Below are 576,716 nucleotides of genomic sequence, written 5' to 3' on the forward strand. Positions count from 1 at the left end.
CTGCATCACAGACAGGAGTGCCTGCGATGGTGTACTCAACGACGAAGCTGGGTGCATGAATGGTAAAACGTCATTTTTTGAGAAGAATCCAGGTTCTGCTTACAGCGTCATGATGGTCGCATCCGTGTTTGGCAACGTCGCGGTGAACACACATTGGAAGCGTGTATTCGTCATCGCCATACTGGCGTATCACCCGGCGTGATGGTATGGGGTGCCATTGGTTACACGTCTCGGTCACCTCTTGTTCGCATTGACGGCAATTTGAACAGTGGACGGTACATTCTCCAGATCTCGAACCAATTGAAAACGTCTGATCAATGGTGACCGAGCTACTGGCTCGTCACAATACGCCAGTCACTACTCTTGAAGAACTGTGGTATCGTGTTGAAGCTGCATGGGCAGCTGTACGTGTACACGCCATGCAAGCTCTGTTTGACTCAATGCCTAGGCGTATCAAGGCCTTTATTACGGCCAGAGGTGGTTGTTCTGGGTGCTGATTTCTCAGGATCTATGCACCCAAATTGCGTGAAAATGTAGTCACATGTCAGTTCTAGTATAATATATTTGTCCAATGAATACCCATTTATCATCTACATTTCTTCTTGGTGTAGCAATTTTAATGGCCAGTAGTGTATTTCCTGCAATAGTTTTTCGTCACAGCATATAACTTGAAAATAACCTGCCATTCTGTAGACTAGACGTCATGAGACAGTCAGCTTAGATTGTTGGTATCCAAATGCAAATCCGATGACAGTTGTTCTGTTCCTGTCATTGCGTGGAATCATCGGTAGAAATTAGAATTTGGTTCGATAAACTATGTGCGCAAAGATTGGTATACTAACGCCATCTCTCGGCAATAACATCTAGGTTGAGGGCCTATACCGAGCATAAATTTTCAGCTTTGGATTCATATGGTGATAAATGCCGTTAATTAGCTGGCCGCACTTACATCTTTACTATCGTGTTTCGCATGTATATCTAAAATATATATGGTAGACTAATTTGTTTCGTGTAGTTTAAGAGCTTTTGCTAGTTAGCTTCATGTTAGTTTCATGTTCCTTCGAGCAGTTGTATTAATGATGTGGAAGGTGCCATGTTGGATTCAGAATACACATTTATATCTATATATGATTACTGCAGATAATTTACAAATTTTTTACAGGAGTATATGAATGATTCCCTCACACCACCTTCTGAATATAAATAGAAATTCTAAGGAGTAGATGGGGTTGTCAGGAGTAACTTCTTTTCTCAGATTTAACTTAGCTGTCTGTCAGACATTCTATATCGTTGGGCAGGTACAATGAATGCCATTTTTTTCTTCTGGTACTGCGATAACATACAATGTTTCATTTTTAACTGCAGTAGGATGCTTGCAACAAACTGAACTGGCAAATAACATACTGTGAAGCAGCAGTCAAAATGCCTAACTCTTTAAACAGATGTTTAGAGGATTATCTTGGCTGAACGGCAGATATTATTCTTGCAGCACGTTTATGGCACTTGAAACTTTGTTATTTAGCCGAACTACGTCACCCATATGCACGTTTCAGGTTGTTAATTATATCGGGAAGTACTTTTAGAATGCGTAAGACGGTCTAAACGATAATTCCAAAATACAAATTTTCATTCTAAGGCATAAGTCTTGTATTTGTGTTCAAAACAATAATTTTGAGTGTAATATGCAATATCGAAATTTTGCCAATAGTTACAGTCTTTTTCTATTTAACCTAAATATATGTGATATAAAAGAGGTAGCATAGTTACCACAAATACCGAAAAGTTCTTGATTGATTTACTTAAAAAATTTTTTCACCATATTCCAATATTCGGCCGGACGTAGGTACATACGATACATATTTTTGTAATATATGTAATAAATACACACACACACACACACACACACACACACAGCTGAAATATATAAAAAGGGAAGCTTTATTACCACAAATCTCTACTCGTACGTCTCATACACTCATATCTCACGAACAGATGTTTCAACACTAACGTGCAGGATAAACAATCAACACAACACGGTATCCAAGCTGGAGTACCCCAAGGAAGCATCCTAGGGCCCATCTTGTTTAACCTGTACATTAATGACTTCCCAGCAACACAAAACACGATGTTAGCCGTCTACGCGGATGACACCGCCATCTTTGCGCAAGATTGGAAACCGTCGAACATCAATTCATGAATACAGACAGCACTCAGAATAGCTGAGCCTTGGTTGGAGCGATGGCGTATTAAAGTAAACGTCGACAAGTGCGAAGCAGTTCTGCTCACACGCATACCGAAACTACTGCGCAAACATCAACACTGTAGGCCAATAACACTACATACACGCCCAATACGTTTCCGAGAGAAAGTCAGATACCTTGGTGTCCGGCTGGACTAGAAACTTACATGGGGGGACCACATCGAATACGTTGTCAACCGAGCGCACGCGAGGCTCAAACAGCTGTACCCAAAGCTCAACAGGGAAAGCACACTGAATAAGAGGGTGTCGAGGTCCATATATATGACACTGATTAGACCTCTGATGACGTACGCAGCTCCCGTCTGGGGTATGCAGCTCCCATACGACTGCGCCGCCTGCAGATCATACAGAACAAGGTGCTACGAATCATTAGCAACGCTCCACGCTACACACGCACCGTGGATCTTCACCATGAATACCGCCTTGATACCCTCAAGGAAGTATTCAAAAAACACGCCACACGACTATACAGGAATTCGAGACACTCCAACAATCCTTTCATCCTCACTCTGGGAAACTACGATCACAACCACAGGTGGAAGCACAAGCGGCCAAAGACACTGCTAGCTAGGGCATAGCCACCTACGGTAAACTAACATACGCAAACAAGCGACAAACGTCGGCAAGCCCCTGCATATTAGCAACACTCACTGGTAACTACCAGATGCTATTAGAGCCGACCAACAGGCCACAGCGGGAGCGGCGTCCTCCACCAACCCCTCATACAATGAGGCCAAAAAGCTCTACCTTACAGAAATCAATACAAGTCACCTTTGTAGGCAAAATGTAACATTAGATCACCCGCTTTGGCGTCGTCTGCTAACACCAAAGAGGGCGAGTCTGGAAAATTAAGATGCAGCCTCAAAATAGGCAAGTTATGGCAGTCTATAAGTAACTGGGTCACCAGGCTCCTTGGCAGGAGAGTGTGGCCATGATTCAGCCAAGTGTGGCCAATGTGGACTCAACAGAGAACTGTAGGTTCCCTGTGAGAAGTTTGCAAGGAAGTCTGCCATGTTGACATGGTCTCCTTAATTGTCCTCAGCTTTTTTGGGAGATCAGGGCAGACCATGCTGAGTTACAGACTTCAAGCCATTTATGGCGTATAAACGACTGAAGGTCAGGCTGTGGAGACCCCACCCCATTTCCAGAATCGGCATCCTGGTGGCCAGCTTGGCTAACCAGTCAGCTCATTCATTTCCCGAAATGCCAACATGACTTGAGGTCCAAATGAAACGACTGGGCATCCAGCTTGATGGAGGTCAAAAACAAGGTCATAGATAGCAGTGGGTGAGGAGAGCAGCACTGGTTTACAGCCTTATGACTGGTAAGGGAATCACAACGGATTATGACAGTCTTGCCAGTGCAAGAACAAACATGGCTAAGGGCTAGTTTAATGGCCATAAATGCAGCAGTGAAGTCACTGCAGCCATTTGGCAGAGAGTAGAGTTCACTGCACTGTGCTTGTGTGTATGTAATGTCTATTTGCTCTTCGACTATTGATCCATTGGTGAATACCATTTCCAAACTCAAATACATCACAAGGACAGCAAAGAACATGCGGGGAAGAATCATGTGTCAGCGGAATCTTATGGACCAAAGGACACTTTGAGACAAATCCGAGGTCAGTGCACATGCTATGGGGGCAGACGGAATGTCTCCCTGACCAGAGGCGACAGTGGAGGAACTTGCAGTTGAGAACACAGACACTGGAGGCATGTAGCAATTGTAAACCTAGTTCTGGGTCGCTGTTATGATAAGTGGAGCTCCCTTCCAGGGAAAAGGACACAGTAGTTGGGATGTTTGGCGAAGCTACGAACGCATATAGCGCAGTTCAGCAGCTGTTGTTGACACTTGATAAGTAATGGAGAGACTCCAGCCTTGACCAGTAGGCTGTTCACAGGGCTACTTCAGAAGGCTCCATCACAAGTATCCACAACGCTGAGGGTAATTTTGAACCACATCCAGGTCTCCCATAATCAAGACGGGACAGAATCAGGACTTTGCAGATCCGATAAAAAGTGTAGAGCGATCTGCACCCTGCTAATGCTACTGAGGCACCATAGTGTATTGAAGTGTCGCCAGCAATTTCACTTAACTTAGCGAAGGTGGGGATGCCATGTCAGCTGGGAATCGAAGATTAGACTCAAAAAATTGTGCTTTTCAGCTACAAGAAATAACCGATTGTCTAGGTAAAGCTCTGGTTGTGGATGGGCAGTTTGATAGCGACAGAAGTGCATAACACAAGTCTTCATGGCTGAAAACCGAAATCCATGGGTGAGAGCCCATGACCGTACCTGGGTATGGCGCTCTGTAGGCGAATCTCAGCAACAACCACACTAGAAGAGCAGTAATAAAAGCAAAAATTGTCAGCAAATAAGGAGAGCAATACTGACGACCCCACAGCCGCTGCTAGACCATTGATGGCCGCTAGAAAGAGGGGACACTCAGTACAGAGCCCTATGGGACCCCATTCTGTTGGATAAGGGAAGGACTGAGTGAAGCACCTCCTTGAACATGGAACGTATGGTGCGACAGGAAGTTCTCGATAAAAGTCTGGAATGGGCCCCAAAGACCCCACTCACGTAATATAGTAAGCATGTGGTGATGTCACGTCATGTCATAACCTTTTTGAAGGTCGAAAAAGACAGCGATGACGTCCTGACGACGTGCAAAATCCATTTTGATGATGGATGCAAGGTGAACGAAATCATCAGCAGTGAGCACCTTTACGAAAACCGATCTGAGATGGAGCCAAAAGACTTCGAGAATCAAGGAGCCAACACAGCTGCTTGCTCACCATGTGTTTGAGGAACATATAGAGAATGTTGGTAAGTCAGATTGGGCGATAACTAGTGGTTTCATACCTGGTTTCAGTACCAGAGCTATCGCGGTTTTTCGCCACTGAGATGGGAACTCACACTCATTCCAGATGCAATTAAAGAGGGCAAGGATGTGATTCTGACAGTCACTGAGAGATGTTTCAACATTTGGTTGTGGATGAAGTGTGGCTCTAGGGCCGTATCAGGGGAGTTGGCTAATGCACTGAAGAGTTCTCAGTCACTGAATGGAGCATTATATAGCTCCAGGTGGTGGGTAGTAAAAGCTAAGTGTATTCACTCCACTCAATGTTTAATGAGCCAAAAGGTGAGGTGAAGTTCTCAGATTCTGATGTGCAAGCAAAATTCTCTGCAAAACGTTCAGCGACAGCATCTGGATCATTATCAAGGGAACCATGTAACGAAATACTTGGTACACCTGCAGGGAACTGGAAGCTGTAGAGGCGTCTCATCTATGTCCATAACTGTGATGCAGAGGTACAGGATCCAATGTTAGAAACTATATGAAGATGGTATCTGTTCTTTTGGGCACGTCTGAAAGAACAGACACAATCGGTGACCGTGCAGCTCTTTAGAATGAAATGATAACTAAACCAAGACCTTAAGCTGTCGACAGTCGTTGAGATAAATCAATGGGGACAGTTGAAAAATTGTGTCCCAGCTGGGACTCGAACCCGGGATCTCCTGCTTACATGGCTGCCTCTTTGTCCATCTAAGTCACTGAGGGCAAAGAGGACAGAGCGACTGCAATTAATTATCCCTTGCATGCTCAACGTGAGACCCACATTCCCAACTTAATGTCCACACACTACATTCGTAGTGCCCAGGACCATTACACTCATTACTCGTGGCAGACAATCTTACTGAGTCCTGTAAGAGTTGGGCAATACGTGTGCATCTGCACAGAAGAAGAAGGTCAATGGCCAGTTAGCCTTAACTGTATGAAGATGGTATCTGTTCTTACAGACATGTCCAGAGGGGGGGGGGGGGGCAGGGTATGACCCAGGGTCATGTGCTGCCACAGGTTGAGATGTCAGGGGACCCACAGCGATTCACTGACATACATTGTGTTGCACATTGCCTGCGGAGATGTGGTGCTCAGGGATCTGCACCTTGAGCACAGAAGGAGTACATGCAGAGTCCAGTGGCGTGGGGGCCACCAGAGTTTCCTTCATCTTAGGAGACATTTTTTCCCTTGTCCTTCTCCTTATAAGATGATGACTGGGAAGATGTCCCTGAACTGATGTCAGGGATATAGGAAGAAGTCCAATAGCTAGCAGCCCATGGCTTCTTCACTCACTGGACAGCATCTGGCTGTGGACCAGCAGAAACCATAGGAGAAAGAGTTCTGAGGCACCTTTTCCTAGCTAGAGAAGCCAGAGGAGGATGGGGCGCCTCTGGCTGGGCATGGGAACCGGTGTCCGAAGCAAGTGGAAGCCAATGCTTCCAAAGTAGGTGCAGTGGAAGCACCAGAAGGGCCTTAGACCACCTGGGGGCAGGTATCATCAGGCAGCTATGATGGCCCATTGTCAGAGGCGCAACACACAGAGAAGACGACGACATAGTAGATACAGCGTAAGATTGTGTCAGTCTGGTGAGTGGGGAGAGAGGAGCCCACCACAGTTTACACATATTGGGAAATGAAATGAAATGGCTCTGAGCACTATGGGACTTAACATCTATGGTCATCAGTCCCCTAGAACTTAGAACTACTTAAACCTAACTAACCTAAGGACAACACACAACACCCAGCCATCACGAGGCAGAGAAAATCCCTAACCCCGCCGGGAATCGAACCCGGGATTACACATATTGGGGAGAGCGGCACAGGGAAAGTTCGTGTGCAGTGGACGTCCACAATCCATGCAGACATCGGTAACAGTGCAACGAGAAGACTTAGTCCGACCTTCAAACACCTGAAGCACTTTACAGGAGCAGGAACATAGGGTTTCAGATTGCACTGGTAGACCTTCAAATTCTTAGCCGATTTATCACCCTCGAAAGCCAAGATGAAGGTCCCAGTTGTAACCCTGTTTTCCCTTGGCCCCCAGTGGATGTGACAGATGAAATTCACACCTCTTCACTCTAAGATGGCCCACAGCTCATCGTCAGATTGCGGTGAAAGATGATGCTCTGGACCATATCGAGACTCTTGGGAACGTCACCCAACTTTTCATGAGAGCAGCGCCTGTGACTGTGTAGTAGATGACGTTTTAATCAAGAGAGAACCGCTTTCCATCTTGGCTGCAACTTCCATGTTTTGCCTTTTACGTGTTCTACGAAAAGTAAGGGCTTTGTGGCCGAAAAAGTGTCCATGTCAGTGCTGGTACAGACCAGACACTGGGGGAAGGATTTTGCTCCATGTCGTCTCGTCTTGCATTCCTCCCATGGCGTGGCCAGGGTAGGGACACGTTGGGAAATTTTACTGTGTCATATGAGGACTTTCCATTTGAAGAGACTCCTGGCGCTGTTTGACCATTAGCAAGAGGAAGTTCAAGTCACTTCATGAGCAAACAGTCCGCGATAGTGCCACCCACTCTGAATGGGGACTCTCCCTGTGGGCGCCACACAGCCTCAACAACGGCTTCCTGGCCAGTAAACCATTGGTGGGAGTCCCCTTCTACCACTCATGACGTGCACATAGTCCACAGCATACATGCTGCAGAGGCTCAGTGCAGTCCCCAACAGTTTGAACCCGTACCCCCCAATGCGCAGGAGGCTACCACCGTGCAGGTACCTGACGACCCCTCTCACAATAACATGGCTACCATGATGAGTTTTCGGCATACTACAACAGGAAGGTACAACAGTGGAAGGGAACAGAGGTGGAGTATACACACAGTGGGTGACCTTCCCTGCACAACACACACATCTGTTAAATTTAGGAAAGATGGGTACCATATAATCATTAATGGAAGATGATGATAGCACTGGGAGTGAAAATTGAATCAAAACCTAAATCGTGAAAGAAGTCTAGGTAGGGTCTGCATCGAAAGGATCATCAAACGGAAAGTCAGAGGAGGTACAGAAAGAGGTTTGCGGTACAGAAAGAGGAAGTAATGCTGCAAAGGCCGGGGCGCCATGACAGCCAAGCGCTTACTCCCCTCTGGGGAGGTGAGAGGTGGGTGGAGCAGGAGTTGTATGGAGAGAGAGGGATGATGAGAAGATAGGCAGAGAGAGGGGGTAAGGAATCCGATACATATTTAGCAATTGCAAAGTATTGCCAGGTTCACTATTTTCGAATAAAAATCATCAGCCGTTAACTTCCAGCATAAGAAGTCACCCTCGTTCTACCAATGGCCTTGTCAAAGAGGGCGAAGGAAAGGACAGAGACTAAAGGCACTCTCTTGCGCTAAGAGTCGCAAAGTGCCCCTAAAAGGTAGAAAAGTGAGCAAGCATGCTTCAGGATGCAGAAATCAATGGAAACTACTGCATTAAGGACACATTCTGTGCATCCTCCAGATATGTGAACTGCAACTGAAAAAGCGTGACGGTATTCTTCGCATTGGCAAAATATTCCAGATTTGTCTCCCATTAGGATCTCCGCGAGTGGACTGCCAAAGAGGAAGTGACCATGAGGAAAAGGGACCCAGGAAGGTATAACGCTGTATGAGTCAGAGCATGGAATGTCAGATGTTAGAACGTAGTAGGAAAGCTAGGAAATCTGGAAAAGGGAAATGCAAAGACTCAAAGTAAATATAGTGGGGATCAGTGAAATGAAATGAAAAGAAGATAAGAATTTCCAGCCAAAAAAAAAAATACAGGGTAATATCAAAACCAGAAAGTATAAGGGGAGTTGCATTTGTTATGAATAGGGAAGTAGGGCAGAGAGTGAGCTACTGTGAACATTTCAGTGGTAGGGTTGATCTATTTAGATTCGTTAGCGAACCGACGCCGGCAATGGTAGTTACGGCATGCTAACGTCGCAAGAGATAGAGAAATTATATGAAGATATTGAACGGGTAATTCATTATGTGAATGGAAATGACAATGTAATATCATGCGGGGACTATATCGCGTTTTCAAAAGAGGAAATAAAGGAAAGGGTTACAGGAAGAAAATGAGCTGGGCAATGGGAAGGAGGGAGGAGAAACACAGAGTTCTGCAATAAATTTCAGATGGTAATAGTAAATACTCTTCTCAAAATACACGAGAGGAAGAGGTACACTTGGAAAAGATCCAGAGGCACAGGAAGATTGCAAATGGATTACACCATGTTCAGATACTCCGATATCAGATATTCGGCTGTAAGGCGTGTCTGGCTACAGATACAGACTCATATCACAGTTTACTAGTGATGAGGTGCAGACTGAAGTTCAAGAGATTCGTCCGGAAGAATCAGTGTAGAGCACGGGTGGCCAAGACTTCGTCCCACGAGCCATGCCCTGGCCCATGTGCCATAGCGCTCAACCCGGCTGGTACACTTCTTCCACCGCCACGCCACGCTGTCTGAGCTTGAGGAAGGGGAAGAGGGGGTGACTGCGAAAGCGCTGCATTTAAATACTAATGCAGACGCACTGCATACGCGTGGGTTTTGCATGTCTCATTTCTCAACAAAATAGTTCAGAAATAAAAAATTTTCAGTATTATTTATTTTTGGCACACTAATGACATAACATGGTATTAACTGTCCGGATATGGACATACGCAGACAATTTCGAAGATTGTTGCAATGAAGTTGCCACGTTAATTGTGACTTCTTTATTTTCATAACCGAAAAAACAACCTTCATATGCATATGCTGGTCGAAATATTGAAGCACATTATCATGGAGGTGTGGAAACTCGATGAGAAAAGCAATGTAGACATCCTGGACAGTATTAACGTTTCAGAAATTTGTCTTTAAAACGGGAATTACCATGCCGATCGATCAGTCACATCTGTACATACTTTCAACTAAAAAGACGAATGGTTTCGAAAAAGTGTGTGTTGGGGTTGATGGGCGCTCAACATCGAGGTCATCAGCGCCCAGGTTTCGAAAAAACCTCCAAAACTGGTGCAAGACTTTTTGTGTCCTTAAAATGTGCAGAAAACTATGCTTATAATTCTTTCAAGGCCAACACACACACCCATGTCCGAGGGAGGACTCGAGCCTCCGACGGGTGGAGCCACACGGACCGTGACAAGACGCCCTAGACCGCGCGGCTACCGAACATTAGCCCACTGTTCGACTGCCCAGGTGGCGTGTTCACGACTCTACTCTAGACGTTCCCTTTTGTGAAAACGTGTCAGAGGCACACGTTCAGCAAGTCTCCGACAATAAAGTCCACCCTGTCGAAGCCTTCTCTTCTCCATTTACCTCGATACAACACGTTCAGTGGATGCTGCAAGGACAGATGCCAGTTGCTGAACAGTATAAGGCGATATCGTCGTGCCCTTACAACCACATAACGGTCCTCTCTTCTTGATGTCTCACGCGGTAGGCCCTGCCCTGGTCTTCGTGGTACAGTTTAGGTCTCTATAAACTTGTACCACATCCGACTATAACAGAACGATTCACATTAAGCCGTCGGGCCACATAAGTTTGCGACCTGATTCCATTATTCCTATGGCTTCCACCGGAGAGAGTCTGGTAGGCGTCTTCTCTGTGCCATACTGTGGACGTAGGACTACCCAACAGGCGCTACCCTGTTTGATAGGTGCCTGACGTCATTGTTGGCGTGGTTTCCGTTGACCGAAATGTCATCTTCTGTGAAGAACACTATCGTATGGACATCTGTTTACAGTTTGTATGATTACATCGTGAGTTAGACACAGGATGGGGAAATAGCGGTATGTTGCTTTCATTTTGGACACCAGTGTACATCGTATACTCATTGATATCCACTAATGGCACATTTAGAACATAATTTAAAGTACTGCCGGGTAAAAATACATCTGAATCTTTAATATGTATCAGTTGGTAACACTGGTCCACAGTCAGCGCCACTGGAAACCTTTTGTCTTCCTTGTCATCTTTAATTCATTTTAAATACCGCACCACTTGTACCGGGTTTATACCTTTTCCGTGCATTCAATATGGATGAAATTAGCAAATCATACTCTCTTTCCAATTAGTGAAGTACTGCTGTTAATTGTACCAACTGTTCAGTTACCGTTATCTGAATTAATGCCTGCTGTACCTTCTTTTTCGTAATATTTTCATAATCTTCCACTCGTTTACTCAACTTCCGAATTTCGTCAGCGATTATCTTTCTGTTCCTGGTAACCACATTGATCGTCTGCTTAAAACGCGCTACGGAGGCCGTCACAGTTGTCAGTTGCTCCTTGGGTAACCTTAGTAATTCTCGTTGCTGTTCCTCCAGAACACCTCCTTAGCCTTGAAAAACGATGCATCCTCCGCATCTAACACGCCAAACAAAATTTTACTTCCTTCCCCTTTAAAATTCAAAGTGCCATGTTACGGCTTGCTGTGCATGCTCACATTCGACTGTCACGAACTTCGCGGTATGTAGCCTCGTTATGCAGTTCGAGACCGCTTGGTTTGCGGCTTGGCAAGATTTGTCAAACTTATCGTGTGATTCCCTCAAATTAAAATACGTTGATATACGCCAAGTAGTCCTGTGTAAACAACCGTTCCTTGGTATCAATAAATCCCAGGTGCATTCTGGAATCGTTGTAACCGTATGTCCCTCACTGTCTCTGTTTGTTCTACTATGCTGCTCACCCGTGATTAGCAATTCCAAAAAGTCTCGTACTTCTGCCATCAACAATTAAAAGAATTCTTTCAGCCTATTTGCATATATCTTTGCATATTTCTGTCCTTTTATCCTAATTATCACGTTTGGTCCGTCCACAGTGACTATATGATAGGATCCTATCCATTAGCTGTCCAGTCCCCTCGCTCTACCCTTTCTTACGCACTCATCACGTAGTAGCACTCAGTCTTTCACATTAAACATCTTGGGATTCTGCGTTCTATCGTGACTGAATTTGATTCCTTTCGTTGCTCTCCTGAGTGGCGTCTCTGGCTTCTTCGTGTAACAATTGCATCCTTGGCCTCGCGGAGTGGCTGCGCGGTTTCAGGCGCAGTGTCACAGAGCACGCGGCCTCTCCCGCCGGAGGTTCGAGGCCTCCCTCGGGCATGGATGTGTGTGTTGTTCTTAGGATGAGTTAGTGTAAGTTAGTTTAAGTAGTGTGTAAGTCTAGGGACCGATAACCTCATTAGTTTGGTTCCTTAGGCATTCACACACGTCTGAACATTTGATTCTTTACATCCTCGGCGTATCCTGCGACGCAATCCATTCTAGTTACAGAGAGCATCGCCGGCTTACTTTGAAATGGCTCTGAGCACTATGGGACTCAACTGCTGAGGTCATTAGTCCCCTAGAACTTAGAACTAGTTAAACCTAACTAACCTAAGGACATCACAAACATCCATGCCCGAGGCAGGATTCGAACCTGCGACCGTAGCGGTCTTGCGGTTCCAGACTGCAGCGCCTTTAACCGCACGGCCACTTCGGCCGGCGCTTACTTTGAAGAAGTCGCGGTGGGCTGCATTTTCTGCTGAGGAATAATTCAAACGGCGTGCAGCCTGTTGGTGCAACGCCGGTATTGCGTTGAAAATGAAAATTGCGAATTTCACCCATTTTTTCGAGCACTTTAGATGCCTCAGAGCGTATATTTCAGTTTATTCTGTTTACGTAATGTCTGAGCATCTCAGTTAACATCCTATGCGTTCGCTGCAGTGCACCGTACGTTTGCGGGTTGGAGCTTATAGTTTTCAGTCTATGTACAGTTCGTCGCCAGCCTGTCGCCGGCTTACTACACAATGTGAAGTTTTGCAGGGTATTGTTGAAAAGTAATATGTTTCTTTTTCTATGTATAATAGTTTAGTTCTGTACTTCAAACTACGACATACAACGCGTTTTCTAGCGGATTATTTTCACTTTCTAAAAATAATCAAACTAATACAGAATTAAAAATGTAGAAGTTTTCGTCTGTTACCCTTTCACTCATCTAACGGAACAGAAATCTTGCTGTACGAAGCTTTTTTTATATGGAAAGAAGAGCAGTTTCGTTTAGGGTACAATAAAGAACAATCATGCATTCAGTGTCGATAAACTTAAATATTAACGTTGTATTACTTTTTACACTCGTTAATCGCAAAATACATTTTAACCCAGGCTTAAATTTTCAAGCGTTATGACTTTTAAATGCCACTGAAATATACGCTCTGAGGCATTTAAAGTGCTCGAAAAAGTGGTTTTAGATACAAATTTTTTTCAACTTTTTTCAAGTGGATCTCCCGTTTAGGCCCCCTTGTGATCTACATCCTATCTATTGAGTCTCCCCATCCTCTTCCAGTGCTGGTGCCACACACTCGCAAGAACTCACCGTGGTTACTGGCAGCGTATTTCTCTTCAAATGCAGAAAACGGTTTACTGCAGGATGCCACACTATGCAAATGGGCTGCTGCATTTTATTTGGCTAGTCTAGCCGCTAAATAGTGTGCTGTTGCATTTGGATTTCAATTTGTACTGCAGACGTGTTCCTGCAGACAAAAGTTAAATATGTCATTTTATATTCCGAGGTTATAATTGGAATTGGTGTTTTCCCGAAAATAGTGTCTTAGAAACTTGGTTTTTTCGTTGGACAACATTTTTAAAGTAATATTCAACAGTATACACGGGAAAATCTTGGAAAAAGTTGACTGTTGCAACGTGCTAGGAGTAAAGCGACTATCCACAGTAAGCAGAAGGTACCTGCTCGAGTTCTGGCCTGACGTATATTTACAGTTGTCACTCTGTATGAATTAATAAAGCAAATCCTGATGCTTTCAAAAAACAGGACTCAAAATTATCTGGAACCCTCCATTCACTGATCCAGTACAATATATAGTTATACTCTCAAAGGCTACTCTGGAGACTGAATTCAAAATTTTTATTCTGTTGTCAAAATGTTTGTGTTTACAACTTTTACTACAGTACAGTTACGAGCAACCATTACCGGCACATGCTCTGACAGTTAGGCGCGTAAAAGTCTGTTGGATCATTATTTGGAAATATTCTGCAAAATAGCAGCTTTCAGTACTCAACCAATGATAAAATTACTATCGAGTTCATGATCTTACACTACTGGGCAACATAGATGTAGCAATGTAAAAAAGAATCTCAGTCATTCAGAAAAGTTTTGGCAGAATTGCTCGATGCGCGTTGATTTGATGTCATTTGTCCTCGATAAAGTACAGGTCCATACTACGTTTGCCTATCTCAGCAATTAGCAAAAACAGACAAGATTAGCGAAGCTGTCGTTGTCAATAAGCCGACCAGGCAACATCGAGCGTGCGTGTTATGATGGATTAATGCAGATCTGTTGCCCACGCCAGTTTCTGATTCGCCGCTTCGTTCACAACGAAAATGTTAATTACTGATTAGATGAGAATTTGTGATAGCATCAGAGAGCGAAACTGTTTCCCTCTCCTTCCCTTTCTCGTGTGTGTGTGTGCATGTGTGTGTGTGCATGGATCAACACGCGAATCAGCGACTGACTTAAATCTGTGTGCTCTGCTTCCTTGTTAGGGTCACGTATTTGCAGGGTTGGAAACTTAACTTGACAGCACGGGCTGCACTAGCTTTGAGGACAGTGAAGGATCAGGTAATAACTTTTTACTGTATAACTGGCAGCCAATTCCGTATTTCGGTCTGAAGGGGCTTAAAAAATTCGTGAACTAGATCTGTGAAAGGAAATGAGAACTTCGAATATGTCTAAAGCAAGGTATGCAATTTCTATAACTCGGAAACTAGGAAATATACAGGGTGAGCCGCATTACTTTGTTTAACGTTAAAGACATTTTAAACTACCTTCTCCTGAACGAACAGTGTCCGGGATTTCATGCAACAAAATCTCAAAACGTCATTAATAACAGAGATACACTTATCAAATTTTTTTAAAATGGAAATATTGATAGGTGGTAGCAGGGCACAGGCTGCTGGAGCGAATGCCCAAACCTAATTGAGAATACAATGTAATCACATAATTTATTACCGAAATATAACACTATTTTCACAATGTTAAAATCATAAACATCCAGATTACAACATCCATCGCTTATCCCACAAAAATTTAAAAAAGTAATATGCATAAAAATTAAGTTGAAAATATATGCTTCAGTTCAAAACAAGTTAGACGTCAGTACAAGAAATTTTAAATGCGAACTGGAGGGGATTGGGTGGACGGAGGATATCGCAAGTAGAATGATATTTGAAACTAAATTTAGAATTTAAGTCCGATAATTATTTCATGTATGATAAGCAAAATGAGCATCGAAGATTCAACCAACCCCTCAGAAAATGGGAACTTTAAGCAAACTAATTAAAAAAATTATTTAACCAAAATTCCTGCAGAGATAATCGTTTAGGTTCAAATGGTTCAAATGGCTCTGAGCACTATGGGACTTAACATCCATGGTCATCAGTCCCCTAGAACTTAGAACTACCTAAACCTAACTAACCTAAGGACGCCACACAACACCCAGTCATCACGAGGCTATAATCGTTTAGGCAATAGGTTAATTAATCACACCTCCGGCAGGATGGACCCACGAGAATCAGAAACCTTCACTTTTTAATTTAAAGAGACAGCGCTTTCTTGACAATTTGCATGTCAGTTTTGGTGCCATTCCACTATGGCTGTCTTCAGAGAACGTGGAGCGACTGACTGCACTGGACGGCGACAAACGCCTGAGGCAGTGACCACATGACACAGACAGAATATGTTCCATTTTGCAACACATGTTTAAATTAAAAAACCACAAAAGAGCAAATTCACAGTCAAGAGTGGTAGTACTTTCTTATGAAGCATTAGTATGGCTAAATGGCTCTGAGCACTATGGGACTTAACATCTGTGGTCATCAGGCCCCTAGAACTTAGAACTACTTAAACCTAACTAACCTAAGGACATCACACACATCCATGCCCGAGGCAGGATTCGAACCTGCGACCGTAGCAGTCGCGCGGTTCCGGACTGAGCGCCTAGAACCGCTAGACCACCGCGGCCAAGCATTAGTATAGTAGGACAATGAATCTTCTACTTAACCAACTGCTGAAAGCAAGGAATTCTTTTTTTAAACAAATGTCAACACTGGTAGCTGTTGAGGTTCATATGGGCAACATAATTCTGTCTTTAAACTGCCAACCAGGAAAGTGAAAATTAATGAAACCGCTACTCCGCCTTTCTTAGTTACAACTAAATCAGGCAGCGAATCAGTACTTTATTATACGGGGTGGAGAAAAACAGTGTCACTAAATTTTAACCCTACATAGCTGAATCCAGTAGGAACCAAAATTAATAATGTTGTGTAGGTCGAAAACGCACCATTTTTAAACTAAGGAAACTTGGCGCCACAGACTCCGGTTGGCCGTGAGTTGTCATTCGTCGGTCGACAGACAGCGCTGTCGTTGTCGGTTCACACATACAAACGTTCCTTGCCCTGTCACTTCCCCGGCGTGATACGCACATGTGTCGAATAGGTCTTGCTATTTGTCTCCACCTCACTTCAGAGGCATTCACAAGTAAGCTCCGCTTCGGAGCACACATATGTCGCCTGCGATTTAGTTATACAGTAATAATAGCAGCACAGTATTCGTTTGAAGAACAACGAAATATGGTTTCTGTTTGTGGACTAGCCGACGGTAATGCGCATGAGTACCCAGCAAGATGCCACCCATACCCGCAAACGTTTACAGCAATTCACCGGCGACTTCGCAGAACAGGCTCGTTAGCGGGCTATCATGGTGATGCTGGAAGACCTCGAACACGACGGGATGCTGCATTTGAAGAGACTCTTCTCGAGCACTTCGAGGAAGCAGCTACGACAAGTACTCGAGCAATTGGGCACGACATGGGAGTCACTCATCGGTTAGTCTGGGAGGTTTTGAGCGACGGCAGCCAGCACTCATTTAGTTTCCACCCTGTCCTAAATTCTGTACCAGACTATGAACACAGGCTAGGGTTTTGCCGGTGGTTTCTGCGACGTATTGCACGAGATCCCGACTCCCCCGCCATTGTGTTGTTTACTGACGAGTGTACCTTCCATTGGGATGGCCTTTACAACACTCGAAACGTTTATTAGTGGGAAAGGGGAAATCCTCACGTCACGTACGTCCACGGACGCCAGGAACGATTTCAACATTTTGGCAGGCATTGTGGATGACCATCTGGTTGGGCCTGTCCATGTACCTCCTCGACTTACTGGGCAAATTACCTTCACTTTTTGCAAAAAACTCTACCCGGCCTGCTGGAAGATGTTCCCCTGGACAAACGGCTGCGCATGTGATTGCAGCATGATGGGACGTCCACACATTTGCTGTGCTTGGATGTTTAAATGAACTCTTTGACAGCCGGGTAATTGGCAGAGGTACTCGTAGGTTATGGCCCCCGTGTTCACAAGAGCTCATGTCACCGGACTTTTTGCTGTGGGAATTCTTCAAGGTTCAAGTTCACCCACCCAGACCCGAACCACCTAAAAACGAAGAGGAATTAATGGATCATATTCAACATGCCGCCAATCACATCAGGACAATGCCAGGAATCTCCGAAAGGGTTCAGAAAAACACCATTCGACGTTACCAAGCTTGTGTTGCGTCAGAGGGTCGCCAGTTGGACCACCTGCTTTAAGTAAACAATGTCCTACCTACAAAAAAGGCCCTTTTCAGGGCTGACACAGTTTGTAAAAGATTTTCTGTATGAGAACTAACAGCTGTTGACAGGTTTGTTCCCGGTACGTCATGTCATGAAACTACAATGGATGTGTCGCGACCCTGGCGGATTTGCCTCCAGGCACCCAGAGTGGAAGACTGGCGCGCTACCGCCGAGAGTGCGGGCCGTCTTGGATACGTCACGAACTCCGGCAGGCAAAGCATTCGCTGTCACGCCTTGTCCAGAGCATCTGGCAACAGGGCAATCCCGCGGCCAATCAGAACGCGTGGCGCCAAGTTTCCGCAGTTTAAGAATGGTGCGTTGTCGATCAACACATTAGTAATTCCGGTTTCTGGTGGCGTCAGCTATCTAGAGTTAAAATTTCGTGAAAAAATTTTTCTCCACCCTGTATAAGACCCTGTATTCACAGAAGCGCTAGGTAATTAAAAAACAGAACAGCCTAAGCGACATCAATTTGCCGTAAGGTGATGCAGACAGATTTGGTATCTTACAGTGATTAAAATGGCACTGTCGAATTAAAACAGTTTAGGAGTAACGACAGAATTACTGGTAGTTAGAACTTGTACTGATTTCATACAGCACCGCCTTAATAGTACGTTCCTTCCACGACGACTACCAAATCACTTCGAAGGCACAACTGTTAACACTGGCCTCAACAGGCACAACCAACGGGATTAAACATGTGCAGCACTATAACAGGAACGGAATTAGTTCACCGCTGAGCGAGAACAGTAAGACAGTGTAATTATAGCACGGTACGGTTTCTTATTACAGTCCGACAATTTATTAGTTCAGAGCACAGTATTTGTAACAGCAAACAGCTTACCCCGAAGAACGGTTGCCGTCGGCAGCAGCCAGCAGATTGATAAGGCCGAAGACACCGCGCGATGCCAGAGGACAGGACACGAACGCATAAAACAGACTTAAACCGTCCATGGACGGCAAAGACTTATACTGTGAACACCGCCAACCTCAGTCCTGCTACGTCAAGGAGGCCTGGCTCTGCGCAGCCCCAGTTAGTTGTGCCGACCCTCTGCGGCGTAATCAGACTAGACTACAACAAACCAACACTTATAAGCCACCTAGGAACATCAGCCCCCGACCACTTCATATGCAGAGAATCACTCACCTTAGCCCACCATGGGCAGGACCCAGCATAAGTAGCGACTATATAGCACTCAGATGTAGTACACCGCTCACAACACTGTCAAAGCACGACAACAGGAGAAAAACGTAGACAACAAAAACCTCAACCAAAATAAATACTAAGAGCCCCTAACTAAGAACATACCACACAGGCCGGCCGAAGTGGCCGTGCGGTTAAAGGCGCTGCAGTCTGGAACCGCAAGACCGCTACGGTCGCAGGTTCAAATCATGCCTCGGGCATGGATGTTTGTGAAGTCCTTAGGTTAGTTAGGTTTAACTAGTTGTAAGTTCTAGGGGACTAGTGACCTCAGCAGTTGAGTCCCATGGTGCTCAGAGCCATTTGAACCATAGCACACAATCAAGAAATAACAAATAAAACGTTGCGGTCAAAAGAGTTTTCGACACTATCAAAGAAGAAAGAACGCTATTCAGACTCTTTGAACAGATAAACAACTGCGCATACAAAACCAAAGCGAACCGCCTAAATAATCTGGTAAAACAACTTAGAGAATTTCGCAACGAAAAATGCGGCAAAATCAGTAAAAACCTTGAACAGAGACAAGCAAACAAATCCTTGCACAAATTCAAAATAGTCACAGGAATACATCATAAAATCGATACCCTGCTATTCCACCAACACGAAACAATAGCAGGTGACTCAAAAAAGGCAAACATTTTCAGATATACACTTCAAAAGATACACATCTTCACAGACGACCCAATCTTCAACACTGAAAAAGAACGGATAGTAGATCAGAAACTGCGCATTGTTCAGAATTTGACCACCACCCCAACAGAAAACTAAGCTGCTCTAACAGAACAAATAACAACTGGTTCAAATGGCTCTGTGCACCATGGGACTTAACATCTGAGGTCATCAGTCCCCTAGAACCTATAACTACACAAACCTAACTAGCCTAAGGACGTCACACACATCCATGCCCGAGGCAGAATTCGAACCTGCGACCGTAGCGGTCTAGCGGTTCCAGACTGAAGCGCCTAGAAGCTCTCGGCCACTGCGGCCGGCGCACAAATAACAAAAGAAGAAACGGAACAAGCAGTCTTTAAGGGGTAAAACAGCTCTCCGGAAGTAGACGGCATCAATATAATCCAACTGAGACTAGCACCCAGAGAGCAAATAACACAAAACCTCAAAACTCTATTATACGCAGTCCTTAGCACAGGCAACATACCTACGCAATGGAAGCAGGCCAAAATTATAATGCTGCCAAAACCAGGCAATCCCCTACATGACCCACTATTCTACCGAATCGTGACACTTCTCCCAGTAATCGGAAAATGTTTCGAATCCATCATCAACAACAGACTAACCATCTATGAATAGAAAACCAAAATCATATCAGAGTGCCAAGCCGGTTTTCGCGAAAACCGTTCCACAATAGCCTCCGTAGTGCGTCTAAGCAGAGGAATAATAATAAGTGTAACACACTCGACTGTGCTTCTGTCTCTTCTTGGATAGAGAAAGGACTTTCGATAAAGTACGGCAGGAGGTTCGTTACCGCAAGCTACTTAAGCTGGGTATTCCTCCATAGATAACCACACTAATTTCTAACATATTAGCCAGCAGACCTTCAAGAGTCTTCGTAAACGGTGCTGCGTCATAGGCCTTCAGACCACTAGCAGTAGTACCACAGAGGACTATCAAATCCCCACTGCTTTACGTGTTATATACATCTGAGATACCTATACCTAACAGATGGAATGAGGGGCTCGAACTTTACGCAGATGACACTGCATACTGGTCCATGCGCATACAACCAAGGACATCAACCATGTGACTTCATTGAATTTGTGCCAGGATTTGTTTGCCTGTTTGAATACACCAAAAAATTAGAACGCTCGCTGGCCAACTGGAAAATAAGACCGAACACCTCCAAAATGCATGTTATCATCTTTAAACACAGCAATGCAGCACAAAACAATAAACAAAATCCCGAACACTCACCGGGACAAACGACAAAAGCCAAAGGACGCACAAAATATTTAGGACTCACCCTGGATAAATACCTCAGTTGGAACAAACACTAAAAACATCACAACCAAGGCAAAAACGAAGCTAAACCTGCTCTGACTACTAGAAGGAAGATGTACCGGTGCGAAATATGGCACCATACTATAAACATACAAAACCTCTGTGCGCAAACAAATACACTAAAGCTTATGGCAAGGGAAAGAAAACTTCTCAGAATCGTCACCTGGATGGACCCTAGAACAACAAACATCGCGGTATACCTAGACACAAATATCAAACCAATAAGTCAAAGATGACTACAACTAATAGGGAACATAGGAACAAACTGTTTCCAAAACAAAACTGTCACCTCAAAACTGTTAGAAGCAAAAGACACAGAATTCAGATTCTCGAAGAGAAAATATTCCTATCCACCCAAAGTAATTAAAACCCGCATAAAGGCTACTGACGCACCAACTACAGCAAATATAAATGCGGCAGACATAGAAGACATAATAGCACACATAACAAGAACACACACTACGAAAGCAGAAGAGCAACAACACAAGAAGATGACGACGACTAGAAAAATCAAACAAAGACACAAAGAAATGCAGGTTTACAGACGATTGCTGAAGTTTTAGGTAGGTTTCACTCTAGCACTTGGCCGAATACAGGGCCATATCATACTACAACGAACAACTTACAATTCGCGTGAGCGAGTATGAAACTTAGGTAAACTGCAATATACAAATGTTAGCAATATAGAAGAAGAAAACAGGAAACACTACAATCCCCAGTGAATAAATAGAAGGTGTCCGAACAGCATAACTTAATATAAGGGGTTGGAATTAAAGATGAAAAAAAAAAAGGAATTCACGACGAGCCAGCAGCGACCATGCCCTGCTCCAGCGCTGGCTGCCGGCCCCAGCCGCAGTAGCCTCACCATTGTCGGCACACGTGCGTACTGCTCATTCCCGGTCGGCCCGTAACTCTTCAGCCTCGCTACAAACCGACCGACCACATGACCGTCGTAGCCCTCTCCTATAAGGGTTGGCGGAGCCTATCACGCCACAGTGAAGGCCAACGACATGGATGAGCCGCCACGAGACCAGCGCCAAATATTAGGCAAAGCTGCTAGGGCTCAGATGTGCTACACTTCGTTATCATAGAACAAATTCAATGACATGACTCTTCCGTAAGTCCAACAAGAAATCACATAATAAAAATATGTAGAATATCGTGATGTTTTCTATGTCCATCCTTCTGACTGGAGGAGTTGCACAGCCGTTGACTGCTGAAAGAAAATGAAACGCCTACAGCCGTCCTTACGATCTTAGTTATTATGTAGCTACCAGTTTTGGAGCTTCAATTCGCCATCTTTAGTCCTTAGTTGATGCTGTAGGCGTTATTACGATCCATGTATACACTGCATCAGTGATCAACATAACTGGTTTACGCAATCTGTAGCTGTGATGCCAGGATTCCAACCATCAACTATCAGCTGACTGGAGAAACATTCTAAATTCAACAACCAAAGTTATATGTCAGCGACTACTGGAGTACACAATAAATAAGATCGTAAGGACGGCTGCAGGCGTTTTATTTTCTTACTATCGTGATTTTTGTGCTGTTGCTGCGGCAATTGTATGGCCCTCCTCCCGTAAGTTTACGCCACTTTCCAAGAAAAACACGCGCCACCAGTTTGTAACGGAATGTGATGGTTGTGAGTTACGCTTTACAAAGGCTGAAACATATTTCGTAGCAAAGAAAATGTTATATTGCTTGAAAATCATTCAACCGCCATTAAGATGAGAGATTTAAGTTTTTTACCTCACTCATTGTTCAACAAATTGTCGTATTTCCATTGAACATGTGATATTCACAAAGGAGTGCGCGCTAGAGACAAAAGTAGTAGAATTTGCAGGATTAAAGTTATTATTTTACATGAAAATTGATCTATTTCTCCCTTTATTTTAAGTAGGCTGTGTCAGTTGCACACCGGAAGAATAAAGTGTTTTTTTTTTTAATGAAAGAAATGAAATCGGTGATAGTGAATAAAAACAATGTAGACACTACTATGTGTCGCCATTTTTCTCTTGGTGAATCTTGTAGAGTATGTTCAAACTCAGAAGCATTTGCATTACGACACTTTCCTACACGCTGCATCACTTATGAATTGACTGCTGTCAACATACCTGGAGTAATCACTTGATGCACACGCATGCACGCATGCACACACACACACACACACACACACACACACACACACACACACACACACACACACACATAAAATAAACAAATAAATAATTCCGCCCTTTCAACGTACCATCAACGAAATGAATGCCATTCACGTGATGTCCGACTACGCCGTACCACTTATTCAACGTAATGTAATTGTATTGTTGGTAGAAAACGATGCCAACGTGGGTTTTCCATTGATCAGCAATGCACATTTCTCAGTTTTACATTCCCATCTTTAGAGAATGTGATCTCATCACTAAACAATTCTTTGTCCACAGAATTATTAGCTGGTCGTAGTGGCCGAGCGGTTCTAGGCCCTTCAGTCCGGAACCGCGCGACCGCTACGGTCGCAGGTTCGAATCCTGCCTCGGGCATGGATGTGTGTGATGTCCTTAGGTTAGTTACGTTTAAGTAGTTCTAAGTTCTAGGGGACTTATGACCTCAGCAGTTGAGTCCCATAGTGCTCAGAACCATTTGAACCATTTTGAACAGAATTATTGTAGTCTTGGTAAAGCCACGGACAGTATTCAAGACTACGTACAAAATCGTTACCATGCAGCGTCTAGCATAAAAAACGTGGAAGAAATGATATTTACGTCAGTGAAGGATAGGCAAAACAGTTCTTTGACTGATACCTGCCTCTCTCCATATCTGACGAGAACCAGCATGCGGATTTATTGGAGCAGTTGCTGGAACTTCTGCTTCTGCAGCTCTATACTTGGCAGTCTTCCTCCGTGTACGTTTCCTTGGGGCAGAACGTCCAGTTTTGCGAAATCTTTGGATGGTATTAACGAAGGTGGGACAAGCTGCATCTGTCTAGGAACCGTTCTGCTTACACTTGAACTGCTCGTAATGAATTTGGTGGCTTCCGCCAGAAATTAAGACTATGGAACAATTAACTGATAAATGGCACTGTACTCCTAAAAGTCGTTTATGTATCAGTAACATTTAGACTATGTGTAAGTTTTACAGGCATTTCACTGTAAATGAATTGTAGCATTTGTCATAACGAACCTAATCTTCGTTGCCAGTATCTCCACGACAGTTCAGTTAACACTTCGGAAAGCAAAAAACACAGCTGACGACTTGTCTCTCTTGTCGACGACACGGGTTTCCGTCGAGGATAGCATAATCATTTAGACCTACTGCATCGGCGGCGCAAGCTTCCCTAGGGAGTGACGAAGCTCCCGGATAGCGGACCACTCGACAGTGCCAACAAGAGCGCAAAGATCTCTATATTCAATGTGTTTTACTCCACGATGTCTTATTAGACTTACAAAAGAGTTATGCACTGATTGTGTCGCACCTAAATGTTCTATTCTGCTGGCCAAAATACCATAGGCTCACGATAAATAAATAGATAAAACGAGGTGCATATAGATTCTTAATGAAGTCACAGTAATTCATTTGTGTTTGTCTCATGAGCCCCTGCTCGCTGCTTGTGTAAGTGTACACAAATTACAAACCTCTTTATCAGATGAAGAGTAATTTCAGAACAAATGTACGAGTCAGTGAATTTATACTTACCCACATTAGGTTAACACAGTTGATACGACGGAATGGTATTATAATATCCGCTCAACAATTTTGTCTTACGTTTCCTGCACATCCCTTATATAATTGGAGATGAACCCTCGAATAGCTCTTTAAATAGACGACAGACATTTTTTTCTCCACCCTTAGCCAATCTGGTTATTGTACCGTATCTAAGTCGTGCACTAGTTATCCAATATTTGCCTTCATTATTTTTAACCCTTCATTGATTTTACTACTTCCTTTTATTTAATTGCTTGATTTTTTTATCTAGGAAGGTCATGTCTATTTGAACCACTTTTGCAGTCAGTAACTAAAGTTAGAGATTTTCCTCGCAGTTAACATTACATTCTGCATTGAAAAAGATGCGCACTTAGTAACATGAAAAGTGATAATGAAGTCGTCCTACTAACGGACATAAATATTGCAACAGGGTCAGCGCTATTAACATTCTAATATATTCCTCATAACACCTATAACATACAGGTGTAACAATGTGCTAAACGTAAAGGCATGGCGGTAGTGCGGAATGTATCATACTCTGAACAGCAGTTGATTGACCAGGGGAAAAAACGAAAATAAAAAGGAAAAGTAACAGAAAATAAATGAAGTAGAAATCATTGGAGGTCGACGAAACAAATGAATATGTAGAGGTGACGTTGTAAACTAATGACAACGAGGCAGAGATACTACAGGTACAGTAATTCTTTAGTATCCTCTTCAGTTCAATGTTGTTTCGTATCAAAAGCAGTTACTTGATGTTTCTTGTGCAGCTGTACATCTGAAATGTGAATGAGTTTAGACTGATGCAGGGGACGGTCAAATGGAAACGGGACAAACAGAGAAAAAGTAAGTTAACTGTTTATCATTTCAAAAGTAATCGCCATTACTGTTAACACATTTATCCAAATGTGAGTAAAGATGGTCAATGCCTTCATCGAAAACTACTTGCCGTTGCCTATGCAACCATGACTGTACCTATGTGTGCACTTCTTCGTCCAAAGCACAACGACGACCACAACTTTCTTTCCTGTCCAGTATTGTCGCTTAAGATGGTGTCGTCATTTTGACCCAGAGAGCCAACAATGGAAGCACATGGATTCACCCCAACCGAAAAGTATCCAAAGCTGTGCACGGAAGCTCCAGGAAAGTCATGACGACCTTTTCTTTGACTACTAGCTGCTCATTTGCTTTCTGGAATACGGCGTCACAATCAACGTACAGTGGCACGTGGACACTTTGCAAAAGTTGAAGGGCGGCATCAAGTCCGAAAGCGTAAGAACGTCGACGGACGGCATCGTTCTATTGCATGACATTGCCCACCCATATACTGCCAAGGGATACTGCCAAGGTTGTTTCCTCTACACTGCAGGAGTTCGCTGGGAAGTCCTTGCACATCGTCATACAGTCCCGAGCCATTCCCATGCAATTTCCAATTTCTGGGAGCCCTGAAGATACACATTTGTGGCGGTCGACTTGCTTTGGACGAAGAGCTGCACGCGTCGGCAAAATCATGGTTCCAAGGCAGCCGCAAAAATTATTCCATGAAAGAACTGGCCGTCTTGTTTCGCAATGTGGTAAGTGTATTAACCATTACGGTGACTACTTTCTAAATAATAAAGTTTACTCACTTTTTTTCGTCTGTGTCGTTTCAGGTGACTGAACTTTACACATGTGCTGCGCTACTGTCTTTCGCCTCGTCAGCTGTAACCTGCAGCAAAACGAGCAGTAGGCTGTCAATGCGGTCTAATGCACGGAGCTTTAGAGGAGCCGTACTGACATGTCTTCGTCGTGACCACTGAGTGACGCTAGTTATCGGATGTACAGGTTCCATTGTTGCTGGCGGGACCGGAACACTGCTGGCATAGTATAATAAAGGGGCAGACAGTCGCAGTGGTGACCAGTGTTACCACAAGACCACGCCTGGCATTTTACCGCTTGCAGGGCCTACATGATCAGAAATGATGTTCTGTTAAAGGAGGTTGGGGTCGACTGACCACAAACATCGCCCGCTCCGGCTAAGCAGAGTCTACCGACTGCAGCCAACTCTGTCGACGGTCGTCGACCTGATGTGGGTCATACAGGTTGTTGCTACGAGACGCCACCTCTGCTATCTGCAGGACAGGGTCCTTGGCCTGAAGCCGCCGGGGACTGAACTGGTGCCTTCCAGCCGGAGCCATCTATTAACTGACTTCGACCAACTACAGGACGCCTCTGCGGGAATCCATAGTTCGCACCTGCATCTGACTTGCTGCCGAGTTACCGCCTGTCCTGTTCGCATGCACTTTGCTGCTACAGATTTGCGGCCGCAGGCTGCAGACTCTGCAGCTTACACTGTGGCCTTCGTCCGTCACCTCGCTCAGACGCTTCCACCACTAGGACTGCCACACTGCCACAGCCTGTTAGCTGGTACGCATCTACTCCAGACTGTGTGACCGACTTACGAAAGAGCCCGTCTTCGGTGCGTGGCATCCACTTGACCAGGCGTGATCAACGCTTTCTGGTAGGCAGGCCTAAAAGCCTAAGTATGAAGTCATAGGCACTAAGTTGTGCCTGCGACCCGGCATCTGTCGATCAGCGTGTACTTCTTTCGTGAAAGTGTAACAGAATCAAACGACTTGGGTTGCGACATAGAGTAATTTGTCGTTTAGAGAGCAACCGTGTGCCGCCTCTGTATGAAAGTATGCGTTTAAAATCATATGCGAAATCTGACTGCTTATTAAGAAAAACTTTACCACAGATGCCTAAATCCACCACAGCCATTAAATTAAACAAATAAAGATACTGTAGTAGATAACGGTTTACAGACAGGTATCTCAAGCTTGCCATGAATCCGTCACGCGGTTATTATTCGAGAAATGTTTTAATAACAGCGAAAAGAGAGACTCGAAGAAATTATCTGCATGGTTGTAGCTGATAAAATCTGAAAATATGTTATGAAAGATTCGAGAGAGAAAAAGAGAGATGCGTTGTACTCAAGAAACACAGAGAAAACCTTTATCTGTTAAACACTTCCTTTGAAAGGTCGCATGTTTCCTAATTACGCTACGTCATCGAATACATTTGTGTAACGGAGGAATTGGCAGAGAGTAAAATACCTGAAACGAGGTTGCGAACTTGTACATTGAATATAGTGATGTTAGTTGCAGGGGTGCGTAGAAACAAGCGAACTGGTACAGTTAGCCAGTTAGGTAGTGAGTCACAGCCTGTCGCATTCGAAACAGCATCACTTGTGGAAACATGCGTTTTCTGATTCTAACACAGAACTATAAAATATTTGGATTTTTGCTGTCACAAGCTCGTGTAATGTATGGTATGGACAATTTCAATTCGCTGCAGTCATGGTATGTGCGGCTGGTCCCGGCGGAGGTTCGAGTCCTCCCTCGGGCATGGGTGTGTGTGTTTGACCTTAGGATAATTTAGGTTAAGTAGTGTGTAAGCTTAGGGACTGATGACCTTAGCAGTTAAGTCCCATAAGATTTCACACACATTAGAACATTTTTGAAAAATTTAAATTAAAAACAGCGGAAGAGAGAGTGTCTAATCTTTGAAGTATCACATTCACAATCTTATTCCAAACATGAACATTACTGTCTTTGTCATTAGAGCGATCTCCACTAGCCTCTGAAACACGCGAGGCAGTTTTTTTTGATTACTTTTATTATGTTGTACTATGGTACTGTGTTCAGAGATATCTCTGAACATTTGCAATAGAAAATCCTTGCCGGAAAAACAGTAGTACCTTTAAGTTTGAAGTCGGCCCTGTTCATGTGTCTATCAATTTTAACACTGTTGTTCGTGTATCTAGACTCGCACAAGGCATTGTATATGGTAGCAACAGTTCATTCAAAATGAATTAGAAAATGCCGTCTGTGAGCTATACACAGGAAGGCTACTTCCGTTTTCAAAAATATTTATCATTTCACAGAAGTTCTCTGTAATTGCATAACAGTTCTATAGAAATTATAAAAAAAAATGTAGGATGTACCTCAGATTTTCAAATATATTTTGAAAGGCTTATCAGACATGATGCATGCTCCTCTAGACATCTCCATGCATTAAAATCTCCAGGTATGTCGTTCATGCATGTTTTCTGCTTTTTGAGCAGATTGGTGTGTTCCGACCTGAATTATTTTATTGTGAAAGCCTCTAATACTTCCATGTACTACTCACTTCGTCCGACATATTTTGCTTCTAAAGTATCAGAAATCCTTCTACTGCGTGGGATTAATATTAAGTTTATCGCTAATCCCATGTCTGCTACTACTCGTTGCACCGAGCGAGGTGGTGCAGTGGTTAGACACTGGACTCGCATTCGGGAGGACGACGGTTCAATCCCGCGTCCGGCCATCCTGATTTAAGTTTTCCGTGGTTTCCCTAAATCGCTCCAGGCAAAGGCCGGGATGGTTCCTTTGAAAGGGCACGGCCGACTTCCTTCCCCGTCCTTCCCTAGTCCGATGAGACCGATGACCTCGCTGTCTGGTCTCCTTCCCCCAAAAACGAACTACTCGTTGCTCTTTTCGTTCTTCGGGTTAGTGATCATTGTATTCAACATTCTTCTTCACTTCCATTGCCATCAGCCAATATTGTCATTCATATGCTTCTACCCTTAATATTCAGACCACTCTTGGACCTCTCTTTTACTTATGGCGTCGCTTTTTCAGTGAATATGGGCTCTAAATCTATTTGAAACCTAAATGTGGTTATAACCTGCCGAACCTGCTAAGTCTGGAAGTATTTTTTTTAAAGCTAAAACATGTTTCCGAATGTTAGTGCCATCGTGAGTAGACGTGTCAGATTCTGTAGGAAAGTAAGACCTGGGAAAAAATACTCACTAATGATGGCACGAAGTTACTGAAACATGTTTAGACATTAAAAACAGTAGTCTGCGTTGTTGCAGAACTTCACTCGCGTAATTTAGTACTCAAACACAGCTGCTGTTAGAGTTTTAAAACCAAACGATGACTACTGCCGCACACCATCCATTATGTTGCCTTGATTTTTCGGTATTTTTTGAAATTCAGTGAAGAACATAGGTGGTCATCTGCCATCTGTTCGACTGACTACATGTTCTACACACACTGATGTTCTCCTCCAGACATACTTGTATAAAACTGGGTGGGGTAGCCAGCATCTTACAGGCGTACTACAAGCTTAGCTTTGAAAACGATGTTAATTTCCCACGGGATATTTACAGGCTTGCTTCTCTCTTTTCTTGTACATCCATTGTTGTCTACAATTTCCCTAAATACAAAAAAATCTGTTTATCGTTTAGACAATATTTCCGTTCCGTTATAACTGAAATGTAGGCCTCTTTTTAAATTTTCTATATTCAATTCTTTCACTACAGTTTGTAATTTATCTACAGAACATGCAAACAGTAAACAGATATCTCCTGACTGATTGTACAGTTTTCTCTTAAAACCAGAATGAGATTTTCACTCTGCAGCGGAGTGTGCGCTGATATGAAACTTCCTGGCAGATTAAAACTGTGTGCCCGACCGAGACTCGAACTCGGGACCTTTGCCTTTCGCGGGCAAGTGCTCTACCAACTGAGCTACCGAAGCACGACTCACGTCCGGTACTCACAGCTTCAATTCTGCCAGTATCTCGTCTCCTACCTTCCAAACTTTACAGAAGCTCTTCTGCGAACCTTGCAGAACTGCAAGGTTCGCAGAAGAGCTTCTGTGAAGTTTGGAAGGTAGGAGACGAGATACTGGCAGAATTGAAGCTGTGAGTACCGGCCGTGAGTCGTGCTTCGGTAGCTCAGTTGGTAGAGCACTTGCCCGCGAAAGGCAAAGGTCCCGAGTTCGAGTCTCGGTCGGGCACACAGTTTTAATCCGCCAGGAAGTTTCTCTTAAATGTTAGTTACTTTAATATCCGTCATCTTAGGTGAGGAAATGTAGATACTATTTAACGTAAGTCGTTGTCTTGTTTTCATCAGGTCCTAAGGTTTTGGATTGCTTCTCTATGAAATTTTTGTTGTATTTTATCAAATATTTTTTCTAATACAGCATATTTTATATGCACCTGTAATTGTTTGCTCGAAACAGTAGTGTTGCCTTCTATAGCTGACTTTTCCATTTGAGAATTTCTTCCTAGCCGTCTGTGTACAGTTTTTGATGAATTATTTATAATGAACTCTTTAATATAGTATGTAATGTTAATGCTCTAAGACGGAATACTTGTTGCTTAATTTGATATGATATATCCCTATTCTAAAAATATGTATATCCAATGGACCTATTTTTGTTGTTGTTGCTGTTGTAGTCTTCAGTCCTGAGACTGGTTTGATGCAGCTCTCCGTGCTACTCTATCCTGTGCAAGCTTCTTCATCTCCCGGTACCTACTGCAGCCCACATCCTTCTGAATCTGCTTAGTGTATTCATTTCTTGGTCTCCCTCTACGATTTTTACCCTCCACGCTACCCAGCAGTACTAAATTGGTGATCCCTTGATGCCTCAGAACATGTTCTACCAACCGATCCCTTCTTCTGGTCAAGTTGTGCCACAAATTCCTCTTCACCCCAATTTTATTCAATACCTCCTCATTAGTTATGTGATCTACCCATCTAATCTTCAGCATTCTTCTGTACCACCACATTTCGAAAGCTTCTATTCTCTTCTTGTCTAAACTATTTATCGTCCATGGCTACACTTCATACAAATACTTCCAGAAAGGACTTCTGGACACTTAGATCTATACTCGATGTTAACAAATTTCTCTTGTTCAGAAATTCTTTTCTTACCATTGCAAGTCTACATTTTATATCCTCCCTACTTCCACCGTCATCAGCTATTTTGATCCGCAAATATCAAAACTCATTTACTACTTTAAGTGTCTCATTTCCTAATCTAACTCCTTCAGCATCACTTCATTTAATTCGATTACATTCCATTGTCATCGTTTTGCTTTTGTGGATGTTCATCTTATCTCCTCCTTTCAAGCTTCTGTCCATTCCATTCAACTGATCTCCAAGTCCTTCGCTGCCATCTGGTTTCTGTATAAATTGTAGTTGCCTTTCGCTCCCGGTATTTAATCCTGCCTCCTTTATAATTTGAAAGAAATTATTCCATTCAACATTGTCAAAAGCTTTCTTTAATTTTCAAACAACTTTCGAGAATTCAGTAAGGTAATATTTACAGCGACCGCCGATATTTCGGCAGGGGTACACTCCGCCATTTTCAAGGCACAAACTGCAACGGACAGGCTATGTACAAGCAAATTTAAAACCTCGGTTCTTGGAGTAATTCAGGAAAGATAATACACATTGAACACTAGTGCCACCACAGGTAACCAAAGTCAGAGGTACGGCATTGAAAGACTATTACCTAGCGGGTGAGGTAACATTGCGTCTGTCCCTCTGTTCTTTGACAAGGGAGAGAGCAGGATTCTAAGCAGAGTTTAAACAAAAACATCCATCCCTGTTAACAAGGTTGCTCGCTAATTTAATCTTAACAGCTTCCTTAATAACAATGTCGCAACAGCTGAACGTGCTTGCCAATATCTCCTTATTGTTGTATAACATAGGGTGACCAGTATCCAAACAATGGTCGGCAATAACAGATCTACTTGGCTGCTGTATTCGTGTGTGCCATTTATGTTTAATACATCGTTCCTCCAAGGTGCTCATTGTCTGACCAAGGTATGCCATGCCACAGTTACAAGGAATGCGATATACACTCGCCTTACGCAACCCAAGATCATCCTTAACAAAACTCAAAAGCACTCTAATTTTAGATGAAGATCGGAAAACACCGTTCAAACCGTATTTCCGTAAAATACGACAGAACTTATTGGAAGTGCTTCCTGCGTAAGGCAAAAAGTCAGTAGACTTAGGTGTCGACTCAGTATTATCATCAGTCACCCGATGCACAGTTGGCCGATAGCGCCGTCCACAGTCAATCTGTCTTTCACAATAACCATTCTGACGAAATGTAGCTACACGATGGGCTAGTTCGGCTGGCAAAGTCTCAGTGTCGGAAATGTCATGAGATCTGTGTACCAAGGTACGAAGTACCCCTTCACGCTGAGCCGGATGGTGACAACTATCAGCCTGTAAATACAAGTCATTGTGTGTACGTTCCCAGCCAACTGCATCTCCCAATGATCCATCAACCTTCCTCCTAACCAAAACATCAAGAAAGGGAAGGCTACCATCTTCTTCCGTTTTCATCGTAAAACGAATGTTCGGGTGGATCGAGTTCAAATGTTCAAATGTGTATGAATTCCTAAGGGACCAAACTGCTTAGGTCATCGGTCCCTAGACTTACACCCTACTTAAACCAACTTAAACTAACCTTTGCTGAGAACAACACACACACCCACGCCCGAGAGAGGACTCGAACTTCCGGCGGGAGGGGCCGCGGAGTGCGTGACATGGTGGATCGAGTTTAGATGTTCTAAAAAAGGCACTCAAATTCTCCCTACCATGAAGCGAAACAACAAAAGTATCGTCAGCATATCAAAAGGAACAGGTGGGTTTCAAAGTCGCCGCCTCCAATGCATGTTCCTCGAAATCTTCCATAAACAAATTTGCAATCACAGGAGACAACGGGCTGCCCATTGCAATTCCATCTGTCTAGAATGAAATTTTCACTCTACAGCGGAGTGTGCGCTGATATGAAACTTCCTGGCAGATTAAAACTGTGTGCCGGACCGAGACTCGAACTCGGGACCTTTGCCTTTCGCGGGCAAGTGCTCTACCGACTGAACTATCCAAGCACGACTCACGCTCCGTCCTCACAGCTTTAATTCCGCCAGCACCTCGCCTCCTACCTTCAAGGTACTGGAGGAATTAAAGCTGTGAGGACGGAGAGTGAGTCGTGCTTGGGTAGTTCAGTCGGTAGAGCACTTACCCGCGAAAGGCAAAGGTCCGGAGTTCGAGTCTCGGTCCGGCACACAGTTTTAATCTGCCAGGAAATTCCATCTGTCTGCTTGTAATACTGGTCATTGAATAAAACGTAAGTGGATGCAACACATGTCGAAAGAGACTAGTTAATTCAACACCAAACCTAACCTCAATTAACTGCAACGAATCAGACAGGGGAAACGAGTGAACAGAGCAACCACATCAAAACTTACTAAAACATCAGAGTCATTAAACCGCATTCCCTCCAAAATGATATGATTCTCACACCGACCAAACTGTGCGCTTAAAGAGAAGCAAGACTCTTGACTACACGATATGTCGGAGTGCCGCTGTTGCTCACTATAGAACGGAAAGGAGCCCCTTCCTTGTGTACCTTCGGAAGGCCATATAACCTAAGGGGAACAGCACTATAGGTGCTAAGACTCTTGATAGTGTCCTACGACAAACCACTTTTCTTCAGGAGGCTGTTGGTCTTTCTCTCATCACTTTTCTTTGGATCAGCATCGATCCTGCGATGCGCTGAGCCAGATAATAAACATTGCTTCTTTCGTGCATAATCCTGTTTCTTCAAAACGACGGTGGCAATACCCTTGTCCACAGGTAAAATAACAATGTCAGGATCTATTTTGAGAGAGAGTCAAGCAGCCCTCTCTGCTGCTGTTACATTTCTCTTGGGTGGACGAGCCTTAGTCAACACACGACATGCATCCCTCACCTCTTCTGCAGCGTCAGGAGGTAGTTTGCAAACTGCCTGCTCAATTGAACTAATAAAATCAACTACCGGCAAAGTCTTCAGTAGAGGCGCAAAATTTAAACCCTTCCCCATCACGGATAAGGTTGCGTCGTCAAAGGATTTCTCTGCGAGATTTATCACAGAACGTCGAGATATAAAATGAGACTCCGAGCCATGGAAACGTTCAAACTTTGCCAAATGCCGAGCAGTAGCAGAATTGTATTCCCAATCAGCTTGAATCCATGAGGCACTGTCCAACCAATCCCATACGAAATCAGAAAATTTCGGAGCTACCATTAATGGAACCGAAAGAATTCTTTGGAAACAGAATCCAAGCGTCGACGAGTAAAACGAATCCTTTCACGCACAAGAGCTAAGCCAGCCTGGAATGCTGCTCTCTCCCTTGTCAAAAAGCAGAGGAATAGAGTCAATGTTACCTCACCGGCTGGTTCGTAGTCTTTCACTATCGACACCTCTGCTTTTGGTCATCTTTGTTGACACTAGTGTTCAGTGTGTGTGTGTGTTATCTTTCCTGAATTACTCCAAGAACCGAAGTTTTAAATTTGCTTTTACATCGCCTGTCCGTTGCAGTTCGTACCTTGAAAATGGCGGGGCGTACTCCCATCGAAATATCGGCGGTCGCTGTAAATATTACCTGGCTCAATTCCCGTAAGCTACGCAAGAAGAAACTCAGGTCTCACAGCTTCCTCTAAGTCTACAAATATCGACCTAGGTTTGTCTTTCGTTAATCTATCTCCTATGAGAAGTCGTAGAGCCAGTATTGCCTCGCGTGTTGCTACATTTCTCTGGAATCCAAACTAATCTTCTCCGAAGTCGGCTTCCACAAGTTTCTCCATTTTTATGTAACGGATTCGTGTTAGTATTTTGCAGACGTGAATTATTAAACTGATATTTCGTAATTTTCACTCTTGTCAGTATCTAATTTCTTTGGATTTGGAATTATTGTATTCTTCTTGAAGTCAGAGGGTATTTCGCCTGTCTCACACATGTTGCTCATGAGATAGAAGAGTATTGGGGCTGGCTCTCCCAAGGCTGTCAGTAGCTCTAATGGAATGTTATCTACTCCCGGAGCCTTTTTTCAACTTAAATGTCAAATTTTTCACGCAGTATCACATCTTCTTTCTCATTTTCCTCTATATCCTCTTGCATTTCCGTAATATCGTCTTCAAGTACATTTCCCTTGTGTAGACCCTCTATATACTTCTTTCCCTTCTTTGCTTAGGACTGTTTTTCCATCTGATCTCCTGCTATTCATACAGGTGGTTCTCTTTTCTCCAAAGGTCTCTTTAATTTTCCTGTAGGCAATATTATCTCACCTCTAACGATACATGCATTTATATCCTCACATTTGTGTTCTAGCCATTCCCGCGTAGCTATTTTGCACTTCCTTTCGATCAGATTGTTTAGAGGTCTGTATTCCCTTTCGTCTGCTTCATATGTTTCATTTTTATACTGTCTCCTTTCATACCTTGTGAAATTTTATACACTCCTGGAAATTGAAATAAGAACACCGTGAATTCATTGTCCCAGGAAGGGGAAACTTTATTGACACATTCCTGGGGTCAGATACATCACATGATCACACTGACAGAACCACAGGCACATAGACACAGGCAACAGAGCATGCACAATGTCGGCACTAGTACAGTGTATATCCACCTTTCGCGGCAATGCAGGCTGCTATTCTCCCATGGAGACGATCGTAGAGATGCTGGATGTAGTCCCGTGGAACGGCTTGCCATGCCATTTCCACCTGGCGCCTCAGTTGGACCAGCGTTCGTGCTGGACGTGCAGACCGCGTGAGACGACGCTTCATCCAGTCCCAAACATGCTCCATGGGGGACAGATCCGGAGATCTTGCTGGCCAGGCTAGTTGACTTACACCTTCTAGAGCACGTTGGGTGGCACGGGATACATGCGGGCGTGCATTGTCCTGTTGGAACAGCAAGTTCCCTTGCCGGTCTAGGAATGGTAGAACGATGGGTTCGATGCCGGTTTCGATGTACCGTGCACTATTCAGTGTCCCCTCGACGATCACCAGTGGTGTACGGCCAGTGTAGGAGATCGCTCCCCACACCATGATGCCGGGTGTTGGCCCTGTGTGCCTCGGTCGTATGCAGTCCTGATTGTGGCGCTCACCTGCACGGCGCCAAACACGCATACGACCATCATTGGCACCAAGGCAGAAGCGACTCTCATCGCTGAAGACGACACGTCTCCATTCGTCCCTCCATTCACGCCTGTCGCGACACCACTGGAGGCGGGCTGCACGATGTTGGAGCGTGAGCGGAAAACGGCCTAACGGTGTGCGGGACCGTAGCCCAGCTTCATGGAGACGGTTGCGAATGGTCCTCGCCGATACCCCAGGAGCAACAGTGTCCCTAATTTGCTGGGGAGTGGCGGTGCGGTCCCCTACGGCACTGCGTAGGATCCTACGGTCTTGGCGTGCATCCGTGCGTCGCTGCGGTCCGGTCCCAGGTCGACGGGCACGTGCACCTTCCGCCGACCACTGGCGACAACATCGATGTACTGTGGAGACCTCACGCCCCACGTGTTGAGCAATTCGGCGGTACGTCCACCCGGCCTCCCGCATGCCCACTATACGCCCTCGCTCAAAGTCCGTCAACTGCACATACGGTTCACGTCCACGCTGTCGTGGCATGCTACCAGTGTTAAAGTCTGCGATGGAGCTCCGTATGCCACGGCAAACTGGCTGACACTGACGGCGGCGGTGCACAAATGCTGCGCAGCTAGCGCCATTCGACGGCCAACACCGCGGTTCCTGGTGTGTCCGCTGTGCCGTGCGTGTGATCATTGCTTGTACAGACCTTTCGCAGTGTCTGGAGCAAGTATGGTGGGTCTGACACACCGGTGTCAATGTGTTCTTTTTTCCATTTCCAGGAGTGTATAATAATGTACCATGCGAATTAATTGTAAGATCTTTTTACTCTAATGACAAAAATTTAATATTTTCTTTTCCTCAGATCTTGCATATAATGATAAAGTCGAGAGTCAGAGGTCAGGTGGCTTCAGCTTGGGACCAACGACTTTTATTCTGTTAAACACCCAGTCCTCAAGAAGCAGAAAAATGTGCACAACGATCCTTGTGAGGAACCTCAAGAAATTAATGGCGATGCTGGCGATGAAACTGGAGCCCAGAGCTCGCAGGCTGCGTCGCCGAACTCCTGGGAAGCGGCCTGCAGCCCCCCTTTGAGGTTCTTCCCTCTCACTCCTCCCACAGCCCCTCCCCCCCCCCTCCCCCATCTACCCACCCAGCTACCGTTGCCGCTTCGTGCCTTTTAACGAGCTGCAGAAGATGTGGCGCGTTCCATCTTGTTACGAGGTCGTCAACTCCGGCAAAAGCGGATAAAATGTTACGGACTACGCTTGCCATGATATTTACCTTACAAAAGAGGCTTCCTGTAGTGCCCTTCCAGTACCTAATATAGATCGCTTTTTCTGAGGTGTGTCCTTGATCCGCTTAGGTGTTCTCTAATACCTCATTAAAAAGCTATGATAAGCTACTTACAGTATTTTCACTAGCAGTAGTGTATATCGTGGTGTCGAGTCTTTTTATCATCGACGATGCTTACACTTGCTAATGAGGCTGATGTGTATAACTGTATTGTAAACAAGAAAATAAAGGAAACAGATTAACTTGCATGACAGACTAAGTGGTTCAACACATATGCCGAAAACTGCAACAAAATTAATAGCTAACAACCAAGTGTTGTTTGTGTCAGGTCTTCTTACTTTCCAATTTTATTTGCCATATTAGAAAATTCGTAACCTTTTTATCCTGTTTCCTCACGAATCTTGCTACTAAGATAGTTATTGGCACCGCAGCAATTATTTCTCAAATCATTACTTTTATTGCTGTTCGTTAACATTGCAACACCAGGAAGGATAGCAAATAACGAAATTATACATGCACAGTTAAATAGGAAATCTAACTAATTGACTTTGTAGGTGTTTGTACTCAGGGTGCAAAATTTAGTGAAGGGGCTGCAAACTCTGCTAACAGCAAAGGCTTTAACGTGGCTGGGTACCGAGTCGAACTGGTAATGGATGATAGTTGCGGGTATGTCATTCGATGCTGCTTCAGATTCTTGCCGGGGTTCATGAATCATAGAGGCTATTAAATGGTGGTGTGGCAGTCGCTCGCCAAATCAAGACAAGATGTTTTACTGTCTGACAGATCTGGAAAATTTTTAGGCTAGGGCAACAGTGGAGCACTCTCAATATTGTTTTTATGTAACGCCACAGAGACTTCGAAGACGGAGCGCAGACACCAGCTTTGAGCAAGCCGGAAATGTAACTGTTGCCATGCAGATTACCAGGTGTGATCAGGCCGTGTACCAAATGGCTCTCACCGTCATCATCCCGCATACGTAATTGGTCCGTATGGCAATAACGAATGGAGTTTGCTTTTCCCTTGGAGGCTCCACACATGGTGATGTTGCACGCACAACCATGGCGAGACTTCTATGTCCTGTGTTGTCTTCGGGCGCGTCACTGCCAGTGTCTCTACTTCTGCTGCTGCATTAATAGAAGCTGCAACATTGGTGGTGTACTGACAGTCCGTGGTGGTCCATACGTGATACTGTCCACGCGGATATTTGTCTTGCTGCCAAAAAGCACATTTTCCTACGAAAGGTATGTGATGTGGCCTTATGACGCAACACGGTGGAACGAACAATATGTCTAACACCGGGGGAGTTTTATTGCATTGCTTTGAGTGTGGCACTCCTTAATCCATTGATTTCTTATTTGCTTGACATCTTTGGGTCCAACTAAAGGTAAGCAGCAATATCGCGGAACAATAACCCTTACTCTTGACGGCCCACTTATCCTGCCACTGTGGGTTTCCGACGACTACTGGTAAACGTTTCGCCTTATTGCAAAGCGAACACTATGATCTTCTCACAAACAATAAATGGTCAAATGCAACTTCTGAATGACAAACATTCTTTTCTTATGTGCAGAACGTAGATTGCGTTAATCCTATCTACACTGTGCGGTTGGGCAACGATGGTAGTCATATCTGTATACAAGTCATGCCTGTTTGACATTAGTTGCATGTTGCCTTTATATTGTTCCAGTTTTAATGGCCAGTGGCGTATTTGTCTCACTTTGACCATTAGGATATTGAGTAAAATGGTATCTCCCGGTACAACTCTCTTAAAACAGTTTATCTATATTGGCGATTCATTTCATATACACGTACAGTTACGCTGCGCAGGTGACTGTCCATTGCGTGTCAGATAGTACCCCGTTATCACTATTAGCCATAATCTGTTATATTCAGCCGGCCGGAGTGGTCGTGCGGTTCTAGGTGCTACAGTTTGGAACCGCGAGACCGCTACGGTCGCAGGTTCGAATCCTGCCTTGGGCATGGATGTGTGTGATGTCCTTAGGTTAGTTAGTTTTAAGTAGTTCTAAGTTCTAGGGGACTGATGACCTCAGAAGTTGAGTCCCATAGTACTCAGAGCCATTTGCACCATTTTTTTGTTATATTCTATTTTATGTCTAGAGCAAAAATTATGTAACTGTCTGTATTCCTCCGTATATGGTCTAATCGTATTTCGCCTGTTCTCGTTTTCCAGTGCGCAATAACTCAGAACGGTAGCACAGTCTTCTGTGAATTTACTCAACAGAGGTTTACGACAACCACGTAGTCTTAAATGCATTGATCCTATTTAAATTCTGTGAACTTCTGTTTTACATTATCGCATAGGCATTAGCGGTTTGTTAAAATCCTAGGAGCACACCTCTGAATGATTCAAATTTCTGCTGTTATGCGTGCTCAATAAAGTAGCTAGAAGGATGAAATATTCTTGTGTGTGCGATTTCAATTACAGGTGCACCGCACTTTCCCAGAAAGATCACAAAAAACTGAAACATTCCATTCATCGGTCCTACTACTTATAGCATGTGTTTCTCCAGTTTCATATCGCCTTGTGGTATTACTCCAAGTTATTTAAACTACGTAATGGACTCCATTTCACCACAAATATTCCAACTGTTAATTTATTACATTATGATCGTGACGTAATAAATTATTATACATAAGATTTAGAAAGGGCGCATACTTCCAATTGTCAATATATAAATGATTAAAAATTATTGTAATTAAATCATTCTGCGCCCTTTGTTATCGTCACTATCATGTGTTTAATGTACTTAAAGCATGTTTCAATTTAATATATTGAGACGGTACATCACGAACTGCCCATGACAAATTTTAACAACAGAAACGGTCGTTCGCGCACATCCTATCGGTAACACTGACCGCCGGATAGGCAGGCGTTGGGACGGCGAGGAGAGCCGCGGTTTGACACTTGCGGACCGTGCAAGGCCGGACGAGTTCTGCGGCGTGGTCAGTAGGTGGCGGCACGTCTGACGCTCGATGACTGACGGAGGCCAAAGTACGCTGAAGCTCTGAACACGTGGTGGAGAAATCCCGGCCGTTTGAACACACTGCAGAAGGTAGTCGCAGTGGCCGAACTGACTGTATGAAGAAAATATCAAATAAGGAAAACTGAATAAAAACTGAACCAAAGCAACGATAGAGAACCCAATTACGTGAATTCAAAGCAAAAAAAAAATTAGACGAGTGCGCGAGTGAAGACATGCCATCTCTAGGATATTTAGTTTAAAATATATTAAATGTTACATATTTTGCATATGAAATGCTTTTCAAAAATTAATAACTCACTAACGCCTTGAGCGATTCAGACAAATGTAATGTCAATAGATAAGGCTCAATGAGCACTGTAGAACAGTTGAAAAAGATATTCCGTAATTATTTCGTATTTCAATCTACAGGCCGGAATGTATTTTCCACTCATGAAAAAGTGAAGTTTCTGGCAAGTAAAACATGTAACAGTAAAAGTAGCAGCAGCATTAGTAAATAAAGGTGACTGGGGATGTAAAACTGATATTAGTTTGTCAAATACATAATAGTGATACAGACTCAACATAGCGGCCTAATAAACGAAAACAATATTTTTGTTAAAACCATTAAAGGTATACAAAAACTAAGATCAGCATTGTAAATGTGATGTAATTTAAGTCGAAATTCATATGTAGTATGTCTATATAACATTAAATACATAGTTTATGTCGCAAGTGCGAGCTCATGCATAGACTGGTCGTACGCTTGGCTGGGAGTCAGGTCGGTGTGTAACCAATTATTTTTTATGTATTAGGTCGCGACTTCTAAAGGTTTCGTCCTTGACGATCGGGAGGAACTTTGGAACTATTTTAGTTTGTTTCCACTTAGATGAAATTCAGGTCGCGTGAACGGATGTGTGAGACTTGTAAATATTTCGCAAGATTTGATCGAAAAGAATTTGAAACATTGTTCATTGTTTGGATTCTGAATCACATTGGGTTAGGCGACTTTGTCTAAACACCAATTAACTGTTCTGCAGTTAACTTTGATTGTGATATGCAATTAAAACTGTTGTTATCTAACGGTTACAGGACATCAGCTTAGAAGTGAGATGAATGTGTCTGAATAATTTTCGTGGCTTTGCTAAAGGTTAAGAGAACATGAGATTCTGGTCAACCTACTTAGGTTCTCGCACTGACAAACATTGTTTTGATAATAAACTATGGTGAGTATTATGAAAGAATATTTAGACTTTTTTCTGGAATTAATTCAGTCTGTGAAAAATGAAGATTATTTCACCTCAAATACACGCCTGAAACTTTAATGAACCTGTGACGGCCTTCATTTAGGATTAAATGCGACGGACGCGTTGGTTGGCCCCTGGACATTGACGAGGCCATCATTTCGAAATCCAACCACTCATTGGGAAGCCCTTAAAACAGAGTTTTTCTTGCTTTATTTAATTTTTTATTCGTGTTGATGCCCGTGGTGACCCATGAGTTGAACTTCGTGGTGGTAACAGTTAATAACTTCACCATTAGTCAATTACTGTCTCATTAAGCAAGCATAAGAAGGAAAGAATATTTTTAAAACAAACACTTTGTTCCTCCAACAAATATTACCACAAATTGCGTTTCATACGGTTAGTCTCGTCTGGGATTGAACGTACATTTATTCCTAACAAATATTTATCCATATACTGGCGCAATACTAAGAGGAAACATCACGTCATCGTGAAATTGCTTACGGTCATCCAGCGACTATCAGTTTCCGCCATCACTATCATCAACGAACAATCCTCTTGCTATTCGCCTTACCTAACAAATTAATTTTCGTTTTTTATTAGTGTTGCTCGGCTGAGTTTAGAATTATTTTCCTTCTTCCGCCTCAAACAAAGATTTGTTAGAGTGAAGAATGGCAATTCGCATCACGGATCGGATGCGTATCACACTGTAGGTAAAACCCTAAACTGGTCGGGTAAGTCAGTTTAAACACGGAGCACAGCATATACACTAATCAGCCAGAACATTATGACCATTAACCTCCTATCGCCATAAACTCGTCCATGCGATAGCAGCGTCACCCATCAAGGAATTGTAGCTAGTCAGACACACGCACGTTGTGTGTAATGTCAGTGAGCACGCTGTCTGTGTGTAGAATGGGGAAGGTGCGCGATCTGAGTTTGACCGAGGGCAGATTGTGTTGGCCTGGAGACTGGACACGAGCATTTCGGAAACTGATCGACACGTCAGGCGTTTTAGGAGTGCTGAGATGAATGTCTTCAGTTCGTGGCGAAACCAAGGTGAAACCGCGTCGCAGGCAGAGAACTGTGGCGGAACTAATATCAGACTTTAATGCTGGCTGAGTATAAGTGTGTCTGAACACACAGTGCGCCGAACACTCCTAAGGATGGGCCTTCGCAGCCGAAGACCCATTCATGTGCCAATTTTAACACCACGACATCGGCAGCTACGAGTAAAATGGGCGCGTGACCAACGGCAGGGCGCAGTGGTAGAGCGTTGCACGATCTGATGAATCCCGATGCCTTCTTCATGATAGCGGTGGGAGGGCTTGAATCCGTCGTCTCCCAGGGAATCCTGTACGGCGGGACAGAGACAAACTGGCGGCGGCTCCATTATGTTCTGGCGAACATTCACATGGGAATCTGTGGGTCCAGTGAAGCTCGTGTAAGGCACCATGACTACCGAGGAGTATCGTACAGTGGTTGTAGGCCCCGTACATCGTGCACTGGTTTTAGACCACGTACACCGCTTCATGGGGATCATGCGACCCGATGGCAGAGGATTTTGCAACAAGATAATGCGCCATGTCACAAGGCCCAGAGTGTGATGGAGTTGTTCGAGGAACACAGTGGCGAACTCCAATTAATGTCCTGGCCCCCCTACTCACCAGATTTGAACCCGGCAGAAAACATCTGGAATGTGAACGAATGTGGCGTCATAGTTCATCGCCCCCCTCCCAGGAATTTACGGGAATTAGTTGACTTACACATGCCAACCCTCTCCAGCGACCGACCAAAGCGTCGTTGCTGCCATGCCACACGCAACGCCGCTGTTATACGTGTCAAAGGTGGACATACCGGCTATTAGGTAGGTGGTCATAATATTATGGATGATCAGTGTATTTTTCTATTTTGTTCAAACTCTTCTATTTCTCTTTCTTAAAGAGACCCAGATTTTAATTTACTTTCTGCTAAAGATTTGCCGCACAGTTTGAGGTATTATATTTTATGAAGCAAAACATTTTGTAGCATATTTATTGCTATACTTCGTACAATTGCATCTTTGTTTTCAATTGCCAATTCGGTACAGTGTCAATTGACTTTCGGAAATGTGAGTACTTAGAACCTACCTCTACACCTGTAATTACATAGTACCTTGTGTGAAAAAACGAACTTCCTTCTCTGCGCTAGTGTCTCAGCACTCAAGGCTGAATTGAGTACTGCAATGGATGAACGGATCTTTTTTTCTGTATAATCTCCCTAGAACAGGCAGATAATTCAGACAGTGAGAGACTCTTGGTTATAAGTCCCAAGAGGTCAATCTGCAGAGCCTGACATGAGTTGCAGATTCAGAAGACACCAGAGCATCGCACCCTACAATTATTTTTTTTTCTTTTTTTGGGTCATCAGCCTTCTGAGTGGTCTGATGCTGCCTGCCACGAATTTCTCTCCTGTGCAGTCCTCTTCATCGCAGAGTAGCATTTGCAACCTACTTCCTTAATTATTTGCTGGATGTATTCCAGTCTGCCTTCCTCTACAGTTTTTGCCTTCTACAGCTCGCTACAGTATCATGGAAGTCATTCTTTGATGTCTTAACAAATGTCCAGTCATGCTGTCTCTTTTCCTTGTCATTGCTTTCCTCATATTCCTTTCCTCTCAGATTATGCGCAGAACCTCCTCATCCCTTACCTTATCAGTATTCGTCTGTAGCACGACTTCTCAAATGCTTCTATTGTCTTCTGTTCCGCTTTTCCCACCGTTCATGTTTCACTACCGCACAATATTGTGCACCAAACGTACATTCTCAGAAATTTATTTCTCAATTTAAGGTGTGTGTTTGATACTATTAGACTTCTCTTTGCCAGGAATTACCTTGTTGCTGGCGCTAGTCTCCTTTTGATATTCTCCTAGCTCCGTCCCTCATTAGTTATTTTACTGCCTATGTAGTAGAATCCTTTAACTTCATCTACTTCGTGACCATAAAATTTCTCGCTGTTCTGTTCTCATTTCTGCTACTTTTCATTACTTTCGTCTTTCTTCGTTTTACTCTAAATCCCTATTCTGTGCTCATTAGGCTTTTCATTCCATTCAGCGGATCCTGTATGGCTGGCTGGTTCAAATGGCTCTGAGCACTATGGGACTTAACATCTGAGGTCATCAGTCCCCTAGAACTTAGAACTACTTAAACCTAACTAACCTAAGGACATCACACACATCCATGCCCGAGGCAGGATTCGAACCTGCGACCGTAGCGGTCGCGCGGCTCCGGACTGAGCGCCTAGAACCGCTAGACCACAGCGGCCGGCAGCGGATCCTGTAATACTTCTTCACTTTCACACAGGGCAGCAATGTCATCAGCGAATCTTATCATTGATATCCTTTCAGCTTGAAATGTAATTCCACTCCTTAACCTTTCTTTTATCTCCATCATTGTTTCTTCAGTGTAGAGATTGACCAGTAAAGGGGAAAGACTATATCCCTGTCTTACACCCTTTTTAATCCGAGCGCTTCGTTCTTGGTCGTCCGTTCTTATTATCCCCTCTTGGCTCTAGTACATATTGTATATTACCGGTATCCCCAATAGCTTACCCCTATATTTCTCAGAATTTCGAACATTCAGCACCATTTTAACTTCTCGAACGCCTTTTCCACCTCGACAAATCCTGGTAACGTCTCTTGATTTTTCATTAGTCTTGCTTCCATTATCAACCGCAACGTCAGAATTGCCGCTCTCGTTCCTTTACCTTTCCTACAGTCAAACTGATCATCTAACATATCCTAAATTTTCTTTCCATTCTTCTGTATATTATCCTTGTAAGTAACTTTGATGAACGAGCTGTTAAGCTGATTGTACGATGATTTTTGCACTTGTCAGCATTTGCAGTCTTCCGAATTGTGTGGATGATATTTTTCCGAAAGTCGCCAGTCTCATACATTCTACACACCTACGTGGATAGTCATTTTCTTGCCAATTCCCCCAATGATTTCAGAAATTCAGATCGAATATTATCTGTCCCTTCTGCCTTATTTGATCATATGTCCTCCAAAGCTCTACAGTCCCGTAAATCAGCTGTATTTCCTTATAAACAGAAGTGATCTGCACTCTTTCGGCTACCTAAATGTGTTTCATTCCAACAGTAATATTTACTAATGGCATCTCATCTATTGTAGCTTCATTTCACTACATACATACATTCCATTCACAGCTCTGAATGAGTTTATGAGATCGAAACTACAACGACGTTTCACATCTTTACAACACAGTCTGCTATTTCTTTTTCACTGTTTATCATCTTATGTCACTATCCTAGGAATACCGAAAATTTGAGCATCTAATCCCAATCGAGATTAGTGGACGTTTTCTCCGGACCAGATCAATATGGAGTAAAATTAACAAATTATGTGAGTATGGCCATGGGAAAGATTTTCAACAGTCGTCTGTAGCACCACATCTCAAATGCTTCGATAGTCTTGTGTTCCGGTTTTCCCACAGTCCACGTTTTATTACCATACAATGCTGTGCTCCAAACGTACATTCTCAGAAATTTCCCTCCCAAACTAAGGGACTCATATGGACAGCCTATTCTTACGATGAAGCGTTACTGACTTGACGTCATACTTTAAGGAGAAAAAAAAGGACACTTTCAAGATACCATTCGTAGCAATTGATCACGCGCCAAAGTTCGGCGTATAATTCTGATAGAACTCATGACGGTCTGAAAGTACGTTTTTAAAGTACAGTGCGCACGGAGTAATTGTCAGCCTCGCCTCCTCAGTACAGCCACCGAATGTCAGAGAGCGAAGTACTGTACAGCGGAGGGACAACCAGAATCCTCCTATTCGCAGGGTTTTGGAAGATGAGGGAAGAGGAGGCCAGAGGACACGTCTGCCCTAAGTGTTTTGAAGCCCTGTGCGACACACTCGTTATTGTACCCGAAAAGTAGCAATATGAGTGCGTAATACATCAATCTCATGCACATATTCATTCAATAATATTCTAACAATATTCTTGTACTCGTATGCAACTGCAGGAAAACGAATAAATCTAAGTAAGGGAAGAATTATTATGTAATGAAATAAATGACTACCGAAGTAAATCTGATCACGCCAATCAAGTTGAAGAATAACGTGTCTCCTACTAATGTACTTTAACAGCGCCAGCTTTTGAATCAAAAGAAGATAACGCACAACAGAGATGTTAATTATTACATACTGCTTCGCTACTGCTTTTATTACACATTCATTCGTTTCACTCATTTACATTGTGTTTGTGAGTCACCGAATAAAAGTGTTCCAGCTACAGGTTAGAAGCCGCACACTTTGACAAAATGAACGAATCATATTATTAATCTGAAATAGTATATCACAACCCTCTTACTCAGTCCACTCTACAGTACCTCATGCTGGAGGATGAGGCGGCTGCAGTGAGGCGGACCGAGTGACAGAGTGCGTGCATGTTTAAAAACTGCACCTTTCTGAAGTTCTCAACAGCATACTATAAAAATTACGGTCCAAATTTTCGTGGGGGTGCGTCGCTTGCTAGGGCTGATACCTTGCAAGTGTGCTGTTTTCCTCCTTAAAATGTGTGTCAACTTGGTGATGTTTCTCCAAGATGGTGATACATACTAGAAAGGTATTTCACCACTCTGTTTCTTTAAAATACATATTAATAGTGTATTGATTGTTTTAATGTAAATGAGGGTCTATAAATTTTTATATAACCTGTTCCGATTGCATATGATTATTTTTGGTATACTTGCATCGTTCTGATGACCACCAATAATTAAAAAGGATGAGAGGAAGGGTTCAACGTTTTTGCCGCTGCCGACCGACCGCGTGGTGAAGAGATGCCGGGGCTGCACTTCAGTTAAGTAGTTATAATTCGACATGATACCACGGTACTATAAGTTTTAATTTTAACGTTGACTGTGCCTTACTCTGGCATTTTATAGTAATTTTATGCTTCTGAAGAAGGCTAGATTAATTTAGCCGAAACCTGGTAAAGACCAGAAAATTTGCGCAACTGATGCTGATTCTTCAAAACATTAAAATAAATATGCTTTTAACAACCACTTTGCTTTTCAACTTGCTAGGTCCGATACAATGGTCACTGTTTGTCGTGAAAGTCGACCTCCTTTAGACGTAGTACAAACCAGTGCCTAATTCCATCAATACCTTAAAATGACTGGCAAATTCGTCATTTAACTGCTCGGTTCAGGTCTCCAGCTTTGCTTATTAAATGTTCTACGCTGATACATATGCTCCTGTAAAACAATGATGCAAATTTTAAATGTGCCGCCTAATGGCGGCAGACTGCAGCACTCTAGCGATATTGTTTTCTCTCTGCTGCAGACAAAGCTGTAATTATGAAAATTAGGATTATTTGACAGAGGTTTAACACTTCAAAAAACGAAACTCACTGAAACTTAAAATTATTATTTATTTGACATCAGCTCAGTACATTACATTACAGATCTGGAGAAGCAGTAAACGTAATAACGTTCCGGAAGACAAACAGAGAGATAGAGGGAGAAGGAGAGGAAGCGCGAGACAGAGAGAAAGAGAAACTTTACATATAAAATCGGTTCAAGACCGCAGATGAATACTTGTCAGTGCAATGATATCATTTACTTGTCAAATCTACCATTATTGTCTTCGTTTTTTAAACTGTTATTTTCGCAATTGTTCGCATAAAACACTGTCTTTACGCATTTCATAGTCACAAGACTTTTTATAGCTTTCCTAAATCTCACTTCTTCTGCTAAAAATATTACTTTTACATACTGGTATGGGGACGCTATACCAGGAAGTAGGAACATAAGTCAACAACCACCCGATCAATGGCAGCAATCAGTTGAGCCTATCCACCAGTGGCCCTCCCTGGTTCGAGTCCTCCCTCGAGTAAAAATTTTATTTACTTTATTTTCGCAAAGTTACGATCTGACCGTTCATTCATTGACGTCTCTGTTCACTGTAATAAGTTTAGTGTCTGTGTTTTGCGACCGCACCGCAAAACCGTGCCATTAGTAGACGAAAGGACGTGCCTCTCCAATAGGAACCGAAAACATTTGATCGCAAATTCATAGGTCAACCGATTCCTCCACAGGAAAACACGTCTGAAATATTCTATACGACACTGGTGACGGCATGTGCTTCACATTACAGGAATATGTTGTCGACCCACCTAACGTGCACACTTGGCGAATGGGTAAAAAGTTTCTTCTACCTTGCCCGATTTAGGTTTTCTTGTGGATGTGATAATCACTCCGAAAAAAGTGATGAAAACATAAGAGTTTGTCACATAAACGGCAACAAATGAATGCAAGTTTCACAGTTGCACAGTTTTCCCTGTGCTCTGCCAAAACATACGTTTTTAACGTTTTCAAGTTTTTCCGTGTGTAGACAGTCAAATCCTGCATGTGTCCAAGCAAATCTGAACATGTCCTGGAATTTTGGAGAGCGAAGTTACTTTGATAATTGTCTGAAAGTAAAAAATTAAAACTTTTCACTGGAGGGAGGATTGAACCAGGGACCTTCCGTTCCGTATCTGCTCGCGGTAACCACGGGACCACGGTGCTCCTCAGTGTAAACGTAACTTGATGTGGCTTATCTTGGACACGGACTACTCAGTTTGTATATTTTGCTTATTTTTTTCATAGTTCCATACAACTTCTTCCTGTTTTCTCGATTGATCTGTGTTCAGTTTTTCATGGCCTATCCCTGTGCCAACTTATAACTAAATCTGAGGGGGGTGCGATGGGGAGGTTCCCTTGTGAATAGCGTCACTATGTACTTGCGCGGCACACTCTTACACGGAGAAAAGAACGTAAAATTACCCACGATGTATGCAAAGGTTTGCATTCACATTTGAGAGTTTTATACAACAGTTCATAGTTCTGATCGGGTGGGGGGGGGGGGGAGGGGGGGCTAGCTACATGGTCTAGTCATATTAATGTGACCAATTTTCGGAAACCAGGATAACCACCTAATCCAGCGCGGATGTGCAGGGAAACAGTCAATGAGGTTCTGAAGGTACCGACGGGAATGTGGAGCCTTGCAGACTTCAGTAACCAGCTGCGCTAGGATTCCTTGTTGAGGATCCATGATGCGAGCGGCTCGAGCGAGGTGATCCCATAGATTCTCGATTGAGTTGCAAGCCGAGAAATTTGGAGGCCGGGAAGTACAGTAAGCTCACACTTATGCTCTACGTACCCCCATGTAAACTATGAGCTGTGTGGAACGTTCAATTTTCCTGTTGGTAGATGCCATCATGCCGAGGAAAGAAAAAACGGTATGTTGGAGAGGACACGGTTCTCAAGGATAGCTGCATACTGATATTGATCCTTTGTGCCTTCCAGAATTACGATATCACCAAGGGAATGCAACGAAAACTTTCGCCGGCTCATAACGCACCCTGCTTCTTGCTCCTTCCGACAATTATTGCAGAGCTGTACACGCCAACAGCTATCTGTAAGATGGAGCGTAGAACGTTCGTTATTCACTTGTCGCCACTCCCGTTGCAATACTGGGATGCAGATTACAGCCTTTGTCGGCGATGAACTCTAGTCAGCAAGGGCACATGAACCAAGAACCTGCTGTGGAGGGCCATAAGCAGCAACGGTCGATCAAGAGTAGCTGAGGAAACACTATACGTAGCACATTGGTTCACCTGGGGTGTCAGCTGCTCGACAATTGCATGTCTGTTCTCCCGAACCTATCTCCACAGCTGCCATTCACACTGTCATTAGTGGTCTGTGGTGTGCCACAGCTTTGGATAGCGCCATTTTGCCAAGCTTGGTATACTTTAACCACGACAGCACACGAACAGATGAACATACCCGTTTTGGAAATGCTTCCTTCCTTGACCCAAAAGATAATGATCATGCCCTTTCGAACGTCAGATAAATCGCTCCGTGTCCGCATTTCCACAACCACTGCACTGTTTTCCACACCCCATTCTCTCCACTGTTAGTGCTGCTACCTGCATTTTGTGAGTGGCTATTACACGTTGACGTCGAACATAGGCGGTGGTAACATTAATGTGGCTGAACCGTGTATATAGCCTTCTTCAGTTACATAGTTGTTTCCATTTCTTATCCATGGTTTGTCTAACACTTGCTCAACGAGAATGACGAAGTAAACATTCAGGTTAATGCTCGTTGTAGCCTGAAAGAAAGAGCCAAAGTATGGTACGTCGACTGCTAAAGCTTCACAGAATAACCTCCTTGCTGAACTCCAAACTCAGAGTGAAGTGGCGAAGTGGTTGGCATACTGGACTCGAATTCTGAAGGATAACACTTCGAATCACTCTCTGGCCATCTACACTTAGGTTTCACATGATTTCTCTAAGTCGCTTAAGGCAGATCGCGGGGTGGCAGCAGTAGAGCCGTAGACAGCAATAGTGCAGCCCCTTGAAAATCTTTGCCTCACCTAGTAGTGACTTGATATCAATATGAGGCATTCTTCCTGTTGTGGTTGGGCGGGCACTGTCTTGGTGCTAAGGAAGGTCATGCTGACAGACACAAGTAGAAGTTAGCAGTCGTGTGTTCTCTTGGATGGAGGTGCATGAGAAATGTCTCATATCAGTGGTGTTCGGCAGAAACTCCAATCTGGAAACAACTGTATTTGACTGTATTCCAGCTTAAGCTCTGCAAGCTATTCTATTCTCACAATGGAGTTGTTCTATGAAACAAGTTCACTAGAAGAAGACTTACGGCACAACAAGTCACTCTCATACAGCCAACGGCCTTATCAAAGAAGGCAGAGGAGTGGACAGAGGTTTACAGCACTCTCTTGTCCTTGGTGTTGGTAGCTGTTCCTGAAGGCCGAAGAATCAGCAGTGACCAACGATAGGAGAACGCAGAAGTCAATGGGAACAACTTTCTTAAAGACACATAACGTGTATCCACAGGAAATGAATCCCGTATTTGGGAAAGTTCATGATGGCAAAAGATACCGGAATAACCCCCACTCGGATCTCTCAGAGAGGACTGTCAAGGAGAAAATGACCATGAGAAAAAGACCGAATAATCTACGAAAGGGTAACGTCTACGAGTCGGACCGTGGAATTTCAGAAGCTTGAACTTGGTAGGGAAGGAAGCTTGAACGTGGTAGGGAAGCTAGCAAATTTGAAAAGGGAAATGCAAAGGCTCAATCTACGTACGGTGGAGGGTCAGTGAAGTGAAAGGGAAAGAAGACAAGGACCTCTGGTCAGATGCGTACAGGGTAACTTCAGCAGTAACAGAAAATGGTAAAATTGGACTAGGACTCGTTATAAATAGAAAGGTAGGCCAGGGAGTGAGTTACTACGAAGTGTTCAGTGACAGGATTGCTCTCATCAGAATCGTCAACAAATTAACACAGACGACGATAGTTTAGGTATGCATGCCGACGTCGCAAGCCGAGGATGAAGAGTTAGAGAAAAATATGAGGATATTGAACGGGTAATTCAGTATGTAAAAGAAGAAAATCTAATAGTCATTGACAGATTGGAATATTTATAGCGGAAGCAGTAGAAGTAAGAGTTGCGGGAGAACATGGGCTTGGTACTGGGAATGAGAGGGGAGAATGAATAAATGACTTGTGCAACAAATTTCAGCTAGTAGCAGCGAATACTCTGTTCAAGAATCACAGACGAGGAGATATACTTGCCAAAGACTCGGAAATACGAGAAGATTTCACTTGTATCGCATCATGATCAGTCAAAGATTCCAATATCAGATTCTGGATTATAAGGTTCACTCAGGTGCAGATACAGACTCAGATCACAATGTAGTGATGATGAAGAATAGGCTGAAGTTTAATAGACTAATCAGGAAGAATCAATGCGCAAGGAAGTGGGTTATTGAATTACCACGGAATGAAGAGATACACTTAAATTTCTCTGAGGCTATAGGTACTGCGATAATGAATAGCTCAGTAGACAGTTCAGTTGAAGAAGAATGGACATGAGGAAGAGGCACTCATGCCATACAGTTTATAAAGCTGTAGACAACATTGATATTAATGTTAATAGCGTTAATGGGCAGGTGTTTTTGGTCAGCACTTCTGTTTTTTGAGGAGGAGTGTTTAATTTTACTCTACAAAATAATGATAGGAATAGAGCTGGGAATGGATAGGTGACCGTAGCAATTGTACGGTACCCAGGAGACAAAGTGCCTAAGGTTCCAGAACTTATGTCTTTTAATGACAGAGACATTATTGCCTATCGTTTATATCACATTGCTGAAGTGTGTAACAGAGATATGGGAGCTTCCTATTTTATCTCTACAATGCCTCTTATTTTAAGGACTAATAATCACCGTAAAGTTGGTGAATATGAGTCTGTATGTGTTTGGGCTAAAGGTGCAGGCAATTGTAACAGTGTTCATGTTGTGGTGATCTGACTCACTATTATGGAAATTAATAACTACGGAATGAAGAGATACACTTGAATATGATGGCTCTGAGCACTATGGGAGTTAACTTCTGAGGTCATCAGTCCCCTAGAACTTAGAACTACTTAAACCTAACTAACCTAAGGAGAGCACAGACACCCATGCCCGAGGCAGGATTCGAAACTGCGACCATAGCGGTCGCGCGGTTCCAGACTATAGGGCCTAAAACCGCTCGGCCACGCCGGCCGGCTACACTTGAATTTCTCTGAGGCTATAGATACTGCGATAATGAATAGCTCAGTAGGCAGTTCAGTTGAAGAGGAATGGACATCTCTGAAGAGGGAACTCATAGAAGCTGGAAGAGAAGACATAGACATAAAGAAGGTAACTATGACTATACCATTGGTAATACAAGAAGTTGATCGGTTAAAGAAGGAAGTACAAAAATTCTCAAGGAAATTCAGGAATGCAGAAATCAAGTCACTTAATAATCAAATAAATTGGGTATGCGGGAAAGCTAAGGCTAAATGTCGAAAGGACTGACTCTGCATACCAAAAAGTCAAAACATCCTTCGGTGACATTTAAAGCAAGGATGGTCATGTTGAGAGTGCAATGTGAATTCCATAGCTAAATGCAAAAGTAAGATGTATGGGTGAAAAGAATACTTTGAAGCACTCTATGAGGGGGAAGATGTCTGATAACTTGATAGAAGAAGAAACATGAGTCGATATAGAAGAGATAGGGGATCCAGTATTAGAATCGGAATTTAAAAGATCTGTGGAAGAATTAAGATTGAATAAGGCAGAAGGGATAGATAATATTCCTGAATTTCTAAAATGATTTTGTACGTGGCAACAAATATTCATGTAGAGGTGTAGAATGTATGAGTCTATCGATGTAGTATGACTTTCGGAAAAATATCATCCACACAATTCTGAAGAGTGCAAGAGCTAAGGAGTGCGAGAATTATCGCACAATCATCTTAACAGCTCAGACATCCAAGTTGCTGACAAGGATAATATACAGAAGAAATGAAAAGAAAACTGAGAATGAGTTAGATGTCGATAAGTTTGGCTACAGGAAAGGTAAAGACGCTAGAGAGGCAGTTCTAACGTTGCGGTTGATAATGGAAGCAAGACTAAGGAAAAAATCAAGACACGTTCATAGGATTTGTTGACTTGTAAAAAGCGTGTGACGATATCAAATGGTGCAACTTGTTTGAAATTCTAAGAAAAAATAGGGTATGCTGTAGGGAAAGATGGGTAATACACAATATGTGCAAGAGCCAAGAGGATACAAGACGAGTGGAAGACCAAGAAGGAAGTACTCGGATTAAAAAAGGGTGTAAGACAGGGATGCACTCTTTCGCTCCTACTCTTCAATCTATACATCAAAGAACCAATGGCGGAAATATGAAAATTTTCGCCAATGACATCGGTATACTCAATGAAAGTGAAGAAGAATTACAGGATTTGCTGAATGGAATGAACTGTCTAATGAGTAGAGAATATAGACTGAGAGGAAATCGAAGAAAGACGAAAGTAATCAGAAGTAGCAGATATGAGAACAATGACGACCATGGAGTTGATGAAGTTAAGGAACTCTACTACCTGGTCAGCAAAATAGCCCATGACGGACAGTACGAGGACATGAAAAGCAAAGTAGCACTGGCAGAAAGGGCTTTCCTGGCCAAGTGAAGTCGACTACTATATATATATATATATATATATATATATATATATATATATATATTGGCCAAGAGAAGTCGACTAGTATGTATATATATATATATATATATATATATATATATATATATATATATATATATATATATATATATATATATATATACTCCGGTAGCCGCCAAGCGGTGTGTGGCGGAGGTCACAATTCGCGCCAAAGTCATATTCCCCCCTCCTCCCCCTCTGTTCCACTCGCGGAATCGCACGAGGGATAAACGGCTGTCTGAACGCCTCAGTAAGAGCTCTATTTTCCCTTATCTTTGAATGGTGATCATTGCGCGATTTGAAAGTTGGTGGTAATAATATATGCCCTACATCCTCGGCGAAGATCGCATTTCGGAATATAGTGAGCAGCCCCCTCCGTTAAGCGCGTCGTCTATGAGATATGTAACGCTCTCGCGATGGGCTAAATGTATCAGTCGCTAATCTTGCCGCTCTTCTTTGGACCTTCTGAATCTCTTGAATCAGACCCAACAGGTAACTGTCCCATACAGACAAACAATACTCTAAGACTGGACGAACTAACATACTGTAAGCAATTTCCTTTGTTGAAGGACGGCATCGCTTCAGCATTCTACCAATAAACCGCAATCTAGAGCCTTAATTGGAGGAAGAAGTTTCTGAGAACGTCCGTTTGGAGCAAGTATTTTACGGTAGTGACACATGGACCTTGGGAAAATCGGAACAGAAAAGAATCGAAGTGTTTCAGATGTGGTGCTACAGAAGAATGTGGTATATTGGGTTGAGTGATAAGGTAAAGAATGGGGAGGTTGTCTGGAGAATCGGCTAGGAAAGAAATACATGGAAAACACTGACAAGAAAAAGGGACAGGATGGAAGGACATCTATTAAGACTTCAAGGAATATCCCCCATGGTACTAGAGAGGGAGCTGTAGAGTTAGAAACTGTAGGGGAAAACAGATACTGCACTTCATCGAGCATAGAAATGAGGACGTAGATTGCATGTGCTATTCTGAATTGAAGCTCTGAATTGAAGAGGTTAGTAGAGGATTCGTACTTGGCAGCATCCAATCAGTCAGAAGACTGAGAGAGAAGGTTCTGTGTGAGCTAAATCCTAACCGTGTTCGTTATTTCATTGTCCATTGCGCTTAACTGATTTACTTTTTTGGTCTAAACTGCTAGCCTTGTTTCAGTTTCTGGTCAGTTTGATTATGTCCTTTGGTCGGTATTGAGTAGTCTGGTTAGACGTTCCCTAATTATGATTTCTTGTTATCTCTTGTTGGCTAGTTGAATTTATATTAGTTAGAGGCATTTAATTGTCACTTCTAGTTGGTTAATGTCTGGCTGCTGTGTCCTGAGATGAAACTTTCTGTTACATTTTGATGTCATTCCTTCTAGGTTTTATAGCTATTAATGGTATGTATGTTTTGTGCCCTCCTTGTTATTGTAGAGCTGAACCTGTTTTGGAAAGTGGGAATTTTGATACTTGACATATTGAGGTGAGATGTTAAGGTAATGGATATTTGTGGAACGAGTGCTGTACAATTTCCTTGTATCCTTTGAAATGCTCACACGCAAATGCCCTCCGCTTCACTAAATCGGCAGGTAACAGTTCACGATGCCGATGGATTTTGTACGGATGGCATCGGAGGGTACGCCTAAGTGCCAACCAAACAGCAGTGTATGGAATGCCGGTGCGACGTGCGACTGCACGAGCGCTGACTTCCCCGTGCATAGACGAACCCGCTACAGTCTCCATTACTTCCTGAACTGTCTCAGCAGCATTACGCCTTGTGCTCGGTCGGCCACTAGGGGGTCTATCGTCTAAACAACCCGTGGCTTCGAACTTCGAAATCATTCTCGCCACAGCTGCATTTCTCAAAGGACCTTTACCCGTTCGAATCCCCTTCCTATGGCGATAAGGTCGTAACGCTGAATTAGCACATTCCCCATTCTAAAAATACAGCTTCACTAAAAGCGCCTTTTCAGGTAACATCAACATGCTGCGACTGCTGGCGCATCTGATTGTCTCTTTTTTTTCTTTATTGTGATTTTAATACCCATATAACAGGTAGGCCGGCAGCAGCACAATACGCCGCTCTTCAGCCAAAGATAGTACAATGATAAAACAGAGAAGACACATGAGTTGGAACAAAACGGCGGGGAAAAAACAGTAGACACATGAACATAAAAAACATGAAGCCGTTCACACTCGATGACAATCCACACTACAAACTGTTGACACGATGCGCAAACACTGAAGATGTCGATGGCACTGGTGAACGATGGAGTGTGACGGTGAACACTGAATACTAAACACGACGACACACACGAGACACTAATGGCGATGATCTCCAGCGCGCGAATGTCCACGTAGCGTGTGCGAGTCTGAGGACCTGGCAAGTGCGGAAGAAGGGTGAGGGGGGGGGGGGAAGAGGGGAGAACAAAGATGCCATTGGCTGAGGAGATGGGAGGAGGAGTAGAGGGACAGGGGAGGGGAAGCCCGGGGGAGGAGTGCAGAGAAATAGAGGAGGGTGGGAAGGGGGGAGAGAAGGGAGGGAGGGTGCCTAAAGGAGCAAACACAGGAAGAGGGAGGGAGGATCAAAGTTGGTAGGAGGGGTAGATGGAGGGGAGGAGTGCATCATCAGGAAGAGGGAGCTGCCAGAAGCCGCCTTGGGAGAGGGTAAGGAGGGTGGAGAGATGGAGACAGGGCGGGACGTGGGAATACAGGCGCAGAAGCGAGCGGGGGTGGGAGAGGATGGGGGAGACAAGCGGGTGAGGAGGATCGAGTTTTCGGGAGGTGGACAGGATCCGCATCCGTTCAAGGAAAAGGAGGAGGTGGGGGAACGGAAAGAGGTCATACAGGATCAGTGTGGAGGACGGGTGACGGATGCGATAGGCGAGGCGGAGAGCATGGCGTTCAAGGGTCTGAAGGGATTTGTAAAAGGTAGGGGGGGGGGCAGAGATCCAGGCAGGATGGCCGTAACAGAGGATAGGGCGGATGAGGGATTTATAGGTGTGGAGGATGGTGGAGGGGTCCAGACCCCACGTACGGCCGGAAAGGAGCTTGAGGAGACGGAGTCGGGAGCATGCCTTCGCTTGGATTGTCCAGAGATGGGGGGTCCAGGAGAGGCGACGGTCGAGGGTGACGCCAAGGTACTTAATAGTGGGGGTGAGGGCGATAGGACGGCCACAGATGGTGACATAGAAATCAAGGAGGCGGAAGGAAGGGGTGGTTTTGCCTACAATGATCGCCTAGTTTTTAGAGGGATTGACCTTGAGCAACCACTGGTTGCACCAAGCGGTGAACCGGTCAGGATGGGATTGGAGAAGGTGTTGGGAACGTTGCAGGGTGGGGGCGAGGGCAAGGAAGGCGGTGTCATCGGCAAACTGGAGAAGGTGGACGGGGGGTGACAGCGGCGGCATGTCCACTGTATACAAAAGGTACAGAAGGGGGGAGAGGATGGAGGCTAGGCTTTGGGCACACTGGTGGAGGGAAAAAAGGTGTGGGAATCCGTGTTATGGATGGTGACGTAGGAAGGACGGTGGGAGAGAAATGAGCCGATCAGACGGACGTAGTTAATGGGAAGGGCGAAGGTTTGGAGCTTGAAGAGGAGACCGGAATGCCACATGCGGTCATATGCACGTTCGAGGTCCAGGGAGAGGAAGATTGCAGAGCGACGGGAATTTAGCTGTTCGGAAAGGAGATGAGTGAGGTGGAGGATAAGGTCATCGGAAGAGCAGGACGGTCGAAAGCCACACTGGGGAACGGGAAGGAGGCGGTGCTGGCGGAGACGCTGGTAGATGCGTCAGGTGAGGATGGATTCCAGGACCTTGCTGAAGACTGAGGTAAGGCTCATGGGACGATAGGAGGACACGGCGGACGGCGGTTTACCGGGTTTAAGGAACATCAGGATATGGGAGGTTTTCCACAAGTCGGGGTAGTAGCCGGTGGACAGGACTACATTGTAGAGCATGGCCAGGGTGGAGCGGAAAGAGACAGGAGCTTCACGAAGGTGGCGGTAGGTGACACGATCGTGACCAGGAGCGATGTTGCGTTTCGTGTGGAGTGTAGCAATGAGATCCTGTGTAGTGATAGGGGCATTGAGTTCCGTGTGTGCAATGTTGTCCAAGTACTGGAAACCAGGTGCGAGGGGATCACAGACATCCGGGAAGAGGGAGTAATCAAACTGGGGATCATTGGGGATGTAGAAGACATCGGAAAGGTAGGAGGCAAAGTGATTGGCCTTACTAACGGTGTCAGAAATAGGGTTATCATCATGGAGAAGAGGGTAGTAGGGGGAGGGTTTAGTTCCGGTAAGGCGACGGAAGGCTGACCAGTACTTGGACGAGTTTATAGGTAGGGTAACATTTAAACGGGTGCATGTCTGTCGCCAGTCCCAGCGTTTCTTAGCCACGAGCAAGTTTCGGATGTGTCGTTGGAGTTGCCGGTGGCGTCGTAGTGTGTCCGGGTCACACGTGTGGAGGAAGGCACGGTAGAGACGGCGGGACTCACGGAGGAGGAGGACAGCCTGTGGGGGTAAGGTGGGACGTGGGCCTCCACGGCCTCAGACAAGGTCTGCTGGAGAAAGGAGGCGGCATGGGTAACATCGTCAGGGTGGTGGTAGGTGAAGGGGTGGCCTTCGACCCAGGTGGAGAGGGTATCCCGGTAGGGTTTCCAGTCGGCACGGGAATAGTCATGGACGTACTTTGGGGGAGGATCATTACGAGGGTCGAGGCGGGGGCGATGACCGTCTGAAACGGTGAGGAGGACAGGGAGATGGTCGCTACCAGTGGGGTCCAGGACATCCACCGCTATGCGATCAAGGAGGTTGGGGGAGGAGAGGATGACATCGGGAGTGGAGTTGGATTCGGGGCGGGTGTGCTGGGGAATGGGGACGAGGTCGCCTTGGAGGGTGGAGAGGAACCGATGCCACCGCCGTAACTGGGTGGCGGAGCGACTGTGGATGTTGAGGTCGGCGGCGATCACGTAGGAGGAGAAGGTACGATCAATGTGGGAGAGGAAATCGAAAGGAATAGGGGCGTTAGGGAGGACATAGATGGTGGCGCAGGTGACAGTAAGGCTGGGGAAGAAGAGTCTAAGGATCAGGTGTTCGGTGGGGTCGGGAAGGAGAGGTTGGAGCCGAACCGGGATCTGGAGGTGGTGGCCAATGGCAACTCCGCCACATTGTCTCTCTCATTAAAACTCCTTTTATACACGATTGTCATGCGCAGTCACTGACGTTTTACTGTCCAGCGCCATCTGTTGGACATATTGTGAACTTTGTTTTGTTTTTGGTTCTAATAAAACCCTATGTCATTCCAAGCATATGTGTCAATTTTTACCTTTCTATCTACATTATTCCGTGGTTCATTGAGTTTTCAAATTTATACTAATTTTTTGATCACTCGGTATGTAAAAGGAGACTGCTGTTTGCGAAAAGTAAATGAACGTTAAGCACGTAGTTCAGTAAGGAGATTTCATCACCGAAATTTGAAAGCAGATCCAGACTCCCCCCGAGCATTTAACGGGGCCAGTGCCTGGCGTCGCGGCTGGCCCTCTCAGGAAGTTGTCGGCGCTCTCGCGAGGTGCGGTGCGCTGCGCTGCGGAGCGGCAACGAGATGAGCTGCGGGCTGGCCTCGCGCCAGTCTGCAGGCGCCGCGAGAGCCGAGTGGTGCGCTGCGCGGGACAGCCGCCATTGTGTCCGGCGGCCGCACAAAGGGCCCGCTGTCACCGCGACCGGCTCTCCGCCTGCCGATTTGTTACACGTCCCCTCTGAATGTTTCTCGCCGCAACGGGCGTCAGCACTGGACGAAAAAAGACGAGTAGAAAACTCGCGAACGCTACAAAGAACGAAGGCAGCGATACCTGTTAAACACTACAATGTGTAGCGCAAAGTTTTGATTCGTGTTACGATCTACATCGGCATATCTACTCAGAAAGCTCCTATCCAGTGTATCGCCGAGGGAATTTGGTTCCATTTCACGTTCCATTCGTAAATGGAGCGAATGAAACATTTTTACGGTTTTCCTCTGTAGCAGCCGCGGTTTCGCTTATTTTGTCCTTTTGTTTACGCAAAATGAACTCAGAAGGCAGTAGAAATGTTCCGTAATCTTTAACAAATGCTGGTATCCTAAACTTCCTCTATAACCCTTCGCAAAAAGACAGTAAAATTTCGCCAGATAGTATTTTTTGTGATCTGTCCAAAGTGTCTGTGTAATCATTTTACCCTTTTAGAAATAACTGCGGTATTGATGTCGTTACAGAGAACCAGTTTGAATCATACTTGACAAACAGAATGTAAAATAATGCAAACATCATTGGGAGGAGGAAAAAGTTTTAGTGACTAGGGAGAAATGATAAATCGATTCAATTTTAGGTTTATTTTTATTCCTTGTATGTGTTAACGACCATCCACTAACCATTGATGAAGCAGATGATACTAGTGTTGTTATTAACCCAATTAGACAGAAAGCAGCAGAAGAAACTGTTAACAATTTTTTTTTTGCACAAACACGTAATATGTGGTTCTCTGAAAATTGAACCTACCTTTGAGAACACATATTATATTGATATTCGTACAACAAATAGAGTCATATCAAGAACTGATGTAGCGCATGAACAGAGGTCAGTAAAAATGGTTGAATATTTTAAATTGGTTAGTGATCATATTGATGAAAACTTCAACTGGAAGAAACATAGTAATAACACTCTCAATAGATTAAAATCAGTTACTTTTGATCTCCATATAACTGGTAGTATTGGTAAAAAACAAATCAATTTCCTGGCATATTTCGCATATTTTAGCATAATAATGTACTTCGGAATAATATTTTGGGTAACTTAGAAACCAAGTAGTGATTGTTCTAAAGTGATCACTATGAATAATACCTAATGTTCATCTGCAGTCATCTTTAGGCACCTCTTTAAGCAGATATACATTTTAACTGTACCCTCACAATTTACATATTTGCTAAAAAAATTCGCCCTCAATACTGCATTACAATTTGAGAACAATAGCGATACCTACAACTACAATCCAAGATGAAAAAATTACCTTTTCCCTCATTTTTAAAGCTGCCAGGGGCTCAGGCAAGATTTCAGTATGAACAAAATTTGTTGATCATTTGCCCAATATTATAAAATTTCTGTCATTTACAGTATAGCATGTTTCAAATCTAATCTGAAATTGTTTCTTTTGGACTATCACTTCTGTTCCACAGAATAATTTACGATGAAAACTATGTGTAAATGTAGTTGCATGAGTAGGAATCAAAAATGCAATTTTGTCATATGATTACATGGTTGGGGACCGTGGCAAATGTTGATGGTGTTGAGACAGCAACCAGCCACAAATTTATTTTAAGTTTCTTTATTCAAAAGGTACCGTTAAGGTTTCGAAACATTACAGTTCATTGTAAGATAGCTTTCATGCTTTCCTTAGAACTTGTGGTGCCTTTTTTATTGATTAGTTGTCCTAAAATATAAATAATACATAATTATAAGCATGCCACACAAATGATCGCGTTACAGATTTGTTTTGGGATGTGACTTACGTGAAATGTCGATCTGGAGTTTTGTTTCCATACCTTTGGCTCAACAACTGATGTTCGTACTTTTTGCCACATTCTTGTGCTTGCACACATAAATTAGCATCATTGAGTACTTTAGATTTGTCACTGAATACATTTCCACCACATTCTAATTATTGCACACGTAAATTTGTATGTGGTGGGAATGTATTCAGTGACTAAAGTGCTCAATGATACAAATTTATGTGTCCAATGATGAGAATGTGTCGAAAACTACGAACATCATTTATTGGATGAAAACTATGAAAACAAAAACTCCAGATCGGCATTTCAAGTAAGTCACATCCCAATACAAGTCTGTAACGCAATCATCTGTGTGGCGTGCTTATAATTATGTATTATTTATATTTTAGGACAACTAATCAATAAAAATGGCAGCACATGTTCTAATGAAAGCATGAAAGCCGTCTGACGATGAACTGTAATGTTCAGAAACCGGTAATGGCACCTTTTGAATAAAGTAACTTAAAAATAAATTTGTTGCTGGTTGCTGTCTCAGCGCCAACAAAGGGATGAAAAATATTAGACTTTGAACAGTGGTCTGTTAGTCAGGCGAAAATAAATGATGTTTCCAACCCCTGTTGTGTAGGCTATTCTGCATTGCAGGAGAGTTATGGGAGTAGTATTGCCCTGCTTTACTGAACTGTATTGCAGGGGTTACACTTTGCCGATTAACATGACTGGGGGCAAGTTGAGATGTACAGAGGAAAGGATGGAGAGAGTAAGAGGGAGAAGGAAATGAATAGAGGGAGGAGCTGGGGGAGACGCATGAGCCAGGATGAGGTGTAGAAGGGTAGTGATCAGGTGGAAAAAAGAGAGAGCCTCCTCTTCCAGTGAACGAAATTTCTGGGAACTTAGCTTATGACACTTGCTGTGATATCATCGTAAGTAAGCAGCATTGCAGGAGGAACTTGTTTTCCATTTACTTGAAAGATAAGCTGCCTCATTCTGTTTCGTCGCAATCAACCTATGAATTACCTGAAACCCTTATCAGAAAAGTAAATTCTACAAGAAATTTTAGATCAGACTGGTAATGATAGCAATATTTCTCAGTGTGATAACCAAAGGAAACGGTACGACATAAAGCAAAGGGACTGCTAATAGTTACGGAGTTGTTTCTCTGTATGGACAGGGTTAAAATCAACAAGTTGTAAGGTTAATAGAATGAGCGATACGTTGTGTGATAGCAAAAGCGTGCAGACGAATACGATTAAATCCACACCTTTTCAGCAAAGTGGGAAAAATTACGGAAAAGAACAATATTGGCATCACAAGTGGAAGCGAGAAATCAGTCTACAAGTGATGAGATATACTGAAAATCCTAACAATTCAACAGTGACAATGAAGCAGTCCATCGTTCTGTGCCCTCATACAAATAATAGACGCCATGCCAGCAGCAGAATTATCTAAAAGATATACTGAAGGTTTATGGTCAAAAACATAAGAATACTCGTATTTTGAGATAAAGAATTAATGGCTGGAAGATATATTATTAATTGACTTAAACAGCATGCCGCTCTGTTCAAAGTGGTAACCGATGAAGTTTACTGACGAATTTTGTCCCGCAAGAACTAACACTCTCACATTAAGTAACTTGTGTGACACATTCTTTGTATAGAAACTTGACCACTTTTCTTAGCTTAAACGTTTCTAATACGTTTCCATCGTTGATGATGAATTTCTTCTGACTACTATGACGCACATGACGTAATTTCCATCTGTACATTACTTTGGTTTTTCGGGCATTATGTCTTAATGCACTACACATTAAGCGCTTGTATGCAGATTTGTTGCAAATAATAATCCATTTCCAACAACCAATCATTAACTGTAATTAACTGTAAGCGATGGTGAACACCGTGGACACAGAGCAGAAGAAGTGTGTTGATTTTCAAACTGCCAACAGCACCCACAATGCCTATGACACTTGTTTGTTAGGAAACATTAGTAATTTAAAATTACATGTATCACACGTGTTGTTCCCTTGAGTATTTCATACTATCTGAAATATTCATTTTTGACTACTGGTTCTATGCTTCAAAACAGGCAGCTTAGAGTTGGCTTGGGACAGACAGTTTATTCTGCTGAGTGGGACATATCTTCTACACTGAACTAGCACAACCTGTCAACATGACAGCACTCATTTCCTAGCGTCTCTGGTCCATCTTACTTCTATACAGAGCAATTAGAAGGTCCAAAATGACTACTTTAAACGTAGTTTGGCTTCAGTAACTCTCATTAATCTATAATTATCTATTTATAGCAGCGAAATGATAATGTTTTACAGCATTAGCTGCTTCTTGATATACTACGTCCCCCACCTGAAAAACTCTTGTAGGTCAATGAAGGTTATATATGCATTTATTTTCTCGTGCATGGAAACAGGGTGATCTCTGTTTCATCGCAACTTGTTCCGGTCAATTTCATAGGCGGTCACGTGACACCGAAGCCCCAATCGTGCACAACGTAGCAGCCATCTTCCGATGCACTGATTCACATCATTCTTCGACATTCAGATTTCCTCGTAACTGGATGTGAAGAAATAGCGACATAAATTAAGTGCTTCTATGACATTAACATTCAGCCGGCCGGTGTGGCTGAGCGGTTCTAGGCGCTACAGTCATGGAACCGCGCGACCGCTACGGTCGGAGGTTCGAATCCTGCCTCGGGCATGGAAGTGTAATGTCCTTAGGTTAGTTAGGTTTAAGTAGTTCTAAGTTCCAGGGGACTGATGACCTCAGCAGTTAAGTCCCATAGTGCTAAGAGCCATTTGAACCGTTTTGATTAACTTTCATATGCTATTTCAAATTAGATTAGTCATCAGGTGCAGATGAAGTAGGTTTAAAGTAATACAGTCATTAACGATTCAGAGAAGGTGGGAGCATAATCGGTATCTTTACATATCTTCCAACCATTAAAGACAGCACTCGTAGATAAACGAGGAAAGTATTAACGACGTATTACTAATCTCAAAGTATGTATTTGTGTTTTACTGGGTATAATTTTTCAAGCCCAGCAAAATTTTTCATTCCAAAATTTGGCTTCGACCAATGATTCCTTTTTTCTCTGCCATTCTTCATCTAGGGTATGTTTACCTGGAGAGATAAGATGGATCAGGAAATGCTCCATATCCTGAGATTCGCTAAATAACATCTGTCATCATTTTCATCTAAAAAGCTCCTATTTATCAGGTTATTCTTGAGTAGCGCTATGCCCTGCATCATGCGGTTTAAGTTTCTCAAAATCTTCTCGTTAGTGGCTGTCTCCTGCAGTGGAGTTGTTCGTTCAGGATTTGAATCTTAGGTCCACAGGAAACTTCACATATGGAGTGGTTTTCATTGCACTTACGATCAAGTTTCTCAGTATGTTCGTGACGAGTTCAAGAATTGGGGCCTATAAGTGTGGCCGCTTTGTATAGTTTATTGAGCGGCATGGGTTTCATACAGTCGGTTATTAGACGGCATGTTTTATGTCAGCTTAAGTTGACCTTCTTGGTCTGTACGCATTTCAGCCACATTAGGCAAGCATATTCTGACGAGGTAAAACAGTGTCTTGCCTGTCGTTCGTAGCAAGTCTTATTTTTTTAGCTCCCCATTCCCTGTAAGTTAATTTTCTCATTATTTTGTTGGTTTGTGCGACTTTTTTACAAGTCTCCTCACAGTGATATTTGTTCATCAACGACCGGTACACTACGGAATCCAAAAATGTCAATTTATGTTCGTGTTGCACGGTGGTGTGATTCCAGTGGAAGTTCAGTTTTCAATATGAGTATGGCACAATAGCTGTATTGGTCAGTAAATATGAAGTCACCACCTGATAAGCCAATGACTTTATTTGACACGTTTAGTTTATCAGCTGGTGGCTTCTGACTTAGTGACCAATATAGGAACTATGAGGTACTCCAACTGATTTGTGATATCGTCGCATTCTTCCCACGTGACTTTACATCACAATTACAAGTTCAGTTTTTGGTTATCTTGTTTTGAGCGAAAGTAGAAGTCCCTGACGCGTTTTAGAGCGATTTGATTGTAGGGAAGTTTCCTGATGGTATTCTGACGTGGTATTTAAAGTGGTTTGCAGGTGGTGACCTACCTCCTAAACTGTTTCCTTTAGGTATTATGGTCAGTTCGTCAGGAAGTATGTCTCGTGATTTGGCGTTGGTTGGTCATAGGTATGTAAGTTGAATACGTGTACCTGGACGCCACGGTGGAGACTACATTTTTCTGCTGTAGCGTCGGCTCTTTCAGCCCTCTAGTATGACATTCCGTTTTGCAGAAGTTATCCAGTGATTTTTACGAGCTTATAATCTTTAAGGGTGATATTGCTGACATGCGATTTATGGGCATAAGGCCGTGGTCCAGAGCATGATTCTCTGTTTATCATTTCGTCTTTCTCTGTTGCAGACTTCATCAGAGGCTTTAACCGCTCAGAAAGCTATTACAGGCTCAAAACAAGCTCGGCAAGCCGAACTGTTTGCATGTATCCAAGCAACATCCTATTCGTGACGTCATCAGACCACTGTTTAAGCTCGCGGACTCGCGACGACGTAAGCTATGGATCTTGTAGAGGGAATCTGACGCTGTTTTTTTTTTTTTCATGTATCACTAGGACCAACAACTTGTCCAATTTCAATCCTTCGTCTTTTCTATTGAATTTGTGTTTTTTTTTTAAATTTCTATGGCCTCTCCCTACATCTTAGCATTGTATTAGAACTCGATAAATCCACAGTGTCAGAAAACGGATTTGGTGGTTTCCCAGTCTTAGTGCGTGATCTGCTACTGCTGATTTGTCCGTCTTGCCCACAGGACAATTGCACTTGTGTTCCTTGAGGCTGGTGTTTAGACTAGGAGGACGAGCTGGGTATCTAAAGAACGGCCTTCAAAAGAAACAGCTACTCTGATGAAGAGATACATAGGGCGCTACATCCATAAGATCTAGAGTTTCTAATGAGAAAGAACCAATTAAAAGTAAACTTTTCCTCCCATTTGTAAAAACCATTAGAGATCGCATCACCAAAGTACCCAGGAAAAGCGGTGATGATAGAGGTTTAAACCAATAAAGAAGGTGCCTCTTGCCACAGCAGAATATGAAAAGAAGCATTAACACCCGTCTCAGGGAACACAAGAGCTGTATCATCGCCTATGCAAGACGAATAGGTCACCTTATCAGGTCGCGTACTAAGAATACGCAACGACTAAATTCGTTTCTCTAACACTGTAACACTGTGGTTTCAGCAAGATCCAATAATTACTACACTATGATGTACAGAAAGGCCGTAGAAAATTAAAAGCAGGGGAAGAATTTCAACTGAGAAGAGGAAGGACTGAAATTACACACGTTGTGGGCCACAATGCTAAGTAAAACAAATAGCGCCAACTCTTCACCTCTACAAGCCCACAGCATAAGTCGGTCCGACCCCTCGATACTACGCAGCAGTCTGAAAATGCCACGAACTGGCCACTGCCTGGATGCACACACCGCCGTAAACAAAAATTAGTATATCTGGAAAGACGACGTTGACTTTGATCAGGTGACGGCATATGGCACCTAGGGGATAGTAGATGTATCGACAATGGCTTCAACGTCGTCTGCCAACAGACAGCGTAGTTGCGTACCTACCAGTGTCCATATGTCTTCCGTTTAATAGGAGATACAGCCAGAAGGCTCAGTGTGGTGGAAACGTTTGAAGTAAGCAGCAACCACGCCACGGAGACGCACTCCTGCTTCCTACGGCCAACTGAGCGAGGCTGAACGGGGCCAAATTGTGGCCTTCCGAGTGTATGGAAGGTCCTTTCGAAGAAATGCTATGCAAGTTGGACGTGCTGCGCCAGCTCTGCAATGATGCTGGTGTCAGTGGTCACGTGAACATTCTCACAGCCGTAGAGCAGCAGTGAAAGATCGTACAGCTACCACACTACCCCAGCACAGATGAGAGGTCTTGTGATACCAGTCGTGTTAACACGATCTGTTGCGAGCCGGTTATTAGTAGTGGAACTACGGGCATGCACAAGTCCAGCCTGCCTCCCACTCACGCGACAGCATCGGCGTGCACGGCTCGACTGGTGTCGTCAGATGGTCACTTGGAAGATGGAATGGCCCGCCGTGGTCTTCAGCGATGAATGCAGATTCTGCCTGTACGCAAGTGATGGTCGTTTGCGTGTACAACATAGACCTGCTATGGTCTGGGGCGCGATAAGCAACAACTCTCGTTCACCTTTGGTGTTTCTTGAGGGGAGACCTGCTATGGTCTGGGGTGCGATAAGCTACAACTCTCGTTCACCTTGGGTGTTTCTTGAGGGGACGCTAAGCAGCGCTCGGTACGTGCAGAATGTTTTTAGACCCATTCTTTTGCCGTTCTTGCAACACGAAGGTGATGGGTTGTTCCTAGAGGATAATGTTCACTCTCACATACCTGTGAAGCTCAACGTGTTTCGCAATACGTGCAGCAACTCCCCTGGCCAGCACAATCTCCGAATTCGAATCCAATATAGCACGTGTGGGCTGTGATGAGACAAGAAGTTACTTGTACTACTCGTTATCTAGCAACTGTTGCAGAAGCACTTGAACAGGTAGTAAGATCGACTGGATACCAGAGTCAGAGCCTGCATTGCCGCCTTTGGAGGCTACACCACGTACTAACACTGATGTTTCAGCATAGGTTGATACCTGGTACCTCATAACCGCTTGTGCTATTGATCTGTAAATGTAATCATTTCATGTACTTAATGTGCAAAGTTGCAACAATAAATCTTGGCTGAATTGAAAACTTCTAAAAGGGTAGAAACAGTAGGGCTTGCTAGACTTGTTTTAAGTCTGTAATAGCTTTCTGAGTCGTTAAGGCCTCTGATGAACTCTCCTGCAGTGGACGACGAAACGTTAGCCAGAGAATTATGCCTCGGACCATTGCCTTATGCCCACACATTGAATAACAAACAGTATTGCAAACACTTACATTGGAATCTTAAAATGAATCGGACAGTTTTGTCAAGAGTGACCAATGGTTCACTGCGTCGTATGCAGAGCTTAGGTAATCTAAGGTTGGTCCTGTTATGTGTATTCGCATATACGTCCTCTATGAAGTGACAAGAATAGGCTGCTGCAAGATTTTCCTGGTCTGAAACCAGCCTGTTGGGGGATGACTTTGCCTCCATGATGTTTGTTATGCAGTTCAGTATCAGTCGTTCATCTAATTTGTATACGAGACATGTGAGCGATGACGGGCGAATGTTCTTCATCGAATCTCGTTGTTTCCCAGGATTAACAGTGATATTACCTTTGCTCCTCTCCACGTCTTTCGGATTCTGCACGCCTTCAGGACGTGGTTGATAAGGTTCCAGGTTCCGGTGTTTCGCTCCAGGGCCAAATTATTGATCTGCGCCACATAAATGTCCTACACTCCAGCTAATTTTAAGTTTCTCATTGGATTTAATCCTAGGTTGAATTCTTTTAACGCAAACGACACATAGAAATTACGAGTATTTGATGCTTGGTATGGGTATGTGCTGATTTTTGTATTCCGACATTTTTTGTTCGATTTTCCGTTTAGGAGGAGCTGGTGGGCAACTTGGTAGGACGGGTTCTGAGTACCTCAGGAACAGAGTTGAGTTCTGACTAAGTTTCAGGCCATTGTGCTACTGTGGGTCATGTCCATTCTTTCCAAACTTTCCATTCACTTTCCTTGCCTGCTTTCGACGTTTCCATTAGCACAGTTCCGCATGATACAGTCCCTTCTTAAAAAGTGTGATGACTGTATAATGTTTTGTATTTGCCATGGATGTATTTTTATTTATCTAAGCCATGCGGAATATTTCTTGGAAGTATATTTTTTAAATCTCTACAAAGTCTTTCTAGTTTGGGCTCAGTTTTTTCATCTATCCACTAAAATCTTCTACGGAAAGGTATTTTTGTTAACAGCACAGTATGTCTTCATTTTATTTGGCCTTTCTAGAGTTTTAGGGATGTGCTCTTATACATTTCACAAGCATCAATCGTGCACGTTTCCAGGGACGAAGCAGTTATCGGGGATATAACCTGGACTCCCCATTTTGCTATTAAGGAACAAGTAAATTTTGGGTCGTGTTCGTTATTTATTTCAGCCCATTGCTTCACTATATGGCTCTTGTCATCCGTTTTTTGTAACTCCATGTAATGAAGTGACAGTACGGATTACGAACTGTGTTGTATGGTTGTCCAGGTTTTAAGGTACATCTACATCCAAATCTACATGAATAATCTGCAAATCACATTTAACTGCCTGGCAGAGAGTTAATCGAACTAGGTCCAAAATAATTCTGTGTTATTCAATTATCGAACAGCGAGCAGAAAAAACGGACATCTGTATGTTTCCGTGCGAGTTCTGATTTCCGTTATTGTATTACACTGAAGAGCCAAAGAACCTTGCAAACCTGCTAACTATCGTGTAGAGCCCCGGCGATCACGTAGAATTGCCGCAAAACGATGTAGAAGGGACTCGACTAATATCTGAAGTAGTGCTGAAGGGAATTGACACCACGAATCCTGCAGGATTGTCCATAAATCCGCAAGAGTACGAGGGGGTGGAGATCTCTTCCCAGCAGCATGTTGCAAGGCATCATAAATATTCTCAATAATGTTAATATCTGGGGTTTGGTGGTCAGAAAAAGCGTTTAAACTCAGAAGAGTATCCCTAGAGCCACTTTTTAGCAGTTCTGGACCTGTGGGGTGTTGCATTGTCCTGGCAGAATTGCCCAAGTCCGTCGGAATGCACAATGAACATGACTGGCTGCAGGTGACCAGACAGGATTATTACGTGCGTCTCACCGGCCTGAGTCGTATCTACACGTATCAGGGGTCCCGTATCACTCCAATCACTCCTCATCGCACCACTACAGAGCCTCCACAATCTTGAACCTCCAGCAGTTTGAACAGTCGCCTGCTGACATGCAGGGTCCATGGATTCTTGATGCGGACCGGTTGCCAATTTTCACACCATACAAATATATTTTCCAAATCGTCATGCAATTTGTTTCGATCATATGATCACTTCACTAGACAATAAATCACAGAATCATCTGCAGACAAACTGAGACGGTTGCCCATATTGTCTCCTAAATCGTTTATGGATCAGCAGAGGCTCTATAACACTACCTTGGCGAACGACCGAAAGCACTTCTGTTTCACTCGATGACTTTCCGTCAATTAGTATGAATTGTGATCTCTCTGACAGGAAATCACGAATCCAGTCACATAACTCAGACGATATTCCATAAGCACGCAATTTGATTACAAGCCACTTGTGAAGTACAGTTTCAAAAACCTTCTGAAAGGCTAGAAATGCGGAATCAGTTTGAAATCCCTCGTCGATAGGGCTCAACAATTCATGTGAGTAAATGGATAGTTGAGATGTACAAGAACGATGTTTTCTAAACACGTGATTACTACGTGACAACAGACCTTTCTATTCTAGGTAATTCATGATGTTCGAACACAATATATGTTCCAGAATCCTGGTGCATATCGACGTTAATAATGTGGGCTTGTAGTTTAGTGTAGTTTACTCCTACTGCCTTTCTTGAATACTGGTGCGACTAGTGCAACTTTCCAATTTTTGGGTACGAATCTTTCGTCGAGCGACCAGTTGTATATGATTTTTAAGTATGGATCTATAATATCAGCATACTATGAAAAAGATCTAATTGGTATGTCTCGACTGGAAGACTATCTTTAGTTGAGTGATTTAAGCTGCTTCACTACTCCGACGGTGACTGCATCTAAGTTACTCATGTTTGCAGTTGTTCTTGATTTGAGTTCTGGAATATTTACTTAGTCTTCTTTGATGAAGGAATTTCGGAAGACTGTGTTTAGTAATTGCTTTGTCAGCACTCATCAGCAGTATTTCCATTGGTATAACGCAGAGGAGGCATCGACTGTGTCTTGCCGGTAGCGTACTTTACGAACGACCAGAATCTCTTTGGATTTTCTGCCAGGTTTCGAGACAAACTTTCGTTGTAAAAACTATTATAAGCACCTGGCTTTGAAGTCCGCACTAAACTTCTAGCTCTGTAAAAATTGCCAATCTTGGGGCTTTTGCGTTCCTTCAAATTTGGTATGCTTTTTTCATTGTTTATGCAACAGTGTTCTCACTTATTTTGTGTACCAAGGGGTATCAGCACCGTCGTTTGTTACTGTGTTTGGTACAAATCTCTCAACTGCTGTCGTTACCATTTTTGGAATTCAAGTCACATCTAGTTTACACTTAAATTGTTTATTTGGAAGGAGTAGAGTCTCCCAGGAAATCGCCAAACGAATTTTTATATGTTTTTTGAATAGATGTGTGTTTCTTTCATTTTTGGAGGATATCCCTGTTTCCACTAATCCTGCACCCATTTTTACGCTCATTATTAGCTCCTCCTTGGAGCTGAAGTGTGTTGTCACAGCAGTTAACTATTCGAGTGAGCTTATGAGCTAATTGCTCCGAATAATTTTCAGAGAATGCCTCTAGCTCAATTTCGGATGATCTTTTATGAGTACCTCCGGATTGAAATATATATTTTCGCCAACATATCGAGGGTATTTCAAGTCGACACTAACTGTAATTGTATGATTCGGGCACGTGTTTGAAATCAGACTCAAGTTTCCTTTCAGCAGTTGTATCATCTGAGTTTGGAAGTCGGTAAAAGGATCCAATTACTGTTTTATTCCATTTGCCAAGAATGACGTCTACCTATACCAGTTCACAGGAAATACTGTATCTAATTCAATTTAGATATAATATGAACTACTTCTAGCACCAAGAAACACGCTACCGTCAACTATATTTAACCTGTCCTTTCTGAACAACAGTGCCTATAACGATTTGAGCAACAGTGCTTTCAATCAGCGCTTGGAGCTCTGGTGTTTTCCTACCACAGCAATGACAATTTACATTTGTTATACCAATAATTCCTGGACCCACGTTCTCCGCGTGTTGGACCTGCATCCTTTGATACTGAAGCCTTTCTTTGCATTTTCTGAGACCCTCTAACCCAAAAACCAGCCCAATCTAAGCCCAATAGCCCCTGCTGCCTGGGTAGCTGCCACCTGCGTGTAATGGACCCCTGACCTATTTAGCGGAACCCGAAAAGCACAACCCTATCGCCCTATCGCGCGAGTCGAGGAATGTGTAGCCTACACGGTCGCAGAACTGTCTGACCCTCTAATTCAGGCCCGCCACTCGGCTCTGTACCACAAGTTCGCAATCGGTCCTATGCTGCAAATAGGGAGCTCTGTGTTCGTCTCAAAAGCAAAGCTTTCAACCTCTACCACCTCATATAGCCGCTCGAAATCTGAGGACTGTCTTCCAATCCAATGTGACACACATCATTGGTTCTGGCGTGACCCTCCATCTGCAGTTGACAGCACCCTAAGCACTTTATGGCCTCCAGAAGGACCCTTCCATTTCTGGAATAACTCCACGCGGTATACAGATGGAGTGCAAATGTGTTTTCTTCCTTCCTTGGCAGTCTTGTAAATTAGGGGCCCCATAACGCGCCTAACATCGGAGCTCTCAACTACCAATAACTCTACCCTCTGTAAGTGCCCGGATCATTCAAGCTGATAGGTTTCCTCTGAAGCAGGAGAAGTCACTGCGTGTATCTGAGCAAACATCTGAGCCACAGGCAGCCTGTTTATTAGACTAACATGGGAGACCTTACGTTGAGACCCCCAGGAAGTCTTTCGCAGCCGGCAAACCCATGAGGCAACTTCCCACTCGACCACAGATGAGGGGTAGTGGGAGTAATAACTGGGCTGGCCACCGGTGAGGACCGATCGGCGGATTCGTCGTTGTGCTGGATGTCCGTTGGACCCCATGGTCGGCCCACAAAAGTGATGCCCATCTACTTAAGCCTCAAGCTGTGTAACCGAAGCCAACACAGTTTGGAGCTAAGAGCGAAGTGTTACCAACTCGGCTCGCATCAACACACAGCAATCACAGTATCTATCTATACTAAAGACCGCCGGCCGATGTGCCTGAGCAGTTCTAGGTGCTTCAGTCTGCAACCGCGCGACCACTACGGTCGCAGGTTCGAATCCTGCCTCGCGCATGGATGTGTGTGATGTCCTTAGGTTAGTTAGGTTTAAGTAGTTCTAAGTTCTAGGGGACTGATGACGTAAGATGTTAAGTCCCATAGTGCTCAGAGCCATATACTAAAGACCGTGGGAAACTACACTACACGGATAAACAAAGAACTATCGATACGCGCTGCAAAACTCTGCTGTAGACACTGAAAAAAAAACACACACAAAAATTGTGTCTAATAAATTAGATTAATACTTAGAGATAAAAAAACTAAACTACTAAAGCACACAGATGAAACTATATGTAGTGTCAGCATGTGCTTCTATCCAAAGGGTTTTATATAAATGTCACGGTGATGGTTCCATTGGCTTCCTAGTTGCTTGAGGTTGTTGAATTTACTTCTGTTTGTCGACTTTACGACTATATAAGGTTTTGAAAAGATTTAGCTGCCATATTTAGGGTGTGGAGTTTCTACAGCTAAAGGCATTCTATCTATTTCTGATGTTAAGTCTCCTACGCTCCAGAGCGTTTCTTTGACGCATAGTATGTTCCATCAGGATGTGCGGCAATTGACAGCAGCTGTTGTTTATTTTTGGTGATTCCCTCGACATTAGTTGTTGGTTCTGATAAGTTTATTTCTCTTTCTCGTTTTGCTTAGACTTCCAGATGTGAAATTTCTTGCCATGGCTTTTCATCGCAACGTTCCCAAGGCAAGCAGACACTCTCTATTGGAAAAGAGTGTGAAATGAGACTTTCTTCCGAATCCACCTGTTTGATTGGAAAATAGTAACATCGAACAGGTACTACGAGACAGTCGGTTGCTGTTGTTGTTGTTGTTAATGGGATTCAGGGAGTCTGTGTAAAGTTCTTTTCTTGAAAATGAGTATAAAGCATGTAAAACAGCGGTCGTCACACTTTCTTGCCCAAGAGCCAAATCGACATGGTGAAGCGGCATCTCGGGCCGCATACGTACCGATCTTCTTATTAATTCGTAACCCACATAACTAATTGCTTGCAAAATAACGATTATTTACGAACGCGTTTCCCCCTTTTTGGGCAACATCAGGTTATATAGTATTCTGCAAAGAAGCATTCGTCAAAAACCGTTGAGATACGGCGTGGAACTTAAACACCCGCAGATGCGTTTAAGTTCCACGCCGTTCCTCCATGGTTTTTGACGAATGCTTCTTTGTACAGTACTGCACACTCTGATGATGCCCCAAAAGAACGAAAAGCATTATCAATTAACCATTATTTTGCAAGAAAGACTTGTCTTCTTGCAATAATTCGCAATGGTTGCTGTACCAGGCAGCCAATGGAGCGGAAAATGTTTTATCTACATACATTGTAAGTAGGCTGTTGAAGTTTTTATGCTGGTAACGCCAAGTAGCGCTCTATATGAAAATCACTGGTTGTGGTGCGTGCAGTCTGTGGCTGGTTGGCATTGTTGAAACATTCGCTATTGTAGTGTTGGGCAGTTGGATGTGAACAGCGCGTAGCGATGCGCAGTTGGAGGTGAGCCGCCAGCAGTGGTGGATGTGGAGAGAGAGATGGCGGAGTTTAGAGAGCGGATGATCTGGACGCGTGTCCATTAGATAGAGTAAATTTGTAAGACTGGATGTAATGAGCTGATATATATATATATATATATATATATATATATATATATATATATATATATATATATATATATATACACTCCTGGAAATGGAAAAAAGAACACAATGACACCGGTGTGTCAGACCCACCATACTTGCTCCGGACACTGCGAGAGGGCTGTACAAGCAATGATCACACGCACGGCACAGCGGACACACCAGGAACCGCGGTGTTGGCCGTCGAATGGCGCTAGCTGCGCAGCATTTGTGCACCGCCGCCGTCAGCATCAGCCAGTTTGCCGTGGCATACGGAGCTCCATCGCAGTCTTTAACACTGGTAGCATGCCGCGACAGCGTGGACGTGAACCGTATGTGCAGTTGACGGACTTTGAGCGAGGGCGTATACTGGGCATGCGGGAGGCCGGGTGGACGTACCGCCGAATTGCTCAACACGTGGGGCGTGAGGTCTCCACAGTACATCGATGTTGTAGCCAGTGGTCGGCGGAAGGTGCACGTACCCGTCGACCTGGGACCGGACCGCAGCGACGCACGGATGCACGCCAAGACCGTAGGATCCTACGCAGTGCCGTAGGGGACCGCACCGCCACTTCCCAGCAAATTAGGGACACTGTTGCTCCTGGGGTATCGGCAAGGACCATTCGCAACCGTCTCCATGAAGCTGGGCTACGGTCCCGCACACCGTTAGGCCGTCTTCCGCTCACGCCCCAACATCGTGCAGCCCGCCTCCAGTGGTGTCGCGACAGGCGTGAATGGAGGGACGAATGGAGACGTGTCGTCTTCAATGATGAGAGTCGCTTCTGCCTTGGTGCCAATGATGGTCGTATGCGTGTTTGGCGCCGTGCAGGTGAGCGCCACAATCAGGACTGCATACGACCGAGGCACACAGGGCCAACACCCGGCATCATGGTGTGGGGAGCGATCTCCTACACTGGCCGTACACCACTGGTGATCGTCGAGGGGACACTGAATAGTGCACGGTACATCCAAACCGTCATCGAACCCATCGTTCTACCATTCCTAGACCGGCAAGGGAACTTGCTGTTCCAACAGGACAATGCACGTCCGCATGTATCCCGTGCCACCCAACGTGCTCTAGAAGGTGTAAGTCAACTACCATGGCCAGCAAGATCTCCGGATCTGTCCCCCATTGAGCATGTTTGGGACTGGATGAAGCGTCGTCTCACGGAGTCTGCACGTCCAGCACGAACGCTGGTCCAACTGAGGCGCCAGGTGGAAATGGCATGGCAAGCCGTTCCACAGGACTACATCCAGCATCTCTACGATCGTCTCCATGGGAGAATAGCAGCCTGCATTGCTGCGAAAGGTGGATATACACTGTACTAGTGCCGACATTGTGCATGCTCTGTTGCCTGTGTCTATGTGCCTGTGGTTCTGTCAGTGTGACCATGTGATGTATCTGACTCCAGGAATGTGTCAATAAAGTTTCCCCTTCCTGGGACAATGAATTCACGGTGTTCTTATTTCAATTTCCAGGAGTGTATATATATAACTTTTGAACACTATTAAGGTAAATACATTGTTTGTTCTCTTTCAAAATCTCTCATTTGCTAACTGTGCCTATCAGTAGTTAGTAACTTCAGTAGTTAGAATCTGTTATTTAGCTGGCAGTATTGGCGCTCGTTGTATTGCAGTAGCTCGAGTAACGAAGATTTTTGTGAGGTAAGTGATTCATGAAAGGTATAGGTTATTGTTAGTCAGGGCCATTGTTTTGTAGGGATTTTTGAAAGTCAGATTGTGTTGCGCTAAAAATATTGTGTGCCAGTTTAGTGATGATCAGAATAAGTAAAGAGAGAAATGTCTGAGTGCGTTCAGTTTTGCTCAGCTGTTTGAAAATCAAATAACGTAAGGCGTTTATCAGCACAGTAATTCATAAATTTTTCTAAGGGCACGTTTCATAACATTACAATGTTATGAGCTCCCAATAGTGTAGCTTTGGTAAGGGTACGATAAAATGTACGCCGACTCGAAAATGCTGACCTTTAAAAGTCGGCACAATTGGAAAACTTCGTGTCGAATGTTCTCTGTTACAGGCTGCTGACACCCGCAGAAACCACAAAGTTGTGACACTACAATTCCCTGGTGACGTACTGCTGTGTTCTCTGTGTGATCAGATGATTAACTGATTAATAACATTAGCTGTACTAATATTTAAATGCATTACGTAATATGAGACACGATCACAGATACAGTATTTACTACATGTTTTGAATGATAGTTTTCTTCGCCGCATTCGGATGTGTTGTTGTTGTTGTCTTCAGTCAAAAGACTTGTTTGATACAGCTCTCCATGCTATTCTGTCCTGTGCAAGCCTTTTGATCTCCGAGTAGCTACTGCAACGTACATTCTTCTGAATCTGCTTAGTGTATTCATCTCTTGGTCTCCCTCTACGATTTTACCCTCTACGCTGCCATCCAATTGGTGATCCCTTGATGCCTCAGAACGTGTCCCACCAACCAGTTCCTTCTTCTTGTCAAGTTGGGCCACAGATCTATGCATCTAGTCTTCAGCATTATTCCTTAGCAGCACATTTCGAAAGCTTCCATTCTCTTTTTGTCTAAACTGTTTATCGTCCATGTTTCACTTCCGTTAATGGCTAAACTCCATACAAATGCTTTAAGAAAAGACTTCCTGACACTTAAATCTACACTCGATGTTAACAAATTTCTCTTGTTCAGAAATGCTTTTCTTGCCGTTGTTAGTGTACATTTTATATCCTCCCTACTTCGACCATCGTCAGTTATTTTGCATCCCAAAAAGCGAAACTCATCTACATGCTTAAGTGCCTCATTTCCTAGTCTACTTTCCTCAGTATCACCTTATTTAATTAGAGTACATTCCATTATCCTCGTTTTGCTTTTGTTGATGTTCATCTTATATCCTCCTTTCAACACCCTGTGCCTTCCGTTCAACTGCTCTTCCAGATCCGCTGGTATCTCTGACAGAATTACAATGTAGTCGGCAAACTTCAAAGTTTCTGTTTCTTCTCCATGGATTTTAGTTCCTACTCCAATTTTTTTTTGTTTTGGTTCCTTTACAGCTTGCTCAGTATACAGTTTGAATAACATCGGGGACAGACTACAATCCTGTCTCACTCCGTTCTCAACCAATGCTTTCCTTTCGTGCCTCTCTACTCTTATTGCTGACATATGGTTTTGTGTACAAATGGTAAATAGACTTTCGCTCCATGTATTTGAGACCTGCCACTTTCAGAATTTGAAAGATAGTATTCCAGTCAACATTGTCCAACCCTTTCTGTAAGTCCACACTAGCTAGAAACGTAGGTTTGCCTTTCGTTAAACTATCTTGTAAGATAAGTCATAGGGTCAGTATTGGCTCGCGTGTTCCAACGTTGTGGCCGAGCGGTTCTAGGCGCTTCAGTCCGAAATCGTGAAGCAGCTACGGTCACAAGTTCGAATCCTGCCTCGGGCATGGATGTGTGTGATGTCCTTAGGGATTAGTTAGGTTTACGTAGTTCTAAGTCTAGGGGATTGCTCAGATGTTAAGTCCCATAGTGCGTAGAGCGATTTGAACCATTTTCTTGTTCCAACATTTCTACCGAATCCAAACAGATCTTCCCCGAGGTCAGCTTCTACTAGTTTTTTCATCCGATATATTACATCAGTCTGAATTTAATTTCATATTATTTGACAGAATTAGGGGTTCTCGTGGCAGAACGGGATAGCAGGGCACAATGGGAAAGTGCTCTTTTCTAGACTGGATAGTGCTGCAGCCTATTGTATGGGCATGTAACTATTTCTCCGAATGGAAGGGAAGTCAGGGCAGCCATTTTGATTTAGTTTGAAGTGCGAGATCTAAGTGAATTGTTGTCCGTCACGTTACCGCTTGCGTTGTTCTAACGTTTGGTGAATTTCAACGCCAGGTAAGCTGTTAATTGTTAATTGTATACCCTAAATTGACACATTCCCTTAAATTGCATTGCATTCGTTATACTTTAGTTATTTAATGCGTTTAAATACGTCTGCTATTACACTCCATAAAAGTTGTTAACCTCCAAAGTGCTCTTGGGGCGGAACGGAACGGGGCAGAATGGTATAATGTCCCGTTCTGCCCCGTCATACTTTGATGCAAGTAGAAAGCAAACTATGTTTTTTCTTTCCCCCTTGCTGTTCCATATGGCGCAAACGTACATGAAAAAGACTGATAGACAGCAATGGGATGTAAAAACGATGGAAAAGGCAGTTTCAGTCGTTTCATCTTCCCAAATGGGATTTTTAAATGCATCTAAGCAATTCAGCGTGCCGAGATCAACATTGGAAAGATATGTGCGTAAAGCTACGAACAATCCTGACTACATAATTGACAAATCAGATGGGAAATTTGAAAAGGTGTTCACTGCAGAACAAGAACATGAGCTGGTAACATATCTCAAGTCAATGGAAAGCAGACTTTTTGGTCTAACAATGAAAGATCTCAGATCACTAGCCTATCAAATAGCCGAAAGAAATGGCTTACCACACAGATTGCACAAACAAAATTGTCTAGCTGGACAAGACTGGGTTAAAGGATTTATTACGAGGCATCCTACACTGACTATTCACAAGCCAGAAAATACTTTGGTGCTCGAGCAATGAGATTCAACAAAGCAGCAGTTTCACAGTTTAACTCTCTTCTCAATAATGGTATGGATAAGTACAAGCTGACTGCTCACAAAATACTAAACTGTGATGAAAGTGGCTTGACAGTGAATCCTAAAAGTCAGTCGAAAATAATAGCTCTTAAGGGAAAAAGGCAAGTAGGAGCGGTAACATCTTCAGAACGTGGAGAAACCGTTACAGCAATCATCTCGATGTCTACATCTGGGTTATACTTGCCGCCATGCTTATATTTCCAAGGAAGAAGAAGAAACAAGAATTTGAGGTTGGATTGCCTCCAGAAGGCTGGTCCGAAATTCACCCATCGGGATGGATCACTAGCGAATTATTTCTAGTATGGTTTAGAAAGTTTGTGGGATTTTCTAAGGCCACGAAAGAATCACCTGTGCTTCTAATTGTTGATGGACATTCAACTCACACTAAAAACCTGGAGCTGTTTGATATGGCTAGAGACAATCATATTGTCCTCCTCTGTTTACCGCCATACACTTCACATAAATTACAACCCCTGGACGTAACGTTTTTTTAGCCTCTGAGTTGTTAGTACAGTGAACAGATAAAAAGTGGCTACGGAGCCAGCCAGGAAAAGTTGTCACTCTTTTCCATATATCATCGCTATTTGGGGCCGCTTTTTTACGTGCTGCAACGATGCCGACGGCTATAAACGGCCTTAAGAGAACTGGACTATGGCCGTCTGAGTGTGTTTTCAGATGCAGACTACCTCCCGTCAGCGCCAACAGATATTCAGTTCGAAAACTGCGAAAGTCCGGCTACAAACTCTACAGATGGACAATCTAACACATTGATTACAGGCTCTCCAGTGTCTACTGAACCGGCCACTAATAGGCCTACGATTGACCAAGGTGCAATCATTGACACCCACCCTGGATGTTCATGGATACCAGACTTTCCCAACCAGCTATGTTTGCCGAACAACTCAGCTTTCCAGATATCGCACGAGGCTGTAATTCCAATCCCACTAATCTGTCAAAATACTCGGCGTACTACAAGACGAAAAGGAAAAACCGTCGTATTAACAGATTGTCTTTATAAGAAGGAACTGCAGAATGCTGTTGCACGTAAAGTAGGCCTACGGAAAGGAGGAGGGTGCACAAATATGAACAATGTCAGGACAGAGACGTCAGGTGCAATGCAACTTAAGGCAAAAATATCAAACTGTACACCCAAAAAACCAAAACAGAGGACATCATAGACCTTAAGAAAAACAAATGGGAGAAGATGATGGAGAAGAGAGAATCAGAGAGAGAGGATGCTGAGTGTCTCTACTGTGGGGACTTCTACTCCGTTTCTAATGAGGACTGGATCGCATGCCAGAGGTGTTTCAAGTGGGCACACAATTCATGTGCTGGCATAGAAAGTGAAGATGAAGAGGAAATACTGATTTGTGACTACTGTCGAAAGGACTAGTAGTTAGTGGTTCGGTGGTTATTAAGCATTGTACATTTTTCAGAGTGACATTAAAATATTTACTTATTTTGAAGAATGACTTTTTAATTAAATTACACATTCCTTAGTCTGAATTGCCTTTTATACAACAGTTTGCCATAATTTCATACGATATTCGTAATTCAGATTCAACGTTTATGCAATAATTAAAAAAAATTAACCTTATCCCATTCTGCCCCGTGGGTGGGGCGGAACGGAAAATATGCAAGACTTTCTTTGACAAATTGTAAAAAATGCAAAATGTATTCTTTAAGTGATTTTAAAATAAGTTACATTAGGTTACACTACAAGGTGTTTTTTTTATAACTTTAAGAAGTGTTTCCTTGTGTTCCCTTATTTTGTACAAATTGTTAAACATTAAGTACCCTGTTCTGCCCCGAGTTCCCCTATGTACCGCACTTGAAAATGACCGTCTTATAATGCCCGTCCCTGGACCCACATTAGTTACTTTTGATTTATACAATAGCAGCTGATCGGTACGATGCACACACGCCGCGGAGTTGCCAGAAGTGGAAGACAAACAGTAAAACATTCCCCCTCTCACATCCTCTAACTCCGACGTGGCCGCGCTACTGACTCTTCATTAACTCTAAGGTAAATGGAAAAATTTAGTTAGCTCACGGTCGAGTTCGCCAATGTTAATTAAACTTGAACACATCTTAAAATATTAGTGCCTACTTGAATATTTTGGTTTGTTGCTCAACAGAGACCTGCACGCTTAAGAATCTTTGAACGTTAGTTGACGTTTTTGGATTCAGTTGCTAGTTAATAGGTGCATATTATTATAAATTATGACTGAGAACCGCGGCCGCACGAATATTTTATTCGGGCAGCATGCCGCCCTCAGGCCGCAGTTTGACGACCACTGATTTGTAAAATATTAGCTTTAAGATGCGACGTAGAGACAAAATACTACACCTTAAGATAAAAGAAAATTAATAGTAAGAGGAGAGCGGCTGGCAGAACGCTAAAATAAAATACAGGAAAGAAACAACCACTCTGATACGTCACGCAGATGATTGTGGCTGTTTCATAACGTAACATGTAGGTCGAACCAGGTAATATGTGGCACATTAATCTACTAGTAAATGTTTGATGGAGTAAATCTCGTTACTGCCAGCAGTTTGTGACACATATCACACTCATTACTACAATGTTACCTACAATTTCTGGCAAATCCGTATTTAAAGAAAGAGCCACGATTTTTTCATGTAAAAAATATAATCATTTGAAACAGATTTCATTCTAAGTTGTGTGTCACAACATAGGTGCGTACTTCCGCTGTAGCAAAATTCTATGTATTTCCAGGGCCGTGGTGGGCAGGCTGGTTTGGAAAGTATGGGGGATGTAATATAGTACTTAAGGAAGTGGAAGTATCTCGATACCAGCTGTGAGATCTGAGAAAAAATTTGATCGTGTTATGGATGGAGAACAGACATAGGCGAATGGGTTGCAAACAGGCGTGGGGCTGTGCGTTGCATGCTTGCGCTGAAGAGGGAACAGGCAGGCCATGTGCGTATCAATTACACGCACACGCCAATGGATGCGTTTCAACTGTTTCGAGAATTCGGTTATCGCATTGCCGAGCTCCGTCTGACAGGCGTCAATTCACCCAAATATTTGGCTTATCCGTGCGGAGCAGAACGCCAGTGCAGTGGCGGTGCGTTGCATCAAACGAAGAGAACTGAGGTCTGCACACACAAGTACGCCAACTGCATTCAGCTAAAATAGGTAACTTCGCAGCACGTAAAACATGGACGTAGAACTACGTAACGATAGCGGAGCAGATGAGATGCCTCTCTCACATGACCATTATATTTACTCGTAACAATAAGTAGTGATGTGTAAGTAATGTCGTTACGGTCGTAATTCGAGATTATTCACATTTGGGGAGCAATATAAAAACTCGTATGGCGTTCGACGAAATACCTAGAGGCGTCAGTACCGTGTTTACAGTCGAACGAATGTTGTTTGCACGATATTTTACTGTCGTTCGTGTGACATTAACAACGGTGAATCTTTTCAGGAACCCATTTCCACATTTTATCGTTTCATTGTTATAATGAAACGGGCTCCACAGAAGAAACGGCACAGTTTCTTTTTTTTTACTGAAGCGTTTGTGAAAATATGTAATATGGAAGTATTATGTTCCTGCCGTACATTATAGCCCCCACTAGACGATACAAAATATGAAAATGTTCAGGTATGCCGCATTAGAACACTGAAATCAAACTGTTTCATCTGCTGATAACTTTGTTATCCTCGTATCCATTTTGCAATAATCTTGGTAAGAAAGCCGAGAGAGTGTTCAATTTCGTCTTTAAAAGAATATATGTGTGTTTCAAATCAACAACCTAAACAAATGGAATGTTGTACTGGAGCACTGTCCCGGCTGAGCGAAGTTGTTGATAGTACTTCACTTGAAAATAATGTTACAGGTTAAAAGGAAAGAATAAATGTCTCAAGTGAGCTACCCCGACAACGCTTGGCTGACAAAGTTATGAAATGTTTGATCATGAACAGATTTTTCAAAATTGTTTCACTGATAACAAATCATTCATTTGTTTAACTAAAATTCCTTTTGTCTTTGTTATATGCAGCCGAAGTAACAGGAAATATGAAGATGGAAGAGTTTAACATCTTGTCACTCCATCATAAATGGAGACGGTTTTCCTTGCAGTAGTGTTACGATTTATTTTTAATGGAATCTAAAATATAGCACAAGAAAAATTTCAAGACAGAGAAATAACACGGGACATTGCTACTTTGTTTTTATCTCCACATAAAACCTACTTAACACCTGAAAATAACGAAATCAGGTTGATCGTTTATTAACATATTGGACTCGTACACGAAATTCTGAAAATACCGAGCTATGTAGCAGTGGTTAAAGATGATAACATACTTCGGAAGAGTTTAGGTTAGTTTTTTTGAATGGGCTAGTATGGATGTGCGCGGCAACATAAATGAAGGTTCCTTAAACGAGATTGCTTCATTTTCAAGAGACAAACACATGCAAAGGTCCAAATCTACACTGCTGAAAAAGAATTGCAACACCAAAAAATAATTAATACCGAGTAATGAAATTTCTACTATACATTTGTTTTGGTAACGTATTTAAGTAATTAACATAGGCAGATCACAGGCTAAAGTAAGCGCGAGATAAGCCACTGCAAATGGGAAATTCTGGTTCGTTAATAACCTGCGAAACCGCCAGAATGTTGCACGCAAGCATGCACACGTGAATGCAGGCGCCGGATGTCAGTTTATGGGATACAGTTCCATTCCTGTTGCAATTAGTCGGTAAATACAGTGACAGTTAACGTAATTTGTGGATAACGCTGGAGTTGTCGTCCGATGATGTCCCATATGCGCTCGATTGCAGACAGATCTTGCAATCTAGCAGCCAAGCCAACAAAGGGTGCAAACCGGACACATGAAGAAAGTAGATACGAGAACCATCGGTATAACAGTTGTAAACTGTCGTAGCTGTATTGGGAAAGTACCAGAGCCCCAACCGCTAATAGAAAGAACTGATGCTCAAATCATTACAGGCACTGAAAGATGGCTAAAGCCGAAGATAAGCTCAGCCGCAATTTTTGCGAAGAAACTAACAGTGTTCCGAAAGAATACGCTAAACACGGTTGGCGGTAGCGTGTTTGATGCTGTTACAAGCAGTTTATCTTGTAGTGAAATTGAAGAAGAGAGTTCCTCTGGGCAGAGGTCATGGTTGGCAACCGAAATAAAACAATAATTGGATCCTTTCAACGACCTCCCAATTCAGATGATACAATTTCTGAAAGGTTCAAAGAAAACTTGAGTTTGATTTCAAACATGTATCCGACTCGCACAGTTATAGTTAGTGGTGACTTTAATTTACCCTTTATATGTTCGAGAAAATACATGTTCAATTTAGGAGGTACGCATAAAACATCATCCGAAATTGTGTTAAGCGCTCTCTCTGAAAATTATTTCGAGCAGTTAGTTCATGAGCCCACACGAATAGTAAACGATTGTGAAAACACAATTGATGTCTTCGCAAAAAATAATCCTGAGTTAATAACGAGCATCAAAACAGATAGAGAGATTAGTGAACACAGGGTTGTCGCAGTGAGATTGAATACTTTAACCCCCAAATCCTCCAAAAATAAACGAAAAATATTCCTATTCAAAAAAGCAGATAAAAATTCACTTGACGCCTTCCTGAGAGACAATCTCCACTCCTTCCAAATTAATATAAGTGTAGACCAGATTGTAACGAATTCAAAGAAATACTATCGGCGGCAACTGAGAGATTTGTACCAAAGAAATTAACGAATGACGAAGCTGATCCTCCTTGGTACACAAAACGGGTGAGAATTCTGTTGCAGACACAACGAAAAAAATATGCCAAATTTAAACAGACGCAAAATCTCCAAAATTGGTGATCTTTTACAGAAGTTCGAAATTTAGCAGGGACTTAATGCCAGATGCTTATAATAGTTTCCACAACGAAACCCTGTCTCGAAACCTGGCAGAAAATCCAAAGATATTCTGGTTGTATGTCAAGTATGTTAGCAGCAAGAAACAATCAGTGCCTTCTCTCCGCGATAGCAATGGAGATACTACGAAGAGAGTGCTGCCAAAGCACAGTTACTAAACACAGCCTTCCGAAATGCCTTCAGAAAAGAAGAGGAAGTAAATATGCCAGAATTCGAATCAAGAACAGCTGCCAACATGAGTAACGTAAAAGTAGGTATCTTCGGAGTAAGAAGCAACTTAAATCACTTAATAAAAGCAAGTCTTCTGGTCCAGACCGTATACAAATTAGGTTCCTTTCAGAGTATGCTGATGCAATAGCTCCATAGTTAACAATGATGTACGAGTACAACCGTGCGCTCTACGAAAGATCCGTATCCAAAGACTGGAAAGTTGCAAAGATCACCAATGTTCAAGGAAGGTAGTAGGAGTAATCCACTAAGTTACAGGTCCATATCGTTAAGTCGATATGCAGCAGGAGTTTGGAACAGGTATTGTGTTCGAACTTTATGAATTACCTCGAAGAAAACGGTCGATTGACACACAATCAACACGGATTTAGAAAACATCGTTCTTGTGAAACACAACTAGCTCTTTACTCGCATGAAGTGTTGAGTAATATTGACAAAGGATTTCAGATTGATTCCGTATCTCTAGATTTCCGGAAGTCTTTTGACACTGTATCACACAAGCAGCTTGTAGTGAAATTGCGTGCTAATGGAATATCGTCTCAGTTATATGACTGGATTCGTAATTTCCTGTCAGAAATGTCACAGTTTGCAGTAATCGACGGAAAGTCTTTGAGTAAGACAAAAGTGATTTTTGGCGTTCTACAAGTTTGTGTTATTGGTCCTTTGCTGTTTATTATCTGTATAAACGATTTGTGAGATAATCTGAGCAGCCGTCTCAGGTTGTTTGCAGATGTCGCTGTCATTTAGCGACTAGTAAAGTCATCAGAAGATCAAAATAAATTGCAAAACGATTTAGAAAAGATATCTGTATGGTGTGAAAATTGGCAATTGACACTAAATAACGAAAAGTGTGAGGTCATCCATATGAGTGGTAAAAGGAATCCTTTAAACTTTGGTTACACGATAAATCAGTCAAATCTAAAAGCCGTAAATTCAACAAAATACCTAGGAATTACAATTACGAACAACTTAAATTGGAAGGAACATAGAAAATGTTGTGGGAAAGGCTAACCAAACACTGCGTTTTATTGGCAGAATACTTAGAAAATGTAACAGATCTACTAAAGAGACTGCCTACACTACGCTCGTCCGTCCTCTTCTAGAATACTCCTGCGCTGTGTGGGAGCCTTACCAGATAGGACTGACGGAGTATATCGGCAAAGTTCAAAGAATGGCAGCACGTTTTTATCGCGAAATAGGAGAGAGAGTGTCACTGAAATGATACAGGATTTGGGATGGACATCATTAAAACAAAGGCATTTTTTGTTGCGAAGCAATCTTCTCGCGAAATTCCAATCAAAAACTTTCTCCTCAGAATGCGAAAATATTTTGTTGACGCCGACCTACGTAGTTCCTTATCACATGGTAAAATAAGGGAAATCAGAGCTCGTGCCGAAAGATATAGGTGTTCGTTTTTTCTGGCCGCTATACGGGATTGGGATCATAGAGAATTGTGAAGATGGTTCGATCAACCCTCTGCCAAGAACTTAATGTAGATGTAGATGTAGACCATTAGTAGAGTGTATTATTTTACAACATCGGTATGTGGGTGGCCTCTATCCTGTTGAAAAATAGCCCCTGAATGCTGTTCATGAATGGTAGCACAGTAAGTGCAAATTTACTGCCCGGGTGCTCCTGCTGTCATACAAAATCGTGCTCCAGATCAATAATCCAGGTGTATGTCCAGTGCGTCTAGCGCGCCGATAGGTTGGTTGCAGGCCCTAAACTGGCCTTCTTCTAACCATCACATGGACACCATTGGCTCCGAGACAGAACTAACTGTAATCGGCACACACAACAGACCTCCACCCTGCTGTCCTCTGAATTCGCAGATGGTGGTGGTTTGTGGTCAGTGGAACGTGCGCTACGGGTGTCTGGCTCTGAGATGTCATTGAAGTAATCGATTTGTAACAGTTTGTTGTGTTACTGTGATGACAGCCGCTGCTCCAATTGCTGTTAGAGATGCAGCGTGATGCGCCAGGTTCGCATTCCGAACGTGATGGTCTTCCCTCTTGCAAGCACCACGTCACACCAGTACCGATGGTTCAAATGGCTCTGAGCACTATGGGACTCAACTGCTGTGGTCATAAGTCCCCTAGAACTTAGAACTACTTAAACCTAACTAACCTAAGGACATCACACACATCCATGCCCGAGGCAGGATTCGAACCTGCGACCGTAGCGGTCGTGCGGTTCCAGACTGTAGCGCCTTTAACCGCTCGGCCACTCCGGCCGGCTACACCAGTACCCAAGAAAGGTAATAGGAGTAATCCACTGAAATACATGACCATACCGCTAACGTCGATTTGCAGTAGGATTTTTAACATATTCTGTGTTCGAACATTATAAGTTACTTGCAAGAAAATAATTTATTGATAAACAGGCAACATGGACTGAGGAAATATCGTTCTTGTGTAAAACAACTAGCTTTTTAGTCTCGCAAAGCAATGAGTGCTATTGACAGGTGATGTCTAATTACTTCCATATTTTTAGATTTGCTGTAGCCTTTTGACACCGGATGTCTATGGCCTCAGTTGTGGGACTGGATTCGTGATTTCCTGTCAGAAAGGCCACTTTTCTTTGTAACTCATGAAAAGGCATCTAGTAAAACGGAAGGAATATATGGCGTTCCCCTTGGAAGAGTTATAGGCGCTCTGCTGATCTTGATCTAAATAAAGGATTTAGGAGAAAGTCTTAGAGTGTTTGCTAATGATGCTGTCATTTATCGTCTTATAATGTTATCGTACGATCAAAACGAATTGAAAAACAATTTAGAAAAGATAATTGCATGGTGCACAAAATGGAAATTGACTTCAATAAATGAAAAGTGTGAATTCATCCTCATGAGAACCAAAAGGAATCCGCTAAATTTTGGTTACGTGATTAATCACCCAAATCTCACTGCTGTAAAGTTAAATGTGTTCAAATGGCTCTGAGCACTATGGGACTTAACTTCTGAGGTCATCAGTCCTCTAGAACTTAGAACTACTTAAACCTAACTAACCTAAGGACATCACACACATCCATGCCCGAGGCAGGATTCGAATCTGCGATCATAGCGGTCACGCGGTTCCAGACTGAAGCGCCTAGAACCGCACGGCCACACCGGCCGGCCTGTAAAGTCAACTGAATGCTCAGGGATCACATGTACGAATAACTTAAGTTGGAACGATCACATTGATAATGTTGCGGGTAAAAAATCCAAAGACTGAGATTTATTGGTAGAACACAGAAAGTGCAACACATCTGCTGTAGAGACTGCTTACACCAAGCTTGTGCGCCCTCTCCTAGAGTATTGTTGTGCGATGTGGGATCCACTTCAGATGTGACTGACGGAGGTCATCAAAAAAGTTCAGAGAAGGAAAGCTCGTCTGGTACTATCGCGAAATTCCGGGGAGAGCGTCCCGGATACGATATGTCAGTTGGGGTGGCAGTCACTAAATCGCAGTTGTTAGGGAGGAATGACGCTCATAATAAAATAAGAAAAATCGGAGCTCGCACAGAAAGATTTAAATGTTAGTTTTTTTCCGTGCGCTGTTCGAGAAGTAACTTGAAGGTAGTTCGATGAACCCCTTGCCAGGCACTTAATTGTGAATTGCAGAGTAATCATGTGGAAGTAGCTTTAGATGTAGATGTAGCTGTCCGGAGTCCGGTCTTCTTGCGACCGCACATTCCCTTGACGAGCGCTGCCAGTAATCGTGTACAGTGGCTTCATTTCTGCAAAGTCTTTTGCGGTATCGTAGAGGCAAGATCCAGCTTTTCGTAGCCCTATTACAAGAACTCGTTCAAACTCAGTGAGGTATTGGTAGTGGCGTCTTTGTCATCTTAAAGGCATTCTTATCATCCAGTCGTCACGTCCAATCTAGAAGGCAACGAACGCTCACCTCCGTTACAGCGTATGTTTATAGCAAACCTGATTTGAATGCTCATACTTGCGCTATTAGCGCCACTCTTATGCAAGTAGCACGAAATTACAAGAGACATCATCTTTCAGATGTAGGAACACGTCTACCAAATTTCGCTTACGTCGCACAACTCCTTCTTGTTTCTGCGATTATTTTCTTTCACTATAGTAGGTGAAGATAAAGTGGCCACGGCGGCGAACGTGGCCATTGTATATTTTTTGTTCTGAACCGTGCTGCTGCCTACCGACAAGTTGTCGGGCTGGTTCTTATATGGGCCACCAATGTTCTCAATGAAATCGAAACAGGAAATTTGTTCCGTTATATTTTAGTAAAAACATATCTGATTTTCAGTCGTTTGATGTAATGTAACTAAGGTATACTACTCTTTTTACCTCACTTATATTTAGAGTAATAGTTGTCGGGCTGATTCTTATATGGGCCACCAATGTTCTCGATGAAATCGAAACAGGAAATTTGTTCCGTTATATTTTAGTAAAAACATATCTGATTTTCAGTCGTTTGATGTAATGTAAGTAAGGTATACTAGTCTTTTTACCTCACTTATATTTAGAGTAATACTTTTTTACCATATCAGTGTTTCAACAAAGTCTTTTGGACTACAAATCTAGTTTCCTGTTCTTTGTTTCTGTCTGATAGTTTCATCTGTGAACCATTGAAGCCGGCATGGTGCCCGATCGTGTAAAGTGGCCACATTATTCGTCGGGAAAAGTGGCAAAATTGTTTACCCCCGTAACGGTTAATTAGTTCCGTATATCGCGAATCATACATGGGTTTTACCTCCAACCTCTTTTATATAAAAACCTAGAGCCTGTCATTCTATCGCCTGAATTAATTTATGTTGTTTTAAACTGTCTCCGTTCTACTATGGAGGGTGTTTCATTTATCTTGACCACTTTAAATAACAGTTTGTCCATATGCCAATTACAACAAAATGTTTTAAGCAAATGTTCTTTAGCCGACAGGGAACATCAACTTCGTTGTAGCTTCTGTTTTACAAAGATATGAACAGCAAATGAAATTTTTAAATGGCGTCCTAAAGACCTATTCAAAATTGTATCGCAGTGTACCATTCACTGAAACACAACGCTGTTAATTACATGACACAACACTGATGTTGACGCTCCCAGCGCTTAGTGCAGGTACTCGGGGTAATGGAACACATTCACGTGATGCCATTGACAGACGACAAATGTAAACATAAGTAGAATGCACACCCGTCATTCCGTCAACCATCGTCAGTTGGAGAGGTGTGTGAATAGAATGTACACCAACGAAGAGCATGTACTGTACTCAAACATTATGAATCACCTTGAAGAAAATGACTTATTGATACATAACCAACACGGATTCAGAAAATATCGTTCTTGCGCAACACAGCTAGCTCTTTATTCCCATGGAGTAATGAGTGCTGTCGACAAGGGATCTCAGTTAGATTCCATATTCGTAGATTTCCGGAAGGCTTTTGATACCGTTCCTCACAAGCGACTATTAATCAAATTGAGTGCGTATGGCATATCGTCTCAGTTGTGGTACTGGATTCGTGATTTCCTCTCAGAGAGGTCACAGTTCGTAGTGATAGACGGTAAATCATCGAGCAGAACAGAAGTGATATCTGGCGTTCCGCAAGGTAGTGTCACAGGACCTCTGCTGTTCCTGATTTACAGAAATGATCTAGGTGATAATCTGAGCAGCCCCCTTAGATTGTTTGCAGATGACGCTGTATGTTACCGTCTAGTAAAAGCATCGAACGATCAATTCCAATTACAAAATGATCGAGAGAGAATTTCTGTATGATGCGAAAAGTGGCAATTGGCACCAAACAAAGAAAGGTGCGAAGTCATCCATATGGGTACTACAGGAAATCCGATAAATTTTGGGTATACGATAAATCGCACAAATCTAAGGGCTGTCAATTCGACTAAATACCTAGGAATTACCGTTACGAGCAACTTAAATTGGAAAGACCCCATAGATAATATTGTGGGGAAGGCGAAACAAAGACTGCGCTTTGTTGGCAGAACATTTAGAAGATGCGACAAACCTACTAAAGAGACAGCCTACATTACACTTGTCCGCCCTCTGCTGGAATGCTGCTGCGCTTTATGGGATCCTTACCAGGTAGGATTGACGGAGGACATGAAAAAGTGCAAAGAAGTGCAGCTCGTTTCGTGTTATGGCGCAATAGGGGTGAGAGTGTCACTGATATGATATGCGAGTTGGGGTGGCAGTCACTGAAACAAAGGCGATTTTCTTTGCGGCGAGATCTATTTACGAAATTTCAATCACTAACGATCATCAAAATAAAATAAGAGAAATCAGAGCTCGAACGGAAAGATTTAGGTGTTCCTTTTTCCGAAGCGCCATTCGAGAGTGGAATGGTAGAGAAGTAGTATGAAAATGGTTCGATGAACCCTCTGAGAGGCACTTAAGTGTGAATTGCAGAGTAACCATGTAGATTTAGTTGCTCAATTATTGGTCCTCATTTCATCAATGGTAGTGTAAACGGCACAGCGTATGCCAACTTCCTCAGAGGAATTCTCCCTCCTCTTCTGGATGAAGTGCCGCTAAGAACCAGAATGCTTATGTGGTTTCAACGCGATGGATGTCCAGTACATAATGCCTTGCGTGCACGTCGTGTTCTGAACCGAAGGTATCTTGCCAGATAGATTGGTCGCGGAGGAACAGTTACTTGGCCTGCTAGGTCTATTGCTTTAAATCCTGTGGACTTTTTTCTTTGGGGATACATTAAAGGCGTTGTCTATCGCGATATTCCAACAACTTTAGAGGACATGGAAGTACGTATCGTGCTTGCTTGTAATTCTCTTCAGCAGGCAACACTGGAAGAAGTAAATAATTCTTTCATTCAAAGAGTGCACCAGTGATTCGGTGTCCTGGGTCATCACTTTGAGCACTCCTGGGCTATGGTAGACGAGAGTCAAAGTCAATTTTGTGTTATGTTTTTACTTTGTTTTCATTTGTTTTCTGACAACTTCAACAAGTGGACGACGAGTTTGTGATCCCAGGCACAAAGTAAATGTTGTGTTATGTCATTAATGACGTTGTGTTTCAGTGAATGGTACACTGTGATACATTTTTCAATAGGTCTTTAGGTGAGGAAATGAATTACCGAATAAAAAATACAGGGTGCCATTTAAAAATGTGATATCGCTGTTCATATCTTTCTTAAAAAACAAAGCTACAACGAAGGCAATCATGCTGATTGATGTCCCCGTGACGGCTAAAGAACATTAGCTTGAAACATTTAGTAATTTGCATCTGGACAAAAAGTTATTTAGGGTGGTCAAGATAAATGGGGCACCCTGTATATAGGACAATACAAAAAGGCAATTGAAAACGATCTGGCCAAAGCGTTTGGTACTGTTTCAGGTACTGCGACGCCAAGATGCCTAGAAAGTATGTTTGAAAATCAGAACAACAAACGTTCTTATATTCTTCTAAACATACCGCGAGAACTACTCTGTCGGCCATTAAAATTGCTACATATCAAGACACAATGGAACATACGTCAAAATGACATGAAGTACACTACACACTTGGATATCCAACTGAATACCATTCCAGCGTAATCACTACATGGAGATAAAAGTAAAGCCATCTACCCTCTGTATAATAAAATTTTCGTTTAAAAATTGTTTTCTCATTTAAATTGGTATTTGAACGTATTTTGTTTGTGCGAAGACCATATAACGCCACGTGTAAGAAGCGAAAACGTCTACCAGCACATGGAGGAATCCGACAACCTCGGATTCGGTGCTAGTATAGAGTGCAGTCAATCTTTCCGCAATACTGCTGCTAGCATTCGCAGGGATCGGACGACTGCCGTGCCATCTAATGGATTCGATACATTTCTGCTTCTTACACGTGGTATTATACGGTCTTCGCACAATCAAAAAATATTCAAATACCATTTTAAATGAGAAAACAATTTTTAAACGAGGAATTTTCATATACTGAGAGTAGATTTCTTAAAAAGCAGAGAAAAGTTAAAATGTTGGTTTTAATGATTCAGGTGTAAACGTGTAGCTTACTCTCAGTAGTTTTTACTGTCACTTGAGTAGAGAGCTCACGGAATGTTCATAAAACCGTATGAAACAATGTCCTCCCAGATTCGAGGGTTGGATTCCCTCAGTTCCTAGTCGAGGACTCACACTGCTTGGCTACACTCAGGGTGTATCATCGATTCGGAAGAACCCAAACCGTTTCTGCCGTTTTTTCGCCCGTCTGCACACCGTCTCTGCTGCCCGCCGTCCGGTCCTCGTCGCCGCCGCCTGGTCGCCGCCTCCCTGCGCTCACGGCTGCTGTCGCCGCCGCCGCCGCCACCACCACCTGCGCCGCCTCGTTGCCGCCTCCCTGTGCTCGCCGCCGCCCAGTGTTCGTCGCTGCCCCCCGTTTTAGTTCCTTTCGCACTTCGGCGACTCCTGTCGCCTGTGGGCACTGCCTGCGATCAAGGTCTCCTACCCTTCTATCTCCTCCTCATCAATGTGTCCCCACCCGTATGTCACTCCTTCCCTTGCCCCTGCTCCTGCCCCTGATCCTTCCCCTCTCCCACTCCTGTCACCCGCCGAGATGACTTCTCCACTCCCCACCCTCCCCCCTGCAACCATCCCTGTTTCCCCTGCCCAAGTAACCACCTGCCACACCACAGTCACCACCACAGAGCGCCCTGCCTCACAGGAGGGCCCTGCCTCCCACCACCTCCCCATCCACCCAGTCCCTCATCCCTACTCCCAGGCCACACCTGTCAAAATCTTTCAAATGCCCTAGTTTCGACCTCTCCTCCACCCCTTCCTCCAAAAAATCACTGCCCAAACCGATTCCCTCTGACCCCACCATGGATACCACCCCACCATCATCTTCCCCAGCCCCTCCCTTTATACCTTTGTCCTAGTCAAGCCTGATCCAAAATTCCTCAATGCCCGCACCCTCACCCTTGAAATCCAGAAGTACATCCCCAGAGCACCCATCATCCAACTTATCCCTCACAGAGACTCTGTTCTCATCAAGTCCCCCTCTCCCTCTGATCTTCTCTGGCACCATCCCCACCTCACCTTTGGCCCCCAATGCATCCCTCACTTCTTTCCGTACACCCTCCTCTCCTCATCAGCCCCAACCCCCTCATCGTCTGCCAACCCTCACGGCTGTGACCATAAAACTCAGCCCTGAGGTTCTGGTGGACCTGAATGCCCACCCCACCCTGGAAATCCGCTTGTTCCGCCGTATTTACAACTCCTCTAGCCCTACCTTCCTCATGCACATGTTTAGAGAGTCTGCCTCCTCTATTGACCACCTCCTCACACAGGGAGCCCTGATTTTCAACTGCCACCACCCTGTTTACCCATCCCATTCCCCTCCTCAATCCTACCGCTGCCAGTGCTGTCTCCTGTACAACGACCACCACACCCAAAACTGCAAGAACCCCCACACCTGCCCCCATTGTATAGCCTCCCACTTCCTTAAACAGTGTTCCAACCTCGCCTCAACCCATTCCTACAACACCTACAATGAACCCCACCTATCCCTCCAAATGCAAAGCCAAACTCCTTCCCACCAACCCTGAGCCCATGGTCCCTGTTTGCCCCACTGACCTGCCCATCCACCCCAACAATTCCCTCCACCCTCCCCCTGCAGCAGAAGACATCATCAGGTTCCTCACCATCGTCCTGCAGAACATCCACCCCTTCCAGTGCCCCCACACACTCCAGCAGATTTCCCTCGCCGCCTGCTCTGTTTTCCACTTAAACACCTATGCCACCTAATCCCACAACCAGGCCCACTTTCCTTTCATCCACCTCGACACCCTTGTTTAAGCCCCTCTATCCTCATCCCACTTTCTTCTTACCTCTGACCTCCTGGCGCATCACCAGTATCGTCTCCTCTACTTCAACATTCACTCCCTCCCTGCCAACAAATACCTCTTCATGCATACCCTATCTCAGCACCAGGTTGACTCCTTCATCCTTAATGAAACCTTCCTCCAACCTCACTATGTGGTCCGCACCTCCCCCTATCTCCTTCACTGCACTGACAATCCCCTTCCCCATGCCTGAGGTGGGGTTGCTATAGGCCACCTCAAGCATCTCCCTGTCCGGCTACAACCCCTCCTCAATGACCCAACTGAACACCTTCTTCTCAGAATATTTTTTCCCTCTCTCACCATCATCTATATCCGCTCTGCAGCTCCTCTCCCCTTCATTTCCCATTTTGACCATACCTTCTCAACCTATGTGATTGCCGGTGACCTCAACATTCACAGCTGTGACCGTGCCATCCTTTGGCAGTGGCATCAGTTCCTTACCACTCTCCATGGTGACCTTGTTCTTCTGCCACAGCATACCCATCCTGAAAGCAAGTCCACCCCTGATGTCATCCTGACTTCCCCCAACCTCGTTGGCCGCATTGCCGTTGACGTCCTCGATCCTGTTGGCAGTGACCATCTCTCTGTCCTTCTCACCATCTCCTCTGCCTGTGACACTTCTGCAGCCACCCGCCCAGCTACCCCTCCAAAGTCTGTCCATGACTGCTGCCTTGCCGACTGGGATGCCTACCGGTAACCCATTGCCTTATAGATTGAAGGCGCCCCCTCACCTTTTACCATCACCCATGCCTCTTCCTTCCTTGAGAAGACCATCACTGACGTTGTGGAGGCTCATGTCCCTATCAAACTCATCAACCCTCACCACCCTATGCTTCCTCCACCGGCTGTCCTTCTTCTGCATGAATCCCACAGGCTCTACTGCTCCTTCCTCCACACCCGTGATTGGGATACACTCATCCGCCACCAGCAATTACAGCGACACATCCAGAACCTCCTTACAGCAAAGAAACGCCAGAACTGGCGCCAGACATGCACATGCCTCAACTCCAACCTCCCTGTCAGATCCTCCAAGTACTGGTCAGCCTACCACCGCCTTACTGGTAGCCATCCCACTCCACATTACCCTGTCCTCCATGAAGATCGACCCTTTCCTGACAACCCCAGTAAGGCTAACCATTTTACTTTCCACCTCTCTGAGGTCTTCTCCATTCCTGAAGATCCCCATTTTTAGTACTCCATCATCCCCACTGTCCTTGACCGCACTGACACCTCTGTCCCACCGCTCGCCCCTAGCATCTAGTACTTGGATCGGTTACCATCCTCAGACATCAACACTCCCATCACCACACACGACATCACACTCGTCCTCCACTCCAAATGCAACAGCGCCCCTGTTCATGATGGCGTCACCTACCGCCACCTCAAGGAATCCCCCCATCCTTCCTGGCTGTTCTTGATACCCTGTACAATGTCCTCCTCTCCACTGGATTTTACCCCGACCTGTGGAAGAATTCACGTGTCCTGCTGTTCCCTAAACCCAACAAACCCCCCTCTGATACCTCTTCCTATCGTCCCATCTGCCTCACCTCCGTGTTCAGTAAGGTCTTCGAGACCATCCTCTCTCACCATCTTCACCGCCACCTTAACCCTTCACCACCTCCTTCCCCTCACCCAATGTGGCATCGTACTTGGTCGTCGACTCTTATTATTCTCTCTTGACTCTTGTGGGTATTGTATATTACCCGTCTCTGCCTATATGTTACCCTATTTTTCTCAGAATTTCGAACATTTTGAACCATTTTACACTGTCGAACGCTTTTTACAGGTCAACAAATCCTATGAACGTGACTTCATTTTTCTTTATTCTTGCTTCTATCATCAACCGCAACTTCAGAATTGCCTCTGTGGTGGCTTTACCTTTCCTAAAGAAAAACTGATCATTCTAACACATCCTCAATTTTCTTTTCCATTCATCTGTGTATTATTCTTGTAAGCAACTAGGATGCATGTGCTGTTAAGCTGATTGTGCGATAATTCTCGCACTTGTCGGCTCTTGCAAACATCGGAATTGTGTGGATGATATTTTCCCAAAAGACAGATGATATGTCACCAGACTCATACATTCTACACACCAATGTGAATAATCGCTTTGTTGTCACTTTCCCCAGTGATTTTAGAAATCTGATGGAATGATATCTATCCGTTCTGCCTTATATGATCTTAAGTCTTCCAAATCTCTCTTAAATTCTAACACTGGATCCCCTATCTGTTCTAAATCGACTCCTGTTTCTATTTTTTATCACATCACACAAATCTTCCCCCTCACACAAGCCTTCGGTGTACTTTTCACCTATCCGCCCTCTCTTCTCCATTTAACAGTGGAATGGCCGTTGTACTCTTAATGCTACAGAAGGTCGTTTTGATTTTCCTATACGCTGTCAGTCTTTTCGACAGTCATTTCTTTTTGATTTCTTCACATTTTTCATGCAACTGTTTCGTCTTAGCTTCCCTGCACTTCCTATTTTTTCATTCCTCAGCGACTTGTATTTCTGTATTCGTGAATTTCCCTAAACATTTTTTAACTTTCTTCTTTCGTCGATCAACTGAAGTATTTCTTGTGTTACCCATCGCTTCTTCGCAGTTACCTTCTTTGTACCTATGTTTTTCTTTCCAAATTCTGTGATTTCCCTTTTTAGAGATCTGCCTTCTTCTCCATCTGTACTGCCTACTGGGCTATTCTTTATTGGTGTATGTACAGCTGTAGAGAACTTCAAGCGTATCTCGTCATTCCGTAGTACTTTTTTGCTTTCTGATTCTTCCTGACTAATCTCTTAAACTTCAGGCTACTCTTCATCACTACTACATTGTGATTTGAGTCTACATCTGCTCCTGGATACATCTTACAATCCAGTATCATATTTAGGAATCTCTGTCTGACCATGACGAAATCTAACTTAAATCTTCCTGTAACACCCGGACTTTTCCACGTATAACTCATCCTGTTGTGATTCTTGAACAGATTATTCGCTATTAATAGATGAATTTATTACGGAACTCAATTATTCATTCTCGTCTCTCATTCCTTGTCCCAAGCCCATATTCTCCTGTAACGTTTCCTTGTACTTCTTCTGCTACAACTGCATCCCAGTCCCTCACTTTCATCTGCCTTTATGTACTGTATTGCCTTTTCAATATCCTCATGTACCTCTCTGCCTCTTCTTCATCAGCTTGTGACGTCGACATGTGTACCTGAACGATCGTTATCGGTGATTGTTTGCTGTCGATTCTGATAAGAACAACCGTATCACTGAACTGTTGACAGTAACACACTCTCTGCCCTACCATCCTATTCATAACGAATCTTACTCCGTTATACCACATTCCGCTGCTGTTGATGTTACTCTATACTCATCTGACCAGAGATATTTGTCTTCTTTCCATTTCACCTCATTGACCCCCACTATATCTAGACTGAGCCGTTGCATTTCCTCTTTCAGATTGCCGGCCGTGATGGCCAAGCGGTTAAAGGCGCTACAGTCTGGAACCGCGCGACCGCTACGGTCGCAGGTTCGAATCCTGCCTCGGGCATGGATGTGTGTGCTGTCCTTAGGTTAGTTAGGTTTAAGTAGTTCTAAGTTCTAGGGGACTGATGACCTTAGAAGTTAAGTCCCATAGTGCTCAGAGCCATTTGAACCATTTTTTGAACCTCTTTCAGATTTTCTGGCTTCCGTATCCGGTTCACGATTCTGACATTCTGTGTGCGGACTCGTAGAAAGTTATCCTTTCGTCTGTTATTCATGTTTTGTCCCATGGTCACTTTCCGCATGCCAGTTTTCTTTCGGAGATGCGAATGGGGGACTATTCCGGAACCTTTTGCTAGTGAAGAAATCATCATTACACATTTTCAATTACAGGCTACATGTCCTGTGGACATACGTTATGTGTCTTTTTTAATTCAGTGGTTTCCATTGCATTCTGAATCCTCATGCCGTTGATCATTGCTGATTTTTCAGCCTTTATGAGCGGTTTCCCACCCTAACAACAAGAGAGTAGCCTGAACCTCTGTCCACTCCTCCGCCCTCTTTGACAAGGCCGTTGGCAGAGTAGGGGTGACTCCTCATGCTTGAAGGCTTCGGTCGCCAATGCTGATTATTAATCAAAACTTAAGCGATGGCGTGTTTCGAACCATAGACCAAGGATTCTTTGATTACTAATTAACGACACTATCCCTAAGTAGCGGGTGCAAGTTCGAAGTTGGGTTACCAGTTAAAATTCCTATAGATGTCATAGGCGAGCCATCCCTATTGAATAGTAAGGGATTTTTCGCAAACATGTGTTGAAGAAGTGGTGTTATTACTTAAAACTGCTGTGGCTACTGTCGGTGACTATCGCCACTGGATAGAAAATTATTTTGATTGTCGTGTTAATTCAATCCACTATAGATCTCTGCGGGCACGTCTTCCCTTCTTGAGGTTTATGTGGAAGAAGTAAGACGGGAGTTATCGAGAAATCTGCGGAAAGCGAAGCAGGTCAGAAGCAACTATTAGCTCAGGAAGGAAACTCTTACAACTAACTGCACCAACGCCGATTAAAAAGCAAGATAACCGAGGGTCCCGTGATCACGGTTAAAACTTAATCGCGATTAAGTTGTCTCTATGCTACACCAACGTTAAACGCCGATTACCAAAACGCGGTTAGCTAATCGGGAGTTTGACCGCGGTTAAATCCGCGTGTTACAAAGGAAAGCGCCCCTAATACATGCAAAGATAATGATATTAGCTGTCTGCGGTGACAAGGGTGTTGTAACCGCCTTGGTCTGTGGCACTTACGCGCGCTTTTTATATTGAAGGCGTAAAGTGAGCGTTGTTACTGCACTATGGAGAACAAGAAAACGACGCCGAATTTTTTCAGATTCGAAGTAGACATACTTTTGGAGCTGGTTGCTTCCAATTCAAGTATATTAGAGTGTAAAAAATCAGCTGGTTGCACAGTTAGAGAAAAACTGGATGCATGGGAAAATATAGTAACACAATATAATTCAACTCCAGGTAAGATTAAATTTTATTTGAATCATAAATTAATAAATATCTGTTACTAATGTAAATTAAAACACTATTTTTCATGGTGTTTAGATTAATATTGAATAACAATTCAAGATACGCACAACAAAAATGATATCAGCTACTACAAAATATATCCATTTGAGGTGTAACAAAAAGAAGGCCTGAAAGGCTTAAAACATGTTTCGAGCATTTGAAGAGGAGTTTGCGGAAGGATTTGGCTGGAGAGAAGGTTCGAGTGTATAAAACAGGAGGAGGGAAGGCAGGATCAGTATCTAAAAAGAGTCCACACGAGGCAAAACTACTAAAAGGAGTTGGCTCATCATTGAAGCCACTGGAAAATAACTTTGATTCGGATGCACAGTACAGTGTAATAATGGATCTAAATGTAGATCTAGCTGATGATGCTGCAGTGGCGATGCCAGCAGTACCACAAACAGTAATGGAACTGGAACTGCTGCAGAAGCTGGCGAAAGCTTGATCCCAGCACAGGTTGTTGTGGAGAATGTTCAACAACCCTTCTCCAAACCTTCAAGTGCAGGAACACAAAAAACATGTAATCGCAGAAGGGTGCCACCGAGACCTAAACCAACTTCTTCCTCTGCACTGGACAGCGTGATGCAGAAGATGGTGGAAGTACTCCAGCAGCAGCTGGAAATGACGAAGAGAGAACATTTGAAATAAATGAGAATGAAATATGTCAAAATTTTGGCACTAAAAGAAAAATTAAAATATTGGAAGCGGAAGAATTCTACCGAGTGTAATGTAAATGATTAAAAAACATTTTGTTATTTGTGCGCTATAATAATTTCAAATAAAAATATTTACAGATTTTACATGTATTAAGTAACAGTTTACCTCAGTGAAAATGTTCATCAGTTATAGTGCGACGAACTGCTCGTTCTGGTGAAGTGTCATCACGATACATTTGTTGGCCGTGAGGCATTGGTTCATTATCGTCGATATCGGGGTCCCTCTCGCTACGTAATAGCCTCAGCAGCCGCATAATTTCCGTACCTTCTGGTGGCTCTTCCTTGCTTGTGCTCCTTGCAATATTATGCGAGACAGCCGTACTCACTATAATTGCCATTGTCTTCTGTGGATTACATCTCATACCCACAGATAAAATGGGGAATCTCCTCTTCCACAAACCGTATTGGCTCTCCACAGTGTTCCTTGTTGTAATGTTAGACCTATTATATCGGTGCTCTGCCTCACTCTGTGGATTTGAATGTGGTGTCAATAAGTAAGGTCTGCATGCATAGCCACTGGTCCTAGTAAGTGACTTACTGGTATTTCACAATTTTCAAACTGTGCCCTTCGAGCGCAGTTACGAAATATTGTACTATCGTGTACAGAGCTAGGCCACCGAGCCACAATGTCCCGTATTATTAAATTTTGGTCGCTGATTGCGTGACAATTAAAGGAGAAATATGATTTCCTATTGCGGAAAAGTTCTGCATTCTGTCCCCCAGGGTCAGTGCATCCTTATGTGAGTGCAATCCACTCTACCAATGACTCTACGAAATCCAGCCAGTGTGTTGAAACCATCCATCACAGGGCATACTTCCCCTCGAGAAGGAAACTTTATGGTTCAAAATGGCTCTGAGCACTATGGGACTCAACTGCTGAGGTCATTAGTCCCCTAGAACTTAGAACTAGTTAAACCTAACTAACCTAAAGACATCACAAACATCCATGCCCGAGGCAGGATTCGAACCTGCGACCATAGCGATCTTGTGGTTCCAGACTGCAGCGCCTTTAACCGCACGGCCACTTCGGCCGGCGGAAACTTTATGTATGGACGAGACATTGTTGCAATGATTCCCGACACTTCACTTATAATTCTTTGTGCTGTTGTAGAATGTACGTTAGCACTGTCACCAATTACTATATTAAATGCTCCAGTTGCGTATGCCCTTAATGTCATCAGAAGTCTGTTCATGGGCGAGACCGGATTATTTCAGTAAGCTGGAAATTCTAACTTATCGTGGATTTGATCCAATAACGACCACACTGTTTCTTTTGAAAGACGAATCATCTCTTCAAATTTCCGGTCACCATAATCTCCGAAACGATTTCCACTTTCCACAAGTACACCAACACGGTTGTGACGATTTATATGTTGAAGACATAGCATTTCTTCGTCTTCTATGCCATCTAAAACGTCAAAACACGCTGCCATGTTACGTGTTTACAATACGTTAACCGCGATCAATTCAAGATAATCGACCCTTCGAGCTCGGTTAACTTTAATCGCGATCAAATCTCTCGATTAACTTTGATAGAAGTTGGTGGAGCCAAATATCGAGTTAATCAGGGTTAAATGCTGACTTGACCACGGTTAACTTTTAATAGGCGTTGGTGCAGTCGGCCATTAGCCGGTCGCTGTGGCCGAGCTGCATGGGCATGGATGTGTGTGATGTCCTTAAGTTAGTTAGGTTTAAGGAGTTCTAAGTTCTAGGGGACTGATGACTTCAGATGTTAAGTCCCATAGTGGTCAGAACCATTTTTTTGAATGTAACTTCAATAGGAGGGAGGACGATTATAGGCTTCCGACTTCGTGGCTTTCGGCTATCAAGGAAATGAATATGCAGTCACGGAGGGCGAGCGATATTAACAACTTGTACACCCCATCTTTGCGGACAATAACACTTTTGATAAACATTCCCCCCTCTCTTGCTCTGCCCGTTACGCTTTTATCTAATGAAGATGGCCCACCAGTAGCAGAAGGAACGATTAATCAATAACTCTTTTTCAGCTTAAACGCTGAGATAATTCCCTTTTCTGTCCAAATACTATTGTCCCCAAAAGGCAGTCATAGAAATTTTGCTCAATAGCCTGACTTCTAAACCTTAAACTCGCGACCACTGTCCTTTTATAAGGAATGCGACAGAGTGTTCAGTTAATCGTGGACACCACAAGATCCTTAAGAAGATTCCACCACAGGGATCGAAACGTCGACCATACAGAAGAAAAATGACGCGGCCTAACAACCTTGAAGATTTTACCTTGACGGTTACTAATTACTTATAATTTATTAGTGTAGGTAGGATACAAGTATCTCTACAAGTTCTTTTTCCTTCAGAGATCGGCAGAATGGGAGTTTAAAAATGGCCATGTAAAGGTAAATAATTTTTGTAACACAACGGGCAAGAAACAAAGTGTGAAAAAGATTCACATGGCTCGCAGAAAGTACCTCAGAATTCTTGTAGGGCCGAGAACGGAGATTACTATTATCGCTGATTATGAAATGCTACTTCCCCTAATCGGGAAACCATTATCACTCCTTAAACATGTCTGCCGCCATTATAGAATCACTCGCTTCACTATTCAGTTATTTCTTTCAATGAAGTTCAAGTTCTTTCGTAGGTTTTTATACAAAATTCATTATCTTTCATTTCCTTTAAACCGGGATAACATGAGAAGCTATGCGTAGGAATATATCGCGGTTCAAGGATTTTTGTCATCATTTATACATTAAAACGTCGACGTAGATAGTGACAAAATTACATGAACCAGAGGAAGTTCAGTTTATATAAATTCGTTTCCATTCTGCGTATAACTTAAATTTTGCGTTACACATTGTTTCGAGCAGTACATTGAGTTACTTAATCCAGGATCAGCTTAATGCTTCCTTTTACTTTTACTGCTCGTGGAGTTGGATTGTATTTTTAACTCTGGATTAGGCCAAGTCTTGTGGAAAACCGGAGATGCAACACAAGTGGAGCCTTACAGCCTTACTATTCATTTAATCTTCTAACACATTTCTCTTATTGCAACACTTTTGATGGACGACTTCCACTTAAAACTTTCAATGGAAGGTTTTTATTCACAACTTCGTTTCTTAATTGTTTTGAATGGTCTTGAATAATTGTTCATTTCTCTAGTGAGTGGACAATGTGAAATTATTGACACTGAAGCGCCAAAGAAATTGATATAGGCATGCATATTCACATACAGAGATATGTCCAGGCAGAATACGGCGCTGCGTTCGGCAATGCCTATATAAGACAAAAAGTGTATTGCGCAGTTGTTAGATCGGTTAGTGCTGTTAGAATGGCAGGTTATCAAGATTTAAGTGGGTTTGGTTTTATAGTCGGTCCACGAGCGATGGAACCCCTAGATAGCGATGAAGTGGGACTTTTCCCGTAGGACAATTTCACGCGAATACCGTGAATATCAGGTATCCGGTAAAACATCACATCTCCGACAAGGTGTCGTGTCGTTGATTGTCGGTGGCAGCAGTTGTATAAGTTGTTGGTGGAGCGTCGACTCGATGTTCGATCAGAGGGTACTCGACGTGAAGATCTCTCACTTGCCGGCCGCGGTGGCCGTGCGGTTCTAGGCGCTGCAGTCCGGAACCGCGGGACTGCTACGGTCGCAGGTTCGAATCCCGCCTCGGGCATGGATGTGTGTGATGTCCTTAGGTTAGTTAGGTTTAAGTAGTTCTAAGTTCTAGGGGACTGATGACCGAAGATGTTAAGTCCCATGGTGCTCAGAGTCATTTGAATCTCTCACTTACTGACGCGAGCGGAACATGAGCTCTTGAGAGATTTGCTCCTACGATTGATGAAAGTTAGAAAAGAATTGATGCAACATGGCAAGGTGCCTCGTATCTGCCATCCAATCTCTGTTCAACTCTAACTGACTACGTAGACATTCATGGTGTATTGACTGATGTGCAGGTGGATCAAGAAATCATCTGAACACAGTATTTCTGCGGTCCATCTGGACGCTATTATCACGTGAGAACGCTTTCTGCTAATCTCGTCGGAATTGATTGTTGCCGTGTGTGACGGACCGTTTATACGCAGCGAAAGGCCAACAGCGCGTGCGTCACAAATCGTCGCTGCTGCCCAGCAGTGCAAGTGAACGTACACCGCCCCTGTGGTGAAAGCTGGAAAAAACGAAAATCGATAAACCGTCAATATATCCTGCCGGTCGAGTGAACGGCCGTTATTTTTTAACGTCAATTAAAACAGGGTTCCATATCTTGTCTTTATTTATAATGTTGTCTGCCAGTCTAGCTTCCTTTAAAACACAGCACCAACAGCAATACGGCGGAGCAGCCATTTGTGTCTTTTAAACAACTTTGTGTGTTTCTTGGCGAGACAGTGCTCCACCATCAAAGATTTTCAAAAAAATGGCTCTGAGCACTATGGGACTCAACTGCTGAGGTCATCAGTCCCCTAGAACTTAGAACTAGTTAAACCTAACTAACCTAAGGACATCACAAACATCCATGCCCGAGGCAGGATTCGAACCTGCGACCGTAGCGGTCTTGCGGTTCCTGACTGCAGCGCCTTTAACCGCACGGCCACTTCGGCCGGCTTCAAAGATTTTCTCAGGTTGCATCAATTGTATGGTTATGATGCTCAGCACACCTGTAATGAATGATATACTTATATGGACGTCCGAAAGTTCAAATGCTTCAAATGGCTCTGAGCACTATGGGACTTAACATCTATGGTCATCAGTTCCCTAGAACTTCGAACTACTTAAACCTAACTAACCTAAGGACAGCTCACAACACCCAGTCATCACGAGGCAGAGAAAACCCCTGACCCCGCCGGGAATCGAACCCGGGAACCCGGGCGTGGGAAGCGAGAACGCTACCGCACGACCACGAGCTGCGGACGACGTCCGAAAGAGCATGTCAGAAAGAACAGACGCCATATCCATATATCATTCATTACAGGTGTGGTGAGCGTCATAACCATACAACTGATGCAACCTGAGAAAATCTATGATGGCGGAGCACTGTGTGCCAAGAGACACACAAAGTTGTTTAAAAGACACAAATGGACATGTCCGAAAGAATAGACACCATTGATGACTTGCAGCCGTCTAGAACGAAATTAGAATTATATTAATACCTTCAGCTGCTGACGGGCGTTGATATATATCAACGGGGACCGGTGAAAATAAGTGGTCCTACCATCTGAGCTACCGAGGACACAGCACAGAGGATAGCGCGACTGGAGAGACTATCTCGCGCACGCCTCCCGCGAGACCCACATTCTCACCTTGTATGTCCACACACTACATTCGTAGTGTCCCACCCCGTCCATAAGTACATAGTTCTGGCAACACCAGCCACGACCTTCTTCTTCTGTGCGGATGCACACATATTCCCCGGACTCATACGGGACTTGGTAATAATGTCTTCCACGATTAATGAGTGTGTTGGGTTGAGACACTACGAATGTAGTGTGTGGTCATACAAGGTGAGAATGTGGGTCTCGCTGGAGGCGTCCGCGAGATAGTCCCTGCAGGCGCACTGTCATCTGTTCCATCGGTGGCTCAGACCAGTCTGCCTTCGGCAGGGCAACAGAGCGGACGCGTCCTGTTGACCACGTGCGGAGCGCGAGCTCGCCTTGTTTACATTCTGACGGTCGTTGCTTAAGTGCCGGCTTGCCGTGTACGATCCATGGCGAACCGTTACCGTAAATCTACACTCCGATTTACTTTCTGCAACGATTATGCACAACCCAAAGTGTAGTGTCGGCAGACTTGCCAACACTACGCACACTAATTGAAAGAGGCGGCCAAGATGCACGCGCTAACTCACGAAGGATAGAGTGAGGTCTGAAACAGGAGACTTAATGAATGTGATAAAGAAAATACGTATCTTTGGAATATACTTAACTTTTAATCAATCCTTGTGATACATCTCTCTTGACTATACAAATGAGACTCGTAAGATACATGCACTGATACAATTGGCGCCTTGCTAAGTCGTAGCCATTAACTTAGCTGAAGGCTATTCTGTCTCTCGGCAAATGAGAGCAAAGGCTTCGTCAGTATAGTCGCTAGCAACGTCGTCGTACAACTGAGGCGAGTTCTCGTACGTCTCTCGAGACCTGCCGTGTGGTGGCGCTCGGTCTGCGATCACACAGTGGCGACACGCGGGTCCGACATGTACTAATGGACCGCGGCCGATTTAAAGCTACCACCTAGCAAGTGTGGTGTCTGGCAGTGACACCACACAAAGCACTCGAGGTGGAGCGTTTTCTGCGAGAGAAAGTGAAGATCCCGGCGACCGATATTATCGGCATACATTTGTCAATCGTGAGCAGCACGGACTATGTTAAAATCATTAACGACGCGGCTTGCGAACGCATCCTACGTGAGACCAAACAGGGGCTCCGCTTCTGTCATGCTGATGGCAATGTGGGGGAGGTAACCGTCGACCACGCAGGCTTAGGTATGCGAACGATACGCATTTTCGAATTGCCATTCGAACTTCGTGCTGAGGAAGTCGTCGCGGCACTCCGCTCATACGGCTCAGTCCATGGCCACACTGCGGAGAAGTGGACACAGTTTCAGACGTATCCTGTCCTAAACGGAGTCCGACAGGTTACCATTGATCTCCGAAGCAACGTCCCGTCCTACTTACAGATTGGCGGATGCCGTGCAATAATTATATACGATGGCCAGCCTCAAAAAGACGCCACCAACGAGCCCGATCAGACACCGACGGAGAGCGCCTCGGCCGGCCATTGACGCCGCTCCGACGATGCCTACGCAACCAGTCTCTGACCCTGACCTCGGAAACACCATGGAAATCGCTCATCGTTCCTACAGCGGCCTTCCTGCCAGAGCGACGCGACTTCCTTCCGTCGTCGGACATGGAGGGTCGCACAAGGAAACAAAATTCTCCGAAACGTCGCAAGCGAAGACGTCACACAGTTTCCGGCCAAGAGCAGACGTTGCAAGTCGAGGAGGACGTAACCGTCGACCAGCACGAGGCCTCAGAACCCGCTACTGCCGACGAAGACTTTATGAGCGCGGAGACATCCACCGGTGTGCCCGCGCCCCGTGCTGACTCTGAACTAAATCATGAACGTATCACAGGCGACACTACAACACGCACCATTACAACACCTTCTGCAGACAAAATGGACGATACACCGGTGCCCGCTCCCACGGCGTGGTACGAGGAGGAGGTCGAGGAGCAGGACCCGTTACGGGACCCTGCGCCGTCGGGGCCGAACCACTAATCATACTCTCGCCAGAATCCCCTGCGGGCCAGCGGGATAACGTTCCGCTGCGACGCCCGCGCTCTTGCGCAGACGGCGGATTGGACCAGTCATCAGCAGTCCGACACCAGGTCTACTGGATAGCAACCATGAACAGCAACAACATCCGTTCCAGAGTGAAAATCCGCCTTATGCAGAAGATGTTCTGGGCTTGGGATATTGATTTCGCCCTTCTGCATGACGTTAACTTGACTAATCTCCCGGATATCAATGGCTTTACCGCCCACGCCTCCGCGAGTGATCCTATGGTCCGCGGAGTGGCCATCTACGTCCGCCACGGGATTTCTGTGACCGACGTCGCCTTCTTTCCATCAGCTCCGTGCATGGCAATCACTGCCACGGGGACACGCATCATTAATGTCTACGCTCCCTCAGGCACCGACCGACGGCATGAAAGAGCCCAGTTTTATTCCGAGGAAATCGCTCCCCTGTTTTTAGGGCGTTACGACCACTACATACTAGGAGGCTATTTCAACTACGTTCTGCATCCCAAAGATCAGATTCCTCACAATACTACATGCCAGGAACTACGTATAGTGGTGCGAGACCTCCTGCTTCTCGATACCTGGGAAGTTCAACACGGCGACTGTTCTGGCCATACCTTTCTTACTAGTCATTCCGCAAGCCGACTAGACAGGATATATGCCTCACAAACTCTTAGATATGCGATACGGGGCGCCGAACGCTGGCCGCTGGCCTTTTCCGGCCATTGCGCTTACATCTGTACGGTCCTCCTTCCGCCGAAATTAGTATGGCGCAGCCGTGAGCCATGGAAACTCAATACTTCTTACCTGAATGACCTGGCATGTCGCCAACAAGTCACTGAAACGTGGGCAGCCTGCGAACGACGACTTCCCCGCTACCGCTCGACACTGACATGGTGGTTGGACTGCGCCAAGCCGGCGATTCGGAGGACACTGATGAGATACGGAAAGGACATGGCCAACTGGCATCGCAACACTGTTGACTTCTATTATGCGACTCTCCGAGATCTGGACGCTCAACCGCCAACCCCAGACAATTAGTTGGAACGGCAAAGAACTAAGGCGAAGATAATTACGCTGGCACGCCGGAATTTGCAAGGGGTGTTGATATGGACGCGACGCCGCGATCACGCGGGTTTAGAAATTCCATCCATGCATCATATAGTGTCCGACGAACGACGGCGTCGTCGGCAGATCATCAGCACTCTGACGACCCCTCATGGCATGCAGGTGACCACTCAGAATGACATCGTCCACGCATTCCTCGAGCACTACCGTCGTACTTACAGTGAAGAAGATGCAGATACTGCAGCAGACGACTCCATCTTGCATTATGTCGCGCGCACCCTCCCCCACACGGAGGCGGATGCTTTGACAGTGGCGGTCTCGCGGGACGAAGTCAACAACGTAATCGCCAAGGGTGCTGTCAACAGATCGCCTGGCATTGACGGCTTACCGATTGAGTTTTACCGTACCTTTCGGGACCTCATGGCACCGCGGTGGACGACTATGTATCAAGAACTGATGACAACTGACCAAGCAATCCCACCTGCCTTTGCTGAGGGCATCATCATACCAGTACACAAACCAGCCCGTGGTTCGATGGTCACGAGTTACAGACCGCTCACCCTACTCAATGCCGATTACTTCGCGCGCTTACTGGCAATGCGGCTCCGAACAATACTCCCTCATATCCCAGAGCAAACGACGCCTGGAGGACACGTTAACATACAGACTGCCACAGGGGAATGCCGCGACTTAATTGCGATGGCGGCGGCCTGCAGACTCCGTGCAGCGGTCGTCGCTATAGACTTCGACAGCGCCTTCGATAAAGTGCGCCATCGTTTCCTGTTTTCGGTGGCAGCCCGAATGGACATTCCCCCTCCGTTTTTCGGCGTCATCCGGCGTCTTTACGACAGTGCCAGTTCACGTGTCCAAGTCAATGGACGTTTAGCAGGGCCGGTACCTATCTGCCGCTCGATACGGCAAGGGTGCCCCCCCTCTACCCTCCTGTATGCCATTGCCCTTGAGCCCCTCATTGGGGGCTTGACGACCAAGCTCTCTGGCCTCACCCTATGCCAACACACTTTTCGCTGTCGGGCATATGCTAATGACCTCCTCCTCCTCATTCGCTCCAGCTCTGAGATTCGAGCAGTCCTTGAATTGATTACCCGTTATGGGGCTGCCTCTGGCAGTGCCATGAATGTCGCCAAATCTTCTGCAATGCACATTGGACGAGGCCTCCAGGAGGGTGAAGTGGCACCCTTGCCGCTTGTGCGGACTTTCCGGTACCTGGGCATTACCTTTACCCCCACGGTCACACGCACAGCGGCAACGAATTTTCGTCGCCTGTTACACGTCATACGCAACGATGTTCACCAGAACCTCTTGCGCCGCCAGGACACACTTCAACGGGTTGAGTTTCTTAATCTTTATGTGGCACCAAAATCGGTCCACATCGCGAAAATCCTCCCTCTGCCAACTGCAATTGGGCGCAACCTTCAGGTGGCTTTTGGCTATTATCTCATGGCTGGTTCCATGTTTAAAGTCCGTTATGAGACACTTACCCTGCCCCCACCGGATGGTGGTGTCGGGCTCGTCAATGTCCGTATGGGAGCTGCAGCCTTGTACATGAGTACCATTAGAAAACAGTGGACTGGCCAGGGTACATCTCTAACACGCAGCTTGCTTGAGGCCCTCCTGCCTGCATCCACCTCACCACCGGTGTCTGTCGGCCATATCGTACCTCATTTGTCTTATATTTCGACCTATTTCGTCGACTACAGTTAGATACGTATCAGTCTCCCAGATACGCGCCCACCCAGGACTAAGGATTTTTACAGCCTGCTGCTGCGCTGTGTTCCCCGCAATGTGATGGAGACCAAACGTCCCTCCATCCAGTGACCCATAGTGTGGACTAACGTCCACCAGCCCTTCCTCCCTATGAACATCCGGGCACTGCGGTATTACATAGTCAACAGGAAATTTGCCACGAAACAGCGACTGCACAACATTGGCTTGTCAGAATCCCCTCTTGGTCTCCTTTGTCAGCAACTAGACACTGATGAACACCGTCTGACATGCGCCTCTTCGCAAGACGTATGGCGCTTCGTGCAGCAAATCATTGCGTGCTACCTCCGAGTGCCGCCACACACAATCGAACCTCGAATGTTCCTATACCCGGAGGACAAACATTTTCCCGCCGCCAAATGTCATGCTATTACGTGGGTCAGATGGTGGGCAGTCGCTTATCTCTTTCATGGGGGACCTAAATCCCGCCTCGACTTCTGGACCTATTTACGAACAGCCCATGCAGCTCTAGAAAACACGCCACGTTACCGAGCATTATTTGCAAACTATCTTCGAGGGGTCTTTGTTAGACCTCCACTAATTGGGGGGTGCCTGGAGCTGAGGGCACCTACCCCTCCTCCCCCGGCGGTGTCTGAGTTTAAGCCGCCTACGATCGATTCTACTTCTGACCTCCGCGGATGGGAGAGCGCGCCGCAGATTGCGCGGATTTTATTTCTTTTTGCTTCTCATTTTTCTTTACCGGCTCGGTGGTGGTGAAGGGGACACTGTGGCCAGGCCTCGGTTTTCGACCCCTGTCCACTTTGCTCCCCGAGCCCCAACCGGTCCCCTACCCACAAAAAGAAAAAAAATAGTAAAAACAGACAAAAATAATAATAATAACAAAGATAGATAGAGCGTCTGCCATGTAAGCTGGAGATCCCAGTTTCGAGTCCCGGTCGGGGCACACATTTTCACCGGTCCCCGTTGATATATATCAACGCCCATCAGCAGCTGAAGGTGTTAATATAATTCTAATTTTGTAATGAATGATGTTGACTGTCTGGCCAATATAAAATGTCCCACAGTGACAAGGGATTTTAGATACACGGGGCTTCCTCAATCCTAGGTCATACTTCATCGTACCAAGGAGTGCTCCGATCTTCACTGGGAGACGAAATAAGCTTATATTGTTTTAAACATCTTCTCAATATTCATATGCTTGAAGTATTGTGAAATATAATCCTAAATTCTTCCTATTTTCGAAGATATGTCACCGAACTACGTGAAACATCTTGTGGCTCCGGCGCAAATATAAACCCGAAAACACGACGGATTGCTTTGTGTAGTCATTCTCCTTGTTCGTGAGCGTAAGGTATTCCCGCTATTGTGTCAAGTTCTCTGCATCTGAGGTGGTAAGCGCTCTCTTTGCCAGCGTCCGCAGGACTCACGTGCTTTGGTACCATGGAGGGCAACTTGCTGTGTGCATCTTTTCGTGTGCATCGGTTTTGATAAAAACAGTGTCCTAGTTTTCCATCGTCCTTTCTGTAGTCCAGAACATCTACAAATTGAAGCTTTCCATCCCTTTCGACCTCCACGCAGGCCTGATGGCAATCAAAATGAACCAGAAAACCCTTAACATTATCCATTCCATGTGGCATATCATAAACGTGTCGTCGGCTTACCTCCAAAAACAGGTAAGTTTAAAATCCGCCGTACTTAGCACCCCGTCTTCAAAACCTTCCATAAATTGGATAATATGGGAGATTATTGGCTCCCCCTAGCCAGACAGCTCGCAAAAATTTTCAGTGAATTAAAAATATCATGACTGAAGCACATAGCTGCAGAGCTTCCTCATTTCCAAATACAGTTTTTCAATAATTAATAGGAATTCTTAAAGAGGAACCCGAGTAAAGAGACACCTCACCAAAGCCCGTGAGACAGTCCGAGGTACCAAGACATCAACCGCTGGATAAAAATTATAGAATAAGAGATGTGATGTTCATATTTTTTGAAGAGAGGGCTATGAACAGACGCTCAATACTTAGGTTAGTTGTATCTGGGCGCTCCCGTTCTTTACAAACTTTTGACAAAGAGTACAACCTCGGCGAAACAGCAGCACCAGGTCGAAGTATTTGAATCATTTCGTGGCATAAATAACTGTTTTTTGTGTTAGCTGAAGAGCCAACACCGTGTTACGAGTGGAGGCGTTTTAGCTCACCCAGGCTGGCGTGAACAGGGAAGAACTATACTGACGTGAGGTCTGGAACATGACAAGGAATGAGAATTCAGAAAGCAGACGTAAATAGTTTGATACTTAACTTTAATCCATTAATGATGAACGTCGCTTTTGACGGTACATTATTCACAATATTAACTGTTCAGAATACATTCTAATTATAATAACTGAATATGGCACCTTGCTAGGTCGTAGCAAATGGCGTAGCTGAAGGCTATGCTAAACTGTCGTCTCTGCAAATGAGAGTGTATGTAGACAGTGAACCACCGTTTGCAAAGTCGGCTGCGGGACTGCTACGGTCGCAGGTTCGAATCCTGCCTCGGGCATGGGTGTGTGTGATGTCCTTAGGTTAGTTAGGTTTAAGTAGTTCTAAATTCTAGGGGACTTATGACCTAAGATGTTGAGTCCCATAGTGCTCAGAGCCATTTGAACCATTTTGCAAACGGACCGCGGCCGATTTAAAGGCTACCACCTAGTAAGTGTGGTATCTGGCGGTGAAACCACATTCCTCCCCCGCAAATCGGCGTACGGTTGTGGTATAAGGCCTCCGCCCGCCATGGGGAGGACCCCATGTTGATGTATGCGACGAGGTGGGGAGCCTAAGAACAGGCGAGACTGTGCCACCCGCACCCTGCCATTCGGACCGCGGGGAGCTAGGGAACGCCTGAAAACCTACTCCAGGGTGCACGCCAACATGCGATGTATGCGCCCGTAGAGATACAGGAGGGGCCGAAGGGTCGACCTCCATCGGGCCGGGGCACCCGACGGGCGAAGACGACATATGGTCCAGAGAGGGCAAGAGTTCCATGTCAGAGGACATCCGGTCACGGGAAGCGATCGGCAGCGCGTGACCCAGGGAGGCGCCCGGCGGTTGCAGCGTCGCGTCCTCTGCGGGCTTCGCCGGCGGGAGAACAGACGGCGGCGGCGGCGCGTCACCATGGGGCAAACTGGAAGGCAGCGTCGGTAACACCTGGGGCTGAGGCGAGCCAGTAGATGGGTCCCCGGGGCGCTGACCCGACGGCACCGTCGCTGAAACCAGACGGCGAGCGGCAGATCCCGTGCGACGACAGAGGCGCAGCTCATTGAGATGCCTGCGCACCTCACCAGAGGTCCCCAAAACGAGATACATAGCGCGTCCGAGGCAGCGAAGAATGCGCCCTTCGAGCCAACGCCGTGAACCTCGATAGTGGCGGTAGTAGACAACGTCGCCTGGGGCAAAAGCAGGTGTCTGCCGCTGCACAGGAACCGGATGCGGGGGATATAGCAAAGACATAAAGGTTCGATGATGGCGACTGTGGAGCAACTCAGCCGGCGAGCGACCATCTCGGGGCTGAGAGCGATACGAGGACAAAAAGAGCAATAACGTGTTCTCCCGAGAATGCGACTCTTTCAACTTCAACATCTGTGACTTGAAAGTCCTGACCAATCGTTCAGCGGCACTGTTTGACTGTGGCGTAAATGGCGCGGACGTCAGATGTTGAATACCATTGGCCTTGTAGAATGACTGAAATTTTGCGGACATGAATTGTGGACCATTGTCGGAAACAATGGTCTGTGGACGACCTTCAACGCAAAAGATAGCAGATAACGCTTGGATGGTGGCAGATGTTGTCGTGGAAGACATCTGGACAACAAAAGGAAAATTACTGAATGAATCTATCACAACCAACCATGAATGGACCAGGAAAATCGATGTGTAAGCGTTGCCAAGGGAAAGTGGCTTTTGGCCATGCAAAGAATTTCCGCGGTGGTGCTGATTGTTGTTCGGCACACACCATGCAAGAAGAGCACATATTCGTAATGGTGGCATCGATTCTGAACCAAGTACAGTTGTTTCGTTCCCACTATGCCCCAATGTCTTTGGTGGAGAAGCTTTAAGACAGAGGACTGTAACGAACGTGGGACCACGACCCTGGACTGATCATTAACAGAACGCAACAGCAAAACACCACGTCGATCAAAAAGTCTCTCCTTGTGAGTAAAAAATCGACGAACCAACGGGTCCCCGATCCGTGTCTTTGACAAGAGCCATTGCGTAGCAACAAAACGCAGAACGGTAGCAAGGACAGGGTTGGCAGTTGTGGCTGTAGCGACACGACGAAAATCAATCGGAAACGATTCGATCACGTCATCGGTTTCCGAATCAATTAACATGCAAGCAAGTTTGGAGGAATCAAATGCTCTATCCTCAGGCAAACTGGACAACGCATCGGCGTGTCCGTGCTTAGCAGTGGACCGATACAAGATATCGTAGCGGTACTGCGAGAGGATAATGGACCAGCGAATGAATTTCTGCCCTGTACATGGAGGTACAGGCTTATTCGGATGAAAAAGCGATGTCAAACGTTTGTGGTCTGTGATTATGGTAAAGTGACTACCATACAAGAAGTCATAAAACTTTGTAACACCAAATGCGAGAGCCAAAGCTTCTTTCTCGGTCTGTGAATAATTTCTTTGCGCAGACAAGAGCAATTTGGACGCAAAGGCAATAGGGCGATCGTGCGAGCCAACTTTGTGCGCAGGCACAGCACCGATCCCGAAATCCGATGCATCCACCATCAACAAAAGGGGCTTCTGGGGATCGAATGGCGTAAGGCAAGTATTGGAAAGCAACGCCGATTTCAACTGGCGAAAGGCGCGTTCGCATTCCGTCGTCCAGACAAACGGAACACCTTTACGGAGCTGAAATGGAAGAGGCATTCGGAACATGTCTGTGATAATAGTTGATTTTTCCCAGCAAACTCTGTAGCTGCTTCAAATTCTGCGGCGAAGGCAAGTCTTGTATGGCACGGAGGTACTTGGGACTGGGATATATGCCTTGGACATTGAATACATGTCCCAGGTATGGCAAGTCACGAGCAAAAAATACACATTTGTCCTTCCGTAAGCGAAGACCATTTTGTCGCAAGACCTGAAATAATGTTCTGAGATAGGCTAAATGTTCTTCGTCCATCTTTCCGGAGATCACAATATCGTCCAGATAGTTTGCTGCAGTAGGGACCGACGTACAAACAGTTTGTAGATATTGCTGAAACAATGCAGGGGCGGATGCACACCCGAATGGCAGTCATTTGAATTGATACAAACCAAGATGCGTGTTAACCACCAAAATGCGCTGGGATTCTTCGTCCACCGGTATTTGCAAATACGCATCTGCTGGGTCTAACTTCGAAAAATATGTGCCTGGGCACAGTTTGTCAAAAATATCTTCCGGGCGGGGTACAGGAAAAGTTGCAATCACTAGTTGTGGATTCACTGATGCCCTGAAGTCCACACAAAGGCGCAATTTTCGTGAAGGTTTTGGCGAAATTACTAAGGGTGATGCCCAGAGAGAAGCCTGCACACGTTCAATTACACCTTGTGATTCCAAATTGTGTAATGTTTTTGCGACCTCATCACGCAATGCGTGGAGAACATTGTGCGCTCTGAAAAATTTCGGTTGCGCGTTTACTTTAAGTTCCAAATGTGCTTTATAGTTCTTAGCGCAACCGAGGTCCTGTGCAAAAAGTCTGCAAATTCTTCACATAGACGAGAAACGTTGTCTGAAGGCACAGTCTGGTTCACTGATAGGACCTGATTTACTATAGACAAGTTAAACAACTGAAATGAATCGAAACCAAAGAAGTTCACTGCAGAATAAGAACGAAGGACGTAAAATGACACAAGTTTTGTTTGTCCTTTGTATTTTGCAAGAAGGCTGCACTGTCCTAACACAAGGATCTCTTGACCTAAATAGCTAGTTATCTTAACATTTGCGGCACGCAACGGAGGTGTGCCCAGCAGTTTGTAAGTATCTTGATTGATCAGTAAAACTGTAGCTCTGGTATTGAGCTGGAATGGTATCACTTTGCCGTTAATGTCCAAGTCTACAAAAAGTTTATTGTTCTGCTGACGACAAGAGCGACTGTCTCGTGCAACATGAACTGACACTGGTACAAAATCACTTCCGACTTGACGGGAGTTCTGGCGATGTCGACGCACACTGTTTGTGGGACGAACACAGTCACTGTTAGAGAAAGTGGCACTGGGCGGAGTGGAATGAACTACATGAATTTCCGTGGGCGAAGTTTCGCGAGCTTGAGTATCATTGGTTCGATTCCGATTCCGGCGCGAAGCAAAGGGCCTGGAATGGGTTTGAGTTTCCGATCTGAGCTTTTTCTGGCAAACACTCTGAACATGTCCTTTTTTATTACAGTAAAAGCAAATAGCTTGGCGTGACAGGTAATTCTCACGCGAATGTCTAGTAGCGCACCGCGGGCATGATTTGAGCACTGCATTTGCTTCCGGCGCGGCACCCGTGGCTGAGAGCCTGGCGGCAGCGGCGCGGCGAGGCGCAAGGGCTGTTTATTGCTCCGTGCAGCTCGCCGCCGGACCATTAACCTGACACGCAGCTGGCGAAGTTTCAAATGATTCCTGTGCAAAGTCAAGTGTCCTGCCGATCCAATATGTCCATCACTTGTTGAAGGGAGGGATTGACTAGTTTCAAAATCTATTCCCTTATACGAACATTAGAAACGTTCAGTGCAATTGCATCACGTACCATAGTATCTGAATATGGGAGTCAACATTGACATTCAAAAGCACAGTCCCTAGTAAGGCCCTGCAAGGTTGCAACCCACTCTCGATTAGTCTAAAAATGGTTCAAATGGCTCTGAGCACTATGGGACTTAGCTGCTGAGGTCATCAGTCCCCTAGAACTTAGAACTACTTAAACCTAACTAACCTAAAGACATCACACACATCCATGCCCAAGGCAGGATTCGAACCTGCGACTGTAGCGGTCTCGCGGTCGATTAGTCTGACCTCCTGTACGTTTTGTACGAAAGAAGGTATTCCGTTTCACAACTACATTGACTGGTTGTTTGAAATATGCATCTAATGCAGATAAAATTTCTTTGTAGGACAGAGTTGCTACATCGTGTCGGGGAAATAATTTGACTATCAAACGGGAGGTTTGCACACCGACAGACGACAAAAGAAAAGGCTGCTGCTCGTTACCTTGAATTCCGTAGGTGAGGAGATGGAATGCAAAATGGCGTGACCACTCCGTCCAGCTTTCCAGTGCAGCATCAAAAGGTCTGAAGATCTGTGCAACTGCGTGTTGTGGCTGCATTAGCGGTGGAGCGGCGGCTGCCGCATCGTTTTGCATTGCACGTTGACCCTGTCCAAGGGCATCCAGTAATGCCTGCGTCTGCTGATTCTGTAAGCGATAAAATTCGGACAGTACATCTGGAGATTTTGGCGAAGCCATTACACAATGAAATCAGGGCAGTCTCAACGACATATGTCAGTATAGGTAAGAACACCATTTTTACTCCTCGTCGCCAATTTTGTGTTAGCTGAATAGCCAACACTGTTTTACGAGTGGAGGCCGAAATGCACACGTTTTAGCTCACGCAGGCTGGTGTGAGGAGGGAAGAACTATACTGATGTAAGGTGTGGAACATGACAAAGAATGAGAATTCAGAAAGCGGACGTAATTGGTTCTGAGCACTATGGGACTTAACATCTGAGGTCATCAGTCCCCTACAACTTAGAACTACATAAACCTAACTAAGGACAGCACACACATCCATGCCCGAGGCAGGATTCGAACCTGTGACCGTAGCGGTCGCCGGACGTAATTAGTTTGATACTTAACTTTAATTCATTAATGATGAACGTCGCTTTTGACGGTACATGATTCACAATATTATCTGTTCACAATACATTCTTGAAGATAAATGGCTCTGAGCACTATGGGACTCAACTGCTGAGGTCATTAGTCCCCTAGAACTTAGAACTAGTTAAACCTAACTAACCTAAAGACAACACACACATCCATGCCCGAGGCAGGATTCGAACCTGCGACCGTAGCGGTCTCGCGGTTCCAGACTGCAGCGCCTAGAACCGCACGGCCGCTTCGGCCGGCTCTTGAAGATAGTAATTATAGTTACTGTATATGGCACCTTGCTAGGTCGTAGCAAATTATGTAGCTGAAGGCTATGCTAAACTGTCGTCTCTGCAAATGAAAGTGTATGTAGACAGTGAACCATCGCTAGCAAAGTCGGTTGTACAACTGGGTCGAGTGCTAGGGAGTCCCTCTAGACTAGACCTGCCGTGTGGCGGCGCTCGGTCTGCAGTCACTGACAGTGGCGACACGCGGGTCCGACGTATACTAACGGACCGCGACCGATTTAAAGGCTACCGCCTAGCAAGTATGGTGTCTGGTGGTGAAACCACACTCTTCTTCAGAAATGACAGCATCTCCTGTTTTATTCGTTCAGTGTCTGGCGTGAGGTCAGTCACTGGACGGCGCGTTTCGGTGCGGGCCCGCCCGTTACCGGCGCGCCGTAAGGCACGGAAGCTCGCACTGGGGCGTATCGCTTTCCAGTCGGGTGTGCCGTGGCAGTCCTCACAGGGGAAGTGATGCGTCTCTCATAGCCTCTCCTTCCCAAGTGGCTCTTTCCGCCTTCCCGTGGTGCCAGACGTTAAGCTTGGCATTTTGCCTTGCGACAAAAGGGAGAGCTGCGACCCAACCCGATGCGAAAGCGAAGGGTGCGTGGCACAGGGGGAGCTGTGTCGAGGGACAGAACACCAGTCCCTTTCTGTTCGCAGGGTACAGACCATCAGGTGCTCTGCATGCCGGCAACCTCGTTTGTCGGCGTGGGATCACGGCGCGAATCGGCAAGGGTGCTTCGCCGCGCCCCTGGGCAACCGGGGCGTGTTCTGCCAAACCCAGGAGGTGGTGACATCGCCTGGGCTAGGTTAGATGGGCCCAGACCGCTGAACGACTGGGGGACCGACCCACCACCTGAGTAGGAGTGGGTCCTCGGCCTTCTGGTGGAAGCTCGTGCAAGTAGGCGGCGAAGGGCGAGGGGTGCATCCGCCTCTCCGGAGTGCGGGGTGCAGTTGCCGAGGAGCGTCGTGTGAAATCGTCGACGACGGGGCCATCGATGGGGACCAGTGCGCTGGCGACGGCGCGCTGAACCCGGCAGCTCTGGAGTGCCCTTGACCTAGGGGCGGGGTCGGTGGGTGAGCTGCAGAAGTCCCCCCCCATGCCAGAGGAGCCGGTCCGGGGCAAGAGACGGGCTCCCACCCTATTTTTCACTTGTCAATAAAGATGGCTACAACTGAGACAAGTGAATCGAGTGCGCTCAAGCGAGCATCTGCGATGCTTGATCCCTCTCCTCAGGACGAGACGGGACTAGCAGAAGATGAAACAGTCACGCAAAGACATGCACGTCTCACGCTGCTCTTGGAGCAGAACATCAAAAATGGAAAAATAAGCCAGGCGGCTTTGTCCATCATTAAGAACGAGCTGGCTGCATGGGCCATCGCCCACGCCAAGCTCGAAGGCCGTGTGGAAGAGTTGCAAAAAGAAAATGATCGATTGAGAAAGCAACCAACAAAGACCTGGGCTGGGGTGGTCGCGCAAGCACCGCCAAAGCCACAAACCACAAAAGAAACGATCGCCAAGGTAACCAAGCGGTCAGACACGGCGGTCTTTCTCAGAACTTTACCAGGCCAAGACACAAGCGTTAAAAAAATACAAGAACTGTTGACAAAACGTATTGACCCGGCAAAAGACAAAATTAGAATTAACAGAGTAAAACCCAGCAGAAACTCGGTGATTGTAGAGGTGGCTACGGAAGAGGATAAAGAGAAATTGTTAAAGAATCCGAAACTAAACTCGGTAGTCAAGTGTGAACCGCCGAGAAAAAGAAACCCACTGGTCATCCTATACGATGTACCATCAATAATAACGAATGAAGAACTATACCAAAGCATAAAAGACCAAAATTTTGATCACATGAACGAAAATGAATTTAAGGACTCATTCAAGCTAAGATTTAAAACGGGACCTCGTGATCGTGATGTTGTACATCACGTCGCCGAGGTCACAGCTGCAATGTGGAAGCAAATTATAACAATGGGCAGACTATATGTTGGCTTCCATGCCATCAATATTAGGGATTATATCGTGGTACCTCGTTGCCACAACTGTGGAGACCTGGACCACATTCTGAGGCATTGCACCAGGGGGTCGGCTTGCTCCAGATGTGGCGAAGATGGTCACGCACGTAAAGATTGCAGAGCCGCAAGCGTATGCATTCCCTGCAAAAGACGTGGTAAGAAAAGCTGTGGAGCCTCAGGACGAAATTGCCCTACGTACCGCATGCTAGAACAAAGACTCATATCTAGAACAGACTATGGCTGAGTACGTAAAACAGAACAGGATGCCAAAGCGAAAATCCCCTAGTAAAAGGAGGAGGGATCCTTTAGGGCAAACAGATTTAAAGAATTTATAAAGTCTCTCTCGAGGGACCCGACATCTGAAATGATTGACAAATGCATCCAAACAGATTCACCAAAAATAGATAAATGTATCCAGACAGATCCACCAAAATTAGATAAATGTATCCAGACATATACTATCCCTACGGCTACCCCCTCCTCTCTCAGCAGGGAAGTAAAGCCGATCGAACATCAGCAACGGCGAAGGCATCCTGAACCTGAGGTCTCAGCAAAAGAAAGTAACCATAAAGAACAGAAGCCTGTGCAAGAAAGCACAATAACAAGCTCTCAAGACACTCCAGTGGTGAAATTACCACCAATAGATCCGATTCGGATCTATCCAAACTTAGAGTTCACCATGCAATTAGCGAGATTGGAGCAGCCGGCTACCTTGACCACTGCCTTACGACATGTGGTCCGCGTAGGGCACGAATATGGTAGAAGAGTCACCTTCTCGGTAATGGAGGCTGTAGACAGAATACAGCTTAAGTCAGTGAATCTCCCCACTGACTTCGGAGCCCTGCGAGACTTACTAAAGAAAGTCTTTGAGAGACGTGGAGAAAAGTTTGACCTAAACGACATATACGAACAGTCAGTTCTGGCTAATGGACGTATCACGTATGACTGGAGCAAAAAATGGCCAGAAGACCACATACATACATATTTTCCATAGATGACACAAGCTACCATTGGCCAACTTAACACGCACAACAGTAGACTTGTAATGCAGGAGCTGCGAAGGGAAGTGGAGGAGAGGAGGCTGGATGTGCTCTGTCTACAAGAGCCGTACTCCCTGGACGGAAAGATATTTACAGCCGCGACGTGGCAGGTAATAAGCCAAGGAGATAACCCGAAAGCGGCAATAATTATTACGAACAAAGCCCTGAAAGTGACTACATTATCACAGTTCACTAACAGTCACTGTAATGTCGTGGAATTGCTATCTCCCCGTGAAACAATCATACTAATTAACATGTACTTTCAGTACGGAGATAACATTGAAACGCATCTTGACCATCTCGCAACAGTAACCACGGCATTGCAGGGACGAAGGATGATAATCACGGCTGATATCAATGCAAAATCCCCCCTGTGGCACAGCAGCACAAGGGACCTCAATGGAGAGAAAGTGGAGGATTTCATCATGGCGTCACATCTACTGATAGCTAACAAACCAGGGAATCCTCCAACCTATGTGGCGGGAGGAGGACCAGGTACGAATATTGATATAACCTTAGCCACCCCTAATGCAATTAACATGATACAAGGGTGGAAAGTAGAAGAAAACGCCACCACAAGTGACCATAATTTAATCACATTCATCGTAGGTGGAAAAGGGTTCAGCTGGGCCATAGGGTGGGAAATGCAGTTCAATTACAGAAGGGCTGATTGGGAACGACTAGCCAGGGAGTGCGTCATTCCTGCCTTGCCAGAAGGTGAAGCAGACTCTGACATAGACGTAAACGACCGAGCAGAAGAACTGACCAATGCTATAACTAGCGCGGTGAAAGCTGCTGTACCGACCAGGAGAAAGGCCATTGCAGCCTCTCCATCGCCATGGTCGCCTGAACTGGAGAATATGCGCCAGTCTGTTAGAAGGCTGAGAAGGTATTACCAGCGCAGTGTCGTCTGGCCAGAACGGCAAAGATGGCTGTTGCAGTATCGGGAGGCCAAGCTTCGTTTTCAGAAGGAACTCCAGGCTGTCAGGATACAAAGCTGGGAAAACTTTGTCCAGAGCCAATTGGCATTGGACCCCTGGGGTACACCACATAAACTTGTACGAGAAAAGATCCGCTCTCCACTGGAATTATCGACGGTCAGGCACGGAGACAGGATGACGGAATCTTGGGAGGAAACTGCTGAGGTCCTCCTCCGGTCCCTGCTGCCTGATGATAGCGCGGATGGGGAATCTGACCAGCAACAACAACTAAGACGGGACAACCTTAATGAATATACCAACAATACGGCAGTCTACCCTTTCTCGGAGGAAGAGGTGGCTGCCCACATAAAATCACTGAAGACAGGTAAAGCTCCTGGGCCGGACGGCATTGTAGCTGAGGTGGTGCAATTCCTAGCTCCCCAGCTAATTGCACCACTCACTCACTTGTACAATGAGTGCTTGGCACAGCAAAAAATTCCAAGGGTGTGGAAGTCCGCAAATGTAGTCATCATTCGGAAAGGGCTAGACAAGGATCCTACAAACGTAAAATCCTATAGACCAATCTGTCTAATCAGCATACTGGGAAAAATATTAGAAAAGCTACTAGCTAACAGACTGGCTGCACACAGGGTGCTGTGTGGGGTGAGCGACAGGCAGTTTGGCTTTAGGCCTGGGCGATCGACATCTGATGCAATCGCCCTGGCTGCTGAGGTCTGTAGCTCTACCCCACACAAGTATGTGGTGGGCATCATGGTTGACATCAGTGGCGCCTTCGACAACCTGTGGTGGCCTTCGCTCTTCTCCTGCTTGCGGGAGAAAGAGTGTCCAGGGCCGCTATATGGTTGTCTGAGGAGCTATTGTGAAGAACGGGAGGTCTGGCTATCATCTTCTAGCAAGCGAATTGGAAAAGTTATAACAAAGGGCTGTCCCCAGGGTTCCGTGCTAGGGCCCCTGTTCTGGGACATCCATATGGAGCCTCTACTAGACACCCTACAACAAAGTGAAGAAGTGCTAGAGGTGATAGCCTATGCAGATGACCTCCTCCTGCTGGTTGGCGGCCGTAGCCGCGAAGACATTGAACCTAAGATAGAGACTGCCTTAAACAAGCTACAGCTATGGTGCCAAAACACCAAAATGACGGTGTCACCAAGCAAGTCCACTTACTTACTACTAAAAGGACAACTAATACGTAACCCAACAGTACGAATCAACCGCTTGCCGGTTCTTCGGAGACGTGACGCACGATACCTGGGCATCATCATTGATGAGAAGTGGAACTTCAGGAAGCACATCGAAACCGTAACCCAAAAAGCCCTTCAAACATTGAATAACCTTATATCTATAGGACACAGAAGATTCCATCTCCCACCACACCTTATAAAACTTTACCATAATAGTATATTAACATCAATAGTGGGTTACGGATCGGGAGTCTGGGCACACAGGCTCACGAGGGTGGTGCCCGCCATGACAGTAAGAAGGGTTCAAAGGAACATGATTCTTAGATCGGTAGGTGCTTACAGAACTACACCGGGGGGAGCACTACTAGTCATAATGGGGCTTTGCCCCCTAGACATCAAAATTAGGGAGCAAGCTGCATGGTTTTGGACAAAAAAGGGAAACATAACAAAAATAGAGGAGATCTTGGGTACTGGGGCAAGGGACAAGGGTGAGATTCGTCAAAGAGGTGCACAACTATGGCAAGAGCTGTGGGATGCGGATGAAACAGGGCGTAGGACGCATGAGATAATACCAAGCATTAGGGAACGACTAGGAATGATGTACTTTGAACCCACCAGAGGGCTAATCCATTTCCTCACTGGACATGGACCTTACCCGGCATACTTATGCCGGTTTGGGAAAAGGGCCACACCTGCGTGTGAATGTGGTGAACCGGAGGGCACTCCTGATCATGTGATTTACGAGTGCCCCCTCTTCAATGATGTTGCCTCTACACTACGGGACCAACTACCAAACCACGACACTTACAACCTAATAAGACAAGAAGACACCTTCCGAATAATAAACACACTTGCAAACGAGGTATCACAAAAGGTATTGAGGGAGTATATGAGGGAACAAGACTGAATACAACTGATAATGACTAATGTGCCCACTCCCATTCCGCCTGTGCGTGGATAGGCCGACCCTTAGTCTGGAATCCGCCATGCACGGGACTAGGGGGGGGGTGGGAAATATGAACAACCCGGCATTGACAATACACTGAAAATGACGTAGGCTAGAACTAGTTAGTAGGAATTAGATTAGAAATCTAGATTAGGAACCTGCAGCGATTAACATCCAGCCTGCCCGGTGTCAGGGGCACGCCTATCAGGATTAGCTTGATGGGCAAGGCAAATAAGTAGGTTTATACAACGCTGACACATCTGTGACGCTGCAGGAAGTAGAATGTAGGTCTAGTTATAAACTTAAGTTAAAAATAGACAATTACATAGCTGCCCATTGAATGTAGATTAGCTGTAGCTCACAACTTACTGAATATATTGTAACTAGCTGCAAAATTGTAAACAACAGTTGCAATTAATGACCCACTAATTAACTAAGGAGGTGGGTTTTGATGTATAATTATTATTGTTGAAGAATAAAGTTTTTTTTTTTTTTTATTTTTTTTATTCGTTCAGTCCGGTCGTTCTGCAGTCCTCGGTATGCCAGTCCTTTAGTAAAATATCCACTTGCTCACATAATCGACCCGTAAAAGAAGAAGTGTGGCGTTATATTTTTTGCGAATTAATAAATCCACATCTTCTCTAATGGACCAGATTGCTGCCATTTCGACAGATAAAATATTATTTCCTAGGAACGATGTCTCATGCACCGCATGCAGAACTTCGTGCCTGATTTCTGCTGCTCGCACCTCATAAAGGTTATACATTGTCTACATCTACATCTACATGATTACTCTGCAATTCACATTTAAGTGCTTGGCAGAGGGTTCATCGAACCACAATCATACTATCTCTCTACCATTCCACTCACGAACAGCGCGCGGGAAAAACCAACACCTAAAATTTCTGTTCGAGCTCTGTTTTCTCTTGTTTTATTTTGATGATCATTCCTACCTATGTAGGTTGGGCTCAACAAAATATTTTCACATTCGTAAGAGAAAGTTGTTGACTGAAATTTCGTAAATAGATCTCGCCGCGACGAAGAACGTCTTTGCTTTAATGACTTCCATCCCAACTCGCGTATCATATCTGCTACACTCTCTCCCCTACTACGTGATAATACAAAACGAGCTGCCCTTTTTTGCACCCTTTCGATGTCCTCCGTCAATCCCACCTGGCAAGGATCCCACACCGCGCAGCAATATTCTAACAGAGGACGAACGAGTGTAGTCTAAGCTGTCTCTTTAGTGGACTTGTTGCACCTTCTAAGTGCCCTGCCAATGAAACGCAACCTTTGGCTCGCCTTCCCCACAATATTATCTATGTGGTCTTTCCAACTGAAGTTGTTCGTAATTTTAACACACAGGTACTTGAATTGACAGCCTTGAGAATTGTATTATTTATCGAGTAATCGAATTCCAACGGATTTCTTTGGAACTCGTGTGGATTACCTCACACTTTTAGTGATTTAGCGTCAACTGCCACCTGCCACACCATACAGCAATCTTTTCTAAATCGCTTTGCAACTGATACTGGTCTTCGGATGACCTTACTAGACGGTAAATTACAGTATCACCTGCGAACAACCTAAGAGAACTGCTCAGATTGTCACCCAGGTCATTTATATACGTAGATCAGGAACAGCGGAGGTCCCAGGACGCTTCCCTGGGGAACACCTGATATCACTCCAGTTTTACTCGATGATTTGCCGTCTATTACCACGAACTGCGAACTGCCTGACAGGAAACCACGAATCCAGTGGCACAACTGAGACGATACCCCATAGGCCCGCAACTTGATTAGAAGTCGCTTGTGAGGAACGGTGTCAAAAGCTTTCCGGAAATCTAGAAATACGGAATCAACTTGAGATCCCCTGTCGATAGCGGCCATTACTTCGTGCGAATAAAGAGCTAGCTGCGTTGCCCAAGAACGATGTTTTCTGAAACCATGCTGATTACGTATCAATAGATCGTTCCCTTCGAGGTGATTCATGATGTTTGAATACAATATATGCTCCAAAACCCTACTGCAAACCGACGTCAATGATATAGGTCTGTAGTTCGATGGATTACTTCTACTACCCTTCTTAAACACTGGTGCGACCTGCGCAATTTTCCAATCTGTAGGTACAGATCTATCGGTGAGCGAGCGGTTGTATATGATTGCTAAGTAGAGAGCTATTGTATCAACGTAATCTGAAAGGAACCTAATCGGTATACAATCTGGACCTGAAGACTTGCCCGTATCAAGCGATTTGAGTTGCTTCGCAACCCCTAAGGTATCTACTTCTAAGAAACTCATGCTAGCAGCTGTTCGTGTTTCAAATTCTGGAATATTCCATTCGTCTTCCCTGGTGAAGGATTTTCGGAAAACTGCGTTCAATAACTCCGCTTTAGCGGCACAGTCGTCGGTAACAGTACCATCGGCACTGCGCAGCGAAGGTATTGACTGCGTCTTGCCGCTTGTGTATTTTACATACGACCAGAATTTCTTCGGATTTTCTACCAAATTTCGAGACAATTTTTCGTTGTGGAACCTATTAAAGGCATCTCGCATTGAAGTCCGTGCCAAATTTCGCGCATCTGTAAATTTTAGCCAATATTCGGGATTTCGCGTTCTTCTGAACTTCGCATGCTTTTTCCTTTGCCTGTGCAACAGCGTTCGGACTTGTTTTGTGTACCATGGGGGATCAGTTCCGTCTCTTACCAATTTATGAGGTATGAATCTCTCAATTGCTGTTGCTACTATGTCTTTGAATTTTAGCCACATCTCGTCTACATTTGCATAGTCAGTTCGGAAGGAATGGAGATTGTCTCTTAGGAAGGCTTCTAGTGACACTTTATCCGCTTTTTTAAATAAAACTATTTTACGTTTGTTTCTGGTGGATTTGGAAGAAACGACCTTGTGATCACTAATCCCTGTATCAGTAATGATACACTCTATTAGTTCTGGATTGTTTGTGGCTAAGAGATAAGTATGTTTTCGCAACCATTTACAATTCGCGTGGGTTCGTTTGCTCCACCGAGCAAATAACATTTAATGATGGGAAGACACCTCGGTGTAGGAACAAAATTTAGGTCTTTCTTTAAACACGCTAGCGTGACGTCGGCCTGTCCTTCACTCGTAAGGTTAACCACGCTCTGTCGACGTATGGCGTCGTCCGATGTCGTGGGACGGGAACAAAGACACTGAAGCTTTGAAGATTAGCTGATGGCGACGTTCGTGAGCGCCCAGTCTCACTGTGCCTAATAAGAATAATCCACCCATTCCCGAGAAACAGCTGACGGTAGTGACGAAACGCGCAAACGCCGGTTAGAATGTGAGATCCAGATGTCCTTTACTAGGGCAAAACTAGAGCACTTGTTAATCTTACTGGCCGTTTTGGTATTAATATAATGAAAAAATCTTCCAAATTCAGGTGTAATACCTTAATTACATTTCAGTAGAAATGCAATGGCATTCAGCAGATCTCTGTTCTTTCGATGTTTATCAAACTTCTTCACGAGTTCAACCATCTACTTACCTTATAGTCTCTTGATATGACTACGTAGTCTTTTTCGGCGTATTAGTTGATGACATTCTTCTAGGGTAAGCAGCCGGATCAAGCAATAATCTTAACAGAATGTTTCTGCAGTTCACCTGACTGACAACTTCAGATGACAACGCTTTGTGCTAATCTCGTCAGATGTGACTGATACGGCGAACGGTGGGCCTTTTATACCCCGGCGAAGGCAAACAGCGCGATAAATCGTCCCTGCTTCCTAGCGCAAGTGAACGTACAGCTCCCCAGTGGTAAAAGCTGACATGAAAGGTAATTCACTATCGAGTACAATTATCAATATATTCTGTCAGTCTTTGTATGGATTATATTTCTAGTAATCGTAGCGATATAGATTGTGACGGTCTGCGGCTTTTATGACTGAAAAATAGAAACGTAAACCCAGTATAACTCTTCAAGATGATCAGTCACTTCTGTGCATTTTGTTTACCTGAAAGGTTGCTGGTACGCATTACTGGTGGGAGGTTGCCTGGGAGTGGAAATACCGGGTAGAGTAAGAGTTGAACATCATTCGTATCGCCGGCCGTAGTGGCCGAGCGGTTATAGGCGCTACAGTCTGGAACTGCGAGACCGTTACGGTCGCAGGTTCGAATCCTGCCTCGGGCATGGATGTGTGTGATGTCGTTAGGTTAGTTAGGTTTAAGTAGTTCTAAGTTCTAGGGGACATGACCGCAGAAGTTAAGTCCCACAGTGCTCAGAGCCATTTGAACCATCATTCGTATCAAGATTTCTATTCATACTCCTCAGGAAAAAGTAACTGTACCAAATAGGTCAACAGGGCCTTGACACGCTGAGACAAAACTATCCAGCTGGAAGAAACAATTCAAGAAAATTTATTGATAATCGATAAAAGGCCCTTCAATCCATTAAGTACAAACTCAAGATGCCCCGAATAACAGTGTTTTATAACAAGTATAACATGAGACGAAATCAGTCTTCAAAGCAGGCAAGCAGTTAACATCTTTAGTATGTGTTTGGCTAAATCACAACAAATAATTCTGGTTTACCTAAGAGGAGTTCGTTAAAAGGAAAGAAAAACGATTTAAGGTGCTCCGTATGAAATCACCACGCATCGGGCAATGTGATCCGCACGAACTGCACTGAAATTACTTAAGGCAGTGCCGATACATTACTCACCACATTACTGCTTTTCTAAGCAACCAGTGGGAACACGCCCCTAGGCTAAAACATACAATAATGATCTGATGAACAGAGACGTAACTTTTAATAAAAAACGAGTAAAAATTGAAGTCATCAGATTACAACCTGCAGCACAGAAAGCTGTGATAAGTCGCTAAAGGGTAATAAGGTAACTGACCAAAGCAACCACCCTCAATTACACTTGATCGTAAAGAAGTCCATTGGCCAACCGAGATTCAGCGTCAGATCACGCCACGAGGCAGAAACTTTAAATACTTAACCAAACGAAACATAGGTAGAAGGAATACATGAACTTTTGATTGCTGAACCTGACCTATGTAAACACAATCTTGGCTTGGAAATATAACCCGCGAAAATACATTCAACAAGATTTGTCTCCATAAAACACATAGACTTGCGGGCTCCAAGTAACTAAAGAAAGCGACTTGGCGATTTAGTGCACAACATATCAGACAAAATACGTCACGAATAATAGTACAGTGAAAAAAATCTATTTGAAGCTCTAGTATTTTAAACACACAATCAAATCACAACTCTATGACAGTTACCAAACTGAAGCTATTATGTTTTCATACGAGTGACACGCTCCTCAAATCGCCTGCCAAGACACAGAAAAAGGGACGAACAACAGGAGTCTGAACCGAATCCGATATAGAAGCAGCGGGGCACATACACAAGTAGGAAGTGAACCAGTCACAATCATCACGCTCACAGCGGGGAGAAAGATCAGTCTCTACGAATTCTGCAAGGTCTCGGCACCGAAGCAACGAACTAAAAATAGCTCACCGAGCGTCCAAAGCCTCTGTGTAGTGACAAACTGTAGAAGAACTCGGAGCCGCCAGGAGATGCGTGGATCACGGCGACACACCACCCGCCTTCTAATCTGGTCGGCCAAACGAATAACGTGTCCACTCCTGTTTCCAGAAAATGTTCAGACAGACCAACTTGGAAGCCACACGGGCGGGAGATCAAGCATCCTGCCCGATGCCCGGTATACCTTCCCTGTGCGTGCTCCTTCACTCACTGTCTCTCCCAGAAAACCGGCCTCAAGCTAGTCACAGACATGACCGATCGTAAGATCTAAACAAAAGGGCAAAGTATGTTACAGACCTAACGAAACTATTATACTATGACAAGAAAATAACAACAAAGCAGAAATCACACCAAATAAACAACTTTCCCTCTCTCGTGATTCTGAGACCATAAGTTATTACACTGAAATGCCTATCGGAAGCAATCTTATATACGTTGGCACTTGGACCCAGTACTCCTCTAAACAGTGTTGACAGTGCATCTAAAACAATACGCACTGAAAACATTTGCTTTTTACGAATGGGAAGTCAGCCTACAACAAAAATATTGTACGTACCATGTATTATGGTTTGGAAGTGTAACTTTTCTCTTATTTTTACATCTAAAGGTGGCTTCAATCGACAGACGAAACACGTCATACCAAATGAGTAGTTTGCAACTGTTGTCGATTAATAAACAATATAAAACAGCTTGTCAAAGAAGATCCTCCATTTCCTTCTGTCACATACCCACCGAGAAAACGGAAGTCTCCATGTGAGTAATAAAGCATCGATACTACCAGTTCAGTGCTATTTACTGAGACATGCCTGAGGTATGGGACCACAGATTCGCCTCATTTCACCACTACGATTTCCTAATAGTTCTCTCATTCCCATTGAGCGAATGTGATAAAATTTGGTAACTGATTATCGAAGCGAAGTCTATAGTGACAAAACAAACCGTTTGCTCCGATTCAAGAATTTATATCATGTGACTTACACATTTTTATAGAGAAGAGATAGTTATGACTGCAGAACTTTATTGAGCATGTTATCAAGGTTCTGTCTCTAGTTTCCTTGACTCCGCCTACTGCCAAGTAGTATTGAACTTGGGCGGAGTGGGGAGTGTTACAAAGAAGTGAGCATGACCAGTCACCAATGGCTGATCCGCCCGGAGACTGGGTGTTTGTGTTGTCCTCATCATTTCATCATCATCAATCGTGACGGTGGGTAGATTGGACTGAATGAAAAATTGTACTGTGTCAAAATTAGGCTTTCTACGGGTGCTGATGACCGCTTAGTTGAGCGCCCCACTAACCAAACACCATCGCCGATGGCTGAGTGTGCGGTGACAGCTTAGTAAACAATGTTAATACGAGGAAGCTGTTCTAGAACTGTCGCCCAAGGTAACAAGAACGCGGTTGTGCTATCCACAGCGTCAGCGCTGTGCATCAGGGAAAGCTTGATGTTTTGTTCCCGTCACCGGCGTGGCTGAAGACGTCAGTGTACGGTGATACTGCGCGTTCTACATCTGTCGTTATAGTTAAGGAATGTTCAGACCACCTGTCTTTTAGTTAACTTACAAAGAAAGCTATTTGTTGATAATGTTCGCTTTAATATTTTTCAATGGGTTCTAAGTGTATGATATTTTTATTTGGATTAATGCTATAGCATTGAATAATTTTTAATATGAATGACACATGTAAGAAGTTCTCCTTCTCTAAATTTTGTATTTTCTACAAAAAGTCTGGTTCTATGTAACCTTTCTTGTCACTGGGAAAGCTGTGAACAGTCCGTTAGCGCTTCTTCAAAAATAAAAATGTGTTACATAAAGGAATGTTATTTTTGGTGGGTAAATTCACCTGTAAACTCCACTTCCTAATTGATCTGTTCTGTACCATGCGTTTCGTAACTGTTACGTAATATTCAGTTCCAATTAAAGAGGACTACTGTTCTGAAAAGTAGCATTTATTCACCAAATGCAGTAGGACAAAACATCATGTTTTATACATACAACTGTGATCCAAATGCTTCGTTGAGCGCCTACAAAGGAAGAGCACCGAAGTATTCAACTGATATAAACTAGAATCGTAGATTCAGACAGAATCGAAAATTTAAAATCCAGTGACTGTAATCACAGGTCGATATTCTCCAGGTTAAATGAGCTGGAAAACTTAATATGCAAATTTCCCCTATAAAATAAATTTTTCCCGGGGTTCTAGGACTACCGTTGTATTACTGTAGTATAGGATCATAGGACGATAAGTTCAGAATAATTTTGGTACCCGTCAAGCATATTATTAAACAAGTCTCATGATTGGGTGGAAAGTTAAAGGGGAAAGAGCCGTTTGGTTCAAATTTGCTTTGTGGCCACGCTGGTCCAGAGGAAGACATTTTCTTCTCGGTGCCTTCGCCTGACATCGCTTTAGAATTGCCAACATAAGAGCCTGGAAATTACCCTCAGTCCCATCGTAAATGAAAAGCCATAGTAGAAGTCAGTGCATTCTCCCCTGTAAAACTGGGTGCGTGGAATACGTTTTACTGGTGGAGGCACACCACCGAAGCAATAAAAAACCTAACGGAGATACGGCTCCAGCCACTCTGAAGAATCGTCTGTGCAGTTTGGCTCTGAATCGTCGGTGAAGACTGGTGAGGAAATCTCTCGCCATTTTACACAGCAGTATATTCTGACCACCATCACCTAACACGCTTGTGGTTACCGTTATCGCCGAAATTAAGCGCACCAGCAGTGTGCTCCGCGAATCTACTGTAAACCACACGCCGATGCTGCTGAGTTGCCGCATATTTCGCACTCTGATGCGAATCACATTCAGTTCCGTGGACAATAAACGTCCCCAGCCTTTCTGTCAGATCAGTTTACCACGCTTCTTAGCAGTTAGAACTTTCTAGAAAGTCGACGAACTTGTTATTCCTTTGTATTCTCTTTTTATAAATTCATAATCCCAACGATGACAGGCAGTTACTGTGTACAATCCGGCAATGTGCTTTAGTTGTTCCCGCCCAGTAGAGGCTGCTTCGCTTTTAAATCGTATTTACGACCGCAGAAACAAACTCATTTTCTGCCTTTGTCTTACTTTTATGTGGCCTTCTCCTGTCCATAATTAACTTACCGACTGAAGCAACTGCATTCTCTGATGCTGACACGGTCAAGAAGACAGTAACATCTTTCAGGTAAGTCGTCGTTCACGTGGAGACAGCGGGAGTAAGTTACATTTAGGGCAGCAATTCGAATAGTTACCATCAGCAGTATCTCACCATTTTATTTTGCTACTTTTTTAACATAACTCTACTGAGACAAATGTACCTACCTCTTATTTAATACTTACGCGTTAAGTTTCTGACGCAGTATATAATAACACTTTTGATATTAACGCGAAAAGTCGTTCAAGATGACTCAACTCTGTGCTTTCAATTTTCGTAAAACATTTTCTTATTTTATATTGCTAAGATGACAGTCATGTTTGAGGACATAATAGTGGACTCATGTATGCTTGCTACGACATTAATATACTTTCAAGCAAATTTAATATGCACCAGAAAAACTATTTGAAATTCTTAAAGAAATATAAAGGTGGCAAGAAAAACACGCCTGGTTGCAGGGGATACGGTGCTTCTACTGTCGCGTCTAGTCCTGTTGCGGCATCATCAAAAAATTTAAAATTTTACCATACTGCGAAATTTGCATGTTTCATCTGAGTGGGAACCTTTGTGCGTACCTTAAATACACTGGGATCATCTGAAAAAAGAAATGCTAGCATAGAACCACACTTAGAAGTTTTGGAACTACGTAGCAACATCTGTACACTAACCAATAACTTACTCCAATCAGAATTACAAGCAAGCATGCGAAACAGATGTTGTGAATAGTTTCATCTTATTCTGTACTGTAAACGAACTTCATAACTCCGCAGCAACCGCCCTTGGTTTCTAACTACGAAAGAAAAGCCCGTAGCCATATCAAACTTTCAGTGCAACAGATTTCAGTTCATATTTACATTGATTTCATTTGTAACAGACAAATATCTAACTACCGTTATTCTTAAACATAACGGGATACATTTAGCGCGGTATTTTTTTGCGTTATAATGTATTTCAGTTGATAATCATGACTGTCTGTTTGGTTTAACGTTATTTTGTCACTTCTGAAGTTTATCAGTCCAGAAAGGCAATGTCAGTCCTTCTGGTCTAGTGGTAAATTGCGTGCTTGTAAACGGAAAAATCACAAGACTGAATCCTGGTCGGACCGTGGGATATTTTCCTGCCTTTAATCTAGCCTTCATCTCTCGATAATATGAAGATTCGCCACAAACCACGAGCGGTTCTAATTCGTAACGAAACACTTATTCCACTTTGCTCGGACACGCAAGCTGGCTAAGTGGCGTCCAACTGAAATACTCTCTCCAGGCCGTTGAGCCACTAAGAATTGTTGTTATAGCAGGGCAATGAATATTTTTTAAATTTGTAGCATTCTTGAATAATATAAGTATTAGAGGACACAGAAATCTTTGCCTAAATTATAAACATTCATAAGGCAAAAAATACGACACATAGGCAAGTACTTTTTATCTTGAATTCCATTTGATATATTAAATTTTTTGCATGCATACATACTTATTTTTATATTCCTTGTTACAAGCTCCAGTGACGTAACAACAAAGGAATTGGACGCCATTTGCAAACTACGTGAACTCAAGTCCCCCGGTATCACAAGACACGGTCACCAAAAACAGACCAGTGAAAATTCCAGATGACGTACACTATGTCATCAAAAGTATCCGGACACCCCCATAAACATACTTTTTTCATATTAGGTGCATTGTGCTTCTGCCAGGTACTCCATACCAGCGACATCCGTAGTCATTACATGTCGTGAGAGAGGAGAATGGGCTCTCCGCGGAACTCACGGACTTCGAACGTGGTCAGGTGATTGAGTGTCACTTGTGTCATATATCTGTACGCGAGATTTCCACACTCCTTAACATCTCTGGGTCCACTGTTTCCGATGTGACAGTGAAGTGGAAACATGGACACGTGCAGCACAAAATCGTACAGGCCGACCTCGTCTGTTGACTGGCGACAGTTGAAGAGGGTCGTAATGTGTAATAGGCAGACATCTATCCAGACCATCACACAGGAATTCCAAACTGCAACAGTATCCGCTGCAAGTACTATGGCAGGTAGGCGGGAGGTGAGAAAACCTGGATTTCATGGTCGAGCGGCTGCTCATAAGCCACACATCACACCGATAAGTGCCAAACGACGCCTCGCTTGGTGTAGGGAGCCTGGACGATTGAACAGTGGAAAAACGTTGTGTGGAGTGACAATTCACGGTACACAATGTGGCGATCCGATGGCAGGGCTTGGGTATGGTGAATGCCCTGCGAAAGTCATCTGCCAGCGTGAGTAGTTTCAACAGTAAAATTCAGAGGCGGTGATGTTATTGTGTGGTCGTGCTTTCCATGGAGGGGGCCTGCACCTCTTGTCGTTTTACGTGGCACTATCACAGCACAGGCCTACATTGACGTTTCAAGCACATTTTTTTCCCACTATCGAAGAGCAATGCGGGGGTCGCGATTGCATCTTTCAACACAATCGAGCATCTGTTCATAATGCACGGCCTGTGGCGGAGTGGTTACACGACAATAACAGCCCTGTAATGGACTGGCCTGCACAGAGTCCTGACCTGAACCCTATAGAATATCTTTGGGATGTTTCGGAACGCCGAGTTCGTGCCAGGCCTTACCGACCGACATCGATACCTCTCCGTGAAGATTGAGCTGCCATTCCCCACAAAACCTTTCAGCAGCTGATTGAACGTTTTCTTGCGAGAGTGTAAGATGTCATCAAGGCTAAGGGTGTGTCGACACCACACTGAATTCCATCATTACCGATGGAGGGCGCCACGACCTTGAAAGTGATTTTCAGCCATGTGTCCGTATGCTTTTGATCACATAGTGTACATAGACAGCCACCTGCTGTTAAAAGTATCAAGATGTGGAATGCGAAATTTAAGGAAACAAGGAGCGTCTGTGATTTCCCTAGAACAGGCAGGCCTGGACCGAGTGCCCAGTGAATTCAGACAGCGAGAGACGCCTTCGTGATAAGTCCCCAGAGGTCAATCGGCAGAACCTCACGTGAGTTGCAGATTCCGAAGACTTCAGAGCACCGCATCCTACATAAAATACTTTTCCCTGCGCACAAAGTCCATATCGTGTAGTCTCTCCAACCAATGGAATACAGTGCTCGTTATGACTTTGCTGTTGCCATGCTGGCTGAGACAGGTGATGACTATACGAAACGTGGACTTCTCTCAGATGAGGCCACATTGTCAGCCGACTGGTCTCTCGACTGTTTTTGGTGACTGTGTTTCTTGATACCAGAGGGCACAATTGGCTTTCTCCTGGTTTGAGTACATGTTGATTGCAAATGATGTCCAATTCCTCTGTTGTTACGTCACTGGAGCCTGTAACAAACAAAGCAACAGTAAGTATGTATGTACACCCAAAACTTGAATATCTCACATCCGATTCAGGATAAAATTATTCGTTTATGTGTCATATTTTATGCATTATGAGCGTTTTCAATCAGGGAAAGACTTTTGGGACACCCGTTACAACTGGCAAACAGCTGAACAGGAAAATCAAACATTATTTATGATTTACGAATATAGACTGCATCCTTTTGATGATGGAAGTGCAATCCTTCGAGACTTACCACTCTGCTGAAAAATAAAAGTGACCCAATTCTTATATATTAGTGTTTTCAGTTGATAAATATCAAATATGAAATAGTATTTTAGGATAGTATGTGGTATCTTACTTATCTGATCGTAGAGACACCTGTTTTCATGAGTTCGATGCACTCGCAACACGGCGTTCTTCAGCACTGCAAATCTATTTTGCCCCTTTGTCGCGCAGCACAGCCAGCTCAAAGCCCTGGGGTGCGTCATTTAATCAATACGAGTCGCGGGTTGCGTACCTACGTAACTACCTCTACCTCTACGTGTACTCCGTGACAAGGCGTCTTACTAGTGGAGGTGTACCGGAATCTCATGGTGCTCGGATACTCTCCTAGTTACATTTATTTATTATTTTGACCTCTTTCTTCAGGTCTACTCTCTGTATTTACGTAAAAGGTCGTGTTTTTAATATTTTTTGAAGTTTTAAACGTGGTTGTTTCTCAAAAACTCTATATAAATATTAACAGAGGAATTACTGAGCCAACCGATTGCAAATGTACGTAGTTCCCAGCTAGACACACTTGCCGAACGCTGGAACGTGTTTTATTTTATTTTCTGACTTGAACATACCTGCTCTTAAATGTGACCATTGCGTCCTCGCAATGTTAATTTACTGTTTTTCAAAATTTCATTATGATGAATACATCCTTGGAGGTGTCAAAACCTCGGTCAGTGTACTGAACAGTTAGTTGCAACCGGTTGGCAGAGTCATTCCTATGTAGAGATTTTTTGAAGTTGTCACAAGTTTTGATTAATTAGAAGGTGTCCTCAGTCTAGTAATATATATATGCAGGGTGTTTCAAAAATTACCGGTATATTTGAAACGGCAATAAAAGCTAAACGAGCAGCGATAGAAATACACCGTTTGTTGCAATATGCTTGGGACAACAGTACATTTTCAGGCGGACAAACTTTCGAAATTACAGTAGTTACAATTTTCAACAACAGATGGCGCTGCAAGTGATGTGAAAGATATAGAAGACAACGCAGTCTGTGGGTGCGCCATTCTGTATGTCGTCTTTCTGCTGTAAGCGTGTGCTGTTCACAACGTGCAAGTGTGCTGTAGACAACATGGTTTATTCCTTAGAACAGAGGATTTTTCTGGTGTTGGAATTCCACCGCCTAGAACACAGTGTTGTTGCAACAAGACGAAGTTTTCAACGGAGGTTTAATGTAACCAAAGGACCGAAAAGCGATACAATAAAGGATCTGTTTGAAAAATTTCAACGGACTGGGAACGTGACGGATGAACGTGCTGGAAAGGTAGGGCGACTGCGTACGGCAACCACAGAGGGCAACGCGCAGCTAGTGCAGCAGGTAATCCAACAGCCGCCTCGGGTTTCCGTTCGCCGTGTTGCAGCTGCGGTCCAAATGACGCCAACGTCCACGTATCGTCTCATGCGCCAGAGTTTACACCTCTATCCATACAAAATTCAAACGCGGCAACCCCTCAGCGCCGCTACCATTGCTGCACGAGAGACATTCGCTAACGATATAGTGCACAGGATTGATGGCGGCGATATGCATGTGGGCAGCATTTGGTTTACTGACGAAGCTTATTTTTACCTGGACGGCGTCGTCAATAAACAGAACTGGCGCATATGGGGAACCGAAAAGCCTCATGTTGCAGTCCCATCGTCCCTGCATCCTCAAAAAGTACTGGTCTGGGCCGCCATATCTTCCAAAGGAATCATTGGCCCATTTTTCAGATCCGAAACGATTACTGCATCTCGCTATCTGGACATTCTTCGTGAATTTGTGGCGGTACAAACTGCCTTAGACGACACTGCGAACACCTCGTGGTTTATGCAAGATGGTGCCCGGCCACATCGCACGGCCGACGTCTTTAATTTCCTGAATGAATATTTCGATGATCGTGTGATTGCTTTGGGCTATCCGAAACATACAGGAGGCGGCGTGGATTGGCCTCCCTATTCGCCAGACATGAACCCCTGTGACTTCTTTCTGTGGGGACTCTTGAAAAACCAGGTGTACCGCCAGAATCCAGAAACAATTGAACAGCTGAAGCAGTACATCTCATCTGCACGTGAAGCCATTCCGCCAGACACGTTGTCAAAGGTTTCGGGTAATTTCATTCAGAGACTACGCCATATTATTGCTACGCATGGTGGATTGTGGAAAATATCGTACTATAGAGTTTCCCAGACCGCAGCGCCATCTATTGTTGAAAATTGTAACTACTGTAATTTCGAAAGTTTGTCTGCCTGAAAATGTACTGTTGTCCCAAGCATATTGCAACAAACGGTGTATTTCTATCGCTGCTCGTTTAGTTTTTATTGCCGTTTCAAATATACCGGTCATTTTTGAAACACCCTGTATATATATATATATATATATATATATATATATATATATATGTGTGTGTGTGTGTGTGTGTGTGTGTGTGTACTAGTGTATAAATTATCACTAAGTGTTTTAGTTGAGAGACTATATACATATGTACTGACTGAATTGGAATTTAAGTTTAAAATGAGGAATGAATACTAGACAATATTTAATAGCAAGAGCCAGTTTACACTAGGTTGTTGATGAGAGGGTTACAGGAAGAGAGAAACGGAGTGAAAATTATCATCTTATAAAAATATGTTTGCTTTTATAAATAAATGTGTGTATGATCTCGAATGGTATCAGAGCACTTTATCGTTCTCTCACGGCTGTAATAGTCACTATTTTGTCTATTTTTATTTATTTACTTACTGTGTTTGAAAACAGCTCGGAAAATGATCGAGTTTGTTTACGGAACTATATTACCCTTCTTGTGTTATGCAAAACTCTCTGGCGCGCATCTCCATCGTCACCGTCGCCAAAATGGAGTGGATCCTGTGACGATGTGAGGTTGATGAGGTACTGCGGGTTCTGCCTCGTTTGGCGCTGTGTCGTTGGTTGTACACGCACATTTTATAACGCAACAATGGCATTCACATCTTGAACAACACCAGAGTCACGCGTTAGCACTTCGTTAATCACATTCGTACATGCTGACGAGATGGGAGTGATTTTGCAGTTGCCATATTCCGGTAAATTTGTCTTATTCATGACGAGAAATGTTGTTAGCAACGTTGTCCATTAATGTCCATGTTTCGTAATTCCTTAAATGGGTGTAAACTAGCTTGTGTACGTAGTGGAATGCTACACGTGCACCCCGGTTAACGGTAAATGAGCTAGAACGAATAGGCAACCACACCAGATACTGGATTTTCTGGCCACAAACGTGCAGAAAAATAAAAAAAATTCTTTAAAAATGGACCTTTTCAGGACCAACTAATTAAAAGACTTCGCCCTTCAATCCGAGTACGCCATTTAAACATAGATGGCATTAGCTGAGTTAAAAGCGAGTACCTGTCTAAACTACTTGTAGATAATGACAGTGACGTAGTTCTAATTCAGGAAACACATGCTCCAACTACGGAACACCTGCGCAAAAGAAATAGGATCCTTGGCTAATATCTTATGGGTGCTATATATCACAGTGTGTATGGTGTTGCCACCCATGTAAGGAACAATAGCGAGCACGTTCGTCTCATTTCGACAAATAGACAAAACGAGATGCCCCATGTCACTACACAAGTGAAGGAGACCATTATAAATAATATTTACAAGCCACCAAATGTGCCGTGGCCACTGGATGTTCTGCCAATTACTGCCCACCCATCGATTTATGCTGGAGATTTTAATAGTCACCACGGTCATTGGAACTATGAACGTGACAATGAGTGTGGTATTGCGCCCAACGAATGGGCTGAAAATAAAAATCTATAAGTGGTTTATGATGCCAAGGATTTGGAAACTTTCAGATTGGCCGCTTGCGAAGAGATTACAACCCGTATCTTTGCTTTGTGTCCCGAGACTGACTGCAGCGGACACCCAGTGCCTACATCCAGAGAAGTCATACTTAATTTCCCACACAGCCAGCACAGTATCACAGTACAGTAATCCTCGATAAGGGGCTCCCTGTCACAATACCGAAATCTGTACCTCGACCTAGATGTAACTTCTGCAGGGCTGATTGGCGGAGTTGTTCTGACCACCTAGATAAATACATGTTTTATTCCACCATAACCTAAAACCTACCCTCGACTTGTAGGCGCTGTTCTTACTGCTACTAAGAAGTTTATCTCTCGTGGGTACAGAAACAAATTAATACCAGGCTGAAATGAACATTGTGAACAACTTTATGAACATTATAGCGAAACTGGCGACAGCGATATTGCAGATGATCTCCAAAGTCTTGACCCTGCTAAAAGAGTACGATGGTGTGAGATGGTAGAAAATGTAAACTTCAGCCATTCAAGTAGAAAGGCATCGGGTCTTCTGTGTAAGCTTGGTAGAGCCTCCAATAAACGCGGACAGAAACCTGGTATTTCAGGTAACAAAATCGCCAACCAAACAGTTGAAATATCTAGATCATTTAGTGACAAACAACATACTTCCAAAATAAAACAAGAACTCACATCTCTAAAAGCTGTGCCCAAACGAATCCAATTTCTTTTCGCCATTTACGCTGACTGAATTGGACGAGGTCTTGAAACAAACTAAACATGATAAAGCACCTGGTATGGATAATATACATCAGGAATGTCTAATAAACGTGGGTAATGATGAAAAAATGGCTGGTCCACTTCTTCTCTAACATCCGAGGTGGTGGATCACTGCCCAACGAGCTAAACAGAACAAAAACAGTGACAATTTTGAAACCAGATAAACCAGCTAACCACCCTAAAAGTTTCAGACCAATTTCCCTTTTCAGCTGTACTTATAAACTCTAGGAGCGGCTCATCTATAATAGAATTAGTGGCTTCGTTCTGGAACATATCCCAGCTGAGTAAGCGGGTTTCAGGATACGGAGAAGTTGCTCTGACCAGGTACTGGCCGTAACAACTTTCATAAAGGCTGGCTTCCAAGAAAATGTGAAGACAACTGTCGCATTCGTAGACCTAACCACGGCATCTGACACAGTCTGGAGAGAAGGGATGATATACAAAATACTAAAAACAATCTGATTCCGAAAAACTGTCACTCTCATCAACACCATGATAAACAGAAGATATTTCTGAGTTTACTTGGGAGAAAATGTGAGCACGGAGAGCAAATTAAGTAATGGTCTACCACAGGGCTCCGTCTTAGCCCCTCTATTATTCAACCTATATATCTTCGATCTCCCCAATACCAAGTCAACAATATTCTGCTACGCGGACGATATCGCTCTTGCTTGTAGAACCAAGGATCTTGGACAAGCGGAGGCAATTCTCACAGAAGATCTTGCTTTTATTAGCGCCTATTATAGAAAGTGGTGACTTAAATCCAGTACAAGTAGAACTGAAGTATGTACATTGCACTGACAAACAAACAAGCTAATGCAGAGCTCAGAGTGGAACTTAAAGGAAACTCTCTTTGCTGTAACAAGTACCCTAAGTACCTTGGTGTTACCCTTGACCGCACCCTTTCATATTGAAAATACCTTGAAAATACTGCTGCCAAGATAAAAACTCGTAACAACATTCAAAAATTGTGTGGAATGACGTGGGGAGCTTCAGCAGAGACCTTGCGCACATCATCCATTGCGCTGGTCTTTTCAGCAACCGAGTAACTTGCCCCAGTGTGGCTAAACAGCTGCCACACTAACTTGATCGACGTCCAGTTGAACCACACTATGTGGTTAATTACTGGGGCAATTCAATCAACACTGATTTATTGGCTTCCTCTGCTGAGCAACAAGTATCCACGCGCAATCCTCAGAAGCGAGGCCTCGCTTAAGGGATACAGCAAGCTCTAGGAGAACCTGGCATTACCCATACAGAAAGACATATCAAGTTTACAAGGAAATAGACTCCGTTCAAGGAACGTACCATTACGACAACCAGAACAGCTGGACGTCAGTAATACTGGGATGAGGAACCGGTGGAATCAGAGCTGTCAACTTATTGTAAATTCTGAAGAGCGGGAGTGGTCCTGAAAGTATAACTGTGATACTGCTGGCACAGAACTGACAGCAAACAAGCACATTAGAGATGAATGCCCCTTATGTTCCTACCGGGCGAGTTGGAGTGACCTCATGAAAGCTAATGATACGGCTGTTACATGGATTAGGAACCTAGAAATTGACATTTAGTTAGTTTTATATTTTCATATTCCTGTTATATATTTACTAATGTCATATACGTGTAATTTTATACTGAATGTGAGCCATACGCATAAATAATAATAAATAAATAATTCCTTAAAAGTTGGTATAGTGGCTGTTACTCTTTATTGACTCCCTAAGTCCATTACGGGGCTGAAGTTTGAGGTATTGCGACCGGTTCGCATATGACCATATTGGATGGTATCATGGTCTCTTCTGTTGAACCTGTAGCGGGAAATTGGATATGGGCCGTGTCCCATTAGGTAGTGCCCTGGCTGCGGTTTACTTGGGCAAGGGAAAGAGACCTAGTAGGTCTTTCGTTGGTCGCAATCCAGTTCCACTGCTAGTTACAGGTGGAAATGGACTGCGATCACGGGAAGTATTACGGCGGCCAAGTCTATGGAGTTTCAGGTACAATCACATTAATTTCGGAAGAGGCCACCAAGAAAAAAATAACAAAAATTATTCAAATGGCTCTAAGCACTATAGGGCTTAACATCTGAGGTCATTAGTCCCCTAGACTTCAGACAACTTAAACCTAACTAACCTAAGGACATCACACACATCCGCGCCCGAGGCAGGATTCGAACCTGCGACCGTAGCAGCAGCCCGGTTCCGGACTGAAGCGCCAAGAACCGCTCGGGCACACTGGCCGGCTAAACAAATAACACCTGTCAGCACTTTCGATTACTGACATCTTCACTGCAGTCGTCTGACAATACCAGTGGATATTGGTGGTCGCAATACATGCTCGTCGACGCTGTCACGTTGCCATCCATGTCTATACTATTGCTCTTTTCTGTGATGCCCTCCAACGACGCTTGCAAATGGTCCTATAATCCGTAGATGCTTGTTCTGTCCCTGGCTACTGTATGCCTTATGGGCCAGCTACGTAAACTGTTTGCGGGTTTATTATTTTTTTAAATACTTTATTTCATTTTGTTATGCTTTTCCGACGCTGTAGTATCTCTTGCATTCTCTCGGCACTGGACTTTTTAGGCTTTTTGGATTCATTTTTGTGCGAGCTTTCCTCTGACTTTTCTTTTTCTATAATAACAAGGGTATTCACGAGTCATACGAAACATGTTCCATTATTTTGTTTTATTCACACCGATACCGCCTTTCACTTGCATTCTGGCGAATAATTTTATTGTGTCGCTCTGGGCATTATCAGTATTCCGCACGCTTTTCACAGCGAATCAATGACCCAGTTAAGCGCATTCCCACACATCATCAATTTATAACTTTACACAAAACTAATATGTAAGAACCTCGTGCATGCCCCTTGTACGCGCATGCCACTTGTACGATGACACCAGAGGCAAAACTAGCACTGCACAACAAACATATACTACTCAACCACTATATTATTGCACCTCACATCTCGTGTGCGTTGTCGGAAACATGTGGTGGCGTTACAGTAAACAAGTACAGTGGTTATCAAGGAGGAGGCATCGTGCTGTGATGATTTCAGATCAACTGTGCATATACTACTAAATTTTTCAGCAAGTTCTTGTGAAACATCTTCAGTCGCGCAGAGTGCGGTGTTATTCATAATCATGATTACCCCTGGGAGGGGCAGACAGAGGAAGATATCGCTAAAGTGAGCACGTTCATGTGAAAAGTAGCATATTTTCAATGTTGTACAATTTCACCAGGAAGACAAAGGCTGAATCAGGTAATGATACCTCTACAGAAAGCAATTTTGGGGCGGCAAAAATACATATGGCAGAAGGAACAGTAAAATAGCTTTTGAAAGACATTAAGAGAGCGAACGAAGCCAGGGAAGAAGTTGAAACTACTAGAATACAAAGACGTATAGAGAAGAAATTTCCCTAGGTCATTTGGATAAAGAACTTCCTGGAAGAAAATTTTTGCGGTTATGTGAGCAGAAGAAGGAAATTCTAACATTCATAAAGCTGGTTATACACTTATGCACCCTAAGAAAAAAACCGACATACCATGAAACAGCTATGGAAATAAGTTCACAAAATGTTATTCATACGGGTATCGAAGGAAAACGCAAAGCTGTAAACTTTGGAGGCCGACGACGAATGTGACATGCTGCAGCACAATTTCACCGCGCAGCTGGCAACGACAGTTAACGTGGAACGTGGCGATACCAGGGCATAAAGTATTTGCGAATGTCATTCTGTGTACTCAGCTGGGCAGTAACTATGCTTCGCAGACAGGCGGGCGAACAATACATGCAGATGTCAGCATTTGAGACAGGATGTGTGGTTTGGCTACAGCTGTTTGAAGTACTCGGCGAATCGCTCGATGTTTGAATAGAAGCGATGCTGTTGGTAGGGATAGGTGAACCACGGCCGAGGCAGTGTCATGAAGCCAGAAGTACACCGAGAGAGATGATAGAATATGAGGGCGAGCAATCATCAGACACGGACTCAGAACCCTGAATTCATGATTATCATCGTCCCGACGTGCAAATGGTGTTTCAGTGATCACAAGGACCTTGAATAGGTGGCTCATATGAAGGGAGATGAGGCCACGAAGCCCCTTTCGCCGACTTCTATTGACCTCTGAACGTCATGATGCCAGTCTGCAGTGCTGTCAGACACAATCGGTCTGGAATCTCATTAACTGGAGTAGAATTGCCTTCAGTGATGAGTCCCGCTTCGAAATGTACCCAGATGACCAGTGAAGACGCGTTTGGAGACGTCCCGGGCAGTGGCATCGTCACTGCACACCAGTACGTCGGCGATATTCTAAGCCACGCTTCTTTGCCCTCTATGGCAGGCCATACTGGGCTTATCTTTCAGCATGATAATTCCCTCCCACACAGGGTGAGAGTTTCTATTGTTTGTCTTCGTGCTTGCCAACACTACCTTGGCCAGCGACGTCGCCATACCTCCCCCCAGTCGAGAATGTTTGGAGCCTTATGTGCAGGGCCCTCCAACCAGCTCGGAATTTTGAAGACCTAACGCGCTAATTGGACAGAATTTGGCAAAATAACCACCATGAGGAACTCCAAGAATTCTGTCAAGCACTGCCATGCCGAATAGTTGTTTGCATAAGGACCAGAAGTGGACCAACGCGTAACAGACTTAGTCAATTTGTGAAGATCTTTCTATTGAATATATAACCCAATTTTTCTGAAATTTTAATCATTTGTTTGTCTGTCCATGTACATCACATGTACCGAACTCCGACCTATTTGTCTAACTCCTTCGTGGTCATCAGTCTGTATTTGTCTGGGAGAATGTTTTCAAAAACATAGATAAAGCTTCAGGGGGGGCAGCGGAAACATTTAGGATGGGATTTTGTTTCAAAAATGTAAAAATCGGAGAACCATCCAGACAGAATATTCCGAATTTGTTGCAAAGCAAGCAGAAAACTTAAACGCAATCAAAAATAATGGAAAGGGCCAAAAAAATCACTGGTATTCGCACACCAAACGTGGGCATATACTAATTATATAACAAAAAAGTTCTGGCAGTGTGAAGACATTCCGGGTATAGTGGCTAATAGCAGTGCAGGACAAAGAGCTATTGTTGTCCACGCTGAACGAGCAATGTGTTTCACAGAGGGAGAAGAGTAATTATTCGAAATCTAACTCTTAAGATGACCACGATGATTCTAAAGGAAATTATTACGACAAATGCTTAGAAGAGAGACTGATTCCTACCGTCAGAGCACCAGCTTTGTTCTTGATCTTGATATAGCACCGTATCATATTGTTCAAACAAATGTAGCCCCCACTACTGCAACTCACAAAAAGAACATAAATGAATATCTCATTCAGAACAAAATCAGTTTTGAATCGAGGTTAACAAGAAATGAACTTTTACAAATGGTGCTTTAGAATAAGCGAAAACCTCTTTTTGAAGGAAACGCAGATTTAAAGCGTAAAGTATGTTCTGTTCAAAGGCTTCCATCATACCAATGTACTGAACCACACGGAGCTAATCTGGATTACAATGAAATAATAAATTTGGGAAAAAACGTTTCTTCCATTAATTTAACCACCCTGAAACAAATGACCAAAGTGTCTGTACCTCGGCTTACCCAACATCATTAGTTAAAAGTTTGCAAACGTGTAAAAGTAACTGAAAACTAGAAAAGAGATGGCTTAATGGAAGAATCAATAGACAATAAAATAATCAATGCTGGTCTGGACAGTGAAGATGAATATGTAGCACACGGCGACGGCAGTGATATGGAAATTGACAAATCAGATGAAACTGGAACTGATTCCTCTGAAGCAGATACAGCAGATCAAGAATTTGGAGTCTGCCCTTGTGTTATTACCATCCACTTCATACATATAAACACGAAGGATGGTGCAGTTTCCATTCTATAACTGCAGTTCTACAGTCCTTCCTTTCCTCCGCAACCCCGACTACGTGCTGACTCACGATTAGCCGACAGAAGCGCACTCGCTTCCAGGTGAAATAATATTGTGGTCGACTAACCAAGGCAAGATCTGTATGCTGTCGGCTCAGCCATTGTTAATGCATTATTAATCTAGTAGTTACTGGTGTTTCAAGTGCGACGATATTTTGTCACACAAGAAAATTTGACCGACCACCTGTGTAATGTGTTTATACGTTCTCACGTCAAAATCTTTTCAATGCATACTCCGAAGACCTAATTAACGTTGTTCCAATCAATACGAAAGTCGCATCCAGCAAAAGGGTTAAGCATGTGAGAGAAAACCGACGACATTTAAACAAGTTTGTTCCAGAAGAAAGTGATAATGAAAGATCAGAGAAGTGTCTTAGCTACACTTATTTACGACGACTTACGTTTCAGAAAATGTTCAAATGGCTCTGACCACTATGGGAGTTAACTTCTGAAATCATCAGTCCCCTAGAACGTAGAACTACTTAAACCTAACTAACCTAAGGACATCACACACAACCATGCCCAAGGTAGGATTCGAACCTGCGACCGTAGCGGTCGCGCGGTTCCAGACTGAAGCGCCAAGAACCACTCGGCCACAACGGCCGGCAACTTACGTTTCACCAACATCGTTTCACCAACAACTTCTTGGAGCCAGACAATTATGTTCGTATAAACACCATTTCCAGAGATTATGAACCTGAACAGAATAGTCTCTATGTAATCAATTGGTTTATCTTCGACTAAGCTCGAGAACAGATTTCGAGAACGGCAGCAGCGAGGCACAAGCAGGCTGGGAAAATCGGTGAAAATGATGAGCACCTTTGTAAGATAGTTAGTTACATGACGAATAGATCGAAATAAAGTGAACGAGTCAGTTTTCAGGATATGTACATATGATTAATGTCCTCATTAATGAACACATTACTTTCAGTCCTACTCATGCATCCACCCATTACTTTTATTTATTTATTTTTACCTACAAGTTTTTAAGTAGAAATTCGTCAGTGGAACATTAGAAGTATTCCAGGAGGCATGAGTTTAAATTACATTTAAATCTTCCTTCGTTACCTCTGAGAGATTTTATGTTACTGGGAAAGAGATCAAAAATTGTGTTGTTGCATATTGAACTCCTTTCTGAGTCACTGACAGCTTTAGCAATGGACAACAAAGGTCATTTTTGCCTTTTGTGTTGTAGGAATAATCATCACTGTTCTTCTCAAAGTTTGATGGTTTATTTATGACGCTGAAAATATCATCCGAAGTTTTGCTAAAGGCATTCTCTGAAAATTATTTCGATCAGTTAGTTCATGAGACCACGCGTACAGTAAACGGTTGTGAAAACACATTTGACCTCTTAGCAACAAATAATTTTGAGTTAATAACGAGCATCAAAACGGATACAGGGATTAGTGAACACGGAGTTGTCGTAGCAAGATTGAATACTGTAAGCCCCGACTCCTCCAAACATAAACGAAAAATATACCTATTCAAGAAATCAGATAAAAATTCACTTAACGCCTTCCTGAGAGACAATCTCCACTCCTTCCAAATTAATATAAGTGTAGACCAGATGTGGCAAGAATTCAAAGAAGTAGTTTCAGCTGCAATTGAGAGATTTGTCCCAAAGGAATTAACAAACGACGGAGCTGATCCTCCTTGGTACACAAAATTGGTCAGAACATTGTTGCAGAAATAATGAAAAAAATATTGGTGATCTTTTGCAGAAGCTCGAAATTTACCGCGGACTTCAATGCCAAATGCTTGTAATAGTTTCCACAACGAAAGTTTGTCTCGAAACCTGGCAGAAAAACCAAAGAGATTCTGTTCATATGTGAAGTATGGTAGTGGCAAGACAAAATCAATGCCATCTCTGCGCAATAACAGTGGAAATACTATCGACGAGAGTGCTGCCAAAGCAGAGTTACTAAACACAGACATCCAAAATTCCTTCACCAAAGAAGACGAAGTAAATATTCCAGAATTCGAATCAAGAACAGCTGCGAACATGAGTAACGTAGACGTAGATATGCACGAAGTAGTGAAGCAACTTAAATCACTTAATAAAAGCATGCCTTCCGGTCCAGAAGGCATACCAATTAGGTTTCTTTCAGAGTATCCTGATATAATAGCTCCATACTTAACTATCGCTCGACGAAAGATCTGTACTCAAAGACTTGAAAGTCGCACAGGTTACACCAATATTCAGGAAAGGTAGTAGGAGTAGTCCACTAAATTACAGGCCCTTATCGTATAATCGATTTAGGAGACGGTCTGAGCAGCCATCTTAGGTTGTTTGCAAATGACGCTCTCGTTTATCGACTAACAAAGTCATCAGAAGTTCAAAACAAATTACAAAACGATTTATAAAAGATATCTGTATGGTGTGAAAATTGGCAATTGACCCTAAATAACGAAAAGCGTGAGGTCATTCACAACAGTGCCAAAAAAGGAATTAATTAAACTCCGGTTACACGATAACTCAGTCAGTTCTAAAGGCCCTAAATTCAACTAAATACCTAGGAATTACAATTACGAACTACTTAAATTGGAAGGAACACACAGAAAATGTTGGGGGAACGCTAAGCAAAGACTGCGTTTTATTGGCAGGGCACTTAGAGAATGTAACAGATCTACTAAAGAGACTGCATACACCAAGCATGTCCATCCTCTTTGAGGTGTGAGACCCTGCCAGATTTGACTGACGGAGTAAATCGAGAAAATTCAAAGAAGGGCAGCACGTTTTGTATTATCATGAAATAGGCAGATAGATCACTGAAATGATACAGGATTTGTGGTGGACATCATCAAAACGAAGGTGTGTTTCGTTGCGGCAGAATATTATTACGAAATTTCAATCACCAAATTTCTCCTCCGAATTTTGATGACTCCAACCTACACAGGGAGAAACGATCACCATAATAAAGTAAGGGAAATCAGAGCTCGCACGGAAGGATATAGGTGTTCGTTTTTCCCCCTCGCTGTGCGAGACTGGAATAAAAGAGAATTATTGGAAAGGTGGTTCGATGAACCCTCTGTAAGGTACTTAAATGTGATTTGCAGAGTGTCCATCTAGGTGTAGATATAGAATATCATTAGCAGATACACTGACGTGAAAAAAGTGATGGATATGCACATATACAGATGGCGGTAGTGTCGCGTACACAATTTATGAAAGGATAGCAGAACTGCCATTTTTACTTATGTGATTCATGTAAAAAGTTTTTCAACGCGATTATGGCCGCACGACGTGAATTAACAGATTTTGAATGCGGAATGTTAGTTGGATCCAGAATCATGGGACATTCCATTTCGGAAATCGTTAAGGAATTAAATATCCAGAGATCCACACTGTCAAGAGTGCGCTAAGAATACCAGATTTCAGGCATTACCTCTCACCATGGACAACGAAACGGCTGATTGACCTCATTTAACTACCGAGAGCAGCGGCGATTGCATAGGGATGTCAGTGCTAACAAACAAACACAAATGTGTGAAATAACCGCAGAAATCAATGTGAGATATACGACGAACGTATCCGTTAGGATAGTGCTGCGAAATTTGGCGTCAGAGGGCTGTGGCAGCAGAAGACCGTCGGGTGTGGCTTTGCTAACAGCACGACATCGCCTTAAGTGTCTATACTGGGATCGTGACCATATCGGTTGGACCTTAGACGACTTGGAAACCGTGGCACGTTCAGACGAGTCCAGATTTCAGTTGGTAAGGGCTGATGATAGGTTACGAGTGTGGCGCAGACCCCACGAAGCCATGGACCCAAGTTGTCAACAGGGCACCGTGCAAGCTGGTAGTGGGTCCATAATGTTGCGGACTGTGTTTACAATGAATGGACTGCGTTCTCTCGTCCAACTGAACCGATCATTAATTGGAAATGTTTATTTTTGGGTACCTGGAGACCGTTTGCAGCCATTCATGGGCTTCATGACCCCAAATAACGATGGAATTCTTTTGGAAGACACTGCGCCACGTCACTGGGCTACAACTGTTCATGACGGGTTTGAAGGACATTCTGGACAATTCGAGTGAATGATCTCTCCGCACATCGAAAATTAAGGGACGTAATCTGGAGATCAATTGCTGCACAAAATCCTGCACTAGCAACACTTTCGCAATTATAGAATGCTGTAGAGGCAGCATGGCTCACAAGGGAACCTCCCCATCGCACCCCCCTCAGATTTAGTTATAACTTGGCACAGTGGATAGGCCTTGATAAACTGAACACAGATCAATTGAGAAAACAGGAAGAAGTTGTGTGGAACTGTGAAAAAATTAGCAAAATATACAAACTGAGTAGTCCATGGGCCACATAGGCAACATCAAGGAGAACGTGAGCTCAGGAGCGCCGTGGTCCCGTGGTAGCGTGAGCAACTGCAGAAGGAGAGGTCCTTGGTTCAAGTCTTCCCTCCAGTGAAAATATTACTTTCTTTATTTTTGTATAGTTATGATCTGTCCGTTCGTTCATTGACGTCTCTGTTCACTGTAATAAGTCTAGTGTCTGTGTGTTGCGACCGCATCGCAAAACCGTGCGATTAGTAGACGAAAGGACGTGCCTCTCCAATCGGAACCGAAAACATTTGATCGCAAGGTCATAGGTCAACCGATTCCTCCAGAGGAAAACACGTCTGATATATTCTATACGACACTGGTGACGGCATGTGCGTCACATGACAGGAATATGTTGTCGACCCACCTAACTTGTACACTTGGCGAATGGGTAAAAAGATTCTTCCACCTTGCCCGATTTAGGTTTTCTTGTGGATGTGATAATCACTCTCAAAGAAGTGATGAAAACATAAGAGTTTGCTACATAAACTGAAAATAAAAAATTAAACTTTTCACTCGATGGAAGATTTGAACCAAGGACCTTTCTTTCCGCAGCTGCTCACGTTACATTTTTTTTAAATCTCATTTTTGTTCGTTTTCGTTCGTTGTATGTGCTCGGCGCGGACGTCGAAAGATACCCGTTTCAGTTCGTTTTTGATCCATTAACTCAGTTTTTTTATTGCAGAGGGTACCTAAACCCTCTGACAGAACACGCTGAGCTATCGTGCCGGCCCGTTACCTCGAGACCACGGCGCTCCTGCGTTCCCAGTGTCCTTGATGTTGCCTATCTTCCCATGAACTACTCAGTTTGTATATTTTACTTATTTTTTCACAGTTTCACACAACTTCTTCCTGTTTTCTCAATTGATCTGTGTTCAGTTTATCAAGGCCTATCCACTGTGCCAACTTATAACTAAATCTGAGCCGGGTGCAAATGGGGAGGTTCCCTTGTCAGTATTTCTCCAGTGGACTTCTAACGACTTTTTGAGTCCATAACACGTCGAGTAGCTGCACTGCGCCGGGGAAAAGGAGTTCCGGCACCATATTAGGAGGTATTCAATGATTTTTATCACTCAGTGTATGCTGTTTAGTTTTTTTTAGTTCTATGTACAGATCTGAGGATCCTTCACTTTGAACCAAAAGTGGTCATTTAAAACACCTGTTTTACACCCAGTGATTATAGATCTTCTCCGATGACACTTCGTCAATTTTTGCACTGTTGCTTGACATCTAGCTAACAAAATATTTCAATCCTTGAATCTAGATACTCAGATAACTTGTCGACAGAACAGCTACTGAGGTATGTTTTAAATGTTCTTTGAATTCATAGGGATTCCCTATTTCTTGTCTTATTTTGACTACCTGAGAGACCCAGGATTGCCTGGTGTTTATTTACACCGACGAGCCACAATATTGTGACCTCCTGTTTAATAGTGTTTCCTATGACTTCTGTAACCATGGACCTTGCCGTTGGTGGGGAGGCTTGCGTGCCTCAGCGGTACAGATAGCCGTACCGTAGGTTCAACCACAATGGAGGGGTATCTGTTGAGAGGCCAGACAAACGTGTGGTTCCTGAAGAAGGGCAGCAGCCTTTTCAGTAGTTGCAGGGGCAACAGTCTGGATGATTGACTGATATGGCCTTGTAACATCAACCAAAACGGTCTTGCTGTTCTAGTACTGCGAACGGCTGAGAGCAAGGGAAAACTACAGCCGTAATTTTTGTCGAGGGCATGCAGCTTTACTGTATGGTTAAATGAAGATGGAGTACTCTTGGGTAAAATATTCCGGAGATAAAATAGTCCCCCATTCGGATCTCCGGGCGGGGACTGCTCAGGAGGACGTCGTTATCAGGAGGCCGAAGTAGAGAGGATATGAAATGTAAAATATAGATTGGCAATGGCAAGGAAACCGTTTCTGAAAAAGAGAAAGTTGTTAACATCGAATATAGATTTAAGTGTCAGGAAGTCGTTTCTGAAAGTATTTGTGTGGAGTGTATCCATGTACGCAAGTGAAACATGGGCAATAAATAGTTTAGACAAGAAGAGAACAGAAGCTTTCGAAATTTGGTGCTACAGAAGAATGCTGAAGATTAGATGGGTAGATCACATAACTAATGAGGAGGTACTGAATAGAATTGGGGAGAGGAAATATTTGTGGCACAGCTTGATTATAAGAAAGGTAGGACATGTTCTAAGGCATCAAGGGATCACAAATTTAGTATTGGAGGTCAGCGTGGAGCGTAAAAATCGTAGAGGGAGAACAAGAGATGAATACAGAAAGCAGATTCAGAAGGATGGCCGGCCGGAGTGGCCGAGTGGTTCTAAGCGCTACAGTCTGGAACTGCACGACCGCTACGGTCGCAGGTTCGAATCCTGCCTCGGGCATAGATGTGTGTGATGTCCTTAGGTTAGTTAGGTTTAAGTAGTTCTAAGGTCTATGGGACTGATGACCTCAGAAGTTAAGTCCCATAGTGCTCAGAGCCACTTGAACCACTCAAAGGATGTAGGTTGCAATAGGTACTGGGAGATGAAGAAGCTTGCACAGGATAGAGTATAGTGGAGAGCTGCATCGAACAAGTCTCTGGACTGCAGACCACAACAACAACATGACTTCTGTGACCTCAGCGTATATGTATTGTGACGGTGCAGTTAAAATGCCTAGCTCCTTGCAGAGGTACCTACAAGACGTCCAAAGGTGAACACCACGTACTATTCTTACTGCTTGCGTTTCTGCAATCAATTCTTTCTTTTTCAGTGATGATTTACCCCGAAAATTATTGCTTAAGACATTGTTGAGTGAAAATATGCAAAACATGTCGAGAAGTTGATGTATTTATTTTCAAGATTAGCAGTTACACGAAGAGAAAAAGTAGCTGAATTTAATTGTATGGGAAACACAGTAACATGCCTCTTACGTTTCAAGTTTTCATCAATATGTGCACAGTGAAATTTGGAGTATTCTGTCCAACTACTGAACCCTGCTCATGTGCTACATCAGTTTTTGGTACTACTATACTTGTTGTACAAAATTGAATGAAGTGTGTTTTTTCAGAATTTAAGTAGAGTCTATTTTCAGAGAAGCACTTAATAATTCTTTGGACTGTCATTTACCAACTCTTCTGTTCCTTTCTCTCTAATAGGATGTATTATAACACTGACATCACTTGCAAAAGGTCCCAATTTTGCTTCTTGAACGTAAGTGAAAAGTCAATCAAGTATGTAAGGAACAGTAATGGATCCATAATTGAACCCTGTGTGTGGGGCTACCTTTGTGACCTCCCCCCCCCCCCCCCTCCTCGGACGATAATTTATTTATTTTTTTTTCTTTTTTCTTTTCTTTTCGACACCGAAATATTCAGCACAACCTTTTGCATTCTGTTTGTTAAGTGCATTCAAAGCAGCCTTGTGTAAAGCCAACAGTTCCATAAAACCTGTGTTTTCTAAGAGAGTAACATGATCTACACAAATAAAACCTTTGGGAGGATCGCAAAAAATTACCAACTGGAGAATGTTATTAATAAAGCTTAGAGCTATTTGATGAGTGAATGTAGCAAAGCATTCACAATCAGGCAACCCTTCCGGAATCCAAACTGTGATATGCTACACGAACTATTTCCATTAAGTGTGTGACTACGCTTGACTCCATCACTTTTTTGAATATTTTGGAAAAAGATGGAATTAAGGAAACTGGACGATAACCTTGTAAGTCTGCCTAGTCACATATCTTAAGGAGATCTTTTAACAATTGTATAGATTATTCTGCCTGGAAAAATTCCATGAGCCAGTGACGCGCTGAAAATATCATTAACGACATTATTTATTGACTTGGAAAAAATTTTCAGAGTTCCGAAATTCCATCAACTCTACATGAACCTTCGTTTTTTCCAGTTTTTATAATTGTATTAATTTCAGTGAAGGGTGTAGGTGCTACTTCTGGTTGCTTAATGTTTTGTGGAATGACATATTTAATATGTTCTCTTTCTTCTTTAACAGTGCCACTTAATCCTATATTTGCTGCTGCACTTGTGAGTGTGCCTTGAAAGTACTTTAAACTTGTGAATTATCGCTCACATTGTCATATACTTTAATTGTTATTTACGCAATCTTGTACACTAATTCGGTGTTCCCTTCATTCTTTGACTTCTAGTCTTGTTATGCGGTTTCTAGGACATATTGTATATTTCCCGCCTTTCCCTGTAGCTAACACTTTCTGAGATTCTGTATGTGACCGCATACAAGTCCACAGATCTGTTAATTGGCATAGTAACAGCACATTTGCAACGCTCAATCGTATAAAATTTGGGAGCGGAATGCTTTTCTTTTCTTGATTCCGGAAGCAAGGACACGATTCTCTTCAACTGACAAGAATGCCTACTCGTCCGTTATTTTATTTTCTACAGGATTTGGTTTAATCACTCAGCCACTCAACTGTACGTTCTCGACACCGAAATATTCAGCACAGCATTTGGCATTCTCTTTGTTAAGTGCGATTCAAACCAGCTTTGGTTGCTTAACCTACAACTGGAGTTATGGTCTCGGACGCGATTTCTTACAACAGGAGCACTCTCATGCTTATCCCTCGCCCTCTCACTGCAAATATGTTCGTCACTCTGGCCTGTATTCTTGCCGTTCATGAAGGGGGTGATAATGAATGCGGCAAATATACAACGGGTATTAAATTATCCGACATTGTGCGGTGCTGCTAATTATGCCAATAGATTGTCTTTTGCCGGACAGAAATTGGTTGTTTATAAGTTGTTACGTAACAAAACATAGTCAATAAATAATAATGCAGGTATTAGTAGTTGGCAAAGTGGTGATATTTATCATTTCCGGTGCAGGAAAAATAAATATAAATACACATCGTTTTATTTAGTTTGACGGAACATGAGAAAGACGATGAATATGGCTTGTTAATCAAATAAACAGCTATAGCGCTGGTAAACAACAAGAACAGCAAGCGACCCGCAATCAAACAGCGTGCAATGGCCAGAGCACAAAGTTGTTCGAGGTGTGTGGATCAGCAGCATTGCTGCTGGGTCAGAGATACGCCATTTATCGGCAGAGTGGCAGCTGAGGCAGTTCCGCAGATGATATCCATACAGAAGACTTGCATCCGCACCAGGCTCATTTGTTATTCATGGACAGAGCGCCCGCCGGGACCTCGCCGTCTGCGCGATTGGCTGCCCTTGCTGCCCTCCAGCCGCTGCTGACCAGGGAGCTCGCGTCACCTCTCACACATCGATTTTCCAGTCTAGCTGGCTGGGCAGTTCTTATAGACTATTTTCACACTTCTGAAACTCTGTGTGGGAACAGGTGTACATTATAGCAGAAGAAACTACTTGATGTCTCATTTATCTTCATCAGCCGAAATAATTTTCTCTCCAAAATCAAAATCTATTAAACAAGTGTAGTATTGCCACCAGTGGGACAACCTCCACGATATGATTTGTTTTAACCTTATGCATTACGGACATATGAATCAGTACGTCATTTTAAATAACACCTTATCGTTAAATGGCAATACCGAGAAGGGGTTATGCGACAGAAACTAAAGTTCTTAGGCATGTCTCTACATTCGAAAGCCGATGTCTATTCAAATTTCGTGTCAGTCGCTATTAAACACTATGAGGAGGAAAATGAGGTTTGCTTTAAGAACACGTTGTAACGCTCACGAACTTTAGCTACCTATCAGATTGAATGTGGTGATTTGATGATAATCAAGAAGGCCTTTAAGTTGTCAAAGACGCCATTATCAATACATCACTGAGTTTGAACGAGGTCGTGTATATCGCTACGAGAATCTGGATGTACCTTGTGGGATATTGCAGAAAGACTTGGCCGAAATGTAGGCACTATACATGATTTCTGGTAGCAATGATCACAAGAATGTGCGGTCGAAAGGATACCGGGCTGCGAACAGTCACATGGCACTAGCCAGAGGGTAAACAACCGTGTTCAGTGTATGGGTCTGGCGCATCAGACTGAATCTGCAGCTGCAATTTGAGCAGCAGTTGGCACTACAGTGACATAATGAACTGTTACAAATTGATTATATCAAGGATAGCTCCGAGCCAGGTGCCCTGTAGCATACATTCCGCTGACTCCAAACTACAGCCATTTGCGACTGCAGTGGTGTCAAGCGAGAGCTCACTGGAGGGTAGCGTGGAGGCCTGTTGTGTTTTCTGGTGAAAGCTTGTTCTGACACGGTGTCATTGATGGCCGTGTTTTGATTAGGAGGAGGCTAGTTGAGAGCCTGCAGCCAACCAGTCTGTATGCTAGACACACTGGACCTACAATTGTAGCTATAGCCTCGGACGCGATTTCTTATGACAACAGCAGCACTCTCACGCTTATTCCTTGCTCTCTCACTCCGGCCTGTATTCTTGTGATTCATGAAGGGATGTTTTCCAACAGGATAATGCTAGCTCACATACCGCTATTGTAATCCAACATGCTCTATAGAGTGTGACATGTTGTCTTGACCTTCTCGATCACTACATATGGCTCCAATTGAGTAAATATGGGACATCATGAGACTACAACTCCAGCGTCATTCGCAAACAGCATTAACCGTCTCTATATTCACCGACCTAGTGCAACATGGAAATCCATGTCACAAACTGGCGTCCCGCACCATTCCATCGCAATGCACGAACGTTTGTATGTTTGCATTCAACATTCTGTTGGTTACATCAGTTATTAATGTACTAGCATTTCAGGTTTGCAGTGGCTTACCCCACGCTTACATTAGCCTGCGATCTTGGTATGTTAATCACTTAAATGTGTTCCCTTGGCAAATTTGATAATTCTACATTAATTACTTTTGGTGTTGCGAATTTTCTTCTGTCAACGTATGTCTGAAAAGCCCGTGCTCGGAATCGCGTTTCCTATGTGATCTAGGAGCATGGGGTGAAATGTTTTATGTTTAGCCCAGACCAGCACTCATTCTTATAGTTCATACAATGTAAGCTTTCACGGCCGGTATTGTCTTCACTTTAAACTTCCGGGCTGATAGGCCGTGGTCGAAGTATAAAACTCTCCTCTGACGTTTCGTCTCCGACTGCGGGAGACATCCTCGGAGGTAAAGCGGCGAACTGCAGTTCGCCGCTTTACCTCCGAGGATGTCTCCCGCAGTCGGAGACGAAACGTCAGAGGAGAGTTTTATACTTCGACCACGGCCTATCAGCCCGGAAGTTTTAAGTGAAGACATTCTTATAGTTATTTGAACATCTTTCTTACCGGAGCCGTGTTACGGCATATTAAGCGATGTTTGAACGACAAAGCGGATCTGGTGCCCAGGTAGATTGTACCATGGTCTAAGCTAAAATTTAACCGTTTGAAAAATTCTCGCTTGTTTTGAATTTTCCGTGTAAAACAAGTTTTTCTGGGTGGTTTTTCAAGCGCGCCACTTCTATGCTTTCAACTTGTCCGATTTTGTACGAAGACAGATAAATGGATAAAGTCAAAACGAAATATTTGTTTTCATCCAATGATCTTCATCCGGTGACAAGATATGATGGTTTTAAGTCGAGATAAATGTAGTACGTAAATTTCATTCTTGAACTGCATTACTTCTGTCTTTCTTCTACTTACTATCAGTCCATGTTTTGTTTTCATTACACTATTCATTCCATTTAGGAGATCATGTACATCTTCTTCACTTTCAGTGATGGTAGCAATGTTATCTGCGAATCGTCTGATTGATATCCTTTCACCTTGAATTTTAATTCCATTCCTGAGCTTCTCTTTTCTTTCCGTCACTCCGCCTTCGAGTTATAGATGGAACAGTAGTGGCGAAAGACTACAGGCCTGTCTTACACACTGTTTAAACCTAGCACTTTGTTCTTGGTCTTCCACTCGTATTATACCCTCTTGGCTCTTGTACATGAATATTACGCGCCTCTCCCTGTAGATTAACCGTATGTTTTTCAGAAATTCGAACAACGTGCACCATTTGACATTGTCGAAGTTTTTTTTTTCCAGTTCGACAAATCGCATGAACGTGCCTTGGTTTTTCTTTAGTTTTGCTTCCGTCATCAACCGTAACGTCAGAATTGCCCCTCTAGTGCCTTTACCTTTCCTAAAACGAAACTGATCGTCAACCTCGACTTTCTTTCCATTTTTCTAGATATGGTTCTTGTCAGCAACTTGGGTGCAGGAACTGTTAAGCTGATTGTGCGATATTTCTCGCACTTGCTGGCGCTTTCTATCTTCAGAATTGCGTAGATGATGTTCTTCCGAATGTCTGACGGTACATCGGCAGACTTATAGATTCTACACACTATCGTGAATAATCGTGTTGTTGCCGCTTCGCCCAATGACATTCGAATTTCTGATGGACTGTTATCCATGCCATCTGAATTATTCGATCTTAAGCTTTCCAAAGCTCTATTAAATTCTGCTGTAACACTATATCCCCTATCTCTTCTATATCTACTCCTGTCCCTTCTTCTATCACGTCACCCTCACAGACGCCTTCAACGTACTCGTTCCACCTGTCCGCTCTCTCATCTGTATTCAGTTGAGCAATTCCCATTGCATACGTCAGAATTGACTCTCTAGTGCCTTTACCTTTCCTAAAACCAAACTGATCGTCGCCTCGACTTCCTTTCCATTTTTCTGTATATGGTTCTTGTCAGCAACTTGGCTGCAGGAACTGTTAAGCTGATTGTGCGATGATTTTCGCACTTGCTGGCACTTTGAGGTTCGCCGATGAAATTGTAAATCTATCAGAGACAGCAAAGGACCTGCAATAGCAGCTGAACGGAATGGACAGTGTCTTGAAAGGAGGATATAAGATGAACATCAACAAAAGCAAAACAAGGATAATGGAATGTAGTCGAATTAAGCCGGGTGATGTTGAGGGATTTAGATTAGGAAATGAGACACTTAAAGTAGTAAAGGAGTTTTGCTATTTGGGGAGCAAAATAACTGATGACGGTCGAAGTAGAGAGGATATAAAATGTAGATTGGCAATGGAAAGGAAAGAATTTCTGAAGAAGAGAAATTTGTTAACATCGAGTATAGATTTAAGTATCAGGAAGTCGTTTCTGAAAGTATTTGTATGGAGCGTAGCCATGTATGGAAGTGAAACGTGGACGATAAATAGTTTGGACAGGAAGAGAATAGAAGCTTTCGAAATGTGGTGCTACAGAAGAGTGCTGAAGATTACATGGCTAGATCACATAACTAATGAGGAGGTATTGAATATAATTGCGGAGAAGAGGAGTTTTGTGGCACAACTTGACTAGAAGAAGGGATCGGTTGGTAGGAAATGTTCTGAGGCATCAAGGGATGACCAATTTAGTATTGGAGGGCAGCGTGGAGGGTAAAAATCGTAGAGGGAGACCAAGAGATGAATACACCAAGCAGATTCAGAAGGATGTAGGTTACAGTAGGTACTGGGAGATGAAGAAGCTTGCACAGGAATGAGTATCATGGAGAGATGCATCAAACCAGTCCCAGGACTGAAGACCACAACAACAACAACAACAACTTAAATGTTACCACCCTTGCTTTCCATTTCACGAAAGGTTGTTTAGAACTTTCTTTATACTGCGTCACTCCTTCCGACAGTCATTTCGTTTTCCATTTCTTCACATTTTCCATGCAGCCGTTTTGCCTTAGCTCCACGCTCTTCTTCTTTATTTCATTCCTTGTGTTTCTGTCTTCCTGATGTCCCTGAAACTTTTTGTACGTCCTATCATCCACCAGCTGAAGAATTTCTTCTCTTTCGCTTTGTTTCTCTGCAGTTACTTTCTTTACCATTTCAGTGATTGTCATTTTTAGAAATGTCGATCCTCTTCAGCTGAACTGTCTGCTGAGCTATACCTTAATAGTATCTATAGTGTCACAGAACTTTAAGCGTATCTCTTAATCTCCAGTACTGTATCACACTTCTTTGCGTATTAATTCTTCCCGACTAATCTCTTAAACTTGAGTCTACTCTTCATCACTACTATATTGTGATCTGAGTCGATATCTGCTCCTGGGTACACCTTTCAATCCAGTATCTGATTTCGGAATCTCTGTCTGACTATGATGTGATCCAGCTGAAATCTTCCCGTATCACCTGGACTTTTCCAAGTATGTCAGCTAGTACTAGCGAATACTCTGTTCAAAAATCACAAGAGGAAATCTATTAGAGTACTTATTTAGTCTTTCTCCTCTCACATTCCTTGTCCCTTGTCTCATGCATTTAGGGATTGTTTCCCACCACAAGTGAAAGAAAGTGCTCTAAACTTCCGTCTGCTCTTCAGCCCTCTTTGACAAGACCGTTGGCTGAGTGAGGGTGGCTTCTTATGCCGGACGTCTTCGGTCACCACTACTGATTACTTTTATTCAAAATTTAAGCGGTCGTGGCTTTCGAGCCCGTAGCTGAGGACGTTTGCTTACCAGTCAAAGACAGTACCCCCTTTCTTTTCCGTGGGGAGTAGAAAAGGGATTAAACAAAGGAAGGAAAATTTCCACTGCCACCTTTGCCTACAGAAAAAAAAAAAAAAAAAAAAAAAAACGCTTCAGGCGTTGGACCTCCCCTAGACCATATAGATCATGAGCTTACGAACATAAAATGTAGAGTGCCACTTAAAAAAGACGTGCTTCCGTTCTTATCTTCGTAACGAATAATGTTACAACGAAGACACTCGGGCTGGCTCATGTATCCTGACACCAAGAGATTTTCGATTCATCTGTTAGTTTCCTTTAGGATAAAAAATTATTTGGTGTGATCAAGATAAAAGAATCACTCTGTGTATTACTTATGCCTCTACTAGCCAGTGGTAAATACTGTGACTGTGAAATAATTATTTTCGTTTTACTGCTACCAGTCTTTTATTACTTATATTACGTCAACGAACAGCGATACGGTTTCAGCAAGTACTGTTCATCATCTGGCATGACAGCATACAGAAAAACAGCTTAACGACAAAATGTAATTAACATATATAAAAATTTGCTTGTTAGTTTCAATTAATTTAATAAATTTGGTCATCATATGCCAATTATTCTGTATGCAAAGATGATTATTAGCAAATATGTTCGAAATGCGTAGCAATATGTTGGATTAAACCGTAAATAAAGTGACTGAGAACGGATTGACAATAATTACTGCAGACATGAGGTATCTATAGGAAACAAGTAGATATGGAATGTGACGTCATTGTGTAACAGAGTGGTTTTCGAACTTATGCGGTCCACGGCTTCCTTGGACATAAATAACGGTGGCTTTTTTTACATGTGACTTCCGACACGAAGTCTGAGGAAAATATGTCGAAAAAATGAATAAGAATAGTTATTTGATTATTGGTTGTTGATATAACACATTTTAATCAGCTTTTAATATTACTGCAGTGAGTATACCTCACGAAATCAGTGAGAAGAATGAGCTAGCTTCTTCATCATCAGTTCTTCAATTCTCGGCAGAACCAGCGGGTATTAATCAACCTTTAAACTGATGGTTATTGAATAAAAACAAATGAGTCACGTTGTGCACTTCAACTACCACCTACCAGATTGCCTTGGTAACAGTACTTTCGGCAGCCAACTAGACATCACTACAAGCGCACACATTGTTCCTTTACTCAAAAAGTAAATAAACCAAGTATTAGGTGATACCACCGCAACGCCCCTACTGTAATGCTGCGACACGCTGCGAGAGCAAGGGACAGTGTGAAAACCCCTGGTATAACGTGTCATTTCCAGGTATGTGCGTGCTCATCGTGTGGCTGTTGTGTCAGCCAGAGCCATTATACGAGTATACGGCTGGAGGCGTCCTCCAGCCACGAGCTGATGGACTGGTCTTCCCCTAATCCTCTTAAAATGGATTGCGGCTGGAACATAAATGGATGGCTCATGGGGCTGTGATTTCCCACGTTGGCCGCTATTTTCCGTCATCCGTTACGGAGAAATTTGTGGAAAGTCCTGCCGGCAAGCGGTACCTTACAGAAGATGTTTTAGTTCGGGCAGAACTATTTTAAACCTTTCTAAGGGCCAAAGCGAAGCTGTCGACACTTATTTAGCATGACAGTATATGTGTAACAATGATTAGAAATAATCTGGGTCCGCCAACAAACATGTAGGAGAAAGTCTACAGGGCAGTGCGTCCCGTAATTTTTATCGCGGCCCTTAGGGGCTGAACTCTAGTGAAAGCGGTGAAACCTTGAAGAAACTACGGGAGTAGAACGAGGGGGTACCTTTCATTTGGGAGCAACAAAGGGCTGGCAGGAACCATCACGTACAGCAGCGCACTGTCTTCCGAGACAAGAAAGTGAACCACTGCCACATCTAATCCTGTTTTTTTTTTTTGTTTTTTTAGGAAAGTTTCGCTAGTTTAGCTGCTGCCGGTCGTAGCTGCTACTTTAGCGGACTCTTCTAGACAATATGTTTCCCTGCGATTATTATTCATGCGGCATTGTACATAGTTGCGATTATTATTCATACGGCATCCAGAAAGTAAGTATTGTGTTGGTGCCGGTATTAAAAAGTTTAGCAATTTGTTTTAATCTATATTTTACACGGTACTGTCACACTAATGTTCCACATCGACGTGCAATAACCACTCAGAGACAGCAGGTTGTAGCATTAGCAGTGGACGGTATATAAAATGTGTCGAGGGAGGAGAAGGGGGTGGGGGCTCGGACAACAGTGCAGTCGTTGTCCTTATGCGGAAACAGAGCGATTCACCTGATGTCCAGAATGGTACGATCACTGGATTTCAAGCCAAGTGCGGGAGCTTTTCCGAAACGGCTCCTTGTGAATGGCACGCATGCCGATGGGGTTAAAGTATGCCCCGAATGGCAAAATATCGCTATCCGAAACCGGTGCCGAGGAAAATATGGTACACCATGTGCCATAGATGACAGCGCTGAACGACTTGTACGGATATGTCTACGGGCGAATAGACGTGCAATTGTTGAGCAACTGGCTCCCAGATGAACCAACGGGCAACAATCAGGGTCTCCTCAACGATGATTTAGTGAATTCTGTTACATACGGGCCTGTGCACCAGGCGCCTCGTTCACGCACCCACGCATGGGCGACGACGGCTGTAATTTGCACGCCATTACAGCAAATGGACGTCCAGACGTTCAGATGAATCACCTTCTATGCTCCATCGGACATATGACAGCATGTAGGATGTGAATCATTTGAAAAGAAACATCGTGCAACAATCGTGGGAGAGGTCCAGGCCGGTAAATGGAGCGTTATGTTTTTGGTAGTCAGAGCGGTTCAACAGAAGTACGCATCTATCGTTGTGTACCACGTCCATCCCTACATCACTTTGTTTTTCTTCGGCACCACGGCATCTACCAGCAGGACAATGCAACGTGTCGCACAGCTCGCAGCGTACGTGCGTGGTTCGAAGAGCAACAGGATGAGTTTACCGTACTCACCTGGCCACCAAACTCTCAGGATTTACACTCAATCGAAAGTCTGTGGCATTATCTCGATCGGGCTATTCTTGCAGTCGATCCTCAACACAGAAACTTAGCACAGCTGGTCACGGCACTGGAGTCGACATGGCTCCACATCGCTGTCGGTTCCTTGTATAACTTCACTGACGCTCTTCCAGAACGTCTCGCAGCAGTCCGCACTGCAAATGTGGCCATTCAGGCTCTTGACGCGTGGTAAAATAAATGTGAGCGGACAGTGTGTTACTGAAAAATCAAACCTGAAATTACTTTTTGACATATGCACCATGCGAATTATGGCATGTGTCATATATTGGTACAAACTGCAACATAACTACTTCGCAGAATTCGGTTGCCTGCGACGTGAACCAGTTTTCGAATTTCTTGAGATGAGAGAACAAATGAAAGACAGATGGTGCTTGGTTCAGATTGCAAGGAGGCTGGCGGTATAGTTACCAGCAAAATGACTGAAGCAGCGTGAATGCGGTATGCGGTTGCGCCTTGCCATGCACGAACAGAGTGCAAATCAGTGGATCACACTTTATATTCTGTATCGCGCTCCGTCACCCCTCTAATGTTTCACATTAAACTGTAGTGTTTATCGTTGTGCCTCTTTCCACCTAGTAGGCTATCAAAATTCTTTAACAATCTCAACACTCGGTGCACATGATTTTTCTTGAGGAAGGACGTTGTTTTTATTTGTTGGATTTCGTGGAACCAGTAAACCAGAATTCCACGACTGCCATTTCGTTTCACGTGTCTCATAACAAATCCATGTTTCATTGCCTGTGGCAATCCTTCTCCAAAAATCATGTCCTTCTGACGCAGAATGCTGCAAAAACTCCAAGGGTCCTACCATGCGCTTCCGTTTCTGATAGTCAGCTAGTGATTTCAGTATCAACTGGCCAAACAATTGTTTGTAATGTAAAACTTCAATCACTATTTCGTGTAATAAGGATTATGAAATGTCTTGAAAATGCGCTGACAAGTCATAGTTATTCATCTACTGGAACGTACTTGTTCGACCCATCCAGCGCATCTATTCTTTGGTGACCAATGGGAGAATGAACAAACCGCACTGCAGATAATACCAAAAGAGCAAATGGCACCTGGAAACAAACTTCCTTATACAGTGTGGAGAACACTAAATAGGCTGAGGGCTGGTGTACCCAGATGCAAAACTAATCTGTGCAAGTGGGGACTGCTGACTAACGATGACGGCGTTCTTTGCGGATGCGGAGAGGTACAAGACGAGGCACATCTGCTCATGTGCCGACTGCTGCCGGAGCCCTGCAGTTTTAGTGACCTAATACAAGCCAACGACAAATCCGTAGCGGTCGCTAACTATTGGAAAAATAAAATTTGATCTGGACACGGAAAAGTAAAGTAAAGTAACGGAGTTCACTGTGCCGCTTGTCGTGAACACTTTCCCTTCCTTCGTTAAACATCACAACTCACTTTAGCGCCATGGCTTCACACGTCGCGTTCGCTCTGTAAATTTCTCTTACCTGACGAAAAATTTCACAAGGTCGGACATTTCTCTCGTTTTTTATTTTATTTTTTTTTTGAGTCATTAGTTTCTGATTCTTTTGATGCGGCCCGCCACGATTTCCTCTCTTATGACCTCAGTTGTTTTCTGAATGTATTCCAATCTCTGTCTTCCTCTACAGCTTTTACCCTCTAAGGCTCCCTCCCTAGTACCATGGAAGTTATTCCGTGATGTCCTACAAACCTCCCCTTCTTCTTGCCAGTGTTTTCCATATATTCCTTTCCTCGCCAATTTTCCAGACAAACTCCTCATTCCTTACTTTATCAGTCCACCTAATTTTCAACATTCTTCTACAGCACCATATCACAAATACTTCTATGCTCCTCTGTTCTTGTTTTCCCATAGTCCACAGCTCATTATCATACAGTGCTGTGCTCCAAACGTACATTCTCAGAAATTTCTTCCTCAAATTAAGGCCTTTGTTTGATACTAGTAGACTACTCTTGGACAGGAAAGCTCTTTTTGCCAATGCTAGTCTGCTTTTAATGTTCTCCTTGCACCGTCCGTCACTGGTCATTTTGCTGCCTAGGTAGTAGAATTCCTTACCTTCATCTACTTCGTGACCATCGATAATAATGTTAAGTTTTTTGCTGTTCCCATGTCTGCTCCTTCTCACTACTTTCGTCGTTTTTCGATTTACTCTAATGCATATTCTGTACTCTTTAGACTGTTCAATCCAATCAGTAGATCATGTAATTCTTTTTCACTTTCACTAAGAATAGCAATGTGATCAACGAATCGTATCATTGATATCCTTTCACCTTGAATTTCAAACCACTGGTGAACCTATCTTTTATTACAATTTCTTTCGTTTCCATCGTTACTTCTTCGATGTATGGTGTAAACAGTAGGGGCGAAAGACTACAACCCTGTCGTACACATTCTTAATTGGAGCACTTCGGTCTTGGTTTTTGCAATATCCACGACACTATGTTTTAGCCACAAGATGTTAAAATGAACTAAGTGTACAAACTTCAACAAATATTATCGATACTACGTATAAAAAAGACCGCATTGTATGAAAATGAGGATAATTATTTCTGTAATAATTTAATTTCTGTGTGCATGAAAACTATTATCAGAGAACTACACTCATGGACAATCACAATTTAAATCTTTTTTTTTTTTTTTTTTTGGTTATCTGTGATAATTGTGGTTCAGTTGTTCTTCCTGTGCTAACCGATGAACTGTTCTGACGTGAGACGTGTAGGGTTCAAATGGTTCAAATGGCTCTGAGCACTATGGGACTCAATTGCTGTGGTCATCAGTCCCCTAGAACTTAGAACTACTTAAACCTTACTAACCTGAGGACATCACACACATCCATGTCCGAGGCAGGATTCGAACCTGCGACCGTAGTAGCAGCGCGGTTCCGGAGTGGAGCGCCTAGAACCGCACGACCACCGCGGCCGGCTAGACGTGTAAGGTCTGTAAAGAGAAAACCCGTAATTATATATTGTTAATTATTATTCGAAGAATAGAGTCGTTATTGTCTAGACGTGGATTTGTATTTATTTCAATTGTAATCCAATCTAATTAATATTTTAAGTGTTTATTTTCAGCTCCGCAATTAGGAGCGCAGCCATTAGCGCTAGTAACTTACAGCGGAGTTTACTTGTAGCTCGTATAAAAAAAAATATGTCGGTATTTATCATTGAAAATGATTTTATATTCTAAAGAACGGAAAGAAAAGGCTTAAAGAGTTTTATCTAAATATATTACCTTGATAACATAAATCGAGAATAACAATACACAAATTGACTATCGTCTGTCTACCGCCATCTTAGCAAAAATATCTCCGCGGCAGTTTTGAATCGAAATTTTAACAAACATAAATGTTGTTAGAAATAAGTGACAACATTTCTACACAGCCGGCCACAGTGGCCGAGCGGTTGTGGGCGCTACAGTCTGGAACCGCGTGACCGCCACGGTCGCAGGTTCAAATTCTGCCTCGGGCATGGATGTGTGTGATGTCCTTAGGTTAGTTAGGTTTAAGTAGTTCTAAGATCTAGGGAGGTGATGACCTCAGAAGTTTAGTCCCATAGTGCTCAGAGCCATTTGCACCACTTGAACCATTTCTACACAACGTGAAGTGGAGATTTCTTTAGCAGAGTGACAAATATTAGCCGGGCTAACCATTTTTGAGATCAAACTAATTGTTACGCTGACAATAGGTAACCGGTTTTATATTTTTTTAATCTACCTGAAATATCATTTATAAGTAATTAAGGTCATGAAATACTATAAACCGGTTCCGCCACATTTTCCATTCTTATTACACCCTCATGGCTCTTGTACATGTTGTGTATTACTCGTTTGTCCTTACACCTTACCTCAATTTTCCTCAGAATTTCCAACATTTTGCACCATTTGACAATGTAGGACGCTTTTTCCAGTTCGACAAATCCTATGTACGGGACTTGCTTTTTCTGTGGTTTTGCATCCGTTACCAATCGCAACGTCTGAATTGCCTTGCTGGTGCCTTTCCTTTCCTAAAGCCAAACTGATCGTCATCTAGCACATCCTCAATTTTCTTTTCCATTCTTGTGTACTTCATTCTTTTCAGGAACTTGGATGCTTGAGCTGTTTAAACCGTGTCGTTTGCCACGGTTCCTGTTTTTCCCTTGGTTTACTCCTGTTTGGAATTTCCACGCTTTCCTAGAGGACGTTGCGGAGCCTACGCGAACGCTCTGCTAGCGCGCCCGCTGGGAGTAGGCGCGGTGTGCCGTGCCGAGGGCAGACTAGGCAGTTGAGACGAGTATTTGGCCCTGGACGATCGTTCTGCAGCCGGACGCTCGGTCCCTCTATCCTAAGTCTGGATGGGCCGAGAAACCTGGGACTTGAGGACACAAGAGGCCGTAAATCTGTGGACAACGTTTGGTTTCCGTTCATGGGATGGGGAAGCTATGAAGTCCGTCTGCGGCTGCCAATAACCTCCAGAAGGTGGTGTCGTCACTGAAAGTAAGATTTTTCATCTAGTTAGTGCAACGGTCGTCGTCTGGCCAATCTCCTGGTGTTGTGGGAGCTATTAATAGGTTTGTGTCAACGTTTCTCTGCTTTAAGTTTGTGATCGGAAATTGCCTTGCGTGTGTGTTACTGCCCTCTTACATGGTCGTCCATTTGAACGCCATGTTGACTTAAGGCGCGTGGCGTAAAGAAACAAAGAAGAAAGAAAAATTTTTTGGCTGTGGACCTTCTGCAAGCCGTTGTTTTCCCATCGACGGCGTAGGTCACTGTTTGGATAAGCACGTTGTAAAATGTTAAATAACTGTGTACTGTCTGGCGGAGAGCTGGACTAGACAATTTTATGGATGTCTGAAATGCGAGATTATGTTAATGTTCGCCAAAATCAGCTATGTTTTAGTACGTAGGCATATTTAACTTTAGTCGTTGTTATTGTGTTTATATTCTTGTTTTAAGGAGTTTAGTCCTCGTGGCATTTAAGAGCTTTATTTAGAAATATTTAAGCTAGCGCTAGAGTTTCTAATTGGTAATCCGCCTAGCCACGACTAATGTCGGTTGCTCGGTCTGTCTGATATGTTGGGCCTATTGGGTAGAGACCGTTGTTGACTTGATCTCCTCAGCTCCGAAGTCCCGTATGGATACTACCGTATTGATACTACGGCGGTAGTTCTGCCGGAATCTCATTTGCAGAAGTTATCAATTCTTGTGAGCACAAATAAAGCTATCTTTGCCTCTGCAATTTTCGTGCGTTGCCCAGCAAGCTTTGGTTAATGATTAAAAATCGCCAAATGGGGTTCGTTCAACCTAGTGGCTCGTGTTACCAGTAGCGATCCCATACTCTCCCATACTAACCCTTTCTCCTACAACCCTTTGTTCTAGTCCTTCCCCTACACCCGCATTCCACTCCTCCATGACTATTAGATTTTCATCCCCCATTACGCACTCCATTACCCGTTAGTGGCATGGGATCGTCAAGTCGTTGATATGTTTCTGGAAGTATGCCACGTAAATTACGGTACGATGGTTTGAGGCAGTCTGTCTGGCGTCTAATGCACGGTGGCATCCCAGATGCGTTCTGCTGGGTCCACATCAGTCTAATTTGGTGCCGAAGACATCAGCGGAAGTTCTCTATCATTCTCCTCGAACTAATGTAGTGCGATTCTGGATCTGTGATACCGTCAGTTATCCTAACTCAAAATGCCATCGCCATAGGAGAGGACATCAAACATCAAGAGATCACCGGGATCCGCAACAGCGATCTCGTAGTACACATCGATCATGCTACCGGTGATTACTACCATAGGAGGCGTGGAACCCCAAGTGAATTTCGCCATAGCGGAATTCCGACCTCACGGCCTGCGCCCATGGCGCGGTGCAGGTATCGGGATTGGATGCATTGGTGTAACGAGAAACGGGGTTAACCGTATCAGGCGACATCTTTACATTGATCCATGCTAAATTCTCTGTACTCCGATACCCACTGCAGATATAATTAATTATGTCGTTCTGTAAAATACACTGTTGTTGTTGTTGTAGTCTTCAGCCTGAGACTGGTTTGATGCAGCTCTCCATGCTATTCTATCCTGTGCAAGCCTCTTCAACTCCCAGTACCTACTGAAGCCTATATCCTTCTGAATCTGCTCAGTGTATTCATCTCTTGGTCTTCCTCTACGACTTTTACCCTCCATGCTGCCCTCCAGTACTAAATTGGTGATTCCTTGATGCCTCAGAACATGTCCTACCAACCGATCCCTTCTTCTAGTCAAGTTGTGCCACAAACTCCTCTTCTCCGCAATTCTATTCAATACCTCCTCATTAGTTATGTGAACTACCCATCTAATCTTCAGCATTCTTCTGTAGCACCACATTTCGAAAGCTTCTATTCTCTTCTTGTCCAAACTCCTTATCGTCAATGTTTCACTTCCATACATGGCTACACTCCATACAAATACTTTTAGAAACGACTTCCTGACACTTAAATCTATACTCGATGTTAACAAATTTCTCTTCTTCAGAAATTCTTTCCTTGCCATTGCCAGTCTACATTTTATATCCTCTCTACTTCGACCATCATCAGTTATTTTGCTCCCCAAATAAAAGAACTCCTTTACTACTTTAAGTGTCTCATTTCCTAATCTAATTCCCTCAGCATCACACGACTTAATTCGACTACATTCCATTATCCTTGTTTTGCTTTTGTTGATGTTCATCTTATACCCTCCTTTAAAGACACTCTCCATTCCGTTTTCAACTGCTCTTCCAAGTCCTTTGCTGTCATCGGCGAACCTCAAAGTTTTTATTTCTTCTCCATGGATTTTAATACCTACTACAAATTTTTCTTTTGTTTCCTTCACTGCTTGCTCAATATACAGATTGAATAACATCGGGAAGAGACTACAACTCTGTCTCACTCCCTTCCCAACCGCTGCTTCCCTTTCATGTCCCTCGACTCATACAACTGCCATCTGGTTTCTGTACAAATTGTAAATAGCCTATCGCTCCCTGTATTTTACCGCTGCCACCTTCAGAATTTGAAAGAGATTATTCCAGTCAACATTGTCAAAAGCCTTCTCTAAGTCTACAAATGCTAGAAACGTAGGTTTGCCTTTCCTTATTTTTTCTTCTAAGATAAGTCGTACGGTCAGTATTGCCTCATGTGTTCCAGCATTTCTACGGAATCCAAACTGATCTTCCCCGAGGTCGCCTTCTACCAGTTTTCCCATTCGTCTGTAAAGAATTCGTGTTAGTATTTTGCAGCTGTGACTTATTAAACCGATAGTTCGGTAATTTTCATATCTGTCAACACCTGCTTTCTTTGGGATTGGAATTGTGGTGTCACCGCTAGACACCACACTTGCTAGGTGGTAACTTAAATCGGCCGCGGTCCTGTAGTACATGTCTGACCCGCGTGTCGCCACTGTGTAATCGCAAACCTAGCGCCACCACATGGCAGGTCACAAGACACGGACTAGACCTCGCCCCAGTTGTACGGACTACATAGCTTGCGACCAGACGTACGAAGCTTTCCTCTCATTTGCCGAGAGACAGATTGAATAGCCTTCAGCTTAGTCCATAGCTACTACCTAGCAAGGCGCCATTTGTATCAGTGCTTATAGCTTACTACTATTCAAGAGATGTATTCCAACAAGAGAATTAAAGATAAGTAACAAACATCTACGTACTTTTCGTCTTATTCATGAATAAGTCTCATGTTCCAGAACTTCAAGCCCGTCTGCGTTAGTTTAGCGTGCACCTAGCTACCTCATTGTGTCTATGCTGTAGGAGCTAGTCACAACATTATTTGGCGACGAGCAAAAGAGTTTGTATTAATTCGTTTGTGTCATGGCTTCGCCACAATCTCCAGATGTACTGTCCGAATTTTTTCGGTTGCAGAATCAGCAGACGCAGGCGTTATTGGAAGCCCTTGGACAGCTCGTCCAGGGTCAACGTGCGCTGCAAAACGATGCGGCGGCCGCCGCTTCTTCGCTACCGCTGCCACAAAACGCTGTTGCACCTCCTTTTCGGCCATACGTGGCGGCCGAAGAGACCTGGCACGAATGGTCTCGCCAGTTCAACTTTCACCTAGCAGCATACAGAATTCAAGGTAAAGAGCGGCAGCCGTTTTTGCTTTCTTGTGTCGGTGTGTCTACCTACCGTGTGATAGTGAAATTGTTTCCCCGACGCGACGTAGCAACTCTGTCCTACGAAGAAATTTTGTCTGCTTTAGATGCCTATTTCAAAGAAACAGTCAATGTAGTTGCAAAACGGTATACGTTCTTTCGTACAAAACGTACGGCCGGTCAGACTAATAGGGAGTGGGTTGCAACTTTGCAAGGACTTACTAGGGAGTGTGCCTTTGAATGTGACTGTGGCCTCCCTTATTCAGATACTATGGTGCGTGATGCAATAGCACAGAACGTTTCTGATGTTCGAATACGGGAACAGATTTTGAAACTAGTAAATCCCTCCCTTCAACAAGTGATAGACATATTGGATAGGCAAGACACACTTGACTTTGCTCAGGCATCATTTGAAACTTCGCCAACAGTGTGTCACATTCACCGGCCCGCCGGCCGCGCTGCCCGGGACGCTACACGGCCCTCGCGCCCGTCCGCACAGCAGCGGCAGCCTACCTTGCAAACACGTGCGCCGCGTAAGCAAGCAACTGCAGTGAAATCATGCCCGCGGTGTGCAACTAGACATTCGCGTGAAAATTGCCCGTCACGCCAAGCTATTTGCTTTTACTGTCAAAAGAAAGGACATGTTCAAAGTGTTTGCCAGAAAAAGCTTAGATCAGACAATCACAATAATTCCAGGCCTTTTGCTTCGCGCCGGAATCAAACCCAGGACAATCGAGCTCGTGGACCTTCGCCAATGGACATTCATGTAGTTCATTCCCACCCGTCCAGTGACACTTTAGCTAACAGTGACTGTGTTCGTCCCACCAAAAGTGTGCGTCGACGTCGCCGGAAATCCCGTAAAGTCGCAAGTGCTTCTGTACCTGTATCAGTTCAAATTGCACGTGACGGTCGCTCTTGTCGTCAACAGGACAATAAACTTTTTGTGGACTTAGACTTTGAAGGCAAAGTGATCCCATTCCAGCTCGATACCGGAGCTGCAGTTTCATTGCTCAATCACGACACGTACAAACAACTGGGCAAACCGCCATTGCGTGCCGCAAATGTTAAGTTACATAGTTACTCAGGACAGCACATACCTGTGTTAGGACAGTGCAGCCTTCTTGCCACATACAAGGGACAAACGAAACTTGTATCATTTTACGTTCTTCGTTCTTCTACTCCAGTGAACTTGTTTGGTTTAGATTTATTTAAATTGTTTAATATGTCTATAGTAAATCAGGTCCTATCAGTGAATCAGACTGTGCCTTCCGCCAGTGTTTCTAGTCTTTGTGAAGAATTTGCAGACATTTTTGCACCGGGCCTTGGTTGCGCTAAGAACTATGCTGCACATTTGGAACTGGAAGCCAACGCGCAACCGAAATTTTTCAGAGCGCGCAATGTTCCCCACGCATTGCGTGATGAGGTCGCAAGAACATTGCACGATTTAGAATCTCAAGGTGTAATTGAACGTGTGCAGGCTTCTCTCTGGGCCTCACCCTTAGTCATTTTGCCAAAACCTTCCGGAAAATTGCGACTTTGTGTGGACTTCAAGGCCACTGTGAATCCACAACTTGTGACTGCTACTTTTCCTTTGCCCCGCCTGGCAGATCTTTTTGACAAACTGTGCCCGGGAAAATATTTTTCCAAATTGGACCTAGCAGATGCGTACTTGCAGATACCTGTGGACGAAGAATCCCAGCGCGTCTTGGTGGTAAACACGCATCTTGGCTTGTATCGCTTCAAAAGACTGCCATTCGGGTGTGCATCCGCCCCTGCTTTGTTTCAGCAATATTTACAAACTATTTGTGCGTCGGTCCCTACTGCTGCGAACTACCTGGACGATATTGTGATCTCAGGAAAGACAGAAGCCGAACATTTGCAAAATCTCCGAACATTATTTCAGGTCTTGCGTCAGAATGGTCTTCGCTTGAGGAAGGACAAATGTGTGTTTTTTGCTCGGGACTTACCCTACCTGGGGCATGTCATCAATGCCCAAGGTATACATCCGAGTCCAGAGCACCTCCGTGCCATACAGGACTTACCTGCTCCGCAGAACTTAAAACAGCTACAGAGTGTGCTGGGTAAAATTACTTATTATGCGAAGTTTGTGCGCAATGCTTCTTCCATTTCAGCTCCGCTTCATCGCTTACGCCGTAAAGGTGTTCCGTTCGTCTGGACGACGGAATGCGAACGCGCCTTTCGCCAGTTGAAATCGGCGTTACTTTCAAATACTTGCCTTACGCCATTCGATCCCCGAAAACCCCTTTTGTTGATGGTAGATGCTTCGGAATTCGGGATCGGTGCTCTGCTTGCGCACAAAGATGGTTCGCATGATCGCCCTATTGCCTTTGCGTCAAAATTGCTCTCATCTGCGCAAAGAAATTATTCACAAATCGAGAAAGAAGCTTTAGCTCTCGTGTTTGGTGTTACCAAGTTCCATGACATCTTGTATGGTCGTCACTTTACCATCATCACGGACCACAAGCCTTTGACATCGCTTTTTCATCCGACCAAGCCTGTACCTCCACGTACAGCGCAGAAATTCATTCGCTGGTCGCTTTTTCTCTCGCAGTACCGCTACGATATCTTGTATCGGTCCACTGCTAAGCACGGCAACGCTGATGCGTTGTCCCGTTTGCCTGTTGCTGAGGATAAAGCATTCGATTCTTCCGAACTTGCTTGCATGTTCATTGATTCGGAAGCCGATGACGTGGTCGCATCGTTTCCGATTGATTTTCGTCGTGTAGCTACAGCCACAGCTGCTGACCCTGTCCTTGCTACTGTCTTGCGTTTTGTTGCTACGCAATGGCCCTTGTCAAAGTCACGGATCGAAGATCCTTTGGTTCGCCGTTTTTTTGCTCACAAGGAGAGACTTTTTGTCCGGCGTGGTGTTTTGTTGTTGCGTTCCGATAATGATCAGTCCAGAGTCGTAGTCCCACGTTCGTTACAGTCCTCTGTCTTAAAGCTTCTCCACCAAGGACATTGGGGTATAGTGCGTACGAAACAACTTGCTCGTCAGCACTGTACTTGGTTCGGAATCGATGCTGCGATTACGAATATGTGCTCCTCTTGCGTGGTGTGTGCCGAACAACAATCCGCACCGCCGCGGAAATTCTTTGCATGGCCGAAAGCCACTTCCCCTTGGCAACGCTTGCACATCGATTTTGCTGGTCCATTCTGGAATGCTCGATGGTTGGTTGTGGTCGATGCTTTCAGTAATTTTCCTTTTGTTGTCCGGATGTCTTCCACGACGTCTACTGCCACAATCCAAGCCTTGTCTGCTATCTTTTGCATTGAGGGTCTTCCGCAGACTATTGTTTCCGACAATGGCCCACAATTCATGTCCGCAGAATTTCAGTCCTTCTGCGAGGCCAATGGTATTCAACATCTGACATCCGCGCCGTTTTCGCCTCAGTCAAACGGTGCCGCTGAACGATTGGTCCGGACTTTAAAGTCACAGATGTTGAAACTGAAAGAATCGCATTCTCGGGAGGACGCTTTGTTGCTCTTTTTGTCTTCGTATCGCTCTCAGCTCCGCGATGGTCGCTCGCCGGCTGAATTGCTCCATGGTCGATCTCATCGCACCCTGATGTCTTTGCTGCATCCGCCACATCAGGTTCCTGTGCAGCGGCAGACTCCTGCTTTTGCTCCTGGCGACGTTGTCTATTATCGCAACTATCGCGGTTCACAGCGTTGGCTCGCAGGGCGCATTCTTCGCTGCCTCGGCCGCGCGATGTATTTGGTTTTGGGGGCCTCTGGTGAGGTGCGTCGGCATCTCAATCAGCTGCGCCTCTGTCGTCGCCTGGGTTCTGCCGCTCCCCGTCTGCTTTCAGCGACGGAGCCGTCAGGTCAGCGCCCTGGGGACCTATCTACTGGCTCGCCTCATCCCCAGGTGTTACCCACGCTGCCTTCCATTTTGCCCCATGGCGTCGCGCCGCCGCCGCAGCAGCCGCCGCAGCCGCCGCCGGCGCCGCCCGCAGTGGACGCGTCGGTGCAACCGCCTGGCGCCTCCCTGGGTCACGCGCCGCCGCTCGCTTCCCGTGACCAGCCGTCCTCCGCCATGGACCTTTTGCCCGCTCCGGACCAGATGTCGTCTTCGCCCGTCGGGTGCTCCGACCACATGGAGGTCGACCCTTCGGCCCCTCTTGTATCCTTACGTGCGCATACACCGCATGTTGACATGCACCCTGGACTAGGTTTGCAGGCGTTTCCTAGCTCCCCTCGGACCGAATGGCCGGGTGCGGGTGGCACGGCCTCGCCTGTTGTTAGGCTCCCCACCTCATCGCATACGTCAACATGGGGTCCTCCCCACGGCGGGCGGAAGCCTTATCTCACGACCGTTCGCCGATTTGCGGGGGAGGAATGTGGTGTCACCGCTAGACACCACACTTGCTAGGTGGTAACTTAAATCGGCCGCGGTCCTGTAGTACATGTCTGACCCGCGTGTCGCCACTGTGTAATCGCAAACCTAGCGCCACCACATGGCAGGTCACAAGACACGGACTAGACCTCGCCCCAGTTGTACGGACTACATAGCTTGCGACCAGACGTACGAAGCTTTCCTCTCATTTGCCGAGAGACAGATTGAATAGCCTTCAGCTTAGTCCATAGCTACTACCTAGCAAGGCGCCATTTGTATCAGTGCTTATAGCTTACTACTATTCAAGAGATGTATTCCAACAAGAGAATTAAAGATAAGTAACAAGCATCTACGTACTTTTCGTCTTATTCATTAATAAGTCTCATGTTCCAGAACTTCAAGCCCGTCTGCGTTAGTTTAGCGTGCACCTAGCTACCTCATTGTGTCTATGCTGTAGGAGCTAGACACAACAGGAATTATTATATTCTACTTGAAGTCTGAGGGAATTTCGCCTGTCTCATACATCTTGCTCACCAGATGGTAGAGTTTTGTCAGGACTGGCTTTCCCAAGGCTGTCAGTAATTCTAATGGAATGTTGTCTACTCCCGCTGCCTTGTTTCGACTTAGGTCTTTCAGTGCTCTGTCAAACTCTTCACGCAGTATCATACCCCCATTTCATCTTCATCTGCCTCCTCTTCCATTTCCATAATATTGTCCTCAAGAACATCGCCCCTGTTTAGACCCTCTATATACTCCTTCCACCTTTCTGATTTCCCGTCTTTGCTTAGAACTGGGTTTCCATCTGAGCTCTTGATATTCATGTAAGTAGTTCTCTTTTCTCCAAAGGTCTCTTTAATTTTCCTGTAGGCAGTATCTATCTTACCCCTCATGAGACAAGCCTCTACATCCTTACATTTGTCCTCTAGCCATCCCTGCTTAGCCATTTTGCGCTTCCTGTCGATCTCATTTTTGAGAGGTTTGTATTCCTTTTTCCCTGCTTCACTGCACTTTTATATTTTCTCCTTTCATCAATTAAATTCAGTATCTCTTCTGTTAGCCAAGTATTTCTACTAGCCCTCGTCTTTTTACTTACTTGATCCTCTGCTGCCTTCATTATTTCATTCCTCAAAGCTACCCATCCTTCTTCTACTGTATTTCTTTCCCACATTTCTGTCAATTGATCCCTTATGCTCTCCCTGAAACTCTGTACAACCTCTGGTTCTTTCAGTTTATCCAGGTCCCATCTCCTTAAATTCCCACGTTTTTGCAGTTTCTTCAGTTTTAATCTACAGTCCATAACCAATAGTTTGTGGTCAGAGTCCACATCTGCACCTGGAATATCTTACAATTTAAAACCTGGTTCCTAAATCTCTGTCTTACCATAATATAATCTATCTGATATCTTCTAGTATCTCCAGGGTTCTTCCATGTATACAACCTTCTTTCATGATTATTGAACCAGATGTTAGCTATGATTAAGTTATTCTCTGTGCAAAATTCTACCAGGGAGTTTCCTCTTTCATTTCTTAGCCCCAATCCATATTCACCTACTACTTTTCCTTCTCTCACTTTTCCTACTCTCCAATTCCAGTCTCCTTTCACTACCTGAATAATTTCTTTTATCTCATCATACATTTCATCAATTTCTTCATCATCTGCAGAGCTAGTTGGCACATATACTTGTACTACATATATACTTGTACTACTGTAGTAGGCGTGGGCTTCGTATGTATCTTGGCCACAGTAATGCGTTGACTCTGCTTGTAGTAGCTTACCCGCACTCCTATTTTTTTATTCATTATTAAACCTACTCCTGTATTACCCCTAGTTGATTTTGTATTTATAACCCTGTATTCAGCTGACCAAAAGTCTTGTTCCTCCTGCCACCGAACTTCACTGATTACCACTATACATAACTTTAACCTATCCATTTCCCTTTTTAAATTTTCTAACCTACCTGCCCGATTAAGGGATCTGACATTCCACACTCCGATCCGTAGAAGGCCAGTTTTCTTTCTCCTGATAACGATGTCGTCTTGAGTAGTCCCCGCCCGGATGTCCGAATGGGGGACTATTTTACCTCCGGAATATTTTACCCAAGAGGACGCCATCATCATTTAATCATACAGTAAAGCTTCATCTCCCAGTACCTATTGCAACCTACATCCTTCTGAATCTCCTTACTGTATTCATCTCTTGGGCTTCCTCTATGATTCTTACCCTCCACGCTAACCTCCAATACTAAATTTGTGATCCCTTGATGCCTAGGAATATGTCCTACCAACCGATCCTTTGTTCTAGTCAAGTTGTGCCACAAATATCTCTTCTCCACAATTGTATTCAGTACCTCCTCATTAGTTATCTACCCATCTAATCTTCAGCATTCTTCTGTAGCACCACATCTCGAAAGCTTCTGTTCTTTTCACTTGCGTACATGGCTACACTCCATAAAAATACATTCAGAAACAACTTCCTGACACTTAAATCTATACTCCATGTTAACAACTTTCTCTTCTTCAGAAACGATTTCCTTGCCATTGCCAGTCTATATTTTACATTTCATATCCTCTCTACTTCGGCCTCCTGATAGCGACATCCTCCTGAGTAGTCCTCACCCGGATATCCGAATGGGGGACTATTTTACCTCCGGAATATTTTACCCAAGATGACTCAATCATCATTTAATCATACAGTAAAGCGGGAAAAATTACGGCTGTAGTTTCTCCTTGCTTTCAGCCGTTCGCAGTACCAAAACTGCAAGGCCGTTTTGGTTAGTGTTACAGGGCCACATCAATCAATGCTCCAGACTGGTGCCCCTGCAACAACTGAAAAGGCTACTGCCGCTCTTCAGGACCCATACGTTTGTCTGGCCTCTCAACATATACCCCTCCGTTGTGGTTGCACCTACGGTACGGCTATCTGTATCGATGAGGCACGCAAGCCTCCCCACCAACGGCAAGGTCCATTGTTCATGGGGGGGGGGGGGGAGGGCTGAAATACACTACTGGCCATTAAAATTGCTGCACCAAGATGAAATGCAGGTGATAAACGGGTATTCATTGGACAAATATATTATACTAGAACTGACATGTGATTACATTTTCACGCAATTTGGGTGCATAGAGCCTGAGAAATCAGTACCCAGAACAACCACCTCTGGCCGTAATAACGGCCTTGAAAAGCCTGGGCGTTGAGTCAAACAGAGCTTGGATGGCGTGTACAGGTACAGCTGCCCATGCAGCTTCAACACGATACCACAGTTCATCAAGAGTAGTGACTGGCGTATTGTGACGAGCCAGTTGCTCGGCCACCATTGACCAGACGTTTTCAGTTGGTGACAGATCTGGAGAATGTGCTGGCCAAGGCAGCAGTCGAACATTTTCTGTACCCAGAAAGACCCGTACAGGACCTGCAACATGCGGTCGTGCATTATCCTGCTGAAATGTAGAGTTTCGCAGGGATCGAATGAAGGGTAGAGGCACGTATCGTAACACATCTGAAATGAAACGTCCACTGTTCGAAGTGCCGTCAATGGGAACAAGAGGTGACCGAGACGTGTAACCAATGGCACTCCATACCATCACGCCGGGTGATACGCCAGTATGGCGATGACGAATACACTCTTCCAATGTGCGCTCACCGCCATGTCGCCAAACACGGATGCGACCATCATGATGCTGTAGACAGAAACTGGATTCGTCCGAAAAAATGACGTTTTGCCATTCCTGCACGCAGGTTCGTCGCAGGCGCTCCTGTCTGTGATGCAGCGTCAAGGGTTACCGCAGCCATGGTCTCCGAGCTGATAGTCCATGCTGCTGCAAACGTCGTCAAACTGTTCGTGCAGATGGTTGTTGTCTTGCAAACGTCCCCATCTGTTGACTCAGGGATCGAGACGTGGCTGCACGATCCGTTAGGGCCATGCGGATAAGATGCCTGTCATCTTGACTGCGAGTGATACGAGGCCCTTGGGATCCAGGACGGCGTTCCGTATTATCCTCCTGAACCCACCGATTCCATATTCTGCTAAGAGTCATTGGATCTCGACCAACGCGAGCAGCAATGTCGCGATACGATAAGCCGCAATCGCGATAGGCCAAAATCCGACTTTTATCGAATTCGGAAACGTGATGGTACACATTTCTCCTCCTTACACGAGGCATGACAGCAACGTTTCACCAGGCAACGCCGGTCAACTGCTGTTTGTGTATGAGAAATCGATTGGAAACTTTCCTCGTGTCAGCACGTTGTAGGTGTCGCCACCGACGCCAACCTTGTGTGAATGCTCTGAAAAGTTAATCATTTGCATATCACAGCATCTTCTTCCTGTCGGTTAAATTTCGCGTCTGTAGCACGTCATCTTCGTGGTGTAGCAATTTTAATGGCCAGTAGCGTAGGAACACGAAAGGATAGTCTGGTGCGGACCCTATATTCAACAAGGTGCCCTTAACGGTGTGCTCCAATTCAGTTCTGCAAGCACTAGCGTTGAACTTTGTCGTCAGAGCTGCCACAGATCGCCATCTATCCTGATTTGGAGACCGGGCACTTCTTCGATTTTCTATGTCGCCTATTCGTATTTTCATCGTCCTTCAAGCGCTTTCCACAAATGCTACAGACAGTAGTATTCTGTGGCGTTACCATCTGGCTCTCAATGAGACATTTACGGAGAAAATTCTTCAAATGGGCGACGATAAACAGTAGCTAATAAGATTTGCGATTTTTCTTAACTCAACAGTCGCGACACGCTGGCAACCCACACTGATGATGTACTTTCTCTTTAGATAGTACCACGCAGCGCGGTTCATCAGAACTTCTCTTGCCTTAACTGAAACATTGGTTTAGCAGGACCCATCGTCAATAAGTTTTCTTTTAATTGGGATTGCATCAGGCCAGTGAACAGGCTGGCTGACACATTGCTCGAATGCGATAATCAGGCATCTGATAAAATATCTAAGGGGGGAGGGATTTCTGATTTTCCATTGTAAAGCAGTTAAGGAAAGAACATATATAGTGTTTGGCCGTCCGCTTCCGAACAACTCGCCACCAGCCTCTCTCTCATTTGGTACCGGAACACATTTAAAAGATAAAATGTAAACTGATTAAAAGATATAGAGACAGGATGGATATACTCATGAAATAATAATTTCGACTAATTATGGTGGAATAGGTAATTATTAACTCAGCAAAATTACACTCAGTTCAATTTACGTCCCTTCCGGACAAGCTATAGTCAAGATAGGGCAAAATGAAAGTGTGAAGACAAGTGAGGTCGTCACAGTCTTTTGTTCAGCGAAGTTACTTGATCTTATTTTACAGTCTTGGAAGATTCTCTCAGTGCAAACGTTCACTGGAATAACAAGTGTTCAAGTTTTATCGGTAATGGCACATTTTATCACATATATTTAGTGGTATTATACCCATATTTTATAATAGATCACTACGGACGTCAGTTAGATAATAGGAAGAGAAGGAAACGCTTCAACTCGAACAGCCGACAATCTTCGCCGTTTCAGAGATTCCCGTTCCTAGGCATCGCGCCCGAACCGGTTGCACTTTATTAAAGTTTCTCAAGCCAGTAAGTACCCAATTTACGGTCCATATCGTCACAACAGTGATTTTCCATTCGTTGCTGCTCAGTTTATACACATTACTAAGCGTGTCACGTCCCCTAGACGCCCCTGTGTTGCAGACACTCACGCGGTGGGCAGTGGTCGTAGTGCTTGACTGTTGGTCTACAGAGAGCCTGGAGCTGCACATCTAGGTATTCACGTAGCAAACGGAGGCTTCTACCAGCAGTGTGGCCTTATAATCTCTGCTGTAACGTCTTAGTATTATGTGCGTATAATACCTATGTCATACTTACATAAAGTAATTGAAGATTATTGGAGAACTCTCACCCATCACCGAAACGCGATGATAAATAAAGGATACTACATCTTTTGCAAGTAATATTTTCCTTAATTGAAATAAATCTTGTCGCGGTAACTGACTAAATAATTCTCGACCTTATCGTCATTCATATTCGTCAGTTAAGTTTAATCTTTTCTGGTAAAGCCATAATTATGATTATTTTTATGTATCTATTGTTTTATAAATGCAATATAAAACTTACTCCTCTTTTTGTACTTCCCTTGTGTTGAGCTGTGTTAATATTTTTACTGTCTGTTTTATAGTATTCTAATAAAATTGTTTTGTATATTGTCTGGAGTAACTGAACGATTGGTAGGACGAAACTTAAACTCATGTATCTGGCATTTAACAGCGTTATATTCAGAGCATTAGGCTAGGTTATATGTTCATGAAACAGTTATAAGTACTGGTAATTTCGTGGTATTATCTGCGTGAAATGTCAACAGCTAAAAGAAAGAAAGGAGAGAGAGAGAGAGGCGTCTAGATAATTATTATTTCTGTGGAACCGACGATTTTACGAACTACTGTAGATAATACTCTTTGGCATGCATTATTCAACTTGTTTGGCTTTGCACCTACCGTACATTCGTGGCTTAAAATGGTAGGGAAATATCCCTTTTTGTTTCATTAACGTAATAAATACATCAGATCATTCAGCAAATGGATTAAACAACACATTTTTTGAATCATATTTTATTAGTTAAGGATATGTTTATTTGTGACTCCTTCGTTAGATCTCTGAGGTCAACAATCCTTGGGATAAAATTACAAAATCAAACTCCGAAAATTACAAACGAAAAAGTTACATTTCAACCAGATATTGTTTTACTGCTGTTTCACAATGTCTACCGTTTATGGAATATTTTCTCACAGAGAGGCGAATCGATGGTTACGTTCTAGTTTTATTCGCTTTTTTTCTCTGTTGAAACTTTTCAAATGGTCCATAAATTACGTATGTGTATTGATTTAACAGTTTCAGGGAGTACCTAATGTACGAATTCACATCACAACACAGGCTTTCTTGGCGACTGCCGATAATAATAGCTCTTGGGTACTGGTAGCACATCAGTATTTCCGAATCTTGAAATTTTATAAGGAATTCATATCTCTGTTTCTCATAATTGGTTTCATATTAGTGACTGTGATTTCCTGTGCACTGGCCTTCACACATAGTTCAATGTTCCCGTCTATTTTTATTTTCTTCAACGTATTGCTTAGTTTAGATACATGCTGCTTACATGATAAGCTAATTCAGTAGGTTGATTTTTTCACAAATAAATATATGACTGTCGTTGCAAGTCTGTTTAGAGGGTCTTTCAGTAAGTATAGGCGCTTGCAGAATGTCTATGGAGACCTGGCAGTGAACGAAAGTCCGCTGAGTTGTTCGGAGAGGCGTCTGTCATCAATGCGATAAGGTCACCCAAACCTGTCAAAAAATGTTAAAATGTGTGTGAAATGTTATGGGACTTAACTGCTAAGGTCATCAGTCCCTAAGCGTACACACTACTTAACGTAAACTACCCTAAGGACAAACACACACCCATGCCTGAGGGAGGGCTCGAACCTCTGCCGGGACCAGCCGCACCAGCTCGACTAATCCCGCACGGCCCCAAACCTGTCCGATCTCCCGAGTGCGAGCCGGCTGCATACAGATTTGACTTCTGTAGTGTTGGAACGTCAGGACACTCTCATTCATTCGATGTGATCGACGGATCACAAACACCTCGTTGCTCAACTGGATGTCTCTGTCGATAGTACTGACACACTCGCCCACCAGATGAAGATGAGGTAAGGTGAGCATCCGCTAGGTCCCTCGCTGTCTAACAGAAGACCATGAAGAGCAACGAAGGACCCTCTGTGCGGAATTGCTTGTGCGTTACGAGGCTCACCGTGATATTTTTTTTTTTTTGTCAAACCCTGTCATAGGCGATGAAACAAAGGTTTATCACATCGAACCGGAAATAAAACGCCAATCCATGACGTGGCGCCGCAGCAGCTCTCCTCCGAAGTAAAAGTTCAAAGCCGCACCCTCAGATGGTGACGTCCTGGCGTCCGTCTTCTGAGACTCTGAAGGGGCGAGTCTGTTTGATGTCCTTACTCATGGTACAACGATGAACTCTGAAGTGTACGGTGCTACCCTCTGGAAACTGAAGACACGACTTCTATGTGTTCCTCGCCACAAAAAATGCAACCAAAATTCTCCTACTACATGACAAGATGTCACTCAAGTCTACGCTTACGACCGAAAGTCACAAAACTTGATTGGACTGTTCTTCCTCATCCACCCTAAAGCCCGAATCTCGCACCTTGCGCCTTCCATCTGTTTGGCCCAGTGAAGAATGCATTCTGTGAGAAGCAGTACATGTATGATGGGGAGGTTATTACTGCAACAAGGCGTTGGCTCCGACGTCGACCAGCACACTGGTACCATGCGTGCACACAGGCCCTCCCAGTAAGGTGGCGTAAGACCATGGAATTGAACGCAGATTATGTTGAAAAATAGAGTTTTGTAGCCAATACGATGTATTAGAATCTTGAACAAAACCAACCTGCTTTCAGAAGAAATAAAAACAAAGACAAAAAAAGTGTTGCGTTACTTACAGAACGCCCTCGCACAAGGAGAGAGGCAAGATTTTAAGAATTTTGTAATTAAAGTGACAAGTTCCTGGGAGAGGGCTGCGTGTCGCTATCTTCCTCCAGAATCCGAACTGTGTAAGTAGCGGCAGTGGCTGGCACGCAGGCACTCCGCTGTGGACGTCGCACAGTATTTGTAATTTCGCCAGATTTCGTCGCTGCAGTGTCGCTCTGCTACCGAGGTATGCGCCGCTGTTTTCATCTGAGGGGGACCCAACTTCGTGGCAGAATTTCCGTAATTTCGTGAGTCACAGCCTCCACTCTTGGCCGCTTCTTATTCTGCCCGCATTTCTCTGCTCGGCAGAAAGGGACGAATCGTGGACGATTCCGGCCGCAGAAACATGCAGACGAGCGCAAAAACCATCCAGCCGTAAAATCTCGAATATTACTGCAGTTATTACTCTCCTGAGAGACACCGCCGCGGTGTCAACATGAAACTGTCGCCGTGTAGTTACATTTCCCACTTGGCTTTAATAAGCAGGCAGACTATAGTTTCAACTAAAACTTGCATCAAGGAAATTTTTGTATGAAATTATAAGAGGCAGTCAAAAGGAAACGAGACAGATGGGAAAAAGCAAGTACTGTTTTATTTCAAAAGTTATAACCACAACTTTTAATAGATTTATGCCACTGTAAGACATGACGCGCAGTGCCTTGAAGGAAAAATGTTTGTAGTTGCGTACGAAAACATGATTGTACCCAGGCGTGCACCTCTTGGCCAAAGCACCTCTTGTCTGCCACGAATGTCTTTCTTCATGGCTCAGAAGTATGGCAATCGGATATGGAGATATCTTGGAGAATCAGCGGAACCTGCAGCGTAATCCAACAGCCTACAAACAAAATGCTCCCCCCAACCTCCCATATGTTGCGAAGGTTGTTTCGAGTAAGCTGTAAGAAGTAGGTAACCGCAGGAAGTTTTCCATGAAGGAATTTACCGTCTTGTCTCACATTGGGATAAATGTATTAAAAACTAAGGTGATTACTTTTGAAATAGTCAATAGTTCACTTACTTTTTTCCACCTAATTCGTTTACCTTTAACGGTGTCTTATATACAGGGTGATTCACGAAGATATGCAAATATTGTAATATGTTATTCTACAAGTAAAACTAAAGAAAGAAGTTCAGGCAAACGCAGGTTCGCAAATGTTCGTTGCGTAGTTGCGGCTAATAAAGATTTTGCCCGAAATTTAGCAAATTCGCTAATACGAAGCCATCGCAAAACTGTACAAGGTTAAAGTAAAGAACGATTTCCATTTATTATGTTGTTAATAGTCTGGTGAATCTAATAAAACATGTTCTATACGTGTATCTGCAGTGGTTTTCCAGAACATCCAGAGAAGCAAAGATTTTTATACAAGTAAAATTGTTTACTTTCCATTAAGAATGTAGAAACGTTTATGTCATTGTTGGCAACCGTTAGTGAGTTGTTACATTCGTTTCCTAAAATTGAAACGAGTTAGTTTTCTGTATTGTTCAGTGAAAGAACATAGTAGCAACAGTGTATTTAAGTAAAACCACATAGTAACTGTTGTAGTTTGTAGATTATTTATGAAATAGGGATGCCTTTCAAATTTACAACAGAAGAATACGTCGGTATGGTATTTATTTATGGCAAATATGATGGTATTGCTGCGGCTGCAGTTCACGAATACTGAGTACACTACCCGAATGCACGAACCATTAGTGAAGTATTTCGAATGTTACGGCAGACAGGTTTTCTACCTAACGTTCATAATCAGTACGAGCGCTCCATACGTGAAGACGATGATGAAGATATTATGGATGCTGTTCAACGTAGTCCGGGTACCAGTACACGGCGTACCTCTCAACGATTAGGCATTTCACAATCTAAGGCATGGCGTACACTGAAGTACAATAATCTGTGTCCTTACCATAAACAAAAAGTGCATAATTTATATCCAAGAGATCCTGCCCTTCGCTTGGAGTTGTGCAACTGGTTAAATACTAATCGCCAGTTACACAAATACATATTATTTACTGAAGAGGCACAGTTTACTCGAGATAGTATAAACAATTTACATAACGAGCACGTATGGTCTGAAGCAAACCCACATGCAACAGTGCAACGCAATTTCCAGCAGAGATGTAGCATAAATGTGTTGTGTGGCATAATCAACACACACTTCATTGGGCCATTCGTGTTCCTTCAAGAAGAAAAGCCCCGCTGGCTTTTAGATGTTCCACTTGCTACGCGATTGCAAATGTATTTTCAACATGACGCGCTCCTCCACATTTCACCAACGCCGTTACTACACATTTGAATGAACGTTTCCCCCAGAAATGGATCGGTCTTGGTGCTACCCGTCTGTGGCCACCCAGATCGCCCAATTTAACGCCAACGGATTTTTGTGTATGGGGATGCATGAAAGATATAGTTTGAGGGCAAAGTCAATATACGTGAGGCATTACTTGTTCGCACTATGAATGCAGTAGAAATTAACCCTGTGAAACTGAAACGAGCAACGAAATTTGTTCATACGCGCGCAGCTAAATGCACTGAAATCGGTGGGGACATTTATTAACATTTATTGTGAATGTATTGTGAAATTATATGATCACTGTACAACTTACTTAGCACTGAGATTTGTTTTTTCCAGTTTAACATGAATTCACGTGTGGTATGTTGTTAATAAAAGCAGATTATCTGACACATTCATACAGTTTCAGTTAACGTTATTACCATCATTTTTCCAAAATAATTCACTACAACTTCTGTTGCAAACTTTGTGCAGTTGTCAGGAATTTGAAAAACAAATTGGGCCAAGTAGTTATTAAATTAAAAATTTACGAAATTATTTCTTTGCTTCTGTGGATGTTATGGAATACTACTGCAGATACACGTCTGTGATACGTTTTATAAGATTCACCACACCAATAACAACAAAATAAATGGAAATTGTGCTTTACTTTAACCTCGTACGGTTTTGCGATGGTTTCATGTTAGCGAAGTTGATAATTTCAGGCAAAATCTTTTATTAGCCGTAACTCTGTAGCTAAACATTTGCGGACCCTTGTTTATATGCCGAAAAGTCGGCAAATCGTCTGTTCTATTACAGGGCTGACCCAATGTATTGTGCACCACACCAGTTCCAACTGACTGCCCCGAATAGATGTGAGCTAGGAGCCGTATAAAATTTTAATGATCTACTCATATAAAAAAGAGTAAATTGAACTTTTACTTGCTTCTCTAATGGCATTTCAATGTAAACTGTGCACTTGAGCTTACAGCTTTTTACGTATACATTTATCTTTAAGTTAACAGTACATGAATTGTATGTCTCAATTCTGAGTATCTTTCCTGATGGGTGCCCGAAAAAGAAAATGAAGTAAAATCTTGAATTTAGAGAAACAAATTTCATGATACGAATGTTACTTCCATTTTCAAAGGTACCATAGTCGCCTCTGAATATTAAAATTATTTATTGACACAATCCGGTAATACAATTTCAGCCTTTAACCTTCCTCAAGTGGCAAAAATGTCGTGCTTAAGTGGCGAAAGAGAAAACATTTTGTTGTGTCGGACTTGAAAATAACTGAAGGTCCAAATACAATGATTCATTGTATAAATAAGCTACTTTAACAGTCAAAAGTAACGATAATAGTTTTTTGAAGAGAAACTTCATAATCATCTCAACTGATACACAAAACGATATTTCCCTGCAAACACAGAAATGGTAATGAACATGAACATTTGTTAAATGCTATCAGAATGGCCTTAAGTATAGACATTGTGTTGACATTTTTAACTGACGTAAAGACAGAAAAATTTATTTAAAAAAATATCGGCCAATGGCTGGATTCTAATCAAGTACTTTCATTACATTATCTTTTATTGAGAATTTCGTTACTGTGCTTTATGACTAATCGAGTCTAGTCAGCGCTGTTCATCAATAGCATCATGAATAAGCGTTAGTATTTCCCTTGGCGTAGTGCTACTGTCAAGCATAGGAAGAAACATTTAGTCTGTAGTATGACGTGTGAAGTTATATAATGCATTACGTACTACAACGGCCTGTAATCTGATCGGCTTCCGGGCAAGGTTGTTTATGTCAAAACAGTGTAGTGTTACAGCTTCATGCAGCTTTTTCGATTGTAATATAAGTGGAAGAGATGTAGGCTGCCTGTAGTATGCCACTTGTTAGAGATTCTTTCCATACCATTCACTTGCTATACGCGCGAAGAGTGCCTAAATGCCTAAGTACGCGCCGTAATCAGACTAATCTTGTCTAAGCGGTTTTTACGGTAACCTAGTTTCGTGAAGACATACTTTTTTTCTGGGGGAATTATTATTATTACTTTACTAATACTGCGTATTAGTTCAAATGATTCAAATGGCTCTGAGCACTATGGGACTCAACACCTGTGGTCATAAGTCCCCTAGAACTTACAACTACTTAAACCTAACTAACGTAAGGACATCACATACATCCATGCCCGAGGCAGGATTCGTACCTGCGACCGTAGCGATCGCGCGGTTCCGGACTGAGCGCCTAGAACCGCTAGACCACCGCAGCCGGCAATACTGCGTATTAGTGAAGTGGCTGTTGTAATCCGTTTGTTTGCTACTATTATTTTCAACATTTACTACTGACTTAAACTGCCGTGTACATTTTTGCTATGGAGTTTTATGTATTATTTGAATTATTTCTGCCGGCTGCAGTGGCCGAGTGGTTCTAGGCGCTTCAGTTCGGAACCACGCGGCTGCTACGGTCGCAGGTTCGAATCCTGCCTCGGGCATGGATGTGTGTGATGTCCTTAGGATAGCTAGTTTTAAGTAGTTCTAATTTCTAGGGGACTGATGACCTCAGAAGTTAAGTCCCATAGTGCTCAGAGACATTTGAACCATTTTTTTTAATTATTTCTAACACCTCAAGATCTAGTTTTTCTCTCTCGAAATAACCTCAGACCCTGCGTTGCATACTGTGTCAAGCAAATGCTTCGAAAATTGGTTCCAGTAAAGTGAATGATGCCTCTTATTTTCTAAATAAAACGTTACTCGAATAATAGAAACATTTCTAAATACCATTACTGTCAAAACTGGAATCTCACTCGTCAAATATAATAAACAAAACCCGTGGAACTTCTAGTCACACGTAAAGTCACTGCTAGGTTCTGAAAGCTTCTATCAAGACTCATCGACCTGTTGGGGGTGGCAATAGAAAAATGCAAGAGGGAAACTAAAGTTTTAAATTTCATGTTTAAGAAATCATTCAAGCCGGAGGATGACACAAATAAACGTCGTTTGAATGTCGCACTGACATCTGCTTGGAAGACATAGAAACAGGTATGCCTGGCGCAGTGACGCAACTGAAAGAGTTGAAATCTCCAGGTTCAGATGGAATCCCAGTCTGGTTTTATAGAGCGTACTCTGCGGAATTAACCCCATACGTAGCTTGTATTTATCGCGGAAACCCTCATTCAGCGAAAAATTCTAAGGGACTTGAAAAAAGCTTTCTACGAGAAAGGTTGAAAGGTAACCCTAGTGGAGACCGTTTAAATGATTGGTTGTATTCGCATAATTTTCGTGTTATAACAACTTTTACTTTTCAAAAGAGAAAACGGACTTAAATTACGCTAAACAAGTTATTGATTGGATACAGAAAACAACTAACAGGTGGTTTAACATTACACTGGACAAGGATCCTGGGAGGCAGAAGTGAGTCAAGTACCCTGGCCCTAAAATTGTGTATAACGTAACGTGAATTGATCTGACGCTGAGCACACTTTGATTGATCAAATCTACTGTAGTTTCTCTACATAGATGCAACTAATAGCAAGTGGTGATTGAGATCTGTATGCCCTGACAATGCTGGATCGGCAGTACATTACCCTGTTTGCTGCATGTGGCGATGTAACTTGCAGCTGGCGGGATGTGAGCGGCAGAGGTGATCTTTGGAGGGGGCACGTGTAAATCGATCTCGACCACGAAAGAAATGTAAAAATCTAATGGTCTAGCGATCTTGCAGAATCTCTACCAGAGCCCAGAAACCAAGGAAGATTTCAGTGTGTGACACACCCATTTCATGGTCGTACCAAGGACCAATTTGGCTCAATTACACGACAGAGCGGACAAGGACACCAATTTTCAAGACTGGTAAACCAAAAACGAACAAGTGTGATCTCGACAAACGAGCGGTCAGAGACGTTTGAAATCACACTGTCGGTACAGTAAGAAATTGTAACGGAACATATTAACGGCTTTACTTTAATGAAGTATGCGATACCCTCCAAATTCAACCAGTTTAACGAGTATTTATGATTATAGAAAAGTTATTGTATATGTTAACAATGATTACACAACATGTCTCCATAAACAGTCAACACATTAAATTATACTGAATAACTGACCCACACAAAAGTTAATATCACTTGATCACTGATACAGCATATGTCATCATGTAAAAACACTAAGTTTATCTTAAATAATTAATATGAAGTACGAAAAATGGTGGCCAACTTGGGTATTTTGGATCTTCTTAAATAAAAATCACCCAGTGAAACCTATTTGTTCACTAGGAGCGTTTTCACTCAGTATTCACGTAATCAATCCTATTTTAGACGAAAACCAATGTAATTCTTAATAATTCATGTTACTTACTTATTTATGCAAATTAGAGAAGTCAATTGACAAACTTCTAAAAAACGGCCTTTTTGTAACAGAGAATTATTCTGTCAAGTCAAGCGATAACTTACTGCACAAATTATGATAACAGATGTACATGTGACTTATAAACTACATCTCTTTTTAGTAGTTCTTTGACAATGTTATAAATACAAGCAGCAAGAAGGGTCGGGGGCGCAGTCGGAATGTCACTTTGGTAAAGTGTGTTTGTGTGTTATTGTTTGAGGTGGATAAACAATGCAAAGAACATGTAAAGGAAGTACTACTTTGTGTTGTGTCATGGTCTTTGGTGGACAGTGGAATTAAGATGGCCACCAGAGTAATAAATATTTGAAGTTTACATATTTGTTGGTTTCGCTCGTTCTTTATCATCAAAAGCACATAAAAAACACGGGACCTCATGTTTTTAACCCTAGACAACCAGATTTAGAGCCAGCATCAGCATCGAGACACAGCACCGATCCAGCAAGCAGCAGCGATACCACAATGCATTTTAATGGTGCCAACCTAACATCAAGTGCTAACAAGCTCCGTAAATGGGAGTGAAATAGTGCGATTACAGCAGTTAGCAGTATCTACGACTAGGCGACCATTACAAACTTCACCACAGGGTCCCCAGTCTATACTAATCACAAGTGAAGTCAGTCTCAGGACCAGCCCCAAGTACCAACCACACATGCCAGAGCTTCGACCAGAAGTGCTTACCAGACCAAAGTCCTGCAACCGAGTGCTATGCACAAAAAACTAATAATTAAAATAATAAAAATAACAAAAAATCCGTTTTCCCGCAAAGTGCACCCCACCGGCACCACTTTCACGCCGTCTTGAGCCAATCACAGTGTATTAGAGGCACTAAATCTCTCTACTCCCCATCCCCCCCCCCCCACTCACAATAGCACCAACTCATGTCAAACCAGGCCAAGAGTTAAGAAACCCACGTCTCTCAAAAAAGGAAACCACCAATTACTGGCATTTTTAAGTTTTCGCAGAGAGGGAAGAGATGTTTTTCTCTAAAATTATGTCGCTTCCACAACAACAAGCGAACAGATGAAATCTTAAAGATCTTTATCTAAATTGCCAGTGGCTTGGAGCTTGATAGTCCTAGCTATGAGATGTAAGAAAGATTCTATCTCTAAACGTTTCTCAGACGCCAGAGTTTTATTATAAAACCAAGGCGGCCAGGGGAAGTGTTTCACTGGCCTATTTGCACTTTCGGCAAACATGAAAACTTGTGAATTTTTGTTACGCGTGGATTTGCACACAATGCCCGGTTTATGACTCCACTGTATAGACACGTTCCTTCAGACCGTCACCCCCAGCCCAGGCTTCGGCTGGCGTCACGGCAGGTATAGCGGCATTCTTCTGCTTGAGACCTGTCTCGATGAGGGGCTGCTCTGTCTAAACTGTATCGCTGTGTACCTGTCCGGCAAGATTTACTAAGGGATGGGCTCGCCACCAATTGCTTTGATTTCCCAACATGCCGTTTCTACGAACTAAGAATCATAAAAATACCTCATGCTTTTAGCGCCCTTCCAGGCTCCATCAGCGTCTACTCAGGCCATTAACTTTCTAGAGTACCACTCAAGGTGCATTAGGTTGTAATGAAATCCTTAACAGTTTTCCGTTTGTGGAAAATAGGTGAGAGAGTAACTTGTCCTCTCTCACTGCCCTCTACCTGCCACAGATTTCTGCATGGGTAGTGTCTCACTTCAATATACGAGGTGTGGCTAGAAGAAAACCGGACTAGTACTGGTGAAACAATAAAACGAATGCAATAAGGCTGAAAGTCGCGTGGCCTGTCACGTGACTCTCGCTCCGCCTACTGCTCGAGTTTCATCTGCCTCCTGCACTCAGTCTGCCCGTGGCAAACATTGAAAAAATCGGTAAACATTGAAAAAATCGGTAAACTTGTTCGACACTTTCCTTGTCAACTCCTGTTAACTCAGACACTGCTCTGATTGTTAAACGGCGATCTTGTCGAACAAGTTTACCGATTTTTTCAATGTTTGCATCAGTTTTTGCTGACAATGGTCTGCCAGTGCGAGTGTCATCACTGGTGTCTTCGCGGCCATCTTTAAATCGTTTAAACCACTCAAACACTTGTGTTCGCGATAAAAAATCATCGCCGTACACTTGTTGTAACATTACAAACGTTTCACTTGCAGATTTTCCGAGTTTGAAACAAAATTTGATGTTAACACGCTGTTCTTTCTGTACACTCGACATTTTCCGACGCACAGACAAAACGTCAACTACTTAAAACAGACGCCACGGGCAGACTGAGTGCAGGAGGCAGATGAAACTCGAGCAGTAGGCGGAGCGAGAGTCACGTGACAGGCCACGCGACTTTCAGCCTTATTGCATTCGTTTTATTGTTTCACCAGTACTAGTCCGGTTTTTTTCTAGCCACACCTCGTAGTTTAGTGTGACAGAAACCAGAGGAAATAATTGAAAATAGTAGGAGAGTTTCATTCTTATAATGGATATATATGTGAAAAAGGTAACTTTTACCCATGGCTAAAAAACGTACTAGCTTGACCTCATTCATTCCAGAGATCATTCACTAATATGAGGCTGCAAGCCAGCAAGAGTACATGAAAACATTGCTGTGAGCAGTATGAATTAGACCCAGGGGTCATTGCTACATCACAGATTTCTGTTAAAGATTTGATGGGCATTTAAAAGGCCTTGCAGTATAGAAATTTACCCATTCACACCATATCCTAATGTCTGTCATTCACTTGGTCTCAATCTCAAACACATACATTTTGAAATACTGAATGTACAAGGAAATAACATGTGTAGTCTGTTTGTCTTATAACCTAAGATGCGTAAATTTGTGTATTTTCTATGACATGAAAACAAATACAGGCACATAATCAGAGCATTAATAAATGTGCAGGAAAACACATGCCTCACATCAAGGCAGTTCAATTGATAAATTCAAAAACACAAAAAAATATTACACAATGGTATTACTGAAAAGTATCCTAATGATCCCTCGACAAGGGTCCCTGGGAAGACAAATTTTGCAACTGAAAATGTCACACATATTGAGAACACGGCGCTTATGCACACACACAAACTGTGAATGGTAGGACTGAAGAACAGCAATTTGTGCCAGAGTGGAATGGCCTCTCACTTAGCGCATGGCGTGGCAGAAGTGGCAGCAGACGTCTCTGGCGTCCCCTTTCGTCTCAGGCAGCATCTGGTGTCTGGGCAGCAACTGGCATCTTGGGGAGCTTACAGACCGCAACAGCACCCTTGGCCTCATCCTGGTCTGGCACACTCAGCCGTCAGGGACTGGCATGACAGCGTTGAATTTGACGTGCAACCCGCCCCCTGGCATAGAAATTCACTTGGCATTAGCAGGACGTGTACAGCCCTGCTCTTCTCATTCATCTCTCTATCTGAACGAGCACCTGCCAGAGTGGGACATCGGGTTAGCTCAGTCTCAGCACCCTGCTGAGTCGGTCAGTCTTGGCGCACGCGTCGATTGCGGTGCCATGCAACTCCCTTGTCCCTCGAGTAACGGCATGGCGGGCCGTTGGCCGCTAGGGGGTTGTTGCTCTCGTGTGGTGGCGTCCTGCTGTCTGCACTGGCTTGAGACATGCCGCCTCAACTGGTAGAGGGCAGGGCTGTCTGACATAAGCGCGTCAGTTGGCAGTGGCCGGTCACAGTGCGCGGTCCCCTGCAACTGGGCTGCTACAGCTGACTCATTACGGCAGCCCGCTACACTTGTCTTTCGCTGGCTGCCGTGGGCCATTACGTCCAGTCTGCCATGTTGGTTCTGGAGTCTGCACAATCCTCAAATGTGGTCAAGTGCCATATTCTCCCACAAATGTCATTACATTGATATAATCAATTTACAGAAAACAAAGTAATGATGAGAATTTTTTAAATATATTTATTTCTTTTATTGCTTAGGTCGCAAATCCAAAAAGATATTTAATGACTGCACGGCCCTGTAAATGCTGTGTGGACGTGAATTATGTGGTGTGAGGTGTCACTGTTTGTGTGTACAAATGTTTTTGTTAGTTTTTGGTTAGTTCTACTCCTGTCATGCATTCTAATTTTACTCTAGCGCTACCTCTGTACCTCCACCAAACATGCAGACTTCTCCCAATACTGAATACTAACTTATTATACTACCCTATGCTTTTGCTAATACTACCGAAGCAAAATTTCATGCATTTTATGCCTTGTATACTCCTCTTTTATTTTTCGACGTCTGGTGGTGTTGTCTGCTGACACTGAAGTGGTAGGAAGTGCGTCTACTCACTCAGGTGCTGGAGATTTGCCTGAAATCTTTTTTGTGGCATTTATGAATGTGTACACGTAATTTTACATAGTAAAAGGAAGCCTTCTGTCTCCTCAGTCTCCTCTGCTAAAATGAAACACAAGCACACTGCATTTAAATTTAAGTTTCATCCATGGCCCATCATTTCGTTTCTGTTTTCTATTTCTGCGACTGTGGTTCGCCACTCTACTGTAATTTCCGTGCTAATTCCCCATACAAAATATTTCGGCGATAGCGCTCACATGGCACTGGTAAAATTACACCACGAGACAGGCTACATCGCACGACAGGCGTTGGCTCATAACACACCGAGTCTTAGTGTCGACACGCTCCCAAAGAGTGGACCGCTAACACCATACAAAACACATCCGAAGATCGAGACACATGCTCATAACACACTGAGTCTTAGCGTCGACACGCGACCAAATCGTGGACGGCTAACAACAAACGAAACACATCCGAAATTCGAGACACACATGGTCTATGGCGCGATCAACCGTCTTGATACCAAGAAAAACATAAAGTGGCGTACATCTGTCTCTTGGGCACTGTACAAGAAACGACGGAAAGTAAACAGAAACAATTTCAGTGGCCGTGGTGACACTTGTGAAGGTTCTTCTACGAGAATGCTATGACAGAGTACGAAGCTCAATTGCGGTCAACTTCCGACAGATCTCCTTTCCTTCCTGGGAGAGGAAATCGGACGAAATTGTGAGTTTTAAAGAAGTAATAGCAGTACTCAGTTGTCTGGAGTACTCAATATTGCAACGTGCCTGGTTTGCCATGCCACACAAAGTGCCAGTTTTTTATGAGATATAATTTGCAACGACATTTTAATTCAATCTGCCAACTGCCGGTGAATGTTGGCGTGAAGATGTCACAAATACGCAACTCATTTGACCACGTTTAACAAGGACTCATGCTGAAAACCAGTGGAAATGACAAACAAAATAACACCGAAAGAAAAAAAAACGGGAAATTACGCTAAGCAACATAATATCAACATCAAATTACGTTAAACAGTTCAGCCATGCAGACTGTTTACATACTGCACCTTCTCTGATCTATAAATCTACTATGTATACTTATTCTACGAATGGCTTGACATGACAGACATGGTGGATGCCAAGAGATTTCCTTGATTTCAAGTGTCTAGTTCCAGAGAGTTCAAGTGAGCGATTCTCCGGACACTGACAGATGACACTATTAGATGGGATAGAATTTGAGGCACAACTGTTTCTGTTTCTTAGATAAACGGAAAATTCTAACGAGCACTTTTTGGCCGATTCGGTACTCTCTCTCGCGTGCTTTTCTATCCCAACTCTCTTTCCGTTTCTCTCCTGCCTCACGCAATCTCCTGAGGGCAAGGTCAACAACTTGTTGGTGTTGTTCTCGAGTTCGCGGGGGAAAATTTACAACTTCACGGATGAGATCTGTGGATTTCCTGTTCTTGAGAAGTGTTATTGGTGCTATTTTGGCGACACCGTGTGGTAACTCGTTCATCACGTCCTGAAGTCACGTAGGAAAATGTCCCAGCCGGCGGGTCGTTTCGCGCAGTAGATACGGTAGAGGTTTCCCAGACTTTTCAGCACTCTCTCTGGTGGCGACGACTGTGGATGTCGTATGGAAGTGAATATTGGTTTGATTCTGTGTTTCCGCAACATCTCCTTCCACTTCTCTGACCGGAACTGAGGTCCATTGTCGGAGACGATCCTGTCGACATGGCCGATTTGCGTGAGGAAATCCTAACGCAACGCGCTACATACTGACTGCACAGTTAGTTGCTTTCTTGAGCGGGGTTAAAGTGACATACTTGGATATCAGCTCTATCACCACAAGGATGTAGCAGTATCTTCTATTTGTTCGCACTACTGGGCCCGTTAAATGTGTTGCTGCAAGGTGCTTCAACTTTGATGGGAGGATGGGATATAGAGATGCTTGCGTTGCCACAGTGACGTGCTTTGACTTCTGACACGCTATGCAATCAGCCAAAACCATCCGGATTCTTCTGTACATATTCTTGAAATAGCACACTGTGCGTAATTTTAAGTAGTACTTCTTGGGTCCAAAATGCGCGTAACTCAGGTGAGTGTGCCAGATGATCTTGTTCACCATTTCAACTGGAATGAAAACGCGCCAGGGCGCTCCTTCTCCCTCACTTCGAAAGAACAGAATGCCTTTTCGTACTAAGTAAAACTGCCTCAGTTTTGATTTCCTCTTGTCTTTCACCCTCTGTTTTAGAGCAAATAGACCGGGAACTTAGTCCTCCTCCTTGCTGATGTCCTTGAGGCTCGAGGTTATATAATTCTCAAATGCAACCTTCTTCATATAGAACAAGCTGCAGTGTTCGTCTTCCAGTGGGTTAGCCTGACTTGTTTCTAGCCCCACAGGTGAACGTGACAACGCATCAGCAATGGGCTCTGAGCACTATGGGACTTAACATCTGTGGTCATCAGTCCCCTAGAACTTAGAACTACTTAAACCTAACTGACCTAAGGACATCACACACATCCATGCCCGAGGCAGGATGCGAACCTGCGACCGTAGCAGTTGCGCGGTTCCGGGCTGTCATCAGCAATGATGTTCTCCTTCCCTTGTATGTGTGTGATCGAAAAGTCATACGCCTGGGGCAAGAGTGCCCATCTCGTTAGACATTTGTTTCAGAGTTTCGCTGTGAGTAGGAATTCCAAGTCGTAGTGGTAGGTGTATACTCTTGTTTTTCTGCCATACAAGAAAAAACGAAATTTCTCGAACCCGAAAACAACCGCCAAAGTTTCTAATTCAGTAACCGAATAATTTCTTTCACACTTGCTGAGGACTTGGCTTCCAAAAACAATAGTTTTGTGTACCATGTTTCGCCCTTGCTGATATCGTTAGAAAATCACTACAGCAACCCCAGAGTAGAAGCTGTCTGACGCCATGCAGATGTCCTGCTCCAGGCTGGGGTGCGAAAGAATTGGCGCATTAATCAGCGCGGTTTTGAGGCCTTGGAATTCATCTTCCGCCACGTCGTCCCATTCCCACGGTGTCTTTTTTCCTGTGAGCTGGCATAGCCGCGGTATCGCTATTTTCTTCATATGGACGAATCGTTTATAGAAATGCGCAGTGCCAAGGAAGCCACTAGTTGTTTCTTGGTTGTTGGCGTAGCATATTTCGTAATTGGCTCTATTTGGTCCGGGTCTGGTGTGATTCCTTCCGCGGTAATGATATGTCCAAAGAATTTTACTCGTGAGGTTTCTGTGCATGACTTCGTGATGTTTGCGGTTACGCCGCATTCTTTGTAGATCTGTAGGATTTCTCTGAGGCTCGCACTGTGTGCTCTCCGCGTCGGTTCCGCTATCAAGAGGTCGTCCACGTAGGTGGTGATCCTTTGCTTAATGGAATCCTTCATGGTGTTGTCGAGTCCTCTGATGGAGGCAGATAAAGACACATTTAGCCCGAATGGTAGATATTTAAATCGATAGCATTTCCCGAATGCAACGAACGCTGTGTACTTCCTGCTGTCAGGGTGGAGCATAATTTGCCAGAAACTGGACCGCAAGTCAAGAGATGAAAAAACCGTGACACCATGGAAATTTTGCAGAAGTTCCTCTAGATTTTCCGGACGATCTGTCTCTGGCTTAATGATTGTACTGATTTGGCTCGAATCCAGCACCAAACGGATCGAGCCGTCAGCGTTCTCTATCACTGTGAGCAGGTTGTTGTATGTAGAGCTTGTTGGTTCAAAAATGTCTTCGTCAAGCTTCCTCTTGATCTCGACAGAAACCTTCTGTCTGTAGGCGTGTGGGTTTGTTAGGGAGGCACGAAGAATCTAGTGTGTTCCCGCAGCCGAAACGCAGACATGAAATTTCGCATTACTGCTGTTTTCGGTAGAAAGACATCCGCATTTTCCTTTAATATCCCCTCTACCTCTTCTTTTTTTATGTGTCAAGATGTTTACTAAATTCCCTAGCATGTGATCAACAGCATCGCGCACCTATCGTCGAATTTGCTCAACATCTTCAGTGTTGCGGCTACACTCATGGTGCCACGATTGATTTTTCTCTTCCCCTCTTTTTTCTGCTTAATTTGGATTGAGGCATTCGGCAGGGATTTGCACACGTATTACGTGGTCTGCAAAGGTAATCATGAAGATTACCTTTGCAGACCGTCTTTATGTACAGTCAGTTTTTCTCGGCCTACATCCAATACGGCCTGTTGTTGATTTAGAAAATCCATGTCAAATATTATCTCAATTGCCAAAGAAGGGACGACCAGAAACTTCGCTTCTGAGGTATGCCCTCGGCAGCTGAACGTCAACCTGATATGTAACTGCACTTTTGTATGCTTCCCTTTCAGAGTGTCGGTGACATTGGTTTTCTTCATTGTGAGTGCCGACCAAGAATGATTCACAGTGCATTTCTTGTATGCCGAATCCGATATCGCCGTCAATTGAATTCCACTGTCCACAATCCCGGTTAGATTGACATTACCTACTGGGATGTGAATGATGGGGTGTAAATCCGGTTGTGTCATGATCTCCTCTTCCCGTAGTAGTTCTCTTGTATCTTCCTACTCTAACAAGTTAATATCGCACATTCGGATAGTTTTTACGGTATTGTTATGAGCTGAGTCCGCAGCGGCTGTGTGTCAGTTCCTGTATGAATTTTCTCTGCGTGACCCCTGTGGTAGGTTAGGTGGCCTCAATTCGATATATTCGCTACGTTGATTATTCCATTGACCTTGACCGTTGTATGTCCTGCTATTGCTTTGCTGTTGGTCCCTAAAACCCTATTGATCCTGGTTCGAGTTCTGTTGCTCTCTCCTGTTTCCGTTTCGTCAGTAGTAGTAGTAGTTGTTGTTGTTGCTGTTATCATCATAATTTCCTCGTCTTCTTATATTTTACTATGAGGGCTGATTATTCCCACTGAAGTCTGAATTTTTGTTTCTGTTCGATCGATATTGTCTCCCATTTCTTCCATCGTCCTTCCTCTCTGGCGAATCTGGCCAGTTACGGTCATTATTTCTACTTCTTTTCCACGAGTTGTGAATTTCATTCACGTACTCGAGTTCGCACAGCGCACTCTGGAAAGCTTCGATTCAATTGCTGCATCTACCGACGAGCAGTTGCTGGTAATGTAAAGGTAATTTAATGTAGCGTTGCCTTATAATTTCCTTGGGACTGTACGGTTGATCCAAGATTTGGTTCTTCTTGACCAGGGATTCGAAGAATTTGACAGGACTGTGGAATCCTGAAGAGTCTAAGTCCCTTCCTAACACGATCTGTTGAATAAAACGTTCTCGCTTTTCCAGCCACGTCAGTTCGAATAAAATCCTCGAACTTTCGATGACCATCTCGCCATTGTCGTCAAGAGTTTACGGTTTCTCGCTTATATAGGCATGATGAAATCATCAGCAGCCAGTCAGATAGACCCAATGTGACGCGCTCGCGTAAGTCGACTTGGGCAGCTAGCGGAGCTATTGCACATGGCAGCGCCGGTAACGTCACGTTGCGCCAGGGGCAGGCGCCACGTTTGAAACTGCCGCTCCCGCGTCGCGCATCTGTCTCTGCTTTCTTTCGATGTCCACCGCCCGCCCTCATGCCCTGCTGAGTGTGTACCCCTGGTCTCTGTTGAAATTGTTGTTATTTCAACTCCCAACATGCCATTTCTACAAGCTAAGAATCATAAAAGTACCTCATCCTTTTAGCGTCCTACCAGGCTCCATCAACGTCTGCTCAGGCCATAAACTTTCTAGAGTCTTCTTCAAGTTTCGTCATGTTGTAATGAAATCTTTAATAATTTTCCGTATGCGAAAAATATGCGAGATGGTAATTCGTCCTCTCTTAAGGTAAAAGAACGGATCCGTACAATTACAGACCAACACCCTCGTCATCAGTTTGCTACAGAATTCTTAAACACATTCTGAGTTCGAATATAATAAATGTCCTTGAGACAAAGAAGATTCTGTCCAGAAAACAGCACGCATTTAGAAACCCACCTTGCTCTTTTCTCACATGAGTACAAACCATGGATGGAGGGAAACAGGCCGATTCTACAGGGTGATTCAAAAAGAATACCACAACTTTAGGAATTTAAAACTCTGCAACGACAAAAGGCAGAGCTAAGCACTATCTGTCGGCGAATTAAGGTAGCTATCAAGTTTCATTTAGTTGTACATTTGTTCGCTTGAGGCGCTGTTGACTAGGCGTCAGCGTCAGTTGATGCTAAGATGGCGACCGCTCAACAGAAAGCTTTTTGTGTTATTGAGTACGGCAGAAGTGAATCGACGACAGTTGTTCAGCGTGCATTTCGAACGAAGTATGGTGTTAAACCTCCTGATAGGTGGTGTATTAAACGTTGGTATAAACAGTTTACAGAGAATGGGTGTTTGTGCAAAGGGAAAAGTTCTGGACGGCCGAGAACGAGTGATGAAAATGTAGCACGCATCCAGCAAGCATTTGTTCGCAGCCCAGGAAAATCGACTCGCAGAGCTAGCAGAGAGCTGCAAATTCCACAATCAACTGTATGGAGAGTCCTACGAAAAAGGTTAGTTATGAAACCTGAACGTCAACTACCCGAGGCGATGGATCGGCCGCCAGGCAGCCCGTGACAGAGCACTTCATCACTGGCCTCCAAGAAGCCCTGATTTTACCCCCTGCGATTTTTTCTTATGGGGGTATGTTAAGGATATGGTGTTTCGGCCACCTCTCCCAGCCACCATTGATGATTTGAAACGAGAAATAACAGCAGCTATCCAAACTGTTACGCCTGATATGCTACAGAGAGTGTGGAACGAGTTGGAGTATCGGGTTGATATTGCTCGAGTGTCTGGAGGGGGCCATATTGAACATCTCTGAACTTGTTTTTGAGTGAAAAAAAAACTTTTTAAATACTCTTGTAATGATGTATAAAAGAAGGTTATATTATGTTTCTTTCATTAAATACACATTTTTAAAGTTGTGGTATTCTTTTTGAATCACCCTGTATATTCATACATGTACGGAAAGTGTTTGCCATGGTGCTCCACTGCAAATTGTTGACGAAGATCCGATCATACGGAGGAGGTTCTCAGACACCTGAGAGGAAAACAGTACATTGTCCTCGATGATGGGTATTCGTCAGAGACAAGATTCTCGTCAGGGGTGCCCGATGGAGTGTGATAGGACCACTGTTACTCCCCTACAAAAAAATGATCCGATGAGCAGGATAATGTGCAATTTACGCCTGTTTTATGATGACTTTGTGGTGTGTGGGAAGGTCTCGTTAAGTGACTGTGGCAGGATACAAGATGACTTACACATAATTCCTAGTTTGTGTGATGAATAGCAGATCGCTCTAAATGCACGAAAAATTCGAGTTAACGCAGAAAAGTAGAAAAAACAAACCCACAATGTTCAAATGTAGCTTTAACAGGGTACTGCTTGACACCTATACGTCGATTAAATATCTATGTTTAACGCTGCGAAGCCATATGAAATGAAACGAGCACGTAAGGATTGTAGTAGGGAAGACGAATGGTCGACTTCGGTTTACTGGGAGAGTTTAAGAAAAGTGTAGTTCATCTGTAAAGGACACCGCATACAGGATAGTTGTGTGACACACTCTTTGGTACTACTCTTAAGTTCCGGATCCACACCAGGTCTCGTTGAAAAAAGATATCGTAGCAATTCGGAGGCGGGCTACTAGCTTTGTTACCGGAAGGTTCAATCAGCACACAAATATTATGGAAATGCTACGCATATGGGAATTCGTGGAGGGAAGAGGACGCTCTTTACACGAGGCTCTATTACGGATGTTTAGAGGACCAGTATTATTTGCGAGTGGAACAGGAAAGGAAATGAAAGCACGTGGCACCCTCCGCCACACAGCGTACGGTGGCTTGCGGAGGATGTGCGTACACGCAGAACAATTTCTGCTTAGGTTACTGCTGTTCATATAAAACGAACTTATAACTGCTACTCTGCTGGCGAATACGCAGCGCTGGTCTGGCATAACTCCTGCCATGCTAGGCACGTGGACACCGCTCAGAATGAGACGTGCCGCATAATCACTGGGTCCCTGAGACCCACTAAAGTGGAGCAGCTGCATCACCTAGCAGGTATAGCACCACCCGACATCAGGCGTGAAGCAGCTGCTCGAGCAGAAGGACGTAGAGCCTTCACATCTGACACTGGGTCCCTGAGACCCATTAAAGTGAAGCAGCTGTATCACCTAGCAGGTATAGCACCGCCAGACATCAGGCGTGAAGCAGCTGCTCGAGCAGAAGGACGTAGAGCCTTCACATCTGACACTGGGTCCCTGAGACCCACTAAAGTGGAGCAGCTGCATCACCTAGCAGGTATAGCACCGCCCGACATCAGGCGTGAAGCAGCTGCTCGAGCAGAAGGACGTAGAGCCTTCACATCTGACACTCGCCCATTATTTGGCCATTCGCCAGCACCGTCTCGCTTGAAAAACTTTTGTAATGGTCTATGTAAACAACAACAACACAAATCAAAGGCTAGACATCTGGAGAAAAAGAGTAGAAAATTGGAATTTGTGGTAAGGGGGCCAAACTGCTGAGGTCGTCGGTCCCTAAGCTTACACAGTACTTAATCTAACTTAGCTGAGGACAAAACACACACCCATGGCCGAGGGAGGACTCGAACCTCCGACGGCAGGAGCCGCGCGGACCGTGACAAAACGTCTGAGACAGGGCGGCAACCGCGCGCGGCGAAAAATACTGCTCCTCTAGGCTGGAGACAACCTAAAGTAGAACTGCCTCCTATTGATAATGAGAACTGGTGTACCTGGAAGTCCCTCAACAGATGACGAACTGGTGTTGGGCAGTGTAAAGAAACTCTTGAAAAATGGGGATACGCTAGAGGGCCCTAGACTTGTGAGTGTGGAGAGGAGTAGACGATGTCTCACCTGCGCAGCTGCCGCCTGTGCCCGTCATCATGCACCGAAGAAGAGTTGAGATTGGCCAGTTCTAACGTCTTGGACGTTCCCCGCTTCTGGGCGATGATAATTTAATTCAATGTCTGTTAGTCTATACTTAATTGTATTTACGAATGTTCATTTATGTACAATTACTTCTAACTGTATGCTAACTGTAATGCTTCGAACGTAGCTCACTTTTGGGCAAAAGTAAGTTAATTATGGATATCTTTGTAGTTTTTCAGGTATACATGTTAATGTCCATTGTTTATTTACATGTTTTATAACTGTTAATTTCTGTTAATTCCCTTGTAATTGATGCCTTTGACACATGTAACGCGCACTACCGAAATAGTTGACTACAGAACGTGTAATGAATCCCGGAATACTGGACATACAGAAGGACAGCTGTTCGAATCAGCAGGCCTCGTTCATGTGATATAATTTAAGATCGTGGAAAAAATACTGTAAATGTTTGTGTCTTTCAGCAGCAACACGTTCGATGGGAAATGATGTAGTCACCGCCACAGTGGAAACTGCAAGGGTGATACTGCAACTTCAGTTCTCTTTTCATTTGTAGGTTCTAACGGATCTGATACCTACCAAAGTACAGACATCAGACAGAGGAGAAACAGGCCAATAAATGATGATTACTTACTGTCAGTGAAATATTTGGACTACTCTAACGTACTGGAGCATCTTCAGAGCAGCAGCGTCGCTCTTTTGAAACAAAACTCACGCTGCTGAATAGTGACCGCTCTTAACAGCTACTTTTCCTTACTGCCAGGTTCACCGGACGAAGCAGCAGATTTTTCTTTTTTTTCTTTTTGTCAGCTGCACGTTTTATGAAACATGCACGTTCTCCCCAAACGTGAACCAAACGACATATTAAACCTTGTGACAGAATTGTAAGATTGTGGCCTGTAAGTGGGAAAGACAGTGGTTGATATCTCCATTTGGCGCTTAAGATTTAGGTGGTATCCTTAACTGGATTAGGGTAAAAGCCGGGATGGTTCCTTTGATAAGGAGAAAGGCGATTTACTTTACTTATTACGTCGATTAGAGCACCCGCTCAGCCGTCCTCGACGCGAGGTTACACAGTAATTCCCTCCATTATTCCTCAATAACATATTCACGACAACCATGAAAATCTGGTAGCTGCTTGTGATACCCTCCGCCGGTTTGTTTGAGTGTTATGGCGATTACAAAGTCTCTATGTGCAGGAGACTGAGGAAGTTGAAGTACCAGTTTCATGTTAGAAGGACAATAGTTCTCGCAGCAGTAAATACAACAGCTTTGAATCATCGTGGACTTTTTAAATCACCATCAACTAACTGTACACATTACTCAGCAGACTTATGTGGACAGGAGCTACTACTGTCCTGACGCACCGGCATGTTGCTCATACTCCCTCATTCAGATCACCACTGAACAAGATCCTGTTAATATCTGTAATGTTACGTGTACTACCGACTACAATATTTTATGCTCACAACGCGGAGGAGTGAATGATTAGGGAATTACAGTCCCACCAGTTTTTGAGTCCAGCGGAAGTGTTTAAACTCAGAAGAGTGTTCCTGGAGCCACTCTGTAGCAATTGTAGACTGTGGGGTGTCGCGTCGTTCTGCTGGAATTGCCCAAGTCCATCGGAATGCACAATGAACATAAATGGATGCAGGTGATCAGACAGGATGTTTATGTGCGTGTCACTATCAGGGTCGTATCCAGTCGTATCAGGGATCCCATATCACTCCAACTGCACACGCCTCACACCTTTACAGAGCCTCCACCAGCTTGAACAGTCCGCTCCTGACATGCAGGGTCCATGGATTCATAAGGTTGTCTACATAACCGTACACATCCATCCGCTCGATACAATTTGAAACGAGATCGTCTATCAAGGCAATATGTTTCCTGTCATCAACACTCCAATGTCGGTGTTGATGGGCCCAGGCGAGGCGTAAAGCTTTGTGTCCTGCAGTCATCAAGGGTACACGTGTGGGCATTCGGGTGCGAAAGCCCATATCGACGCTCTTTCGTTGAATGGTTCGCACGCTGTCGCTTGTTGATGGCTCAGCACTGAAATTTGCAGCAATTTGGGGACGGTTTATACTTCAGTCACGTTGAGCGGTTCTCTTTGTCATTGGTCCTGTCGTTGCAGAATCTTTTTCTGGTCGCGGCGATGGCGGAAATTTCATGTTCAACTGGATTCCTGATCTTCACGGTACACTCGTAAAATGGTCATACGGAAAAATCCCCACTTCATCGCTGCCTGACGTGCGGGGTAACCACGCAGTCTAGGGCGAATTGCCACAGTGCGCGCCGCTCCCCCGTCCGAGGGTGTGTGTGTTGTCCTTGGTGTAAATTAGTTGAAGTTAGCTTATGTAGTGCGTAAGCTTAGGGACCAATGACCTAAGCAGTTCACAAATTTCCAGTTTTCATCGCTGCCTCGAACATGCTGTGTCCCATCGGTCGTGCGCCGACTATAACATCACAGTATAATACCACTTCAGAGACACTTAAATGTTGATAAGCTGCCATTGTAGAAGCAGAAACCGATCTAACAACTGCGCCACACACTTGTTGTCTTACATAGGCGTTGCCGACCGCAGTACTGTATTCTGGCTATTTACGTGTCTCTGTGGCTCTGAGCACTATGAGACTTAACTTCTGAGGTCATCAGTCGCCTAGAACTTAGAACTAATTAAACCTAACTAACCTGAGGACATCACACCCATCCATGCCCGAGGCAGGATTCGAACCTGTGACCGTAGCGATCGCTCGGGTCCACACTGTAGCGCCTAGAACCGCACGGCCACTCCGGCCGGCACGTGTCTCTGTATTTGAATACGCATGTCTATACCATTTGTCTTTTTTTGCGTTTTTGTGTATTTCTCAGTGCAGCAACCCTGGTAACGAACACAACGTTTCTCCCAACGAGAGAGCATTTTGTCGAAATCGTCACTGTAGAATGTTTGATTTTGTTAATGGAGCCACAACCTCATTCTGTTTGCACCGCTTTATCACTACCAAAGTGAAGTCCTAGAAAATGGTCCTTATATTCTGGAATCAGATAAAAATCGGATGAGACCAAGTCGGGACTGCGTGGACTGTGATCGATGACAGTAAGCCCAAGGCGCCAGATTATAGCAGATGTCGACGCGCTAGTGTGTTGTCTGGCACTGTCATGCTAAAGGAAAGGGTGTTCCATGCGTGGAGGAACTCTTTGAATTCGAAACTCGATTACAGCATGCTATTTCTCACGTTACATATCGCCATGCCACGCGCAACAATTTGGAGCCCTCTAGCGGCATTGGACTGCAACTTGCGAATGCGGAGCGGAAAAGTCGACCGAGTAATATGTCGGACTTGTCGTATCTCAACCGATGTTGAGAACAGAATAACAAATTCGTCGCTATGTGATGTTAGGCTTTCCCGGCGAATTGACTGTTTGTACTGTTCTCGGGTCTCCAGCCGGGTGCAGTCGATTTCAAACAACGATATTTCGACAGCGGTCCTTGCCGTCATCTTCAGGTGATACCTGCAGACTGAGCGTCTCCGCTGAATCTCCTCCCCTCTATACTCTGATCGCTCCCCACCCCTTCCCACGCGTCATGCCTCACGCGGCGGTGCATGGAGTGGTGGTGGGGAGGACCGGGCTGCTGGCTGCTAAATGCGAACAGTGGACCATCAGATGTCCTGTGGCCTACGTCGCACGCGGAAGTCGCTTTGGATCGGCACTGTACTTTTAGTTGGCTGAGTGCTGGGCCCCATGCTTTGCTGAGGTTAAACCCGGGCGTCTCTGTTGATCAGCCCATCAGCTCAACGTACTCTGAAGGAGGCGACTGAAATACGTGTAGCTGATGGCCTGATCAACAGCAACGCCGGGTTCAACCTCAGCAAAGCATGGGACCCAGCACTCAGCCAACTAAAAGCCGATCGAAAGCGACTTCCGCGCCCGACGAAGGCCACAGGATATCCGATGGTCCACAGTTCGCAGCCAGCAGCCCGCCCCTCCCCACCACCACTCCACGCAGCGCCGCGTGCGGCATGACGCGGGGGAAGGGGTGGGGAGCGATCAGAATATAAAGGGGAGGAGTTTCAGCGGAGACGCTCAGTCTGTAGGTACCACCTGAAGATGACGGCAAGGAACGCTGTCGAAATATCGTGGTTTGAAAACGACTGCACCCGCCTGGAGACCCGAGAACAGTACAAACAAATTCGTCTCTATTACTTCTCATCACGCCCTCCTAACATCACATACCCTCTCTTTCCGTGAAGTTTCATTTCGTTTCATCTTTCACTTCTGAGTACTTTCTTTTTTGTCAAACAGTATATTAATTTTTCCTTAAAGGTTATTATTGAGCGACAATGATCTTAACTATTACGTTTACAGTATACTGATGATTCTGCTTGCTTGATTATTAGCATTAACAGTGTTCCAACTTGGCATTTAACGTCATTTTTTTTCTTGGCATGTGAAATACGCCATTGAGAGAACCTGTATTTTAATGGATTTGGGAGACATATGGAAGTAAGGACGAATCGAGAATGTGACTATTGATTTTGGCGTGTTCGGATCAAGGACTGATGGATTATGATAGTGATATGTGGCATGCATGTTGTATATCTCATCACAGGAACGAAGATATCAAAGTAATGGTAGCAATACAAAGGCAAATTTTGAAAGAGCCGAATCTTTATTCCTTTTGAGTGACAGTTGAAAGCATCAAACCCGAGATTTCTGTGCGTTGGAGACCTTCGTCCCTCGTTAGTTCTGGAGAGCGGCTGTCACCTCGGTGCGAGGCACGCGGCCGTTATTTTCTTCCTAATGAGCGAACCGTTACCAGCCGAGTAAAACGACAAAGGCTTCGAAAGGACAGTGTGAGGCGCCTCATTGACGGGAGTCCTCATTAACGCACGCTGGCCTACTTGTGCTGCGGCCCGGCGAGCGAGCGAGCGAACGAGCACAGATATTCACACATCTGAACGATGACACGATATGTGGAGCAGTGGACAAGTGTAATTAATCGGGCCGTGATGGAAGAGGCGCGCCGTCATTGTGGACTCTGTGCCAGATAGCCGTACGCGAAGAATAAAACGAAAATGGTAGATAGTATTTCCACACTTTTATCGGAAAATGCATACGTTACGGACCTAAATGTCAGCTGAGACAAGGACGTTTCGAAAAATTCTTTTACTCTGATGGCACAGATATTAAAGAAGCATACACACTAAAACACAAAATACTTCCCTTTTTCCTTTATTACTTTAATTTTTACTTCGCACAATGAATTTGATGGAGTTAGAGATATTTATGGCATAACTTGATTAAAAGAAGGGATCGATTGATAGGGCACATCATGAGGCATCGAGGAAAGCAAGAAGGAAGTAACATTACAGCGCAACGTCCCGTCACCAGCCGAGTCATTAGAGATCGAGCAAAAGATTGGATTACAATAGGATGGGGAAGGAAATCGGCCAAGCCTTTTTCAAAGTAATCGTTCCGACATTTGTCTGGGGATATTGAGGGAAATCATGGAAAACCAACATCAGGATTGTTGGACGGGGATCTGAACCCTCGTTCTCACGAAAGCGATTCCGGTCTGCGCCACCTCGCTCTGAAGTACCAAGGAATTTTCAAAACTTCCTGACAGATTAAAACTGTGTGCCGGACCGAGAATCGAACTCGGGACCTTTGCCTTTCGCGGGAAAGTGCTCTACCAATTGAGCTACCCAAGCACGACTCACGCCCCGTTCTCACAGCTTTAATTCCGCCAGTACCTCGTCTCCTACCTTCCAAACTTCACAGAAGCTCTCCTGCGAACCTTGCAGAACTAGCACTCCTGCAAGAAAGGATATTGCGGAGATATGGCTTAGCCACAGCCTAGGGGATGCTTCTAGAATGAAATTTTCACTCTACAGAGGAGTGTGCGCTGATATGAAATTTCCTGGCAGATTAAAACTGTGTGCCGGACTATAGAAAAGACGAAGCTTACTTTCACGCAGACAGTACTCGCATTGTTCAAGTTAGACCTTTGAGACAATTTGTCCCAGTAAGCACTGTTGGCCATTAAAATCGGAGCACAAAGAAGGTGGCAAGCAACAAGGGACAAGCTGACGTCAAGTGTACTTCATTCCTCGATGTGGAAACTGTTAGTGTTATAAAGCAATCGTTTAATGTTGGCAGAAGCTATTTGAATTACTTATACAACGAAAGACTGACCAGCAGATATTGCGACCAGGAATTCCATTTCTACGCCTCGTGTAAGGAGAAGAAACATCCGACAGCGGGTGTGGTATTTCGACGGCGGTTAGATGATGACCTTTCGAGACTGCGTTTCATCGTTCGTCGATATTAATGCTCGCTTTGGATCCCGACCAACACCTAATGGGATAGGTCCAGTAGGGGTGTACTCAATTCCGTGCCTTATAGCAACAACTCCACGCGACCGGCGCATGGGTAGGTATGTATTGTTCTCTCCGAGGTATACCATCGTACTGTTACTGCATGTACCTTGAGTAGGGAGATGAGCTCGTCTGAAGCAAGACAAGTACCCACACGAACAGCGCGTCGGCGTCTGGAGTACCACAGACCGTCAGCACGGCGGTCACCGCTGCGGCATTTCTTGATAGTCCGGGAAATCGCTGCCACTTTTGATGACCAAAAGTAATAAAGCTACGATTCTTTCCTATAGTTTATTTACTATCGCCAAGAAACAAAGTGAACCTCAGCATAAGCATTTGCAGTGGATGTAGTCGCAGCTTCCCACAAGGCATAACAATAGTAAAAAAGTACCAATATGAAGGAAGCTTACACTTTGCTGGTATGGTTATTGTGTTGTACACATAATGGAAAAACTAGTCAGCTGACTTTAGTTTCGAAAATTATACGTCAGCTTCAGACGTAAAAATACGAAAAATATGCACTGAGTAAAAATTAATAAAGCTGCAATTTAGCTAAGGGATAGTTAACTTTAACAGTTTAATGAAAATAATAGTTCGATGAGTTTTTCGCGGTGAAGAAGTGCTCAGCTGATGACTGAAAGGTAGGGCGCATCGTTAATGCGCGCATACCCTTGCTGTTTTTCACTGCATCAGCTGTGCACTTTACAAATGGAGTACCCGACGTCGTCTTTTCAGACAACTCTTCTAGAAGATCACGAAGAACGTGCCTGCATGTAGGGGCTACGAAGGAAACGAACTGTAGCAGGCTGCATTCGTCTTCCTCATACAGGCACAGACCTCGGTGTGGTGGTATGGGCTGTCGATAGGTACACAACACAGTCGCCTTTAGATAGCTGGTAATATAAACAGCAACGCTACTTTTCCTGTGTTAAAGCTGGTTGCTGTGCCCTAGTTTTGAAGTTGCCATGACATTGTCTTCCAGCAAGACAACGCAAGATGGGAGACTTTTCTGACCTACCTCGATAAGGTATTCAACTATTGGCTTGACGTTCTCTAGATCTCTCAGCCACTGAGAGCGACAGAGACTGGCGGGAAAGTGACATCCAACACTCGCTAACCAATGGCATAGAGTTGAAGCAGCATCGAAGTACGCTGCCTTGTCTGCTTACAAGCTCAGTTCGGCTCGGTGTCCCGTCAGGTTCGAGCCATTTCTACTGTCGAGGTATTACTTTGCACTTCCTGTACACCCCAGTTCACATACAATTGCATTAACATTTCGTTATTTGCTGTTCTTACTAGTGCGGTGACGTTAGGGACTGGGAGTGGATGTTCCATAAATCTACAGTAAACGGACGTTTGTGAAATTAGTCTCTAATTCCTACATGCCGCAAACCTTTTCAAAAGCTGTAAAGTCGTTTTTCCGATCACTGGGGACAGTTACGGCGTCATAAAAATCTGCTCTGTCTAAGTCGCTTTTGTCAGTGGATTTCCCTATTTACGGCACTTATAATAGCCAGAATTATTCCCCAGTCATTTCTGCTGCGCTTACATGCAAATTTTTTGTCTGGTGTGGCGGCTCTGTGTATGTGTGTGTGTGTGTGTGTGTGTGTGTGTGTGTCTCAGAGAGAGAGAGAGAGAGAGAGAAAGAGAGAAAGAGTATATACATTGTGATTCAGCTGCTCCTGTCCCTTGTTCTATGCAGCCCGCATTGTCTTCAAATACCACGGTCAAGATTTTCACACTGTGTCGCTCGCTACGTGCAAATTATTACCGGCACAAAAAAAATGAACAGGTCATTTGTATAGAAAAACCTAAAGTATATAAATTTTGTACTGGGATTCGCTTAGCTGAAGGCTGCAGTTTTAGATTTATTAAAAAAAACGCGATTGAAAGCAACTTTTGAATGTTTCCCTTCAATAATTCTAAAACTACGGCTTCTAGTGAAAACGCATCCCAGTACCGAAGTTAAGCATATTATTAAGTTTTCTACTAAGAAGTCGTTTTCATTTTTTCAGCAGGTCTAATAGTTGGGTATGTATTATATTGTATGTTAACCGGGGGCATAGAAACGACGTAGAGGCTCCGTCCGCACCGCAGCCGCAGTGGTCCACAACTCCACGACGACTACCGCAGTCCACTTCACCCCTCCGCCGTCCCACACTGAATCACTCTTTCAGGGTTAGTGTGCGGTTCGGCCCCCGGTGGAGCCGCCCCCCCCCCCCGCCCCCAGGTGCATCTTACACCAGACGAGTGTAGCCCCTATGTTTGCGTGGTAGAGTAATGGTGGTGTAGCCGGCCGAAGTGGCCGAGCGGTTCTAGGCGCTTCAGTCTGGAACCGCGCGACCGCTACGGTCGCGGGTTCGAATCCTGCCTCGCGCATGGATGTGTGTGTTGTCCTTAGCTTGGTTAGGTTTAAGTAGTTCTAAGTTCTAGGGGACTGATGACCACAGATGTTAAGTCTCATAGCTCTCAGTCATTTCACCCATTTTTGAATGGTGGTGTACACGTACATGGAGAACTTGTTTGCGCAGTAATCGCCGACATAGTGTAACTGATGCAGAATAAGGGGAACCAGCCCGCATTCGCCGAGGCAGATGGAAAACCGCCTAAAACCCATCCACAGACTGGCTGGCTCAGGAGACCTCGACAACGTCCGAAGGGCGGATTCGTGCCGGGGGGACCAGGCTCTCCTTCCCAACCCGGAAAGCCGTGTGTTAGACCACACGGCTATCGGGGCGGGCTAGGGCTAATAGTTAGTGCTCAGTAAGCGAGGGAGTCTGAGGATCTTATGTATGATATTTGGAGGCATTGCGCACTGCGTGAAGCCCAGTAGCAATGTGTGTGTGTGTGTGTGTGTGTGTGTGTGTGTGTGTGTGTGTGTGCGTAAGTTGTAAGGTTGGTAGCGAGACGGAGAGAGGGGAGGAGACGTTGAGAAGCACATGTTTTTCGATAACAAACGATTTTAGGAGAATTTTCGCTATGAATGTATAAAATAATTTATATGGTGGCTCACGGCGTTACGAAACGCTAACGCAACTATGAAATTGCCGCTTCGATAGTCTATACAACGGTGATTTTCAAGACGACGTGACAGTTCAAATCGCAAGGACGGTCAAGGCATCGTTTTCATAGTAATTTTAGAGATTCGTAAAGACGCAGCCTAATCCCCAAAACGGTTCTGTACAAACTGCACTGGCTGTGGAAACCTACACACTGATTTCGTTCTGTTTGCAATCCTAGGGAAATGTAATTTTATGGTAATGCTAATAGTGGAATATTGGGAGCTGTGAGACTCCACTACGATGTACGGTTGGCACACACGTATCACGTACACGGGCAGACATGCCGCATCGCGGTGCAGGCGCGGCATTATTTGACGACAAAGCACAGTGGCGTGGCAGACGCGCGCCCGTTGAGCCTGCCGCCGCTGCTGTAGGCGGCGCGCCCTGGGGATGCCTGCGCGGCCCGCCCTGACAGCCTGTCTGGCGGCCGACGCGCCGCCCACGCAAGACGACGACGCCGCCGCCGCCGCCGCCGCCTCCTCATAAAAATTCCATTCTCTCATTTCCCCGCAGCCGTGGGAGGCGACGTCTGCCCGCTCTGTTCTCTAAAGGCGCGGGACGTCATCTCGTGACGCAAACAACAAGTGTGCATTAGACCGCAAGACGGGCGGTCTGCCAGACACACGCGAGTCCGTTCTCTGAAGAGATGTGGCAAGCTTTGAAAAGAAAATTAATTACGCGGAAAAGGCCACGTGGCACTGCGTTGCATCTCCCTAAACGCGGTGCTGAAGAAGCGACAATTACACATCTACATCTACCACTCTATAAGCCACCCTATGGAGAATGGCGGAGGGTACTTCGTGTACCACTCCCACTTCCCCTTTTCTGTTCTGTCTGCGAATTCTAAATGACAAGAACCTTTGTTGTTAGCTTCCATATCGAATGGAATCTCTGTAATTTTACCTTCATGTCCTTTTGCGGGATATACGTTACAGTAGCTATTACACAGTAACTGATCAAAGATATCTAGACACCCATACGTAACTCGAAATTTATCACTAAATATCACGACAGAAAAAAAGAAAGCGGAAGTGTCGTGTTGTCAGTGGAGAACCAGTAGTAACAGAATGTGTGGATCATGAGAGCTCAGTCACTTCGAACGTGGACTAGCCATTCCGTGTCACCTGAGTAACAAATCGATGAGGAACATTAAAACCCTTCTAAAGCAGCCTTGTCGACCATTGGTGATGTGATTGTGAAGAGCAAACGCGTAGTAACAACGACAGCTTACCCAGGACCACGATGACCTCATGTACTGTTGGACAGGGATCGTCTAGCATCACGGACGGTGGTTGTTAACAAGAAATTAGTGGAAGTTTCAGAGTGCTACCAGCATTCCAACTAACACAATGACTGGAAATAGGGAGTTAAAAGTAATAGGATACAATGGTCGAGAAGCTCCTCATAAGCCACGCGTATCTGCTGTAAAGACCAACCCTGTTGGATAGTGGATGACCAGAAACGACTGATTTCCTGGGATGAATCACGCTATATGCTTTGGCAATCCAATGGAAGGGTTTGGGTTTTGTGAATGCATGGAGAACGTTAACTGCCACCATGCGTAGTGTCAACAGTGAAGATCGCAGGAGATGGTGTTACGATATTGGATTGTTGTTCATGGTTAGGGTGTAGTATTCTCATCGCGCTTAAGAAAACGGTAAACGCGGCATGATAAAACACATTTTAAAACAATGTATACTGTCCAAAGTAGAGGAACTGTTCAGAGACGATGATTGTATCAACATGAGGTTTGTTTATAAATAATTGCCGGCCGGAGTGGCCGAGCGGTTCTAGGCGCTACAGTCTGGAACCGCGCTACCGCTACGGTCGCAGGTTCGAATCCTGCCTCTGGCATGGATATTTGTGATGTCCTTAGGTTAGTTAGGTTTAAGTAGTTCTAAGTTCTAGGGGACTGATGACCTCAGAAGTTAAGTCCCATAGTGCTCAGAGCCATTTGAACCACTTTTATAAATAATTCTTCTGCTACCAGTCACGAGTTTCTTTATTTACTTTTCACACGACGCGTTTCGGGAAGTGATTCCCATTTTCAAGTGCGTTTTTTGTTTGTGTGAAAATAGGAATTATTTTCCAAAACGCGTCGTGTGAAAAGTACGAGGGCAGTTCAATAAGTAATGCAACACATTTTTTTTCTGAAACAGGGGTTGTTTTACTCAGCATTGAAATACACCAGGTTATTCCCCAATCTTTTAGCTACACAACACTATTTTTCAACGTAATCTCCATTCAATGCTACGGCCTTACGCCACCTTGAAATGAGGGCCTGTATGCCTACACGGTACCATTCCACTGGTCGATGTCGGAGCCAACGTCGTACTGCATCAATAACTTCTTCATCATCCGCGTAGTGCCTCCCACGGATTGCGTCCTTCATTGGGCCAAACATACGGAAATCCGACGGTGCGAGATCGGGGCTGTAGGGTGCATGAGGAAGAGCAGTCCACTGAAGTTTTGTGAGCTCCTCTCGGGTGCGAAGACTTGTGTGAGGTCTTGCGTTGTCATGAAGAAGGAGAAGTTCGTTCAGATTTTTGTGCCTACGAACACGCTGAAGTCGTTTCTTCAATTTCTGAGGAGTAGCACAATACACTTCAGAGTTGATCGTTTGACCATGGGGAAGGACATCGAACAGAATAACCCCTTCAGCGTCCCAGAAGACTGTAACCATGACTTTACCGGCTGAGGGTATGGCTTTAAACTTTTTCTTGGTAGGGGAGTGGGTGTGGCGCCACTCCATTGATTGCCGTTTTGTTTCAGGTTCGAAGTGATGAACCCATGTTTCATCGCCTGTAACAATCTTTGACAAGAAATTGTCACCCTCAGCCACATGACGAGCAAGCAATTCCGCACAGATGGTTCTCCTTTGCTCTTTATGGTGTTCGGTTAGACAACGAGGGACCCAGCGGGAACAAACCTTTGAATATCCCAACTGGTGAACAATTGTGACAGCACTACCAACAGAGATGTCAAGTTGAGCACTGAGTTGTTTGATGGTGATCCGTCGATCATCTCGAACGAGTGTGTTCGCACGCTCCGCCATTGCAGGAGTCACAGCTGTGCACGGCCGGCTCACACGCGGAAGATCAGACAGTCTTGCTTGACCTTGCAGCGATGATGACACACGCTTTGCCCAACGACTCACCGTGCTTTTGTCCAGCGCCAGATCACCGTAGACATTCTGCAAGCGCCTATGAATATCTGAGATGCCCTGGTTTTCCGCCAAAAGAAACTCGATCACTGCCCGTTGTTTGCAACGCACATCCGTTACAGACGCCATTTTAACAGCTCCGTACAGCGCTGCCACCTGTCGGAAGTCAATGAATGTTTGAAAATATTCCACAAGAAATTTCCGGTTTTTTCAACCAAAATTGGCCGAGAAAAAAAATGTGTTGCATTACTTATTGAACTGCCCTCGTAAATAAAGAAACTCGTGACTGGTAGCAGAATATTATTTATAAACAAACCTATTGTTTTCACAGCTGCGGGCTTTCAAAACCGTTTATAATGGATCAAATCAATCAACCTGACTTAAAGCGTGCTTCGTAGCCTATAACATTCCTGAAATGGACTAGCCTACTGACAGTCCCCATCTCAACCGAAGGACCATCTCAACACCTGTTAGAATGTCGGCTTCGCTCCAATCCTCAGCGTCAGTACCTGCTCTGGTTTCGTCTCTTGAGGAACAATGTGCTACAATTCCTCCACCAACATCAAGACACCTTATTGAAAGTCTCCCAGCAGAGTTCAAGCCCTCATAACCTGTTGCTTGACTATCTAGGAACTTACGCTCTCGCTATTTCAACGGCAAACGATATGGTGAAGCAAAATGCCGTTCTTGTATCATTTGCCTCTGGAGTTGTACGAGCTTACCAAATAAATATTTCACGTAACAACTGTTTTTCTTTGGATATTCTCATTTCCTTTTCCAATCATATCTGCTAAGGACCCCGTACTGAGAACTTGCAGTCAAGTATCGGTGAAACGAGGGTTTCGTAAGCAATCTATTTCGTAGATGGATTACATTAACTAAGAGTGCTTTGAATTAATTTCAGTCAGACAGCTGCCAATTCTACGATAAATTTTATGTGTTCTTTCCACTTTAAATCCATTCGTACGCAAACTCTCGTGTATTTGAAGAATGTGACTCTTTGCAGCGCTCGTTCGACAACGATAATCGTACAATAATCGGTCTTTCAGGCTATTTATTTGCAATGAATTTCATTTGTTTAAGATGGCAAATGCCAGTCCTTGTACTAGCTTCGATTCTGAACGGATTATGTCTTGGGGTGGGGATTTTGGTGAGAGGGAAGGGTAGGTTGTTGTGGGATACAGCTCTGAAACAGTTTAATCACATTATGATCATAGCATGGTTCACCACTGTGATACAACCCAAAAAACATCCGCTGCAAAGTATACATCTATCGAAATCCAGAATGAGGTTTTCATTCTCCAGTGGAGTGTGCACCGATATGAAACTTTCTGGCAAATGAAACTGTGTGGCGGACCGAGACTGGAACGCGGGACGTTTTCCTTTCTTAGACAAGTGCTCTACCAAATTTTGCAATTTTGTTTCTTATTGTTCGTGGCATGTGGTCTAAGTGGACGTCACATGACACCCGTTCAAGTTCCTTCGATTCCTTCATTCGGCTTTTCTGTTACAGAGGGCAGCCAGCCTTCTGTCCGAAAACGTTGAGTCAACGTGCTGGCAACTGAGCTACCCAATCACGTCTCATGATCCGTCCTTGCAGCTGTACCTCATTCTTTGAAAGGTAGGAATTTATCGAGATGCTTGTTAAAAAAATCTATCGTCCCCTAGCGGGAGAGTTGACAAAAAGATTACGAAGGGCTCTGTCCTGGGGCCACACTTTTGGGACATAAATATGGAGCCTCTCCTGGAGAGCAGTGCAGATGTGCTAGAGGCGATACCCTACGCGGACGACCTCCTCACGCTGGAAGGTGGCCGTGGCCGCGAGGATCTAGAACCTAAAATTGAAAGGGCAATGACCATACTGACACAATGGTGCCAAACAACAAAAATCAAAATAACGCCCAACAAATCAACGTACTTATTACTCAAGGGCCAACTGGTCAGAAATCCGACGGTGAGGATCGAGGGCTCGCCAGTTATTCTGCGTCGTGAGGAACGATACTTGGGAGTCATCAAAGATGAAAGATGAAGCTTCGTCCAACATATCAAAGCGGTAAACCAGAGGTCCTTGGAAGCATTAAATAACCTCATTATGATCGGACATAGGAGATTTCACCTTCCCCCTGAATTGATTAAATTATAACATCAATCTCACCTCCATCGTAGGTTAAGGGTCAATTTTCTGGGTACACAGGCTCACGAGGGTCGTCCCTGCCATGGGCGTGAGGAGGGCACATCGCAACATGCTTTTACGTTCGATTGGAGCTTACCGAACATCTTCTAGGGGGGGGGGGGGGGCGAGCACTATTAATTCTCATGGGGCTATGTCCCTTAGACATAAAAATCAGGTAACAAGCAGCTTGGTACTGGGTCAAAAGAGGGGAAACTGAAACAACTGAACATATTCTGGGGGTGCGGATAGCGCAGAATATCTTTGCCGATTCGGGACGACGGCTACCTCTCGTGTGATTGTGGTGCTGAAATAGGCACTCCGGACCATATAATCTACAAATGTCCCATTTTCGATGCTGTAGCCACCGATTTAAGAAATCAGTTACCTTACAGAGGCACTTGTCACCTGATTAGAAATCCATTCACATTTAGAATCATCGATAGTCTTGCCAGGAGGTATCAGCAAAAGTCCTGCAAGAATATCGTAGGGGAAATCTATGAATAGTAGAACATAAAACGACATTTCCTGCACCTATCCCATTCCGCCAGGGCGTGGACTGGTCAATCGCCGTGACGGTTGGAATCCGCAACGTCTTGGAACAGGGGAAAGGTGTGAAAATATCCCGGATTTGACTCTGCACACCAATGATGACTAATAGTAGTTAGGTAGTTTTTTAAGTAGGAAGTAGTTTTTTGAATATTCAGTGCCTGCAGCGATTTCCAGTTTAGGCCAGTACAGTGCCAGGGGTACGCCCATTGGGGCTAGCTCGGTGGGCACGGCCAAAAAATTGTAGGTTTATAGATTTACTGGCACGTATGTAACGTTACCCCCCATGAACCATGGATCTTGCCGTTGGTGGGGAGGCTTGCGTCCCTCAGCGATGCAGATAGCCGTACCGTAGGTACAACCACAACGGAGGGATATCTGTTGAGAGGCCAGACAAACGTGTGGTTCCTGAAGAGGGGCAGCAGCCTTTTCAGTAGTTGTAAGGGCAACAGTCTGGATGATTGACTGATCTGGCCTTGTAACAATAACCAAAACGGTCTTGCTGTGCTGGTACTGCGAACGGCTGAAAGCAAGGGGAAACTACGGCCGTAATTTTTCCCGAGGGCATGCAGCTTTACTGTATGATTAAATGATGATGGCGTCCTCTTGGGTAAAATATTCCGGAGGTAAAGTAGTCCCCCATTCGGATCTCCGGGCGGGGACTACTCAAGAGAATGTCGTTATCAGGAGAAAGGAAACTGGCATTCTACGGATCGGAGCGTGGAATGTCAGATCCCTTCATCGGGCAGGTAGGTTAGAAAATTTAAAAAGGGAAATGGATAGGTTAAAGTTAGATATAGTGGGAATTAGTGAAGTTCGGTGGCAGGAGGAACAAGGCTTCTGGTCAGGTGACTACAGGGTTATCAACACAAAGTCAAATAGGGGTAATGCAGGAGTAGGTTTAATAATTAATAGGAAAATAGGAATGCGGGTAAGCTACTACAAACAGCATAGTGAACGCATTATTGTGGCCAAGATAGATACGAAGCCCACACCTACTACAGTAGTACAAGTTTATATGCCAACTAGCTCTGCAGGTGACGAAGAAATTGAAGAAATGTATGATGAAATAAAAGAAATTATTCAGATAGTGAAGGGAGACGAAAATTTAATAGTCATGGGTGACTCGAATTCGAGTGTAGGAAAAGGGAGAGAAGGAAACGTAGTAGGTGAAAATGGATTGTGGCTAAGAAATGAAAGAGGAAGCCGTCTGGTAGAATTTTGCACAGAGCACAACTTAATCATAGCTAACACTTGATTTAAGAATCATGATAGAAGGTTGTATACATGGAAGAAACCTGGAGATACTAAAATGTATCAGATAGATTATATAATGGTAAGACAGAGATTTAGGAACCAGGTTTTAAATTGTAAGACATTTGCAGGGGCAGATGTGGACTCTGACCACAATCTATTGGTTATGACCTGTAGATTAAAACTGAAGAAACTGCAAAAAGGTGGGAATTTCAGGAGATGGGACCTGGATAAACTGAAAGAACCAGAGGTTGTACAGAGTTGAAGGGATAGCATAAGGGAACAATTGACAGGAATGGGGGAAAGAAATACAGTAGAAGAGGAATGGGTAGCTTTGAGGGATGAAGTAGTGAAGGCAGCAGAGGATCAAATAGGTAAAAAGACGAGGGCTAGTAGAAATCCTTGGGTAACAGAAGAAATATTGAATTTAATTGATGAAAGGAGAAAATATAAAAATGCAGTAAATGAAGCAGGCAAAAAGGAATACAAACGTCTCAAAAATGAGATCGACAGGAAGTGCAAAATGGCTAAGCAGGGATGGCTAGAGGACAAATGTAAGGATGTAGAGGCTTGTCTCACAAGGGGTAAGATAGATACTGCCTACAGGAAAATTAAAGAGACCTTTGGAGATAAGAGAACCACTTGTATGAATATCAAGAGCTCAGATGGAAACCCAGTTCTAAGCAAAGAAGGGAAAGCAGAAAGGTGGAAGGAGTATATAGAGGGTCTATACAAGGGCGATGTACTTGAGGACAATATTATGGAAATGGAAGAGGATGTAGATGAAGATGAAATGGGAGATACGATACTGCGTGAAGAGTTTGACAGAGCACTGAAAGACCTGAGTCGAAACAAGGCCCCCGGAGTAGACAACATTCCATTGGAACTACTGACGGCCTTGGGAGAGCCAGTCCTGACAAAACTCTACCAACTGGTGAGCAAGATGTATGAAACAGGTGAAATACCCTCAGACTTCAAGAAGAATATAATAATTCCAATCCCAAAGAAAGCAGGTGTTGACAGATGTGAAAATTACCGGACAATCAGTTTAATAAGCCACAGCTGCAAAATACTAACGCGAATTCTTTACAGGCGAATGGAAAAACTAGTAGAAGCCGGCCTCGGGGAAGATCAGTTTGGATTCCGTAGAAATACTGGAACACGTGAGGCAATACTGACCTTACGACTTACCTTAGAAGAAAGATTAAGGAAAGGCAAACCTACGTTTCTAGCATTTGTAGACTTAGAGAAAGCTTTTGACAATGTTGACTCGAATACTCTCTTTCAAATTCTAAAGGTGGCAGGGGTAAAATACAGGGAGCGAAAGGCTATTTACACTTTGTACAGAAACCAGATGGCAGTTATAAGAGTCGAGGGACATGAAAGAGAAGCAGCGGTTGGGAAGGGAGTAAGACAGGGTTGTAGCCTCTCCCCGATGTTATTCAATCTGTATATTGAGCAAGCAGTAAAGGAAACAAAAGAAAAATTCGGAGTAGGTATAAAAATCCATGGAGAAGAAATAAAAACTTTGAGGTTCGCCGATGACATTGTAATTCTGTCAGAGACAGCAAAGGACTTGGAAGAGCAGTTGAACGGAATGGATGGTGTCTTGAAGGAGGATATAAGATGAACATCAACAAAAGCAAAACGAGGATAATGGAATGTAGTCGAATTAAGTCGGGTGATGTTGAGGGTATTAGATTAGGAAATGAGACACTTAAAGTAGAACCGAGCGAGGTGGCGCAGTGGTTAGCACACTGGACTCGCATTCGGGAGGACGACGGTTCAATCCCGCGTCCGGCCATCCTGATTTAGGTTTTCCGTGATTTCCCTACATCACTTCAGGCAAATGCCGGGATGGTTCCTTTGAAAGGGCACGGCCGATTTCCTTCCCCATCCTTCCCTAACCCGAGCTTGTGCTCCGCCTCTAATGACCTCATTGTCGACGGGACGTTAAACAATAATCTCCTCCTCCTCCTTAAAGTAGTAAAGGAGTTTTGCTATTTGGGGAGCAAAATAACCGATGATGGTCGAAGTAGAGAGGATATAAAATGCAATGGCAAGGAAAGCGTTTCTGAAGAAGAGAAATTTGTTAACATCGAGTATAGATTTAAGTGTCAGGAAGTCATTTCTGAAAGTATTTGTATGGAGTGTAGCCATGTATGGAAGTGAAACATGGACGGTAAATAGTTTGGAAAAGAAGAGAATAGAAGCTTTCGAAATGTGGTGCTACAGAAGAATGCTGAAGATTAGATGGGTAGATCACATAACTAATGAGGAGGTACTGAATAGGATTGGGGAGAAGAGGAGTTTGTGGCACAACTTGACCAGAAGAAGGGATCGGTTGGTAGGACATGTTCTGAGGCATCAAGGGATCACCAATTTAGTATTGGAGGGCATCGTGGAGGGTAAAAATCGTAAGGGGAGACCAAGAGATGAATACACTAAGCAGATTCAGAAGGATGTAGGTTGCAGTAGGCACTGGGAGATGAAGAAGCTTGCACAGGATAGAGTAGCATGGAGAGCTGCATCAAACCAGTCTCAGGACTGAAGACCACAACAACAACAACACGTAACGTTGCAGGAGTTAGCTTGCTAGGATAGGTAGGACAGCATTTAAGAGATAGTAGTACTTACCCATAGCGTAAATAACATCCTCATATCCTGTAGAAGTAAGAAAGTAGAAAATTTAGAATAGAATAAATGCTCCTAATAAAACCATTATATTGTTGATAATTAAGACCCACTAATGTGTAAGGTGGTGGGTTATCATGTATCATACATTTGTTTGATGACTAAAGAATTTTTTTAAAAAAATTATTACACTACACAAGTAATTAAGCCTATGGATTAAATATGCGTTTAAACTAAAAATACGATATGTTGAATATCCTAAGGCCGATGGCTATTAATATACTAATAATTTAAGTAGTTAATACACCAGCGCCAAGGACCATCAGCTTTAATTGCCGAAAGTGGCTACATTAGAGTCTGTACTTCACAATTTGTCGTACGAAATTTTCAATGCAGATCAGAAAGCCAACCGCTCTTCTCGCCGATCCAAACGGTCCGTCTACCGAGAAAGGCGTTTTAAATCGGTCAGCCAGGAGGCTATTTTCTCCCTACGATCGTATGTACGTACTGTTTCTTTCTTAATCGTTGCTTCTCTCATTATTCAGTTAACCCACTAGCGATAACTTCCGATTTCAATATGTGAGAACCACATTGCATCCTTCCACCATCGTCTTTTTATTTATTACAATAAAAAATCCATATTATTTGCCAGTAATTTCTCTTTATTGAATGGGCAGTTTGGAAAACTTCAGTTCATCTGCAGGTGCCATCAAATAATTATGGAAACATAAAATTTGAGTGCCTATCGGGCCAGGCAGTCAAGAGGGGCTCACACACACGTCAAATTAACGCATGGGTGCGCAGGACTCGCAAACGCGGTGCCCGCCTTGAAAGCAAGACACGGAAGTAAGTGTTTAATTCTTATCAGAAACTAGAACGCAGGAACCGTTAGCTTTCACACTTACCTGCACTTGCTATCTTCTGGGCTGTGTAGATGACAGTTTACCCCTTGAATAGTCGCTTGGTTGCTGTTTCCCCCAATGATTTCAGAAATTAGAGTGGATTTTTTGTCTATTCATCTGCCTTATTTTATCACAAGTCTTCCAAAGTTCTATTAAACTCCAAGGTGGGATCCCCATGTCTTGCATGTCGACTCTCAGGTCCTCCTAAGTCATCAAACAAATTGGAACTTTTCCTCTGATGATCGATAAGGTATTGAAATACAGACTTTAGCAAAGTCTATTGTTATTTTATTAATACTATAGGTTTACAATAATATATTTGTTCTTGTTGTGAGCTTCAGCCCGAAGACTGGTTTGATGCAGCTCTCCATGCTACTCTATCCTGTGCAAGCTTCTTCATCTCGGTGTACATCCCTCCCCCCCCCTTCCACCCCCCCCCCCACACACGTTTTCTTCCGATTGATGTTGCCTTGATGGCTCAGAACGTGTCCTACCAACCGATCCCTTCTTCTAGTCAAGTTGTGCCACAGATTCCACTTCGCCACGGTTCTATTCAGTACCTCATTAATCACGTGATCTACCCATCTAATTGTCAGCATTCTTTTGAAGCACCACATTTCAAAAGCTTCTGTTTTCACATTGTCCGAACTGCGTATCATCCATGTTTCACTTCCATACATGACTACACTCCATACAAATACTTTCAGAAAAGACTTTCTGACACTTAAATCTACACTCGATGTTAACAAATTTCTCCCCCTCAAAAACGCTTTCCTTGCCATCGGCAGTCTACATTTTATATCCTCTGTACTTCGGCTATCAACAGTTATTTTACAGTCTAAACAGCAAAATTTATCTACTACTTGAAATGTCTCATTTCCTAATCTAATTCCCTCAGCATCACCTGATTTAATTCGAACACATTCCATTATATTGGTTTTGTTTTTGTTAATGTTCATCTTATATCCTTCTTTGCCGGCCGGAGTGGCAGAGCGGTTCTAGGCGCTTCAGTCTGGAACCGCGCGACCGCTACGGTCGCAGGTTCGAATCCTGCCTCGGGCATGGATGTGTGTGATGTTCTTAGGTTAGTTAGGTTTAAGTAATTCTAAGTTCTAGGGGACTGATGACCTCAGCTGTTAAGTCCCATAGTGCTCAGAGCCATTTGAACCATTTATCCTTATTTCAAAACACTGTCCACTGAGTTCAACTGCTCTTCCAAGTCCTTTGTAGTCTATGACAGAATTACAATGTCATCGGTGAACCTCAAAGTTTTTATTTCTTCTCCATGGATTTTAATGTCTACTCCGAACTTTTCTTTTGTTTCCTTTCCTGCTTGCTCAATATACAGATTGAATAACATCGGGGCTGGTTACAACCCTGTCCCACATCCTTCCCAACCACTACTTCCCTTTCGTGCTCCTCGACTCCTCACTGCCATCTGGTTTCTGTACAAATTGAAAATAGCCTTTCGCTCCCTGTATGTTACCCCTACCGCCTTCAGAATTTGAAGGAGAGTGTTCCAGTCAACATTGTCAAAAGCTTTCTCTAAGTCTACAAATGCTAGAAAATTATGTTCGCCTTTCCTTAACCTATCTTCTAAGATAAGTCGAAGTGTCAGTATTGCCTCACGTGTTCCTACATTGCTACGGAATCCAAACTGATCTTCCCCGTGGTCGGCTTCTACCAGTTTTTCCATTCGTCTGTAAAGAATTCGTGTTAGTATTTTGCAACAGTGCCTATACAATAATTAATAATTTTAAGAAGGATTATTATAATATAGTGCATAGTTTAGTGTTTGTTACTTCCCAATCCCTTAATGACCGAGAATACTCACGTGCAGTTAATGGACTTCGCACTGCTTAGAGACGGATGTTCTCCATGTTTATTAAGTACAACACATCTCCGGAGATACAGTTACGTAACATCTGTGTGAGCAGGACTCTTGGGCCAGGCAACGCTCAAATGGCACTCTGTAAGCCTTTTCCATTTGGTTTACTTGCGTCAGTACTGAGGAGCATATTGTTTGACCACTCCTGTCCGTAAATGGCCGCTGTCCCTGTCCGAGGTCGCAGCTTTTGCTCGAAGCTATCCTCACTATGGAACTTGAACAGTACTGGGAATGGAATGCACCCGGGCCACCCTGTTGGCTGCATCGCACTTGACCTCTCAACTGTGGAAATGGACAGAAGATCCACATTCTAGCATAAATATTGATTGGAGGAGAACATATAAGGGACAATCGAAAAGTTTGCATGATGAAAGAGAAACACCGATGCCTGCCACATGAGAACATTGATGTAACTCAATGGCGGCAAGTGAAAATCTGTGTCGGACCGTGACTCGAACCCGGATTCCCGCTTTACGTGAGCGGTCACCTGTCAGCTTCAGCTATCTAAGCACGCTTCGCGTCCGACGCATATTCCGGGCTTGACGCACACTACTTCCGTAGCGCCCACCCCGTCCATTTTCCTCATTGCTCGCAGAATTTCGCCCGATCCCCACAAGAGGTCGGACCTAGACTGCATCCATACTGAAGATTTCATGAAATTCCCTCAAAGCTTAAATATTACTATTATATGTGTGGTGTCTGTTCTTTAAGACATGTCCGTAAAACTAAAGCTCAGACACACACACAGTGTGAATAGAAGCACCAGCACACAACAACAGACGACCAATCCCAGAAGCTGTCGATAGTGAAAATTACCAAATGGTTGAGGTAGCATTATCTTTGTCCCTCTGAAATTTGCAAAGGAGAGATCCGAATTCCGATCATTATTCAAGCAAAAAGCTCCATGTATATTTACAAGGTTTGAGCCTTGTGCGGCTCGTGCTAATTCCGTTTATTGTTTGTCATCTTCTTTTACTGAACTGCCTCCTCGTTCTCTTATTCCATTTACTGGGGTCACTAACTTCCTGCATTACCTGCCCGTGAGTGGCAGCAGCAGCGCTTATCGATATGTGCTCTGTCGTACTATCTCTGGAGCGATCGCAATTATTTTCGGGTTGTCGTGTGTCTGGAGTTCAGTTGGAAGCTGAGTCGGGGTGCAGCAGCAGTGAGTCGGCGACGGAGCGCCAGTGACGTGCGGACAGCCAGTGCTCGGCGACCGCTGGCGACGCACAAGAACTGTCCAGCGGAAGGAGATTGGAGCGGGAAGTCTGTTGGTTGGTCATTCGGTTGGTCGTCTCATCGGGCGACCAGCATTCGGTCTTTTGACCGTTTCTGGGCCTCGTCACTTGGTCAACGTGCCGGACTTGGGTCAGTTCCTTCCTTGTTCAGAGATGTCGTGGCCAATGGGCAAGAGTTACCTCTGCATGGATGGGTCAGAGCCAGTGCGCCCGGGTCGCCGTGTCTCAGAGTTCCGAAATGACATGGAGTTGAGTCGGGTTGCAGCTGCAGTCAGCTTCGGACAGCCAAGACTCGCCGACCGTTGCCCACACACGTAACTTGAGTGGGAACGACCTGGGTGGTCGCTTGTGGAAAGTCTCTGTGTGTGTCGAATTCATTCGTCCTTGTTGTTCCAGTAATTGCTTTTACGATTGTTCGGGTTCTTGTGCAAGTGTGTTTACATGAAACCGTGTGCAGCTTCTTTGATTTCCACTGAGCAGATGAATGCTGTCTGCGTACTGGTGTAGTCAGTCAGTCGGTTAAAATAGAGCAGCGAGTGTTTCGGGTGGAAGGGAGTTGATTAGGCTGTTGGCTGGTTCCTCGGCCGTCCCTATGTCTTTTTGCCACCCGATTGTTCAGTGTTACACTTGGCTGCCTGACTCACCTAAACTGCGGTTAGAGTTTCCTCCCCAGGCCGACCCTTGGAAAACTTCTGAATACCACTGTTTTTTGCTTGTGATTGTCATTTTATTTGGTTGCTGGTACTGTAACAGGCCTTCAGCCGTGTATTTCTATTATCTGTTTATGTTTAGTATATGGCCTTCAGACGAACTTCATGACAACTATTTTAAGGGGAGACGGTGGCAGAATAATGAAAAATTTACAAATTATTTTTATTTGCTTATTTGATACTAAACATAATTGATATTCCCCCCAGGGGGTCCACAAGTCTTTTGTGGATACGTGCGTGGCGAGCACGGGGCCCCGACCCATTGCAGCATTCTTTCTCTCCAGGACTGCATTTCCTTTCCCTTCCCCTTCTTTCCCCTTCTTGCTCCCTTCCCCTCGCCCTCTCCTCTCCCTCTCTTGGTGTCCTTGCTTATGTTGGCCCCCGCTATCCTCCTGGTTCTGTTGGTTTTCCAATTCGGCTTTGTTGCATAATCAGCTCCTCCTTTTGGCATTCCTTCGTCCCCCTCTGGGGTTTGACCTCCATTACAAAATTTCTCCTCCTTAGTGTGAGCCATTTGGGGAAGAGCACCTAACCTAGTGTCTCCGACGTGCGCCCTCCTAGTACATTCCACCTTTTCTTTCACATCGTTGTCTGATGCTGGGGTGCATAGCCAGCACGGTAGCCAGCCCGTGTGATGGGGTCGCTATGTACCCTTTTGGTTGAGCCCCCTGAACACACAGGGATCACACTTCTGATACCTGAGCTGTGACCTCCTCATGCATGCCTTGGAGTGGTTGCTCATCATCCTGGAGCATCGGAACTCCCGGCAATGGCCGCCGTGCCAGACGGCCCTTGCTGTGGCTGGGTGGCGCCCGTGAGGAGAGCCCCTGATCGGAGTGATTGGTATCAGGGCGGACGCTATGGAAATGAAACGCATAAGGGGTCCAGAACTCTGGCCGCTCTTCTGCGGCCGTCTCTCTGCGTGGACCTGATTCCTCAAGTGCTGCTTCTCTTGCCCCTTCGGCCTTCCCTTCCATGGCTACCACCTGGGAAGAGGGTCAGGCCTGTCGGCTAGGGGCAAAACCTTTCCCCCGTTATCTAGTTTGCACCAGGACTGATGGAGATACTTTCACCAATACCAAAACTTTATTCTTTGTGGAACACATTGAAGACAAGTTTGGCGAAGTGGACTCCTGAGCAAGATGCGGTCAGGTTCGTTGCTGATAAAAACTGCTTCAGCTGCCCAATCTGCGGCCCTTCGTACCTGTAACCACCTTGGCACAATTCCTGTGTCCATTACCCCCCACCAGTCTCTAAGTATGGTTCAAGGTGTGATTTTTCACAGGGACCTCATCTTTCAAACTGATGAGGAACTTCGGGACAATCTCGGACGGCGGGGTGTTCACTAGGTTCGCCGTGTTCAGAAGGGTCCTAAAGACAATCGTATTGATACTGGTGCCTTTATCCTGGCTTTTGTAGGGGATACCCTCCCTGAGAAAGTTAAGATTATGGTCCATCGCTGTGATGTGAAGCCGTACATCCCTCCTCCTATGAGGTGTTTTAAGTGCTTGCGTTTTGGACACATGTCTTCCCACTGTTCACAGGCCCCTCCCTGTGGTGACTGTGGACGTCCACTCCATGAGGGGAGTCCCTGTGTTCCCCCTCCTGTATGTGTAAATTGTCATGGTAGTCATTCTCCACGTTCACCAGATTTCCCAGTATATAAGAAGGAAAAAAAGATACAGGAGGCCCGTAAGAAATATACACGACTTCACCCTGTGTCCATGACATCAAGTTACGCCTTGGTTACAACACTTCCTCCCCCTTCCTTACCCCTATCCCGGACCCCTCTCCTCCCCCCCTCCCCTGCGGCTCCCACACCTTCTCCTCTGGGCGTTGCTCCCTCTCCTCAGCCGGAGAAGTGTCCCACTACTTCGGCGTCTGCCGGTCAAGGGCGCCTCTCCCAGGATGCCCCTTCCCGGCACCTTCCAGGCCAAAGGTCTGCTACCGCGCGACGACTGCGAGAGCCGCGGTCTGTCGGCCCCCATGTCGCCCGGTCTCTTTCTGTTCCTGATCTTGCTGCAGCTGGCTCCTTTATGCCACACAGCCCTCCTCGATCTCAGCCTGGAAAGAAGAAGAAACGTAAGTCCCGGGAAAAAGAGCCTCTTGTGTCACCGGAGGTCCCTTCCCCGACTTCACAACCTGATTCTGACCTGTCGTTCATGGATGTCGCCCCCTCCTTGTCGGTGACGGGTGGGGACCCGGCGGTATGACTGGATTTAGCGTGTTCAGCCCCCATTTAAACCATCGTTCTGTGGTTCTCCAATAGAATTGTAATGTATACTATCGTCACCTTCCGGAATTGAAATCCCTTCTTTCGTCCTACTCTGCAGCTTGTGTGGTTCTCCAGGAATCTCATTTTACTGATGCTCACTCACCGACCCTCCGTGGGTTCCGTGTCTTCTGTCGAAATCGGGTCGGACCCCTGCGGGCTTCTGGTGGCGTTTGTACATTGGTCCGTACAGACATTGCTAGCACGTGGATTCCTCTTCAAACTACATAGGAAGCGGTTGCTGTTAGGGTTCACTTAGACTCTGCGGTCACAGTTTGCAATCTTTATCTCCCTCCTGACAGGACTCTTACACCTGCTGCCTTAACTGCCCCTCTTCAGCAATTTCCTCCTCCCTTCCTCCTCCTTGGGGATTTTAATGCTCATCATCCCTTGTGGGGCAGTGCCTTTCCATCTAGACGAGGTCTTCTTATAGACCAATTTATTGCAGACCACGACCTGTGCCTTCTTAATGATGGCTCCCCTACTCATTTCAGTGCCGGTCATGGTACCTTTTCTGCCATTGATCTTTTTCCGTTTTATTGTTCTGACTTTCCTGAGATGTCTCATTATCGGAATGGAGCATATTTGAAACAAGGGACTGATGACCTTGCTGTTTGGTCCCTTAAACCTCAAACAACCAACCATAATTGATATTATTATCCCAAATTGTTTCCTTGAAATTCGATCTACAAATGGCATAAGAAAATTAAAACCCTAAGCAGTGTAATGCGCCAAGCCCGATTTTCAATGTACCAAATGGAGGAAAAATTGTATTGCAGAATTTGGCCTGTGAACCTAGAAAATATAGCTTTAGAAGGCTGTGATGTTTTGTGTACGTAACAGCAGTGTTGTAAAGAAGGCTGTGGAGTCATTTTCTGGTTGAATCAGTGTGATATAGAAGGCTGTGGAGTGTTGTAAACAATTGTTGTGCTGTTCAGTGGAATTCGAGTGACGCTTGATTTATTGTGCCATTCTTTGTGCAAGGTTGAATCTGTTGATCCCTTTTTACAATGCCTATGCTTGATAAAGTATTTAAAAAATATAGTAAGTCTCATATTTCCAATATAAACCGAAAAACTGACATTGAGGTTAGGGTCGGGCCTGCAGATGCAAACATTAGCTTGTCTCCAAGTGCATCTAAAAATAAAACTTGGCACAGGGATTGTGTCAGAAGAAACAAATCATAACATAAATACAGGTTTCAGAATTGTGAATCTGGAAATGGTGGCAGACGCACTTTGAAAAGCCTGCAAGTGCTCTGTTTGCGGAGGAAATGTGGATTTGGTTGATGATGGAAAGAGAGAAGGCTTGGTTTGCACTTTGCTCATTTTGTGCTAAACTTTGATGCTGACAGACCATTCAAGACATCAAAGGTCAGTAATAGAATCTATGAAGCCAATATGAGATTTGCTTATGGACTAAGAAGTATAGGGATTGGAAGAGATGCTGGAAACCTTTTATGTGGTATTATGAATACGCCTGGTCATCCCCTAAAATTTTCTGCAATGAATACTGCTCTCCTCAATGCAGTTGCATAAGTAAGTGAATAGAGCATGAAAATGGCAGTCCTGGGAGAAATTCAAGAAAATTGTGAAGCAACTAATAGCAATGATATAGCAGTTTCCTGTGACAGTTCCTGGATGAAGAAGGGGCATACTTCACCGCATGGAGTTTCAACAATCATTAGTGTCGACACTGGAAAAGTATAAGACTTAGAGGTGATATCTAAATATTGTTCTGCATGTTCCTTGCACAAGAAATATATTGATGCAGGTAAAGAAACAGAATGGCAAGAAGCCCATAAAGCTGTTTGTAGCAGAAATTATGCAGGCTACAGTGGTGGGATGGAAGTTGCAGGTATGAAATTAATTTTCCATAGATCTTTGCAAAAGTATGGAGTAAGATACGTACAGTATTTAGGAGATGGAGACTCTAGTGGTTTCAAGAATGTAGTTGAAAGTCAGCCCTAGGGAAAAGATTGCACTATTGAGAAACTGGAGTGCTTTGGCCATATTCAGAATAGGATGGGTGGACGACTGCAAAGACTTATTGCAGACAATTAAGGGAAGCTACTAGAAGATGGGAAGCCACTGGGAGGTAAAAGCAGACTAACAAAGAAGAGAATTGACAGCCTACAAGTCTATTATGGTGCTGCAATTAGAAGTAACCTCACAAGCTTGGATAGTATGAGGAAAGCAGTATGGGCCATTTGGTTTCATTACTTGTCGACAGACACTACGCCTCAACATGGACTGTGTTCTAACGAATGGTGCGAATTTTTGAAAAGTAAGGTAAGTGGGGAAGCTTATACCCAAAAAATAACCTTCCTTATGAGGTTTCAGTGGCCATTAAACCAACTTTTAGAGCACTGGCTTCACCAGAACTGCTAGAAAAATGTCTGCACGGGAAAACACAGAACCCAAATGAAAGTTTCAATGCTCTTATTTGGAAAAGATGACCAAAGACTGTGTTTGTTTCCAATTTGGTGGTGAAGATTTCTGCTTTGGAAGCTGCAGCAGTGTTTAATGATGGGAATGTGGCAAGACTTCACATCCTCAGCAAGTTGGGCTTTACACCTGGAGTCTTCACTGAGCAGATACTGCAGATCATCGATAAGAAAAGAATCGCGAAGACGAAGACTTCAGTCCAGAATATAAAAAAAATTGCTTGGCAATCCTGTAGAGGATGGTGAGGAAGAAATGGAATATGGATATGGGCAGTTTTTGCTAAGGTATGATAGTTTTTTTTTTTTTTTTTACATTTCATCCAAACTTTAAAATGATTTTTCTACAACTTAAGGTTTTCTGCTTTCAGGAACTCTTATATCAGAAACTACTGGAAGGATTGCAATGAAATTTGGCACACCTATTCTTTTACTTTGAAGCAATATTTAAGTGGAACAAAATTTTAATCGAGATATTATACAGAGTTTTGTGGTTGATAATATATTGAAAAGTTTGCTTGTGCAAAATGTTCGAATCCAAAATATCACAGAAAATAATAGCATTAATTTACCAAAAAATTACTGCACTTAATTGTATACCTATTAGGGTAGACTATTTTACCATTAAAAAATTTGCCAAATTTGCCTCGAAATTATGAAAAAGTGTACCTTAAAATAATAATGCAATACAAAATTCCAAATTGTCTCGCTGCATTAGATTGTTATTAAAAATTCTGAATTTTTTAAAAATCGTATTAGATCTCTATACATAAGTGTGCAACATTTCAATGAGATTGCACAAAAACTGGCAAAGATATGGATATACAAAAATATCAGTGTAAGACTGCAACCATCTCCCCTTAAGATTAGGCCTTCAGCCGTATTTCATTTAAAATTTTTGTTGCTCTGTATTTAGGCCTTCAGCTGCGTTTGTTTCAGAATCGGTGGCTTTAATATGTAAATCCCTTTCTGTAAGGTTTCTCTTTAATTATCTGGAATTCTTCAAACGGTCTTCAGCCGTGTTCTGTAAATGTTTATTTTAAGGTTGTCTTTAATTATTCTTGACTGATTGTTCGGGCCTTCAGCCGACAAGATACTTCAAATTTTCTTAAGATGTTTTTTGTTGTACTGTGTAAAAGCTTACCCTTAAAGCCTCTCTTTTATTATGTAAAAAAAAATTATTTGTGCTTTAAACCGAAGAATTATTTTGAATTCGTTAATATGGCCTTTAGCCGAAATTTGTAGATGCTTGGCTTTTAAAGAGTTTTCTTAGCTGATCTGAAATACTATTTCGGCTTTTAGCCGAGAAGATACTGCAATTTTACTTAAGTAAGGGCTTCAGCCGTTACTCTAAATCCTGGTGTTTTAAAAGGAATCATTTAAACTTATTCTGGAGAAGTTACTTGGGCTCTCAGCCGTGAATTGATCTTTGTTGTTTTAAACAGAAAACTGTGTGTTGGTTTGAGGAATAAAGTTGTGTGTGTTCTTGTATAACTAACAGTAATTGACCTTGGACCATTTCCACAACCTGATCCGCTCTGTCATGCGAAACCAGACTTCAGGTTAGTTTCTAATGTAAATCCAACTGTTTCCTTAATAATACTATTCCAAAAGCTGGAAGGGCATACCAGAATCACCTTGTTAATATATTCCATAGAATGACTTGTGCCAAGATAATGTTCTGCAATAGCCAGTTCCCTCGGCTGTTGTAAGCTTGTGTGACGCTTATGCTCAGTGCACCGGTCCTCCACGATCCTGATAGTCGACCAATATATGACATGCCACAAAGGATACTATACACACCAGCGTTATGCAAACCAAGATCACCCTCGCCACAACCTAGAAGGTCCATAATCTTAGGTGGAGGTTGGTAAATGCATTTCACATCGTATTTTCGTGGTTATGCTTGTTTATTGTGTGTGTGTGTGTGTGTGTGTGTGTGTGTGTGTGTGTGTGTGCGCGCGCGTTTGTTACCTTTCCGGGAATGTTCTGCGAACCGAGGTTTTAAATTCAGTTGCACAGCGCTTACTCGCTGTAGTTTTGCCTTCAAAATGACAGGGTGGTGACCTGTTGACGTATCGGGATAGTCGACGAAGTTACACGGTTGCGTTCTCGTACTTCGTTTGAATGTAGATGTTAATAACTTATATTACAGTCGTCGCTTTCTTCGCTGTGATATACCATCAGAAGCTGCTTTCATTCTCAATAACAATGACAGTAACCGACAGTGACACCCTGAATATTTCATCCGTTCCACAACTCTACTTACGTTAATACTTTGCTGTTACGCCGATATTGGAAAGTGAACGACCCCTATGAGAAAAGGAGCAATGCTTCGGAGTACCAGTTCATACCTGCTTCCTGGTCATCGGGACACAAGGGGAACATAGTCTTCAAAGCGTATTCGAAATACGGGAAAGCAACAGTGTCCCTTTCACACTAGGCATGCAGAGAACACCGGAAATGTGATTACGGCGTGAGCAGCGCGGCAGTGGGGAAGTGCCAATTTGTCCGACAGATATTTCGGCAGCTATGGCGCACCGCGGTAGACAGGCAGGCATATAAAATGCATAGCCCAGTACGGCCGTGATAAATGGTCCTCCCCGTGAGCGCCGAATAAACGATCGGCCTGCATCCACGTCGAGTGACGGTGTATGCACACGCGGCTGCGTCTCTACAACATTTAAAATTCTGCCTGTGTCTGGCTGGAGGCTATGGACTAAAATTGCTCCTGCAGTATTGGGTCTTCCTCGTTGTTACCTCTGCGGAAAACTGGACAGTAGGCGAATTCATGATACCTCGAGCTAATTAGTGACTTCGTAAACGGAGTTACGTGCGCTTCCTTATGTGGTGAACCTTGAATTTTGTGAGGCGGGAAATTTGTACGTTACAGAATGTATATGACGTAAAGTAGCAACGAGTTACAATTTGCTTATGGTTCATTTTATTTTAAAAACACTGTTACATACAGTGGTCGACATCGTCATCCACGTTTACTGGGCAACAACGCAAGTTACTCAGACGAGCAAGGTATTCTGTGTCGCCCACATTTAACGAATATAAGTACAAAGTAATTTTAACGTCCATGGGCGTCCAAAACGCTAATATAATTATGGGGACCACAGGAAGTGAGTAAGGCATTAAAAACAAATGTTCCGGGTGGTGATCTCATGTCTTGCACACTTACGAGTTCTAAAGCTCAACTATATGTGATGCACTTTAGAAACTAGTAACTGTTGTTCAGGGGGTACATATCTGTATATCGATCTTATCCGTTTTTATAAAAATATGTAAGCTAACTGATGAAGAATCTGTCGACATCAGTACTGTGCTTTTTAAGTGAAGTGAACAGAAACAAAATCGTAACTGGTTGCTACTGTATGTTACAAATGTTCGGTATGATAGAACTCCCACGGTAGTTCAAGATTGCGATTGTTTCATACAGTGCGTTTGTTTTTTAACTTAGGACAACTAAGTTTCTCGAAATCGACGCATCTTGCGAAAAAAATGTTCTAGATGAAAAGTTAATGTTAGTAAACGGGGCAGCTGTTTGTGCTATTACTGGCCCCCTCCTAACCACCCCTCCTGCGTGAACGGAGTCAACTTTGTGTTTTGCTATGGGAACCCCGTCCCCCTTTTAACCGCATACTCGGATTACATGCAGGGTTAGCCAGTGAAACGGGAAGATTTAAATAAGTAACTAATTCTTTAAGAAATTTTTTTTTAATTTAATGGTTATAAATATAAAGTACAAAGCTAGCCGTTTACTGTACAATAAGTGAAAAAATTATTTTTTGAATATAACATCTGCCAAATGTCCTCCATTGGAATCTATGCACTTCTACAGCCGGGCCTGGAAGTTCCCAACACATTTTGCAGCATATTGGCTGGTATTCCTTCAATTTCGTCCCGAATTCGTTGTTTTAGGCCTTGGATAGTTCTGGGTGGATCGTTCTGAAAAACTCTTGTTTTTAACTAACGTGACAGAAAAAAGTCGCTGGTTGTCAAGTCTGGAGAGCGAGGGGGCCAAGGGATGTCCCCGTTTCGGGAAATGACGCCGCCTGGAAACAAGGCATTCACAGCATTCATGGCAACTCTTGCAGTGTGGCTTGTTGCCCCATCTTGTTGGAACATTGTGTGTTCATTCACTGGAAAACGGGCGACTTCTGGCGTAAGAAATTTGTGGATCATTGCAACGTAATGCACAGAGTTAACAGTCACAGCACTTCCATTGATATCCTCGAAGAAAAATGGGCCTATGATTCCTCTTGCCGACATTGGGCACCAAACCGTCACTTTTTGAGCATGAAGAGGCGTTTCATGAAGTGCGCCAGGGTTTTCCTCCGACCAGTATCTGAAGCTTTGTTTATTAACAAAACCAGAGAGGTGGAAATGAACCTCATCGCTCATCTACAAGTGGTTTACTTGGTCGTCATTTTCTTCAAGTCTTCTGGCCATTTCCTGACAAAATTGTAATCGTTTCTGATAGTCACTTGGTTTGAGAGATTGCACAATCTGTATTTTTTATGGGCGAAAATGTAAATCTTGACGAAGAATCCTTCTCACCGAAGTGTTACTTATTCCAAGACGTAGAGCATGTTGTTTGGGAGATCGACGTGGACTTCTGAGTATTGCCTGTTGAACAGCAGCGATGTTTTGAGGGGTTCGAACGGTTTTTGCACTCCCACCTCGTTTTTTAGACGTTGATCCAGTTTTTTCAAGGTTGTTTATCCATGAACGGATTGCGTTATCTGAGGGAACAGGCCTGTTGCCCGGTATGTTGAAATGGCGTCGAAAAGCACGTCGCGTTTTCACCAAACTCTCACCATTTGTATAATACGCTTTAACCGCGTAGCCGCGATGTTCACCCGTCCAACGATCCATCGCAACGAAATGGCGGGACATGCAGGTAGAACGGAGCCGGGCACCATTACCCCCACAACCCACATTCCAGCTGTCAAGGCCATCTCCAATCGGCCCGTTTCACTGGCTAACCCTGTACCTAAACATACGTACGATTAACTCAAACCATTGTTTTCCATTCCTGGTAGATCTAGCTGTAATAGATAAACATCAAGTTTACCTGCTTTGCAACTAAAAACTGACACGTTTGATTCTACGTTTCATTTACGATGTTAATGTGACCCTTGTGTTCTGACGGTTGACAGTGATGATCAAACGTTACTTGAGTGTTGCATATGTGCTTGTACAGAACAAATAAAGTGGCTACACATTGACATTTCTGGTACATAAGCTACTTTCATGGTAGCGTAGTTTTCTGTTCTGTTCTCTACGGGGTTGACTTCTGCGGCCGCCCTTAAGGCCCGTCGTCAGGTTAATTGATTTTGTATTTCTATCCAACCGTCGCAACTGTCGCACTGATTTTCTACGTGGGTACCGATGGAATACAAACCACAGCCATTGAAGTAAGTTAAACTGACCAGCAAGTGATAGTGAAAGGGGCACTTGCCAAGGATACTCACCGAAATCAAGAGTGAGAGGCAAGGGGACTCACCGAAATCAAGCATCCCGATGAGCACTGAGAATTACTATTATATCCCCGTTGCTACTCCTGGCTCATGCTAAACATAGTTTTTGACCAGACTTCTAAAAGCCTAACCGTATTACAATATACAATCATATTTGCAACACTAAAGTAAAATTCGAACAGAAATATCAACAATTACAACATAAAGACTTACTTTTACATCGTAAATAGAATGTAGAATCAAATGCCTCTGTTCTTAATTGCAAAAACAGGCACAATTTATATTTATCGATTACAGCGCCATCTACCACGTATAGAAAACAGTAGTCCAGTAAACTGTAAGTATATTTTGTTTTAGAAACCGAATATTCAATAAAAATGGGGGACACTCATTTGAAAATATAAGGTTGACCCCGCCCATGCAGGCGGGATGATTATGAACTGGCTAGCCCTAGCTCAGATAGATGTTCCCTATGCTAGGGGTAATATTACACTGCGAACTTTTTGTCAGTGCAACGCGTCGTTTCCGAGTTATTTGACTGTCTCAAGTTAAAAGAAACACCTCGAATAATGGAGCTACGTTCACTTTGCCAAAGGAAGACTTACGTGCAGGAGCTATCACACATTCGACTGGAGAGTGAAACAAAAACGATACGATGAGAAACATCAGAAAGCACTGCTAAACGCAACTTGTTGAAGTGTGCTGGAAGATCCATTTAAAATACACGAGGATCTCTATCTGGTTTATGGACAGGGAAGTGCTGTGAGGCCTTGGTCCTGTTTCTAGTAGCTTGAGATGTCTGGTTGTTTTGCTACAACATTCCACCTATATCAAAGGAAATAATTCACTTGAGGGTCAATTTGTGACGTAGTACGATTCGGTCAGAATCAGGTTTGTCCGTATTGCTTCCAAGATAGAGACAATTTCCCAATTTTGGACAAAAACTCGCTTTCTGGGAGGTCATATAACAAAGACAGTTCTTGCGCTGAGTTAGTTTCTTATGATTGAAATTAGGAAGTAAGTTTAAATGACAGCAAGCGTTGTATTAACTAATAATCCGTGCCACGGACCGCGTATACATGTGCCAGTGTCAGTGAGAACACACTTGGGAACACCGAAAGTGTTAATTTACAAAATGGACGATAGCTGCAGCATTAAGTGGAGTAAATGTGTTATGTACAAGGAAGGAATACGTAGTATGGGGTAAGACATCATGAACAGTAATTAGAAGAGGTGGAAACTCTCACGGCCAAGTGACATCCTCGCGTCCTATCTCACAACACTAGTGTCCACAACACCTAACGCATGCCGGTTGTCGTGATATCCAGATTCATATGTGGAACGTATATAATGGACCTATGAAAACTTCATTGCTTGCAACTATCCTGGAAACATGTACCATATTTTATGGATTTCCAGTATGCTGTATTAACTACAGGACAGCGACTTGTGTTAATCAGTTCGATACAAAAAACAATGAAAGTTCCAATATTCACTCTTCATTTAATTGACGACTAGTATAGTGTCACCTGAACCCATTTTCTTGAATATTTGATAATGGTTTCAGGTAACCCGAAACTAGTCATCAATTAAATGAAAAGTGACTCTTGTAACTTTGACTGTTTCTGTATCGAAATGTATGACATTATCTTGTGAGCAATAAACACAGCATTTTTTAGCTTAGTACTACAGCGGCGTGAACTAGTATTAACAAATATAGACACTTAGAATTACAACAGTCAGAAATTGTACGGAGAAATTAAGGTGGATAACATTCATGAACATTAAATGCATTCGTGGAAGGTTTTGGGACGCAAAGAAAACCGCCTTGTGGATTGCATTATTACTCAATCTCGCCAGTTATATAAACATAATTTTAATCTAAAGTGAAGATTCTTGGACTAATTTGATACGCAGCCGACATTGAAGCAGATGCGCTGACGATTTTATTACACGTGGTGCTAAGTGACTAAAATGGTCCTCCAACTTTAAACCAAAGCTGCGTTTCTGACGACTTTCAGAGGCAACAAAAACTTTAAAGGTTACTGTATAAGTCAAGTATTAAAGTTAGGAATTATTATGGTACGTCTTGTGGCAACGTACCTCACATCCTGTAAATTACCCAGATAACATTCATCGAGAATTTTGAGAGTGGGACTTCTTATCGAACTACAACAAACATTAAAAATTATTTCAAAGCTTTTAGAAACTTTTCTCGCTAACACGTTACACATAATGAAAGGAAAAGAGTTTGTAGCTCACTAAACTGTAGTAAAACTTCAGCATCAGGAAAAACGTTTTAATTTATTATCTCTACACTACAAACGTGATTCGCAACACATTTTCAAAACAATATCCACATATACCACTGAATGTTATTACAGAATTATATTGTTGTAGGAAACATAGTTCACATTTGCTGTACTTTTTCTCCTTTACTTCGGTTTTGACTTGGATAAATAATCCGAAACTAATAAAAGTAAAACAATTAGGTTATTACGTCTTTATCAATAAAGATTTTACGTACTTAACGTCCAATATTTGGCACATTACCTCTTTCGTTAAGCAATCACACAGCTGAAGCTGTTTTTTAAATGTGAGTTCGATTCTTTAAACAACTGCGTGTGGAAGAGGTACTTGTATTCTCATAATTACCTCAGCACTTTAATGGGCTCTTTATTTAAGCACACTTTGGGGCGGTAATTTATGTAGACATGGGTCCTATAACATTATCTACTTAGGGAAGCTATTAAGGTACAGTGAATTATGGTAATTAATTATTGGGTGCAGCATTGACACATTTTTACAATTACTCAGCTTTGTGTAAAGGCACATTATACTGACACGTTACTTTTCGAAACGGTTTCAGTATTTGTGCGAAGTTTCGAAGACGTTCACCATTGAAATAGACACCTTTATTTGCTGTTTTACATAAACGGATTATGTTGAAAACCGCTACTATCTTTTACAACTTATCCTAAGCGCATAGCAAGCTATGATTCGTGTATAAGGCCATGAAAATATTATCCTTTGTATGAAATTTGACCCGTAAATGAACAACGCGATCTCACTACAGTTGCTAAAGTATGAGGCGGTAGACAAATTTCCGTAACGAAGCGGAACATATAAAGGGACCTTAAGCAACAGTAAGATAAATTGCAACCAAGATCTTCAACCATCCTAATACAAGCTGTCAGTGTAAATGCGTCTCTCCTTGTCAGATGGACGAAAGCCCTAAATATGCAACAGCACTTTTATATCCTAATACTTAATGTCAATAAAATGATTCACAGAAATGCAAAGTCTCGATGCATTCATTGCTGCAGCAAGTGCCTTAAAGTTCTACTTTAGTCGCACTTTACGATGTTTGGCTTAAAATTGCAAAGAAAAGATGAAAACGCTATATCTGTGGAAAGCAGTTTATTATAAATACCGGACGAAGGATAAGTGAGCAGATTTGGCAACGAACACGAAGAATTATAGGACTGAAGAGGAAAATAATTCGGGAGCGATTCAGTTATTATTCAGAAAACATACATGAGAATACACGAACAGCAGATACAAAGGTTGTCTTATGGACCACGTGGGTGCAGACTACTTTGCATTCACAAAAACAATTGCAAAGTATTTAGAATGTGGGAAAGCAATGTGAAAGACAACCTACATCCTCTGAACTCTCATATTCGAAGGAAGACAACCCATAAGCGAAGACCATACCTTGTTGACATGGACTCACAATTACTAAACTATGTTCTACGGGAACACCTGAAAAATCAGGTAATATGAAATTGCATCCGGCGCAGACCAAACGAAGAGGAAGAATAGAGCAGAATGTCAGGCAGACCACGTTGTCATCTGAACTTAAAAATCTGCGCCAAGCAACCTGAAAACCTTGGCTGACAAGGCTCCTCACCCAAAGCACAGCTTGATGGTATCCTTTCTTCATTACTCCCGGCCGGAGTGGCCGTGCGATTCTAGGCGCTACAGTCTGGAACCGAGCGACCGGTACGGTCACACGTTCGAATCCTGCCTCGGGCATGGCTGTGTGTGATGTCCTTAGGTTAGTTAGGTTTAATTAGTTCTAAGTTCTAGGCGACTGATGACCTCAGAAGTTAAGTCGCATAGTGCTCAGAGCCATTTTCTTCATTACTCAAGGAAAGGTTAGAGCTCTTTAGCAGACGAAAACATGATCTTTGAGTTATACGAGTGGTTCTAAATCCACGAACTCAGTCATAACATGAAATACGTTTATAATAAACGGCTTTCAGTCGCAAACAAATGGAGGTCATTGGTGAATGTGCATTGTAACACATCAAACACAGTGAGCGCGTGCCTATTTGATTCTATGGTTTCTCGATACCATTTAATCCTGATCGCCCAGAGCACCCACGAAAGACGAGTGGTTCCCATCATCACCAGTTTCACTTGAGATATGAGCCAAGTGACGCAACCGCCAATAGCGTATTCACAATGAGTTGCTGGACTCGGAGCAACGTTGTTCTGTTACTGCAGATGGCTAACATAGAAGGAATGATTCAGTTGGAAAGATATTCGAAGTTTGGTTGTGTAGTCGTTTTTACTGTTTCGACATGACACGGCCTATTTTCCCAAAGGATTTCATTCTGAATTACACTGGCCTTGGAAACCTACCCAGAAAGAACACGTACAAGGTTAGACTGTGAGACTACTCAGCACTCACACCGCATGTGGCATAATGTCTAATGTGACACGCAAGTGCACACAAAACCATGATGTTTCAGACCATATAACGTGATCTTACAAGTAAGTTAAGCATTTTCGTCTCTCCACATTAAGCACAAGTGGGTCCAATTTAAGATAATGAAAATGTCAGAGATGGAACGATCACATGTTATTCATCTAACACAACACAGTGCAGAGAAGAAAGGGTACCATTATTATCAAGGTCTGTAGTTAGAGTTTTGAGTTACAATGCACAGATATTGAGTGAACAATAACGCCGTTTTATATCCGGTATTTAATTTTGTTACTACACAAAATATTTTCTTCAAATGGAATGCGGAAGAGAGTGCAGTAATCATTCGAGTTGGGCCGGTTTCCCACAATATTTAGTTCCAAATACATTATGAATCTTTAAGGATTCCGTAGCCCGTGGTCGAGTGATTGACCTCGCTGCCTCTAGGTTATGGTGTCCCGGTCTCGAATCCGGGCTTGTTCGGAGATTTTTTCGTCCGGAGACTGTGTGATTGTATAGTCCTAATCAATTCATCTTGATCACAAAGACGAGCAAATCGCAGAAGCGGCGTCAAATAGAATTATTTTAATGAATAAAAACGTCTACACCGCTTAATAAGATATCCTTTTTATTACGACGTTTCTTACTAATCGGGGCGTCAACTAACAACAATGAGATGTATTAGCTAACGCCCCTATTAGGTACAGATTATAACACGGACACTAAACCATGCTTCGCAAGTTCAAAGATTTTTGATATCTGATGATGGCAGGTATCGAGACGTGGTAATGCGTGAAGACATTTTATTTAGGGATCTGGACGGGTTTATTCATAAAATAGTCGTGATGATCGCGGGATCATACCGCGAATTTGTTTCCTTTATTAGTTAGTCAAAGAGAAAGACTTGCATCAGGCGAGCGAATAGATCAACGCGGGGTCTCCTGGCCAACAATACCTCACGATTATCTCATTTCATTTTTACATTGAAAACTGGAAATTCGAGAAGAGAAGGCTTAAAATCCCGTGAGGCCATCCAGTTACAGTTTACTTTTAGCTAAATCGATTGAAGAGAATACCTTGTGGTTCCTTACGTATATACAGTCCGATACACACTCAGCGTCTTATCAGTCCGTCGTCGATGGGGCTTCAGAACATATCATTTTTCGCTACAGTTTTATTAGCTGCATTGGCGAAAATATTATAAAGAAGTAGTTAGACCACCAGTTTCATCTGTTAGACCATCAACTTCAGTTCACAGATAATTATCTACCAAATATCAACTGTTATCTAGTTTCTTCGGTGTATTACATTCAAGACAAATGTATATCGTGTGTCTCCCTAAATGACAACGCCATATTTCACATTTAACTTTTTCTTTCTTGTAACGGAGAGTTCCCACGGCGTCAATAATAACACATGCTGATGTTTTCCTCTTGGAATTAATCTACGAGGGGCGTTCAGAAAGTAAGCTCCGATCGGTCGCGAAATGGAAACGACTATGAAAATCCGATAAAGCTTTGCACAGATGTGTTGGGTAGTGTCTCTAGTATAACCCCAGTTAGCATCACGTCGCTCTTCTCATTTCTGAGCTCCCAGTGAGTGCGTAAAGATGTCTAGAAAATAGTGTCTGCCGCAAAGTACGAGGGCCTGGTGAGAAATTTCGCCTGAAGCTATGCAGCTAACATTACATAACTGTCGTGCTGTTTCTTCTTCAAGACAATTCTCAGCCGCATTCTGCAGGGGTAATGAAGATGCTCCTGCATCGTTTTCAAATGGAAATGTGAGATTACCCACAATACAGTCCGCAATTGTCTCCCCCTGAGTTTCATCTCTGGTCACATGAACCGCTGTCTTTGAAGACAACATTTTGACACAGACAACGAGGTGTAGGCCAGCTTGGAGAATTGGCGGAAAGCACTGGCGGCTGCCTTCTATGATGAGGCTATTGAAAAGTTGGTACAACGCTATGACAAAAGTCTAAGTCAGAACGGCGACTACGTAGAGAAGTAGCTGAAATGTGTAGCTAATTGTTACAAGTAAAACATTTCTGATGTTCACTGTGGTTTCAATTTGGCAATCAATCGGAGCTTACTTTCTGAACAAGCCTCGTATAATACTGACAAATAATACTTCTGTTTCTCACACTGGACTCGTATTCGGAAGAACGACGGTTGAAACCCGCACATGGCCATCCAGATTTAATTTTTCCGTGATGTCCCTAAATCGCTCCAGGCAAATGCTGGGATGATTCTTTTGAAGGGGCACGACCGATATCTTTCCTCATCCCTCCGTAATCCGAGCCTGAGCTCCGTATCTAATGACAGCGTTATCGACGGGACGTTAAACGCAGTCTTTCTTCCTTCCTTCTGTTTCTCGTAACAATTATTCAGATAATGATATATGTTCACGAAGCGAATAACAATAATAGAAAAAAGCAAGTACTGTCAGAGTGCTACATAGGACTTTGTTCTCCGCCAACCAGTCTTCATGCTGTGGATATTTGGTCCAGTTCTATAATTGAGCTGTCAACGAGCGTTGCTGCCAAAAATAAGGCCTAGCTGCGATTTCTTTCCAGTTTCGTCCTTCGCTGGAGTGCTTGAAGAAATGCACTTTGCATCGTGAGGAGAAAGACACTACTTGACACAGAAGCTACGACCACGGACTACGACAGGTGACATTATCAGACGGGGAAGCAGTAGCTCAACGGTATGCTCCTCACTATAGACACAAGTGATACGGTTTTCAAAGGATAACAAAGTAGCAGGTCGGCATCGCTTGGACCACGAATCCTGCTAGCAGAAATATTACGTTACTGGGTCTCCATTGATGTATTATATTTAATGTAACATGGATGACATCCGTCCTTATGGACTAACAGTGTTCTCGGTCATTTAGGAATTGGGAAGTAACACTCTACAACTTAATAATTCTAGCTAAAACTGTTAACTATTATGAACATAATATGGATTAATTGTAACATGATAGCAAATATAATTTATTAATAAAATAATAATTCAGTACATTATAACATTTTATCATTTAAATTCCTGCAGCTCTCTGTATTTCAATATCTTAGCGATATTTTTCATGCTTAAGAGGTTCCGTTTTGTCTGATGGGTTTTAGGAAGAAACGGGAGTCGATATGCAAGACATGGTTTAGGGTTTAAAAGAATTTTGGAAGATTTACGATCAAATAATGCAGAAGGTACAGACAACATACCTTCGGAATTTCTGAGATCATCAGGGAGAAATAACAACCAAGCGAGTATACAAAGGAAAAACACCCTTCACATAATCCCTAAGACAGGAAGAGAAGATAAGTGCGTGAACTATTCCACAATGAAGTTAACGGATTATGTATGCAAGCTGCTGACAAGAATAATATTCAGAAGAGTGGAAAATAAAACTGAGGATCTGTTAGATGACGATCAGTTTCGATCTCGAAAGGGTAAGGGCACTAGACGCACAGTTATAATGTTTCAGTTGTCACAGGAAACAAGGCTTAAGGAAAATCAAGACATGTTCAAGGGCTTTGTCGAACTAGAAAAACAATTTTGACTATGTAAAAATGATGCAGGATATACGACATTCTGAGAAAAATAAGAATAACCTGTAGGGAAAGACAGATGACAGACAATCCATACAAGAGTCAAGAGGGCACAATAAGAATGGAAGACCAAGCACACAGCACTTGGTTTAAAAATGGTGTAAGACAGGGATGCAGTCTTTCGCCCCTACTGATAAATCTATACACCGAAGAAGAATGTCGGAAATAAAAGAAAGCTCAAGAGTGGGATTAAATTTCACGGCTAAAGGATATCAGTGACAATATTCGCTGATAATATTGTTTTTTTATTATTATTATTCATCTGTCTTCTGACTGGTTTGATGCCGCCCACTGCGAATTCGTCTCCTGTGCCAACCTGTCCATCCCAGAGTAGCAATTGCAACCAATGTCCTCAATTAGTTGCAGGTTGTATTCCAATCTCTGTCTTCCTCTATAGTTTCTGCCTCTTACAGCACCATCTAGTGTCATAGAAGTCTTTCCCTAATGTCTTAACAGATGACCTATCATCCTGTCCCGTCTCCTTGTCAGTGTTTCCCACATATGCCTTTCCTCTCCGATCCTGCACAGAACCTCCACATTCCTTACTTTATCAGTCCACTAATTTTCAACATTCGTCTGTAGCAACACAGCTCAAAAGTTTCGGTTCTCTTCTGTTCCAGTTTTCTCACGGTCCATGTGTCACTACCATGCAATGCTCTGCTCCAAACGTACATTCTCAGAAGTTTTTTCCTCAAACTAAGGCCGATGTTTGATACTAATAGGCTTCTCTTGGCCGGGAATGTCCTTTTTGTTTTCGATGTCCTCTCTGCTCTGTCCGTTATTGCTTATTTTGTTGCCCAGGTAGTAGAATTCCTTAACTTCATCTACTTCGTGACCATCAGTCCTGATGTTAAGTTTCTCGATCTCATTTCTGCTGCTTCTCATTCGTCTTCCTTCGGTACACTCTGTCCATATTCTGTAATCATTAGACTGTTCATTTCATTCAGCATATCATGTAATTCTTCTTTTATTTCACTCAGGATAGCAATGTCATCAGCGAATCATGTCATTGATATCCTTTCGCCTTGAATTTTAATTCCACTCCTGAGCCTTTCTTTTCTTTCTATCACTGATTCTTCGATGTACTGAGTGAACAGTACGGGCGACGGATTACATCCTTGTCTTAAACCCTTTTTAATCCGAGCACTTCATTCTTGGTCATCCGTTGTTATTATTCCCTCTTGGCTCTTGTGCATATTATATATTACCCGTCGCTCCCTGCAGATTACCGCTATTTTTCTCAGAATTTCGAACATTTCCGCCCCACCAAGCAAAGAATCGTTTTCACATCTATGTTTAATTCAAGGAAAGGAGGAAGCTGAAAGTTGATTCATCTGCTGCGCTGCTGCAAAACTTACTTTGTATAAATGAAGAAAGGTTGCATCCTGTTCTGAAGTAGATTTTCGGGGAATGTTCTACTTTATGCCTTAAAAACTAGAAAACAGGAGATTTCGTATTCGTGTGGGTTTCCGCTATGAAGTTGTTCTGAAACTGAACATCACTTAACGCCGGTTGCATGTCCCAAAGCAGTTCTGTAAGTGCGAAAAGGGGAACTACAGTGTAACGTGGAATTCGAGCCACGTTTAGTTTCTGGTGAATCTACATGGCACTGAGAGGTGACCTCTGGGTACCCAGAAGGGTTCGACTCCACAACATCTTTGTTTCCTGGCACGCCCTCTAGTACTAGACCGCCACATTGGCTATGTGTTTCGTTAAGCTTGCTGTTCTCTTGAGTGAATTATGCGCTCTCGAGTTAGGGCGGTCGTTTGCTAGGTGGCAGCGGCATCATTTTCTCGAGGAACCTTAATTCAACATAATTCAGACAGTTTCCAGTGAATATTTATAAATTATATACACCAACACTCCTCGAGAATCAGTGCATCTATTAGTCAAAACCGGATCAAAATCCCTACTATTTCCTGAGATTATCCCATATATGCAGAAGGAAGCGAGCAGGTGATTTCAGTGTAGGTACGTCTACTGGCGACGCAGCACGGCTTCGCACTTGTAGTGTTAAGTATCTACCGCCAGACAACTTGACTGGCGTAGCGTGTTTTGTTTGGGAGCTCATCGATTTTTTTGTAAATTCAAAAAGGCTGTTTATGATGTTAACTTATGTATTTGTTTTCAAGAAATTACTATGTGCTTTTATGTTAGGTATATTCCTATAAATGTTTTCTTTGTGCTTTACGTCAGAGGGCGTAACCTTATTGTATTTTATTATGCCTGCACTGACTTTTTTTGAAGTTTTGCTACGTCTTCTGACGGTAAAGATTGTTATGTGATTTTAAAGGCTATTTTTTATGCAGGCTTTGGTTTTTCTATTGATGGTAATTGTTGTACTTGATGTTTGTGTGCTGTACAGTTTGGAATATAGAGCGCACTATGATGCTTGTTTCTCAATAGTGAGCTCAGATTGTTAGCTGTGAAAGTTACAAGCTCACTACGCGTGGGATCGGCAACTGCTAAGGTTAACTGCTATGGTTACAGGACAGGATCTTTTGTATACTTAACAATTGTTGTATGCAGTAAAAGTGAAGATATCTGTTGGAAGTAATCATCACATTACATGTTCCACCTCATACACTTCATAGAAAACCTTGTGGTATTATGATATGGGCATACAGGGTTCGAATAATTTGTGATGTACGAGAATCTGTATATTTCTATATATTTTTATGTTTGTGTATTTTTATGGTGCCACATTTGTGTTAAGATTCTCATGTCTGATGGTTCATATGTATTTTTAGCACTGAAGATGGTCACAGAGTGACCGAAATCGATCTGTAAAATTAAAGATTTCAATATTTACGTCCGATGCTGCCATTTATCCAAAATATATTGACAATAATACGGTCGTAGTGCACACGGTTCCCGAAGGAATTACGCATCAATACTTTGTATATGTTGTTAGTGGTGTAAGTGCAGACATTGTGATCATTGGTTCTTTAATGAAACGTCCCCTTTTAACAATTATACACGACTGTGCTTAAACTGACACACGATATTTTGTTAGCGCAACACAATCTGACTTTCAAAATTCCCTACGAAAGAATGGCCCTGACTAACATTAACCTATACGTTTCACAAATCACTTACCTCACAAAAATCTTGCTTACTCAAGCTATTGCAATACAGCGAGCGCCACTACTGCCAGCTAAATAAAAGATTCAAACTACTGAAGGCACTAACTACTGATAGGGATAGTTAGCAAATGAAAGATATTAATAGAGAACAAACAATGTATTTACTTTAATATCATCATATAAATATATAGCAGTTCATGACAAATTTCAAAACTCCGCCATCTCTCTCCCCACATCCACCACTGCTGGCGGCTCACTTCCAACTGCGCAACGCTACGCGCTGTTCACAGCCAGCTGCCTAACACTACAATGGCGAGTATTACAACAATGCAAAGCAGCCACAGACTGCACACAGCACAGCCAGTGATTTTCATACAGAGGTGGCGTTACCAATAAAAAAACCTAAACAGCCTACTTACATAGCCCCCATGCTCCCCACAAAAAATTTTACAAATTGTTTTGGGCACTGGGCAATACATATTTGTTAAAATTTTTCATAATCGTAATTACAATAACAAAAAAATCAAATGCACACACTTATTGATACAATGTTGGTCAAAAGCTAAAATTTTCTCACAGTCCATAAAGATAGTTCTGATCATTCATCATAATAGTAATTACAGTTTTTTTTCACAAAGTCTCATTAGTAAAAGAAATTGCACACAGAAGTAGTGGATTTCCATGCAGTCTTGAAGAAGTAGTGTTGTCCTTCCAACGGAAAGACAGTGCTGACTCTTGACATGCTGACAGGTAATGGGCCACAACAGAGCAAACCCACAGCAGAGTCAGTCGAAGTTTTGAAGAGTATTGGTGGGTAGGTCATCACAGAGCAGACCCACTGTAGTCCTGGTAGAGATTACGGTATTGGTGGGCCACCAGAGGTGCAGACCCGCTGCAGTCCTTGTAGAAATAATGGTATTGATGGATCATCAAAGATGTAGACCCACTGCAGTCCTTGTAGAGATAATGGTACTGGTGGGTCATCAAAGATGCAGCCCACTGTAGTCCTTGTAGAGATGGCCAGCAGCCATCTGTTGTGACTATGCAGGTGCACAATCACCATTGAAAAGTCTTGTGGATAATATAGCAAGTCCATAACCACCACTTGTGCACTCACAAAGTTTTTGGAATTGTCCTTAGAACCAGCAATGCTGTTATCCAGTCCCTTGCTGAATTATTAACACACGTGCAAACACTAACAGTCCCTACTTCTCACATATTGTCCATATACTATGACCAACAGAAACGTGTGCAGTGAAATGTAACTTACAAGTTAATAATATGATGAGCTGGTGTCAATTACAATTTTATAACATAAGAATACAATTACAAAGGTACAAAATACATAATTAAAGAACATAACAATACAGATAACATTTGTAGTAATACAGGCTTTGCAAAAGAATAAAAATATATACATCAGTGTCACAAAAATAATGACATAAGTACATACATAAAAGAGCAAAATAACTTTTGAAACATCAACCTCACACATGAGCATTAAAACAAAACAGAATAAATAATGTCTAAACATCTTTACAAAGTAAATAACATATTATTAGAAAAATTATACAATGTAACTCTCATCAGATAAACACATAAAGACAGGAAGAACACAAATACCCAAGGGTGCACAAACACATAGTGGGATAACACAAGGAAAGGACAGGGTTTGTTTTACTGCAGTAGTTTGCAAACAAAACGTTCTTTACTTCTTGGAGATCTCCCTTCATTCATCATTATTTCCAAAAAGTCCTATCTATACCTCCTTCCTGTATTCTATTCATATTTCTTTCAAAATAATTATTTCTCATTGTACAATACTCATTTTGGCCCAAATCTTTTTGATATAACTTCTCAATGCATTCTTTCCCTATTATTCATAGTCAGTTTCTTATATAGTCTACCCCTCTTAACCTAACTTAAATCTACTGAGCTCAGATGCTAAACTAAGGGACGAGGCAATGCAGCAGCACAAAACAATTAACACAAACATCAATGACAAAAAATTTAAATACGCAAAGCAAGCAGCAATATTACAACTAATATAACGCAATGAGCAGCAGACAAAAAAAATAAATCAGTAGTAAAACTGGCTTAGAAGAGTAACACAAATTAAAATTCAGTAGCACTATGCCTGGCAAACAGCATAACTTATACCTAAACATGACAAAGTTCAAGCAGAAAAAGTATTACACTAAAAATGGCCATGTCTAATACCTATGTCACATCTTAACACTAGAGTGATGCATCACAATTTATTCTACAAAAGAAATTACCAAGTACTTGAAAAGAAAACTATGATTGCAATTCCTGTGAAGGTAAATGTCTTTTTGTGCTCCCTCATTTTTTTTGAAAAAATTATTATTTACTCGATCTGTAGACAGAAAATATTTATATTAGTACATCTATAAAATTTTATTTTAACCAATGCTACAGTGCAGCTAGAAACTAGATATTAAACGAAATGAGCAAATATATACATAAAGCAAGCCATATGGCATTTCTGTAAATATCATAAATTAAGAGCTCCACAGTGTAATCATATGTTTTCAAGTTCGACCGTGTCGTTTTTGCGATGCTTTCTACAAAGGAATGTCAGAAGCGAGGTTAATGGCCTCTTTTTTTCTCCACCTAATGGCTTTTTCTCCGGGCGGCTGGCCCAGCTGGGCGCCACAACGCATTACATCAAGGTCACTTACCTTTCTTACTGAAATATTTACAACAGCAGTTTCCGCTACAGTGGCAGTCTCATATAAAAAATTTCACAGGTCAAGAATAAAGCGTTACAAATCTGTAGGAACAAAATCTTATAGATATAACAGTGCCCAAAAAAATTTTCGCCAGCATTGTGGTACATTCACACATATACACACATTTCATAACTCTTAAAGTACGATTCTTGGTTTCCAACATCCTTTTCCACAAATCAGAGTCCCTAACCACTATTCATTATTCCTTACCTTATTACACATATACATATTCGTCGACACTTCTTCAGTATTTCATCATAATTAATACATATCATAATAAACATTCCTCAACAGCATAATACACATCGTCGTCGTAATAATAACATCATAACACCTTAGTAAAATCTCAAATACGTCGTAGCTTTCTGCAATAATGTCAAAACCTAAAAAAATTCTCTGCTCATTTCAATAGTGTCATCTACCTCAAACGTATTTTAAAATCATGCTCCCTTACCAAATACATCACTCAAAGCTCTCATAGTATCACAATGGTTCCGAAAAAAATATGAACAGTTCACAAAGTACAGACAAAATACAATTTCATAAGCGTGAAGTTACCCAACTGTGAAATTGCGTAAACATGTGTCACTGATGTAGTAAAAAAAATGTTTATCTCTCAGTTAAATGATCAGAAAGCTGTGTAATTTGTGTGTTAGAGAAATATGGTACCGATGTGTAAAGTTGTATAAGCAAATACCATATTAGCTAGGGCTCCTTGTGCTTGCCAAACACATGGTACACAAAGTGAGCATGTACCCCCCTGAGGATTAATGTAATTATACCCTCAGGTGTTACAGATTACAGCAATGGAATGAAATGTATCACGGAAAACCCTTGTATCATTGCACTTCAAATATCTTAAAAAAATTAATATTTTAAGTGCGAAATTAATCACTCAAATACGTGTACTGTAGAGCTAAACTGTGCGTCATGTTGTAAGATAATCTCTGTGGAAGTCTCGTATTTATCGTCCTCCGAAAGCTAAGTTCTGCAGAAGTCAATGTACTTACCTCATGATAAACAAAAGTGAAATGCTTTGTGTATAGATATCGTAGTTATTACGTACCTTACCGTGATCAAGAAAGCACTATAATGTAACGTATTGTTGTGCTACGAAAAAGGCTGTCTCATTGTAGCTATACCACAAAAGTTACTACTAAAACATGTTTTACTTTCCAGAATAATACAGAAAAACTGTGCAAATATAAAACAGATACACCGCAAAAGCAACATTGTAAATTGTCACTCATTAGTAGCGTCGTGATAAAACCGTGTAGTTGTCACATAAACTCCAGAATGTATTTTCAAGTAAACCAAAATGTTGCATTAAAATCTCAAGTTAAAATAGTACATTATCTCTCAATAAACGGTTTTACGTGTGAAATGTGGTGTACACCATTGCTCTTCCTAGTACGCAGAGTTTCAACTTTAACGCAATTGTTAAGTGGTATACGTCGGTAAAGAATACTGGAATTTTTCTCAAGGTTAGCGTCTATGTTATTTTTCTCGGATCCAGCGGGCGCACGCGGCTGCATGCTTGTGCGAGTCATTGTCTGTCTCTTTGTTGGCGCGCGTCGTTACTGGGATTAGGAGACCTAACTTCTACAAATTCGCCTTGCCGAGAGGGCCCAGCTCTGTTTGAATCCCGCCGGTTCTGATGCAATTCAGGTCTGTCGTTACGATCATATCGTCTGTCGTCATGTCGGTAGATTCCATAGTTTCTTTCTTGTCGGTCAAGTGGTGGAGAATTTCTCCCTGAATTTTCATTGCACGGTGGACTGTTGCGTCTGAAGTTATTCTGTCTCCCGTGATAATAATAATTCTCGTTACCATATTGTCTGTTTCTATGATTGTCTCTGTCATATTCATTACTTCGGAAATGCGATCTTTCCCTGTAACTATAACTCTGCCAGTGTTTGTCATATGGGTGGTGTCTGTTTTGGTCACGATTTGCGTTGTAAGAATAGCCTTGTCGTGTCCAGTTATTGTTTCTGTCGTCACGGAATTGTGACGTATGTGACCTGTAGTGATTGTTTTCCTGTTTTCGCATCCGGCGACTGTCTGTGTCAATTTATAATTCTTGTAGGAGTCCCTGAAAAGCTTCAATGTCGTCTTTGCAACGTCCTGCCAAAATAATATTTCTTAAATGTTCAGGCAATTTCATTAAGCAAATGTGGATGAGTTCTGAGGGGCTGTATGGGTTTGACAGGTACTGATTCTTGTGCAACACGTCTTCAAAATATTTCACAAGACTGGAAAATTCCGATTGTTCGAAATGTTTCATCATTATGATGCTATGTTTTACTCGGTCTTGTGTGGCTTGAGACCAATATGCTGAGAGGAAGGCATGGTAAAATTCTCCTTCACTGTGACAATCGTGAATGACCGATCACATTCTTTCAGCTGGTTCATTCTCTAAATAGCCACACATAAATTCTAACCTGTGCTCCAATGACCAGTTGGGAGGAAAACAATGAGAGAATTGATGGAGCCACGCTTGTGGATGAATGTCGTTGGCAGAATTCTTAAATGTTTTGAATTTACGTGTAGTAATGAACAGCTTATAGTCAAAATCATCATGTCGGCGAGTCGCATGTCGGTCATTGTTACGTCGTTTAGGCGGTTCCATCTCATAATTCGGTGTACCTTGCCAATTTCTTTCATAATTTCCGAAGTGTCCTGTGTTATTATTTTGTGGGTGTTCCATATTTCTAAGTCCCTCTTCCCGTGTTGGAGCGCGAGTGTCCTCTGAAATATGAAATTTTTGTATTACTTGCGCCAACTGATCTTGTATTTCCCGGATTTCTCTTTTGTATTGCGTATTAATCTGATTCTGATTTTGTTCGAATTTCTTAATTTGTTCATACTCTTCTGTGTCAGTGATGGCTACAGGTCTTGTGTCATTCAGATCATCATCTACCTTTGTAGATAAGTTAGTGACCTGATCCGAAAGTTCGGCTACTTTCTCCGATAGTGTACTTATTTCCTCAGTGTGTTTTTCTGAACCAAGTTTCAGAGTATCTACTGTGTCCTTTAAGTTTTCCTGAGTTTTTGCAAGTTGCGTAACCGAATCGGTAAATGCAACTGAGTCAATTTTAGCTTGCAAGGTGTCGCGATTTTCATGAACAATAGTTTGCAGTTCTTTTATGGCTGCTTCGAGATTCTGTAATGCATTTTCATGCCGTGAAAAAATGGGTTGAAAATGCTCACAAATTTGTGTTTTTACGTCATTACAGACTTTTTGACATTTCGATTCAATGTTATGTAACTCACTAGTTAAATCTTCACGTGTTTGTTCAAGTGTGGTGTCTAACTTTTGAAGCTTTTGCTGTGTTTGTCTCTGATTTTGTTCCATTGTGTCTAACTGTTGCTGTGTTAGTCTCTGATTTTGTTCCATTGTGTCTAACTTTTTAAGATTTTGTTCCACTGTGTCTAACTTTTTAAGATTTTGTTCCACTGTGTCTAACTGTTGCTGTGTTTGTCTCTGGTGTTGTTCCATTGTGTCTAACTTTTCAAGCTTTTGTCCCATTTGTTGCATTAACTGTAATAACAATGCACTGGTGTCTGAAACATGTTCCTCAGTACTTTTCGGCAGTGAATTTGCACCGGCAACATTCACATTTTGACAAGCGGAAAATGTGTCTTGACTCATTTGAGAAAACGGTGAGAACCCAAAACCTGAGTCTACAGTAGTTGCAATATTGTGTTCTGTCATTCCCGATTCCTGAGGCGAGCTGTTGCGACCGATCGATCGATAATGCTTCCCTATTCACTAATTGTTTCACTGTCTACGCCATTGTTTGCAGCCCGCTCCATTTCCCTATGCACTGTTACCAAATTACTACTTTGAACGTCTGTTAATTCATTACACAGTGGTGCTGGCAAGTTACGCTCGTTGTCACTATTATTTCTCAGTTTACTTTGGAGCCTAGTGTTACGTTTTTCACACGCCATTATTGTCACAATATTTCATACGATAACACAGAAAAGCACAATTTGAAGAGCAAAAATAAGAGAACACATTAACATAGCACTGAAAATAATATCTAGTTAATTGCAGCTGCGAAATACTTGGTGCAAATCTACATGCATGCCACAACTGTTTTACTGTACAACAATGAAAGGCTGCAATTACAAAGGAAATTCTCTCTATAATTACGGGCTAGCAATAAACAAAAGCTACACTAATTACACAAACTACAAGAAAAAAATCAGAAGATTCCAGTGAGGTATCCTCGGCTAAGGGTCGACATATGAAACGTCCCCTTTTAACAATTATACACGACTGTGCTTAAACTGACACACGATATTTTGTTAGCGCAACGCAATCTGACTTTCAAAATCCCCTACGAAAGAATGGCCCTGACTAACATTAACCTATACGTTTCACAAATCACTTACCTCACAAAAATCTTGCTTACTCAAGCTACTGCAATACAGCGAGCGCCACTACTGCCAGCTAAATAAAAGATTCAAACTACTGAAGGCACTAACTACTGATAGGGATAGTTAGCAAATAAAAGATATTAATAGAGAACAAACAATGTATTTACCTTAATATCATCGTATAAATATATAGCAGTTCATGACAAATTTCAAAACTCCGCCATCTCTCTCCCCACATCCACCACTGCTGGCGGCTCACCTCCAACTGCGCAACGCTACGTGCTGTTCACAGCCAGCTGCCTAACACTACAATGGCGAGTATTACAACAATGCAAAGCAGCCACAGACTGCACACAGCACAGCCAGTGATTTTCATACAGAGGTGGCGTTACCAATAAAAAAACCCAAACAGCCTACTTACAATATATATCCACTTTAGTGTGTTAATTGCTTTTTCTTAGTGTCTAAGAGGCTTACCGGAAACGCGTCACGCGATTTCCTGCCTGATGTTTTCTGCACGTTCATAATTGCTTGTCAGTAAAGACTCACCGTTATGCGTCCACGTGTCCACACAGCAGCACCAGACCTGCTCCACAGGGAACAATAAGCATTAATGGCTTGCTCTTGTCACATGTACTTGGAGACACTAACCAATCTAAACACAGCTACTCCTAACAGCTACAATTATTAGTCTACAAATGAAGTAAATACTGATATGATATTGGTAAGTACACAGCCCTCAACCACCACTAAAATATCTGCACTTATGCCCCCAACCCCCTGTATGTTAAAAAATATGCAGCCTATGTCTGTCCTAAAATTTATTAGAATATCGCGTAAAAATGTGAAGTAAATCGGTCAAGAACTTTTTGGGAATTTCGTAACAATGTTATCCAACATCTTGTCTTTAGAGTACAGATTAATGATGTCGTATTTCTAAAACCATGTTGTAACCCTAACATAAGGACTTCCTTCCACTAATGGTATTACTTTCTTAATGTTTTGTAGTCTCCTTATATCGCTTAGGGTAGATGAAGGGGTTGTTCCTTTACCAAGGACTCAGCCGATTTTATTCCTCAAATCACGTATGCCGCACGTCTCTTATGAAATTATCCTCGACAAGACGTTATGCCTGGTCTTCGTTTTAGATTCCTGTATGCATACATTGATATATTAATATAAAATACGTTAGTTACGATCTACAATTTACGATCAACATTTCTCAATTGAGAGCTTCAACTAATATATTCTGACGGAAATGGAAGATATTACATCATGAACACCTTGACAAATTCTAGCAAACTTTCTCCAATACCTACATTATTATGCGAGCTTATTTAGGGTACAGAAAAAAAGCAAGACTAACGGGGATTTCTATCCTTTCTGGAAATTTTCGAGCTGAGTCGGGATATGCACATGCAGCTTATGAAATGAAAATTACCAGGGATAATCCAATAAATCATGAAAGTACGGGCTCCGCACTTCTCAAGAGCATGCTGATAGCGGGATCCATAAAACTATGAAAGGAAACTAATGGCCCGTACAACGAACAGGTTTCTGGTAAAAGACATGAAAGGTATTTTATTCACAGAATAAAGAATGGAAACAATTAATAAGTGGATAAGGACTTGTAAATACTACAATAACCAAACGCAGGTGTGCTGATTTGTGATACCTCTTGCTTCTAAACTTCTGTCGTAAATATTTCCAATGATTTCAATAAAATTTAGTTAAAGAAGGGTCCTGGTAAAGTATGAACAGTTGCTTGCACTCTCGTCTAAGCACATGGTGGGTGAAGCTAGCGGCTAGTGGAAATTATAGCAGCAAAGCGAACTTGGTTCAAATGGTTCAAATGGTTCTGAGCACTATGGGACTTAACATCTATGGTCATCAGTCCCCTAGAACTTAGGTTTAAGTAGTTCTAACTAACCTAAGGACATCACACAACACCCAGTCATCACGAGGCAGAGAAAATCCCTGAAGCCGCTTGGAATCGAACCCGGGAACCCGGGTGCGGGAAGCGAGAACGCTACCGCACGACCACGAGCTGCGGACAGCAAAGCGAACTATGATGCAAGATATGAAATTATTTACAAGGAACCATCCTCCAAACCTCTAACTAAAATTTGAACAAACATTCCAGCTGGTTCCACTAGGCTCAACAGCTGCTCGCTCACTTCATACTGTACTGTTTCTCCTGGGTGGACTTGGGTTTTAAAAAATGTAAACTAAATATTACGATAAATTTTATAAATAATCGACAAGTACGCCAAAGAAGAAGTGATAGAATTTGCAATGGACGTTTTATTCCGTGGACTCTTGCGCTTGTATGGATGAATTATCTTTCCTTTGTCTTTCGATTATCTTATCTGCTTGGATTCGGCTCTAAGAGGACGTTCTTGCGTAAAGCTCATCTTTCTGTACCAGCTGATAATGTAAGTTGTACTTACCCAAAAAATATAATGGTTATTTTGTCAAAAGAATTTTGTGTATGTGGTCAATCTATTGCTAGTCTGATAACTAGACTGCCTTAAGTAGATATGGGCCTTAACAAAGAATGTTCATTGTAAGCCGCCATCTTAGAAAAATCTTTAACATTTTTCTTTTAGCTCATCTACGAGACTTGCCGTCGGTTAGGACAATTAACTTTATTTCAGATCCCACGAGACCGGAGGCAGCTACTAATAATTTAACAATTTTACTTACAGATTTTCTTTATCTGACGAGATAACAACCCAGGCAGAAAAGGTCTGGTCACAGGATTCCAGTTCCATTATAGGATTTCATTTGTAGATGCTACTCTTGTTATCTTGTATTGGGGAATCATGACGAAACCACGATGTTAAGCTACGTATTGTAGTAGTGTACATCGAGCAGGCTTGGCAAATATTCTCTGGTGCAATAAGCCCACGACTTCTCACGAGCCTGGAATAATATCTGTAGTGTTGGGTAAATAATAAAAGGACAATTAATTATGGACGATTACGTAACTACCCTGAGAACTGAGCTAGTTTACTGAGTGCTTATACACGTCGGGCTAAATTAAACAACATATTACACTGTTAATAACATTCCTACATTAGTTATTTCTCATTTATGCTGAACCATTGCATTAATGTGTGTTTCTTTTTTGTATAAGTCACGGCTCATATTTTATTTTATTACATTACAGTAATAGTCACAAAATAACATTTTTATTTTATTTTATTACATTACAATACCCTCATGTCCCCTCTTGTCTCTCACATTTTTAACTCTGGTAAAAGACATTCCTTTCACTTCCCGCACATTGAAGCTTTATGGTGCTTTGACCACCTTAACTTCAAGCCACTGTTGTGCCATGCCGGCAAACGGCTCTCCCCTGCGGTGTACCTGCCCAGGGGCTGTCTTTCAGCAGGAGATATCTTTACGAGCGGTGGCGTTTTTCTAAGCGAATCTTCCCTTCTGCCAGCCAGCTAAACGCCTCAAGGTCTTCCTGATCATAGCAAGAGAAAAAGAGATATAGAATTACTTGAGATCCCAGTCACTGATAATAGTTATTATTGCTTGCAGTTCTCATACTGCGTTAGTGACTTGACTTACTATTCGTGTGTGCATATTAAATTATAAAACAAGTTGACGTTCAGTTTGAGAATAAACTGCCACGTAACAAGACGTATGCTTTCATGCCACCCTTAAGTCAACAATCTCTAGTGGCCGAGCGGTTCTAGGCGCTTAAGTCTGGAACAGTGCGACCGCTACGGTCGCAGGTTCGAATCCTGCCTCGGGTATGGATGTGTGTGATGTCCGTAGGTTAGTTAGGTTTAAGTAGTTCTTAGTTCTAGGGGACTGATGACCTCAAATGTTAAGTCCTATAGTCTGACACAACACGAATTTGAGTCACGAAAAAATGATCTTCGAGGAGGCGTTCAGAGGCTGTTGGCTTCTATGTCACAAGGAATGTAAGAGTAAAAGTCATACTGATGCTCATAAGACACGAGAGTTTCGAATGGAAGCAAGCTTTCATAATTTAATACCATTTATGTTACGAACATATCCGTAAAGTTTGGTAGATGTCAGGTTGCTTCTTAATGATGTAACGCTTTGAGTCTCCATCAGTGGATGTGAATTCTAGTGATGGAGTATTTGGTATATAATTAAAGAACTTAACTATAAAAACGAACTGAAAATTATTCATGGAGTTTTGTTGATATTCACCTTTCACTGTGTTTGCCGAATGGACATAATAAAAAAAATCGTAAGTTCAGATATATTACATTCTTTTCATAAGTGAATATGTGTAACTTGTCTTGTACAGTAAGCCATAATAAAAAAGTTTCTTTCTTGGTGTCTTATTACGCATGACTTCAGTAGTCAGTACATTTAAAGTTGACTGGGTTGCATATCTCCATGCTTCAGATAGACTCCGGAACAGGTCTCATTAATCGTTGTATGAGTAAAAATTTTATGAAATTATCTGCATTCCCGATTTTGCTTGTGATATAGGATCCGCACTTGAATTAACGACACGACAGCGCAAGAATGCGGGAAAGGGGGCGTGGGGGGATCGAGCAGCAGGGCTGAGCGCTGGAATGCGGGCCATTCTGGCCGACTAGGCGGTCCTCAGGTCTCTCTTCTACCTTTCTCCTCTTTCTCTCACTCCCTCTCGTTCTTGATATTTCTATTTGTCTTCGTCATCTCGTTTGAAGTGTGTGTGTGTGTGTGTGTGTGTGTGTGTGTGTGTGTGTGTGTGCGCGCTTGCACGTTTCTGTGCCTAACAATCTCTGAGTATATGGCCGCAAGGTCACATGTGTATATCCTGTATTGATACCACTGGATTAGGCTATTTACGATACCAAACACACGTACAGTAGAGACAAATGGTGGTTCAGCTACCCTGTATTAGATTTTTTCCTCTTTCCGTAAATCACAAGCACCACAACCGTTCCTTTGATGGGGTGACGTGTGATTTTCTCTCTCACTTTTGTGTAATTAAATTAGTGCTCCACCTCTAATGACCTCCGTGTCAGTGGGGAGTCAACTCTAACCTTTCTCCTTTGCTACTTTATATTCACGCCTCAGCGTCGTCGCGTTAAATTTGGTACCTGCGCAGTTTATAACTTCTCTGAATAATCTTTTAATGAATCCGCACTTTTTATATATGCAAAAAGGTTTAACCCCACTGCTTTCACAGTTTATTTCGCCCCATATCGCTATTCGACCAACTTTAATACCGATGGAAGCTATGTTTTATGACATGTGTAATTCATGAATGTACAAATTAATTTCACATCTGAATAATGAAAGTAATTTTCTTTACATAGTTTCATGGCTGTAATACTGAAATCTCGGACGCACACATGACTGAAGCAAAACATAATACAGGCGTGATGATGATACCCTTTCCCGCCACTGAATGTATTGTTCAAGGCTACTTGATATAGTCGAAATATGGACGAAGAAATGTATCATGATGTGATCGAAGTAACCACCTGACACTTACCTCAAGCGATTCTGAGGAGGTAAACGAGATAAACCACAACAGACTGACCCGAAATTGAAGATATAACATGTCACACATGTGTACCAGTAACTAGTCCTGTCACAGATGAGTTTAATTCATTGAATTTCATCTTCGTAATTCATTGTGTCGGCTGAATTTTAAAAAATATCGTCAGTAAGAATCAACGTGTAAGTGAGAGGGATGCTGAAGTACTGAGGCATCGTGACGTTCGTTTAAGTTCTCTGTGGTTTGTTGAAAATGGGATAGTGGTAATGAATACAGTAGTAGCCAGCTGGAAAGGGCAATCACAGAAGATAGAGACTTAAATTATGTACATTGAAGGTGACTACGAATAACCCTTGGCTAACAGAAAAATAAAGTTGTGGCGGTCAGCCTATCGGAAGCTTGAATAATATAATCTGTGTTATAAAGCCTGTTCTTTTCCATCTTTCCGAATCTTGGAGCGTAAAGATTCTAGGAGCTGAACCAGGTGCAGCAAGAACAAAATAAACCTAAGATGAATCCCATGAGAATCAGGAAGGGTAAATGGTTAGTATAATTCTGATATAAATGTTCATCTAACTGCATTGGCTTCAAGTTAAAGTTCATAACTGCTCACAACCAATGAAAGTTCAAGTCACTCGAAGTTTACATAAATGCCTATGAATAATTATTGCAAATGCAAATTCACATAATTACCGGGAATCTCACTCAAAATTGAATGAACTCTTAAGAGTGAAACTCAAATGCGAAATCATTGTCAGACAGTACCAATCCATTGGACACTAGTCTAAAAATCAAAATTCACGAATACTGTAATAAAGAAACTATATTGTTCTTATTTCAACAGAAATATGTCGCCCGTTGGGCATCTGCCTAACTTTATGCATTTCCAGACAGTTTTAGCTGAACCAAAGTCTTGGCCTGGTGCATAAGCTGTTCATGCTTACAATACGAATAAGAAGCTAAAATTGTACAATCGACTTCGTGTCGCTCCATTGGCCCCAACATTCCATGACTGCTATCACCCTTCATGCAACCTTCACTGGACTTTCTCTCTCCTCCAGCTCCTCACGGTGCAACTTGGCATTGTAAAAAAGAAGTTTCTGGAAAATTTCCGTGCAGAAAAATAAAAGAACTTTCCCTACACTCGTAACAGGAATTCCCTCTCAGTAGTGATCGTTTACAAAACGATCTACTACACTTAAATCATATTGTAGGAATAAAATAAATATTGACTGATGGAGTAGGCGATCCGTTACACAAATGGTCGACGGAAATACGAAATACAAAAAAATGTTCAGGAAAAAACAAAGGATCTAGAAATGTAATCTGTAGGACGTGCAGGGAAGCTAAACCGAAATGGCTATAGGGGAAATATCAAGAAATCGAGAAGGAAATATTCTCAGAAAGACGCATTCAGCATATAGAAAAGATAAAATAACTTCTGGTGAAATACAAGCAAGCGCGTTAACGTTAAGTATGCAAAAGGAATTTGACAGTTAGATGCAGAGCAAAGGGCGATTAGGTGGAAATACTACACTGAGGGCTCCTACGAGGGAGAGGAATTGTCTACTGACATGATAAAAGATGAAGTGTTTATCATGAGGCCAAGATAACACGTCTTCTGAAGTTAAAATCTCATTGTAGGAAGCAGCAACCACGCCATTATTCATATCAGGGAGTAGACTATGAGACAGAAATCATACCACGGAAATTGCAGAAAAATATCATCCATGCAAAACCGAAGCATCAAAAGCAGATGAAAGCGGGAACTTTCGCATAATCAGCTTAACAGTTAATACATGCAGGTCGCTGAAGGGAATAACATAGTGAACAAAGGAAAATAACATCTGTTTGGTGACTATCAGTTTAGGTTTGGGACAAGTAAAGGCGCCAGATCGTAAGTTAAAGACGTGCCTGTTAATCAAAGGCAGACTTAGGAGAAATAAACACGTTTTCATAGAAATCGTCGACCCGGAAAGAGCGTTCAAGTACAAAAGAATGCTTCCAGATGATCTAAACTCTTACAGAAATACGTCTAAGCCACAAGGAAAGACGCAACGTACAAGAACCAAGAGGGAACAATAAGCTGGAAGACAAAGCGAGAATTTCTCCGAATTAAACGGGCATAAGGCAATCGTGAAATCTTACTCCCTTACCATTCAACCTGTATACTGATGAGAGAACAACACAAATGAAAAACTCCTCAGGAGTGGAATTAAAATTAAGGGTGAAAGAATATCAATGACCATATTTGTTATGATGCTCCTGTTTATAGTGAAGGTGAGCACATGTCGAATGGAATGAATAATATGCACGTACTATGGATTTAGAAAAAACGAAGACTAACGAATTTACTGAGGGGAAATGAGATTAACATTAACTTCACGTCACACGTTGCTACAAAGTAGCAGACTAAAATAAGGAATTTGTTGCCTTAGAAACAAAATAATGAATGAACGAGAAAATGAGGACGATAAAGAGGCAGATTCTTTGAGACATCAGTCTTCTGACTAGTATGATGGGGACTGCCACGAATACTTCTCCTGTGCCAACCTCTTCATCTAAGAGTAGCATTTGCAACCTCCGCCCCTGATTATTTGCTGGATATATTTCAATATATGTCTTCCTATATAGTTTCTGCAGTGTACAGCTTCCTCTAGTTCAACAGAACTTATTCCACGATGTCTTAACAAATTCCTACTATCCTGTCCCTTCTTCTTGTCAGTGTTTTCCACGTATTCCTTTCCTCGTCAATTGTATGGAGAATCTCCTCATTCCTTAAGTTAACAGTCCACCCAATTTTCGTCATCCATCTGTAGCACCGCATCTCAAATGCTTCGATTCTCCTACAGTCCATGTTTTCCCATAGTTCATATTCCACTACCACAAAATGCTATGCTCCAAATGTACATTCTCAGGAATTTCTTTCTCAGATTATAGCCTATAATTGAATACTAATAAACTTCTCTCGGCCAGGAATGCACTTTTTGCCAGTGCTAATAGCCTTTTTAAGTCCTCCTTACCCCATCCGTCCCGTCATTGGTTACTTTGCTGCGTAGGTAGCAGAATTCCTTGACTTTATCTACTTCGTAATCACCAATTTTGATGTTAAGATTCTCAAAGTTCTCATTTCTGCTACTTATTAGTTTCGTCTTTCTTCGATTCACTTTCAGTCCGTATTCTGTACTCGTTAGAGTGTTTTATACATTCAGCAATTTCTGTCGTTCATATACAGCTGAAAGCGGTTTATTTCCGAAACATGGATTACTTCAGGTGCGGTTGCCCCCAAAAGAAAACCCTATCACCTTGAATTTTAATTCCACTCCTGAACCTTTCATTTACGTCATTCCCTGTCCTACACCCTTTTTTAATATAAGCACTTCATTTTTCGTCTTCCACTCTTACTATTTCCTCTTGGCAATTGTACATGTTGTAAGTTACTAGTCTCCCTATAGTTTATGCCTGTTTTCCTCAGAATTCCGAAAATATTACACCAGTTGACACTGTATAACGTTTTTCCAGGTAAACATATCATACGAACGTGCCTTGATTTTTCTGCAGTCTTGCTTCCTTTATCAACCGCGAAGTCCGAACTGCCTCTCTGGAGCCTTTACCTTTTCCAAAGCCAAACTAATCGACATCTAAAGATCCTCAGTTTTCTTTTCCATTCTTCTGTATGTTACTCTTGTAAGCAACTTGGATACATGAGGTGCTAAGCTGATTGTGCGAAAATTGTATCAATTGTCAGCTTGTGCAATCTTCGGAACTGTGAGATAATGTTTTTCTGAAAGTCAGATGGTACACTGTCAGACTCATACATTCTGCACGTCAACGTGAATATTAGTCATTTTGCTGCCAGTTCCCCCATGATCTTAGGAATTCTAATGGGATGTTATCTACCCCTCCTGCCTCATTCGATCTTGTTTTCCAAAGCTTTTTTTTAGATTTTGAATGTAATAATGGATCCCCTATCTCTTCTGTATCGACTTCTGTTTCTTCTTCTATCATACCAAACAAGCCTTGCCCATCATAGAGGCCTTCAATGTACTCTTTCCATCTGTCCGCTCTCTCTTCTGCATTTAATAGTGGGAATGCCATTTCACTCTTATAATATTACCAGGCTTGTTTTCAGTTTCACCGCAGGGTAGTCTGATTTTTCTAAATATTGAGTCAGTCTTTCCAACAATCACTTCTTGTTTTTCATACAGCCATTCCGTCCTAGCTTCCGTACACTTCTTGTTTACTTCAATGCTCAGCGACTTCTATTTCTATATTACAGAAGTTCTCTGACCATTTTTGTACTTCCTTCTATCATCGAACAACTAAAGTATTTCTCCTGCTACCCACAGTTTCTTCGCAGTTACCTTCTTTTTATCCATGGTTTTCTTTCCAACTTCAGTGACTGCCCTTTATATCGATATCTATTCCTCTTCAACTGAACTAGCTACCAAGCAATTTCTTATCGGAGTATCTACAGCTGAAAGGACTTCAAGCACGTATCCTCATTCCATAGTACTAATGGTTCAAATGGCTCTGAGCACTATGGGACTCAACTGCTGTGGTCATAAGTCCCCTAGAACTTAGAACTACTTAAACCTAACTAACCTAAGGACAGCACACAACACCCAGCCATCACGAGGCAGAGAAAATCCCTGACCCCGCCGGGAATCGAACCCTGGAACCCGGATTCCATAGTACTTTTCTATCCCACTTCTTTATGCATTGACTCTTCCTGATTAGTCACTTCGGGCTTCTCTTCGTTGCTACTAAATTGTGATGTGGCTATCTGCTTCTGGGTACGCTTCACAATCCAGTATGTAACGTGTCATGCAAATCCAATACCTTCCATGAAAACCCTGACATGATAAGCAAATACAGCAGTATGTCACATAGCTCCGAATAAATCGTGACATTAAATTAACCAAAGTAATACGATTAACGAGTGAGCAAATGGAATACCACAGACTAACACAAGAATGCCTAAATGCATGTCATACCTTCCCACCGTGAAACAGACGCAGTTCCGAGGGGAGAAAGGAGAACAGAAGCCAAGAGCAGAACCGTGTTAAGCTAGAAGGCCCTACGATAAGAGACGGACACCCACGTCGCCAGCCAATCGCCAGGACCAACCCCCAGCCCACGTTAAAAGATAGAGTCCTCCAGAAGAACAGTATAGGCCTTACGATAACACTAAAAGGGCCACACCAGCTGCAAGTTTTAGCGTGAGACTTTTCGCGTCTCTGTTACGTTGCAAACGTTAAAAACATTGCCCCACCACGAAAAGTATAACGTTTCTCATTGGATAGACAGAATTTTTGTAGGTGGAGCTTAAGGTTAACATTGAGACCCTGATTGGTCAGTTGAAAACACAGCCAGATAGCTTTTTTTAAACCAACTTCGGAAAATTGTAGTAAGATGAAGTTAGGAGAGAGTTGCTTCCGAGACGGCGAGCTGTATGGAGCTGCACCGCCCACCGCCCCCTGACGCTGCCTAACAACGACAAGGTAACGAACGCACGCGATGCCGCATAACAGCGCATAAAGCTTCACTCAGAACTGCAGAAGTCTCATCTGTTACACCCCCTTTTTACTTAATACTAGTGCCGATCGTCAATTAAAGCTCATTGTATTCACATTTGCTACGTAAGTTAAAATCTGAAACGCGATGATTTTTCTGTTATATAATTATTGAGAAGTCACATCAGCCACAGTAATTTACAACAAGTTAAATAAGTAATTAAAGATAATTGAGGGTCACTGTAGACCATTTTGATAGTTTTCTCTTTTAAAAAACTTAACATAAATCTAGATTATAGATGTGATATGGCATAGGTTATCCTTCGATCCATTGTAGAACTTGGAAACCCATTCAGGGAATATTCGTTCACATTTTTGTTGAACGCAGTTGGTTTTTATCATCCTGTATTAATATATTTCCTTTTATCAATAGTGCAATTTAAAAACAATGTTTTGTGAGTAGAATAAAATTTCAATTGGTAAACTTAACTGCTTTTCCGGCATTATTTTACCAGCTAAGTAAACATAGGAAAGCCTTGAACCCCTTCCACTAAATTTAGTTGGTATTAAGATTCTTTTACAGGGAGTGCAGTGGAGCTGACGCTGAAATCATTAAGTATTTGATTATATCATCGCTAGTCTCACTGAACTCTTCTGAACTCTACATGTCATGTGTGGTCTGGCGTCTCCTTACCAGCAACAGGTCCCAGGTTCAAACTAGTCAATTCCCTAAAAAAACACGCTCAGAGCGTCGTTGCGCGAAAGTGGTAGGGAGACACAACTTAGAACAAACAGACACCAAGCAGAATGTTAGAAGTATATGATTTCGAAATCTCTGCCTCACCATGATATAATCTATCTGAAATCTTCCCGTGTGTCCACGCCTTTTGCCAGTGTACCTTCTTCTCTTGTCATTCTTGAAAAGAGTAAGCTATAATACTCGGTAAATCTTTGAATTAAAATAATCAATTAATATTAATAAAATGAAACTTATAATTATGTAAAATTCACTAGCTGAAATTTATTGCAGAAAATTAGTCTGTCTCCTCTCTCTTTCCTAGTAGCAAGCTTATATTCTCGCGTAACCCTTTCTTCTATTCCTTTCCCTACAACTGTATTCCAGTCCCCCATGACTATTAAATGTTCATCTACCTCTATGTAGTGAATTAGCCTTTAAATATCCCCATGTACATTCTCTATCTCGTATTCTTTGCCTTCCGACGTAGACGTGTTTAACTGAACTGTGGTGGTCGGGGTGGTGGTCGGTGTTAGTTTGCTGTGGATTCTGATGAGGAACCCTATCAACGAACTATTCACAGTAACTCACTCTCTACCCTACCTTCCTGTTCGTAACGAATCGCACTACCGTTATACCATTTTCCGCTGCTGTTGATATTAGCATATACTCATCTGACCAAGAATCTTTGTCTCTTTTCCATTTCACAAGAAGTGCCAATTCCTCTCTAGAGGAAGTACACTATTATCAAATGTAAACTGCAATTTGGGTAAGAATTTACTGGAAAATACGTGTGGAGAACAGCATTGTATTAAAATGAACTATGGATTGTGGGTTAACAGTCGTTTCACACGTGGCGCTTTAGAAGCATGTTGAAAAGTGGGTGGACTGGTAGGTAGTGTAGAATTTCTCCACCAATCGGCGAAGAAAGCAACATATGGGAAACACCGGCAAAAAGAAGATACAGAACGATAGGGAACGTGCTAGGACTTCCAGGAAATAACTCGCAAGGTGCTAGATCGAGTTGAAGAGGGGACAAATTGTAGGAGAAGGAGGGCTTGGAATATGTCCAACAAAAGCTTGAGGATGCCAGGCGTAAGTCCTATTCTGAAACAAAGAGGCTGGCACAGGAGAGGAAGTCAGGGTGTGCTACATTAATCCAAGCTGGAGTCTGATGAAGAAAAAATGTTGTGACCATCACTCAGCCGGCCGCTGTGGCCGAGCCGTTCTAGACGCTTCAGTCTGGAATCGTGCTGCTGCTATGGTCGCAGGTTCGAAACCTGCCTCGAGCATGGATGAGTGTGATGTCATTAGGTTACTTAGGTTTAAGTAGTTCTACGTCTAGGGGACTAATGACCTCAGATGTTAAGTCCCATAGTGCTTAGAGCCATTTGAACCATTTTGAACTTCTTATGCGCTACCAGTTTCGGCATTACACTGATACCATCTTCAGGCCCACACGTCATAGTTGTAAAATCGCTGTACGCGGAAGGATCCATATCACTGGATCTGTGAATGAAATCGCTATGCAACAGCTCTTGGTGGCCAGGCGTCACAGACTGTGCGCATAATTTCAATAGTCGAAAGGAATCCCAAATAAATACGGGTTCATCGAAATGATTCCAGGAATGTCACTTCCCTAAGTTGATAGTAACATTGGTTAATGGCGATTAATTAATTAACAAATGAGTTTAACACATCGATTGACAAATTCTATGCAAACGCTGCCACAGACAAGACAGAACTCCATCACTTGCGCCGCTGCAGTGTGAACTTAGCTGTACCATGCGACCCGTCACTACCGTTTTGTTACTAACATAATTTCTTGGGTATTATATGGGTTGAGTTTAATTTAACAAAATATCGTCTTGATTTAGTAGGAAAATAAGTACAAGAAACATAGTTTGATAGCAATTGTAACAGGATTGTTGGGATGGTTGGGTCTGGGCTGCGGTTCTTTGACGGAGACAGATGCAAGATCTGCAGGAGCAGACAGATCATAGATACAAGTACTTTTTTGTTACAGTTTCTATTCAATCACTGGGGTGTGAAACGTTTAGCGTCGATGGTAAGCGACGTTAATAAACTGTCTCGGCTTCCTTCAGATTTTCGCTCTACAGCGGAGTGTGCGCTGATATGGAACTTCCCTGGCAGATTAAAACTGTGTGCCGGACCGAGACTTGCCTTTCGCGGGCAAGTGGTAGAGCACTTGCCCGCGAAAGGTAAAGGTCCCGAGTTCGAGTCTCGGTCCAGCACACAGTTTTAATCTGCCAGGAAATTTCCTTCAGTGTGTTGCCTCAGGCCTGGCATGAAGATGATAGTTCTGAGTGGGCACTCCCACAGTGTCTGCTGCTGCATACAAAGAGCCTCTCGCTACCTCGCCAATTGTGTAGCTACCCGATGTGTTTGCTCCGATGTGTATATGGCGAAATGCGTACTGCCCCAGTGGCTGATGGAAAAGAGATGCTTCGTTGGTACCTCGGAAGGGTTGGGGATGGCTGGATCAACCGCCTCGAAGTTTCATGAAGGTCAAAGATTACCTGAGCGCCTTAATGCTCAAGCCACAGATACAGGATTACAGTCTGGTGATGATAGAGTCGATCTCGTCATCGGCAAGGAGTTGCCCATCATGGAGTGCCGTCGCATTGCTGCCCAGCTGTTTGATGATAACAGCTGGTCCATGAGGGGTTTAAATGCAGTTTCTCGATGCTGATACTGCAGAAGGGTGACGTTTTACAATATCATGATACCGAGATTTTCATAAACGTAGTTATGACTGGCGTTTACCAATGTCCGTTTTCTGGTACGCTGTTCTTTTCTCCAAGTTCTCCTAGAGTCCACCCTGTTACAATATCATGATACCAAGATTTTCATAAACGTAGCAAAACTCTCATGTACTGACCATTGACCATACATGTAGTGCCCCTACCTAGTCTTAGGTGAAATTTATAAAAAGCTGACATCGAACATTACGTTAGATACCGCTGGCCAGTAAGCACAATGTGGCGGTTTGCACATTACAACAGAAAGGACAAAAGGATTGTGTCCTGTCGGGGTATCAATACTCTGTGAATCCTGCAGCGTGCAGCAGAAATAGCTGGAGCAGGTAGGATAGTGTCACTAGGGCTATATCTATGTTGGAGCTACATGACCGGGAGTCAGGCAACAGTGCAACAAATGCACTATGGAGCAGCATAAATAACTAAGAATTTTGAGACAGATTCTTTTGAAGCCCAATAGTAATACTACTACACCAGGATATGCTAGAAAACGAGACGACTGGGCGCCACCAGCTCAAGCCAGGGGTTCAAGACTGGCTCGAGGCAGATGCCTCTTGCAGTAATTTCACCCTGGAGGAATCTGTGGCAGAGTGCAGTGGACCTGCCACCTGCGCCAGCCATCAACAGAGTCCTGCCATGAAGCAGCAGATCATGTCATGTACACAGCAATCATGCCTCTTCACAGTAGGAAGCTACTTTGAGTGAGACTCGTGGGCATGGGGGTTGGGCGTCAGAAGGCAGACACAGCAGGAAGGTGGAGTGCGTGGTTGACTTCGGAGGATTGACCTACTGATGGACCACTAGCTCACCATCAGCATCTGCCATTAACATTGCAGGGCACCAAAGCAAATACAGTACCACTGGAGCAGAGGCCTGCTTCGATGGCGTGAGGCGTGTCTGCCTCTCACTGACAACAGAGAAATCTTCTAATAAAAAAAAAGAAAGTGTTTTCTTAACAACCAGCGCGTCACTGGGTCCCACAGGCCCACCATTCAACCCCACCCTCAGTCAGTCAAGTCACCAGACTCGTCTGCCCCCCATCAGACTGGGTCCGAAGAGGTGACGTCACCACCAGTGGACAGCAGAGAGTACGCCACTTACTGCAGCGTGACGTCCAAGCTGCAGCCTATAATGTCTTCATTGTGGGCTGAGTCATTTTGTGACTGACATTGGATCGAGAAAGTTACTTTTGTGAGACCACAAGAACCAGTGGATGTGTCTCATTTCGGGGGTACTTGTAAGGATCTGTGGTTAGAAACAGGGCGATTTGCGCAGTGTAATTTGATTCAGCATTCTGCTCCTAGTGCAGAGTCTGTGATAGTTGTCTCTCTCATGTGTAATTGCATTGGTCACATGGCGAGAGAATGCAAGGACTCCAGGTGGATCACGGTTAGGTGTAAGAAGTAAGTAGGGTAGAGTTGTCAACTAAGGATTGTTCTTATATAAAATATGTGTATGGGTAGCACAATGACGAAATCAGACACAGAACGTGTTACCAGTCCAGAAGTTGTGGAATCGTTAATGAAGTAACATGTTTAGGAGCTTATTACAAAAAATGAGTTGACATCAGGAATGAGAAGCTAGGATTGTTAATATCCCAGAATTTAGCTACAGATCCGACGCTTGTGGACACGTCCGAAAGGGCAGACAAGACACATTTCTATAGCTGATTCGCCTCGATGGGCAATGATGCCGCCGCACTTAGTACAGATGCATCATTATCTCCAACCTCCTTTGAGAATCTTAAAATAGCAAACATGGAGGACACGGCTACAGACTGTGGATAGGTGGCGCTATGTGGGAATGTGGGTCGGCCTAGAGGCTTGCCGATGTAGTCCACACAGTTCTGATAAACAGTGTCTGGGTGCGCAGTGGTTACCGCAAGTGTCTAGTAAGCAGGAGATATCGATGAGGGACACATTTTAAATCGTCGCCGATGTTGCTGCACAAGTCTCGATGCAACTGATACCAACAGTTGTTCCCTTTCCTCTCCTTGATCCCTCTCCTCCTTCAATTTACTCTTTTTTTCTAAGAATGTGTTCTCGTTTGTAGAGATGTCTTGTCATCTATGGAGACAGGGGATTGGTCGGACAAGCAGTTTTTGAAAATAGTGAGACTGTGATCTTCACGAGAAGCGAAATCCTTTGTTCGATCTATGGATGCGCTAAATAAGTCTGGGATTTTTGAACATCTGCAATAATTATTATTGCAAAGATACAAAAAGCAGAACGATGCCCTGTGAGTGTGTGTGTGTGTGTTTTTTTTTTTTTTTTTTTTTTTTTTGTGAGCAGATGAATGTTATTGCTAAGAAGTCTAATGAAACCACAGAATTATCAGACAGAATTAGAAAAATTGATGTGCATACATACAAATTAATACAATAAGGTGTCATTACATGAAACCGAGCATTGGATGCATTCCTGCGTGATCTAGCACTGGGTGTGTCTAGGAGGGTGGGCATTGAGGCACCTAAGGGTCTCCATCCTGCAGTGAGGATGGATAAGTGAAGTGTGTTTGCAGTTAATGTAACATGTTTTAATTGTGCATGTATAGAGCATGTTCATAGGCAGTGCCGCCAGCCATGGAGGAATACATTCATTATTAGGTGTGTAACAACAGGGGTAGTCAGGGTGGTAATAACCACCCATTAAACTCAAATGTGAACCCCAGGACCAGAGACGGACGTTACCAGTAAAAACAAATGCAGGAAATACGGTGGAATATGCCACAGTGGGTACAGGAGGAGGAAGAAGGTTAATTTTCTATTGTAGACTGGGGTACATGTGACAGTGGCCTCGAGAGACTAGGAGGCAATGGAACCCAGTGTGTGAAAGTGGTGTCTCATGTGAGCAAGGGCCTCAGCATAATTCTAGGGCTAGACTTTCTTCTGTTGCGAGGAGCGGCTATCATAGTAGGCAATCCAGGTAAATCGCGAGGAATGACATTAAGGCTCCAGCATGACTTAGCATATAGGATATTGTCTATAAAGGAACAACTGGAGGGTTGTGATTTATGTTTGCAGCATATTGATTAATGACGTGAGGTGTTGTAAGTCTATGGGGTAAGGAGAGAGGCCAGGTAATACACGCCATTGTGAATAATTAGGCCGCTGAGGAGCTTAAGCTGTTGAAGCGAATATTAGGGGCAACGTTAGAGTTTTCAGAACAGGAAGATTACTGCACAGAATTTGTGAGCTAGGAACAGCTACAGAACACCACTAAGACTGCATTGCACAACAAGGTTAAGCATTTGAGAGGGACAGAGACAGCACATGTGGAAGGATTGTTGTTTTAGTTTCAGTATTTGTTTTTCTTTTTTTATGGATGCCGTTGACTGCAAAGCCCATTACGTAGCAATGGAGTCATATTGGAAACAAAGCGTCACTGTATTGGAACATGTGCACAATACCACAGCATCTGCAATCAATTTTACAAGAATTTATAATCCAGTAGTTAGGCGATGGGATACTAGAAGAAGGTAGTAGCGCATTAGGGGCAGTAGTTTTAATTGTATCCAAATAATCCACAGGTAATTCAAGCAAGTATCGATGGTACGACTATCGCCATTTGGACAATAAGATGACCACATATGCTAACTCCATTGCAAACATCACAGAAATAATTGATAATCTTGTGCAGTGCCGGTATTTCTCAATGATGGATGAGAGGAGTAGGTACCATCGTTGGAGGTCATTCCAGAAGACGGACTGAAGACTGTGTTTTCGATATGTTGGGGACATGTAGAAGAAGTTTAGAAGAAATGAAAAAGCCATTTGATTTGAAGAATGCACCAGCAACATTTCAACGTTTGTTAGAAAGAGTTTTAAAGGGATTAAATCCGTGTTATCTTTCAGTTTATTTGGATGACGTAATTGTTTCTTTGAGAGACATGCAACACTATAATCAGCGACTAGAAATTGTCCAGAGATTACAACTGCACATTTAACACTAACTTCCGGTAAGTGTGATTTTGCATTGGAAGAAGTGAATGTAATTAATAACGATGTTGTGAGAATCGATCAAAGATTGACACTGGCTGTGCAAGATAGTCCAGCAGAAAGGATAATCAAAGAATCAGATTCTTTCCTGAGACAATTTAGACATTATTATAAGGAGAGGAAAAAGCGTTCGACAATGTAAAATGGTGCAAGCTGTTCGAGATTCTGAAAAAAGTAGGGGTAAGCTATAGGGAGAGACGGGTCATATACAATATGTACAACAACCAAGAGGGAATAATAAGAGTGGACGATCAAGAACAAAGTGCTCGTATTAAGAAGGGTGTAAGACAAGGCTGTAGCCTTTCGCCCCTACTCTTCAATCTGTACATCGAGGAAGCAATGATGGAAATAAAAGAAAGGTTCAGGAGTGGAGTTAAAATACAATGTGAAAGGATATCAATGATACGATTCGCTGATGACATTGCTATCCTGAGTGAAAGTGAAGAAGAATTGAATGATCTGCTGAACGGAATGAACAGTCTAATGAGTACACAGTATGGTTTGAGAGTAAATCGGAAAAAAAGGTGACGGTAATGAGAAGTAGTAGAAATGAGAACAGCGAGAAACTTAACATCAGGATTGATGGTCACGAAGTCAATGAAGTTAAGGAATTCTGCTACCTAGGCAGTAAAATAACCAATGACGGACGGAGCAAGCAGGACATCAAAAGCAGACTCGCTATGGCAAAAAAGGCATTTCTGGCCAAGAGAAGTCTACTAATATCAAATACCAGCCTTAATTTGAGGAAGAAATTTCTGAGGATGTACGTCTGGAGTACAGCATTGTATGGTAGTGAAACATGGACTGTGGGAAAACCGGAACAGAAGAGAATCGAAGCATTTGTGATGTGGTGCTATAGATGCATGTTGAAAATTAGGTGGACTGATAACGTAAGGAATGAGGAGGTTCTACGCAGAATCGGAGAGGAAAGGAATATGTGGAAAACACTGATAAGGAGAAGGGACAGGATGATAGGACATCTGCTAAGACATGAGGGAATGACTTCCATGGTACTAGAGGGAGCTGTAGAGGGCAAAAGCTGTAGAGGAAGACAGAGATTGGAATACGTCAAGCAAATAATTGAGGACGTAGGTTGCAAGTGCTACTCTGAGATGAAGAAGTTGGCACAGGAAAGGAATTCGTGGCGGGCCGCATCAAACCAGTCAGAAGACTGATGAACAAAAAAAAAAAAAAAAAAAAAATAAGGAGGGGGCCCAGCAGTGTGATCGAGTTTTTGATGATGTAGGTTAAGATCAAAGGTATCACATACTGGAGCCATTCACTCTGGTGAGTGAGCCCTCATTTGCGAGTAACTGATGGAAGAAAATTAGAGATTTTGTGTGACAATAAATTAAAAAACTGGTTGGGTGGTATAAGGGATAGGATAACAGTTTCCCATGTAGAAGGTTGTGGATTGGAATGTTGTCAGGTTCAGAAAGATTTTTGATTTTTACATCTTTATCTAAATGTCTTCGATCATCATTTCAATTCAATTAATTGAATTTTTTATTCCATTCCTTTCTACCATAATTTTAATGACTAGTATTATTTTCAGTTTGTATCTTTATTTTTTTAATCGGAATTTTTGTGATTATCAACTTCATTAAATTTATTCAATTACTTGAAATTCTGATCCATCAGTTAAAAAACAAAAGACGAAATCATCTATTTACATATGTGCAATAGTGTAAAAAATGGGTTTCTGGTACCAGATCTGCAACTTTTTTTTGCATGATAATCGCCATACAGATATTTAAAACGTAACTTAAATACCTATTGCACTATGGAAAAAATAATATGCATGAAAATTTTAGTGAAAGACGGATTTATAAGTAAAACGAAATTCAGGCAAATTGATTACTAGATGTAATGAATGCAATAATGTGGATAAAGAAACAGGATGATAAAACGGAAGAAATTAAATCGAAATTGTACATAAAATAAATTAAAAATACTCGAACAAAGATTTCAAGTGGAAAAGAATGATAGGAAAAAAACTGAGAGCAAACTAATGTTTTGGTATTATCATTAAAATTACGTGACAAAGGAATGGAATCAAAAAATGATATTCATACGAATTAACTGAATAAAAATAATGATCCAAGTCATTTCCATAAAGATTTAAAAATAAAAACGAAACTTACACCTGATGAGATTCAAACCCACAACCTCCTGTATGTGAAGCTGTCATCCTACTCATTATACCATACATCTAGACTACTTAACGTTAGCGCTATTTCGTGTCACTCATAATTCGGAATCTTTTTTGTCAGTTCCTCGCAAATGTGGCTCCCCCCAGGGGTGCGTAGCAGCAATGTGTGATACCTGGGATATTAAACTACATCACCATCTAGATAGTTTCAAAAAGTTGATGGCACTACAGGGGACCTCTCCTTCTTAGTAAACGTCTCTATTACAAATTTCCAAGAAAAAGTCAGTGACAAATACGTCAAAGAAGTAACTTCAGAAGCGAAGAATGAATGTTAAATTATCCAAGGTGCCAAAATTGGGCCAGACAAGTATAGAAGTAAAAACCCATAATTCCTTGATGCAGTCAGAACTTAGGAAATATTTTTTGAAGAAATTGCTAGCTAATGTGAAAGCCCTTTACCTGAAATTACATCATAATGATGTATTAGTCACTAAAGTGGATGAAGGTAATTCTCTAGTGCTAATTAAAGATGATGATTACATTTTAAAGCCTACACATTTACCTGAAGGCAACGGAACTGCAGAAATTAAAAGAAGAGTTTCTTTTTTTCAATGAAATTGGAGCTGCTGTTAGTAATTCCAATTTTTAATCAGATTCAAAATGGAAAAAGCGTTTGTTGATGATAAATCCGAAGATGACTGTATTACTTTCCCAGATTAAATTGCATAAAGAAAATCAGTCCATCTGTCCACTCATTAGTGCTCTCCAGAGTCCAAATTACTATGTGAATAGTTTCTGGCAATCCCAAATAGAAGAACTGTTTACCTTTCAAATTCTTACAGCACAGAAAATCGTCGTTAAATGGCTCAAATTTTCAAAACTGGTGTCTCACCTTATAATTCAACTTTTGTTTCATTTGGCATAAAAACGTTTGTACACCAATGTACATATCAAAGAAATGTTACGAATTGTTTTCAGAAATATTTTTAATTTTCGGAAAGTAGAACATCAGTATGCACCTGAATTAATTCAACTCAGTAAACATCCCTTGTTCTTCAGTTACTTTCAACTAGAAAACTTCCCTTCAAAAAGAAGGACTAGTAATGGGATAACATGAAATTCACTATTAAATTTGAAACTGAGGTGTCTCTCAACTTTCTATATATCCAGATCACTCAAGTAGGTTCAAAAATACGATGTGACAGCTTATGTAAAGCAAAAGCAAAAGATCTGAGTATTTCAGTAGACTCATGTAATATAGATGAGCATAAACGAGCCTACTTTGTATGTATGTTTTATAGGTTAGTAAGACTAGAGCTGGACAAAGAAGCAGTAGATAGGGAAATTAATACAATTATTCAGGTCAGGCAACCAAATTGTTTTTCAGAAACAGCACTCAGGAACTTATAGAAAAAAATTTTGAAGGTGGATAAACATATAAAAGTAATATAGCTATCAAACTTATTTTTCCACCATACTTTGGCCCTATTTCTGAAAAAAGTCAATATCTTTGAAAAAATTGAGATTCAGGTTAATTTTTGAACAAATAACAAACTGGCAAAGCTGCTATTTTTTTTAGTATATTTGACAAATTGCTTATGAACAAAAGAGAAATAGATAAATAAGCTGCATTGTTGAATATTTACTGATCTAAGTATCCATGTAATTCTTCAAGAAAAAGGGAAAACAATTACCTAATTTAATGATGCACTTTACTATTTTATTCTTATGGGACTGTAAGAAACTGTAATTACAGAAATATACTTGTTCTGTTATTTTGCATTAATCACTTTATGTACAATTTTCTGTTATCTATTTTACACAAAATATTAAGTTTCCATATATTAAATAATCCTTCTGTATACCGTTTTTTTGCCTGATGGGTTGGCATGAAGGGTTATTATGATTTTATAAATCATATTTTAAAACTGTATTATTTTTAACAATAACTTTTCTTATGGACAAATATGTAACTAACAATAACCATGAAATGACGTAAAGGAGCGCCGCTATAGTCGCGCCATAAAATGCCTTTACTATCATTACACTGTAAGTTTTTCCCATGTTATGTCATCGTATCTAGTTACTTTGCTATTTTGCTTAACTTCATGGCACTTCTAATGAGTTTTGACGTAATTATCAAAGTTATATTTAGCACTTACGTAGAATGGTACGTATTCGTCTGTCAAAAATAATTATTAAGCAGGTATGTTGCAACCACTTTGCGCAATAAAGCACGTTTGTTTTAAATACGCTATGTAACTTTATATTGATTACTGAACTTTACCAGGTCATCTGAAGATGGTTAAAGCCTGAAACGCGTAACGAGGAATAAAATAAACCTGTACAAAAAGCATCTAGTACACAGTTTTCCGCAATCGTCCAGCTTTCTTAAATTCGTTATAGTTTTTGTGATAATAATGATCGCACACTTCTATCAAGATTTTTAATCAAATTTACGAACTCTAGAAGAGTACGAACAAAGGTAGTGTACGCAGTCTTAAGTAAATCTGTCACAACTTCACATTTTCCTTATTTCAGGTCAATTGCCACTTTTCGCACCATACAGCTGCTTTGTCTAAATCGTTTTGCAATAGGTCTGGATGTTTTAATGGCTTCACTAGACGGTAATAACGGGAAACCATAGCATAATTTGCAAACAAACTAGCGGACTGTCCCCTTAATCGTTCGTACAGATTCGGAACAGCTGTGGGCCTATAACATTTGTAGCACTTTTGTGCAGTTTCAGCTATACCTACACAAAGTAATTCTTTATCTACTTATGCTTAATGTCACATATGTGTCCACACGCCCTGTGTTTAAGCATCTTTGTAAATGTTTATTGATTTTTCTGTCAATTTGTCTCACTGTAATTAATCTGTAATTAATAGAGGAAATTAGCGAATTTCGGTGGCAGGAAGAACAGGACTTCTGGTGAAATGAGTACAGTGTTACGAATACAAAATGAAAGAGCTGTAATGCTGGAGTTAGTCAACAGTAAATAAGAAAGTAGGAACAGAATAGGGATCGCATAATAGTAGCCAGGACTGACATGCAGTCAACACCCACCACAGAAGTACAAGTTTATGTGTCAGCTAGCTCCATAGATGATGAAGAGATTGAAGAAATAATGAGATAAAATAAATTATTCGGATTGTTAACAGGAGATGAAAATTTAATTTTGATGGAATACCGGAATTCGATAGCGGGAAAACGAAGAGAAGGAAAAATGGGGGAAAGGAATGAAAGAGGTAGCCCCTTGGTAAAGTTTTGAACAGAACATAATTTGATCATCGCTGACACGGTTTAAGAACCATGAAAGAAGCGTGTATACGTGGAACAGACCGGGAGACACTGGAAAGATTCAGACTGATAATGCAATAGTAAGACAGAGATTTTGGAACCAGAATTTGAATTGTAGGACAATTTATTGTTTATGGACTGTAGATTAAAACTGAAGAAACTGCAAAAGGTATGAAATTAAGAATATAGGTTCTCATTGAATTAAAAGAACCAGAGGTTGTTGAAAGTTTCAAGGGAGCGTAAGGCAACGGCTGAAAATAAAAGAGGCAATGACAAATGGTTAACTTAGATGAAATAGTTAAGGCAGCACAGGATCAAACAGGAAATGATGAGTCTTACTAAGAGTCCTTGGATAACACAGGAGATATTGAATTTAACGGAGGAAAGGAAAAAATATAAAAATGCAGCAAATGAAGCAGGCGAAAGGGAATACAAACGTTTAAAATATGAGATTGATAGAAAGTGTAATATGGCTATGTAGGAATAACTAGATGATAAATGTCAGAATTTAGAAGCAAGTATCACTAGAAGAAAGATAGAAACTGCGTTCGGAAAATTAAAGAGGCCTTCAGAGAAAAGCAGCTGTATGAATATCAAGAGCTCAGATGGAAAACGAGTCCTAAGCATAAAAAAAATAGGTGGAAGATAGTAGAGGTATATAGAGAGTCTGTACAAGACAGATGACCTAAAATGCTGTATTAGTGTATAGATGTGGAATAGGATATCAATGAAGATGGGCTGGGAGATATGATACTGCAAGAAGAGCTTGAGAGTACACTGAAAGACTTATGTCGAAACAAGACTTCAGCAGTAGGCGACATCCGTCGGAACTACTGATAGCCTTGGAGAGCCAGCCCCATGATAAGATGTATGAGAAGGCGAATTACACTCAGACTTCAAGAAGACTATAATAATTCCATTTCCAAAGAAAGCAGATGCTGACAACTGCGAATGTTTTAGTAAGTCATGGGTGCAAATATTGACACCAATTATTTACTGAAGAATGAAAAATAAAACTGTTGTAAGCCGACCTCGGCGAGATTAGTTTGGGTTCCGGAGAAATGAAGAAACAAGCAAGGCATTAATGATCATGTGGCTTCTCTTAGAAGCGGCTTAAGGAGCGATAAACCTAAGTTTATATAGCATCCGTAGACTTACAGAAAGCTTTGGACAACCTTGACAGTAATACTGTCCCTGAAATTCTGAAGGTAGCATGGGTAAATCACAGGGAACGAATAGGTGTTTACAACTTGTACAGAAACCATACGGCAATTAAGGGTCGAAGGGCATGAAAGGGAATCAGTGGTTGAGAGGGGAGTGAGACAAATTTGTAACCTATCCGTGATGTTATTCAACGTGTACATCGAGAAAGTCGTAAAGGAAACCAAGAGAAATTAGGTGTAGGAATTAAAGTCCAGGAAGAGGAAATAAAAACGTTGAGGTTTACCGGTGACCTTGTAATTCTGTCACAGGCAAAAAAGGTCTTGGAGGAAAAGTTGAACGTAATGGGGTGTGTCTTGGAGAATATAAGATGAACATCAACAAAAGAAAGACAACGATAATGGAATGTATTCGAATTAAAGCATGTGGTATTGAGGGAATTAGATTGAGAAACGGGGCTAAAAGTACACGAGTTTTATTATTTGGGCAGCAGAATAACTGTTTATGACCAAAATAGAGAGAATATAAATTGTAGACTGCAGAAGCCTTTCTGACAAAGAGAAATTTGTTGATACCGGATATAGATTTGAGTCAGAATGCCTTTTCTGAAAGTATTTGTATGGAGTGTAGCCATGTATGGAAGTGAAACGTGGATGAAAAACAGTTTAGAGGAGAATAGAATAAAAGCTTATGAAATGCGGTGCTACAGAATAATGATAGAGATTAGATGGATAGATCACGTAACTAATGGAATGGTACTGAATAGTAATGGTGAGAAAAGAAATTTGTAGCCAAACCTGACTCGAAGAAGGGATCAGTTTATATGACACATTCTGAGACATCAAGGAACCACCAAATTAGTATTTGAGGAAAGTGTGGGGGGTAAAAATCGTAGAGGGAGACCAAGAGATGAATACAGTAAGGAGATTCGGAAGGATGTAGGTTGCAGTAGTTACTCGGAGATGAAGAGGCTTGCACAGGACAGAACAGTATGGTGAGCTGCTTCAAACCAGTCGTCGGACTGAAGAGCACAACAACAGCAATTAGTCTGTGCACGGAAGTTTCACATCAGTTTTCTGTTAAATGTTGTTAGGTAAACTAGTATTTATAGAACTGACTGATGGAAAGGAAGGTCAGTCCGCTACGAAACCCGTATGACGGGAATAGGAAAGGTGGATTGTGACGTAGAACCGCGAAGAGTCTTTGTTGCATAATCAGTTGGTTGCTAACTAGCATACTGTTCACACCTTGCCTCCTAAATGAGGTTATGAAGGCGGAAAAAGTGAATAATAATGCCTCGAATGTGGAAGGTAATTGACCAGTTATTCATGGTATTTATTGATTTGCTCTTAATCACAAAGTCCGACGCCAAGGAAATAACTGTCAGAGCCTTTATACATCAAGAGCTTTGAGTATTTTTGCTGCCTCCACTTTAGCCATAAGAGATCACCACAGCCACCATCTGCATCTCAAGTAAAAGTTAATATTGTATTTATTTGCGTGGACCAGTTAAATGCTTTTATTTGCAAATAGTAGCTATTTTTAGTTCGCATTGGTATCTAGAACCTGCAATCACTCCTTAGTCATTTACATAGACACGATAGTTTTTCTAGACATTCAGTATATCCGCGTGTGCTGTTTTATTGAACTACAGCTTATTGTCCGCTTTAGTGGTGGTCATTAACTTTTGCGATGTAATGATTTTCTTAAGTGTTCAGTTAATTCTGTTTCTGAAATAAACCGCATAACATTTCGCAAGCGAATAGTTAAGTTTTGCGTAGGTGTAGCTGGAAAGAAAAGATCTTATTAAGTTTCTTGAAAGACATTCTTGCTAAAATTCATTCAGTACTAAACGTAATTGAATGGAAGAGTGATCATATTAGTTTGCTATTGGCTATTGCAGTTTATGGGCTAACATAATGAATACATGCCGCACAGGTTGGTAAAATGTTTTTTTTTCATGTATATGTGTTTAAAAGTATTTTCATATTGTGTCTTGACATAAGTGTTCAACTCTCACCTTAGTCAAATGACAGATGTTTCCTGATACCTATGTTAAATAACGAGCCAGTATTACAATAGTTATTACAGTAAAAGTATTTATAAAGTGTTGTTCTTTAAATATTGTTGTTGTTGTTGTTGTGGTCTTCAGTCCTGAGACTGGTTCGATGCAGCTCTCCATGCTAATCTATCCTGTGCAAGCTCGTTCATCTCCCAGTACCTACTGCAACCTGCATCCTTCTGAATCTGCTTAGTGTATTCATCTCTTGGTCTCCCTCTACGATTTTTACCCTCCACACTGCCCTCCAATGCTAAATTTGTGATCCCTTGATGCCTCAGGACATGTCCTACCAACCGATTCCTTCATCTAGTCAAGTTGTGCCACAAACTTCTCTTCTCCCCAATCCTATTCAATACCTCCTCATTAGTTACGTGACCTACCCACCTAATCTTCAACATTCTTCTGTAGCACCACATTTCAAAAGCTACTATTCTCTTCTTGTCCAAACTATTTATTGTCCATGTTTCACTTCCATACATGGCTACACTCCATAAAAATACTTTCAGAAACGGCTTCCTGACACTTAAATCTATACTCGATGTTAACAAATTTATCATCTTCAGAAATGCTTTCCTTGCCATTGCCAATCTACATTTTATATCCTCTCTACTTCAACCATCATCAGTTATTTTGCTCCCCAAATAGCAAAACTCCTTTACTGCTTTAAGTGTCACATTTCCTAGTCTAATTCCCTCAGCATCACCCGACTTAATTCGACTACATTCCATTATCCTCGTTTTGCTTTTGTTGATGATCATCTTATATCATCCTTTCAAGACACTGTCCATTCCGTTCAACTGCTCTTGCTAGTACTTTGCTGTCTCTGACAGAATTACAATTTCATCGGCGAACCTCAAAGTTTTTATTTCTTCTCCATGGATTTTAATAGCTATTCCGAACTTTTCTTTTGTTTCCTTTATTGCTTGCTCAATATACAGATTGAATAGCATTGGGGATAGGCTACAACCCTGTCTCACTCCCTTTCCAACCACTGCTTCCCTTTCATACCCCTCGACTCTTATAACTGCCATCTGGTTTCTGTACAAATTGTAAACAGCCTTTCGCTCCCTGTATTTTGCCCCTGCCACCTTTAGAATTTGAAAAAGAGTATTCCAATCAACTTTGTCAAAGCTTTCTCTAAGTCTACAAATGCTAGAAACGTAGGTTTGCCTTTCCTTAGTCTTCCTTCTAAGATAAGTCATAAGGTCAGTATTGCCTCACGTGTTCCAACATTTCTACGGAATCCAAACTGATCTTCCCCGAGGTCGGCTTCTACCAGATTTTCCATTCATCTGTAAATAATTCGCGTTAGTATTTTGCAGCTGTGACTTATTAAACTGATAGTTCGGTAATTTTCACATCTGTCAACACCTGCTTTCTTTGGGATTTGAATTATTATATTCTTCTTGAAGTCTGACGGTATTTCGCGTGTTTCGTACATCTTGCTCACCAGATGGTAGAGTTTTGTCAGGACTGGCTCTCCCAAGGCCATCAGTAGTTCTAATGGAATGTTGTCTACTCCCGGGGCCTTGTTTCTACTCAGGTCTTTCAGTGCTCTGTCAAACTCTCCCATTTTATCTTCATCTACATCCTCTTCCATTTCCATAATATTGTCCTCAAGTACATCGCCCTTGTATAGACCCTCTATATACTCCTTCCACCTTTCTGCTTTCCCCTCTTTGCTTAGAACTGGGTTTCCATCTGAGCTCTTGATATTCATACAAGTGGCTCTCTTTTCTCCAAAGGTCTCTTTAATTTTCCTGTAGGCAGTATCTATCTTACCCCTAGTGAGACAAGCCTCTACATCCTTACATTTGTCCTCTAGGCATCCCTGCTTAGCCATTTTGCACTTTTTGTCGATCTCATTTTTGATACGTTTGTATTCCTTTTTGCCTGCTTCATTTGCTGCATTTTTATATTTTCTCCTTTCATCAATTAAATTCAATATTTCTTCTGTTACCCAAGGATTTCTACTAGCCCTCCTCTTTTTACCTACTTGATCCTCTGCTGCCTTCACTACTTCATCCCTCGTCTTCTACTGTATTTCTTTCCCCCATTCCTGTCAATTGTTCCCTTACGCTCATCCTGAAACTCTGTACAACCTCTGGTCTAGTCAGTTTATCCAGGTCCCATCTCCTTAAATTCGCACCTTTTTGCAATTTCTTCAGTTTTAATCTACAGTTCATAACCAATAGATTGTGGTCAGAGTCCGCATCTGCCCCTGGAAATGTCCTACAATTTAAAACCTGGTTCCTAAATCTCTGTCTTACCATTATATAATCTATCTGATACCTTTTAGTATCTCCAGGATTCTTCCATGTATACAACCTTCTTTTATGATTCTTGAACTAAGTGTTAGCTATGATTAAGTTATGCTCTGTGCAAAATTCTACCAGGCGGCTTCCTCTTTCATTCCTTAGCCACTATCCATATTCACCTACTACGTTTCCTTCTCTCCCTTTTCCTACTGTCGAATTCCAGTCACCCATGACTATTAAATTTTCGTCTCCCTTCACTACCTGAATAATTTCTTTTATCTCATCATATATTTCTTCAATTTCTTCGTCATCTGCAGAGCTAGTTGGCATATAAACTTGTACTACTGTAGTAGGCATGTGCTTCGTGTCTATCTTGACCACTATAATAGATTCACTATGCTGTTTATAGTAGCTTACCCGTACTCCTATCTTTTTATTCATTATAAAACCTACTCCTGCATTACTCCTATTTGATTTTGTATTTATAACCCTGTATTCACCTGACCAGAAGTCTTGTTCCTCCTGCCACCGAACTTCACTAATTCCCACTATATCTTACTTTAACCTATCCATTTCCCTTTTTAAATTTTCTAACCTACCTGCCCGATTAAGGGATCTGACATTCCACGCTCCGATCCGTAGAATGCCAGTTTTCTTTCTCCTGATAACTTTAAATATTAAGTGGCTTTAATCAAACAGATCTTAACAGGTTCAGGGATCCCATGATATATTTATGATTAACTTAGTGCAAGGAAGCAAATGCTACCAAAGAAAACATATAGTAATCAGATCAGTGAATAAGGCAGTTTAAATATCATTTTTATGTCAGTGTTTTCAAATAATTAAAGGCTAAAAGGTTTTCTTGTCCATATTTGTTGCGCTCCTCCTTCCTTCGCTGATTTCAAGTGACGACCAGTAGTTTTCTTACTTGAAGTACAGAGAGTAAGTGATAGTGGGAGCCAGTTTATTGACAAAATATATTTAGGTTTCATTTGTGTTGCTCTCATGGGAAAATCCTACTCCAAGGATTCCTAGATTGGTTTGTTTCGTGTTATATTCGCAAAAAAGAGTTTTCTACTAAATGAAGCCAGAAACAATTATTAATTTTCTTAATTATCTTTATAATTCTTGGTATCTCTTTGTCTAAATAGGCTGACGACCACTTTTCTTTCCTTTACTTACAGTTTACTTTATAATTCCCAGAACGTTGTTTCAACCCCAACTAGTTCAACTACTGCTCCCTATCGAAACGTAATCTTTTGATTAACGAAGTATAGTGTGTTACCTTTTTCACTGCGGTCATTAATGGTCAAAACTATATTCCTTTCATAGGAGTAACATTATCGGTAATTGCTCTTTTAATGTTAGAGGTAGGTGTTATACTTGTACTTACACGTAACAGGAGTTTATGTGACCTATAGTGTTTCACATTTCCTTGGGGAACACCAAATATCACATCTGTTCTACTCTACGATTTTCTGTCGATTGCTAAGAACTTTGACCTCACTTATAGCAAATCGTCTTTCACATATAGTGGATGACCTCAAGGGCCATCATTGATGGGTGGGGCACACCTGAGCACAGATATTTCGTCCACCATATATACACCATGCCTTGCATGACCTACGCAAGTGTCATTGCTGTGGATGTAACAACACTATACTGCAGCAGTTGGCTTAGGATTTTTCAATCAGTATGCCTTTGTTTTGGTTAGGTTTATTTGTTTTATTTCACAGTACAGTTCATTCGCTACTCCTCTGGAATCTAAGCTCTCACACGTTCGCTGTTTCGAATTTGGTACAAAAATGCCTTAAGAAGCTTATAAAAAGCTGCGCAGAATCGTACTGCAACATCAGGATTTGCAACCTGTACAAACAAAGTTACAGCAATGACGACGGTAAACTCTCCCGAATATTGTGCCTGTGTTCGTCACCTCGAGCTGACAGAATTCCATCCATATGCCAATGAAGGACCAGACTCATCTCGGGTTGTGACATACACTCCTGGAAATTGAAATAAGAACACCGTGAATTCATTGTCCCAGGAAGGGGGAACTTTATTGACACATTCCTGGGGTCAGTTACATCACATGATCACACTGACAGAACCACAGGCACATAGACACAGGCAACAGAGCATGCACAATGTCGGCACTAGTACAGTGTGTATCCACCTTTCGCAGCAATGCAGGCTGCTATTCTCCCATGGAGACGATCGTAGAGATGCTGGATGTAGTCCTGTGGAACGGCTTGCCATGCCATTTCCACCTGGCGCCTCAGTTGAACCAGCGTTCGTGCTGGACGTGCAGACCGCGTGAGACGACGCTTCATCCAGTCCCAAACATGCTCAATGGGGGACAGATCCGGAGATCTTGCTGGCCAGGGTAGTTGACTTACACCTTCTAGAGCACGTTGGGTGGCACGGGATACATGCGGACGTGCATTGTCCTGTTGGAACAGCAAGTTCCCTTGCCGGTCTAGGAATGGTAGAACGATGGGTTCGATGACGGTTTGGATGTACCGTGCACTATTCAGTGTCCCCTCGACGATCACCAGTGGTGTACGGCCAGTGTAGGAGATCGCTCCCCACACCATGATGCCGGGTGTTGGCCCTGTGTGCCTCGGTCGTATGCAGTCCTGATTGTGGCGCTCACCTGCACGGCGCCAAACACGCATACGACCATCATTGGCACCAAGGCAGAAGCGACTCTCATCGCTGAAGACGACACGTCTCCATTCGTCCCTCCATTCACGCCTGTCGCGACACCACTGGAGGCGGGCTGCACGATGTTGGGGCGTGAGCGGCAGACGGCCTAACGGTGTGCGGGACCGTAGCCCAGCTTCATGGAGACGGTTGCGAATGGTCCTCGCCGATACCCCAGGAGCAACAGTGTCCCTAATTTGCTGGGAAGTGGCGGTGCGGTCCCCTACGGCACTGCGTAGGATCCTACGGTCTTGGCGTGCATCCGTGCGTCGCTGCGGTCCGGTCCCAGGTCGACGGGCACGTGCACCTTCCGCCGACCACTGGCGACAACATCGATGTACTGTGGAGACCTCACGCCCCACGTGTTGAGCAATTCGGCGGTACGTCCACCCGGCCTCCCGCATGCCCACTGTACGCCATCGCTCAAAGTCCGTCAACTGCACATACGGTTCACGTCCACGCTGTCGCGGCATGCTACCAGTGTTAAAGACTGCGATGGAGCTCCGTATGCCACGGCAAACTGGCTGACACTGACGGCGGCGGTGCACAAATGCTGCGCAGCTAGCGCCATTCGACGGCCAACACCGCGGTTCCTGGTGTGTCCGCTGTGCCGTGCGTGTGATCATTGCTTGTACAGCCCTCTCGCAGTGTCCGGAGCAAGTATGGTGGGTCTGACACACCGGTGTCAATGTGTTCTTTTTTCCATTTCCAGGAGTGTATTTCCGAAACACTGCTATACGTGTGCAATGTACCAGGACTATTGATATCTTAAAAAATATCGGGAATCCGATACATCTAACTTTAAAAATATCAGTACCTTCCCTCAATATACCTAAAAATGTCGATATATCGATGTAACGACAGATGAAATAAAGACGTACCGGCCATAGAAATTCGGCTGCACATTGTAAAAATACTGCCTGCTTTAGAGCTGTATATATAATCATTTATTTATTATTATATATTCTGTACATCAGAAAGTTAGCAGCCTGCTTATCGCCCTTAGAGCAAGAACTGAAAGAAAAACGACGCACGTTCGTGTTTGACGATAACCACTTTGATAACAATGGTAACTGGGTAACTGCCTGTAAGTGGCACAATAATAGGTGTCCGATGGGTCCGTCGTTCTGTTTCGTCACATATCGGATTCATCTCGATCCCTTCGTGTCGACTTCCCTGTTTTTTTCATTTGTGCAATAGTCAGCGAACTGGCAGTCGTAGTGCCAAAATTGCATCGTGAAGTTACACGTTGTAGGTCCTGTTTGTTGCGCAGAGCACTACGTCAGCATTTCCCCTTGCACGTCGTCGCCCACTGCAAAGTGCAATCTTGTCATTTAGGTTTTTGTTCATCAGTTTCAGCAAGTCTTTTAGAAGAATGTCAGTGTGAACAAATAGCACACTAGTTGCGTTAAAAATTGTTTCTAACGCAACTGGTGTGCTATTTCTTCACATTTGAACCCTTGTTATTCCACTCACACCACCACTCCCCAGTGCCATCGAACTTCTTCTTTATGCCACCCATACTTCCTTCGCATAGTCAAAGAGAAAGAGTGGACGCGATGAAAGCTCAAAAAGTAGTTACACTCCTTCACACAGTGAAAGTACATTATGTTCTAATCCAGTTTTAAAAAATATATATATATATTTACCAAAATTGAGAAAATAATATAATATAGAATACTACTATCAGCAGTCGATATTGCCATTTAATATATATAGCGCCGATAGATATAGATATTTTTGGTAAAAATGCCGATATATCGAACTATCGATATTTTATCTGCAGCCCTAGTGTATGCATATTGAGCTGCATGGAGAACGGCCGAAAAGACAAATTCATTGGCAGCAGACGGTGTGGGTATGACAGGTTATCTATAAAAAGATTCCTTTCTAACATATTGATCACGTAGAAGTACTACACTTAGAACGTTGCGTAGTTTGTTTCGCAGCAATGAATCTAAGTTCTGGTTCAACTGATGGTGTTGAAGTGCTGAAGGTGAACTTCTTGTACAAGGTCATTTCCTGTAGCAATTTCTAGGAAATTTTTAGTAAGGAAATGGCTTTGCTAACTTTCGTATTCGAGCCACTTCTTCTGGCCTTTGCTACAGATGTAGCTATTTTGATAGATGATGGTGGTCAGCGTTTCCTTGGAGTAACACACAACGATTTCGCAGTTCGCCACCTAGTTTTAGAAGCACATTGTTTCAGAAACTCGGATACAAGCCTAGTTTTATAGACTTCATAGCTTCCTAACTGACTTATCTTACTTATCTCTAGCTCAACTTGATCACCTTGTTTCGAATTTTCTGTATCTCAGCACGAAGTTTATTGGTTTTTGTTGTTGTTGTAACTATCCCCCTTCACATATATTTGGATTTTGTTCTAGAGGCCGCCTGGTAGCTGAGGGCACTACTACCAGTTTGTCATTATGAGATCATGCTATCCAATTAAAATATTACTTGATCTCATAGTATACCGCATCATCTTCTAGTGCTGCTGGACCTCATATGGTAATTCAGTCGTGGAACCTGGTCTTCGAGGTAATACTTAACAAACTGTGCTGTACGTGATAAAAGTAGCTGCATTTGATGACCAAGAGGGAATTATGTTAATATTTACAGAAACAGGTGTTATGTAGTAGCTTACGTACCAGTAGTTAAAGTGGTGGGTATATACACTGAAGCGCCAAAAGAAACTGGTATAGGCATGCGTAATCCAATACTGATATATGTAAACAGGCAAAAGGCGCAGCTACTGTCGACAACGCCTATATTAGAAAACAAACGTCTGGCGCAGTTGTAAGATTGGTCACTGCTGCTACAAAGGCAGGTTATAATGGTAACACGATCTATATGACACAGCATCTCCGAGATAGCAATGAAATGGAGATTTTACCGCACGACCATTTCAAGAGTGTATCGTATCAGGAGTCCGGTAACACAACAAATCTCCGACATCGCTGCGGCCAGAAAGAGACCCTGCAAGAACGGAACCAACGACGACTGAAGAGAATCGTTCAGCATGACAAAAGTGCAACCCTTCCGCAAATTGCTGCAGATTTCAGTGCTGGGCCATCAAAAAGTGTCAGCGTACGAACATCATCGATATGAGCTTTCAAAGCAGAAGGCCCACTCTTATATCTTTCATGACTGCACGACAAAAAGCTTTACACTTCACCTGGGCCGTCAACATTGGACTATTGATGACTAGGAACATATTGCCTGGTCAAATGTATCGTTTCAAATTGTATCGTGCGGATGGACGAGTTGGGTATGGAGACAACCTCATGAATCCATGGATCCTGCATGTCAGCAAGGGACTGTTCAAGCTGGTGGAGGCTCTGTAATGCCGTGGGGCATATGCAGTTGCAGTGGTATGGGACCTCTGATACGTCTAGATACGACTATGACAGGTGACATGCACGTAAGCATTATGTCTGATCACCTGCATCCATTCATCTTCATTGTGCATTCCGACGGAGTTGAGCAATTCCAGCAAGACAGGGCGCCATCCCACACGTCCAGAATTGCTACAGAGTGGCTCCCAGGAACACTCTTCTGAGTTTAAACACTTCCGTTGACCACCAAACTCCCCAGACATGAACATTATTGAGCATATCTGGGATACCTTGCAACGTGCTGCTCAAAAGGGATCTCCATCCCAAGGATTTATGGACAGCTCTGTAGGACTCTTGGAGACACTTCCTTCCAACACTACCTCAGACATTAGTCGAGACCGTGCCTCGTCGTGATGCGGCACTTCTCTGTGCTCGCGAGGGTCCTATGCGATATTAGGCAGGTGTACCAGTCTCTTTGGCTCTTGGATGTATAAAAAGACAGTGCAATTCAGATTTTATTTAAGAAGTACGGAGACAATCCGACAGGAGATAAGTGGATTAACTTTTTGTATTCTCAAATGTAGCTTATACGATGCTACCGACAGAACATGTAAGGAACATTTTCTAAAGAAGAGTATGTACACCATTGTCGCTAATAGCCCTTTAAACGAATAGAAACATGGGAGAAATATTTGTGGCATATTAAAATTGTGCGCCAGTCTGGAATCCGAACCAGCGCAGGCAGCACTATACCAATTTCATAGCCTTAGATCACCATGCGCACACCGAGTAAAAGCCACAGCTCGTCACTGTTTCCACCAGCTACGTCCCCCCAGGGGGTCCACAACTCATTTGTGGATACGTGTGTGGCGAGCAAGGGGCCCCGAGCTATCGCAGCCTTCATTCTCACCAGGGCTGCATTTCCTTTCCCTTCCCCTCCTTTCCCCTCCTTGCTCCTTTCCCGTCGCCCTCTCCTCTCCCTCTCTTGGTGTCCTTGCTTATGTTGGCCCTCGCTATCCTGCTGGTTCTGTTGGTTTTACAATTCGGCTTTGTTGCGTAATCATCTCCTCCTTTTGGCATTCCCTGGTCCCTCTCTGCAGTTTGACCTCCATTACAAAATTTCTCCTCCGTAGTGTGAGCCATTTGGGGAAGAGCATCTTACCTAGTGTCTCCGACGTGCGCCCTCCTAGTACATTCCACCTTTTCTTTCACGTCGTTGTCTGATGCTGGGGTGCATAGCCAGCACGGTAGCCAGCCCGTGTGGTGGGGTCGCTATGTACCCTTTTGGTTGAGCCCCCTGAACACACAGGGATCACACTTCTGATACCTGAGCTGTGACATCCTAATGCATGCCTTGGAGTGGTTGCTCGTCATCCTGCAGCATCGGAACTCCCGGCAATGGCCGCCGTGCCAGATGGCCCTTGCTGTGGCTGGGTGGCGCCCGTGAGGAGAGCCCCTGATCGGAGTGGGTGGTATCAGGGCGGACGCTATGCAAATGAAACGCATACGGGTCCCGAACTCTGGCCGTTCTTCTGCGGCCGTCTCTCTGCGTGGAACTGATTCCTCAAGTGCTGCTTCTCTTGCCCCTTCGGCCTTCCCTTCCATGGCTACACCCTGGGAAGAGGGTCAGACCCGTTGGCTAGGGGCGAAACATTTCCCGCATTATCAAGTTTGCACCAGGACTGGTGGAGATACTTTCACTAATACCAAACCTTTATTCTTTGTGGAACAAGGACAAGTTTGGGCGAAGTGGACTCTGTGAGCAAGATGCGGTCGGGTTCGCTGCTGATCAAAACTGCTTCAGCTGCCCAATCTGCGGCCCTTCGTGCCTGTACCCATCTTGGCACAATTCCTGTGTCCATTACCCCCCCCCCCCAACCAGTCTATAAATATGGTACAAGGTGTGATTTTTCACAGGGACCTCATCATTCAATCTGATGAGGAACTTCGGGACAATCTCGGACGGCGAGGTGTTCACTTTGTTCGGTGTGTTCAGAAGGGTCCCAAAGACAATTGCAATGATACTGGTGCCTTTATCCTGGCTTTTGAAGGGGATACCCTCTCTGAGAAAGTTAAGATTATGGTCTATCGCTGTGATGTGAAGCCGTACATCCCTCCTCCTATGAGGTGTTTTAAGTGCTTGCGTTTTGGACACATGTCTTCCCACTGTTCACAGGCCCCTCTCTGTGGTGACTGTGGACGCCCACTCCACGAGGGGAGTCCCTGTGTTCACCCTCCTTTGTGTAAATTATCATGGCAGGCATTCTCCACGTTCACCAGATTGACCAGTATATAAGAACGAAAAGAAGGTACAGGACTATAAGTCCCTCGATCGTTTAACCTACACAGAGGACCGTAAGAAGTATACACGTCTTCACCCTGTGTCCATGACATCTACAGGGCGTTTCAAAAATGACCGGTATATTTGAAACGGCAATAAAAACTAAACGAGCAGCGATAGAAATACACCGTTTGTTGCAATATGCTTGGGACAACAGTACATTTTCAGGCAGACAAACTTTCGAAATTACAGTAGTTACAATTGTCAACAACAGATGGCGCTGCGGTCTGGGAAACTCTATAGTACGATATTTTCCACATATCCACCATGCGGAGCAATAATATGGCGTAGTCTCTGAATGAAATTACCCGAAACCTTTGACAACGTGTCTGGCGGAATGGCTTCACATGCAGATGAGATGTACTGCTTCAGCTGTTCAATTGTTTCTGGATTCTGGCGGTACACCTGGTCTTTCAAGTGTCCCCACAGAAAGAAGTCACAGGGGTTCATGTCTGGCGAATAGGGAGGCCAATCCACGCCGCCTCCTGTATGTTTCGGATAGCCCAAAGCAATCACACGATCATCGAAATATTCATTCAGGAAATTAAAGACGTCGGCCTTGCGATGTGGCCGGGCACCATCTTGCATAAACCACGAGGTGTTCGCAGTGTCATCTAAGGCAGTTTGTACCGCCACAAATTCACGAAGAATGTCCAGATAGCGTGATGCAGTAATCGTTTCGGATCTGAAAAATGGGCCAATGATACCTTTGGAAGAAATGGCGGCCCACACCAGTACTTTTTGAGGATGCAGGGACGATGGGACTGCAACATGGGGCTTTTCGGTTCCCCATATGCGCCAGTTCTGTTTATTGACGAAGCCGTCCAGGTAAAAATAAGCTTCGTCAGTAAACCAAATGCTGCCCACATGCATATCGCCGTCATCAATCCTGTGCACTATATCGTTAGCGAATGTCTCTCGTGCAGCAATGGTAGCGGCGCTGAGGGGTTGCCGCGTTTGCATTTTGTATGGATAGAGGTGTAAACTCTGGCGCATGAGACGATACGTCGACGTTGGCGTCATTTGGACCGCAGCTGCAACACGGCGAACGGAAACCCGAGGCCACTGTTGGATCACCTGCTGCACTAGCTGCGCGTTGCCCTCTGTGGTTGCCGTATGCGGTCGCCCTACCTTTCCAGCACGTTCATCCGTCACGTTCCCAGTCCGTTGAAATTTTTCAAACAGATCCTTTATTGTATCGCTTTTCGGTCCTTTGGTTACATTAAACCTCCGTTGAAAACTTCGTCTTGTTGCAACAACACTGTGTTCTAGGCGGTGGAATTCCAACACCAGAAAAATCCTCTGTTCTAAGGAATAAACCATGTTGTCTACAGCACACTTGCACGTTGTGAACAGCACACGCTTACAGCAGAAAGACGACGTACAGAATGGCGCACCCACAGACTGCGCTGTCTTCTATATCTTTCACATCACTTGCAGCGCCATCTGTTGTTGAAAACTGTAACTACTGTAATTTCGAAAGTTTGTCCGCCTGAAAATGTACTGTTGTCCCAAGCATATTGCAACAAACGGTGTATTTCTATCGCTGCTCGTTTAGTTTTTATTGCCGTTTCAAATATACCGGTCATTTTTGAAACACCCTGTAGTTAAATGGTACAAATGGCTCTGAGCACTATGGGACTCAACTGCTGAGGTCATTAGTCCCCTAGAACTTAGAACTAGTTAAACCTAACTAACCTAAGGACATCACAAACATCCATGCCCGAGGCAGGATTCGAACCTGCGACCGTAGCGGTCTTGCGGTTCCAGACTGCAGCGCCTTTAACCCTGTAGTTACGCTTTGGTTACATCTTCACCCCTTCCTCCCCCTTCCTTACCCCCATCCTCGACCCCTCTCCTCCCCCCCTCCCCTGTGGCTCCCACACCTTCTCTGGGCGCTGCTCCTCCTCCCCAGCCGGAGAAGTGTCCCACTCCTTCGGCGTCTGTCGGTCAAGGGCGCCTCTCCCGGGATGCCCCTTCCCGGCACCTTCCAGGCCAAAGGTCTGCTGCCGCGCGACGACCGCTTGAGCCGCGGTCTCTTTCTGTTCCTGATCTTGCTGCAGCTGGCTCTTTTATGCCACACAGCCCTCCTCGATCTCAGCCTGAAAAGAAGAAGAAACGTAAGTCCCGGGACAAAGAGCCTCTGGTGTCACCGGAGGTCCCAGCCCCGACTTCACAACTGGATTCTGACCTGTCGTTCATGGATGTCGCCCCCTCCTTGTCGGTGACGGGTGGAGACCCGGCAGTGTGACTGGCTTTAGCGTGTTCAGCCCCCATTTAAATCATCGTTCTGTGGTTCTCCAATGGAATTGTAATGGATACTATCGTCACCTTCCGGAATTGAAATCCCTTCTTTCGTCTTACTCTGCAGCTTTTGTGGTTCTCCAGGAATCTCATTTTACTGATGCTCACTCACCGACCTTCCGTGTGTTCCGTGTTTTCTGTCGAAATCGGGTCGGACCCCTGCGGGCTTCTGGTGGCGTTTGTACGTTGGTCCGTACAGACATTGCTAGCACGTGGATTCCTCTTCAAACTACATTGGAAGTGGTTGCTGTTAGGGTCCACATAGACTCTGCAGTCACGGTTTGCAATCTTTATCTCCCTCCTGACAGGACTCTTACACCTGCTGCCTTAACTGCCCTTCTTCAGCAACTTCCTCCTCCCTTCCTCCTCCTTGGGGATTTTAATGCTCATCATCCCTTGTGGGGCAGTGCCTTTCCATCTAGACGAGGTCATCTCATATACCAGTTTATTGCAGACCACGACTTGTTCCTTCTTAATGATGGCTCCCCTACTCATTTCAGTGCCGGTCATGGTACCTTTTCTGCCATTGATCTTTCTCTTTCTTCTCCCTCTCTCCTCCCTTCATTACACTGGTCGCCACACGACGACCTTTGTGATAGCGACCATTTCCCGTTGATTATCTCACTCCCTTCCCGCTCCCCGATGGACAGGTTACCTCGTTGGTCTTTCCGACGCGCCGATTGGCCTCTATACACTCCACAGGTCGTGTTTCCTCCCTCTTTGTCGGGTTGTATTGATGACGTCCTACGTGACGTGTCTGACGCGATGGTTCGCGCTGCTAGCCTTGCTGTCCCGCGCTCATCTGGACCATTTCGTCGCCGGCAAGTCCCATGGTGGAGTACGGCCATTGCCATTGCCATCCGTGATCGCCGTCGAGCTTTGCAACACTTTAAGAGGCACCCGTCCGTAGCCAGCCTACCTACCTTTAAACGACTCCGCGCTAAAGCCCGTTATTTAATCAAACAGAGCAAGCAGATATGTTGGGAACGCTATGTTTCTTCCCTTGGTTCTACTGTCCCTCTGTCACGGGTATGGGCTACACTTTGCTCTCTCCAAGGTTGCCATCGGCAGTCCACCCTCCCAGGCCTTCACCTTCCAGATGGCCTTTGTACGGACCCATTAGTTCTTGCAGAACATCTTGCGACCCATTTTGCTGTGGCATCAGCATCAGCCTCCTATCCAGCTGCTTTCCTTCACCAGAAACAGCGGGCTGAAGCTTCCACCTTATGTTTTACCCCTTGTGAGTCAGAATCTTACAACGAACCTTATACTGAATGGGAATTTCTTTCTGCTCTATTATCTTCTCATGATATGTCCCCTGGCCCAGATTCCATTCATAACCAACTGCTTCAACATCTCAGTGATCCACAATGGCAACATCTTCTTCGGGTGTTTAACCGTATCTGACTCCAGGGTGAGTTCCCTTCTCAGTGGAGGGATAGCATCGTGGATCCTGTCCTTAAGCCTGGTAAGAACCCCCTATATGTTGACAGCTATCGGCCAATTACTTTGATCAATGTCGTTTGTAAGTTACTTGAACGGATGGTAGCCCGTCAGCTCAATTGGGTCCTCGAATCTCGGGATCTATTGTCCCCTTACCAGTGTGGCTTTCGAGAGGAACGGTCTCCAATCGATCATTTACTTCGCTTGGAATTCGCAGTTCTACAGGCTTTTTCCCAGTGCCGCCATTTGGTTGCAGTGTTTTTTGACCTTCGCAAGACATATGACACGGCCTGTCGCCATCACATCTTACTTACCCTTCATCAGTGGGGTCTTCGGGGCCCACTCCCGGTTTTTATCCGCCAGTTCCTGTTCCATCGGTCATTCAGAGTTCGAGTTGGTACTGTTTTTAGTTCTCCACGGACCCAGGAGACGGGCATCCCACATGGTTCTGTCTTGAGTGTCCTTCTTTTCCTCATTGCTATCGATGGACTTGTGGCCTCTGTCGGTCCTTTGGTCGCCCCTGCCCTGTATGCATTTGGGTTAGTTCCTCCTCGATGGCATCTGCAGAACGGCAGCTCCAGGGAGCTATACGGCGTGTCTCTGCATGGACCCTCTCACACGGGTTTCAGTTCTCTCCTTCAAAATCGCGGGTGGTCCACTTCTGTCGCCGTACTACGATCCACCCTGATCCAGAGCACTATCTCGATGCACAAAGATTGCCTGTGGTCCCACAGTTTCGTTTCCTCGGTCTTCTTTTCGACAACAAGCTCACTTGGCTGCCCCATATCAGACTTCTGAAGGTAGGATTTTTCCGTAAACTCAATGTATTTCGCTTCCTTGCCCACTCCTCTTGGGGTGCGGACTGTTCCCTCCTTCTCCGTCTTTATCGTGCTCTAGTTCTGTCTCGCTTGGACTATGGTTGTAAAGTTTATGGTTCAGCTGCTCCTTCGACACTGCACGTGCTGGATCCAGTCCACCATCGTGGTATCCATTTGGCCACCGGTGCCTTCCCTACTAGCCCTGTTGATAGTCTCCTGGTTGAAGTTGGGATCCCCCACCCCCTTTCTGTTCGGCGGTCCCAGCTTCTGGTGTCTTATGCACTCGCTATCCGTTCCTCTCCCACTCATCCTTCCTATTCCATCCTGTTCCCAGACCATGGACGTCGCCCACCCGACTCCCGCCCTCGGTCGGGTTTAGCGGTTGGGCTCCGCCTTGCGTCTCCTTGCCGTGATTTTCAGCTTCCTTCTTTGTCCTGTCTTCCTCGCTCCCTCCCCTCCACCCCCCCCCCCTTTGGTTAGTTCCTCGGCCTCTAATTCGAATGGATCTCCGACGAGGTCCGAATGATTCCATCCCCCCGATGGTGTTCCGTTCCTTTTTCGTCACATTTTATGGGAGTTTCGGGATGCTGTTGTTTTTTACACTGATGGCTCTAAATCTGCTGATCATGTGGGGTATGCCTTCACGTCCTCTGTTGGAACGGAAAATCATCTGCTGCCACCTACATGTGGGGTGTTTACTGCGGAATTGATGGCAATTTCCCAGGCCCTTACCTTTATTAAACAGTCCCAACACAACCACGTTCTGTTATGTACGGACTCGATGAGTGGCCTTCTTGCTATTGACCGGTGTTTTTCGCGCCATCCCTTGGTCTCTGCCATCCATGACCATCTCGATGATATTCACGGTGCTGCGTGTTCCATTACTTCCTTTGGGTTCCTGGCCATGTGGGTATCCCGGGTAATGAGCTCGCTGATCGTTTGGCTGGAGGAGCAGTCACTTACCTCCCGTTTTCTGTAACCTCTCCTGCAGTGGATTTACAGCTTCACATCAAATCCCACTTCGCACAGTCAGGGGCCAATTCCTGGGAGGCTACTCCCCTATCTAATAAACTTCGTACGATTAAGGTGACACCAGGCCCATGGCGTTCTTCCTTTCTCCTCTCCCGAAAGGACCACACTCTGTCGTCTCCGCATTGGCCATACCAGGCTGACCCATGGTTTTCTTTTGCGTGATGAGCCACCCTCACTTTGTGGTTGTGGAGCCTTCCAGTCAATCGCCCACATTTTGGTTGACTGCCACCTTCTTTTGGCTCTGCGTGCTAGGTACAGACTCTCCCACACTTTACCTTTGATGTTGGCTGACGATTCCCGGATGGTCTCTCTGGTTCTCGGTTTCCTCTGGGAAAGTGATTTTTATTCTCAGTTTTAAGGTTTTTAATCTCTCTCTGGCGTTGGGGCAGGGCGGTGAGTGTTTGGGTGTCTCCCACTGTAAGCCGTGTTTGGAGATTCCCGACTCGCCTCCCTGACCGAGATCCTCTTTTCTTCCCCTTTTACTCTGGTTAGTCTCCTTTTCCCATACGTACTTCTACATTCTAGCGGTTGCACCTTTTAAGTCACAGGTGGTCTTGCCTATACTGCTTCAGCATAGCGTTGGGTTCGTTCTCTTGCTGACTTCCCTCATTTTGTTTTTACCATTGACAACATGACGGCCCTTTTACGTTTCTAGCCTTTTCCCTTTTATTGTTCTGACTTTCCGTAGATGTCACATTAGCGGAATGGACCACATTTGAAACAAGGGACTGATGACCTTGCTGTTTGATCCCTTAAACCCCAAACAACCAAACCAAACCAACCAAACCAGCTACGTTCGAATCTTCTGCTGAGTGGTGTGACTCACACTTCTGCCAGACGTTGCTTGATTTGAGGTGATTTGATTTTATTGTCGAAATTATTTAACTTATTGCTTTAGCTTTTTCCACGGTATAAATGTTCTTGTTTGAAAATCTGTTAACTTATGGATAAATGATATTAACATAACAACCGATGATAAAAATGAGTGTAATGCTTTAGGGCCAAAAACTGAAGCTTTGATGAAGAACTTGTATAAAGGCTATATCCTGGTGACCTGCATCTGAGCTTTGTGAGTTTCCTGAAGATTTACTGACTGAAAAAATTCCCGATTTTTGAGCACTATTGACAAGACAACGGATATACCTTTCCTTACGTAACGAAGGGTTAGTATCAAGCTCGGCAATAGATGTTATTGGTTAATTGAGTTTAAGGCTTATTTTACAGAAGAAACGTTAGGCTTTCAGATATCTGTGTGACTTCCCAGTGAATAAAAAAAAGAACATAATAGTTTAGTGCCTTAAACATGTCGGGTTTTGTATCTGCAAGAGAGCATTGACGGGTGGTATTATTCTTCTACTTCCATCTCAAGAAATCTGCTGCGTAAAACCATCATTTGCTAATGGATGCAGGTGGAGAATATGCTCTGTCAGAAACTGCTGACATTCGTTTCAATGATTCCAAGACAACAGTTTTGAAGCACGTGACAAAATACGACCTGGTCGGTGTGATGTCAACTGCCGCAATCGGGTCAATCTGTGAATGTTGAACGCTACGAAACACAATAACTCAATTTCAATTGTGCAGTTAAGACAACGCCCGTAAAGCTCAGAGACATCACTGAAGTCAGTATGTTTCAGGACAGTGGCAAGCTACACGTTGGAAACCGAGTGAAGTAAACATTGAAAGGAATTCGATAGGTAAGGCGAGTAGGCACGTTACTGCTCCTCCGTCATACTCATCACACATCGCCCTTTCGATTATCATTTGTTTTGGCCTACATAGCACGGCCTCTATGAACAACTTTCACATCTCTTAACGCTCTCGAAAGCCGGCTCTATGAGTGCATCACCACAAAAGAATCTGAATTTTTTATCGTGAAACCAAGTTGTTAACTGGAAAATGTGGTAAGTTTGTATCTGTCGATGGACACTACTTTCAGTGAATTGTCTTATATCTTTCTGTAGAAATAAACATGTGTTTTCTGTCGAGTAGATGAGCACTATTTGCTTTTTTTTATTGAGGACATCTATGTGAAGCAAGTGTCATGTATTATTGGGAATGTCACGGATATCGTTGATCGAAGCATCACACAAAGCCCGTCAGAACGTGATATGTTAAATCCCATGCTTTTAAAGTATTAACAGAAACTGTAACGAAAGTTGTTTAAATGAATGTAACTAAAAGAGTAACAAATTCTTGAAAGGAGATTCTGTCTTCACTGAAAAGAAATTTCAGTATGGCCCCAAAGGAGATGATTTATATTTATGGAAATATAAAATATTTTTATCAGTTCGTTATAAGCACAATTTCATCACCATGACCTGTGAAGAAATATCAAAAATCAACAAACCACATCGTTAGCTTCTTCAGTTCTGTTAAGCCTGGAAGATAAACATTGCTTAACTGTGATTTGTGTGCACTGTGGACAATGCAGAAGCTGGAAAAAACATCCTTGTTGCAATTTTTTACTAATACAAAACAAAAAAACATTTACGTCTAGCGTTTACTGGAGTGAATTTTTGTTGTTTAATGAATGTGCATTACAGGAAGAATGGATCTTCCCCGGTGGACTCCGTATATGGAAACATACAGTGGAGCAAACATGTCCACATGACTGAGAAACTTGTCACTTGTTTACAAACCACGGTTGCCCGCCAAGAATTCGAATTACGGAACAGAAAATGACTTAGCCAACATACTGACAATGAACGTAGAAACATTGCCTCGATCACGAATTTTTATTGACGACTAACCGGTTTCGATCTGCCCTGCAGATCATCTTCAGGTCTGGTGCCGCAACTTGCACTTTGTCAAAAGTGGTACGAATGGCATAAAACTTTTTGCTAAGTCATTCGCACCACTGTTAACAGACTGCATGCTGAGACGCCAGACCTGAAGATGATGTACACGGTAGATCTAAACCGCTAATCATCAATAAAAGAAATTGTTTATCTTACTGGGCTTTTTTTCATTTATTAATAAACCAAGATATCGAATCCTCTGACATGGTGTCAGCTATCAAGTACTGATAATAGCTGGAACTGGTATTATTGTCCCCACAGCTCAGGTCTAATTGACAGCTTACGATGCTAATTCATTACACAATCCCTCTTTCACGAATTTTATTTACGAGGGCCCGATACGGGAGAATGGTGTTGCTATTTCATGGCTATTGCAGCGAACGTCCCAGAGTCGTTATGCCTTCCCGTTAAAGCCCAGCCATAGTTGTCGCTCCCACAATAACTTTCAGAATTGTGGTGCAAGATGACAATGCCGCTATAGAAATGTTTTCTTGGTGTATGTGAGGACATCAAATTCGCACTACTGTACAGTCGTTACGCTACCCGATAAGGGTTGCTGAGCTATTGTCGCAAGGATATAGTCACGGAATGGCGCGACTGAATAGTTTGGGGAAAGAAGGTGGTTATGACGTTGCGAATGTACTAATCTTTAATGGCTGCTGAAGAACGCAATAAGGAGCTGACTGTTGTTCCGTACTTTACTGTTCCTATAACACTCCTGAATGGCTGTTCGCAAGTTTACTACGACCTGGTAATATTATTCTTCGTAAAAGTTTTGTAGAAGCAACTTCTTTCAGGTTTTTGCGGTAAGTTGGAAGAGTGGGGCTTAGAACCGCAAAATGTCCATCGAGGTGTTTTACTGAAAGGAAATACATCGAGATTTTTTAATTGGTGCATGACGTCCAATTAATGCTCGCTGCGAAAATACGCTACTGCGCAAAACGTAAGAGTGAAAGTAACTTCTGCCTGATGTGTAACTAACAAATAACAGCTCGATGAAACTTGGACCATACATAGAAAGAAATGCTACGATGTGGTGAAGGAGGTTACTCAAAGAAATATGCAGTGAGGTGAACAGAAATTCCAGTTTTATTCTATGACAATAATTATACTGAAGTCATCACCATTCATGATTGTCCCCTGGAATTATAATTGGAAGGAGTCAATCCTAACAAGATGCGTGATCACTACGAGCTGCAATTCTTGCTCTGTCATGTTTCCCACGAGGTTGGTAACGAGTTATTGTAGTAGGGCGTTCCATACCTCCACTACGGCCGTTGACAAGCGCTGCATGGACACTGGTGCATGTGAACGAGCCGGAATACGTCTTCACAAACCACCCCGCACGTGCTCGATGGGATTCAGATCGGGGGAACTGGCAGGCCAATCCATTTGGCGAATATCCTCCCGTTCCACGAGCTCTTCCACCTACGCTCTTCGATGCGGTGAGGGCAGATACATTACGTCGGGTACACTGAAAGGTGTCCGGCAGCAGAGCCCGAAGGCGAAACGAGCGACACCTGAGGTGTCCGATGCGAGGAGAGAGACACTCAGCGGCCGCTAGATCCCGAGACAGTGGCCTGAAGATGGCTGATCGTAGACAAAAGAGCCTTCAGCTGTTCGCGAACTGCGGCCAGCTCCTCCTGCGTCCATACAGAGCATGCAGACATCCTATCCATCATGGCACGACTAACTTAAGAAGTGAACTGTAAAAGCACACGGAGAAATCTAAATATGCAACTTGCTACCATCGTGTCGTGTCTGACGCCTTCAAGAGCTGCACAGCTAGCCGTTCAAAAGAAGTGACACCTATGCTACAAATTGCCTTACTCTACACTTTACAGTTACAAAAATGCAAGATTACACTTGTCAAATAGAAAAACACGCACGAAATGTAATAATTAAACGACTAGGAAAACATGGAAAGAGATAAATACGTAACTTACTGCTCAGAAGGTGTTCAGCAGGCGACAGCTGGAATCAGACTGACTTACTACGCAGGAACTAACGGTTACTTGCTCTTCAAAACAAACAAATGCTGCGCTACAGACTGAATGTACAAAATTCAAATGCCTCTAAGCACTATGGGACTTAACATCTGAGGTCATCAGCCCCCTAGACTTAGAACTTCTTAAACCTAACTAACCAAAAGACATCACACACATCCATGGCCGAGGCAGGTTTCGAACCTGCGACCGTAGCAGCTGCGTGCTGCCGGACTGAAGCGCCTAGAACCGTTCGGTCACAGCGGCCGGGAATGAATTTGTACACTACTGGCCATTAAAATTGCTACACCACGAAGATGACGTGCTACAGACGCGGCATTCAACCGACAGGAAGAAGATGCTGTGATATGCGAAAGATTAGCTTCTCAGAGCATTCACACAACCTTGGCGCCGGTGGCGACACATACAACGTGCTGACATGAGAAAAGTTTCCAACCGATTTCTCATACATAAACAGCAGTTGACCGGTGTTGCCTGGTGAAACGTTGTTGTGATGCCTCGTGGAAGGAGGAGAAATACTAATACGGAAAGCCGTGCTGGACCCCAACGGCCCCGTTTCACTAGCAGTCGAGATGACCGGCATCTTATCCACATGGCTGTAACGGATCGTGCAGCCACGTCTCGATCCCTGAGTCAACAGATGGGGACTTTTGAAATACATCAACCGTCTGCACGAACAGTTCGACGACGTTTGCAGCAGCAAGGACTATCAGCTGGGCGACCACGGCTACGGTTACCCTTGACGCTGCATCACAGACATGAGCGCCTGCGATGGTGTACTCAACGACGAACCTGGGTGCACGAATGGCAAAACGTCATTTTTTCGGATGAATCAGGTTCTATTTACAGCATCATGATGGTCGCATCCGAGTTGGCAGCCTCGCAGTGAACGCACATTGGATGTGTGTATTCGACATCGACATACTGGCGCATCGCCCGGCGTGATGGTATGGGGTGCCACTGGTTACACGTCTCGGTCACCTCTTCTTCGCATTGACGGCACTTTGAACAGTGGACGTTACATTTCAGATGTTTTACGATCCGTGGCGCTGCCCTTCATTCGATCCCTGCGAGACCCTACATTTCAACGGGGTAATGCACGTTGGAGGTCCTGTACGGGCCTTTCTGGACACACAGAAAATGTTCGATTGCTGCCCTGGCCAGCACATTCTCCAGATCTCTCACCAAATGAAAACTTCTAGTCAATGGTGGCCCAGCAACTGGCTCGTCACAATACGCCAGTCACTACTCTTGATGAACTGTGGTATAGTGTTGAAGCTGTGTGGGCAGCTGTACCTGTACACGCCATCCAAGCTCTGTTTGACTCAATGCCCAGGCGTATCAAGGCCGTTATTACGGCCAGAGGTGGTTGTTCTGGGTACTGATTTCTCAGGATGTATGCACCCAAATTGAGTGAAAATGTAATCACATCTCAGTTCTAGTATAATATATTTGTCCAATGAATACCCGTTTATCATCGCATTTCTTATTGGTGTAGGAACTTTAATGGCCTGTAGTGTACTTTGCGGTTATAAAACGCGAGATTATACGATTTAAACAAAAATCATGGAACACTAAGAGAGCACAGAAGGAGGTAAATACGTAACTTGCTGCTCTGTAGGTGCGTAACAGACGAGAGTTAGAAGTGCACGGGTTTCTGACCTCACAATCATTCAATACAGTACACTCACCAGAAAGGTTATTGTGATGCTGTACTGCTTCGCCATGTGCAGCTTTCAGGAGTGCATTCCGTCCTGACTTCATTTTTTTATGGATGACAAAGTGCGATCGAATCGGGCAGCGCAGGAGGAGGAGTCCTTTGAACGAGAGGATATTGGCACTGGCCCACCCGGTCCTGCGACTTGAATCCCACGTAGCTCGTGTGGGATGCGTTGGAGAAACATACTGAAGCACACCACGTGCAGCAGCGACCTTCCAGCAGTTGTCATCGGCGCTGGTGGGGGACTGGAATGACCTGCCACAATAACTCCATACCAGGCTTTTGCCAGCGAGGGAGCACGTTGGGGAGCGTGCGTTGGCGTCCGTGACCTTACACACCCTGTTAAGAACACTGTCCCGCCGTTTTTTTATCTTCAGGAGGCCATCGAGAATCACTGTGACTTTTGAGAAACTGTTGTTTATTAACAAATGCGTCATTTCTGTTCAACTCATTGCATAATTCTTTCAATTACCTCCTGTAGTATATTCTAGCAGTTCTTTCTATGCATGGTCCAAGTTCCTTCGAGCTATGTTACTTGCCACTGACAGGTCACACAAAAGTTGCTTTCGTCCTTTATTTTAGCACACCAGTGCCTTTGTTGCGAAGCTTGTTCACTGAAAATCAGATAAACGCTACGACGAATTTATTTACAGATTTTTCAATGAAGGAAAAATATAGAAAGATTCGAAATTAACGTCCCATCAACGATGAGGTAATATGAGAGTGAGCAGACACTCCCAACTGGAAAAGGATGTGTCAGGGTATCGGTCGCGTATTTTCCCTGCCTGCCTAAGCGGCTCACAAGCACCAATAAAACGTTAATCTGCATGACCTATCGCGGATTTGTGGCACCGTTAGCCTGAATATGCACGACCTTGCACGTACTTCGTCAGTGAGTAAACACACAAAATAAAACAATGCGCCGGCCGCTGGTGGCCGAGCGGTTCTGGCGCTACAGTCTGGAACCGCGCGACCGCTACGGTCGCAGGTTCGAATCCTGCCTCGGGCATGGATGTGTGTGTTGTCCTTAGGTTAGTTAGGTTTCAGTAGTTCTAAGTTCTAGGGGACTTATGGCCTCAGCAATTGAGTCCCATAGTGCTCAGAGCCATTTGAACCATTAAAACAATGCATCCTATTTCCTTCCCTGTTTCGCTTCGACTTTTTATACTCCTTTCAACCGCAAACACCTCTTTTATTCATTTTTCAGTTTTTTTAAGTTTTTTACCAATTATCTGAAAGTGTTTTTTGTAGTACGCTTGGTAGACCATCAGGAACGAAGTGATCGAATTAAAATGGTTGTAAGACAGGGATTTAGTCTTTCGCCCCACTCTTCAAGCTACAAATCGAAGAAGCAATGACGGAAATAAAAAGTTCAAGAGGCGGATTAAAATTCAGGGTGAAAGAATATCAATAATAAGATTCGATGATGACATTGCTATCCTCAGTGAAAGTGAAGAACTACAGGATCTATTGAATCAAACGAACAGTGTAAAAAATACGGAATATGGACTGAGAGTAAATCGGAAAAATACTAACTCAATAATAAATAGCAGAGATTAGAACAGAGAGAAAAATGACATAAAAATTGGTGATCACGATGTAGACGAATCTGAGGAATTGTGATATACAGGCAACAAAATAACGTGTGGCACACGTAGCAATGAGGACATAAAAAGCACAGTGGCGCTGGCAAAATGGGCATTCCTGGCGAAGAGAAATTTTCTAGTATCAGCAATTAATTGAGGACGTAGGTTGAAAGAACTACTCTGAGATGTAAAGGTTGCTTGGCATGTCCATCATACCCCACTGCTCCCTAAGCCTGTTTAGAGAAATTCATCCGTCTTCCACGAAAACATCGTAAACTTCATTAATGAAAAGGATGGACAAGTCGCACTCACAAAGGAAAACTAAGCTGTAGATCGAATTTCGACTGACTTACAACGCAGTCGTACTACGTTAGAAGCAACCACAAAATAGGGGAAGTGGCTATAAGTGCAAATAATATTCTAAGTCCTTCTGGTCAATTAATATTGGGATAAAATTAACTGGAGAATCACTGATTGTGAACATTAACGTCGATTTTATATCACTACGATCCATGGCACCTAGAGTTGTCGACACAAAGCTTTAGATTGAGAAACACGCAGTACACCAAGTGACAGTGTGATTTTAGACCCGAAAACTTGGATTATTTAGTCTTAAAACCAATAGGCATTGGTTTATTTTACCATGACTGTTAAAAGATAACAATAAAATTCACTGATCAGTTAGGTGCATATCATGGAAGAAGGAGTTTTCTATCGCAGAATCATAAACAATGACCCGATCATAGTGTTTAGAGTAGAATTAAGGGTAGAATGCTACGGGGAGTTTCATGAAATAAAGAGTGCAGAGGGAAAACTTCACTTTCTCTTGAAAACATTCCTACACCACTCTGAGTCTTGTTCTCCCATACAACAGAAAGGGAATATGAAACAAAAGCAAGGATAAAAGATAGTAACTCCTTGGATAAAGGTATCTTGTACTAGGAGGAGAGATCTCCGACGAATTGATAAGACAAGCTGCAGTCATGAGCTGAAACCAGCTATTGTTAAATACTCTTCTGTTATTAAAAAAGTTTAACAGTAGAAGAATAACCCAAAATATTGGACCAATAATAAACAAGCAATAAACAACAATAGCGACCGAAATGAAGCTGAATGGTACAGAAAACAGCTCTGAGTGAAAAGCTGACACTACCAAGTCAATGACCACCAAATTCTGGTATAACTTCCTCACAGTCGCAGCAAATAATGCAACCATGAACACATTGCAGGCAAAAAAATTGTCTTCTGCAGACACCAGACTTTAGTTCAAAACATACATTCTCTATGGAGATTAGAAAATTCATGAGGTCAGTAAAATGTTGAGCTATGTTTCTAGCAGAAATTTAAAATAATGTGCTGACTTCGTAGGATTACACCTAAGCCGTCTTTCTAATCAATCTTGACTTACTTGTTGTACTGAAAGAAATATGGCGTAAAAACAGCCATCTACAAAACAAGAAGTAAGCAGATCACTTCTAAATACAGATTTCTCTCATTCCAATTTCTTCAAAAGTGTTTGATGAAATGGTCAACGGCAGGAGACTCATTCGTTTAATACAGAAGAGCTTGTTAATTGCTTCTTAGTTTGGCTGTCGTAAAAGATTATCCGCAGATCAATACAGGTATCAAAAGTGAAGAGCTAGCAGAGTTAAATGAGAAAAATTGTCATGATAATATATTTTCTGAACATTCCAAAGGTTCTGATTGTGTTGGTCACAAAATCGAGTTATGGCAATGACGACTTACTTCTTCCATGAAAAAAAGGAGAGGTTCTCATTGGCAGACTAACGAGCATGAATGTAACCTCAAAATGAGGAGACATTATGTAATTATGGGGTCGCACAGAGATCGGCAATGGATATACAGGTATACCTGGAACCGGACCGCAGCGACGCACGGATGCACGCCAAGACCGTAGGATCCTACGAAGTGCCGTAGGGGGCCCGCACCGCCACTTCCCAGCAAATTAGGGACACTGTTGCTCCTGGGGTATCGGCGAGGACCATTCGCAACCGTCTCCATGAAGCTGGGCTACGGTTCCGCACACCGTTAGGCCGTCTTCCGCTCACGCCCCAACATCGTGCAGTCCGCCTCCAGTGGTGTCGCGACAGGCGTGAATGGAGGGATGAATGGAGACGTGTCGTCTTCAGCGATGAGAGTCGCTTCTGCCTTGGTGCCAATGATGGTCGTATGCGTGTTTGGCGCCGTGCAGGTGAGCGCCACAATCAGGACTGCATACGACCGAGGCACACAGGGCCAACACCCGGCATCATGGTGTGGGGAGCGATCTCCTACACTGGCCGTACACCACTGGTGATCGTCGAGGGGACACTGAATAGTGCACGGTACATCCAAACTGTCATCGAACCCATCGTTCTACCATTCCTAGACCGGCAAGGGAACTTGCTGTTCCAACAGGACAATGCACGTCCGCATGTATCCCGTGCCACCCAACGTGCTCTTGAAGGTGTAAGTCAACTACCCTGGCCAGCAAGATCTCCGGATCTGTCCGCCATTGAGCATGTTTGGGACTGGATGAAGCGTCGTCTCACGCGGTCTGCACGTCCAGCACGAACGCTGGTCCAACTGAGGCGCCAGGTGGAAATGGCATGGCAAGCCGTTCCACAGGACTACATCCAGCATCTCTACGATCGTCTCCATGGGAGAATAGCAGCCTGCATTGCTGCGAAAGGTGGATATACACTGTACTAGTGCCGACATTGTGCATGCTCTGTTGCCTGCGTCTATGTGCCTGTGGTTCTGTCAGTGTGATCATGTGATGTATCTGACCCCAGGAATGTGTCAATAAAGTTTCCCCTTCCTGGGACAATGAATTCACGGTGTTCTAATTTCAATTTCCAGGAGTGTATAACAGACACAGCTCAATTGATACCCAAACAGGTTTAAAATTTGTGCAAAGCTAATAGTCTTAGTCTTAATCATGGAAGACTTATATTGTGCTGGTTCAGACAAGTGGCAATGACCTGTTTGCACTAGAAGTTGACATTAAAGGTCGCAAACCAAACCAAACTCTCTGTGTAAAATCCCTTGCGATCCATAAGGGTAACAAATTAATCAAAATACTCAGTTCAGCGTCAGGCTGGATTCATTACGATCGAGAAGCATTTGTTCGGGATTTTCTGCAAAAGGAGCTGCACTGACTTTGTCATAGGTTTCCATTCCAACCACAATAGTCACCACAAAAAAGCCTTTGTCAGCTTGGCAATTAAATCTTTGATTAAGCTTCTATTCTCAAAATCTTAGCATGAATCTGAGCTGCATACCATCAACTACATTCCAAACATGAATAACTACCTCATCATGATTTTGGTATTATTTACAATAAAATAGTAGCAAATACAAAAATGGCGCTGAGCACTATGGGACTTAACATCTGAGCTCATCAATCCCCTAGAAAGAACTACGTAAACCTAACTAACCTAAGGACATCACACACATCCATGCCCGAGGCAGGATTCGAGCCTGCGACCATAGCGTTCGCGCGGTTCCAGACTGAAGCGCCTAGAACCGCTCGGCCACACCGGCCGACTAGCCAAATACACCGCCGCTAAAAAATCGACACACAAAGGAGGATTTGGGAGACATAACCGAAAGTTGGTAGGCGTGTTTCGACATCTGAAAGATAATGTCTACTAAATTTTGCGCCAATCGAATAAGAGTAGCTCTAGTAGCACCACTACGTTGATACAAATTAGGTTTGATTTAAATGCACGCTGTAGCGGTCGCTAGCACTAGTTACCTTTAAGTAGTGAGTTGGTGTTACCCAAGAACGCCTGTAAGGTGACACCATTATCAACTTGTCACTGACTTTGAACGAGGACGTGTAATAAGGCTTATGCGGTATTTTCCATACACTTGGCAGGAATTTAGCCACTGTACATGATTGCTGGCAGTACTGGCACTACCGAGAAGGAAGATCATAGCATTCGGCGTACGGCTCTGTCGCACCATACTGCATCTGTAGCAACAATTTGAGCAGCACTTGGGACCACAGTGACACAACCAACTGTTACTAACAGATTACTTCAAGAAGAGCTTCGAGACAGACTCCTCGTAACGTGCATTCCATAGACCCCCAAATCACCACCACTTGCGATTTCAATGGTGTCAAGAAATAGCTGATGGGAGGTAGTGTGGAAGTCTGTTTTCTGATGAAATCTGATTCTGTGATTCTTGAGTTTCTCCCGGCGTATTTGATAATAAAAATATCCACGGGTGTGCTGCCGGTCTATACTGTCCAACGGGCACAATATTTCGGCGATCATACATGTCGCCATCATCAGGTGAACTGACGGACTGAGCTCCTGTGAACGTGCCGGCACGGAGATCCGTACGCTAAGGCTGCTCAAAGGGAACTGGGTTCGGTCGCGGCGGCGGCCGATTTAAATACCCTCCGCCCGCGGCGCGCTCCCTCCGCCTTCCGCGCCCCGCGCCACGGTCGCGCGGTGGAACAGATTGCGACGGCGTCTGAGATGACGTCGGTGTGATGGCTCTTTCCGCCGTGGTCGTCACAACTATACGTTTGCTCGATGTACTCTTGATTAACCCGATCGCTGGTTCCCAAGCCTTGCTAAGATTATAGCCACAGTCGCGGTTTATGAGGTCGTCATTGGTGCGAATTTCGATGGCCTCTCTAACAACGCTGTCCCAGTATCTCGACGTCTGTACCAGAACCCTCGTGCGGTCATACTCCATGGCGTGATTTTCCGACAAACAATGTTCAGCGACCGCCGACTTGCTCGGATACATCATTCGAGTGTGCCTCTGGTGTCCACGGCATCGATCCTCGACGGTGCGCATCGTCTGACCAATATACGACTTGCCACATTGACACCTAATCTGGTACACGCCGGCCTTCCTCAAACCGAGGTCATCCTTGGCGCTCCCCACCAGTGCACGAATTTTAATTGGAGGACAACACACAGTTCCGACCCGGTATTTCTTCAGAATGCGGGCGATTTTCCCCGAGAGTGCGCCTGTGTATGGAATAAATGCAGTGCCTACCTCCTCCCTCGTGACTTCATCCATCTCAACAGGTTGTGTTGCAGTGGTTGGGCGGAGAGCACGTTGAATCTGCCACTCTGAGTCGCCATGGGTAGCCCACTCTCACCGGTTGTAGCGAATTTGTACATGGAGAACTTCGAGGAGGAAGCCCTGTCGTCATCCGTATGGAAACCTACTTGCTTTTTCCGTTACGTGGACAACACGTTCGTCATCTGGCCACATGGTATGGATAAACTACTTGACTTCCTTACACATCTATACTCCATACACCCCAACATCAAATTCACTATGGAGACTGAAACGGAGGGTAAATTACCTTTCCTTGACGTCTTGGTCAAGAGAAGGGCTGACGGCACCCTAGGTCATGGGGTGTATCGGAAGACTACGCACACTGATCTGTATTTGCACGCAGACAGCTGCCACCACCCTTCACAGAGGAATGGGGCACTTAAAACTCTAGTACATGGGGCGCGCACTATCTCTGACGCAGAGAGTCTACCCCAGGAATTGGAACATCTGAGAACTGTTTTTCGAAAAAATGGGTACTCAGAGTGGCAGATTCAACGTGCTCTCCGCCCAACCACTGCAGCACAACCTGTTGAGATGGATGAAGTCACGAGGGAGGAGGTAGGCACTGCATTTATTCCATACACAGGCGCACTCTCGGGGAAAATCGCCCGCATTCTGAAGAAATACCGGGTCGGAACTGTGTTTTGTCTTCCAAATAAAACTCGTGCACTGGTGGGGAGCGCCAAGTATGACCTCGGTTTGAGGAAGGCCGGCGTGTACCAGATTCCGTGTCAATGTGGCAAGTCGTATATTGGTCAGACGATGCGCACCGTCGAGGATCGATGCCGTGAACACCAGAGGCACACTCGAATGATGTATCCGAGCAAGTCGGCGGTCGCTGAACATTGTTTGTCAGAAAATCACGCCATGGAGTATGACCGCACGAGGATTCTGGTACAGACGTCGAGATACTGGGACAGCGTTGTTAGAGAGGCCATCGAAATTCGCACCAATGACGACCTCATAAACCGCGACTGTGGCTATAATCTTGGCAAGGCTTGGGAACCAGCGATCGGGTTAATCAAGAGTGCATCGAGCAAACGTATAGTTGTGACGACCACGGCGGACAGAGCCATCACACCGACGTCATCTCAGACGCCGTCGCAATCTGTTCCACCGCGCGACCGTGGCGCGGGGCGCGGAAGGCGGAGGGAGCGCGCCGCGGGCGGAGGGTATTTAAATCGGCCGCCGCCGCGACCGAACCCAGTTCCCTTTGAGCAGCCTTAGCGTACGGATCTCCGTGCCGGCACGTTCACAGGAGCTCAGTCCGTCAGTTCACCTGATGATGGCGACATGTATGATCGCCGAAATATTGTGCCCGTTGGACACTATAGACCGGCAGCACACCCGTGGATATTTTGAAATCTGATTCTGTCTCGCTGTCAATTAAGGCCGTATGTTGGTAGAAAGAGATCAGCTGAGGACCTGCAGCCAACCAACCTACCTGCGTACTGGACACAGTGAGCCTACTGCTGTAGTTATACAGTAGTCTGCAGTGCGATTTCCTATGACATCAGGAGCACTCTCGTGGTTATACTACGTACTCTGACTATAAATTTGTACGTCAGCCTAGTGTTTCGAGTTGTTGTGCTATCATTCGTCAACAGCATTCCAAGGGATGTTGTCCAACAAGAAACGCCCGCCGCACACCCATATGCAACCCAAAATGATCTAAAGAGTGTCGTCAGATTGCCTCAACCTGCTCGATCACCATGTCTGTCTCCAATCGACGCCATATGAAACATCATCGGACGACAACTCATGCATCATCCACAACCAATATTAATTGTCGCTGTACTGATCGACCAGGTGCAACAGGCATGTAACTCCATCACACAAACTGACAATCCGGCACATGTGCAGCACAATGCATGCACATTCAACGTTATGTTGGCTATACCGGTTATTAATGTTTGATCATTTCACATTTTCAATTGCTTATATGACGGTTACATTAACCTGTGATCTTGTAATATTGATCACTTCAATATGTTACCTGGACAAATGTACTCCCAAAAGTTTAATATTCTACACCAAATATTTTTTGATGTACCGTTTTATTTCCCATCAGTTTATATTCGTTTACCATATTACAGCGAAATTGGTGCTACAATGGCATTAGTTTTTGAAAAGCATAAAGTTATGTTTCTTTTCATCTACGAATACTCTTGTTGGTATCTTTATTAATGGTGTGGGCAGAAGGAATATTTATTATGAATCAAGTATTTACAATATAGAATATCCTATTTGCGGCTTATGCTAGTTGGGCACAGCGGAGGGCGGCTCGATATCAGATGTGAACAGGTCGCTTTTGAAATGAAGGACATGGCCGAAAAATTTAGTTTTACCGCCTATCTAATCGAAAACGTGCGTAGCATTCCAGTCATCCAGTCATGACCACGCTTACGAGGATGCTTCGAAAGAGGAGAACGGAGGACTTGTGGACTTGCTGGAGCAGATCGAAATTTTTTATCATCTGAAGTCTTCTCACATTACTAAGGTCAATGAGCTGGTGGCGATAAAAAGCCCGCAGTACTGGCAGCCGTTTAAAAACTACCTTGTTGCCAAGTGAGGAACTCACTGTATGTGAGAGCAAGTTGGTCTACGTTTTTTCTTTATTGTTATTTCATACCCCTCCCCCATGTGGTGTGGACTGCCAGCAGTACAATTCTCCACTCTTCATCGGAGAGCATTCTTAAAAATGTAACAAAGCTGCGAGAAGGAAGACTGTTTTTTGTTTTTTGTTTTAAATTAGGAAGATTAATGATAGACAGCTAAGAAAGACGAAAAATATATAAAAATAAAGAAAAAACACGACTGCAATGTGGTGATGTTCTTCTATAAAAAAAGCAATGGATCACTGCACTTTCACTTAAAATCTGAACGATGTGCACTAGGTGAAAGCTATTGAGGGAGGAGAAAAACATGTTCCATAGGAATGAGCGGTATAGGTGAAAAGATGGTAGTCTGTTAGGCACTGAAACTATGGAGATGATAGATAGGAGTTGAGGCAGGTAGTAGGAACACATACTGTGACAAAGAGAGTGAGAAGTAGGCTGCTGTGTGAGTATGGTAGTGGTTAGAGGAGGAAAGGGGGACAGATGGATGGAGAGGGAAAAGGACAGGTCTCATGTGGACTGTGATAGGTGGGGAAGAGTTAAAGCTAGAAGGATACATAGATATGGAGGCAGATCTCATTGTCTGGGAGAAGGAGTTGGTTGAAGTTGCGCTGAGACAGAATACGGAGTGTTTGTGTAGACATAGGGACAGAGGAATGTGTTTGTGAAGGTTGAGTAGAGAGTTGGTGATCAGAGGGAACACGATGGAGTTATTCGAATCTAATCCACGGATTTTGTAGGAGATGCAGAGGTGTTAGATGTGAGTGAGGAGGGGTAGAAATTTGATAAGATTGTAGAGGTTCCACGTGGGGGAAGGTAAATCGATAATGAAACAAGACAAAGGGCATGGTGTTTGAGGAATTGGAGGGACTCATAGAACTTTGTGGGGAGAAGATCAATGCAGCATTTGCATAGCAGAGGATGGATTGGCTTAGAGTTTTGTAGGTGTGGAAAACAGTGGAATGGAGTAATCCCTAAGTTTGCCCTGTTACTAGTTCTAGACTATTGTGCGCTCTCTGTTGTGTGGTTAGTACGTGAGGCTTACACATTAGTTGCCGGTTGAGGGCTAGGCGGAGATGTTTTAGTATCTTACTTAAGCGAACAGGATGCCATAAATGGTAATGTGAAAGTCACGGAAATGGAAGGTGCTGTGTTGTCCGAACAAGTCACATCCAGCGCAAAAGCACCACAGGCGCTAATATGGGAGCTGGTGCCAGTGCCATAGAGACTCGCCACTTGCGCGTGTTCCACCAGCGCCGCAGGCGGCGCTGAGGATGAAGATAATCGACCTCGCCTCGACCAATTGCCAGCTGAGTACAATGCGCCAATGACTGGATGATAACAGACAGATGGCTACTCGGAAGATAGAAGAACGCTCTCGTCTACTTGGTTATAGATCATCGTCCAGGGCTGACTTAGACAGGGAACGTCTTCATTGAACTCTTAGATGTGAACAGACAATTCTTGTAATTTACATTTTATACAGACTGTGAAGTTTTGTGTTATACTACTTGCAGTGTTGCAGACGCCATTATTCGACAAGTTACAAAGATAAGTAAACCTGTTTAACTCTTTTGTGTGACTTTGTTACTAATTTGTTGGATTGTTATAGAACCTTCGTTGTCGTATCCTGTTACGTGACCCTGGGGCATAGTTGTGTAATAGTGTCATTGATAAATTGTCTTAGCGATGTAATGCACCAGAAGCCGTTTCACGAACTCACAAACTCGGCCTCCACAACTGTAGCGACGAGGACTTTACAAAACTGGGGACGAGGGTTTATAGAAGAAGGTGCGAATTTCTCCTATACTTATTGCCTGAGTTTGGAGCGATTGATCTTGAGGCGCCATTGATTACATCAGGAGGTAAACTGATTGAGGTGGATTTGAAGAGATGGTTGGGATTTATGGAGCGTTGTGTACATGGCTAGGCATGTGGTGTCGTCAGCATACTGAAAGCCCTTCTGCTGGACTAGTGGAGGTGGAAGGGTGATGAGGAAGGAGAGGGGATGTGTTGCATTTTCTTTGAAGTACTTGTTTTGTGTCATTGCTGTGATTGGTCTATTTAATTCTGTATGTGATACGTTGTCCAAGTGCTGGAAGCTGCGAGCCAGGGGTGAGACAGCAGTGTTAGCACGTTCATGGATGTTATGGAACAGAGAGCAAAAAAATAAATAAATAAAATAAAAAAAGGGCTTTTGGGTGTGAGGAAGATTTTGGAAAGATAGGATGGAAAGTGGTAAACTGCAGCCAACCACTTGCAGGTAATGTGATGGTTGTTGTGGATGAGCAGCTTTTCCATTAATAAATTCCTGAGGTTTCTCTGTATTTGTGAGTGGTGTGTGAGTGTATACTCGTCACGCTTTCGCAGGAAGGAGTGGTACATGATATGGGATCCCGAAGGAGGAGTAGAGCTTCTGGAGGGAGGGTGATTCAGCAATAATTTGTGGTACTGGTAGGAATATGGGTGCATATAGCGTCTAGCGTGTTAAAAGGTGCGCTGCAAGAAGGGTCTGGCATGAAGGATATTGTCGGGTTGTTGAAAATCAGGAGGTGGCTTCCAGTCTGCGCTTCTATGGAATCCCTGTCCACATTCCATTTGGTACAGGAGTATTTTTGGATAAGCCTTGGATAGAGATTGGGATAGCATACTCCTGCAGATGGATTGTGTGTATTAAATTGTGAGAAGTTCAGGTAGGTGGTCACTTCCATTAGTTTTGGGATTACCAACCAAGGTGGTTGGGAGATGCTAGGACGACGTCAGTGCTGGTTTTGCTTTCAGAACAGGGTAGTGTGGGGTGTAAATAATGTCACCTTCCAGGGAGATGGTAAACTGGCGCTTTCACTAGAGTCCTAAAGGGGATGTACTCTGGATGTTGAGATCAGCTGCAATGATGTAGGTGGAAACGGTACAGTCTATGTGGGTGAGGAAATCATGGTGGTTAGGGCTGTTAGGTCAGATGTAGTACGTCGCACAGGTAATGATTTAGGTTTGGCAAAAGAGAGAAAGAATAAAATGTTCAGTGGGAGTATTGTATAAGGATTGTGGACAAACAGGGATATTGTTGTGGTGGCCAGTTGCAGCTCCACTTCTGACTAGGGGAAGGGGGTTCTCTGTGCAGTGGAGGGTATAGAGAAGGCTTCAGGTTGTGTGATAATGTTAGAGGATCGTTAAATTTGTGTTGCGACACGGTATGCATTAAAAGATCTATATTGGTGGGTAGGGAGCTGATGCTGTGGCATACTATCTTGCAGTGCTGCCATACCTTATGAGGAAATGAGAATGGTGTGTGTAGGTGAGAATTAGACAGGGCTTAGACTATGGTGTCCAGTGAGTAAAAAGAAATTGGATATGGTTGTGGGAGTGGGTGGCTTGTGTGTTGAGAAGGAAGATGGAATGGGCAGCAAGTGAGATTTATTGAAGGATGTGTGGAGGTTGGAGTGGATGATGGTTTTGGAGGATAATGGTCATGAATTTTATAAGGACATCAACGATGGTAATTGAACGGAGGAAATTTCTGGTATGGATAGGGGTATCATTGAGATGGTTTAGGACAGCTATTTCTAGCTAAGTTGGTTGAGGCTTGCCTTTCCACTTTGTGTAATAGGTGGTGTGGGAGTCACTGCAGCCATTGCAGGTAGGAGGGGCTGCTAGCTTAGGGAGCTGTTTAAGGAAATGGAAGTCTTTACAGTGTAGACAGGTGGGTAGGTTTCTACAATCTGCAGTTAGTTGATCATTGTAGCAAAGGCACTTTTGGCAGCAGTATGTCTGGGAAAGGGCGTTGAAAGGTCTGAAGTTTTTGTGGTGGTGGTATATCAAGTCTCCCTCTTGAAGTGAATATGTCTACTGGAGATGGATTCAGAAAACACGTGAATGTAGCTAGTGGAGCCGCAATTACTTCGAACTGCTAAATTTGGATTGTTGTTCCATTCAGATTCCACTTTCTGATCTGTGGTCCCAAGACTGACTTTGGTAAGCAATGTTTTGATGGTGTGAGGACGGTGAGGACGGTGGGGTGGTGTGCCAAGGGGCATTGTGTTGAGTGTTGTTAAGGAGGCTTTGGCACCAAAGGTAAGACAAGGGATTTTGAAGATAAAGTCACTGTTGAAGTTGTGGTTAAAGGACTTAAGCAATAAAGATTGTTTTCTAGGGATAATTTATTGGATGTCGAGGCTCGATAGGTATTATTTGATTTATGGGGTGAAGGATCTGGGTTTGAGAAATTTAGGATTTGGGTTGAAGGTTTGGATGGTAGGGGAAGATGGAGAAGAAACGTTGTGTCTGAATCCTGGGTGTTGTTGGGATCAGCTTTTGGTGTTTCTATTGTGCGAGTGGGACTGATGTCACTGTTTTGTCCTTTTTTTGTTTTTTAACCAGATGCTGGAGGGAAAGATGATTGCGGGATGGGGGTGGTGGAATGTGACGTTGTTGAGGGCTACCTGACAATTGTGCAGACCCTTCAGCGCAGCAATTGTTGGTTGTTGTGGTGATGGTTGATAAATGGTGCTTGTGGTGTCATCTGAGGCAATATTTGCTCGGCAAGCTGCTACGTGTGCCTCAGGTAGGTGTTGAGTTGTGGCTGGAAGAGAAAGGACAAGGGAAGCTGGGGACAATGGAGCATTTGTTACTGATGAGTAAGGGAGGATACTACTGTTAAGGAAGGATAGATGTAGGGGTGTCGAAGTAGAGATCGTGTTCCATGTGGTGACAGTGGGAGCAGGAGAAGGAGAGGTACAGGTAGTAGTTGTTGCGGGATGATGCATGACGACAAACAGTTATAGGCGCCATTGATCGGTGTGAGCGGTCGCCGAAGCGACGCTGGAACGTGGTGACAAACTGTGGTGGAGTTGTGGACAATGAGGATGTCTCCGATGTGACAGGGACGGAAGCAGCTACGTCTGTGGTGATACAGTGACGATTTCGAACAGCAGCAGTAGCGCAACAAAGAAGATCGAATGGCAACGGAGACGGCAGCGGCGGCGGCGTGATGGGAACGGCGGTAGTGACGAAGCACACACACAAAGTAAAAGTTTCGATGACACAAATAAACACGGAAGGAAGACTCGATGATGCAATAAACGCTGGAGAAGTGCTCGATTATGCAAATAACACTCACAAGATAATTTCGACGACACAAGCAAACTACACTAACGAACAAGTATGGACGGAAAACCTAGGAGGCTGACCCCCACTAGTACATGCAATACAGAAATCAGCAACAAGAGGACAAGTGCTTGACAATGCTCTAGCTTGTTGCACTGTTGGTAAGCAGATTCGCCTATCATTATTTGATCCACCCTCGTCCCATGTGGGTGGAGGGTGGGCAGGGGCGGGGGGGTGGTCTGGTAGCCTTACAAACAACCCGCTCTTCAGCCAGTAGAACTTTCCTCTAACTTAGAAGCTAAAACAGAAACCCCTCCTATGTGTATCTGTTCTATACTAATAATAAAACTATGCAAAACATCGTGTCTATCCGTTTGAACACTCTAACCTCCAAAACTACTAGACGACTTTTCAAAGGTTTTACACAGCTAAGTTAAACGTTTATAGGGGTGCCATAAAAACTTTATTTTACCAAAATCGAATGACGAGAAAAAATATCATTATTTAAAGTTTTATCTAAAGCCGATATGTCTGTCCTTCTGTCTGCCTGAACACTCTAATTTCCAAAACTCCTAGACGAGTTATCATCGCGTTTTCACAGGTAAGTTTAGCGAAGCTTTGGACGACATATAGCCTTTACTTCTTCAAACTGGAACACGAAATAAGAATATACCTTAATTTCAAGTTTCGTCTAACATCAACTGCTCAGCTTAGTGGTCCGCATGTGTCATCCTCACAACATAGTACACCAAAGAACCAATAGGTGGTGCTGTTAGTTTCATAGTACAATAAAGAACCAATAGAAGGCCCTGTTAGGCTTTTTAACTCAGTGACAGATGTATTTTCGGACGTTTAAGATGGAATTAAGCGTCACAGTATTATCTTTATAAGTATAAGCAAACAGAAAATTTACTTCTCTAGGGTATATTGATGTACCGATTTTGCTTTGTATGTTAAAATTTTAACTTTCTTGCTTTGCTTCTTTCCTGAGAAAGATGTTTACCTTAATGACAAAAGTATTTTCGAAAGTTTACATCAGTGTCAGAATTAAGCACCTTAATCTTACCTTCACTAATACAAATCAACTTGGCTCCTCTGAACCCTTCACTCACAGAGGATCAAAGTTACTTCTCTCTAGTGTAACATTACAGAAGCAGAAATTTTAACGGGAAGTGGTGCAGACGAGCAAGTTTTTATACCACAGGTCTCCCTTATACCTAATAATTTACGATTTCGTTTTAAACGTGTACAATTCCTGATGAGTTTATATAATGCCATAAACAAAGCACAAGGGATGATGCTTTGTGTTGTGGGCATGGACCTTTTGTCACTTTGTTTTTTGGACAGAAGCCAGCACAACGTGGTTCCATATTAGTGATCCAAACAGGGTCTTCCTTCATATTCTCAATCACATTACTTCAAACGCTATGCAAAAAGTAGCCATACAAGTAAAAATAAATTCCACATGTACACTCCTGGAAATGGAAAAAAGAACACATTGACACCGGTGTGTCAGACCCACCATACTTGCTCCGAACACTGCGAGAGGGCTGTACAAGCAATGATCACACGCACGGCACAGCGGACACACCAGGAACCGCGGTGTTGGCCGTCGAATGGCGCTAGCTGCGCAGCATTTGTGCACCGCCGCCGTCAGTGTCAGCCAGTTTGCCGTGGCATACGGAGCTCCATCGCAGTCTTTAACACTGATAGCATGCCGCGACAGCGTGGACGTGAACCGTATGTGCAGTTGACGGACTTTGAGCGAGGGCGTATAGTGGGCATGCGGGAGGCCGGGTGGACGTACCGCCGAATTCAAAAAATGGTTCAAATGGCTCTGAGCACTATGGGACTCAACTGCTGTGGTCATAAGTCCCCTAGAACTTAGAACTACTTAAACCTAACTAACCTAAGGACAGCACACAACACCCAGCCACCACGAGGCAGAGAAAATCCCTGGCCCCGCCGGGAATCGAACCCGGGAACCCGGGCGTGGGAAGCGAGAACGCTACCGCACGACCACGAGATGCGGGCTACCGCCGAATTGCTCAACACGTGGGGCGTGAGGTCTCCACAGTACATCGATGTTGTCGCCAGTGGTCGGCGGAAGGTGTACGTGCCTGTCGACCTGGGACCGGACCGCAGCGACGCACGGATGCACGCCAAGACCGTAGGATCCTACGCAGTGCCGTAGGGGACCGCACCGCCACTTCCCAGCAAATTAGGGACACTGTTGCTCCTGGGGTATCGGCGAGGACCATTCGCAACCGTCTCCATGAAGCTGGGCTACGGTCCCGCACACCGTTAGGCCGTCTTCCGCTCACGCCCCAACATCGTGCAGTCCGCCTCCAGTGGTGTCGCGACAGGCGTGAATGGAGGGACGAATGGAGACGTGTCGTCTTCAGCGATGAGAGTCGCTTCTGCCTTGGTGCCAATGATGGTCGTATGCGTGTTTGGCGCCGTGCAGGTGAGCGCCACAATCAGGACTGCATACGACCGAGGCACACAGGGCCAACACCCGGCATCATGGTGTGGGGAGCGATCTCCTACACTGGCCGTACACCACTGGTGATCGTCGAGGGGACACTGAATAGTGCACGGTACATCCAAACCGTCATCGAACCCATCGTTCTACCATTCCTAGACCGGCAAGGGAACTTGCTGTTCCAACAGGACAATGCACGTCCGCATGTATCCCGTGCCACCCAACGTGCTCTTGAAGGTGTAAGTCAACTACCCTGGCCAGCGAGATCTCCGGATCTGTCCGCCATTGAGCATGTTTGGGACTTGATGAAGCGTCGTCTCACGCGGTCTGCACGTCCAGCACGAACGCTGGTCCAACTGAGGCGCCAGGTGGAAATGGCATGGCAAGCCGTTCCACAGGACTACATCCAGCATCTCTACGATCGTCTCCATGGGAGAATAGCAGCCTGCATTGCTGCGAAAGGTGGATATACACTGTACTAGTGCCGACATTGTGCATGCTCTGTTGCCTGTGTCTATGTGCCTGTGGTTCTGTCAGTGTGATCATGTGATGTATCTGACCCCAGGAATGTGTCAATAAAGTTTCCCCTTCCTGGGACAATGAATTCACGGTGTTCTTATTTCAATTTCCAGGAGTGTATTAAGTCACAGGTACAGCTATAAACTAATGAGCCAGAACATTATGGCCACTGCCCACCGTGAGGGTGAGTGCCACATAGTGGTGTTGCGGGCGTGTGACGCAGTAAGGAAAGATCGTGAACGGAATAGAGACGAATGTGCAGCCATTATAGCGAATATATGGACCGCCGATAAGGAAATCCATCGATATATGCGGTTTTGACAAAGGTGACATTGTTGTGGCGCTGCTGGAAACGGCGAAACTGGTCACCTGTTGGCGTACCACTGTCGTGAGCACTTATGGAAAGTGGTTGAAGGGTGGTGAGATAACGAGTAGGCCATTTGGTATTGGACGACCACATCTCATCACAAAACGTAGAGGTCGTAGGATGCCCCACTGCGAAATCTAGTATAGGCAGCGATCTGTGACAGGCACAAGTATTTCGGAACATATCTTTCGAAGGCCATTGTTGAACAGTAGCTCTACATAACATGACCCCTACATGTTCCTGTGTTGACCCAACAAAATCATCGGTTATTATTGCAGTGGGCACAGCGTCACTGAGTTTTCACTGTGGATCGATAGAAACTTTTCACTTGTCGAAAGAATCGGATTCCTTGTTACACCTGGTCGATGGCTGGATCCTAACACTCCGTCATTCAGGCGAATGGCTGCACGAAACATGCACCGCGTCACAGATGTAGGCCGGTGATGGCTGAATTAAGCTATGGGGTAGAATGAGGTGGGCTTCCATGGGAGATGGGTTTCCATGGGAAGGTAATCGAAGGCACAATGACAGCAGCCACATCCTCCTACAGGAAAACAGTCGGTGCTGCAAGGTCAGAATCGTGCGACAGTAGTTTGAGTGACATTATACTGAAATCACATTGAGGTCTTGGCCAGAAAATGTGCCAGATTTGTACCGATTGGAACACATACCTGGCGCCAACTGCTTGCCTGTAAGCAACATGCCGTAATTTGCGTGAATTACTTGACCTGTACTTAGACATATGGTGCCACATTCTTCTGGAATCCTGTTAAGGACTAGTAGAATCGGCGCCAATTAGAATCTCTGTTGTACTGTTTGAAAAGTGGAACAACACGTGGTCATAATGTTTTGGCTCTTCGGTGTAAATAAATACCCAGCAACCCTTTGTTTCTCAGCTAATCTAAAATAAAACAAGAAATAGGGAATCCCTATCAGTTCAAAGTAAAATTTAAAACATACCTAATTAATCACTCTCTCGACAAATTATCTGACTATCTCAAGTCAAGGATTGAAAAGTTTTGTTAGCTACATGTTAAGGAGCAGTGCAAAAGTTGACACACTGTAGACAGAGAAGATCTACAATCACTGGCTGTAAAACAAATGTTTTAAAATGATCAATTTCGGTTGAAAGTAAAAGATCCTCAGATTTGTAGGCAGAACTAAAATAATTAATCATTATACACTCAGATGACAAAAAGCACTCGATACTTCCTAATACCGTGTCGGATCTCTCGTTGTGCAGCAGCTCGACATGACATTGACTCAGCAAGTCTTTGGAAGTCCTGTGCAGAAATCTCGAGCCATACTGATTCTATAGCAGTCCATAATTTCGAGAGAGTTTGCGGTGCAGGATTTTGTGCACGAACTGACCTCTCGATTACGTCCCATGAACTTCCGGTGGGATTAATGTCGGGTGATCCGGATGGCTAACTCATTCGCTCAAATTTTCCACTCTGTTCTTCAAACCAGTTGAGAAAAATTGTGGCTCGGTGCCATGGTGCATTGTCATCCGTAAATCATCCACCATTGTTTGGGAACATGAGGGCCATGAATGGTTGCAAATGCTCTCCAAGTACCGAACATAGCCACTATCAGTCAGTTGGACCAGAGGACCCAGTCTATTCTATGTAAACACGGCCTACACCTTAACGGAGCCACCACCATCCTGCACAGTGGCTTGTTACAACCAAGGTCCATGGCCGCGTGGGGTCCGCGCCATACTCGAACCATGACATCAGCTCTTAACAACTGCAATCGGGGCTCACCTGACCAGACCACGATTTTACAATCGTCCTGACCAGCCCATGTTATTACAATCGTCCTGGGTCCAATGGTTACGAACCCAGGAGAGGCGCTGCTGGAAATGTCGTCACGTTAGCAAAGGCACTGGCGTTGTTCGTCTGCTGCCACAGCCCGTTAATGCCAAATTTCGGCCCACTGTCCTGACGGATACTTTCATCGTGCTTCCAGTATTGATTTCTCCGGTTATTTTACGCAATGTTGCTTGTCTATAACATTGACAACTCTGCGCAAACGTCACTGCTTTCGGTCCTTAAGTGAAGGTACAAAAATGGCTACAAGCACTATAGGACTTAATATCTGAGGTCATCAGACCTCTAGACTGAGAACTACTTAAACCTAACGAACCTAAGGACATCACACACATTCATGCCCGAGGCAGGTTTCGAACGTGGGACCCTAGCAGCAGCGCGGTTCCGGACTGAAGCACCTAGAATCGCTTGGCCACAGCGGCCGGCCGTTAAGTGAAGGCTATCGGCCCCTGCGCTATCTGTGGTAAGAGCTGATGCCTGAAATTTGGTATTCTGGGTGCACTCGTGACACTGCGGATCGATGATTATTGAATTCCCTAACGATTTCCGAAATGGAATGTGCCTTGCGCCTAGCTCTGTCTACCATTCCGCGTTCAAAGTGTGTTAGTTGCTTCCATACTCATGTTGGAAACATTTTCACATGAATCACCTGAATGCAAATGTCAGCCCCTGGTAGCTGAGTGGTCATTGCGACGGAATGTCATACCTAACGGCCCGGGTTCGGTTCCCGGCTGCGTTGGAGATTTTCTCCGCTCAGGGACTGGGTGCTGTGTTGTCCTTATCATCATCATTTCAACGCCATCGAGACGCAAGTCGCCGAAGTGGCGTCAACTCGGAAGACTTTCACCAGGCGAACGGTCTACCTGCCGGGAGGTCCTAGCCATACGGCATTTCCATTTACCTGAATGCAAATGACAGGTCCACCAATGCACTACACATTTATATCTTGTGTACGCGATACTATCACGACCTGAACACGCGCATATCGCTATCACTTGGATTTTGTCAGCCCGGTGTATATCATTGTATTAAACATACTGTGTACCAGAACTCGCCTGACCGCATTGGTTACAAGAGTAACCCATCCAACTTACCTGCGAAATTGAATGACACAGGGAAAAAATAGTGGTTTAATAGATTCTCCGTTATTCACAGAGCCCGCCATGCAACTGCCAATAGGTGGCGTCTGTTACATTTGTGATAATGAAAGAAAAATATATATCGCACTGAATTAATAATAATTTTTATATGTTTGTTGAAAATACATTCGTAGGAAATATGTGAACAAACTTGTGGCTCTTTAAAGTTAAAAATTTATACACACGTTATAAGACCACCACAAAAATATATAATTTAAATGGCGAATTGCGTTCGGATGCGCGGCGTTGCTGCAGGCCTGTGTCCGACGCGACATGCTCCCTGTGGTGGTCGTTGCTGTGGTGTTGCGCCGCGAGCCGAACGGGGGGTTGAGTACGGCGTAGGAGGGCCCATTCACCCGTTTCAGGCACAGCACACAGCCCAATCTCCCACACTGTACACTTTCTGTCCTGTATCGCCCTCGACACAGCAGGAGTGTACAGCACAGCTCTCTTGTCTCGTGCGCCCCGTGACGTATTTACTGCGACTCGGTAAACCACACTCGCCCGTCTCGGCGGTCAGTTGAGGTGTCGTTTTTCCACTCCAGCATATTTGGCTTCTTGCTCTAATTTACTGGCAGATAGTGAAGAAGCGTTGTAAGCGTAACTGAGGTTGTAGCTCCATCAACAAAGTCAAACCTTCTACAGGGCGCTATCAGCAAACTGGTCTCTCGCTAGCAGAAGCTTGTTCGTCGTCAGGGTGATTGTGTTAACAAATGAACATATGGACATGAAAAATGAAGATGTTGAATGTTAATAAAGTTTGTTTCATTTAAAGGTTTTAAAAATGTTCACATAAGCATACCCTCTTAATTCACTTCGTTGACTCTATTAATTTTTGTCCCTTGCTTATAAACGACATGCTTGCTCCGCTGATCACGAGTGTAGTCTTCTAAAATATATTGTAAATCGACCTTCTAGCACACTTTTTCCAGCATGTAAACTTTTTGAAGTGCTGCCGCTAAATAACTACCCCCTGCACATTTGATCGTAGACTGATGCTATATAATCCTTTCTCTCAAAAGTTTTTTTCCCTCGTCCTTAATTCTTTGTCCAGAACAGATACACAAAGAATGGGGAACAGTCCTCAGCCCCGAACAGAGAACCTCATATATTTCTATCATACTTTTTATTTTCACGTCTATCAAAGTCACAGTGATCATTTCAATTTTCTCAGAATCAAATCCACTATTCTGTAGGGTTAGCAATACAGAGTATCTGTTAAGTGCGTTGTACGCTTCTTTTCAAGTAGACAAAGTTATCACTGTTGTATTAGCTGTAGCCGTATTAATTTTGTGTTCTGCCTTACGGCAGGTCTTGTCAAGGGGAAGCCTCGTCAGAGAGGTCCACCGCATGAGCGTATAGGGAAGGGATTCCAGTGGTGGTTTCCCGTTGCCTTTCACTGGTGATGATGAAATGATGAGGACAACACAACACCCAGTCCCTGGGCGGAGAAAATCTCCGACCCAGCCGGGAATCGAACCCGGGCCACTTGGCGTGACAGACCGGCGCACTGGCCACTCAGCTATTGGGGCGGACTTTAGCCGTATAATAGCTTTCAAATTTAAAGTCATAGCTCCACGGAATCTACACTGACTTTTCCTTATTGGTTTGACCATTAATATTCCGCGTGGAGTGGCCGCTCTGTTTGAGGCGCCATGTGACGGATTGCGCGGCCCCTCCAGACGGAGGTTCGAGTCCTCCCTCGGGCATGGGTGTGTGTGTTGTTCTTACCATACGTTAGTTTAAGAAGTGTGTAAGTCTAGGAGCCGATGACCTCAGCAGTTTGGTCCCTTAGGAATTCACACACATTATTTGACCATTAATATGTCTATTGCAAGACTTGAAGCATTATAGACGATCATACGGACTTAGGAGTAATTCGGAGAATGTTTGCTCTTGGAGGTTGAGAGACCTTGGAATGGTCACAAGACGTGATAGCCTGATAATGGGGGCAGTCGGTAGTATACAGGACGTGGGCACCCGACGCATGGGACATTCCACCTCCAACATAATGTGGGCGGCGAGCACTTCATGTACCATCATGTAAAGTGTGTACCGAGAGTACCTCGGTTCAGTGACATTGTGACACCCACAGTCACAGCTGACTGCATGAATAGTCGTCAACTACCGCTGATTTTAACAAGGACAGAGGACAATGGAGAGAGTGACTCATTAATTCAATGCTAGACTGAAGAACCAGTGAAGAGTACCAACACTGTATACTACAAGCTCTGAACTATTACTCTCAGAAATCACAATCTACATATGCACTACCCAGCCGTTTGCCTTAAGTCATTTTGAGAAATAAGACATTTAAATTTGGATGGCTGGATAGAATCTGAAGCGCCAGCCTCCTGAATGAATAATTGTACATGTGGTTGCCACACGACACAGCACTCTGAGATTAACATCGGAGCTGAGACAGGACCATTGAATGCTCAAATCGTATAACCTGTTCACTAGGGCTGACGCAGCGTTACAAAAATGTGGCCTTTTGTCAAAACCGCTTATATCAGTTGATTTTCTCATTTGCGGCTCGTGTCTTCACTATTATGACTGCCCATTCGTCTCTGTTCCGCTTACATTATTTCCATACGGTCACACGTGTCCGAAATACCACTACCTCGCACTGGGCAGTGGTCATAACGTTTTCGATCTCGGTGTACGACCGTCTCACATGTCGCTTCGCTCTAGTGAGACTCTGGCGCACCATACAGGCGATAGCCGCTCAACGATTATAACCACACAGAGACAGTAATCGGTACTATCTACACAATGGCCCGGCGACAATTTAACATTGTAAATGGTGTCCTAAGAGATACAACTTAATGGCACTGTGTATTGAAACTGTGAAGGTAATGAGATGATACTCGAATCGTAGAAAATAATAGCCCTATGTAATTGGCTGGCATTCAGTATATTTTCTGACCGAAAGTAATTCAGATTTTGGCTAACATTCGCAGTAAGAACAAAGAACAAAAAGGCATCGAAGCTTTTCGTAATCGCGTCCTTCTATAAAATTTTCTCCTTCAAATGGTTCAAATGGCTCTGAGCACTATGGGACTCAACTGCTGGGGTCATTAGTCCCCTAGAACTTAGAACTAGTTAAACCTAACTAACCTAAGGACATCACAAACATCCATGCCCGAGGCAGGATTCGAACCTGCGACCGTAGCGGTCTTGCGGTTCCAGACTGCAGCGCCTATAACCGCACGGCCACTTCGGCCGGCTTTTCTCCTTCAAATCAGGTCAAATCTGAGTTAAAAACTCGAGCCTTCCAAGATAATCAATATCCTCTCCGTGAGGAGATGACTGTCTGCAGAGAGCAAAGTCTCCCTTCCTCACAATGGCGTTGAAACTTTTTATTCGTCAGGAAGTGTCGCACGTTGTTCTAACTTCTGTTGGTAGAGTGACGTCACGTAGAGGGTATGACTCACAAGCACAAATTTTCGAAATTGACTGTGAGTTGGTAAAGCCCCTTCAGCTCCTCGCTGCGACTGAGGGGCGGTAGGGGAACGGATACCACTTTCAGCATCATCTACCCTCTTAAAAATTATTATTTTTTTGCTTTATTTGCTTGACGACGCTCGGTTTCAAGCACTCGTTACCAAGCAGTCTCAGTGTGTTAAAATTGTTGGTGCACAAGCTAACGTCTACAGTTTCTATTGTTCCAGAGAGCCAGTGTCTTTAGGGGGTTAAGGAACCCCTTATTTGCAGATACGAGCTCACTTTCCTTTATTTCCAATTTTGCTGTTTCATATACATGAAGTGAATGTATCAGCACTGCCGTACGTACGGAGTAAGGAGTGAGCGGTAGGTTCCCTGGCTAGCAGAGGAGGTTGACCATCTGGCTCTTTCAAAGCCAGTGGGATGAGGTGCAGATGCTGTAATCATTTATTCTGGCAAGAGTAAAGTAATTGTTATTAACAAATATTTGCTAATAAAAGTTTCCTTTTGCCACTCCGTCATTAGGAGGAGTCTACGGACTAGAAATACTATCTTACACTAATTTTGCAGTGCCAAGAAACGTTGATATTAATAAATAAAAGAATAACTTCGGTATAATCGAAGATGTACGATCTTATACGAACTATACCGATTGTACGCTCAGTCTACAGTCGTCGGCAAGAGGCTTTTCGGTCTAGTTATGCGTTGACGATGCTCTCATACCGTTAATAGTTAGCTTATAATCAGTGCGAACAAGTTCATTTTAAGGTGTTTCTTAAATAAACGCACCATAGTGGGTATTACGTATTTCGTCACAGTTCTGTTCAATGACTGTCACGATCACTCAGCACGTAATGTCGCCCACATTCTGACTTAGCGCCTGGTGTTTCTTCCACTTTGCTATACCCGATGTAAACCTTAGATAATATAGAAATTATACCCTCACACTAACTGTCTACTGGTATAAGTCATATTATTATCAGGGGTGCCTGAAATTACTCGTGGATTTTCACATCTCTGCTGGTATACTCCCAAAACCAAAAGCATGTAAATCGATTTTTGTGTATATAGTTGAATTAGTCTCAGTAATAGACCAAAGCTGTGAGCATGCACAGGACTCAATAGAAAATTACTGTGTTGACTTGCGCGAGAGTGTTTCCTCGCCACCGGAGCAGCACACCTTGCCACGCAGCCGTTCGTACTACATTGTGCAGTCTGCGCGGCGCGCTTGATGGACAACCACTAATCCGATTGCAGCGCCAAGATTTACGCCGCATTTTTATTGGGCTGTTTTCGGCGGCGAATGGTCGTTGGCAGTAAAGCAGCGGGGCTCATGCTTTGCTGCCTTTCCGCGCCGCTGGAGTGTTATAAAACGCAACCACCGAAATAGTAAAAATAAAGCAAACATAACAGCGGGGAGGAGGAGCGGAGACCCCGTAAGCCGGACGAGCTCTGCCTAACAAATCGGCTTTCTGCCTGATAAAAGCGTCCGAGTGAGGGAGGGAGAGGGTGGGGATGGGGCAGTGTTCCATTAGCGCGTCCGTGAGAGTACCCGCTTTTCAGCAAGTCGTCCCGGCAGCCATGAAAGCGCGTAATTAAAACCGCTCAAACACTGTGCCCGCGGCCGGACACGTGACTGTGGGGAAGAGGAGGGGGGGGGCGTCGGTGTCTGGGACACTGGCGGCCTCAGACGCCGTGAAGACGACCGTAAAGCAGTAACTACCAGAGTTTCTTTCCATTAACGTCAGGGCCATTCTCATACCGAGTGGCAGGTTCGGTCCTCGCGTTCTGGGCAGAGGAATGGTACGTACTGCCCTAGCAGCGTGCCTCCTAGATCTGTTTCACTCTTTGCTGGACCTGAGGGTACTTTTGCGATTCTTTATGAAGTTGTTTTATGAGGATCTTCAGGGCGTATTCAGCGCGTCAACCAGGTACATGTGCAATAAAAAGTGAAGTATACGTCCTGTATTCTCACGATTTTTCCGTTCGTCTAAAAAGGTTCCTGTTCATCCTTTCATGTTTATATATACGACCTCCGGTGCAAGCGGCAGAACGTAACAACGATCGCGTTTTACTTGAATTATGACACCGTTCTAAATATTCTTCCATATTACTATTAATAATTACAGTCATTATTTCTGAGTTCATATTTCAGTTACGTGTACAGAGGAAATACCGCTTGTCTCATAACAAATTAAGTTTAGTTAAAAATTCTTTCTTTGTACATAACTAATAAGTGTAACATATCTCATTGGAAACAAAATATTCAGCAACGAAAGACGGATTATATTTATTGTTATGTACATCATAAACATAACAGTACAGTATGACCGAGCGAGGTGGCGCAGTGGTTAGCACACTGGACTCGTATTCGGGAGGACGACGGCTCAATCCCGCGTCCGACCATCCTGATTTAGGTTTTCCGTGATTTCCCTAAATCGCTCCAGGCAAATGCCGGGATGGCTCCTTTGAAAGAGCACGGCCGACTTCCTTCCCCGTCTTTCCCTAATTCGATGAGACCGATGACCTCTCTGTTTAGTCTCCTCCCCCAAACAACCCAACCCCAGTACAGTATGTTGAAAACAGATGTACAACAGAAGCGATGCTGCGTGTCACCTAATGTTTACAGTCTATGGCCTGGGCTGTTCGAAAATTAAAAGAAGCTAATAAATTCAGTTTGTTTCAAAGTAGTGCCTGACGATCGTACTCTCGAGAAACTGTCAGAATTCCAGTTCACAAGACGTGATTTAACAGTCTCCCTACGGACATGTGACAAGTATCCGAAAGATCAGAAAATCGAAGAGGAAGCCAAGAAGGGAAGTTACAATGAAGCGACACGTGGACTCTTAAGAAATGGAATCTTAAGTATCGTTGTCAACTGGATAAGATATTCTAGGGAATACACGAATTAAATGTGTTGTACTTAATGGCCAAAAGGAGTGAGTACAAAAAGCGTAGCAATGACCATCTGATCGACATGTAGCTGTGTAGCCAGTGAAAATTTGTAGTTGCCGACGTATAGGCAGGAGACAACCGGAAAGGCCTACTACTGGGTGGTTCTAGCTGAAGTAAAGCTCCTCACAGAAGTCCAATGTGGTCTGTAATTACGGTATGACAGCGAAACGTGGTAGATATCCTAATGCGTTACCACGAAACCGATTTATATTGGAAAAAATTAGTTTCAATATTGGCCACCAGTGCCCAATCTGGCGCCGTGAATCCACGAAACACACACAGAGGTGAAACTTCCTGGCAGATTAAAACTGTGTGCCGGACCGAGACTCGAACTCGGGACCTTTGCCTTTCGCGGACAAGAAGGTAGGAGACGAGGTACTGGCAGAAATAAAACTGTGAGGACGGGGCGTGAGTCGTGCTTGGGTAGCTCAGTTGGTAGAGCACTTGCCCGCGAAAGGCAAAGGTCCCGATTTCGAGCCTCGGTCCGGCACACAGTTTTAATCTGCCAGGAAGTTTCATATCAGCGCACACTCCGCTGCAGAGTGAAAATCTCATTCTGCACACATAGAGGTATTTCCATTTGTAATGGATTAGGAACAGAACGTGGGTAGGAAAGGCCAAACAAGCAAGAAAGGCATAATGTTCATTATATTATTAACAGCTGCTTACACAGTTTGTTCAGTATGAGCACCGGAGACGCCGTCGAGAAGCTTCATCCGTAAAGTGACGAGATCAGCAATTGCTCCCAGCAGTTCCGGTGGAATCAGAACAACTTGTTCCTGTATTGTGGCCTTCAGATCAGGTAGTTACCGAAGGTGTCCCTGGTTAACGTGTTCATATAGATGTCCCTGAGCCAAAGGCCTCATGGTTTCAGATCAGGTAATCGTGCAGGCCTTGCTTCTAGAAACCCTCTGGAGGTGACACGTTCGTGGAAAGCTGCATTAAGCAGATCTTTCGCTGGGCGAGCGACGTGAGGTCCTGCATCATTTAGAGTGCAAACGGTGGTTTCAACACCGTTAGGCTCTTCCGAAGCAGAAATCACTTGCCGCGCAGATGGTCTCGGTAACATATAGGCGGCGCGGCATACCTGGCAGGCCCTCTGGGTGTATCCTCTTCGAAGAACAACGGGCTGAGAATGAAGGTGCTTCCGAATTTTACGACGTAGTCATATAAGGCGAGTGCAATGGTTCTTGGTGCACAACACACGGTTTAACAGTACACCAAATTCGGCAGTTATGTGTACTCACTGCGCTCTGTAGCGTCATATGTGCCTCGTCACTCCATAGAATATTGCCTGGACACATGTCGCCCACTTCGATCCGTGTCTAGAACCGAAGAGCAGATTCAGAACGTTGCTGTGGATCGTGAGGTTTCAGTAACTGCACCGTGTGGAGCTTGTAGGGTACAAGTGTAATACAGGCCGCAAAATATTTTGACCAAGGGATGGACAATTCACCTGATACTGCTCGAACACAAGCACTACCAGGATAACGTGCCGCATTGTCAGTTACAGCAACAGCAACCTCGTCAGTGACTTCTAGCGGGATAGGACGCCCTCCTCTTCCATGTGCCACGCAAGGTTCACCCGTGTTTTCGAATTTACACTGTAATAGTGTGCTGAGTGAGAACACACCAAAGTACAGTTCTATTTCGAAAAGCGAGGTAATTTGTGAATAACGCCAATGGAGCGTAAGAAAATATGCGAAAAGGCACAAATTGCCAATTGCATGTCTGTAAAGAATTTTCTTTCGACAACCTCCATTAAGCAAGAGGAAAGAAGCAGCGATTCGCAGAATATTTGAACAAGACGCAGGAACACGAATGACTACAAAAGACGTTTTATAAATTAAAACGAAAGTCTCTGGTGTAAAATTCTCTTTAATTAATTGCAATAAACTAAATGGGGAGAAACCAATACATCTACATCTAACTCTACATCCACATCAAGAGTGGACCTTTTGGACCATTCCGTCTCCTTCAAAATTGTTCAGGCCATCTCTTCATTGGTCTCCCTTAACATCTTTTGCCTCCTAGTTTACGGCTTTAGTAATTCTTGCATCTGGCATATGGTTATATATTTTTCCATCTTAACTGATAATGTTTTATTATGTCAATAATGTTATGCGTGTTCAGTACCGCTCGGTTACCATCATTCCTCTTTTTGTCCATCAAAGTATATCCAGTAACGTATCTAAGGAAATTCACTTCACACGCTTTTATTCTTTTTTCATCTCTCTTCTTCAGAGTGAATATTTCGGAACCATCAAGCAGTGCTGGTATAGCCACAACCTTCTACAACTTTGGTAGAATTTCTTTGCAGACTTTCTTTCCCAATGTTCTGCGTAAAGTTGAACAGAAATTATGAAATAGGTCTAACTTATTTTATGTTTAATTGTTTGACCTGTATGTAATACTGCACCCTAAATATTTACACATACTAACTTGCTCTGTAATCTCCTTCTCAATTTCAATCTTAATTCGCATGGGATCGTGTCCTAAAAATGCCATTGATTATGTCTTTGTGCTGGAGACGTTCAGATTGTATTCTCTGACTATTTTTCTTAAAGACAGCTTCTTGTAAGTCACTTTCATTCTGAATAATCATTACTTGGTCGTCAGCAAAATGTAGGATGCTAACATCCACGTCGTAAACTTTAAAATGTTTCAATATCTGTAAAATAAGAATTGATTTAACAGCTGCTCAATAAGATGGCTATGTAAAAAAAGAAAAAATTTAGTGGGCATAGTTTTTTCCATTCACCTTAGAAGCATTCTGCCCTACATTCTATCATACAGAGAGCGAACAGTTTCAGTTCACAATAAACTAGGATAAAAGTTAAAACATCTTAAGAATGTATGTAAGGAAAAACTCATATAAACCACATCAAATTAGAGCTGCTTTCGATGACACATGGGCATAAATCCACCCATTAAACTGAAGAACATAAACCCACAGCATTCCTTTCACTCTGCAGAACTACCTATAGGAAGGCAGAGTGCCTGTTAGGTGAAATTGATATTAGGACAGTAATCTGACCTTCTGATGTTTACAACATGCCATGCGAATGTGACGAACGTACCGTGGGGTACACAATCAGCAATGTACAGTAGCTGAGTGCTGCGCTGACCGTAGATGGCATGTGAAGTGTAAAAATATTGAAAAATCAATGATAGTGGAACACAGCCTCCTGCAAGTGCGCTAAGATAAAATTTGAGAATACGAAGATTCTCTGCCCTCCCCCCCTCTCCACCGTCTAGAACACCCAGCTGCACAAAATATCCAGAAATGCCACAGTTTAGCCGGAGTTGACGTACTGAGCCGCTGCGTAGGAATACTTCCTGTTATGTGGTGATCCTCTTTTAGTTTTATGTCTCCTTACAGAGCCGTAGCAGTGCAGCCGGATTCTGAAAGTGGAATACTACTGTCTTTTTTACGTAATGGAGCGGGTAGATCTTTTTTTTTTTTTTTTTTTTTTGTGGAAATACTGGCCATTAAAATTGCTACACCAAGAAGAAATGCAGATGATAAACGCGAATTCATTGGACAAATATATTATACTAGAACTGACATGTGATTACATTTTCACGCAATTTGGGTGCATAGATCCTGAGAAATCAGTACCGAGAACAACCACCTCTGGCCGTAATAATGGCCTTGATGCGCCTCGGCATTGAATCAAACAGAGCTTGGATGGCGTGTACAGGTACAGCTGCCCATGCAGCTTCAACACGAAACCACAGTTCATCAAGAGTAGTGACTGGCGTATTGTGACGAGCCAGTTGCTCGGCCACCATTGACCAGACGTTTTCAACTGGTGAGAGATCTGGAGAATGTGCTGGCCAGGGCAGCAGTCGAACATTTTCTGTATCCAGAAAGGCCCGTACAGGACCTGCAACATGCGGTCGTGCATTATCCTGCTGAAATGTAGGGTTTCGCATGGATCGAATGAAGGGTAGAGCCACTGGTCGTAACACATCCGAAATGTAATGTCCACTGTTCAAAGTGCCGTCAATGCGAACAAGAGGTGACCGAGAGGTGTATCCAATGGCACCCCATACCTTCACGCCAAGTGATACGCCAGTATGGCGATGACGAATACACACTTCCAATGTGCATTCACCGCGATGTCGCCAAACACGGATGCGACCATCATGATGCTGTAAATAGAACCTCGATTCATACAAAAAATGACGTTTTGCTATTCGCGCACCCAGGTTCGTCGTTGAGTACACCATCGCAGGTGCTCCTGTGATGCAGCGTCAAGGGTAACCGCAGCCATGATCTCCGAGCTGATAGTCAATGCTGCTGCAAACGTCGTCGAACTGTTCGTGCAGATGGTTGTTGTCTTGCAAACGTCCCCATCTGTTGACTCAGGGATCGAGACGTGGCTGCACGATCCGTTACAGCCATGCGGATAAAATGCCTGTCATCTCGAATGCTAGTGATACGAGTCCGTTGGGATCCTCCACGGCGTTCCGTATCACCCTCCTGAACTCACCGATTCCATTTCCTGCTAACAGTCATTGGATGTAGACCAACGCATGCAGCAATGCTGTGATCGATAAACCGCAGTCGCGATAGGCTATAATCTGACCTGTATCAAAGTCGGAAACGTGACGCTACGCAATTCTCCTTACACGAGACATTACAACAACGATTCCCCAGGCAACGCCGGTCAACTGCTGTTTGTGTATGAGAAATTGGTTGGAAACTTTCCTCATGTCAGCGCATTGTAGGCGTCGCCAACGGCGCCAACCTTGTGTGAATGCTCTGAAAAGCTGATCATTTGCATATCACAACATCTTCTTCCTATCGGTTAAATTTCGCGTCTGTAGCACGTCATCTTCGTGGTGTAGCAATTTTAATGGCCAGTAGTGTATTTATTGTGTAGCTACCAGTTTCGGCCATTCATTGCGCCGTCTTAAGGCCATAGTCGATGCTTAAGGTTCAAATGGTTCAAATGGCTCTAAGCATTATGGGACTTAACATCTGAGGTCATCAGTCCCCTAGAGATGGTACTATTTAAACCTAACTAACCTAAGGACATCACCAACATCCATGCCCGAGGCAGGATTCGAACCTGCGACCATAGCAGCAGCGCGGTTCCGGACTGAAGCGTCTAGAACCACTCGGTCTCAGACGTCGGCCGTTGCTTAAGGGGTTATCACGATCCATATATACACTGCATCAGTGGCCAATATAACTGGTTTACGCAGACTACCTGTAACTGTGGTGCCAGCACTCCAGCCATCAACTGGAGTCAGTCTGGAGTTGATGATTGGAGTGCTGACACCACAGTTACAGGTAGCCTGCGGAAACCAGTTATATTGGCCACTGATGCAGTTTACACTATGTGATCAAAAGTATCCGGACACATGGCTGCAAATGACTTACAAGTTCGTGGCGCCCTCTTCGGCAGTGCTGGAATTCAATATGTCTTTGGCCCACCCATAGCTTTGATAACTGCTTCCACTGTCAGAGGCATACGTTCAATCAGGTGCTAAATGGTTTCTTGGGGAATAGCAGCCCATTCTTCACGGATTGCTGCACTGAGGAGAGGTATCGATGTCGGTCGGTAAGGCCTGGGACGAAGTCGGCGTTCCAAAACATCCCAAAGGTGTTGTACAGGATTCAGGTCAGGTCTCTGTGCGGGCCAGTCCATTACAGTGATGTTATTGTCGTGTAACCACTCCGCCACAGGCAGTGCATTTTGAGCAGGTGCTCCATCGTGTTGAAAGATGCAATTTGCCATCCCCCAAGTTCTCTTCAATAGTGGGAAGCAAGAAGGTGCTTCAAACATCAATGTAGGCCTGTGCTGTGATAGTGCCATGTAAAACAACAATGAGTGCAAGCCCCTCCATGAAAAACATGACCACATCTTAAACACCACCTCCTCCGAATTATACTGTTGGCACTACAAACGCTGGCTGAAGTTCACCGGGCATTCGCGATACCCACACCCTAACATCGTAGCGACACATTGTGTAGCGTGATTCGTCACTCCACACAACGTTTTTCCGCTGTTCAATCGCCCAATGTTTACGCTCCTTACACCACGCGAGGCGGCGTTTGGCATTTACCGGCGTGATGTGTGGCTTATGAGAAGCCGCTCGACCATGAAATCCAAGTTCTCACTTCAACTGTCGTTGGTGTCTTTCAGTCAACAGACGAGGTCGGCCTGTACGCTTTTATGCTGTACGTGTCCCTTCACGTTTCCACTTCACTATCACATCGTAAACAGTGGACCTAGGGATGTTTAGGAGTTTGGAAATCTCGCGTACAGACGTATGACACAAGTGACACCCAATCACCTCACTATGTTAGATAGAAGTCCATGAGTGGCGTGGAGCGCCCCATTCTGCTCTCTCACGAAGTCTCATGACTATTGAGATCGCTGATATGGAGTACCTGGCAGTAGATGGCAACACAATACTCCTAATACGATAACGTATGTTTTTGTGGGTGTCAGGATACTTTTGATCACATAGTGTATATATGGATCGTGATAACCCCTTCAGCATCAACTACGGCCTGAAGATGGCACATTGAAGCGTCGAAACTGGTAGCTACGCAATAAATAAGATCATAAGGATGGCTGTAGGCATTTCATTTTCTTACGATAGTGAACTGTCGTGGTCGCCAAGACCGCCAGTCAGAAAGACGGCTATATAAAAAGGATGACTAATACTTTTTACAATGACTTGTGGTACTGGAAACGAAAGACGTGTCGTCGGAGAGGATCCAATTGTACTGTTGCACGGCAGCCGTTACGGAATCAGTGAATTAAGCCGACTTACAGACTGAGTTATAATATTTCGTGAATACAAATACGAAAGTAGTTTTTTTTTTTTTAACAGAACTGTCGTATAAACAAGTATTTATTAAGTGGCGAGCAACTTCATTATCTTAACAACTCTGGAAATGTGTGCTTCAGGTTTACATATAGGGCCTAAGCACGATTAGACATTTGTGTCTGCGACTTTATGTGTGTTAGATAGAGCCTGCACGTGATTCGGTTCCATCGCAATAGGCCATCATTGCATTGGAACTGTAATTTGCTAATATTTTCTCCACTTGAAACTGAGACGACTACATTCACACATCCCAACTGTACTACAGTGTAGGCGGCCACGAATGTCTAACGTGAGAAATAAACTTAAATGAGCTTTCCAGGAGAGCGACGTGCGGAGGCTGCAGCTTCGTACCGCTACCATGCTTGTTGTTTGTTGCTTTAATCACTACGCGAACTGTGCGAACCTAAATCATACGAGTAAATTTATTAAACAAAGGTGTAGCGAAATGCAGGAAGATCTGCAGCGGATAGGCATTTGGTGCAGGGAGTGGCAACTGACTCTTAACATAGACAAATGTAATGTGTTGCGAATACATAGAAAGAAGGATCCTTTATTGTATGATTATATGATAGCGGAACAAACACTGGTAGCAGTTACTTCTGTAAAATATCTGGGAGTATGCGTGCGGAACGATTTGAAGTGGAATGATCACATAAAATTAATTGTTGGTAGGACGGGTGCCAGGTCCAGATTCATTGGGAGAGTCCCTAGAAAATGTTGTCCATCAGCAAAGGAGGTGGCTTACAAAACACTCGTTCGACCTATACTTGAGTATTGCTCATCAGTGTGGGATCCGTACCAGATCGGGTTGACGGTGGAGATAGAGAAGACCCAAAGAAGAGCGGCGCGTTTCGTCACAGGGTTATTTGGGAACCGTGATAGCGTTACGGAGATGTTTAGCAAACTGAAGTGGCAGACTCTGCAAGAGAGGCGCTCTGCATCGCGGTGTAGCTTGCTGAGCAGGTTTCGAGAGGGTGCGTTCCTGGATGCGGTATCGAATATATTGCTTCCCCCTACTTATACCTCCCGAGGAGATCACGAATGTAAAATTAGAGAGAGTCGATCGTGCACGGAGGCTTTCAGACAGTCGTTCTTCCCGCGAACCATACGCGACTGGAACAGAAAAGGGAGGTAATGACAGTGGCACGTAAAGTGCCCTCCGCCACACACCGTTGGGTGGCTTGCGGAGTATAAATGTAGATGTAGATGTAGCTGCATAGTCCTGAAAGCTTGGCTTCATTTAAAGGCACTCTTAATTAAGGGGAAAAACGTCTTTTTGCATGCAAGTAACATTCATTCCAATTTCAACATTTCAAGTTTAATTTTCATTGAAGTAAATCATAATTTAAATTTCTCTCCATATTTCTTTCGTCATATGAAAAGTGGCGACGTTCTACAAGAACTTTTGGGGGAAATTTGTGTATTTCATAACTTCTACGGTGTGTAATCTCTGTTTTGTAAATTGTTAGTGTTAACGTGGAAAATACTGTGACTAAGCTGGGCTTGGATGCGATTACGTCACTTGTAACAGAAATAGCTTCACAGCAGGACAGTATGACTCGAAATCACAGCTTTTCAGAAACGTCAACGTACCGTTGGGTCTACAGTAGAGCAAGTGAATACACAGATTATTACCGTGTCACCTGGTTACGAAAGGTTAATTGTGGAGAAGTTTGATTAGCATCGAAACCTTTTTCTGGCAAACTTCAATAGTGGGTTAGAATTGAAGGGAAGCAAGATGAGACTTGTGTGCAACAAGATATAACAATAACCGTTGATAATCTATCTACAGACGGTGTACCCTCCAGTACCGAATGCAAAACATTGTTGGTAGAAGTAAGGGAAGAAGTAGATGCTGATTTCGGCCAGTGGAGTGAGCAGGCTAACGAGTCGGTGATGAAATTTTCACGAGATGTAGAGGAGGTCCGAGGGCCGCTGCAAACACCAAAGGTAGAGGAATGTGGCACGCATGACACAGGCCTAGGATGCCGTAAAAAAAAAAAAAAAAAAAAAAAAAAAAAAAAAAAAAAAAAAAAAAAAAAAGAACAGTAATAGGCAAGCGCATTAAGCATTCAGGAATTGCAAAGTAGGTACTGCTACAGGTGTGTTGTCACCGACAAACCTATACATATGTGCGTCCATACTCATGGAAGAAAAATTACTGAAACATAGACAGTTTCAACAGTCACTGATGACAGAAAATCTATGAAACCGGTTGTTTTCATACGAGGATTTCGTGGAGATTTGCCAAGAGCATGGACTGAAGCTCAGAAAATTAGCTACGTGGCAGGCTCTTGCCCAAGGGACCCTGCAAAATGGGCTACGAATATGGCTGAGCAGTGCAGTACCTTCAAAGAGTTTGAAAGAACTTTTCTCGCGAAGTATTGGTCATGTGGCAAGCAAGAGAGGTTTAAAAGACCGGTGCTTAACACAGAAGTTTTCCCTTACAAAAATGGACGGTATTTTGAAAAGTATATGAATATGGCGTGCTATTGGGATGAACCGACTGCCCATAAAGATCTGTTACCCGTACTACAATCAAAATTGCTAGTCGAGATTAGGGACAAGCTCATCTTTGCTAATAAGGACAATGTCGAAGAGTTCCTGTCAGAATTAGATTCAATGGATCTGATTCAACAGGACATTAAAGTTAGGCAAGGACCAATGAATAATAAATAATATGCCCAGTCCTAGCCAGTAGAGCAGTCGTGTGTATAATTATAACCAAATGAGTGGTCAAATGGTTAACATCAGTAACTATAATCCGCCACAAAATCACCAGTACCGAAATAACGGTAATTACCGCAACAACCGAGCAAATGGAAATGGTTCTGGTTGTAGAACAAATAAGACTAAGCATATTCGGCGAGACCAAGGGTTCAACCCAGTGTATGGGAACAACAATAATACGAACCATAACCACCAGTGGAATGAGACAGATGCCACAAACACAGCCAATGGATGTGAACTGGCGGGACCAGACGCCAGTAGTCATGGATGTGACTGGGAACAGTGCTCCCCAACAGGGCACTGTTCCGTGAAACTAAATAAGACCACACCGGGCCCAGAGGAGCGGTCGACGGAGACTGCAGGGGTGACTTGAAAGAAGAGCTCTGTGCGGATACTAACCAATGTAGTGGACATTATCCAGCAGTACCAACTTTCGCAGTGAAAGTGACTGTGGAAGGAATCCGAGTTATTGTGGTGTTGGATGAAGGTGAACCAGTTAATGCGATCTCTCGCTATTAGTTTGACAAATTATCACTGAAGAAAAGATTGCCTACTACTCCTACCGTAGGTGCTGTTGGCAGACGATCACGATTAATTTTCCAACGATGTGGTAGTTGAACTTGGAAATGTTTTGATGTAATGCACATTCCTTGTGATAAATAAGTTATTAGTCGATTCTATCATTGGCTGAGAAACCATTTGTCAGAAGGAAGGACATATTAGCTTCTCGACAGGAAAACTTGTATTTAAAGTAGACGGTGCCGAAGTCCAATTAGACCGAAATCCAATTAAACCTTCTCAAGCAGAAAAGCAAGAACTATCGATACTGCAGAGGGGCACACATTAAATTGACTACAGGCAGCGGCCTTAATTACTCGATGTGTATTAGCAATAATAAGACGCCGTTTCGTTTGGAGAAACAGATCTGTAAGAAATTAGACGATCCAACACACGTTAATCAAGACCAGAAGGATCAGTTAGCCAATTCAGTTAACAGTTACTATGAAGTCTATGAGGAAAGGTGGCTCTGCAAAGGCATGTACGAGCCATCTTGAAGTTTAGCCATGTCAAACATTCTGCCACAGTTTCTACACAATGCCCAGCAAACTCAACTCTGTGGTAGAGATCAACAGATTGGTTTTATGGCTTGATTGAGGCATCGAATGGCTATTACGGTAGCCCGCTATTCGGGTTGCCGAAAAGTGACGGCAAAGTTCGCTTAGTACTGGACGCGTGGTTGATTAATACACAACTGGTCATTAAAACTGCGACACCAAGAAGAAATGCGATGATAAACGGGTATTCATTGGACAAATATATTATACTAGAACTGACATGTGATTACGCTATCACGCAAATTGGGTGCATAGATCCTGAGAAATCAGTACCGAGAACAACCACCTCTGGCCGTAATAATGGCCTTGATGCGCCTGGGCATTGAATCAAACAGAGCTTGGATGGCGTGTACAGGTACAGCTGCCCATGCAGCTTCAACACGATACCACAGTTCATCAAGAGTAGTGACTGGCGTATTGTGACGAGCCAGTTGTTCGGCCACCATTGACCAGGCGTTTTCAATTGGTGAGAGATCTGGAGAATGTGCTGGCCAGGGCAGCAGTCGAACATTTTCTGTATCCAGAAAGGCCCGTACAGGACCTGCAACATGCAGTCGTGCATTATCCTTCCGAAATGTAGGGTTTCGCAGGGATCGGATGAAGGGTAGACCCACGTGTCGTAACACATCTGAAATGTAACGTCCATTGTTCAAAGTGCTGTCAGTGCGAACAAGAGGTGACCGAGACGTGTAAACAAAATGGCACCGCATACCATCACGCCGGGTGATACGCCAGTATGGCGATGACGAATACACGCTTCCAATGTGCGTACACCGCGATGTCGCCAAACACGGATGCAACCATCATGATTCTGTAAACAGAACCTCGATTCATCCGAAAAAAATGACATTTTGCCATTCATGCACCCAGCTTCGACGTTGAGTATACCATCGCAGGCGCTCCTGTCTGTGATGCAGCGTCAAGGGTAACCGCAGCCATGGTCTCCGAGCTGATAGCCCATGCTGCTGCAAACGTCGTCGAACTGTTCGTGCAGATGGTTGTTGTCTTGCAAACGTCCCCATCTGCTGACTCAGGGATCGAGGTGTGGCTGCAGGATCCGTTACAGCTATACGGATAAGATGCCTGTCATCTCGACTGCTAGTGATACAAGGCCGTTGGGATCCAGCACAGCGTTCCGTATTATCCTCCTGAACCCACCGATTCCATATTCTGCTAACAGTCATTGGATCTCGACCAACGCGAGCAGCAATGTCGCGGTACGATAAACCGCAATCGCGATAGGCTACAATGCGAAATTTATCAAAGTCGGAAACGTGATGGTACGCATTTCGCCTCCATACACGAGACACCACAACAACGTTTCACCAGGCAACGCCAGTCAACTGCTGTTTGTGTATGGCAAATCGGTTGGAAACTTTCTCATGTCAGCTCGTTGTAGCTGTCGCCACCGGCGCCAAGCTTCTGTGAATGATCTGAAAAGCTAATCATTTGCATATCACAGCATCTTCTTCCTGTCGGTTAAATTTCGCGTCTGTAGCACGTCATCTTCGTGGCGTAGTAATTTTAATGGCCAGTAGTGTATAATAATAGTTCTAGTAGGTACCTATCCAGAGAACAATGATGAGTTAGTACAACTCTTTCATGGTGTACAGTACTTGACCTGTATAGATATGCATACCTGTAATGGCAGTTTAGACTTGATCAGCTTTCACGAAAGAACAGAGCAGTTTTATAAGCAGGACGAAGGTGCCATTTTAAGGTTTTCCGTTAATGTAAACGCCGGAGTATTCATCCAAGGTTTGGATTATTTTTGGGACCAGCACTGAGAAGTCACTTGACACTCTTTATGGACCATCTGTTAACAGCAACAGGCACATGGAAGGAACACATAGAGCTGTTAAACAGAGTACTGGAGGCTTTTGGAGAAGCTGGAGTGACAGTTAATTTTCAGAACTCACACTTTGCCTAGGAAAAGAAATTTCTTGGCTATCTGATTAATGTGAAAGGAATTCTGCCCGATTTAGGAAAGATTCACGTGATTAAGATCTTCATCACCGTACGATCAAAAAGAACAATTTAGAGGGTGTCTAGGGCTCGCCTCGTTCTTTCGAAGATTCGTGCAGGATCAGTCGCTTAATGATGAAGTATTGTTGAATCTGTTGCGGAAGAACGCGCCCTGTCACAGGACGGGCGTATGTAATTAAGCATTTCATGTTATCAAAAAGGCACTGATAGAGCCCAATCTGTTATATCACCGAGGCATGTACAACACTTTGATCTGATGACAGGTGCCTCTTCAGTCGGATTAGGAGACTGCCTATTCCAGACGAGGATGAGAGATGGAAAGCCAACGTTTTGTTCAACAGCATTTGCCAGCAAAACGTTGTAGCCCTGCGCAAGTCTGTACACTACGACAGAACAGCGAGCGCTGTTCTGTCGTATTGTATTGTGACCAACAAGCTCTAACGTACTTGTAAACCTGTAAGTTAATGCATTCCAGGTTGTCAAGATGGATTTTGGCACTGTAAGAACACACTCTTAAAATCGTATATTTAAGCGGAAAGGAGAACACAGAAGAGTATGCGCTATCGAGACCTCATAAAGGGTTAAGTCTGAAAACATCTGTGGTTGAACAAGTGGGTAATATCCCTATCTTATTGATGCTGGATCAGGCAAAGAGAAGATGCATCTGTAACTTTTTCGGAGTATGGCTGTACTGCAAGAACAAGACGACCGTTGGTCAAAGGCTAGGCAGTCGCTGGAACACAACAAGAGTACAGACCGCATTTCTCGATAGTACGAGAAAGAACTCATTTGGTATACTCGCCACTTTTTGGGCCGTTGTGGTGCACGCAAGTGTGCTGATAAAATTAGAACCTACTACTACTTCCCTGATATCAGAAGGAAAGTGTTGAAAGAAATCGAATCTTGTCAAACATGTCACAAAACGAAAGCGAATAATCGCGGGAGTAACGGACTATTGCACGCCGCGCGGAGTGGCTCGCGGTTTGAGGCGCCATGTACGGACTGCGCGGCCCCTCCTGCCGGAGGTTCGAGTCCTCCCTCGGGCATGGGTGTATGTGTTGTTCTTAGCGTAAGTTAGTTTAAGTAGTGTGTGGACCGATGACCTCGGCAGTTTGGTCCCTTAGGAATTCATACGCATTTGAACATTTGAACTATTAGACCCCATAATTCCGGACAAGCTCCTGGCCATCGTATGTGTGGACTTGTGTGGGCCAACACGAAGGGATAGAAGTGGATGTAGGTACATCGTAGAAGTCTCTGATCTATGTCAAGGTGTACCTGTTGAAGACAGAAACCTGTGTATTCTGAAACCATTGTTCGACGACTTCGTGCCGATATTTGGAAAACCACATGATGTAGTTTCGGACAATACAGCAAATTTCACACTTTTTCCTTGGGAAACTTAGTCGTAAGAGAAGCTATCAAGCAGTTACTAACGTCCAGGTATTACTCCGAAGGGAACTCAGTTTAGGGAGTCTTCTGGGGATTAAATATAGTGTCCATACTGCCACAATAGGCAGACAAAATGGATTGACTACTTGACAAAGTCCGAATAAATTGTGGACCACTTAGCAAGTACGACAATCCAGTTTACACCAGTGAAGCTGATATCCCGGCAAAAAGAGAGGAGTGAAAGATGCTAATGATAGACGGGATACAAGTGAGAGTCCTCGGTGGGAGGAGAAAGTGAAACAAACTTTAGGTAATCTGACTGAACAGGCACAAGTTCGGAAGCAGGCCTACATCATCATCTACATCTACATCTACTTGACTACTCTGCAATTCACATTTAAGTGCTTGGCAGAGGGTTCATCGAACCACAATCATACTATCTCTCTACCATTCCACTCCCGAACAGCGCGCGGGAAAAACGAACACCTAAACCTTTCTGTTCGAGCTCTGATTTCTCTTATTTTATTTTGATGATCGTTCCTACCTATGTAGGTTGGGCTCAACAAAATATTTTCGCATTCGGAAGAGAAAGTTGGTGACTGAAATTTCGTAAATAGATCTCGCCGCGACGAAAAACGTCTTTGCTGTAATGACTTCCGTCCCAATTCGCGTATCATATCTGCCACACTCTCTCCCCTACTACGTGATAATACAAAAAAACGAGCTGCCCTTTTTTGCACCCTTTCGATGTCCTCCGTCAATCCCACCTGGTAAGGATCCCACACCGCGCAGCAATATTCTAACAGAGGACGAACGAGTGTAGTGTAAGCTGTCTCTTTAGTGGACTTGTTGCAACTTCTAGTGTCCTGCCAATGAAACGTAACCTTTGGCTCGCCTTCCCCACAATATTATCTATGTGGTCTTTCCAACTGAAGTTATTCGTAATTTTAACACCCAGGTACTTAGTTGAATTGACAGCCTTGAGAATTGTACTATTTATCGAGTAATCGAATTCCAACGGATTTCTTTTGGAACTCTTGTGGATCACCTCACACTTTTCGTTATTTAGCGTCAACTGACTCCTGCCACACCATACAGCAATCTTTTATAAATCGCTTTGCAAATGATACTGGTCTTCGGATGACCTTACTAGACGGTAAATTACAGCATCATCTGCGAACAACCTAAGAGAACTGCTCAGATTGTCACCCAGGTCATTTATATAGATCAGGAACAGCAGAGGTCCCAGGACGCTTCCGTGGGGAACACTTGATATCACTTCAGTGTTACTCGATGATTTGCCGCCTATTACTACGAACTGCGACCTTCCTGACAGGAAACCACGAATCCATTCGCACAACTGAGACGATACCCCATAGGCCCGCAACTTGATTAGAAGTCTCTTGTGAGGGACGGTGTCAAAAGCCTTCCGGAAATCCAGAAATACGCACTCAACTTGAGATCCCCTGTCGATAGTGGCCATTACTTCTTGCGAATAAAGAGCTAGATGCGTTGCACAAGAACGATGTTTTCTGAAACCATGCTGATTACGTATCAATAGATCGTTCCCTTCGAGGTGATTCATAACGTTTGAATACAGTATATGCTCCAAAACCCTACTGCAAACCGACGTCAATGAAATAGGTCTGTAGTTCGATGGATTACTCCTACTACCCTTCTTAAACACTGGGGCGACCTGCGCAATTTTCCAATCTGTAGGTACAGATCTATCGGTGAGCGAGCGGTTGTATATGATTGCTAAGTAGGGTGCTATTGTATCAGCGTAATCTGAAAGGAACCTAATCGATATACAATCTGGACCTGAAGACTTGCCCGTATCAAGCGATTTGAGTTGCTTCGCAACCCCTAAGGTATCTACTTCTAAGAAACTCATGCTAGCAGCTGTTCGTGTTTCAAATTCTGGAATATTCCATTCGTCTTCCCTGGTGAAGGAATTTCGGAAAACTGCGTTCAATAACTCCGCTTTAGCGGCACAGTCGTCGGTAACAGTACCATCGGCACTGCGCAGCGAAGGTATTGACTGCGTCTTGCCGCTTGTGTACTTTACATACGACCAGAATTTCTTCGGATTTTCTACCAAATTTCGAGACAATGTTTCGTTGTGGAACCTATTAAAGGCATCTCGCATTGAAGTCCGTGCCAAATTTCGCGCGTCTGTAAATTTTAGCCAATCTTCGGGATTTCGCGTTCTTCTGAACTTCGCATGCTTTTTCCGTTGCCTCTGAAACAGCGTTCGGACCTGTTTTGTGTACCACGGGGGATCAGTTCCATCTCTTCCCAATTTATGAGGTATGAATCTGTCAATTGCTGTTGCTACTATATCTTTGAATTTGAGCCACATCTCGTCTACATTTGCATAATCAGTTCGGAAGGAATGGAGATTGTCTCTTAGGAAGGCTTCTAGCGACACTTTATCCGCTTTTTTAAATAAAATTATTTTGCGTTTGTTTCTGGTGGATTTGAAAGAAACGGTATTGAGCCTAGCTACAACGACCTTGTGATCACTAATCTCTGTGTCAGTCATGATGCTCTCTATTAGCTCTGGATTGTTTGTGGCTAAGAGGTCAAGTGTGTTTTCGCAACCATTTACAATTCGCGTGGGTTCGTGGACTAACTACTCGAAATAATTTTCGCAGAAAGCATTTAGGACAATCTCGGAAGATGTTTTCTGCCTACCACCGGTTTTGAACAAGTATTTTTGCCAACATATCGAGGGAAGGTTGAAGTCCCCACCAACTATAACCGTATGAGTGGGGTATTTATTTGTTACGAGACTCAAATTTTCTCTGAACTGTTCAGCAGCTATATCATCGGAGTTGGGGGTCGGTAGAAGGAGCCAATTATTAACTTAGTTCGGCACGGAGAATCTACTTCGACTTCACTACAAGATAAACCACTACTGACAGACACAAACACTCCACCACCAATTCTGCCTAATCTATCTTTCGTGAACATCGTCTGAGACTTCGTAAAAATTTCTGCAGAACTTATTGCAGGCTTTAGCCAGCTTTCTGTACCTATAACGATTTCAGCTTCTGTGTTTTCTATTAGCGCTTGAAGCTCAGGGACTTTCCCAGCACAACTACAACAATTTACAACTACAATTCCGACTGTTCCTCGATCCAAGCACGTCCTGTATTTGCCATGCACCCTTTGAGATTGCAGCCCAGCCCGTACTTTCCCGAGGCCCTCTACCCTAAAAAACCGCCCAGTCCACGCCACACAGCCTCCGCTACCCGTGTAGCCGCCAGCTGAGTGTAGTGAACTCCTGACCTATTCAGCGGAACCCGAAACCCCACCACCCTATGGCGCAAGTCAAGGAATCTGCAGCCAACACGGTCGCAAAAACGTCTGAGCCTCTGATTCAGACCATCCACCCGGCTCTGCACCAAAGGTACGCAGTCGGTTCTGTCAACGATGCTGCAGATGGTGAGCTCTGCCTTCATCTCGTAAGCAAGAGCGGCAGCCTTCACCAAATCAGGTAGCCGCTGGAATCCAGAGAGAATTTCCTCAGACCCAAAGCGATACACGTCATTAGTGCCGACATGTGCCACCACCTGCAGCTGGCTGTACCCTGTGCTCTTCATGGCATCCGGAAGGACCCTTTCCACATCAGGAATGACTCCACCCGGAATGCACACGGAGTGCACACAGGATTTCTTCCCCTCCTTAGCCGCCATATCCCTAAGGGGCCCCATTACGCGCCTAACATTGGAGCTCCCAACTACCAATAAGCCCACCCTCTGTGATTGCCCGGACCTTGAAGGCTGAGAATCATCCTCTGAAACAGGGCAGGAAGCTGCATCTGGCTCAGCCAGAGACAGTGCCTGAAACCTGTTTGTCAGACGCACCTGGGAGGCTTTCTGATCAGCCACCGGGAACGTCTTTCGCTGCCTGCCACGCCTTGGAACGACCTCCCAATCAACCACAGGCGAGGGCTCAGCCCCACTGCGGGCAGCAACCGGGGCAACCACAGCGGCAGACCGATCTGCGGACAGACGGGACGAGGTTAACATCCCCGTGATACCGAAGTCCGGCTGCCCACAGTGGTGCCCATTGGCAACAGCCTCAAGCTGCGCGACCGAAGTCAGCGCCGCTTGCAGCTAAGAGCGAAGGGATGCCAACTCAGCCGTCATCCGAACCCAGCAATCACAGTCCCTGTCCATTCTAATCGATGTTGAACAACAGCTACTGAAACACGAGTCCGTGCCTAGATAATGCAAGGGAAACACGCAAAGAATGTATTAACTAACCTGTACAAATGCCTAACGACTGCGCTACAATCTGCCTGAATTTACGATTACAGTAACTAAAACTCGAAATTACACCTCCTATACACGCGATTTAAGTAAGAATCTACGAAGTAAACACTAAAGCGCGATGCTACAACTCTCAAATACTATAATACGCCCGAAATTTATGAATTAAAAAATGCAAGTACCCAAAAACACGCAAAGAAATTACGAATTAAACTATGTAACAAATAAGTAAGCTAGGGGTATACGACTTGCTGCTGTAGCTGCTTATCCAGCGGCGGCAGGGAGCACACGGACTGTGACCAACCGACACTGGCCGTTCAAAACGGAAACAGAAGATAGACGACTACGCGAATTTATACTATTTAGGTACTAAAGCGCGATGCTACAACTCTCAAATACTATAATACGCCCGAAATTTGTGAATTAAACAGTGCTAGTACCCAAAAACACGCAAACAAATTACGAATTAAACTATGTAACAAATAAGTAAGCTAGGGGTATACGACTTGCTGCTGCAGCTGCTTATCCAACGGCGGCAGGGAGCCTATGGTAATAGGAGATTGCAGATGCAAACATTATGGGTGAGCAAGTGCTCTTGCAAACTCATTTGAAATCTTCACTCTTAAAGAGAAGAAATAAGAAACGGCAAACATTAAATGGAGGTCCACTTGTAATACTAAGAATTCCACATCCTGGAGCTTACTTATTAGTCTATCCAGGAACATACCTTATAAAATGATTGTACTCCAATTAGGATGTAAAGCGATATTTTTCCAGAGGAGATGAAATGTAAATATGAAGACTTGTCTGTGAATAATACATTTATGTAGATGTTTTATGTATTTCTTTTTTAGTTTGTAAGTTTATTATTGTGTCGTCAGCTGTTGAAGAACCGTGAGGATAATTTATGGTCTGGGTGTATTTATGTGAAAACGTGTTCTAATCCTGATTAATTTTGCTACAGAGATTGGAGTTTATGATAGTAATATATTTTATTTCAGTTGGTGATTGATGATTTCTACGTGTAGTGTTAAGTTTCTATTTCTGAGCAAGTATCGCCAGATTAGCTATGCCCAGTAATGGTGTGAAACAGCTTCAGTTTCGTGGATCTTGACAACACATAATTGAAATGTGATTATTCTATGCTACAAGTGTGGCGTGTAATGAATTTAATCCATATTTTACTGTCATGAATCATTAAACTGTATTAGTAGGGCAGCTGGTACAGGCATTTATAGTGAGGAATGTTGGCTAAAATCTTGGGCTGACAGAATTTATATGTATTCGAGCCTTCAGTTCATACTTAGCCAAGAGATCATACAATGAAACTTAAAGGAAAGATGGGAGAGACTAATATTTTTAAATATTTGTACCATAAACATCAATACTCAGATGGCAACCCAGTTCTAAGCAAAGGAGGGAAGGCATAAAGGTGGAAGGAGTATATAGAGGGTTTATACAAGGGCGATGTACTTGAGGACAGTATTATGGAAATGTAAGAGCATGTAGATGAAGATGAAATGGGAGATACGATACTGCGTGAAGAGTTTGACAGAGCACTGAAAGACCTGAGTCGAAACAAGGCCCCGGGAGTAGATAACATTCCATTAGAACTACTGACGGCCTTGGGAGAACCAATCCTGACAAAACTCTACCATCTGGTGAGCAAGATGTATGAGACAGGTGTAATACCCTCAGACTTCAAGAAGAATATAATAATTCCAATCCAAAAGAAAGCAGGTGTTGACAGATGTGAAAATTACCGAACTATCAGTTTAATAAGTCACAGCTGCAAAATACTAACGCGAATTCTTTACAGACGAATGGAAAAACTGGTAGAAGCGGACCTCGGGGAAGATCAGTTTGGATTCCGTAGAAATGTTGGAACACGTGAGGCAATACTAACCTTACGACTTATCTTAGAAGAAAGATTAAGAAAAGGCAAACCTACGTTTCTAGCATTTGTAGACTTAGAGAAAGCTTTTGACAATGTTGATTGGAATACTCTCTTTCACATTCTAAAAGCGGCAGGGGTAAAATACAGTGAGCGAAAGGCTATTTACAATTTGTACAGAAACCAGATGGCAGTTATAAGAGTCGAGGGACATGAAAGGGAAGCAGTGGTTGGGAAGGGAGTGAGAGTGGGTTGTAGCCTCTCCCCGATGTTATTCAATCTGTATATTGAGCAAGCAGTAAAGGAAACAAAAGAAAAATTCGGAGTAGGTATTAAAATTCATGGAGAAGAAATAAAAACTTTGAGGTTCGCCGATGACATTGTAATTCTGTCAGAGACAGCAAAGGACTTGGAAGAGCAGTTGAACGGAATGGACAGTGTCTTGAAGGGAGGGTATAAGATGAACATCAACAAAAGCAAAACGAGGATAATGGAATGTAGTCAAATTAAATCGGGTGATGCTGAGGGAATTAGATTAGGAAATGAGACACTTAAAGTAGTAAAGGAGTTTTGCTATTTAGGAAGTAAAATAACTGATGATGGTCGAAGTAGAGAGGATATAAAATGTAGACTGGCAATGGCAAGGAAATCGTTTCTGAAGAAGAGAAATTTGTTAACATCGAGTATAGATTTAAGTGTCAGGAAGTCGTTTCTGAAAGTATTTGTATGGAGTGTAGCCATGTATGGAAGTGAAACATGGACGATAACTAGTATGGACAAGAAGAGAATAGAAGTTTTCGAAATGTGGTGCTACAGAAGAATGCTGAAGATAAGGTGGGTAGATCACGTAACTAATGAGGAGGTATTGAATAGGATTGGGGAGAAGTTTGTGGCACAACTTGACTAGAAGAAGGGATCGGTTGGTAGGACATGTTTTGAGGCATCAAGGGATCACAAATTTAGCATTGGAGGGCAGCGTGGAGGGTAAAAATCGTAGAGGGAGACCAAGAGATGAATACACTAAGCAGATTCAGAAGGATGTAGGTTGCAGTAGGTACTGGGAGATGAAGAAGCTTGCACAGGACAGAGTAGCATGGAGAGCTGCATCAAACCAGTCTCAGGACTGAAGACCACAACAACAACAAACATCAATAATGCGGATGGGCGTCATGACACAAACCACTATGAATTTCCAGTGATGCAGAGGCAATGTCTATAGCGGCGACGTGAACCTTCAGTTCGATCATGAAGTGAAATAAATTTAAAGAAAGCCCAAGTGATCGAAACCCACGAATTGTGAATATGCCAGTCGAATGCGGAAGACCTTAGATGAGATGTTAACTATTGTGATTAGTGAAAAGGAGTGAATGTACCTTAGATTTCGTGTACAATCTATGGTATTCGTGCTGAAAATCGTCTGGTACTGCTATATAAATAGCGATGGTGTAAAACCCGAATCGTCTTCTGACAATCTGCAGATCTACGAGTATTATCATTTGTAAATTACGTTTCCCATTCGATATGCCTGCAAACAGCAACAATGTCACAAGTCTGGAATAATTCGTTTCTTTTTCAGGAACTGACTCACTGATTTTGTCTAATCATTGGTTTCATATACCCCCATCCCATAAAACGCCGAGATTTGATGATGAACCCAGTTTCTGGTAGGTCCCACTTGCTTCTCCACCAAGAAGGACTTCCCCTTTTCGCTTCTAGAACCTCGAGATCTTCATCTTCCTTTCACAACCGTCGCACTGTTTCGCCGACGGCGTCTTCATGTCCTACCAATGAGTTCAGGAGCCGCATTTTGAACATTCTTAATTAGACCCAACTCGCACAGTGTACGTGAATGGACATTGACGAATTACATAAAAACTTGTGTGACTATGCAAAGGACAATTATTGTAATGTAATACAAGTAGGTTTGTAACAGTGATTGCAACGTTAACTTTTTTCAGTTTAAAACTTATCACCTAATTGTTTTGTCAATTCGTATGATGGTGATTGGTTTGGACTCAGACAATCGGAAGGTTCGCGAATATTTCTCGTGGTTTCCCATGGTTTTCAGGTGAGACTTGCCGAAATGGGGAGACCTTAAAGTTAACCCATTATTGCCTGAACAAAATTTTACACGAATGAAAAAAATTAAAAATAATGGCGCTGTGTAAATACGCATAGCACTCAGAAGATGGCTGCTCGTACCACAAGCGTTGATACCCTCATCCAGAATCTCTACCTACTGGCACTGACACGGAAGCAGTTAAACTTACATTTATTGACGACACATTGGTATGATGCGAATTCTCGACACTCGACATTAAAAGATTAAATTACCATTGAAAAACTAACTGTTCTTTTGTACCCGAACACCCTTGCTGGTCGATAGCTTTTCTTATGCTACCTTTAGTGATCGCAGCTATTGTGTTCTTCGCAACATTTGATACTGAGTACATTGTTTGTCTTTAGTCGTCCTTAGTAGTAGCGAAACGTGTTAATTAAAACAAAAATTCGCTTGCACGAAAGGCATCATGTAATCTGTCATATTTTCGGCATCGAAAGGAAGTGACTGTGAGAAAAAACTTTGTATAGGCGATGCTACTCTTTGCCACTACAACGCCCTTTACTGGATTAATAATACTTGTTATTATGGCTTGAGATACTGGGGTAGAAAGATGTGTTTTTAAACAAGTTGAGACTGTGGATCTCCACAAAAAAAAAAAATAAATAAATACAAGTATGTACGGTAGGTTTAAGTTTTTTTCAGCTTCTCCTATTATAAGCTGATCATTAGCAAAAAAATCAGTTTTTATTGTGTTATTTAATGTAATTATTAATTATTTTAGCATGCGGTTTATAACAGGAATTCAGCAAGTTTATTTCTCGGTAAATTGTGCTTTGTGATTTATCAGCTTTCCTGAAAACAGGGCATACCACAGCTTTATTTTCATCTGGCATGTGTCCGCTTAGCCAGGAAAAATTCATAAAATGTAGAAGTGTATGCTGTAGTCGAACACCTGCACATTTAGTCAGCTCCATGTTAATGTCATCAGTGCCCGACATACCTGTTTTTTTCTTTCTAGTACCACATTTTGTAGTTCTTCCATTGTTATCAAATCTACAGAGTCACTATCAATCGTATTTATTTCTGATTCTCCTTCATTATCAGTCCGCAAACATTTAAAATACTTGAACCATTTCTTTTCGGATATTATATTTAGCTGTAAAGCATCTCGTTCTTGTTTATTCAAATATTTCTTAATTTTGTATGTTTTGTTTAATCTTCCATGAGCATCATGTTCTATTTCACTCACATACCCGACTCCAACTTCCAGCTTAATTTTTTATATTTCTTTCTTTGACACAGCAGATTTACATTAATAGTCCCCTGTTTATAAAGTAATGAGAAGGAATTTAGATATGATGTCTTCTTGTCTTTTATTAGCTTGTTAATATTGTCGTTCCAAATCGCAAATGGGTAATCCCTTTTTCCTCTTTCCTAACACTTCAGTGGCTGCTTGTGTTTCTTCTTTAATAATATTCCCTCTCCATTTATGTTGTTACTTATTGGTCTCTCTTGGCATTTCTCATTTAATCTCTTCGGATATTGTAGGATATACTACATTTTTACATGTGACTGAGTTTATGAGTGGTTTCTTCTATCATTTAAAAATTTATGTCACTTTTAACTAAAAAACGATATACTGATTTTTTTTACAATAATGTAGTCTATTGTTACAGCTGTACCTCGAGTTGTCCACGTAAATTTGTGGATGTCACGATGTTTAAAAGATATGTTTGTCCTTTTTTCATTCAACTTTAAGACGTAGCACTATTATCCTTCTATTTATAAAAGGGTACGAATATAGTTTTCTTGTATGTATATAGAACAAGAATATATTCGTACCATATATAAACAGCTTTCGGCACCTGGATGGAGACTGCAGTAGCAGCTCTTCGTTCTTGCGATACTCCAAAACAGATCGTCACATAATTCTGAAATTTTGTCGTTCCTAGTGACGTTACATAACTGTTGGCTGCACTGGCGAGAGAAGGTCTGTATTTTGGAAAAGACTCTGTCGCGGGCAGCTGAGGCGAGAAGACGCACGACGGCTCGCTCTCTGTTAATAATGTAGTGTAAAACTGTGGTCCAGCAGCAGCTTATGTACTTGGGAGAAACGGCCTACAGTGAAAAATGGAGGTGCTGCTAAAAGCTGCTAAAATATTTAAAGTCTGCAAGGGGTGTTGATCTCGGTATATTCTCGGTATTCCGGATTAGTTCAGTGTGCTTCAAATTGAGAAACTCTGAGAGTGGACAAGCACAGGCTCACCGCAGAAAATGTGTAGTTTCATTAAATTTGAATGACGATATAGTCACTTATTCCGAGAGAACAATCTTGAATTCTGCATTTACATTATGGACAAAGTTAAAATGAACCCTTGTATGACAGTTGTGGTGGCTTTTCCGAATGGCGTTATAGACTAGAGCCAATCCCAAAAGCGGTCATCTCATACTGATGACAGTAATAAATTTCTCACCTAAAAGAACTAGTTTATTCGCCTGATTATTGTGATGACCTTCGGAATGCTGTTAATCAGTAAAAAATATATGTGTACATTGCAAATAGAGGCTATATAAAGAACGACCCCATAACAATGTACATTTATCAGATGCCATTTTCTTCATACTAAGATGGTTAGAAGTGGTAAATGGAGTCCATTATGTGGAGTTCGATGAAGCGAAACTGCTTTTCAGATCTGTATTCGTTCAATAGGTGCTGAGTAATTATACTAAGGCGTTCAGGTGTATGACTACTGTTATGCAGAGCTGCTGGGCTTAGACACATGGGTCGGTAATAGCAACTGAAAAAAAGGCAACATACCTCCCTCTCTCCGGGCACGAATCAGACATTCCCTTTAATAAACTGATAACCCCACGGATTAAGCCACCGAGGTCACAGAGGATAGTGCGACTTCAGGGATTTATCCCTTGCACGCTCCCCGTGAGACCCACATTCCCAAGTTAATGTCCACGCACTACATTCGTAGTGCCCCTACCTACTCCATATATATTACCTTATCATCGTTCTGCATCGGACAGAACAGCTCTTAATTTCCGTAAAGGTAACGTTCGTGCCGTGTTCCGCAAGAACAGCAAGATAGGAAAGTAATCGGGCACACACATCACGAAACAAAACCACCCATGCAGTCAGGAATCCTTAGAATCAACTGTGATGAATGTGAGTGTTTCTGTGTAGGGCAAACGGGCGTGTGTTTCTCCACCAGGGCGAACAGACGCACGCGAGACCTTTAAATCCTCATTTAGTTCTCATCTGTGTAGTTACTAGCGTAGCACGAGTGCAATGAAGAAACTCTGGGTACTGTATAGTCTATTGACAGACACTCTAGAGGAACACAGAATTATAGAGCCTTCACAGTGCAACCAAAAGATTCACTTTTGAACAAGCTGATGTCGAAATAAGAAAGTTTTAGATTGTTTTAATCATTAATTCTAATGTCCCAAATCTATACACCTTTAGCCACTTAATCCCCCTGTTGTACGTAGCCCACTTTAGATTACACTATATAAAATACATATCATGTTTAGTGCTGAATCGTCACTCTTTGATGTAAATGCGTCTTACGTTGGTATCTCTGCCCAATGTTGAATTCATCCTGCATATATATAACACAAATCTATATATCATGTGGTGGTGGTTGTTGGGATGTTTAAGGGGGACTAAACAGCTAAGGTCATCAGTCCCCCATATATCATGTCATTCGTATCAATAATGACAGCAATTGCCCTATGATCATCAAGGGCGACAAAGCCTTACAAGGATGTTTCCTATTTTTATGCTGTTTCTTGCATAATATGATGCCGAGTCTTGTAAGTGAGTGTTAACAGACTGCAGCAGTGTAATTTCATAGGCTTTCACGATCATCGCAAACTTCAAACAATTGACGCAGCAACAGAAAGTACCAACTAAAGATCTAATCGTTAGCTTCGTCAAAAAATCTCTGTTTATCAATGTGCCTATGCCATTAACTTCCTGTAGAGACAAACACCTCCAGACATTTGCAACACATTTTAGTTGACAGAGAAAATTCTGTGAGCAGACAGACGTTGCGCACAGCCAGCTCCTTCCTTTCAACTGTACAAGCTGATATATTCATCGAAGCGTTCGATTAGATAGCACTAAGTTCCTCGGCTGCTCCGACCAGGCAACAGGTTTCTTGTCATCAACAGTCCAATGTCGATGATGACGGGTCCAATCGAGGTGTAAAGCTTTGTTTCATGCAGTCACTAAAGGTACACGAGTGGGCCTTCGGCTCCGAAAGCCCATATCGATGGTGTTTCGTTGGTTGGATTGCACGCTGACACTTGTTGATGGCCCAGCCCTGAAATCTGCAGCAATTTGCCGAAGTGTTGCACTTCTGTCACGTTTAAAGATCCTCTTCAGTCGTCGTTGGTTCCGTTTTTGCAGGATCTTTCTCAGGCCACAGCGATGTCGGAGATTTGATGTTTTACAACATTTCTGATATTCACGGTACTTTCGCGAAACGGTCGTAGGGTAATATCGCCACTTCTTCGCTACCTCGGAGATGCTGTGTCCCATCACTCATGCGCCGACTACAACACCACGTTCAGACTCACTTAAATCTTGTTAACCTGCCATTGTAGCGGCAGCAACCGATATAACAAGTGCGCCAGAAACTTCTTCTCTTTCATAGGCGTTGCTGACCGCAGTGCCGTATTCTGCCTGTTTACATATCTTTGAATGCGCGTACCTATACCAGTTTCTTTGGCGTAGCTTCGGTCAAGCAGCCTGAGGCTGTTGTCGATAGGCATCACTGTGGCCTGCTGGACGTGGCGGTCTGAGTGATGTACGTCTCACATGTAACCCGACCGGTACACTACTGTGGCTGCCCCAGTTACAAAATTGGTTTAATTCAATGGCAAACTAGAGAGGCTCTGATCACTAACCCATTCGGACACAGTGTCATCCCAACTGCACAGACTATAGTAGTGAGCCGCCTCATCAGACCAAAAATCTTAACTCATCTAGACACTACTAATGTAGTGCCTCTAGCCCATTATCCTCATTACACGTGGCATGTCGCCGATTCCCGTAAGAGTTCGAGGCTAGTGTGCTTCTGCGCTGAGAAGATCACTGGTCGTTCTCGACTGAATTATATACATGTCGACACGAAAGAGCTGAGTTCTGGCCGCTGCACTAAAAACTGAAGAGGCACCAGGTGGGATGGAGAGTGTGTGCCAGAACATGCGTTGCAGGGACAGTGTCTGTAACAACGTTGGTGGTTGCCACAACGAGCCTTTGTTGTAATGCATCAGTACCGTTCTGTATGTACTGTATGCAGGGTTTCTGTTTTCCGCCGCGCGGGACAGCCGCGTGGTCCATGGTGCCTTGCCAGGGTTCACGCGGCTACTATCGCCGGAAGTTCGATCCTCCCTCGCGCATGTGTGTGTGTGTTGTCCTTAGCATCAGTTAGCTAAGTTAGATACAGTAGTTTGTAAGCCTAGTGACCGATGACCTCAGCAAATGGTCCCATAGGATTTTACCACAAATTTCCAATTTTTTTCTTTTTCTAGAATACTGTAAACACCTAATTTTTAAGTGTTTATACAAATACATGTGCTTAAGTGATAAATGAGTGTTCCGTTATGATTACTTTCGAACTGTTGCCTAAATTGTAATGCGTCACGCCTAATTTAATCTCTTAAGCAGAACTAGAAGACTTAAATGTAGTAATTAAAATCTTCGTAGAACGGATGGCCTCCTATTCAAAATATTATGTACTCAAATCCCACAAGAAGTCCTAGAAGTATGTGACATATTTCCGAACATCCTGTATATATGTTTTAGAAAGCAGATAAAAATTGGCTTGACGCCTTCCCCAAAGATAGCCTCCATTTCTTCCCAACTTACTACGTAAGCGTAGACTAGATACTGCTGACGTTCAAAGAAATAGTGTGGACAGCATTGGAGAGATTTATACTAAATAAATTACTAAGAGACAGAATTGAGAGCCTGTGATACACAAAACAGATCAGAAAACTGTTACCGAAGCAACGAAAAAACATGCCAAATTAAAAGAAAACGCAAAATACCCAAGATCGGCGATGTTTTACAGAAGCTCAAAAGATAGAACAAAGATACAAGCGAGATACATTTGACAGTTTCCACAACGAAACCCAGTCTCTAAATCTGGCAGAAAGTCCAAATGGCGTTCAATGTAGGCTTGCTCAAAGACATTCTGGTCACATGTGAAGCACATCAGCTACAAGAGTGACCAATAACTTCAGTGCATAATGGCGATGGTAAAGTTACCAATAAAAATGCCACTAACATTGAGTTACTAACTAGGGTTTTCCGAAATAATTGCATGAAAGAAGACGAAGTAAATATTCCAGAATTCTAATGAAGACAGCTGCTAAAATGAGTAACTTAGAAGCTGATACACTCGGTGTAGCAAAGCAGCTTGAATCGATTAATAAAGGCACGTACTCCGAGACAGATTGTATACAAATTAGAGAGTATGCTGATATAACAGCTCCATACATAAAAGTCATATATAATTGCTTGCTCGGCGAAAGATCCGTACATAAACACTGCAATATTCCAAATATCACAGCAATATACAAGAAAACATGTAGGAGTACTTCAATGAATTACAGACCCATATCATTGACGTCGATTAGCAGGAAGATTTTTTATTATATACTTTGTTCCAACGTTATGAATTTCTTCGAGCAAAACGATCAGTCGACACAAAGTAAGCACTGATTCAGGAAATACCGTTCTTGTGAAACACAACTAGCTCTTTACTCTTACGCCGTAATGAATATCATCGACAGGAGATCTCAAATTAATTCCAAGAGGCTTTTGATACCGTTTCTCACAAGCGGCTTCTAATCAAATTGCATGCGTATGGGGCATCGTCTCTGTTATACGATTAAATGTGTCATTTTCTTTAAGGAAGATCACAGTGCATAGTACCTCACAAAAAGTCAGATAGTGAAACAGAATGACATCTGACGTTCCCGAAGAAAATGTTATTGGCCTTCTGCTGTTTCTTATCTTTTAGAGGACATATGATGCAACTGAGCAGCCATCTTAGACTGTTTGCAGATGAAACTGTCATTTACCGTCTAGTAAAGTCATCGGGAGATCAAAACCAATTACGTAACGATTAAGATAAGATATCTGTATCGTGTGAAAAGTTGCAGTTGATCCTAAATAATGAAATGCGTGAGGTCTTCCACGTAAGTTCTAAAAGAAATCCGTTAAATTACGGTTACATGATAGACTGCATAGATATAAAGGTTGTAAATAGTTAATGCCTAGGAACAATAATTATGGACAACTTAAATTGGAACGTTCACTTTAATAATGTAGACATAATTCGGCAAGGAATGCCCTGCTTGTTCTTCCGTCAAGTTTTATTTTGCTACTAGGTAGCAAAATTACTTAACTTCATCTGATTCGTGATCACGGAACCTGGTGTTAAGTTTCTCAACGTTGCCATTTCTGCTACTTCTCACAACTTTCGTCTTTCTTCGATTTACTCTCATTTCATATTCTGTACTCTCTAGACTGTTCGTTCCATTCAGCAAATCCTCTAGGGCTCTTCAGTTTCACTGAGAATAGCAATGTCATAAGCGATATTATCATTCACATATTTTTACCTTCAATTTTAATTCCATTCTTGAACCTTTCTTCTAATTCCATCATTGCCTCTTCGATGTATGAACTGAACAGTAGGGGCGTCAGTCTGCACCCCTTTTAATCTGAGCACTTGGTTCTTGGTCTTACACTCTTATTGTTCCCTCTTGGCACTTGCACATACTGTATATTAACCGCGCTATTGTATAGCTTACCCCTATTTTTCTCAGAATTTCGAACATCTTGCGCCATTTGACATTGTCCAACACTTTTTCAAAGTCGACAAATCCTTTGAACGGGTCTTGATTTTTCTTTACTCTTTAATTCATTACCAACAGCAACGTCAGAACTGCCCCTCCGGGGCCTTTACGTTCCCTAAAGCCAAACTGATCATCATCTAACACGCTCAATTTTCTTTTCCATTCTTCTGTTATGTTATTTTCGTCAGCAGCTTGGATGCATGAGCTGTGTAACTGGTTGTGCAATACTTCTCTCACTTGTGATCTCCTGCAATCTTAGGAATCATTTGGATGACGTTTTCCTGAAAGTCAGATGGTACATCGGCAAACTCATACAATAATCGTTTTGTTGCCACTTCCTCGAATGATTTTCGAAATTCTGATAGAATGTTATCTATCCCGCCTGACTTATCTGATCCTGAGTCTTCCAAAGCTCGTTTAAATTCTTACTTATACTGGATCAATTCCTGTTTCTTCTTCTATAATCTGAGACGTCTCTCCCCTCATAGAGATCTTCAACGGATGCTTTCCACCTCCGCTTTTAACGGTGGAATTCCCATTGCACTCTTCATCCCTACTAGATTGTGATCTGAGTCTGTATCTGCTCCTGGGTACGTCTTACAATCCAATATCTGATCTCGGAATCTCTACCTGACCATGATGTAATCTATCTGAACTTTTCCACAATCACCCGGCCTTTCAAAGTGTACCTTCTCCTCTTGTGGTTCTTGAGCAGAGTATTCGCTGTTACTAGCTGAAATTCATTGCAGAACTAATTCATAGTAGCAAGCCCATATTCTCGTAACCATTTCTTCTACTCCTTCCTCTACAACCACATTGCAATCACCCATGACTATTAGATTTTCATCTCTGAATTACCTGTTGATTATCCTCTTCTTCTTCGGCTTGCGGCGTCAGCATGTTTACCTGAACTACCGTTGTCAGTATTAGCTTGCTGTCAATTCTGATGAGAAGAGCTTTGTCACTGAATTGTTCACAGTAACTCACTCTCTGTCTTACCTTCTTATTCATAACTAATCCTTCTCCCTTTATACCATTTTCTGCTGCTGTTGATATTAATTACCCTGTTTTCACCCTGTCTTCTGTCGATTTCACTTCACTGACCCGCAATATATCTTGACTGAGCCTCAGAATTTCCCCTTTCAGAATTTATACCTTCCCACCACGTTCAAACTTCTGATATTCCATGCCCCGACTCGTAGAACGTTATCCTTTCGTTGGTTATTCAACCTTTTTCCCATGGTGAACTTTCCCTTGGCGGTCGCCTCCCGGAGACCCGAATGGGGGACTAGTCTCGAATCTTTTGCCACTGAAGAGACCATCATGAAATGTGTCCTGTAATTAAAAAAGTGTCCTGTGGATACACATTATGTGTTTTTAAAGCAGTGGTTTCCATTTACTTCTACAGCGTCATACCGTTTATTATTCTTTTCGAAAAGGAAGGTTGCTAGGATTTTTATTAATTTTTCGTTGGATGGAACTCGGAATGTCCATAGCGATTGGCTAACGAGAATCCGGTGCTGGCAGTACCAGCAGAGTTTTTAGTAGGAGAGGAGGTGAACACTTCATCTCACAAGGAAGCTCTCGAGTGCAAGGCAGCCACACATATTGTCTACCGCTTATGCACAATATTCACTGCTAATGGCATCATGGGAAGGGACTGGAAGTATCCAGTGATGAGCACAGCATGAGGCTACGGATCATAGTTGAACTGCTTAGTCGATGAGTAACTCACAACAGTGCAACTGATGTTAATACAAAACAGAGCAATGGCAAGATAAATGGCAAACATACAACATTTGCCGAAATTGACATTTCGTCAGGAAGGAACCTAAGGAATTCTGCAGAGTGAAAAAGAAGTGGCAGATGAAATATTAGCGTTTCTGCAAGATGAGTCAGTGGAATGTTTGGTGTCGTTTACGTTCGACTGTGTGCACAATGTGCGTGAGAAGTGCAATGATAACGATACGCGCTTAACAAGTAAACTCGTTTGAAATAGGTGTCGAGCTATATACTTGATTCTACTTGTCAGACAGGGAGCCACAAATCCCGTCTCCAGTCAAAAGTAGTAAAGAGTAATCATTGTCCAAGGGGCAGGCACTAAACATAATTAAGTACATGGAAGATCATCCGCAGCATAGTAAAAAAACAGTTATAAACAGATTTCGAATAAGTTTGCAAAAAATGGTTCAAATGGCTCTGAGCACTACGGGACTCAACATCTGTGGTCATGAGTCCATTAGAACGTAGAACTACTTAAACCTAACTAACCTAGGCACATCACACACATCCATGCCCGAGGCAGGTTTCGAATCTGCGACCGTAGCGGTCACGCGGTTCCAGACTGAAGTGCCTAGAACCACACGGCCACACCGGCCGGCATAAGTTTGCAGCAATATGATCGTGTAGCGCTTAAGAAAAACTACGGGTATTCAAGGGAGCTGAAGACGAAATGCATATGAAAGGAACCCTGGAAATAAGAGGAACCAAGTGAGTTATATCAATATAAACTATCATCAATGCCCTAACTCACTCCTATACAATTATGTCGACCGTTAATCTGTATAGTAAATTGGCTGGAAAGTTATTTGTTGTGCTCCTATTGTTTCTCTTGGGCGTGATCTTACAGGGGCACTAGGTAATATTTATGTCACAGCAAGCAAGAGTGGGAAAGTAGGAGTCAGAAAACTGCAACTATGGTATGAGCGCTGCTTTTGGCAAACAGCTAGTCAAAATAACTTGCTTTTGCTCGATTCCTGGTCTGCGTCTAAATCCATACTTCTTTTGAGTAAACTATCCGTCCTGAAAAATGTGTGGCGTTGTAGTTCATGCTACCTGCAACCACTGGACAAATTCAGCCTCCGGATGTTTGGTTTTCTGGTAATCTCCAAGACAGATTGTTTCGCATTTGGTTACACGCCATTATATTCCATCATTTCTCGTCATCCCGTAACACCGATATGATTTTGTATGCATTCCTTGAAAGTGGATACCTAGCTGAACGTCTTGCTCAGTTTGTAGCTCCCAAGGAGTTCACCTTTGATGTGGACGCTGCGAACCTTTGTGATCACTGTGGTCTGGCGGTCGCGTTCTCGCTCCCGGGTTCGATTCCCGACGGGGTCAGGGATTTTCACCTGCCTCGAGATGACCGGCTGTTTGTGTTGTCCTCATCATTTCATCATAATTCATAAACGTGGCGAGCAAAGGTTGGAAATTTGTACCTGCGCTGAAAACCGCGCAGTTGAACGCCCCACAATCCAAACATCATCATTTGTCGCCCTCCTGATCCACATGGTGAGTCAATGGCAGCTAATATGTTTTCTGTCATAACTGTTAACACAACACATTCAAATGAGCCTTACTAAAGACTGAACGTGCGACCTCGCACTCATGGGGTTCCTCGTTAGAGTTTCAGAGGGAGAATGGTCGAATCCGACATATCGAAACCTAGCCTCAATTTTTTCACACAGGAAGAATATACCAAATGAAAAAAAAAAAAACATTGCCATAATTTTAGCTGCTAAGGCGCACCGCAAGTATTTATTTAATGTTAAAGTTACTCACTTTTGCCGTACGAAGACCTGCTCACTACATTTATTTGTACAGCCCCTCCTTGCTAGCGCGCGTTTCCGCGGATAAAGAGAGGCAGCCGTGATGGGGGAACGCAGTGGCACTTAGAGCAATGTGCAGAGTGCACACAAGCGAATTTTAAGGACTTAAACCACAAAAGTCTAAGTTCATTAATTTTTTGAATAAACTGCACTTCACATCAGCATCTAAATTGCTGGCAGATGTAACTGTTACACATGTTGCTAGCAGACGAAAGAAAATCAAGACAGTATGTCATGTTACGTTACAGACTACTTCCATCCATTGGACTTCAGTTTGTTGACATTAAATATTTTATAACAAATCCTGTAGCACAGTACTTATGATAATTTTTGAATAAAGTTTATTTTACTAACATTGAAACAATTCCTTGTTTATTCTCTTAGTAATCACAAACATGTGAAGTCTTTATTGGACGAAAACAAACAATTTTCTTACAAGAGGCACACCTGGCAAAAGAAAAAGTAATGCGATGAGGCATTTTACAGTAATTACTAGTTTCATTTAGACAGGACTGGAGTCAATTAAGAAATGGTCGTAGCCGTTCTTCTGCGTATTGTACTTACTTAATCAGATTCGTAAGAAGTGTTGAGCAAAATGACAGCGCAGAAATGACTGAAGTTCAACGTTGCTGCTCCACTGAAAATCCTAAAATGACTAAGAGTTATCCTAAATTTTATTGTCCTACAACTTCCTGAAAAATGCTGCACACTGTTGAATTTTTTACCGATAGGCCGAAACAGTCTATTAGTTCTACTTCGAATCCAAATTGTATTAACAATCATTTCCTCCTCCTAAAGACAGAGGCATCGTTATGTCCAGGTCGAGGGTCCACAAAAGCACGGATTTTTTTTTTCTGCGAATGATAACAGGAGGTTTCGGATGTCCCACTGAAAATTCCAGATTTAGCTTCTTCGATTACAAGATGTTTGCAAGTCCTTTTTTAAATATTTGGTCCTAGTTTTTCTTGATTTCCTGAAGACAGGTTTAACGCTGCAGTAACACTCATATCAATGGCATTGTTGTATACGAATGTGTGCATTCGTCGACTGTGAAGTGACTCTTTTTTTGCGTTCGAAAGTGTGGGGTGCACTCACTACTTGAATGAAACCTGACTGGTTGTACACACAGCATTTTTAGGGCACAACAGGACGCTCTATCGTCACGTCACGATGAAATTCTCTACAGTATTATCAATTAATGACATCTCTTCAACAATCGTAATTTTGCGAATTCCTGTTCCGTGTAGTTTCCCGAATCTGCTTAGCCAGGTCAATGCAGCCTGGAAATCAGTAACGTTCATTTCATTTGCAATATACAGCACCCATTCTCGTAATTTCCCCAAGTAACGCTGCAATGACTTTTCCAAGCACTTGGGAATTTCATTTTGTCAATGTTTCATACTTCGTTTAAATATTACTTCCATTTATACAATTCACGTTCAGATTTTACGAAGTGGAAGTGTCTTTGCACATTACTTAATTTTCAGTGTTTTCTCTCTCCTTCATTTAAACAAAAGCCTTAGAACCTTTTGTCACTGAAAGCTACTAAAGAATTTTTTTTTCTTTGGGCTTGCAAGGTACACTACTTTGTTCTGGGCTTTTTTAGGACAATTATTGCTCGACCACAATTCGCAGAACCGTCTGTGTTATTTCCTGTTTCTTCTAACATTCCACAGTTTCTAATGAAATGTCGACATCTTTCGAACGAACGTCCAAGAAATTAAGTAATAAATAAAACAACTTCAGGAGGAGTAGATAACTTCGATTACATGCCATGTTAATCATATTTCAACTACATAAGGTTACAAAAATTAATTGATTCCACATCACTGTGAAACTCTGGAACCTGCACAGAGACAGATGCTTTTACCAATCGTGTACGAAGAAATCAAAATGGAAATTAATTAAGTTTTATCTGCATTGTTGAAATTAGCAATACCATAAAGACAGCTGCTAATTATTATGGGTAATAAATGAGATGGAAATTCGAGCGATAGTAATTGTGAACAGTTGTGTCAGAGAAAACATCAACAGAAACTGAAATTAGCTTTATAAATGACGATGACTTTGTGCGGTATTACCCGTTTACTGATTTTCAGGCAACGAAGGATATGTGCCCCCAGTTTTTCAGAAGGGCTATCTGCTAAAGCTGTGACAGGTGTGTACATTTCTTCAGCTGAAGGATAGTTAGGAATTTGGCAATTTTCAATATCTTTTAAATGTCTGCAGTGTATCTTAGGAGCTATAATTTTCACATTGTATTTCTTCCAGTGCATTCTTCCTGTATAAATATTTGCAGGGCAGCTTTCGACATGTCACATTGAACTGATTCCTGGTTAGAGACACAGTGATAGATCTCTCAGACAGCGCCTATGTTTCCTGGGGACAACATTTTTGGTCGTTTCGAGGCTATGCGTCAGAGCCAATTACAAATGCTGAGGCCGATCTTGTAACTTCCAGTTACCTGTGCAGTAATTTTTTGCATCTGAGTTTTAGGACGGTGGCATTCATGTTCAACATTTGCTCACTACGTGACGAGGTGGACATGAAGTTCTCTGTTTCGAGTTAGGGTCTTACTTTACTGTATTAATTCATACAGTCAACTATTTGAACTCAACATGGATTGAGGTAAGGGTACTGGTGCTCATAAGTGGTCTTCTGGGTCTTTCTTTTTATCTGTTAATTAATTTCGCAGTCATTTGCTCTTTATGTGGACGTAGGAAATTGTAAGAGGTTATAATTTCTCTTTCAACTCCATCCCTCTCTGCCAAGGTATTATCGTGTATGTTCAATGACCCATTTTAACCATTGCGCACTTAATAATTCCTTGTATTATCTGTTCAGTGTTGGAAGTCAGGTCCATGCGTTTTAGCAATAAACAGAATTTTATTGTAACCTGTAGGTTCATTTCACAGTTTGATGTAACCCTCATTACCTCCATGTAAGTCATGGTATTCATGTTTCATATTTAACTGGACCATCCCTGTTCCAGTTCTGATGGTCAATATCATCCACTGCATGACTTTTATTTCACACGATCTTAAAGGAATTATGTTCGTTCACTGTATATATTAACGGGTTCAGACACTGTTAGCATCCCAGGGGCACGCTTAAAGTTCAGCCTTAGTCTTACATAAGAATTTGGTGACTCCGGGCCAGGATTTTTTGTGCACTGGCGATCTTATGACGTATCCAGTCGTATTGTGGATAGCCAGATTAAGAGATTAGCGACGCCTTTATCAGGGTTTTTCGTTCACTGTGACCTGATCCACAGTCATTCGCAACGTAACACATTTTACTGGTGAAGTTTTACAATCCAAGACCGGAAACGAACATGAGAGCACTACAGTAATATACATCTCATGCACCTAAAATAACACTAAGTTGGTGGCGCTGTGCTAATTTTATAATTTCATTCAGCAAGAAGTGGGAGATATGGATAATCAGTCGTCATCTTGCGTCTCAACGTTAAAATTTGGTTGTTTTGTTATTTAACTGTGTTTCTGCTTTGGATGGGTTTCATTATACTTTTTGTGTACTTTGGTGCTTAGGGACTTTCGTGATAGGCGAGAAGTCTTGCTCGTACATGCAGTTTCTCTAGCATGAACGAATTAGAGAAAAAAGAATTCGGTCACTGAGAAACCATATGTAGTTGCTTAACCTAGGATTTCCACCAAGACTGTACGTAACAGAGAGAGGTCAGCGAAATTCTGAATAATAATTTACAGTTAACTTGAAATTTTAAAGATTTTTATAGGCTGAAGTCCAGCAACCGTGCGTAACTTAATTACTGAATGTACGTATAGCCACCTCGGATGCATATAATTGTTGTCAAATTCACCATGGTTTCGACAGTTCTAAAGCGGTCTTCATTAGAATACATATTATATAGGATTACCTAGAAGATGTAATGACATGGCTCAAAAATACAATATAATTAATAGGATTACTTCCACATACGGTACAAACAGTGTACTTACATGTAATCTCACCATAGGTGAAAAACATCTGAGCAAAAATGCTCTTGTCAAATTGAAATAATCACAAGAAGAAAAATTAAACTGTAAAAATATAACATGTATGTCAATTGGAATAAAATGTTCCATCGAAATACAATGGCACTCACAAGGTAGCTTATAGCCAAACAGCTGCATCAAACCGCCGCTTCCGTCAGACTAGACGGCTAACAGACCAAGGCGACCCCCTTTTTGACACGAAAACATATTCGCGCCATCTAGCAAGAAGTGATCGAAAAACAGACAGGAGCAAATGAGGCAGTGTATAGGCAATTTAACATTACAGCCTACAACAGGAATCAGTGCATGAAAATTACAACATACCGTAACGGTCTTATTTTATAAATGAAATATAGTTCAAACGTACATAAAAAATGTAAAACTGGAACGGATAACGATGTTTAAGACTCTACATGAGAAGAATATCGCCATTCAGGCCATTTTTAATTAGCGGCTCTATACATTGAAAGAAGTTTTTATTGCGTGATTGCAACTGTTCGTTCAGAATGAGACCGTCCTTCAGAGATAGGAGTTAAAAATCTCTAACTCTTCTAAGATGTTAAACCTGAGCCTTTTTTCTCCGAGTACAACATCTGGACGTCTTTTACATCTTTAGGATTATGTCCTGTGATTAACAGATAGTCAGCGAAATTTTAATTGTGAACATCGGTGCTTATTTTGCCGAGAAGGTGTTCCTTAAATCTTGTCGAAATACCTCGGCCTGTTTGGCCAATGTAACAGGCAGGACAATTGCCGCAAATAATTTTATAGACACCAGAATTATGCAGAGGGGAAAGCGCAGGTTTCAAGTTATGTGTGATGCTACTCTTTAAAGAATTATTAGTGAAGAAGTATTTATTTTGAAGTAAACGCTGTATCCTGTAAGAAATTGTACCCAGAAATGGTACAGAGAATTTTTTTTTTCTTTTCATTGGGTTCGTTATCAGAAAGGTGACTCTCTTATTGGTTATCCTACTAAAAATACTATCTACTGTAGAAGGATCATAGCCATTATTGGAAGCCACAGTTTTAATGAGACTGATTTCAGAATTGAGATTTTCAGAAGAAAGGATTGTGGAGGTGGCTCTATGAATAGCTGAATGAAAAAAGGCCATTTTATGAGAATACGAGTGTACTGACGTGAATGGAATAATTTGATCAGAACTTTGCGGAAGATATTGAAGCTAACTTTGTCGTCTACTATCGTAAGAGTGAAATCTTGAAAATTCAATTGCCGGAACTCATTTTCGCGTTCACAGGTGAAAGAAATATTTTCATGAAACTCATTGAACATATTAAAAATTTATCAGTACCGTCTTTAGGCCCTTTGTATGTGATCAAAATGTCATAGAAGTATCTAGCGTATGAAAAATTACTGGAAAATTTCACTTCTATAGAATTAATGAGCAGATTTGCAAGGATTCCTGCTAAGGGGTTCCCCATTGCAAGGCCATCTAATTGCTGATATAGTTTTCCATTCAATTGAAAATAATTGTATTTTACTACAGTGCGAAGTAAGTTCATGAAGTCGGTGATTTGTTCATCAGATAAATTTTTTTTGAAAGAACGTAAATTAATTTCTACTATGTCTAAGGCTTCAAGAACCGGCAGATTTGTGTAAAGATTTTTAATGTCAAAGGAAATTAATTTTGTATCTCTATCACAGTTAACGTCTTTAATGTTACTAACTAAACCTTGACTATTGGAAACAGAATAATTGCTATGGAAAACGAACGATTCTTTCAATATATATCTTGCTTGAATTTGGCTAAGTCGTGATAAGCACTGTTCATACTATTGGAAATTGGTCTTTCTTATGGACTTATAGGCTGAGCTCGTAAATTAGGTGGCTGCGGATTCATATTGATTAACTGCTTTTTATGGAAAGGTTTAAGATGAGCATTGGCATCGTAAATAGCGGTTCTGACTTCTTTCTGCAAAGTTGGTGTGGGGTCTTCATGTAATCGGAAACATCGTTTTCCTGAAAGAACTGTAGAATTTTTGCTACGTATTCTTGTTTGCTAGCAATGACAATGGTATTACCCTTATCAACCTGCTTTACGAAAGCGTCTTTTTCTACAAACTTGGTACTTATGGTTTTAATTAGTTTTTTATCACAACACTATTATGAGAATTTTTTAGGTGTTTTATGAGAATATTACAAACAACATGTGCTACTCCAGTCTGACGGGAACTGTCCCTTTTTACACTGTCTAGGCCTGATTTTAAATCAATAAGAAACTTCTCAAGTACATTTTGGTTGGATACCTGAGGCATGAGATATAATTTAAGCCTTTCTCCAGTAGCGTCATCTCAGCTTTTGTAAAATTAATGTCAGTTTTATTTATATATTCTATGACAGAGTTTTAAATAAGTCTCGACATAGTGACGGAAGTGGCGGTTTCATGCAGTTGTTTGGCTGTTAGCGACCTCGTGAGTGCCATTGTATTTCGATTTGACTTTTTATTCCAATTGACAAACATGTTATATTCTTACAATTTAATTTTTATTCTTGTGATTATTTCAGTTTGACAAGAGCATTTTTGCTCAGATGTTTTTCACCTATGGTGTGGTTACATGTAATTTCACTGTCTGTACAGCATATGGAAGTGATCCTATTAATTATATTGTATTTTTGGGCCATGTCATTATATCTTCTAGGTAATCCTATGTATGATTTATTCTGCCGAAGACCACCTTAGAGGTGTCGAAGCCATGGTCAGTTTGACAACAGTTTTATGCATCTGAGATAGTTATATATATATTCTGTAATTACAAGGAGCTGTTAACTTAGGAAATAGCCCAGTAACACAGAATAGTAATGGCCAGTTAGAGAATGAACCTGTGAGTGAAAAAAATGTGTCGATGTCACGGAAACCACTGGCCGTGAGGAAATAACACAAAGTGCTTACGAATTCTGCGTCATCTTCTCTACTGCCCGTACCATTTGATCTTCAATATTTTCTGATTAAGATGTTGTTGGAAAATAAGCAAGAATAAAAAAAATGAGCCTTGCAAAAAGACGCTAGAAAAGAAACAGCAGTACTAAAAGACAGAAAAAAATTCCGAAGAGTTGGAACAGAAGACAGAGGATCAGGCGAAGCAGAGCAGGTCGATAAGTTCTCGTAGCAAACTGACGAAGGATCAGATAGAACCATGCCAGTCACTTTGAAAGATGAGATGAGGCGCAAATCACTATTCTAGTTCAAAGAGATTCAAGCATACATAAATCATAGAGACCGTGGAACGTCTGTCTAGGTATTAAAAAAAAATGTAACATTAAATCGTAGATTGAGGCAAGAGACAGTGTGCAAACCATGAGCGAAACGGAAGAGAGAGGAAGAGTAAGTGTTGACCGAGAGGACCCGACGAATACTTAGTAAGCCGAATCACATACCTTCACCTGTACAGCCAGTAATGCCAGCAGGCATTGTGTATCAGGAAATCAACGAAGACAAAATGCGAAACAACTTCGTCGCCATTACTCCTGGATCGTTCACACAGCTTTCATCCGAAAAATTTGATTGAACAATTGCAAGGTGGACTGCCGATGTCATGCTGTGCAAGATATAAAATAAATTTTTCTTTTTCACACATCCAAGAAGAAGCATCAGGAATTATGTGAGTAACAGCAATAGGGGACAATGGTATGAGGAGTTTCAGAATGCCTTTCTAAATTAGTACTGTGCAAAAGACAAACAAGAGCGTGTAAAATTGAACATCTTAAAGGTAAACCACACGCTGAATCCCAATATCATGATCCAGTACAGTATTTCAACGAGATTGTTAGACTTAACCAGCTTCTGGATGTTCTAAACGAGCAGAAAAAAATTAATTGAAATTGGCCAAACAAAATTACGTCCAGTTCAGTGAGACAGCACAATCACAGTCTAACGAACAGTAATTACGCATTCCAGTGCTCGTTGCAAGAACTTCTGTTCGATCATAAGGCCGAAACAAGAGAACCAGTAGTCTGTGTACAAACTCAGTTCGAGCTAGAACAATACGGTCCCCACCCCCCCCCCCCACCCCCCACCCATGCTGCCCCGCCTCCTCCATAAGGAAGGGAATAGGTGGGAAATGAGTAACCTTCGTGGGCAATGGGAATTGCTGTATAGGCTTCGTAACAGAGGACGGAACGATCAGCGAACGGTGAACGGAAATTGTTCAAAGCCGGAGCCCCGATTCACGTAGGAAACAGAGGAACAAAGGAGGAAGTAATAACGAGAGGCATAACTGACTAGTAGCTCCCGCTCCGGAAAGTACGGGAACGTCAGGAATGATGTATATCGATTTCCTGGAACTCAGAAAGACTCTACTAGGAGAAGATAGGAAGTAGTTACTTCTGGTTACCCACTAATCGATGTAGATACAGGCAATAGTATACTTCAACGTCTTTTAGACACTGAAAGTCAAATATCCCTGTTGCATAAATGTATTTGTGTTACATGTAGCCGAGAACAGCATCGGTTAGTTTTCAAAGTGAGCAATATCTGTTAAGAGTAAAAAGAGCAATTACATGTTGAGTTCACATGGCGGGGTTACGAATTTAGTGCCAACTTCACAGTCATTCTACGGCTCAACATGCAGGCCATATTAGGCCGTATTAGGCCTGGACTTCAAGAAGAAATATAGGATGGTGATGCGAGAGAGGGATTAAGAAAAGTGTTACACTTACTTGGAATTTTATTCTCAGATTCACCAGGGAAAGACCTTTTTTTGTACAAATTAAATATTAAGGAAACTGGAAATTCTTTTAAAAATTTTACTGAATCCCGCTGGCGTACGAAGATAGTTACAGAAAGAGATTAAAGACATGTTACAGGAAGACATTATTGAAGAGTCGATCAGCTCTTACAATAACCCCCGGCTGTAAAATGGCGCTTGAGTTACGTAAAAACAACAATTTAATTGAGACTGAGACTGATACACCAGAAAACGTAGAAGAGTTGCTACTCTTTTACTGCGTGCGAATGCCTGTCAGTAGTTACTGGAAAGTTGAGTTGCACCCTGTGTGTCGACTGTACACGGCACTTTTGTGTGTCAGGTGGTTCTATCAAGTTAGGAAATTACCACTCGAACTAAATGTGTCATTGTCTGTCTTCATTAGGAAGTTGGATTCTGTCAGCCCGGTGACACTAAGAGACGAGGTGACGTCGCACATGAATGACGTACGTATCATGGAGATACGTGGGAGGACCACAACAAATTTTTGGGCAGGTTCTTAGCGCTTTAAAGGATCAGGCAAATACGGTCATTGTAACGAAGTTGTGGACGCAGGGAGGTAGGCTTCTAAGGCCACCCTAATATCTGCAGACGGCATCCGGCCAGACTCAGGCAAACTGAACGCAAACAGCATCGATGACAGAAAGACAAGTACATACGTTGTTGGGCCTCATGAATTTTTATAAGCATTTTATTAAAGAAACAGTCACGACAACAAATTTGTTTTGTTTGACGGGGTTGTACCTCACATGGAATTATACAGAGACTGAACATCAGGAATTCGACTCAGAGAATGAAGCACTGTTGGAAGCACCACTTACGTTCCGTCTTGACTTGAATAGAGACGTTTTTACGTCTACAGGCGTGTCACAGATGTGCCTTGGGGTCCATATGTTCCAAGAGTTGGAACAAGATGGAGAAGCAGTGAAACAGACCATAGCATACTGGATTTGCATCCTTAGTGACTAAGCTGGAGGCATAGGCAGTTGTTTCGAGGTTTATCAAGATAGATATCTGTTAATGAGAAGAATGTCCATAATGATCATCAAGCTCTTGAATTTGTGGTGAGCGCAAAACTGACACATGGGCGACTTCCCCGACGGGTACTTTACCTTATGGAATTCATGTTCCTTGTCGTTTATGTCCCTTGCAAGGAAAACATCTTGTCTGATGGTTCATCACAAGCGCCTCAGGGATAAAATATGAGCACGAGATTGAACTTAGGGAGACTAACTCTGATGTATTTATACATGGGGGTGATTTACAAGAAATTTGTAGATCCATATGCGCTGACCTTGGGAAAGAACGAGGATTCCATCTTGAAGGAGGTCAAATTAAAGCGGGAAGATGACGAAGAAGTCAATATCCGATAAATTGAGAGGAGTATTTAGGCTTAGGCGGAATAGGCAGCTGCTTAGGGCGGCGGATTTTAAGGGGCGGCAGATTTTACTGGGTGGCTTGTAAGCTGTTACTGTTTCTTAAGCATGTTACTTACAGCTCTTGAAAGGAGAAAATGACAGTACGAACTTAACTCACAATGAAATGGATATGAATAACATTGGAAACAATCAGCTCAAATTTAATGAACTGTTTTGTCTCAGCACGGAAAAGGGCAAGTTTTATTTTTGTAACGACGTCACGTCGTGACAATATGACCAATATTCATTTTATTCAGCGTCGTGCTTTCTCTTGTGGTGTACGTTAGGAAGGCAAATCTCATTGCTCGCAAATAAGCTTTGTGATGGGGGATTCCGCTGACACTGTCACAGGAGTAGCCCGTACGTCCATTTAAATATTTCCCATTCAAACTTCAAATGGAAAGAATATATCGCCAGTCATTCTAACAGCCGGCCGCTTGGCTGGCATTTCATTTTAAGTTGAAACTTTTACAGTTGCTTAATGTTTCATTTGTGATTTATACCGGGTGATCAAAAAGTTAGTATAAATTTGAAAACTGAATAAATCACGGAACAATGTAGATAGAGAGGTACAAATTGACACACATGTTTCGAATGACTTGGGGTTTTATTAGAACCAGAAAAATACAAAAGTTCAAAAAATGTCCGACAGATGGCGCTTCATCTGATCAGAATAGCAATAATTAGCATAACAAAGTAAGACAAAGCAAAGATGATGTTCTTTACAGGAAATGCTCAATATGTCCACCATCATTCCTCAATAATAGTTGTAGTCGAGGAATAATGTTGTGAACAGCACTGTATAGCATGTGCGGAGTTACGGTGAGGCATTTGCGTCGGATGTTGTCTTTCAGCATCCCTAGAGATGTCGGTCGATCACGATACACTTGCGACTTCAGGTAACCTCAAAGCCAATAATCGCACGGACTGAGGTCTGGGGATCTGGGAGGCCAAGCATGACGAGAGTGGCGGCTGAGCACGCGATTATCACCAAACGACGCGCCCAAGAGATCTTTCACGCGTATAGCAATACTTTTTTTTCTAATAAAACCCCATGTCATTCTTTTACCTCTCTTCTACATTATTCCGTGATTTATTAAGTTTTCAAATTTATACTGACTTTTTAATCACCGGTATTTTGGTGTGAATTAAAATGTGTGACAATCAGAGAAGAGTAAGTGATTAAAGGTACTAGAAAATCGTGAAAATGAGACAATAAAGAAATAGGAGATTGTCGCAAAAATGCAAATTTTGATGTGCTATTTAAAAATCAGACACAGCCAGGTAGTTCCAAATCGAGCTCGAGTTTGGAAACGTCAGAATGAAATAGTGAGGTGAACAGCATCGAAAATAGTGCAGAGACAGACTTTTCTGGCATTGGAAGCAATACTAGTGGCGTGGAAAGAATCTTTTCAGTTTGCCCAAATGACACACAAAATACGAATGGTGACAGTGATTCAGTTTCCGACAATCCTGTGAACTCAATGTATGAAAGCCTCCGCGATTGCGTCGCTCAACAGGGTCATGTAGCACGGGAGTCGGGTGGTGGTGAGTAATTCCTGCGGGCAACACATTAACTTTCCGAAGTACTTGAATAAAGGTTTGGTTTTGAGAACCACATGGAATGACGAGAAACAACGGCAACTATCTTTAGTATAGCTTGCTGAAGGGTAGTGTGTTCTGTGTACCTTGTTTATTGTTCAACGGAACGTCACAGTCTGCAAAATGTAATGTCTGGAAAAAAGGTCAGATCCGATTGACTGTCCGTGAAAATTCAGCTGAACAAAGGACATCTGTGTTAACTTTAAAAGCTAGAGGACAACTCATACGGGCAATAAGAAAGAAACTATCGTCCCAGCTTCATAGAGGAGTAAAACCCTGGAGGAATGTGCTAAAACGAGTTTTTGCTGCGGTCAAAAATTTTTCCACACGAGACCTATCTTTGAGGGCTCAAAACTATGATTTTGAACCAATAAAATGACCAAATTTCGAGATGTAATTACAGTTATTATAGAGTTCGATCGTTTTCTAGTTAAACATATTGAACTTCATGGAAATAAAGGAAAATGGAGTTCATATAAATTCTGGCACACAGCATGGTGAAGTATATTGTAGATGAAGTAAACGAAACTAATTACCTTTTCAACGTATTAGACTTCACCACAGATAATTCACATGTGAATCAGCTGTCTACTGTTTTAAGGTATTGATCGTCCCAAAGTCAGGACGCACGTCAGAAGAATTAGCTTATTAATTAATAAATTTATTGAGTAAATACGATTTGGACATTCACTTATGCAGGGGTCAGTCATATTAGAATGCAAGCAATATGGTGTGTACTTATTCTGGTCTCCTGGTTGGAATAATACTAATAAACCTTCGTGCATATTCCGTGTGCAGATCACTCCGTTAACTTAATGGGATCGTGGGCTGCGAGTGTTATCCTAAAGCAGTTTCATTTTACCTTTTGTTGCAACAAGTTTACACTTTACTCTCTGCTTCGACGGTTTCTGTAAAACGACCTGAATCACGCTGGTCTGGGCATTATAACACCTGCTAGAGTCTCGTTGTTAACCAGGTAGAAGCAATATCAGCTTTGGAAGCTATTCAGAATGATGAAACTCAAAAGGCTTCACTAAGGTGCGCGGCGACTGGAATGTAGAGGAGTCTGCAGAATCTAGAAACTGCTATCTTGTCACCTTTTTTATCAACTATATTGGAGAGATTTGATGCTAGAAATGATCTTGGACTGTAATAAAGATGTACTGTTCTTTACTTGAATACGCTCGAGAGAATCGTTCTATTTATGGCATACTTGAAACGCTGGCATCGAAAAGAGTAACATAAATATGTGTAAAACAACCATAAAGAGGAAAAAAGTCAAAAAAACTGGAAGTGGGTAAAACGGCCCAGGTTGATTCTACTTGTGAAGGAAAGGAAAATTTTCGGATGAGTACATTTCTGGTTATTATAGAGACAGTGATATATAATTAGAGAAAAGAAAAAAAAACTGTCGGAAGAGTGTTATAGCATTTTTGAGTTCATAAGTAACATTTCTGGACGAGACAACACGGAACTACTGAAGTGTACTAGAAAAGTACAACAGTGTTACGAAGGCGACTTTGAAGAATTTTCGCGTGATGGGGTTATTCATTGTAAAACATATTTGAAGAGCAACGAAATGAAAATCTCCTCCATAAGTACTTTGAGTGAATACCACGTTCAGGAAGTGATTCCTAATTTGGAAATGGCACTTCCTCATCCACTGCGTTCTTTCTCGCTCCTTAAAAGACTCAAGAATTATTTGCACTCATCCATGTTGCAGGGTCAAGTCAACAATCTTGCCATCTTCTTCAGGAACTTTGACATAAAGACTATGAAGATGTGATCTGCGAATTTGCTACAAAGAAAGCACGCCGTAAACAGCTTTTCCTGCCGTCTGTGTGGAGAGTTCAATATCACGTATTTATTACTTTCATTTTTAGTATTAGTAACTACAGTAGTATTCAGTTACGTACAGATGTAAATTACTCAGTGATACATGTATGTCGAAATGAGGGGCGGAGGTATTTTTCTCAGCCTAGGGCCTGATAGTATAACTTCATTAGGCACAATATTTTGTTTTGGTAAACTAATATGGATGAAAGCAGTTGGCTAGTGTGTGCAAACTGAGTTTGTCAACAAGCTTGTCCGGTGCAGTAGCTTCAGTAATTCACATTTCGGTCCACGAAAATGTTATAAAAATGTACTGTCTTCCTTAATTTTTAAAACATGTACAGGCTCAACATAAGAGTGCTAGGTAGTTGTGTACTATGCAAAAAGACCAAACCACAGTCACTCATCGAGCACCAATGTTCCCCATAGCACCAAAGGGTTTATGAGATGATGTAGCTACCGACCTTTTTCACTCAGACACCAGTACATTCTTCTAATGGTTGAACTCACATCGAAGTTCGTAACTGTAACTCCCCTGAGAAATGTCAGTCACAAGTCAGTGACAAAGCCATTCGATAAGCATTTCCTTAATGAGGTCGGAAGAGTTACGAGCGTTCTATCTCACAATGCTCCACCGTTTCGTTCTTGGACCTGTAACAATTTCATGGCACATAATAACATAATAAAAGACAGACTTTGCAGATATCACGCTACCATCTGGACTCGATCCCTGCCAAAAAGATCACGAGAGACATTTCGAAAATATACTGCTTGTATGCTCATAAGGAATAGAAGACCTGGGACACATATGTAACAGAATTTCAGAATTATATTAACAACCTGCCTCATGACATGATAGGTACTCGGCCAAGAATAGTTTTGTTGAATCAACAGCCCATAGATAGGAACAGGGAAACCATTAAAAATACAGCTGTGTGACATACAGTAGATGCTATCAGATGGCTGTGAAATTAGCGGTGGAAAGTACTGCGGAGGAGACTAAGAGATATCAGGAAAACTAAAAGGGAGCGATAAGGGAGATAAGTTTCTCTGGCTGTAATAACGTTTCCTTCAGGATAAGAAAGAGATAATGAAAAAGCAAATATTTAAGCCTCAGGTTTCTCTACATCTATTCTAGACCATACGGTGAAAGATGTGTTATTCATGACAGTGTTGTAGAGATAGAAACCATGATGCGCGTTGGCAACTAATTTTCCATCTCAAACAAAGTAGTGCGACTCTGAGATCATACAGCCGGTCCCACACCCATGGAACGAGGTAAATTTAGAAGAGCAACAAATAAAAATTAATGCATATTTAAACAGTAATGGAGCTAATGATGATTAAATAGATAACTTCCCGTGAAAGCTGGACTAACTGTAACTGCGTGGAAGATGACATGGACGGAGGCATTGGATGAACTGTCAGATGATATTACCCATGAACAGCGTTTGTGTGTTGGAGTTTTGAATAGAAGTCAGTTGTGAGATGCACTGAGCCATGATTTTCCGGTCAGAAGGTAGCGCTATGCCTTTAGGAATGCTTTTTTTTCTTTCTTTAATTGAGTCAGTAGTAGCTGAGCACTGACTCATGATTTGCCAGCAATGGAGGAACACCTAGCTATTATGGATCCCTTTTATTAATGTCTATTGGAAGATCCTGTGTTGGATGCGCTAAGCTGTTAAGAGTAAGGATATAATTGCATCACACTGTGTACAAGTAAATGAGTCCAGTGAACCGAGTATGTAAGATTTTAATTTGTTTAGTGTGCCGTTCACCTGGCATCAGGAAGAAGTCCATATGCGAGATAATCAATAAAAATGACATAGATACTCATAACATCAGTACATGGATGAAATAAAATAAGAACAAAAAGCTCCAATGAGGGAGAGATAAAGCGAATACTCAACAAGTACTAGACTAGGCTAACAAGTAATCAATCGTACACATTAAAATTGCGACACTGCGAAGATGACGTGCTACAGACGCGAAATTTAACCGACAGGAAGAAGATGCTGTGATATACAAATGATTAGCTTTACACAGCATTCACTCAAGGTCATACACAAATAGCAGTTGACCGGCGTTGCCTGGTGAAACGTTGTTGTGATGCCTCGTGTAAGAAGGAGAAATGCGTACCATCACGTTTCCGACATTGGTAAAGGTCGGATTGTAGCCTATCGCGATTGCGGTTTATAGTATCGCGACACTGTTGCTCGCGTTGGTCGAGATCCAATGACTGTTAGCAGAATATGGAATCGGTGGGTTCAGGAGGGTAATACGGAACGCCGTGCTGGATCCCAAAGGCCTCGTATCACTAGCAGTCGAGATGACAGGCATCTTATCCGCATGGCTGTAACGGATCATGCAGCCACGTCTCGATCCATGAGTCAACAGATGGGGACGTTTGCAAGACAACAACCATCTGCACGAACAGTCCGACGATGTTTGCAGCAGCCTGGACTATCAGCTTGGAGACCATGGCAGCGGTTACCATTGAAGCTGCATCACAGACAGGAGCGCCTGCGATGAGGTACTCAACGACGAACCTGGGTGCATGAATGGAAAAACGTCATTTTTTTGGATGAATCCAGGTTCTGTTTACAGCATCATGATGGTCGCATCCGTGTTTGGCGACATCGCGGTGAACGCATATTGGAATCGTGTATTCGTCATCGCCATACTGGCTTATCACCCGACGTGATGGTATGGGGTGGCATTGGTTACACGTCTAGGTCACCGCTTGTTCGCATTGACGGCACTTTGAACAGTGGACGCTACATTTCAGATGTGTTACGACCATTGGCTCTACCCTTCATTCGATCCCTGCGAAACCCTACATTTCAACAGGATAATGCACGACCGCATGTTGCAGGTCCTGTACGGGTCTTTCTGGATACAGAAAACGTTCGACTGCTGCCCTGGCCAGCACATTCACCAGATCTCTCACAAATTGAAAATGTCTGGTCAATGGTGGCCGAGCAACTGGCTCGTCACAATACGCCAGTGACTACTCTTGATGAACTGTGGTACCGTGTTGAAGCTGCATGGGCAGCTATACCTGTACACGCTATCCAAGCTCTGTTTGACTCAATGCCCTGGCGTATCAAGGCCGTTATTACGGCCAGAGGTGGTTGTACTGGGTATTGATTTCTCAGGATCTATGCACCCAAATTGCGTGAAAACGTAACCACATGTCAGTTCTAGTATAATGTATTTGTCCAATGAATACCCCTTTGTCATCTGCATTTCTTCTTGGTGTAGCAACTTTAATGGCCAGTAGTGTAGAATTCTCATGTTGCGCATTGCTTTTGTTGCCTATTATGTTTTCAGTAGCAAGTATTAAGGGGAGGGCAGTGAAGTAATTTGTAATGGAAAGAAGAGCTACATACAAAGAGATAGAAGTGAGCAGCTGTTGGTATAGTATGTAAAGATAGGCTGATGCCATAATTAGTTTAACAGCACATAAACTTAGAACAGAACAAAAAAGTTAATTGCTGTATATCTGCAGAATATTAACCAATATCTGAGATGTTAGTAGACAGCCATGTGCAAGAACGAACAGCACGCCCTCTAACAAATCAACACACCCATCCCCAACCAGTATATTGATAAGAAAAAAGTAAACGTAAGTGCTTTTTGTTTTTGACCCATCGTGTGCCAGCTTTCTTGTGGTTTACCACGCTGTGGATTACTAATGATCACAGTAACACTTTTGTTGCGTTCTAAAGACATTACTCTATCAGCGTTAACTGAAGGTCAATGGACTGATAATTGGTGGATGGTAAATTATTTTCTAGCTAATATTTTATAAAATTTGTTATGCACATCTAATGTAGGTTTCTAAAACAGAATTGTGAGGGCAACCACACCACTTGATGATGCAGGATTCAAGAAGGGAAAAGACAGCTGCGGGAGGCTAGTATTTTATTGAGAGGGTGATGACTGTTTCTGGCTCACTGCAGGGCTGTGGACGAATGGTCCCCCTATCCCAGGCCTACCTGGGTCCGCAGCGGTCTGCCCGCAGCTGAGCTGCTCGTCAACGGCACCCCGCACTAGCTGCGTGGCACTGCTGGGACTTAACGACTGGTGCCACAGACCTAATGCATTACGCCACAGCTGAATGCTATAGTAGAAGCAGCGTACACCGTGGTCGTCAGCAGCCCTTCTGCCACTTGATCGCCCTTCAGCAACGTCAGGACACTACACCTCGACGACACCTCCGTCACCTGCTATGAGAAGGACCAGGCAGGCTGTGATTTGATCTGGAAAAAAGTACTTTGTGTGGGGTCTATATGTGGACAGATGATACTTCGCTGTCGTGTTGCCCATGCAGAACTAGACATTATGTTTTTTTGTTCAAAATGTTTTACATTGTAATTTGAGGGATTGGCCTGTTCGTCAGTTTTCTAGAACTATTTCACTACTCATATACGAGATTCTTATGTAATGATGGAACTATTATGCTCACCATGAGAGGTGTTAAATGTTGTTCTTTGTCATAAACTTGTAATGTTTTATCATACGTCAATTGTAATTGAAGGTCGTTCGACTCGATGGGTACCTACTTAGCTAGATATTGTAGGTTAGTTTAAATATGACGCCACATGCATAAGATTCATCAACTTGTACGTCACTTAATAACACAAGTCGTCATATTTTATCACATTTCGAATTTTGATTACATATTCAAGTGAACTTCTCTATTCATGTAATACATTCTGTACAACTTATGAATGTATTTAAGTGTGTTCTGTTCTTCAGTGCTTTTGTCACTGGAGTGATAAGTCATCCTAATATAGTAGGAGTGAGTGTTCACTCAATTTTTATTTATTCAGTTGTGAGTGTGACTGACTTTTCATTAATAAGCCATTCACATGTGACTGAGAATTTGGAAGCAATGTCATTTTCAATAATTGTAAGATTACGAAATAAGTATGAAAGTGATTTAGTTATCGGGTGATTCCCTGTCTGCATGTACCCAAATAACTCTAACAGCAGCACATGAGAATAAAAAGCAGGAAGGAAAAAGAATCTAAAGCAGAAGTAACATTTCTTCGATGTGCTTCTTCTATAGACAAGTCCCACAATGAATACATCAGTAACAATTTTAAAATCAAGCAAAGGATCAAAGGATGCTATTACGGAACACTTCTTTCAAACCTACTCTGTAACTTAATTAATAATCTACTATTAAAATTACATTACCAAATCAATTCAAATTACTAGCGAAGTATGAAAGTATGCATGTAACTGAATCAAACATCATACCGTTAATGCTTTTCTTTGGAAATTTGTGGTAGGTCGTATGGGACCAAACTGCTGAGGTCATCGGTCCCTGAGCTTACACACATCATACCGTTAATGCTTTTCTTTGGAAATTTGTGGTAGGTCGTGTGGGACCAAACTGCTGAGGTCATCGGTCCCTGAGCTTACACACGACTTAATCTAGCTTAAGCTAACTTACGCTGAAGGCAACATACACACCCATGCCCGATGGAGGACTCGAACCTCCGGTGGGAGGTGCTGCGCAGTCCGTGGCATGGCGCGTCAAGCCGCGTGGCCACTCCGCGCGGCGTTAATACTTCATTTTACATCTACATAGTGGTGAAAAGTTTTCAGGAGAGGAGATGAACATTTCACCGTAGAGCTTCAGCAAGGGAATACTTCTTGTTAGAACCCCAGAGACGGAACAATCGGTCTGTGCTTCTTTTCAAGCAGACAAAGTTTTTGGCTAATGGTCGTTTTGAAATTCAGTCTCAGAGCTGATCACAGATGCTGGTACCGATCTTGTAACTTCCAGCTCCTATTGCAGTCTTTCTCTGAATCTGAGTTTTAGAATGACGGTAAACCTGTACAGTATTTGTACAAGGCATGAAGTTGTTTGTTTCGAGTTACGGTTTTAATTTTCTGAATTAATTCGCGTACTTAACTAGGGGAACTCGACAAGCGCTTAGGTAGTTTCACTGGTGACGTTATGAACATTTATGGGTCTTTTGTTTATTCTATTTATTCTGCAGTCACTGGTAGTTTACGTGGGCATAGCAAGTTTTACGACTTTATTAGCGTTTCCTTTCCAACTGCATCGCCCTGTGCTAAGCTATCAACGTCTATCTTCAATAAAAATCTTTAACATTGTGAACTTCATAATTCTTTGTATTAGCTTAGGGACTGATGACCTTAGCAGTTAAGTCCCATAAGATTTCACATGCTTTTTTTTGTATTAGCTTTTCAACATTTAGAGTCAGGTCCATACGTTTAAGCAATAAACAGGACTTTACTGTGAACTACCACTGCATTTCAAAGTTTGGTGAACTATGGAAAGCAAAGTCATAGTTAAATGAAACAGGTTCAGATCTTTTTAGCATCGCAGAGGAATTCTTAAAGCTCAAATGTAGTTTTACAGTCTCAGCATTTCATATAAAAACACAGAGCTCACGCTGAAAACAGAAAATAACGAAACGATTCCTCTTGTGATGTAGAAGTGTACAGAACATCTAGTGGCAAACCTAGACTTTAAGTTTATGGTAGACCGATGCATACTTGTAGGTATCTCCGTGCGGAACCGCACCTTCACCCAACGCAGAAGAAGGCTGTGCTACGTAAGGTGATCGCCCGAACTGTCGAATTAGCGACAGTGACAGGCTCTGACAAGAAGCTCCCGATAACATCTGCGCGAAAGAATGTAGGTACAAGAATGTACGACGAGCTGTGACGTACAGTGAAGATAAAAGAAAGGAACCGAAGAACCTGTTACTGTTGTTCACTAACCGTATACGGCGTGATTAAGAAAAAGTTTCACAAGCTGATATGGCGGAGAGCACGAAAACCGCCGCTACTCAAGCCGTGAAAGCTTTGGGAGTAATGTGCCTAGCCGCACCTATCGCAAAATGGCTGAGATTCATTTGATTTATGGCGCGGCCAATTGCAGTGGACGAGAAGCCGTGCGATTGTATCGTGCGAAATCTCCCGATGAAAAAGTTCCGTGCCACATATCATTCGCAATTTCGCATCGCCAATTTAGCGAAACCGGCTAGTTCCAAATGCAAGAATCGGAAGCTGGTCGCCATCGAATAACACGAACAGCTGCGACGGAAGAAAGCGTTCTCAAAAGGGTGCAGCGTACGTCATCAACAGGTACGCGAATGGTATCCCGTGTCACTGATATCCCCCAATTCTCCGTCTGGCGTACTATACGCGACGAAGGACTCCATCCCTTTAATTTCCAACGCGTCCAGGCACTGCAACGGAGGGACTATAACAAGAGCACGGGATTTCTGCTGTGCTTTCTACAGGTAGCCGCTGATGATCGAAGCTTCACAACGAGTCTCTTTTTCACCGATGAGGTTGCTTTCTCACTCAAGGGTGTGATTAACGTTCACAACCTGCATACGTGGGCGTATGTGAACCCGCGTGATACACGTACGCATGCCTTACAACGCAAATTTACCCTTAACGTGTGGGCTGGCATCGTCGGAGACTATTTAACTTGGCCATACATTCTGCCGGTCCTACTCGACGGTCGTCCGTATCTCGTATTTCTGCGAGAGGTTCTGCCGGACATGCTGAATGATATTTCCATGCCTGTTCATCGCCGCATTCGATTTCATCACGACGGAGCCCCCGTGCATTTCAGCAGACAAGTGAGGGCACGTTTGCAGGCAGCTTTTCCGGGCCGCTGCACCGACCACTAATAGTATTTTCGCTAACCCCATGGGAGTGTTATAGGTCGATTACAGCGATAACATTATAACCACTGCCAAACACGACGTCGGGTGCCGCCTGAGGGCGTTGCGGGCTCGTGAGGCGGGAGCAAAAGTATGTAAGCGGGGATCACCCCAGCGAAGATACGAGCTGTACGCTGGGAAATCCACTGATATAAGTGACTTGAACAAATGTGAGATTGTTGTTATACATCTCGGAAACGGCGAACCTAGTCGAATGTTCACGTGCTACTGTCTTGAGCATCCACTGAAAGAGGTATACGGACAGTGAAACTACACTCTAGGTGCTAAATGGTTGGACTCCACGACTCGCTACAGAACGTGGGTCGCAGAGGCTTGTACGCTCTGCAAAGTAGGGTAGATGTTGATCTGTGCTACCTCTGCCGAAAGAGCGCTATGCAGGTGCACGCACAAGTGGTTCGGAGCACACTGTTCATCGTCGTATGTTCACCATGGAGCCCCGCAGCAGACTGTCCCTACGTATTCGCATGTTGATCCATCGACATCGTCAATTACAATTTCAGTGGTCACGGGAGCATCGGTATTCGACCGTCGATCAATGGAAACGTATCGGCTCTTGCGGTGAATCACCTTTTTGCTACACTCGGTCGATGGTCATCTCCACAAACGCCGTCATCGAGGTGAACGGCGGCTCGAAACGTGCAGTGCGCCACGGACACATGTTGTGGGAGCGGTGTTGTGCATTGAGAGACATTCTCCTGCGCTTGCGTGGGAACTGGTATTAATCGAGGACACGCTGACAATTACGAGCCACCTGCGTCCTTCCATGCTTAATGTCTTCCCCAACGGCGATGCGGCTTTCAACAGTACAACTGTCCGTGTCTTGGAACCAGAACTGTGCTACAGTTGTTTGAGGAGCATTATAGGGACCTTACGTCGGTGTCTCGGCTACCAAATTCACCTAATGTAAATCCTATCGAACCCATATGGGTGGCTATCTGGCGCCATCACGGCGTACGCAAATCAGTGGCCCGTTATTTATGTGAATTTCATGACTTGTGCGTAGACATCTAATACCATACCGGGAGTTCCAACGGTAGAAAATTGTAGCGAGATGCAGGAAGATCTGCAGTGTTCCCCAGAGAGCATCCCAGAGTGCCCCAGTGAGCATCCATGAGTTCCCCAGAGAGCATCCCAGAGTGCCCCAGTGAGCTAAAACACAAAGAAGAATCGCTTCTCGGCTTTTGTCAAGATCAATGTGTAGCAGTCTGTATGAGATAACAAAGTAAAAGCAGACTTTTCCAGCGGATCGCGCTTAGTTAAAACTCTAGCGCGATCCGCCAGGCGCCTCGTGCAGCGGCTAAGTCCCGTTCAAGGTCACCCGCCTTATATAGCTGCAGCGCCTAACTGAACACAGCCATGCGTACCAGATCGGGTTGACGGAGGAGATAGAGAAGATCCAAAGAAGAGCGGCGCGTTTCGTCACAGGGTTATTTGGTAACCGTGATAGCGTTACGGAGATGTTTAATAAACTCAAGTGGCAGACTCTGCAAGAGAGGCGCTCTGCATCGCGGTGTAGCTTGCTCGCCAGGTTTCGAGAGGGTGCGTTTCTGGATGAGGTATCGAATATATTGCTTTCCCCTACTTATACCTCCCGAGGAGATCACGAATGTAAAATTAGAGAGATTAGAGCACGCACGGAGGCTTTCAGACAGTCGTTCTTCCCGCGAACCATACGCGACTGGAACAGGAAAGGGAGGTAATGACAGTGGCACGTAAAGTGCCCTCCGCCACACACCGTTGGGTGACTTGCGGAGTATAAATGTAGATGTATATGTAGACTCTTAGTGCAGAGAGTGGCAATTGACCCCCAATATAAACAAATGCAACGTGTTGCGTATACGTATACAGAAGGACCATTACTATATGATTACACGATTGCAGAACACTCACTGGAAACAGTACCTTCCATAGAAAGCTAGGAGTAGGCGTACGGAGCGACTTAAAGTGGAAGAACCACATAAAAATAACTGCAGGGAAGGCTGATGCCGGACTGAAATTCATTGAAAGAATCCTCAGGAATACTCTCTCGACCAATACTTGAATACATCTCGTCAGTCTGGGATCTGAACCAGATAAGATGGACAGTGGGGACAGAGAAGATACAAAGAAGAGCAACACGTTTCGTTACAGACTCATTTATTATGTACGAAAGCGTCACAGAGATGATCAACCAACTTCACAGCAGAGGCAGAAGCGTTCTGCATCATGGTGTGATTTATTGTTAAAATTAGAGCGTACGTTCACAGAACTCTCAACAAATACTTTGGTTTCCCCTACGTACATCTCGTGGCCACGAGGATAGAATTAGAGAGATTCGAGCCCACACAGAAGTACACCGGCAATCATTGTACCCCCGAACTATTCACAACTTGACTCGGAAATGGGGGAAGTTACTGCTGTATAATAAGCATCCTGCACCACGCATCTCAAGTTGGCTTCCTGAGAATAGGTATGCACTGCAAAATAGAAGTAAACGATTATGTTTTCGAAATCGCGTAATACTTTTCCATTGTGACGAAGACGTTCGTAATTTGTCTCAAAGGTGACTCCATCGTTACTCTGTAACGGTGGGTGCAAGAGCATAGTGCCCTGCAATTACAGGTATCGAAGAGGCTTCGAACAGAAAGGTGTCGACTTATGTGAAAAAATCGCCACAGCTCAGAAGTTCACCTGGAATAAAACGTGGGTTGTAGTGTCACATTGTCACTAAATTGCACCAGAATTTTTCCCAACACCACCTCCGAAGTGTCGCACGGTATAAAGTCGTCACACCCTCTCCCTCCTCTCTTCCTTTGACACCTCTGCGATCGAGATCAGAACAGCGACACCCAGGGTTGATATCACGCGGTTTTCTTATGGCCGAGGAAACCATTTCGGACACATCATCGCTCACAATAGACGCGAAAAAGTCTCAGAGGGTAGCATAAAGAGCATCAATGGAACCAGTCCTGTCCTTGGGGGTTGATACTTGCATATTTCGCGTTCGAGAACGACAGATCTTATGGTCATGAACATCAGGCCTACGTTTTTCATAACCTTTGACACATCTGTCACTCCCGGGTGCTTCAGCCACTCTCTAAGGACACTGTAAGGCTGCATCCCCATTGAACGTGATCACACCCCTTTGGAGTTCAGCGTGCTCTCATGTACAAGCTGGAACCACTATGGACCGTCCAAAACCATTCGACGAAATCTGAAAGAGCTTATGCTTTATCACCATCCACCCCCCCCCCCCCCGCCACCCACGCGTTTCACACCCTCCCGATCAGGGAGGCATGCGACAACGTGAGTGAGTGCAGCGGTAAAGGATGCCCCTAAAACCCCAAGTTCGACAGTACCTTCGTTGGCACCTGCCCACATTTATTTGCAGTACTAAAACTGTGCTTCGCCCCACTAACCATGGACCTTGCCGTTGGTGGGGAGGCTTGCTTGCCTCAACGATACAGATAGCCGTCCCATAGGTGCAACCACAACGGTGGGGTATCTGTTGAGAGGCCAGACATACGTGTGGTTCCTGAAGAGGGGCAGCAACCTTTTCAGTAGTTGAAGGGGCAGCAGTCTGGATGATTGACTGACCTGGCGTTGTAACACTAACCAAAACGGCCTTGCTGTGCTGGTACTGCGAACGGCTGAAAGCAAGGGGAAACTACGGCCGTAATTTTTCCCGAGGGCATGCAGCTTTACTGTATGATTAAATGATGATGGCGTCCTCTTGGGTAAAATATTCCGGAGGTAAAATAGTCCCCCATTCGGATCCCCGGGCGGAGACTACTCAAGAGTACGTCGTTATCAGGAGAAAGAAAACTGGCGTTCTACGGATCGGAGCGTGGAATGTCAGATCCCTTAATCGCGCAGGTAGGTTAGAAAAGTTAAAAAGTGAAATGGATAGGTTAAAGTTAGACATAGTGCGAATTAGTGAAGTTCGGTGGCAGGAGGCGTTCTACGGATCGGAGCGTGGAATGTCAGATCCCTTAATCGGGCAGGTAGGTTAGAAAAGTTAAAAAGGGAAATGGATAGGTTAAATTTAGATATAGTGGGAATTAGTAAAGTTCGGTGGCAGGAGGAACAAGACTTTTGGTCAGATGAATACAGGTTTATAAATACAAAATCAAATAGGGGTAATGCAGGAGTAGGTTTAATAATGAATAAAAAATAGGAATGCGGGTAAGCTACTACAAACAGCATAGTGAACGCATTATTGTGGCCAAGATCGACACGAAGCCAACACCTATTGCAGTAGTACAAGTTTATATGCTAACTAGCTCTGCAGATGATGAAGAAATTGGTGAAATGTATGATGAGATAAAAAGAAATTATTCTGGTAGTGAAGGGAGACGAAAATTTAAGTCATGGTTGACTGGAATTCGACAGTAGGTAAAGGAAGAGAAAGAAACGTAGTAGGTGAATATGGATTCGGGCTAAGAAATGCAAGAGGAAGCCACCTGGTAGAATTTTGCACAGAACATAATCATAGCCAACACTTGGTTCAAGAATCATGAAAGAAGGTTGTATACGTGGAAGAACCCTGGAGATACTATAAGGTTTCAGATAGATTATATAATGGTAAGACAGAGATTTAGGAACCAGATTTTAAATTGTAAGACATTTCCAGGGGCAGATGTGGACTCTGACCACAATTTATTGGTTACGAACTGTGGATTAAAACTGAAGAAACTGCAAAAAGGTGGGAATTTAATGAGATGGGACCTGGATAAACTGAAAGAACCAGAGGTTGTACAGAGTTTCAGGGAGAGCATAAGGGAACAATTGACAGAAATGGGGGAAAGAAATACTGTAGAAGAAGGATGGGTAGCTTTGAGGAATCAAATAGTGAAGGCAGCAAGGATCAAGCAGGTAAAAAGACGAGGGCTAGTAGAAATCCTTGGGTAACAGAAGAGATACTGAATTTAATTCATGAAAGGAGAAAATACAAAAATGTAGTAAGTGAAGCAGGCAAAAAGAGATACAAACGTCTCAGAAATGAGATCGACAGGAAGTGCAAAATGGCTAAGTAGGGATGGCTAGAGGACAAATGTAAGGATGTTGAGGCTTATCTCACGAGGGGTAAGATAGATACTGTCTACAGGAAAATTAGAGAGACCTTTGGAGAAAAGAGAACCACTTGCATGAATAACAAGAGCTCAGATGGAAACCCAGTTCTAAGCAAAGAAGGGAAAGCAGAAAGGTGTAACGAATATATAGAGGGTCTATACAGGGGCGATGTTCTTGAGGGCAATATTATCGAAATGGAAGAGGAGGTAGATGAAGATGAAATGGGAGATATGATACTGCGTGAAGAGTTTGATAGAGCACTGAAAGACCTAAGTCGAAACAAGGCCCCGGGAGTAGACAACATTCCATTAGAACTACTGACAGCGATGGGAGAGCCAGTCCTGACAAAACTCTACCATCCGGTGCGCGAGATGTAAGGGACAGGCGAAATTCCCTCAGACTTCAAGAAGAATATAATAATTCCAATCCCAAAGAAAGCAGGTGTTGACAGATGTGAAAATTACCGAACTATCAGTGTAATAAGTCACAGCTGCAAAATACTAAAGCGAATTCTTTACAGACGAATGGAAAGACTGGTAGAAGTCGACCTCGGGGAAGATCAGATTGGATTCTGTAGAAATGTTGGAACACGTGAGGCAATACTGACCTTACGCCTTATCTTAGAAGAAAGATTAAGGAAAGGCAAACCTACGTTTCTAGCATTTGTAGACTTAGAGAAAGCTTTTGACAACGTTGACTGGAATACTCTCTTTCAAATTCTGAAGGTAGCAGGGGTAAAATACAGTGAGCGAAAGGCTACTTACAATTTGTACAGAAACCAGATGGCAGTTATAAGAGTCGAGGGACATGTAAGGGAAGCAGTGATTGGGAAGGGAGTGAGACAGGGTTGTAGCCTCTCCCCGATGTTATTCAATCTGTATATTGAGCAAGCTGTGAAGGAAACAAAAGAAAAATTTGGAGTAGGTATTAACATTCATGGAGAAGAAATAAAAACTTCGAGTTTCGCCGATGACATTGTAATTGTGTCAGAGACAGCAAAGGACTTGGAAGAGCAGTTGAACGGAATGGACAGTGTCTTGAAAGGAGGGTATAAGATGAACATCAACAAAAGCAAAACGAGGATAATGGAATGTAGTCGAATTAAGTCGTGTGATGCTGAAGGAATTAGATTAGGAAATGAGACACTTAAAGTAGTAAAGGAGTTTTGCTATTTGGGGAGCAAAATAACTATGATGGTCGAAGTAGAGATGATATAAAATGTAGACTGGCAATGGCAAGGAAAGCGTTTCTGAAGAAGAGAAATTTGTTAACATCGAATATAGATTTAAGTGTCAGGAAGTCGTTTCTGAAAGTATTTGTATGGAGTGTAGCCATGTATGGAAGTGAAACATGGACGATAAATAGTTTGGACAAGAAGAGAATAGGTTTCGAAATGTGGTGCTAGAGAAGAATGCTGAAGATTCGATGGGTAGATCACATAACTAATGAGGAGGTATTGAATAGAATTGGGGAGAAGAGGAGTTTGTGGCACAAGTTGACTAGAAGAAGGGATCGTTTGGTAGGACATGTTCTGAGGCATCAAGGGATCACCACATTAATTCTGGAGGGCAGCATGGAGGGTAAAAATCGTAGAGGCAGACGAAGAGATGAATACACTAAGCAGATTAAGAAGGACGTAGGTTGCAGTAGGTACTGGGAGATGAAGAAGCTTGCACAGGGGAGAGTAGCATGGAGCGCTGCATCTAACCAGTCTCAGGACTGAAGACCACAACAACATTAAAATTGTCCTAGAAGCGCGCAGGTAGGAAAATGCCAAGTGGTTGCCTACTTGCAGGTGCCTAGGGCTACTTCACAGGTTTTCTCTGTGGAGATATATTTTGAAAATTCTCAGTAAACTTGAGCAGGTGCTGCCGAGGGTATTAACGAAAGTCTCAACGTCGTGTCCCTCTGTAATAATGCCACAGGAAGGCCTGAAACAGAAGGGCTGAAAAAGCATAAGCACTTATTGAAGCTTCAGATTACGCTCAAATTCCATAGAATGGTTTTGAACGGTGCCTAGTGGTTCCAGCCCGTATACGAAAGCAAAAACTGCAATCACGTTGTTCAGTGGGAAGCAGCTCTACAGGATCCTTAGAGAAGGGACTGAAACGTCTGGGAGTGCCAGCAACATCAAACGTTTTCAAGAACGTCAGCCTGGTGCTCACCGCAATGAGAACTGTCGTTTTTGGCCGCGATATATGCAAGATTCTACTCCCCAAGGAAAAGACTGATTTCATAGACGCCGTTAATGCCGCCCTCTGCGGGATTTCTTGATATATGCAAGACTCCACTCCGCAAGGAAAAGTGTGGTTTCATAGACGCCGTTAATGCCGCCCTCTGAGGGCTTTTCGTGTTGCTTCTGAGCGGTGGTGTGTCTGAAACCTTTTCGTGGCCATTCATAAGAAAACCAGGTAATAAGAACACTGTGTGTCGCCGTTCTGACCTTCGTCACAGAGGGGTGAAACGTGACACGTCCACGGTGGTGTCGGGCAGAATTGTGGTACAATTTGGTGAAACTGTGACACTATTAACCCACCCTACACTTCAGATGAACTTCTGAGCATCTGTCGACACCTTTCTGTCTGAAATTTGTCGAGCCCGAGGATGACGTCACTAGGCACCCCACTTTCGCATCATTACACAGGTAGGTTGTAGACACCTCAGGGTCAAATTTCAGCAATAATGGGTTTCGAAAAAGTGATCCTTTAATTCTGTTCCGCCGAGAGGATTTAGAATCACACTCACTGAGTAAAAAATAAAAACCCGTAGAGCCTAATTCACGAATTAGCGATAGAGAAGTATCTCAGTCCGGGCTTTGTCAGATGCAGCAGGCGAACGAAGCCTCCAGTTCTGCTGCGACCTCATTGACTGCCTGTGGAGCGACCCATCTGTGGCTGCAATTTGCGCGGCGGACATACGGACGTGCGGCTCAGCAAGCTTGTTCCGGACCACGCTAAAGGCCAGCGCTCACACACACCGACGCACTTACACTCGCGCGCACAAACACGTGCGCGGGGCTCCGGTTGTGGATGTTCCAGCCTGTGTACGCACCCGCCGCGCCGGAATAAGCCCCGCCGGCCGGACAAAAGCGCGTAATAACACGAGATAATCCGTTAATCAGTGTCCACTCAGCGCGCCGCGACAGGCCGCGCCGGGGTTTAGCGGGCTGGCTAACAACCCACCGCGCCGGAGCCCCTGCGTCTGCCAGAAGCGGCGGTGGTGCCTGCAAATCCAGTGCCTGCTGGCGGGCCGGCCTATCAGATGCTCCGCCCGCAGAATTGGCGCCGACACACCGGCCGATAAGGGGCAGCCCGGGGGGCCGCAGCCGTCCGCACCCTTTCCGGCGGGTCTACTTTCAGTTGACAAATCGTATTGGCAGCCAGGGAGACCCGCACACAAAAACAGAGAGGGATTTCGTTCCGGTCGCTACCTCCGCCGATTTCGCATTCTGTGAGCGCTTTTTTTCTGTATTCTATGCGCTCATTGGCCGTGGACAAGCACCTTACACGTGCGACGCTCGTCTGGACACGCGCCTGAACGTGAAACGCTTTTCTCCCGTTCAAAAACGCCATGTGTACGCACGGCACTAGCATTTGTACTTGTGTAATACCTCTACATTTGTTAGTACTTGTGTAATACCTCTACATTTGTTACTGCCATTCATTACATTGATGCAAAGACTAAAAAAAGTGACTAGATGCACTCACATTTAAGATGCGACAGGCCCGCTGGTTTGCGGGCGTGCGCTTCTACGTGAGGCGTGACACTAGAACCATAGAAGGTTTCCTGGTTCTGTTGTGTATTTTGACTTCCAGCTTGATTTTGAGGCACATGTGGATTCTGATAGTCATTCCGCGAACAAATCATAGAGTATGTATCACAATTTTGATGTTTATTATTAAGAAATGGTTCAAATGGCTCTGAGCACTATGGGACTTAACTTCTGAGGTCATCCGTCCCCTAGAACTTAGAACTACTTAAACCTAACTAACCTAAGGACATCACACACATCCATGCCCGAGGCAGGATTCGAACCTGCGACAGTAGCGGTCGCGTGGTTCCAGACTGTAGCGCCTAGAATCACTCGGTCACTCCGGCCGGCTATTTTTAAGATCAGGCACTTACAGTGCAGGTATGTTTAAATTCAAATAATAAATTTCTGTTACCTTTGAGCTGTTTGTTGTAATTCCATTTTCGTATTCAGAGTTCACTAATAACTATGTACTGCTTATCTTTCTTTCTTCTTCTTTTTTTTCTTTTAAATAAAAAGAAGCAGAGAAGCGGTACGTAGTGGGCCTCAGTATAACAGGCTTGAAAATGAATTAATTGGTTCGAAACTAGTCGCCAAACGTACGTACTGCAACTAGTGACAAATTCGTTAATAAACGCTTCCTGTCAACAAAATGTTGAACGTGAAAAACTGACGAATCCTGTTTGCTGCAGGAAGTAGTTTCTTTCATCCTGAAAGTTCCCTCTTCAGGGACGATTTAAGGTTTTGGATGAGGAGGAGATGAAAGGTACCAAACTCAGAAACAAATCTGAGAGTCCACTGAAAAATCTATGTCGAAACAAGACCCCTGTAATACAAGATGCATTTACTCAGATCCTTGGGAGAACATACCATAACAAATCTACCCCACATGGAATGAAAGTTACACAGTAAAAGTTAAATAAAATGAAACTTGAAGAAGAAAGTACGAGGGCTCCTGAAAATTAATATCCCCGAGCTTTTTTATGTGAAATTTCACAAAGCATTTTCTATATAACAAACACTCACATTTACATATTTATATCTCAACATAGACATTCTGGCGACGAAAACATTTATTCCAATGAGAGTAAATTTTGGAATCGAAAACCGAATGGGGCCAAGCCGGGACTGTATGAAGAATGGTGAATGACAGAAAATCAAAGGCGTCGCATTGTTGCAGATGTCGCAGGGCTTGTGTGGGGTATGGACTTTTCATATTGAAGGAGAGGGTGCCCCGTCTGTGTACGAACTCTTCGAATTCGAAACTTGATTACAGCACGCTGTTCCTCACGCACCGACGTACTTATGTTCTACACCGACGTGTTACACGCACTATTCGGAGTCCTCTACCGGCAGAGCGCTGAAAAAGTTGTAGACATGAAGATTAAAACATATAGAACGTTAATAACATTTGTCTCATTTAAAAAACTATAAGAGTTTTCTCATAAGAAATTCAGAGCCGTACGTAGCACCATTACCACGTAATAATTTAAAGTTCAAAAAAGGCAGGTGCTGTTAGGCGTCGAAAGTGTTGATCAGTCAGTGTAGTTAGCCATTATCGCGAAATACTGACACGAATTATTTACAAAATAATGGAAAGGCTACTAGAAGCTCATCTCAAGGAAGATCATATTGGTTTCCAGAGAAATATAGGAATATGTGAGGTAATACTGACCTTACGACTTCTCTTAGGAGTTAGACTGTCGAAAAGACAGACCTATGTCTAACAAATTGCCAGATATTTGAAAACTTTTGACGAACATGACCAGAATACGCTCCCTGAAATTCGGAATGTACTAGGATAAATTACCCCGATCGAATGGCCATCTACAACTTTAACAAAACAAGACAATGTTCAAAGGATCGAAAGGGAAGCAGTGGTTGGAAAGGGAGTGAGATAGGCTTGGAGCCTCTCCCCACTGTTATCTAATTCTGTACACTGCGGAAGTTGTGGACGTAGCCAACAAGAAGTTTGTAAAATAGATTAAAATTCAAGGAGAAGAAACAAAACCTTTGATGTTTGTTGATAATAGTATCATTCTGTCACAGACAGCAAAGGATGAAAGAGGAATAAAGGAATTAACAGTGTCTTGAATTGTTATAGAATGCACATAAGAAAATTAAACATCCGTGACTGAGTTATTCACTAAAAGTAGTTGACGATTTTTTTCTATTGGATAGGAAAATATCTGACGATGACGAAAGTAAAGACGATATAAAATGTAGATTAGCGTGTCTGAGGAAGACAGATTTGTTGACATCGAATACAATTTTAAATTGCAAGATGCGTTCTCTGGAGGTATTTGTTGGAGTATTACCTTTCACCAAAGTAAAGTGTGAACAACAAGTGATTCAGAGAAGAAGAGAATAAAAGCTTTTGAATTGTGTTGCTGAACGAACATGCTGAAGGTTCGATGTGTAGATCGGATGCCATAACTGTTCCCTTCTCTTCTCCATCCTTTGACTATAGTAACCTTTAACGATTACTCTTACACATGCTACTGCTTTTCTACAATACACAGTTATTCAGCTGCTAAATGTGTACTGTTCCCTCGCATTATCTTAGTGCTTCGATGACAGATCTCTTTATTGTTGATCTGACGGACACACAGAACACTGCTATTGACTCTTTACGTCTGTTCAGTTGATGACTACCAGCACTAAAAGACAGTTTTACTATTACTGAACTGTCTCGCGACCTCTATTGCTAATAGGTGGGTATCTGTAGTCACTCACACATGTTCATACCAAAAAGCAGAACATAAATACCTAATAATAAAGTACACTACTAACCATTACTTGGTTCAGTGTTGTAGTATGTGTTAACTGCAGGACGATTTCTGTGTTTAAATTTAAGATGAACCACGATAAACGTATATTACAACTCAACGTATCTAATGTGGATCAAAATATACCGCTGCGTATGTTCAAATTCAGTCCTATAAGTAATGTATGTGTCAAATAAGTGCCAGCAAGTAACTATTGGCTAGTACACAATGGTATACTGAGTTTATTTCCTACTGCTTTGAAACGCAAAAGAGTTTGACTTTTTATAATTTAATCAGTTTTCAAAACTGTTCTGGTTGTTATTAAATAATTACCGGAAATAATATACTGAAGACTGCGTCTATTATGTTATCGTACACACGTCTTCCTGCTGATGTTTTTAATATAAAGGCAAAAATATAATTTGCCACCATTTATACCTGAGATTTTCGTAACTGTGAGAGGTGGGAGGTAGGTGCCGTGATGTCATCTCTATGCTTTTGGGCCATCATGACGACAATATCTACCCTGCTCCCCACTTCAGACTTCGTAAATTCAGTAACAAAGAATTTTTCTGTAAGTCATAACTCCAAAAAAATCATCTCAGTCACATGGATTGTTATCTTTTCTCTGGGAACTGCTTTATGGGATTTGGACGTGGTAGGTGGGTGATACACACAGTATAATATAGAAAAAGTACCCACGCACAATAGATTATTTTCTTCAGCAACATGCACTTTTTTTAAAAGTTCCCCTCAAACCTACCATGCCCTCCCATAGTGAAATTGAATTGATAAAAACTGGTTGTTGCCAACGGAGGTCCATATAACATTAACAAATTCAGACATACGTAGAAACGAAGTTTGCTAGCTCTCGTCGGCTCTGTACATTCCAAGTAAGTTTTCCACTCCCTGAACAATGATGTCCACATAACTCGACTCTCTGCACAGTACTGTTCCTTCAACTTATACTACATAGATTTAAGTCAAAACCGCAATGTATCTGCCATCTGCCAGAAACGCTACTTGCTTCTTCCTTGGCTTTCTTCTTGACATAATATATTCACCCAAACATTAATTCAGCTTCCTCTCCAGTCAATAGGTAACCATCTTCAATTCTTGATTCATATTTAATGGCTCCGAGTATTTCGCATGTTTAATGTCCGACAATGACTTCACCAATACGTTCCGCGAAGACTTGCTACAATTTAACTTCTTCCCATAACATTATCTCTTTCGCCTTCTGCATCCTACATCACAGCGAGAAACTCGACCCAAAAAAATTCTTCTTCTCACAATTACTTCCATGAGCGCATCTCCATCCGAAAATCTATCCATCATTTACACCACATTCAACAGTCTCCTCTTTCGTTTAGTTACATAAGTATGTATTTTGTCCCAATGAGAATAGTACTTGATTTACAGTGTTGTTAAAAGGAGTGCACAATAGTAGAAATGAAGATGTACATATTACGCGAAATGACAGTCTTTTTGGTGCGTTTGACAATTTATTTGATTATTTACTACTATGAGCACTGAAGCTTATCCTCACTGTTAGATGAAAAGTGTATTTGATGTATCTGATAAAACCTCCACTTTCACGCCTTACACTGCTCCATAGACAGTGAATCATATTTTTCGAAAGAGAAGAAAAGGTCGATTGCCGAAATTAAAATGAAATAAGATAAGGCAGTCTCCCCCGTAGTGAATTATTTCAGGTACATGCAGTTCGGCGGTTCACGTTTTTGCAGTGTGGAGACAGAGTAGAGCCGAGCTACCCGCAAGGTAAGACTATTGTAAAGTCTAAACGAACTCTTTTAGAGAAACTTAAAAACAGAATTCATTAGCAAAGTTTCATATAAAGTCAGTAGACGCATTTTTCTAATGGGACAACTTCTCAATATCTAACAGTGATGTTTCATGAGAAAGCCAATCTGAGTATTACTGATAATTGTTATTTATATTCAGTGTAATTTGCAGATAGATACAGTTTAGATTAATCCGTATCTTACACATGAAACAATTTGCGTAAACATGTTTGTGTACAAAAGCATGGTAGCAAAGGCAATTTTGAATCAGAATATGTAATCGGAATTTAAAAGCTATACAGTTTCGAAGCAAAACGTGGTAGTTACATCACTTTCCTTCAGTTACAATAGCAGAATGTTACGTTTAGAAAGTTTCACTTGTCGACATTTCTGCTCAGCACACATTCTTTTAGAAGTTTTTTGGTTTCGCAGTTAGATGAAAAAGCTCTGCTCTGTAGGTGGATTTACAATGAAAGATTATTGATGGGCTTTGATCTTCTACTTGTATTTAGATGTTCTGTTAATAACTGTTTGTGCACTGTATAGTTTTGTGTAAGTTCTGTAATTAACTGTGTTTAGTAATTATTCCCTTATCGTGTTCTAATATTTGCTATTTTCATTTGTTTTGACCTTCATTTGTATCAAAATGTCAAAAACTACTAGCTCCAAATCAGGTGTTAGAGGTTTTGGGGTGGCTTGAAAGGTTACAAATTTCTTAGCCTGTATAACTTATCTTCAATAGACATCGACGTTTTCTTGAAGAGAAAAGAGTACTTGTATGAGGAGAAAAGAACTTGCATAGTATTTTATTTCCATGAGTAAAAGGGAGAATTTCTGTCGTTTTTTGTCATAGCCCTCATTCTTCTCTCATTCTTACGGTTTCCTTCCTGCTTGTGTATCTGTACGGATATAGTGTTCGTGTAAGTCTCCTTGAAAAATAAGTAACGTTAAATGAAATTCATTATATCGTGCTTTTTCATTTTAATGTCAACATTACGTTTTAATAGATTATCTCTTGAATCAAGCGCTGAGTTTTTGTGATCAGAATCAGCCGGCTTCGGAGCGATGTGTTCAGCCGCTATTGTTGCTGTCTCACTGAGGTAATGACTGTTTATTAGAAACAGTCTGTTTGTTTTGTCTTGACGATGTCAGTTGGACTTCGTGAAGATAAACGAAACGGAAACTGTAACAGAAACAGTGCGAACAGGAATTGAAGCACTTATAATTTTAAATTTCACGATCATATAATTTTTAACCAAGCCAGTTGATTCTAAAGGTAATACTTTATCTTCTCGTTCCTTAGTTACTACGTGAGAGAAATATATGCAATCGTAAAGCGTTTATTACGAAAACTTCAGTATAGTTTCCTCTTCCTCCCTTATGACGGCCGTTCTATGAGATCTGAAATCATGATTCTTTAATGAATCAGGCCAACATTGGACGTTATTTAATCTGAAAGATTATTCTTATTTCCTTCTCGGTTCAGATCGCATGTAAAGGACGTTACAAGGCGTTTCTAATGAGTTGTTACACCTGGAAAACCTGAATAAACAGAGGTCTTCTCAGATGAGTGATTCAAGAGAGGTATATATCTATGATAGGCAGACATGATCAGAGTAATCAGCTTTCAGTAATTAGAGGTGAACATGAGAATGCGACGAACCACTACTGCGTAATAACACCAATTACGATAATCACAGGCAAACTACTGCCAACGACATGATCAGCCGCACCACTGAAATTCGCGAGTACAATTTAACAGTGACGATAAAGATAACAGATACGAAAAGAGACACCAACGATATCATGCAAAAGAATTGGCATTCGAGAGGTAATCATCACAGTCGCGGAGTTTACCGAGACAGGCCCTTGGAACCAAAGTCATTATGGAAATAAAAAAGAAAAACATTTCAGTCGTAATAATTATGCTGAACGGTGTAATCGAACAAGTGGAATTCAAAACAATTTCAACCCAGAGCAGAATGCTGAGATCTTTGGAGTTTAGACCTATTTAATAGTCCGGGGTGAGACAGTGTGTCACAACAATGACGTTCGGCGCAGCCGCCAAACCATACGTTTCCCCACACAGGAAAACATTTCGACTAAAAAAACAAATATAGTTCGTTTGGACGATATCAGACACAATTTATTAGAGGAGAATGGCGATACACAAAATAGTTTAGCTCATTGTATCTTCACCATCACGACTGGAAAGTTTTAGTTACCCGTTGCTTTCGATTCTGTTACTAGCGACAATGCATTCGCTAAATGTGAGAAAGTATCTGTCTCTCCAGCATTACCACTACGACGTACAAAGGTAAAAGGAGTGATTATGGGAAAGATCATTAGTGTAAACAACCAAATTCGATTAGATTTTGTATTTCAGGGGCATAAGTCTTTGACCAACTTTTTAATAGCCTCATTACATACTACAGAAATAATTTTTTTTTTTTATTTCTTAACATGAAGCGATTTTATACTCTAATGACGCGGAGAAGGAACTGGGAGTTAATGATACGTTGGTCTGCATGAAATCCGAAGATTTGATTTCAAATGAAAGGGAGGACATAAATTGTTTAAAGTTTCTTTCTGCATTCGTATCGCAAACCTCGTGTAAGTCTGTTTCTACTAACATAGTGATGTAATGGCATCTTATCAGTGCTGTATTCCTAACAAAAATAGTGGGTGGACTCACCTAAAAAAAATCCCGCATGTTGCATTACTGGTCAGACTGCTGCACGTGTAGATTAGCCTGCTTGCACTGGTTGTTCTCGGCATGCCTGTGGGTTTTGAGCCATATCTTGATGTAGGGTTCTAGAGATGTAGTGGAGATCGCACAATTGAAATAAACATTATGGACGAGAGATGGCAAACAGAAAGCGAATTCCGCAGTGTTGTCATAACTAAGTTCACTGTGTTGAAGCCTGTTTCACAGCCTGCTGTGCTCATACTTAGAGTATCAACACAAACAAAACCTGGTTTCAGGTTTTCAGTAATGTTCTCTCCACAGTTATCTATGTAAACTCTGAAACCTTCTCTTACATTTGGATAAGAAAGAAAAAGCCGATCACACATTTTTGTTAGATTTTCTTGCCCTTCTTTCCATGGGCTCACAACATTATAGGGTCATTTTTTTCTGTCCAAAATATCGATCTCTTTCATATCAATCTGAATTATTCACTGTCATTCGAAATTAGCCTTTGCCTCAAATTGTCTCTAAGACTCTGACGGAGCTGTTTCCTAGTAACTAGGATAGTCAGTCTGCTTGATCCTCTTCTGAAAACTAGTGAAACGTCTTTGAAGCAACCTTCAGAAAAAGCTTTCTCTGCTTCCTTCATGCAAGCGCCTGACAGTAGCTTCAGTTGTTGAATGGCACTTATTGACCTCCTCATTGCCCAGTATGATGACGGAATATTGACATTGTCCTGTAGGAGCTACTGTTAGAGGATACTAATCTCTTCAAGAGCATCAGAAAAGGGTTCAATGTGGTTCACGAACTCAGAGCTTGGTAGTGTTTCTACAGTTCCTTGAACTCTACGCTTACAATTGATTTTCTAGTCCTGTCATTAGAACATCTATTGCAATGAGCGTTCATAGCCCGATGGCACTTCCATACTGATTGCACTGCCCCAAAGCTTGAGGCCATCCAACGCACTGACAATAGTTTAGATGTATTCTTAACTTCTGTGCCTAACTCTCTTGCAACAGCTGACAGTTCATGCTAATTCTTTGGAGATTGATGATACAACGCATACAGCTTCTTGATATCATTCAAATGCATCAGCAAACGGTAATTCAATTCGGTGGCACAAACAATGCCATTTGAACAGTTTGTTTAATTGTTCTTTACTCGTTCTAAAACACCTGAATTACTACCTGGCATTACACTAGCACCATCAGTACATTCTCCAATCAAAATGTCATTCGAATAACTTTTTTTTTTCAAGAAAAACCTGCATCGAGCGACATTTGCTTCTGTTGTTTCTGCATCTGTTCTTTTAAGTCCAATGATATCCAACAAGAATGTTTTTACACAACCATCAGTAATTTCAGACCTTAAATACACTAAAAAAAGATACCTTGGGATTGTTCGATATTGTGGGTGAACAGAGCATCTTCCTCACAGTGTCCGCAACGCAATATGAGACATTGGCACAAATGAGTTTACTATGCAGTGTTTTGCCTATGACGAGACCATTCTGAATTTTCAAATCCACAGGCTTGTAAATGTTTAAATATGATTTGTCACTTTATGCTACAAAATATGTTGTGCGAAACACTTTCCTTGTACTTTCAAATATGTCTTTCCACTGTTCACCTACAAGGTTTCTTAAACATTGTCGTCTTTCTTTTCGTTGTCTGTATGCAATTAAATGGGCTTCAGAATTCGTATGTTTATGATTTGTTTTCTCATTGATGTTAACTGTGTTTCTTCACTTCCACAAACTGGGCCCACCGAAATAATACTCCATTCTTTGTAACTGTACTCTTCCTGTGATTTACTCACTCAAATATTCTGGACATCTTTACACACTGAGCAACCCAGCTTGCCTTCCCTACACACTAACTATTCATATTTCGTCTTATGTTCTATTCATGTACTGTCGTTCGAACAAACAGGATACTTAGATATGTTTTGGAAGTCCAAATAACAAGGAATTACTTCACATTATTGGCTTTTATCTTCAACAATACCTGGAAAATGAACATCTCCTCTATAAAAATCAACACGGATTCCGCAAACAGAGATCCTGCGAAACTCAGCTCGCTCTGTTCCTCCAAGAGACACACAGCGCAGTGGGCAACGGCGCTCAGGTTGTTGCCGTGTTCCTTGATTTCAGTTAGGCACTTGACAGCGTCTCGTATTGCCGTTTAATGAAAAAAAAAGTACGAGCTTACTGAGTGTCGGAACACACTTGCTATTGAATTCAAGGCTTTCTTGCAGATAGAACTTAACACGTCGCTCTTAACGGAACAAAATCGACAAAAGTAGAAAGCGTCGCATGCTGTATAAGCCTATTCACAGATGATGCAGTTGTTTATACAAAGGTAGTAACACCAGAACATAGAATTTGAAGAACGGCCTGCAGAAAATTGATGAATGGTGCAGGCTCTGGAAGTTAACCCTGAACGTAAATAAATGTAACGTATTTCGCAAGAAAGCCACTACTGTACAGTTACACTATTGATGACAAACAGCTGGAGACAGTGTCTGCTGTAAAATATCTAGGCGTAACTATCCTGAGCGACCGGAAGTGGAGTGATCACGTAAAACAGATGGTGGGTAAAGCAGATACCAGACCCAGATTTTTCGGAAGAATCTTGAGGAAATGTAACTCATCCATGAAAGAGGTGGCTTATAAGGCGCTTGTTCACCCGATTCTTGAGTATTGTTCATCTATCTGGGATCCATATCATGTAGGACTGATAGAGGAGGTAGAGATGATCCAACGAAGAGAGACGCGTTTCGTCACGGAATCGTTTGGTTGGCGAGAGTACGTTACGGAGACGCTAAACAAACTCCACTGGCAGACGTTACAAGAGAGGCATTGTTGCATCACGGAGGGATTTACTGTTGAAATTTCGAGACAGCACTTCTCAGGAGGAGTCGGACAACATATTACTTCCTCCCACATACATCTCACGTATTGACCGCGAGGAGAAAATTCGAGATATTAGAGCCAATACAGAACCTTACCCACAATCATTCTTTCCAAGCATTATTCGCGAGTGGAACAGGGTTGGAGGGATCTGATAGTGGTACCGAAAGTTCCCTCCGCCACACACCATTAGGTGGCTTGCGAAGTATGACCTAGATGTAGATGTTCCGGTGCTAATATTCGTATACGAAGTAGATGGGATATAATTAGCTTCATGTTTTTTCTTACCTCACGGACCATTTTCTGTGTTTCATACTGAAAAATTACATTGTGCAGTTAACTTAAAATGTAAGATACAGGGCTATAAAACCGCAAAGTAATACGTAGAGCCGAACGAGTCAATAGAGCTGTTCACTACAAAGCCTATAACTTAACTGAAAAGAAAACCTGCACAGCAGTACCCGCACGTCAGCCGTGCAGTGGCTAACGGGGAATGCTCTTAAAAATCGGACTGTAAACGCACAAACGAAAGGCATAACAATGACTCGATATAATAAATAGGTCTACTGTAGTAATGTCATAACAGAGGGTCAAGTCAAGAGTCGTCATTCCGTACTGAAGATAGCCATATCAGCATAAGGAAGTGGGAAATGTCTTTATTTTACTTGTATCTTACCTTACAGATTAGGTATCAGACAGGAGTCAGGTTTTTTCTAATTTTAATCTTTAGGCGCTCGTGCAGTTTGAAGCAATCTTAACACTCGCGCGACGGATTTTACACCACCACGAATAGGTTTTTGAATGCCCATGCATCATTACATAGGGTTATGGTGCAAATTGATCAACGTCAAGATCATGCACCGTAAGATAACCAGGGATTACATGAGAATCAAGCACGTAAATAGTTACATGTTCAAGAGATGGTGCCAATACGAGAGCCCAAAGGCTGAAGAACCCAACACCAGCGCGCCGATGAGCGGAATTAAGTGTTTTCAGACATTGTTATCGTGTACGTGATGTGAGCATCGAAAGGCGAGTCGACATCGGATGTGCAACGCCGCGCAGCAGCGCTCAGATCGGCGCAGAACGGCACAGAGCAGCCCTGAACTGCCAGGAATGGATGATGATGATGATGATGATGATGTTTGGTTTGTGAGGCGTTCAATTGCGCGGTCATCAGCGCCCGTACACATTCCCAATTTGTACACAAACCAAACTAACCACTTTCATGAATGACGATGGAATGATGAGGACAACACAAACACCCAGGCACTGGGCAGAGAAAATTCCCAGGGACCCGAACCCGGTACCCTGTGATCCAGAGGTAGCAACGCTAGCCACTAGAGCAAGAGCTGCAGACCCAAGAATAGAGTCTTTGTAGGTGCCCAGCAGTGCTCCAGCGTGTGTGCGCGTAAGTGTCAATAATAACGGAAAACGAGAAATGCCGTCCAGAGTGCACATTATCTTTGGTGTTCCGACATTGGACGGAAATTTTATTGTTGTGCAGAGCGGAGCGGTCTGATGTCCACACAGGCCGCGCGGCGCAGAACGTCCTTGGCTTTGCGTTGATGACCGACCCCACGAGCCTGATGTTCATTTTTCTTTTTTTATTGTGTTGTTCGTCTGGGCCATTTATCAATGCTCAGTTGACTTTACAGCTAACATGTTTTATGTGTTACAGCTCAGTACTGACGATAATTCAATTTAGAGAGACGACGAAAGATGATTACTATAATTAGAAAATATTTTCTACGTAAAATAGTAAGGAGAAGGTGTACCCATCGGAGAAAAGTGAGGGAATGGCATCCACCTGAGTTCCCCCTCTAGTACGGCCCTGCATCTTATTATGAAAGTGGACAGTCGGTTGACGTACAACAAATGATACGAGACAAAGTAGGTAAAGTTGAGAGTTCTTTTGAGGCAGACAAACAAGACCTTTATGAAATATTTTGTATTCTAAGTCTAAATTCAGTCGTTGCTACCTCAAGGGATCATTGAATCTGCTGGAAGTTTATACTGTAGCGCACCCTTTCTCGTTAACAAAAAGATGGATCTATAAGATTAATGTTTGCTTCTAGACAAACCAGTACTATAATTTTACCAGAAACATATAGGCCAAAAACCTTTGATGAGTTATTACAAAAATTTTTTGAGGTGAAGATGTTATTTTCTCTTGATTTACGGCCCAGCCTTTGGCAAATTGCACTGGGTCTTGCTTGCAGAAAACACATGGCTCTTCTTTGTTTTGGAACATGTTACCAATTTTGTAAGTTACCATTGGGCCTTAATACTATTTTGCAGACACCTGTTTACTGCTAACTTGTCGCTTATTTTATCGCATATATTCACCTTTTCACTTCCAGTTGTAGACATATATTGCACGTGGAAGCCTCTGGTGCCTTTCTCAGCTTGTGCTTCATGCAGCCGTTTGTATCGCACATGCCTTAAACTGGCCTGAGGTGCCCAAAAACCTTGTTTGATCAGCGCAAGATCCACATTGTGTTTCAACACCAATTGAAAATTCCTGAAGGACCTAATGATTGGTTGAGGTTGTTATGAAGTATGCATAGAACTATGCTGTAACTCAGACTAACAGCTGATTTTTGCGTTTGCTGTATATAGTTGCCATCCCATCTATCTCTGGATTATTTCGATTGTGTTGCCATATGCCAGATCTTCCAGTAGATTTTAAATTCTCACTTTTCGCATGATCACTGCACTTCCATTGCCACTTTGAGGTATGGCCTGGTGCTGATGGGACAGTTCAGCCAGCAGGACAACAAGAGGCAGGGAAGTCGGTGTTATGTGAATGTCCACTCATAGCGAGCGTAGCAGCCCCAAGCCTATGGTGATGTTGGAGCAATTGGTCAGGAAGCAGACATTTGAAGTTGTGGAACATTTGAGTAATAATCGGGTCAGTGTAAACTTCCCCAGTGGTCGAGCATCAGATTCTTAATCAACATTATTACCAGGTTGTAAGTTGCAAGGTTCGTTGTGTTGGCCGTTTTGGTAAGCAGTTTGAACCATAGACAATAAAATACAGCCTTGCTTCTGGACTTCGTCACACAGCAGTGTCTCTGCAACATGCAAGTTACTTTTCCCCAAAACAGTTTACTGTATTCCAGTCTTACTAACCTGTGGTCCACGTCAGGAATAAAGTTTGAGATATGCACATAAATCTAAAGTGAGAACTAATCATTGGTTTTAATAATAAACTTTTCAGTACCTTAACATATTTAGTATCTTTTATTGGCTGTTTACATTACAATCCAGCCCTGAATGCTTTTCATCCTAATCTTATTTGTCGACTCTATAGACATTTGTTTCCAAAGTTTTATTTCTTGCTATAGTAAATGAAAAAAATTAATGTTAAATTGTACAAAACATTCATTACAAAATATTATTATAATTTTATATATTATGTTGATGCATCAACAAGATTTATTTTCCATGTTAATAATGGCTACTCTAAAACTTAAGCAGAGTTTTTCCATAGCTTGCATTAAATTTGATATTTGTGAGATTAATAAACTATTTGCAGTGGACCACATTTTATGTGTTTACCCCAGAAACATCTCTCTAGTTCCTGGAGAGTTAAATATTTTTGCTGAAGCACATAATATTGGTTTCTTGCTTGTTTCTCTGTGGAAAACATTTGCTTGTTGTTCACTTGTTTGTCATGCCACCATGAACGTCTCACCTGGAACATGTGTCGTTTGTTCTTTTTGTCGACCCGTGGGCCTGTTAGGTCGTCCCTGACTTCTGTGTCGAGTTTCTTTCTCCCACTTCATCTGAGAGTCTGACATCTCTTGTTTACAACGATGCAGTCTGTACATGATGGAGAGATCGACCCTACAGTGTTCCACGAATCTGTCAGTAGCATTATGATAATAGAACATTTTTTCTTTTATTTTTGTGTTATTTATTGATTACTCTTTTCCCTGCAACTTCACTCACATATGCATTCAACATGTATGTGGCACACATCTCCTCCTCACTCCCTCACTGTGTCGAGCTCTTCCTCTCCCTATCTCTGTGTCCACTTCATCCTCTCACCTCTGTCTGCCTATCTTCTCCTCCCCATCATTATTTTCCATCTCCCACTACTCATCTACACTTTCCACTTGCCTCCTGCATCAGCTCCTGCTCCTACCCTTTCTCTCTGTGCAACTCCTCCACACACTCTCTGTGCACTTCCTCTTCTCTCCTCACCTTCTTCTCTTCCCTCTCTGGCCACATCACCTTCTCTTCCCTTTCCCTGTACATCCTGTTCTTTACGCTCTTTCACTACCCATTTCCCTCCATTTCCACTTAGGTGTCCCCATCTGCATGTGTAGCCCATGCAAGGAAAGCTGACAATAGCTGCATGATATGTCTGTCATGCAGGTCAGCCAACATGTCAGAGGTATAAAATCGATTTTCACCCATTTGCCTGCTGATACAGGAACTAGCTGGGTCTAACCCCCACATTGTGGATTATCATACAACAATTTTTTTTTTCATCAGACTTCTGACTGGTGGCTAAGCTCTTCATCGCAGCTAGTGAGTGTAGCAAATTTGACAAACTGCCTATCTGCTTCTGTCTCGGGTTCTTTGGCCGACGTTCGTCTGAGGATTTTACTGGCGTTTCACCGGCACGAGTGGCTGGCATTGTCAAAGCTTCACCCTCCATTGCTGGTGGTGAACTGGAGCCGAGCTCGCGGCCTCAGACTATACGTTCCTGATGCGCCAACGTCCGAGGGCTTCCCCGCGGTCATTTCGGTGCGGTTCTGCTCTTGCTACGGGAGACGGTCGTTCGCTGCAGTAGCGGGGTTCCGTTTACTTTAAGGCATTCTTCTTTCTTGTTGAAGCTGTTCGCGTGTTTTTGTATTTCTGCAGCTTCTCTGAACAAGCGTGTGTGATAGTGCTTCTCTACGGCCAGAATTTCCGTGTCGGTGAATTTTATTACGTGGTCGGCCTCACTCAGTGCGTGCTCTGCCACGGCCGATTTCTCCACCTGCCCCAACATTCAGTGTCGCTTTTGTAGTTTGATCCTGGTGTTGATTGATCGTCCAGTCATTCCGACATAAACTTTTCCGCATGTGCATGGTAAGCGGTATATTCCCGACATTGCAAATCGGTCCCTTTTATCCATTGCCGATCTAAGATACTCTTTGATCTTCCTTGTCGGTTTGAAAATTGTCTGTACGTCGTGTTCGTACAACATACAGCCCATTCTGTTCGTCACTCTGGGAATGTATGGCGGAAAGGCCCTACCCGACATTTCTTTTTCTGATTTCTTACATCGCCGACTGTTTGGCACTGTTACACTTCTAATATAACTTGTGGAGTACCCATTGCTCCTCAGAACATTTTCCAGGTGTTGCATTTCGCGTTCGAGGTGCTGCGGCTCACATATTCGTCCTGCCCGCGTTACGAGCGTATGAATCATGCCTCTTTCCTGGCTCGGGTGGTGGATTCATAGTTTGTGCCGGTATCAGTCGGTGTGTGTCGGTTTTCGGTACACGCTGTGTAGAAGGTTTTCGCCATCCCTTGTGACCAGCACATCTAGAAATGGTAGTTTTTTGTCCTTTTCTACTTCCATGGTAAATTTTATGTTGGCGTGAAGGCTGTTCAAGTGCCTTAGGAAGTCACCGAGCTGCTCTTCACCATGGCTCCACACAACGAAAGTATCATCGACGTATCTGTACCACACCTCAGGTTTACAAGTCGCCGAGTCCAGTGTCTGTGCTTCGTAATGTTCCACGAAGAAGTTGGCCATGGCAACGCCTTCCAGCTGTTCGTAGAAATTGCCATTCCACGTGAAATAGCTGGTGGTGAGACATGCATGGAAGAGCTTTGTCATGTCTTGCGGGAAAATGGAACCGATGTGCTCCAGAGCGTCACTGAGTGGCACTTTCGTAAACAAAGAAACAATATCAAAGCTAACCAGGATGTCGTTTGATGCAAGTTTTAATTTCTTCAGCTTCTCAATGAAATGTGCTGAGTCCTTTACGTATGTGTCGGTCTTCCCCAAGTGCGGGTGGAACAGAGAGGCCAAGTGTTTTGCCAGTTTATACGCCGGTGGGCCAGGAGCGCTAACAATCGGTCTTAGTGGAACGTTGTTCTTATGGGTCTTTAGGTAATCCATACAGCCGAGGTGGTAGGGCTTCTGTGTTGCGCAGGTTTCACTGTATGTCCACCGGCAGAGAAGACGCCTTGATTAAGCGATTCGTATTTCGTATGATACGCTGCGTCGGATATGTGCTTAGCTTTCGGTACGTCGTCGGATCTAATAGGTTTCGGATCTTTTGCTCATAATCTTCGGTCGTCATTATGACAGTCGCATTCCCCTTATTGGCAGACAGTACCAATATACTCTTGTCGGCGTTAAGATTCTTAATTGCTTGTACCTTTTCTTTCTTCAGATTGCAAGCTGGTGGTTTAGCTCGGCGCAGTATCCTGGCTGTTTCATTGCGTATTTCCTCTGCTATTTCACAAGGAATGGTCCGAATGGCCCCTTCGGTGTTAGCAATGATGTCCTCCATAAGTATAGTTCTCGGTATGATAGCGAAATTCCCTCCTTTTTGAAGAACAGACTCTTCATCTTCCGTCAATTGTCGTTCATTGAGGTTGACCACTGTGCGTGACATGTCGGGAATTCGCCTTGTCAGTCTGCTTCCGGCATCTTCCAAACTTTTTCTTCTGTCGCTCAGTGCAGCGCTCGAGTTCGTTCTGCATGCTCCTGTGAGTGATGCTGTCGATCGTTTTCCAGTCGTTCGATGCATTCGACTGCTTAGTTGATAGAACATGTCCAAAAGTTCCTGATCCGTTCTTGCCAAGTCTCTCCGGTTGTATGAATTCGCTCACGAAGAAAGCTCGTTCCATTCTGTCGTAAATACGATGTGCTTGGGCGGTGGTGAATAGCCGCTTACATTTCAAAAACTTCGGTGTAGCATCTTCATCTCTGCACCGTGAAAAGAAGGCGATAGAGGACATCAATCGCGCTTTCTTCTTCCGTCGTTGGCCAAGGCGTCGGCACAATCTGCAAATCTCCTCCCCATAGAGACGTAATAAAAAAATTGATAAGGCTTTCGTGGCCACTTGTTGACAAACTGCCTGTTTGCTTCTATCTCGGATCTTCGGCTGACGTTCGTCTGATGATTTTACTGACGTATATTGCACAAGCACGGCGTAAAGACAATTTTCAAACCGACAAGAAAGTTCAATGAATGTCTTACATCGGCAAAGGATAAAAGGGATCCACTTGCAATATCGGGAATGTACCGCTTACCATGCACATGCGTAAAAGTTTATGTCGGAATGACTGGACAATCAATCAACACCAGGATCAAACGACATAAGCGACACTGCAGGTTGGGGCAGGTGGAGATATCGGCCGTGGCAGAGCACACACTGAGTGAGGCCGACCACGTAATAAAATTCACCGACACGGAAGTTCTGGCTGTAGAGAAGCACAATCACACCCGCTTGTTCAGATAAGTTGTAGAAATACACAAACATGCGAACAGCTTCAACAAGAAAGAAGAATGCCTTAAGGTAAACGGATCCTGGCTTCCCGTACTGCAAAACGACGACCGTCCCAGGTAGCAAGAGGAGAACTGCACCGAAAATGACCGCGGAGAAGCCCGCGGACGTTGGCGCGCCAGGTACATACAGTCTGCGGCCGCGAGCTCGACTCCAGTTCACCACAGCAATGTAGGGTGAAGCTTTGACAATGCTAGCCACTCGTCCTGGCGAAACGTCAGTAAAATCATCAGACGAACGTCGGCCAAAGAACCCGAGACAGAAGCAAATAGGCAGTTTGTCAACAAGTGGCCACGAAAGCCTTAACAATTTTGTTCCAAATTCGGTTGAAATCGATCCAGTGCTCAACGAGGGCACAAAAACCACGCACATATATATATATATATATATATATATGTGTGTGTGTGTGTGTGTGTGTGTGTGTGTGTGTGTGTGTGTATGTGCATACATAGATATGTGTGGTGTGTGTGTGTGTGTGTGTGTGTGTGTGTGTGTGTGTGGGTGGGTGGGTGGGTGGGTGGGTGTATGTGAACTGAAATTCGAACAATGAGTATATATATATACAGGGCTATTACAAATGATTGAAGCGATTTCATAAATTCACTGTAGCTCCATTCATTGACATATGGTCACGACACACCACAGATACGTAGAAAAACTCATAAAGTTTTGTTCAGCTGAAGCCGCACTTCAGGTTTTTGCCGCCAGAGCGCTCGAGAGCGCAGTGAGACAAAATGGCGACAGGAGCCGAGAAAGCGTATGTCGTGCTTGAAATGCACTCACATCAGTCAGTCATAACACTGCAACGACACTTCAGGACGAAGTTCAACAATGATCCACCAACTGCCAACTCCATTCGGCGATGGTATGCGCAGTTTAAAGCTTCTAGATGCCTCTGTAAGGGGAAATCAACGGGTCGGCCTGCAGTGAGCGAAGAAACGGTTGAACGCGTGCTGGCAAGTTTCACGCGTAGCCCGCGGAAGTCGACGAATAAAGCAAGCAGGGAGCTAAACGTACCACAGCCGACGGTTTGGCAAATCTTACGGAAAAGGCTAAAGCAGAGGCCTTACCGTTTACAATTGCTACAAGCCCTGACACCCGATGACAAAGTCAAACGCTTTGAATTTTCGGCGCGGTTGCAACAGGTCATGGAAGAGGATGCGTTCAGTGCGGAACTTGTTTTCAGTGATGAAGCAACATTTTTTCTTAATGGTGAAGTGAACACACACAATGTGCGAATCTGGGCGGTAGAGAATCCTCACGCATCCGTGCAGCAAATTCGCAATTCACCAAAAGTTAACGTGTTTTGTGCAATCTCACAGTTTAAATTTTTCAGCCCCTTTTTCTTCTGCGAAAAAAACGTTACAGGACACGTGTATCTGGACATGCTGGAAAATTGGCTCATGCCACAACTGGAGACCGACAGCGCCGACTTCATCTTTCAACAGGATGGTGCTCCACCGCACTTCCATCATGATGTTCGGAATTTCTTAAACAGGAGATTGGAAAACCGATGGATCGGTCGTGGTGGAGATCATGATCAGCAATTCATGTCATGGCCTCCACGCTCTCCCGACTTAACCCCATGCGATTTCTTTCTGTGGGGTTATGTGAAAGATTCAGTGTTTAAACGTTTAAAAGAAACGTACCAGAACTGCGAGCTCGCATCAACGATGCTTTCGAACTCATTGATGGGGACATGCTGCGCCAAGTGTGGGAGGAACTTGATTATCGGCTTGATGTCTGCTGAATCACTAAAGGGGCACATATCGAACATTTGTGAATGCCTAAAAAAACTTTTTGAGTTTTTGTATGTGTGTGCAAAGCATTGTGAAAATATCTCAAATAATAAAGTTATTGTAGAGCTGTGAAATCGCTTCAATCATTTGTAATAACCATATATATATATATATATATATATATATATATATATATATATATATATATACTGAGAGTCTCACAATGAATGTAACTGAATGAAACAACAAGTTGACTGATGCCAGTCACTGATTTATTTATATCCACAAGACATTTCGAAGATTTAAGCCTCTATTATGAGGTGAATTTACATTTGTTATGTGTGTGTTGTGCTACGATTCTGGGGTAACTTGTGGCATTATCTAATGGAGAAACAAAGAAACTATTTCAGAACATGGTTTTGAGGAGGTCTTCTGACTGAAAACTACACATACATCTAGGGTGAAAATAAGCAGGTAAAATAGAATACCCTCAGTGGACAAAGGCTTCTCTGTCATAACACATCACACATAATCTGTCATATCTTGTAAATAGAGATGGAATTGGGAAACTACTAGAAACATTGTCTCAGAGTACAAAGATAGAACAACATTATTTGGAATAATTTTCATAGGATTGTGGAGTTCTTTGTCTGTGTTGCTGACTATTTCAAGGGATGTACAAATCCTCTTTTGTCAAGTTTATATAGCCCAAGTATCATACTCATTTAGATAATCAGGTGACCTGATGCAATCTTTAGGAACAATAATTGTGTTGCCAACAGTGGTAAAATTATTCATATATAAAAATTTTGCCTGGTATTCAGGGACAGAGATGAAAAAAGAAAAAAGGGAGGCAGAGAGAGAGAGGAAGAGAGGGAGAGAGAGAGAAGAAAGAGAGAGAGACACACACACACACAGAGAGAGAGAGAGAGAGAGAGAGAGAGAGAGAGGAGAGGGAGGGATAGAGAGAGATACGGGGTGACAGAAGGAGAAAAACTTTTCTGGAACCGAGGGTTCTTAACATTATGTCTGTTACATATAATGACAAAGTAAAGGTTGGGATAATACATTGTTAACGCTTTAAAATATACAGATAGCTATAAATTTGTGCTGTTAGTTGATATACATATAATTAGAAGGTGACATGAGTACAAGCTGTTGGCATGATTATATTTGTAAATGAGGCATTGCATTTGGTAATGTAATGACAACATAAGCAATTTTTTATTGTAAATGTGGAGGTGTGTGTGTGTGTGTGTGTGTGTGTGTGTGTGTGTGTGTGTGTGCATTGCAAATTTAATAATGTAGGCTGCAGTTGAAAAACAGAGATGTTACTATTGCAAATGTTGTAATTTTTGTCATTTCAGATGGACTGTTTTCATTGGTGTGTGTGTATTTGGAGTGTTTCAAGGATGCATAGTTTTTTTTACTTGTGGGTGGGAGGTGTAGGACGGTGATACTTGTTTTGTTGACATGGCATTTTGTTTCATGCAGGTGGGTGGCTATTGCTTCTGTGTAATATTCTTTTAGTTTTTAGTGCTGCCATGTCTTCTTTGAATCTAATCTCAAATGATCTATCATTCTGGCCTATGTAGAAATAGTCACAGTCCAAGCGTTCAGTATTGCACATTACCTGCATAATGAAGTGGATTCATGTGTTGCTGTTGTGAAGGAACTTCTGCCTAATTCTGTAATCAGTAGTAAAGGATATGTTTATCCCTTTCCATTTGAAGACATTGGCAGTCTGATATGAAATATTGCCTAGAAATGGGGTTGTATGGAAGACGTTATTTTCTTTTCATTTTCTGTGATGTGATTGCTTTGCTACTGTTCAGTGTTTTAGGGTGTCTACTTTGGAGCAACTATAGCCATCTGCAACGGCAGTTTATTTTATTGTTTGAATTTGTTGATCACATTTGTGTTCAGAGGGTGTTACTTGGATAGCCCTGTTGATCATATATCTGAATGCTGCCATTGTTGTGGACTATGGGGTGACAGGAGGAGCTGTGGATGGTAGTGTGTTTTGTGGTAGGCTTCTGATAAATTTAAAACTGGTGTCTAGCAGTCTTTATTGTAATGGTTTATACTGTCACCAGTTTGGTGCTCAACTGTGAATTTTATATTTTTGTTGGAATTGGTAAATAACTGGTTCAATTCAATGATATCATCTTTCGTGCCACTCATTAAAATGTATCATCTACATACCTACAGCAGTAGATGATGTTTTTGAGGAGGTGGTGATTGGCATTCAGGACTTCGTCTTCTAAATTGTGTGAATATTTCAGTTAACAATACATCTACATCTACATGACTACTCTGCAATTCAGAGGGTTCGTAGAGCCACAATCATATTATCTCTCTACCATTCCACTCCCGAACAGCGCGCGGGAAAAACGAACACCTAAACCTTTCTGTTCGAGCTCTGATTTCTCTTATTTTATTTTGATGATCATTGATACCTATGTAGGTTGGGCTCAACAAAATATTTTCGCATTCGCAAGAGAAAGTTGGTGACTAAAATTTCGTAAATAGATCTCGAAGCGACGAAAATCGTCTTTGCTGTAATGACTTCCATCCCAATTCGCGTATCATATCTGCCACACTCTCTCCCCTACTACGTGATAATACAAAACGAGCTGCCCTTTTTTGCACCCTTTCGATGTCCTCCGTCAATCCCAACTGGTAAGGATCCCACACCGCGCAGCAATATTCTAACAGAGGACGAACAAGTCTAGTGTAAGCTGTCTCTTTAGTGGACTTGTTGCATCTTCTAAGTGTCCTGCCAATGAAACGCAACCTTTGGCTTGCCTTCCCCACAATACTATCTACGTGGTCTCTCCAACTGAAGTTGTTCGTAATTTTAACACCCAGGTACTTAGTTGAATTCACAGCCTTGAGAATTGTACTATTTATCGAGTAATCGAATTCCAACGGATTTCTTTTGGAACTCATGTGGATCACCTCACACTTTTCGTTATTTAGCGTCAACTGCCACCTGCCACACCATACAGCAAACTTTTCTAAATCGCTTTGCAACTGTTACTGGTCTTCGGATGACCTTACTAGACGGTAAATTACAGCATCATTTGCGAACAACCTAAGAGAACTGCTCAGATTGTCACCCAGGTCATTTATATAGATCAGGAACAGCAGAGGTCCCAGGAAGCTTCCCTGGGGAACACCTGATATCACTTCAGTTTTACTCGATGATTTGCCGTCTATTACTACGAACTGCGACCTTCCTGACAGGAAATCACGAATCCAGTCGCACAACTGAGACGATACCCCATAGGCCCGCAACTTGATTAGAAGTGGCTTGTGAGGAACGGTGTCAAAAGCATTCCGGAAATCTAGAAATACGGAATCAACTTGAGATCCCCTGTCGATAGTGGCCATTACTTCGTGCGAATAAAGAGCTAGCTGCGTTGCACAAGAACGATGTTTTCTGAAAGCATGCTGATTACGTATCTATAGATCGTTCCCTTCGAGGTGATTCATGATGTTTGAATACAGTATATGCTCCAAAACCCTACGAAAACCGACGTCAATGATATAGGTCTGTAGTTCGATGAATTACTCCTACTACCCTTCTTAAACACTGGGGCGACCTGCGCAATTTTCCAATCTGTAGGTACAGATCTATCGGTGAGCGAGCGGTTGTATATGATTGCTAAGTAGGGTGCTATTGTATCAGCGTAATCTGAAAGGAACCTAATCGGTATACAATCTGGACCTGAAGACTTGCCCGTATCAAGCGATTTGAGTTGCTTCGCAACCCCTAAGGTATCTACTTATAAGAAACTCATGCTAGCAGCTGTTCGGGTTTCAAATTCTGGAATATTCCATTCGTCTTCCCTGGTGAAGGAATTTCGGAAAACTGCGTTCAATAACTCCGCTTTAGCGGCACAGTCGTCGGTAACAGTACCATCGGCACTGCGCAGCGAAGGTATTGACTGCGTCTTGCCGCTTGTGTACTTTACATACGACCAGAATTTCTTCGGATTTTCTACCAAATTTCGAGACAATGTTTCGTTGTGGAACCTATTAAAGGCATCTCGTATTGAAGTCCGTGCCAAATTTTGCGCGTCTGTAAATTTTAGCCAATCTTCGGGATTTCGCGTTCTTCTGAACTTCGCATGCTTTTTCCGTTGCCTCTGCAACAGAGTTCGGACCTGTTTTGTGTACAGAAAGGTCTGAGCCCATTGCTAGACCATCTGTTTGTTTGTAGAGTTTATTGCCGAATTTGAAATAGTTGGGTGAGAGTGCGAAATCTAGCAAGTGTATTAGTTCACTAATGTGAGTGGATAGGATTTTTTGTGGTTTTGTAAGTATGGACTCTACTGATATAGAGGAATAAAGGTTTTTTATGTCGTGTAAGACAAATGTGGCTCCATAAGGAACTTTATGTTTTTCGCATGTTATATTTTTAAGTGTTCTACATGGATCGTATGTATTAGGTTATGGTGCTGTCATCATCGAGAAGCTATTTTTACTAGGCATGCATCTTTCAGATGGTACGCCTTCCCCCGACTTTCGAACTGAGTTATCCAGCCAGTTATAGAACGATCTACAATTTAGAACAGACCACCAAAACCGATGATTCTCCACGTTTTTCTCGTTGGCAGAGATGGAAGGTATAATAAGTTCAACAAAAACGTTCAGTGACAGATTGGGGATCGTTAAAAGCTTTTGGATTCGTAGTCCGGCACATACCAGCTCAGCCGCAGAGTTGCATTCCTGCTACAAACAAAGGAACGTTTAAACAAACAGAAAACTTTAGTGGGTGAGCAACGATATTGATTCTGATTGTTTAATTCATATATAAACAAGGAATTTGTGACAGTAAATTATGTTAGTGTGTCAAAATGTCATGATGAGATACAGATAAGGGCTCTGATGCGAGATACTGCTGTGCACGTTCACTCAGCAGGCGATGAAGTAGACGTAGCGTACGGCAACCACTGCTAATACAGCGCTCTACAGTACAGTTACCAATAAGCTCCACCCGAATGCCACTGCCACATGCTGACCTTCGGAATCCGCCCCTTATCCATTGGCAGCGAGAGTGCAGCACTCGAAGCCTCGGCATTACTGTCACTGCACTCCCCTGTAGAGGGAATTGCGGAGAGGTGACCACACTGGGCAGACTCATATTGATAGATATATATCACTGCATATCTCTCGCTAACCATTACGTGAAGCCCGAAGGCAGCTATCACTGCACCACAGGTCTCTCTCCACGTTGCCCCCCCCCCCAGTCAGTACTATGTACTTGAAACATGGGCCGCATTTACCACTACGCCTCTTAATTATTCAGTTCGCGGTAGCGAGGTCTATTGAGTGATCCTACTGGCTGTTATATTATTGAACAAACATTAAATACCTTCTAACGTCGACTACATGTTTGTGTCAGCCTTCGTTCATCACTCGCTAATATCTGGCTCACCGCTGCTTGCTTTGAAGCGTGCTGAACACACTAGAAGCCTACATATCTACGATCGCTAGGAAAAGGCTGTCCCCGCTACACAGCAATGAGAAAGGCTTGTTTAGTAACGTTTGCATACTGTCCCTGCAGTTACGACGGTAAACTATCCCGTTTGCTGCTTACACAAGGACTTTATGGACTGATCCTCTCGATTTCAATTATAATTACAGGATTTTCAGGTCAATTTCCGGATGTGAACTTCCAAAAGTCGTTTGGCGTACTTATCGAAAAAATCACAACTGAAGATTCTAGGGCGAAATTAAGTACAAAACATTTCAAGCATTCTTCAGACCTGTCGGGTACTGAGTGCTTAGTGTATCATGCTTGTAACCTAGATTCGCCCGGTCCTCTTCTTACTAGTACAACGTTCCAATTGTGTACTTTTGTTGGAATTTCTAATTTATTATCAAATGAAAACGATAATAAAGAAACATTGAATGCTGACCAATAAATATTTAAAAAGTAAGTGTAAAATGTGCGTGCCGCTAAAACTCAGAAACGAGTCCCGATACGATCTAGGGAGTTACACGTTTTTGCCTGAACAGTCCGATTTTGAAGATATAATGGCTGGGAAGTTTCGCCCTCTAGAAATTTCTAGATCATTCCACAATGTTCCGGAATATTCCACAATGATCTGGAATGTTTGGGAAGATTCCAAAATGTTCGGGAACATCACGGAACATTCCAGATTATTGTGGAGCATTCCAGAACACTCTCGAATGTTGTGGAAGGTTTGAAACATTGTGGACTATTCGAAGCCTTCGTGGTATTTTGTGGAATTCGCCATTGGTAGGAGTATATATAGAGGCAACGGCCTTGCCGCAGTGGATACACCGGTTCCCGAAGTTAAGCGCTGTCGGGCGTGGTCAGCACTTGGATGGGTGATCATCAGGGCCGCCATGCACTGTTACCATTTTTCGGCGTGCACTCAGCCTCTTGATGCCAATTGAGGAGCTACTCGACTGAATAGTAGCAGCTTCGGTCAAGAATACCATCATAACGACCGGGAGAGCGGCGTGCTGACCCCACGCCCCTCCTATCCGCATCCTCTACTGAGGATGACACGGCGGTCGGATGGTCCGGGCAGGCCACTCGTGGCCTGACGACGGAGTGCTAGGGGTATATAAAGCAAGACCTGTAGTGGGTTCGAACGCCAGTCTCTTCTCAGTGACGAAGGGAGGACCCGGCAAACTAGTGCAGTGTGTGAATAAAGACAATCAAGTGTGAATAGCCACAGTGATACAATGACTTAAAATAAATCGAAAGTAAAATGTGAAACATTTTTAAAGTGTACTTAGTGTATTTGTTAATAACAATTTGATTTGATTTATATTTAGACAGTGCTCAAACTTAAAAGAGGAGGAGTTCTTGCCAGTCCTGAAGCAAAACGGCAAAAACAAAAAGAGCAACGAAAACACGAAACAAACGAAGAGCGCGAAGAACGTTTAAGTTCTCAACGAACGACAACGAGCAACGTGAGGAGCAGACAAACCGAACAAGAACCAAATGGATGGATTGAAGAATCAAGAATTGCGACACAATCTTATAATAAAAGACTGCGAACTGAAGCCAGCCACGTAAATATCACCGTACGAGAAGCGAGAACGAGGACAAGTAAACAGTAGAATCCAACAAATGAAGCTTCCGGCTAAACCAGACGAAAGAATGTAACAATCACAAACACATCCTAATCAGAAAAAGGAGAACCTCTGCCAATTTTGCAGCGAGAAAAAATTCAGTAGAGGAACACCAGGAGTCTGCTGCATGAATGGAAAAATTCGATTACCCCTATTGGAAGCACATTCGCACGTATTTGTACCGTGCATAGCCGGGGAAACTTCAGGATTAAAAGACTTTCCCCAAAATATAAAAGAATGTAACACCTGTTTCCAAATGACCTCTTTCGATGTCACTCCGATCATCACTAATAGAGATGAATCAATTATGTTTTTTGCAGCCGGCCGAAGTGGCCGTGCGGTTAAAGGCGCTGCAGTCTGGAACCGCAAGACCGCTACGGTCGCAGGTTCGAATCCTGCCTCGGGCATGGATGTTTGTGATGTCCTTAGGTTAGTTAGGTTTAACTAGTTCTAAGTTCTAGGGGACTAATGACCTCAGCAGTTGAGTCCCATAGTGCTCAGAGCCATTTGAACCATTTTTTTGTTTTTTGCATCCACCGACAAATCTATCACAACATGGAATCATTACTACCACTACCCAAAAGGACCATAAATTTCTGCAAATATATGGCATCGGAAATGAAGAAACAGAAAATGTTCAATGATGCACAAATATTATGGACTCAAAGTTGGAATGATTCAACCGTTATTTACGTCCCGGCAGATGTGAACTACACTTCTGAACTCTATTTCAGTGTTTGATGTATAATGTATAGCTAAAAATAGTCCAGTCACGATTTGAATTACTAAATATAGAGACGAGAAGTAGTCCAATATATACAGAAGATCGTACACAAATATAATCAGCTGGTCCACATACGTATTCAAGACAGCACCAGACCGAATGATTTCTGATGACGATAAAGTTGTAATTTGAGACGAAAAAGATCACCTGGAGAGAACGCACGTCGATTTAATGCACGAAGTCGCCATGGAAATTGTGAACACTGAAAACACGAGCCGTGCCCTAACTGTATAACGAAGAAGAGGAGGACTACAATGCATTGCAAAGATACACCGTTCATATAATACTCTTCAACATCCGTTAATATTTCTGCACGGTGAGACGGATATCATTTTAATGCTAAAAGAATCCAACCTGAATCAGGCGTAGAAACAAACAAAAGAGTCACCGCCAAGGCGTTCTATGCTTATAGCTTAATAATCAGTGACAATAAACAATCACATTCTCAACACTCGCCGTAAATTCCAGCAGTTCCTGGTAGATATGTATGCAAAAACAGAAGCGGAACGGATGCTTTACATTAGACTGAATCAGAAGAAACTACACGAAAGAATACATCCACCTTCCGGTGCAATCATAAATGACGGAAAACTGGCGACACTGGGATATTGGCAATCTTACCCTCATGAAACATAGGAAGTCCGAGAAAGATCCACGAATACACACAAGATGCCATGATCTACATAAGAAAATATGGGCCACCTGACCTCTTCTTAGCATTCACATGCAACTCGTCGTGGCCATGAATCAAAGAAAAACTATGATTCCGACAAGCCCCCATGCATCGACACGATATAATAGCTCGAGTGTTGTTACAAAAACAAAAGAGATTTATTGAAGTCATCACAAAATACCACATCTTTGGAAGCATTAGATGCTTGATGTACACAATCGAATGGCGCAAACGAGAACTGCCTTACTCAATCTCATATGGCTACACGACAGAATTGATCCCACGGATATCGACAGAAGCATCCAGGCTGAATTACCCAATCCACAGGAAGATCCGGAACTGTACTACATAGTAGGGAAATATATGATTCATGGACCATGCGGGCGATTAAACCCCAATTCGCATCGAATGAGTGAGGGAAAATGTACAAAAAAATACTCAAAACCATACTTGGACGACACACAAACCAGAGCTGATGGCTATCCCAATACAGAAAACTATTACCCATAAACGGTGGCTGCACAGCAAGAATACGTATACGAGGCACCGACGAACTGGAAATGGATAATCAGTGGTTAGTACCGTATAATAAACTACTTTCCAAAATGTTCTAAGCGCACATAAACGTGGAATCTGCAAATCCTTGAAATCCATCGAATATGTCTATAAGCTTATGAACAAATGCAGTCACATGGCAATATTTCAAATAGATAAAGACAGCGAAGATACATCGTCAATAACAAAGCAGCGTGGAGGATTTTCACTTTTTCCATAAACGAACGCGAACCAGCTGTGCAACATCCTATGGTACATTTGGAGAATGGACTCACAGTTTACTTCACAAACTAGACCGCCAGAAAAAATGCAAGCGAGGAAAATAAGCGGAACGGATCCATTCACGAAAACATTACTATATGTCGATGTCCTTACCTATTAGACGTGTATCACACGAGAAAAACAAGTAATTCCAGTATAAGATCATCCAGGAAACATGAAAACTGGTGCACTAGGCCAAGTATACACTGTACATCCGAACAACGCCGAATGTTTTTATCTCCGGATGTTGCTACGCGAATTCGGGGACCAACAACTTTCACAGATCTCAAGACTGTTGGCGGTTACCTATACCAGACGTACACAGAAGCATGCCAACGCTTAAGGCTACTAGGAAACGAAAACCACTGGGAATTAATATTACAAGACGCCTCACTCGCAGCCTCAGTTGAACAGAGACTTACTCGCCGTAATTCCAGCAACATGTACCCCATCGAATCCAAAACAGCTATGGGACCCCTGCAAAGGGAGTATGAGTGATGGCATATTGTCGGGCAATCTCATCTTGAACTGATCATAGAATTCAACGACGGAACGAAGGAGACACTCATTCGCCTGGAAGATAAATGTTTAGCAGCAAACAAGCAGACCTTAGTACCACTTGGGATGCAAGTACCAAGAAAATATGGTATCAGTGTGCTGAACTTCGAAATTATAAAGGAAGGAAGCTACGTCATCAAAGAACTACTTCGATACGTTGCTCACGACAAACCACTCCTCAGTGACAATCAAAAGGAAATTTACAGCATTATCAAGGACCGAATCGACAACAATACTGGCGGAATTATTTACTTGGACGCACCATACACCACCAGGAAAACGTTTCTAATACATCTACTGCTGGCGGAAATACGTACTAAACAACACATCGCGCTTGCACTGGCATCATCCGACAATGCAACGCCACACTTATGGAAGGAGGACGAACTGCTCATTCAGCGCTCCAACTACCGTTGAATATAGCCGAAGATCAATACCCGCTACATCTCATGAGCATCTTGACGGGGTGAACTTCTAAAGCAAGCTAAAATTATCTTCTGGGAGCAAAGCAAAATCAGACATAAAAAATCTCTCGAAGCCATTGACAGAACGTTATAGGACTTGCGAGGAAGTTCTGAAGTGAAGTGAGGAGCTTTACTCATACTCTCAGGAGATTTACGACAAACACTTCCAGTTATCCCGAAGCCAAAACACAGCAGAGACCAATGTATGCTTTAAAAAATAACATCTCTGGCCACACATACAAATACTGTTACTAATATCTAGCCTGCTCTCGAGTAGGAAATTCGAAAAATTTGTACGTATAGACCCCAGATAATAAAATGAAAAATATTATTCATAAAAAAATATTGTAAATAGTTAGAATATGTTTTCAATTAATATTTTAGCTCTTCTACTTTAACAAGTATCGTAAATAGTTATAACATATTTTCAATAAATTATTTTTAACTCTTATACCTTAAGATTTTGTCCTTTTATTCCAGCTACCACACAGTCTCGTATTAACACCCTGAGCGAAACCTGGTAGAACAGCTAGACTTTACTAAATGTTAGATATATTATTTTAAATTGCTAATCACACGAAAATAGATACAAAATTTGTGCAGAGGGATGAGATGTTTTATTATTAACGGAAAAAAATTGTTAACATTGTTCAATGTCTAGAAACAAAAAGTATTTAGCTTTTTTGTGTTATATTCCACATTTTTGTACCACATTTTATTTTATTTGAAAACTCACTTTTTCATATAATTGGTACTGACAGGTGAACACATATTATTTAAAAATTAAGATTCAGTATTTATTAATCAACACTTCCATTTGATAATATAAAGCTAATATAAAGAACAAAAAAGGTAATTGTTTGCTTTTAACGGCTCTGGGAAATTATCAGTGGCGACTTTCTGGAATCCTTTTGATGAACTAGCGGCACCATATGTTTTTATAGGAAACAGTACCCATACATTTACCGTACACAGAATACTAAAAATGTCTTGAGAGATCTACTTCGACGTCATGGCGTATTCATTTGCAATACGTTAATCTATAATGCTCATTTTCGCTGCTTCTGCAGAAAGGGAATGTCTGGAATGAATCAATTTTATCGTCAGTCTGTCTCATGAACGGCGTATACATTGTGCGAAGAAACTGCTTATGATACAAGGTCGCTTTTTAAATGGTTAGGACTGAAAAAAGTTTAGTAAAATTAGTGACAAGTAGAAAGGTAGATTTAATACTACACTGCTGTACTGGACAATGTTTAGTTGGACGTGGTGCGGCTTTGCCGTTCTTCGATCCTAGAAATGACTCAAGCAATCATGTAGAGAGGAAACATTAAGTCCGAACTTTGACACCACTTTAAATTTTTTCACTCAGTCAAATCAGAGGTGAGCCGGCCGGGGTGGACGAGCGGTTCCAGGCCCTACAGTCTGGAACCGAGCTACCGCTACGGTCGCAGGTTCGAATCCTGCTTCGGGCATGGATGTGTGTGATATCCTTAGTTTAGTTAGGTTTAAGTAGTTCTAAGTTCTAGGGGACTGATGACCTCAGACGTTAAGTCCCATAGTGCTCAGAGCCATTTGAACCATTTGTGAACTCAGAGGTGAAAGACACGCAAACTGCCACAGTCAACAACCTTTGAAATTGTTTCTGGAATACTCCTCCGCAAAACCCAAGCCAAACAAGGCTACTTTTTGTAATGTTACATTAAATCTCACAGTATCAAAAATAGCTTCGTTGCAGTAGTACCCTTGGTGGCAGAAGCAGAGAGTTGTTTTAACAGTGTTAAAAGAAAGTTTCTGTATCTTTTTAATTGAAGCTTATGTTGACTTCGTCACTGTTACAAGCCACTTAGTTGCAGTTACAAAAAGAATTTTACAGCTTTCGTTCACAACGAAAGCTATAAATCTTTTATAGCCGAGGAATTTCAAGATAAGTTTTCTGTAGTCATAATATGATACAGATATTGCTTGGTGATCAGTTACTTTATTAAATTATTAACATTTAGCAGTTTGCTAGGAAATGAGTCTTCGACAATACAATACAATGGAACTGAATACAATATAAGTAAAAATTGCTTGCAACACTTTGCTATTTTCTGTCGCGTGCTTCAAGAATATTCAAAAAAATAAGCATCTGACTCAAATGCAGCAGTCCGACGAGCATCACAGTAACTTACGTTTGTCATTTCTCCCGCGTTCTTTCTCATTTCATAGGGACAATTTAATAACGTATTCTTTCCTCTTGAAGTAGCCTCCATTTGGTCAAGTGATATTCTTAAGTTAACAGCTGTTCGGTCTTTAGCATGTCGTTACCCGATCCTCATAAGTTCAGTGTTCTTATTTTTGAGGTGTCTGTCTACCGAGTCAACATCCATCAGAATAATTTCCCATACTGCTATTGAATGTTCATTATATCTCAAGAGCATTGTAATGAATTTAAATCAGGAACAAACAGAACCCAATAAGGAGATTTTTCCGGCTTTTAAGGGCATTTGTAGATGTATTCTAACTTAAATTGTACTTAATTGTACTAAATAATACTTTCACAGTACAGCAATAGAAAAGCAAATACACTTCCTTGCACGATGATGTCAGCTTTTTTCCGTTTTAAAAAGTCTTTTTTTGAAGAGTACGCAAATGAAGCAGAGCTCCTCTTCCAAAAACTCGACATTTAAATTTTTGTTCGAGGGCTTTGTGTAACTTTAATGTAACAATAGGTCCTCTGCAGTGCTAATTAGGATGAAAAGGCAGGCTGGCCAACTGCAGAGGTCTGTGCCTCTACAAAACCCACTGGACAAGCCCGCTGAGTAGAGGGTGTACAAACAGCATCGTCAGTTCTATGGTCTCCGACAGAAGTAGAGACTGCCTGCCGCTATACCTGGTGTCTCTCGCAAGAGCGTCACGCGCTTTTTCTCCAGTGTTTCGGGCGATATCTGCATTAAGCTTTTGCAGAGTGCAGCTAGAGTCAGCCCAAGCAAATAGTGCTCATCATTTCTTTCACGTGACACCCAGTGTCGACGAAAAACGTATGTTTGTTCCCCATTAAAAAAAAAAAAAGAAAAAAAAAAGATTTTCAAGAGGAAACTTACACGTCTACTCAATAGAGCGACCCTGAATTTGTACAGTACGATATTTGTTTCATTGTTATGTATTAACAAGGACAGTGAAACAGTACTCCAGAATCGACAGCACCGCCCCGATCCGCGCTGTTTGCTACCGCCATGCAGAAACGCTGCTCCTTCGTTGGTGAAGTACTGATTGAACTTCGAGTTTCACTGTCCCTCTTGGTACATGCCGCTCACGCGAATATCGCACTAGACTAATAAGGGATCGCTCTATCGCATTGGCACATAAAATTTCGCTTAAAAATTATCTTGTTTGTAACATGAAACAGAGAGACGATTTTCGTCGACACTGTCATCGCATGAGAGACGTGATGATTGATGTCTGTTTTGGGCTGATCGCAGCTACACATTTCAAACACATAAGGGATGAACGTGCCTTGGCGGCAGACGTCAGGCGTGTACTGTGACTTAACATTTTGAGGAAAAGAGTCGCTGCTAATTTTTGCTACGATTTCTTTCATTTTTTCACCGTTTCCATTATTCTAAAATCGAGCAATATGACACGCTCAAGTACATACGTTTCAGAAAGAGGCACACGTCATAATGTAAGTGTTAAGCTGCCGTATAAATAGGCAAAGAAGTATGAGTTCGTGATATTATAGCTGTAATAATGAGAACAGCGTGGACAAGGAAACAGACCTAAATACAGAGAAAGGACATGAGATTATTCAGTTTTAATGCAAGGAGAAACATTATAAAATATTACAAAAATATAGTGACGCAACGAAATATTAAAGCTCCTCCCCACACTTGACAAAGGTAATTGCCTGATACACGCTAAATGTTCCATACTCTTAGGAAAAGCGCCTCACAATTTTTCAGCACATAAATACTCCTTGTCATGACATAAAATTTAGTGTGGGCAGATGTTAGTATCTGGCTGAGGACAGCAAAATGTTTCGAGTCTAGCAAGGAAGAAAGGGCATTACATAAATATTGGAATGAAATTCACCTTTTCTGAATGAAAGGACTTTCTGCAGACGACAATAATAAAGTACGCTTAGACCTATAATGTTGTCACTGTGCATGAACCGGAGTACAGAGGGGCTGTGAATGTAGTTACGAATCCAGTGAATCTATACCACTCCCCCCCCCCCCCCTCTCACGTTGTAGCACTCACTTTCACACTCTTTTTTTATGCTGTTAGCAGTCACCCGACTGGTTCGTCGCGGCACACCACGAATTTCTATCTTACACCGCCCATTGTAGCTCTGTCGTCACTTATTTGCTTGGCGTATTCTAATCTCTGTCTTCCTCCAGTTTTTAGCCTTACAGTTCCTTTCTTCGCCAGTTCACAGGACAACCTCCTCATCCCTTATCGCACCGGTCCACCTAACATCATTATATAGCACCACATAACAAGCGCTTCGTCGCCTGTTTCGGCCGTCTTGCGTCATTTTGCTTTCCAGGTGACAGAATTCCTTAGCTTCGTCTACTTCGCACTCACCAGTCTTCATGTTAAATTTATCGCAAATCTATTTTCTGCTACTCCTCATTACTTTCGTCTTTCCTTGGTTTACTTTTAGTTCACATCCTGCACTCATTAGACTCATCATTTCATTAGACGCATTCTGTAATTCTTCTTCACTTTCACCATCAATAGAAAATCTTGTCGTTGATAGCCTTGCACTCTGAATTTTAATCTGACTCCTGAATCTTTCTTTTATTTCCGCCATTACGTATAGATTGAACAGGGGGGGGGGGGGGGGGGCGAAGGCCTACGTCCCTGTTTTATACCTTTTTTAATCCAAGCACTTCTTAGTCTTCCATTCTTGTCGTTCCTTCTTTGTTCTTGTCCATATTGTACATTATCCCTCCTTACCTACTGCCTATTCTTAGTCTCCAAATTTCTAACATCTAGCTTCCATTATCAATCTCCAAGTCAGAACTGTTTACCTTTTCTGAAGTCAAACTGATCCTCATCTAAGAGATCTTCAGTTTTGTTTCCCTTCTTCTGTATATTATTCCTGACAAGCAGCAGGATCTCTTGCAGAGCGTGGGCGGGAGTATCTTGCTCAAATGTAAGCCCAGGATGGGTTGCCTTGAAGCGCAACAAAAAGAGGCGTAAAATATTGTCGACGTCCCACTATGCTGCAAGGGTGTCGTGAACGACGAGTCCTGCTCTGAAAAGAAATGGCACCCCAGACAATAAGTTCTGGTTGTCGGGTACTATGACAGTATCTCACCGTTGTCTAGGGCATCTCCAGACAAGTTTTCGCTAGTCAACTGGGATCACTTCAAAGCGGGATTCATCAAGGAAGACTAACAATTCCAATCAATGAAATTCCAGGCCGGAGATATGTCTGGAGGCGGTGCAGCCAGCAGTGGGATACCAACCCGGCCCGACAACAGAGAGTAATCATCGGGGGTGCCCATTTCTTTTCATAGCAGGACCCCTTTGGTTGTCTTCTGAAACACCCTTACGTCATAGCGGTACGTCGAAAATACCATACGCCACGTTTTGTTGCCCTTCACAACAGGCCACTCTGGGCTTACATTTGAGCACGATAATGCCCATCAGCATACTGCAAGAGTTTCTACGGTTTGTCTTCATGCTTACCAAACCCTACCTTGGCCAGCAAGGCCGTCGGTTCTTTATCCAACTGAGAACGCTTGGAGCATTATGGTCAGGGCCCTCCAACCAGCTCGGGATTTTGACGATCTGCTACGTCAATCGGAGAGAATTTGGCACAGAACATGGCGTGATATCCGTCACAAGGACATCCAACAACTCTGCCAATCAGTGCCAAACAGAATAACTGCTTGCTTTAGGGCAACAGGTGGATCAACGTGTCATCTACTTGCTCAATTTGTTGGGCTCTTTCTCTTGCATAAATCAATATTTCTGAAACTGAAATCATTTGGTCGTCTGTACATGCACGTCACATCTACCTAGTACCGTCCCTTTCGGATAATTCCTCCGTAGTGCGTCTTACAGTATATCGATTCCCACTTGTTTCTCAAACACGTCATGAGAGAAGCTCTACGACTTCAGCGTACTTCTTCCACTCTCTCTTCTTGGCCTAACAGTCGAATTGTCATAGCACTCTTAATGCTGACGTCCTTCCTTTTTATTTCACCATAGTTTGTTTTCGTTCGTCATTCAATCCTTTTCTAATGGGTACCTCGCCCTTGGTGGTAGTTCTCTCCTGGATATCCGAATGGATGACTAATCTAGACTCTCTTTCCAAAGTGGAGACCACTTTTGAATAACAAGTCACATGTCCTATGAATATAATTTGTGTGTGAGCCATGGTGTATCCTATCGATTTTGTTTCCCTGTGAGAGTCGTTGTCTTTGGGTGAGAGCCAAGCCGGCGGCATTAGAGTGTGTGCGTGTAAAGCGGAAAGGTGTAACCAGACAGCATTCGGACCGGCTAAGGGGCAGCCTTGGAGTGACGACCCAACCAGGCACCACGAAGAGAGCAGCAGTTCCATGTACAAGCGCGGTGGCGTGGCTGTGGGAGTGGATTTTAGGTGGCTAGCCCCCCGAGATCATGTTCTGGATTTCATGCGCTTTAATGTCGACTGGCAGTACGGGGAATGAACATGTATTAATCCATCTGGCTGCTTGTCAAGACTACAGTGGATTTTCTGAGCAATTCTGTTGTTTGTGTAACATGGCAATGGAGTTTTTATGGTGTTCGGCAGCGTGTGACTCAGTTTTAAATTGGCTGTAAAACCTATGTTCTATTACATTTTAGGAAACAGTACAAATGTAAACGGTAACTGATTCTGCTCTTGTTTGTGTTCAGGTGGATGAATTCAGTGCAAGTCATAAGCATGGTAGCCTTTGCGTGTTTTGACGTTTCGTAACCAACTTGTGAATATGGATTGAGCCCAAGCTCTCCAGCGAACTTTCTTAGTGTTTGTTTCCCGCTTACATTGTACTTCATAAAAGTCTTAAAATATAGTCCTTAAACTGAAAGAAGTCTCCTGGGGCACCCTTATATGTGGCATCAGAATACGATAAGAATATTAATAAATTAAAATGAAACTAGTATACTATAAACGATGAATATCTTTCATAGGCTACATGTCGCTGAACCAGACCCAGACCCAAAGATACTGTTTGTGGTCTGACATTATTATACTGCTGGAGTAAGAGAGCGCTTGGCGCACAGTTGTAAGTAGCTGTCTGTGAGGGAAAGACGATGGAGTAGGCAGGTTTTATGTGGCTTCCCCATATTGGGCAAATTGATTAGAACGCCTTCTTAAGACTAGAAACGTTTAGGTGATTTTGGTTGTTTATGCCAAGCCAATTTTTAAAATTTTTTATATGACTTCTGTAATTCACTTGTTTAGGAGTTTTGGTTTTCTTAGCTTTCTGGTTCAAAAATTGAAAAAAGAATTGTTAGGGCTTTGTTTATATTTGAAATGTGATGAGAGTTTTTAGTTTGCCGTAGTGATTTAATTGTAACTGCCCTCCTACCCTTGCCTGTGAGTACTGTTGTGTGTTTCTGTAATGCTGACTGTCCCGCTGGGTTATGACTCTCTGTGGTGGCGCCTATTTAAAGATTCTTGTTCTAAATTTCATTTTGTATGTTTTTGAAAAAATTATAATCATGATTTAAATAATTTCATATTAAGTGATATGTAAAGTAACCTCTTCAATTAAATGTTTATTGAACTTCGTTATTTAACTGTGAATGGTGTCTGAAATATTATTTCCATTTACATGTTTTGCCCTGGCACTCCCTCCCAACAGCTCATTATATTGACCCAATGTGGCGCACCATTCCAGATTGTCTTTAATACAGTATTTTTCATTGCCTTCTGCATCCCCATGCCGTTGATATCATTGCCGAGTCTTTCGCCTTTTAGGGACGGTTTCCTACTCCAAGGGGAAAAGTTTGCTCGGAAACTCTGTCTTCACCTCTATCCCTTTGAGAAGGCCATTGGCGTGTGGGGGGCGACTTATAGTCGTTGGCAACGACTGCCCATTATGTTTACTCAAAATTTAAACAATGACTGGATGCGAATCTAGTAGCCAGGTCGTTTTGATTACTACTCAAAGATGTTAACCTTAGACCACGTGTCTGGCAATAGTCGTATGCATGTGAGTGTATTCGGATATATAGTATATAGATCGATAGGTGATTTCGCTGGGAATCTTTCTGCGGACATTCTCTTTTCTTCTCACATTAATAAATTATCACACCATGATGAGTTTGCAGATGACGCTTCATGTGCAACATCACAGTGTTAGTACGTGTGCCCCCCACCCACCCACCACCTCTTCCCCGGTCTAAAAACACAAAGCAGAACGCGTGAATATACTGCGTTGCCCCTACACCATTTGCTTGGCTTTTGGACAGCATAGAGTTCAGATTCTCGTCCGACAACTCTTGTTCAAGCTTGCACTATTTTCCGCTGTCTTCAGTTGTTCGATATGTTTCCAGAATAAATTCACGTCATGAGAGAATATTATCTGTTTTAGCCTAAGACCTAGACGTGCACCATACAATAATTTCAAGCAATCGTACCCTATCTTGGCAAAGAATTTTAAGGTATGGGAGATTAATTTAAACATTAAGTAACTCTATACGGAAAAATCTTACCATCTTAGTCACTGAAAAGTTTTGCTAACCTTGATATATTATATATTCTAATGTGTAAAGGAAAACGTTGATAGCAAAAGTCTTGAAAGGTTTTGACTGATTTTCTTCATATTTTTATTCGAAACTCTTATAAACATTCGGACGGACTACCACACACTTTTTTTAAACGACCAGGTTTGCTTTTAAAATCGTATAAAAGAAAGCAAATGTTATGCTCTGAAGCGAAAACGTGAGGTTTCGTTCCCTTTCTCACAGTCGGTTTTAACTATGACAGCTTAGAACCGATAAATCAATTGGTAACATTTGTGTACGGTGATCCAATTTATCCACTGTTGGATTGTCTACAATTATGTTTTATTGCATAGTCTCAATCTGTGTGCAGGTAGTATTTGTAACATTTAGTAATTGAAATTGCATGGTAGTTCTCCAAACATCAGTCGATAATCCACAAAGAGATCTGTATAATATTCTGTGAATACCAACTGTAGACTGCTGGTGAAACGGTGTGACGTCATTCGGAATACAAGAAGCGAGGGGTAAGAATGCTAGACGTGCGTTGTCAAAGGATGCAAATTTTCAGATCGCTGAGCTGAAATTAATAGACTGCAGTTGCGTATTAGGTATCTTTCTTTCTGCCCGATTTGTAGTACTACGAGCAAAATTAGAAATTATTTTGCTATTGCTGAATGCAAAAATGTTCCATATAAAACTGCGAATGTCGCTTACGATCGATTTCCTAATGATAAGAAAACTACAGCGCAAATGGGTATCACGCTGTAAAAGAGCTGATCCTATTAATGCGAATACGCAAGGATTTATTGGCATCATTTCCATTTTGAATATTATGAACGGGACTTAAAAATGAGCTTTTGCGGTTTTCTTTGAAAATATAATTAAAGGGTGATTTTCTGCATCACAAAAAATTCCAAATTGGTATGGAGGTGCATCCAAGTCGTTGCAACCACCAGCAAGGACAATGTACATATAAGTCCCAAATATTCATCTTTTTTACAAAAAAAATGGTTCAAATGGCTCTGAGCACTATGGGACTTAACTGCTGTGGTCATCAGTCCCCTAGAACTTAGAACTACTTAAACCTAACTAACCTAAGGACATCACACACATCCATGCCCGAGGCAGGATTCGAACCTGCGTCCGGAGCGGTCACGCGGTTCCAGACTGAAGCGCCTAGACCGCACGGCCACACCCGGCCGGCATTATCTTTTTTACAAACACTTTCTTTGTACTATCATGTTTGGAATTATTCGTGCATTTTTTTTAATAGAGATCGCCTTTGTAAGAAGAGAAGAATTCGCAGTCTGCTTTCTAAGCTTTTTTTTCTCCGAAGAAGATCAATCGACAATCGCAGACGTAGTAATTGACATAGACATTACTGCTAACCACGAAATAGGCAGATTAAAAATTAAGACATAACTGATGAGGAGAGAAACTACGCACTGAAAAGAAGTAACAGAGTTCTGCAAGCCAAGTATTCGAAACATATTGTGGAAGTAAATAGATGTGTTTCTTCTACATCCACACGACTACTCTGCATTTCGCATTTGAGTGCCCAGCAGAGAGTTCATCGTACCACCTTCCTGCTATCTCTCTACGATCCCAGTCACAAACAGTGCGCGGCAGTAACGAAAATTTAAATCCACCAGCGCGAACTCTGTTTTCTCTCTACGTGAGTAGGCGCCAAAAACATTTCTGATGTCCTCCGTCAGTCCTATCTGATGCGGATCCCACGCTACACAGCAGTACTCCAGGAGAGGACGTACAAGCGTAGTGTAGGCAGTTTCTGAGAAGACCTGTTGCATCTAAGTGTTCTGGCAATGTATCGCAGTGTATGGATCGTTTTACCGACGATATTATTACGTGATCGTTGCAATAGAAGTTATTCGTAATTGTAACCCGTAAGTATTTAGCTGAAGCAGTTATATTTGTGTGATACATCGTGTAACTGAAACTTAAGGGATTCGTTTTACTATTCATGTGAAGGACTTTCACATTTTCATTATTTAGAGTAAATTGCCAGTTTTATTCTGCAAGCCAACAACTAGATAGTGTTTCTAACTATGCCAGATATTTCTTACATTGACAGTTACTAGGGTTCAGTCTCAGAGGAACTCTTTCTGGATTCAGATTACATCACCGAAAATGACTGCATCTCGGTAATTTTCAGAGGTGGGGTAACTTCTCCTTCAAGTGACTGGTTCAATAAAATTAACGAGTTTGAAGTGACATTTTGCGGTTTTCATGGGCGTCGTATTGCTACGTGTGGTGCAAAAGATAATTTCTACAATAACGTCAGTTGTTGTTGTTGTAGTCTTCAGTCCTGAGACTGGTTTGATGTACTTCTCCATGATTATCCTGTGCAAGCTTCTTCATCTCCCAGTACTTACTGCAACCAACATCCTTCTGAATCTGCTTAGTGTATTCATCTCTTGGTCTCCCTCTACGATTTTTACCCTCCACGCTGCCCTCCAATGCTAAATTTGTGATCCCCTGATGCCTCAGAACATGTCCTACCAAGCGGTCCCTTCTTCTTGTGAAGTTGTGCCACAAACTCCTCTTCTCTCCAATTCTATTCAATACCTCCTCATTAGTTATGGGATCTACCCATCTAATCTTCAACATTCTTCTGTAGCAACACATTTCGAAAGCTTCTATTCTCTTCTTGTCCAAACTATTTATCGTCCATGTTTCACTTCCATACCTGGCTACACTCCATACAAATACTTTCAGAAACGACTTCCTGACACTTAAATCTATACTCGATTTTAACAATTTTCTCTTCTTCAGAAACGCTTTCTTTGCCATTGCCAGTCTACATTTTATATCCTCTATACTTCTACCATAATCAGTCAGAGTTTCCCGAAATGCTTCACAAAGTGGTTTCTCTCTACGTTAGGCCAAGAACCTTAATTAAAACAATGCATCTGAACAAAGACGATAAAACAGGAAACATAAAAAGGGATGCTTGGTGATCTTTCTGAGCTACAGTGAGTATTTTTGGACGCTGTAAGATGTTCTAGCACTTAACAAAAAGTCTTTCAAGGTGGCTATTATTATATCATACAAGTATTCCTCTAATAATTTTAGATTTAAGCTAAGCTTAATAACTGTTTGCTTTAGACCTATATAACTTTACTTTCTTGAAATCTGGGTACACACAGCCATACTTGGGTAACGCAACTTGCCCAATGTTTTAAATGTTGTGCTAACGTTGCTGAAGCTACGAGGAAGAAATTTAACTCCTCCCCCCCCCCCCCTGCCCATTCAACAGCTCCCTGACCATTATCACAGCACAGCAGAGTACTTTCTTTCTCGCAGTTGGTTTTAACAGAAAACCTCTACATTAGTGTTAAAAGAAACTGATGTTATCCACATGCTTTCGCATTGCAACCGCATTTGATGTGTCAAACCGTTAGCGTCGAGTACCATGCGGTTGAAAGGGCCGAAGTGGTAAGGAGGAGCGGAAGTTATTGGTCGTGATGTTATGAGATATACTAACGACGAAGATGTTGATCCAGTTACCACGCGGGTTTAAAAGTTGTAAAGCATTACTCCCTTCTAGAGATGGGGAAACCGAAACACGTAACTGTTTCGAAACAAATGAAACAGTACAATGTAATGTTTCGATACGCAGTTTCGAAACAGTGAAACAGTTCGTATTTTGTAATCTAATAAACCTACACATTTTATCATCTTGAATGTCTACTGTATAAGTATGTCCATATAAGCACAAATGAGGTGCGAGAGCGATAATCATATCGCAGAAAGTGTGAAACTATCACTTAGACGTCTTGGCAGTTTCGTATTTCCTGCAGCAAATGCGCTGCTTTCGTGTCCTGTGACTTTCATACTTTTCAATTGGCTGAGGACAGGCATAGCTGAAGACAGAAGAGCCACAACGAACGGAACTGGAGATGGGAGCAAACTGCAGAAACAACGCATATGCTACTGGGATTCCCACATTCCGTTAGTATGGGTAATATACCCATCCTGCTGATTTCCATGCACACAAGGGAATCATTGTGGATAATAGGCACAGTGACTGTAGACTCACAAATAATTCGAATAAATAACAAAAAAATTTTGGTCTTTCAAGGTGTTTCGAACCGTTCCTATAAATTCATCATGCTTCCCAGCCCTTCCCGTTCACCATTACACTATCAGTGATATGTCAAACAGATTGCTTGCAATTATACCTACATCAAATTTATGTATATGTCTAATAACTGTCACTCTACGCCTTGTTTTATTCAAAATGTTGTAGGCTTACTTGCGTTTCTTAATATGATCAGTGTACATGAACGGAGAAGCGTATGTTATAAAAAAAAGTATAATTTAACTGAATGATTTTCACATATTCATTATTTTGAATGTGAATAGTATGCGTTGTTTTATTGTTGGTTAGTGTTTATAAAGTAGATGTTACGCCATTTCGAAATAGGACAGTCAGCTAGAAACGAAGCTTTATTTTCGGATATCTTAAGCTTCATGCTATTGCTTGTCAAAAATATTTCGACACTCTTGAAAGTGTTTCATGAAGTGGTATGTTGTGTTTCAGTACCTGTGCCGAGCCCGAATCTCGTCCGACACAGAGCAGAATGAAACATCACTGTTTCGATACAATCAGTCCGTTCCAAGCACAGGTGGACTGAAACAGCCTTATTTTGAAACAACGATACAGTATCTGTGTTTGGCTCGAGATCCAATCTGGTCCGAGACAGGGGCGGAATGAAACACCACTGTTTCGAAACAGTGAACCACAGTGAGATCGAATCTGGTCCGAGACAGGGGCGGAATGAAACACTACTGTTTCGAAACAGTGAACCACAGCCGTTCCGAAACACTGAAACAGTTCCACGTATCGATACACTTTATCGAAACATAGTGGCCAAGTCTACTCCCTTCGCTAGTAAATTAGAAAGATGATAGATCCTTTAGTTGCAGAATGGCGATACGAATCTTGTCTAACTGTGGAACTCCTTTGAGAAAGAGAAAACTTTAGAAGTGAAAATGTTACTACACTTCCTGGGTGCGGGAACAATTACACAGTATAAAACGTGACACTTTTTGCTCTCTTTGTTGTACATACTCCAATAAAAACAGGTGCTCGACTGCTGGCCGCAGAAACAAAGACAGCTGTCAACTATCGTTGGGAACGGGCCTATTTGTTTTAGTTACGGTTAGATATGATCTATTCAGACTTCTCGATGGTGTATCAGGTGATAAATTATGTTTGATGAAATGGCACCGAACCGCTACTCTTGGAGCGACGGATTTCAATTTAAAGAGAAAATTTCCATACTTTATACACTTCGAAGTATTAATGAATACATGAATATAAATCACCGATTTATAATGCGGTTTTGGCGCTTTAGAGACATTGCGCACCACGATTTCCAGAAACTATTTACCTACTAAACACGGGGCTGCAGAAAATGGGACGAAGGAAATTCGACTTACCCCACTATTTCCGCTGAGAGACTGCTTTTTTTGCGTGTCCTCTGTTTCGGTAGCTGTTTCAAAGCGACATACCGGCGTCTATGTTTACCAGTTTTCATGCATTTGAGCGAGGCCAATATTACTATCAAATAATCGAATGAACAGTTTTTGACGTTTTAAAATAAGCCTTTAGTTGCAAACATATTTTGATTTTGTCAGTTACCATAAATGTATGTGGACTGAAGCGTGGTCGTCATATTCTGCATATATAATAAAACTATTGCCTTGACCGCAAGTACTTACGATATTTATTTAGTAAATCGCGTTTCTGCATTATGGCAATAGGATTTTGGTGCTCGGAAAACTGCTGACTGCTGAAACGCTTGCGGATTAAAGGAATATAATAAAAATACTTGTGATCAAGACGAGAGTTTTATTAAGTGTTCGAAACTTAACGTCTCATCATTGTCGAGGGCTTGAGATAAAGGCTTGAGATACTAAACACCATCTCAGGAAGTAATGCAAGGCCGAGAGGTCGTCTGTGACACGATGAAGCGGTTATTCGCTTGTAGAGATGTCGGAAACGGGAAGGCGCCCTATATCGATTTGTCAGCGGAGAGATATGAACAACGCTTCTTTTCAGCAACATTATCACATCACCGATTTGTTCAATTCGAAAACAAGTTGTGTAGTGTTGCACAGAAATTATTATCTAACGCAATGTAATTTGTTAGGCAGTCTGATTTCGAGAATTCAGGATGGTGAGACACACTTAAGTTCTTTAAATGTCGAACATGGAACGTCGAACATGGAATCAAGGAGGGCCTAAACATATTCACAGGCGGGTGCCTCTGATGTGACTGGTAATCGAGTACACAGGAGTTACATGACTGCATCAGGCACGTAGTCTCGACCAATATAATCCTGATTTGGTTTGTGATCTGAAGGATTCCCAGCGAACCAACTATTTTTATTGCCCTCGAGTGTCCAGTGGGATGTAGTCGTTTACGTAATATGATATTTCCACAGTATGTCTTGCCGTCAACTGCACGTGATAGCTGTAGAATGAGCATCTTCGCTACATCACGCCTCCTTTTACGCTCGCCGTTTCCTTCCACTTCCCCCACTATCTAACTTCGCGTCAGGCGGAGTGGTAGGGGGACATGATCGCCTAATGCCGGGCGCGAACTCCTCCCCTCAGTGTTTCAGCCGCTCCTGTCGAGTGCGGGAGTCGCTTTTGGCAGACGGTTTGAATTCAGGGTCTGAGTGTTGGGCTGCAAGCCTTACTAAGAGCACTCGTGTTTCAACAGCCTGCCGTAGGAGACAGTCCCATAACGAAGAGGTCCAGAACTTCCGTTTGTTCATGTTTCATTGAGTTCCCTCTAGGAACACAATGTTCCGCAACCACAGACTCGAGTTCGACGTGTCTCCTGTGCTAGCACCATTCTTGTTCGGCTGTTTACACAGTCTGCCTCACCTCTTTCTCAAACGTTTAACGGCAGTATTCAGCCCTTACATGGGTAAATGTCAGCACCATAGCACGAATTCTGTACGTTTCATTCAACAGCTGCACTATCGTAATGAGGACCTTATGGTGAGAGCTGCGTGGCACTACGGTACCACTGCGTGTGCTCGACTTAATGTATAGGCAATGGCAGGACAATGGAGGTAGTGAGACTGAGCAATGTTTGTTTAAAGATTTTTTGAAGTAACTGGTGGACAAAATAATTGTTATCAGAAATGGAAATTGAACAACAGGTTATTGTTATGAATTGAAGTGATTTTAACAAGGGAATCACTATTGCATTAGAAAGAACATAAAACAGAAACAACAAAACTTACAAGATAGTGAGCCATGCGCGGCTCGTGTTCGTGTCGTTATTGCTTGTCTTGGCGGTACTCCTGTCTCGTTTCTTATTCGATTTATTGGCGTCACTAAGTTGCTGACTTGCCTGCCCGTGAGTGGCAGCAGCAGAGTTCATCTATAAGAGCACTGTCATACTATATTTGGAGCGGCCATGTCGTCGTGGTCGGGAGTTGAATGGGGATGGAGGGGAGGAGGTTGAGCCGTGTGCGGCTCGCATTCACGCCATTTGTTCTTTGGCATTCTGTCACATCGAGTAGCGTCTTGTTTCTTCTATACTTACCGACGTAACAAAGTTGCTGGCTTGCCTCCTTGAGTGGCAGCAGTAGTGCTTATCGACACTAGTACTGTCGTACTATCTTTGGTGTGACCGCTAGTATTTCCTGGTGGTGGTGGTGTGTGTGGTAACCAGTTGGTTGGGACGGAGCAGCGAGGAACTCTTGAAACGTCCCTTTTTTAACAATAGTACACTACTGTGCTTAAACTGACGCACAATATTTTTAGCGCAACGCAATCTGACTTTCAATAATCTCTACAAGAGAATGGCCCTGACTAACATTAACCTGTACTTTTCACAAATCACTTACCTCACAAAAATCTTGGTTACTCCCACTACTGCAATACAGCTAGCGCCACTACTGCCAGCTAAATAAAAGATTCAAACTATGGAAGGCACTAACTACTGATAGGGATAGTTAGCAAATGAAAGATATTAATAGAGAACAAACAATGTATTTACCTTGATATCATCATATGTATATATAGAGCAGTTCATGACAAATTTCAAAACTCCGCCATCTCTCTCCCCACATCCACCACTGCTGGCGGCTCACCTCCAACTGCGCAACGCTACGCGCTGTTCACAGCCAGCTGCCTAACACTACAATGGCGAGTATTACAACAATGCAAAGCAGCCACAGACTGCACACAGCACAGCCAGTGATTTTCACACAGAGGTGGCGTTACCAATAAAAAACCTAAACAGCCTACTTACATATCCCCCATGCTCCCCACAAAAAATTTTACAAATTGGTTTGGGCAGTGGCCGATACAGATTTGAAAAAAATTTTTTATAATTACAATAACAAAGAAATCAAATGCACACACTTATTGATACAATGTTGGTTAATGCTAAAATTTTCTCACAGTCCATAAAGACAGTCCTGATCATTCATCACCTTGCAGTGTTTTTCTCAGAGTCTGAGCAGGAAAAGAAAATGCACACGGAAGTAGTGGATTTCCATGCAGTCTTGAAGAAGTATCGTTGTCCTTCCAACGGAAAGACAGTGCTGACTCTCGACATGCAGACAGGTCATGGGCCACAACAGAGCAAACCCACAGCGGAGTCAGTCGAAGTTTTGAAGAGTATTGGTGGGTAGGTCATCACAGAGCAGACCCACTGTAGTCCTGGTAGAGATTACGGTATTGGTGGGCTACCAAAGATGCAGACCCACTGCAGTCCTTGTAGAGATGGCCAGCAGCCATCCGTTGTGACTACGCAGGTGCACAATCACCATTGAAGAGTCTTGCGGATAATAGAGCAAGTCCATAACCACCACTTGTGCACTCACAAAGTTTTTGAATTGTCCTGAGAACCAGCAATGCTGTTAACCAGTCCCTTGCTGAATTATTAACACACGTGCAAACACTAACAGTCCCTACTTCTCACATATTGTCCATATACTATGACCAATAGAAACGTGTGCAGTGAAATGTAACTTACAAGTTACTTAATTTGATGACCTGGTGTCAATTACAATTTTATAACAGAAGAATACAATTACAAAGGTACAAAACACATCATTAAAGAACATAACAATGCAGATAACATTTGTAGTACAGGTTTTACAATAGAATAGAAATAAACATATACATCAGTGTTACAAAAATAATGACATAAGTACATACATAAAGATCAGAATAAATTTTGAAACATCAACTTCACACATGAGCATTAAAACAAAACAGAATAAATAATGTCTAAACATCTTTACAAGTTAAATAACATATTATTAATACCAATTATATTTGGGGATAACAGTATTCCTCATCATAGTGAATAGTATTAGAAAAAAAATTCTATGAAACTACACAGAGACAGGAAGAAAACAAATACACAAGGGTACACAAACACATAGTGGGATAACACAAGGAAAGGACAGGGTTTCTTTTACTGCAGTATTTTGCAAACAAAACTTTCTTTACTTCTCGGAGATCTCCCTTCGTTCCTCATTATTTCCAAAAAGTCCTATCAATACCTGCTTTCTCTACTCTGTTCATATTTCTTTCAAAATAATTACGGATCATTGTACAATACTCATTTTGGCCCAAAACGTTTTCATATACCTTCAATGCATTTCTTTCCATTCATCACAACTAGTTTCTTATATAGTCTACCCCCTCTTAAGCTAACTTAAATCTACTGAGCTCAGATGCTAAACTAAGGGACGAGGCAATGCAGCAGCACATAAAACAATTAACGCAAACAGCAATGACAAAAAAGTGCAGATTTGCAAAGGAAGCAGCATTTTAGAAATTAGCGAAGCAATTGCAATATTACGACTAATATAAGGCAATGTGCAGCAAACAAGAAAAATAAATCTGGCTTAGCAGAGTAACACAAATTAAAATTCAGTAGCACTATGCCTGGCAAACAGCATAACTTATACCTAAACATGACAAAGTTCAAGCAGAAAAAGTATTACACTAAAAATGGCCATGTCTAATACCTATGTCACATCTTAACACTAGAGTGATGCATCACAATTTATTCTACAAAAGAAATTAACAAGTACTTGAAAAGAAAACTATGATTGCAGTTCCTGTGAAGGTAAATGTCTTTTTGTGCTCCCTCATTTTTTTTGAAAAAATTATTATTTACTCGATTTGTAGACAGAAAATATTTATATTAGTACATCCACAAAATTTTATTTTAACCAATGCTGCAGTGCAGCTAGAAACTAGATATCGAATGAAATAAGCAATTACGCAAACCAAAGCATAAAAATATCATTCAATAGTCATGTGACATTTCATAAGTTAGTAGACATTCTCTCAACTCTCGTAGAAAGACGCTTGTCTTAATCAGGTGTGCAGATGTAAAAATATTTCTCGTCATTTCATTAGGCATTTCTGTAAATATCATAAATTAAGAGCTCCACAGTGTCAACATATGTTTTCAAGTTCGACCGTGTCGTTTTTGCGATGCTTTCTACAAAGGAACATCAATAGCGAGGATAATGGCCTCTCTTTTTTTTTGTACCAGTGCCGCTGGAAGGCACACGCTAATGGCTTTTTTTCTCGGGCAGCTGTCGCCCATCTGGGTGCCCACGACGTATTACGTGCAGGTGGTCACTTAACTTTCTTACGGAAATATTTACGACAGCAGTTTCCGCTACAGTGGCAGTCTTATATAAAAATATTTCACAGGTCAAGAATTAGCGTTGCAAATCTGTAGAAACAAAATCCTATAAATATAAGTGTCCAAAAAAAATATTCGTCAGCATTGTGATACAGTCACACATTTACACACATTTCATAACCTTGAAGTACGATTCTTGGTTTCCAACAACCTTTTCCACAAGTCAGAGTCCCTAATCACTTTTCATTACTCCTTACCTTATTACACATATACATATTCGTTGACACGTCAATCTTGCGACGACACTTCACTATTTCATCGTAATAAATACATAGCATAATCAAATTCCCCATATAGCATCAAATTGTTCATCATAAACATACCTCAACAGCATAATACACATCGTCGTCGTAAAAATAACATCATAATACCTCAGTCAACTCTCAAAATCGTCGTAGCTTCCTCCAATAATTTCAAAACCTAAAAAAATTCTCTGCTCATGTCAAAAGTGTCATCCGCCTCAAACGCACTTCAAAAATCATGATCCCATACCAAATACATCATTCAAAGTTCTCATAGTATCACAATGGTTCCAAAAAAATATGAACAGTTCACAAAGTACTGACAAAATGCAAGTTCATACGTGTGAAGTTATTCAACTGTGTAATTACGTAAACATCTGTCACTAATGTAGTAAAAAAAATGTTTATCTCTCAGTTACATGATCAGATAGCTGTGTAATTTGTGTGTTAGAGAAATATGGTACCGATGTGTAAAGTTGTATAAGCAAATACCATATTAGCTAGGGCTCCTTGTGTGTGCCAAACACATGGTACACAAAGTAGGCGTGTACGCCCCTGAGGATTAATGTAATTATACCCTCAGGTGTTACAGATTACAGCAATGGAATGAAATATATCACGGAAAACCCTTGTATCATTGTACTTCAAATATCTTTAAAAAAATGTTTTAAGTGCGAAATTAATCACTCAAATACGTGTACTGTAGCGCTAAACTGTGTGTCATGTTGTAAGATAACCTCTGTGAAAGTCTCGTAGTTATCGTCCTCCGAAAGCTAAGTTCTGCAGAAGTCAGTGTACTTACCTCATGATAAACAAAAGTGAAATGCTTTGTGTATAGATATCTTAGTTATTACGCTTATTGTTGTGATGAAGAAAGTACTGTGGTGTGACGTATTGTTGTGCCACGGAAAAGGCTGTCTCATTGTAGCTATACCACAAAAGTTACTACTAAAACATGTTTTACTTTCCAGAAGAATTCAGAAAAATTGTGCAGATATAAAACAGATACACTGCAAAAGCAACATTGTAAATTGTCACTCATTAGTAGCATCGTGATAACATGTGTAGTTGTCACATAAACTAACCACTGTGTCCTCTGGTATCTCACAGAAAGTACTTTAAATCCAGAATGTATTTTCAAGTGAACCAAAATGTCGCATTAAAATCTCAAGTTAAAAAAGCACATTATCTCTCAATAAACGGTTTTACGTGTGAAATGTGGTGTAAACCTTTGCTCTTCCTAGTACGCAGAGTTTCAACTTTAATGCAATTATCAAGTGGTATACGTCGGTAAAGAATACTGGAATTTTTCTCAAGGTTAGCGTCTATGTTATTTTTCCCTGAGCCAGCTGGCGCACGCGGCTGCCTGCTGTGCGGGTCATTGTCTGTCTCTTTGTTGGCGCGCGTCGTTATTGGGGTTTAGAGACCTAACTTCTACAAATTCACCGTGACGAGAGGGCCCTGCTCTGTTTAAATCCCGCCAGTTCTGATGCAATTCAGGTCTGTCGTTACGATCACATCGTCTGTCGTCATGTTGGTACTTCCTGTAGTTTCTTTCTTGTCGGTTAAATGGTGGAGAATTTCTCTCTGAATCGTAACTGCGCGCTGGACCGTTGTGTCTAAAGTTATTCTGTCTCCCGTAGTAATAATTATTTTGGTTCCCATATTGTCTGTTTCTCTGATTGTCTCTGTAATAGTCATTACCGCGGAGAGGTGATCTTTCCCTGTAATTATTACTACTCTGCCAACGGTTGTCATATGGGTGGTGTCTGTTTTGGTCACGATTTACGTTATATGAATAGCCTTGTCGTGTATTGTTTCTGTCATCGCGGAATTGTGACAGATGTGACCTGTAATTGTTGTGTTCCTGTTCTCGCGTTCCGCGATTGTCAGTGTCAATTTCCAGTTCTTGTAACAGTCCCTGAAAAGCTTCAATGTCGTCTTTGCAACGTCCTGCTAAAATAATATGCCGTAAATGTTCAGGTAATTTGATTAAGCAAATTCGGATGAGTTCTGAGGGGCTGTATGGGTTTGAAAGATATTGATTCTTATGCAACATGTCTTCAAAATATTTGACAAGACTGGAAAATTCTGATTGTTCAAAGTGTTTCATCATCATGATGCTATGTTTTACTCGGTCTTGTGTAGCTTGAGACCAATATGCTGAGAGGAAGGCATGATAAAATTCACTGTGACAATCGTGAGTGACCGATCGCATTCTTACAGCTGGTTCATTCTCTAAATAGCCACACATAAATTCTAATCCGTGTTCTAACGACCAGTTGGGAGGAAAACAATGAGAGAATTGATGGAGCCATGCTTGTGGATGAATGTCGTTGCCGGAATTCTTAAATGTTTTGAATTTACGTGTAGTAATGAACAGCTTATAGTCAAAGTCATCATGTCGGCGAGTAGCATATCGGTCATTGTTACGTCGTGTCGGCGGTTCCATCTCAAAATTCGGTGTGCCTTGCCAATTTCTTTCATAATTTCCGAAGTGTCCTGTGTTATTATTTTGTGGCTGTTCCGTATTTCTATGTCCCTCTTCCCGTATTGGAGCGCGAGTGGCCTCTGAAATACGTAATTCTTGTATTACCTGAGTCAGCTGATCTTGTACTTCGCGGATTTCTCTTTGGTGTTGCGCATTAATTTGATTCTGATTTTGTTTGAATTTCCTAATTTGTCCGCAGTCTTCTGTGTCATTAAAGACTACCGGTTTTGTGTCATTCAGATTATCATCTACCTTCGTAGATAAATTATTTAGCTGATCCGAAAGTTCAACTACTTTCTCTGATAATGTACTAATTTCGTCCATGTGCCTTTCTACTGTGTCCTTTAAGTTTTCCTGAGTTTTTGCAAGTTGTGTAACCGAATCGGTAGACGCAACTGAGTCAAATTTAGCTTGCAAGGTCTCATGATTTTCATGAACAGTAGTTTGCAGTTCTTTTATGGCTGCTTCGTGATTCTGTAGTGCATTTTCATGCCACGAAAAAATTGGTTGGAAATGCTCACTAATTTGTGTTTTTACGTCATTACAGACTTTTTGACATTTCGATTCAATGTGATGTAACTCAGTAGTTAAATCCTCACGTGTTTGTTCAAGAGTTTGCTCCAATGAGTCTAACTTTTGAAGATTTTGTTCCATTGCGTCTAACTTTTTAAGATTTTGTTCCACTGTGTCTAGCTGTTGCTGTGTTTGTCTCTGGTGTTGTTCCATTGTGTCTAACTTTTTAAGATTTTGTTCCACTGTGTCTAGCTGTTGCTGTGTTTGTCTCTGATTTTGTTTCATTTGTTGCATTAATTGCAATAATAATGTATTAGTGTCTGGAATCTGTTCCTCTATGCTTTTCGGCAGTGCATTTGCACTGGCAACATTCACATTTTGACAAGCAGAAATTGTGTCTTGACTTATTTGAGAAAACGGTGAGGACCCAAAAACCTGAATCTACAGTATTTGCAAAATTGTGTCCTGTCATTCCCGATTCCTGAGGCGAGCTGTTGCCGACCGATCGATCGATAATGCTTCCCTCTTCACTAATTGTTTCACTGTCCACGCCATTGTTTGCTACCCGCTCCATTTCCCTATGCACAGTTACCAAATTACTACTTTGAATATTAGTTAATTCATTACACGGTGGCGCTAACACACTGCTTTCGTCTTCGCTGTCATTTCTCAATTTACTTTGGAGCCTAGTGTTACGTTTTTCACACGCCATTATTGTCACAATATTTCACATGACAACACAGAAAAACACAATTTGAAAAGAAAAAATAGGGGAACACATTAACATAGCACTGAAAATAATATCTAGTTAATTGCAGCTGCGAAATACTTGGTGCAAATCTACATGCGTGCCACACCTGTTTTACTGTACAACAATGAAAGACTGCAACTACAAAGGAGATTCTCTCTACAATTACGCGCTAGCAATAAACAAAAGCTACAACTAATTACACAAACTACAAGAAAAAAATCAGAAGATTCTAGTGAGGTATCCTGGCAGGGTCGCCATATGAACGTCCCCTTTTTAACAATAGTACACTACTGTGCTTAAACTGATGCACAATATTTTTAGCGCAACGCAATCTGACTTTCAATAATCTCTACAAGAGAATGGCCCTGACTAACATTAACCTGTACTTTTGACAAATCACTTACCTCACAAAAATCTTGGTTACTCCCACTACTGCAATACAGCTAGCGCCACTACTGCCAGCTAAATAAAAGATTCAAACTATGGAAGGCACTAACTACTGATAGGGATAGTTAGCAAATGAAAGATATTAATAGAGAACAAACAATGTATTTACCTTGATATCATCATATGTATATATAGAGCAGTTCATGACAAATTTCAAAACTCCGCCATCTCTCTCCCCACATCCACCACTGCTGGCGGCTCACCTCCAGCTGCGCAACGCTACGCGCTGTTCACAGCCAGCTGCCTAACACTACAATGGCGAGTATTACAACAATGCAAAGCAGCCACAGACTGCACACAGCACAGCCAGTGATTTTCATACAGAGGTGGCGTTACCAATAAAAAACCTAAACAGCCTACTTACACTCTCTGCAGCGCGAGGCCTGGCCGGGCGTGTTCGCACTGCCAGATTGCGAGGCGTTAGCTGCGAGAGCGACAAAATTCGTTGCCTACCGAACCTGGACGCTGAAGTTGAGTGATCAGTTAACCTGTTATGAAGCCTCAACTATTGTGACATATCTTTGTTCATATTCAGGTTGTTACTTCCTGGGCCGTTCAGGCTAGCAGCAATGTATGATGTGTTGGTGTTGGCGAAATCTTGCAGCCGTCTGCCTATATTGTGATTAATTATTGAATTGACTGTTACTTACCAGTGAAGTGCACCAGTGGTATTTTCTGCCCTGTGGCCGTTAACGCCCCAGTTACCTGGCCTGGTCGTTAGCGTACTTCTCAAACAGTGTGCCTTTCCTCGTCGTGTTGATGAAGCCTGGCACGGCGTGTAGTTCGACAGCCTTTTAAGTTGTTTGGTTCATATTTGCTTAGAGTGGTTATTGTTTCCTTGGCTGTTTTTAAAGGCCAATTTCTGAAGACTTAGTGCTGTACGTATCCTTGTCCTTGGCCAATATTTTCCATCATTGCGCCATTGGTCGGTTCAACTCTTGGCTGTCTGTCTCACCTCACCTTACGTTGAGATACCTTCTCAGGCCGACCCTTGGAACCCTTCTGAGCACTTGTTCTGTTTGTTTTATACTGTGATTTTCAGTTTAGTTTGAAGTATTGTGCGCGGCCGTCGGCTGTGTATTAATTCAGTTCTTTTCAAGTTTTACATAAAGGCCTTCATCTGTGTTAAATTAAAATTTTGAAGATTGATTTTATTTCAGAAAAAGAAAAAAAAATTTTCCTTAAAATTGGTTCTATCTGAAATTGTTTGTAATCGAGACCCTAGCCGTTAGTCGTTCTATGTGTTATGTGTGGCCTTCAGCCGAGGATTTACGTGAACCCCTTTTAATAAGGCCTTCAGCTGTGTGTATGCTTTAAAGGAAAGTTTTTTGTAAGAAGGAAGGGGTTTATTTTAAATTGTTTGTGTGACTTGTTGTTCAGGCCACCAGCCATTGTTTCAGATTTGTTTGTGGCCTTCAGCAGTGCAATAAGTTAATATTTCCTTAATTAGGCTTTCGGCCATTCTGTTGTAAGTTTAAAAAGAAATTTCTTGGTTGGAAAAATTGTTTATTAATGTGTTTTAATTATTATCAGATGCGTAGTGTAGGCCTTCAGCTGCTAATTGTTTTCAATTGCATGTTGTTTTTAAAAAAAGAAAAAAAATTACCTTCTACTTTTAATTGCTTTTCATTTCTAAACCAGACGTTCAGCCGTTCTTGTTTTTGGTGTGGTTTTGGGCCTTCAGCCCAGAAAGCATCTCAAGTTCTTTAACTACGGCTTCAGCCGTATTGTTTAGTTGTGAACTTTTAAAAAAATTTGTAAATGAGTGGTTCTTAGAAAAATAAAGTTTTGTGTTTGATTGTGCAACTCACAGCAACTGTTTACGGCTCCATCCACAATCATAACCTTATCCAGTGCGCTCTCTGGGTACCTACCAACCTAGTTTCAGACAGATAACAGTTTTGGGTGCTCTTTCAAGATTCGATTGAGTTTTATTCAAAAGAACTAATAAACAGGTTTAAGATTCTTCAGTTAAGAAAAAATAAACACACACATAATAGTAAACTTTCAACAGGTGAACATGATGAAACAGAATACTTGCCAATAGAAGCCATAAAGGAAAACAAATTACATCCAAGACGGAACTTGAGCATAGCGATAGTAGATCGACCTGAACACTTCAGAAGCGGACTAAATAAACAATACAATTTTGTGACAAAGTGAAGAAGAAATCGATGCACTACACCAAGGCAAGCAGCAAGCTGCCAAATAATATTCCAAGAACTGTGCTACGCACTCCACTGCCCAGATCCGAAGAAGACCACCAACTTACGAGGATAATGAAAGCGGTCGTACAGTCTTAATGAGTCCAAGGCAGTAAGGCTTCGTCCTTTGGATGAATCAGCGCCAGCATCGAGATCTGGAAATTAGATTATGCCACAAGCCGCTCGTCTTCTGGTTGCAACGCGTCCCCGGTGCAGGAAACGTCCTTGGCATGTTCACGGTGTTTCTCCTTACTCGCCCAGCGAGCTCCACACAGAGTCCTTTCATATCGAGAGCGTCATAACCACAACAGACCTCTTTTAACAGTAACCACCAGAAAAATCTCTCTCTCTCTCTGCTCTGTCTAAGCAAACCAAAAGGAACCTTACAGTTCAGCACCACGGACATACTCGCAATTCCGCCACGAGGTATTGATCTTGCAGCACGGTTGAGCCTCTCCCTCAATGCTCGACCACCAGGTGAGACTGGCCAACAAGCTTTGATCAATTGGAACTATCACTTTTGACTTGGCTAACATGTATGCTCTGGACTTGCTCCGCCCTTTCATTTTGGAAACGCAGTGTGATCGAGGTGGGCACCCTCAAGACGTGCCAAGAGCACTAATTTTCTTGGTATCGTACCTTCCAGCTTCCGCCCTCCAAAGTTTTTAACTAAAACAGTATAACCTTTCTTGGAAATAGCAGGTTCGCACCCCCGGTTATACCGTTCCACCACTCTCTTTGAATGTTTCTCTTTGCCCTTTCCCAGTAATCTCGAAGAAAATCGGGTATTTTTTTATCTGAGAGCAAATCCGCAATGTCTCAGAAGTTGGCAAATGGTTCAAATGGCTCTGAGCACTATGCGACTTAACTTCTGAGGTCATCAGTCGCCTAGAACTTAGAACTAATTAAACCTAACTAACCTAAGGACATCACACACATCCATGCCTGAGGCAGGATTCGAACCTGCGACCGTCGCTCGGTTCCATACTGTAGCGCCTAGAACCGCACGGCAGAAGTTGACAAGTTAGTAGTTAACCGGGTGGGGGAAAAGCAAGGTGTGGCCTGATGGGCCTCATGCTTTGCAATGTCGACAGCAGGATTCAGCCACAGCAAGGAACGATCCCGTTTAGTTGCCCCTCGGCACCGAAGGTGACCAACGTTGCCTTTACGTGTCGATTAAAGCTTTCGGCAAAAGAAGGTTGAGGATAACAAGGCGTAGTTCTACATGGGTGACACCATGCCGAAAGCAAACACACCGATAAACATTCTTTTCCTATCATCAAAGCACTCGGCTTAAGATTATGTAATATCTCCATAATTTTGACAAATCTCTCTTTTTATCCCTCTCTGTCTCTCTGTCTGTATGTCTCTCTCTCACACATACAACCACACACGCACGCACATACGTAGGTGCACGTCTGCGTAACGAATATTTAACCCACTGGGGTAGAAAATAATTTCTATATAGAAAGTTGAGGGGTAATAACAGCCCAATTCTGCCCGAATGCTCTCCGAGAGATATCGATATTTTCCATACGCCATCTCCTCTGTAATAATGAACGGCGTGCGTTGTATGGTTCAAACGCATAGCTCGAACTAGACTCGGAATAAGTTATAAATGTAACTCAAACAGATATTTAAATTTTGCATGTCGTGACTTCATTGACTCCGTTAAATCGGCAATGAATTCGTATCAACCTGCTGTATACCGTGAAGTTGTTCTTGCGCAGTTGAACGAAATAGTGTCTTGCAATGCGATGCGTCAGTAAAGTTACACTCCGTTTCCATATATTCTTTTCTTCCTGTGTCATCCTAGGTAAAGGTAAGTCGTAAGTAGTTTTAAACTGTTCAGTGAAGAACTTACAGTTCCTCCGAGCTTATTTCACAGTGTACAGCAAAGACTGATGTAATCCTGATAATGTTCCAGTTTTTGAACCGAGCTCTCCAATTGACATCCAGAATAGATCTATTTGAAAATGCTGCAGAGTGAGAGAACAAGTAGGAGGAGGCGAGAAGAAATAACGAGAAAACTTAAGGCGTCGTATTGATTGGCAGAAGCCATCTTCCGGAAGCAGGATTAGATTTATATTTAAATGAGAGACGGTAGAAGCGTTGAGGGTGTGGTGGACTGTGATTTGGCCGCAGTGAGAGAGAGAGAGAGAGAGAGAGAGAGAGGGGGACGGAGAGAGAGAGAGAGGAAGCCGAGTGAGGCACAGAATGCCGGTGAATAAAAGTTGACTTGGCTGCGCACTCACGTGCAGAGTACTGTGTGTGTGTGTGTGTGTGTGTCCGCTCCGTTCGTTCTCAGGCCACTCGTTCGGCGTCCTACGGCGAGCAAGAATTACGGCCGATCGTGACCAGAATGTACAACAGCTTACTTTAGATGCGTGACCCAAATTGATAACTCGCCAGAAGTGCCGCTGCGGTGCTCATGAAAGCTCCGTTCTCCACTGCTGCCGGAGGCCACTCTAACGAACCGAGAGACACTGATTTACAGACCTGAAAACTGAGATAAGCTCTCGGCTTAAAAATTCCAACGAAAAAAGCACTTTTTGGACAGAGCGTCTGCAGAGTGACATATTTTACTGGCTGGAGAAGAATAATTAATTTACGCCAGAAGAGTACTAATCTAGTAATGATAACCCTGTCCTGAATTGTTCTGTAACTTGCTTGTTGCTGCCTCTCTACTACCAGCACAGATCACGTTTATCTTCCGATAGTCTCCAGTAGACTTTCGTGTAGTTAAACGTTCCGGAACTACATGAGGCGATTTATCAACATTAATTAACTTACTGTGACACTGTACATGTGCATCCATACAGTGCAAATCTGTGACCTGCATGTCAGAGAGTACTTACCATTGTACCATGTACTAAGGTTTCTTCCCATTCCATGGAGTGTGGCAAGAAATCCTGTTGTCACTCTGAGTAGTTTGATCTTTGCTTCATCCCTTCGGCAGCAATATGCAGTGGGTATAGATTTTCCTGGACCTTTCACTTCTTTCTTGAAGCATTATAAGTAGGTTTTACCGTGATAGCTCACTTCCACCTTCAAGCTCTGCCACTGCAGTCTGAGTGACACACTTAAGTAGTATAGCTGTGTATATTCTGATCTACTTTGGAATGCAAGGAATGATGACGTCAAGAGACCTAGTCTCGTTATCACTGGTGTCATCATACTTATCAATGACATCATCATGCGACAAGCCACATTCTATGCTCCCCCACCCTCATCCCCCCTCCCTTCATCCTCCTCTCCCCAATCCCGTCTCTCCTGCTAGTCAAAATCCAAGGTGTCAAAACAAGCCAGTTATGCTCTTGGGAAAGAGAAAGAAGTGTAGGATGTTCAAACGAGCCAAGATTGTGGTTTCTAGCCTTCTCCCCTCCATTTCTCTCTTCCCTCTCTAGCTAATCACAGTATGGTATTAAAATAAGCCTGTGAATCAGACCGTAGCTGTGAAATTATGTAAGCTTCTAGCACCAAGTTCAAAGATATGAAGTAAAAACTTATATAATCTCCACTTCAGTAGGTACCTAGATAAAAAATTTTAATCTCTGAATTGTGGACGAATACATACCTAAGAAATTCATTCGAATAATATTAAAATGAACCGGCCGGTGTGGCCGAGCGGTTCTAGGCGCTTCAGTCTGGAACTGCGCGACCGCTACGGTCGCAGGTTCGATTCCTGCCTCGGGCATGGATGTGTGTGATGTCCTTAGGTGAGTTAGGTTTAAGTAGTTCTAGGGAACTGGTGACCTCAGATGTTAAGTCCCATAGTGCTCAGAGCCATTAAAATGAGGTTGTCAGTTGCATAAAAATGATTATGCCTTCAATGAAATAGTTTATTTCTATAACCTTTACTTGAAATTAAAAGGCATTTACATGAAATGGTGTCAGATATTTACCTCGAAATCGCACCCACACGCACGCACGCGCGCGCGCGCGCGCGCACACACACACACACACACACACACACACACACACACGGTTATGCATACACAACATATTGTTTCACCTCTATAAATACTGTACCGACTTGTCATTAAATTTCAAATCAAAATTGTGTACACACAGTATTTCCACATCTGCCTCGCCTCTCTCACTGTCCACCTCTGTCTCTTTTCTACATTTCATCTCTGAAGTGTGGCCAAAAACCGTTAACACAATACCACTAGTAGCTGACACCACTAGTAACTAACCCCTTGAATAGCTGACATACCAGTTAGCTGTTACCCCAAGTAGCTGACATCTCTTCCAGTAGCTGACACCCACTGCATTTTGGGAACAAGTATTGGCTCAACTGTCAGCTTTATCGTTAAAAACACACACACACACACCCGTCTCTAATGACCCCGTTGTCGACGGGACGTTAAACACTAACCACCACCACACACATACACACACACACACACACACACACACACACACACACACACACACACCAATGCAGGACGGATCTCCTCATATCTCAGATGTCTGATAATATGCAGGCTGCTCAGAGAGAGACGATGCATCTCTACTTTCTAGTGTTACGTTCATGAAACACAAACGGTGTATTACAGAAGGAATGTGAAGTAAAACCTAAAACCAATATAGACACAAAATTTACTTTAATTTTTTTCACATATGTGATTTATTTATGTTCTTTGTCTGCACAAGTAATGTTTTTACATTCAGTGTTTTTACATATAGTGTCTTCTCAGATTCACTGTCTGTGCAGTTATAATGGATCACAGAATTTCCATTGAAAAGCAGACGACAAAGCAATGTGAATATGAGTTCAATCAGAATGGAGTATGTGAATTCACAACAGTTACAAATATGATAGTGACATCAAATTACAATTTAGGCCATACATTTTTCAGGAATATTTTTCAGATTTTTGCAATATTTTAAGAAAATAATCACTTTTGATTACGATAAAGAAGATGCTTTATGAATGGTGACCAGTTTGAATCCATACATATCATCTTCAGACCATAAAGCATCTCTGGAAAATTAACGGAAATTTTCTGATAGGGATATCAGGAACCTTTAAACACATTACAGTATGCAGAAGAAACAACACTTAATACAAAATAAATTATCTTAAATGGATAATTACATTATAATCTTTGTTTTTTTAATATTTTGGACACTAATGCAAATAACTACACTGCTCTTAATTACCATACATCTGATTCAAATTTTTTCTGTAATTAACAGACACGTAGGAATTTTAAACTGATGCTCTAAAGGAATATTAATTTTTAAACAGGCAACTGTTATGTTTTGATTTTAAAAATCTGTTCAGATGGCAATAAATACTAAATTACAATGGGAATAGCCTGAATTCATTACTTTGTATGTCTAAATGCCTGTCTAGAACATGCAGCAAGAATCTGGGTTATGAGGAAGCCCCACCACACAGTTTATTTCATAAAATATTCACGACACCGACTGAGATTTAAGCTTACGATAAGCCATTCAAAAAGTCAAATTCTAAGAGGAGAAAGGAATTCGCAGAAAAACTGTTGATTTCAATTTCAGTATTTCCTAGAGACTATTTAGCAACCAGGTAACTGCTAAGGTAACTAAAATCCCGTAGAAACAGATGTATGTAGAGAGTGTGTGTAGTTACATCCAGAGATGAAATTCCCAGAATTTTTGTTGAAAATTAGTGCATTCTGACAACAATTAGTCAAGGCACCGTTGCATTGTTTTTCATTCCCAAGCGTGTGACGTTGCAACTACTGTTGTTTCCAGATAGTAGGAAGTTATTTAGTGTGTTTGTGTGACAGACCGATACTAATTTTAGAGTATGATAAGAACTCTATTTTAGAGAATAGCAATTAACTCGAGAGAGAATTGCATCATCGAATCTACGTTGGAGGAACTGATATCAGTAGAAAATCCATCAACGTATCCGGTTGAAATACTTATACCAAACTTAGAAACTATGTCATGAATAATGAATGAAATGTCATGAAAACAGCAGTCATTGCCATAGAATCAGCAGACGATGTCAGAGAATCAACAGACCATGACATCTGTGTTGACAAAATTCTCGCAAATGTAGGTGACAAATGAAGCAAAGCAAGATCCTTGACCGATCGATTTACCAAATGCGGCAAAGAAACTGTCTGCCGAAGTTAACGAAATTAAACAATCACAATCTGCTTTATCCACAACTGTTCGGAATTTATCTAAGACGTAGAACAGGAAAAATCGTTGAAAGAGCAATTTAAAATAAGGCAGCAACTTGTAAAATACATTAATGCTTGGATATCCGAATAGAAAAAGCAAACGGGCCAAGATATAGAAATGAAGGTTCAGGGGGTGGTGAGTAAAATAACGAAATATGTCACAGTGGAAAAGGACTAAGCGGAAAATGAAACGGCATTTGAGTTAACAGGCCACTTCGAAAAGAATAAATCAAGATTTTTCATGGTGGCAGGAAGATGTCCATAAACATACTGAAGATGTAATTAGAAAACTAACAAGAATGAAAGAGATCTTGCTAGATAATCAATAGGGTGAGGATCAGAGGATGCACACATTTCTCATTCAAGGTTAAATTAGTTACACCACAGACAATATGCATCATCCTCGGTATTGATAGGAAATAGGGAAAGGAAAGAATTTATTTAATTTCTAAAAAAATGGGTAAGGTCACCGACGAGTTTAATTTTTTTTACAGTTGTCAGCACTTTTAACCCACACTGACATAAATTCAGACTCATTTATTTTACGATGATTCCTAGTCCTGAGAACGAAAGGCATGGTCGACAGGTAATATGATAGCAGCAATAAGGGAAAGAAAGACTTTATGCAGTGCTGGAGCTCCAATGCTGCTAAATACGATCACACTAGAACGAAATTTGCTACAGGGCAGATAGTTTCAAATTTTTGCGCCGTATAAGAGAACAACACATCCTGATGCATCCATCCGTTCTTTTAAATGGGTAGTGGCTAGGTGCTGGATGGGTGCAGAGAAAGAAAGTTAGTCAGAGGATAAACAGGATGTTTATCCAAAAGGCTGATGGTATATCGCCAGACCCATACATTCTCGTACACACCAATATGAATAGTCGTTTTGCTGCCACTTCTCCCAATGATTCTGGTAGAATGTTATCTATCCCTTCTGCCTTATTCAATCATGTACAGGGCGATGTTGTGTTATGGACAACTGAAGGTGCAGAAACCTGTAAAACGTGGGAAGAATTTGAGAAGGCAGTTCATACTAAATACTAGCCTTCTAAAGTCCACAAATGGCTTTGCAAAGAAGTTTTTAATCCAGAACCGTTTCAGGCATGGCAAGTCAGTCCTTTGAAATATATTGAGAAATACAAAAAAAAAAAAAAAAAAAAGATATCACAACGATCCAATGACATACTGCGGTGTGTTAGAGATTTTAAATGTCAAGGTACTCTGACAAATAGGAGAAAAACGCAATACAATGCCAAATTCTTAAAGGAATATTTGATTACATAGATATAATTCATGAGACGCAAAGGCAACGTCGATGAGTGGCAAATTTAATGGCCAGGGACATGGCCCAAAGGAACACAACCAGTGTGGGAAGGAAAACCGACAGAAGGGTAACAGCAACCATGATGGTTCAAACAAATTTCGGGCTTGCAGCCGGTCGTCGTTCAATACTTCGCACGATATTTTAAAATTCACAGCAACCATGATAATTACAACAATCACATGAACAGTTGCAAACAAAGGCGTCATGACCACAGGGTTAATACAGGATATGGTTATGTCAGTGGTAACAATCAGTGTCAGCAACACTCACAAAATAATCTGTCGATCAGATGTGGCGATGCTGTTAGCTGTACGTCTACATCAAACCAGGGGAGTGATCAATAACGCATTAAGTTCTGATGTGAAACAGGGGATGAAAGCATTTTAACGTTAAATCTATAAGAATTATCATTTGGCTTCTTTATTAGAAATAAGGAAAATGTGTTTCACTATTTTTGGAAATTCAGTCCCTATTTGAGTCCCTATATGAGGAAATAGGAGATTAAAGTTTTATGGAAATATTTCATTATGAAAGCATTTTTGAAGCTAAGTATATGAATACATGTATTTAACCTCTGCTAGAAATAAAAAATACACATTTCATTGTTTCTTGGATACTCAACCCCTAAGGGTGTAAGGGGAATTTATTACCAGTCCACTGGAGCAGTTGTAACTTCGATGGACTGCTAACGCGCTGCCTACGATATGTATGCTACAAAAGAATCGCAGATCAGAGAGCAGTGTCGGCAGCGGTAGTGGTAGTAGCTCGCAGTCGGGCAGTTGAGTCAGGTCGCTCATGGAGAGCAGTTGTCGAATTTTATAGCTCACAGGGAGCACTTGTGTCCAGGAGTTCGGACAATTCAGTCCAGTAGTGGTATTTTGTAGCTTGAGAAGAGCAGTAGAGTTATGGAATTACCGAGGCTGGTCGTGGAGAATGATGGCGGTGCCTGAGCGATGTAGTATAAGGTAAAAGCAAAATACTAATGCTCTTTATTGCCGCGTGCATATGTTAATTGCTACAACTGATTTTTGTGCTATCGTTATATCAAAGTCCTATGTAAATGTTTTCAAAAATCTTTCAGTAACAATCTTTTTTATAAATAAATTTTGACAGTCATTCATCCTAATTTAAAGTTTTTACTAATTTCTCTTATCCATGATCATGCCGATTATCGTAAAGAAAATCAGTTGTTTTTCATACATAACAAAATTTAGTCGCCAGCATTGCACAGGACTGTGCCAGAAAAATTTCTTATAGGAGGAGATATATACGCGTTATCCGGCGACATTGTTGAGGTAAGAATTTTCAGTTTATTCAGAATGATTTTTCAGGAGCATTACGCAGCACTGCTGACGTCAACATTTACCGGTTTAGGTTCACAGTCAGTGAATTATTGAAAGATTACATTGAGAGATTTCTTTTGAAAGGTTATATATGAGCCACATTTTTATTGTGTGGTTAGTCACCTTTTTATTGGGAGGTTACGGAATTTATCTGTTAGAAGGTTACACTTGGCGACAGCCGGCCAGGATCGTATTTTTTTGTGATTTTCTGAGAAGTAGTCAGTTACAGATCTGCTTTTATTTACCAAATGTTAAATGTAGTTTGCATCTGGCGCAACGCATTTACTAATTTTTCACTCCTTCTTTCACAGGTCATCGGCAATTTATTGCTCTTTGTTGTTATTGTATTTGTTCCATTTTTGATTTGTCTTTGTTTGTGTTGTGGCTACCTTTGACTTGCGAAAATGCCACGAAAAACTGTCAACAGTACATCGCGATGCGTAATGAGTGAAAAAGCCGACTTGAATGATTTGACTGATAATACTAGCGACACTCAGTGTCATAATGATGATCCTACAGTTACAGATAATCAGTGCATGCTGACCACCATTAATGATTCTAATCTAATATAGGAGCAAACAAATTCCATTATGTCCACAGTAAATTTAACGACAATTGATGACGTGGCACTTTCTGCTACAATGAACGCTGCCCAGTTTGACACACTTGATTTGCAAAATTAACACAGTGAACATTTAAATGTTTCTAACAAAGATGAACAATGTACTCAAAATATGTCAGATTTATTTGATTCCGATGTAGTGACCAACAATGCACATCCAATTAGCAAACCTTTTCATGAACCAGACAATGACCAAATGGTTACAAAAACCGTGACAAATTCAGATACACCATCACACAGCACAGAGAATAATGTCGCTAATTTTGGCATGGGTCAAGTTGTTGTATTATTACGACAACTTAATGAAAAACAGGACAACAATTACAAACAAATTAGTGAACAGATTAGAGCCATTGCCGGTAATGTCATGATATAAAGAACAGTTAAGTGAGGAAATTACGGTTTGTACTAGGAATAGTAGTGAAGACTTCAGATGCGTTGCACAAGAAATGCGAAATACACATGCAGCCACAACAAAATTACTTAGAGGTGAAATGAGTGCAGCTGCTAAACAATGTTACGAAAACGCAACACATTTACGGGACGAGTTTAAATTTATGTCAGCAGAACTTTCACGCAATCTGGAAGCGAAAGTCGCCAAATTGACGAACGTTTCAATCACCTCCTACAAAACAGTGGAACTCATTACCGTAAATTCATACTGGAACAGAACAAAATAAAGAAACAAGTCATGGAAACAACTACTACACAGAGATAGGAAGACAAGCGTAAGTTGTTTACGAAAGGAAAAACATACATAGACACCAACATTGGTACAGTGTCAGAGAAAATCAATATTATCAAACAGTTGAACACTGAACTGCACGGTGAAATCTCCAATCTGAAAACGAAAACAGACACTACTATTCAGACTTTGGAAAATAAATGTACAGTAGACTTTCAGGCAGTGACCAGCAGACTTAAAGAATTGGGATTAATACAGGATCCCGTTGCCATTAAAGCAGACGTTAAGAAATTAAACAAAACCACACGTAAAATGCAAAAAGAAATTGATGCCTGTGAATCTAAAAAGTGACGATCATGTAAAAGCATAGACTGAAAAATTTGATGAATTGGCCAGTGGTATTGACGTTATAGAAAATAACAATGACACCAAATCAGACGATACGTCACCAGTTTCGTTCAATCAGACACCCGAATTCCAAAATATACAGCAGACAATCAGTGAGATAGGTACGTCCAATAATACATTACGTATAAAATTGTTATCTTTCAGCAAGAAGTGACATAAATGAAAAATGTTTCAGCCTCTAACATGTCACAGCATAGACCACATTCTGAACATTTGTCACACTCACACAACCAGTATAGCTTAGGTAATTTACAGAGAGTACGTGACTTAGATTCCTAACAGACACAGAAAAACAGATTCTCATACAATGCTGAACCTGCTCAGACATTCATAGACGATAATTTTGATTACAAGCACTTTCAATCCGTAGGGAAATTTAAGGTATTTAAAAATGATGGAACACAGATTCACCCCTTGGTTTGGATACAAAAATTTTGTTTTGCTTTTCCACAAACTTGGCCCGAAACACAAAAACTTGAATTTATTTGCACTTTTTTTTAAGGCGAACTGGCAGCTCGTATGAGACCGATCGCGGGACAATGTTACTCGGTAGAAAAATTTCAGAATGCTTTTCTGCCAGCGTATTGGTCGAAGACGACAGAGTGCGGAATCAAGGAACAGTTAATTAGCTTACCGAATTATGAGAACTCAAATTTTTCCACTGTCACGCTATTTTTTGAACACATGGTACAGCAAAACCAATATTTATGTAAGCCATACAGTGAGTCAGCACTAATCCAATTATGTATTTCAAAATTACAACGATAAGAGTGTCACTTTTCAGCAGAACGAAACTATTTCGGCCTTTCGAAATCTGCCACAGCTTTTGGAAGTTCAGCTATCAGATTATTCCTTCATAAACAAAACTTTTTCACAACATAACCAAGGCCAACAAACATACAGTAATTACGATCAGCCACACTATTTTAATAGCAAGGTGATAGACGCTCCAGGAATGACAACCACCAGAACTTTAACCACAAAAATTTTAATTATCAGTATCGTCAAAATTATCAGCAACAGCAAACAAATTTTGGCAACAGTAGTGAGTTTTCCCCAAAACAACAACGAAACCAGCCGGTTAGCATACCTAACCAACAATGTAATGTGCAAGGTCAACCAAGCTTTAATGTTTCGCCGCCTACACATATACCGTCGGCTCTGCCAAATAGTAACGCACAGCAACAAGGATATCACGAAGTACGGAAGACACGTCATTTCAACTCCTATCGCAACGCGCCGTGTAGTAATGACTATCATGACAGAGTTAAAAGTAATGAGCACAGTTTCCAGCGCAGATTTAATAACAGCAGGTTTTGTCAGCAGCAGAATCATCCACAACCACAGATTATCATGAATGAACCAGACAGTCGATATCATCCCCAATCTAATACGTCAGGACAAAGTGACAGAACAATACAGACAATTGAAACGCCACAGCATCCTCTCGCAAATAACAGCACGTCAGAAAGAATTTGACTAGATACAGTACAGATTGCATCTTTCAGCAACGTAAGCAATAATTTTGACACACAGAACCTTCTTTACGAAAATGTTATTACTTCTGACGACATGCGAGACACACTTTTACATGAAAAACCAGTTATACAAAAGCATTTCCCATTTTTTTATTGAAGATTGGATCATCCACATTTTCAGCAGTAATCGATTCTGGATCACCTATGTCAGTTATAAATGAGGAAACTTTCAACGAATGTAAGTAACAGAACGCGCATCCTACGTTACCATTAGGCAAAACTAAAGTAAAAGGAGCAGTATCTGGTAAAGGAGTAGATGTAAAATTACAGACACACTTATCATTTTGAATTGCAGGTCATACATTTCACTCACACTTTTGGATTGTTCCCTTATTGACGACACATGTTATTTCAGGTACGAATTTTTTGGTACAACATGACGCAATTATTGACTTTCAAAATTCCTATTTAATGTTAAAGAATGAAAAGGTACAACTGGCATTAGAATTTCAGCACGTTTTATCTGCAGAAGAACAAGCAATTAATCGAACAGAGGTCGTTTCTACATCACGTAACATAGACTGTCATTCCACATTGTTCACAGAAACGTATGTACACAACTACAATACACCAGACGAAGCCGACTATGACGTTATGCAAATGATTTCTGATCAAGTAAAACAGAGCAACGCAAATACAGATGAGGAACGTAGTCAGCTACGCAAAATTCTTTTACAGCAAGCTCCAGTTTTTGACAACATCCCTGGTACTATGTCCGGTTTCATGTATGAATTTCAAGTTAAACAGCACGACACATTTAAAGCCAAACATTGTCCCATTCCATACATTCACAGAGAACAAGTTAAGAAAGAACTGCAAGCTATGCTAGACCAAGGAATTATTGAACCGGCAGTTAGTCTATACATAAACCCGCTCCATATTGTTAAGAAAAAGGATGGCTCACTTCGCCTCGTAATTGATTTGCGTCATGTCAACGACATTATTATTAATGGAACATATCGCCCACAGACACTAGAAGAACTTCTACAGAAATTTCATGGTACAGCTATTTATTCCACATTGGATTTGAAATCGGGATTTTGGTAAATTCAGCTCCATCCGAACTGCAGAAAGTACACAGCATTTTTCTGTTTTGGTGATTGTTATCAATTTTGCAAATTACCGTTCGGTTTAACAATTTCTTCAGCAGCATTTATTCGCGGTTCGAGTACTATACTTCCGACAGAACTTAAAGACAGAATCACAACGTATGTAGACGACATCCTTATCGCAGAAGCTACTGGTCTGAACATAATTTGGTTCTTGAAAAACTGTTGCAAACTTTTCGTGCAGAAAGACTCACAGGTAATCTTAGCAAATCGCACTTTAGAAAAACTTCCATAGAATTTCTTAGACATGTAATTTCAGCAGAAGACATTGCGCCTGACCCGGAAAAACTTCAACTTTACGTGACATTACTGTTCCAACGACCAAGAAACAACTATGCAGCTCACTGGGATTAATTAACTTTTTCCGTAAATTCATTCATTACTCTGCTTTAGACACCCCTAGATTATGCCAGCTGACAGGTGAAAACAGTATTTGGTTCTGGGAAAGCCAAGCACAGTCTGAGTTTGTTAGTCTGAAACATGCCTTGTTGAACGCAACACTTTTATCACACGGAGATCCTACCAGAAATTTTTCCATTGCAACCGACAGTTCTAACACCGCTCTAGGCGTACACATTTTTCAGGAAATTGAAGAAGACGGTAATACAGTAATTAAAAACATCGCCTTTGCAAGTCGCATTCTGTCACCTGCTGAACGCAGTTATTCTGCTTGAAACATTATGTGTTGTATGGGAATTTACCAGATTTAGGCATTTTCTTTATGCAAGACATACTACCGTTTATTCAGATCATACAGCTATACAGTTGTTACTTTCCGCTAAATTTACACATGAAGGTTAAGGAGATGGAAGCTTTATTTACAGGAATTTAATTTTACTATTGATCACATTCCCGGAACACAAAATATTGTAGCAGACGCACTATCCCGTTCCCTCAGCGTCAATCAGCAACACATCGCAACCAACTTCTGCCAAGCAAATTTTAGCCTCATGTATATACAACAAGTTGCATTTGAAAATTCCATTTCGTCTTCATTACAAGACATAGTTCATGAGCAGAGCAAGGGCAACGTATGGAAAGAAATTAAACCCCCTTGCCAAGATAGGAACAACGTTACCATTAGAAACAACATTCTGTTTCGCCGCTCTCACCCTGATAGCAACAACTGGTTATTATGCATTGCTGATGAGCTTGTTAACAAATTGATTTGGTATACTCATTTTAGTTACGCACATTATGGAGCCAGAAAATGTTTTCTTGTACTGAGACAGAACTGTTATTTTGCCAACATGGAGAAACGTATTCGACGAGTTTTAGCGTCATGTAAAATCTACCACAAAGCTAAATCAGACACGACTTCACATATTTCTCCGTTACATCCCGTTGTACCCATGAAATTGAGACATATGGCTACTGTAGACATTTTTGGACCGATTCCCAGATCTAATAGAGGTTTTTGTTACATCTTTGCCGCTGTTAAACTCACCTTCAGTCCGTTACGCAAAGCTACTGCTAAATCAATTTCGAATGCATTTGTGAAACATTTTCTATTTCGTGTAGGGCGTGTATTGATAGTAATTTCCGACAGTGGACGACAATTTCGATTTGCGATATGGACACGTATGTTACGAGCTAGAAACACTTCTCCGATCTATATATCCAGGTATCACGCTTCTTCGAACCCTTCTGAACGATTGATGACAGAAATTGGTGAACTATGTAGAATATACCGCCATAAAAGACATATTGATTGGGACACACACATACTCACATTCCAGGATGTAATTAACTCCATACTAAATAAATCTAGTATGCTATCTCCGACTTGTTACATTGAAAAATGTTGAACCATCCAAGAAAATTAAAAAATTAGTATCTTTTCCTACATCTCATCAACTCCGCCACCATGAAATAATTGACATTGCGCTCAACAACATCAAACGTGCCGCAGAGCACCACAAAAGACAGCAAAAACAGGTTTGTACGCCCCGTGAATTTCGTGTAGGACGATATTAGTACGTACACACTATTTATCCAACAGAGCAAAGAGCAGATGCAGTAAATTTCAGCTTCTATACTCTGGTCCTAATAGAATTCGCAGCATTCCTCACCCCAATTTAGTACATGCCGAAACTTTGAGAACCAGAAAAACCGCCGGCTGGAGTGGCCGTGCGGTTCTAGGCGCTACAGTCTGGAACCGAGCGACCTCTCCGGTCGCAGGTTCGAATCCTGCCTCGGGCATGGATGTCTGTGATGTGCTTAGGTTAGTTAGGTTTAATTAGTTCTAAGTTCTATGTGACTGATGACCTCAGAAGTTAAGTCGCATAGTGCTCAGAGCCATTTGAACCAGAAAAACCAAGGGCAATCACCATATTTTCAATATTAAACCCTTTATTGCATGAGCATACTTTATGATTTATCACACTGTAATGCTATTTCCAGATATTTATATGACCGCTTATGATGATCATATATTTTTCTTGGCAAGTGTCCGGCAAGGTAAGGTTAGCAGGTCACTTTTCTTGTCGTTATACCTCAGACCATGCATGTTTTTCCAGCTAAACGTACATATTATGTGACCACTTATGCACTGATATCTATGTGACTACTTACTGATGATGATCATATTCTTTCTTGGCAAGTGTTCGGGAAAGTAAGGTTAGCAGGTCGCTTTTCCTATGTTATACATCAGACCGTGCACATTTTCCATTTCTTTTGATGTACACTCCTGGAAATGGAAAAAAGAACACATTGACACCGGTGTGTCAGACCCACCATACATGCTCCGGACACTGCGAGACGGCTGTACAAGCAATGATCACACGCACGGCACAGCGGACACACCAGGAACCGCGGTGTTGGCCGTCGAATGGCGCTAGCTGCGCAGCATTTGTGCACCGCCGCCGTCAGTGTCAGCCAGTTTGCCGTGGCATACGGAGCTCCATCGCAGTCTTTAACACTGGTAGCATGCCGCGACAGCGTGGACGTGAACCGTATGTGCAGTTGACGGACTTTGAGCGAGGGCGTATAGTGGGCATGCGGGAGGTCGGGTGGACGTACCGCCGAATTGCTCAACACGTGGGGCGTCAGGTCTCCACAGTACATCGATGTTGTCGCCAGTGGTCGGCGGAAGGTGCACGTGCCCGTCGACCTGGGACCGGACCGCAGCGACGCACGGATGCACGCCAAGACCGTAGGATCCTACGCAGTGCCGTAGGGGACCGCACCGCCACTTCCCAGCAAATTAGGGACACTGTTGCTCCTGGGGTATCGGCGAGGACCATTCGCAACCGTCTCCATGAAGCTGGGCTACGGTCCCGCACACCGTTAGGCCGTCTTCCGCTCACGCCCCAACATCGTGCAGCCCGCCTCCAGTGGTGTCGCGACAGGCGTGAATGGAGGGACGAATGGAGACGTGTCGTCTTCAGCGATGAGAGTCGCTTCTGCCTTGGTGCCAATGATGGTCGTATGTGTGTTTGGCGCCGTGCAGGTGAGCGCCACAATCAGGACTGCATACGACCGAGGCACACAGGGCCAACACCCGGCATCATGGTGTGGGGAGCGATCTCCTACACTGGCCGTACACCACTGGTGATCGTCGAGGGGACACTGAATAGTGCACGGTACATCCAAACCGTCATCGAACCCATCGTTCTACCATTCCTAGACCGGCAAGGGAACTTGCTGTTCCAACAGGACAATGCACGTCCGCATGTATCCCGTGCCACCCAACGTGCTCTAGAAGGTGTAAGTCAACTACCCTGGCCAGCAAGATCTCCGGATCTGTCCCCCATTGAGCATGTTTGGGACTGGATGAAGCGTCGTCTCACGCGGTCTGCACGTTCAGCACGAACGCTGGTCCAACTGAGGCGCCAGGTGGAAATGGCATGGCAAGCCGTTCCACAGGACTACATCCAGCATCTCTACGATCGTCTCCATGGGAGAATAGCAGCCTGCATTGCTGCGAAAGGTGGATATACACTGTACTAGTGCAGACATTGTGCATGCTCTGTTGCCTGTGTCTATGTGCCTGTAGTTCTGTCAGTGTGATCATGTGATGTATCTGACCCCAGGAATGTGTCAATAAAGTTTCCCCTTCCTGGGACAATGAATTCACGGTGTTCTTATTTCAATTTCCAGGAGTGTATATTGGTTGGTTTTCCAGTCTAAAGTGGAATTTTCTCTATATGGACTATGAAATCTTAAAGATATAACAAACACCTGTTGACTTTGACATTTTGCCTTATGATATCCCAATATCTTGACTATTCTACATTTTTTTGCTATTATGTTATGATACTGTGTGTACATTTCTGCGCTTGAAAATTGTCTATGGTTTTGACCTAATGCGTGTTCTGTCATGCTATGCTGTAAGCTTCGTCATATCACTAGAAACAAATTTTCATTTAATGGGTATATGATTTAAAGGCAAGATATTAATCCATATTCATCATTTTCAGAAAGCAATACCGTGTAAAAGAAATACATTAAACAGCCACAGTGGTTGACTATGAAATGGAAATTTCACCATCGGAATGAACGAAAGAAAATGCAATACTTTGTCATGAAGAGTAAATGGATCGGAATTATCAAAGATTACCAAAAAATAGTATATGCAGCATATGATAGCAACCTTGACTAATTACTTTTCTTTCAGAGTATGACGCAATTGCGGCAGACCGCCGAACAGAGCTATGTATGTTAATTTTAGTGATGAAGTATGCTAGAAGTAAGAAACTTAATAATATATGAAATGATGACGCTGATGAGTGATGCTGATAAATAAGATAATGAATAATGAACTATTTTTGCAGAGGACAATAAATGATGGTTTCTACTTATATGAAGAAAATGGTAATGAATAATGAAGTTTTTTTTTTCTTTTTGCGGATGAGGATAATGATGAAGTTTATGTAGTTATTTAAGTAGTTGTTGTAGTTCTATTTGACAGTATGTCTTATATCGCATAGTATAATGATTGAATGTTTTGGAAAGGGACAGCTAGAGTACATGCATGTTAAGCAGATGTGTCATTATCTGTTAATTAGAAGTTTTCCACTTTTCAGCATAATATACATTTCTTCTTTCAGCTTAATAATCCACATTGTATTTTTTCCAGGAGAAGCTTTTTATGGCATTAAAATGATTTCTGAAATATGTCGTTATATTACATCCTTCAAGCACTTAGTTATTAAACCTGTTCTAGTACTTGCATTTTTTTGTATCCAGTTGTCTCTATCATTCGCGAATTTATCACCCATACTCTACTTGTTTGATAACGTTGCTACAGCTGACTCATGACGAATGACGTTAATAATCCTTATTTCCAGCAATAAGTCAAAAGAAAATATTTTCATGCCCCAGCAATTGACTATTGATCCTTACGCAATGCATTGCTAGCACAAAAAAGTATTACTAGTCCCAACTATTACCAGTATACAACTACATAATGCTACCAGTTTAAGATATATTGCTAGTCCTAAATATAATGCAAATTTTTTGATGTATTGATTCCATTAGGTCTATGTATTATTGGACTAAACACCTTGAGTACTAGGTCCAATGTCTTACATTTTAAATATGTCTCAAATTACTTGCATGATATCAGATATGTTCACTAGTAGCTTGTTGCTACATGCAATAACTCTTGTTTTCAATAATGACTTCTATGTCATTTGTAATGTTTAATAATGTTATGTAATACTACATAAATGCTTTGCAACTGGCCAGCGAGTGCCAATAATTACTGCAATGAGATGACTTCTGAATAATGTTTTATAATACTACATAAATGCCTTGTAACTGGCGAATGAGTGTCAGTAATTACTGGAATGAGATGACTTCTGAATAATGTTTTGTAATACTCCATAAATGCTTTGTAACTGGCCAATGAGTGCCAACAATGATTCAAATCGGATGATACACTAGTGTAGTTCTGAATGATGATTAGCATAAGACTTAATGTATCGTTCACCTTATGACCTAATTACCACCAATTACTGCGATATCCGTACGTCCAGTCCTTCGTCATGGTCATGGAACACTATTTGGTTTTTGCACTAATGCTACATTGATGTAAGATTATGGATTCTACAAGAATGTGGTGTTGACATATCAAACTGTCCACCACTCTGACCGACAGAGATGCCATTATGGTCCTACTGTTTGGTGTACCAACTGTACTACCAGAAGGACAACATGCAGTCTTAACACTACATTTCAGTGGCTGGGCTACACTGATAAATGCTTAGGGAAAAGAACTGCAGATTACCACACTTGGTGTTGTGCTTCTGTGAAAAGATAAGGATTTTCGTGCAGCGATGTGCAACCCACTGTGCTATAACCATGATGCTATCCTTCCCATTCATTTCCTAATTCTTGTAAAACTGGCAAAGGCTGATATAATGCGTATACACTCTATTTCATTTCTTAATATGTTCTGTACTTATATTATTTATCAATAATCTAATATATATATATATACTCTGTGACTGTAGACGTAGTAAACGAAATAGGTTATAGAAAAATTTGTAGCTCATGGCAAGTCCAATTGACTCACCATAGATGCCAATTCCCCCCCCCCCCCCCCCCCAGTGGAGGGTTATATACAAGGTACATCACTAAGGAAGTTATTGCTAGCTCACTCGAGCAGATGTAACTTTGATGGATCGCTCACGCACTGCCTTCGATATACAAGATCAGAGAGCAGTGTCGGCAGCAGTAGTGGTAGTAGCTCGCAGTCGGGCAGTTGAGTCAGGTCGCTCATAGAGAGCATTTGTCGAATTGAATAGCTCACAGAGAGCACTTGTGTCCAGGAGTTCGGACAGTTCAGTCCAGGAGTGGTGTTTTGTAGCTCGAGAAGAGCAGTAGGGTTATGGAATTACCAAGTTAGGTCGTAGAGAACGATGGCGCTGCCTGAGCGATGTAGTATAAGGTAAAAGCAAAATATTAATGTTCTTTATTGCCACGCGCATATGTTAATTGCTACAACTGATTTTTGTACTATCGTTATATCAAAGTCCTATGCAAATGTTTTCAAAAATCTTTCAATAATAATCTTTCATATAAAGATAACTTGTTACAGTCATTCATCCTAATTTAAAGTTTTTACTAATTTCTCCTATCCATGGTCATGCCGATTATCGTAAAGAAAATCAGTTGTTTTTCATGCATAACAAAATATAGTGGCCAGCATTGCACTGGACTGTGCCAGAAAAATTTCTTATAGGAGGAGATATATACGCGTTATCCGGCGACATCATTGACGTAAGAATTTTCAGTTTATTCAGAATGATTTTTCAGGGCCATGACGCAGCACTGCTGACGTCCACATTTAGAAGTTTAGATTCACAGTCAGTTAATTATTAAAATGTTACATTACTAGATTTCTTTTGAAAGGTTATATATGAGTCACATTTTTGTTGTGAGGTTAGTCACTTTTTTATTGGGAGGTTACGGGATTTATCTGCTGGGAGGTTACAAGGGTTAGTATGATTCACTGACGCGTCGTCGCCCAGTCTAAACCACTGAGGATAGAAACTTGAAATCTGGAGTTGTTGATCTTATACTGGAAGCACTGTTTAAGAGGAGGTTGTTCGAAATTCCACTCCAAAGACGGTGAAATAGGGGATGAAAGACTTTTTGAAAATGTGTCGTTATCAAGACAATTTTGTAGCTACAAGTACGAAAATTTGTGTTTGGTTTCACAATCAGGAAGAAAAAAAATTCCTGTTCAGCATTTTTGGGAATTCAGCCTCTAATAGGGCAAATAATGAAACCTTTCTTGAAAATAAACCATTGTTAAAGAACTACTAAAGCATTTTTAAATCTAAGTCTATGAAAATTTGTATTGGATTACAAGCATATATAAAAGTACATGTTTCAGTTCTTTTACAGGTTTAATCCCTAAGGAGGTGAAATGGAGGACGAAAATTTTTAAGAAAATATATAGTTCTATTCAAAGATTTTTTTAAGGTAAATCTATGAAATTTAGAATTTCATTTCTCGAGTAGACATAAAGAAATATGTGTTAGAGGATGCAAGTTTATACGAAAATATCACTGCAAGAACACAAAAGTCACACCTTTTACTCCAGCTACCAGAATAGCTGTTTGAGCAGAAGTACATTCGGAATAAACCAAGCTTTGTGTTCTTAATTAGTGGAAAGGTTAGAAGACGTTGCAATTTGTAAACAATATTAAAATCCGATTACAGAAAACAAAAAAGGTTGTGCAGATCATACAGTCTACGCGAGCACAGCAGCGGGCGATTAGCTAATGTTTGTATAAAAGTGTGTATTGCAGACTAAGTGTATCTTCTTTGTATAGACTGAAGTTGAAAAGCGTAACCCTTTATAGCTGTAAAAGTAACAGTAACTATGAGAAAAGTGAAAACTGAAGTACTGTCTGAACAATGCAGCAACGGTATTCAGACGTTGATAAGATCTCAAAGTGGTGCAAAGATTGGTAAGGTGCCGTAAATGTTCAGAAATATGAAAATTGTGCACTTCACAAAACTAAAAAAAGAGTCGCATCTAATGACTATGCTGTCAGTAAGTCACACCTGGAATTTGTAAAGTCATACAACTACCACGGTATAACACGTAATAGGGGCATGAAGTGGCACGATGGAGACCCACCCATGGATAAAATACGTACATCTACATGGATACTCGGATACTCTGCAAATCACATTTAAGTGGCTGGCTGAAGGTTCAACGAACCACCTTCACAGTTCTCTATTATTCCAATCTCGTATAGGGCGCGGAAAGACTGAACACCTATAACTTTCCGTACGAGCTCTGATTTCCCTTGTTTTATCTTGGTAATCGTTCCTCCCTATGTAGGTGGGTGTCAACAAAATATTTTCGCATTCGGAGAAGAAAGTTGGTGATTGGAATTTCGTGAGAAGATTCCGTCGCAATGAAAAACGCCTTTCTTTTAATGATGTCCAGCCCAAATCCTGTATCATTTCAGTGACACTCTCCCAAATTTCGCGAGAATATAAAACGTACTGCCTTTCTTTGAACTTTTTCGATGTACTCCGTCATTCCTAACTGGTAAGGACCCACACTGCGCTGCAGTATTCTAAAAGAGGACGGATAAGCGTAGTGTAGGCAGTCTCCTTAGTAGATCTGTTACATTTTCTAAGTGTCCTGCCGATAAAACGCAGTCTTTGGTTAGCCTTCCCCGCAACATTTTCTATGTGTTCCTTCCAATTTAAGTTCTTCGTAATTGTAATACCTAGGTATTTAGTTGAATTTACGGCTTTTAGATTAGACTGATTTATGGTGTAACCAAAGTTTAAGGAGTTCCTTTTAGCACTCATGTGGATGCCCTCTCACTGTTCGTTATTTAGGGTCAACTGACACTATTCGCACCATTCAGATATATTTTCTAAATCGTTTTGGAGTTTGTTTTGCTTTTCTGATGACTTTATTAGTCGATAAACGACAGCATCATCTGCAAACAACCGAAGACGGCTGTTCAGATTGTCTCCCAAATCGTTTATATAGATAAGGAACAGCAAAGGACCTATAACACTATCTTGGGGAACGCCAGAAATCACTTCTGTTTTACTCAATGACTTTCCGTCGATTACTACGAATTGTGACATCTCTGACAGGAAATCACAAATACAGTCACATAACTGAGACGATATTCCATAAGCACGCAATTTCACTACGACCAGCTTGTGTGGTTCAGTGTCAAAAGCCTTCAGGAAATCCAGAAATCCCTTACCAATAGCACTCAACACTTCATGTGAATAAAGAGCTAGTTGTGTTTCACAGGAACGATGTTTTCTAAACCCATATTGACTGTGTGTCAATAGACCGTTTTCTTCGAGGTAATTCATAATTTTCGAACACAATATATGTTCTAAATTCCTGCTGCATATCGACGTTAACGATATGGGCCTGTAATTTAGTGGATTACTCCTACTACCTTTCTTGGATGTCGGTGGTACCTGTGCAACTTTCCACTCTTTGGGTACGGATCTTTCGTTGAGCGAACGGTTGTATATGATTGTTAAGTATGGAGGTAATGCATCAGCATACTCCGAAAGGAACCTAATTGGTATACAGTCTGCACCAGAAGACTTTCTTTTATTAAGTGATTTAAGTTGCTTCACTACGTCGAGGATATTTACTTCTACGTTACTCATGTTGGCAGCTATTCTCGATTCGAATTCTGGAATATTTACTTCGTCTTCTTTTGTGAAGGCATTTCGGAACCTGCATTTAGTAACTCTGCTTTGACAGCACTGTGTTCGATAGTATCTCCATTGCTATCGTGCAGAGAAGGCACTGATTGTTTCTTGCCGCTAACATGCTTCAGATACGACCAGAATCTCTTTGGATTTTCTGCCAGGTTTCGAGACAAAGTTCCGTTGTGGAAACTGTTATAGGCATCTTGCATTGAAGTCCACGCTAAATTTCGAGCTTCTGTAAAATGAGAACAGCGGCAAATTTAACATCAGGATTGATGGTCACGAAGTAGATGAAGTTAAGGTATTCTGCTACCTAGACAGCAAAGTAACGAATGCCGGACGGAGCAAGGAGGACATTAAAAGCAGACTAGCAATGACAAAAAGGGCATTCCTGGCCAAAAGAATTCTACTCGTATCAAACGTAGGCGTTACATTGAGGAAGAAATTTCTGATAATGTGCGTCCGGAGCACAGCATTGAATGGTAGTGAAATATGGACCGTGCGAAAACCGAACAGAAGAGAATCGAAGCATTTGAGACGTGGTACTACAGGCGAATGTTGGAAATTAGGTGGACTGATAAGGTAAGGAATAAGGAGGTTCTGCGCAGAATAGGAGAGAAAAAGAATACGTTGAAAACAGTGACAAAGAGAAGGGGCAAGATGATAGGCCATCTCTTGAGACTTCAGGAAATGACTTCCATGGTACTAGAGCGACCTGTAGAGCGTAAAATCTGTAGAGGAAGACAGAGATTGGAATAAACCCACCAAATAATTTAGGACGTAGGCTGCAAGTGATACTCTGAGATGAGGTTCGCACAGGAGAGGATTTCGTGGCGGGCCGCATCAAACGAGTCAAAAGAGTGATGACCCCCAAAAAGAGAAAGGGACAAGGAAGGAGGCGCCTGCAGCGAAGACACAACCTGAAATAGCCAGGTGTGCCGTGATATACAGGGAAACAAAATTTTACGAATTGTGCATGCGCTTGGAAAGAAGATCGTACATGAACATAGAAAAAGACTTCGTGGAATTCAGAAAGGATAGAGTTGTTGGAACACTATAGGTGAAAGAACCTTCAACATCGCAGCGCGTCAGGAATCGTTGGTTAATATATTAAAAACTAGAAACCCGCATCGATTGCGTGAAAAGCACCTAGTGTTAACCTACGTTTCGGCGTAGATAACTACACCTTCTTCAGAACAATAAAACCCACAAGTGCCTAAGAAGACCTTTGTCAATGATTAAAAGAACACCATAGCTATACATTTATAAACGCAAAAAAGGAAAACCCAGACACTACATATGTACAAAGTCTAAACCGTTACTTAACTTATTGGTGTAACCTCCACCTCACACCGGCCTATATTCGATGGGCTATGACCCGCCATAAACTGCAGCTGGTAGCTGGTAGACAAAGGTCTTCTTAAGCACTTGTGGGTTTTATTGTTCTGAAGAAGGTGTAGTTATCTACGCCGAAACCTAGGTTAACACTAGGTGCTTTTTTCGCAATCGAGGCGGGTTTCTAGTTTTTAACTATAGGTGAAACTTGACACAATTAAAGCGAGAGTAGAAACGCATTAGTAATCAAACTTCGACATTTTCAGCGGTATCAGATCAACACAGAATCGTGTCAACAGCACTGAAATCCAGTGCGGTAGACGTCAACAGGGAGAGGAAGTACTACAGAGACGTACGGAGAAGAAGTACGAAGGAGAGGAATATATTCGGACATGACGGAGGCGGCGCATATGGCAGACGTGTCGGCTTTTAGGCAGGTTTGGTGAGCTAACCAGGTTGGTCCTGGGGCAAGATGCGTGATTGGGCACCATTTTGAAACACAGCAACCCAGTTTCATTATTGTTTTGAGGTAATTTAAACATGACTCAATTTGGCAAATATTGAAGACACACACACACACAAAAAACCGCTCACTGTGGTGAAATATAGAATAAATATTAGACAGTAAACATACCTCCACAGTGCACGGTACGAATATGTTGTAAAAATCGGCTCGCAAAAATGCGATTTTTCAGGGCGTCATATTTCGGCTTCTATTGATCACAAAGATAAAGGGTCAACTGTTTTGGTTAGCAGTCATTTTTATACCCATCAGAAGAAATGGTATTACACGCTTTCTGCAGCCCAGACAAACTGAGCAAATCGGTAGCTTCCTTTGCATTAGGAGATTCCTATGAAAACCCCAAAAAAAACACGATTTTTGGATACGAAAATTACCAGCTGTGTGTAGGGCCACTTCCATATTTTCTATTCATGGCAGTTGGTCGAAAATTTTACGATATATTCTTAACATGATATTCTTGGTCAGCGTGAAAACTGTTTCCGCCGTGATTATCTGTTACTGAGATACAGTTTCACATTTCGCTACTAATGCAGAAACCCGCAAAAACCGGTTTTATGGCCATTTTTGCACCGCGGGCCGCTATTTTCTAAATAACTAACTGTAGCAAATGCCCCAAATTTTAACTGTACATTCCTTAGACATTCATCTGGCAACGATTCTTCCCGTTTTCGAAAATCTATACACTTATCATGATAACCCGCAAAACCATGAGTTACATGTTCCAAAAGCACCAGTTGTACGACTGGCCACTTCTATAGTTTATATAGATGGCAGAACTTCGAAAACTTTATCAAATGTTCTTAAGAGGATATTCTCGGTGAACATCGAAACTTTCTTTGATATCATTATCCTTTACCAAGATTCAGAGGTTCAAAGCTGTCGCACTTATGCAGTACAATATGCACATAATATCTGGTCTGAGGCGTAAATGTAGCTTTAACTGACATGGCAAGCATTCTAGGGGCCATCATAAGGGTTCTGCGGTCACCGAACTAGGTTTTTAGCCAGCATGTTCCATCAATAATACTTTATGGCACATTATCTCTGTATAACGTGCACTTCAAATATGCTTAAATATGCTCAAAGTGATACTGCAGTAACAAAGAATGAGCTAAAGAGTCTTAACATGCCTGAAAAGAACTTAAAATAACAGGAAAAACTACGTAAAATTGGGAAGACTACAAATCCAGTAAATATTTCTAGTAACATTTTTACTCTTTTAGATACAAACCATAAATGGACGTTTTCGACGAATTGCGGTCAATGAGCATAGTATTCAGAAAAATCTTAAAGCAAACGATTTTTCGTTAACCTTATATTGTGCGTAATTATTTGTTTTTTATGTGTTTCAAAGTATATGAATGTGTCGAAGTGTATAAGCTATAAGATTCATTATTATGTAAGCTGCATACGCTGCAGGGAAAAGTATGGAACCAGACGAAAAATGCTCTTGTTGGCGCACAAAAAGGCTACTATGTTCTTCTTCAAAATTCTTTCACAGACACATGCGGAAGCAGGATCCTCAGTTCTCATACCGCCCACCTCGCTAAAAATTTTAGCATTCGATTATATACGCTCTTGTTTGTGCAGAAAGACGGTGGAATGGGAAGGAGAGAATGCCAGTGGGAGAGAATGAGAGAGGAGACAGTGGTGATGGGAAAGAGAACGTGTCAATGAAAGAGAAAGAGATATGGATGAAAGCAACAGTAATGGCACTCAAAGATAGGAGATATTGATGGTCAGTGAGAGACAGTGGCAGAAGAGAGAAAGATGCATACAGAAGCAGTGGGAAAAAAGAGAGAGGAGACAGTGGAAATGAAAACGAGAGATGACTGGAGACCATTCACAGGATTGCGGGATCTGGACCTTCCCAGAACGCGAACATTAACAAGTAGGTATTGTGGCTGGGTGCATTTTGGGTTGAAGTTTTAAACACGTGAGCACGTGGTACTTTTCCATGTGAGATGTAATTGGTATTGCATAGTCAACCAGGGCACGTCAACGATTATCCGACATGGAATGTAAAGAACTTCCAACACACTGTTTCGGAGCTTCCTATCGTTGTGGACTGCTACTGAGCTGATTGTGAAGAAGCTGAGTCACTCAAAATGGTTCAAATGGCTCTGGGCACTATGGGACTTAACATCTGAAGTCATCAGTCCCCTAGACTTAGAACTACTTAAACCTAACTGACCTAAGGACATCACACACATCCATGCCCGAGGCAGGATTCGGACCTGTGACCGTAACGGTCGCGCGGTTCCAGACGGAAGCGCCGAGAACGACTCGGCCACACCGGCCGGCACTGAGTCACTCGGAAAAAGTATCTGCTTCATCGCAACTCTCAGTTGTAAGTACTCCACATAAGGCTAGGAAGGCACACAAAGTTTTACAAGAGGATTTTACAGAAGAAAATGTGTCTCAGATCCTTTATAATACCCTCTAATATTACTTCCATGATCATAACCTTGTCCGCAGCATTCACTGTTAGGATTTGAGTGATTCACAAATGTTGCTTGATTTGAATGATCAATAGCAACTTTCGTTTTTTTATTTCAGCCTACAAAATCTAAAACCCGTTTATCTGTTTCATATTTATTTATTCTCTACTGTAAGTAAATATAAGGCTCGATGAATGCTGTTTGTTGAGTGTAATATGAATTAGGAGTTACATCAACACTATTTCGTTTTCTCTCGGTTCCAAGATGGCACTCCTGACTTGATGGGCACAACTAGAAATAAATTCATTCTCAGTGTCACTTCACAGATAATGCACTTCTAAACTTTTTCCAGCTTCATTTCGTTCGCTGATCTTGCTTACATGTTTTGCAACGACTGGATCATAGAAACTTAACAGCTCCAATATTCCGAGGAAATTTCCATCATTTGTATCTCTAATTTTCTGAACTGAACCTCTGAAGCCCAAGCTTCCTTGACCAAGACGTAATGTCATATCAACTAACATGAGAGTTTCCACGTAAGTTGGCTATTCTATCGACGAACAAAAGAACATTACTCCCGAGCATCATCATGGCTAATGTGACTCATTCAGGTAATTTCATCTCTCCACTCTTAAGATACTTCCAGTATTTCCTTTTGTGTTTACTCCTGAATACAAAATATTTTCTGTATACGCCCTCCTAGTGTAAAATTGCCTTGTGATGAAATCAGAATTGCATTATCTTTTAATGCTGTAGCAAATCTACCAAATTTTAACGACGTTTTACAGCTGTTGCCGTGTACAGTTATTGGGGAAATTTTTTGGTAGGGCTTCCAACAAAATTTAAAGAAAGCCAGCGCATACTCGACTCCATTACAAGATAGTTATAGCGCATGATGTCCAATGAAAATATTGTGCGTTTAGGATTAAAATCGAAATACACATATCAAAAATAGTTTTGCTTTACCTCGGTTCCGAGAGTCCCGGAAGCTGTACAGAAAACTGGAAGAGAGATCATTTCCGCAGAGCAAATTTGATTCGTGCCTTTGCTCTCAAGAAGGGAGGAGCATCTCGTATCAGCAGATATAAATAAGAACTCGCCACGCCGATAGTATTGTCTGCATTGTCTGAAATACGTCTTCTTTAAGTGAAATTGCCATTCAGCCTGCAATGCTCAGAATAACGGATAGTATCACCAACTAGTAGTGAATAGAATATAATGGCTGACACTGTTTTATCAGTGAAAGAAAAATGTTTCTGATGAATGACTGAGTCAACATGCAGTGCACTTCAGACGGAGGGAAACCAAAACATCGGTATGAGGTCCATCAAGATGAGCATGGAGTATGGAGGGATGAGAGGGGGGGGGGGAGAGTTTCAACAGGGTGATTTCGTAAGAGAGTGCAAAATTTAACAGGACACAGAGGAAAGCGTTTAAAAATTTAACAGGATGTGGAGGATGCTCGACTGAACAATTTGAGGTAGTGAACCTGGAGCCACAGAAACCAGCTTAAGCAGATAATATGAATGAAATCACATTACTGTGTACTTTTTTATTCACATTAGTTAACTTCAAATACCATCACTGAGGCAATGAACGCACCATTTGTGCTGTATCTTACAAAATGTGCTGAAAATCACGGTCATCCGCCTCAATCCAGGCATGACATCGGCGAACACGTTTCTGACCCATTCTGACAATTCTGCGGCGTTTTTCGAGTCACATAAGAGGCAGCTACGATTTTGGCAATTAATTCCAACTCCATATCCACTGGCGTCTCATCCACGAGTGATTTTAGATATCCCCATAGGAAATAATCAAGGGCATTCACGTCAGGTGACCTCGTAGGCCATGGAATAGGACCTCCCCTTCCAATACATAGGCCAGGAAATAATAGCACTGAGTAATGAATGGGTCTGTCGTTGATTGATAGCACGTTCTGTCATGGGGCAATGTAATTACGACCAGAGCATCCTTATGGACAAGTAAATTAAACAGAACCTGTACCATGACTTCCTAGTAATGAGGCTCGTCTTCTTTCCTTGCAGGAAATAACGAATGTATGTACATCTAAATAAGCAGCACAGCACGTGTAAATTTGTACGCATGTCAGTTGTAAATAAGCTAGAAAACTCTAATGCTAAACAGAGAGGTATACAAGTTTACTTCCATACCTCCTTAAGCTGGCTTCCCCGACCCCAGGTTCCCTATTTAAAATTATTCAGTGGAGCATTCTCTGTGTCTCGTTACATTTTTGCAAGCTCTTACGGAAACACCCTGTATGGAGCGCTTCGCATTGCCGATGTTTACTCTATAATTGGTTCTTGATTCTTTCTTACTAGTGAAGCCTCTAAGCAATCCCCAACTTCCTACGAGAATTAACGTAATGGAATTGTTAAAATAAACTACAACGTTAAAATGTACTCTGCTTGTGACTGAATATCACTAATTTTAATTTCATTTCATCTGGTTTTGCAGCGCAGTATGAGTCACTGTTCTGGGATATAATGTTGCCTGCCTTGTTAAAGCTCAAAGACAACACGTGATGCACCGGCTGGCAATCAGAACTGATAGCAGACATGCGCGAGAGCTCTTCATAGTTGTACCAGATTATGTCTTCTTAGCGACTTGTTGCCCACTACCGTAATTCACTGCTTGCTACAGTTATTGTGTTATTTCCCAGGGCCGGTCCACGAATATTTTTCGACACAAGTGGTTTATCATTTAGCACTCACCCTTTTTCCCGTTTTCCCCTTTACCTTCGTACACTGACTCGTATAAATTTTCTCTACTAAAGGCGATATGCATAGTATACAAATCTCGCATTTGACACACCACATGCGTTAGTGATTGTGGTATGTCCTGTATTGAAGTTGTAACAGTTGAAGCGCCCCTGGCACCCGGAGTTGCAGCTTGTGTCGCTGGAGCCTAAAACCGGCCACCTTAATTCCATAGGTAATTTGCATAACAGATCTTATCGTCATGCACGCAGACGAAATGATAGACATTGCACATGTTGTGTGTGTTACAGTTTGCTAAATAATAAATTCACTGACTGTTCTCTTTTGCTGTTCAAATGACTACTGCAAGTTAACACGTCTAGCATGAAAGATCCCAAGAATATAGTACATTTTCGTAGACTCATTCCTATCTATGTTGGATCTTGCCCAATCGTCTCATATAGGGTGCCTAAGGGATGCTGCGTTCTCGGAATGCTATAAAACAATTCAAACAACTAACATTAGTAGTTTTATTTCACTACAGCAGATTGACAATACTTGACTTTTCAAAGGTGTCGCAAGCGATAAGCTACATGCAACATAAATCCAAACAGGCAATGAATATGGTTCAATACAATCTGATATAGTAGCACTCTCTGCTAGGCGTCGTTAATACTCCACTAACGTCCGGCCGCAGCTGGAAGGAGCGGCGCTTATATTCACTTCTTGCAGAGTTCGTACAGACGACCGGAATGTCATGAGAGAAGACAAACAGCTAGACAACGCACGGTAAACTACAAAGAGACACGACCTGCAGGGATAGGTAGGTACGCTATAACAGCGGCAGAAGTAAGATTAAAACAATATTTGAAAAGCGCTACGCCTTTTTTATAGTATAATTGATTTTCTGTTTATTTTATCAAAAACATAATTTATTCACAGGTGTTTTCATCGAGTTTTAGTAGCAGTGAGAGCCAGTCAATCCCTTTATAGCGTACCTTGTTATAAGTATGCTTTATTGAAAAAAATTATTCACAAATATTTTGGTCCAGACCTCAGAAGGAACAAGTGTAGTTAGGCATCTCTGTAGTTATCGTAATACTCTAATCCACTGCGTTAAGTACGATTAAATATTAAGTAGTTTATTAAGATGATGAAGGGTAATCATAATTGACAGCTAGAGACAGATTGTCAGTAGGGAGGTATTACGTCTATGGCATGTAGTCCGACTATTGGAAGAAGTTATTAGGTCAAAATGCATGACAAATGAGCTCCAGTGCGACAAATACGAGGTGAACATTAATAAAACCGACAAATTGCGGGATGGAAGTCTGATTCGAACTGGCAGGAAAAAGTCCTGTGAACACCTATCCACAAATGGACGGTGTGCATGCAACGACAACAAATCGTCCGAGAACACCGTACAGAGCTGCATCGCATCCACATCACAGCGCATGTCCGAAGTGGCCGCCATGACATGCAGTTCACGCTTTCACACGTCCCATCGTGGGTTGCCCACTAATTTTCACGTTACGGCCTGTCTCCGAACAGCGTCACAGGCATCGTGAACACGCTGTTGAATAGTATAGATATCAGGAACGGATTCAGCATACGCAACGTTTTCAGATTCCGACAGAGGTAAAACTCCAAGGGGCGTAAGTCCGGTGATCTAGCAGGCCATGCTACAGGGCCTTCAAGTCGTATCCAACGTCTGGTGAAAATGTTGTTGAGGTCTTGGCACACTGTATTGAGGAAGTGGGGTGATGCTCCGTCTTGCAGATACCACATAACCTATCGTATTGCCAGTGGCACATTCTCAAGCAGCCCAGGTAGAGTATTCCGCAGGAAGTCCAGACATGTTCCTCCATGTCCAAGTAGGTGGTTGAAAAGAATCTGTGCTCACACATTGTTGCTGAGTCCAGTTCCGGTAACGGTTGCTTCGTCAGTAAAGAGGACTGATGACAGAAATACCATAATTGTGATGGTTTGGTGCTGAAACCATCGACGAAATCTTTCCTGTTGGGGGAAATTCGCTCTCGTTGCACTCGTTGCACGTGACTGGGATAGTAGCGGTTGTCGTGCAAGACACACAGTATCGTACTTTGGCCTACACCAAATTTACAAACCACTTGCCTGGGCTTGTAGTAGGATTCATCTCCTTGTCCTTTAGAACACAGTAGCCGGCCGCTGTGACCGAGAGGTTCTAGGCGCTTCAGTCCGAAACCGTGCTGCTCCTACGGTCGCAGGTTCGAATCCTGTCACGGGCATGGATATGTGTGATGTTCTTAGGTTAGTTAGGTTTAAGTAGTTTTAAGTCTATGGGAATGATGACCTCAGATGTTAAGTCCCATAGTGCTTAGAGCCATTTGAGCCATTTGAAGAACGCAGTCCTCCAAATCTGGTGTACGCGCAGTCCGTCACCTCGCAACACGTTCGTCTGTCTGAAAGCACCCGTGATCACACCAACGCCCAAAAAGGGATTGAAATGTGTGCTATGGTTGGTGCCTGTGGGAGTACTTGTTTCGGTGTAGCAGTGCTACCTCTCGTCCATTTCTATCTGCTTGGCCGTACACAAACACCATCTCGGCTTGTTTTCGACGTGAATCCCGGACCATTCTGCTGATTACAACACGCTGCGTGAATCACACAGCCTGCAACACACAAGGAACACACGGCTCGTGGTCAGATGAACTGTCATCTGCCAGCGTCATATGCCGTGGCAGTGATGCATTTCCGGACACGGGTTTGTAGGATCTTATTTCCTCCATTTCCAGTCAGGAATCCGTCCCTGCCGTTTTGTCGCTTTTATTAATGTTCATCCTGTTTACACGACTGCACACATGACACCACTGGCATCTACAGAGCTGTAAGATAACGTAAGAAAGAATTTTACTAAGTTTACTTATGTATCAGTGCAGTCTAGAATAGTTCCATAAGATTTTTTTAAAATTTATAAACATACTACTTTTGTTCAAATGGTTCAAATGGCTCTGGGTATTATGGGACTTAACATCTGAGGTCATCAGTCCCCTAGAATTTAGAACGACTCAAACCTAACTAACCTACCGACATCACACACATCCATGCCCGAGGCAGGATTCGAACCTGCGACCGTAGCAGTCGTGCGGTTCCGGACTGAAGCGCCTAGAACCGATCGGCCACCGCGGTCGGCCATATTACTTTTGTAAAACAGCACTTTTGTGTAGGCAGCAAAGCTGAAAGAATATAGTAAATCGATGTTTTTAAAATGTTCCTTTTGAGATGTGTGCATATTTTTTCAATACTTGGCACTTGAGGAGTGCGACACCATGCGAGCCAAGGAGCATCCACCGGAGAGGACGATGAGATTGACCAACAGAAACACATGGCGCGGTCAGCTGGAAGCCGCCACCAAGGAGGTGAGCTAATGGCTTGCCCCAGTTCTCAGGGAGTGGCGGTGTAGCAGCTGTCGCAGCAGGCGGTGCACATCTGCCACTCGCCTCACCTTACCTGAAAGGCTACAACAGATTGTAGCTGAATGGGAGAGTCGCTGGGGTCTCAGGCACGTGTTTACAGCACGAGCTGGGGCAGACGATTTTACGGGTGGACGGCAGCTAATGCTTGACACTTCTCATGAATGGAGACCTCAGCGGGTGTCTGCAGTACTACGACGCGTTTCCCTGATCACTGCTTTGTTGCCGGCCGCGGTGGTCTAGCGGTTCTAGGCGCTCAGTCCGGAACTACGCGACTGCTACGGTCGCAGGTTCGAACCCTGCCTCGGGCATGGATGTGTGTGATGTCCTTAGGTTAGTTAGGTTTAAGTAGTTCTAAGTTCTATGGGACTGATGACCACAGATGTTAAGTCCCATAGTGCTCAGAGCCATTTGAACCATTTGAAACATCACTCCTTTGTTCATGGTTACGTCTTTTTCTGTCAAACGATGTTTGACGATGGTTCTTACTTCAAATCATAGCCATCGATATCTTGAAACATTTCCATGTAGCCACACTGTAACCAACTGTTGCTGTACTAAGGATAGACAGGTTATTTGGCCCTCTATTTTTTCGTTACAAGAACTCTCACTTTCTATCCCCCGTGCAAACTATCCCAACCAGGACACCCATACAGCTACACGGATATAAGACAGCAACAACACGCCAATTATGCTACTCAACTGAGCTGCTCATGCTTTGCTTGACACGGAGCCACAATGACTCATACTTACCTCCTATGAACCACCCATGCTGTTCACAACAGAGCTACAATTACTCTGTGCAAAGCCACCCATTTCGTCAGGCACAGAATTGAGCTTCGAGTCCAGGTCGAAGAAGATGCAGGCCGTCCGGTCCAACCAGGCCCACTACGTCCTGAGGTGGACATCAACTACACACCACGGTCTCGCCGCTTAGAGGCACTCATGAGAATAGGTCCACGCCCTGCTCCTAAGGGCACCACAGTCGAGCTGTGCAGCAACTTCAGACCCACTGATCCAATCAAGATATGTCCAGAATTGTTGCTGTAGTGAGTCCTGTCAAGGTATAAATTCAATGTTTGTTAGAAAAGTGATTTCACGAAAGTGATCTGTCACGCATTATCTAACATTGTTTCTCTTTCCGCAGGACTCTCAAGTTAACACTGAAAATGCTGTTGTAAATTTTTATGTAATTTCATTGTGGTAATGAATCTGTTGATTTTATATATGTTTAGCAGTATTTTAGAAATCATGTCCTTTTTGTAGCACATCGTGTTGCCCATCATAAATATTCTGGTAAGTTAGTTAGTCTAAGTAATTCCTGACACCACCACACATGCACAGACACGGGCAACATAGTTCACACTGATTCGTATTTCTCGTATTGATACAAATAGTTAGACAATTTATTTGAATGTAATTGTTTCTCTCTCGTTGTCACAGCACAGGTAATCATATAAATACTTAGGAATGCTGTCTATGATGTCACATGTCACAACATTTAACATTAAAAATGTTCTTCAGCTGTATATGTTAATTATAACGTTAGTTGTTTTACTTTAGACAATAAGATTTACGCTTATATATTATGTCATACAGATAAACTTGATTTACGTTAAGATGAGCACGAATCCTGGTGAATGTGGGCAGTTTCAAATCACTGTCACTTACAAAGTTAGGGAATTGAATGTATTCGCTTATTTGTTATTTTGTGAATCCGTCAGTTCATGGAGACAAACAAATTTGCTCAGGTACTGAAGTACATATAATCTGTGGTCATTAGACAAATGAATGTGAATACAAATCGGTTGCATTGAACTCAGTGCCTGCTTTCTTTTGGACATGAACTGTTTACAGAATATAAGATGCGACTCTTCTACGAACAGCACCCACCATAATAGTTTTTTTTTATATGCTTCCAGTATTCCAGTGAGGATGCGCGTGTGTTAGTCTGTGAGTATCTGTGTTTCACTGAAAGTGCTTGTTGCATGAAAGTGGTTTAATTGTCTCAGGTTTTTTTTCTTAAGGGTTGGCAATATTACTCCTTACCCTTCCATAGGATTCAATTGGTCTGTGATGTGACAAACGACTGGTTGAAATTATTACTTGTACATGTCACAGTACTATGTGCCACATTTAGTGCGTAATAATTTATCGCAGGTGGGAGGTTGTGAAACGTGGCACATCACATAGACTTGCTTTCGTTTCACTTTATGGTCATAACTGGTTTATTGGATGCTGTTTCTCGATCATTAATTTGGTATTTTATTGAGCTGCACAGTTAGGTGCACACCGTAAACGTTACGACAATGGTTGACTTCTGGATTTGGTTGGTGAATGAGGGCATCTTGATGAACGTAATACCGTTTGCTGGAAATAGCCGTGGAACGAACGGAGGTATTTTTCCACACAAGGGAGAGGGAAGGGTTTGCTACCCCTAGTGGAGGCGGCGGCATTCTGGAACCAGGTACTGGAACGCCGTCGGCAGCACATTCTAAAATTAACACGGGGATCTCTGGAGGGAAGTGCGCGAGGAGGCGTAGCGTCTGGTACAGTCTGAGAGCGTCGCTAAGGAACTTTTATGTTCTGAACAAAGGGAGAACATTCGTGAAATGAAACGGCGACTCCACGTCCCGTCCTCTTACCGGGTCACTGCTCAAAAAATAAAACAAATAAAAAGGAATCTGTTAAAAGAGAGGGTTGGAGTGATATGGAAGTTCTGTGGCGCCCACCGTGGGAACTATCAGCTAGACCAGGGGTCTCCAAACTTAGTCCGTGGGCCACATTGACTCCTCCACGAAGTCATAAGGGCCAAGATCTACCTACTGGGATTAAAGCACCCTAGCACTCCATGATCACCGTAAAGTAAGGCTAAAGGAAAGATGAAATCGCAAAAATCTAACGTTGTGGGAATAGCTAGCACTGAAACGAACTACGATTTTTATTTAATTACATAATTTTGATTTGTGGACGTACCTGACCGAAATTCTGGCGTATTTTATTCTGGCGAGTTTCACCGACAAAAAAGTATGCCACTGCACATTCTTCACAAAAGCGTCCTGCAAAGTTAATGAAATCTCAAAATCATTGTTAGCAACACTATTACTGAAAGATGTAACAGAGGCAGAGTATGTCAACTCATTGTTATTCCAAGCGGCGCAACAGTAAGTTTAGTTATGTAGCCTTGTAGCGAGTAGCAGAGCCAGAGCATATATTTGATAGTTCTGTTGCGTGATTGTGTCTATGTTGCGAGTGTCTCACGAGTTTTTTTAGTGTTTTATGCTCTGTACTAGTAGGTGAGACGACGAAGTGTCGGACAATTCAAAGTTTGAATTCGAAGTGTGGGACAATTCAAAGTTTGAATTCTAAGAGACAAGGAAAATATGAAAATCGAAATACGTATAGCACGACTTGAGTATTTTTTCACTGTATTTTTTAGTGCTATTACAGTGTAATTGTGAGTATTTAATTTGTAATTAAAGTACCTTAAAAGTAAATTCATTGCGTTTTGTTTAGGCAGACTACTCCTTAGTTTTATCTATCTCTACCAGTAAACTTGATCCACAGCTGGAGGTAATTATGAAAGGAAAAGTTACAGCTACATAAAAGTCACTAATTATCACTAAGATGTTAAATTTCTTTACGTGAATACTCTGTGAGTTTTCAAGATGTAAATTAATTAGTTATTTTTATACATCAGTTACAACTAATCCAATATCATTATGTTCACCAGGTATTGTATTTTCTTTCAAATGGTTCAAATGGCTCTGAGCACTATGGGACTTAACATCTGTGGTCATCAGTCCCCTAGAACTTAGAACTACTTAAACCTAACTAACCTAAGGACATCACACACATCCATGCCCGAGGCACGACTCGAACCTGCGACCGCAGCAGTTGCGCGGTTCCGGACTGAGCGCCTAGAACCGCGAGACCACCGCGGCCAGCTGTATTTTCTTTAAATTGCCTTTAAATAAAAATATTTTACACGATTTACTTGCTATGTGTATTTTACAACGTAATCAAAAGAAAGTGAAACCTCGCTTAAGAAGCATCTTCCATAATGATTGATTACTAAGGCTAGTCACCGAAGTGGCGTCCATTTGAAAGACTTGCACCAGACTCGTGAGTAGAATAAAATGCAAAGAGTTTTTTTACTTAAAATGTTTTCGCCAAACTAGTCTGTTAACCGTTCTCTTTTTTCTTCTTTTTCACTACTGCACGGAGAATGGTCTGTCTGTTTATTGTGGATAGCCACAAGTTTAATCATTACCTTCCGCTTTGTAAAGATAGAGCTCCGACAATGTCGCGGTCTATTGGTCGCGATAGACCTCGAAACTCAGTTGTTGGCAGCATAGGTACCACCTCAAATATTTGGCAGGCCGGATACCGGGGATGTCCGGCCAGCTAAGGCGGGCCGTAGTTTGGAGACCCCTGGGCTGGACCAATTTTTAGCGTCCGTCTAAAAATGGACAGACGAGAAGGCCTGAGACTGGGTACGATGTGTTATAATCGATGCTTCAAAATTGTATAGAGGGGGATTTTCTGATATTACAACGCGTGCGATTGGCGCAGAGATAGTGAACATCACTCGCATTCGTGTTGTAACATATTTTTCCGTCTGTTGCATGTGGAGTAATGTCGAAATGTTACGGAACGAGTAGCGACGCTTCGCCCGTTGGCGGCGATGAGTAGGCACTAAGGCCTTGGGAGCCGGCGTGTAACGACTTCGCCCGTGGGCATCGTAGGAAAAGGAGAATTCGGCCAGCAGAGCCGTCGGGTAAAGAAAGCGGCCGCTGGAGCCTACCTTGGGCAGGTCCAGTAGCAGCGAGCTGTCCATTTGAAATTACTTCTGAGACAACGCACTGAACGTTGTATCAGCTTTGCTGCAGCTTGTGTTGGATACAGGTGAGAGCCTCACAACTTAGGCAGAGTAAATTCACTCAAGAGTTTGTCCACGCGTAATGATGAGCCTTTTTAATAGCGGGAGCCGCTCTAGTTGCAAATTTAGGGGGACCACTAATCAGTGAGCTTAAACCATTTTCGCTTTTGTAATAAATTGCTAACTCTGCGTTATCCCTTCATTTCATCAAGAAGAAAGTTGCGGAAATCCTTCTTCCACTTGCTACATTTTGCCAGTCCTAATTAATTTTACTCGGTTTATGGTAATGAAATTTATCAGTCTGTGGTGTCACCGCTAGACACCACACTTGCTAGGTGGTAACTTAAATCGGCCGCGGTCCTGTAGTACATGTCGGACCCGCGTGTCGCCACTGTGTAATCGCAAACCTAGCGCCACCACATGGCAGGTCACAAGACACGGACTAGACCTCGCCCCAGTTGTACGGACGACATAGCTTGCGACCAGACGTACCAAGTCTTCCTCTCATTTGCCGAGAGACAGACAGAATAGCCTTCAGCTTAGTCCATAGCTACTACCTAGCAAGGCGCCATTTGTATCAGTGCTAATAGCGTACTAATATTCAAGAGAGATGTATTCCAACAAGAGAATAAAGATAAGTATTAAACGCATCTACGTACTTTTCCTCTTATTCATTAATAAGTCTCATGTTCCAGAACTTCAAGCCCGTCTGCGTTAGTTTAGCGTGCACCTAGCTACCTCATTGTGTCTATGCTGTATGAAATAGACACAACATTATTTGGCGACGAGGATGGGATGCTGCGCCCACGTTGGATAAATTGATTGTACTTTGCTCTGATTTGCTTGTGTCATGGCTTCGCCACAATCTCCAGAAGTACTGTCCGAATTTTTTCGCTTGCAGAATCAGCAGACGCAGGCGTTATTGGAAGCCCTAGGACAGCTCGTCCAGGGTCAACGTGCGCTGCAAACCGATGCGGCAGCCGCCGCTTCTTCGCTACCGCTGCCACAAAACGCTGTTGCACCTCCCTTTCGGCCATACGTGGCGGCCGAAGAGTCGTGGACTGAGTGGTCCCGACAATTTGCCTTCCATCTAGCAGCCTACAGAATTCAAGGTAATGAGCGGCAGCCGTTTTTGCTTTCTTGTGTCGGTGTGTCTACCTACCGTGTGATAGTGAAATTGTTTCCCCGACGCGACGTAGCAACTCTGTCCTACGAAGAAATTTTGTCTGCTTTAGATGCCTATTTCAAAGAAACAGTAAATGTAGTTGCAAAACGGTATACGTTCTTTCGTACAAAACGTACGGCCGGTCAGACTAATAGGGAGTGGGTAGCAACTTTGCAAGGACTTACTAGGGAGTGTGCATTTGAATGTGACTGTGGACTTCCTTATTCAAACACTATGGTGCGTGATGCAATAGCACAGAACGTTTCTGATGTTCGCATAAGGGAACAGATTTTGAAACTAGTTAATCCCTCCCTTCAACAAGTGATAGACATATTGGATAGGCAAGACACACTTGACTTTGCTCAGGACTCATTTGAAACTTCGCCAGCAGTGTGTCACATTAACGGGCCCGCCGGGCCCGCTGCACGGGACGCTAAACGGCCCTCGCGCCCGTCTGCACGGCAGCGGCAGCCTCGCTCGCAAACACGTGCGCCGCGAAAGCAAGCAACTGCAGTGAAATCATGCCCGCGGTGTGCAACTAGACATTCGCGTGAAAATTGCCCGTCACGCCAAGCTATTTGCTTTTACTGCCAAAAGAAAGGACATGTTCAAAGTGTTTGCCAGAAAAAGCTTAGATCAGACAATCACAATAATTCCAGGCCCTTTGCTTCGCGCCGGAATCGACCCCAGGACAATCTGGCTCGTGGACCTTCGCCCATGGACATTCAAATGGTTCAAATGGCTCTGAGCACTATGGGACTCAACTGCTGAGGTCATTAGTCCCCTAGAACTTAGAACTAGTTAAACCGAACTAACCTAAGGACATCACAAACATCCATGCCCGAGGCAGGATTCGAACCTGCGACCGTAGCGGTCTCGCGGTTCCAGACTGCAGCGCCTTTAACCGCACGGCCACTTCGGCCGGCCCATGGACATTCATGTGGTTCATTCCCACCCGTCCAGTGACACTTTAGCTAACAGTGACTGTGTTCGTCCCACAAAAAGTGTGCGTCGACGTCGCAGGAAATCCCGTAAAGTCGCAAGTGCTTCTGTCCCTGTATCAGTTCAAATTGCACGTGACAGTCGCTCTTGTCGTCAGCAGGACAATAAACTTTTTGTGGACTTAGACTTTGAAGGCAAAGTGATCCCCTTCCAGCTCGATACCGGAGCTGCAGTTTCATTGCTCAATCACGACACGTACAAACAACTGGGCGCCCCGCCGTTGCGTGCCGCAAATGTTAAGTTAACTAGTTACTCAGGACAGCCGATCCCTGTGTTAGGACAGTGCAGCCTTCTTGCAACATACAAGGGACAAACAAAACTTGTATCATTTTACGTTCTTCGTTCTTCTACTGCAGTGAACTTGTTTGGTTTGGATTTGTTTCAATTGTTTAATATGTCTATAGTAAATCAGGTCCTATCAGTGAATCAGACTGTGCCTTCCGCCAGTGTTTCTCGTCTTTGTGAAGAATTTGCAGACATTTTTGCACCGGGCCTTGGTTGCGCTAAGAACTATGACGTGCATTTGGAACTGAAAGACAACGCGCAACCGAAATTTTTCAGAGCGCGCAATGTTCCCCACGCATTGCGTGATGAGGTGGCAAGAACATTGCACGATTTAGAATCTCAAGGTGTAATTGAACGTGAGCAGGCTTATCTCTGGGCCTCACCCTTGGTAATTTTGCCGAAACCTTCCGGAAAATTGCGACTGTGTGTGGACTTCAAGGGAACTGTGAATCCACAACTTGTGACTGCTACTTTTCCTTTGCCCCGCCCGGAAGATCTTTTTGACAAACTGTGCCCGGGAAAATATTTTTCAAAATTGGACCTAGCAGATGCGTACTTGCAACTACCTGTGGACGAAGAATCCCAGCGCGTCTTAGTGGTAAACACGCATCTTGGCTTGTATCGCATCAAAAGACTGCCATTCGGGTGTGCATCCACACCTGCTTTATTTTAGCATTAATTCCAAACAGGTTTGTGCGCAATGCTTCTTCCATTTCAGCTCCGCTTCATCGCTTACGCCGTAAAGGTGTTCCGTTCGTCTGGACGACGGAATGCGAACGCGCCTTTCGCCAGTTGAAATCGGCGTTACTTAAATACTTGCCTTACGCCATTCGATCCCCAGAAACCCCTTTTGTTGATGGTAGATGCTTCGGAATTCGGGATCGATGCTGTGCTTGCGCACAAGGATGGCTCGCATGATCGCCCTATTGCCTTTGCGTCCAAATTGCTCTCCTCTGCGCAAAGAAATTATTCACAAATAGAGAAAGAAGCTTTAGCTCTCGTGTTTGGTGTTACCAAGTTCCATGACTTCTTGTATGGTCGTCACTTTACCATCATCACGGACCACCAACCGTTGACATCGCTTTTTCATCCGAACAAGCCTGTACCTCCATGTACAGCGCAGAAATTCATTCGCTGGTCACTTTTTCTCTCGCAGTACCGCTACGATATCTTGTATCGGTCCACTGCTAAGCACGGAAACGCTGATGCGTTGTCCCGTTTGCCTGTTGCTGAGGATAAAGCCTTCGATTCTTCCGAACTTGCTTGCATGTTCATTGATTCAGAAACCGATGACGTGGTCGCTTCGTTTCCGATTGATTTTCGTCGTGTAGCTACAGCCACAGCTGCTGACCCTGTCCTTGCTACTGTTTTGCGTTTTGTTGCTACGCAATGGCCCTTGTCAAAGTCACGGATCGAAGATCCTTTGGTTCGCCGTTTTTTTTTGTTCACAAGGAGAGACTTTTTGTACGACGTGGTGTTTTGTTGTTGCGTTCTGATAATGATCAGTCCAGAGTCGTGGTCCCACGTTCGTTACAGTCCTCTGTCTTAATGCTTCTTCACCAAGGACATTGGGGTATAGTGCGCACGAAACAACTTGCTCGTCAGCACTGTACTTGGTTCGGAATCGATGCTGCGATTACGACTATGTGCTCCTCTTGCGTGGCGTGTGCCGAACAACAATCCGCACCGCCGCGTAAATTCTTTGCGTGGCCGAAAGCCACTTCCCCTTGGCAACGCTTGCACATCGATTTTGCTGGTCCATTCTGGAATGCTCGATGGTTGGTTGTGGTCGATGCTTTCAGTAATTTTCCTTTTGTTGTCCGAATGTCTTCCACGACGTCTTCTGCCGCAATCCAAGCCTTGTCTGCCATCTTTTGCATTGAAGGTCTTCCGCAGACTATTGTTTCCGACAATGGTCCACAATTCATGTCCGCAGAATTTCAGTCATTCTGCACGGCCAATGGTATTCAACATCTGACATCCGCGCCGTTTTCGCCTCAGTCAAACGGTGCCGCTGAACGATTGGTCCGGACTTTCAAGTCACAGATGTTGAAGTTACAAGAGTCGCATTCTCGGGAGGACGCATTATTGCTCTTTTTGTCTTCGTATCGCTCTCAGCCCCGCGATGGTCGCTCGCCGGCTGAATTGCTCCATGGTCGTTCTCATCGCACCCTGATGTCTTTGCTGCATCCGCCGCATCAGGTTCCTGTGCAGCGGCAGACTCCTGCTTTTGCTCCTGGCGACGTTGTCTATTATCGAATGGTTCAAATGGCTCTGAGCACTATGGGACTCAACTTCTGAGGTCATTAGTCCCCTAGAACTTAGAACTAGTTAAACCTAACTAACCTAAGGACATCACACACATCCATGCCCGAGGCAGGATTCGAACCGGCGACCGTAGCGTGTCTATTATCGCAACTATCGCGGTTCACAGCGTTGGCTCGCAGGGCGCATTCTTCGCTGCCTCGGCCGCGCGATGTATTTGGTATTGGGGGCCTCTGGTGAGGTGCGTCGGCATCTCAATCAGCTGCGCCTCTGTCGTCGCCTGGGTTCTGCCGCTCCCCGTCTGCTTTCAGCGACGGTGCCGTCAGGTCAGCTCCTTGGGGACCCATCTACTGGCTCGCCTCATCCCCAGGTGTTACCGACGCTGCCTTCCATTTTGCCTCATGGCGTCGCGCCGCCGCCGCAGCTGCCGCCGGCGCCGCCCGCAGTGGACGCTTCGCTGCAGCCGCAACGCGCCTCCCTGGGTCGCGCGCCGCCGCTCGCTTCCCGTGACCAGCCGTCCTCCGCCATGGACCTCTTGCCCGCTCCGGACCAGATGTCGTCTTCGCCCGTCGGGTGCTCCGACCACATGGAGGTCGACCCTTCGGCCCCTCTTGTCTCATTACGTGCGCATACACCTCATGTTGACGTGCACCCTGGACTAGGTTTGCAGGCGTTTCCTAGCTCCCCTCGGACCGAATGGCCGGGTGCGGGTGGCACAGCCTCGCCTGTTGTTAGGCTCCCCACCTCATCGCATACGTCAACATGGGGTCCTCCCCACGGCGGGCGGAAGCCTTATCTCACGACCGTTCGCCGATTTGCGGGGGAGGAATGTGGTGTCACCGCTAGACACCACACTTGCTAGGTGGTAACTTAAATCGGCCGCGGTCCTGTAGTACATGTCGGACCCGCGTGTCGCCACTGTGTAATCGCAAACCTAGCGCCACCACATGGCAGGTCACAAGACACGGACTAGACCTCGCCCCAGTTGTACGGACGACATAGCTTGCGACCAGACGTACCAAGTCTTCCTCTCATTTGCCGAGAGACAGATAGAATAGCCTTCAGCTTAGTCCATAGCTACTACCTAGCAAGGCGCCATTTGTATCAGTGCTAATAGCGTACTAATATTCAAGAGAGATGTATTCCAACAAGAGAATAAAGATAAGTATTAAACGCATCTACGTACTTTTCCTCTTATTCATTAATAAGTCTCATGTTCCAGAACTTCAAGCCCGTCTGCGTTAGTTTAGCGTGCACCTAGCTACCTCATTGTGTCTATGCTGTATGAAATAGACACAACACAGTCAATGTACTTATCACTATCCAAAGTTGTCTTTGATTTGAAATAAACGTTTTCGTGATCCTTAGTACGTTCTATAATTCAAGTAGATTATGTCCTGATATTGTTTTTAAAATGTCATGCCACTTGGGGAAATAATTTGATTAATTTGATAATTAGAGAGAGACATATGAAGTACTCCAATAAATGAGGCTGGCCATATAACACTTTGCATTTAGATCCGTTTCGCACAGATTAAAGGTCATTGTTTTAACGTTGTTTTTCTGTGCTGACGTAAATTCTGGGATATAAATTTATAGTAGTTACCCTCAGCCTAATTTTGAAAACAAAGTTTCAAGAACCGTCTAGGAATATACTACAACGCGCCGGCTGGAGTGGCCGAGCGGTTCTAGGCGCTACAGTCTAGAACCGCGTGACCGCTACGGTCGCAGGTTCGAATCCTGCCTCGGGCATGGATGTGTGTGATGTCCTTAGGTCAGTTAGGTTTAAGTAGTTCTAAGTTCTAGGGGACTGATGACCTCAGAAGTTAAGTCCCATAGTGCTCAGAGCCATTTTTTACTAAAATGCCCTACGTTTCGCTCACATAGTAATCGTGAGAATAAGATAGAATGATTACTGAACGCACACAGGCATTCAGACAATCATTCGTCCCGCGCTCCATACGTGAATAGAACAGGAAGAAACCCTAATAACTGGTACAGTGGGACGTATCCTCTGCCAAGAACCTCACGGTGGTTTGCAGAGTATAGATGTAGATGTAGATGTAGAAGTAATCACGAATTAAAATGTAAACCTATGTGTCAATCACGAAAGTTTTATAAAAAATGCGTGATTGCATAATCTGTATTCACATAAGATAACGGTGTATTTAGTATTGGATGAAAATAAAGGACTATGTAATTATTACACTGCTTAAGCGGCCCGTGGGCATTACGAATCTCGGTTCGAGTAATATTAAGCAGAAATTGCGGCTCAAGCTATGTTAAGAATTTTAAGCACTATTGAGCAGTTTTCCAGAATTTTCTGTGACTTTCACATTTTATAAACTTGGTGCAAGTTGTTTTTGTATGGCTCAGAGAATCTCCGACGCATCCAACACTGTCTGTGCAACTGCTGTATATGCGAGTCAGAACCTCCTGCTTAAACTTGACTCTCACAGCGAAGGGAGTAAGAAGGGAAGCAGCTATTGGGCAGAGGTGCTGCAGAAACTGCAGGCGTTCCATTTATTTGAGTTATTTGCTTTGAAATGGTTGATTTTAATTTACACAGGTACTTCAATCGTACGGAGTTTGGAATCGTGGTGAAATAAGTTGTATTGTAAGGATGTCATGTAAGTTAGACAGATCTGCATTCGCAGATTGACGATACGTACATTGAAAACGTTAAATAAGCGAATCACAACTGTGTGAACTGACATTGCAGTGTGGCCAAGGGAAATTAAAATAGTTTCTGTGTAGGCAAATGATAAATTGTTAATCTTCACATGGCAGTCCAAGTATTGAGAATGTGAGTTTCTGTATGTGGGTATGTATGTTTGTGTCTGTGTGTGAGTGAGTGAGTGTGTGTGTGTGTGTGGCTACGCATGAATACGTATCCTGTTGCGTCGTGAACAGACGCTCTGCATTCCACATGCAGACTCAAAAGTATGCCTCTGAAGACGGGGTAACTGCTGCATAGGCAACAATTAAACTCGCACGCTTGTGTCACCAGTAATAGAATGTATACGAAGAGTAGCTTAAGATATTATTTTAAATTATAAATAACTTATAATTCATTGAAATCATCTAGAATGAATAAAAGTATAGGAGCTTTTGGACAGTGAAAAACTGTTAAGCTGAATATGTTCCGGAGCTACTAAAGAACGAGTAATTGACTGATGCTCCTATAAGGAAATAGTTGGTACTATTTTAAAACATTAACCTTCACAGTTCCTCCATAGTACACACGATTGTGATTGTGTTGTTATACAGAGTGATTATAATTAAAGTTAATCTTTCAAACCGCTATAGAAATAACACCACTGGTCAGAATGATGTCAAATTGTTGTTGTTGTGGTCTTCAGTCCTGAGACTGGTTTGATGCAGCTCTCCATGCTACTCTATCCTGTGCAAGCTTCTTCATCTCCCAGTACCTACTGCAACCTACATCCTTCTGAATCTGCTTAGTGTATTCATCTCTTGGTCTCCCTCTACGATTTTTACCCTCCACGCTGCCCTCCAATGCTAAATTTGTGATCCCCTGATGCCTCATAACATGTCCTACCAACCGATCCCTTCTTCTAGTCAAGTTGTGCCACAAACTTCTCTTCTCCCCAATCCTATTCAATACCTCCTTATTAGTTACGTGATCTACCCACCTTATCTTCAGCATTCTTCTGTAGCACCACATTTCGAAAGCTTCTATTCTTGTCCAAACTGGTTATCGTCCATGTTTCACTTCCATACATGGCTACACTCCATACAAATACTTTCAGAAACGACTTCCTGACACTTAAATCTATACTCGATGTTAACAAATTTCTCTTCTTCAGAAACGATGTCAAATTACAACGGAATATTATCGGAGAACGGGGAAAACGTGTGGCAGCAGAAAAATAAATAGGTGCAAAAAGTAGCAATAGATGCTGCTGTAAGTATCGTAGTTTAATAGTGGTCGACTACAAATGACAAATGAATCATACAACAACGCCTAATAAACTGCACTACTCAGTGTGCATTGGTGTACAGGTGTGATACTGTTAGTTATGCAAACCCATCCTCGATGGCAATGTCATATCACATCGAATGGGAAAACCCGAATTTTAATTGTACTAAGGCCATAAACCGCATGAAAAGCATCCCTCACATCCGTTTTATTTGCCCTGAGGTCAAAATCCGCGTAAAAGCTTCAATAAAAATCAAATAGGATTATTAATTACCGTGTAACTGGCGAAAAACGTGTCCAACATGCTATCCACCGTTTTCTGCAACTGATCAAAGTGTTTACGGAGTCACGTTCGGAATGTGTTGCGCAATGCGTCCCTTCATTACAGCTAAGTTTGCAGTCGGAACACTGAACACAACATCTTTCAGATAACCCCACATTGAGAAGTGTCACGGATTAAGATCACGTGATCAGGACGGCCAGGCTGTACGGAAATAGCGGCTGACAATTCTAGCGTTTCCGAAATGGTGCTTCAACAGCTGGTTAACTGTATTTGCAATGTGCGGAGGTGTGCAATCTTCCATTAAAATGATCCCACCCACACATCCACGCTGTTGGAGAGCTGGAATGACGTCGTTGCGCAAAAGACATTCATAGTGGTTACCAGTGACGGTACAGGTAACAGGACAGGAAGCACTTGTCTCTTCGAAAAGATATGGCCCTAAGATAAATGATGCCGTAAGCCTGCACCACACAGTGACCTTTTCAGAATGAAGTGGTACTGGCTGATTTGCGTGTAGATTTCTCGATGTCCATATTCGACAATTCTGTGTATTGACATATGCTGTCAAATTGAAGTGGGCTTGGTCTGTCCACAAAATCTTCGACGGCCAATCATTGTGAACTTCCATGCGAGCAAGAAATTCTAAAGCAAAGGTTTCTCTTGGTGGCAGGTCATCAGGAAGCAACTTGTGCACATGCGTAATTTTGAATGGATAGCAAAGAAGGTTGTTTCTTAGGATTTTACGTACCGTGCTCACGGATTGTCCAATGTTCGTGCAATTCTCCGTCCACTACACGTTTACACACCGCCACTCGGTTCCTCCTGCATTGCTGTGGCCACTGCTTCCACTGACGTCGAAACAATTCGTTTCCTCCCTCTACCAGGTTGCACACCAAACTAGCACGTCTTTTCGAATTTTCGAATCATTTTCTCCAGACCCACGGCAGTCATAGGACCAAACCCTATGTCCAGACCCTTCAGCGTTTGTAACTTCTGCAGGGCGACGTGTGCACACTCATTATTCTTGTAATACAGCTTTATAAGCAGAGCGCGGTCCTGCATTGAGACAGTCATGGCGAACGTCGCCGACGCGAAAGGAGGAAAAGTCGCTTTTTTTTCTTTTTTTTACTTTATTGAGTATCGATTCCCCCCGAAGGGTGCGGGCTGGCAGCAGCTTAGTACGCCGCTCTTCAGCCTACAGAATTTGTTTTAAAAAGATGAAGATAATAAAAAATACAGCAGGCGATAAAAGAAAAGTCGCGTACCCGGCGAGTTTATATCAACTTTAATGGGTCGTGCGCATGACAGGTGTTTTCATTTACGTATTCTGACACATACAGCGCCATCTATTGATCAATTTTCACACTATTTTTTTTCTTCTGGCATACATTTTCCCCCTTCTCCCATAAAATTCTGTTGCAATTTGACGTCATTCTGATCAGTGCTGTTATTTCTACAGCATTGTGAAAGTTTAACTTTAATTATACTCACCCTTTATTTTGCCGAGAGGCGTACGTTTGTCATCAGTTGTTTGATCATTTTATGTGTTTCTTTTCCGCAGGAAACTGTTACTACGTTAAGTATATCTGAAACTTTTGTACGATTGTATCTTATGCGCCCGCCATCCGTTAGTGGATGACGTGTCAACGAGCTGCACATCCATTTGTACTGAGGATCTGACGGCTGATACACTAAACAAAGCAGAATTACCGCTACTCTCGACTTCGTAATTTATAGATGGTTGTTGCTGTAAGGCAACGCCCGCATCTCGTGGTCGTGCGGTAGCGTTCTCGCTTCCCACGCCCGGGTTCCCGGGTTCGATTCCCGGCGGGGTCAGGGATTTTCTCTGCCTCGTGATGGCTGGGTGTTGTGTGCTGTCCTTAGGTTAGTTAGGTTTAAGTAGTTCTAAGTTCTAGGGGACTTATGACCACAGCAGTTGAGTCCCATAGTGCTCAGAGCCATTTGAACCACTGTAAGGCAACGGCCGCCTCTATCTGTCTCATCCTTGTCAAACTAGACCTGTAAGTACGAAAATACATAATATACGTGAGTCACGTTTTGTTTGTTCTTGTACCACCACATATCCAGTATCCTTGTGAAAGTGATCCAAGTGAAGCATTTTGTGAAAAGGTTGCAGGAGACTGTAGCCAGCCTCTTCCCTTTAAAAATCCTAAATAAGTAAGCTCCTGATAATTCTATGGGTGACACGAATCCATTCATGCATAATAGTTAATTGAAACCGACATATCCATGGAGTAGCAATCCTTAATCGGCCAATGAAATGCAAGAACAGCTAGTCACCTCACTAAGCTGGCCTCCACTTTTACTTTCGTCTCATTCATGGCACGTTTATTTAACTTAACAGTTATACATTGCGGACAAGACTAGGGAAAAGCTCGTCAATTTTGGGCCTTAAGCAGAGGAACACCAGCAACCCCGACTGCCCAGCACCAAGAGCACGGGTCCTTTCGGTACCGTGTGGCCACCTCTTGCCAACCGTGCGAGGTGCTTTGCCCTTGACTTCGCCAGCATGACACTCGGGAGCTGTTCTTTCAGGACACTCCCACTTGGGTTGCTATTCTGAGCCCGGTGGTGGTAGAGCCGCTCAACCCACAAATTAGAAAGGCAAAGCTGTAAAGCCGCCAGAATCTCGTTAAAAGACCACTACGCAGTTGCTCTCATTGCAGCTCTGTAGACGCCGTCGCGCCGACTGCGAGAGCAGTTTTTTCATGACGCGAGCCCAACTCGTCATTATCTTCCCGTGCTGCGTACTCTATTATTTCCACTCTGGCTAGGCCTCTGATAGGTAGACCTCATGCTGTCTAGCCGTAGAACAGCAATGCGCTGCTTCCCGTTTTTTGTATAATGTGTGTGTCTGTGCGTTCCAGTGTATTGTTGCATTCAACTTCAAGGCACTCTTTGTCCAAAATTAGGTGGTAACTTCAATATAATAAGAACGGTTCTCACGTGCCAAATCATGGAAAAATCACCACCCACGATGGAAAGAATGGCTCTGAGCACTATGGGACTTAACATCTATCAGTCCCCTAGAACTACTTAAACCTAAGTGACCTAAGGACATCACACACTCTCGCTTCCCACTCCCTGGTTCCCGGGTTCGATTCCCGGCGGGGTCAGGTATTTTCTCTGCCTCGTGATGACTGCGTGTTGTGTGATGTCCTTAGGTTAGTTAGGTTTAAGCAGTTCTAAGTTCTAGGGGACTGATGACCATAGATGTTAAGTCCCATAGTGCTCAGAGCCACATCATACACATCCATGCCCGAGGCAGGATTCGAACCTGCGACCGTAGCGGTCGCGCGGTTCCAGACTGAAGCGCCTAGAACCGCTCGGCCACACCGGCCGGCCCACCCACGATGGAGCTATGCGACATAAACTAAAGTTGGTAAGCATGTTCCTACACCTGAAACACGATGGCTATTCAAATTTCGCGCCAGTCGCGTACGAGTAGCGCTAGTAACGCCACTATAAGGACGCAAATCAGGTTTGTTGGTCTCGAGCATTAGTTGCCTTTGAGATTGGACGTGGTGAGTTGATGTTACCCAAGAATACCCTTTTAGGTGCCATTATTGACACCTCACTGAGTGGGGAGGAAGTAGTGTGACAGGGCTACGAGAAGATGGATGTTCCTTCTGCGACACTGCAGAAAGACTTGGCAGGCATGTAGCCACTGTACATGGGTTGCTAACAGCGATGGTCGCGGGAATATACTGTCGCAAGATGACGGGTCTCCAGACTGCCACGTGGCACTACCGAAAGGAAAGACCGTCGCTTCCGGCGTACGGCTGTGGGGCATCGTACTGCCTCTGAGGCAGCAATTTGAACAGTGGTTGGAAACACAGTGACACAACGAACTAGTACAAATCATTTATTTCAAGGGCAGCTCCGAGATGGCGCCCTGTAGTGTGCATTCCACTGACTCCGAACCATAGCCATTTGCGGCTTCAGCCGTGTCAGGTGAGAGCAGATGGAGGGCAGGGTGGAGAAGAGTTGTGTTTTATGATGAAAGCTCGTCCTGCCTCGGTGTTTTGGTTAAGAGGAGACCAGTTGAGGGCTTGCAGTCAACTAGTCCGCATGCTAGTCACATTGGACATACACTTGGAGCTAAGTTCTGGGGTGAGATTTCGTATCACAGCAGGAGCACTCTCGTGTTTATACCATGCTCCCTGACTGCAGATTTGTACATCAGCCTCGCGATTCGACCTGTTTTGCTGCTGTCCATGAACAGCATTGCGGGGGGTGTTTTCTAGCGGATAACGCTCGCCCACGTTCCAATGTTGTCACCCAATACGCTCTACGGAGTGTCGACATATTGTAAGTAGGCTGTTTAGGTTTTCTATATTAAAATCGCTGACTGCGCTGTGTGCAGTCTGATGCTGGTTGGACGCATTGTTGGGTTATTCGCCAGTGTAGTGTCGGGCAGTTGGATGTGAACAGCTCGTAGCGTTGGGCTGTTGGAGGTGAGCCGCCAGCAGTGGTGTATGTTGGGAGAGAGATGCCACAGTTTTGAGACGTTAATGTGAGCGGAGGATCTGGACGTGAGTCCGTCATTTTTGTCAAAATCAAAATAGATGTCAAGAATTTATATACATGTTATGACTTTTGAACACTATTAAGGTAAATACATTGTTTGTTCTCTATCAATATCTTTCACTTGCTAACTATATGCCTATAAGTAGGTAGTGCCTTCCGTAGTTAGAATCTTATTTAGCTGGCAGTATTGGCGTTCGCTGTATTGCAGTAGTTCGAGTAACGAAAAAAATGGTTCAAATGGCTCTAGGCACTATGGGACTTAACATCTGAGGTCATCAGTCCCCTAGACTTAGAACTACTTAAACCTAACTAACCTAAGGACAACACACACATGCATGCCCGAGGCAGGATTCGAACCTGCGACTGTAGCGGTCTCGCGGTTCCAGACTGAAGTGCCTAGAACCACTCGGCCACTGCGGCCGGCTTGAGCAACGAAGATTTTTGTAAGGTAAATTATTCATGAAGGGTATAGGTTATTCTTAGTCAGGGCTATTCTTTTGTAGGGATTATTAAAAGTCAGATTGCGTTGCTCTAAAACATTGTGTGTCAGTTTAGAAATGATCAGAGTAAGTAAAGAGAAAACTGAGTACGTTCAGTTTTAGTCAGCTGTTTCTGTATCAAATAACGTAGAAGAATACCAGCCCAGTCTTTCTTTACATTCAAAGGGAAAGTTTCAATGTTGCTCGATCAACACATCTGTCTCCAATCGCGCAGCACATTTGGACCATCATCGGACGTTAACTCCATCGTCATCTACAAACAGCATTAACCATACCTGTGTTGACAGACCAAGGGCAACAGGAATGGAACTCCATTCTACAAACTGAGGAGGAGGAGATCAGTGTTTAAAGTCCCATCGACAACGAGGTCATTAGAGACAGAGCACAAGCTCGGATTAGGAAAGGATGGGTAAGGAAGTCGGCCGTGCCCTTTCACAGGAACCATCCCGGCTTTTGCCTGACTCGATTTAGGGAAATCACAGAAAACCTAGATCAGGATGGCCGGACGCGGGTTTGAACCATCGTCCTCCCGAATGCGAGTTCAGTGTGTTAACCACTGCGCCACCTGGCTCGATCCACAAACTGACATACGACACCTGTACAACACAGGACTTGAATGTTTGCATGCTTGCATTCCACATTCTGGCGGTTACAACGTTTGTTAATGTACCAGCATTTCATATTTGCAATGGCTTATCTCGCGCTTACATTATCTTCTGATCTTGCAGTGTTAATCACTTACATATGTTAGCTGCACAGACGTATTCCCGAAATTTCATTACTCTACATTGATTTTTTTTTTGTGTTGCAATTCTTCCCGTCAGTGTATAATCATTCTCGTTGCGTGCAAATTAATTTCACAAGCATGGTAAAAGGCGACATGTTATTGAAAGAACATCGTCCCCCTCCCCCCAACGCCTCCCACTTACTACCACGCGTTCATCTTCACATTCCTGCCCTATCGCACACAGATGAATAAACCTACTGCTGTTACTACTGCTGCTAATACTACTGCTACTAATATTACTACCTTCAGGTGGATTCCGATTCATTTTACATCACAGGTTGCATTGTGGGAGCCAGTGAATAGGTTACGCAACTAAATGTGTTCAAATGGCTCTGAGCACTATGGGACTTAACATCTAAGGTCATCAGTCCCCTAGAACTTAGAACTACTTAAATCTAACTAACCTAAGGACATCACACACATCCATGCCCGAGGCAGGATTCGAACCTGCGACCGTAGCGGTCTCGCGGTCCAGACTGTAGCGCCTAGAACCGCTCGGACACTCCGGCCGGAACTAAATGTGTTTTATACATTCTAAGTAGAAGTGAAAACGTAAGTAGAATACCAAGCTGATTGAAGTGGAGCTACGAAATGAATGTCACATACATTTTTCACTACATAAAATAAAAATTGCTGTTGTTTAGTTGCTGGCGTTTTGGATGTTAGCTATAGGCTAAACAAGCTGTGGACCTTAGTATTACGTAAAACAAACGTACTTAAGTTCTACTGAATGAAATCCAGGACTTATTTATGCTCGACTCTTCGCTTTTATACATTATGCGGATTGAAACACGACACGATAAGAACGGCTGTGAAGCAGTTCTTAGCCTTTGATGATGCCTCTCGTAGCAGGAGAAGTGAGGCGGAAAACCTGGCCTTACACCGTTGTCAAAATGCTGGAAGCACCTATTCCGTCATTCCATGTTATGTAAAAGGAAAAACAGGTCTGCGACTGGTCGATGCCTGGCAGAAAGCGCAACAGCCACTAATTTATATTATATAATTTTATTACGCTACCAGTTCCGTTGCCTCATTGGCATCATTTTCTGTTCCCCGTACACGAAACGAGATAAGTCATCCAGTCGTTTGTGCTTACTAAAGGAACTACTACTTCAACCTGGTTCTTGCAGATATCTTCACACTAGATGTGGACACTTGTCACGATATCCACAGATACTAGTTTTATATAGTGGTTCCTTAAGTAAGCAAAAACCACTAGGTGGTGTATCTCCTTTCGTGTATAGGGTCTGAAGATGATGTCAATGAGACTCGGAACTGGTAGCATAATGAAATTATTCCATAAATTTACGGCTGTGAGATTTCTGTTTTGTGCAAGTAAAAGCACAGATGACGCCAACAGACAGATGAGTTATAAGACAGTAAAGAGTGGAATTAGATTTGTCACGACATTGCTTCGTTTGTTTCCTGTATTAACTAGAATGGAAAGACGAGAACAAGTTGAACTTGGGAAAGCAAAGTTGATAGTTAAGCGTATGTTCGTAGTCTGATAACCACTTACAAATTCTCTGAAATACGCTATTGATTTAGTTGCTTACTCTTTAAGAGCGCTAACTATGCTTATGCGGATGTAGAGTAAAATAATGCTGTTTGAAATACAGTAAGTGATAGGTCTACGACGTATAAGGGGAACAAGAATTCTATGGAACCACTAAACCGTGACTTCGGCTAATACATCATAATGCCATAACTTGAATATTAAACGATAAAAAAAGTCGGACAAAAGCGACGTACTCCAAAAGAATGACTAATGGATGGATGCCTGGCAGAACGTTTGGCCATCCGTAATGACTAATGGCTACAATTAAAAACATGCACGCAGAACTGAAAAATTATATGTAGCGGAGGAGGCCGCGATTGAAATTCCTCACCGGCTGACATCCATGTCGACGGACGCACAGCCAGTAGCCACGGTTAGCACGCCATTCATTAGTCTTCCGGATAGCGGTGTAAATCAACGATTTTATCTGACGCCGGCCCCGCGACAAATTTGTGGTCGTTGAGCAACGTTTGATTTACTGCTAATCAGCGCTGCAGTAAATAAAGCCTATCATTAATACTACATTACAAACAACGCGACACACATCTGCTGTTTTTAAATTACACGCGTTTTTGTACCACCCACAACCACACACATCAGCCAGTATAACCACAGTACTGGCACACTTCTTTCCTGATCAATCTTTTCCGGCTGTTTCCTGTTTAATTATTCAACCATAGTATTACAGTGACACCCGTTGTTCATTCGGATATCCAGAATCACACACTAACATAGTGAGTGAGGTAAAGATAGGTATGGCTGGGGAAATTCCCGCCGATTATATAATAACTCCCAAGTGCTTCGACAAGCCTTACAGCATAATAATTGGAAGTAGGGAGCAGTGGGAGAAAACAGTTCGACACCGTACGTGGGACATCGTTTGGTTCACCGATGGGTCGAAAACAGATCAAGGTGTTGGGGCAGAGTTGTACGGGGTTCAGCCAAGACTGGAGAGCAGCATCTCTCTAGGGAAACTGGCCTCTGTATTCCAAGCCGAAATTACTGCAATCAGGGCATGTGTGGAGGAGAATATGAGTAGGTGCTACAATGACCGTAGCATCTACATCTATGCAGACAGCAAGGCAGCCCTGAAATCATTGGCAGCTCCTGCAACAAGATCTATGATTGTTGCAGATTGCCACAGGGCTCTGGTGGCGCTTGGGGGAAGCAATAGGGTGTACCTAGTGTGGCTCCCTGGCCACTCAGGGATCTGTGGCAATGATCAAGCCGATAGATTGGCTAGGATGTGGGCAACAACTCCATTTGTTGGACCGGAACGTGTCTTGACTATCACCAAGGCTATGATCAAATTAGAAGTACGGAACTGGCTTACGAAACAGCCCGTATCATATTGGACCATGATCCATAAACAGAAACATGGTGAGGTAATGATGCCCAAGCCATGTTTTAAAAGAAGCTCTGTAATCCTGGGATTGAACAGGAAAGAGATCAACCTCAAGACTGGACTGATGACCGGCCATAGGAACTTCAAAAAACACCTACACACAATGGGTATAATGGAAGAATGGAAGAGGACCCTAAATGTAGGATCTGTGACGAGGGCGAAGAAACTGCATCACACCTAATCTTTGAATGAATGGCATTCCAGAGTAAAAGATACAGTCTCTTCGCGACAACTAGACCTCAAGAAATTGTGTCTAACAAAAACCTGGCAGAGGGACTCCTTGCACTACTTAATGGCACTGGTTGGCTTTACTAGATATACAGGGAGCGATACCGCACAATAAACCTAGTTTCGGTGCGGGAAGTGGCGGGTCAGACCTAAGCTGTTTTAGCTCAATCAATCAAAACCCGTTGTAATGTGGAGCTGACCACTACATATCTCTAGTGGAGGACCCGCCAGTACAAAAGAAGGTGGAGAGAATTTTGTTGTCAGTAGAGAAGCTGTAACAGCAGAATGGTTAGATCAGGAGAGTGAAAGGCAACTCTGGTGGGACTATTTAAATGACTGAGAATGTTGGCATAATTTAGGCGTTCTAACAATATTTATTTTCCCAAAACAGACATAAATTGTGCTAAACAAGTTATTGGTTGAATACCGTAAACAACTAACTGGTGATATAAGACTACTCTGGACAAGGATCCTGGTTGGCAGAGACAGTTTAACTAGGTGACCAGAGTCAAGTACTCTGGCCCAAAAAATGTGGATAACGCAATCTGAATTGACCTGATACTGAGCAGAGTTTGGTTGATCAAATCTACTGGAGTTTCTCTACATAGGTGCAGCTGAGAGCAAGTGGCGATTGAAATCTGTGCGCCCTAACAGTGCTGGAGCGGCAGTACGTTACCCTGTTTGTTTCGTGCGGCGATGTAACTCGCAACTGGCGAGGGGAGACGTGGAGGTGTCACCTGTGAATCGATCGCGGCCACGAAAGAAATACAAAAATCTCACAGTCTCTCGATCAGGCAGGCGGATCGCAATTTACTCTCTACCAGAGTTCTGAAATCTCGGTAGATTTCAGTGTGTGACACACCCATTCGCTGGTCGTACCAAGGACCAATTTGGCTCACTTATACCACAGAGCACACAAAGATAACAAACGTCAAGACTCGCTTGTCCCTCGATTAGTGGCCTGACGGATCGCTGGCCGTTAGGGATTTGTTGTCGGCACGTGGTGGCGTCCTGCTGTCTGCACTGACTTCAGATGTGCCGCCTGCACTGGTAGACGACCGAGCTGTGTGATGCAGGAGCATCAGCTGGCAGCGGCCTGTATCAGTGGGCGGTCCCCTGCAGCTGGGCTGCTACATATGACTCATTATGGCAGCCCGCTCCACTCGCCTTTCGCTGGCTGGCATGGGCCGTGACGTCCAGTCTGCCGTGTTGGTTACGGGGTCTGCAGAATGCTCACGTGTGGTCTAGTGCCATATTCTCACACAAATGTCATTACATCGATATAATCAGTTTACAGAAAAGAAAATAGTGATGAGTAAAATTTTTTGTACATAATATATTTATTTATTTGTTTTGGCTAAGGACGCATATCCAAAAATAAATTTAATGACTGTAGGGCCAAGTTAACGTCGTATGGACATAATGTATGTGGTGTGACGTGTCTTTGTTTGTGGTTCGTGGTTCGTGGTTAGTTCTACTCCTGTGATGCATGCTAATTTTACGCTGCCGCTACCTCTATACCTCCACGGAACGTGAAGACTTCACCCCATACTAAATACTAACTTCATCAGGTTACCTTCCATTCAAAGGCTGTTGCACTCAGCGACTGTTATATGGACTTGCAAATAGTAGATTTCAGCCATCAGTCTCCTTGTAATTTTTTTTATTGGCAGATCTACATTGCAGCTAGAAAGTAGCCGCCGGCCGGGATGGCCGAGCGGTTCTAGGCACTGCAGTCTGTAACCGCGTGACCGCTACCGTCGCAGGTTCGAATCCTGCCTCGGGCATGGATGTGTGTGATGTCCTTAGGTTAGGTTTAAGTAGTTCTAAGTTCTAGGCACTGATGACCTCAGAAATTAAGTCCCATAGTGCTCAAAGTCATTTGAACCATTTAGAAACCAGCCATTCCCATCGCACTATCATTTTTGATCAATGCATGTAATGCCTGTTGGTCGGGCTTCATCCACAGTTCATAGAATGGCTAGTTTCTAGCTGAAATGTAGATCCGCCAATAAAAAAAATTAAAAAGGGCGACTTATACCTGAAATCTATTATTTGCAAGGAAATACTAAGTTATTGTACTACCCTATGCCTTTGCTAATACTACCAATGCGATATTTCATGCACTTTATTCCTTCTATACTCCTCTTTCAGTTTTAGATGTCCAGCGGTGTTATCCGCAGCTCGTGGTCGTGCGGTAGCGTTCTCGCTTCTTACGCCCGGGTTTCCGGGTTCGATTCCCGGCGGGGTTAGGGATTTTCTCTGCCTCGTGATGACTGCGTGTTGTGTGATGTCCTTAGGTTAGTTAGGTTTAAGTAGTTCTAAGTTCTAGGGGACTGATGACCACAGATGTGAAGTCCCATAGGGCTCAGAGCCATTTGAACCATTTTCTACTCACTCAGGTGTTTGTGATTTGCCTAAAATCTATGTAGTGGCATTTCATGATTGTGTACACGTAATGTTACATAGTTCAAGGATGCCTCATGCCTCCTCTGTCAGGATAGCTGCTGCTGAAATGAAACACGAGCATACTGCATTATATATATATATATATATATATATATATATATATATATATATATATATATATATATATATATATAAGTCTCATCCATGGTCCATCATTTCATTTCTGCTTCCTGTTTCAGGGTCTAGGGTTTGCCACGCTACCGTGACTTGCACTTGTCCGTGCTAATTCCCCATACACAATATTTCGCCTACGGCGTTCATATGACGCTGGCAAAATTCCACCACGAGATGGTCTATACAGCATGACAGACGGTGGCTCATAAAACACGGAGTCTTAGATTTGACACGCGCCCAAAGCGTGGACTGCTAATACCAGACGAAATACATCCGAAAATCGAGACGCACACGCTCATAACGCACTGAGTCTTACCGTCAACACGCGACTAAAGGTGGACCACGAACACCATACAAAACACATCCGAAAATTGAGACGCACATGCTCACTGGTACAATTTACCGTCTTGACACCAAGAAAGACATAAAGTGACGTACATCCGGCCCTTGGGCAGTGTACAAGAAACCACGGAAAGTAAACAGAAACAATTTCAGTGGCCAAGGTTATACTTGTGGAGGCTCTTCTACGGGAATGCTATGATAGAGTACCATGCTCAATTGTGGTCAAACCACGTCGGATCTCCTTGCTGTCCTGGGAGTGGAAATCGGACAACAATTGTGAGGTCCAAAGAAATAATAGCAGTACTTAGTTGTTTGGAGTACTCAGTAATGAAACGTGCCTGGTTTGGTATGCCACAAAAAATGCCAGTTGTTGATGACATATAACTTGCTACGGAATTTTAATTCAATCTGGCACCAGCCAGTGAATGTTGGCGTGAAGATGTCACAAAAACGCAACTCATTTGACCACGTTCAACAAGGACTCATGCTGAAATCTAATGGGAATGACAAACAAAGAAAATACACCGAAATAGAACGAATGGAAAATTATGCTAAGCAACACCGTATCAACATTAAATTACGTTAAACATTTCATTCATGGAGGCTATCTACATACCGCACGTTCTCTTCCCATTGCAGTTCTCTTGTATCTTACTACTCTAACACATTAATATCGCTCGTTCCTAAAGTTTCTGCGGCACTGATTTGAGCTGAGTCTGTAGCGGCTGTGTATCAACTCCTGTTTGAATTTTCACTGCATGACCCCTGCGATGGATCTGGTGGTCTCAATTCCACATATTCGCTACGTTGGTCATTCCATTGACCTTGACCATTGTATGTCCTGCTATTGCTTTGCTGTTGGTCCCTAGAATCCTGCTAGCCCTTGTTCGAATTCTGTTGCACTCTCCAGTTTCCGTTTCGTCTGTAGTAGTTGTTGTTATGAATTATAATTTCCTCGTCATCTTCGATTTTCCCATGATGGCTGGTTATTCCAATTGAAATTTGAATTTTGGTTCCGATTCGATCGATATTACGCCCCATTTCGTACATCGTCATTCCCCTCTGGCGAATATGGCCAGTTATAGTCATTATTTCTACTTCTTCCTCGTGACTTGTGAATTTTATTCACATACTCGAGTTCACACAGCGCACTCTTGAAAGCTTCGATTGAATCGCTGCATCCACCGATGAGCAGTTGCCGGTAACATAAAGGTAATGTAATGTAGCAGTGCCTTACAACTTACTTGGGACTGCACAGTTGCTGCAAGAACCGGTTCTTCTTGACGAAGGATTTGTGAAATTTGACAGGAAAACGGAGTCCTGACTCTTCTAAGTCCTTTCCTAACATGATCTCCTGTTTTATCCTTTCCTGTGTGTCTTGCGACCAGTATGTGCTAAGGAATGCGTCCTTAAATTCTTGGTAGGAGTGACAACTCTCTGCAACTCCGCGCATATGTTCTGCAATCGACCATTCTAAGGAACCACAGATAAACTGGAGCTTGTACTTTAGTGGCCAATATTCTGGTAGCACGTGATCGTACTGTGCCATCCAGGTCTTTGGACTGAATGCGTTGTTTGTCTCTTAGTAGGCTTGAAAATTATGGGTGGCCATGAAAAGTTTGTAGTAGAAAGGTTCGACGTATCCGCTGTACGAATTTACCCTCTTGTCTGCAGCACGCGATCCGTGCCCAAACGATCCTCGTGCACTGTTATGGTACCGTAATAACGTATCTGATCTCCGTAGATGTGTACAATTGTTTTCCGGCTCTGACTGTGATATGCTGCGTGTTACCGACGGAGTGTGTTCTGTTACGCGTTTCACCGCGGTAGGAGTATATTCCTGATGAATTCGCCCATGTGCATGGGGTTTGTTCTCATAAAGCGGTTCGGAAAGTCGCAAAACTTTTTTTCACTTCTGTGATGGTCTCGATGGCGCTCTACCGGACGAGATTGTGTTTGTAATTGCGCGACCCGCTCATGTGGCCTGCCGAACGTCTTTATCCAACTCGTTTTGTTGCGCGGCGACTCGGGTCTGCTGATCTTTAATATCAGTGATTTCGGCCTGTTTGATTTCTACCTGTTCGATTCGCTTCACAGCCTCATTCATTTTTTCCTATGTTTCTTGAGCTATTTTTTTGCCTTGTTTTTGGAGAGTGTGCAGCAGCATCTACCTGAGAATCCCGTGTAACATGTCCCTGGTCACCACTAATAATCTGACGTGGATCCATGGTTAACAAAACACTATTACCTCTGCTACTCTGTAGCAAACGTGCCTTGCTTCTTGTAAGGATCCACTCTAATTCTGACCCAAACGTATTTAAACACTACACATTCCTATGCTACATAGCTTCTGCTCTAAATTACGCTCCCGTGAGCAACTGATTCCTATTTGCTGACAACGGATTCAAATAACAGCAAGCTTGTCTATGCTCACTAATCAAAATCTCAGTCTATCCTAACAAAGCAGCACGACGCCGTTCGCCTCCAGAAACAAACAATCAAGTGACACAGAAGTCATAACCACAACATGAAAATACACGCATACTATAATAAAGTATTAGTACTACGTTTAGGCGCCAGCAATGCGAATCTACTCCACCCAGAGCACCACATTACACATTGGAAAGACTACCTATGATCTGATGGCCAAAGATGCCATAAATTCAAAATTCTGTTCAAGAGACAGCAAATTGAATGACTGCACTAGGCAACACATTCTGATGGTCACAGAAGGTGCCATCAATCTGAGATCCTGGCAGGGTTGCCACAATGAAAGGCAACCCTGCTGAGACTGTTTCAATGATTGAGAATGTTGGCATAATTTTAGTGTTCTAACGACACTTACATTCCCAAAACAGACATCAATAATGCTAAACAAACTGTTGATTGAATACCGTAAACAATTAACAGGTGATTTCAGACTACTCTGGACAAGAATCCTGGGTGGCAGAGACAGTTTAACTAAGTGATCAGAGTCAAGTACTCTGGTCCTAAAAATATGGGTAACACAAGCTGAATTGATCTGACAATGAGCAGAGTTTGATTGATCAAATCTACTGAAGTTTCTCTACAAAGGTTTAGCTGAGAGCAGGTGGCGATTGAGAACCCCCTGACAATGCTTAAGTAGCAGTATATTACCCTGTTGGGTTTGTGCAGCGATGTAACTTGCAGCTGGCGAGATGGGTGTAGCCTAGGGGAGATGTGGAGGTGGCACTTGTGAATCGATCGCAGCCACGAAAGAAATGCAAAAATCTCACAGTCTAGCCATCATGTAGATGGATCGCAATTTATTTTCTACCAGAGCCCAGGAATTATGGTAATTTTGAGTGTGTAACACACTCATTCGCTGATTGTACCAAGGACCAATTTGGCTCACTTATATGACAGAGCGCACTAGGATACCTAACATGAAGACTGGTAAACCGAAAATGTATAAGTGTGCCCTGGGCAAACGAGTAGTCCAAGAAATTTGAAGCCACCTGTTGGTACAGTAAGAAAGTCACCACAGGCTTCTCAGTCTAAACTACTTGCAGGTGAAGTCAGTCTTAGGACAGGTACCAAATACTAACCATACATGCCAGAGCTTCGACCACACGTGCTTACCATACCAAAGTCCCGCACCCAGATGCATTGCACCTCTCCAGAAAAAAATTACGTTTTGCTGCAAAGTGGAGAAACGACACCGCCTTCACCACATCTTGAGCCAATCACAGGGCTCTAGAGGCGGTAAATCTCAGCTCCCACATGACAGCACAAACTCAGGTCGAACCTGGACAAGAGTTAAGAAACCCGTGTCGCTGGAAAAAAAAGAAACCGGCAATTACTAGCTTTTTTAAGTTTTCGCAGATTTTGCCTGAAGTCATGTCTCTTCCCATGGCAACAAGTGAACAGATACAATCTCAAAGATATCTATATTGCCTGTGCCTTGGAGCTTGTTAGTCCTAGCTATGAGGTGTAATAAAGATTCTATCTTCAAATGTTCGTCAGATGACGGATTTTTCTTATACAACCAAGGTAGCCAGGAGAATTGGTTCACTGGCCTATTTGCACTATCGGTGAACACAAAAACAGATGAATATTTACTACACATGGCTCTGCACGCAATGCCCTGTTTATGACTCCACTGTGTAGATGCTTTACTTCTGACTGTCGCCCCAGCCCAGGCTTCTGGTGGCGCCACAGCAGGTAGTGTGGCATTGTTTTGCTGGATACCTGTCTCAATGAGTGGCTGCCCTGTCTGCCCTGTATGGCTGTGGACCCATTCAGCAAGTTTTACTGAGGGATGGGCTCGGCGCCAATTGATTTCAACTCCCAATATGCTGTTTCAATGAGCTAAGAATCATAAAAATACCTCTTGCTTTTAGCATCCTACCAGGCTCCATCAACGTCTGCTCAGGCTGTTAACTTTCTAGAGTCTCGCTGAAGGCGCAGTGGGTTGTAATGAAATAAGAAAATAACTTGTCCTTGACTTCGAATGTGGACTAAAAACCAGGCAGACTAAGTGTACTGGCAGACAGAGACCGTCGAGCATCGAGAGTGGTGGAGTTCGAAAAAATCGCATGCACTCAGCGGATGGAATCAGACGTTAGTTTTCCAAAGTGCAGTCCAGATAACACAAGTACTATGCATAGGGAGTTAAAAATTATGGGGTGCGGTAATCGAGCAGCTTCACATAAGCTACAAATTTCAGTAGTCACTGCTGAGCGACACTCGAGGTGGACTAAAGAACAACACCGCTGGACAGTGGAGTATTAGAAACGTGTTGTTTTGAGCGGTGAATCACACTGTGGAGAAGGATACTTACCATGGTGTACTGTGCGAACTCAGAAGTACGGAAGAGATGGTGTTACGATATGGAGACGTCTGTCGTGGTTCAGGGCTGGACTCCTTATTTCGCTTAAGGAAACGCTAAATGCGGAAGTTTATGAAATCACTTTACAACATAGTGTACTGCATGCAGTAGAGCAACAATGGGGAGACCATATTTGTATAAGCACGAGAATGCATCCTTTCATAAAGCAACATCTGTGGGCAATAGCCTGTGGCCAATAACGTTAGTGAAGTCGACTCTATTGTCCAGAATCCTGACGCGAACCCAATGGAACACCTTTGATATGAGCTATAATAATGACTTCGCTCTAGATCCCAGATTCCAGCATTACTACCTTTTCTGGTTTCGCTTCTTGTGGAAGAATGGGCAGCCATCCCTCCACAGACATTTGGACGCCACACTGAAATCGTCCCCAGCAGGGTTTAAACCGTCATAAAGGCGGAGGGTGGCCCACTACGTGTTATTGTCCACTAACAGGTGTCCGTATACTTTTGTTCAGATTGTGAATACGTGAAGATGATTCATAACAGCACTGAAAATAATGAACGTATAAAACCCTCGTGGTTGGGAATTTAAACAGCAACAAGGCTACTCGGAATCAATAAAAAATTTACAACACTGGAATTAAACCAGACGAATTCGATCACCTACTTTTATGCAGTGAACTGAGCTGCATTCCGTTTGAGTCGTTTCTAATTCGCCCTGCTCCTTCCACCTTCATTTGCAGTTTTAGGATAAATTTGGGGTAATTTTAACGTGCCCATAGGACTTTGTGCTGCTTTTATTATGCCACAAACGTCTGTAGAACTACGATGGTTAAAGTCAACGAGTGACAATCCGTGTTATATTTTAAGAGACTGGTCTTCACAATGCCCACTGAATCTGAAACTACTAGTCAGATTAAAACTATGCAACCAACTGGGATTTGAGTCCGGAAAAACGCTCTTACCGACTGAGCTGTCTGGTCCAACAACCATCGCAGATTTACTACCTCCAGTAACACTTTTCCACTGACAATCCGAAGCAGAGGGAAAGATTCATTCCATAAACAAGTCTCTAGCCTGTGACTAAGAGTTTTTTCTCTGCAGTGTCCCTCCTCCAGCAATCCTAGATCCAATATATTTGTTGGATAAGTTTGAGAAGTGTGGAAAGTAGAAGAGAGGTACTGAGGTAAATGAAGCTGCGACGGCGAGTCGTATATCGTGCGTGGATAATTCAATCGAAAATAGCATTGCGCATGAAATGCAAGTCCGTGGCTTCGGGTTCTGGTATGGTATAAAATAATAATCAGAGAGAAAGTTTCAAAACAGCGTACACTCTGCAGCAGAGAGGAATATTTATTCTACACGCAAGTGGTATCTTTGTCTGCAGAATGAGCTAGTTTTTGTTTATTTTGGGTGCAATTTATTTTTCTAAATTTATTGATTTGACTTAGGCGAGAGTGATTGTCTACATTCTGAGGCACTTGGGCCCATTCAATTTAGATGCCCATCGAAGATTGTGCCAAAAGTTAATGCTGCGCTTTGGTTTGGGAACTGGACACCATCAAAGGGCATTAGAGGAATTGTTAGAGGAATTGCTTCACAAAAGTGTTCACTCATCAATGTTCAGGGCGATGTGAGAATGACTTGCAATTTCTTTGGATGCAGTTTAAGACCCAACATTTATAAGTATGCCTCTCGCAAAAATAATATGAGTGAACCTTTCTTACTGCCCTCTTGATGTTAATTTCTTTTTTCAGTTGGAGTCAAGCGTGATTATGTCCTTTTTAGTTTTTACCTTCAAAAATGTTCAAATGTGTGTGAAATATTATGGGACTTAACTGCTAAGGTCATCAGTCCCTAAGCTTACACACTACTTAACCTAATTTATCCTAAGGACAAACACACACACCCATGCCCGAGGGCGGACTCGAACCTCCGCCGGGACCAGCCGTTTTACCTTCAATCGTAGTTTGTCGTACTTTCTGTGATTAACACTGGAGGCACTGGATTCAGAGGTAAACCCATAGAGAGGTGTGTAAATGTGGACTGGACTAATTCTGATAAATTTAACAGATGTGTAAAAGAATGATTCCAGTGTGTTATAATCAGAAATTTTACAGTCAGTTGATTTAGTGCTGTGCGAAAGAGAAAACTGTCAGAAACTGACGGATTACTCAGTGAGGGGCGAGGAGATGATGATGAGAATTACTACGAAAGCCAGAAAAAATGCCTAGAGTGATAGACATAATAATCGTCTTAATTAACCCCTCAGTCCAAAATGGCTAGAGACTGAATTAATAAAAAAAACAGAAGTTAATAATTTATTTTAAATGTTTGAGGTGTTGTGCATTATTTTTTTCTTTCCTGATAGGTCTTGAAATACAGCCTCATTGATATGTGTATCCTGGGGGCATTATTGCAATGATCTAGATAAATGTTATATATAAACGACAACCCTTGTAAAAGGATTTGAGCATCAGTCCTCCAGACTGCGGGTGTAGAGGTTTCAACACTGCATAACCTTGCTTCGTGGCCATATTGTCGACGTACTTGCTTTTAGACAATTGCACGCTGAGCAGACTACATCGTTGAAAGAACGCATGAATCGAGTTGGTGACATTAATGTTTATGTTACTGCCTTGGAAGGAAAACTGGTTGATCATTTGCCGTTACGCCATCGTTTATTTCATTAAAATTAGTTCATGCATAATACAAAATACTGCGTATTTTTCGTACAATTAACGAAAGCAGTATCCCCTGTAGTATTTTTTGATTCGTAATCGTCGTTGTGAAGTGTTAAAAATGATAATATCTAAATCTGTTTTGCGACGTTAATTTAATTACCTGCAAATATTGGTGTTCCTCTATAGCTTCCATTCTGTTTGCCACATGGAGTGGCAGTGCACTGTTTTACGGAATAATTAATTATGCAGTGTCAATTTAGATTAAATGTAATTGCTGCGGACAGAAATGTCTAAATATTTTTGTTTCATTTTTCTAAAATAACACCCGTAGAAATCAGTGCAGCATTACTCACTCGACTGCGTCGCAACCTCAGATCGGCGTCTGTTATTTATGAGTGCATGCACTCTGCCAAATTAGCAGTTTCGTAATAAATTATTCAGCGTTGAAGCTAAACTTGGCGCACGGTTTTAACTGCTGCGTTAGGCTCTCATAAATATTCCTCCTGAATCCATACAATGAGACAACGATTTGTGAGACTTTCAGCACATGGTACAATTTTAGGTCGGTTTCAGAAAGGATTGCAACATTCACTGCACTGACTTTTTTCGCAGAAGTGCCTGAAATATACTTACATGACTATTGTCAAGAATCTGCGTGCTGTCAGATGAGATTAATAGTTGACAGACGTTCTGTGAAGAATGATTATTATAATTTCTCTTCGTGATTAATATACTGAAATCATTATTCATCCCTTTGAAGATTTGAGAATCGTTATGCAGCGTTCAGGTTGCGTATAATGATACTTTCTTGTGCAGCTAATAGATGGTTGGTAGTTCACGCCGACATGGAGGCGTGATTGGAGGATGGACATCGAGTAACATCTCGGAGAAAACCAATGAACTTCGTAAGCATGATATATAGTTTCTTTCTAGAAATTGTATTGCGACTGAAAACGAATATCTTCATCATCAGTTAGCATAGAAATGAGAACATATGAATCAGTCCCACTAGATCATCGACTGCCAAGAATTCGGCACATAACTAGCGCTCCCGCTCGCATGTCACAGCTCTCTTGCCTGTCTGCACTCGTCCCCCAACACAACACCTGACTTTCCGAGCGTGAGGTGGCGGAAGAGGGGAAGATGCAAAAGTGCTGCATTTAAATGGCAGTGCAATCACACTGCATACGAAGTGATCTCACATTTCATATTTTTCAGTAACACCGATCACAAACGAAATTTTCAGTATTATTTAAATACTTCAGTGCGGTGAAAATATGATATAGTTTTTATCTGGTACAAACTGTCAGCGTGCAGACAGATGCAGTCAATTTCACAGATTTTTGCTCTCAGGTTTCCACATAATCCCGACTTACTTAATTTCATTGTCGAAGAAAGCTTTTCAGATAAGCAGAATTTTTTTTATTTTTTATTTATTTTTTATTTTCACCGTGTAGAAGCTGTAGGGATTGATCGATGAGAAGGTACGGAACAAAAAAGGTCTAATGAACTGAAGTCCAGAAACAGAGACTGTTGTCTAATACGCTCTGTACCATGCAGCCACAGTTAGCAAGGTTTCCTCCCAGAGGGTGGTACTGTCCTCCATACGTCAGGCTCAAATGGTTCAAATGGCTCTGAGCACTATCGGACTTCAAAAACTTTTGCAACTGATACTGAATAAAACGCGCGACTTCAGAAAATTTACTATTGTTTGTGTGATATCCACAACGACTTCCTGCTACGTTAAACTACATCCTGCTGGTCGCGTCTTCTCTGGACACTCTAGCAAACTTTTTCATTTTGGCCTCCATTTCTTGCCTTTCAGGCGTCCCCTTTTCTAAAACTGTGATGATAATGTAATTTGCATGGCAAATTTGGGTTACTCATTGATTATACTACTGTATATTGTATAACAGATTTAGAGAATTCTTCCCATTCATTTTTAATGACTTGTGGCGCTTGATCACTAGACTGCCTCTTTTTGTCAAACAGCTACTGGACCTGTGAACTTCTTTTATACCACGACAAACAGCGGATAGTAAACAGTGCAGACAGCACGAATCTGTCAACTGAAGCATCTCGTCCCGACCGAAAAATGCGGCACCGAAATGATAAATGAAATGTCGCGCTTACAGAGTAGTTCCGAGAAGCGTCGAGCAAAGGGGGACAGGCCAAGCTCGGCCCCTACGCGGTCTGTACATCGTGCTCGAGTGCTGTTGACACACCATGGTCGACCCTCCCCTAGATACTTCTTATGTCACGGTTGTTCCTGTAGCCTGGAAACGGTGGAGTCGTTAAGTTCCTAGTGAATATGTGGAAATATTAAATGTTTGGCTGGAAATAACACTGTTTATGTAACAAGTAGAGACACTTTTGCAGTAATTTTATTTAGCAGTAGATCTTGTCTGGGCGGTAATTCACAACGCATATTTCAAGTTGCGTCCTCGATCTTTTATGTATGCTTCACATGGTTTCACAAAGACCCGTCGAACACGTTGTTCATGCAGCGTAATTTTTATAAGTACATTTAAACATGTTTTGAAATTTTGTACATGGCTGGAGCAGTAGCTGTGGAATGAAATCTTCTTGTAGAAATAGTAAACTACCGATCAATTGCAAATTGGAAATTTGGTGGCCAGGCGACACAATACACACGGCTGTTGGTAAATTATTGCATCAAGAAAGTCTACGCAAGGGGGTCACGGAATAATTTGGCCCATATCTGCCCAGACAGCGCAGTATACGAGAGAACAGCGGAGGTAGATGTGGATCCGTTTTGAAAGGCTAAAGCGAAGTATCGGACGTACCACATACAGCTGAAGATTCCGTATAATCGTCCTTCCATCCTGCAGAACATCTAAGCTACAGCTAGCGAGTCTGTAAACGATCGTACTAACGGCCAATAATTCCACAAATACATACGTTCAAGATAACATTTTCTCACTAGAGTACCAAAGAAGAAACAGAAGCATAAAAAGATGATCAACCGAATCAAAGCAAGGAGTAAATCTCATAAAACAAAAAATGTGCAAACAACGTCACTGACTACTGTACCAACAACGCAAAATGAAGAACATGTGACACGTTGAAATTATTCGCCAGCCTCCTGAGAATCTGACGTTCAAAATTATATTAATATAAAATTTTCATCTCTTCCTGAGAGTCTTTCCTGAAGTAGTGAAGCCTTGTGAAGTGTCAGAGTTATACTTTCATCCTACTTCTTTGTTCCTTTGTTACTGACTGAAGTAGCTATCGGTTCCTGCAACTCTTTACATCACACCTTTTAATTAAATTTTTGCCTTTGCTTTTTCCTCTTCCGATATAAGTTTAATGGCCCTGCAAATATAATCACACATGCCTGTCAACAACTCTCTCTGCATCTACAATGCTCGAAGGCTGTCGTGACACGCTTTGTAGTAAAGGGGCAGTAATGGGAACACTCTTAGTGCACAGTTCAAAGGTGACTGTCAACTTAGAGTCGCCCCTTCAGCTCGTCAGCCCTCAGTCGTACGTAAACTTAATGCCATAAATCTAAATCGGCTGAGCGGATTGGAATCACAATGCAGCTTTGCCCCGGTGACATTTAACGCACAGAGGCGGCCAGTATTTGTTATTTGTACGTAGCCGTGACGCGCGGTGCGCCGTGAGGCCGCTGTCGTCAGTCGCAGCTACCGCCAGCTTGGTCACTCTGCGTCCCAGCTCCATGGCCAGGAAAAAACAACAGTATCAGAACTTCAGTCCGCCTTGATACAAAACACCTTGTCATTTGTTTACTTATTTAGCCGGCCGGAGTGGCCGAGCGGTTAAAGGCGCTACAGTCTGGAACCGCACGACCGCTACGGTCGCAGGTTCGAATCCTGCCTCGGGCATGGATGTGTGTGATGTCCTTAGGTTAGTTAGGTTTAAGTAGTTCTAAGTTCTAGGGGACTTATGACCACAGCAGTTGAGTCCCATAGTGCTCAGAGCCATTTGAACCATTTGTTTACTTATTTATTTCCCAAACTAGTTTCGGCGACAAATATCACCATCATCAGTGTTTTTTTAATCTGAAACATGCAAAAAATAGCACAGTTATACAAACTCTGTAACACTTTATTTCATTTTTACTGTTAGTTTTTTGAAATATTGTTTTCTAAGGATGCTTTCATACTACCTAATTTATTGCACGTTTTGGCATGTTTCTACGAATTATTCTCGCAGTTTGCGGCATATTTACTGTGCTTCTTTCTGTTTGCCGATTTTTCTCAGCGTACATCATGTCATCTGCAACTGTGTGAGCGGCTGTTAGTAAACAAATACTAAAATGTGATCTTAGTATGTCAGCAACATACACTTGGGGTTGCGGTAGTGTTGTGGAATCCAGTTTTGGTGTGTAATGGGCTGTTACTTAGTTCTTCGTGTACTCACGTTCGTTAGACGGCATGTAGTTGATTATGTACACAGAAAACAAAACTTTCACATTTTGTTTATGATTAAGAACATTACGCCGTCTTGCTGTTAGCGTGTGTCGCGAGAGGTGTAACGCATGTTACGAGAAAGCTATGAAATCTGTAGCGGGAATTACGACGACTTCTGTTCCTTATTTATGTCTCCGTGTGTGATGGGGAAGTGGTTGTTTTACGTGTGTGTGTCTTTTTGTTCTGTGTCCTTGGTCAGTTCTCTCAGAGCAGTAAAGAGTGTGTTGTTGCAAAGTGTTGTATTTTCTTTTATTACATTTTTTCCTTCCACTACACCCTTTTGTATGTAGTAATTTTCTTAATTTGTTAGTTGTCGGTATAGACTGTTGCTGTTTTTCGGAACGTGTAGCTCGTTTTCGATGTTAATGGGGTTATGGTATTTGTTCACTTGATCTTCTGCGAAAGTTGAATGTGTGCTGTCACTCTTTAGAGTTCTCATGTGCTCTTTTAAATTAGATTAGATTAAATTTACTTTCATTCCAATTGATCCGTACTGAGAAGGTCCTCCAGGATGTACAACATGTCAATATATATATATATATATATATATATATATATATATATATATATATATATATGGTGTTACAAAAAGATACGTCCAAACTTTCAGGAAACATTCCTCACACACAAATAAAGAAAAGATGTAATGTGGACATGTGTCCGGAAACGCTTAGTTTCCATGTTAGAGCTCATTTTAGTTTCGTCAGTATCTACTGTACAACCTTCCACCTACGCTCAGTGGAGCACGTTATCATGATTTCATACGGGATACTCTACCTGTGCTGCTATAACATGTGCCTTTACAAGTACATCACAACATGTGGTTCATGCACGATGGAGCTCCTGCACATTTCAGTCGAAGTGTTCGTACGCTTCTCAACAACAGATTCGGTGACAGATGGATTGGTAGAGGCGTACCAATTCCCTGGCCTCCACGCTCTCCTGACCTCAACCCTCTTCGTGCTCGTAATGTGGACGGCTGTGATACAATACACCATTCTCCAGGGCTGCATCAGCGCATCAGGGATTCCATGCGACGGAGGGTAGAGTATGAATCCTCGCTAACGGAGGACATTTTGAACATTGCCTGTAACAAAGTGAAGTCAAGCTGGTACGTTCTGTTGCTGTGTGTTTCCATTCCATGATTAATGTGATTTGAAGAGAATTAGTAAAATGAGCTGTAACATGGAAAGTAAGCGTTTCCGGACACATGTCCACATCACATATTTTCTTTCTTTGTGTGTGAGGAAAGTTTCCTGAAAGTTTGGCCGTACCTTTTTGTAACACCCCGTATATAGGAAATAAGTTGGTTCTACTGAGAAATTCTTCAATGGAGTATAAGGAGTTGGTCACCAATAAATCCTTTAGGCTTTTCTTAAACTGAGTTTCATTGGTTGTTAAGCTTTTTATGGCTGCTGTAAAGTTATTGAAAATGTGTGTTACTGAATATTGCACACCTTTTCTACAAGAGTAAGTGACTTTAAATCCTAGTGAAGATTACTCTTATTTCCAGTATTGATTCCATGAACTGAGCTGTTGGTTTGAAAAAGTGATATATTTTTAATGACAAATTTCGCTGAGAAATAGATACGTTGGGGAGCAGTAGTTAGTATCCCTAAACAGGATTCTGTAGGATGTTCTTAAGTTCACACCACATATAACTCTTATTGCAAGCTTTTATGAACGGAAAACTTTAGCTTGGCTTGACGAATTACCCCAAAAAATAATCCCATATTACATTATGGAGTGAAAGTGAGAATAATATGCCAGCTTTTTCATTTGTATATCGTATATGTTTAACAGAATTAGCATTGCAAATAGAGATTTGTTTGGACGCTTCAGCAGTTCTGTGGGTTGCTCCTCCCAGTTGAATTTATTATCAAGCTGTAATACCAAGAATTTAACACTGTCCACTTCTTCTATAAGCTTTTCATCATATGTTAGGCATTTACTCGTGGGACACCCCTTACAAGTTCTGAACTGCATGTAGTGTGTTGTTTTTTTCAAAGTCTAGTGACCAGGAATTGGCTAGGAACCAGTGATTTATGTCTACAAATATTTTACTATCCGATCTTTGTAAGACTACATTTGATTTGCTATTTATTGCAATGTTTGTATCATCGGTAAACAAAACAAACTTGGCATCTGGTGTTAGTGATGAAAGGTAACTGTTATACACAAGAAGAAGTAAAGGCCCTAAGATGGAACCCTAGTTCCCAGTTGGATGATGCCTGATAGCTTAATACATGTGTCTTTCCTAATAACACACTTTGTTTCCTGCCAGAGACATACGATTTGAACCATTTTGCAGCATTTCCTATTACAGCATAATATTCTAATTTTCTTAAAAGGATATTGTGATATACACAGTTAAATGCCTTTGACAGATCACAAAATATACCATTTCCTTGCGAATTTCTGTCTAATCAATTAAGTACATTTTCACTGTAAGTGTACATAGCCTTCTCAATATCAGAACCCTTTAGAAATACGAAATGCGACTTTGACAGTATGTTATTTGTGATAAGATGGTGATAAAGCCGATTGTACATGTTCCGGGCTGTCGATGGTCGAACACGGGACTCCAGATGGCAGAGCTGAAGCCAGGACCCACCGCGCCGTATTTCGTCAGGAGGCCGAGCAAGTTCAGTAGCGTCAAGGGGCAGTGCGGAGTGATACAGCGGTATTCTGAAGCGTTTCTTTATTCACATAATTTACAGTACTACGATGGGTGCAGTGTAACGTCAGCGTGCCGCCCACAGCGTTGTCCCACAAGTCCAGCCGGCTCAGCAACACCTGGTTCGTCGACACCACTGCTCCCTCATCAAGGCCGCTCAGCTGGAAGGCGGCCGCGCTCTGCCCGGTCGCCGCTCGCCGAGGCGTCGCGTCTTGCGTCACGTCTTGCGTCTCGTAATCGCCCGCGAATCCGGAGGCTGCTACAGTCCCTGGTACTCGCCGCCCTCCGCCCTGTTTGGCCTGCTCTGTCCAACCATGGGACAAAGCTGGATGTACTGCACACCTGTGGCACTTGGCCGCTGCTGCTCCCAGGACAGGACCGCACTCGAATCCGCGCCAATCTGGATGCTGTGCCGCAACTTGCCGCTAGTGGTGCTTGCGGGATGGCAAAACTGGCCGCCGCCTCTGGCGCCGCTGCAGCGCTGCCGCGGCTCTTGCAGCGTAGGCCACGCCAGGACTCCGATACGCCAGGTGGGAAGCGAACGTGGCCCGTCCTGGACCCGCTGCAGACTGCTGTCACTGCCCTGCTTCAGGCAGACCATGCAATCTCTAAGTACCTGGCTGTCATTCCCACCCACCCCAGTGTTGCGTCCCCAGAGGCGGAACACAGCCCGAACAAGTACATAGAAATAAAGTACAGGTTTACATAGAATGTTTACAACATCACTGCCAGACTTGTACCTAAAACCGTAGACCAGTACAAGTCCGTTCCGACTGGCGACTGACCTGGCACACCTCTCTCGAGCTAAAAGTGCCTGACTATTTATACTGCTTTTCCCCTCGCTTCTGATGTAGTGTCAGAGAGAGACACAAACTATGGCAGGGGTAAATTCCCATATGTCAGCCACTTACACATCGTAACTCCTGGCTCTGGCCTACTGCCTCGCATCATACATTGCAATAACTTAAAGCAACACTGCAATTCCCTGCCTTGCTGTTGCATCATTCCAAACAAATCATACGTGCAATACACCGCTACAGCTCCGTGCCATGTTTACCCTGTCTGGCCTACTGGCTGCCAATCATTACCACACACTGCCAGCGGCCCCAGACTTCATCACCCAACCGCACCTTTACTGGATTTTAACAAAATTCCCCATTTCTACGACTAAGACCAGTACTAGTGCAGCAACCATTACCTTCTATAAAAGTTTTGAGAATGCTGGCAAAAGTAAAACTGGACGGAAATTTGACGCTATTTATTTATCTCCCTTCTTAAACAGTGGCTTAACTTTGGCATATTTCAACCATTAAGGAAATATTCCACTAATAAACGACTGGTTACACAGATCGCTTAAAATGTTACTTAACTCAAAGTCACATTCTTTAACTTTATTGATATTTCATCATACCCACTAGATGTGTTTGCTTTTAAAGATTTTATGATGGACATTACTTGTGTTGGGTTAGTGAGGGTCAAATTCACATTATGGCATTTGAAATACCTGGTCTGAGGAATCCCATGCCAGCATCTACAGAGCCTGACAACCCCATCTTTTCAGTAACAGTATTTAATATTTTGCAGTATTCCTTGTAATGTGCTATGGCATCAACATCAGAGCTGTTTTCTTTTTGCTTTACAAGATACCTGTATTCCTTGAGTATTCCATGGCTTCTTTGTAGATGTTGCTCTAACCTTGGCTAGTTTAGGGTAAAAACAGTGTTCAAATAAGGTAAGCACTTTATTAACGAAAGTGTAACATGCCATGAGCACTGTAAACATCACTCCAGTGAATGTCTTGACGAGAGTCCTAAAATAATCGATTTTTGGCTTATGGATTACCCTCTTGAGTTCAGGTTTAACAGATGTTATATCCTGTTTCATATTAACATTCAACAGAAGGAACTGCATGCCATAAGAGGCCATTGACTATTGGTTCTGTAATATAATTTCGTTCATTGTACTTTTCCATAAAGATATTATCAATGCCTGTTTGTGACCAATTCACTATCCTAGTTGGGAACTTTTGTGGGAATTAAGTTGAATGATAGTGTTACTAACTCAAGTAAGTACCATTATTTCTTTGTTTTTGGTTGGTAAATGGGCCAGTACAGCTTCAAGGTGGTTTATGAACGGATTAAAGTTACCCTCAGGTGCTCAATATACTCTTAATATTGTAATGGATTTTTTTTTGAAATCCTACTTCTGTTGCACTTGTTTGCATGTGCTGTTTTAGGCAAAATTTATGAATGTCTATGTTGTTAAATTTATGATAGTTCCTGATGAATGTGGCAACTCCTCCTTTCTCCATTTCTGCTCTACAAAAGTGAGATGTTAACACTTAAAAGTTGTATACCAGTGATCACAAGATTTTCAGAGAGGCAGATTATATCACCTGGGTTTGAGGATTCTAATTCATCTATGCAGATAATTAATTCATTAATTTTATTTATCAGTCTTCGAATATTTTGATGCAACAAATATAGCTGACATTTCACACTGACTGAGTTAAAATTGAGTAAAGCTGAAATTTCTGCTGATTGTTGAAAATTCTTGTCCAACAGCTGTTTATGCTGATGTAATAGGCTACAATTATATTATTTTGGTTTCTTTCTCAAACTGAAGGTTTCTCTCTATCCTAACCTCTCTTAAAACTTGGTTTCTTTCTATTCTCCCTACTCTAAAAAGGCTCTTTTCTGAACCCCGAAAACCGCAGGTATTTTGTCACTCAAGACAGTGCCTCCTCCCTTTAACTTTTGTGCTATTTTCCCAGTTACTTTACCCTTCGCTTTCCTTAAGTTTCCTTTAATTTTCGTCTATGATCACAAACTTTTTGTTAACAGATTACCGGTTTCGATCTATAATGACCATCATCAGATTACCGGTTTGGGTCTATAATGACCATCATCAGATCTGATGATGGTCGTTATATACCCAAACCGATAATCTGTTGTGAACATAGATGTAAATTAAAGGAAACTTATTGTATATACGGGTCACTGTTTTATTCGCGACAATGTCGCAGCTTGTGATGCTTCCCTTTCCTGTTGAGGTGAAGGCCACGCCTAATATAATCCCACCTATTGAGAGAATCAACAGGAACCACACCAATGAGTGACTGTGCATTCGACATAAGGAGCTGTTCCAACTTCAAATTAACTCTTCTGACAGAAGAGTTCAAATGAGATCAGTCATGCCGCCCAAGAACAGACACAAACTCAACACTAGTATGCTTCGATGCTGATGCAGTCTTTGCCAGGTCACACTCTATACTGTACCAAGGATCTCTGTCAATACTATTACCTGACACACCCACTACAACCATTGTGTCTTTCAAAGTGAAATCTTTGCTAAGTGATCCTATATCCTCTGTCACCTGCTCCAGAGCACCACTGGGCTTAAAGAAATTGGTGACCTGGTATTCTGATGCTAGTTCATCCTGCAAAAGTTGGCCAACACCTCTTCCATGCGAACTACCTAACAACAACACTTTCTATCTCCTCACTGATTTCCCTACATTTTCAGTTTGCTGCTGAAAGTTTGTTATGTCCTGTCTACACCTACTTGAGGCTCACCAGCTTCTAACTGAAGCAACAGGTGAAAACTATTTCTCACATTCACCACGAAGCTCTCAGACAAAGTTCTAGGTATGTGCCTGTTGTTGCCTGTCGCCACTTCCCACCTCTCTTTACCCTTCTCCCTCCTTAACCTGTCAACATCTCCCCTGGCCTTGTCTAACTCAGCCTGAAGGGCGGCAATTTTCCCCTCCTGTTCTAGTATCTTCCTATCTCTACTACATATCCTACAAAACCACTGATGAGTCTGATTTACTTCCCCTACTCCCACGCCAATACAGTCACCAACATGGAAAAAACTACAGCACGCGTCACACCAAAGCTCCGACCTAACAATTCTACGGCACGTCAACCAGTTTTCACTTACGATTAACACGAAAATATGATTCCTCAAATTTGGTCTATACGCAACTGTATGTAAACAAAAACAACAGTGCAAAGTTTCTGAAACAACTTAAACTTCACGCTACTTTCCGGAAATGTGAGTTAAGCAATGAAGAGGTACGCTACAGTTAAATTCTTGGAGAGAGGAAAGAACAATTAAACGAAATTCTATAGATCTGCTGCGGAGAAACGTAAACAGAAAATACGACTATAACCAGACTTTAGGATCTTTTCGCCTTTTCTTGGTATATTGTTTTCTGCTGTATTACGTAAAGAAAAATGAAACCTTTAATGGTACGCTTAAAAAGCACACTAATACGCCTATTTACGACGTAATCAGTACCTAAACTAAATGTTATTATACTCTAAAATGACTTATCTTCATGAGAACACAAAAACTCGCACTAACCGAATGGATACAAGGCTGCCAACCACGTGTATCTCTTTTGGAAGTTTCTGCTTATTTGTCCTATGTATTGGGCCTGACAGGAGTTGCATGTGAGTTGATGTGTTCCAGCGTTGCTGAGTTTGTCTGAAGTTTTTCTGACTGGTCTTAGCCTTCTCTTAAGTGTGTTTTTTGTTCTGAATGTTATTGGGATCCCATGCTTTCTCAAGATGTTTCCAATTAAATGTGATATTTTGTTATTCTATGTCAGTTTGTACCATCTGTCTCTTTTTCCTTATATGGTATGGTCTGCTGTGATGACTGTGTGTACTGCCTCTGGGTTTTCAAAACATTTTGTTGTACTCTTGAGTGGCTGTCCACTATTTTTATGATTCATTTTTACCTTGTTGTTGAGTTTGTTTATGACGTCTGTTTTGTAGTCGTTTACAACAGCAATTTTTTCGATTATGTGTAGTACCTGTGTGTACTTTTCTGTTTTAAGAGGTGTTCTTTTTATCTTGTAGAGCATGTGTGTGAAACTGACATATTTATGCACTGTCAGGTGGTTGGATAAGCTGTGGATAACACTGCTTTGGATGTGGGTTTTCCATAGATGGAGAATTCATGTTGGTGGTTATTTCTTGTGATTGTAAGGTCGAAGAAATTAAGTTTTTTTTTCCTATTTACATTGTGCAATGGATTTATGGATGTACGGCGTTGACGTTACTGTGTAGCTCTTCTATCCTGGTATGTGTTTCATCCACAGGACAGATTACGCCATCTACATATCACTACCGGTAGATTATTTTGTAACCTCCTTGTTTTATAATGTCATTAAATATTACGATCTCTAAATGGTCCAAGAAAATGTTGGCTTAGGTTCCACTCATGGGGGATCCCATTGGTAGCCCCTCTTGTTGCAAATAGAAGTAGTTGTTGAAAATGAAGTAGTTTTGTTCTGTGATTGGCCTAAGAATGGATGAAATTTCATTTATTTCTATGTCTGGGAATTTCTTGCATTTTAGCTGTTGTTCAATAATGTTTACAGTTTCTTCTGTGGGTTTGTTTGTGTACATGGATGTAATGTCAAAAGATATTAGTTTTGCTGCTGGGGGGATGCTGACATTCTTAATTTTCTCTATTATGTATCCTGTGTTTTTGAGGCTTCTGTTGTTTGTGTATGTGTATGTTTTGTGTAGGAATGTGTGCATGTGTCTCCCTAGTAAGTAAGATGGGGCTTTTCTGAAGTTCAACACTGGCCTGACTGGGATGAGAGGTTTGTGGATTTTGGCAGGCTTATTAAGAGTGGAGCTTTAGGGTTCTTTTGTGTCATTCTTTTTGTCTAGATCTGTGTCAAGGTGTGTGTGATGTTTTTTAAGAGAGTCTTCTTCGTTTCTTTGGTATCTTTGTGTTGGTTGACTGGTTAGCTTGGTTATTTCATTCCCTGCAGGGAATTTTTCGTTTTTCTCAATGTATTCTGCCTCTGTTATTAAGACTAGTGCATTCCCTTTCTCCACCTTGGTGATGAGAGCATTGTATTGTTTTAGTTCTCTGTGTATACTGTTTCTGGTTTTCTCATCAGATGTCTTTTTATTTAAAATTACCAAATATGCAGCAACCAGTGGCAAGATAATGTTTTATTTGTTCACTTTTGAAAATCGATTTCAACTGATTAACAAAATGGCTCTGAGCACTATGGGACTCAACTGCTGAGGTCATTAGTCCCCTAGAACTTAGAACTAGTTAAACCTAACTAACGTAAGGACATCACAAACATCCATGCCCGAGGCAGGATTCGAACCTGCGACCGTAGCGGTCCTGCGGTTCCAGACTGCAGCGCCTTTAACCGCACGGCCACTTCGGCCGGCAACTGATTAACAGCCATCGTTGGGGCTACAAATACAAGAATAAAAATAATTAATAACAGTGACCAAGTGACTGAAGGTCATTAACTGTACGCTAGATGGATACCAACACCGTTTTACATTTTGGCATTATGATTAACTTTTTTTCTTGGATAAAAATATGATAAAAAAATTTTTAAAAAATTGAAAATTCTTTTCGATGGCGTACTTCTCATCTATGTTTCTTACTTTTTACTAATTTGTATAATCGCTTTTTGGCGTATATAACTGTACTATGCGGTTGACAAAATCTTTGTCAATATATCCATTTCATGTAAATATTTTAGTATTATATCGTTATATTTTACCTCACTTTGTGTGTCATACGTCTTTCTTCTTCTTCTCATTTTTATTTTAGCTGTATCTTTTCGCATAGAGGGCGGGTTTGCTTTGCAGCGCCCCCTTATGGTTTCTCGTTGTCATAGTCAATTCTCGATCTATCACTTTATGTTTGACCTCTGCTTAAGACAGTATTACTACTCAGGGCACATATTGGTTGAAAGATAAATTTGTATATTCATTTTAAATGGTGTAATGCCTCTATATACATTTAATTGGTTTACGTCGCTTTATGTACATTTATTCATTTAGTCACTGTTATTATTTTTATTCTTGTGTTTATAGCACCGATGATGGTTGTTAATCAGTTGAAATGGATTTGCAAAAGTGAATAAATAAAACATGATCTTGCGACTGGTTGCTACATATTTGGTAATTTTGTGGTTTATGGTCGCTGCCTTCCCACGCCCGGGTTCCCGGGTTCGATTCCCGGCGGGGTCAGGGATTTTCTCTGCCTCGTGATGGCTGGGTATTGTGTGCTGTCCTTAGGTTAGTTAGGTTTAAGTAGTTCTAAGTTCTAGGGGACTTATGACCACAGCAGTTGAGTCCCATAGTGCTCAGAGCCATTTGAACAAGCCATGGTCGCTGCACGACTTGGGAACCACATGGAGCCCACCATTCATACGTCTTTTTATTTGTCTTTATGGACACCTAGAATTAGCCAGCCAAATCTCCAGCTCCTTAGTACCGTATGACATAATAGAAAGAATAAATCACCACTCACAGTCAATAATGCAAAAGAAATGGGAGAAACAGGAGCAGAAATTAAATAAACTGATGAACAAACGCTGATCTAAAACCGAGACACACATACAACACACACTCCATGAACACTTGATTAATTTTACTGCCATAACACTCACGAGAGAAAAACAGCAGCTGTTTGAGGAAGGCCCAGAATTCAATTTTAATACCCACCTAACACATAAGACCATAGAATATATCATTACTGAGACTGAATACATCATAGGACAAAATAGAAAAACTAACACACCAGACTTCATTCGAGGCCCAACAAGAGAACTAATGACAGAGGAAACGAAACAAATCATCAGATAGAGCAAATTGTCCATAAACATGCTCCACAGAATAAACAGAACGTCTCTTAAATTAGAAAACTATACACACAGGAACTAAATATAATCTAACAAATTGTTGTTGAAAACTACTACAACACAGATATAATAAAAGAAACCAACAACCCCTCAACGTAAAAATGAAACATAAAAATAGTGCCCAGTCACTAAAGAATACAATCAAAGGATCTGAAAACCCAGAGGCAGTACACAGAGACAACACTGCAGACCATACCATATAAGGAAAAAGAGACAGATGGTACTAACATACAACAACAAAATATCACATAGAATTGGAAACATCTTGAGAAAGCATGGGCTCCCACTAAGATTCAGAACAAACAACACAGTTCAGAGAAGGCTAAGACCAGTCAGAAGAACCTCAGACAAATTCAGCAACGCTGGAATATATCAACTCACATGCAACTCCTGTCAGGTCCAATACATAGTGCAAACAAGCAGAAACTTCCGAACGAGGTACACAGAGCACATGCGAACTCTAAGGAGTGGCAACACACATTCAACTTTCGCAGAACATCTAATGAACAAAATCCATAACCCCACTAGTACCGAAAACTATCTACACAATCTGAAAAACAGAAACAGTCTATTCTGACAACTAACAATAGAAGAAAATTTCTACATACAAAAGGCTATAGCGGAAGGGAAAAATGTTATAAACGAAGACACATCACTTTGCAACAACACACTCTTTTTCGCTCTGAGAGTACTGACCAAGGACACAGAACAGAAAATACACACACGAAAAAGAACCACTTCCCCATCTCACACGGAGACATAAATAAGGAACAGAAGCTGTCGTAATTCCCGCTACAGTTTTCATAGTCTTCTCGCAACATGCGATACACCATTCACGAAACACGCGAACAGCAGGATGGCGTAATGTTCTTGATCATAAACAAAATGTGAAAGTTTTGTTTTCTGTGTACAGAATCAGCTACATGCCGTCCAACGAACGTGAGTACACGAAGAACTAAGTAACAGCCCATTACACACCAAAACTGGATTCCACAACACTGCCGCAACCCAAAGTGTATGTTGTTGACATACTAAGATCACCTTTAACTATTTGTTTACTAACAGCCGCTCACACAGTTGTAGATGACATGATGTACGCTGAGAAAAAACGCAAACAGAAAGAAGCACAGTAAATATGCCGCAAACAGCGAGAATAATTCGTAAAAACGTGCCACAACATACAATAAATAAGGTAGTATGAAAGTATCCATAAAAAACTATATTTCAAAAAACGAACAGTGAAAATGTAATAATGTGTTACTGTGTTTGCGTAACTATGTTATTTTTTGTATGTTTTAGATTTTAAAAAAAATTGACAATGGTGGATTTGTCGTTGAAACTATCTTGGGAAGTAAATGAGTAAACAAACAACGAGGTGTTTCGCATCAAGGCGGACTGAAGCTACGATATTGTTGTTTTTTCTATGCAAACACGGACCAAATGGAAGAGTTCCAATACAAAGCTATTGGCCATGGTCAGGTTTTCGCGGAATGGACACCGCGACAGTGCTGTGCTTAGAGACGATCCCTGCACTGTGGTTTCACTATTAAAACGACGCCGAATGCACCTGAAGAAGCTATATCTGTTTCATAAAGAGCTTGGCGAATGATTTTTCCTTTATGGGGGGGGGGGGGGGGGACGCAGTAATGACGAGCGTTTCGAAACGAATTTCCGCCATTTGCTTATAAATTACTATTCATTTATTTCACACAATCATTATGTCAGCATCATACTCACTCTCAAGTGCAAGTCAGCCTTAAATGACGTGTCATCGTCCAAGTAAAACTCATCTGCTCTTTTAAACCAGTCAACGATAACTTGTCATTTAGGTACGTCGGATATTTTGTGACATTTAAAACTGCGTTTGCCAACGGCTATAGAGCCGAATCATGATTGTGTGAAATAAATTAGTAGCAATCTACAGTCAAATGGTGGAAATTTCTTTCAAAGAAAAAATTTTCCTTTGGTACTGTAACACAGGAATGCTTTTCAAGAATGTATGAGAATCAAGTAAGAACGCAGAAGCTGGATAAACGCCCAAAAGAGAGACAAAAACCAGAAATTCATTCCTGAAAAAGGAAAAGGAATTCGAAAAATTAAAGTAAGACTAAAACAGATGTCTAAAGAGGAGCACACGAGACTGATGCTGAGTGTCTTTACCGCAACTGTTTTTATTCAAGATCAACTGAAGGTCGAGTGGCTCGCCTATCGTGTTATAAATGGACACACAACTCTTGAGCAGGAACTGACAGTGAAGGCAATGAAATTCAACTCATCTGTGAATGTACTAAGCAAGGTCACTGATTTTCTGCCACCTGTAAACACATATGCTTATAGTCTTTTTATAGACTGTAGGAAATATGATTAGATTTTGAAATGAATTTGTCTCACATGATATTAAAGTTAGGAATGTGGTTCCGTTCTGCCACGGGCCTGTGACACAAGGCACCAACGGCCAGCCTTTATAATGTGCATTTATATCATATATATTTATTTCACTATTTAAAATATGGATTAAACGTCACGCTGAATTTTTTAGCTTGTTCTTTGGCAATGTAATTGAACAGTAGAGATTTTAATGTTAGCGTTATCGTCCTGCACCGTGTAGGAGTATACGTATAAATAGTGGCATCCTCATTCATCTTCAGAATGGATCCGGGTGGGAAAATATGCCCCCTCGCTCACGAACGGCAACTTATGTATCTACACAGCAAGTCTCTTTCTGTAAAAGAGATTATAACGAGGCCAAACGGTTGGTAACATACTCATGTACGTAGACAAGAATGGGCTCTTTGTTTCAGAAGCAGATTCCTGGCATACGAAGCACGTGAATAATACATCTTCGGCTGTGTTACTTTATTGTTCACTGTGAGTGGAACACTTCGGGCAACATACCTATTTTAAAAGCCATCGCCGGAACAGGGGAATGTACAGAGGGTGGCTCTTATTAAAGTTTAAAAACCCCCGAAGCGACGTAAATGACGCTGCGACAATCTATTTAATATAAGACACATGGGGCCGCAAATGTAGGGAAATACCCCAATGACGGATGAGAAATGTTGAACACGTGACGTCACCAGATGACGCACCTTGCTGCACATGCAGCGGTTGGTCTTGGGAGTGATAGGTTTATTGGGCGATGCGGTACCTGCATTCGATCAGATGGTGTAAATTTCGAATACCTTTTGTAAATCAGATCTGTCGTAAAAGTAGAAGTTACAAATTTATTGTCCTTGCAGTAATAAAGAAAAATCTACATCTACATATACACAGATACTCCGCGAGCCACCGTACGGTGCTTGACGGAGGGTGCTCTGTACCACTATTAGTCATTTCCTTTCCTGTTCCTCTCGTAAATAGGGCCAGAGATAAACGTCTGTCTATGTTCTCCGTATGAGCCCTAATTTCTCGTATCTTATCTTCGAGGTCCTTAGGCGCAAAGTATGTTGGCGGCAGTAGAACGTCCGGCAGTCAGCTTGAAATGCCGGTTCTCTAAATTTCCTCAATAGCGTTTCTCCAAAAGAACGTCGCCTTCTCTCCACGGATTCCCGCTTTAGTTCCGGGAGCGTCTGCTTAATACTTACTTGTTGTTCGAACCTACCGTTAACAAATCTAGCAGACCGGCTCTGAGTTATTCGATATTTTTCTTCAGTATGACCTGGTACGGATCCCAAACACTCGACAGTATTCAAGAATAGGTCTCACCAGCGTCCTATATGCGGTTTCCTTTACTGATGAAAAACTCTTTACTTAAATTCTCCCAATAAACATAAGTTGACCTTTCGCTTTCCCTATGTCAGTTCTCATATGCTCGTTCCAACTCATATTGCTTTGAAACTTTACGTCCAGATATTTAAACGACTTGACTGTGTCAGGCAGGACACTAGTAACATTGCATCCGAACATTACAGGTTTCATTTTTCTACTTATCCGCCTTACCCTACATTTCTCCACATTTGAGACTAGCCGCCATTCATCACACCAACTGGAAATTTTATAAAACTGACTTGACTTTCACACAGTACACCATACCATCCTCAGGAAACAACCACAGACAGCTGCCTATCCAGTCTGATGTGTCGGCAGAAGTGCCAACACCGTGTTGTTTGAGGAAGCCGAAATGCACGCTATAAGCTCACGCAGGATGGCGTGAGGTCTGAAACAGGATACTTAATGAATGCTATAAAGAAAAGTACGTAGCTGCTGGAATACTTAACTTTAATCCACAATTGGTGAACATTGATCTTGTTACTGTACATGCTTCATTAGATACATAGCAAAGGATAAATGGCGCCTTGCTAGGTCGTAGCAATTGACTAAGCTGAAGGCTATGCTAACTATCGTCTCGGCAAATGAGAGCGTAATTCTCAGTGAACCTTTCCTAGCAATGTCGGCTGTACAACTGGGGCGAGTGTTAGTGAGTCTCTCGAGACCTGCCGTGTGGTGGCGCTCGGTCTGCGATCACTGACAGTGGCGACACGCGGGTCCGACATGTACTAATGGACCGCGGCCAATTTAAAGCTACCACCTAGCAAGTGTGGTGTCTGGCGGTGACACCACACAGTCCACCAAATAATTTATGTATGTAGATAACAACAGCGGTGCTGTCACATTTCCCTGGGGCCCTCCTGACTATTCCCTTATGTCTGACGAACAATTGCCGTCGAGGACGCCATACTGGGTTTTATTATTTAAGAAGTGTTCGAGTCACCCAGATATGCGTGAACGTATTCCATATGCTCGTACTTTCGTTAATAGCCTGCAGTGGGACAGCGTGTCAAATGCGTTCCAGAAATCCAGAAATAAGAAAGCTGCTGTTGCCCTTCGTCCATAGGGCGCAGTATTTTTGTGAGAAAAGGGCAAGCTGAGTTTTGCAAGTGCGATGCTTTCTAATAGCATGATGCCTCGTGGACATAAACTTCTCGAGAAAGTTTATTCTATTCGAACTGAGAATAAGTTCAAAGATTCTACAGCAAACGGAACTTAGGGATGTTGGTCTGTGGTTTTGAAGGTCCGTTCTCTTACCCTTCTTATAAACTGGAGTCACTTGTTTTTTTTCCAGTCGCTTGGGACTTTGTGCTTGGCGAGAGATTCACGATAAATGCAAGCTAGGTTAGGGGCCTATGCTGTAGAGCACTCTTAGTAAAATCGAACTGGGATTCCATCCGGACCCAGTAGTTTATTTGCTTTCAAATATTTCACTTGTTTCTCTATGCCAGGGATGCTTATTACTATGTGGCCCATACGGGAGACTGTCCGACGGTCAAATGACGGTATGTCTGTACGATTCCCCTGTGTGAACGATTTCTTTAAAATTAAATTTAAAATTTCGGCTTTGGGCTTGCTATCTTTAACTGCCACACCAGACCGGTCAACAAGGGACTGAATGGACATTTCAGACAAAAATACATACGTGTTTCACAGTATATCCATTACTAATAATAATAGTTAAAAAACTGACTTAGGAATTAACTAAAAGTTACTCAGCTGAAAAAACAGTAGTTGTCAAAGTTAATAAAATGAATTGAAAGGGTATTAGCTTCTATCACTCATGCCAGCAGTCATATGATACATGTAACGAATGTTGACAGAAGCCATAGAGGTTGAGATCCTCTTTATTCTGTAGCCTATAGCATTGAAGTCGTGGACGATATCGGTGCTAACAGGGTGTTGTTGTGCTGTATTCAATGGATGATGTACTTCGTTGTGGGATGTCTGTATGCTGTTACAATATCCGTGACAGACCACGGGAGCTCCTGTCTTCAACAGGTTACTATTTAAGGCAGTTGGCAGTGGCTTGTTTCCCTGAAGCGAGGCATTCATGATACACAATGTCTCAGTAGTATCTGATAATCCTAATGAGCAACTACTGAACTGGAGTGCCTCATTTGTCCAACGCACGGTATGCCTGTGATAAAAAGAGCTAAATCTTGCCAATATTGTGTTCAATCTGGGAGGCAGTATCTTACGACGTTTCAGTCGCGTGACTCGGCAAGGTATTCCATTCGCCGTGGCTAAAAGAGCGGGTTTTCTCCTCAACAGCAGATATCTCTAACTATATTGCCCACGAGTACAACAGCTGATCGGTCAGGTGGTTTTGATCTTTTCACTCAAGTTACGCAGGCAGGCGATGGAGATATTTGTTGTTATGTATGTGGGTTTCGTGGAAGGACGCTGTTACCGTAGCCTATAAGGTTATTTGTCCTATCGAAGAGCGGCAAATAATTTTCACAGATGGTTCAATTAAAGAAACAGGGGATGGCTACTCATCCTACGACAGAACGGGTAGAATGGAATGTAAATCCGCCGAAGGACCTTACTGCAGCTATAGTTGCATGCAACTGACAGACGTAACACCCAGATATTTATTTAGTCATTTTTTTCGGCGATGATTATGGCCTTCAGGCGCTCTCCTACAGTGGGTAAACAGTACAATTTGTTTGGTGCATGAGCAATACATAATTACAATAGCAATAATAATTATAGTAATAACAATAACAATGTGCATAGTAATTAATATGTGGAACTTAACAAGTGTTAGTCTTATTACCAGTAAACAGTCTTCTCGCTACTTCCTGTCGAATGTGATTAATCACATATAACAAAAACGTAATACAGCGGAACAGAAGGAATAAATATGGAGGAGATCCTCTGTAGCTTTTACTATTTGTTCCGTGTGGAACTACATCACGGTAGTAACGAGTTGGCGGGACTAAAGACTGGACTAACTAATGCTTAATATGACTGAAAATATTTTTCTAAGTGTTTGGACTGTATGTAGGCAGAAGAGAGGTTTCCCGCAAGCTGCGAGAGTTAGTTTTTCTCAATCTGGATAATCAACCAAGATTATTCTAGAGCCACTGACAGGTTTTTGAAATGATAGTTGGAATTCATTGAGAAGTATTAGAGGCACGTTTTCATGATAATTTCCACTGATCAACCTCAATGAAATATGAGGATGACCTGTGATTTCTTAGAGATTAGCGTAATATCTATGTTTTGTGCCGATCGTGATACACTATAAAGATCATCATTCGTACCTCTTACGGCAGCAGCAGTGTTCTTAGTTTATGGCTGTAATTCATGCAGTACTGATACGCCAGCATATAAAATGTAGTTCCACGAGCGAAGCACGGATGACATATCATTGATACTGTGGTGTCACCGCCAGACACCACACTTGCTAGGTGGTAGCCTTTAAATCGGCCGCGGTCCGGTAGTATACGTCGGACCCGCGTGTCGCCACTGTCAGTGATTGCAGACCAAGCGCCACCACACGGCAGGTCTAGAGAGACGTCCTAGCACTCGCCCCAGTTGTACAGCCGACTTTGCTAGCGATGGTTCACTGACAAATTACGCTCTCATTTGCCGAGACGATAGTTAGCATAGCCTTCAGCTACGTCATTTGCTACGACCTAGCAAGGCGCCATTATCATTTGTTATTTATCTTGGGATGCATGTACAGTCAGGCCGATGTTCACTAATTATGGATTAAAGTTAAGTATTTCACCATCTGCGTCCGTTTTTCTAAGTTCTAATTTCCTTGTCATTTTCCAGACCTCACGCCAGCCTGCGTGAGCTTAAACGCGTGCCTTTCGGCTTCCTCCAAACCCCGTGAATTGGCTCCTGCCAATTCACAACAGATACAAAACGAAAAAAGCGAAGGAAAAAGACCGTAACGCTGAAGGACTTCAGAGAGTACATTTTTCCATGATGATTTCTCTTAACCTCAGAATACCCTTTTCCATCAGTTTTTGAGGAGCTGTAGCCAAAGCAACCGATGTATTACACTGTGTGAGATATTGGCTCTGAGCACTACGGGACTTAACATCTGTGGTCATCAGTCCCCAGTGTGTGAGATATTCAGATATTTCATTTTGATAAGTAACATGTTATAGATATCAACGGAATCGAGAGCATTGTTGAAATCAGTGTTAAAATAGTGGCTTCACGACTGTCCATAGAGTGTTTGTTGTCGTCAGTCACTTTAATGTCGTTGCTGTACTATGGTGTTTTCGGAAGCCTGATTGATATTTACCGTAGCTGTTATTAGTTTTGAGGTAATTCTTCAGCCATGTATTCCAAGATCTTAGATACCGCGTCAGCTTGTGCAACCAACAAAGTCATGTGCAGCGAGGTCGAAATCAACTTCATTCCGTATCTTCGTAGCAGTAACAAGCCCAGCGATGGTCAGACAACAACTGGAACTTGGCTTGTCTCCATGTTCACTACTGGCCATTAAGATTGCTACACCACGAAGATGACGTGCTACAGACGCGAAATTTAACCGACAGGAAGAAGGTGCTGTGATATGCAAATTATTAGCTTTGCACAGCATCCACACAATGTTGGCGCCGGTGGCGACACGTACAACGTGCTGACATGAGGAAAGTTTCCAACCGATTTCTCATACACAAACAACAGTTGACCGGCGTTGCCTGGTGAAACGTTGTTGTGATGCCTCGTGTAAGGAGGAGAAATGCGTACCATCACGTATTCGACTTTCATAAAGGTCGGATTCTAGCCTATCGCGATTGCGGTTTATCGTATCGCGACATTGCTGCTCCCGTTCGTCAAGATCCAATGACTGTTAGCAGAATACGGAATCGGTGGGTTCAGGAGGGTAATACGGAACGCCGTGCTGGATCCCAACGGCCTCGTATCACTAGCAGTCGAGATGACAGGCATCTTATCCGCATGGCTGTAACGGATATTGCAGCCACGTCTCGATCCCTGAGTGAACATATGGGGACGTTTGCAAGACAACAACCATCTGCATGAACAGCTCGACGACGTTTGCGGCAGCATGGACTATCAGCTCGGAGACCATGGCTGCGGTTACCCTTGACGCAGCATCACACACAGGAGCGCCTGCGATGGTGTACTCAACGACGAGCCTGGGTGCAGAAATGGAAAAACGTCATTTTTTTCGGATGAAACCAAGTTCTGTTTACAGCATCATGATGGTCGCATCCATGTTTGGCGACATGGCGGTGAACGCACATTGGAAGCGCGTAGATTCGTCATCGCCATACTGGTGTATCACCCGACGTGATGGTATGGGGTGCCAGTGGTTACACGTCTCGGCCACCTCTTGTTCGCATTGACGGCACTTTGAACAGTGGACGTTACATTTCAGATGTGTTACGACCCGTGGCTCTACCCTTCAGTCGATCCCTGCGGAACCCTACATTTCAGCAGGATAGTGCACGACCGCACGTTGCAGGTCCTGTACGGGCCTTTCACCAATTGAAAACGTCTGGTCAATGGTGGCCGAGCAACTGGCTCGTCACAATACGCCAGTCACTACTCTTGATGAATTGTGGTATCGTGTTGAAGCTGCATGGGCAGCTGTACCTGAACACGCCATCCAAGCTCTGTTTGACACAATGCCCAGACGTTTCAAGGCCGTTATTACGGCCAGAGGTGGTTGTTCTGGGTACTGATTTCTCTGGATCTATGCACCCAAATTGCGTGCAAATTTAATCAGATGTCAGTTCTAGTATAGTATATTTGTCCAATGAATACTCGTTTATCATCTGCATTTCTTCTTGGTGTAGCAATTTTAATGGCCAGTAGTGTATCTTGGTTGCGGGGCTTGTCACTGCTACGAAGGTACGGAATGCAGTTGATTTCGGCCCGGCTGGACACGACTTTGTTGGATGCCCATGGTGACGTACATGCTTAAGAAGTCGCAGTGTTTCCATTTGAAGACTCCGTTGATTGCTGTTCGCACGTTTACGGCAGGTTATGATTGGAGTCTGAAGATGACACTCTTTGGCGTTGAAACTGGTAACATGTTTTGAATGAACGACGTTGGATGACAGTGCCGCTGTTGGTTTTATAGTTATTCAAGTGAATAAATTAACGATTTCGTGACCGCTACGGTCGCAGGTTCGAATCCTGCCTCGGTCATGGATGTGTGTGATGTTCTTAGGTTTAGCTAGTTCTAAGTTCTAGGGGACTGATGACCACAGATGTTAAGTCCCATAGTGCTCAGAGCCATTTGAACCATCCAATTAACGATTTCGGACCGACCCCGGAATGGTGTATTGTCATTTGATGTCTGGACTGTCGAGGGCACAAAATAACTACGAATCGGGACAGAGTTTTCCGCTGTGTTTGCACGAGCTGAGCGCCGGTAGGAAATGCGGCAGCTTTATCCGTGCTCGAGCACCGGCAGCGGCCCTCGCGCCGCTGGAGCGCCCCCTCGCACGTCTAGCACTCTTGAGAGCGCGCGCACACAGCGGGCTCCAGCCAGCCAGCCAGCCAGCCGGCGCCGTGTGTGCACGGCGGCGAGCGTTCTCTGCAGCGCGCTGCAGCCCTGCGCGGACACCGTGCCCTCCTGCCTGGAGACGTGTCCTCTGTCACTGCAAACAGCGGGGACGCGCTCCGTAGCTGTAACGAGTACGTAGCCCCCCCCACCCCCAAATCCCTTCTCAGCTCAATCACTTACCGACTTCCAACTGTTACATCGTTCCTTTGGTACAGGACCATAATTTTTTTTCCAGTTGTGAGAGAATATGGAAAACCTAGGCTACCTGTTTTCGTTGAACATAAGTACTCTTGCAAATCCGAACTTTCTTCTAACGGGCGCACTAACCACTCAACGGACGTTGCAGTTTCCGAGTATGTGATTACGAATAGCTTCCATAACCGACAATATATTCGTTTCAGCTCCAGTTTGGACTACAAAATTTTTTTCAGTTCCAGCCTATCAGTGGCATATATACTCTAACTTAATATATTTCTTTGTTTAGTACATCGTTTCGGCTACCGCTATCACAAAATAAAAACTTAGCTCTTTCGAAACAAGATACACCGTCAGCGCAAAAGACCTACGCCTTATCGGCACGCCCAGGTTAGGCATAGGTTTTTTTATGCTGACTCTGGCACTTTGCTTGGCAAGTTCTAGGTTTTGATCCGCTGCTGCCAGTAGCTGTAACGTCGTAATAAATAAATAAATATATTAACCGACCTAAACGGTTTTATTCATAAAATACAGTTATCACGGACTCACTTAGCAGATTTGTCTGCTTCATTAGTATCTACTTCGGGAACCGGACATTCGTTGGGAGTTGTGCTGACAATGCGAGTTACTCGATCTGAGTACACTTGCGTTTTCAGGAAGTCGTTTGAATCGACCAGTAGGTCTTGTCAGGAGAAGAGGAAACATAATCTGGAGTGAAGCAGAGTTATTAGTGAAGTTTTCAGTGAAATAAATGACTAGGGTATATAAAGGAAAAGTGATAAGTAGAAAAATATTTATTAGACAATTCAGATGGAAAGACGAGAATAACAAGTTATGAAGTAAATGGCACTCGCATTTAAGTGTAGAAAATTAACAATCACACTTAAATCACGAGAAAAAATTAGTGTAAAATTCGATGTTAGATTTATATACAAAACTAAACTTTTTTCATTATATATAAACTATGTAATCAAAAATATCCGGACACCTGGCTGAAAATGTCTTATAAGTCCGTGGCTCTCTCCTTCGGTAATGCTGGAATTCAATATGGTGTTGGCCTACCTTTAGCCCTGACGACAGCTTTCATTCTCGCAGGCATACATTCAATCTGGCGCTGGAAGGTTTCTTAGGGAATGGGAGCCCGTTCCTCTCGGAGTGCTGCACTGACGAGAGGTATCGATGTCGCTCGGTGAGGCCTGGCATGTTTTCGGCGTTCCAAAAGATCCCAAAGGTGTGTTATAGGATGCAGGTCAGGACTCTGTCCAGGCCAGTCCATTACAGGGATGTTATTGTCGTGTAACCACTCCGCCAGAGACCAGGCATTATGAACAGGTGATCGTTGGTGTTGAAAAATGCAATTTCCATCTCAGAATTAATCTTGAACAGTGGGAAGCAAGAAGATGCTTCAAACATCAGTGTAGGCCTATCCTGTGATAGTGCCACGCAAAACAACGAGTGCAAGCCCCCTCCATGAAAAACAGGACCATGCCACAACACCACCGCCTCCGAATTTTACTGTTGGCATTACACACGCTGGCAGATGCCGTCCACCGGGCATTTGCCATACCCACACCCTGCCACCGGATCAAAAATGGCTCTGAGCACTATGCGACTTAACTGCTGAGGTCATTAGTCGCCTAGAACTTAGAACTAATTAAACCTAACTAACCTAAGGACATCACGCACATCCATGCCCGAGGCAGGATTCGAACCTGCGACCGTAGCGGTCGCCCGGCTCCAGACTGTAGCGCCTAGAACCGCACGGCCTCTCTGGCCGGCTGCCACCGGATCGCCACATTGCGTACAGTGATTCGTCACTCCACACAACGTTTTTCCACTGTTCAGTCGTAATAGGTTTACGCTTGGCACATACCAGCGTTATGTGTGGCTTACGAGCAGCCGCCCGACGATGGTTCAAATGGTTCAAATGGCTCTGAGCACTATGGGGCTTAACATGTGAGGCCATCAGTCCCCTAGAACTTAGAACTACTTAAACCTAACTAACCTAAGGACATCACACACATCTATGCCCGATGCAGGATTCGAACCTGCGACAGTAGCGGTCGCGGCCCGACCATGAAATACAAGTTTTTTCACCTCCCGCCTAACTGTCATAGTACTTGCACTGGACCCTGATGCAGTTTGGAATTCCTGTGTGATGGTATGGATAGATGTCTGCCTATTATACCTTACGACCGTCTCCAACTGTCGGCGGTCTCTGTCAGTCAACAGACGAGGTAGGCCTGCTCTCTTTTGTGCTGTACGTATCCATGTTGCCACTTCATTATCGCATCGGAATCAGTGGACCTAGGGATGTTTAGGAGTGCGGAAATCTCGAGTACAGAGGTATGACACAAGTGAAATCCAATCACATGGCCACGTTCGAAGTCCGTGATTTCCACGGAGCGGTCCATTCTGCTCTCTCACGATGTCCAGTGACTACAGAGGTCGCTCATATGGAGTATCTGGCAGTAGGTGGCAGCACAATGCACCCAATACGAAAAACGTATGTTGTCGGAGGTGGCCCGATACTTTTGATCACATAGTGTAGGTCCGCAGATGCATGTTTTCCTAGAAACCAAGGAAAGAATATTTTTGCCTGCCGCTTATGGAGCCATAAGTTAAACGTTGCGTAACGAAGGCGCACAGAGGCATCTGGCATGCGAGCAGAGAGAAGCTGTGTTCCACTCCCTTATCAATTTTTTGCATCATTAATAATTTTTCGCATAGAAATTCATAGCAATAGTAGGGTTAGTAAGGTAAGTAAATCAATAAGAAATAAAGGTGAAATTAAGGTGATCGCCCGCCAGAAGACTCAATAACCAGCCTTTACAGCGCAGACGTACAGGAAGAGCGTCAATGATGTTCTGGACACTACCTACAGGGATGTGGAGCCAAGCCGCCTCCAGTCCCGTAGTCAGCTGCGCTGCGTTTCCCCGTTGAGGATACATGGCGTGAACACCTCGACAGACGCGGTCCCACTGATTCTCGATTGCGTTTAAATCCGATGGATTTGGTGGCCAGGGGAGTACGGCAAATTCATTCTGATGCTTTTCGAATCACGCACGTGCACTGCGAGCTGTGCGACACGTTGCATTGTCCTGCTGGTAGGCCACCGAGCGGACCCAAAGCAAACTGGGTCCCCAAGGATAGACGCTTACGTGTGTTGATCCGTCGTACCTCCCACAATGACTAACGATATTACTCAGGGAATTCCACGAAAATATATTTTTCAGACCGTAACACTCCCTCCTCTGGCTCGGACCCTTCCTAAGATGTTTGCTTTCATACGTTTCAAGCCGATGGTGCATAAAACATGATACGTATTAAAAGGCCTCCTGACGCAACTCGCCGGCCGGAGTGGCCCTGCGGTTCTAGGCGCTACAGTCTGGCACCGAGCTACCGCTACGGTCGCAGGTTCGAATTCTGCGTCGGGCATGGATGTTTGTGATGTCCTTAGGTTAGTTAGCTTTAATTAGTTCTTAGTTTTAGGCGACTGATGACCTCAGGAGTTAAGTCGCATAGCGCTCAGAACTATTTGAACCATTTGTCGCCACTCAGTTGAGGTCCAGCTGCGTTAGTGACGTGCAAATTCCAGCCTTCGTTGTCGATTAACAGCAGTCAGCACAAGTGGATGAACCACGCGACTCCTGCAGAGAGCTATATGCAGCAACGTTTGCTGAACACTGGTTTAGGAGACACTTTTGCTGGAACCTTGGTTCTGCTGGGCGGTCAGTTGCTCAACAGTTACACATCTGTTCACCAGTACACATATCCACAGACGTCGTTCTTCTCTATCACCTATGGCCCGCGGTGCACCATAGTTGCCTTGGCATCGGTTTTGTGTAGTACAATTTTGTCATGCACGGTACTCTTTAATCAAGGCGACATGTGAACAGTTTACAAACTTAGCAGTTTCGGATATAATTCTACCCTCCTCCCGTAAGTCAGTGATCATTCCCTTGTTGCCGGCCGCGGTGGTCTCGCGGTTCTAGGTGCGCAGTCCGGAACCGTGCGACTGCTACGGTCGCAGGTTCGAATCCTGCCTCGGGCATGGATGTGTGTGATGTCCTTAGGTTAGTTAGGTTTAAGTAGTTCTAAGTTCTAGGGGACTGATAACCACAGCAGTTGAGTCCCATAGTGCTCAGAGCCATTTGAACCATTCCCTTGTTGTTGTTAGATAAATCGCTATGTTCCCTCATTATGACAACGACTGTGCTGCTTTCCGCGTCCCCCCGGCAGGCTTTGTATGTCCTTCACTGCTGTTACTGCCAACTATGTGTGGTTACTGCATGTTCACGTCGAACGTAGGAGGTTGTCACATAGCTGTGATTGGACCGTGTGATACTGCGAGAGCGTATGTCGAGTGATCGGTGAGTGAGGAGACCATAGAGGGGACGTGGCGCATACAGTATGATTTTCGTATATATGGTTCTCGGGCGAGACGTCGGATGTCATAGTGAAAACTCCACAATATTTCGTCAGCGCACCTGGCCGACATCTTCAGGTGCGACGAACACACTGCTAAGGCAGGTTTTTTTTTTCTTTATTGTGATTTTAAAACCTGTGGAACAGGTAGGCTGGCAGCAGCACAATACGCCGCTCTTCAGCCGAAGAGAGTACAATGATATAAACAGAGAAGATACATCACTTGGAAAAACGGCGGGAAAAAACAGTAGACACATGAACAGAAAAAAACATGAAGCCGTTCACACTAGATGACAATCCACACTACGAACTGTTGACACGACGCACAAACACTGAAGAAGACGATGGCACTGGTGAACGATGGAGTGTGACGGGGAACACTGAACACTAAACATGGCGGCACACACGAAACACGGATGGCGGTGATCTCCGGCGCGCGAATGTCCACTTAGCGTGTGCGAGTCCGGGGACCTGCCAAGAGGGGAACAGGGGTGAGGTGGGGGAGAGGGGAGAAAAAGGATGCCAATGGCTGAGGAGATGGGGGCAGGAGGAGAGGGACAGGGGAGGGGAAGCCCGGAGGAGGAGGGGGGAGAAATGGAGGAGGGAGGGAAAAGGGAGAGAAGGGAGGGAGGGTGCCCAGAGGAGCAAGCACAGGAGGAGGGCGGGAGGATCAAAGTTGGTAGGAGGGGTAGATGGAGGGGAGGAGGGCATCATCAGGGAGGGGGAGCTGGCGGAAGCCACCTTGGGAGAGGGTAAGGGGGGTGGAGAGATGGAGACCGGGTGGGACGTGCGAATACAGGCGCGGCAGCGGGCGGGGGTGGGAGAGGATTGGGGCGACGAGCGGGTGAGGAGGATCGAGTTTGCGGGAGGTGTACAGGATCCGTATCCTTTCAAGGAAAAGGAGGAGGTGGGGGAAGGGGATGAGATCGTACAGGATCTGCGTGGGGGAGACGGATGCGATAGGCGAGGCGGAGAGCATGACATTCAAGGATTTGGAGGGATTTATAAAAGGTAGGGGGGGTGGAGATCCAAGCCGGATGGGCATAACAAAGGATGGGGCGGATGAGGGACTTATAGGTGTGGAGGATGGTGGATGGGTCCAGACCCCACGTACGGCCAGAGAGGAGCTTGAGGAGACTGAGTCGGGAGTGTGCCTTGGCTTGGATTGTCCGGAGGTGGGGAGTCCAGGAGAGGCAGCGGTCGAGGGTGACGCCAAGGTACTTAAGGGTGGGAGTGAGGGCAATAGGATGGCCATAGAGGTGAAATAGAAATCAAGGAGGCGGAAGGAAGGGGTGGTTTTGCCTACAATGATCGCCTGGGTTTGGGAGGGATTGACCTTGAGCAACCACTGGTTGCACCAAGCGGTGAACCGGTCAAGATGGGATTGGAGAAGGTGTTGGGAGCGCTGTAGGGTGGGGGCAAGGGCAAGGAAGGCGGTGTCATCGGCAAACTGGAGAAGGTGGACAGGGGCTGACGTCGGCGGCGTGTCCGCCGTGTACAAAAGGTACAGAACGGGGGAGAGGACGGAGCCTTGGGGCACACCGGCAGAGGGGAAAAAGGTGTAGGAATCTGTGTTATGGGTGGTGACATAGGAAGGACGGCGGGAGAGAAAGGAGCCGATCAGACGGACGTAGTTAATGGGAAGGGCGAAGGTTTGGAGCTTGATGAGGAGACCAGAATGTCATACGCGGTCATAAGCACGTTCGAGGTCCAGGGAGAGGAAGATTGCGGAGCGACGGGAATTAAGCTGTTCGGAAAGGAGATGAGTGAGGTGAAGGAGAAGGTCGTTGGAAGAGAAGGACGGCCGAAAGCCACACTGGGTAATGGGAAGGAGGCGGTGCTGGCGGAGATGCTGGTGGATGCGTCGGGTGAGGATAGATTCCAGGACCTTGCTGAAGACCGAGGTAAGGCTGATGGGACGGTAGGAGGAGACGGCGGACGGCGGTTTGCCAGGTTTAAGGAACATGAGGATACGGGAGGTTTTCCACAGGTCGGGGTAGTAACCGGTGGACAGGACTACATTGTAGAGCCTGGCCAGGGTGGAGAGGAAAGAGACAGGAGCTTCACGAAGGTGATGGTAGGTGACACAATCGTGACCAGGAGCAGTGTTGCGTTTTGTGCGGAGTGTAACAATGAGATCCTGTGTAGTGATAGGGGCATTGAGTTCCGTGTGTGCAATGTTGTCCAGGTACTGGAAACCAGGAGCGAGGAGAGGGACAGAGGTGTCAGTGCGATAGCAGATATCCGCGAAGAGGGAGTAATCGAACTGGGGATCATCGGGGATGGAAAATACATCGGAGAGGTTGGAGGCAAAGTGATTGGCCTTAATAAGGGTGTCAGGGAAAGGGTGATCATCATGGAGAAGAGGATAATAGGGGGAGGGTTTAGTTCCGGTAAGGCGACGGAAGGCCGACCAGAACTTGGACGAGTTGATTGGTAGGGTAGCATTTAAACGGGTGCATGTCTGCCGCCAGTCCCGGCGTTTCTTAGCCGCGAGCAAATTACGAATGTGACGCTGAAGTTTCCGGTGGCGTCGTAGTGTGTCCGGGTCACGCGTGCGGAGGAAGGCACGGTAGAGACGACGGGATTCACGGAGGAGGAGGACGGCCTGTGGGGGTAAGGTAGGACGGTGAGGGTGGACGGCGACAGTAGGGACGTGAGCCTCCACGGCCTCAGACAAGGTCTGCTGGAGAAAGGAGGCGGCATGGGTGACATCGTCAGGGTGGTGGTAGGTGAAGGGGTGGCTATCGACCTGGGTGGAAAGGGTATCCCGGTAGGCATTCCAGTTGGCACGGGCTAAGGCAGGACCAGGGCTCCCCATTTATGCCAGTTTTAGGCAGGAAGTGCGCATGCGTGGAGGCGCCAAATTCGATGGCCAATAGCGACGATATCAACTGATAGCTGGAAGGACAGTAACGCCACCTACAGGATGAAGAACCAAATACTTCGGCGCACGCGCGGAGGCTGCCGCCGCTGCTCTGCGCTGCCATCGGCAGCCCTAGCGACCTCTGTCGGAAGCCGCAAGCACTACTGCGCGTCCATATAGGCGCCTTGATTATCCTCCCGTTGTCAACAGAATATTTATGTTGCTGGCGAATCGTCGTCCGTCTTATGACCAAAAGTATTCCTCTCTGCTCGAAGCGAGTTCCATATGGCCAGTGCTGGATCCCATGCTGAACTAAGCTGAAAGCCCGTGTCTCTGTTTACAAGATTCGTCGAGCTACGTATTTCCACTGCTTCCTTAATAACACTGTCCCAGTACGAACTCGTCGATGCGAGAATTTTTGTATGTAGGTAATTCATAGAATGGCCTGTACTGAGACAATGCTCGGCCACTGCAGACTTTTCTGGTTGCTCCAGACGAGTGTAGCGTCGGTGTTCAGTGCATCTCTCTTCTACAGTGCGACAAGTTTGTCCGATGTACGACATGCCGCAGCTACAAGGAATCTCGTAAACACCGGGTCTTCTTAGGCCAAGGCTGTCCTTGGATGAGCCCAAGAGAGCTCTGAGTTTTGCCGGCGCACGAAAAACACATTTAACTTTATGCCTCTTCAATAGTCTTCCTATGTTTGAAGAGACACCGCCGATGTATGGCAAGATGACCATTTCCCTTTGTTTTTCGCCTTCTTCCACTTCCTCACGTTGGGTAACCCGCTTTGGTTATACAACATGTCCGTCGGGAAAGCGACAAGCAACACAGTATGATTTTCATTTGAGATGCTTCGCTGAAACATGGAGGATAGAGGATCCGTAAGATGTTTTCATGGGGTGGCTGTAAATTTGGAAAAGAAGCAACATGAACAGAGTTCTTATTTCTGCAAGCGATAACCGCGAATTATTATAGTCCATTTAGTGCATCCCGTTCAACACTATTTGGTTTTCAGAGCAAATAAGCGGTCATACGTTCCGAGTTTAAACGATTATTCTTCAACTCCGCTTCCAGTTACAATTATTTTAAAAGAAAAGCAAGGAGTAAATTTCATCACTTAGTACTCTTTGTCTGAAGCGGTTTTCATTGTTTGGGACAATGCAAAAATAAGAGCATAGTTTTCAAATTAATGTAATTAATTCACTTCTTGGTTATTAACTAAAATCGTAATACAATTTCAGTTTAAAGCAATATTTTCATTCATTTGTCAACATTTCATTAAGTCTCTCCTCACAATTTGAATGCAAACCTTAACACAAATGTGTTGTTACGCCTTACGCTATTGTGTGGACAGCTAGCTGCACTTAATGAAAGACAGCAATTACCTATTTGCAAGCACCTTAAAGTAAATAATGAGGTAAACAGCCGCACGGTGATTTCTTTCAGTAACATAAAGTTCAGTGTTTAATATAAAACAGTGAAGAAGGACACAGCAGAGTTGAGTTACCTATTGTGCAGGTAAGGATTTATGGTAAGGCCAAAACGATCCTTGTGAGGTGTTATTACGAAATTGTGTTCATTGATAAATCTCCCGTATGTTCAGAAGTAATATTTTCTAACAATACACTACGTTAGCCAATATTTGGCGATTGTTTGAGGTGTGTATTATTGGTAACAGTTCTTTATATTCTGCTTCCTTTACATATTGTCAGATTCAGTTTAGTTTAACTGGCATCACATGCATCGAATGTAATTTACAGTTGCGTTCAAATTAAAAAGTAGTGTAGCAAAGACTACTCGAGATAAGAATACATGGACGACACTGTAATCGGAATGTTGTTGTTGTTGTTGTTGTTGTTGTGGTCTTCAGTCCTGAGACTGGTTTGATGCAGCTCTCCATGCTACTCTATCCTGTGCAAGCTTCTTCATCTCCCAGTACTTACTGCAACCTACATCCTTCTGAATCTGCTTAGTGTATTCATCTCTTTGTCTCCCTCTACGATTTTTACCCTCCACACTGCCCTCCAATGCTAAATTTGTGATCCCTTGATGCCTCAAAACATGTGCTGCCAACCGATCCCTTCTTCTAGTCCAGTTGTGCCACAAACTTCTCTTCTCCCCAATCCTGTTCAATACCTCCTCATTAGTTACGTGATCTACCCACCTTATCTTCAGCATTCTTCTGTAGCACCACATTTCGAAAGCTTCTTTCTCTTCTTGTTCAAACTAGTTATCGTCCATGTTTCACTTCCATACATGGCTACACTCCATACAAATACTTTCAGAAACGACTTCCTGACACTTAAATCTATACTCGACGTTAACAAATTTCTCTTCTTCAGAAACGATTTCCTTGCCATTGCCAGTCTACATTTTATATCCTCTCTACTTCGACCATCGTCAGTTATTTTACTCCCTAAATAGCAAAACTCCTTTACTACTTTAAGTGTCTCATTTCCTAATCTAATCCCCTCAGCATCACCCGATTTAATTTGACTACATTCAATTATCCTCGTTTTGCTTTTGTTGATGTTTATCTTATATCCTCCTTTCAAGACACTGTCCATTCCGTTCAACTGCTCTTCCAAGTCCTTTGCTGTCTCTGACAGAATTACAATGTCATCGGCGAACCTCAAAGTTTTTACTTCTTCTCCATGAATTTTAATACCTACTCCAAATTTTTCTTTTGTTTCCTTTACTGCTTGCTCAATATACAGATTGAATAGCATCGGGGAGAGGCTACAACCCTGTCTCACTCCCTTCCCAACCACTGCTTCCCTTTCATGCCCCTCGACTCTTATAACTGCCATCTGGTTTCTGTACAAATTGTAAATAGCCGGCTTTCTTTGGGATTGGAATGATTATATTCTTCTTGAAGTCTGTGGGTATTTCGCCTGTCTCATACATCTTGCTCACCAGATGGTAGAGTTTTGTCATGACTAGCTCTCCCAAGGCCATCAGTAGTTCTAATGGAATGTTGTCTACTCCGGGGGCCTTGTTTCGACTCAGGTCTTTCCGTGCTCTGTCAAACTCTTCACGCAGTATCTTATCTCCCATTTCATCTTCATCTACCTCCTCTTCCATTTCCATAATATTGTACTCAAGTACATCGCCCTTGTATAAACCCTCTATTTACTCCTTCCACCTTTCTGCCTTCCCTTCTTTGCTTAGAACTGGGTTGCCATCTGAGCTCTTGATATTCATACAAGTGGTTCTCTTCTCTCCAAAGGTCGCTTTAATTTTCCTGTAGGCAGTATCTTTCTTACCCCTAGTGAGACAAGCCTCTACATCCTTACATTTGTCCTCTAGCCATCCCTGCTTAGCCATTTTGCACTTCCTGTCGATCTCATTTTTGAGACGTTTGTATTCCTTTTTGCCTGCTTCATTTACTGCATTTTTATATTTTCTCCTTTCATCAATTAAATTCAATATTTCTTCTGTTACCCAAGGATTTCTATTAGCCCTCGTCTTTTTACCTACTTGATCGTCTGCTGCCTTCACTACTTCATCCCTCAGAGCTACCCATTCTTCTTCTACTGTATTTCTTTCCCCCATTCCTGTCAATTGTTCCCTTATGCTCTCCCTGAAACTCTCTACAACCTCTGGTTCTTTCAGTTTATCCAGGTCCCATCTCCTTAAATTCCCACCTTTTTGCAGTTTCTTGAGTTTCAATCTGCAGTTCATAACCAATAGATTGTGGTCAGAATCCACATCTGCCCCTGGAAATGTCTTACAATTTAAAACCTGGTTCCTAAATCTCTGTCTTACCATTATATAATCTATCTGATACCTTTTAGTATCTCCAGGATTCTTCCAGGTATACAACCTTCTTTTATGATTCTTGAACCAAGTGCTAGCTATGATTAAGTTATGCTCTGTGCAAAATTCTACCAGGCGGCTTCCTCTTTCATTACTTCCCCCCAATCCATATTCACCTACTATGTTTCCTTCTCTCCCTTTTCCTACTGACGAATTCCAGTCACCCATGACTATTAAATTTTCGTCTCCCTTCACTACCTGAATAATTTCTTTTATCTCGTCATGCATTTCATCAATTTCTTCATCATCTGAAGAGCTAATTGGCATATAAACTTGTACTACTGTAGTAGGCATGGGCTTTGTGTCTATCTTGGTCACAATAATGCGTTCACTATGCTGTTTGTAGTAGCTTACCCGCACGCCTATTTTTTTATTCATTATTAAACCCACTCCTGCATTACCCCTATTTGATTTTGTATTTATAACCCTGTAACCACCTGACCAAAAGTCTTGTTCCTCCTGCCACCGAACTTCACTAATTCCCACTATATCTAACTTTAACCTATCCATTTCCCTTTTTAAATTTTCTAACCTACCTGCCCGATTAAGGGATCTGACATTCCACGCTCCGATCCGTAGAACGCCAGTTTCCTTTCTCCTGATAACGACGTCCTCTTGAGTAGTCCCCGCCCGGAGATCCGAATGGGGGACTATTTTACCTCCGGAATATTTTACCCAAGAGGACGCCATCATCATTTAATCATACAGTAAAGCTGCATGTCCTCGGGAAAAATTACGGCTGTAGTTTCCCCTTGCTTTCTGCCGTTCGCAGTACCAGCACAGCAAGGCCGTTTTGGTTAATGTTACAAGGCCAGATCAGTCAATCATCCAGACTGTTGCCCCTGCAACTACTGAAAAGGCTGCTGCCCCTCTTCAGGAACCACATGTTTGTCTGGCCTCTCAACAGATACCCCTCCGTTGTGGTTGCACCTACGGTACGGCCATCTGTATCGCTGAGGCACGCAAGCCTCCCCACCAACGGCAAGGTCCATGGTTCATGGGGGGAATCGGAATGTAGAGCATTTAATGTAGAGGATTTGCTTTCGCTTTGCTAGTAATACGTTGAGACACTATATTCTAGTAGAAACGTAAAAGTAAAGGCTGTTACTACTGCTAAAGTGCATAAAGTATACAGTAATGGTAATAAGAAACTTTTTTAAGTAAGAGGTTCTGTCACACTACACACATTTTCGAAGTTTGAGCAAAAAGTTTCACAAGTCGTTTGACAATTTATTTGCCTACCTTTTCATTATTCCTTAATGATTTATTCACATTATTAACTCTTCTACTCCTACCAGTTTCAAAACTGTAAAAATACAAATAGAAAACCATAAATTTACTAGAGAATGGAACACAGTTTTTCTGCTCTGGAGCCAGATGCCTTGTTCGCCGTGCCAGCAATGATTTCGTCGCATAGTGTTTACCTAATGGGTAAATAGCGGAAGTCAAAAGCATTTATTTCCTCGATTTGTAGGAAAATATGGGTTCATGACCCAAAAACGATCATGTAATATGCTTAGTTTTCAATTTTCTATCGATCGCGTCTATTTTGAATATGTTGCGCATTAAGAATTTTAGGGACTGTTTTCGGTAAAACGAGAGGGGGGTGGGGGGATATGGAGCGAAGCGACCGGCCACATATGAGCCAAATCGATGGAGCGTATCTGAGGTCTCCGCATTGCTAATAATGTTCATGAAGAATATTTCAGAATGGCCCTAATCCGCGTGAAGAAAGGTTGTAAAGCAGTAACGTTAGAGCGAAATTAAACTTACTAGGATTGAAATTTTTGTTCAGAAAACGGTGAATATAACTTGCATTATTAAATATGAACCTTGGCATACTATTACCTATGAGACTGAATAATGGCCTATGAAACAGTACTAATGGATTGAAGCAGTGTCACGGGATTGGTTGTAGGTAGGCTACACGACCATAGATGTTAACTTTCCCTTGTGTGCCTGAATGCGAGTTCTTCACCCCCGAACTAAAAACTTTCCGATTGCCTTTAGTTATCACGTGTAATCTTTCATATCAGTCTAAATATATCGCAACATATAAAATACACCAATATTTATTCATTCCATAAATCGTGATTAGACAGGTGGAATCATATGGGTATTTCTCTGCTACAGAAATTTGACTATTCTGTAGGTCATGTTGGGACTGATTTTCTATTCTGTAGGTCATGTTGTTGTTGGGGCTGACAATGCACACCACATCCTGTGTACCACCGATTTCAAACGCGTTTCAACCAACTAGTCCTTGCAACCTGAAAAGTAGTTCTGACAGAATTGTCTGTTGCGTAAAAGAGCAAAACCGGGGTCAGAGATTACGATGTATGTTCAGACCAGCTATAGTCGATGTAACGCAGATAAACAAACTTTACACTTCAGGGAGCGCCCTAAATTTTTCAGAGATATACAGGGTGATTACAATTAAAGTTATACTTTCAACACTCTGTAGAAATAACACCACAGGTCAGAATGACGTCTAATTGCAATGGAATATCATCAATGAAGGGGGAAAACGTATAGCAGAAGAAAAAAATAATCTGAAAATTGATCAATAGATGGCGCTGTATGTGTCAGAACACGTAAATGAAAACACCTGTCATGCGCACGACACATTGAAGTTGGTATAAACACGTCGGGTACATGGCTTTTCCTCCTTTCGCATCTGCGACATTCGCCATGACCGTCTCAATGCAGGATAGCGCTCTGCTTGTATAGCTGTATTACAAGAATGATGACTGTGCACACGTCGCTCAGCAGAAGTTCCGGACACTGAAGGGTTTGAAGAAAGACGTTGGTCCGATGACTGCCGTGGATCTGGAGAAAATGATCGAAAATTTGAAAAGACGGTTTCTTTTGTTGAGCAACCTGACAGAGGGACGAAACGAATTGACTCGACATCTTGGAAGCAGTGGCCAGAGCAGTACAGGAGGCGAATGGCGGTGTGCAAACGTGTAGTGCACGGAGCGTTGCCCGAACATTGGACATACTCGTCAGTACGGTGCGTAAAATCCTACGCAACATCCTTCTTTGTTACCCATTCAAAATTACTCATGTGCACGAGTGGCTTACTGTTGACCTGCCAGCAAGAGAGACCTTTGCTTTATAATTTCTTGCTCGCATGGTAGAGGAGAGTGATTGGACGTGGAAGATTTTGTGGACAGACGAAGCCCACTTCCATCTGACAGGATACGTCAATACACAAAACTGCCGAATATGGGCAACGGAAAATCCACACGCAAATCAACCAGTACCACTTAATCCTGAAACGGTCAAGGTGTGGTGCAGGTTTACGACATCATTTATCATAGGGCCATATTTTTTCGAAGAGACAGGTGCTTCCGGTCCTGTTACAAGTACCATCACAGGTAACCGCTATGAGTGTCTTTTGTGCAACCACGTCATTCCAGCTATCCAACTGCGTATAAGTGTGGATGGGATCATTTTTATGCAAGATGGCGCACCTCCGCACAATGCAAATCCAGTTAAGCAGCTGCTGAAGCGCCATTTCGGAAACGCTAGAATTATCAGCTGCCATTTCCGTAATGCCTGGTCGTCCTGATCACCTGATCTTAATCCGTGTTTCTGTCTGTGGGGCTATCTGAAACATATTGTGTTCAGTGTTCCGATGGCAAACTTAGCTGCATTTGAGGTACGCATTGCGCAACACATTCTGCGTGTGACCCCGGAAACACTTCGATCAGTTGTGTGACATGCTGTTTCTCTATTGCAACTTGTTGGAGAATGGCTCTGAGCACTATGGGACTTAACATCTATGGTCATCAGTCCCCTAGAACTTAGAACTACTTAAACCTAACTAACCTAAGGACAGCACACAACACACAGCCATCACGAGGCAGAGAAAATCCCTGACCCCGCCGGGAATCGAACCCGGGAACCCGGGCGTGGGAAGCGAGAACGCTACCGCACGACGACGAGATGCGGGCACTTGTTGGAGAAAACGGTGCTGAGCATATTGAACAGTTACACGGAAATTAATCATCCGATTTGATTTTTATTGATGCTTTTGTACGGCTTTTGGCCTCAGGGCAATTAAAAACCGATGTGATTGATGCTTTTTATGCGGTTTTTAGCCTCAGGACAATGAAAATCGATTTTTCCCGTCCGATGTGATATGGACTTTCCGTGATGAATGGGCTTACGGAACTAATAGTATCACACCTGTACACCAATGCACACTGAGTAGTGCAGTTTGTTTAAAGTCAAACGTACACCTTAGGCATTGTTGTATGATTCATTTGTCATTTGTAGTCGATCAGTATTAAATTATGATGCTTACAGTGCCATCTTATGCTACATTTTGTAACTATTTATTTTTCTTCTGCAATACGTTTTCCCACTTCTCCGGTAATACTCCGTGCTATTTGACGTCATTACGACCATTGGTGTTATTTCTACAGCGGTTTGTAAGTTTAATTATAATCACCCTGTAGAAGACTTAGTGAGCTCAATCTGCAGTCTTTGATTATACAGGTGTGCTCACCATCACGTGATTTGTTCTTCAAAGTAATGTAATTTATTTACCAGTATCTCATATCTGAATTCCCCTTGTGGTTCTCCCTATGAGCAACACGAAGATGGAGATTTTTCAGAAGAAATGAACTAAAATAAATTATTTTAACCAAATTTATCTGAAGAAATCCAGTCTAAACATGTATCCTGTACAGCTATTACCCCGAAACAACTGGAGCTGTTTAAGGTTAGTAGGAGCCAACATATTTTTGATCATGTCGATGTAATCGCAGGGCTCGTGATACGCTTGTCACTAAGAACGTGACCATGGTATTTTCCACTGAGGTCCCACGAACAAGAGAAAAGCAAACAAGAGGATGAGAAATGAACAAATAATATCCAATTTTTCAGTGGTTTTACAGTCAGCACAGTTTCTGGAAGTATCGATGTGTCAGATATGTTCTTTGGATCTTCAGTGAATACTGTCTTTCAGTAGATGGGTGCCCATATTATAAATGAAATTATCTTCTTTTATTACACGTCATTATATCCTCAAAACCAGACAAAAAAGAAACATTGAAAACCATTCAACTGTTCCGGGGTAAAACAAATTATTTCCTCGCGACTGAATTTCAGGTCGAGGTGAAGAGGTAACAGGCTCTTGGCGTCTGGATTGGCAGTGGCTAGAAGAGGATTCATAGTGGTACCTTGCTGAAAGAAAAGGTCCAGTACTGCATAAGCTGCTTCGTCTTACCCAGGAGCCCATAATGATGCCCGAAGAAGTGTTCGTGGTCAATCCAAAGTTGACTTTGCTGCAGTACACAAACACATGGAATTTCTTGAACACATGAGTGATTGCTAAAACCTCGTTTCAGATTTGGAGATAGATGAGCAGCACTACATTTAATGTTTTGAAAGAGAAGACAAATCGGCGCCCAAAACCATCCGACAACACGTGGGACAAAACCACGTCAGTATCGAACTGGGACATATTCGCCATCAGTGTCAACCACAGGCCCAGCATATATGGCTTCTGATGTGGGCACGCTCTTTAGTACTTAGGAGCCCGAAAAGCCTGTTGACAGGCGGTTGGTTACACAAATACGATAGCTTTCTTGCTCGTCTAGCTGAGGAATGTCTGTGACCTGCGCCACCTGACAGTGACCTCCATGTTCCTGGGGAAATTTAAAAATGGATTCGAGATTTTTGTGTTTTTCCATGTGCGTCGACCCCTTACAACAGCATCATCCACATAAGCAGCACAGTGCACACAATACATGTTCCAAATACTGTTAGAAAACTGCGGGTGCAGTTGCAGACCAATGCAGTAAAGTGGACGTAGATAAATCAAACGGTATACTTAACACTAACAACTAAAGTGAAGCATCATTAAGCAGAGACACACACATTCTTCAAAGCTGCCTTTCAATAATGGCTGCCAGTCAGTTTAGTCAACAACTCCTGTGGGCGAGATGGTCGATAGCGATCAATGTTAAAATGAGAGTTAATAGTTGACTCAAAATCATCAGAAATTTGTAACATCCGATTCGGTTTTTTAATGACAGTCATAGGCCACCCACTGACTGGTGGAGACTGGGGAAATAACCCCTTCATCCTGAAGCGGTTTCGGTTCTGCCTGAACAACGTCACTAATAACAAGTGGAAGCTGGCAACCTCTGCAAATTTTTGTCACCTTGGCCTCTAAGAAATGTGAGGTAAATTATGTGCTCACCTGAAAGCTGTTTCAAACATTTCTTTGTAAGAGTTGTGAGGTACTGTTTCTGATAATAAATTTAATAGATCTTTTACTTTGAACCCAAAATTGGCAAAGGTGATTAAGTCGAAAATGTAGTGGTAGCAGGAAAGTGCATGACTAATAAGGCTAGTACGCTGTCAAAGTTTTTTCACTTAGATTCCAGCAGCAGATTTCTGAGTAGACGATTCGGCTTGCGGTAACTATACAGTACTCGATTCCGTGTCCATAGTAGTGGTGGTGAGCCGAGCCGCCATTACTTGGCCTCATTGATTCAAGACACGGCAGTGCTGGTGTTCACTTGAAATTCCATGGACTGGCAAACAGCGGGAAGTCAATTATGTTCCGCAATGGAAGGGGAACTACTGGTTCCGCACCTGAGATGGTGTTGGCCAAAGTACTGTCCTCATACCGCACCTGAACAATGCCGATAGTTCCTTGTTGATGAAGTCCTGCGCGGTAGATTCGTAGGGTGGAGGAGCGGAGAGAGCTTCAGGGCAGCGTCTTGCTCTAAGGGTGGGAAACTGCCCGTAGATTCAGCTATGATCAGCGACATGAAAATGCAGAAAGCAATGGTAGCCACTGCATTAAATACCCATAACGTGTATCCAAGGACATGTGGCCAGTAATTAAAGAAATGTCCCCCATTCGGATCTCCGACAGGAGGATGCAGAGGGAGAGGTGACCATGAGAAAAGACTGAATGATCAACGGAACGATAATTTTCTACGAGTCGGAGCTTGGATGTCATTTCAAATGTGGTAGGGGAGCTAGAAAATCTGAAAAGGTAAATACAAAGGTTCAGTATATTGGGGGACAGTGAAGTGGAATGGACAGAAGAGGAGGATTTCTGGTCACATGAGCATAGGTTAATATCAAAGGCAGTAGAAAATAGTGTAACGGGAGCATGAATCGTTACGAATAGGAAGGAAGGGCAAAGAGTGTCTTAGTATGAACAGATCAGTGATAGGGTTGTTCTCATCAGAGTCGGCAGCAAACCAACATCGGAAACGATAATTCAGGTATACACGCCTAAGTCACAAACTGAAGATAAAGAGATAGAGAAAGTATATAAGGATACCGAACTGGCAAGTCAGTACGTAAAGGGAGATGAAAATCTAATAGTCATTAGGGACTGAAATGTGGTTATAGTGGAGGAGTGGAAGAAAGGAGACGTGGGCTTGGTACTAGGAATGAGAGAAGAGATAAACTTACTAAGTTCTGTAATAAATTTCGGCTACTAATAGAGAACAATCGTTCCCTAATGCTCTTTCTGAAACTCTCTACAACCTCTGATACTTTCAGTTTTCCAGGTCCCATCTTCTCAGCGTTCCACCTTTTTGCAGTTTCTTCAGTTTTAATCTACAGTTCATAACCAATAGATTGTGGTCATAGTCCACATCTGCGCCTCGATATGTCTTACAATGTAAACCCTGGTTCCTAAGTCTCTGTCTCATCATTATGTAATCTATCTGAAACCTTCCAGTGTCTTCAGGCCTCTTCCACGTATACAACCTTCTTTCATGATTCTTAAACCAAGTGATGGGCATGATAAAGTTATTCTCTGTGCAAAGTCTACCAGGCGGCTTTCTTTTTCATTCCTTACCCCCATTCCATAATCACCTACTACCTTTCTTCCCTTTCCTACTATCGAATTCCAGTCCCCCGTGACTATTAAATTTTCGTCTCCCATCACTATCTGAATAATTTCTTTTATCTCATCATACATTTCTTCAATCTATTCGTCATCTGTGGAGCTATCTGGCATACAAACTTGTACTACTATGGTACGCGTGGGCTTCGCGTTTATCTTGGCTACAATAATGTGTTCAATATACTGTTCGTAGTAGCTTACTAGCGCTCCTATATTTTTATTCATTATTAAACATACTCCTGCATTACCCCTATTTGATTTTATATTTATAACCCTGTATTAACTTGCTACTACATTTACATCTACATGGTTACTCTGCAATTCACACTTAAGTGCCAGGCAGAGGGTTCATCGAACCATTTTCATAGTACTTCTCTACCATTCCACTCCCGAATGGCGCGTGGGAAAACTAAATTTTTACGTTAGAGCTCTGATTTCCCTCATTTGATTATGATGATAATTTCTCCCTACGTAGATGGGTGTCAACAAAATATTTTCCCATTCGGAAGAAAAAGTTGGTGATTGAAGTTTCGTAAATAGATCACGCCGCAAAGAAAACCGCCTTTGTTTCTATGACTGCCACCCAGCTCGCGTATCATATCAGTGACATATCACCTCTGTTGCGCGATAACAAGATACGAGCTGCCCTTCTTTGCACTTTTTCGATGTCCTCCGTCTATCCTACCTGGTAAGGATCCCACACCGAGCAGCAATATTCCAGCAGAGGACGTAGGCTGTCTCTTTAGTGGGTTTGTCGCATCTTCTAAGTGTTCTGCCAACAAAGCGCAGTCTTTGTTTCGCCTTCCCCCACAATATTATCTATGTGGTCTTTTCAATTTAAGTTGCTCATAATTGTAATTCCTAGGTATTTAGTCGAATTGACAGCCCTTAGATATGTGCGATTTATCGTATATCCTAAATTTATCGGATTTCTTTTAGTACCCATGCGGATGACCTCGCACTTTTCTTTGTTTAGTGCCAACTGCCACTTTTCGCATCACACAGAAGTGTTGTTCCTCCTGCCACCAAACTTCACTAATTCCCACTATATCTAACTTTAACCTTTCCATTTCCCTTTTTTAATTTTCTAGATAAAATGACGAGGGCTGGTATAAATGATATTGATGAAAAGAGAAAATATAAAAATGCAGTAAATGAAACAAGCAAAAAGGAACACAAACATCTCAAATATGAGATCGACAGGAAGTGCAAAAGGGCTAAGCCGGATGGCTAGAGGACAAATGTAAGGCTTTAGAGGCCTATATCACTAGGGGTAAGATAGATATTGCCTACAGTAAAATTACTTGTATGAATATCAAGAGCTCAGATGGAAAACCAGTTCTAAGCAAAGAAAGGAAAGCAGAAATGTGGAAGGAGTATATAGAGGGTCTATATAAGGGCGACGTGCTTGAGGGCAATATTATGGAAATGGAAGAGTACTTAGATGAAGATGAAATGGGAGATATGATACTGCGTGAAGAATTTGACACAACACTGAAAGACGTATGTCGAAACAAGGCCCTGGGAGTAGACAACATTCCATTAGAGCTACAGATAGCCTTGGGAGAGCCGGCCCTGACAAAACTCTGTCATTTGGTGGGGAAGATGTATGAGACAAGAGAAATACCCTCAAACTTCAAGAAGAATATAAAAGGGAAGCAGTGGTTGTGAAGGGAGTGAGACAGGGTTGTAGCCTACCTCCGATGTTATTCCACCAGTAAACGAAAGAAAAGAAAACTGCGCAGTATGAATTAAAACCCATCCAGTAGAGATAAAAAGTCTGAGTTCTGCCGACGACATTGTAATTCACTCGGAGACAGCAAAGGACCTGAAAGAGCAGTGTACAGTATCTTGAAAGGAGGACAGAAAATAAACATCAACAAAAGCAAAACGAGGATAATGGAATGTAGTCGAATTAAATCCGGTGATGATGAGAGAAATAGATTAGGGAATGAGACACTTAAAGTAGTAAATGAGTTTTACTATTTGGGGAGCAAAACAGCAGATGATGGTCGAAGTAGAGAGGATATAAGATGTAGACTGGCAATGGCAAGGAAAGCGTTTCTGACGAAGAGAAAGTTGTAAGCATCTAGTACAGGTTTAAGTATAAGGAAGTTTTTTCTGAAAGTATTTGTATGGAGTGTAGCCATGTATGGAAGTGAAACATGGACGATAAGTAGTTTAGGCAAGAAGTGAATAGAAACTTTCGAAATCTACATCTACATCTACATCCATACTCCGCAAGCCACCTGACGGTGTGTGGCGGAGGGTACCTCAAGTACCTCTATCGGTTCTCCCTTCTATTCCAGTCTCGTATTGTTCGTGGAAAGAAGGATTGTCGGCATGCTTCTGTGTGGGCTCTAATCTATCTGATTTTATCCTCATGGTCCCTTCGCGAGATGTACGTAGGAGGGAGCAATATACTGCTTGACTCTTCGGTGAAAGTATGTTCTAGAAACTTCAACAAAAGGCCGTACCGAGCTACTGAGCGTCTCTCCTGCAGAGTCTTCCACTGGAGTTTATCTATCATCTCCGTAACGCTTTCGCGATTACTAAATGATCCTGTAACGAAGCGCGCTGCTCTCCGTTGGATCTTCTCTATCTCTTCTATCAACCCTATCTGGTACGGATCCCACACTGCTGAGCAGTATTAAACCAGCGGGCGAACAAGCGTACTGCAACCTACTTCCTCTGTTTTCGGATTGCATTTCCTTAGGATTCTTCCAATGAATGTCAGTCTGGCATCTGCTTTACCAACGATCAACTTTATATGATCATTCCATTTTAAATCACTCCTAATGCGTACTCCCAGATAATTTATGGAATTAACTGCTTCCAGTTGGTGACCTGCTACATTGTAGCTAAATGATAAGGGATCTATCTTTCTACGTATTCGCAGCACATTACACTTGTCTACATTGAGATTCAATTGCCATTCCCTGCACCATGCGTAAATTCGTTGCAGATCCTCCTGCATTTCAGTGCAATTTTCCATTGTTACAACTTCTCGATATACCACAGCATCATCCGCAAAAAGCCTCAGTGAACTTCCGATGCCATCCACAAAGTCATTTATGTATATTGTGAATAGCAACGGTCCTACGACACTCCCCTGCGGCACACCTGAAATCACTCTTACTTCGGAAGACATCTCTTCATTGAGAATGAGTCGCTGCGTTCTGTTATCTAGGAACTCTTCAATCCAATCACACAATTGGTCTGATAGTCCATATGCTCTTACTTTGTTCATTAAACGACTGTGGGGAACTGTATCGAACGCCTTGCGGAAGTCAAGAAACACGGCATCTACCTGGGAACCCGTGTCTATGGCCGTCTGAGTCTCGTGGACGAATAGCGCGAGCTGGGTTTCACACGACCGTCTTTTTCGAAACCCATGCTGGTTCCTACAGAGTAGATTTCTAGTCTCCAGAAAAGTCATTATGCTCGAACATAATACGTGTTCCAAAATTCTACAACTGATCGACGTTAGAGATACAGGTCTACAGTTCTGCACATCTGTTCGACGTCCCTTCTTGAAAACGGGGATGACTTGTGCCCTTTTCCAATCCTTTGGAACGCTACGCTCTTCTAGAGACCTACGGTACACCGCTGCAATAAGGGGGGTAAGTTCCTTCGCGTACTCTCTGTAAAATCGAACTAGTATCCCATCGGGTCCCGCGGCCTTTCCTCTTTTGAGCGATTTTAATTGTTTCTCTATCCCTCTGTCGTCTATTTCGATATCTACCATTTTGTCATCTGTGCGACAATCAAGAGAAGGAACTAAAGTGCAGTCTTCCTCTGTGCAACAGCTTTGGAAGAAGACATTTAGTATTTCGGCCTTAAGTCTGTCATCCTCTGTTTCAGTACCATTTTGGTCACAGAATGTCTGGACATTTTGTTTTGATCCACCTACCGCTTTGACATAAGACCAAAATTTCTTAGGATTTTCTGCCAAGTCAGTACATAGAACTTTACTTTCGAATTCATTGAACGCCTCTCGCATAGCCCTCCTCACACTAGTTTCGCGTAATTTTTGTTTGTCTGCAAGGCTTTGGCTATGTTTATATTTGCTGTGAAGTTCCCTTTGCTTCCGCAGCAGTTTTCTAACTCGGTTGTTGTACCACGGTGGCTCTTTTCCATCTCTTACGATCTTGCTAGGCACATACTCATCTAACGGATATTGTACGATGGATTTGAACTTTGTCCACTGATCCTCAACACTATCTGTACTCGAGGCAAAACTTTCGTGTTGACCCATCAAGTACTCTGAAATCTGCTACAAATGTGGTGCTACAGAAGAATGCTGAAGTTTAGTTGGGTAGATCACGTAACTAATGGGGAGGTACTGAACAGAATTGGGTAGAAGGGCACAACTTGTCTGAAAAAATGTATCGGTTGGTAAGACATATTCTGAGGAATCAACGGATAACCAATTTAGTACTGGAGGGCAGTGTGGAGGGTAAAAATCGTAGAGGGGGCCAAGACAGGAATACACTAAGCAGATTCCGAAGGATGTAGGTTGCAATAGTTACTTGAAAATGAAGTAACTTGCACAGGATAGAGTAGCATAGAGAGCTGCATCAGACCAGTCTCTGGACTGAAGATCAGAACAACAACAACAGGGAACACTCTCTTCAAGAATCATAAGAGGAAGAGATATACTGGGAAGGAGCCGGTAGATACGAGAAGATTACAGTTAGATTACATCAACGTCACGTAGAGATCCGAAATAAGATCCTCGATTGTAAGGCGTACCCAGGAGCAGATGTAGATTCAGGTTACAATGTAGTAGCGATGAAGAGGGGGCTCAAGTTTAAGAGATTGCCAGGAAGTATCAATACACAAAGACTTGGAATATGGAGGTACTAAGAAATGAGGAGATACGTTTGCAGTTCTCTGAGACTATAGATCAGTGATTCCCAACTTTCTTAGACCATTGCCCCTGAGTGAAATTAGACACTAGGACATTAGTTAATACCCCCGCCCTCCTTCCCACGCATTATCACCAAATTTAACACCTAATTAAATAGTATAATGAAAGACATTTCTTGGAACAGTTTTATTTTTTAAATGATGAGATGTGGACGGTATTTAGTTGGTGTGCGTGTGTGGGAGCTATCTATCCACAGTGAGTATAATACTTGTTACAAAAACTTCCCCTGCATTACTTCTCTCCACTGAGACACTTGCTTGACCGGCATACTGCAGCCCCATTTAAAATCAACTAAGTTGAAATGTGTGCACTGTACTTACTGTTCATAAATCACTTGATTGTTGAACTGCGAGAAATTGCAAAGTTTTAGGCTGTTAATGCTTTGTGTCTCACTACAGCCACTAGTAGTGATAATAATAATAATACTAAATAAAGTTAAAGCAATTACAGCAAAAATTAAGTTTTCGACCTGGTTTTAGCACTTCTATGAGTGACGTCATCAGAAATTAAACATTCAAATTGGCCTATAACATAAGAACAAAATTATGAGAAATTTTTTTTTATAGAAAAGTGTAAGTACTAACTAACAGTACAAAAAAGAAACAGTACTTACATGTCACGTATAAAATAAATATCAAACGATAAAGCTGTAATCGCAAAAATGTTTCAAAAAGAATATATGGAAGGCGAGCCACTAATGGCTGCTCACACTTGACTAGCCACAGCTAGCAACAGATGGAGGCGCCCGCGTTAGCAACTGTGGGCAGGTGAACATTACACAAAGAGTGCCATCTTGTAGCTGCGAATATAAGTAGGCTACTTAACATTTAAAATAAAGGCAGGTGAATGTGAAGATGAACATTATTTAGTACATGAAGTAAAAAGCAATACTTCGTTTGACAGCAGCAGACAAGGTAACATTTTGTCTACATCAGAGCTTAGAACTACAGTTTAAAGGATGGAAACACTATTATAGGAAATACAAAGAGGGCTGAAAATACATTCCGGTAAATGCACAGGGAAACCCGAAATAAAATATCAGATAACGGCTTTATATCATTGAAGAAGTTTTTATTACGAAATTGTAGCTGCCCATTAAGAATGAGGGTTTCATTTCGAGAAAGATGTTTAAAAATTTCTAATTCTTCGAGAATATCTAATCTACGCCCTTTGTTCTCGGTGTGCAAACTGTTGATATCGTGAGGTGGTCGGCAAAAGACGAATTTTGGATGCTACTGCCATTTCTTCTTAAAAGACATTCTTTATATCTTGTTGTAAAGGCACGTCCTGTTTTTTACATCGAATAAACAATGGTGGAAATAGAAGAAAGGTTTCTTTCTTCTTGGTTGGCACTACAGTCCTTGAAGAACCTTGGCCTCCTGTATCACCTGCCTCCATTCTTCTCTGTCCACCGCCTTCCTTCTCCGATTTCTTATTCACATCGCCTTTATATCTTCTTCCATATCGTCCAGCCACCTATTCCTGTGTCTACCTCTTCTTCTCCTGTCAGGTTTTCCCATGAAAACTTTCTTGACACTCCGAGTTTCTGGCATTCTCTGTACATCTCCTGCCCATCTTATTCATCCCTGCTTCATTTTAACAACAATACCCATCTGTCCAAAAAGTGTTTGTAGTTCTACATTTGTCCTTACTCTCCAGCCATCTTCCTCTCTCACTGCTCCTCAGTATCTTTCTTTCCCATCTCAATAACCAATTCTCCTCCTTTAATGTCAATACCCTGCCTTCTGATCCATATTTTACTATAGGTCTTAATATGGTCGTGTATATTTTAATTTTTGTATTCCTACTAATATTTATGGAATTAAATACGTTCTGAAAGGAAAAATAGCATTGATTTCCACTCGCTTTCCAGGAACGCTAAAGAATGGTATTAAAATTCGAGATGTTCGAGATGCAAGGATATCATGATAAGATTTGCTGATGACATTGCTATCCTGAGTGACTGTAGAAGAATTACAGGATGTGCTTAATGCAATGAACAGTCTAACGAGTACAGAATATGGACTGAGTGTAAATCGAAGAAAGTTGACAGTAATGAGAAGTAAAGGAAATGAGAACAGCGAGGAGCGTAACATCAAGATCGACGGTCACGTAGAAGATGAAGATAAGGAATTCTATTACCTAGGCAGCAAACTAGCCAAGGACGGACGGAGTAAGGAGGAAATCAAAAGCAGGCTAGCAAAGGCAAAAAGGG

The sequence above is a fragment of the Schistocerca nitens genome, chromosome 2 (assembly GCF_023898315.1).
Source record: "Schistocerca nitens isolate TAMUIC-IGC-003100 chromosome 2, iqSchNite1.1, whole genome shotgun sequence".
Classification (NCBI taxonomy): Eukaryota; Metazoa; Arthropoda; class Insecta; order Orthoptera; family Acrididae; genus Schistocerca; species Schistocerca nitens.